The sequence below is a fragment of the Siniperca chuatsi genome, linkage group LG11, assembly GCF_020085105.1.
Source record: "Siniperca chuatsi isolate FFG_IHB_CAS linkage group LG11, ASM2008510v1, whole genome shotgun sequence".
Lineage (NCBI taxonomy): Eukaryota > Metazoa > Chordata > Actinopteri > Centrarchiformes > Sinipercidae > Siniperca > Siniperca chuatsi.
This window is the reverse complement of record NC_058052.1, coordinates 12,538,943-13,073,684: the sequence shown is the minus strand read 5'-3', so window position 1 is coordinate 13,073,684 and position 534,742 is coordinate 12,538,943. Positions and strand designations below refer to the sequence as shown.

General features: G+C 39.1%; 14 protein-coding genes and 1 long non-coding RNA gene across 43 annotated transcripts; 8 read left to right on the top strand and 7 right to left on the bottom strand.

Moving 5' to 3' along the window:
• Window positions 1-40,849: 40,849 nt before the first annotated feature.
• Window positions 40,850-155,399, top strand: adgrb3 (adhesion G protein-coupled receptor B3). Of its 10 annotated transcripts, none has more exons than XM_044213671.1 (31): window positions 40,914-42,082; window positions 43,586-44,354; window positions 89,061-89,171; window positions 91,657-91,818; window positions 97,840-98,004; window positions 98,796-98,960; window positions 100,643-100,807; window positions 101,393-101,494; window positions 106,687-106,793; window positions 107,771-107,959; window positions 110,061-110,129; window positions 113,234-113,342; window positions 120,605-120,751; window positions 121,790-121,865; window positions 123,689-123,791; window positions 124,368-124,411; window positions 133,601-133,727; window positions 134,790-134,893; window positions 135,001-135,103; window positions 143,410-143,560; window positions 145,415-145,484; window positions 145,879-145,945; window positions 147,308-147,411; window positions 147,742-147,840; window positions 148,170-148,341; window positions 148,631-148,726; window positions 149,577-149,616; window positions 151,189-151,868; window positions 152,029-152,064; window positions 152,947-153,051; window positions 154,366-155,399. In XM_044213671.1, the coding sequence occupies exons 2-31, from the start codon at window positions 43,601-43,603 to the stop codon at window positions 154,552-154,554; spliced, it is 4,611 nt and encodes a 1,536-aa protein (XP_044069606.1). In that variant the 5' UTR covers window positions 40,914-42,082; window positions 43,586-43,600; the 3' UTR covers window positions 154,555-155,399. The 10 variants fall into 10 exon arrangements, with proteins under 10 accessions (XP_044069609.1, XP_044069611.1, XP_044069606.1 ...); XM_044213669.1 differs by having other exon boundaries at window positions 107,762-107,959; XM_044213670.1 differs by having other exon boundaries at window positions 40,915-42,082; window positions 107,765-107,959.
• Window positions 155,400-161,527: 6,128 nt separating this feature from the next.
• Window positions 161,528-220,120, bottom strand: lmbrd1 (LMBR1 domain containing 1). Of its 3 annotated transcripts, XM_044213679.1 has the most exons (16): window positions 219,967-220,120; window positions 218,120-218,296; window positions 216,849-216,912; window positions 203,403-203,500; window positions 202,341-202,408; window positions 200,262-200,350; window positions 195,219-195,292; window positions 186,085-186,210; window positions 185,039-185,191; window positions 181,692-181,756; window positions 181,407-181,509; window positions 175,805-175,909; window positions 175,570-175,719; window positions 174,242-174,323; window positions 163,477-163,568; window positions 161,528-163,025 (listed from the first exon to the last, which is right to left on the bottom strand). In XM_044213679.1, the coding sequence occupies exons 1-16, from the start codon at window positions 220,030-220,032 to the stop codon at window positions 162,915-162,917; spliced, it is 1,623 nt and encodes a 540-aa protein (XP_044069614.1). In that variant the 5' UTR covers window positions 220,033-220,120; the 3' UTR covers window positions 161,528-162,914. The 3 variants fall into 3 exon arrangements, with proteins under 3 accessions (XP_044069614.1, XP_044069615.1, XP_044069616.1); XM_044213680.1 differs by lacking the exon at window positions 175,570-175,719; XM_044213681.1 differs by lacking the exons at window positions 175,570-175,719; window positions 175,805-175,909.
• Window positions 220,121-229,684: 9,564 nt separating this feature from the next.
• On the top strand, window positions 229,685-327,979 carry LOC122884682 (collagen alpha-1(XIX) chain-like). Of its 3 annotated transcripts, XM_044214909.1 has the most exons (52): window positions 229,685-229,818; window positions 232,390-232,511; window positions 233,249-233,323; window positions 233,411-233,510; window positions 240,299-240,422; window positions 240,552-240,827; window positions 241,521-241,601; window positions 242,254-242,367; window positions 243,493-243,555; window positions 248,363-248,407; window positions 251,045-251,089; window positions 262,528-262,590; window positions 264,394-264,429; window positions 266,159-266,188; window positions 266,272-266,298; window positions 266,847-266,900; window positions 283,572-283,616; window positions 288,923-288,985; window positions 289,060-289,104; window positions 291,443-291,475; window positions 294,648-294,686; window positions 294,807-294,851; window positions 295,562-295,597; window positions 296,159-296,203; window positions 297,588-297,641; window positions 299,019-299,099; window positions 300,718-300,759; window positions 301,451-301,528; window positions 301,921-301,956; window positions 302,149-302,202; window positions 302,442-302,495; window positions 303,255-303,296; window positions 305,299-305,403; window positions 305,583-305,636; window positions 306,108-306,161; window positions 307,177-307,230; window positions 307,389-307,442; window positions 307,932-307,976; window positions 308,951-309,001; window positions 309,167-309,211; window positions 310,163-310,189; window positions 311,391-311,444; window positions 312,349-312,393; window positions 312,725-312,769; window positions 312,867-312,929; window positions 313,369-313,404; window positions 314,966-315,010; window positions 315,507-315,650; window positions 316,713-316,779; window positions 316,882-317,019; window positions 320,384-320,461; window positions 324,381-327,979. In XM_044214909.1, exons 2-52 carry the CDS (start codon window positions 232,424-232,426, stop codon window positions 324,479-324,481), a joined length of 3,318 nt encoding a protein of 1,105 aa, XP_044070844.1. In that variant the 5' UTR covers window positions 229,685-229,818; window positions 232,390-232,423; the 3' UTR covers window positions 324,482-327,979. The 3 variants fall into 3 exon arrangements, with proteins under 3 accessions (XP_044070844.1, XP_044070845.1, XP_044070847.1); XM_044214910.1 differs by lacking the exon at window positions 262,528-262,590; XM_044214912.1 differs by lacking the exons at window positions 320,384-320,461; window positions 324,381-327,979 and adding an exon at window positions 317,455-320,376.
• A 656-nt stretch (window positions 327,980-328,635) lies between these two features.
• col9a1b (collagen, type IX, alpha 1b) lies at window positions 328,636-342,818 on the bottom strand. Its single transcript, XM_044214913.1, has 32 exons — window positions 342,621-342,818; window positions 342,073-342,135; window positions 341,933-341,968; window positions 341,767-341,829; window positions 340,674-340,727; window positions 340,267-340,302; window positions 340,116-340,139; window positions 339,950-340,003; window positions 338,918-338,971; window positions 338,670-338,702; window positions 338,525-338,581; window positions 338,370-338,423; window positions 336,768-336,821; window positions 336,599-336,652; window positions 336,383-336,436; window positions 336,242-336,295; window positions 336,073-336,126; window positions 335,932-335,985; window positions 335,741-335,794; window positions 335,068-335,112; window positions 334,914-334,967; window positions 334,773-334,826; window positions 334,625-334,678; window positions 333,869-333,940; window positions 333,632-333,667; window positions 333,477-333,521; window positions 333,324-333,356; window positions 333,060-333,206; window positions 331,591-331,645; window positions 330,477-330,665; window positions 330,271-330,348; window positions 328,636-329,632 (listed from the first exon to the last, which is right to left on the bottom strand). Exons 1-32 carry the CDS (start codon window positions 342,693-342,695, stop codon window positions 329,436-329,438), a joined length of 2,040 nt encoding a protein of 679 aa, XP_044070848.1. The 5' UTR covers window positions 342,696-342,818; the 3' UTR covers window positions 328,636-329,435.
• LOC122884684 (collagen alpha-1(IX) chain-like) lies at window positions 342,546-347,019 on the bottom strand. The gene is made up of 6 exons (XM_044214914.1): window positions 346,736-347,019; window positions 346,494-346,567; window positions 345,607-345,693; window positions 345,160-345,292; window positions 343,212-343,295; window positions 342,546-342,566 (listed from the first exon to the last, which is right to left on the bottom strand). The coding sequence occupies exons 1-5, from the start codon at window positions 346,750-346,752 to the stop codon at window positions 343,274-343,276; spliced, it is 333 nt and encodes a 110-aa protein (XP_044070849.1). The 5' UTR covers window positions 346,753-347,019; the 3' UTR covers window positions 342,546-342,566; window positions 343,212-343,273.
• Window positions 347,020-348,176: 1,157 nt separating this feature from the next.
• Window positions 348,177-364,437, top strand: fam135a (family with sequence similarity 135 member A). Of its 2 annotated transcripts, XM_044214907.1 has the most exons (21): window positions 348,177-348,479; window positions 350,623-350,752; window positions 352,638-352,717; window positions 353,719-353,858; window positions 354,140-354,210; window positions 354,335-354,508; window positions 354,757-354,883; window positions 356,136-356,289; window positions 356,859-356,936; window positions 357,354-357,403; window positions 358,736-358,894; window positions 359,068-359,141; window positions 359,297-359,451; window positions 359,576-361,532; window positions 361,652-361,812; window positions 361,922-362,013; window positions 362,145-362,242; window positions 362,371-362,522; window positions 362,704-362,814; window positions 362,909-363,022; window positions 363,322-364,437. In XM_044214907.1, exons 2-21 carry the CDS (start codon window positions 350,676-350,678, stop codon window positions 363,525-363,527), a joined length of 4,230 nt encoding a protein of 1,409 aa, XP_044070842.1. In that variant the 5' UTR covers window positions 348,177-348,479; window positions 350,623-350,675; the 3' UTR covers window positions 363,528-364,437. The 2 variants fall into 2 exon arrangements, with proteins under 2 accessions (XP_044070842.1, XP_044070843.1); XM_044214908.1 differs by lacking the exon at window positions 356,859-356,936.
• Window positions 364,438-365,828: 1,391 nt separating this feature from the next.
• Window positions 365,829-376,472, top strand: zgc:172136 (uncharacterized protein LOC566376 homolog). 4 transcript variants are annotated; one of them, XM_044214904.1, is made up of 14 exons: window positions 365,829-366,004; window positions 369,235-369,420; window positions 369,588-369,678; window positions 371,045-371,124; window positions 371,305-371,381; window positions 371,555-371,750; window positions 371,890-372,045; window positions 372,569-372,634; window positions 373,137-373,205; window positions 373,309-373,483; window positions 374,013-374,297; window positions 374,676-374,807; window positions 374,919-374,989; window positions 375,094-376,472. In XM_044214904.1, exons 2-14 carry the CDS (start codon window positions 369,343-369,345, stop codon window positions 375,370-375,372), a joined length of 1,755 nt encoding a protein of 584 aa, XP_044070839.1. In that variant the 5' UTR covers window positions 365,829-366,004; window positions 369,235-369,342; the 3' UTR covers window positions 375,373-376,472. The 4 variants fall into 4 exon arrangements, with proteins under 4 accessions (XP_044070839.1, XP_044070838.1, XP_044070840.1 ...); XM_044214903.1 differs by lacking the exon at window positions 365,829-366,004 and adding an exon at window positions 366,626-366,936; XM_044214905.1 differs by lacking the exon at window positions 365,829-366,004 and adding an exon at window positions 368,455-368,564.
• A 138-nt stretch (window positions 376,473-376,610) lies between these two features.
• On the top strand, window positions 376,611-389,909 carry tarbp1 (TAR (HIV-1) RNA binding protein 1). The gene is made up of 29 exons (XM_044214902.1): window positions 376,611-378,096; window positions 378,189-378,286; window positions 378,385-378,454; window positions 378,935-379,089; window positions 379,185-379,237; window positions 379,340-379,437; window positions 379,535-379,670; window positions 379,759-379,855; window positions 380,443-380,532; window positions 380,629-380,776; window positions 380,875-381,141; window positions 381,630-381,727; window positions 381,840-381,998; window positions 382,098-382,327; window positions 382,453-382,690; window positions 382,855-383,043; window positions 383,168-383,367; window positions 383,448-383,519; window positions 383,653-383,773; window positions 384,438-384,548; window positions 384,658-384,807; window positions 384,906-384,992; window positions 385,085-385,290; window positions 385,387-385,468; window positions 385,568-385,739; window positions 385,837-386,022; window positions 386,573-386,697; window positions 387,022-387,158; window positions 389,164-389,909. The coding sequence occupies exons 1-29, from the start codon at window positions 377,139-377,141 to the stop codon at window positions 389,342-389,344; spliced, it is 4,914 nt and encodes a 1,637-aa protein (XP_044070837.1). The 5' UTR covers window positions 376,611-377,138; the 3' UTR covers window positions 389,345-389,909.
• Window positions 389,910-390,042: 133 nt separating this feature from the next.
• LOC122884676 (5-hydroxytryptamine receptor 1D) lies at window positions 390,043-393,683 on the top strand. Its single transcript, XM_044214898.1, has 3 exons — window positions 390,043-390,325; window positions 391,549-391,709; window positions 391,875-393,683. The coding sequence occupies exons 1-3, from the start codon at window positions 390,181-390,183 to the stop codon at window positions 393,192-393,194; spliced, it is 1,626 nt and encodes a 541-aa protein (XP_044070833.1). The 5' UTR covers window positions 390,043-390,180; the 3' UTR covers window positions 393,195-393,683.
• A 228-nt stretch (window positions 393,684-393,911) lies between these two features.
• On the bottom strand, window positions 393,912-438,206 carry slc35f3b (solute carrier family 35 member F3b). Of its 3 annotated transcripts, none has more exons than XM_044214899.1 (8): window positions 437,924-438,206; window positions 436,742-436,956; window positions 403,535-403,877; window positions 400,523-400,742; window positions 397,534-397,659; window positions 396,837-397,029; window positions 396,599-396,688; window positions 393,912-396,300 (listed from the first exon to the last, which is right to left on the bottom strand). In XM_044214899.1, the coding sequence occupies exons 1-8, from the start codon at window positions 438,016-438,018 to the stop codon at window positions 396,059-396,061; spliced, it is 1,524 nt and encodes a 507-aa protein (XP_044070834.1). In that variant the 5' UTR covers window positions 438,019-438,206; the 3' UTR covers window positions 393,912-396,058. The 3 variants fall into 3 exon arrangements, with proteins under 3 accessions (XP_044070834.1, XP_044070835.1, XP_044070836.1); XM_044214900.1 differs by lacking the exon at window positions 437,924-438,206 and adding an exon at window positions 437,041-437,138; XM_044214901.1 differs by lacking the exons at window positions 436,742-436,956; window positions 437,924-438,206 and adding an exon at window positions 414,314-414,911.
• A 10,729-nt stretch (window positions 438,207-448,935) lies between these two features.
• kcnk1b (potassium channel, subfamily K, member 1b) lies at window positions 448,936-457,772 on the bottom strand. Of its 2 annotated transcripts, XM_044214896.1 has the most exons (4): window positions 457,448-457,772; window positions 456,983-457,202; window positions 454,534-454,929; window positions 448,936-451,991 (listed from the first exon to the last, which is right to left on the bottom strand). In XM_044214896.1, exons 1-4 carry the CDS (start codon window positions 457,520-457,522, stop codon window positions 451,735-451,737), a joined length of 948 nt encoding a protein of 315 aa, XP_044070831.1. In that variant the 5' UTR covers window positions 457,523-457,772; the 3' UTR covers window positions 448,936-451,734. The 2 variants fall into 2 exon arrangements, with proteins under 2 accessions (XP_044070831.1, XP_044070830.1); XM_044214895.1 differs by having other exon boundaries at window positions 456,983-457,596.
• Window positions 457,773-460,767: 2,995 nt separating this feature from the next.
• map3k4 (mitogen-activated protein kinase kinase kinase 4) lies at window positions 460,768-482,446 on the top strand. Of its 5 annotated transcripts, none has more exons than XM_044214887.1 (27): window positions 460,768-461,028; window positions 466,624-466,814; window positions 466,924-468,350; window positions 469,527-469,787; window positions 470,288-470,440; window positions 470,597-470,754; window positions 471,488-471,604; window positions 471,710-471,809; window positions 471,962-472,045; window positions 472,142-472,411; window positions 472,506-472,655; window positions 473,053-473,214; window positions 473,512-473,645; window positions 474,808-474,886; window positions 474,990-475,068; window positions 475,761-475,854; window positions 476,232-476,354; window positions 478,068-478,168; window positions 478,256-478,336; window positions 478,435-478,626; window positions 478,714-478,784; window positions 478,880-478,996; window positions 479,084-479,243; window positions 479,367-479,489; window positions 479,814-479,920; window positions 480,577-480,756; window positions 480,976-482,446. In XM_044214887.1, the coding sequence occupies exons 1-27, from the start codon at window positions 460,997-460,999 to the stop codon at window positions 480,994-480,996; spliced, it is 4,767 nt and encodes a 1,588-aa protein (XP_044070822.1). In that variant the 5' UTR covers window positions 460,768-460,996; the 3' UTR covers window positions 480,997-482,446. The 5 variants fall into 5 exon arrangements, with proteins under 5 accessions (XP_044070822.1, XP_044070823.1, XP_044070821.1 ...); XM_044214888.1 differs by lacking the exon at window positions 460,768-461,028 and adding an exon at window positions 461,122-461,309; XM_044214886.1 differs by lacking the exon at window positions 460,768-461,028 and adding an exon at window positions 461,356-466,066.
• A 3,171-nt stretch (window positions 482,447-485,617) lies between these two features.
• agpat4 (1-acylglycerol-3-phosphate O-acyltransferase 4 (lysophosphatidic acid acyltransferase, delta)) lies at window positions 485,618-491,810 on the bottom strand. Of its 4 annotated transcripts, none has more exons than XM_044214892.1 (10): window positions 491,383-491,810; window positions 491,191-491,243; window positions 488,766-488,947; window positions 488,376-488,545; window positions 488,098-488,259; window positions 487,817-487,970; window positions 487,580-487,682; window positions 487,405-487,480; window positions 486,681-486,879; window positions 485,618-486,125 (listed from the first exon to the last, which is right to left on the bottom strand). In XM_044214892.1, exons 3-10 carry the CDS (start codon window positions 488,941-488,943, stop codon window positions 486,034-486,036), a joined length of 1,134 nt encoding a protein of 377 aa, XP_044070827.1. In that variant the 5' UTR covers window positions 488,944-488,947; window positions 491,191-491,243; window positions 491,383-491,810; the 3' UTR covers window positions 485,618-486,033. The 4 variants fall into 4 exon arrangements, with proteins under 4 accessions (XP_044070827.1, XP_044070828.1, XP_044070829.1 ...); XM_044214893.1 differs by lacking the exon at window positions 491,383-491,810 and adding an exon at window positions 486,562-486,583 and having other exon boundaries at window positions 491,191-491,376; XM_044214894.1 differs by lacking the exon at window positions 491,383-491,810 and adding an exon at window positions 486,562-486,580 and having other exon boundaries at window positions 491,191-491,376.
• Window positions 488,958-489,719, top strand: LOC122884674. Its single transcript, XR_006379943.1, has 2 exons — window positions 488,958-489,225; window positions 489,539-489,719. It is a non-coding gene; the product is annotated as an uncharacterized LOC122884674 (long non-coding RNA).
• Window positions 491,811-507,783: 15,973 nt separating the features above from the next.
• Window positions 507,784-527,324, bottom strand: thbs2a (thrombospondin 2a). Of its 2 annotated transcripts, XM_044214671.1 has the most exons (23): window positions 527,073-527,324; window positions 526,634-526,705; window positions 525,779-526,332; window positions 525,248-525,332; window positions 522,770-522,966; window positions 521,224-521,373; window positions 521,046-521,139; window positions 520,481-520,645; window positions 519,442-519,618; window positions 518,917-519,090; window positions 517,700-517,827; window positions 517,442-517,594; window positions 514,560-514,778; window positions 514,372-514,479; window positions 514,123-514,282; window positions 513,886-514,004; window positions 513,568-513,802; window positions 511,589-511,816; window positions 511,184-511,455; window positions 511,008-511,105; window positions 510,425-510,564; window positions 509,794-509,824; window positions 507,784-509,447 (listed from the first exon to the last, which is right to left on the bottom strand). In XM_044214671.1, exons 2-23 carry the CDS (start codon window positions 526,698-526,700, stop codon window positions 509,444-509,446), a joined length of 3,558 nt encoding a protein of 1,185 aa, XP_044070606.1. In that variant the 5' UTR covers window positions 526,701-526,705; window positions 527,073-527,324; the 3' UTR covers window positions 507,784-509,443. The 2 variants fall into 2 exon arrangements, with proteins under 2 accessions (XP_044070606.1, XP_044070607.1); XM_044214672.1 differs by lacking the exon at window positions 509,794-509,824.
• Between the last annotated feature and the right edge of the window lie 7,418 nt (window positions 527,325-534,742).

Here is a 534,742-nt window from a genome sequence, read left to right as displayed (position 1 = left end):
AGTGAAAAATATAGGCAAAATTATCATTTTAGTTATTGACATTCTCTTTAATAATGCTGCTTATTTAGTTAAATGCAGTACACTGCACAATATTACTTACCGCAATAAGGAAAAGTCTCTCCAGTTTTATTGGGCCCGTGTTCTAATGGCTGCTTCACTGCTCTCAGATCGCATTGATTCAACCATAAGGGTGTGTTTTGAAAGCTTTTTAACCCTCCACACTAATGACAGAATGAGCACTCAGACACAGCCATCATCTTATGAAATACACAGACAGCGTACTCCCACTCACTCTGCTCCCAGAGTCTGTGCTCTGCAGAAAATATCTCCTGCCCCACGCTGCCAGTTTGAACTGCTCCCATTGGGTTTCTGTCTTCGCCATACCGAGTGGACAACAGATAGATATCGAGCCTCCCTCCTGCCTCAGGCTATTCAGTTACTAAACAAAACAGGACAACCACAAAAACCCATGCATCTAATGTAGAAACAGCTATGCCTGCCTACAAGTAGCAGCTGAATAAATGCACTTACCCTTGTGAACTCTGCTTTTGTGTGATTGTAGTTCAGTTGCTGAGAAGGACTCTGCCCTAAAACCACTACCCAGATAAGATGTAAACATAAAACATATTGAACTGAATCACACTGAAGACCTGGATTGAAGTGAACTGAAATTAACCAAGCTATACATAACTGAACTGAGTAGGTGGTTTAATATGGGATGAAAAGCTATTGCAGAAATGCTAAATGAAGTGTTAACTGAATGATATGTGAACATGAGCAATTAGGAGCTTCACCTCACCGTACCTATACTTTTGCTCAATCCAGGTACTGTGTATACTGAATACTGAATGAAGTGTATGAAACACAATCTGTCTGTGGTTTTCGGGTTACTGCTGCAGAAAAAACCTGCAGCACAAGGATCTTTGACAGTTTGGTGATGTACTGTAGCTCTTGGCACAGAGGTACTTGCAGTTTCTTTCTATGTGGTCTGTGGCCAAACAAACAAACATATATGTAGACATACTTGGTAACATTTTTAACCACACTAGCGGCATGACTCTTTGGTCCAGACTGAAATATTGCAACAACTATCAGAAGGATTGCCATGAAATTTGGATGAAGCCCACTGACTTTGGTAATCCTCTGACTTTTTCCAGCGCCACAATGAGGTTGACATTTTTGGTTTTTAGCAAAATAACTCTATTAAATGGATTGCCATGAAATTTGGTAAAGATGTTCATCATGCCCAGAGGATGAATCCTAATCAGTTTGGTGATCCCTTGACATTTCATCTAGTGTCACCTGCTGAAAATACTCCACTGAAATATCTGTACATCTACTAGTTGAATTGGCACTAAATTTTGGACAAAGATTCGATGTTCCCAGACAATGAATCCTAACTAACTAACTTTTGTGATCCCCTGACTTTTCCTCTTGCGGTCGACATTTGTGGTTTTGAGTAAAATGTCTTTCTCTTTCACAAGGACTCGCAACACTGTAGAGTACTGTCTTTAAAAACATTTTCTTGATTACATTTAGAAAGAGTACAATGTTTCAAGCACAATTCATCAGGTAGAGAGGCATCAAGTTAACTCATGTGTGTGTCATTGAATAAATAGTCGAGTCCCTCCTATGGGTGTGGCTCCAACCACAGAATTAGTGCACATCTCCAAGCCAGACTCATCACATATGTATAGTACTATGCAAACCAGCAACACAAAAGCAATATATTGAACATATTATCAAGAAATATTATAAAGATAAACACAAAATCACAAAAACAAACAAAGTTTGAAATCATGCATAAATATAATAGCAGCAGAAGACACGTAACAAAAAGCAAACAACTGTCGAAAAGTCGATTCAAATCTGAATATAAGATCAAAATGAAACTTACATCTTGGTAAACCATGTTATCTAAATCGCCATCAACAAACAATTCATCAAACAAATCATCCCATCCCATATTAACAACCATAGGGAATCATCAAAGTACTAACAAATATATTAAACAATTTTTAATTGCAGTATTAAAAAGCTGTTTCAATATAGATGAAACAGTCCACTGTGGCAGAAAAAACTGTCAAAATCATCTTATTTATAACAAGGGTTTAATAGTGAGACAGAAATAATCTTTTGGACTCAGCAGGACGTGAAAGACGTGTGTGTGTTTTGCACACTGATTGTTTGAGTAAAAGTCTCAATCAGTCATTCAACTATTTGATACAGTCATTCATGTCCCGCTCAGGATGAATTTTAATCACTTTGGCGATCCTCTGACTTTTCATCTAGCACCATCATCAGGTCAAAATTTTAATTTGTCTAATACTTTAGTTTATGACCAAATAATAAAACCTGCAAAGACATTCCCATCAGCCTCAGCTGCACATTTTGTTGAATGCTAATTTGCAAAGGTTAGCCACGAACATGCTGAACTAAGATGATGAACATTATTCCTGCTTAATATCAGCTTGTTAGCATTGTCATTGTGAGTATGTTTGCATGCTGATGTTGTATGTAGTAAGTACAGCCTTACAGAGCTGCCATCATGGCTGTAGACTCTTAGTCTAGTTTTATTTTGGTATCAGAAAAAAATACCTATCAGCCTTTGGTTGTAGCTGTTTAAGAGTCACATGCAAAATGTTTTGTTTGCTTGTTTGTTGTTATTTGGCTTTTTCTCCCGTTGATCTGGTATCCCTCTTCCTTTAACATGTGTCTAATGAAAATATACAAAATAAGGTTGACTTGTGAAAACTACAGCACTGCATTAGGAACTCTAACCCCTGTTGCCTTACATGTTGCTCACAGTGACACAACATGGTTTGGTGTGTGTTTAGCGGGGCATGAAAGGGGCAAGACAGAGTGATTTTATTTTATAAGCTCTCTAATAAAGGTTTTGAACCATAAAATCAAGATGTACACTGATTAGTTACGTTAAGTTGTCGACCTGCCCCTGTGACTACACTTACAGCAATGCCGGTTTACGTAAAGGTGAACATGTAAGTTAAGTCTGTTTGTTCACTCTAAACTTATTATGAATGATTGAAATAATTGATTGATTGCAGAATTGCTGTTAACAGTCTTCATCATAAAAACTGACTTAAAGTAAATGCTTTTTTATTCCATGATTATACATAAGCATGGTACATTTTGATTTCAATGTTCAGAAATATTATCCAACATCTGATATGAGGTAGCGCTTCACCTGATTAATTATTACGAGGACTGTAACTGTGACTGGTTGATAAATATGTGCAAGAATTGGAACAACGTGACCTTTTGCAAATACAAATGTCTTTCTCAAGACAATATAATTGGCTGCACTGAATACCACAGGGAGAACAATTAACAATAACAAGCAAATATATTTGTCCCTAAACAGTAATGTGATGGAGTTAAAAATAATTGATTTAATGCTGTGTCTCCAGGCTTTTACTGTAACTTAGCATGGTGTGCAGAAGATCACAACAACTCTATACATTTACAGTAAACATACACAATTTGCTGATTACAAGTCATTGTCTTGAAATAGATTAGACACGCAGTGTGCTGCAGAGGTTAGCCAGTGCGCTACACATGTAGGAAATGACAGTGTAATTACTGAGATGACTGCAGCATCCTGGAGACCTGCTTAAGCTCAGTATGTAACTGACAACAAACAATCTTAGCCCCTAATTATGATGTGCCATGCCTTTGTAGGAGAACCTACAACACACAGCAGTACATACAAGCTGATCATAATCAGTTGATTTCTCAACATCGTAAAGACGTTGCGAGGAACATGATAACTGATTTTAAACCCACCTCTGTTTTCAAGAGCTATAATTTTTGACAATCGATAGGATGGCAAGGGAGTTTTGAATGTTGTAGTAAATGCTCTACATTCATAGTGTGTAACATTTATAAGATAAGAATAAGAACACTTTAATTCTGATTTATAAATGAGTTTTGTCTGCTTACTTTTGCTCCTGAGGAGTTTGTGGAGCCTGTGGAGCACTGCTGCTGCAGTATAGCTGTGCTTGAGGAGTCTGTTTTTTTGTTGTCAGCAGGATTTTTTCACTCCTACATAATTCATAACTCTGTCCCTCACTTTCTTATAGTTCTACTTGAATGCAAGTCAACCCCCTCCACACAGACACAAAAATAGATTTTAGTTCTAAGCTTCCTTTTCCTGCCACGGTAAACCCCCTAACTCACATGGACTTGAAAACTGAAATCTGACTATGCAAAGTGTAATGCTGTATAGATTACAATGGAGCTAGTATTTGCACTGGTAAACGGTACACAATGAATCAGTGGTTTCAATACATTTTACAATGTATAACAATGTGATCAACTTTTCAAATATAGCATCTCGACTATATTTGAACATAGGGAAGCCTTTTTATTAAATCTGCTACACACTGAAATGTAGTCATTGAAATGTTTCCAGAACAATTTTTGTTATAAACAACCTAGACTTCTAAAAATCTTTCACTTTCATCAACATTAACTAAACCTGTGCTCAGATAGTAGCCTTCTGAGTAATACTGCTTGCAACAACAAGCCTAATTTCTCTGTCTTGTTAAAGGTAGTTTGACACTTTGGGAAATACGCTTACTTTCTTTCTTGCTGAGAGTTAGATGAAAAGACTGATACCTCTTATGTCTGTTCTGTAAATATGAAGCAGCCGGTTAGCTTAGCTTAGCACAAAGACAAATAGTCCGGCACACAACCTTGCAGAAAAAACCCACAACATGTTGTTTTTGTATGGATAGAACAAACAAGATATGACATGCTAATTCATGAGCTTCAGAAGTACTGGTAGGTTAGCTGTTTCTCCCTGTTTCTAGTCTTTATGCTAAGCTAAGTTAACAGGCTGCTAGGAATAGCTTCATATTTAATGGACAAACATGAGAGGGGTATCAATCTTCTCATCTAACTCCCAGCAAGTAAGTAAATATTATATATATATAAAAAACTTCATCCTTCACCCTCCGCGGGTGGTCTCATCCTTCGAGCTCGGGTCCTCTACCAGAGGCCTGGGAGCTTGAGGGTTCTGCGCAGTATCTTTGCTGTTCCCAGTACTGCACTCTTCTGGACCGAGATGTCTGGTGTTCTTCCAGGGATCTGCTGTAGCCACTCCTCCAGTTTGGGGGTCACTGCCTTGAGTGCTCCGATGACCACGGCACCACTGTCGCCTTCACCTTCCAAGCCTTCTCCAGCTCTATACCCTTGGTATTTCTCTAGTTTCTCATGTTCCTTTTTCCTGATGTTGCCATCACTTGGTATTGCCACGTCAACCACAACGGCTTTCCTCTGCTGTTTGTCCACCACCACAATGTCTGGTTGGTTGCCATTACCATTATATATATATATATATATATATATATATATATATATATAAAAAAAAAACAACTTTGTCCTTCACCCTCCATGGGTGGTCTCATCCTTCGAGCTCGGGTCCTCTACCAGAGGCCTGGGAGCTTGAGGGTTCTGCGCAGTATCTTCGCTGTTCCCAGTACTGCACTCTTCTGGACCGAGATGTCTGGTGTTCTTCCAGGGATCTGCTGTAGCCACTCCTCCAGTTTGGGGGTCACTGCCCCGAGTGCTCCAATGACCACGGGCACCACTGTTGCCTTCACCTTCCAAGCCTTCTCCAGCTCTTCTCTGAGCCCTTGGTACTTCTCTAATTTCTCATGTTCCTTTTTCCTGATGTTGCCATCGCTTGGTATCGCCACGTCAACCACAACGGCTTTCCTCCGCTGTTTGTCAACCACCACGATGTCAGGCTGGTTCGCTATCACCATTCTGTCAGTCTGGATCTGGAAGTCCCACAGGATCTTGGCTCGGTCATTCTCTACCACCTTTGGAGGTGTTTCCCACTTTGACCTCGGGGTTTCCAGTCCATACTCAGTGCAGATGTTCCTGTACACTATGCCAGCTACTTGGTTATGGCGCTCCATGTATGCTTTTCCTGCCAGCATCTTACACCCTGCAGTTATGTGCTGGATTGTCTCAGGGGCCTCTTTGCACAGCCTACACCTTGGGTCTTGTCTGGTGTGGTAGATCTGGGCCTCTATTGCTCTGGTGCTCAGGGCCTGCTCCTGTGCAGCCATGATGAGTGCCTCTGTGCTGTCCTTCAATCCAGCCCGCTCTAGCCATTGGTAGGACTTCTTGATATCAGCCACTTCAGTTATGTTCGGTGGTACATCCCATGTAGGGGTTTGTCCTCCCATGATGGTCCCTCCTCCAGCACGTCTTCCTCTGTTCTCCATTGCCTGAGACATTCCCTGAGCACGTCATCTGTTGGGGCCATATATATATATATATATATATATATATATATATATATAGATATATATATATATATATATATAGATATATATATATATATCTATATATATAATATTTTCCAAAACTATTCCTTTAAGAAATGTTCAATTGCGCATTTTAGAGGAAGAGTGAGCTTATTTGTTGTTGTTTCTGATAAAGTCGGCATATGTTTCCTTTCCCTCCATATTTCTAGTGTTGTCTTGTCCTGTAGGTTTTCATAGGTTTCATAAAACCAGACACCTGCAACAGTTGGCTGCCAGTAAGTCTTGATAAACAAAATGCTTGATAGTTCACAGAGGCTGGAGACACTGAAAGAAAAAGTGCATAATTCTAAGTTTTAGAAACTTTAATTTTTGCAAGAGTATCAACTATTGAATTATTATCCCATTTCACTGTTTAGTGTTCATCTTGTGCCTTATGGGAACCACAATAAGATCAATGGTCTTGTCTATCTCAATGTGCTAACTGTCGTTGCATTTGATGTGTTTCCAGAATAGGTCAAATCATGTTGCTATCAATATTTCAAACATGCTAAATGGAAAAAGATGTTCATATTGTCGCAGTGTCCAAATAGCTGTCCCTTTTTCTAATAAGACAATATATATGAGAGACAATTTCCAACATCAGATCAGGAAGATGGGCCTATCTATTTCTTGTTGAGCCATTTATCTTACCAACATTGATGAATTCATTATGGTGACAATTTCTGTCGCTATAATGAAATGCCACCCAAAGATTGGCCCCTGGTAGAAATAGAGAGCGGAGGTATCTACCCCAATAATTGTAAAATTTCACTCCATGGGAGATCCATCTTTCTTCTGTAGGCTCATATTGTGTCTGCCATTGCTGAAGGTCTCTTTGACATCTAAATGAGTTTAGAACATCCCCCTTCAGCAAACCCCTTTCCTTAATGGTTTCCTTCACAGGTTTAGACAAGGATAAGAAACGCTGATTAAAACTCATTATGGACCAAACCTGTATCATAAGTACCAATTAAGCTTTTTTTATTACAGTATTTTATCAGGTTAAAATGGCTGTTAGTCTTAGATAGCCTACATGATTTTTACACTTAGGAATTTATTGATGAAAGACAAGCACAAACCCTAATTACTGCATTACAGTATATTAATATTATAACATTCAGCAATGAGGAACTCTTCCTAAAATCATTAGTTTGAGGAAATATAGAACAGTTATAGTGCCTATGATTTGCTTTTATTTATATTCCAATTAATCTAAGTGTCAGTTTGGTTGGGAAACCATGCTGAACACAAGAAAGATAAACTCAAAGCCATCCCTAACAGGGTATGAGTACATAATGGCTCCTAAGTAGCTAATTAATATAAGAAAATGCTCAAAAACAATATCTTCTACAAAGGCAAGACAGACACAACAACCATTTGGCAAAACATTTCAATATGCTTCAGTTAAAAGGAAAAACTATAGATGGTCTAAACACGCTGTCCCTCACAAGCTGTTGTCACTCTCCACTGCCCAATGCTGTAAAAGTTTTGATGGGATGTGTGTCACTGGATTATCTCGCCTACATTCCCCCCAGGCTTTCATTGTAGGTCTGTGACACGGGCGCAGGCATTTAGTGTGACTCCCAAGTGTCACTGGCAGCACAGCAGGACCCTGCAAGGCTCCAGGAAACACCATCTATCATTGTCATAAGACCAATCATCCACATCAGCAGGGCCTTTCTCTCAGCAGGAACCATGACACCTATTAAGCGGTCTCACTGACCCTGTTCTGGTATATATTATTCCCCTTTTATCTTGTTTTTTCCTGTGGTTAATATAATCTAAGTATTTTCATGCAGTGTAAAAATCACTACCAACTTTGTTTAGTTTTGTGCTGCATGTTCAAACCATGGTAATCACCTTTTGATGAAATTCCTTATGACCTCAGGGCAGAGCTTAAGTTAGGTGGTAATTGCGTGCTAGACATCAAGTTGGATTTGGGTACTTTATGGTCTAGATAAAAGATGGGGTCATTTGAAATCACAATTGTTTGATCATCTCACTTTGTTCCTCACCAGATAAGGAACTGTTTGTATGATAAGAGTTATTGGATATTGGAACTTCAATATTTGCCAACTATTGAGGGGTCTTGCAGTAATGAACTCTATGTAACCAGAATCATGACAGGAAATGGGAAAAAATTAAGTTCATGTCTTTACTGAAGAGAGAGCACTCAGGTAATTTAGGGGCAGACAGAAAAATATCTGACATTTATGAACAGTTCAGAAAGCAGATATGATGAAGGTGAGCTGGAAAAGTGTTAATTAAATTGTTGCATTTAAAATCGCAGCTAAATCAGTGCTACGTTTATGTTTTTTTATGAGTGTATCTGCATAAATTCTCACTCCTATTTGAAATATTGCTTTTTACTTTACTTTTTTACAGTTTTTTTTGCTGTATTATATATGTATTTGTGAATCAGTTTTGAAATGTGATTTATATATAAATAAAGTTAACTTTCTTTCTAAAACATACCATATCTTAATTTTGCTATTATTAAAATAGATACAGTATAGTGACATATGGTCTGGAGAGGACTCATCTCCATGCATTAAGTGACAGCTGGATGCAAGAAACTGCATATAATGAGCTCTGGATCATGTTGATTTAATCTTAATTTTATGCAGTAAACACTCCTCTGCACCCAACAAGTGATTTGACTACACAGAGTACTATTCTAAATAAATAACTACAATTCTGATAACACTATAAATTTAAGATGTCTACTTGTCTAGAGTGTGATCTAGCTTCAGGTGTACACATTTATAAAGAAGTACATGTGCATGTAGACAGACAAACTGAAGCCTTTTAACATATATTCCCATTATACAGATGTGTATCATGAGGCTATAATCATACTCATTGTCTTTAATCACATCTTAACAATAACATCATTACATAACAGTTATTTTACTTGTGTAAACTGAATATGGTGAAACTAGCACAACCCTTGGGCTTGCAGGCTGCTATGTCCAGTTATTTAAGGTAAAAATGTTTGACAAGAAACATTCTGAGCATTGTTCAAGTTGAAATTCACTAGCTACAGTGCCTAGTGAGCCAAGAAGTTAATTTCAAGCCATGCTGGCAGTACACAAATGAAATGCAGTTTATTTTGGTCAGTTAAAAAGTTTTCATGAGCCTATATTCATTGCATGCTTGTATTTCACTTTACACAGCCTGGAGCTCAACCATGAAATCCAACTGCAAAATGTAAAATTATTGGTCAATCAAAACTGCACATCCCTAATCTTAATGCACTGACAGTTCTTACAAGACATCTTATAAGACATTCACAAGCCTTATAGTACATGCAGAGCTTTCTGCCCACATTGCTCCCACGTTCCCGCAGCTTGTTAATGCAGATTCCAACAAGGAGAACCTTAGGCTTTATTCTCTTGGTGCAGATCATGAAATAGGATGTTAGCTCATTCAGTTTGATGGAGCTTGCTGCTGTGGCTTACCCAGTGAGATAGTGCCCCGGCCAGTCTCTGTGCAAAGATGAGCTCTGGCTGTACACATCTGGAATAATCTACCTGCACCTCTGGAGAGCGGTTCAATTCAGGGCACGCAGCCATGTTTCAGCTGACCCATGTAAAAACAGCTTACAAGCAGGATCATGCATCATTTTCTTTGGTTGTCAAATGGACAATGTCATTATCTTTGTCAATCATTTGAGGAACCCAGTTACACCAGTGTCCAGCATTAGAATTTGATTTCAGACACAATGATGGCCAACATTTCCAAATCCCAGGATATTAAATGTTTTGTGGCATACATTTTTTTCTGCTCTGTTGCACACATATTTGCCGTCTTATGTTTGTCTTTTATTTTAAAATATTCGATTATCATTTAGCTGAATATTTAACTATTGTATACACTGAGTAACATTAACTTGGATGGATTGTGCACATCAATCATAAATGAGCGCATGGCTGCAGAAGACATCTGTGTTGCCCCAAGCTGGAGAATAACTGCTCTTGCGCTGTCCTTTTCGAAGCATTCGCTGTGAGGGGCTGTGCTGAATAGCAGAGCAAGAAAACATCCTCCAGACTAACAGCCATAAACAGGATTGATGTCTGCGACCAAGACGTTTGACTTTATCCAGTCGAGCTTGAGAAGGATCATTCGGCTTCATTGAGCTGTACTGAGGTTTTGATGGAATTGTTTTTCCCACAATATTTTCTTTACCTGTTGCCAGCCATTATCACTGGATGCCATGTAATGGGAGGATCAAATGAAAGCTAGTGTTATTAGCTCAAAAGCTATGAGGTGCCCTCTAGCTTGGGACAGCTGTATTTCTTATTGGAATAGAGTGTAGGTTGAACATACTGTATGTTTATGTGTACCTTATGAGAGATGTAATGTGAACTCTTCTCCCAAGGAGTAATAACAACACTTACAAACAATGGAACTTGTGTTAAAATATGGAAATGGATGTCTGCCCAAAACATGGCTTTAGTTCAAAAATCTTAAAAAGGTCTTTCTAGTGGAACTATGACTCAATCAACATCCCAAAGTGTACTGAAGAATTTAATCATTTAAATTAGACTTCATTTCTAACATTCAGTAATAACACAATAGAAATTTCAAATTCCAGTATTCCTGGTCCACTTTATCTAACATGACTTTTCTACACTGAGAACTGAGGAGAATTCATCTGAGAATTCATAATAATGGAAATACCCAACAATATATGAATCTCAAGTATCTAGGAAGTACTACAACAACCCGTTGCTTTCACTGCAGGTTCAGTTGTAAAACTGTGTGTCTTGGTATATTAGAGAAATCCTAAAGACTGCAAGTCTCCACATTTTTTTGGTCAGGAATAAAGATATCATAAATCTTCTTCACACTCTGCACTCACATACAATTCAAATGATGCTTAAATTATTTTAAGCCTTAATACATATTGGACTTCATCCTAATGTTTATGAAACCACAGCTGTATTTGTTTAGCAGTGTGCTGGGAGTTATTAGCATCCTGCACAACTGCAACATAATGAGGGAACACTGTTTGCGCCATAGGGTGCATCTGGTCCTGTAAAACAGCCTCATGTTCCTTGGTAGCTATTCATAATGCACTGCAGTCATGGGATCTATTGTGTCTCATGAGTTGGCTGTCCACTATTATAGGACCACCACCATCATGTTAAACAGTCTGCAACAGTCTCTGAATTTTGAATGCATTTTTTTTTCTCCAGACTGAAGCCCATCTGGATTTAGAAAAATGGCACAAAGAAACGTGTATTACTTCTTTTCTGTGTTTCAGGTATACAGGTTTTGTGCTTTTTACAATAACTTATATTTGTACTTTTGCTTTGTATACAAGTGGTTTCTGCTTAACTTTGTAAAGAGGCAACCAACATAACCACATGGTCATTTTCAATGCAGCACTATCCATTCTGTTAAGTGTCTCTGTCCATCTCTGTATGTCAATTTCAAAAGACACATTTACTTTTGCTGATGCATTTTGTTTGTGTTCAGCAAATGTTGCAATAAATGTTAGACGTTTAACAAGAAAAATACTGAATGAACTGTGATCTGTTGTCATGATTCTGTCATTACTGAGATAGCTGTAAAATTGTTGTTATGAGTGGTTTTAATAAAGAGAGTGATAACCTCAAAAATATCATTTGACTCACGTTTTTTATGGAAACATTTTATTTGCCTAATTATGCCTAATTGTTAATGCCGCAAATGACTCTTTTTGGCTGATGTTTATCATGTATAAACTATCTAAGTAATAAAACCTATATCATGTTTGTTATGGCAATTATGCAATTTAACAGAAAAAAAGTTAAATAATTGATTTATTAAAAGCACAAAATGTGTTTAAGGAAATAATACGGTAGCACAGATTGTAAATACTCATTGACTGAAATGTGAATTCATGTTCACACATCAGTGAACAAAGTCCTTACATGTATTTATTTTTCAAAAAATTTGATTCATTAGATCTCCTTGGCGTTGCTAGTTATTGTTCAGAATGTCCTGGTTAATGTGTCACTTTAAAGATCTTATAGGTGCCAGTGCACAAAAACAAACTCAAATGAAACATGCAAAACTCTGCCGAAGGAAATGTGTTTGGTGTTTGAGGTGAGGCAGGTGCAAAGGTTTGGCCAGAGTCCCATTTGATTTTCATCTTTGTAAGCAACATTTATGCAGTGCATGTTATAATGTGCAGCCTCAGTCTGGCTCAGTTTCCTCACTGCTGGGCAAACTGTGTTACTGGAGTGTGCATGGAAATGAGCTTGTGGTATAATCCGTGGCAGTATCGGCACACATCCTACACTCAGACATCTCCCAGTCTCCGCTTATCCAAAGAGGTTGGTTAAGTGCTACCTGCCACACTTATTCAACACCCATTCAGGACATCGAAAAATAAACTGGGATGAACTATTTATCCTAAAACCTCCTCTCAAAATGAATGAATTTTAAATGCATAATTAACCTACATTCTGTTGTATTGCTTCATCACGTTATTTCCAGAAACTAGATGTAACAGAGACGTATTAATAAGAACTTTTTTCTACTTTCCTTACTGTGCCACAAGAGCGTGGATTTGTTGCATTGCAAATATTATAAAAGGTTCTATTTAAATTTGATTCCAGATGAAGCATTACTGGCACATTTTCTATGAGAATGAGGGTACAAAAAACGTCACGACTTGAAGCGGAAAGTGAAGTAAAACAAGAGAGAGCAAATTAATATGCAGCAGCCTGTTTCCCAGAACTCTCATAGCACCATTTGCATGAAATATAGTCTACTGGATAATGCACCTTTAATGTCTGCAGTGTTTGCCAGCACCTTTGCACTTAACATGTTTAACACATCCAACGACATTTTGACTCCTACAGTCTCACCAACTGTCTTTCTCCCCATCTCTCTGTCTCATTAGCTCATTTTAATCTCACGTAGGACCTCACAAAAAAAACATAACAAGTTTTTATGTCACTTAATTGCCATTAGTGCACTGGATAAATAGATCCTGGAGGACGCGAGACTGAAAAGCTACTGTATATAATTAAGTAAATGTTATCAATTTCTGTAGGAGCTATTTAACATTGCTGATTCCATGTCCTGGGTGAATACTTGATTGTAATCAAAGCTGCCTTATCTAATCACTGCATTACAGATTAGACCAAATTATGCCACATTAGGCTTAGAGAGGGAAGGTTTGAAACCGTTTGCCCTGTGCCCAGCAGTGAGTATCGTGTTAAGTGTAACAAAACACAATCGATTTGAGACTGTGACAAGTCCATTTGAAAAGATGATCAATGGCAATCCTTGGCACTAATGAGGCAAATGTTGGTTTCATGGTGGTTTTCGGTGGAGATTTTTCCAATATCTTGCTGAGATAAATTTAGCACTTAAAGCAATTTATGCTTATAAATAATGAAAAATTAATGGGATGAGTCCTTGGGAATGTTTTTACAGTAATATAAGCACAAAATCACTGCTGCAGTGCTTTGTCTTCTGCACGTTTAGTGAGTGATGGCAGCAAGTAGATTTACTGATCATACAGATCATGCAGACATGTAGAAGCTATGAAACCTCTAACCCACAGTGACATGTTTACTCTGAACCTCTGAAGAATCATGAGCACCAGTGTGCTGTAGCAGCAGCCCCGATCACTAATGCACCATGTGATGAAAAGGGAATCCTGTTTGGAAAAAAATAGCCTAAACGGTAATACTTGGACTAATTACAAGCATGGTGGCTGTGTTTGTAATTTACCTCAAATTACTCAGCATATTTGTAAATACTTAATACTTTAACGTAATAATGCCCCAAATAGATACGGAGAAAAACAAAAAATTGAGGCAGCATTTTCCGTTGCACATCAATTGCTGAAAGGATGATGAATAATTAACAGGAGCTCCATTTAATCCTTGAAGAATGCTGATGAAATGCCTACCCACATACCTAAAGAAATTTATACCCTACATTAATATATATTGGAAATGGAGTAGAACACATTAATATATATTGGTATTTTCTATATGGGTCAGTTTAACTGGTCAAATGTCATTAATGTAACCCAGGTTTATGAACATCGCTGTCTAGTTTCTACAGCTCCCTGAGTTTTAGCTAGGTCATAGCCTATTTACAAGAGAACTACATAGAAGGATCGTGTTGTGGATCAATGATACGGATCACTGAAAACAGTGAGAAGTGAGTGGCTTTATGTACAGAATGAATAACAGTTGTTTTTAGCTGCAAATGATTACTTTTCAAAAGATGAAAGTGTTGTGTTGTCATACTGTACTTACACATGGCATCATCTCAGGAGCGCTACACTGTATTAAACCAGTCTTTTTTGTGCCATGACAGCTACAAAGGCCTTAACAAGGATTTTATTAATACTGAGGTCATGAGTCCAGATTCCAACAATACAACCAACCACCTTATTAGTTCATCATTTTCAATGGCCACCAAATATGCCCAAAATTCTACCCCTAATTTATTCATTTCAAGTTTCAATTATATCTGTAAATTTTATCTCTCTAAGTTATTCACAACACTGCCAGGTATGCAATTCTAGTGAAGAATTCTAAATTCCTTTAGTTGTAAATTACCTATTGTTTTTTGGGCATAAAACTGGACATTTTTAGACATTGAAACCAATCTTTTCTACTTGTGCTACTGTTACACTACATTTTAGTATGTCACAGATAAACATTTAAATGGTTTTATCACAAAGGTAAAACAAGAAGTAAACATTCACCAGGAAACTTGTTTGTTGTTTCCTGCTTGCGGTCCCATCCTTCTCAGTCAGACTGCGTAATGATAATGACGTCTTTCAAGCAACAGAATCTTTGGAAATTAAGGAAAATTTAATGAGCAATTATCGTGTAATTGTGACTTGTGGCGGCGATGGCCGCTGTTCAACAGAATGTTGTATGAGTGGTTTTAATAAAGAGAGTGATAACCTCAAAAATATCATTTGACTCACGTTTTTTATGGAAACATTTTATTTGCCTAATTATGCCTAATTGTTAATGCCGCAAATGACTCTTTTTGGCTGATGTTTATCATGTATAAACTATCTAAGTAATAAAACCTATATCATGTTTGTTATGGCAATTATGCAATTTAACAGAAAAAAAGTTAAATAATTGATTTATTAAAAGCACAAAATGTGTTTAAGGAAATAATACGGTAGCACAGATTGTAAATACTCATTGACTGAAATGTGAATTCATGTTCACACATCAGTGAACAAAGTCCCTTACATGTATTTATTTTTCAAAAAAATTTGATTCATTAGATCTCCTTGGCGTTGCTAGTTATTGTTCAGAATGTCCTGGTTAATGTGTCACTTTAAAGATCTTATAGGTGCCAGTGCACAAAAACAAACTCAAATGAAACATGCAAAACTCTGCCGAAGGAAATGTGTTTGGTGTTTGAGGTGAGGCAGGTGCAAAGGTTTGGCCAGAGTCCCATTTGATTTTCATCTTTGTAAGCAACATTTATGCAGTGCATGTTATAATGTGCAGCCTCAGTCTGGCTCAGTTTCCTCACTGCTGGGCAAACTGTGTTACTGGAGTGTGCATGGAAATGAGCTTGTGGTATAATCCGTGGCAGTATCGGCACACATCCTACACTCAGACATCTCCCAGTCTCCGCTTATCCAAAGAGGTTGGTTAAGTGCTACCTGCCACACTTATTCAACACCCATTCAGGACATCGAAAAAATAAACTGGGATGAACTATTTATCCTAAAACCTCCTCTCAAAATGAATGAATTTTAAATGCATAATTAACCTACATTCTGTTGTATTGCTTCATCACGTTATTTCCAGAAACTAGATGTAACAGAGACGTATTAATAAGAACTTTTTTTCTACTTTCCTTACTGTGCCACAAGAGCGTGGATTTGTTGCATTGCAAATATTATAAAAGGTTCTATTTAAATTTGATTCCAGATGAAGCATTACTGGCACATTTTCTATGAGAATGAGGGTACAAAAAAACGTCACGACTTGAAGCGGAAAGTGAAGTAAAACAAGAGAGAGCAAATTAATATGCAGCAGCCTGTTTCCCAGAACTCTCATAGCACCATTTGCATGAAATATAGTCTACTGGATAATGCACCTTTAATGTCTGCAGTGTTTGCCAGCACCTTTGCACTTAACATGTTTAACACATCCAACGACATTTTGACTCCTACAGTCTCACCAACTGTCTTTCTCCCCATCTCTCTGTCTCATTAGCTCATTTTAATCTCACGTAGGACTCTCACAAAAAAACATAACAAGTTTTTATGTCACTTAATTGCCATTAGTGCACTGGATAAATAGATCCTGGAGGACGCGAGACTGAAAAGCTACTGTATATAATTAAGTAAATGTTATCAATTTCTGTAGGAGCTATTTAACATTGCTGATTCCATGTCCTGGGTGAATACTTGATTGTAATCAAAGCTGCCTTATCTAATCACTGCATTACAGATTAGACCAAATTATGCCACATTAGGCTTAGAGAGGGAAGGTTTGAAACCGTTTGCCCTGTGCCCAGCAGTGAGTATCGTGTTAAGTGTAACAAAACACAATCGATTTGAGACTGTGACAAGTCCATTTGAAAAGATGATCAATGGCAATCCTTGGCACTAATGAGGCAAATGTTGGTTTCAGGGTGGTTTTCGGGGAGATTTTTCCAATATCTTGCTGAGATAAATTTAGCACTTAAAGCAATTTATGCTTATAAATAATGAAAAATTAATGGGATGAGTCCTTGGGAATGTTTTTACAGTAATATAAGCACAAAATCACTGCTGCAGTGCTTTGTCTTCTGCACGTTTAGTGAGTGATGGCAGCAAGTAGATTTACTGATCATACAGATCATGCAGACATGTAGAAGCTATGAAACCTCTAACCCACAGTGACATGTTTACTCTGAACCTCTGAAGAATCATGAGCACCAGTGTGCTGTAGCAGCAGCCCCGATCACTAATGCACCATGTGATGAAAAGGGAATCCTGTTTGGAAAAAATAGCCTAAACGGTAATACTTGGACTAATTACAAGCATGGTGGCTGTGTTTGTAATTTACCTCAAATTACTCAGCATATTTGTAAATACTTAATACTTTAACGTAATAATGCCCCAAATAGATACGGAGAAAAACAAAAATTGAGGCAGCATTTTCCGTTGCACATCAATTGCTGAAAGGATGATGAATAATTAACAGGAGCTCCATTTAATCCTTGAAGAATGCTGATGAAATGCCTACCCACATACCTAAAGAAATTTATACCCTACATTAATATATATTGGAAATGGAGTAGAACACATTAATATATATTGGTATTTTCTATATGGGTCAGTTTAACTGGTCAAATGTCATTAATGTAACCCAGGTTTATGAACATCGCTGTCTAGTTTCTACAGCTCCCTGAGTTTTAGCTAGGTCATAGCCTATTTACAAGAGAACTACATAGAAGGATCGTGTTGTGGATCAATGATACGGATCACTGAAAACAGTGAGAAGTGAGTGGCTTTATGTACAGAATGAATAACAGTTGTTTTTAGCTGCAAATGATTACTTTTCAAAAGATGAAAGTGTTGTGTTGTCATACTGTACTTACACATGGCATCATCTCAGGAGCGCTACACTGTATTAAACCAGTCTTTTTTGTGCCATGACAGCTACAAAGGCCTTAACAAGGATTTTATTAATACTGAGGTCATGAGTCCAGATTCCAACAATACAACCAACCACCTTATTAGTTCATCATTTTCAATGGCCACCAAATATGCCCAAAATTCTACCCCTAATTTATTCATTTCAAGTTTCAATTATATCTGTAAATTTTATCTCTCTAAGTTATTCACAACACTGCCAGGTATGCAATTCTAGTGAAGAATTCTAAATTCCTTTAGTTGTAAATTACCTATTGTTTTTTGGGCATAAAACTGGACATTTTTAGACATTGAAACCAATCTTTTCTACTTGTGCTACTGTTACACTACATTTTAGTATGTCACAGATAAACATTTAAATGGTTTTATCACAAAGGTAAAACAAGAAGTAAACATTCACCAGGAAACTTGTTTGTTGTTTCCTGCTTGCGGTCCCATCCTTCTCAGTCAGACTGCGTAATGATAATGACGTCTTTCAAGCAACAGAATCTTTGGAAATTAAGGAAAATTTAATGAGCAATTATCGTGTAATTGTGACTTGTGGCGGCGATGGCCGCTGTTCAACAGAATGTTAAGGTTTCTAAGAAAGTCTTCTGTGAAATCTGTGCTTTATTATGAATGCATGGGGACAGAGAGAGAGAGCACAATGGAAATGTGTCTATCACATTAAGTTACTTCAAAGAGCAGTCGCTGTCACAACACTGTGGGCTTTTTGGCTGCTTAAGAGGAGGAGGCAGCTTCCGTTGAAACTCACATTGTTTTTTGACAAATCATGGGTGAATGTTATGTGCTTTCAAATTCTGTTCGGCATACAAAAGAAAAAAGGTACACGCGGCCTGTGTAATCACCTCAGCAGGAATTCAAAACATTAGTAAAGCAAAGGAAACATAGTGCTGCTTGAAAGACTCTGCAGTTGCATTGAAGCTTTGAAATGAATGTAAGTGGAAGATTTAAACATAGTATACTTTTACATTATGTTACACTTGTTGGTGAAATAACACACATATTTACCATCTATGTTGATGATGAATTATGTTTTTATATCTGTGTTTGGGAACACATAAACACACACTATATTATTAATGTATTAAGCATTAAGTACTCTTCCCAATGAAAAATAGAGCCTGTGAACCACAGTGTTGTCCCCATTCTTACTTTATGCTTTTCATCCTCCTTCAACAGGTATTATCTGTTTACTGCTCTCACTCCTGGGACCCAGTAAATATTGTTACTTTAGCACTGTGCAGCCTCTGAGCTGTTCAACAAGCTTCAGTCTTCATTGGATAAAAGCTAAATGTGTTTGTCTCCTCGCCACCACTGGAACTCTAGGAATGAATTATAAACAAGAAATACAAACCAACCAGCTGCACCGCAACGTTTACACAACTGCATGTAGAGTCAAGTACACCGCTCATCACCTTCTGCCCACAACTAGAGATGGGTTAGTTCACATTAAAAATGAATGCCCCATTATGCCCCCAGGGCTATTGTTGCTAGCCTTGGTCCAGATACAGGCTGCACTGTGACCCGTGCCACCTGGAGTTACTTGGCTGACCTAGATACAGCAGCAATAATTACATTTTTTTTTTTCAGTTTTGAACAGCATTGATCAGGACTGTGATAAATTGTGTTAAAAGAAGCACAAATGGAGGTAATTAATGACTTAAGGTGACACAGTCTTTTTACTGGAATACCTGGAATGTTTTTAATAAATTGCCAATGTTCATGAACGCTATTTACTGTTTGAATTTATTTTTCTCTGCGTTGTTTGATATTTATGGGTATTTGCAAATAGGTCTGTAAATTGATTAACCCCGGCTTTTTAAAAAGAGGCTGGACAGCAGGGCATAAAAAATATATTTAAAAAGATACAGTGGCCAGAGGCGTATTGAGGTTGTGCCGAGAGCTGTCAGCCACCTTTACACAACATGACAAAGAGCTGAAAATGTGTCTAATCTGTGATATTGTGATATGATCAGATTTCTAGCAGAAACTTATTGTTCACATATGTAGCACAGACAACACATCATCTCTGTTTCAGGATTGGGCTCACCTTTATGACATAAAGATGAATTAACAGTATAAAAAATAAAATATCTTATTTATCCACACAACATCATTCCTTTGGTCTCTGTCATGGTGGCCAGCGATGACTGAATGAATCTGCGCTTCTCTGCAAACACTGCCAACTGTGACTCCAAGGAAACATACAGTATTCTCCCATCTGGCAGACTACTAACCACAGCAGACAACGTTCAAGATTTATCACCATCAAAAGTTCAAATGTACTTCACCTCACTACAGAATGTGTCATATATACTAGATAGATACTAAATGCTAATAATCACACTCATAATGTAAAAATGTTCCCATTTCCTGTATTTCTTCATTGAGGTGAGCATTGAAGTGGATAATTAAATGTAAACTGCCCAGTGTAATTTGTCATGTCATGTGAAGGACCCAAGGCATTTTCACAGCGAGCAGATGCTACTCAGCACTTCTCTAGCAAAATCTTTCATATGGGGCACAGTTTCCTTTGCTGTTGTTCGTGCCAGATGGCTAAGTTAGAGGGGTTTGCCTTTCAAAACTACCTTTGTGCTCATTTTAATAGCTTCTAAGTGTAACATTAATGAGAGCCTGGAATATACAGTTGTTGCCCGGGTGCCTTTGAGCAAAGAGCTTGACCCGCAGCTGCTCAGTGATCAGCAGTAAGGCTGTGGTTATACTGTCCAGATTCTGGGAGTAAATATATTGGGTAAAAATGATGAAGGGTGTTGCTGGAAAAAGAAGCCAGTACAACTATCTCTCCCTGGATAAATTAAGTGACAAATACACAAATATTGAAGGAACCATTAAGTGTGACGTACCCTTTATTTCCTTATTAATCAGTATTCACTCAGAGGAAACGAAACAGCACATTTTAACTGAAAAGATCCACAACAACTGTATGATTTTCTTGGATCTGAATTCTGACATAATGTACAAAAGGCTACAACACAACAACCTATTATATAGGCAAAAGTGGGCGTTTAGCTTGTCAATCAAATCATAAGCTGACTTAAAGCCTGTTTTCCATTATTTCTTATGGCACTTTAGCTGCTTTGGCATGGTGTGTATCACCCCAGTGAAAGAGAATGTAAATGCTGCTCATTATGTTTTTCAGTACAAAAAGAGTGTTAACACATGTATATCCCTGGTGCACCAACAATAGCTTAGTCAGTTTGAGTCTAATGGTTTATACATTTTTTTATATAATAACAACAATTAAAACCACTTCAAACATTTTGGATTTTTACAGATGCTGTTGACAAAATTAAGTGAATTTCAAGGGGAAGGAAAGAGGTGGTTTTATTAGTCACAACTGAAAACAGGCCCATCGTACTGTGTACCACAAGTGAGCTGCATTCTTCTAGTCACCAAATCACCAAAAATCAGTTGCCACTAACCTCAGCTATCAAACCACCTGGACTGAGTTTTCCAATGATTCACAAAAATAAACCCCTTAATTACACTGTATTTTAATAAGACTACAAATTATGAGTTAACAAGGATAAATGTCAGGATATCTTATTGGCATTTCTGGCAAATGGGATATGATGTTTAAATGTTCCTCATATCATCAAAAGCAGAACATGTGGATATTGGGAATATTACTGGAATGACTTGAAGAAATTTGGGACTTTTCATTTGTAATTTAAAATAAGCAGAGACATGTATTCATTCACAGCAACAATTCTGCCTGTCCTATGAATTGACTGTAAATCTAAATAAAAAATAAAGCCAAAATCTTCATAGCTCTTAACTATAAAGGCTGTCTTTAGTGTAGCCCACAGCATGACGGACACATATTGGAGTATATTTTTTTAAATGTTCTTTTGATGAAAGAGCTTGAAAGAGATACTGAGAGCAAAAGATGTAGCCTGCTGTGAAACCTGCGTAACCTCTTTTGTTACTGTGTGTATCAGTTACCGAAAAATTAGCCTGTGATCACATTTTGACCGCTTTTATAATTTTGTAGGAAATGTAAAAACTAAAAATAATCTCAGTCTTGTGTAAATACCCTCTGACTGTGATTGTTCTTCTAATCAGCCATTTTCATACAGACACTCCTGACTGGCAAAGTACCCACGTGTAACTTTAACCCACACCCCCTTGATATTCAGTTCAGATTTTTCTCATTGTTATTTCCAATATGAGACACTCCAAGTGTACATCTTCAAGTTTGAAATGCAATTTTCTTCAACCAATCAGGGACAATGATTGACCTACTGTACATGTTTAAAATGAAGACCTGCTTCATTGGCTACAGTATCCTGGATATAACAGGAAAAATGTATAGAGCACTGCACTATATAACTACCCTAATGCACACTTATGTGTGGAGCAGACACTCCAGCTGAATAGTTCTACTATTACTTACTTCTTATAACTACTATTAGGCTACCTACTGTTGGGTCAGAAATAGATTTGCAGTTTTCATAATGGTTTTGTGGATTCAACTTACTCAAGGGTTGAAATGAGGGACCTAAGGGAGTATTTTTCTGTAGAAAATGGTTCCATTGTAAATGTTTCACAATGGATCAGTGAATTATCCAGAATTAGCAAGGACCCTTTCTTGAAAGGCAATATGTTGCTGCTGAGTTTTTCAAATGTCATTTTTCAATGTTTTGGACACTACAAACACAATTCCTTTTCCCCTTCATCATATTTGGGTATATTTGCATACATATACACCACTAGGTGTAAGTGAGAAAATATGTTTTTTGCAATTTGGGCAAATGAGCCTTTAAAATGAGGACTGTTAAAACACTACCATTATGAGTAATGTGCATATTTGGGAAAGTGCAGGACAAGTAGGAAAACCTTCCTGTTTAGGTCTAAGGAACAATAATAAGCTTGTACAATTCACAAAACATTCCTTTAACACATCCCCCTAAAACATAAACAACTTTTCTCAATTTGTTTGTACTGAGCTTAGATGTTATTAGATGTATTTAATGTAAGACAGAGATATCTGTTAGGATTTATAGCATTCTTTGTGTATAATAAATCATCGGCTGATTATTTCGATTATAGATTAGCCTAATTTTGCCCTTCACTTTCTAAGCACAACATATTCAATGTAATGGCCAGAACATTCAAATGTTATGAAAAGGACTAGAACCAAAGTTTTAACACTCAGTGGTGTAACACTTCGTGGGAGAAATTATAGCTTTACACCACCAAAGAACATGAATTGGTATGCATTGACTATATACTGTACATTGTAGTTAACTGTCATTCATGTGTCATCTCCACATGAGTGTTTGCAGTCAAGAAAAATGTCCAGCAGCCAAGCCGCATTTAGGTCTACTCTCCACTGTCGCTGGAGAAATTATTATCTCTGCCCAGCCTCTCATCGATTTCAGTCTGTATGATTGTTGCAAAATGGCTGTTGTGGAGGGAAGCCGTTGGAACTGTGAGAATCTGACATTGATGATTTCAATCAATGAAAGAGTTTCTGAATTCAATCTGAACGCTAGCTGTGCTGGAAATATCTGAATATGATGTCACATCATGTACATCTGAGCAGATATGCAGGAAATGTAAACCACCATACAATTTTTGCTTTTTAGAATGTTGGTTTTATTTAAGGTTGAGAATTTTACAGTGAATAATAAATGTTCCAACTCTAGATTAAGTAACCCTGTGGTCATCTTTTATCCTGTTATCTTTTAGTCATTAAGCCCTGCAGACCTAATTTGTCAATCGTGCCATAGAAAGCCCCCTTCTTAAAGATTGGTGGTTGTGTGCAGGCAAAACATCTGCAGTTATTGATCCACTAGACTCTAATGCCCTTCTGATCCATATCACTGTAAGGCCTTATCAGTGACATACAGGGATTTTCTGTGATGCTTATAGTCTCCACTGAAGTTTCATGCATGAATGCCTGACAGGATACTAGAATATGCAACTTCTCTTTAAAGCAAGAGCCCAGAAAAACAAGATATGATGTAAACTCAAGTGTTTGATACAACATCAGATGGTTTTTATGCATTAAATTGCTCTCAGTGGATTTATAGTCCAGCTAACGGTCTTTTATGGACATGCACATGATTTGCTGATTTGTTTGCCAAATCATAATATAGTATAGGAGACAGCAAGCAAAGGATGAAATTTAAAAAAAAACAAAAACAAACTTTACTTATTGGTGTACTTAACAGAGTATAATGTAATATTTTGTGATCACACTTGAGAGATACAGACTGGGAATATTGTTCTGCTAGTGCATATGTGGCAGGTTATCTAACCAGGAGATGATGATTTGTCATTTCATCCAAATAAATAGAGGTGAACTCTAACTCAAGTAGTTATTTTGAAGACTACTGTTACTTCTACTTGAGTACTTGTGTTTGCAAAGTAACTGTAATTTTACTTGAGTACAGTTTTTGGCTACTCTACCCACCTCTGGGTATAAGTCACCTAAGCAGGAAACAACTTGTTGCATATCCACAGTGGCCGATCTACAGTGACCAAAAACACATACAAATAGACAAAACACAGGCAAAATAAGAAAACATTTTCATTAATTTGACACCACATGCACAGCATTTCAAAAACACGCTGCAAATACACACAGCACAACCAAATACACAAACACGCTGCAAATCTACAAAACGTGCTCCCGTGAGGTAAGTGCACGCTGCAGATCAGACTGCCCATACGCAAAGTGAAGAAAGTACAAAACAAAATAACAGAAAAACAATGAACGGATGATCTGGACCTGTCTTCATGAGTTACAGACATTTTTGGTGTCCTCTGGAAACGTATGTCGTATTATGGATTTGCAGCGCGCTTCTATGTTTGGTTGTGTTGTGTGTATTTACAGCGTGTTTTCGAAATGCTGGCGATTTTCTTAATTTGCTTGTGTTTTGTCTATTTGCATGTGTTTTCTTAAGTTGCAGTGCGTTTGCCCTTGTCGGCCACAGTACATATCACACTGACTTATCAAGGGGAAAAAAACAGTAGCTTACTGATGTATGAGTGCTGGTGGAGTTGTCCTGTAATAGAGGCAAGCGGCTACAAGTCAATGTATACATTTTGTGTTTTCAAATTAAAAGCTTCAACCTTGACCCTAATCCTCCATCCCCTATACTGAAACCGCTACAATGAACTACCTTTTGTTAAACTTCTTTTCCTCTAAAACAACCTAGCTAACATGTTAACTTTCTTATAGAATAATGATCTCACTCCCAACATTCGTTTGCAGGCAGAGTTGGATCAGAACTCTACTGCAATATTATAAAATCTCTGTGGTCAGATGCCCTGCTCCTTTCCACAGTGGCTCACTCTTTGGATGCACGAGATACAGCCGTTCCCATGGCAATGTCAACTCAATTTTTTTCTTTATGTTCCTGTTTTTAGGGCCCCCTCCATCTCTTGTCTCCTGTCAGAGCAGAAACCTTTCCATTGATTAACCCAATAATTTCATTACGATTTTATTGCAGAAACCTGAATCCACCTCATAAGATACAGAGAAAGATTACAGAAACCATTAAACATCTCTCCAACCTAATGACCCCTTTAAAATGAAGTTTATATGGCAAAAGAGGCTTCTGAGCAAATTCACAACACATACATAAATACTCCAAAGAATCATTCAAAAAAAATAAAAAGTATAATCGACTACTGCTGTCATTTTAGAAAATGTGCCACTAGATTTATGTGTCAATGTTAATTTTTTCATTTGTGCTCAATCCAGGTAGTTTGAATATAAGAAGATGAATATATCCATCCTGTTGATTTTGTTTTTTATAATATTTCCCATAATTTCAATATTTTCATCCTGATTACATTGTTCCCCATGACCAGAAGCATCATGACAGTGAGAGAAGTACATGATTTTTATGAGTGGTCCAGTAAACACACTTATAGCAGGTTGAAATCTGAATTTCTGAAGTTTCCCATCCAATCTTACTTGATTGCTGGATATATTGCTGCGAGTCACAGTTACAAGAGTATTGGTGTTGTGACCCTACTGGAAATATAGCTATAAAAGCATTTCTGTTTTTCACAAACTAGAAATTCTCCATCGCCATCGGTTCTAAAGCGTTTTGTCTGTTAAGGTATAAAAGTACTAAATAAATGCAGTCCGTATACAAGAGACAACAAATAACCTATGCAGCCATTTTTGTGGGGAGAACAACTTCCAGCGGCCACCTGTGGTATTGTACCTTAAGGCACTTTGGCAATGGCATCAAGTTTTGGCCATGGTTGTGGCCACATGGCTTGCTGCCTTCTGTTGGATAAGCATAACTTATGCCTTCCATCACAATGAAGCTCTTGTCATTAGTTGATTTTTATCTCTGTGAAATGTATTGGTCAGGTTCAGATCCCATCAATAAACAGGTTAACATTGCATTTAAGATAGCAATATAAAGAAAAATGTAGGGACACAAACACAAAGTACCTACAGTTGCATTAAAATCATACACTTCATGTTATATTTGTGCTTGATAGTATTGTTGTTGTTTTGGTTTATCTTTGTATCTATAAATAAATTTTGAGCACTGACACCTGCACTAATGAGTCATAAAAACAAACTGAATTGAAATTAAATTCATTACTGTCCAGAGTTGAAAGACTGACGTTGTAGGCCTACATAACCGTCACATATTATGTTCCCTTTTTTGTCAAGGCCAATGACTCATTGGCATCATAGTCTATAGTTTCATATAAAATATTAATGTGTCTCTGCAAGTCTTTTAAGTCTAGCCAAGTTAACACTTGCAGCACACCTAAACCCCATATCAAACAGCAGCAGCTGCAGAGAAGCCCCAAGCCACCTCAGCTTAATCCAATTTGACTGGCCATCACTGTGGGCGATGCTGGATGGAACATTATGTGAGGTGGATAGAGCTTTTTACTCTGCATTAGTGGAAAGGGATTTATAAGTCCACTTTTGACTTTGCTCTGAAAAAATAAATTGGTCAACTGCTAATATTTATGCTGTTATGTCCCACCACATGGCCATTTGAGTGATAAAATTAATAATCTAGTATTCATGAATATTAGTGACATACAAAGAAGAGCCTGGGTGGAAATCATGTCTCTATATTGACAGGTGGTTTTTCATATTTTTGAACAAGTATTCATAATTAGAAAAAAAGACATATATGACATATTGAGACATATATCATCCTATTGCAATGTATTAGTATTTTCACTCTTTGACCTTGAAATGTAATTGGCTGGAGTCTTTTTTTTTTAAGGGTAGATGCACAAGTTGGACAACCTCCATTTCTGTTGCTTGGACGCTTCACAGCCTGCACATAATTTGGAAACTGGTGAATTGTCTGAGGAGTCTGAGCTCTAGTGACAGAGAAGGTGCAGAAATAATCTTTTAGCAAATCCATGCCAAACATATCAGACATCTGTCACTTGCAGTGTCAGCCAGCCCTCTGCTTCGCTAGCTCATATGGCACTTGAAACTGAAGATTTTCGAAGACAATCTTTAGATTATGCTGCTATATATCTGTCTCTGCACTTTCATGGTGCATGCACTCTGTTGTCGCTGCCAACATATCAGGGGCTCCATGTGGTTTAAATGTCAGAAAGATGCTCATTCCAACTGACAGAATTAACTTACAGTCAGTTCAGCACGCGGGGGGCTCCAAATGATAGGATGCACCATCAGGAGATAATGTTACTCACCTGAGCTGCAGCACTGTGAAAACAAATAAGATGTGAACAGATGCAAGAAACACTGTGGCATTGTAATGCCCTCAAAACAAACAATCAGCATCGTGGATTTTTCTATGATGGAAATATGGCATGATCTTGCTCTTTGACCACAACAACAACAAAAAAGAAGCATGAGCAGGTATTGTTCATTTGTTTTCATGCACTCAAAACATATTTTATATTCTGTCACATCCTCTTGCTCTCTCTGTTTCTCTCTCTCTCTCATAACAGATGGTGAGAGTGATTCACTCCTGGGTCAGATGCACACACAGAACAGGTACAGTAGTAACTCAATACACTTCACTGCAGTGTCATGAAAGAGTGTTTTTTTACAACAGCTCAATTTGAAGAACAAAAGTTTGAACAAAAAAGAATGGGACAGCCTGTAATCTTAGCACAGTAACTGTTGCATCCTAAATGAGCTCTGATGATCAGAAATAGATGTTGTGTGATAATGGCTGCATTACAGGTGCCTCTGTACGTGTAACCCTCGGCTTTTCTTATTAAAATATTGCTGTGAAATTAGTTGGGATGGCAAAGAAATAAAGAAAGAGAGAAAGAGAGAATATGAGACAGACAGCAGTGCAGTAAACCTAATTATCTTTATCATGTTTCCATTCCATCCAGATTGGACATCCCAGCTCCCGAAGAACAAAAAGAATCCCATAAAGTAGACAGAGGACTGGTAAATCAGCTTTAAACGCACCTGGGAGTGAAACTAGTGAAATATGCAGAAAAGAGCAGCTCACAGGGATTATGTAATGTTGTGTTGATGGTTCATTTGACAACGATGTGTTAAGGAGGCCCCAATAGGTTTTTGGCTTTACATTAAGTACCCCTCCATTAAGTTCGTTCAATTGGTTCAATTGAGCAAATTGTATTTTTTTACATCGTGAAATAGAAAGATAATCTTGTGCCTAAATAGGGAGGTTTAAAGGCAGCGAGATTCAGTGTGCCTAGGAAATGTAAAACTGAAAAGCTTTGGCACCCTCTGCTGTTAAAGAGATTTCCAGATGACAGCTATTTACACAGACCTGCTGTAGTAATGCAGACATGGCAGAGGGCAGGATGAATGCCGAGCAGCCTGACAGAAAGAAAGGTGAAAAATTTAAAACACTATTATGCTCAAACTGACCCTCTTACGGAGATGTTTTTGTTATTTTTATTTTAAGGGGAACTTGTCTCATCTTGATTAATATTTGACTCATTTGAAGGGTCATATCTTAGTCATCACAGGAATCTGCAATTCTCTATATAAAACCAATGTTTGAAAAAGAGAAAAAAATGTTTCTCTAGTTTTGTTTTTTGTTCAAAGTAATTTTCCCAAGTGATAATTCCCTGAGGAACGGCAGACTAATTGTTGCTGTTGGTTGTTTCATATTCACCTAATGCTTTGCAGCTTTTCTTGTGCTCCCAGGAGTATCGCACATTTGCTCGGCTGTTATTTGTCGGGGCAATGCTTTGCCCGCATGGTGTATTAGTGTGCTGTGGTTATCCAGGGTGAACTAAGACAAACATTAATTGGTGGCACTGGATCCTCTGCTCTGTACCTGCTGTGAGCCCACACCACGCTTCGTTGTGGTAACCCCATCATCCCTCCCATCCGAAATCTCCTCTGACAGGGCCAGCAGCACCGAGCTCCTGGTTATCATTTATCATCACAGCAGATTGGCTCATGTAGCACACGGCAGACTGACGGGTCATCCTCATGCTGGGGACCTGGCTGGAGTAAAGCCGTGGCGAGTTGTCTGCATGATTGGAGAGCTGAGAAATGGAGAGGAGGGCTTGTCATTAAAGAGAGAGGGTGGACACTTCTAATTCATCTCACTAGTCATCGCTCAGCAGTATAAGTGCTTCCGACAGCTCAGATATCGTATTAGCACACCTGCACAGGCCCCAAGAGGAAAGAATAGGACTTCTTAGTGGTGTTCCTCACCAGCTCCCTTGGAGATGTACACCAGAGATTACCCCATTAATATACCCCACTACTCACAGGGGGTGGGGGGTGGTACCTCCCCTCCAGTGCACATCTGTAGGATACCACAGGTGGCCTCCCGTCCACACACGGAGGTACCCTGATTGTTTTTCCAGGGCTCATCAGCTCAGTTGAGAATGTTTGGTGGGCTGTGTTGGCTGGGTTAGGGTGCAGCTGCAGTGTTACATACTCTTTTCAAGCCATCAAATCACTTTTCCCATTTTGAGTGCAAAGCCATGCAGTGTTCAGCCAATTTTATTTTTGAATTAAAACAATACTTTTCATCTTCCCACCAGTTAATTTATTGTGAATGCCTCAAGTTGATCAAAGGGCGGTTGACAGGTCATCATTAAGTCACAGTCCGTCCCAAAACTCCTTTGTTATTCTTAAGATCTTGAGCAAAGCAATAGATGCATACTTATGAGCATGGACTATTGTTTTGAGAAGGTCAAACCCAACAGGCTAATCAATGATATCATGAAGGGACACAAGCTGCTCCATCAACCAGGAGGTGACTTTGTGGACTCATGGGGATGTTTCCTGTATCCTCTACACATTAATGAGCTTAATTTCATAGCAATGTTCAACTAGGGAATATCTCTCTCCCCCCTGAACATCACCATGGATACTGACTGTTATGCAGTGTTAATGGGGCAGACATGGACAGTTTTGCTTTGATGACAAATTGAAGTATTGGCTGGCTTTCATCTGTTTTAGAAGAAATATGGTCGCAGACACAAGGCTGGATTTCACTGTCCAAGTTTATAGAGGTAATATAAACTATGTTTTAAAGTGGATTTTTACTTTAATGGAAATTACTTTTGCATTTCACTTTTTGGCATCCATCAGCTGTCTCATCTCCTGGGATGGACAGACTCTGACAGGTCCTACTGAATATTGCAAGGTGAGTGAATCATGCCACAAATTATTACTGGTTTAATAAGCTAAGCTAGTGCACAAACAATAATTTGAACAGGTGTAGGCTTGTAAAACTGTAATACTAAAGGGTTCCATTATTACAATTCACATTAGAAAAGACATTTTAATACACTCACTGAATCTAATTATTTTCTGAGTGGTAAATCCGTCAAAACTCACCCGCCTACTCTGATACAGTATGTACACGTTCAACTAGTTATAATAGAATTGAAATGCTGGTGTAGGACATTCTCTGATAAGTTGTGTGGTGCAATTTAAATGGACTGTCTGGTTGTGATGACAGAGGCACAGTTTACCATGACCATTCATGCTGTTGAAAGCAGCTCTCTGGGCAGATGTGATCAGCAGAGGCAGTGTCTCCCTCCAGCCCAGATTGACAAGCCAGACCAGACTCAGGAGATGGATATCACAAGGGACAGCTGAGCTGCAGGAAACCAGTGATGCAGGCAGTTTTCAGCCAGCCTCATTACAGTGGACAGGTTGATCCAGGCAATTGCTCCTCAGACAAGGTTGACTCCAAAGCACTAATTGTGTAATGCAGTATAGGATGACGATTATGATACAGTTCCCTAGTGTAAAAAATGACTGTAAACAACTGGGATGTTTGTTTTTACCTGAGCAAAACAAAGGGATGTGTGAGCTGTATAATAAGCAGCATGCTGTGGCAGTATTAAACAATGAAGTGTGAGGAGATATATTGTTCGATGCACTTTGCAAACCAAATTCCTTTATGTATAATTTCAGACAGGCAACATTAGTCACAAGTGAAACTGTGAAACAATGAATGGGCAATTGATTCGAACTGTGTACACTACAATTGTAATCACAATTAGTGTAATGAAGGAAACATCTTGTCTGCAATTTCCTCATTCACCTCATTTTGTAACAGTGCATTGTTTAATGCTTGTCTACTTCTTAGCATAAAAGCATCAGATCAGTTATCACCAGTGCACAGTCTGTCTGCATTTCAGTATTCTCTCATGTGTCTCACTCACCATGGCAAAAGTATAATCTCTGAGCATTAATCTTTATTATTCAGCAGAGCCACTGCAGAATTCAAATCACCAACCATATACTCAAGGTCACAGTAAAAAAAACCATTTTACACAGATTAATAAATCACAGTGTATGCCCCCAATCAAAATGTAAGTGGAACACTCAGTATTGATTGAGGTGTCCTTATTTTGCTCAGTAAAACCATACTGAATGCATATTTCATAACACATCCAAAGACACTAAAGGGATTCAATTGAAAGCTGGTTGCTTTTCACTTCCTGCTTTTTCTATGAATCTGGCGATTACTATTCAATTCAAGTGGCTTCATTGGCATGACTGCATACAATACAACATTGCCAAAGCACATTAACACAAACTATACAATCATAATAAACATAAATAAACTATACTCTATCTATCTATCTATCTATCTATCTATCTATCTATCTATCTATCTATCTATCTATCTATCTATCTATCTATCTATCTATCTATCTATCTATCTATCTATCTATCTATCTATCTATCTATCTATCTATCTATCTATCTTTCTATCTTTCTATTGTGCTCTCGGAATGCAAACTGCATCAGACAAACAGTTGTCCCCAAACCTGCTATGAGAGCAGACAGCTCATTGATCAATTTACTGATTGGAAACTCACCATCCACTGAACAGCAGCCAATACTGACCACATACAGTACACAGAATGAATTTCTCAAAATCGAAGTGGGAGAATTGAAGATATGTCAAAGAGATGTAAGATGAAAAGAGAAACATATTCCAATCCAAGCTCTTGTTGTACCCTTAAATGGGACAACATTAGTTTTCTGAAAGTTCTTCTAATTTGCCCCTTTCTATAGTTAGTCTGTGCAACTTAACCATTCGCTAAACAGGTCTTCATGGGGCACTATAGCAATAGTCTACATTTTAAAAGTTTGGAGGGTGGTGTCTTATTTTTCAGCCTTTCCAAAACCAAAAACACAAGCAAAATTGTAAGGAATGGATTAAAAAGTGTGTTTATCTGCAGTCGTTAGTATGTCTGTCTAACTAGCTTACACCTACTCTAGTAACCTAGTGTTACTTCCAAGGCCAAGAGTTATAGTATATCATAAACTAACTACATTAGTCTGTTGGATTACAGGTTACAGGGTTCCTGTTTTAATACGAGTCAGATGGAAACACTAAAAAGTCAAACAACTCATGGAGCTATCGTTAGCTTAATTAGCTAGCTAGCTAGGGCTGATAAAATCTATTAGCGACAGATGTCATTTCAAAAATTGCTGACTAGAAATAAGAAGCTTTTGTCACCACTGTCTCAAATCAAGGACCCATTGTCTCAAAACATTAAGTTGAACACTGAGTGGTAAATCTGCTTCATAGGCCCATGTGCTATGCAAGAACAGAAATCATGACAGGCGTAGCAACAGTAACTAAGGGGTTTGGTTCATGTTGTTGCATTCATAAAACACAAGTCTTACACCATGTTTTGATCCATTACTGCATATCCACCCACTGGGATGTGGGCATTCATCCAGGTAAAAAAACGTGCACTGTTTTTTTTTTTTTAATAAAAACATGCAAGTGAAAATTAGTAACTGAGTTGTGGCTGTCTTGTCGACAGCAAATTGTTAGATGCTTGAAAAGTTTCTTATCAGTTCATTTGAGTGATTATGTAAGAATTTCATTCTCCTTTGTCTGCTGGGGAGGCTAATTATTTTATCATAGAAATTTTAATTAGCTGTATCTCAGAGTTGTCCAAGGAGCTACAAAAGCTACAACAGATAGAGCAAATAGTGTATGTGAGGCTTTTCATAGGAAGATATGCTTCACATAGAATAGCACAAAGAAAATACAGACTTTGCAGGATGTACAGTCCATATTTTCCATAAAAAGAGTGCAATGCATTCAGTACAGCTTAAAGGAATGTCAGTATTACTGTTGAGACTATCTCTGCATACAGTAACATCAGTGAAAAGATGAATGTGATGAAAGGATTGTGCAAACACAGTAAGATCATCAATAAATCCAACTCTTGTCTCTCAACTCCAGTCTTGTTCGGACCAGGTAGTATAATGAGATTTTACAGCAGTAGAGCAGATATCGGGTTAAAAGAGAAGGTGACAGGGATTGATTAGTGGCTCATGATTGATTAGTGAGACTACAGTTTACAGAAGACAATGGAGTATGCTAACGGTGATGACAAAATTATAGGGTTAACTCATATTTGTCTCTATTATTAATGACTAAGCAGCTCTTTCCCAGGCATCTTTAAGATTGTCAGTTTTTTTTCTATCCCACCCCCTCACTTCCTCATCGCAGGGTAAAATAAATTATAGACAGGAAAATGAAAATGTGGCGGTTGATTTGTCGGAGAGATAGTTTGTTATTGTGTGCATTCAGAATTGATAATTGCCAAGATGACCTATGATCTCCTTGATTAACAAGGACACAGTTCTCTTTCCCAACTGCTGCGGGGCTATTACCAGAGCCCTTTGTCAGCATGATTTCTCTTCCTTTTTGTACTGAATGAATCACACCAATACACAATCAGTCATCCATATTTTGTTCCCTATACTGTAAAAAGAAACCTGTGAAATTATAATGATTTTTTTTTCTTAATTTTAACACCTATAACAAGGGAGGTCATGGGTTGTTCCACATTAATTGACACGTGCCCTGACTGCAAAGAGTGAGGTTTTTCAAAAAAAAAAGTGCATATTTGTAAAAAGCATCGGTACTGTGGTTTTAAGTCATCCAACTGACTGTTAAAGATGAAGTTTTCAAGCCAGGAATGCTTGTCAATCCACAGTACGGGGGCAGTGGCTCATAGAATATTTACACAGCCGAGAGGAGGGTTTGCGGGAGTCTAAGGCCTGGTGGTTGGAACCCCATTCAAAGGAAAAGGATAAAGGCCCTGCAGATTCATGCAGCATTTTCTCAAACTTTAAAAAAAATACAGGAACAATGCTTGGAAAAATACCTTGATTTAAAATTCAGTTCTAAACCCAGGCATGGAAAAGGCAAATAGGAGTGTTAGTGGAATGTAAAGCAGAGCTGTATGCAGCAGACTGGCATAGTTTAGGTCACACATGCGTGACAGGTCCTACATATTTTTTTCCTGAATGAGAAATTCCAGTTAAAGAAATGTGTCTGTTGAAGCACTAGTATCTTGTCCCAATAAGGCTGCCCAGCAAGCATTTGCAAAGCTCACTAACAGGTTTCCTCGCATTTGATTTCTACTCATATATTCATCTTCCCAAGAATCATCCGAATTATGCCCTGGTTCTTACACATGTATTAAAAATGAAAGTGAATTTATTAATATTTATACCGACCCATATGGTAAACAAGTAACTCTGTGGCTGGGAGATTTGGTCCAGTTTGGCGGATGTCAGCATCATCTCTCTAAAAGGAGAAATCTAAAAAGCTAATTTTCTTTGAGTAGACAGCAGACTGGTATATTTAACATCAAAAAGACCTGAGAGGGAAGGTGCTGATTGAAAGCACACTTGTCATCATGGGGATTATTCAGTTCTGTTGATGTTTGATTGTCTTTTTTGTGACTGTTTGAGATGATACAAAAGATTGCTCTTTAAAAGTCCCACTAAAGTGCTAAAATGGAAAAAGCCTGTTTACTTTGTTTATAATTATCCATATTATGATGTACATTTTTCATCAATAATTGCCAAAAATATGATCAAAACGGCCCAAATTCCATTACTCAACAGTGCCAGTGTGTGTACATAAAAATCACAGCCAATGACACCATTACAGACTCCTGAAACCCTCCATTTTCCTCCAGCCCTCGCATCATGCAAAACTTGCAAAATTGCATTTTTTAAAGTGGCAGTGTAGTTTGTTGGTGCATTTCTTGGTTTGCACCTGTAAACCTAGTTGTCATGATTGTGTCCTGCTGGCTGGAGTGAATTTATTTTTGAAGAAACAGGATTTGTGATTATTTCCATCCCAACATCCTGCTTCTTCCAGAAATATGTCAAACTGCTGAAGCAAGACAACATCAGTTTCCCTGTGATTGTGAGCACTACATCCAAGCTTTAGAGGCTTTGCTAATTCAAACACTGAAAACTGTATGTGGGCGACTGCTTGCTCAACTGTGTACTTAAAGTTATTCTACAATGATTAATTAAAGACAGCATCCACACTGTTGAAGCACCCAGGCTCATTTTAAGCCTCATCATCTTTACTCTACTCTTTCCATTGTTGGCAGAGTTATTGATAAACACAATGTTTGTGACTGTCAACTATTAATCAGACAACACACAGTTAGATCTACTCTTAAAAAGCTAGCCATCCAAACAAACTACCACCCTCGAATAAAGCTGTGTTAAGATAAGTACTGTGTTTATTTTACCCATGTACAGAAGCACTATTACTTTGTTTTTCATGTCCTTAATAGATTAATCTGTGTTATCAATGTCACACTTAACTATTTTAGTCAAGTTCAAGGTTCATCAATGCTTTTAGCTCTTCTGCCTGACAACAAGCAGCAGCAAGGTTTAAAAGCAGCGCAGTCACTGCTGTTAAAAGATGAGATCATATCACCCCTATAAAGCATTTTTACAGTGTTGACTAACTGACTCTTAGATTTCCTTGATTACTGCAAAGATGCTGCAGGGTCAGACGCTCAGTTAGATTTAGACTGGAAACACCATATGAGACAGACCTTGGCCTAATGTCTCTGAGTAGAGATGTTCCAAGACTCTGTTTGTACTGCAGAGGGTATCTGAGTGCGGTGTGTCAGTACACCATACATTTCACCTCATTAATCAAGCAAGGTTAATCTAAGTTTAAATTTAAAGTGAGGTTTAAGTTGAAAGAGCATGTGTCAGCAAATGAGGTAGTACAGAGTCAAAACATTTGAAATACATTTTCACTTATAAAATAATGAAGTGTATTTAAATGTTAATGTTTCAGAGTCATTAAATGTTTCATACACATTAAAATTTTGATAAAAGTGGACCTCTGAAACCTTGATTTATTGATAAATGACAAGTGAATAAGTTATCCAGTTGTACATATTTGAAAGAGCATCGCCTTTTTTCAGACAATAAAGGACTCTTTTTATGGCACTTTGTTTTCCTGAGGGGCTCAGCGAGAGAATTTCTCACTCGATATGACAATAAATGCAAATATGTGTAGTGTTATTTACACTGTTGCTGATGTTTGTAAGGAAAAATCAAAGGAATGACACTATTGATGACCTTCATCAGTATGGTATTTGAGTGAACACTAGTTTCTTTCATTATATTAAAATTCAAATTGGGTTGCTAACAAATATAAATGTAGTTAATAATGCATTGGTATTGACTAGCAAGGATCATGCGTGCTCAGGAGTCAAAAGGCTCATATTCCACACATGGGAAGTCAGTCATCGATTGCATGTGCAGTATATCTTCACAGAGCCTTAACTATGCATCTTTTTGACAGACATTGATTATCTCGTACAGTTAACATACATTTCCCTTTGCACTCACTTGAAGTGTTTATGATTGCCATACAAGAAGAAGCGCAAGAACTGCCCTCAGCACTTAACCTCATCACGACTACAGCACTCTGCAATTTTTGCAACACTTTTTAATTAAATATGAAGAAAAATGGGAAAACAGCCCTTGAAGGGATGCAAGGAAAGTGCCCACACTTTAATTTGTTAATAGAGCGATACATCATTAGTGTAATGATTGCATCAAACCATACAGTAAGACGCAAGCCTGTCTACACTAATAGTGACATCCAATAGACATGATGCATGAAGATCATGCATTTTCACAAGTTTCTTTGGCATTCCCATGTCTGTGAAAGCGATTATGCACTTCTATTCATGTCCCTGGGTAGGTTACTGCTTCCTTATTTAATCATGTTGCTCTAAATAGTAGATCTGGGAGTTCTTCCTGTGATAATATTGGGTTTTTTTTTTTTACAAGAAACTGTAAGATAAAAAGACCCCTTACTGTACAAAGGTTCACAAGAAATATTTAAAAAGACGAGTCAGCCATGCCTACTGCTTTGTGAGGTAAATGCTAAAATAAGCATGCTAACATGCTCACAATGATAATGCTAACATGATGATGTTTAGCAGGTATTATTTTTACTATGTTCATTAGCTTAGTTTAGCCTGTTAGCATGCTAACATTAGCTAATTACCGCTAAACACAACGTACAGCTGAGGCTGATAGGAATGCCATTATTTTGCAAGTATTTATTTGGTCATAATCCAAAGTTTTGGGCATACTGAAATTAGACCTGATGATGGCACTACATGAAAAGTCAGAGGATCACCAAAGTGATTACAATTTATCCTGAGGACAACATGAATGTGTGTACCAAATTCCATAGTAATCCATCCAATAGTTGTCAAGACATTTCACTCGAAACCACAAATGTGAATGTTTAGGATTCATTCTCTGGGGACCATGAATATCTGTTCCAAATTTCACAGCAATCCATCATATATTTGTCACTCAAATCCAAAAATGTCGACCTCATGGTGCAGCTAGAGGAAAAGTCAAGGGATCACCAAGTCAGTAGAATTCATCCTCCAGGGACCATGAATGTCTGTACAACATTTCATGGCAATTTATCCCATAGTCGGTGAGAGTGGTGGACTGACTGACTAATGATCAACATCAACATCCCTAGAGCCATGCTGCTTTTGTGGCAAAAAAACAGAAGGGTCACTATACGTATACATATACTAGATATGATACTATATACTGTGGCGGGGAAAGCAAGATGTACCACTTCTGCATGGCAATTTGCTGGAGAAAAAGTAGCAGTGCAGTTGTAAAGAGACAAGAAAATACTCCCAGATCTGACCGTTGAAGAAATATATAACTTCTGTAATGACAAATAGTGTAGCAAGTTATTCCACAACAGCACAGGAGGATACACAAAATAATTCAGCACTTCTGAAGAAGAAAGAAAAACTTCTTTCCGACATGCTCATTTGGGTTTTACCAATAAGTCATCCAGCAAAGATTCCTACAGGGGAGGAGCCCATTATCACTGTGCTCAGACAAATGTAACATATGGACTGGTGGTGAATGAGTTGAGCTGAAAGTCTGAATACATTTTACTGGTGTCTGGAGAATTTACCCTATGTGTCTGCGTACGTGTATGTGGGAGTATGTGTGCCTGTATGCAATGGTACAAAGAAAACTCTCTCTCATAATTTTTCTATGAGTGATGGTTTATATATTCTTAAAGCAGTCATACTATAATGATTCATAATGGTTGGTTTACATCAATAGACTGAGGTTTAATACATGATCAATATACTGATGTTTATCGCATGAGATTTTGTAATGGACATGAATGCTGTAAAACACCCATTATATCAAACAGACGTACTATCTGGCACTTGCACACACACATGCGCAAGTGCAGGCTCAGTCGCACAAACACACACAAACAGGAACAGGTGATAATAGAGCTATTCTTTATGCGAGGTCATGAATAATTCAAAATCCATGTGCTCAAACAGATTCTTGAGTTGACAGAATAATATGACAGATTCTGCAGCTGCTATTAGATCAGAAATATAACAAATGTTTTGGAGATTCTAGCAGGGGATAAATTGATCTACTGTGAGTGCGCTACTATTAAGCTCTAACCGGATGCAATATCAAGGTATTTCAGAAAATCCAAAAGGCTTTATGAATGTAGATATGTTTATAAATATATAGTTCCTGCCATACTGTAGCTATTCAATCTGTTGTAGGCTACACATAGCCATTTAACATTACTTTGACTTGAACATAAGGCAAACTACGCTCTCTCTTGAACATAGTTTTGAACCACAACACAGACCACATGATGTTATTTATGTTGTTTATTTATTCCTGTTTAACTTTCAAACCATTGCAAGGAATACATCTTTTATAGGAGATATCACATTGTCATTGCACAATGATGCACCATTTTACTCTAGATCTCACTTCCTGGTCATGTCATTATTTCTTATTCAACTTTGACAGTGTCATCTTTTCTCCTGGTTGCAAAATGACCAAACATGCAGGGTGCCATTTGGACTCTGGAAACATCCTTGCAGGGGAGAGTGATGGCAGCATTCCTGAAGCTTGGCAATTGGCCTCCCCATGAGTCAGTGGAGAGATACTTATTGTGTTTTCATTGTTCAATAAGGCTTTGCATGAATTTCTTCCACCTCTTAGCTTACTGAGCCAAAAGCTGCCTAAACGCCAAAGTCTTCATTATGGCCATGGAAAAGTGTGCTGGCTCGAGGTCACCCCTGATGTTTCACTGGCTGCCTGGGGAAGACTGGAATTAGAAAGCTAGGCACTCACAGGCCACAGCAACCAACTGCGCTGAATGACTCCAATCTCCTTTATAAGTTTGGCAACAGATTAACAATGTTGTAAACGCTGCTTGGTACAGGATGTTGGGGATATAAACAAGTTCTTTCAGATTCTCACACCGCTGTGGCTGATACTCTCTGTGCAGATCTGGAGCATTCTTTGGAAAGGCTGGCTTACAAACACTTCACACTGAAACTTCCTGGAAATAAATAAACAAATAGGCTCTTCATGCAGCATCTGCTCAGATGGAACACATTCAGTCAAGGCCTGAAAGAGACGGCCAGGCTAATGAGAGTTAACTGTGCACAGCAAAATGATTAGAGCAGCTGACCCAACCCTCCAAAAAAAAAAAAAAGAAAAAGAAAAAAGAAAGTGGAGAAAAACATGGTAAAATTGTACTGGGGAACAATTGCTTCTGTCTGCATTGCCCAATCTAATGTCTCCCTTTTGAATATGCAAATAATTCTGAATATGCAAATTAACTGAGCTCCAACATGTGTGAAGGTCATGCACATTAATTTCTCATTCATTAACTTTTTTTAAATGCATATGAAGATTGTAGGCCTATAATTATAAATCTGATGCTTTATTTGCACCAGATTTAAAAAAAAACACCTATGTGAACAAAACCCTTCAATGGGAAGGCGATGCGATCAGCAGATGATTCAGATGACCTGTAACTCCCCATCGCCATGTCCATCGTACTTTGATTCTTCCCATGAATTCAGCCAATAGGCAAAGAAGACTATTGCAGAGCCATTGATGCTGAAGCCTGGAGGTTATTTATAGTGGATTTAATTGACTGTTGATTGTTAAATGAATACCTCTGAGAATGTCAGGGCAAAGCATTTGAAAGAAGGGATAAACAAAAGCATTAAAGCTGAAACTTCCTCGATTTATTAAGTAGCCTAGCTCATGAATACATTTTATTCTTATCTTAAATACACTGTAGGCTACACACATAAGCATTACCCTGAGAACACACGTGTCTAAGAAGACGCTGAAGAGGAAATAAATAGCAGGTTTGAGATGCACCCGTAAGGTGCAACACTACACGGGACAACTTTTCAAAGAAACCACAAGTTGCCCCATAAGCATTTGTTCCTCCAGCAGCGTGAAGGCGGCGAACAGGAGGACGTGCAGCGTGCTGTACACCACCAACCAGTGAAGAAAGCAAAACAACAGCGGCTGTCACCCACCGGGAGAGAGGGGGAAAATTACCAAACACACCAGGAGCTTTCAGGTCCCACTGAAGGAGCGCGCAGGTTGTAGCCTATTTATGATCATGTTATTGTCATGCATTCCCCTTTTCCCTAAAAAAAAAAAAAAAAAAAAAAAAGAAAAAGTAAAAAAGTCCATGAACTATTCCTGCTTTGGAGAACGCTGCAGCAGGAACGCGTCTGAGCACAACTGAGAGGGTCCAGTTCAGGGGGGAAACCCTTTTGACTCGAATTAAGAGGAGGCATACATGAGGAAGAAAAAAAAGAAAAAAGGGAAGGAGGAGGGCAGGGAAGAAAGTATTGGTGGTGCCAGACGCAGCGGCAGTAAGAAGCGTACGTACGTGCTTTATCTTAGCGGCTGAGTGTGTGACGTGATATTGCAGCCTGCTCCTGGAGCTCTGCAAGCATCAAGCAAAGCGCGTCTATTTCTCTCTCTGTTGTAACTCACTAGCCCCCAACATCTCACATCCACCCACTACGGATCTTTTTTTTCTCCCCCTTTTTTCCAAGGGGAAGTGCGCGACTTACCGGAGAGAACATATCAGTGGGAATCGAGACGTGGAGTCTGCCGAATTAATTCATGGTAATACTGTAAGAATTGCTCGCTTCTTTTCATCACTCCAAGAATTTCTCTCTCTCTCTCTCTCTCTCTCTCTCTCTTTCTCGGTGGCTGGCGTGTGTTGTTGCGCTCCGTTTTGATGGGAAAAACCCAAAAGAGGAAGAAGACGGGGGGGATATGAGCGGGCAGACCGGAGTGTAACGCATTTTATTTTCATCCATTGAACCATCTTGTTGCGCCGGACTTCTATTGTCGAGAATGGGGAGTATTGATTCTCTGGAGGGCTGCAGAATTTATTTATAAAGGATGTGGTCAAGTACGTTGGAAAAATAGCCATAGCTTCCGCAGTGTAAGGTAAGGTTATTACTATTATCATTATTGTTGTTATTATCATTATTGCATGGCGCAGCTGAAAAGCTCATTTTCATATGTCATCTGTCAGTTAAAGTTTATCCTCCCCGTGTTAAATATTTGTCCTGTCTATTCAACATGATGGCTTTGGAGCTTTCATCCGCTCGTATTAGTCCAGGGCGCTTAACAGATGATTTTTAAGAGCAGATCGCTCTCTTAAGAGGCAAAAATCACTTTAAAGCGCCTGAGCGCCGAACTGACACTGCATGAGATGTAGACCGTGTCTCTATATTCAGATGTCCTCTCGCGACGAAATTGCTCTTAGAAGCCCCGACAAGAAAATCAGCATCTCTTGACGACCGATTTCTCGTGCCCAGAATACTGATTCTCGTGTAGCCTTGGCCATGAATCATGCGGAATGATATGGAATCATACGGATTTATCGTGTCCAAAAGCTGATTTCACGAAACTCTGCTTCCACAAATCTTTATGTAACACATATAGTATATATGTAGTGTGGCGCGCAGGTATTATCATTCAAAGAAGAAGTTAGAGTCACAAGTGCAAATGTATCTATTCTCTGGACTCTCTGGTATATATTGCCTACTTGGGATTTCAACGCCTACACACACACACACACACACATACACTCACAGTTTGAGACACACACGCACACATGCACGTTCTGCTGTGACACTGCTCACAGCTGCATTGCCTGTAGGATTAAAGCAATCAGGACATCGCGTTGCATTCTCTCTCTCCATCTCTCTCTTTCTCGCGCACAAACACACTTAGGCGCGCGCACGCAATCTCAAACACACACAGACACGCAGAGAGAGACACACGCTCACACACTGGCTCTTTATCAAATTGCATTGTCAAATATGTCAAGCCCTGAATTTCGGAAACATGCAGCTTGTGTAGTGAACCGAAAGTACGCAGAAGGAGAGAAGCCATGGTGACCAGGCGCACGCAAAAAGACATTTTTAGCCTCTGAATTTGTCTTCCTCATATTATCTAACTGTGGTGTGAGGAAACAGACTAAATCACGAAGAAAACAGCTTGGTTTGAAAAAGATCCTGGTTACTGCAGTTGCTTCCCGCAGCTCGTGAGCACTGACTTGGATACCTCTTTCACTGTTTGTCTTTTGATGTCAGATCCTAAACAGCTATATTTGAATATCTCCAAGGATTGTGCCATACTAAATACGACCCAATTATAAATGTCTAAATGTCTGCTGCCCCCCCCAAATAAAAAAATAAAAAAATATATAATGGCTGAAGCAACCACAAGGTGGCAATGTTTGCACAAAGTAGGCTGTAATAATGAAGGAGGCAGGATGGGGAAAGACATGTTGCTGAGGTTAATGTGTCTTTTTTTTCCATTTTCATGGTAGGACGTGATAAGAAATGTGTGAAGCACATCAATCAGACTTGATAAAGATCATCTTTCATGTTTCCTGTGTCCTCTGCTTTAAAATGTAACTCTCTCCATCTCTCCTTGCAGGCCAAATGACATAGGATGAAGGCTGTTCGAAACCTGTTGATTTATATATTTTCCACCTATCTTCTGGTTATGTTTGGATTAACTGGTGCCCAAGATTATTGGTGTTCCACTCTGGTCAAGGGGGTCATTTATGGATCATATTCGGTGACTGAAATGTTTCCTAAGAACTATACAAACTGTACATGGACGCTGGAGAACCCAGACCCTACCAAATACAGTATCTACCTGAAGCTATACAAGCAAGACTTGAGCTGCTCTGAATATTCTTTGCTTGCTTATCAGTTTGATCATTACTCACATGAAAAGATCAATGAATTGCTGAAAGTCAACGAGTCTATAGTGTACCTGTGCGATTCAAAGAATATTTATGTATTTTTGCTGTATGACAAGAATTTTGTTCAACTACGGAGAGTTTTCCCTTATGATTATAACGGATTGACGCCACAGAAGCTGGATGAGGAGGAGAAGTCCATTGTGGAGTTTTTGGTGTTGAATAAGGCGAGCCCCAGCCAGTTTGGGTGTCAAGTGCTTTGTACGTGGCTGGAAAACTGCCTGAAATTAGAGAAAGGGACAGTGGAGACATGTGGGATCGTGTACACAAAATGCACATGCCCTCAGCATTTAGGCGATGGAGAATCAGAGAGTATGCTCATGCTCAACAACGTGGTTTTACCTTTAAATCCACAAACGGAGGGTTGCTTGTCACCCCAACTACAAGCTGGGCAGATCTGCAATCTGAGTGCAGAAGTGAAACGGCCTCCTAAAGAAGGTAAGTATCCTGTCATCTTCCTCCTTTATGCTGGAACAGATGTAGACTTAATGGACTACTGTATGCATAGATAAGATAGTAATCATGTCAGTCAAATGTGCACGTCAATCACTCCCTTCTCTGCCCTTATTGCATGTTTGAAGTGTGATGGCCCATGAAACAAAGAGCACACATAGATATAGAGACTGCAGTTGGCTCAGAAATGTGTCAACTTCAAGAACAAAGCTGCCAGAGGAGTTGGGTGTAGTAAAGACCACAGCAGCACAAACCAAACCACCTAAAAGGTGTCTTTGATTTGGTTGGACTGAATTCAAAATGCACTATCATTGCTGTGAATTTAAAATGGCAGTTTTTTTCTACACATCAGCACAGAATTAAAATGGCTGCAAATCAAAAGATAACTTTTGTGTGTTATACATTTATGTCAGTGTCATCCTTACAAAGACCAACAGTGGCCAATATTAACTCGTCCTTCGGTTTTTATTGGCATCTGTGTCACATGGAACGATTGGGATCATGGACGCAGCAGTGTCAGATTGGATCACATTGCTCATGCAATGCAACATTTAAAACTTGTGGATACGAGTTTAGTGCTTAGTCAAATTTGCAGCAACTACTAATTAACCATATGTAGCTTAAGATTATTGAATAAAAGTATTACTATTAGTATTTTCAAAGCTGCTCTATAATATAGGGGTGCTACTTGTCCAGTGTTGCCATAGAGCAATGCAACGTGTTTTCACTGTATGTTGGAATTGAGCAAAAATGACCATATAGTCAAGAGCTTACAGAAGTAAATGGCGTTATCAGTAGACCTGCTTGCAGTTGTGATTCATGCATGTGTATTAGTGCATACATAAAAACACCTACACATCCACCCACATTCACAGGTAGACAGCTGAATGAACATTTAATAGTAAATTGTCATGATAAAGTCATAATGATTCTGTTCATTAGTGTCACCAGGTAGCAGGGGGAGTTTTTGTGGTTAACACATTTGTGTACCTCTTTGAATTACAAAGGGAGCCCTTCTTGACACATAGCTGCTCGCATTTTAACAGATAGCAGAGAAAAAAAACCAGAGGAATATGCTACATACTTCAGAGGTGAGGTGCGTTTATCGTGAGACACAAAGGAGGGGCATTCATCACGGCACACTGAACCAAAAATAATGAGTCAACCTTTAGATTTTTTTTTTTGGGGGGGGGGGGGATAATGAAAGCAGGAATGTTATCGAGCTATCTCCCCTGTGGCACTTACCAAAATAACAGTTGCTATAATAGCACCCTGGAGAACAGGTGGCAGTTTTCTAATCAAGAACAGGTGAACATCGATTGCAGGAGTTCAGCTGTTTGGTTGATTCCTGCTGCTACATGCTACATCATATTTTAGGCATGTTTTTGAAACACACCAATACAGAAATATTATACCTAGATACTACTATACCTAAGGTATTTTTAATGCTTTTGTAAGAGTTACTTTTGTTTCGGATTTCCACATGATTTATTAGCCTTGTTAGCCTCCATCAAGTTGGATGATAAACTCACTTTGAGTATCATTCACCTACCCCTTTCACTAGAGCCCTTAAGCAATAATGCATACAGTTTCTGATGCAAATTACCATTACAACTCACCCTGCAGCCAAGTAGCATGTGCAGTAACATCAGAAGGATGACTCAGCTGTGTATTTTTACAAGATAATTTCATCATTTAATGAATATCCTGTTCAAATCAAAAATATTACTAGGAAGCATTATGCTTATTTTCACAGAAAATGCTCTGCTCCAAAATAACATTTGACATTTTTCTATCAGCATGTTAATAACAGCTTAAGAGCACAGCTTATTTTTTTTTTCTCTCAGAAGATTTTCCACAAGCTTCTATTTATAGGGTCAGTTGATGGGAGGTTTGAATAAATCCGTTTTCATCTGGATAACGGGGAGATCACCACTGGGTTTAAAAGAGCACTGTGTCTCCTGTGGCATCATGGTGACAGAGTGGGTGTTCCTGATGAAGAATAAAGAATTACAAACAGTCGACAAGGGCTCCATTTGATAAAATCGCTTGTCTTTGATCTTCTCAGTTCCTGGTAGAGGATGGCTTCAGAGCACATCAAAGAAAAGCAGGGCTGGAGGTTGCATACTCCAGCCATGCCACTGAAATTCCCCTCCAGTGTTTCACACTGACTGAGGATAACAACATTTTAAAGGTTAAAGCTCTTAACTATTTAAGGTGATTATGCCGACAAAAGGACAGACCTCATTCCTTCATATTGTGGCATTTTGAGAACCACAGTGAAACAATGAAATCCTCAACTCCTCGGATGACTCATTTATGCAGTTTTATTTTTATCACATTCTCCCATTTCATGAATAAAAGTTGTAAAAGGAGGCAGCACAGTGGCGCAGTGGCACTCACAGCAAGCCAGATTTAATACTCTGTCTTTTTTTTTCTCTTTGTGTTCTGTGTTTGTGTGGGTTTCCTCCCACATCCCATACATGCAAGTCAAGTAGGCTGATGACTCTGAGCTGCCCATAGGTGAATGAGTGGTTGTCTGTGTTAGCGCTGTGCTGTCCTGGTGACGTGTCCTGGGTGTTTTCTTGCTTTCAATCCAATGAATGCTCGGATGGGCTCTGGCTAGTGTGAATCAGACTTTTGGAGTAGACAAATAAAAACATCCATAAGTAAAAGCTTGGTAGATGTTTTACAGATTCTCTATACAGTCACAAATTTAAATTCCCCTGGTGCATTTATTTTGAAAAGATGCATCAAGTGCATAAAGAGGCATTCAGTCGCCAGATAGCAACTACAACCAGAGATTTTAGAGTATGTTCTCACCCAGATATCTGCCCTTTCCCTGTCCAATCCTGTCCAAATGCTGGTGTTTACATGTATGCAAGGTTTAATTCCTCCAATTCACAATGTACCTTTCAAATCATCCACAAATTGCACTTGGCTCCAGGAAATAAACAACATCATGTGGCATTGTCTTGTTTTGTGGCTCAGTCTACTAGTCTGCTCTTGGCTAAGGAAAAGTGTCTCAGTCTTTGTCTCATTTGGTTGGAACTTGCCAGTTTTTAAGGATCAGGGTCAAGGCGTCTCATTGTTTGAGAGGAATGTGTTTTGTTGCCTGTCCTCCAAGGTTTTCACTGTTAATGAAGCCTCGAACAGCAGCGTTCACATCAAGATTCTTCACTATTATATGACAACTGCCTGGTACAAAGAATTGTGACAATCACCTTTTTGTTCCCTGCAATATTGTCACTGAAAATCCTATTTACAAAGTAATTCTTTTAAAATGAAAAGGCAATATGAGTCTTTTCATCCAAACATTATTTTGATTCTGTCAGATAATTCAGTTCATGTAACTGCGCCCATCTCTGCCCCCACTTTCTATTCCCTTGTTGTCATTGACTTGTTGGTAATAGTGGACAAAGATGACAAACGTGACAGTGACATTAAGATGCTTTCTGGAGATGAGGGTTTATAATTTGTTTCAAACCCAACAACACTACAAAGAACTGAAGCTCATATGTATGCAAAATATTCAAATAAATATCTTATGAGTCTACAAAGTGGGCCTCTAATTCACTGTTAGTACAAGAACTGGTTAGAAATGACTGTGACATCACATATTTGAGTCCTGACCCTCTGTTTTCCACTTGAGAGAAAAGTGTTCACACTTACTGTATGAACATTGATTTGACTCTAACATGCAATATGTAAAAATTATATCAATTCTTTATTTGGATTTTCTAGCTTTGTTTAACAGGGGTGATTGAAGTCAACCACCACTAAACAATTCTTTACTGCAAATACTAAAGGTTTTCATATCATCTAATAAACATATCCACTTTAAGACTAAATGCAGATGCTTATTGTGCAGTTGCAGGCACATATTTGATCATTACGGTTTCTGACGACACAGACCATATGCCATGTGGAAAATAGCAATAGGATTTTATTGACAAATGAAATGTGTGTGAAGCGTTCTAATGCACTGTCACCCGCCAAAGTCCTGAGCACTGCAGCAGCTCAGCCTCGCTGCCTCACATAGTGAGGCCTTTTATTCACTTTGGATCTCAGTCAAGTCACTCAGTAGTCACACTGCATTATGCTCACCCCCATTGTTCAGTACACTTGGAGGCCATTTTAGTTCCAATTCAGTGAAGGAGAGAGTTCAGCTCAACAGCACAGAATCTGTTTGTTTTATCTTAGACATGCATTATTTGTCTTTAACTATAGCAAATATCTTGAATATCCTATGTCCCAATTCCCCCGAAAATCCTGGGCTAAATTATTCCACCTTTCAGCCTACTGTAAATATTGTTCCCAAGTGCAGCTCTTGGATTTTTAGTTACATTATTTTCTCCCTGGTTTTGTAGCTGTGTCTTCTGTGTTCATTCTTCTGTATTCAACCTCTTCAGGCAGCTGTGTTAAGATGGAAATGCTAAATAAAGTTGCAAGGGAATGACAAGGTCAACACAAAAAGCGTGATAGACTGTAGGACCCTGAAGAATCAGCGTGACAGTGCCAGGCATCCTCTTTGTCCATTAACTGTGTATTCAATTTTGCCTATTCAAAAAAAGGATGGTGCAGAGTGTGGGACGATTAAGTTTTATGCTGTAATCAATTACACGGCTTTGGGTCAATTCCAGTCAGTTTTGTAAAACATATACAGAAAACTGCTAAAATGAGGTCAAAAATTACTTCAGGATCTGCAAGACTGTGATTCTTAGGAAAAGATAATGGAGTCTGGAAGTGAGTAAGCAGTTATTTTCTTTACGTGGCTCAAAAATATACATATATAAACTGTATATTCTTCAAATGGCCCAGGTCGCTGTTTCTGGGTGTAAAAATTCATGAGGCTCTGAGGTGACTCCTACTGTAAGTCATTTTACACAGTGATATAAAACCACAAAAACTGTTGCCATGTTTAAAGTTCTGCTTAAACCACTCGCACTGTCACACATGGATGCAAATGGGCTCTCTGGAACCACAAAAGTCTCCGTTTTCCAACCATTACAAATTTATGATACAATAAAGTATAGGGTCCACCACAAGAGGCTTGGTATGGTTTTTATTTTGCACGGCAAGTTAAAGGATCAAAAAGATAAAACTTGTACAGTTATACATAATACCAAACAGCACTTTCTGATAATTGGCCCTGAAAACCTATTTTCCCAATTAGCTTCTTACAAGAAGAGATGGAGTCCAACATAAACGATACAATTTTCTGGCAAAGTTCAATTAGTTTGGGTTATTTCACAGGGCTCAATTAGAAAAAGGCGATGTCATGTATTTATGTGCATCGATCACAGTTAAGCAACATCTGAATAAAAATCTTTTGATAGTTGTGAGGTTGTTTGCGGACGTTGCCAGACAACATTCAATGTTCAATCCCCACCAGGCTTTATATAGCAACTAACATAATGTTTCAAGATACAACATGTATTACTCAGTTATATGGGAGTCTTAGCTCAGAGTTTTTCATCCCATTTCTCAGTCAGCCTACATAATATGTTTAGGACAGCTGGAATTGTTTTAATGCTTAGAAGCAAGGTTTTCGTATTTTGGCTTACATCTTAAAAGTAAGCACTTTTAGTTTACCTTTAGTAATTCAGGTTAAAACTGTACTATTTCCACAGTCCTACCAATACAGCATGTGTTGACAGTAGCCTTTAAATAGGCTGGGCAAGTGTCAAGGTGTAAAATGATACTGATGCAGAATGAATAGTTTGTGGTTCTGTTCTTAGGATGTACAGTACAGCAATGGACAAATGGCTAAAATTGAAAATAATTCTGGGTATTTGGTTCAGTTTCAATTTCAGTTTTAAAGCCTAATTTTTAGTTTTAATTAATTATTGTTAAAGTGTCTGTAAATTCTGAACACTAATATAGCAGCAAATAACAATTTGCTATATAAAGATATAGTGGAGTAATGGCGTCCTGAGCAGAGGATGACGTCACACTCCCTCTGCCTGTGTTGTTATCGCAGCCTCTCTGTGCTTTGTTTATACAGCCGCACCGGCTGCGTGTGCATGTTAGTGCGTGTGAGTCCCTCTGTGTGAAACTGTTCATCTGTGAGGAGAGCTGTTTTTTTCCCCCTCTAACTTGGTGAATTAAGGATTTATTTCGACCAAACCAGAGTTGGTGATTGTTGGAACAGTGGGAAGACTAACAAAGACAGTTTTGGTGAGATTTTTTTTGTTTCTGTCCAGTTTGAATGAAGTGTGTTTTACGATGACTGCAAGGTAAAATTACTTATTTGTCTGGTGCGCCATAGCGTCCATTTGTTTTGGTCTGAGATGCTGGTGCTCTAGTGTGACATTTAATGGCAGTGAATGTCGCTTACAGCCTCTTTAATCATCATCTGACTATTTTGATATTTTTATTTATTTCTAACTAGAGCTCCTGCCATTCACTGTAGCACCAGCCTTGATGCTAACAATGATAACCTGGCAGTGGAGTGGATGCAGATCTGCTGTGAATACTGTGGTTCATCTGACATGGATGTGTGATCTCAGTCTTGAGGCTCTGTTTCAGCAGCATGTCAATTGGAAGTCAGAGTGATAACTCTCCACTATACCCAGACTGTGTACCGCAAACTGCCTCAGAGTAAATTAAAGCCTTGTGTTGTCACAGCTGAACTGCAGACAGGATGCAATGAAATGCAGTAAGCCTAGAAGAAAACCTGAAATACAATTTAAAAAGTGTGGACATGATTTATGGATTTCAGACATCTAGAAAGCATTACACAGTAAAAAAAAATGGTGTCTATGTGCCATAAATGACTGCATGAAAATATTTAAAGTTAAAATATCTCTCAAATGCAAAAAAGTAATGTTGTAGCTCAAACTACCTCCAAGTATGTAAGTATTGTTAGCTAAATTTACTTAAAATATCAAAGTACTCCTAATGCAGAAATATTGCCCCTGTGAGTGTTATACTATTATACTTTATATTATTAGTTAATCATAATGATGCATTAATGTGTAAGTAACATTTTACTGTTGTAGTTGAGGTAGAGCCAATTTTGACTAATGTTGGGTAGTTTCATCTATATCAATGCATCATATTTTATAAGCTTATTGTACATTTTGTAAAATATGACTGAGCAACTAGTAACTATTAATAGTTATAGTTATTTAGTATAAACAAAAAATATAGTGGAGTAAAAAGTACAATATTTCTGTCCAAACTGTAGTAAAGTATAAAGTAACATGACATGGAAATAAGCAAGCAAAGTACGAGTATTTCAAATGTATACTTAAGTACAGCACTTGAATAAATGTCTTTGCAGTCCAACACTAACAATTGCATATCAGAACAAAGTACCTGTAAATTGCCCAGAAAGGCTGAAACCTACATTTCTTAGATTAGTGCATCAACTCAGGGCCCATCTTCATCACTTTCAGTGTCATGGAGGTGACAAGTCTGCCTTCTTAACTTTACAGCCTACAATAAATACAATCGTAATAAAATTTGTGAGTAACAGTTGTTGCATATATTATATTGTCATATTACAGCAGAAATCGTAATCAGAGTAATGGGTTACGTAATGTAGTGTCAAATTATCTGATGTGAGGCAGCCACACCTCTTGTCCTTGAAACTGTAGCGCTTCACCAGTAATATCCTGCATAAGCAATGAGGAAATGTACATGTCTGATTTATTAGCACACATATCCCACCTGTATGCATGTTTCTGTATATCCACACTGCACCAGCTCCCCACAACTACTCATAAATTCTTCTTGAAATGCCACAGAATCGCATGTTTAGCATTCAAGCTCTCGTTCAACTCTTTCAGCTTTGCCCATTAAATAAAAATAACACAAAGCAACAAATCTAACCCACCACCGCGTTGTAGACGGTGAAAATGTTTACCTGAGGCTGGTTTGATATGCGGCATGAAGGTTTGACATTACAAATGAAGAAAAGTAAAATAGTAAGAGGTGAGAAGTAGCCTGTCAGTATCTTATCTGCTTAATTTACTGTGCTTATGCTTCTATCAATTTGCATAATTACCATAGATTTTTTCAAATCTAATATTTACACATAACATGGCTTTTCTAAATATTAAAAGGTTTTGAAATGTGTTATTATATCAATACAAAAAACTGTTTTGTATAATGAATAATTTGAAATGAATAAGTCTTAGGTAAAGCACTTTATGTTAAAGACCTTTTTGTTATTCTACTGCAGATAACTTATTGTACATCTCATCATGTAGCACACTGGTGCTGCATCAGTTCTGCCGTAGTGTGTGCATGGCTAAAGCTGATGTTGTTCTTTGTCAAAGGCTCCATGCAGTATGCTACTGTGCTGTTTCATCACCACAACAGCACAGCATACTTACCATGAAACACTTCCATTTGTAATTGCGTGTCTTGCTTTGACATCACAGCATCCAGTCTCTATTTTGCAATTTATGAGTTAGAGAGTAAACCTTATAAATCAAAGGAATTACAACCATTGTGCTCTTGTTTCCTTTGACTTCAAAAAGGCTGCTATATGAATGCAAACATAACAAGTAATGAGTCTCTATAGATGAAGATAATCTTCTATTCATACAAATTAGATTTTTTTTCTCTGCCATCATATGCATAATTCAATACTTAACCATCATTTCTGATTTCCTGCCATAAAAAAATCCTGCAACCTCATTCAGGACAAAAGAAGGAACACCATGAACTTGTTTCCATTATATACAACTAGAACTGAGTGAAATGAAGGTTTGGTATCTTTGCTTCACAGCAGAAAGGAGCAATTCAGCTCATCGTAAAAACAAAATTGGACAACAACAATTTCGTTTCTCATATGGCAAATTCATTTAGAATGCAAAGTCCTTCAGAGTGGGCCTCAACAACTGCACTATTCATCCTTCTAAGAAAGCATGCCCAACATTCACAAAGCTTTGCTCCGCAGTTCTGAAGCGAGGGCGAGTCTTTGAAGCTCTTAGTGTGCATAAACACTGTCAGATGTCTTGAACATTTCTTGTCATTTTTTAAATAGGCAAAAAAAAAATAAAAATCATATTCTAACTTTTGTGTGGGCTGGCTTAATGTGGTAAATTTGATCAAGCCCTTGTTGTGCGGTGCCAGAGATGTTAATGTAAATTATGCACTGCTTTCAGCCTCTCAGTTGCATGTTCCTGCATTTCAACCCAGTTAGTTTTGGCCTGTCACTGGATGGCTATTTCAGCCCACAGAGGAGAGGCATTTGCATAAACATCCACCCACAAAACCTGGCAAATGAGTCTGTCACTCAAAGACACTATCTATGTGGTAAAGTGGAGGCAAAATCCTTTTTTCCCCTCTAGGGCTTCTGTAACTGCTCTCACTGGCAGTCCCCTTGCAGAGAATGGCAAGTGTCCTCAAGTAGCTGTAATGGATGCTGCCTTTAAACTTACATGGTATACTATGATCTAGAGCAGCACACACACGTACATAATATTAACAATATCATATAATCTACACATTCCCCAGGGACTTAGAATTCTACATTTTCAATGCAGTAGGAATTTAGAAATTTAGAAAACAGTATTTTTCATCATAATATTAATCAAGAACTGATACCAAAGCAGCTTCATACAGTAGTTGATTTTTAAATGTGATACAACGTCTATTAGACATTAAGTGCTGAGATCTGCTATTTGAAGCATTTCAAGGTAAAGGGGAATACCACTCAATAATTCACATATTCTTCCTTTAATCCCAGAATGTCCAATTTTGAACTTAAAAAATTTCTCCTACTGCTGGAAATAAGGGAATCCATATTTGTCAGGATCAGAAGAAAATCCAGACTGAATTCAGAACTTTTTTTTTCCATAGCTATCTGCACACGCAATTTCTATTGGCAACAAGAATTACATACTGTACTATAGGACAAACAAGTACAATAAAAGATGTTCGGCCAAAATTTGTTTTGTATTAAGAAGGGTGCACTACGCAGTTTTCAACAGCTATCTTGGAAAGACAATACATCATACACAACAGCTGACAACATACAACATAATTATTGTTGATAAATAATTAAATGAAAACATTGATGTTATTTTTGCAGTGATCAGTGATTTGTGATGGATCAATGCACTACCATATCACATTGATGTGAAAATCAAAGTTTCTTTTAACCATCTCATTTGTCTAATTGACCCAGTTTGTGTAGTTGTAAGGTGTGTTTTGGCTCTACAAGTCTAAACACAATTACAAATGATTCCATTATACTGCATCTGTAGGAATTGCTGGTGAAATATAGACTTTGTTCAAATCAAGTGCAGAACTGCTTTGGCACTCTTGTATTTTGGATGTATTTTTTTCTTAGTTAACATATGCATTTATTAAATGTACTATTGATAACATTGACAACATCCAGCCACTAGATGACACCCTCACGTTTTGGTCTAAACACTATAATGAGCAGATTTACAGTTGTTCTGAACTTTAATTTACTTCGATATGACACATCGGTAATATATTTGGATCCCACATCCACTCATTTCATAAGCAGACCAGTCCACCACTGGCCCGGACGGACCGGTGACTGGTCAATCAACTTGCCCTGCATAAACTTTTACTGGCATCAGTTATGTTGGACCCTGGCCCACTTTTAAATCCCCTCTGATACGCATCTTTGTTATAACGTTACATTGTTTGAGGGAACTATAACGTTAGGTAACTGGATGCAACCGTCACTAATGCTAACGTAGCTCCTCAGGGATTGAAGCTGTTATTTTTCTAATTTTGACAATCTAACCAGTGACAACACATTAGTTAAAGTTCTAAGGACTATGACTACCGGTAGTTGTTGTTTATTTTGTTTAAATATGCCGAAGTGTAATTTTATGGGTATTGTTGGATGATTAAGCTAAGATAGCTAATATGTGCTAACGTCAGTGTTTTTTTCACACAAACCACGTGATACCAGCGTCGTTATACTATTGGTTCACAAGCCTTGTTAGTAGCAGGAACCAAATGTCAGACATCTTACACAGAGATAAACAAAACCCTTCACCCTTTTGGACCCTTCAAAATTTTTTAAATAATTAATTTACAATCATATTTTTATTTTAGGAAAAGTGATACTTTTACTCCGCACCTTTCTAAAAGCTCTTTGGATGGTTTTTTTTTGTTTGTTTTTTTAATATTCGTCTACATACAAATGTAATCAATATAACCTTTAATTGTAAATTCATAATTGTGTTTGTCTTTAAAACAGCAGCTCTATTGCTTTACTGATGCATGATGGGATATTTAACCAAGACAGCTGACATTTGCTCGTGCTGCCTGTATGTTTCCACAGAGCATTGTGGTTATTCAGCACCTCTCACTGAAAGGAGAAGTGTTACATAACATAGAATGAGATTCAGAAATTATAACTCTGCAACACTCTTGTGCCAGATTGTCAGCTTGTTAACAGCTCTGTGTCCTTCATAGCAAAGACAGAAATTACTCTGGAAGTGACTCTCTTCTGATCCATCACAACTGGTAGTAATAATAATAATAATAAGAAGAATAAGAAGAAGAAGAAGAAGAAGAAGAAGAAGAAGAAGAAGAAGAAGAAGAAGAAGAAGAAGAAGAAGAAGAATAAGAAGAAGAAGAAGAAGAATAGCAAGTCAGGAAAGTAAAATGATCAAATGTAAAATACTGTGATGACCTACATAAGTAATATTTTAAGAGGTAAATGTGTTTATAGTGTTACATGCAATACTGAAGACTTAATTTTAATAATTGGTGAAATAGTGGAATCATAATCTTCTGGCACTGAAATTTCTAAATCGATGTAATTTCCATTTGTGTTGTGCTGTTACAGGATATGCATTTATAGAACATGGGAGGATGGGCGATGTTCTCTTGACTGCTGGTGTTTCTTTGTTGGGGTTGTCAAAGAAATTGGGGTGCTCAAGTATATGAAAATTATATGTGGCATATCCATATAGGACACATGGGAAATTAATTTACAAATCAGATATAAACCACATTCATGGCTGCATTGAACATTTCTGGATACTGTGTGTGTCACAAGTCTGCCTGTTTAAATCTGATTTAAAACTGTCTTTTACACACCTGGCAACCAACACACAACACTGATATCACATTCAGGGCATGGTTAGCCTGCCAACATTGCTGCACATCTTAAACTCATCTGTCACTGATGCTGTCTGGCAGAGTTCTGCACCACAACTAGATATTGCTATGGCATAAAGACGGTTTATCTTGATTCTTCTGGCCTGCAGCATGCTGGTCTGACTCTGGTCAGATACCTACAAACTATTAAGCCTATAGCAACCAGCGCAGATGGGTTTTAAGGGCCTGAACATACAATTTCTAATCGATCACTTATAAATAGCAGTGTGGACAGTTAGTCCTGAAATTGGATTGGAGACATAAATGTGATTTTCTAGCCGTCTGGATATTGTCTTTTTGCAAGATAGCTTGTATCTACTGTCTTTGCTATTGCCATAAATGCATATTTCCTTATCTGTGTAGATAATTGTCAAGGCCTACCATTACCATGACGCATATAAGCATTTCAAGAATAAAACATGTAAGCGCTGAGACACCATCCCATTTGTTAAGGTTTGGACATGTTTAGGCAACTAAAAGTCCTTGATTAAGGTTAAGGGAAGATTGTGCTCTTGGTGGTCATGGGAGTCTACAGCCTTCCTAGCAGTTCTGTGAGGCAGAACCACTATTTTTACCAGTCTATATCGTAGAGAATGTAATTGCTCTACTTGAGTATTTAATATCCTAAGCATGCTCATTCCTTAAATCATCAGTGTGGGATTTCTAAACACAGTGAAATGAGCCAATCAGCCAATACAGAAGACACATCAGATGGTTAGATGCTCCCTGTAACATTGTATTAAAGGGAAAGAGCTTGAGAGCACAGGAGTCATAATGAAATGTGACAGATAAATCAGAAGCACTTGGGAGATGGCTTCGGATTACTGAATCAATACTGTACCACCACAGCTAGTCCAGACTTCCCTATCCTTAGTAGAGCCTCCAGTAAAACCCCTCATTTGGGTTTGGGATTTGGGAAGTGTCCTAAAGGTGCGTTCAGTACATCGTGACATCACTGTGAGCGGCGTTTACAGGTGCAACAGGGCATACCTCTGATCAACCATGACGAAACTGTGATTTTCTGCTTGGTGGAAAGTTACTGTATACCTTAACCATTTTACCATATTATGTCAATAAAATACATATTTTGTCATTGCTGTATCAATTGGCACGTTATGCTGCATTCAATTGTTGAAGACAAGGGCTGAATTTATAAAATAGTTTTCCTAGTATGAAAGATGCAAGTAAAAACCTAAATAAATAAATGACCTTGGAAACCTGAATCTAGTAGTGATGATCTTTCCCTGTAACACTCTCGATCGAAGCGCCAATGGCTGACAGAGTTTATCTGTTATTACAGTACAATATCAACCCATGACTGGTCAACCAAGCATAGTGAATCAGTTCAGCATTCCTCCCTGTGATGACAGAGACGTCTAGTTCAGTTCTAGTGGTGGTAGTGTTTGTTACTGGTAACTGTAGCCATGCTGTGGCCTTAGTAACAATGCTCCATGTCATCTTTGAACTGCCTGGTTATTTCAATTTGTTTGTATGACTTCTCGCAAACTACACTAACATAAAAAGGATTTCTTTCTCAGATTTTTAGCAGCAGTAATAGCAAATGTTCTGCAAATGTCATTCATATTATGTACACTTTTTAAGGGGAGTAAAATCCTGGTTTAATTCAAAATGCTGATGAATATAAACAAATGCAAATAAGGCAATTGAAGGGATGAAGAATTAATGGTAGATTAACTGTCACCATTACAGCATTTATATTTAATATTAGAAACATAATACTTTGTTTTACCTCATAGACTCATTATTGCATCTTCTTAAATAATTTATCTTAGCAATCACTGCTTGCTACATATATTATCATTATGTTTTGTCAACTGTTAGCTCCAATTTAACTAGTCATAACTAGTGTGCTACAACAGACCGACTGTAGTTACTATAATTTTAAGATAGTAAGGTACTGCTAACTGCATATTATATGGATTTGACATCTCTTGTTTTGATCTCTAATTTGTTAATGGTTAATTTGGCCTCCATTTGATCATCTCTTGACAAAATCAAAGCATCATCTTAGTTGGATTTTACATTTTTCTTCAATAACAAGGTAGATTAGCTTCAATTTCCGCTGGTTTTGCTGTCTTCTTGGTAGTGTTTGTCACTCTCACTATGATGTAAATCAAATATGGCTGCCATGCAAATTCTGTGTTCACTTCTGTAATCTGTTTAGTCTTTGATTTGGTGCATTCAAAGACACCTTTGTTTCCAAAGGAAACATTATAGACCATTTCTATGTGTGAAGCAGTTTTATAAGCCTTTGATTTTGTCTCTTTGATACGCACATCTATGAAAAGAGGTCATGTACGCAGCTGCTGTGTGTGTGTGTGTGTGTGTGTGTGTGTGTGTGTGTGTGTGTGTGTGTGTGTGTGTGTGTATTATATCAAGCTAATGAATATAGAGCAAATGGCACTGAAGTGATAATGTAGAAAATAATCGCCCTGTGATTCTTACCCAGCCTCTGAGATGCATTTGGTTTCTGTCACTATTATTAAACATTTCTTGCACTTTTATTTCATGATGACTCAGTGCATTACAAAATTGTCTCTTCTTGTGCCATGCACACATTTGTACCCGCTTCAAAATTTAAATCCAAACGCAGTGCATATAGAATATTGAAACGTACAGTATATTTGGCGTCTATTGTGTGCCAGCATCACTGGGATAATTGCACAACAGTGACAGACATTTAAATACATAAAATACAATAAAATATATAAAATAAAATAATAATTAATATATCATAAAAAAAAAAATTCTGTTTCCTATTATGACAAGGATGTGGCTTAAATCCAGGTAGATGTCTAACCATCACAGTTGTTGAGAGATTGACAGCATAACTCTTCAGCCACAGTGGATTTAAGAAGCAGAATGGAGTGCAGGACACTGTAAAAGCTGAAAGCCAAACTTTCAACAAGGATTCAACAAGTATTCCTTGTTCAAAGGCAGTCTTCGTGCTTTGCTCTAAAGTTTATCAATGCGGGGGTTATGGCTGTAGGCCTGGAGGTGGTCATCCTTGTGCGTCAACTGTTCATGTGGTTAGTCCCTCATACACAAAAACCTTCTTTTTGAACTGTGCCAAGTAATACAATCTACCTAAATAGTTTCAGGATTTATGCAATACATGTAAAAAAAAAGAAAATCTTTAATGTAGTTGATAAAATAAATAAATGAATGCATCACGGTTTTGGTTTATGAGCAAAATATTATGATTCGTAGGTTTATAAATGTATTTATTCAAGCATCTATATTTGATGCTGTCCTATTTGAGATGCTGGCACACAACGGATGCCACAGGGGTAATAATAAAGTTAAATCAAAAATGATTTATTGATTCCTTCCTTACAAACCTTGTTTTTGATAGATTTGTTATTTGATTGACAGACTGTTATAGCAACAAAGACAAAAAGCTTTTCAGTAAACTAAGGTTGCGTTGCTGTAATGTTACAGCAATTTAAACATTTCATCTACAAATTAGAATTACTAGACTTTGCCAAGGTGAAATATATGAAAAAAATCCTTCTCGTAACAGAAAGCCGTAGCTTTAGTTGACAAAAGTTTCTTGTACGGCACATTTAAGTGTAAAATTTCAATCCTACAAATGCATGGCACCCTGACATGAAATAGCAAACCCTCATTTTTGTGTGTGTGCAAATGTCTCTAAGAACACTGGTATCCATGGAAACCAATGCTGCAAATGGTTCATGTATTCAGAGTCACTGGTGACATACTGTAGTCTCTTTAATCATTGTTCAAATTGAAGGATCCACAGTTGCTATACATACAACATACAAGCATCTCTTAATAAAGCAAGTACGCTGTCTCTCGAGTATCAGCTTCATCATTATCATCATCATCAAGTTTCACCAAAATCAGTGAATAAAGTTATAAGGTTGTGTTTTTGTACAGTAATCTGTGCGGCTCAGCTCCCAGAAACACTCCACTTAGGCAGCATCTGTCGTTTTTCCAACCTAATTCTTGTCTCATTCGTGGTCTGATGAACAGTAAATTCATCAAATTCAGTGCCTCATACCACTAGTTTCACCTAAATCAGTGAATACAGTTAGAAAGTTTTGTTTTTTGTAATCCAGTAGTCAGTGAGGCCCAGCTGCCTTCTCGCCTTTCTGCCACAAGTGGACTACGCACATGAACAAAGCAGATGTTCAAGCAAGTGATGTCCTAACTGAAGACCCACCTTGATGAGAGCACTGACAGATTTAATTTTCATTTAGACACCAAAAGAGCATGGTAACATGTAAATGCAATAGATTTGGGGCGTTGTTTCGCTTATTGCATTTGTATATTGTCCACCTTACAGCAGGTTAAGTCTTTAAAAATTAAATGTAAAATGCAGTTTTCATTTTCAAATTGTTAGAAAACTGCATTTTCATTTTAACTTAAATATTGCTTGCATAAATGGAAAATCAGGTTACATTGTTTATATTGCATTAAAATATTCGGGGTACGACTTAAATGTCAAACAGCTTTTCCATTTTCATTTTAATATGGTCATAGAATGCCCATACGAGTATGTGGAAATTAAAATGAAAATTGGATTATTGCATTTTAATTTTTACTGAAATGACACATACATATGCGGAAAATTATAATTCTATTGTGGAATTACATTTTCAAGTTTACAATATCATTGGAATATAGTCCTGTATATGCTTCCATAGCACACTTACAAAGGGAAATGTAGATTTTTAAAGTTATTATGACAATATGAATGTAAACCTTCTTGTTGCCCATGTCCGGCCATAACATAAATTACATTTTTTCAAGGCAAAACTCAATCAAAATCACTTCAATTCAAAACTCCCCTGTCAATAAAAAGCTTTTGTTTATATGCTTTGGGTCATACTCTGAACTAATTCTCAGTTTTTGCTTTTTTCTGTGATATTTCTACATGTCATGAAGAAAATGTGATTGAGGCAAAGATTGAAGGGTTGTTTGTACTTGCTGGTGCACATGCACATTAATGGTTAGCTGGACCTTTCTCCTTTGACCTGATTAAGATATACAGCAAAACTCCCTATAGTAGCCAAAGTCTTTATTTGCATGAGCAAGCAAACAGATAGGTCCCATTATTTATTTGATGCAGGCTGACTGGGAACTATTTGCAATAGCAACTTATTTACCAAAGCTGATTAATGTATGCAGTTAAACTGAAACTAACTACGTTCTATTTGTGAAAATTTAGGATAAATCAGGATAAAACACTTTCATAATGAATTATGACTATTGCTAGGGACACATAATATACAATAATTTTGCAATTTTGATGTTTCACATGATGGATGCACATGTATTCCCTTTAAAAAAAAAAGAATGCAATTGAATGTAATTGAGTGTAATTTTACAGTTGGATAACAACAAAGCGCCCATTTTTTACAACAAAGTGCCCATTCACTTTAAAAGTGTGTATGACCACAAGCCTGAAAAATTTATGACATTATAGTTTCTGCTGCTTCAGGGTTACTAAGCAGTGATGGAGGCCTTTCAGGTTTTTTTGGGCACCAACACCTGGAACTGCTCTGTGGGTTTACCACTCTATGAGCCCATTTATATGAAAATGTCTATACCCTCCAGTACTCTCACGCAGTGATCTAAAGCTATCATTTACTGTAGCAGGTGCTTTGGAGCTTTGAGATCCTCCAGTATAAGAGCTCTGCTCCTCAGACCATCTTGCCTAACCATCAGCTCAGCGGTGTCCAAAGCTCAACTGTTGTGATGTTGTCTCAACAGTTACTGAAGTGCAATAATTGCAGCTTTCTTCTCTGATTTGAGGTGACAATTAGAGGAAAGGGGTGAAAAAAGAGGATTAGCAGTGAGAGTGAGAGAACACTTTGCCATTTGGCAGAGTGAATGTACACATACTGAATTTCTAGATAAATCAAAGGATTTTGTAAACATTGTTCTTTGTGGGTGTCAAGAGATGCAGCGTTGACATTTTCTCCGTGTGGTTCCAGATAAGTGATAAGGCGTGAATATATTTTCATACTAACACAGAAGCTTATTGTGTTGCCTTTTGTCTTCCACTTTCAAAATTATAGACTTCACCTTAGCTTTTTGACTGTAAAGTGTAATCAACAGCTTTAAGGTCGTATCTTTGACCCAAGAGAGAAATGAAAAATAGTGGCTGATTTTGTTATCTGTGTCCTGAGCAGACTGAGGCATTACAATAAGCCTCAGAGGTCAGGGTCAGGGAGATTGCTCATCCTAATGTCAGCGCTTAACGCAGCAGCTTGCTCCAAAGTGTCCATGTCTGCATGACCCTAATATGGAAAGTCTCCATCCATGAGGCCTTACTGTTTAGTCCATAAGATGAACGTCATCCTCCATTTGCCATTACAGTCTCTACCCTCCAGTCTGCTGTGCACCTGTGCAATTTGCACAGCTTACAGATTGCTATTTAGAAGTGTCTTTTTTAGAGTTATATTAGCTGTGACACATGTTGCTGGCACAGCAGTAAAGAGTGGACAAGGGATGTCAATGAGTTACAGATTATTGGTGGATGCATCCCCACAGCACCACTGCTGGTTAACGGAAGAAACAGAAATCCAAGACATAATTGAATCAATAGAATGTTTAAACGCCCTAAAAAACCTATTTTCTCAATCAGCTTCTGACTATGAGAGATGGGGTACAACGTAGACAAGAGATTTTCTGCCAAAGTTGCAACAGTTTTACATGAATTACAGTATGTGCTTTATGTACTGTTTACACTAGTTTGAAGTGGACAGGGCACCTTTGGGAAAAGGTAATGTCAAATACTCCTGTGCACCAATCAGAATTTAGCAATATTTGAATCAATAACATGAAAATGATGACAGGTTGTTTGCTCATTAAAACATTGATTGTTACCTATTTAGTCGTGAATATTTAATGTTATAGAGAAATACTTAAGAGTTTAAACTTTTCAGGGGATTTAAGATTTATTTCAAGTGTGCAACAATTGTAATGATTAATCAATTAACTGAACAGTCAATCCACAAAATATACATTGAAAACAATTTTGATGGTCTATTAATTCAAGAATCAAGTTCTTTGTCAAGTAAAAATTAATATTCCAGATTCTCAAATCTGGAATATTGCTTTTCTGTTTTATATCACTGCAAATTGAATATCTTTGGGTTTTGGATTGTTGGTTGGCCAAAATAAGCTAGCTGAAGACATCAGAGGCGCAGAGGAGAGAAGCTAGTGCGACCATAAAATATTTTTTAACGGATCTGCACCTGCATGATTCACATGAGTCATATTTTCAGGTCAGAAAATTCGGAATTCACTATTAATCCGGAAAAATCACATCCCTGATACATACTGAAAACAAGCTACAAAATGTATTACCTCTGAAAATAGCATTTAAGACTTTTTAATACTTAAGGGCCTTAATAGTAGCTAAATTGATTTATCAACTTTTAATACTTTTTAAGGCCCCGTGGACACTACGTACATGTAAAAATATTTTTACATTGAGTTTAAACAAGTGCAATGAGCAAACAGCTGGATATAAGCCACTATGGGTCGGATTTTTCCCCACACGTGCCTCTCTATTGCCTCTTGCTGAGGTAATACTGTGATTAAATCATATCAGAAATTTTCCTTAGGGTCTCGCTGAGCTCAGCGAACCTCTCTCAAATGTATTTGACAATCCAGATATTGAGCCAGGAGTTATTTTGACAAAGCGGGCAAGTAGAAGTGTGGATGTTACTGGGTGGATCATTATCAAAGTGGTGATACCCTCGAACACACAAACACATGAACATCATGTCAAGAGAGGGGCAGACATTGCAGTCAGCTGTTGCAGGTAATAGTGCACCAGGGTTTTGGTTTGAAATGTACTACACCACAGTATATATATATATATATATATATATATATATATATATATATATATATATATATATATATATATACAGGGAGTGCAGAATTATTAGGCAAATGAGTATTTTGACCACATCATCCTCGTTATGCATGTTGTCTTACTCCAAGCTGTATAGGCTGGAAAGCCTACTACCAATTAAGCATATTAGGTGATGTGCATCTCTGTAATGAGAAGGGGTGTGGTCTAATGACATCAACACCCTATATCAGGTGTGCATAATTATTAGGCAACTTCCTTTCCTTTGGCAAAATGGGTCAAAAGAAGGACTTGACAGGCTCAGAAAAGTCAAAAATAGTGAGATATATTGCAGAGGGATGCAGCAGTCTTAAAATAGCCAAGCTTCTGAAGCGTGATCATCGAACAATCAAGCGTTTCATTCAAAATAGTCAACAGGGTCGCAAGAAGCGTGTGGAAAAACCAAGGCGCAAAATAACTGCCCGTGAACTGAGAAAAGTCAAGCGTGCAGCTGCCAAGATGCCACTTGCCACCAGTTTGGCCATATTTCAGAGCTGCAACATCACTGGAGTGCCCAAAAGCACAAGGTGTGCAATACTCAGAGACATGGCCAAGGTAAGAAAGGCAGAAAGTCGACCACCACTGAACAAGACACACAAGCTGAAACGTCAAGACTGGGCCAAGAAATATCTCAAGACTGATTTTTCTAAGGTTTTATGGACTGATGAAATGAGAGTGAGTCTTGATGGGCCAGATGGATGGGCCCGTGGCTGGATTGGTAAAGGGCAGAGAGCTCCAGTCCGACTCAGACGCCAGCAAGGTGGAGGTGGAGTACTGGTTTGGGCTGGTATCATCAAAGATGAGCTTGTGGGGCCTTTTCAGGTTGAGGATGGAGTCAAGCTCAACTCCCAGTCCTACTGCCAGTTTCTGGAAGACACCTTCTTCAAGCAGTGGTACAGGAAGAAGTCTGCATCCTTCAAAGAAAAACATGATTTTCATGCAGGACAATGCTCCATCACACGCGTCCAAGTACTCCACAGCGTGGCTGGCAAGAAAGGGTATAAAAGAAGAAAATCTAATGATATGGCCTCCTTGTTCACCTGATCTGAACCCCATTGAGAACCTGTGGTCCATCATCAAATATGCGATTTACAAGGAGGGAAAACAGTACACCTCTCTGAACAGTGTCTGGGAGGAGGCTGTGGTTGCTGCTGCACGCAATGTTGATGGTGAACAGATCAAAACACTGACAGAATCCATGGATGGCAGGCTTTTGAGTGTCCTTGCAAAGAAAGGTGGCTATATTGGTCACTGATTTGTTTTTGTTTGGTTTTTGAATGTCAGAAATGTATATTTGTGAATGTTGAGATGTTATATTGGTTTCACTGGTAAAAATAAATAATTGAAATGGGTATAAATTTGTTTTTGTTAAGTTGCCTAATAATTATGCACAGTAATAGTCACCTGCACACACAGATATCCCCTAAAATAGCTAAAACTAAAAACTACTTCAAAAATATTCAGCTTTGATATTAATGAGTTTTTGTGTTCATTGAGAACATGGTTGTTGTTCAATAATAAAATTAATCCTCAAGAATACAACTTGCCTAATAATTTGCACTCCCTGTATATATATACTACACATATATATATATATATATATACATATATATATATATATATATATATATATATATATATATATATATATATATATATATATATATATATATATATATATATATATATATATATATATATATATATATATATATATATATATATATATATATATATATATATATATATATATATATATATATATATATATATATATATATATATATATATATATATATATATATATATATATATATATATATATATATATATATATATATATATATATATATATATATATATATATATATATATATATATATATATATACACACACACACACAATATTGCATCATAGCCATTTTGGCTGTACTAGGAGTGGAGGCAACTTCCAAACGTGTTCATTGAAGCAACTAATTTTAAGTTATTTAACTGATTGATTGATTAAAATGATATAAGTGATTGAAAGTGATGACATTTCTTGAACTGATTTAGTGGGACGGCAAAAAGAATAATATGTAATCATGCAAGAATATGTATAATCACAGATTTGTTTCATAATTAGTATATAGAAGTGACAAGAATCTGGTGTTTCCAAAACATCTTCTCTTATCATATTTGCTTTTGACTGTCCTACAATCATATTGATTACTCTGATTTGTCAAAGGGGCCTCAACTTTCTCTGAGCTACGATTGACTTTTCTGTTTCTGTCTCACCACCACCATGCAGAAAAGTGTTTTTCTCTTTGTTCTTTTGGTCAATTTACAATTTTCTAACCATGTCATGGAACCCCTAAGAGGGCTTTCATGTTGGTTACGGGCACAAAACACACTGAGCAAATGTCTGTGTATACTTTCCGCCCTATGGCCACACTTTTTCACAGAGAAAATCATGGAACAATCTTTTTCGTCCTTCAGGGGAGAACATATTCGGATGTTTGGCCAGTACTTTATTTGAGCCTGTCCTACAAATGCCCTCCATCAATTTCTTCTTGCGTTTGTCTGAAAAAGCATTGATTTATTGGCCTCACAGCATTTTTGGACATTAACAGTGAAAAAACAAATTTCATCTCAGAGGGAGTGTTGGTTTGTGTCCATTCTTGCAGCATGTCAGGTGCGTAACTCCAAGCCTGACTGAATTCCCAGATGGACTGAAGCCATCAGGGCTGGCCAGACAGATGAATCTAAAGCAAGCAATGAGATTTCTGCTAGAGTCTGCCTTTCAGGACAGAACGGCATTGGTGAACTTAGTGTGAAAGAAGTATTTGGTCTAGACAGTCAGTGTCTCCCTGCTTTTAATGCACAAAGCCGAGGCTTTGTTTAGAAGGCCCCTCACGTTCTGGGGTAGGGCAAAGCCTGTCAAACAGCGACTGTCAGAATACCGCCTGTCTTTAACAAAAAGAGGAGCAAGCTGATCGCATTTAATTATTCAAGACCTCGGACTGGCAAGAAAAAATGATCGCCACCCATCAGATAATGTCAGTGTTGGCTTCGACAGAGTAAACACCCACACAAATCTGTCACTACCTTGGTATGTTAGTACTCTGTTTCCTCATGAGATTGTAGAGACATGTAAATTGAATGTCTATGGAGAAATGCTTCATGTATTTTATTTTTTAACTGTGAAAATCTGGTGTCATGTAGGAACTGTTGTAAATTAATACAACCTGTTTTCTTGATTTCTGGCCAAAATCACAAGCATGTATGTCCACACTGGGATCATCAAGGAACCATGGGCTGAAAACACAGTACTTATTTGGGCTGTAATTTAACCAAAAAAAGCCACAGCACACAATCAATGACATCACTGCACTTAAGCACAAAAGGTAAATTTTTTTGTCAAACCACTCCAAACCAAATCCAATGCATTTTCACTCTTTCTTCATGCTGCTATGCATTAGAAATGGCTTAAGAACAAGATTTACTGTGTGACTCTGTTGTCTCATACTTCAAGGTCCCCATAATCACCTTAAGAAATGTTAACAAAAGGTCTCATTCAGCATGGTCTGAAGTTAGACAGTTTAGCCTGTCAAATTCATTTTAAACATTTTCACTGCAATAAATTACAGTATGCCCAGAAACTGTAACTCAGCTATGATGGAAATATTTTTGCATTTAAAGGTTGACAAAGGCAGCAGCGCCAGGTTTTCATGAAAGGTTAAAACAGTAAAATTAAAGTAGATTGGCTCTTGGGCATTGGTGCATTACATTATGTCCCCATTTGAGTTTAACATACCCCCATCAGAACTGGATTTCAGTGTCTGTTATGCCAGTGTTGTACTAGTTATGATCATCCCTAGGCTCACTTTGCTAGAAATTGCTAGAATCAGCTCTGATAGAGAAGAGCAGAGAAAAGTTCGCCCTTTAAAGTCTGCACAGCAACACGGCGGGAGTGGGAGAAAAAACGAGATCAAAGATCTAAATTATAAAGCCACATATTTTAACACTACAGTGGTTCCCAAAAGCAGATTAATGATAAAAAAAATAACCAAGCACCAATGCTCTTGTAAAAAGAAATGTATCTCAAGAATTCTAACATTTCTCTTCTTTAAAGATATATTCTGTTTCTAAAATGTCCAGAATGTGACAATACAACCATTCAGACACAGTCCAGCTGATGCATCATCAGATGTGATTTCCTTTCCCATAATCACGTAGATGTTGTCTGAGTTCTGAGTTGATCAATTGGCCTATAATTGTGGAAGCGTGTGAAGCCTGCATGTTGTACTGCATTGTACTGTACTGTAGACATTTAAATTTTGCTTTAGCAGTACAAGACAATATAACGTATTTATCGTTTTTTTACTGCTCACATAATTATTTGCATGAATGATTTGATGACAAAGGCTACGATCATACAGATTTAAAATGTTAGAGTTGGATTTCAGCCTCCATGGAAACATGTAACAGTAACATGAAACATTTGTTGCCATCTTAGTCCATTATATTATATTTCATTTCTCAATAAAAACTGTACACATGCATTACCTTGCTTAACAAGCATCTCTATGTATGTTATGAACATTATCCAGTATTAAGTTATATGTATGGCTTGTTTGGTTCAGATATCATAGAAGCGACAGGAAAGAGGCGAGGAGAGGGTATATGATGAAAAAAAAAAAAAAAAACGATTGTGAGCCACTTGCTGAGCAACAGGACACCCCATGGCATGTTATATTTTGATATTTTCATAAATATGTCCTATTATTAGCTTGTCCTCCAGCACTTGTGACATCAGTCTGACTGCAGCAGTCTCCCTTCATGTCTTGGCTTTTCCTATTACACTTTGTCTGACTCACCAGTGGACTATGTCTCCCAGCTGGCCAAAGGCTGACACTCTCTTCCACCTCATTACCAGGAAGGCCAGTGAAAAAAGTGAATGTGCCTCCTAGTCTAGTTAGAGGTTGGCACCTGGGGCTGTACAATACCTTATGTCATTTACCTTGGAAGACAACTGAGAAAACAGATATAATGAACCAGTTAGGCAAGTATCGTGCAGCTGTGAGATTTCTTTTGAAATTTTATAGCTGCTTGCACAAGATGAAAATACAGACTGCATGCATTTCCATTTTTTCCAATATGCCTCTTGCAGAACAGTGATGTTGTCAGATGCTGGCAAGAGCAGGAATATTTATCCCCACAATGCTGGAAGAATTCTTCTCTCACCGAAAGGCGTCAGACCCAATTCATATTCTCATACCTTTAATGTCCCTTTTGAACAACAACATATACTGATTTTTCCTCCATGGATTTTGCTCAAAAACAAATTTAAAATGTATTTAAAGCAGACATGATTGTCACAAAATATTCATGCACTCTCGCCAAACACTGCATTGGATGTAGACCAGTAACTCTTGCAACATTAAACCAGTAATTTGTCGACAAAATGATTTGGGCATGATAATGCATGCAGTTGTCTGTTTCAGACAGCCTGCTGTGTACAGTAAGTGTAGTCTTAGCTCGTCTAATACTTAATAGAAAAATACAATATATTATCTGTTTTCCCTCATATATTAGAACACTAATGTGTTTTGATATGATAGTGTGATTGTGTTTTAATGAGCTAGTAGGACGAATGTAGGAAGAATTGCTTGTTACACAAGTAAATTTAGACCATTCATTCAGGTTCAAATGTGTATGTAGCTAACACCTACTGTATAGTCACCCTCTGCACTTTACCTGTCAAGTCTTTTTAAAGGGCAATCTCCATTATTAGTAGGTTGTTTAGAGCAAAAACATAAGGTCTCCTTTGTTGCTTTCAGGGGCCACGCCAGCTCTGCAATTTGAAATTTTGCCATTTTGCTAGAGACATAATTATGTATGGGCTGAAGTGAGCATTTATCATATTTCACACCCAATATTATGACATATTTGTCAGAGCATTAATTTAGATTAATGGTATGGGCAGGGTTTTGGGTGAACTGCAAAGCCCTTGACAGCTCATCCCTTCAGAGTCAGATGGTTTTAATGAAGGTGGTCTGTACAGTAGGCAAATGTTTAATAAACCTTGAGTTAGTAAAATGTATTTTAGGTGCTGTGTGTCCATATTCAGTTAAAAAGACAATGGTTATGTTAAATATGCAGTAATTGCCCCAACCTCCATCCACCCACTAGGTATGTGTGCAGAATTAAGAGGAGGCAGGTGCTCAGGCCAAAAATAAATAAATGAAACAGTGAGGGGGACAAGGGGGAAAACTATTCTTTAGATAAGAATAGATAAAAAGAAAAGAAAAAATAGGTTAGTTAACAAGGGAACAGTCACCTCAGACAGCTTCAGTGACCTCTGTGTTCATCCTAATTTTGAATAATCTCACATTTAAAATCAGTACTTTCCATTTGTTCCATTGTTAGCAAACACATTGTAGACACTTGCAGGACCTCTACAAATGTGATAAAAGTAGCCCCCATTAAAAGCCTATTTTATTGAAGGGTAGTCAGGCAGGTGTTCGAGCACTAGTTGGACTCTATCTGTCCACATGCCTTTCAACCATCACCTCAGCTTCAGCATTGCAGAGAATGCCTGAATTATTCAAACGCATTTTGTGTCTCAGTTATCTGTCATGCAGAGGGCTGTCAAGCGCCATAAAAAGGTGGGTGGTACTGTCGTATGCTTCCCGCCCGCTGCTGAACTGAAATGAACTTGACACATAGGCAGAAGCACATAAACATAGGATGGATATTAGTTGTGAATGTGGATGGCTGGGTAGGGGCGGATGCATTCTGGACGTTTATATCCTCGCCTGCCCACTTTCATACACATAATGGGACAGCTGTGTACTTTAAAACATTGTGCATATAATACCGCATGAATCAGGGTTTTTAGGATCTGCAGTCCAGTAGTGACAAGCTATATTGTGTCACGCAAAATGAATTTTAATTATCCGTTGTAGGGTTTTAAAAATCATAGATGAAGAGAATATAGATGCTTTGTGCAGCTATTTCTTCTAGTTTCCAAAATCTTTAGACAGCTTGTTGTTTACATATTGCTTGACTTAGCACCTTTTAAAGCGATTTCATGAGGGAGTAGTCAATATTTTTTAACCAAGGATCTCGTCTGTTTTTCTATATGCACATATTGATAAATGGCTGCTTGCTTTCAGGATTCCTTGACTCATATCCCTGATTTCCGAAAAAAAGACATAATTAACCTTAACCTAAACATTTTAATCCTCTTTGCTATTTCTTGTGTCTTATCCCCTTATTGTGGCTTTGTCCTTACTACAGACAAAGGAATAGCTAACATCGGCCAAATCTCTTCCCCTGTTAGCCTCTCACTCCCTTCCTCTTTTTACTTGTTTTAAAACTCTGCAGTGAATTTATTGCCCTAACCATCACCACTGGCCAACTGCTTTGGATTCAAGTCACATCAACTTGGGAGTCTCAATAATGCCTCTAAATGAGCCAAGTTCTCATTAAAGGAATTTCAAACACCCCACTTAGACTTGATACGTTGTCCACATTCCTACTGCTTTGTCCTTTAACGTGGTATATGCAGAAAGAGGACTTGGAAACTGACAGGGAGCCCAATTCCCCTCACCCTGCCTTTAATATGGACAGAGTGGTATGCACATTGGTTGATTTGGTTGCTTGGTAACAAGAAGCTAGGCATGTGATTCCTTTCTCTGCTTTTTTAGATTTAATTATGAAGTCGTTTTATAAGTGATATGTGGGTTAGCTCATTTTGGACCTGTGCCGATCTGATACATTTGAGATAATCTGAACTGACCCAGCTCAATATCATATAAACAAACCAGAGATCTGCCTCATCCTTGACCCAGAGGATTGAAATGACTGAAGTGTAGAAGTGCAGGAAGACTATCACTTGGCAGTGTTTTTAATCCTTAATGCAATTTACTCAGATTTCAAGTGGAAGTGAAAGTGGAAACAGTATTGCTGGCTCAGTAGCTGACATTAATAAACATAGTCATTTTCCGGGACAGAAGCTAAATCTAGCAGACATCAGAGCACTGATCCCCACTGAGTTAGCAAACAAAAGTCTTCTTGTTCTAACTCCAGAAGCTGCACTTTGTGCTGCTTGTGGCATTGCGGTCTCCTTTGCCCTCCCCTTGCTCACTCAGAGATGCTGCTGAATAGATAGAAGGCGTGACTCTAGTGGGGTTAGAGGCCTCATGATGGTGATAGGGGAAAAGTCAGGGGATCACCAAAGTCAGTAGGATACATAATATGGGAACCCCGAATGTCTGTACAAAATTTTGTGCCAATCCATATAGTAAATATTTCACAAGATATTTGTTTTTTTCCCCTATTCTGCTATTTCTCTAAATGACCACATACTTGCATATATAACAAACAATGGAATGCATGAATGTAGCAGTGAATACTACCTACAATATCTAAAAACTATTTTGGTGGTTATTAATGAATTATTTTGCTATGTAGTCCAATAACAGACTGTTGCGTTGTGTTATCAATGTCATATTTAGTACATTCTATATTTCCTTGTTTATTGTGAAGTTTTCCAGGGTCCACTCACTTACTGTGTATTTGTCATCATATTATAAATGCTAATTACAATTACAGTTAAATATTTTAGTTGTACTGTAATGACAGTGAGGGTTTTGTAATTTCTATTTAACTCAAAATGAATGGTGCTTTAATGGTTCAAGGAAATGAACTTTGTGAGCATTAAATACTGCACATAAAGCTCTCAGTTGTAGGTTGCATCCATAAATTGCAGTTGTGGATGTAAGTGTAGGTTGACCCTCAACAGATGCACTTTATAGATGTAGTGATGTATACTGCTTTTTGAAATGAGCGGTGCGTTGTCTGAGGCTACATCCACACTACTACGTTTTCTTTTAAAACGCACGTTTTGCTGTTTACACCTAGCATCCACACTACTGCAGTGTTTTCGAGCCCCGAAAATGGATAAGGAAACGCAGCTGGCCCTGTTTTTGTTTGAAAACTCCGGAGTTGCGTTCTAATCTGGACGTGCAAAAACAGAGGCTTTTGGAAATGATGACGCAGACACCCACATTCGCTTCTTGATTGGGTCTTGTCAGTCACTGCGTGTCCTTGCCTGATTCGTCACACCAATATCACATATCCCTTTTCCGGAAGAAGACAAACAAAGACATCAGCCTCGACTACCATTTGCTCATTCTACATGGATAATGAATTACAGGCGTTGCTGACCTTTGCTGAGTGTTGCTGAGCTTCAGAGCTTATGGAAGTCTTCTTTTATCCACAGTACCTTACAATTAAAAGTTAACTGTACTTTTTTAAGAGGGGGGTGCGGATGTCATTAATTGTCCAGATCTCCTAAGCAACAGAAAGAACAGTCAGAGAATGAGTAAAAGGGGAAAGTGAGGGATGAAGTTGCAGCCACGAATAACTGTGCAGCCCGGGAAGAAAAGATAATGAGAGAGATCTCCAACTGGTCTGTGCTCTTGTGAAATTACCCTTGGAAGTCACTTTAGCCACATGTGTCACATGCTTAAGATGTGTAAGAAGGTTGATGTCTCTAATGTGTGGTGAAAATGTGATTTTCACAAAGTGAGGGGTCTCAGCTAATCATAAGTTGATCATGGAGGAGGTCGCTCAGTGCAAGCTGCCAAGCCACGGTTGACCGAGACATTAAAACAAGGAGAAACAGGAAGGGCTCATTTGCAATGAATTATTGAGAATGTCATATAATGAATTATGTCTCCTGTCTCTGTAGGGTGCCTAGAGACACCAGAATTGCTGATTGCTCTAACTTCAAATGAATGTATTGCATTTTGCATTATCTTATAAATATAGTCATGGAGAAAGTGTCTGGGCTCATTAGTTTTAGCTATTTACATGTCAGTATGTATTAGATAAAAAGCTACATATATACTGTATAATTACAAATTATTATACTCACTGCAGAAAGGGAGAGTATTAACTAAAGAAATGCCATTATTTGCTTTGAATATTTGTATTTTTATTAACGATATACATAGCAATGAATCTGTAATCACAACATAAATAGTTTGTTGTCAGTTCCAGTGGAAGGACAAAACGATTTATTCGATATGATTGGATTCCTTAGTTTTTGGGGCAATTTCTCAGTTGTGTTTTTTGGGAAACTAACCTTCACTTAGTATGCTGAGTTTCCTGCCAGTTATAGTAATGTTAATTTTATGCCTGGCTGGTGCTGATTAAAAGTATCTGTCTTAAAAAGAATGGACCTTCTTTCATTTTTAAAGACTGATTTGTCCAAATAATTGATTTTTGTCTTCAAACTTTTAGACATCAGTATTATCGCAGCTACCAATGATGAAAAGCTTATCAGCAGATAGATCTGTGTGCCTAAATGTCACTTTGCCTCAGGAATGCCACTGGAAATTAACAGCAGGGAATGCTAATTGTTGCCATGAAAAATGGCTATGTAGAGTGAAAATATGTTGCTTTTTGATGGGAGAAACCACAACAAGCAATAAAATGTTGCCTTGAGGGACTAGACAAATCAATAATATGTAAGCAGTCCTATTATAAATTTGAATTTCTCTTTTATGTGTAATCTACACAATCTGGTATAAGTGATGATTGTGTTTTAGAACAGAGGAGAAACACAAATCTGTAGTAGTATTTTGTATTGTAGCATCCTGGGTACCAAAGTTAGGCTAGTCTTTAATGTACATATATCTCCAACATACAGTAATATTGTTGGGTTCAGACATGTCAGTTACAAGACACTTCGTTATAGAGAAACTGTTACTGTTATACAGTACATGGGTCTGGGAAGGTTAGCCAGGCATATAGCTAAAAGGAGATACATCCTGTCAGTTATATCATATGCCAAACAAGGGAATATCTTGTATGACTTAGCCCATGTGCCTTGTGGTGGGAGGCTGACTGGTTAGGAAGGTGGGACTTATGATTTGGTCTGGAAATAAAGACTGTTTGGAGAACAGAAGCTGTGTGGGAGCTGTTGGACTAGTTCTACTAAGCACTGGATAAAAACGCCAATGAGATAGGCTAGCATAGCATTTCTCTATTTTGAAGTCGGCTCAGTAGCCTGTGTATGGTTTGTACATTTTCTATATCCATATTACCATAATAGTATTTTGTCAACATTAAACAATTACAGTTCCCATAAGTCTTAGCCATATGGCTTTCTGTCAAAAGCTCATCGGAAGTGTTAAATGCTAACAAAATAATCTTGATGTCTTGGTAAAAATGACATGGTGTATTGATTATACTCTCCAGTATCAATAGTAGACACTAATTTAGCTTAGAATTGGGATAGAAATCATACTATTACATTTCAATACATTTCCTGGCTGAGACTATAGTGTAGTATAGTGTATAGCGGGGCCAGTGAACAAAACGTCCCTCCTCTGATAGGTGATTGCCTGCCCTTGATGCTGCCCCATTTTATTTGGATCAGAGTTCTGTCAGTCTGGCTTTGATTCCAAGACCATCAGCACAGCAACTAGACTGCTGCTGTTCTAAGTACAGGAAAATATTCTGGGTTGCCAGCAACCAATAACTGTGAGGTATGGACACATTGATCAGCTGGACAGTCAGTCAATCAGTCAATGTCTGTCTGTAATCTGACACTTTACCCATAACCTCAAATGGCATTCATTCACGTTGTATTGAGTGATGCTCACTTGCCCATATTGCAGTATTGCTAGTGTGTGAGAGATAGATTTTTTACTGCAGTGCCAACTGTATATAACAAGTACTTGACTTAGCCCCATTTGGGACTGTCTCACAGTCCCCGAAGGTCCCATAGAAAAGCTCCAGGAAGCGGCTGTGCGCTGCTCTTTATGGAAGTGGGGCGGTTAAGTAGACTTAAATTTGCAAAACCAACCAGTTAGTCGTCATCATTATTCTCTCAAATATAATGGAACTAGATGGCACTCGGCTTGTGGTGTTTGTAGTGCAAAAAAAAAAAAAAAAACATTTGAAAAAGTCAACAGCAATGACTCTTTCCAGAAATCATGACCCGGTTACTCAAGATAATCCACAGATTTGTTGTAAGCAGTTTCATGTGGGAACTATTTAGTCTGTGCATGTTCCAATGCAGCGGTTTTATTTTTCATATACTGTAGCATTTCATATGTAGACAGCATTCCTGCTGTTTGATTTCTGGTTTGCATTGTATTTCGTAAATACAAGAGTAGTGCATTGTGCCCACTGATTACCCTCTATTTTTATGTCATCTTATGTCCATGATGATATTCAATTACTGGATGAATATAGTTAATTTATGTGACCATTCAGTGCTGCCTGTTTTAAAATCAGGAGGTAATACAGAAAATGTGCATTCATCAGTGCCTTTAAATGTCATAATGAGGTGAAAGGATAGTCAGGACTAAAATGGTTCCTTCACCCATTTGGTGTACAATCCTTTTCTACTGTCTAAGTAGCTAACTCCGTGTGTGGAGGAAAATTTAGCTATTGATGTCCTTGAACTTTTGCTAGTTTAATAAATTCTAATTAGATTAGAGCAAGAGAGTGCATGAAAAGACAGCTTTTTTTCTTTTGCTGATTAGAGTGGAAAAAATATATGCATGAGGCTATTTTTTTTGCATTGAGAAGCTCATTAAAGCTGCTCTCCCAGAAGTGCAAGGGAAGTGGAAGGAAATGGTTTTGTCATTCAGGCTCACAAACAGATCACACTTTGTCTGTTGTGTGAGAAACAGAATGAACGAGTGGTTGCCTTCATATGAGGAATTGTTGGATGCTACAGTCTGACAGCGGTGACTAATAAATATGTATTGATTTTTTATTTAATGCATGTACACAGCCGCATTTATTCATCACGAGCGTCTCACAAAATTAGAAGTTATTCCAAGCAATTTGATTAATTTAAACACTGTGAGTCATTTTGTCATTTTCATCCAGGCAAGATCCCAATAAACTGGGAGACATTACAGTATATAGAATACTTGCCATAGCCATGACAGATTATTCTCTGCAAATTATCCACTTCGCCTGGTACCATCAATGAATTGAAGAAAGGGATATGTTTTAAATCTGCTCCTTTTTTAAGCCTTACAACACTTTTGCTGAGAGGCCCAAGATCTGAGTGCTTTGACTGCATATCAGACAGGTACATCGACAATAACGTGAACTCGCCAACAATAGGCCAGACAGGCCATTCAGCCAAAGCTATTGGGGGCCTTGGGTGTCACGGGCCTTTAAAACTCCACGTAGCTCTGCAGTGAGTGTGTCGCCAGCTCCCTATTTCAGTGCTCTGCAGAGCACAGCTGAATGGACAGCAGCCATTGTGTGCCCAGATAATGCACTTCAATCATCCTTAATGTCATCATAGTCAAAAAGGCTCAGAAGCTGGGTTGAAGGGGCTTTATTTCCTCCCATATCCAAGAACAAAAACTGAAGTTTTAATAATAAGATTAAGGACTGTGTTTGTTTTTCACACTAATTATACTGTCCAGCTGTATTAAGATCTGTGTTGTGTGTATGGGGATGGAAATGTGAAATATTGTTGTAGCTGTTTTTGATGCACATTTGCTGGTGGCCTCTGGGTGGAAAATGATTAAGCATGTTTAGGTTAAAGCTGATTTAATTTACTTTGTTGTGTTGAACTTTCTTTTTTTAAAACATAACGCTTAATATTCCGGACATGGTAGGCTGCAGGGAAAGCTTGTGGTGTGGTAATCAATTCCATACATTGGCCAACGGTAAGATGTTGAATGGTTAATTGACCACAGTAATGGTGCATGGCTATGTGGTGCTGGACGATGGAGACGTGCACATTAAAAAACAATTAATTTCCAATACTAATGTCACTCTTGGCTGCCTCTGCTGCTGCACATAACAAGGAGCTGTCACTGATAAGTCATTTCATACTCCATCTAAGATTTGATCCAGGCTATGCAAAGGCCTTTTTGTTGGATTGAGATACATACTTTTCCTTTTTAAAGCCACTAGATGAGAATTTAGGCTTCCCCTTTTGGTTGATGAGTTGAAAAGTCCTCTTCTTTGCAAAGCTACAAGGTCATGGTCTGGTCATGGACTGATGACATGTTCTGCTCCTAGCCACAGAGTCAAATTTCTTTTACTCTTGTTTACAGTATATTTCAAGATCACTTTGGCAGCTCCACATGGAAACAAGATATCATTTTGACACTTGTAAACACTATCCAGAAATCATAACATGACTTTAATAAACTGCAAACTCAGAGCTTGAATTTTACTGTGTTAGTGGCTGGGCAATGTTGGAAATTGTTTTAAATAAGAGCCAACAGGTTCAGCCATCATTGATAAATACTGCTTTTTGGTTGTGGATTATTTGCTGGCAGCTGTGTAGGAGACAGTTTGTTTTCAGTCAAATTTTGATTTATTACTTCTAGTGCATGTTTATTTATTTATTTACATGCACATGGATATCTACTTTGATATGCTTACAGTGCACTGCAACCATATCAAAGCAAATACCCACACTGAGGAAATAGTTAGATTATCAAATCACAGTAACCTAATTTCCCTTATAATCTGTGCAAATGATACGTTTGATAATTTGGTTAATGTCCAGAAAGATGTGGCAGACTGCAGGAAACATCTTTGTTAGTCACATTGTCAGAAAATGTAAATAATAAACACCAACTTCATTGGTGTTTATTCTTTTTTTCTATTGATGAATGAATGCTGCTTTCACCCAGAACAGTGATGTTTTTGTTCACCCACCACCATTGACAATACAGCTGTTTGTACACAGCCAAACCACGTTGCATCTGGTTGACCCCATGGCCTTTAATGGTCGAGAAGAAAGACCCAAAAATGACAAACGTGCAAATGAATGAAATGTTTTACTATTTGTTCACTATCCAGTCTTAAAATCCATTCTTATGGAGGATGATTCCAAAGGCTTCTAGTGGATAATAACCTGAGACCTTTTTCAGGATACAAAACAAAAACATTATGAATTAATTATTCAAATTTTTTAATGTGCCCTTCCTTTTTTCTTTCACCCAATTACTTTGCCCTGCTGAAATTACAATTATCCTCCACAAACACTCAGCATAATTTCAACAGCACTATTCAGCATAATTTAAAATTAAGATAATGCTTCTTTGCTCTATTAATTTAACAGTACTTAGCATCTCTTTGATATAGGGTTGCAAAAGTTTGAAAAATAAGACTGTGAATACATGCATTAAACTTGACAAGTGTACCCAGCCAGATGGTACAGTTCAGTTTAGATTATATTTTATTGTTGAACTTTTCCAATGTGATAGTTTTTGTGAGAAAAAGAAAATTGTCTATTCATTTGACTGGAAGAGACATTTTACAGAAGGTAAAATGGGCCAGATTTGAACCCAGTACATCACATTTTGTGGTATGTTTGTCTCTGTAATACTCTGGGTTTCCAGAGATCATCAAGTGGTTAAATCCCCTGCCTCTCGAACTAAATGCCCCCCTTGTCCTGGGACTGAATCCCTGCAGTTTTCTCTCCTGTGTTTCCCTCAACACTTTACAACAGTCTAAATAAAGAGTAGAAAATACCACAGGACTGCCCACCTTACCTTAAAAGAAAAACACTCTGAGGTTGTGTTCACCTCTGTCACTGCTCAGAATAAAGAAAGATTTCATTAATGCAGGCCTAGTGATAAAAATGATGACATATAGCACACTGTATATGGACAGTTTGTGTTCTTTTTTTGTTGGATCCTTAAGTGTTAGGCATGCTAAGTTAAACCAAAAAGCAAGAAATATTCTACTTGATGTTTAGACTTTAAGCTGAAGCTGTTAGTCATCTGGTTATGTTTGATTAAAGAGCTTAATTTTAAAAGTGACCACATAAACAAATTCTCATTTTGCGGAAATGGCCGAGCATAGTATAGCATAGATATTTGCTTTAAAATCAAGTAAAATTCATGCAGCCCAGATACTGTGTGTGCTTAGTTATACAAATCCAAACAGTAATTACAATCCAGCGCAGCCATGCATGGCTTTGGAACTTGTAACAACTGTGATGGTTCTCATGTTCTCAGACTTGGCATCAGAATCCATTAAATAAAAATCCTATTGCGCTGCTGTTGTGCTCTTGTCTGAGGACATTTCAGCATCGCCGCTGTGTAATTATTTTGGAGAGTGTATTTGCTTTAACATGAGCTTAGCCAATGAGCAAAGACAGGGCATGTTGCAGGCATCTTCCTCATGACTAACTTGCATATGACACAATGTTCCCTGTGCTGATAGATGCAGGGTGGCAGTCTGAAGCAGTGGGTTTTACCACTGCTAAAGGATCAGACATGATTGGTGCTGTGGAAAAGCTGACAGCATGAATTATGAAGGACTCATTAGGGGCTGTTGGAAATGATTTATCTTCCTACGAAATATGGTCATCTAACCACATTTGCCTCCCTGGTTACAAAGTCCATATTGTGTTTTACTCTTTTAATTTCTTAGGTGTATCATTTTCAGTTTATTAGTGAGGAATTTCCATGGACGCCAAACCATGACTCTATTAAATCTAAGGTCACTACTTGGTATGCCAAGCAAAATGGCTCAGAAAAGGACAAGGTATGCTCTTTGAAAATTGGCTGCAGTCGCAAAGGTGCTAAAAAATGTGTCATGTTTCTCACTTGACAGATGCATTGCTTGGCATGGCTGCATTGAGTTTGGCAGTGTGTGTGACTGCCAGGTCATCTACTGGGGTTGTGTGTTTCTATACTGATGCCAAGACCTGCTTCCATAGTTTTCCACTGTCCCTTAGCAGGAGCACTGTAGTAAAGAATACCTCAAAGGATAATTATGCAAAGTTTACAACCATATATTAAGATCATATCCTGCTGGTCAAAAACAAAAAAGCAAAAAAACCTCTTGTTTTGAGGCGATTGGCCAGGACTTATAAGAGAATATTTCATTAAACGCTTTAAGCATGAGACTGGTGTCCCAGATTTGAGAAACCCTCAGTATTTCACACTGCATACAATGTGTAGTTTCTATACTATTCATGTAACCTGACTACTCTTTCTGAAATGGTTTCATTAGTAATCCTCTTCCATCCTTGTTTCTGTCGGCACACAGTAGTCCTTTCAGTTGTGTCCCTGCAGCAGCCCCACTTTTAGTCACGGGTGGTTCAGCAGTGTCGCTTTTTTGAAAAGGCTGGTGATTTTGAAAGTTATATGCTGCAATCTTGGCATTGCTTTCGCTTTAAAATGCTCCATAGGCAGACCCATTTTCTGATAGCATCATGCAGCCAAACTGAAAGCACGACACATTGCTCACATTATCATGCAGAGGGTACATCTTTGTGAAAGCCTGGAATAGTTGACAAGGAAATGAGTATCTTCATTTGTTGTTGTTTTTGTTTTCAATTTTCTCCCCCTCTTACCTTAATCAAAATTAAGTCTCTTTTCCGGGGATTGATAAGCAAGTATTTGTTTACATCCACCGTAATGTGGATGATGCTTTTGATTCTTGTGGTGGCAGTTTATTCTAGTATAATTTAGTATAGTTAGATTGTGGAATATGCATCTAAACTGTGTGGCTTTTGACGGAGTAGAGATTCAATTTATACATGTTTGGATGATATGAATCCCGACTGCTGAAGCCTGTTCCCTGAAGTGTATGGAAAAGAGGAGGAATGATCTGCTCACGGCACCCAGCAACAGGGCTTCTTGATGCAGTGCTTTGATAACGTCAGAGCTCCATCTAGGTTGTTTTGTGAGGTACTGCTCAATAACCTTGTGATTTAGCATTGTGCTGTAAATTATCAATGCAATCTCCAGTAGCCACTCATTTGCTTACACATCAGTAAAACAAAATACATCCTCTCTGCTTAGAACAGACTGTATTCTGAGTGCTTGTCTCACTACACTCACTCCATTTTTAGGCGAGTTCACATGACTTTTCAATGAGGTGCAGTGGCAGTTGCACAGAATTCTAATTTGGCTTCAATCTAAGTCATTAGGAGAGTCAACAGGAAGCAAACAGATGGCAGAAGGAATATGATGGATAATTGTATGTCTCAGAGGACAATTCGTAATTTGTATCTGATTCCGTGCAACCCCCTCATTTTCTTAATGAAGGACTAATTGAGTTTTTTAGATTGGCTTAAGCATATGGCCCACCAATAGTGAAGGGTTTGTAAAATGGCTGTAAGGAGATACATTGAGGACATTTGAGTAGATTCATAAGATCCTTTCTGAATGGTAGTCTGATTTAACATTTAAGACTCGGTTTGTGGAAGTGTATTTTTTCAGAAATACGATGCATCTTCATTATATCATAATCATCATCGCTGTCATCAGCATATTTAAAATTATTTTTTACATTGAAAAGTTTTTCTGTTTGTCTAAAACACTGATACTCTGAGAAAATAAAATGTCCTGCCTCTAAAATGTTTGACTAAATAAAACATAGTAGAATCTGTACTTTACTTATGAATAAATGTATATTTGATGTTTTTTATGTAATGTATTTTATGTACTCCACCGTAAAACATAATGACTTATTTTCTTTTTGCTTTCCTCTTGAATGTGTTTTTGTTATATAACTTTTCTTTCTCTATTATAATGTACTTGTTGTTAATTATGTTAATTTTTTGAGGTGAAGAATCCATAATCAACTTGAACAGGCTTTGATAATTTTCCTGCACTGATGTTTAGGTTTCAATACCTCCATGAAACAGGCGCTGTTGGTACAAACAAAAATTTGTAGACCCTTAAATTATAATACAACAGTTTTAGCATGTGGTCATTATTACCTTTTGTAAAGGTTAATGTGTTTTATTATAGTTTGGCATCTATCTTTTATGTTTAAATATATTTCCATTGTAATTCATGACTCAAACAGAAGTCCCATACATCTAAAAATTTACTTTCAGCACCTTACAACCCAGAAATATCACTACATTTGACCAAAATTTGCCAGCCTCAGTAGTTCAGCTGTTGAGAAATGGATCAAAGACAGGCATGGAATAAAGAGGTATCCCTCTTCCTGGTCTGCATGGACTGTACGCTTGTCTCTATTTTGGGAACTTACACTCTTCAAAGTGCAGTGGTAATGAAGTGCCTCTCATTAAGAGCTACATTTGTGACAGTCATTCAGTCAGTCAGGCAGGAATGCATGGAGGGCAGTAAGCGGAGCGCCCCTGATAGAAGCTACTCATAGGGGCCTCCGAGTAAAGGCTCATTTCATGCAACGTTAGACACATCAGTCATTGGACATGGGACTGGCTTTTACTGCCTTTCAATAAAATTACACATGGAACGTGTCCACACAGTGCAGATGAACCTGGAAATGAAATGTCTTCCATTGGACTCTCGGCCGCTGGCATGATCAGTGCCATTGTGTAAGCTTCAAATTCCCTGCATGCAGTGAATCAAAGCCTCTGTGTCAAAGGTCATGGACCCAGGGAACATTCATTCTCTTTGATTGTGTGCTGAGTCTTTATTTGTTTGTAATGTGTACTGCATGTACTTAGTTAGTGGGACATTAATTAGATCACGCGTGAATATCTTTGTAAATATGGCCACTAATTAAGCTTGAAAGCATCAATGGGCTGTAAAGGGTCAGAAAAGCTTTGAGCCCACCACACCAGGCTAACATAAATAGTTTGGCTTGGGCATGAAAATACTGTCAACCACTATCCATGTTTGCACACCTTTGACACTGCGATGAAGGCCTGCGTGGGCCACAGCACATACGGTAACACTGTTGCCTAAAAATCTGAGCCCTGGTATCCTTCTGTTATAACCCTCATTTACTGTCACCTGCTGAGGTCATAGCTCAGTGGTGACCAGGTGGTTGCGCCTGCATAGCCGGTAATTTGAGCAGACATTTTGGACAAAGATTTTCATTGTTTTGGCTATTTCTGTATGCAGTGCTGGCTTTGCTAACAGATGCACCCCTGGAGATCAGCTTCCAAAGCTGATTGAAACAAAAGAGTTATTTTCCTTGTTAGAAGGGACAGACATATCGCACAGTAAGATCAACTTGCAAAGAAGCCTGACTCATGAGACTAGCCACAAAATCATTTCAGTTTAATTTCAGTTGAGAGGGGGGGATTTTTTGCTCAAAAACAGCCTAATCACATTCCTCACCTCTTTATTACTCACCTGATTTGTTGATAATCCCTGACAAGCAGACAAAATGGCTGCCATTATAAACTGATGGCACAGCATGGTGGCAGCAAGCAGTCTTTCCTTGCACCCTTTAAAAGATCTATTTTTGCACTTACTGGAAGTAATTACAGGTTTGATGTTGCAACGTGTTACTGAATGGAGTGCTAATTCTGCTTCTTCCTTCAAGGAATTAGGAGCTTTTAAATATGTAAAACATGTGAGAAACAGGAAAAGGGTGTATGCATTAATTCCCAAGGTTACCAAAATATTAGGTCTATAATTCAGTCGAACAGTCAGTCAAAAATCAGATTTCATAGCATCATAAGATGCCACCTGTCTAAGCTGTCAACAGAGGCTAATGCTAACAATCATAGAGAGACATGTTATTGTAGCTGAGACTGACGAGGAGTCATTTTGGCTCACAGTGAGTCACAAAAATCATCAGTGAATCTGCTGACAACTATACTTCTGAGAAGTTATGCTATTATAATCTCAGGGAGAAAGTAAAGTCATTTCCTGATGCTACAAAAGATATTTAATTGTTTGATTTGTTTGATTTGAGTTGGCAATTGTATCTAAAGGGAAATACATTGCACAGAGGAAATAATGTAGATGTTACAGTATAACAATATATTGATGGAAATGACTATGAAAAGGGAGGTTGAGAAAATATCCAGAAAGTACAAGTATATATTTGACCAGCAGTCCTGCTTTTCCATATAGACTGTATCTATATAAAAAGACAACCATTAGATTCCAGCCTGATGGCAGGTTACGATGTTAATGATGGCTTTTAGCTTCACTTTGTTCAGTAAATACAGTATACTGTACATTTACTGAATTTCCATTGCAGTATCTGCACAATCTGCTCAAGAGACTAGCTTATATGACTGCTCTCTGTAAATTATTAATGCTAAATGTTCTCTCAGTTATTACCAATTTCATGCATTTACTATAATCCATAATATACTGGATATAAACTAATTGAGGTCTACTTGTAAGAACTATTTGTGAAACTATTCTTCAGAAGCAACTCCTTCCTGTCTGGTGCATTTGGTCCAGAGTGTTGGGAGATTATTTTGATTTTTAAAGGATTGCTGGAACAAGCTGCTTGGCTTTGACCTTGTGTTAAAAGGTGTTGCCTGTTGTGGAAGGAAAAGTGGTTATTGCTGATCTGTCTGCCAAGGTTATCTAAGTAATTCAGGGCCCTATTTTAGGCAAATGCATTTGATCCTCCACAAATATGTTGAGTATTTCAGGAACGCAATGCTGCTATTCCTCAATTTTGTCAATCCTGGTAAATGTAATGTATTGGTCATTATAACACCTGTAGAAAAGTATTTTTCAAGGCCCAAAATGCATGATTTGTCAGTGATACATGCCATTGAGGTTATGTGAATGCAAAACAAAATGAATGACTCTCTCATTGCACAAAAGGAAAGAAAGACTTCTCTGAATGGCATTGTCTCTCCTTTGTTCTTGAAGCATGGCGGTTGATGGTTATCAATAATAAGTACTCTCTTTAGTGCTGACTGAAGGACAGAGACCTCATAAATCTTAAACTTAATTTTCTTTCAAACACACAGTTAAAAAAAGTTCTGAATATTGTCCAAAACTTGAAAATGATGCTATCTCAAACTGAAGAAATGTTGTAGAAGTAATGACATGCTAAATGCATCATCTGCGCTTTCTGCCTTGTAATATACAGTGAAGACACATTGTTTGGGGCTGCTTTGACAAATGACAACAGCCTGCCCCTCCAGTTATTAAAATTCTGGTTTGTCTCTTATGTTTACTGTTATATAGCCATGGGCTTGAATACAATCCTAGTAGTTCAATTAAAACGTTGTGCTTATTTCTCAGTACTTTTTGGTGTCTTGTTTCAACATCCTGCTCTTTTTTATTCTACCTCAGGCTCTCTGAAACACAACGTTAGGATTAACATCTTGGCTTTGTGGCATCAAAAGAGACTCCAGTCTCATACACTTAAAACTGAGACTTCTTATGCATTAAATTAACCAGTTCTCATTTGTGTACCAACAGGATGAGCTTTTTAATAGCTTCCTGTCCAGACTGATGTAGATATAATTACTCAAACATCAGCCATGAAACGATGAATCCATGACAATGAAACATTTCCATTTAGAAATGAGTGAAGTTTGATTCATACAGTGTGTGCTCTGTAATGACTGACATCACGCTAAATGACATTTTTATAATCTCTTTCATGTTGCAATGCTTTTGTTGTATTGTTCGTCATGAGCTGCTGAAAGACAGATTCGATTAGGTGTGACTAACTCTAGGGCTAATATCAATACTTAATAGGCTGAGCTGATCAGTGTTTTGCAGAGGCAAATTATTTTCAAAGGTATGACGGAGTTATGATCAATAATTTGTGAAGCCGGTAATGTTGATTAGTTTTTAAAAAGGGACAGTATAGAATATAACCATTCATTTCCTCCTTGACACAGGAACTGACCAGTTTCTTATCATTTATGTTGCTTTTAAATGGAAATAATAGAAAAGACAGCTAGGTAGGAATTATTTTCTTTCAGTAAACAGTATACTGATATTAACACATTTTAAGCTCTGTTGCCTTTTGTACTAGCCAACACGGCTGTTATGTTAAGGAATACAGGACAGTAGGGTGTCTATAATAATTTGTACATATTTTCAACTCATTTTTTGCATTTTTAACATTGAATGTTATTGAAAAGTAAAAGCATTAAAAGAAGCCAAGTAATTTTGTATGTATCATCCATATCCATCGAGCCCCACTGAGCCAAGAGGCATGAAAGTGCTACTGTACTCTGTCTCATAGCTTTTAGTGTTTAGTTTCATCTGTATAACTTCATTAAAAAGCAGTGCTCCCTACTTTTTGTGTGATTTCCTGCAAAGTAGCACACATTCAGGCTGACTAAATCAGACAGCCCTTTTATTCTGCTAAATGGGGAATTGGTTCATGATCCAAGACACCACAGGGTAGAGCACGAAACACAGTAAAGAGATAACATGTCAAAGTATCTACAGTAGTTAGCCTTACATGACTGAATGTTAAATTAACTGCCCGCTGTTTGTCCAACCATCAGTGTACCTGCACATTCTTTGTCCGGCACAGAGTTCACACCGCGCTTTCTGCTTAATTTGAGCAAAACAGATGTGGACACGATCAAATCAGACTGAAAGACATGCTTCTGAAGCTCTTTGTGCAGTCATGGCTCTGAAGATCCCAATCAGTATCAAAAGGCTGCGATGTTTGTTTTCTACCTGGCGGCTTTAACTCCTTTCATTATACCCTCTTAATATTCAGATTTTTTTATGCAAACACAAACACAGTTTTCTTGATGCTATACTGGGAAGGGATGCTTTTTTTGGCCTTGATTGATTTATTTATTTTTCTTAATTCAATCATGGAACATGTTTGTTGATATGATTTGGTTAATGCCAACAGTCTCATTCGTAGATCAGAAAACTGTCCTTTTTTTGTAATCAAGTGATTTACCGTGTAATTAGTCATAAAATCTTAGATTTCGGTGGAACATGATCAGAAGAGATGACAGATTTCCTCCTCTAGCCCTCACTGCGAGGGAGGTCAGTCTTTCTAGGCTCACAGTTTGCTGTAGGGAACACAGGAAACTGAGGCCATAAACTATATTGGAAGCAATGATTTAAACATCTTCCCTATCAATGGCTGATGCATTGTATTGTCTAATGTACTAACATAAGCTATGTGTGTATTTGCTGTTAATGCATCACCTGCATTACCTATTTGCAAATGATATAATCACCTCATTAGGACCACACTGCCAAAAGTAATGAATGTTTTCAATAAAAAACAGGGTTCAAAAACAATTTCCATGAGCTATTTAAGTAAGTAAAATAAATGTTGTTTTAGGGTGTTACTGAAAACAGCTAATGCAAATTCTTAACTAAATGCAATATTTTTAGCATCACTTTTCTCAGTGTGGCGTCAGAACATTGTGCTCATTGTCTCTTTGTCCCTTTATGGGAAACAAAGAGGGCATGCATCGTATTGAATACAGCTCAGAATACATTTGTCTAACTTTACAAAGGCTCACAATATTTTAGACTGGGTAAACCAAAAAGAAATCCCACAAAGATGACAAACTTTTGAGGAAACTGTGGATCAATAGCATGTTATGTCCATGACCCCCTCCTCTGTGGCTTTCTGATGGCTTACACATTTTTACTTTCATTTTGTTTTCTTTTCTTTTCTGGGTGTGCAGGAGGGTGGGAGGGAGGGTCCTGGTCTGATGAAGTGTTAGAGTCTTAAAAAACGATGTGAGTTTATTTGCATGTTTGCTATGTGTCTACACTGTGCTTTCAAGCTCAATTAATACTTCCAACTCACCCTTATAAATTCGTTGCATTGTTCTATGCCCTAGACGTAAAGGACAAATTAAATACAAACTTGTGTGGTCTTTGTTTCTAGCCATGTATTGCAGTTGCTTCGAACATCCTGAAAAACAGTATGTAATAAGCTTTTGTTCTCAGAAAATCATGTTTAAGTCTAGCTTTCATATGAACCTCTATTTTGTCCCATAGAATATGGAATGATCGGAGAGCATACAGTAAAAAGTCAGCGGCCAAGATCAGTTCATGACACAAAGGCCCTGCAGGAGCAAGCTGAATCTGCTAAATTTATGGCACAAACTGGTAATATAATAGTTATGTTTCTTTACTTTATTTTGTTAACTAAACTTAATTTCATCATGCATGCTCTCTCTTGTACTGCACCTATTAAGTGGAAATGTTTTGCATTATTATTTTTTCCAACTCATTCTCTATTGCTACATGAACTAGGAAGATAAATTTCTCATTTCTCTATGAGTATTTACTTTGAATATAGAACATAATTGGGTTTTGTGGGTCTGTTTGTTTTATTGTCACATAGTGAGTTGGCAAGTGGATTACTCATACAGTATATTCATAGAACATTAATTAAACAGCAGTTTAAAACTAAGGCCCTGTTGTAGTTAATCATTTGATCCAAGGCATGATAAATTAAATGTCATTCAATGGAAAACCCACCCCTTCAGCCAAATATGAAACACATACTTGGCAAAAGCTGAACTGATAGATGCTGCCCTTAGAGATAAAAATGAAGCTTTGAAGTGCAGCATCCAATAAATAAAAAACTGAAATGATCTAAATTCATAATGACTTTTACAACCTACCACCTTAGCACTTTTAATAAAATCTGAAAGTATTGAAATAAGTGAGAATAATTTTGCTTTCTTTAGTTTTGCTTTATTCTATCTACAAAACACTTTTCCCCCAGTGGGTGGGTTTAGATCTAGCTACTATTGAGATTTTTTTTATTCTTTTGTTTTGATTTTTGGGGAATGTTTTAATTTTTTCATGTGTTGTTCCATTTAAAATTGCTGTCATTGTTTAAAAACTCCTTTCATTACCATTTTAATTTGCGACACATATATATATATATATATATACACCGGTACTAACATATACTCATTAACACCTCTCCATTTTACACACCCTGTAGGTATGTTGTTTCCCTGTCGAGTCGCATCACTGTGCTTTCTGTTTCTCATTCTCACACAATTTACTCTCCCTGTACTGCCTCATTTAACAAATTGATCCACCTTTCAGTCTATTTTATGATCTGCAAAATTAAGGGCAGGGCTTAGATCCCTATTTGGCTGAATCTATGTGTCCTACTACATGCTGAGAAAATACTTTAAAGCACATTGTGCTTAAAATTCTAATACGATTTGATGACTTCCAATGACATAAATGTATTCAGAGCTGCAATTGAAAATATTCCTCTTTGTATTAAATTATTTCTCTAAGGCATAAAGCCTCAAAGAAAATGAACAGGCTACTTCACCTGAGGATTTAACATAATCAAATATAAATGATTTGGTAACTACTCTGATGTAGGATTTTGATTGTCCATTCACTTGTCACCAAATAATTTATTCTTTTTTCATTTAGGCTACCATGGCTTTGGAAATCACCCCACTGCCTCATCATAATATACAGCTTTATTTAGCATTTGATTGCTTTCTGATATTTGACCTTTTTTAGACCATGAAGATTGAAAGTCTCAATGTTGTTCCTTCTTATTATTCTTTTTAATTTAACTCAAAAGAGATCTTGAGATAAATGTAAAAACTATGGTCCTTGTCCTTACTAATCTGCTACCAAATGCTATATATGATTATTTATTGACAATATTTTTGCATGCAGAGTTAAATTACTTCATAGTCTGCTTACCAAAATCTCCATATAGTCACAAAGGCCTGGACAATGAAAATCCATTCTCATTCTTTATATTTATATTCTTTATATTTAAAACAGTCTGCTTTGAGCCACATTCACACACCTGAAAATGGCTGTGATATGCTGAAAAGCTAACTTTCTCATTTTCCTCCAGGGAGTTAACAGGCTAAGATGTATTTGAAAAATATTTGAAACCATCGTCTAAAACACAGATTTTGCTCCACTGTTGTCAAGGAAACTAGATAGTTTGCTGCAGTGCAAGGGAATCCATATATCAGACCTCTTTCTGAACTAACACCCATTAAATTCCATTTTCTTTTCTCAGATGTTGTCTTTCTTGCATGTCACCATGTTCTTATGAAATTTTGTTTGTTTATGGTGATTTTCTCAGTTTGTCCCCAACATATTATTGGGTTTCATTGAAATGCATGAATTATTTTTAAAGATGAAGTGAAACAGTTAGATGTAACCCTATTGTCTACTGTTCATTTGCTAATCATAGCTATGCCCTCTCTGTGATCTTTGCATAAATGCACATTTAAATTTGTTGTAAAAAAGGCTGATTCATTTACACATCTCTCCTTCACTGTAAAGACCATTGTTAATGCAACTACTCTCGATGATTGCAGACACAAAACACTTTATTGTGCTGTATACAAATGAAATCACTAGTCAGAAGAATTAAGCTCCCAATTCAGTATTTATCAAAGATCACACAAAGGTAGTACGGACTGTACAATAGTGTTCTTGTAAATCTTAAAAGACCCCACTTCACCCCAACGTGACTCATGTTGGCCCCTCCCCATTTTACTAAACCCCACTCTGCCCCGCCCCGTAAGCCCTGCCCCAGGACCATATTGCTGCATTTAACTAGTGTCACCCTTCTCCCACACAGGTGAATCAGGTGCAGAGGAGTGGTCCCAGTGGAGCTCATGCTCTGTAACATGCGGTCAAGGGTCGCAGGTGCGAACAAGAACATGTGTCTCACCATACGGAACACACTGCAGCGGCCCTTTAAGAGAATCAAGGGTTTGCAATAACACTGCCCCTTGTCCAGGTAGTGTTAGCCGCAGATTCTTGAATATTAATGTTTTGCTCATTTGTTGTTCATAGGAGGAAATGTGTTGTTGTGTTTTAACAAACTTCTCAATGTGTCTATTTAAGAATGTATTATTATCATCATCATTATTGCAGGTTTTATTATTATTATTATAATTAATCTAATGCTTTCTTTCTTTGATGTTATTTTGTGAATGTGGATTATTTTTCATTATCACTTTTGTGTTTTCCATTTCATATAACTGTAAGATAATTCATCAGCATTGAAATGGTTTAATGACGTGGTGCTGCATGGTGCTCAGGGAGCAGTAGATACTGATATGTTGTCAGCTTTGTTTCCTTGAAGGTCAGCTGCGCATTTTAAAATAGCTTGACAGCGTTTCTTCAAACATACTGCAAGGCATTTCTCCCTCAACCCATGATGGCAGGGCAGATGAGTCACTGGTAGTCAGGTATCAGCATCAGATGCTTTTCTGACTGGTGATTGCAGCGTGCTAATGTTGGTCTGTATGCATCTGGTAGGACAGCATTATCGTTCTAAACAAGTCACCATGATCCATTTTTGAGATTGCTTACACAGACAAATATGTTGATTTAGTAATGAGATTCTGAACTCATGTTTAGTCAAGATATTTGATGGCACTTTTAAGTGTAGTGCTTCTGTCTGTAGCATCACAAACTTAAGTAATTATAGCTGATCAAAAATACTGCAAGCTGCATCCTACGGTATTCTGATTTATGATGTACTGTACTTCATTTTTAGATGTGTCATGTGTAAGTGGGAAGTTGGCAGTTTTCAAGGGTCATTCTCTTACTGTGCGTGGACACTAGAAAGAGAATGAGTCACTTCAAAAGAACAGTTGCCTAAATACCAGTCTTGGTGTGTCTCCTCTATGGTCATTAATATTTAGTTCAGACAGCAATAAAGCTCATATTTCTCAATAAAAATAAGCTACACAGCCCAATTCCAGGTATATGCGTTAATTTGCATGAAGAATAATTATTAATTCAGAACCAGAACTTACAGAGCTGCCCATATGAATTCATTATTGCCCTTGATTTATCTGAAGACCTGCAGACTTTAGGCAGTTGCTCATTGCTAATTGTGGATCCAGAACTTTCTTTCACATAATAATGCAGAAACACTTATCACCAAATAACTGGGCCATAAGAGTCTGGGAAAACTTTAAAGCAATTTTGACTTTTCTCACAAGAGTAAGACTGTTAGAATGTTTCCTTTTAAAGAGAAAATCAGAGAGGGAGAGTTAAGTTGAGTCTTTCTAACTTCTAGAATGTCACTATCGTTAATTTATTGTATTTCTTCATGGGTTTTTAGTTAGACCATATCAAATGTACTGTAGTCCTGCAGTGTTGTTAAATTGCATTGCCTGTAATATCTGAAAGATGATCTGAGTTTTTCTCTTCACTTACTTATATTAAAAACCTAGCGCTGGGATTATAGAATTTGTTTTCTATTTATTTATTTATTTCAAACTAGTCGAAGAAACCCCAGCTGGCATGAGCCACATGAAACACAGATACTATATCTAATATTCTGTAAGGCAGGCAGATCGATTAGCTTTTTTCAAACTATTTGTAGTATGCCAAGGTGGAAGGATACCTCCAAAATAGAGGGTGCTTAAATTAAAGACATCACTTCAAGTCTAAAAAGAACCTTACCTTATAGTCACCATCACTGAAAACATCAACATCATCTGTGAACAATGGTTCAGGCGCTGCAGGCTGAGATCAAGCATGCTGTTAGAAATTCTGGGCCTCCATACAAGCTGTGATGCCACTCATTCAACACAATGCATCTGCCAAAATACAATAACACCTATGCATTACTAAATACCCTTTTTACCTGAGTAGTCCCCCTTTTCAACCCAACCAACAGCACCCCTGGCTATATATTTTCCCTTGTTTTCTTTTGAATTCTGGTGCAGTTATTCTGCAGTCTAGAGGAATTCTGTTAATATATGACATTTCCACAGTACAGGATTAACGTCCAGTGCCAAAGTTCAGAGCCAATACATAATTATTTCTTACACTGTAGCACAGAATACAGTGTGATGAGGTCGGTATCAGCATTCAGTACTGTTCTGTTTCACTCCCTGTCCTCAGCAAAACACTGCATATTTATACACTTATACAAAATGGGTAGTCTAACTTTATTTTATTTGTATTAATATTAATTTCTTACAACACAAATTTCACAATGTGTGGTTTGGTTGGGGTGGGGGTACAGGGCTGTTCTACATTGTCCGATTGACTAATTATGACATCAGTCATTTGGCTGCATTCCAGGATAAGGGCTGGCTTATTTTATCTGACGTTAACTATCAACAAGTGATTAAGTATTGTCTGTTGATATAGTTTATTTATTCAGATTGATATAGTTTATTACTCCATGTCATTGAATCCCACTGCCATCAAAAATGGTCAAAAACACATAAAACAGCCATACCTTTGAACTTGGGTGAGATGTTCCTTCACTTCAATGAGCAGAGCACGGCTAATTTAGTTCAAAGCGATGAAAACAACGAACCACTTCGGCACCGAGCATGCGCAGATACGTCTGTCCGACACTTCCTACTCTGCAGGACGTTAATGCAGCCGCGGGTTTCTTTCAGAATAAACTGCGCTAGCTGTGCTCATTGCAGTAAATTAATATGTCGCCCAAGTGCAAAGGACGACAGTGGAGTTGTGTGGCATGGCGGAACTAGCTACTTCAGGCTGTGGCTGTTATTTGTTGATTGTGGTCTTGTCATGGGATTTTTTTGACAGTAATTAATATAACTTCAGCTTTATTCTTTAAGCATCACGCAACAACACTTATATATTTAATTAAGGAAAGAATATTGCCAATTGATATAGGTTACTGTACATTTATTGATCTGCCTCAAATCAATAAAGTTTCTATTTTAGCTGTACTAAACACCTGCTACTAAGCAGCTAGTATGTTTGGTTGATATGCAGACATGTTCAGCATTACAACCAGCATCAGTGATTTAATTAAAATAAACAGGAACAACTGGACAATTAGCATAAGCAGCAATAGACTTCATGGAAACAAAGCATATGCAAACATAAGGCAGGTGCTTATAAAAACATATATTCATTAGCAGAAAACTCTGGGAGGTTCAGTCTAAAAATACTACGTTATTGCCAACTTGATCATAAAGGTATGCCTACAGTAATTTATTTAAAAAAAGACAAGACTTGCAACCATGCCGGAAACATCCCATTAATAATCAGTGCAAACCAAAGACAAATCAAAAATTAAAGACTGGAAGAAGTTCTATATTTTATCATTTAGGCTACCAATAAAGAAACAATAATGATAAGACACGATGCTAGTACAAATAAGAGCAGGCATTTTCTGTTAAGACAGTAATGTAAAATATTCAGTGTTGACTGTGAGCCAGTCACACCTGGAAACTTAAGAATTTAGGGGAATATTCAGATGTATTTATTGAAAACAAGAGCGAAAGAAAATCATTGAGATCATGATTTCACTATGGGGTTTTCAATGTGATTAGGACATAGGAAACTCTGTGAATTGGAAAAGCATTTCAAGGTGCCATTTATCCTTTATTTGTATTGTGCAAATGTAAGTCAACATTAAGAACAGCCTTGAACTGCAGCTTTACAATTAGCAGAGCAGATTTGATTGTGTTTTTAGTGGAAACTACCTCAAACACTCTGTAACAAAATAATAAATACTGCATGGTAAATACAGTTTTGCACAAGAGGCAGGCTAACAAGTTAAAAAGGTAAAACCTCACTGGAATGTTATGAGAAGGCCACCCAAATCCCAGTTTACCACAAATTAATAAAAACATTCTTGGCAAATGCATTGTCCACCATCTTGTGCTGGACCAAGAATTTCACCTCTAGCAGCACAATATGATTCCTCACCATCCCTGTAAATCATGGCCGCAGTTCAGAGAAAACACACACAAAGAAGCGGAATCCTATTCCATCATTGCTAGCTGTGGTGACTGCCTGCTTTGAACTCGAAATTTTCAAAGTAAATGCTTCGGCCACCACGGGACTCTTAGCTAAGAGCATCAAAGCAGCGCCTAGAGGCAGGGGCTGGGACACATCCTAGTCGTAACTCGCCTCATGGTGGACCATCAGCTTGATCCCAAGATCCAACTACTCTACAACTGATCCTGAGATCCAACTATTGTACTGCAGGAACTTTAAGCCTCTGCACAAGCTGTGGATAGTGACCACTCTGAACCATCAATTCCCTGTGGACAAAGTAGTCAGACATACATTTCCAATGTCTTAAATCCCATTTGCAATCAACAGATGACAAAAGGCCACCAGATATGTTGTGTCCACCGTTAATCTCCCATTAATTCTGCCCTTTATTTTGTGCCTCAATCTTGAAAATGTATAGGCATGGCTGCACCCACATTAGCCTCTTATTCCTATTGCAGTTCCTATGTGCACCATTGTAGCTGATTAGAAAACAAGGATTTTGTCCATGTCATATATCTTTAGTAAACACATACTTCTGGTATTAAAAAATAGCTCCAGTATGATTTTGGGTTTGATACAATTTCCATGTGGACCCTTAAAGTTCATTTTGGAGCCTTCAATTCTGTCAGTAAATTCACTTTAAAATCAAGAAGCCAGCAAGAAGCTAATATGAGAGGTTAAACTTTTACATTTTGAAAGAACTGTGTTTATCATTTTATGTCACTGTGTAGATTTAGGAACACAGCAAGTGCCAAGACAAGACAGGAGGTGTCTTTCTTCTGTCTGCCTCTCAGATTTACACATTTCCCTCTCCAAAGTAAAACTCTGAGCCAATAGCAAATATTTGCTGCAGTTCTATGAAGACTCACCATCTGTCAACTAGAATCCCGTTAAACTTACACACAAACCAAGATGCAAGAGGAGCGATGCAATTTGCCAGCTATTGTTTAAAATTAATTAGGAAAAAACAATTGTAGTTTAAAAGTTGCATTTTTGTCAGGAAACACCTCATGATATTTAGAAATGTATTTCAGAATATGTATTTTGATAAGCAAATTTATCAATAGCAATCCAAAATTATCCAAAATTTTTGAAATTTGCTTTTATCCAAAGATCAAAACTTTAAAAATGGGACATCTTCTTGTTTTAATGTATTTTACAAATTTAGTTTTTAATATTTTGATTGAGCACTTGTAGTGGCAGTATATCCCAGGTGTCCAAAAATCGCAAAATATTCCTCATGAGATTAAGAATTACCTTAATTAAGAGAAAATTACTAGCCTTTTAAAAAATGTAACATTAATTAGTCAGGTATATACAATCTGATGAGGAAATACCATATGAAACATATCAATGAACACCCTTTTAGATACATTTCCTTTTGGATTTGGGCTGTCTGGCCTGACATTTAGTCTGAATAGCGATTTCATTTCCAATCACTCGACAAAACGTAAAATGTGGGCAGCTAGTCAGAGGTCTGGAACCAGGTTACGGGCTGTCTGCTTTGTGTATAACCATGATTGGTATATTGGTGTAACGACAGATTTGCAGGACCATTGTCAGCCCACATTAACCTGAAGGTCCGCTGCTGTTAGATTCCCAGTCAACCAAGGAGACTCAACAAACTGTAACACCGGGCAGACATGCATGCTACTCCTCACCCGCACCTTGAAAGTCAGGATTCTTATTGTTGCCATTCTGTATGTTGAAACTGTCATATAAAACATTGACATAATCATATTCTATACCTTTACTACTATATGAAGCATTGTAGGGTAGCATTTATTTTTATTGTGTACATGAACAAGAATACTAAATGAACAGAGGTGACTGAAGCTTGTGGCTGAGGCTTTGTGAAGCCCCACATTGTCTGTGTGCTCAGTGTTTCATTTACATTAGTTTTGTTGCTAATTGTTTTGATTGATTTTATTTCATTTATGGCTCACTGCAGTTTGTTATGGGTTTGTTTATGCCATAGCAGCGACAGAGACATTGATTAGGCCTGACGCCTTTTCTGTGCCCGCAGTACACGGTGTATGGGAGGAGTGGTCACCATGGAGCCTGTGCTCATTCACATGTGGCCGAGGTCACCGCACTAGGACTAGGATGTGTGCGCCTCCCCAGCATGGAGGCAGGGCCTGTGATGGACCTGAGACCCAGACTAAGCTTTGCAACATAGCCCTATGCCCAGGTATCATCTGTCTGCTCTCTAAATACAGTATATTAAAAATACCAATATTAACAACTATCCCTGAAGGCATGATAATGAGAGGGATGCAAAAGGTAAAATCATAAAGATGAAAATAAACTAATTTCAAAAGATCATTTCATGAGAATGGTAGCAGTTTACCTTCCACACGGAAATATAATCATTAATCAACACAGTACTGCAAAAGGTGAGTAAAAAAATGAATGAATGCAGAGTTTATGGTGCATTTAAAGTAATAGTGCGGTTTAGGAAACCCTGTTGAGAGTCAATACTGTAATACGTCAAAATCACTTACCCGCAATTGCCTGTGAATGGTAAGCAGATTAGTGATGATGAGTTTTTCCACACAGCAAATGTTAGCTTTGCTCTGGTAACAGACTCAGTGAAAACCACTCAATCCCAGATGCTTTCCCTCTGCCCAGACAGGGAAAATGGAAGGCGGCTGACAAATAGTTTCTGCAGTATGTGCCTTTTGACATTTTAATAACCTAAATCTTAATATGAACACATTCTACCAAAACATTTTTTTTATGTTTTATTCTGCTTTTGCTATTTTGGGAAATTCTAACCTGTGAAAAAACCAAAGCAGAAAACCAGCAGTACAATCCTCCAAAATCTAGTAGTCATGTATGTTTTTGCTTTCCACTTAATGTCTGTTTTATTGGCTTTCAATCTGAGAGAGAATAGTGATCTGAATATCTCCTCCCATTTCTGTCTGCCGTCTTCTTCCCTTCACATGGGACATGCTTGTTGGGTTGTGGTTGGTGCCTCAGTGGACGGACAGTGGCAGGAGTGGAGCTCTTGGAGCGATTGCTCGGTGACCTGTGCCAATGGCACTCAGCAGAGGACCAGGCAGTGCTCAGCGGCCGCCCATGGGGGATCTGAGTGTCGCGGTCACTGGGCAGAAAGCAGAGAGTGCCATAATCCTGACTGCACAGGTAAAATCCTGAGCCTCTTAATTCTGTATCCGCTTTGATGTCTAAATTTGAAATCATGATTTGAAACAGGGAAAAGAGAGACAGAAAAAACTACGCATCCCATATTCATCATCACTATTACAATCATGAGTACCGTAATCATTACTATTAACTTTAGATTAAATATGCAGCCAGATTTACTCTTTCTGTTGCATACTGCTCTGCAGCAAGAATCAAAGCTGTGTTGTAAGAATCAAGAATAATGTTTAAGACCATGCTCTATCAATTGGATTTGTAAAATCCAGTTAGATATACTGTATGCCTTTCACGTAATTCAGGGTTAGCTGTCCAAACTGCCTATCAACATCATAGATGTATTAGAGGCTCAAAGATGTCAGCTTAGTGGTCTCCATCAGGCTTTGAATTGTCTGATCATATGAAGGGCCTGAGCACTCTCATAATCTCCTGATGCAATTTTCACTGCAGCAGCATAAAACAGCTGGGTTTTATTCTGCATTTCTCTGGCATGTGTGTGGCAAAGAGATTCTTCTCAAATGTTTGAGAGTCAGTGGAAATGTTGTGTAACCAGTCAGCCAATCTTATGCTCTCTTGGGCCACTGAAATAGCGGGAAATGCTTGTGAATGTGTATTTTCAATTTGTGCTCATGATAATGAAGCAGGACATGCGGACATTTGCCTCACAGTGAGAGGATGCATTATACAGTTTATTCACTTAATGAGGCCTACCTATTTAGCAATTCTTATTTGTTTCCAAGGTGAGAGATCAAACATTAGTGAGACAAGACAGTTTGAGCCATCATTTAACAAGTCAGCACGGTGTCAGAATAAAGTAAAAAAACTTACTAATAACTACAATGAAGGCCTGTGCACGATTTGAATCGATGTTATGTGTTTCAAAATTAAAAGAATGTCTCCAGGACTGCTGGCACAATGAGCACCTTGAAACTCATAAGCATGCATCTGTCTGAGGAATCAGCTGCTCTGATGCGGAGCAGAGGCTTCAGTATCTACTAGGATTTGATCAATGTCTTGCAGATAGTTTTAGCCAACAGGTCACAGTGGTTTCTGTTCTTTTCTCTCTTCCGGAAGCAATCCTGACAGAGGTTAGTTGTAGGACACGAAATAGCCCCACACGTGTGTGTGTGTGGGGGGGGGTAAGTGGAGGTTAAAATGAGAGTGGAGTGTGTTTCCTGCTCAAAGGCTGTTGTACCTTTCTGTTCAGAACAAGGGCATGTGATTTACTACATCGCTGAAGGGGAGCATCTGTTTTTTTGTCTAATGCACAATTTAACAGTGTTCATTACAAGGGCATAAAACATGCTGCTGGTTTTGGAAACTTCAGCATAAATGCCTTTTTAATATTGGCAAAGTGAGGCGAATTATCACCACTCACAGAGCAGCTTCTTTAGCCATAAAACACACATCCTCCTGATTATTCAAAGTAATTTTGTTAATTTTTGGAGTATTACCAATAAACTGCATCTACAAAGTGACTGCATGGATAGCCAAATAAATAAATGTAATCAAAAAATGATATTTTAGATGTCGCACACTAATTAAAAGCTTGAATGGCATGAGGTAAAAATTGCATAATATCATTTTAGTTGATATTCTGTTGGTTTTTTGGCAAATGTTATGCCTCTGAGAGTATCTGTTTCTAACCGAGAATGATTCTGTTTTAGCTAACGGCCAGTGGAATCCTTGGGGTCCGTGGAGTGGCTGCTCGAAGTCCTGCGACGGCGGATGGCAGAGGCGAGCCCGCGTGTGTCAGGGGGCAGCGGTGACTGGGCAGCAGTGTGATGGCACCGGAGAAGAAGTCAGAAAGTGCAGTGACCAGCGCTGTCCAGGTGAGCCAAAGGATAATAAGGACTTAAATCTGAATGAAAGCGGGGAAATAATTATCTCTGTGGAGTGAATGACATATCTCATTGCATAAGGTCAGTTAAAACAGAATATGAAGAGGAGATGCGAATAAGCGGATACAGAGGAGGGATGAACAAGTATGAATATATTCCAATAAATCAAGTAATTGAAATACTGGTGACAGTATGGCAGTATGACTGACTAAGTAATGCAAGAATCATCAAAGCTTATTGTACAGTTTTCTAAATAATCTCTTTTTGAAGTAGAGTCTTAAATATAAAGTCACTTAATACTTCCATTCTCTGAAATAAAGAAAGCAGTGCTCCACAAAACCTTTTTTTAAATTATTATAATTATGTAGTGCCTACATCCACAAAGTTGTGATTGAAGAAGAGGGTACCTTTTTATTATAATCCCTAAACGGCATACTCATATTCACCAACACTATACAGCTTTCAGCTCCTATATTTCCATACCCCCTTGTATATAATATGAAGAAATTGTTGCATCATATTGGAAATGCTCTTTGCGTTGATGTAGTTACACTTGTACCGCTTTGCTTTTTTTAGCACCGTATGAGATTTGTCCTGAGGACTATGCAGTGTCAATGGTGTGGAGACGGACACCTTCAGGAGAACTGGCATTTAATAGATGCCCACCTAATGCCACAGGTAAGGACGTGAGCAATATTTTTACTTTCTTAATTCATATTTTGTTATCACTGCCTAATTTCTAAATGGTATAGTGTTCACTGAGAGATCCATAGATGAATATGGGTGAGTCTTTTCATATTATTATTATTATTATTATTATTGCCTGTCTTTTTCCCTTAAGGAAAAAGAAATCTTTGTGACCCATCCTGTGGTTGTAAAATAAGAGAGTAGTTCTCCCAAAAAAAGGCGACAAAATGGTGAAGTACATTTTATTATATATCATGTGGATTCAGCGTATACGACAGCATGATTGACTGAACTAAATTTGACTTCATTTAAGGGAATTGCTCTTTGAATCACACTGATTTGCAACCAAGTACAAATGTCACTTTACAATGGCAGAATTACCCTGCAATTTTACATTAATGTCATGGTATCAGTGTTTGAATACACATCACAATGTTACTAATTTGGCTACATTATGAGGACTAATGCTAGAATTCTGCCACCATAGCACATTGTCCTTTTGGTATAGAGGTTATCAATAAGCCCTCTTACTTTTTAAGTTGCCTGCATGATTTTTGCATGGTGTATAAAACCACCAAAACATCATTATAATAAAACTATATCTGGTGCCAAAATTGTGTTTCTCCATGTGAGGAGAAAGCACACATCCCTTCATCCCATTTCCACATGCAGTGATGTAACTTGTGGCTACAGCCGTCAGTACACAGCTTGTGCAGTGGATGGAAAAAATGGTAACTGTGATTCTGAGAGCGTTGTTGAAGAAAAGCACACTGAGGTCTGTTTTCAGACATTAAGCAGAAGCTTTAATATGTGCACGGAGAAAAGAGCATTAGAGCAAGTTCTAAAACAGGGCGAGGCTAACACTCAGCTCTCGAAAAGCAGAGAAAGGAGGGAGAAGGGTGGGGGATAAAAAGGAATGCAACCTCTGATAAAGCTTTTTTGATACTTTTGTTCTTGTAGAAGGTCAGTTTGCTTAAAAAAAACAACAAAAACCCCCAAAACAGGACAATGTAGCACTGTCGGGTGCTAAAGTTACATGTTGGTTCGACACGGTAAGCTGTTGTAAAATTTTAAACAGTGTTCTGAATTGACATTTCTCTCACAACCATAAAATAGCTAACTGGCAAATTAGATGTAGTAGCAAACACACTGTCATTCACAGATGGCTAACCTGCGGCAAAGTTACGCAGAGTAAGATTTACTAGCATGACATTAGCTTTCCGGCTTGACATTAGTTTTATGGCTAATAACTGTTTGGCACTATGAAACTATTTCCAGCTCGCAGTGAGGCTTTTCTTTTCTGTATGATGATTTTGTGCATATAACACCTCTGATTATGAATTTCATTTACACCAAGAAGTGTCTTTATGTGCCAGATTCAGGTCAGTCAGTCAGGGTGAGACTGTTGGCTCCTTTGTACAGTCAAACTAATTAGTGTTCTTCACTGAGCAGTATCACATTAATTATATTTAAAAAAGAAATTAAAAGGAAGTAAAAGTTGTGTTGTTGTGAACCCTGGACATTAATTTATCTCACATTTTCTTATGTGCAACTGAATTTGGATGTTGTTACAGGGGTTACACTGACTGCTGTAATACAGAGATGTATGGCATGAATGCACAACAACTCCCACACAATGATATCATGAGGGTGCCATCTCACTTTACCAGAGAACGAGGACCTTTAATGCCATGTCATGTTTAAGCACAGTGCACCCCTCTGTCAGAGCTGGCACTGACCACTGGAAAAACAGACCATGATGGACAATAGCTCAGGTCAGGTCAAGTTTATTTGTAAAGCCATTAATCACAGCTCCAGTGTCAGCGAGTTTCACAAAGCCCACATTATGAAACTATAAATGAAACCAACACCTCCCAACCTTTGACCTGTAATTAGATCAAGGTCAAAGTCACAAAACCCTTATTGAGAAAAATGTGAAAAGAAACCAAAAGCTTCACAAACAGACCGCCTGCTTATGGGACTGTCGGACATGTAATTGCTGCTGAGAGCGGGTGAACAAAGATGAAATATTGATCAGCAAAGGCAACATAACAAAAGGTGCGACATGAATGCAGTAAGACTGGTCGGGTGAAGTGTCCAAATGTGTTAGGGAGCATCAGCGCCTACTCAGCCGTAGTCACTGCCGTCATCAAGGTCATCATAGGAACAGCACCCAGTGCATGGGCGTCAGCACCGCCTCGGTCATCATGGATGACAACTGCCACCAGAGGCACATAGCAGATGAATTTGTTTGCTTTGTTTCACTGAAACAAAGGTTCATACATTGGTAAACACACAAAGTACATTTATAGCAGCCTTCTAACTAGTCAGACTTCCCTGAAGAGACTGGGTGACTTTGAGGTACTGTGCATGGATAACGCAAAACATAAAAGTATAAAAATGAAGAAAAATGCCCTGTAATAAAATGTATATACTGCACAGAATTCTTAAGAAGAACTTTTTGCATATATAAACGTGAATAACAAGTATATATTAATGTTTGCTAAATGTCAAATAAACTCCAGTAGTGAAATGTAATCTAGTACTCCAACATTGTATCTTTAGATTTTTAAGTATTTCCTATTTTTTAGTCTTAATGTTTTTACTGTACTGACACCTGGTTACTGGACTAGTTACTTTGCAGAAGAGCATTTTGCATGTAAAAGTTCTTGTGCTCTTATTCATCTGCCTGTGTAATGACAGCCCCAAATTTCAATTAAAGTTCGAGTCACCCAGCTGAAAAAGGTAGCACTTAAAACAACAGAACCACAAGCTATTAAACAAACTCTTCACGGGTTAATGCAGAGAAAAATGATCATGTACTCAACAAACACATGAGGCACCATCCTTTTAAAATGAATGAGGTAATTTTGTCTGGGATAATTAAGTACATTCATTGTCTTGATACTATTGGTGGTAGTTGTTTGAATGCAAGGGTTTTTGTATTTCTTTCTCTAAAGTAAGGGAATTTAGTTGTTTTTCTACCACTGGATGATATTCAACACACTAAGTCCACAAAAGTCCTTCTCAGAGAGTGTTTTTAGACACGAGTTATCTCTGGTAAACACTGTTTTAGCTTCCTGTCTTGGGGAGCAAAAATTCTACTTTAATGGCAGCCGAGTTAAGCATGCTGTAAAACCGGACAGCGGCAGGTCAATGCCTCGATGGAGTGCAGCCTTGCTTTTGATCAAGCACATCTCCTCTGACCTATATTTCATACTCAACCTACTCTACATCACTGATGATGCAAGGACAGATGTCAGATTGGTGCAGAATCACAGCGAAAGCGTCACGTTGCAGTCCCTGACCTTGTTTGATCCCACCACTGACATGGATCTGTGAGAGTTCTGGTTCTAAATAACTGAGAAGTATATGTTTTTACCAAATGCAGATATGAAAGTAAAAACAAAATGGCAGATTCTGGCAGAGGAGGGACGACTGAGAAGTGTGTTTGTCATCTCTCTCCACTGAGTGTAGGTCTTTTACTGTTGCTCATGCCTACCTCAGTAGTGCATATCCCATGAGCACTTAAGAGGTGCTTGTGGACAATTTTTTATTATGAAATGTCATTAAGTGTGGTACTGGGTTTTATTTGATACAGCTAATAAACCACAACAACAATTTTTTTGTGTGTCTGAAATTCAGATTTTTCTCTGCAAAACTGTTTTGTAAACAAAACAAATGAGTTCTGATCCAGGCATTTCACATTAAAATGATTTTGGCCTTGGGCAATTTTTGTCTTCCTGCTGAATTCACATTAATATTGCATCATCATACAGTATAATACTAAAAAGAAAGCACTAAAGACTAAAAGTCTTTCTGTAGCTATTGATTTAAACTCATCTTTAATCAATACAAAAACAAGATTTGTCATTTTAGGAACTTTCATGCTTATCAATTTAAAACAGTTCTTGAATGTGACCTCTTTTTACTGCTTTGTGTCTTTTTGCCAATTCCCACTTAAAGTACACTGTCTTTCTCAGTTTACAATGACCTTTAGGAATGTCAGAGCCAAAACACTGAAGTGAATCTCTAATTTCTAGGTATCAAGCCATCATAAAATACACTTCTTACTACCGTTTTTGAGTGTGAGGGACTGAAAGACGATCAAATAAAAAAGTTAAAATATTCTTTTCAGTGCTGGCGTCCTTTAAAAATAGGAGTCTGGATTATGAAAGTAAATAAAACCGCCCAGGTGAAGCCAGTTTGGAGGGAGACAGATGCTCAGCGTGGTGTAAAGCAGTGGGCGTCTCCCGCTGCCCTCTGGGTTGTCTCATGGTGCTGCATGGGCGCTCCCGGCATATAGCGATGTTTTGTGTGCACTCATGGCTTCAGTGCGTTTCACCAGGTAGTAGCTGTGGAGAAGGTGGGCGTAGGAGGTGTGGTTTTGATCTCTCTCTGTCTGTATGAGAAAGAGAGAGAAGGATTTATGTGAGGCACAGATACCAGGGGAAATGTTTTGTACTGTGGGAGTTTTCCTCAGGATGTCAAGCACCTATGTTGGAGCGGTGGGGTGATGTGTGAAGTGCACTCCACCAGGTCTACAGCTGGGAAGGACTGATGTTGGACCCCTATGTGGGATGTGTATGGCGATGTGGGTGGATATTGGGTGGTTCTGCTATTTCGGGATCACTGCCTGACCGCCTAAAATGCCTGACAGCTATCACAGCTGAGCTGCTGTATGCTTGAATAATCCACTGTAAGTTTTATTAACACAGCACACAGTGCATATATTAAAAGCCATGGGACTGTGTCTGTTGCTCATGATATAAAACCACTTCTGTGCAAATACTGCAGCACTTTCCTTCCAGAAACCTCTCTCTGCCTCTGTCTATAATGTGCCTCAACTCCACTGCAAAATTTATTTTTTAATGGCCGGCATCAAATTTTGATGGTGAGTGATGGGCAACAGAAATGGACAAAAGGGAAAAGACAAGTCTTTCTTGAAAAGAATTCATATTTCTGTCTTCCTCTCCTTTGTCGTCCTTCTCCTTTTCCTGTATCCAACTCCCTCCACTCCACCACTTCCATCTGCCTTTCTTTTGCCTCTCCTTTGGTCTTAATCCCCCCTCCCACACACACACACACACACTCTTTCTACTCCTGCATCCTCAACTCCCCTCTCATCCCTCCCTCGCTCCTTCTCCTCTCGAAATCTGTCGCTGTCTCTTTCCCCTCTACAGGCACCACTAGTCGACGCTGCTCTTTGGATCACCGTGGTATGGCCTTCTGGGAACAGCCCAGCTATGCTCGATGCATAACAAATGAATTCAGATACTTGCAGCAATCAGTAGGTGCAAAGTCAGCTCCCTCTCACAGCCTCTGTTTCCAATGCATCATAAATTACCTCTCCAGTGTTTTCCAGTGTTTTCCCCATCCCCCTTTTCTCATCACACTGTAACCAAAGATTAACCACTTTTACGTACAGGAGCAAATGAAAACAGTGATTTTGTTCTCTGTAATGAATGACTTCGAGTTTCTGGCATGTTCTCATCTGAGTTTGTCTTGTTTCTTAAGCTTGTTGTGCTTTTGCACTTTTGTGTCATTCTTCACTTGCATTTTACTATATTTTAACCAACATTCATTACAGTTTTGTATTGGACCATCATCACCAAGTGACTGGAAGTTAGGGAAACTCAGTGAATTATACCTATCTTCTTTTTAATAGAATCACTTATTTTTTAACCAAAAGAACTCCATTTCCTTCATCCTTTTTTCATTTCATGTATGATGGAACATCTGGATCACCAAAAAAATCATTTTTATATTCACGTCTGGGTCCATTTTAGAGAGGTTTATTAAATAGATTTTTGCTTTAGTGTGTTTGCCTTTAGTCTGGAAACACAATAGCACTTCCACTAGACTAGGTAATTTTGGTAACCCTCCATCACTGTTAAAAATAAAATAATTCAGAAGAGCTGAGATAGCACATATAGCGCTGCACCTGTGAATGTGTATTTATGGACATAAACCCTGTGCAATGATGTGAAATGTCATTTCGCTGTGCAATTTCTGCCTAAATGTGTGTCTTCTGCTCCAGTTAACTCTTTTATTCATATTGGCTCATTTCAAAACACCCGTGAGGCAGAATACATTTCGGCCTGGCTTAGATATAAGTGTCACATAAAGGGCCTTAGAGAGTCGAGTCTTTCTTCCTGATTTTTTGCACTCCATTTACTCTAAATGTGTAGCTTAGCATGTATCTTGCAAACCAGCAGAGAACACCGTTGCCCCAAGTTCCTTCTTCTCCTGTTTTTGGAGGTTCAGGGGCACCTTGCTAAGGGCCAGAGGATGCTGGCGGGGGATGGGATGTCCCAGGTCACAAAAAACCTGCTGGACCTCACCCAGAGGAGGAACTTCTACGCTGGTGACCTGCTGTCTTCTGTAGAGATCCTTCGCAATGTGACGGAGACCTTCAAGAGAGCCAGCTATGAGCCATCTTCAGATGATGTGCAAGTAAGTTGCCAAAGGGTTTATTTTAACACGTAGACATGGATCTTTGTAAAATATATTCATATCCTGCTATATTATAGTATAGTGGCTTACAAATGTATCTATTTTGACAAAATAATCACTAGGATAAGGGTAATGTTTGATACATTTTACTACCAAAACTGGAATATATGAGAAAAACATGTTTTTTTTTGTTTTCTCTAGCATGTCTGAAATAGCACAAAGGCTGACAAACACACCCCGTGGCTCTATTGTATCAAGAGATCTCCTCCACATCCTAAGCTGTCTCATCTCATCATGTTGGGGTTGACTGCAGTCTTGATCCTATTTATCTCAATAGGATGATGGAGATTATAGCGAAAGCTCCACCTTCATCACCAATAAGATAATTTATGTCCTCAGAGCTGTGTCATTTTCAAAGACACCCTTCTCGGGCCTCTTTGTGGTCTTTGTGCTGCCCTGCATGCCTGTTACAATTTGTGTATGTTTTAGTTTGTGTGTGTGTGTATATGCTTTGGCATGTGTTTGGCTCATGCTGTTTTTTAGAGTGAGCCAAATGGGATGGAAATAAATGTTACTCGCTTTTTGATGGTAACAGCAAAGCACCTTTTGAATATTGTATGTGTGTTAATGAAAAACCTCATTCTCCATCATAGTTGTTTTGCGGGTTTCTAATCTTGCTTTGTTACTCTATCGATCTTGTTTTGTTGGCATTCTTCTGCATAGAGATGTAAGTAATAGCGCCGGAAAATTAGAAAAGTATTAGTCTTGCCCATCAGCCATTTTCTGTATGGAAGCAGAAATTATTTCATCTTTAATAATGTGAAAGTTCAGTTAGTTTTAAAGTCCCATAACACAGTGCTGTTTCCACTCACTAGTAAGTTTTTAAACATATTAAATATGAAAATGTTTTACTGGAATATAGTAAAAATACCCATAATGTTGGGTATTATACTGTCCTGGAGGAGTGGATGTGGGGACAATTATGAAAGACCGGAAAAACCAAACAACCAAGAAATCTAACATACTGTAAGTGATGTCCAGATCAGTGATACTAGATGCACATCAGTATTTGAGCTTTAGCATCTTTTGAATGTGATAGGACATAATTGGCATACAGCTTGTACTTCAGGTTAAGATGTTGGTAATTAAATCACCAAAAATGTTGAACTCACTTAAATATGCACTTCCAAAGCACAGTGGTATTTAGACTACAAAATGTCAGGGATGCTCTTTTCCTTAGTTTTCTGATGGTTTTCTGCACATTTATCAACAGTTCCCACTTGATGTAAGGTGTACGGTCTGCTGCTAATATTCTGCAGACATAAAACCCAAATGTGCTGGCCATGGATGGGCAACCCAGGGCCCATTCAGCCCTTTTCCCACCATGGAAAATCTAGGAGATGAGGAAAGCGTCCTGTCTCTGGTTATTATGAGAGCTCTATAGTGTGTGTGGGCAGACAGGAGAGCAGTCAGCCAGCCCACCCCTTCCATGTGTCTCTGCGCTAATGCAGTGTTAAAGTGGGCACATTACCACCAGAGGGAGCATAAGCATTCAAGTAGAAAACAAGATAGCCTGTGTCAAGAGAGAGAGCCACTCCCTCAGGCACATTGTAGACCAGACGAAATAACAAGGCTAAAGATCAGACAGGGGTCCTATTACTACTGCAGGCATGCACCCCAAGCAGCCCCTGCTCTCCGTTGCTGAAGAAGACAATCCACACAGCTGCTCAAACATTCCCTTTCATCTTTTTTTCTGATTGCAGCTTGTGCTTCTCTCCTCTAGCATTAAATGTTTGCTGCAAGCTGCAGGGGGTTCAAGGTGTATTTTTGTCAGAGGTGATCCACAAATTCCATCTTTTCTCTGATGGTTTACCATCATGGTTTCAGTGGCACATTTTCTTTGTGCCATTGAGCCCTGCAGGGGCCGTCATTATCCCCTAATAGAGATAGATCCCTGCGATCAGAAATGTTGGTAGATTATCCATAACAGTCCATTTTGAGTGTATAGTGTTTATTTGTCATGAAGCAAGCATCTTGCTGCAGTGCCTGTAATACTTGTGTGTGGGTGTGTTACGTATTTTCCCTTTCATCATCTCTACAGAACTTCTTTCAAATCATCAGCAACCTCCTGGAGGAGGAAAATAAGGAGAAATGGGAAGACGCGCAAAAGGTAAGCATGCTGCTGTACACTTAGTAAATAATTCAGATTGCTGCATGAATGTTGTGTGTCTGAAAAATCGACTCAAAGCTTGTTTGCAGTTGCCCCATCTGAATAGCAGAGTTAAAGAAAAGTCAGGTTAGTGTTGAGATAATATTATACTTACACACATTATTGTGAGAGTTCATTTAGCAGGTGTGACATCTGGCCTCATTTAGAAAGCTAGTTCCTCAGAGCTCCACTTGGTGGCAGCAGCACTGCCACAGATACTTTCCAACTATTAACACTGCAGGACTCCTCCTGCACACACATTGTTTCACCCAGCTGATGCAGATCATGGCAACCAGTGTGATTAGACCATTACTTCAGATGCATTTCATAATAGAAACAAACCGTTTAGATGTTTTATTGCTTGTACCACAGCAGCTAAAACTCGGCTTCATCATATGGAGAAGCATGATACAAAGAAAACATAGTCTCTCAATATCCAGTACAAAGGTAGGGACATGCAGACTGCACTGTAGTAATGTACTGTAGATCAAAACAGAACAGCACATTTTCTCGACACTGTTTACCCGTGGAGATTGACTGCTGGCTACGTCCTCTGTCGGACACATCTCTCAGCTTGAGAGGTGGCAACTCTCGTTTTCAAAACTGCCACTGGTGTCTGAGACAACCTGAACCCTGATATCACGCACATCCAGACTGTGACAGAGATACCATCTGTGATGACTGCGAGTCTGCAGAGGGCATCTGCTCTGTTGTCACCTTCACTGGTAAATTGACTTAAATTAGGTATCACCTGCACTGACACATGACTGAGGTGGTGACTTAAAATCATTCAGATCTGTTTTTTGTCTTCATTTCTCCATCCTTGACTTCAACTAAGATGGTAGGGGAATGCAGGCAGTTCAAACTCTGCCGCGAGTGCCAGTCCTGGCTGTCTCTACAGGCAGTAATTAGGTATTTACTCACTGCAGCTTTAGTTTGGCAGGCCCCAAAGGTAGGTTGTCGGTGGGAAGAGCTCACAAATGAGCAGTTTCGTCAGTAAGAATGTGTCAGAGATGGAGACAGACAGATAAGAGGAAATAAAGGAATAGGAAAAGTTGTCTCTGTGATTGAACACCCAGAAGAGATATGTGTTAATTATTTCTGTAGTTATTAATGCACCTGTCTAAGGAGTGCTGCTTCCATTTCAGCACTCCACCAGGAGGACATCGGCTAAGCGATTTCGTCTGATTTCAATAGACGATGCTTGGATTTCACAGTTATCAGTCTTTCTCACTTGCTGCCTTTCCTTGCATTAATGAGTGTTCTGAGCTCAGTTCCCATGTCCACAGCACCCACACACTGCGTGCTGTGGACATTCAAAACATGCACATGAAACACCTCACTATGAGGTTTTACTGGCTGTGGAGTTGACTCTGTGCAGAGATCACTATATATTCACCTCCTGTCACTGTTACCATGGCAAGGAAAGGAAGAGCTCTGTCTACAGAACCTCCACTGCAGCCATTTCCCTGCGCTGCCTTCACATCTCATGGTTGCCATGGAGACCAGCAGAATGAGCATGACTGCACTGTGCGTCAGACATGCCGGAAGGGGCGACGTGATGTGCTTTTCTCCCCCACTATGGCTTTCACTCTGCTGTGTCAGAGGCTCTCAACTTCAGCATCACTGATCAGCTTGCCTGGCTTAGCAGCAGCACATGTAGAGGCATGTGCAAACACACACAACACAAGGTGTTAGTGAGGAGGGAAATACCTGCCTCAGGTGTTTGTTGAATATCAACTGAGAGTGAGGTGTTAATTGCTAAATGCCACTCAAAGGCCTTTCTAATTGCCGGACATCATCATTGTGAGCTCACACATTTGTTAAAGTCCTGCAATAATATTTGTTCAACATGTCACAAATCTCTAACAGGAATTTTGAAATGGTGTTATAGAATTTTTCTGTGTAGTTGATACTTTGTCAAAGTGGCAACTGTGTTAGAGTCTGGTAATAATGCCACAGCTACACAGTCCTACAATCAGTCTTCACAATATCCCAGTCAAAGGACACAACGGGTGGCCTCTTAATCAAAGCCTTTCATTAGATCTGACCCATCACTAGAAGATTGGCAGCCAGGATCGTGGTCCAATCTTTTGAAGGTCAATTATTGGATTAGCGTGCGTTTGATTCATCGACTCGAGGAAAGATCTGACCGGAGAGGCAGTGTTACTGGTCGAGCCGCAGAGCTGTCCATGGTGCTGAATTCCTGCCTCTGCATTCTCTCACTAAGTGCTGATGTCCATGAAGCATCGCATGAACCCAGGCAATCACCCCTGATTTAGCAGAGCCTTTCAGAAGAGAAGCCAACCAGCAACTGTGTGTGCAAATCCGGTGGTTAAAGCTCTGATGCTGATGTCACATGGATGGTTCAGTTAGGGCTACGACCATCTGCCCGTCATTTTCTCGATTAATCGATTTATCATTTGATCTGTAGTAGAAGTATCAGAAAATAATGTCCCTCATAAAGTCCCACAATCACAGTTTCCCAGAACTCAAGGTTACATTCCAATTTGCTTATTTATTACAACAAACAATCCCAAAAAACTAAGAAAATTAGCAAATCTTCACATTTGACAAGCTGGAACCAGTAACTTTTTTTTGCTTTAAAAAACAACTTTTAACAATTAATCAACTATCAAAATAGTTGCAGATTGATCAACTAATTAATTGACAAATTGTTTCAGCTCTAGATCGTTCAATTGCAGTTGCTGTATATGAATTATAAATTATATAAAATTATGTGCAAATGATTCTGTTACAAAACAAGAAAATAAAAAAAAACAAAATATCTAAATATTCTCCATTCTATTCTATTCCAATGTTGTTTTATTACTGCTTAGCTGTTTATTTAGCTATAAAAAAAATTTATATTTAAATTGTTGTTTTTATGTTCTTTACAACTTCTGTTAACTATATACCTGAATTTCTAATGTGTATTTGTGACCTGCTTTTTTATGCTCGACACTGCCATCCATTCAGTGATACCGACTACTGCTGCATTTGTGAAATCATGGCAGCAGCGTTGAAATTGAAAGTGTCTTCTCGTCTTTTTCTATCTTGTCCAGATCTATCCCGGAGCAGTGGAGCTCATGCAGGTCATAGAGGAATTCATCCACATCGTTGGATTGGGCATGAAGGATTTCCACAATGCCTATTTGATGACTGGGAACTTGGGTAAGAATCAGCCCACTTTTCCTCCCAGCCCACAGCCACTGAGCTCATTTAACATTTATTTCTGCTTGACATGGACACATAATCCCTGTGCTCTGCTGACTCCTTGTGTCAATTTCCTCACCATCATTAATTTAGGATAAATGGTGCGTGGTAAGGGTGGGGGAGTAAAATTACTGCAAATCAATAATGTTAATTAAAACTGAGCTTGTGGTTTTAATGTGCTAAATTCCTATGAAAACACTTAATACCCAATCCAATATCAAGAGCGTGCAGTGTAGGAACCCCCACAAGAGGAGAACTCTTCTTTAACTAGAGCTATAAAGAAAGTACACACACATCACTCCTATATTATGAGTTATTTTTATACTCTACTGATATTTTAGATTTAGATTTGAAGTAATACAAGCTAAATAAATATGTGAAGTAATTTGTAGTTGTGTAAAGCAAATTGGTTTTGAATAGTAAAATAACAAGTGCAGAAGATTATTTTTACCTGTGTTATTCACTGTATTGTTTTCTAAACACTCATGCTTCTCATTTATCATAGCCATTTTCTATCCATGCATAATTTCAAAGGCTTTTTGCAATAGTCAAATAAAATGTCTGTGGCATATTTAAAGGTGAAGTAATTCTGTCTGATGTTGCACTGTACTGCAGTCCTTTGAGAAAGACATGATTAGCAGAGCGTACCCTAAAGCATGTTGTGCAGAAGTGCAGCAGCATTAAAAAAGACTGTTTGTTAGTTCCTTGTGAGATTAAAAGGAAAAAAAATAATGTGGGCGTGTCTGATAAAAGGCTATAAAACTGGAAATGAAATTACAAGTTATTCTTTGCAGCTGTAATGAGCTTGCAAAAAACATTTTTCTGCACCACTGATTGTGGTCCAGATTACAACACCCACTCTTTAAAAAAAAAAAAAGTCTTTGAGCAATGTTTCTCTTCCCTAATGTTTTCGTGGGTTCTGTTTGCATCTGTCGCACAGCCTCTTGCATGATCTGAGGTCTCTGTGGCATTTCATTTCTTACCCAGCCATAAATGGTGTCTAACCGGAATGGAATAATAGAACTGCGGTCTTGATTTATTCATACAAGTGAATGTGAGCATGTACAGCTGTGTTGGTAGGCAATTCCTCTGGAGGAGGGAGGTTTCTTCCTTGTATTCTTTACAATAGCTAACATTTGACCCACTTCTAGCAAACGCTTGCACTCAGTGGCTCTTTTATGGTATATGATTTCCATAATGATGAATAGGTAACCCCCAAGAATAGCATACCAAACATGGTACAATGAATGCACCCATCAAAATGCCATTATGAAACACCATGAGAGGGAAATTAAGTAATGGACACTTGGAAATAAGGCTTGAATGCATTCCATAATGCCAAGCATTAATGACTTCTTTCACAGATGTGAGAATATTTCTGTTACCTTCTCCTGTTTTATCCTACTTCCAATTTGACTTGATGGTAGTCATACAAAATATGCTCGAAAAGGCACACACGACCCCTGCTTTGTACACAATATGCAATCTCTTCTATGAAACTGACTCTAAATTGACAGTTAAGTGTTTTATCCAGATTCATACCAATGCCCTGAGCAGCAGTGTGTATTGCATAGCTAAACTTGAATTTGAAATACTTGACTTGACTTATTATATTAGTCAGCCATACGCCTGTCTGGCCTCCACACAAATCTGCGGGACTATGGATTAAACCGTGTCCATCCGTCACACATGACATAACAGAAAATCTTTTGGTAAACCTTGAGTGTTGGTGCAACTCAGCATTGTGTTTCAGTCTTAAAGAAAGCACTGACTGGCATAATCAGGGCCCATTCTTGATGGACTATACTGGAATTATTGCATGTGTATTTTACATTTTCTGCAAATCACATATATTTTACTGCTGACAATTTTCCAAGAATACCATCATTTTTCACATTTTCAGTAAGTTTTATAATTCCATTATTTTCTATTGAATTCAAACAATATGATGTGGTACTGCATTTAAAGGGGCACCGATTTATAAATAGATTCTACTGAATTGAAATACAGTATAGGTTTAATTAAGTTAATTGTTTTTCCCAGTCGTCCACAATAAATATGAATATGACTTTCAAACTGAATGTGCATTAAGAACTTTTTGAATGCAAGTAGCCTCCAGTTGTCTTTTTTGCTTCTTATAGTTCTCTAGGTTTGACTGACGTCTTCCTGACTACTCCATGCACCGTGTTAATGAGTTGAAGCTTTGTTGGATCGCCAGTTTTACTAATAAAGCAGACAGCCTGTCCTTTCTTTAAGGTTAATTCAGTTGACATACACACATTTTTTTCATCTTAGCACACTATATTGAAAACTCTTTGTAGTTCTCATCCTTTATAGTGGTGCATTGGTGCCAAGATGAAGTGACTGAGGGGGCTGTTAAAATAAAATTCATTGATTTAACGATGCAATACCCTCAGAAAGGCTAAATAACAACAACATAAGGGTGTCTGTCCAACGCTTGATTTGATCCTGTTCCAGCAGGATCCGGGACCTCCCAGATTGGGACCTGCACCTATTTGATTGGATCCGGGCACATTCTTTGTCACTATCAAAATCAGCAAGCCCCACATATACTGGTAGATGCACAGTATGCTGGCAAGTGATTTAATGCTTTTTGGTGTCTAAATATTTTTGGCATGTGATTACTATAAGCCCCACAGCTAAGCAAGTGGGCGTTTGTGCTGTGAAATGGTGAAATGAGTCTGACTAAATTAGGGGGTGAGTGTGTAGGTGCGGCGCTGTCCATAGTCCTGAAACGGAGCAGAGGAGATTGATAGACAGACAGAACATGTCACTTAGGTCGGTTTCTTAGCCTGCTTGCTTTTCGTGGTTGTAAATAGAACTTCTGGCCCTGATTCCATTTTCCCCCCATTGTAGAAGCAATCCACAGACAGAAGGGAAACGACAGGGGAGTGAAGGGACAGTCAACGAGAGAGAGAGAGAGAGAGAGAGAGAGAGAGAGAGAGAGAGAGAGAGAGAGCGCTGTCCTTTGTTCTGAAACAACAGCTTAGCAATGGCCACATCTATCTCAGCCAATAATTTGACGTAGTCTCTGGGAGGGCACATCGGAGTTATCTAATATGACTTCACTCACTTCAGATAATGCAAACACGTTTGCTCAAATATTGATAGGGACAATTCTGTCCTCTCAAAATACTGTCCCTACCCTCCATATGCAAACCTGCGCCCTTGGTACATTGCACCCTGTACATTTTCAACCCATTAAAAGGCTTGATGTTTATAGAAAGAAGCTTTTTTTTTCTTTTGTAACTCTTGTAAGAGAAAAGGACTGATAAATATGATGACTGAACATGAATTTTCAATATACAGTAATTTAAGGCCATGAAAGGTTTGGGGGCTATGTATGTATCTTGTATGTAATAGTTTTGTGATGGCTCTTTCTAAAAAGCACACATTATTTTTCATCAAACTCTTGAGGAACATGTGTGAACCTCTTAGTAAGAGTGTGTGAATGCTGGAAGTACAGCGTGATTATCATTTCGGTGATGCAGGACTGAGGCAGACAGATTTCTGAAGCAGCTTTTTGGAAAATCTTAGCACTGATGGGTAGGCATGTCACGATAACTACTTTTGTTGGACGATATATGATAATAATTGCGGTAAATTATATTATTGTCATTTTAAGACCATTTTATGGCACTGATATAATGATAAGCATAATAATCCAAGTCCACCATTTTAATTAACTTAAAATTCAAGAGATAATTACATATCATATATGTTGTACGATGAGTCGATAGCATAATTATTGTGACAGGCCTACTGAGGGGCCATATGACTTTTTGAGCAATTATTTGAAGATGTAGCAGTAATGAAGTGCCTCTGGCTAGAATCAACCACAACCTTACTGGGTGTTGATGAAAGATGACTACATCTTTTACCTGTTTGTTGTAAATGTCAGAAAAATGTACTGCTTTATGGTCAAAAATTCACACTTAAAGAAATAGGGCATTTATTTATATAAGGTGCATTAATTCAGTCCCATTTTACTGTGTACTTGGAAATACACCAAACTCTAGTTTGAAAATACACGACTTAGACATGGACCACAGAGTTTTCAGGATAATTATTTTACCCCTGGACACAGCACAGGCTGTGGTAGCCAGCCACAAAGTAATTTCAGCTCACACCACAGTGCCTTCGTGGCCACGTGGCTCTTTTGATTAAAGGAATGGAAAGTTTTGTGGATCCATCGGTGGAAGCCAAGTAGAGAGCATCTGGCTGAGTAAGATATTGCGGCATCATTTCGTCACTAATTTATGGCAGCCTCTTGACACCTAGATAAATACTGGCTGTCACCGGGGCATCGTCCTCTGTCCTCCTACTTTTAGTCAAATAACCTTGATTGCAAAAAGGCTCTCCACTCCAGCAACTTATTCTCCCTCCTTGTAAGCAAACACTTGGAGGACAAAGTGAAGCTTGGGACATGATAGAAAATTAAACACCGCTTTGAAGGTGAAATACATCATGCACTTTTGACATTTTTGTTCTGGCTGTCTATTGTCAGGCTGTACTTCATGGTCGAGTGAATGTTTTGACATTAATAGTGATTAATTGCAATTACACACACATACAATGGCTGCAAATGCTCATTAATTTATTTTCTGTGCAAAATGTTTGTGCTGTCTGACTTCGACAGTTTACTTAATGCTGAACCTCTCATGAACGCATTCAGACGTAATGAGCAATGCTATAATTCCCTCTTATGAAAATGAGCCGTACAGAATACTCTCAGTGCACTGAATCAGTGTTCAACAGCATCACAATCCTAAATGATCACTTTATTTGTGCTGTCTAGCCCCATCAGGCAAGTGCAAAGCTCCATTTACCTGCAGAATTACCTAGAACTTGCGACTAAAACCACCAACACACACACACACACACACACACACACACACACACATACATACTTACCACTGCTGCTCCCAACATCTGGTGCTGTGAACAGGCCTCTTTGCAAATTCCGGGTCTCGCGGTCCTCTGTGATTTCAAGCCCGCTGCTGGATCATCTGAAACACACTTCTGTCACAGATTTCACTCAAACATGGAGCCTTGCCAGGATTCAAATTGTATTATTGGCAGAGCACAAAGAACAATAGAGCTTATGCATCAATGGTAGGATTAGCCTCAGATTCCCCTCGCTGAAGCACCACCTGACTGGGACTAGATGTGATACCAGGTAGAGAACAGTACATCTTTATCCTCCCCTTGTAATGCTGAGGCCTTTTCAGTTGATCCTGGGAATTTGCCTTGTCATTGCCTCAGTGCATGGACTGGCCTTTTGTGGTACCTAAGCAGGGAGGTGAGAAAAGGAGAGAGTGGTTAAGGACATTACCTGTCTACCAGTTGTTAGGTGCCAGTTCTAGCTTTGATTTGCACTTTGTAGTAAATATGTACATGAATGCATGCAAAAGTCCATTTGGGGATTTCTTTGACATATAAATGACCTGTATATTCACATAAACAATTCAGTTTGACAAATGAAAATAAGTATTTCTGTGTTTCTCACTTTATGAAAATGAAATGATGACTGAAAATATAGACCTGTCAACTCAAACATTACAGATGTAAACAAATCTTTAACAGTATCTGAATACATTGGTAACTAGATATCATTGTTGTGTGGTGTTAGCCAGAGTATTTAAAGATCTGCCTCTCAGTTTGGGAGCAATAGCAGCCTCAAATCCTGTGTTTTGGACCTAGGTCGTAGGAGTAATTTTTTTTTGTTTACATTTGGATTACAGATTGTGCCTTTAAAGAGTAAAGCAGAGGTGTTGTTGCACAACCTCCAAAGGATGAACATTTTAGCTCTGTCGTGCTCATATTGACACATAATCTGCAATGTTCAAGCAGAGATTTAGCAGGTGAAAACGGGTAACATGAAATTCTCTGTCCAGAGTGATGTTACATTGCAATATTACATCACTTTTAGGGCGTAAACAGATTGAACAGCAAAGTGAAACTTTTCAACTGCTACACAGCTGACAACTCAGGTTTTTCAGCCTCACGACACACAATGAGTTTCATTTAATTTAATAAAGATAGAAAATTGGTACATGGTATCATTTCAAAACCTGTCTTACACACTTCCTGTAAGCAGACAGCTCCTCTCATCGAAACAGCAGCTTAAAGGAATAGTTTCCTATTTGTTTCCAGATGAGAAAATTGATTCCACTCTCATATTTGTGTGGCAAATATGAACCTACTGCCAGCAGCTGGTTAGCGTAGCTTAGCATAAAAACTGGAAGAAGGATAGAACAGCTAGCCGGACTCTGTCCGAGGTCACTGCTTCCAGCCAAGAAATAGCCCAGCACATAGGCTTCCGCTCAACCACAACTTGATCTAATATTTTGTAAACAAACAAGATATAACATGTTAATTAATGAGGAGCTGGTAGGCGTTATTTATTTATTTTTTTCTTCCAACAGAGCCAGGCTAGCTGTTTCCGCATGTTTCCAGTCTTTATGCAAAGCTAAGGTAACTTCAGCTTCATATTTACCATATAGACATGAGAGTGGTCTCGAAAAAATCCCACCCCCTCCCTTCAGGCCTCCCTCCAAAGCCACTCCCCCAAAACACATTTTCATGCGCAATGAGTGCATGGGCAGAGTGCGCACAGGTAGGTAGGTAGACAGACAGGCAGGTAGGCCAGCCAATCATTTCAGATGGGCTCATTACAGGCTTGCGAGAGCCACAGATACCGGATTTTTCTTCCTTTTTTTTTGTTTTTCAGTGCATTTGATTTATTGATTGCTGTCAGTATGTAAAGAGAATTTCAACAAATACAACAAAACATGCTTCTGAAATACATTACCTACCCTAGCTTTGAATAACCAGATATAACAGTTGGATTCAAAGTCGTTTGTATTTTTTGAAAGAAAATGATGGTAACACACAGTATTTATGCAGCATACATAAATACTTTGCATGTAAACACATTAATACAAAAATACCAAAAATCACATAATCATGCATCTATGTGTGTGTGTGTTCCATACTTCATAGTTCACGTGTGACCAAGTGTGTACGAGACAGGAAAATCATGTGACATGGGAAAGAGAATTTGTCATTACAGGCTGACTTTTTGGTAAATGGAACTGGCATGATTCTCCAATTCTTGCATCTACAAACTCATAAATTGTCTTAAGTATATTGATCATCAGTATTTCTTCGTTGGTCTGTTTGTTTGAATTCTGCAGTGGCCAGCATCCAGCGACTTCCAGCAGTGTCTGTGATGACTGATATCAACTTCCCCATGAAGGGTCGTAAAGGCATGGTTGACTGGGCCAGGAACTCCGAAGATAAAGTGGTCATCCCAAAGGGCCTCTTTGTTTCCCAGTCAGCAGGTATGTGACTGAATATATTTCACAGAGCAATTCTACTTCTAGTACAGCACATCTTTCTTTAGCCACATACACAGTCTTAATGTACAACCTTTATTTGTCTTAGAATATATATGTGTAGAGTTTACTTCTGTAAACTTCTGTAAAACTTGCAGTTACACGTATAGAATCTGCAGAGGAAACTGTAGTAGAAATGTAGGATTAATGCATAGTCAACAGACAATGATGGATTCATTGGCCACTGCTGAGAAATGGAAAATAAATATCTTGACATTTCAGCAAAAGCTCAATGATTTTAGTTGAATTGATTTGTCTGAAAACTTAGAATAAGACTTTCCCACAGACTCATCAGTCTTCTGCAGAAGGTATTTTCTTTATGTTTTATGCTACACCACCCCTTGTTTTGGGAAAGTGAAATAATGCTACAAGCCTTTGAACAAAGCCACTTTGCTTGCCTGTGCTTGTTCAGTCACAGAGTTTTCCACCGACTCAGCATTTTCAGCATCCTTTCAAACACTGCCAGTCGCCACTGTATATCGCAATCCAGAGCCAGACAATTTGGTTAATTGTTGTAATCAGTCTTATCTGGAATATATCAAAGATAACAAAACAAGGGATTGATTAGGAATCTGTGCCACATGCTTAATCCCAGCCACTCTCATTTGGACAGTGTAAGAGGCTGATTCTACAGGAGACTTTAGCACTTCTCTTACTGGAGTCAACAAAGCCTGTTGAAAAAAGTTGCGAAAAGTGCTCCTTGTCAAAAAAGTGTTACTGGCAGAAACTGCTTTGGCACTGCAAACTAGCAGGTTTACTTAAGCCAAGTGATACTCCCAATTAAAACTTTCCTCTGAATTAGTTTGCCGTGTTATTGGAAGGGAAAACTTACAGTATTAAATATATACAGTATGGACATTTTGAATATTTATTTTTTAACTGAAAATCTGATGATGATGATGATGATGATACTATTAAAATGGGAAGTCTATCAGTATAAAAACCCAACAACAGTGTAAAGTAATTGTTCATTTTCCCCTGTAGATATGGAAGGATCGCCTGTCTTCATTTTGGGAACAGTTCTCTACAAGACTCTTGGACTCATGCTACCTTCACCAAAGTAAGGGCAGCATATATCCTTGTCTGTATTTTCTGGTCTGCTGGCAAGAGGAAATATGAGACAGATTTAATCCTTTGGAAGCTGCAGAGGTGTCCATTTTTATTCACAGTGGTAGATCAAGTCTTAAAAACAGGCTGTGCCTGACTCTTGTGTCCCTGAAATGTTCCACTTCAAAGACATGTAATTCAAAGTTTCAACAGGAGAGAAAGAGAAAACCAAATACTTTTCCTGTACTGTCTTTGTTGTACATGTCATTTTAAGTTAAAGTTGATGACTTTTAAGGATACTTTTCATGTATAATTCTTCAAATTCTTTTCTTAGTGCTGACAAACAGATGTTTGCCTATATAAAACTTAGAGTAATTAGTGTGTTTGTGTTAACTATAATTGAGTAAATGAAACATATTCACTGCAGCATGGAATACGTAATTAATTAAGGATGACATTAGTGCCTGGAAAAGCAGCGGGATGTCCCAAACAAACACCTGGTGTCACACCCCAATCAACAAGTCTCTGGCATCGACGTCCCAAGGACAGAGCGGTCATTCCAGGACCGGCCAGACCGGCTGTCACAGGTGGAGCAGCAGCCCTCTGTGCACATGTGGAGAGGAGCGGAGCTCAAAATGGGATGCTGAAGCTCACCCTCTCCAAACTAACAGGATGATAACCAGATTAAGTTTCAACTGTTAGACTTGAGGACTTTCCAATTGCCAAATTTTAAGCTTGTGAAGTTTCAAAGTAGAAACTAACTTTTTTTGCCACCAAATGTCAGAAGTCTCTAAGTGCACTTAGAGTGAGTGGAGAACCTAAGAATTTATCCATTTACGCCATTGATTTCCATTTTAAAATAAGTCCAGAAAACTGACTTGTACCGTATGAAAAAGTCATTTAAAAATATTCTCAGCTTAAGTGGTGCTGATAGGACCGGGGTTGCTGCAGTCTCACCTCTACTTTCCTTTGTGGAGTTGACAGTTTTCTTCCTAGTGGGAAGTGCTCATGGATTTCAGCTTCTAATAAAAAGAATATTCTGTCAACTATACAATAGCTGGAGATGGTTTTTGAAACAGGACTATAATGCCAGATTTTAAAAGCGTAGGATATAAAGGAACATCTCATTCAGTTCAGGCGAGCCTTTGATTTGTACACTCCATTTTCTGGTTTGCTTGGATGTTTTGAACACCATTACCGGCAAACATCCTGCTTTGACGTCAAATGGGCAGCTTTTACAATCCTCCTGTTGAGTGTTTGATATTTGGGTTAGTGTTCAATACAAGGCTCACTAGAGAAAATACCTTGGACTAATAGACAAATAATCAGCTAGTTTAAAAATAAATTTGAAGGACTCTTGCACTCTAAATTTTAGATTATTAGATAAGCCAGCAGAGAGGTACTTTAAATTAAAAATATGTGCACAAAATCTTCTCAGAAACCCCAAATCAGGTTTTAATACCAGTGTTCCTTATAGATCCCACATAAGTCTCACTGACTGCACTTAAACCTAATCCTTAAGTGTTAATGCTTCTTCACAGAGCATAAAAAGAGACCTCAGGTGTTTGAAGTAAAATCAGGGTTAAAGCCTTGAACACTGGAAATGTTGTGTGACATTTATCCTTTTATACCCATAAGCTCACATATATAGGGATATACAGTATGCTAATACAGTTAAGTGCATATATCAAACATGAGCCTCTCTACCACATTGTGTTGGAAAATGAAGCAGATTGTTCAACATTTGACCCTCAATGACAATTAAAGAGTGTGTGACAGGGACATTCAAAGCATTAAATTCATTTTCTAATTTTTGGGCATCTTTGTTTGACTCAGGAACCACACAGTTGTGAACTCCAAGGTCATTGCTGTAACTGTGAGACCTGAGCCCAAGGCAACTGAGTCCCACCTGGAGATTGAACTGGCTCACCTGGCAAATGTAAGCACCACAGTCATTCTTTTCAGTTTGAATCACAGTAACCGACATCTTCATATGGATCAACACATAAATATGTTGTTTGGACCTATGGATATTGATTTTCATGTTAGTTTTGGTATAAAAGATTAAAGGTTCTTTTTTTTTAACACTCTAGGAAGAGTTTTTGTCTCTTGACTGAATGTTCTTCATTGACCACAGCACATATCACCTCCCATTAGCCAACACACAATGGTGGTTAATTGGTTCGGTAATTAATTTGCAAGCACCCGGTGTCAGGAGAGTGCGCTGCAGTCAGATAATTACATGGACAATCCCTTTTATGATCCAGGCCTTTTTATTCATCTTGGAGATAAAGTGCATGTAATTCTGAAGGTGTCAGCAAGTGTGTGTGTCTCAGATAGTATACTCCACACTCCAATTTATGGTTTACATGTGATCCATGAAGCACATTTTCAAAAGATCTACATAAATATGCAGTTGATTTATAATGATGATGATGGTGATGGCGATAATAATGTTGATCAATTATCATCATAATTTACTTGGTAAACATTTTGTCCTTTTCCTGCCCTCCAGGGAACAATGAACCCTTACTGTGCACTGTGGGACAGCACCATAATGTAAGTGGGCATGCACATTCACTTTTCTAACTATTTTTTTTTGCTGTTGTAGGGTTTACAGGCATACTGTATGATGTGTAGGCTTTGCTGAGAGTCTGACACATATTTATTTAAGCCTGTGGTAATTCAGTGTGTGGAGTTTTTCAGTGTCTGCAGTGTCTGAGTCAGTGTTGGCGAAGTTCTACAGTTGCAGTGTTTCTGTGTTCAGCATATGCTCTCATGATTTTATCAAGACTCTTATGAGAACATAATACGTGTTACTCATGAGTCATAAGTTCACTCCTGTAAATCACAATTCTAGAGGCCTTTGTACAAGTGCGTTGTGCATACAGAATGTTAAGTGAAAAACCATTTAGCAGCATGTGTCGACAGGCCAGATAGTCACTGCCTGAAGTGCTGGAGCGTCAGCCACAAATACTCATTTGGGCATATGCATGGGGACATAAGCAAAACATAGCTGCATGAAAAGAAAAAGAAACGCCACACAACAACAGCACAAACAGTAGTAGCAGTAGTAGTTTTAATTGTTACTGGAAGAGTCTGCTCTTCCTGTGCAGGATTCAAACTGCACACACATGCACAATGGATTCACAGGAAATGATGCATGCATTGGACGTGACGAAGAAGACAAGTATTGTTGAATGTGGGGAATCCTCTCAGCCCATGGTTTGGTACGCTATAAACAGACATACTAGTTGCTCTTATTTCTGACAACGTACAGTAGCTGCTCAAGGCATGTTTGCTTCCCCCAGTGGTCAACACGTGTGTCTTTCGACCGCAACTCAGGGACCAGTGTTATTACTGTAAAAGGCACTTGCTGTCACCACCATTAATCACAGGTGTCGCCAAATCTTTATCATTTCAAGATCGATCTGATGTTTAGACATGTTGATGGGTAACTGGATTGGTATATCAAATATTTCTCTAAAATAATAACCCATTAATGCATAGCATGTTACAACACAGCCCTCTAAAGATACTCATCATTTAGTGTGTATTTGATGTGTAATTGAAGTTGGATGAGTTACTGGAAATATTCTGAATCTCAGTTTTGCTTTATTTATTGGAAACCTAACAGCAGCTGTGGATGAACCGGCTTAGGCAACAGCTTATACGAGGTTGTTATTTTTACTTTGAAATAGCATGTGAATTGTGCATGGTCTGTCCTCTATCCTGGTATTTGAGGGCAACTGGTCTATTTTTGAACAGCAAAGATACAACTGGGACAACTCTGCTCCATTCTCTTTCTCTGACTTTCACAAACCAAGTGTTTAGTATCGGCATTTTTTCCTGATCTCCACCAAGTCATTTTAATCTGAACGACTCCATGGTATGATTATCATGTTCATTTCAAACAGTTGGCTCATCCTATTGCACAATAGCAGCCACTCTCAGGACTCATTGAGGGGGTAATACACCATCTGTCTGCCATGTTGGTTCAAACCAAATGAGAGTGCTCACTGTAACAATTAGCAGAATGAAAATGTTGTTCACAAGTGGAGAACTGTGTCCTCTGTGTTGCCCGTTGGAATGACTCGTTGTGGTCCAGATACAGAACATGTGAATACTGAGCTGAACACTGGAGGCAGCTACAGTAAAGCTGTAGGGCTTGTAGGCAGCTGCCACACCCGAGTCTCTGGTGCTTTTCTTTCACCACAGGGGTGGAAACCTGAGGCATAAATATTCTTATGTGACAACACAAGGAAAAACTGTTGTGATTTGTCTGTTTATGTATAAGCAACTGCGAGGACTGTTTTAAGAAGAGAACATGCTGTTCATCACTACAAAGCTGTAGCTTGATATTGTGATGGAATCCATACTTTCTTCATTTACTTTGTGGCTTTCCATGCTTGTCCTTTGCCCATATTTTGCTATGCAGAGTGAAATGAATGGGTGCATTTTTAATAAGGTGCTGTTAAATCTTAATAACTGCAAAACTAGAAAAATGTATTGTTCTTTTTTAGCAAAAGGGAGACTAAGAGCATTGAGAGAGACAGCAAGAGTATCTCATGTTTTTATTTCTGAATCAAGGAAGTGGTTTAATGAGAATATTTTGATATATTAAAAAACATCCATTAAAGGGAAAGTAAGCCAGCAAAACAATGAATGGACATAACATTAGGTAATTCTTTCTCACCAGTGCTGAGTAGTTTGTATTATTTAAAAAAAACTATTTTGTGAGACTACAAGATCCACATAACAGCATAACAGTATCTTGATACTCGGATTCATAAATTGCAGTGGTGGAAACTAAGTACATTTACTCAAGTACTGTACTTAAGTACAATTTTGAGGTACTTCACTTTTCTAGTTCCATTTTATGCTAGTTTATATTTCTACTTCACTACATGTCAGAGAGAGATATTGTACTTTTTACTCCACTTCATTTATCGGGCAGCTATAAGTACACCGGGCTACTTTATAGATTAATATTTTACATGCAAAACACAAGATCAGCTTATAATATATGATGCATTGTTATGGATTATACTAACCAACAGTATACTGTATGAATCGATTTATATGAGTTCCAACTACAACATTATGCCACTTGTATGTTATGCATCAGTAATAATAATCCAATAATATATTTGAATGCAGGACCTTTGCTTGTAATGGAGTATTTTAAACTACAATAATTAATGTGAAGATGGATATAATCAATACAGCAGATATTTTTCTGTATTTAATACATTTTGACAAGATAATTAGTTCCCAAGCAATCTTCATTTAATTCTTTGCAAGTAAAATAAGCAAAATGACTCACCTGTCAGAGCTACTTAATACGAGGCAAAGGTCTGGACTACATTTAATGAAAGCAGCTTCCTGTGATTGTCATGTTTTGACTAGTTTTATAACCCAGAGAACTGTAGGATAATCTGCTGCATGTGGTTGGTTGATTATCTTTTAAAGTAATGAAGACAATAAATGCAGTGAAGAATAAAACAAAGATATAAATACCCATGCTAATATGAAGATCTCCATGTGTTGTGAAAAATAAAACATTGCAGCATTCAGAGAGCCAATATCATTTTTTTCATTTACTTTTCAAGTCTGTAGCTCCACAGCACCGAGCGTAAACAGATGCATACACTTTTATTACTCTTTGAAATGTCAATATTTGCAGCTATCAAACAAGCCTGAAATGACCAGTATCTCACCACTGTGCCAAGGGAAAAACATGAAATGCAACCCAGTGATTTTAGATCCCTGTAGTGATCCAAAATAAATATTAGGGGTGGGATTAATGTACCATTCTACTCGAGAAATATTTCACTATCTTGTACATTTAATATCATTGCAAGTCCAGCATGAATTTAAATCCGATTACGTTTCAGTCTGTCTAAGCTTAGAATTCATCTTTATCTAAAACAGTTTGGAAAGATTAATATAGATAATGAATCTAATTTTGAGGATTGTAATCACTTGTATAAATTCTAGCTCTTTAGTTGCTCCAGACTGCCACTAAACTTGCAGAAAAAGGAAATTACAAAATGACATTACAAGCTAGTTGTAGCCTTCTTCCATCCCCCTGCAATTAGATTATTTTAAAATCCTCTGAATCCTTGTAAAGCAGTGCATGGAAAGCCATATGAGTGTCTTTCTGACTTCTGAATCGCAGATGTTTTAGCATCCCCCTCTCAGATTATCCAAGAGTCTTATAAAGGGCCAAACCTTAAACTGAACAGGACAGCCCTCATCATTAAAGGCTTTTAGATCCTGAAACAACTTGCCACATCAGGATTAACAGCATCTTGACCCCTTTTTAAAATGTCTTTAAAACACACAGCCTTCTTACTGACTGCCACATTTATTATACCTGTTTTTTTACTTTTTAAGATTTATATCCCCTTGTTTAATCTTTTTACTTCCTCTCTGAAGCACTCTAAAGGTAATAAATTATATTATTACTGTGATGCTATTGTAAGTATTAAATGTAGTTTCCTTTTACAGTGCAGTATAACCAAACAGATTGTAATCTTTATGGGAAACGATGTCCTGAGACTCAGACAACAGGATTAAGTGTTTCCTTCTTTTAAGGTTGCACAGTTTCTACTGTACTCAAGTCAATTGAAATTATTTATTCTGCAGAACATACAAGGCCATATACTAAATAATAACAACCTAAAGGATATAATAAAACACTATAGGAGATACCTTGTAATAACATGAGACCAAGCAGCACCAGTTTATTGGTGGATTTAATTGCAATGTTTGTGTAAATTCTTCTCAAATGAGTGGACAATGAAAATAAACTGTTGAAAGATAATTTTAACCTGCTGCTTCCAAAGAAACAAACAGCACTTTCAAACCTGTGACAACAGTTACCCAAACTGAAGAGTAGTAAAATGTAATTCAGCTTTCACTAATGACTTACCTCAATAGTTAAGTCTCAAATTACTCTATGCTATTCAGTTCATACCATGAATTTACCAGGAACACTCTACTTCCTGTGGAATCAAAGCATATGAATCATTTACGTGTCGAGGTGTGAAAAGCAGCTGTTGCAGCTTCAGGTTCTACAAACATCTGGAGATCCTGGATTTGAGCCAAACAGGTCACACCAAACACTGCCGACTGAGGCAGATCTTAAGAACCGAGAGAAACCTTTAATGAAATATTTAGTTCCTCATCACCTGGGTTCTTAAACATTTTTATAATATAGACACCAAAAGATTCATGAGTGCCATGGGCCCAGTTTGATACACTTATATTCCAGCTTTGCTTCGCTGCTGTTTAGTAACAGAAAGCTTGCATGTAAAGGGTGACTCATACTGCACTTGATAATATGTATCTGCACTTTGATCATTTTAATCTAAAAATTTAGAGCTACTTAAGAAGTTCGACAAGTTGTGTAAACAGTAAATACACCTGCAGCTGGCGATATGTGTTTAGAGCTCTAAATTCACGTCTCCGGCTTTATCTTTAAGCTAAAGTTGTATTTGATTTCAGGTTCCATCTTTCTAATTCTGTTGAAACTGCTCTCTAATGCTTTGCTTTCTTTGACGTCAAGCTTCTTTGACATTTCCATATCTGTGATCAGCAGTTGTCAAACTTTTTCACGTCATAGACCCTCAAATAGACACATTTGTTCCACAGACTCGCACTTGATCAGACCTAGTCCCAGGGACCCATGTGGGAAGATTTTTTTTGTTGTTTTTAGGTCGACTTTGAATGGAAACTGTCAACGCTGCAGATCAGGAGATGGTAACGGTGAGAGTGTTGCATTCTTTATTTCTGGTGGATTCATTTATAATGTAATTAAACCACTTCTGGTTTTGCTTGTCCACTTTGCAATGATCTCTGTACACATCGGCAGGCAGAAGAAGTAACAATGTGGGCGATGTTTACAGTAATTGTAAGCTTCGCTCCAGCAAGGACTCATGATGGACTGATGAGGACACTAACCATGCATTAGTTGACAGCAGGAGGTATTGCTGTGTTTGTGCATGTCAGAGCACAGGATGTGAGTTGGAGTAAATCACATGTACACCCTGGTAGGTAGTACATGAAGTAAAAGGCAGCAGTGATGTTGTGATGACTCAGTGGTGCTACATGCAATGAACAGTTCTGGCTAACTTGATTCTGTTTGCTTTAATTTGTGTACTTATATTTTGCTTTACTTGTCGTTGCCTTGAGTTTGATTCACATGTTGTCAGTTTTTGCCAGTTTTAGCTTTAAATCAAGAAACACACAGTGTGGCCCACAGGCTGATAAAAATTGCCCATCATCAAGAGATCCAAGATGGATGGAATAATTTCCCACCCTCCTCTGCCTGCCATTGTGTGTCAGTCTTTCAAGACGTTATAAACTTGCCTAGCGTGCATCGCCTAAGACACTCTTTAAGCCCCCAGCCCAGTGTCTGGCTAATCTAATGTGGGCATGCAATGGATTTAAAGAGTTTTTTGGATGTTATCCCCTATTCCTGTAGAATTACTATGTGGTGAGCAGTCTCATATGCAAAGCTGACTTACATGTTTAAGAACAACACAGGCAAAAAAACATCAGCCCAGCTTTGTGATTTAGACTATATGGCTGCACCAGCTTGTTTAGCTGAACAGTCATGAGGTTACAGAGTTTCACTGTCTCTTAAGTGCACTGCTTGGACATCTGGATAAGTTATGGGTCTAGTAATGCGATCTCTGTGGCTGGAGGAACTCAATCTGTCAAAGTTCAGCAAGGAACACAAACCTAATTTGGAGTTTTGAGCAGCTGTCTATCTCTCTGTTTCAGCAAGACACAAGGGTTTAAATACTGAATGTGTCTAAAACTTTGTCGAGTTTTTTTATGTCACTCTGCTGTCACTTATCTTGCATCGTGACATCTAAATATGTTCAAATTGGAGCACGATCAAATTCTGTCTCAAATTTCAAGTTTTAGTACAAAGTTGTCAATACATCATTGCATGGATAGAAAGTGGTCAACAAAGGCTTCGTGATGAATGTCATGTCATCAGTCAAACTGTGGTTAACATCAACACTGACACTGTCTCCCGGGGACATTTCATATTCTAAGGCCACCAAGCCCTGATAAGGTCAGACAACACATCAGACGTGGCGTATATAAATCCCCAGTCAGGGATGTTCTCCTGTCAGCTTCTCTCACTGGCACAAAAGAGAAGCAAACATCTAGCAAGTCAAAAGTTAGGAACAGATCATGTCGAGGATTGAGTCCTCACCGGGGGAGTGGTGGGATTCATCCCAAAGTTTTCAAGAAGTAGAGGCATCGCACATGCTATCAATCACAAGAAAGTGTGCATTGGAGAGTGGGTTTGCTTCTGAATCTGACAGTCATGTTTTGAGAGTGCAACAGCGCCATACCCAAAGGGTGATCTCAAGTGGGCAGCTGTGTATAGGGTGTGATGCTCGTTGGTCACCCAACGACTTCACTACCTGCACTACTATTAAAGGATGTGTTCAAAATGTTGTTTTCCATTATGTATGACTATGCACAGAACAAACTCCCCAATAGCTCCAGTTTTGAAGAACTTACTCAACTTCTCACTGGGCTCATACATAGTCCAGGGCAAATGTTTAGGCTGGCAGAAACCAACGTAGATCTTAGTTTTAAAACTGGAAGCTCGCATATAGTCAGACACCTCTACTGATAAAAAGCTGCAACAAACAATGCTTTCAGTGAGGGTGCATTTTGCACAACTTTCTGCTTGTTGGGCAGGTGTTGTCACAAAAGTCCTAAAAGTCATTTAACCCTTTAAAGTGCTTTGAGCTACTGTCAGCAACAGAGTTTTCATCAATGACTGGAGGTCATACACCGACCTAAAGCTTTATTTTAACTGTCCTTCCCCAGTTCTCAAGTTCTTCCTATTCTTGTACTAAACTGGGGTTTTTGTTGCACCCAGAGGTGCCTCATTTTTAGCCACCCTGGTTACTGCCAGGCATGTTGTTTTCCTTCAATACATCATGTACTCATTTGGCATCTAGGTTAAGGAAATGCAATTATCTTCAAATATACAGTGTCTTAGAACATGTCCAAGGTTATTATGCCATCCAAGTCAATAGCATAGGTTCTTAGAGTCACTGTTTTTATTCATATTATTCAGTGCAGCTCAATAGAGTTACTCTTAGGAGGACTTGTTTAAGAGCCTCACCACAGACTTTAGATTTATTATTATGAAATGTCTCTGCGTTTGAACCTTCCTTTATGAAGCCATCGAAGAAATCCATGAAAATTTAAATCAGAATCCTTTATACTTCCTCCACAGCCTGCAGATAATATGGGCTATACTTGAGTGTGGTGAACAGAATAGAAGCTGTTGACTGGCTTTATGTGAGGGGGTAGCAAATCAAAAACCCAGTTAAGGAGAAGAGATTGGGGGAGGTGGGAGCATAGTGAAGAGTTTATTATTGTTGCATTACTGTGTACAGACAGTCCAGTGTACTGGTCAGCACTGGTTGGAAAATTTGCAGTGCCTTCCAGGAATAATAAATATTGCTGCCACATTGATCAAATGACAAAGCAGGATTGCTCCACACAGCAAGCCACTTGGCACACAAATCAACAGCTAGTATGCTCTATATTGTTCTAAATCAGTTGGATGAATTCTTGTTCTGCCTTTGTCATGAAATGAGTGGGGTGCTGTAGGGTGAAAAGACAGCAAGGTGTCTTGCAGGACAACAGGTGTTTGCTTGACACGAATCCTAATATCAGGTTATGTGCTGCGGCAAAGGCCAATCATAACACAGTCACGTTGCAGGTTTGTGTCCACAAAGGTTTCATATGGGGTATTTAATCAATAAGGATGCGTTTTCTGAAGGTTAAAAATGAGTGGGGGCGAATGACAAATGGAAGAGAAGCGCTCCTTTCATTTCACCTGCTGGTGGTGTGAAGTGGGGACTGGCTGCAACCATTCGCGCTGCTTCCGCGGGGTGGTATTAGATCTGCAGTGTTTTTTTGCAAAGCGCTTCACACCGAGGAGCGACGACTTTCGTGTAAAATGATTTTCAGGAATAATCCAAAAACATCATTTATTCCCGTCATATCGTTCGACTTGCAGCCGAATAAACAGATCCTGCGACAGCGTGCGCTTATTTTCTCATTGTATCAGCCTCCCCCTCTCACGCCAGCAGAGAGGAACAGAGTATCAATCTGATGCTGTCCACCGTTTCCAGGGTGAAAATCCCCCTAAGGAAGCATTCAAAAGCTGCTAATTAAAACAGTTGAGGGGGGAAAAATCAACGGAAAAGGAAAAAGACAGGATAACAGGGGCAAAGAACAACCCCCCAAAAAAAGGAATACAGTCGTTTGGAAAACATCTAGAGGAATAGAAAATCACGCAGAAAGACATACAGGTAAATATAAACGCTCTTATCTCTAAGCCTTATGAGGGAATAATGGTGTTTATTTTCAGTTGTTGGTGTTTATCTGCGTATAGCGAATCAATCAGCACCGGTCTGCTTGGACAGCTCCGTGCGTCCTCCCCCTCCTCAGTGTCTCTGCCTCTCTATCTGCTCCAGCTGAAATGCTGCGTGTAGCCACACAAGAGCCGTGTCGATGAGTCTGTTCGCTTTTTATTTTTTTGTCCAGTGTAACAGCCTGTACGGCTCTATAGCTCTCTCAATTCAAATAAATAATTAAATAAAATAAAATAAAAAAGCCGAGCCATGTCGATAAGTCCTGTGAAGTCGTGCCACCGCTGGATTTAAACCTCTAACTGCCTTCTTCTTGCAGGAACGATTCTTGGGGAGCCTGGTCCACAAAAGGATGTAAAACGGTGCTTACAGATGCATCCCATACAAAATGCTTATGTGATCGTGTATCTACCTTCGCCATTTTGGCTCAGCAACCAAGAGAAATAGTAAGTAGGCTATTGATTTGTTATTCAGTGTGGGTTTTATAGGCCAATGTAAAGGAGAAACGCTGCCCGTGTGTGTGTGTGTGTGTGTGTGTGCTGGTGCAAATGGAAATTGAATCTTTGGTGTGCTAATCCCGTTAAATAGTAATTCAGCGGTAAGGGCAGATTGTTGGGGGGGGAGAGGGTATTTCTACTTTGCACATAGATTTAGATAACTCTGTGGGCGCGCGTGCACGCCGGGAGGGTGTGTGCATGCTGATGCTTGTGTGTCAGTGTCTCCTCTTCTCATCGGTCACATTTGGTGGTGGTGGTGGTGGTGGTGGGGTGGGGGATTTGACATTTCTATGTTGTCTTCACTGACTTCAGAAAACCAAAAATCTGCGGGTGAGATTTTTAAGCCATGTTTTGAGCTCATGTGCTGAAATGAGACTACTGTAAAGGAACCAGAAGCCTGTCATTTCCTGACAGTAATTAACATTGAGAAGATAGAGTACTTACACCGTGGCCTCTGCATTAGTACACAGTAGGAATTGAGATAGCACAAAGACATCTATTACCTTCTTCTCTATCAGGCCTGAAGCATTCAACAGTGGAGTGGCACACATTCATTTAGCCATAAAAGTGTGGGGGTTTTTTTTTGGTAATAATTCACTCATGACTAGTGTATGTAATGTATGAAGCCACATTAGTGTACAGTATAAAGGTAGCTCCAAATTGCAGGCCTGCTTACATGATTGCAAATGTGACTGGATGAATACAGACAGAATCAAACAAAAGCAATATTTTGATGCACATGAGCCTAGATTTCAGTGTCTTTGTTTCAGCCAGTAAAAGATTTTCCTGCGCAGATAGGTGGAAAGTTTTGGGCATGTATCTAAACAACCTTCAAGCCCACACATGCACTTCAAACCTCACAGTATATTAAGGAACCCACTGTGGACTATTCAGATTGGCGGTGGTTGTTTTGATTGGTTTCCTCTCTGGGCAACAATAAAGATTTACTGTCCTGCATGAACACATCCAACCTCCCACTGACTGGTTTGTCTTGCTCTGTCTCCTCCACAGACCATGGAGTACTCAGGGGTCCCATCTGTGACATTGATAGTTGGCTGTGGTCTGTCTTGCCTCGCCTTGATCACGTTGGCAGTGATCTATGCCGTGCTATGGAGGTAACTGCAACACTTTAAGGGCACAAGCTGCAACCACATGATGACGAGTAATTTCATCCAACTACAAACTGATTTGGTTGCTTTTGTCATTCTTCTTCTTTCTTTAGATATATCCGCTCTGAACGATCCATCATCCTGCTCAACTTCTGCTTATCTATAATCTGCTCAAACATATTGATCCTTGTTGGACAAACGCAGACCCACAATGTGGTAAGTGTTATTTAAGGATTCATTCAGCGCAGTTTACAAAGTGTGGAGGTCCAGTGGTTGTTTTATATATCAAAGAATGTAACTCAGGATAATGGTGCAGTGGAAAGTGGCACTTTTCTGTGGCCTTGTCTAGGCTGAATAGAGCTCAGTACTCTTTAATTTAGTTTTGGCCACTGTGAGCATTTCTTTCTTTCCTTTCTTTAGCATCGTATTGCAGTGTATGAAATTGTGTGCTGACAGCTGTTTATCATGCATGAGGTCCCTCCTCATGATTTTGAAAGATAAACAACAATGGAAACTCCATCCTATCCACCAGTTCCCAATCAATCTGAGAAATTTTAGTCCACTTTACTCTTATTTTGAAAAGGCTGAGATTTGTTTTAATAGTGAGTCTCATTCTTCATTTACTAGAAACAAAATAATGTCCTTTGTATGCCAGATGTTGGCTTTGTCATTGAGAGTACAAAAACAAGAATATAACCGTTAGATTATATCCTCTTTCAAGCAAAGCACTCATTTTCCTTTGGGTCTTGTGCAGGAAAGCTTTTCATATTTCATCCAAATGGAAAATTAAGTGTTTCTAATGACTCTATAAGATGTAGATCTACTTTATGTTGGCTCTGGACCATTGGTCTTTACTCAGGTGTTACATTGTCCTCTGGTAAACTTGAGACAAACCCAATCTGTTGGCACTGAGACAGTGATGGTCTTTAATTGCAATTAAAAAGTGTGAGGCCATAAAGAAAACTAGAAAGTGAACAAAATGAACAAAAAAGGACAGATCACTTTGAGATGAAATACTGATTCTGGTTCTATCGCTATGGTTCAAACATGAAGCACTGCAATCGTTAACAAGCCAGGATAGTTAGTTAGGCAGTTAAGGAGATTCAACAGCAGAAAGGCAGACATAATGCACACCAGGAGACACGGTGCACCGGCCAATCAAAGACTAATGAAATTATTGTGATGCCGCCCCCGAAAGGATCCTGTAATGGTGACAATGAAGCGTGGCTTAAAAGTTAAAAGCAGCTCTCATACTTAGATTTGCTGTGCAGTGTGCATTACTGAAATGACTCAAAGCCATAACAGAGGGATATGGAATGGTCAATGAGAGCTGAAGTTCAAATCCAGTCAGCAGGATTCAAAAGGACAACTGCTATACTTGAAGAAGGACTGCTTCCAATAAATATGTACCACTTCCTCTCTCCGGCTTCGTAACTGTCCAGTAAACAAGTGGCTAATGTAAAAGATTGTTTGGCAAACAGTGGTTGGGATTTACAAGCTGCCCACACAGATGCCCTTCTCAGTCATTTGGCAGCACTACAGAATGACACATTGTCCATTTTATTGTGTAACCATATTTTCAGTATACCTTTTACCTTTTGCAAGGAACACACTGTTTTTGTTTCCTCGTCTCATTATGTCCCACTGTTTCTCCTCATTAATCCATTTTCTTTAGTTTTTCGGCTCATTAACAAAGCAGTGTTGTAGTATTTGGACATTCTTACGTTGCAGCAGTCATAGATTTTAGAAGAGTTCAACAGTACATGTAAAACAGAGCCAAAAATCTTTTAAAACGCTTGCAAAAATGTCTGACTGTGGGGTATTCCATTATTAGAGATGCATTTGTACTTACAGTACACTGTGCTTACATGTATGACTTATTCTGTGAGCAGATGGGCCTACCAGCAGTTGGGGGCACATATTGGACCAGACCCTACTCATAAATCAAAATGCTTCCTCCCATTAATTTTCCTATGTTCAATGAAAATCGAATTGTGAATAATGAATGAATGAACAAAAAGAAAAATTGTCTGAAGTGTGTTTTGTAAACCTACAATGTCTGGCTTCCGGTGACACTATTGATTAAATATGGACAAAATGTACTAAATGTAACCATTCACCAGAAACTGAATTGGATCATTTTATGCTGACCATTTCTATCTCATAGAATACCAAAAAAACAGCATCCACACATGATAAGTTAGTCTCTTTCCTTCTGGCCTACACAAGACTATGAATACACAACGCTTCAGGGCATTTTTAAAGCTGAGCTGATTTGAAGCCTTGTCAGATTTAATCAGGGCTCCTGTCTTGATTACGAGGACCACCACTTAACATGGAATACTCACTCAGCATGCTTCTAATAAGATATCTGTCTCTGAAATCTGCAAAGAGATTAGCTGATTTTCAGAAAATCCACTGACATACTGAGGGTGTCATTTCAGCGTCTCTCAGCGTGACTCGACAAACCACCTTGACTGACTCACAGGGTGCCAAATTAAAGCGGCGCTGACTAATTTATTTGTAATAGGCCAATACTGATATTTATACTGAACATTAAAGCTGCAAGAATCAATATTTTTATATTAACAATGGATCAAATAATGTGAAAGGGAGTCGCTCGTAGCGTTGAACCCACAGAGAATTATCATCTAACTCTGCAGTTCCCCTCAGCTCTGTTGAGCATTTTAGCCCCCTCAGCTCATTGTTTTGGTTTTACAGCCTGCAACTTTAGTGTTTTGGTTCACTCTCAAGGCTTGACTCTCATCAACCGTGTTTCCAGCAGCAGCAGCAGGCAGCTGTTTTCAGTGAAAAGCTCCGATGTATCTGCTACCTGCCCAGCACCAAATGACAGACACAGTTAGCGGCTAGCTGCTGAACATAGCGGAGCGTTTAGCAGCTAAAGAGCCAGATACTTCCCTCAGGAGTGGGTGGAGACCATAAATAGAGCTTACATTCATCATGCGGCCAGAAACAGGACTCTAAATAGATGCTCTGCATCTTTTGGATTTGTAATTAGGCAACTGTTTGCTAACACATTTGCCATATCACCTTTTTAATATGTCAGTATTGTGTTTATAGCTTGTTGCTCTGCCCACAAGTGGCCAAAAAATCACTCAATGCAGGTTTAATTATTCAGTTCTGCAGTTCTAAATACTTCAACTATAGCAACATCACATGTTGCTTCTGTATATATACACACAACTGATAAAGTTAAAGAGCAGATTACATTATTTCAAATATAAACATTTTAAATAGAATTAATTTAAATTATACTATAACGTTTTCAAATAGCTAAACCGCATTTTTGCCTATTCATTTCTCATGTCCTCGAGAAGCCAATTTGTAAGCTTTAATTGGACACCTCGAAACCAAATCAGCTCTTCCAAGGCCCATCATCAACAACAGTAAAATACACTGCTGTTCGTTCAGTCCAGTTGGAAAGCTGCATGTGTCTTGTCGGTCTCCACGAAGCTGTGGATAAAACTTCCAGGACAATGAATTTATTACTTTTGTTCCGTCTTGACTGTCTCTCCTGTTGTAATAATATTTGAAAAATATGTCATTGTTTGATCAGACATACTGTAGAACCCAATGTTTGAGTTGTAGGCTAGCAAGAGGAGAAAACATAACCCCTGTGTGGGTTTAATTGCCATGCTGCCTGACACTGCCTCACTTGTTTTTCCTCCATCTCTTGTAAGAAGTGCATATAATTGGCTCCACTGTTTGTGGATTCAGACTTGCTCATCGTCTAATAGAAATCATCTCTTTGGTGTGGAGGTGTCCTCCGGGAGCAGGAAGTCAGTGAGTCACCTTTGCCTGCCTGTGCTTTTTCTTTGTCCTCTGTCATTGTTCATCTTGGTTTATGGAAATAAGACAAAGAGAAGCAGTAACTGTTGTTTTTTCCTGGGAAGATAGAATTAGGTAGTCTTGGAGTTATGTAATGTTCCTCCTATAATGAGTAAAAATGTAATAAACATGAAGTGAGGGTGAAGGTCAAGCTCTTTTGTCCTTTCACTATTAAGAGAAGACAATAAAAACATGACCAGAAAAGGGTTGGCTTTTATAAAATGATAAAGAACTAGCTCTTAACATGTCATATAGTCACATCAGGTCAGTAGCATTGTGAGCTTACACAGTTCTTTAGACAAACCGCTTTGTACACCTTATCTGCTTTTGATTTTTGGGCGCCTAAACCTCCTGATGTATCCGGAGATTAAAACTTATCACCTTTTTGTTTAAACGCTGCATGTCATTTATCAGCACAGATGGCTTATCAAAGCTGGTATCTTTTAATATCCTCATAATTCTGAAGAATTAATATCCTCATAATTCTGAAGAATTAATATCCTCATAATTCTGAATCCTCCTTTTAAATTAAATATACGCCATAATTCCCATTACATTAGTAAATTCACCCCCTCCATATGTTTTCAGTTGCAACATTATTTGGTGATAGTATTCTGAAGACTTTTGATGAGTTTGAAGAAAACGAAGAATGAAATCTTTCCTTTTTTTTTTCGTACCAAAAGGTTTAAAATACATTTCTGTACATGTAGAAGACATCAAATATAAAACAGGCATGCTCAAGGTCATATATGTGCTATATGTTACACATGCAGTAACTGCACAATGCATGTCTGAACGATAGTATATTTTTTGTGCGCAAAGCTTGAGCTCCCTTATGTATAGGAAAGAGGGATTTAATTTATGCCTGCTTTCCAGTCGAAGGTTAAACTTTGCAACTAAATGATTGGTGAATAGAAACAGGCAAAATCAACATACAGCTCATTCATACATGCTTGGTGGCAGCTTTATAACAGCAGAAATACTTTGTATGCATTGTTTTGAGCCTTTAGAGTGTTATTGAAATAAAGAAGGCAGAAGTGGAAGTGTCAAAAGTATGAGCTCACTCCAGGCTGGTGTGAGGTCCATCCATAGTACAGGAAATAGAAGTAGCCATTCTCTGACTGTAGTGGCAAAGTCGATGCATTTTGGTCAGTGGTTCTCTGTGGTTCAACAACACTTTGCCACCGCCACCACCACCACTTTGTTGTTTGGAGTTTTTAATGTCCTCCACCCAAGCACCTACTGTATAAAGCACTGGGGCACTTGTTGCTTGATTCAAACGGAGGGTGCTTCAATCAAAATAACAACCAGCCTCCTCCTCCCACACTGATTCAGAATGGTTGGGAAGATAAAAGTAATGTTATAAGATCTGGCTCAGATTCTTCTACTACATTTAAAATAATGTTGTAGATCTTTGCAGATACCATAGATACAGCGCAATTAATGTGCTTCTCCCCAGCAAGCTAGTTTCTACATCTCTTTAGGTGCTTATTGCATTAATAGTGAAAAAAATGTATTAAAAGTTACACTATTAGCTGGACTGGAAGTTTACTGTAATGTTATATAACCAATGAATGAATCTTTAAATTATGTAAATAACTAAATAATGAAGAGATTGGCAAATAAAAAATGCCTGGAGCTCCGAGGAAAATAATTTAATCCCCAAGTCAACATTAGTTTAATCCAATTATGAAGAGGGTGTTCTCAGCCTCACTATAAGCAAAACTGAAATCCCTTTTTTATATTTCACTTCAAAAATATGTCACTGCTCCTTTTCTTCATTCCAGTGGCCTGTCATTGCATTATAAAGCAAAGTGTGTTAATATTTGAGAGAGCATCGAGGCCCGGCCCAGACCTTTTAGTCAGAGTTTAGTCAGGCCACTGTAATAAATTCTTCCAACTTCCTGTCCTGACCTTAAACTGCCATTATTGAACTGACTTGAAGCACACCCCATCAGCCCCTACCCTTACCTTCATGTCTATCAGCTCTGCAATGTTTTATGTGGTCCCTTTCCTCAGTTTCCATGGATACTGACACAGTGCGCTCAACATCTCCCGGCATTTGCCTTTCTAAAGGGCAGTGTGAACCCTAGGTTTCAACCCTGTTTTTGTATGACTGCCTATGTCCAACCGGTGCTATCGTAATGTCCTCATAATGTACTTTTCTCACTTTTCAAATGCACAGTTTTTATTTTCGAGGACTAATGAGGCTGGATGGTATAGGCACCCAAGTGAACTGTGAAACATAACAGTTGCATATGACCTGTTTCCAGGAAACAAGGCAGGCTCTATTTTCAGCACCTTGGACAGCACAGCATCAGCAACACTAGATTTAGCTTTGGATGTAAGCCTACAGGCAGTATAGCTACTGTATATGACAGACCCACTCTCCATCACTTACAAACAGCATGTTTTCATATGAGAGTTCCCTCATTGATTTTATCCAGTAATAATCCCAGACAGCACATTGGTATGCTAACATACATTTCACCAAATTCATAAATCCATATGGAAAAGCAGAAACATTCCAGAAGTAGGCAGTATGTAGCTATTATATAGCACAGTAAGTGATATTTCTCATTCAAAGCTTATTAAACAAAGATTTATAGTACAGAATGTGTGTGTGATTTCTACAAAAGCAGCTGTACGTACCTGTAATTACCACTTGGGCAGGTGGCAGTGTGTCATGAGTTGCTTTGATACTTTTATCTCTGCAAAATTAGCAGCTCTAAAGTGTCCTAAGTTAAAATGAGTCTTTCACTAAAGCAGAACTGTTTTTCTGTTACCTACGGGGCATTTGTACTGTCTAAACATTGAACACTATTCTTATAAGAATGTAAATAAAAACATGTGCCCACATTTCCATTTAGAATCTACTGATAAAATACAAAATGTCAAAGTTGATTCACGGTACACCATAAAGATTTTGTCAGATACATTTTAGGAGGCTGGAATTTTTAGCCCTTAAGTATCAGAAAATGTGCTTGTTCTCTTAAAAGAGCTTACTGCTGATCTTGTTAATGTTCTAACAGTTGGAATCTGACTCATATTATAGTTTGCTAACGTAACTCTCACCATTTATGTTGCCACAATAACATATTTTCCCAGCAAATCTTTTCTTCTTTCTTTTTTTTGGGGGAGGGGACATTTTTTGCCTTTTATTTGATAGTGACAGGTCAAGAGGTAGACAGGAAACGGAAGAAACGGGGATATAGGGGGGTATGACATGCAGCAAAGGTGACTGAAATCAAACCGATGACTGTTGCGACCATGCGGCCATGTGGCGTGCGACGTAACCATTCGGCTACCAAGGTTTGGCCAGTGGTGAAATTAGTACAAGTTGAACTGACGTTGCAGAATCCACGCTGACGTGTTAGAGAAAGTGAAGATGTTTAGTTTAACGTGCTCTAAATCTGACATTGCTGCTTGTGTATCAAGTTGTTGCCACTTTGCATCCTGTGTCCTATCAATGTAAGCAGGGTGATTCTATTTTATAGGCTACTCATTTTACACTGATGTTCTTTGAAGCTGGCCATTAAAAACCACAAACCTACCAATTACATGCGAGTAATCCAAGACGCTGGAAATAAGGCATTATAATATTGCACCTGAATGCATTCTACATGAATTTTGATCATTTTTTTCTACCGGATTCCACATTTACATAATTAATATCCCTCGTGGGTGTAGGTAAACAGAATTTCCCACTTCTCATGCATGAGGTAATGCAGGATTACTGTCTCATATGAACCCCATGAACACTACAGGCGATGGATGGATTTAGTGTGGTTTTCTCAGTGGGGATGTAAACTGTATGGGAGATCTCACAGTATGGTGTGGCCGCCCTGGGACGAGATGATACACTTCAATCTTTCCCTCTTTGTGCACCATCGCTCAGATTACCACAGCTTCACACTGCAAACAATCTGAACTGAAAAAAAAAAGAAGAAGCTTAATCTCTTCTCACTCACAAATGTCAGCGTGCAATGAAGAGATTCCTAAGTATACTTCTTTATTTCTAATCCTCTTCTAAACAATCCCATTTGGAGATGCCTCTCCGTGGAACAAAGATGGGCAAGCTAATGAAGCTGAAAAGTGCTGCTACATTGTCGAGCCTGAATGCAATCTGCTGTCTCCGACGCATGCATTCTGTATCATTTAAGCGGTGTTGTGGTTTGTTCCCCTCCTCTCTGTGTAAAACAGTTGACCTTGGCTCACATGCCTCCAGGTGGGATCCCCAGCATACTAATGAGGGTTAGTGCAGAGGAATGCTACGCCATGACTTTCTGGGTCAGCGACAGCTAGCCTGGCTCTGATCTTTACTACAATTGCCCCCTCTGTTACTGCTTTGTTTCATTCACTGCACATGATGGTACTTCAGTGGATGGTCTAGACAGGCAAGTGCTGTTGGTGCTGCAAGAATAGTTCTAGGAAATAAAGAAATATCAATATAATCGATGCGTATCTGCAGGGAGTCTCTTGCTTTACAGGAATCTGCACTTGTGGAATCTGATGGAGTCATTTGTTTTTGTTATGCAGAGCTATTGTGTTACATCTGCACCTCCATTTTTCTATTAGCTGTTTTAAAGGTAATGGTTCTATAGTAAGCTGCATTTCTGTACCCACAGTCAATGAATATATCTCTTTCTGACCCTTTCTTATTGTATCAATAGGGTGTCTGCATCATGACGACAGCCTTTCTGCACTTCTTCTTCCTGGCATCATTCTGCTGGGTCCTCACAGAGGCCTGGCAGTCCTACATGGCAGTGACGGGAAAGGTTCGGACCAGGCTCATCCGCAAGCGCTTTCTGTGTCTGGGCTGGGGTAAGCAAGCAGCATGTTTCCCCAAAACATCTTCATTATCTCATCATACCTCACAGCTGCCATTTTCTCTCAAGGTCTCTGGCCAAGGTGTCTCTCCGAGTAACTGTATGTCTGTTTCCGTCCGCTGTTCTCATCCTCTCTGTGGGGCAGCCAGATCTTCATCCTATCAGGCTCTTTGTTGTGATGCTTTTGTGCTCCAGTCAAGCTCTCTGAGGGCTGGGTAAATGGACTGGCCTTGAGCAGTGGGGGGAGACAGACTGGTGTGGCTCTCCCATAGCAGGCTGGAATGACCTTATGTCTGATAGAGAGAGTGTGAGCCATACATTTACACTGCAGCAGAATACGTTTTATCTAAGACCTTCAGAAAAAAAGAGTTCAGGAGAATTAACTGTTTCCAAAGGTAAAATGTATTAAATATATATATATACTCAAGCTGGGTTCAGTATGAGCTGTATTATGATGAATATGATTATACATATTCTGAAATTCTTTCCAAAGTATCACAAATGAATATATAGAGGTACAGGTAGCAATGGCAACCAATATAATGTATTTATTATCCATATTGCGACAGATTTTATCAGTCTGGGTCTCAGATAATTAGGTTTCTCCTGCCTCCCACGCTGTGTTCCCTGCACTTAAATATCACACCACAAAGGAAAAGAAAATAATGACAATTATACATATCTGTCAATAAACACAGGCACTCAAAATATCTGTCTCAAAATTTGAAAGATTAAAATGTTTTCTTCATTTGAGAAATGTCGGTCTGAATCCTCATCCAAAGGGTTCTTTCTTACAGACTACTAGAAATCTCTCCTTTAAAAAAAATCAATTTGATTATGAAAGAGCCCACACTCATTCTTCTTGTTACCTAGCAACAAACAAGGCTCGCTTAGTCATTGCAGTGCCACTGCTTGCTGCAAAAAAATGGACAAAGGCTGTAACAGACAGATTGATGATAAATAGCGTCTTGTTATATGACAATAAAAATGCAGTTCATAATATGAACGCTATATATATATATATATATATATATATATATATATATATATATATATTTTCAAGTCAATATATAATGACTTGAAAGTAAAATGACCAGCCTTCTACAGATTACCACCTGTATTTCAAACAGAAAACAAAAACATTTTCTAAACTGATTTCTAAAGCGACGTGCAGCACACGGTACCTGTTGTCTCTTAAGTCAGCCTGTTTGTAAAGTGCAGCGTCTCGACCAGGCTGTTGCCTGCGCGGTGATTCATGACGTGCTTGTGTACACTCGGCACTCTTTACCTCTTCAGCACTGCAGAGAGGCACAGGATGGCCACAGGGCCTTCGCCTCGTGCCTCCAGGAAGCTGATTACATCAATGGCACCTGCCTGTGCTGCTCCGAGAGGAAAAGCGTTAATATTCTGAGCACACAGTAGTAAGGACCGAATCCATTACACCAATCTATAATGAGGAGCCATACAGCAAAAACTGGAGGTCGGAGAAATTTCTTAGTGTATGTGTATGTTTCCGCGATGAAATTTCACTACATGGTTTTCTGGACTCGTTGCACTGCTGCCATTTTGTCAAAGCACAGTACAGTCTGTTCTCCTCTGCCACTTAATGGAATACTGCAGAGCATGTTGATTAAAATATTGAAATGCATATAGTGGATCATATACAGTACTCTCAGATGATTGTATAGTCTCATACTGTAGCTTCTAATGGAGTGAATCTGGCTGCACTTTGTTTAATGACTGAAAGGCATAGAGGTTCACTTTGTCTGCACTGAAGTGCCTTATGCTCTCAGTTCTGACAAGCAACCAGAACTGCTTGACTAACTATTGATTGTTTTCTCTTTTTAAGGATTACCAGCGTTAGTGGTTGCTGTTTCAATGGGATTCACCAAAACAAAGGGCTATGGGACACCCTTGTAGTAAGTTTTCCCTGTTTCATCTGTATTCATTATTCAGGACACACAGTAGGTTCATGGTAACACTTAAGAGTAATGATTGAGTGCTTCTGCAGTGGCTTACTTATCTTAAATAGCGCCATAAACAAAGTCCCCTGAACCCAATCAAATTTCAAAATAGCGCAGCAAGACCCTAATTTTGTGTGAGTTGTATCCCTGCTGGATACCACACGCATAAACACTGCTTAAAATCTCTTTAGCATTTTATTATCCTGTGAAACTTTGGAAATAGAGTCACAGCATATGGCACTTCTCCCCTGACAACTGAGGGAAATACAATTGTATGCTGGTGTGCGCCATTAACTTGGAAGTTAATGTCTTGGTGGGAATTAACAGTTTTTTCCTGCTTTCCCTGCAGCTGTTGGCTGTCTTTGGAGGGTGGGCTCCTGTATGCCTTTGTTGGACCTGCTGCTGCTGTTGTTCTGGTACGTTTCAGTCATCAGATGTCCAGTTTTAACTTTAAAATGCTCAGAATACAAGGGAAATGTAGATTTACAACAAAAACAAAATACTAAACAGCCAATGCTTGAGGCATCAGAACAATGTGTTGGTGTTTATTCAGTATTGATCTTTCTGTACAGTATGTAATATCCTGTTCAAGCAACATTTCAGAAGAAATCCATCTTAATACACAAAACTTTGCATAGCTTATAAATAATTATAATCATAATAAATAACAAGACACACAAACAATAATGTGGTTTTAGCGATGGTACAGCATCAATGTGGTACGACTGCGCTGTGTTGAAACTCGACAAAATATTGCTATGAAAGTGCCTAACAGGAGGAACACATTGGTTTCAGAGTCAAAGTAATGAGCGTCCCATCAGTCCATGTGCTCAAGTAATTCCCTTTCATTTACCATAAGAGCACATGTAGCTCTGAGGTTATAAAGTATTTATGCATTAGATTTGTTCAAAATCTAATATACTGGGGTATTTTAATCATCTTGTATTTACACTGTTGTATAGAGAAAATCACACAAAGAATGTGATTATGCAAATCACTAAGTCTGTGTCAGAGGGACAGAGGACATTGGATACTGAGTAATATTCTTCATTGTCAAACCTCTGTTCTGTGGTGGGATTTGAAATAAAGTGATTTTATTTTTAAGACTAAACTAAACGTCTTGGTTTGACTTGAAGTCTCGCTGTGCTGTGGTTTTCATTTGTGATGAACCTCAGAGGAACACAAGCTAATCTCTGCAATAATGGCAGGAACAACCCTCTGCAGTGAGAGTGAAGACCATACTGCTGTTATCACTGTATTGATACTCTGTAACATCATAATAAAATGTCTCACACTAACAAAGCTTGTTTAATAAAAACTTCCCCAAATGTATTTTTATAAATACTTAATGAGCTCTTTATCTCAGCTAGAGGGATTTGAAAGAGATTGTAGTTGGATGTTTTAAAGATTTTTCTACCCAGCTTCACGCTGCTAATAATAGGAGAAGGTGCCTTTGAGAAGACAAGTGTTTCTTGTCAAGTAGATCTTTTCTTAAGGCTGTTGAGCTGGGCTGAGTATCCAGGGCATGCCTCATCCATTGGCTGAAATGTCACAGAGATGAGCAAACAATAGAAGCTAGAGGTCAAAGCTCAGTGCAGACGGAAAATCGAGAAAAAAAAAAATGCCTGCAGGATAATGACATAAAATCATTGGCTACCTATGTACTGTAGAATGTCAAGCTGGAAAATTAAGCAATATATTTAACATCGGTTTTGAAATAATCTTGTTGCAGTTGATTTATTGAAAAGCTATTATCCCTGTCACCTTCCTATTGACAGGTCAACATGGTGATCGGTATCTTGGTGTTTAATAAACTAGTGTCCAGAGACGGCATACTGGACAAGAAGCTGAAGCATCGAGCAGGGTATGACAGCACATCCTTGTTAGTACCTCTGTTTTTCTTCTAAACATTTTTATTCTTAGCTTCATGCAAAAATATAAATATGTTTTAATTTTTTTAATACATATGGAGATTTAGATCTCCTTTTCTTGCTGTTGAAAGGAAATTATAGGCATAAACATAAAGAGGTCAGATCTCTCTAGGGAGCGACATGGCTTCGTATTTCTTTGGCAGAATCAGTCCAAGATGAAAATCATTAAAACGCCCACACACTGGCTGCTTCTGCTGTTGCTAAAATGACAGGGGAGAAGTTAAAGTCGGGGTAGTGGCTGATAGCATTGTTTGTCATGCTGTTGTCTCTATGTCCCACAGACAGATGAGTGAGCCGCATACAGGATTAACTCTCAAGTGTGCCAAATGTGGTGTTGTATCAACAACTGCTTTATCAGCAACTACAGCTAGCAATGCAATGTAAGTGCCAGTCTGTGCCTCTGAATCAATAAGACAATGTTACAGGGAGTCTCTGCATGTACAGCGTGTCCACCTCTACAATATAGACCATCTTGCAGTCCACTGCAGCGTAAACTCATGTTCCAGTTACACCCACAGTACATCAGATCTACAGTATAGAATATCTTTTATTGTAAACATGCGATGTTACATGCTTATTTTACATTACTACTAGCATGCACATTAAAGCCCTGTTGATGGAGATGTTACTTTTCACTCCAGACCTTATCGTGTTATCTGCACGAATTTGCTTGCTTTTATTTCCTCGACACAATCTGTCCTTCTCTCAGGGCATCCCTGTGGAGTTCCTGTGTCGTCCTACCTCTGCTGGCTTTGACCTGGATGTCCGCGGTGCTCGCCATGACGGACAAGCGCTCCATACTCTTTCAGATCCTCTTTGCTGTCTTTGACTCACTGCAGGGTTTTGTCATTGTGATGGTGCACTGTGTCCTACGGAGAGAGGTAGAGGATGAGGATCATCTTTCTTTCACCCATGATCTTTGTTTAGTTGGATATACAAATAGTTTGTCTGTTTTTTTTATTTCAAATGTTGCAGGGAGTAGATTTGCTCAATCACAGATGAAATTAACTTGCTCCAGAGCATAATTTCACAAGTAAAATACTATATCTTTTTAGACTTGACAGAGGACAAGACCTAATAACAAAAGCTATAATGGCTTATTAAAAAAAAAAAAAGATTTGATATGCAGAATTGTGGACATGACGAAAAACTGATTCCCTGTGTCTTTAGGTCCAAGATGCTTTCAGATGTCGGCTCAGAAACTGCCAAGACCCAATCAGTGGTGATGCAACAGGAACCTTCCCTAATGGGCATGCTCAGATAATGGTAGGCACAGTTACCACGTTATCTGTAACCATTAGATCCTCTATAATTTAAGCAGACCCAATGTCCCCAGGTTATTTATAATACACATGCAAACCCCTTTGTTCTCCACTGACCTTAATTTAACTTGTGCTCTTCATGCCGTCTTTATTCCCCTATTCTTTATTATTTAGTTTAATATGGCCCCTAAAACATGAGGCATTGTTTCCCATAGGTTCATAATTTTCCACACAACGCTTTTGCAAAGCTGCAATTACATGCAGGGTGGACACTTGGCCCTCAGATAAGATGGCATTAGTTCCCTTTGGTTTTCTTAGGCCCTAAGCACAATCCTTTATTTCTGTTTTATTGAACTTACTGTCCATGTTTGCCATGCATCCATCTCATTTCCTTTCACAGGGTAATAGAGGACTGTTCCCTGCCTGACCTTTCAAATGGGACACCAGCCTAATCATCTAGCACGACCCCGCCACTGGCACATCATAGCAATGATCTGCCATTAGTATTCTAATACCCCTCAGAGTGAAATAGTTTTCATGATAGCAGAATGGTGTCAGGGCCCCCTGGTTCAATACAGTCATTAGCAGCGAGCACAAAATACTTCCCAGCTGCTGCAGTTGTATTTTTTTCCCATAGATGTTTTATTGATGTATTGTTGGGATGAAGCAGAGAACAAAAAGACCACTTTGCATTTTCTAAAGCATTGGGAAATTAAAAAATATATATTATTGATCCTAATCTTGCAGCTGGCTTTTACAGATGAGGATGCTTCTGGTTTTGTATATAAACAGTATACCGTATAGAATACTTTATTTTTAGCAATACTGATCATTTGACTGTCCTGTTCCTACAGACGGACTTTGAGAAAGATGTGGACATCGCCTGCCGATCAGGTAAAGAACAGATGGTCTCTTATTAACAAGATTCTCCTTGCCTTGCATGTAAAAAAACCCCAAAGAGGTTAGACAGTAAAAAATAGCTGAGGTTATATAACAACCAACAATCCCCACAGGAGTTTTTTCACAGTTACCAAAACACTGACTTTAATCTGAGAACAAAACAGTATATAGAGAGATGTTGGATATTCTCTTTATTTTTCAGCTTTACTGCAATAAATGACTGCAATAAATGGGAATAACAGCAGTTTTTCCCATCTTCTGGCAGTCGCACTTCGTAATTATGCTTTTCATTAACATGTCGATGCTGTCATGGAATAGGTGCGTAGGTGCTTTGTGTCTCATTTTGGGAGGATTTTCTCCTCAACTCATACTAGTGGGACAGTAATATTCCTTCCTGATTCCTGCATCTAGTTCTTTTGTACTTTTGAGCCACAGTAATTGTTGCTAGACAAGTGTATGATATAAAACTATCGTGAATAAATGCTCCTGAGAGATTGTGCAATTTATCCTGCATGTAACTAGTGGTGGCAACTCACACAAGCCCGGAGCCTCGTCTTTCCCCAATTCCTTCCAAACCAATGAGGAACACATCCTAAATGGATCTGCAGGGAATAACCAAGCTGGCCATTATTCAGAGCTCTCAGAAACACAGCTTGTTAAGAGACGAAAAGGGCTGTCTGGCTCTTCTGACCTGCGTTACTTCATGCTGTGCAGTCTTGTAAAGCTAAAGTGGACATACCCGATACAAAAAGGCAGAGCAGACAGGTGTCATTTATAAATCATGACCAGATTCAGACCGAAGGAGAACTGCAGTCAGAGAGAAATGCACTTTACAGATTACTCTCTGGGCTCACAGAGTTGTTGGTTGTTTACAAACAGGGATTATTGTCAGCATCAGAAGTAATATTCTGCAGTGTCACCCTACAGTATATAAATGTAAACTCTAATTAGAGGACTTCTTCAGTATGATTACCAAACTCAGACTGTTTCCCCCATGTCCACACTGAGCATTAAATTAGACTCAAACAAAAAGGCGAGTATTAGATCTTGTTTGTTGTCCTTGTAATCTCCTTGCAGGCCTTTTGTGAACAGACAACATAATTTCTGCTGGTCATGACGCAAAGATTAAAATGCTCTGTGGGGAGGACAGGGTGTTCTTATAACCAGAAGGTATTTCTGAATAGATACATAGCTGCTGTTTCTGAGAATATTTGGTGCATTACAAGGTCATCACCAATCACTAAATTAGGATTACGATGCTACATACTGAATGGCAGGGAGGATTTCAGGGAGAAAATGAAACCATAATACCGTATTTGCTTTTACATCCTCTAGAGATACCTGTATCTGCTGTTGTGTCCCTTTGCATTTAGGTGTAATGTCACATTTAATGTATACTCAGTTATTTGTTTTCCCTCTGCAGCACAAAATCCTTTGAGAATTGGTTCATATTGATTTGAATTCTCTTGTTCTTTTGGTCATATGCTGGATAATCTCAGACAAACTGTGACACTACTTTCATTACTGACAAATTCCAACTAATCCTTGTATCACTCTGCCCTGCAGCACTCCACAAAGACATGGGCTCTTGTCGCGCCGCCACCATAACAGGCACCCTTTCCCGCATTTCCCTCAATGATGAGGAGGATGAGAAGGCCCCTGAGGGCCTCAACTACTCTACGTTGCCTGGCAACATCATCTCCAAAGTGATTATCCAGCAGCCTTCAGCTCTGCACATGCCGATGGGAGTTGGTGAGCTGAAAGAGCAGTGCATGGTTGACAGCAACGCTGACATGCGCCGCACTGTTTACCTGTGCACCGATGATGCCATGCGCCAGAGCGACCATGACATGGTTGGCCATGACATGGAGGGCCACTCGGTGCAGGGCCAGATGATGGAGACAGACTACATAGTCATGCCTCGTGCCTCTGCAGCAGCGGTGTCAGGGTCGTGTAACGCGTCCACCCTTCAGAGAGAGGACACCAAGATGAACATCACTATGGATACGCTGCCACACGAGAGGCTGATGCATTACAAGATGAGCCCTGACTTCAATATCAGCCCGTCAGGCATGGACCACATGAATGTGAACCTGGAGCAGCAGTATCCTAGCGCTCCAGAGCAGATGCAAAACCTGCCCTTTGAACCTCGCACGGCTGTTAAAAACTTCCTCGCTGAGATGGAGGAATCTGCGGGCCTTTCTAGGAGTGAGACAGGGTCTACAATATCTATGAGCTCCTTAGAGGTACATATGCTCATGTGGATGAAGCACAGAGGATGCAGAGCGGCAATAAACACTTTACCCCACACCTTAAAATATACTATTAATATATATATTATTAATGTACATATATTCTTAAACTGATGACTTAATAACTTAATGCCTTCATGTTTTATTTTCACAGAGACGAAAGTCACGATATTCTGATTTGGACTTCGAGGTACGTAAAAAAAAAATTCTTTCCCTAGTACATGCATCTAGCTTTTTTATGCAGAGAAAAGACATTTTTTGCAGTTGTGTTTGTCATTTGATTTACTAGTACTTGTGCCTCTTAAGCTTAGTGGATTAACACAGCCTTGACACAACAAGATTTATTGACATGCTGTGTAGTTAAGTTAAAAGCAAGGCTGTCAACTGACAAACAGGGCAACAGTTCTCATCTACATTTTGTCCTTCTCCATCACCTACATCCATTAGCTATAAGTTGATTTTCAAAATGTATGCTTTTAAAGTCATTTGCACATTTCACATCTGATTTTACCACTGGTTTCAACAATGATTATATTGGCTTGCAAACACATATTCAAACCCCCTTTGGCAGGTTTTAGCATTTCCTTTGCATTGTTAAATCAGGCTTTACTGCATATATATTGTATACACTTTCAAAGTAAAGGAAACATGAGGTTTCTGGCAGCTATTTTGGCATGAGGTGCATTTTGTTTTAGCTTAGATGCACACTTACCCTTAAAATGGAAGATTTGTGCCAAGGTTTGATTATAAGGATTTCCCTTACACCAACAAAACTCTAAATGAGGCAATTTGTCACTGAAGAATTATGTTTAATCCAGATACTCCAGCCATTGCAAATTAAAGTAGTTCTTATTGTGTAGTGTGTTATCACCCTAACTTTAATTATCTTGGTTTTTCCTTTATTTTGGAAGTCACTTGTATATATGCAGAGACAAGTAGATTTGTTTCAAACCTGGCCTATAAGTAAACTACCATGACACTAACAAATTGATCAGAGTTGGATGGGGTGGAGAAGAAGATGCATTTCCATTATTGGCTGTCAATACCAAAGAAAAAACCCTTGCCATTGCAGAAAGTCATGCACACCAGGAAAAGACACATGGAGCTGTTCCAGGAACTGAATCAGAAATTTCAAACCCTGGACCGATTTCGAGACATACCAAATATGGGCAGCATGGTGAGTAACAGGAAACCAGGGGGGTGGCGGTCAGCCAATTAAAGAGAGCAACATCCAAATACCCTAATTAGGTATCCGGTGCAGGACACATAATGTGTGATTGTGCAAATGAACGGTTATGTAGCTAAAGTATTCATGTGGAAATGAACCTTCCTATACATAGTGGGCCTGCCAGCAGCTGGCGGGGGGCGAAACAAGGGGCTGCCCCTTTTAAAAGCACTGAAGCATTTTCTCCACAAGGCCAGTCTCAGGGAAGAAAGACCTTTGGTAATCTTGTCGCAATAGAGTGCATCCATTCCAATGCAAGGCCATGAATGCACTTTTATTTACATGCACATTTATCTATTTAGCAACCCCATCATTTTTCCATTAATGCATGGCAGATTATTTAATCTATCAACATCTATACACATATTACCTTAAGTTCGCCGTTCTCTTACTGCAACTGTGTGTGGGGAAACTTCTCTTCTTTGTCACATTGGATCTAGAAGTCAGGTGATTTAGGAGAATACTTCATGACCTTGAAGCAAATCAAAAGTCCCACCATCTGTCTCTACACCTGGCTGGAGCTGTAGACAATGTGGATGTCAGGCTTTATGCATCTCTCTCAGACAAGCAGCGATGTTTTCTGTGTTGAATGCAACAAATAGAAATTGGGCTGGTGACCAACCACAGCCAGACTATTAGACAATGTCAGCTATGCAGCAGCCTTTTGGCTCCATGTAATCCTTTTTCACTCACATTTCAATCACCCCTACAGCACAATGTAATTTGAGGCCTGTTGCTTAGTTACCAGTGCAAGTTCTTTTGTATAAAAAATGATAACTACAGTATATTCTCACTCCCTCTTTTTCTTTTTTTCCCCAAATGAATCTACTGCAGAGCTGGCTGCAGACATTAGTATCCATTTTATATTCCCTGACTGGGAGCAGCTTCTCTCCCTTATTTGCAATAGTGTCTTTGGGACTGTCAATGAGAGCACAATCAGATGAATGGCTCACACATGAAGCCCATATAGTGCACCAGTTTCTGAGCTTGTGGGAAAACACAATTCTGCTATGACTCCATGATAATAGTGAAAGCATGGTCACATTTAATACACTACCATTATCTTTTGTTATTTGATGCTTTCCACAGCATTAATCCATTATTTTCAATTAGCAATGGATAGGAATTAATATAATGCCCTTTTGAATGAACCGACTTCACTGGAAAAGTCTTTTTTTGTAAAAACAATATAAAATAAAAAAATAACAGTTTAGCTGCAGAGGATGTCATGCCACTAATATCACACCCCACTGACCATGTTCACAGGACAAGGCAATGCCAAACAAGAACCCATGGGAGAGCTACAATCCAGCCTGTGAGTACCAGAATTACGCCACTATGAATGTATTAGAATCTGACACCAAGGACTCACTGGAGATGACGCCTGCAGAGTGGGAAAAGTGTGTCAACTTACCCTTAGACGTCCAGGAGGGAGACTTCCAAACAGAGGTCTAGAGGGTGAAGAAGGAGAAAATGCAAACTAGGAAAGGAGGAGAAAAGGATGTATTTTGCACTGAATAAAGCAACAGACTTTTCTAACAGCCTTGGCATACATATCTGGAAAATATGAGTGTGACAGGGACATTATGTGCCAATACAATATATGGACTGAGGAGAGAGAAAAAAGAAAAAAGGGAAAAAAACATCAGTGTTACTTTTTGTATTCTCACTAGTGTACTTAGTGTGGGGCAGCCTGGTGTACAATATTTACCATCATGTGTTTCAAATTATCTGTTGAGGAATTGGCTAAAAAAGATAATCTCTCTAGATGACACCTCACAAAGCAAATGACATGCCATGTCGTCCCAGCTTCATTGGGTCTAGTTTTGATTTCATAAAACTGGACCCGGGAGCACAATGTATATATTTATGCAGGTTTTTAAAAAGTTTATAACAGTCTGTTTGGCCATTACTACACTTTTTACTTTATAATATAAAACATGGGAGGCAAAGAGGATTTTTTCTGTCATATTAAAATGAATGTTTGTCAAGCTACATTCTTCATTGCTTTAAATGCAATAAAGATAATACTCACTTTTATATAAATAATATATTTCACAACTTTAATACTGCAGAATCTGCTTGAAGGATCCCAGCAAGCTCTCTCATCTGCAGCTCTGTATAAAATATTTAAAAACAAAATGTTGTATGGTGTAAATAAACTTTTGTCTACATATGTTTTACTTGTGCCAATTTATTTTAATGAGAACAAATGCCAACCTGATCAAAAGTTATAGCGAAAAATGTTAACATTTGAAAAGGAATGTAAATAAAAGAGGAAATATGTTCGTACTGCTTCAGAGGTTGTGTCAAGTTTATGTGGTTTGTTGGTTGTGGATTTCATTGCTTTGTAAAGAAAACATTTGTATGTATGAAATCAAATGATGGCCATGTGACTGGATATGAAAATTATATGAAATGGTATTAATGGTGAAATTTAGGATAATTGGACTTCTATTATGTACGATAATACATCATTGACAGCGTCCCATTTCTCTAAAATGCATAAAAATTGCTTGGACTTTTGTTAAACATCGAATCTTGTCTCCAGTTTGGTTTAGTACAGACTGGATTATCCAAACAAGTTTTCTCCAGTACCTCACATACTGTCCCCTCTGATGATTTTTAGTTCAGCTTAGTCATTCCCTTTATGATTTAAACCTGCCCTTTAACTGTAGTTGAAGGTTAGTAGTGTAAAGTTTCCTGACTCACCTCATAAATCCACTCCCATATCTGATTTCTGAATTTGGATAGGAAACATTCTCCTCCTAACTCCCAACTCCTAATAGGTTTCTGTGCCAGCAGAAGGTTCACCTGATAAGATCAGTTAAGATATTTCCTGGGCAGACAGGGCCAGACAGAGCACAAATGGGAGGAGGGTGTGAGGGCTCAGGGAAAATCCTGTTTGTCCTGTCTGGTGGTCTGCGGTATGGCTGACACTTCGGCAATGAGAGCATCAGTAAGAGTCCCCCCTCTGGGGAGCAGTGGTCCACCCAGCAGGAGATGAGGAAGAGACGGAGGAGGAGTTGTGACTTGGATCTGCACCATCAGCGAAGACTGATGACAAGAGGAAAAAGGGGGAAGCTGACAATAAACACAGAATTACATTAATGAGGACTCTCAGTTGTGCTCTGGTGTCGTCACAACATAAATTAAGTTGATTACATGTAGAGCTCAGTCTAGACATTAATGTCTGAATTTAAGTGCATTTCAATTTAGACTACCATGCATAATTAGGTTAATTATATACAGTACTGCTGCCTGTGTGAGATTTTTCATTGATGTGCAAACGTCCAATACAGTGAAATGCTTTTAGAAACACTCTCATCCCACCACTGACTTTCATTTTTACTCAGAATTTTGCACCTGTATTTTAAAGCCTGAGGGGTTATGATAATATATAAAAAAATATATATATTTTGAATCTACACATTTTCAAAGAACCAGCAGGAACAGTGTCCCTGTGCTAAACATTAAAGAGACCTCAACCCACAACTAGAGTGCATTTTTAGCCAGTGTCAGAAGATGCTACAATATTTGTATTAACATCACAATTTAGAAACTACTTTTTTTAAATTAATACATTTGCTCTTTATGCCAATGAATTAATGTTGCTTTTTGTCTTGACTGTATTGTACACTTCCAGATGCAAACAAAGGTCATTTTAGGAAAGCACAAGACATAAGCTATCGACTTTGTCTTTTATCTACCAGTCGTGCAGCTGTTGAAACTTATTTTTTCCCCCAAAACTATAAGCATTTGCTCAATAAATGCATGGCTGACAGACTTTTTCTTCCACAGAATGGATATCATTTGGTGAAAGATGAAAACAGACAAGCTTCAGTGCCTCCAGAGATCTAATGGTATTCAGATGTAGACCTCTAAATGTGTATGGGATCAAAAATCTTCATTAGCTCTATTGGGTAAATTATGTCACTGTCAGATGTACGTAGTGTTATATGGAGAGCCATTTCATTCAAAACCCCACCCAAACTCTACACCACCTATCCAGTCATCCTGCGTCGCCACCCAGTGGACATCACACGCGACCCCGTCGACAGCGCAGCGACGGTATTTGGAGAAGTTAGTCTTTAGGCTTTTCTGCCAGAAAGGCTTTAGGAAGTCAGGTGAGATAGTATAGAGAGTCCATGATGGGAGCAGGCCGTGGTGGATGAATGGGTCAAATGCAGAACTTTCAACCAGGAGACCAAGGTTTGTGTCCTGTGTGAGGCAAATTTTGACTTATTATTTTTAGACTTAGTTGACTTATTATTTTCAGTTATTTATTTATTTTTTTTCAGTTTTCAGTCACAGATTGGTTAGGTTTAGGAAAAGACGTATCTATTTTAACCCAAACCATGATCTTTTCCTAAACCTAACCAAGTAGTTTTGTTGCTTAAACCTAACCAACCACGACCTGCTCCCATCATAGACTTTGTCGCTCTCTATACTATGTCACCTGATTTCCTAAAGCCTTTCTGGCAGAAAAGCCTGAAGACTAACTTCTCCAAATACCGCTGCTATCTAGTTGGGTGGTACGCGTTGTGGACTGGGTGGCACGCAATGTCCAATTGGGTCGTTCTGTGCTGTGGACTGGGTGGCGTGCAATGTCCAATCAAGTCACTCTGCACTGTTGACTGGGTCACAGCTCAGGATGACTGGATAATTGTCTGGTAATTGGATAGATGGTGTGCAGTTTGGGTGGTGGGTGTCTGTTAACTGGATAGGTGGTTTGGGTGGAGTTTTAATGAAATGGCTCTCCATAGTGTGACTTACCAGTATGACAAACTTTACCATGCAAATAAACTGAAAGGGCCTATTTTAAGTTGGTGTTCATCTAAAATGCTATTTGTGTTAGTTCTATCATTTTTTATTTCCCTTTGTGTCAAAAAATCCTCAAAGAAAGGGTTTAAAAGTACATGTGATCTAAATTCTACAGACTCCATGCAGCTCAGTTCATGATTTTTCCTTTTAACTATGTGGCAGTTTCCTCCAATAATACTACACAATGTAATGGGGTGAAACACACTTCCACCTTTATTTTGACAGCCAACAAATTCAAGCATCATTCAGTGTGTAAATAGTTCACATAATTCTTGCAGAAGCTTAGTCTCTCTGTAGCTCAGTTAATGAGAGTATTATGACTAAGATTGACTTGACTTTTAATAATTTAATATTTCACACTGGACTGTCATTTAATGAAAATCCCGCAGAATAGAGTATTTAGTCTGTTATGAGGTTGACAAAATGTCCTCTGTGTCTGAAAATGGAAAACAGTATCATTTAGTCGTTGGTAAATGGTGCTAGGACATGTTGACAAGCCTGCTGGACAAGTCTTCAATTGGGAGTGAGTGGCAGGTCCCACAGGCCCATAAGAAGAGACACGTTAACCTGCTTAGGGGCTGCAAACGCTGAATCAACATAATCACATTGATTCTGCATCACTTTCCTCCCTGGAGGTATGACTGAGGGGTAAGGCAAACTGTTCGTCTATAAAGGGCCTGTCAGAAGAGTTAAAGGCCCAGAGGGAAGGCTTGGGGCCACCCAAGAATCACAGAAACCATCCCGGCAAATGTTGTGGAGGACATAATGAAAGAGGAAAAGTGGTGTAAATATAATATGAATATATATACATACATATACACACACATCAATACACACATATATACATACACATATATATGCATAGATACATACAAAAATATACATTTACGGCAGAACTTATGGCATCAGCCTCAGCTGTAACTTGTGTTTAGTGCTAATTTCCCAATGTTAGCATGCTAACACGCTGAAGATGGTCAAAATGATAAACATTAAACCTGCTAAACACCTGCATGTTAGCATTTATGCATTTATGGCTAACACTGTCATTGTGAGCATGTTAGCAAGCTAACGTTAGCATTTAGCTTAAAGCACCGGTAGCACAACTCTTGTTAGTCTTGCTAACAAATGTCCATAGCTAACTTGGTATCACATATTAGCACAAATTAGCTAGAGAAAATGCATTTATAATATACAGTATTTTCAACTCTGACAACTGTTGACTATCAAATATTTATCCCCAGAATTATAAAAGTTGCTGTAAGGTTATAATGTAATCAAAATATTTTGATAGGCTAGCAAAAAATGAACATCGAACTTGAGGACAAACTGCAGTTAACGTAATGTTAGCTAACTATACCATATGTGTCAGATAGATAGATAAACAGGTAAAGCTATAACTTAGTTAACTTTAACTGTGAAACTTACTGTACTTTCCAGGAGAGTTGCACTGGAAAAGAAGAAAAAGTTCTAAAACCCTCAACAAAAATGAAACTTTGGAAGACTACAGCAGGTACTTACCATGCACTGTATAATGCATTATGGTCTTTCATCCTGTGGCGCAGTAAGATAGATGATGGGTACAGAGGCCCCTGACAATGGATGTACTGTTCTGTAATTCCTCTTGGCACCTACAGTACTCCACACAATCATCTCTGCCTTATTTGCAAACAGGGTCTGCCTCAGAAAAAAATACTTTCATCTACTATCAGACAACCAAAGAGTGGGCAGTTTTTTGGGTTAGGTTTTGTTTTTTAGTTTCTTGAATTGAGATATTAGATTATCACATAAAATAACATACTGGGGAGATAATATTTTTGCATTGTTTAACTTATAATTAGCAGGATGGTCAGGCATGATACAAATTGGGATGTAATGAGACCACAACTTCTTTTAAGGTTTCTAATTGATCTAGGTCTCAAACCACACTGCTCTCTTGGTGGCTTAGAGGTTTAGTGACTTCTTTTTCTGGTTTAAAATGATTTGGAGATCTGAAAGCTGTAGACCCAAATCAATTATGTGGGCAGGTTTATAATTTCCCCTGCTTACACCATGGGGTGTCCCTGCAAATGTCATACATGTAAACAGTTGGCCAGGACAATCAAATGGAGATCAAATGAACAGTAAATACTGGAGCAAACTGAATTTGTATAAAAAGTATGTATGTAGGATCAAATGTTGTCATGTTCACCAATGTTATGTATGGCCCTCAGGCAGCTCTTACGAATACTGTAGCTCCTTGCAAAAATATTTTTATTTCCCTGAACTAATTCATTAATTTATACATTAAAATATGTTCATTGTTCCCAAACAATCTTGCAAGAGAAGCCTAAAACGCAATGCAGGAAGGAAGGAAAAAATGAGACAAGACTGGCTTTTGAATAAGGGGTATGACAAGAAAAGTTGTACTCTGAACAGCAAAAATCCTCTGATCTGACATGTTGATCACACAATCCTCTCTGCTAGAGTTCTAGGGCTCCATGTTTTAGGCTCAAGGCTTATTTGGTTTATTAGTGAATGTGGGGGTGGCACATCACATAATGGCTTAACTCAAAGCAGGCTTGCACAATAGTTATGACAAGGTATGCACAACACAAACTCTAATTGGACATGCACTCAAAATTTCATGCAAATCCATCCAAAGCGAGCACTGAGTAGTTATATGCTTATCCAAGGACGGATGTATTTAACTGTCACTTTCATTTGATAATGTCCTTAACTAACTAAAACTTGTTTAGGTGTCAAACCTGAGCTTTGAACAGCAGAATACACTTTCTCACTGTGTCAGAATTACTGATTGTGGTTATGTACACACTGGTCATAATTTTGTCACCGCAGTCGTTATAGTCAGGCATTAAAGAAGATAAATACTGTGTGTAACGCAGGATTAAAGGCCATTTTAAATATTTTATCTTCATCACAAACTTTATATAAGAGAGAGAGAGAGATTTCATAAGGCCTAACAGAAACCACATAGCCAATATGTTTTTTCAGACAGCAATATGGGAAATGATCAGATGTTTGGGGAGTATTTGATAGCAGGGTAATGATAAATGGCTGTGGACAATTTTGACTCAAACTGGCCAAGCTGCTGAAAAGATGCTCCCTATACTGTGTTGCAATTTTACTGGTTTTTAATAAAAAAACAAGTCTGACTCAAACCCATGCACACAGACATTACAAACTGTTCAACTAACTCACTTTGAACAAATTAAATGACTGATAGCTAATTGTACAATTAGTACAATATGTATTACAGAAATAGTTTTCTCTAAGGGCCATCAAAATGTGTAATACAGATACTATGTGATTAAAAACTAATTTGATATAAACATAACAAAAACATTGGCTTCCTCTGTAAACAACTGTAACGTATGGTAGCTTGCTCTATTCAACACAACTGTGACACAAATGTTAGTATGCCAAAATGTTAACCATTCATAGTTATGGTTATTTTTCTGCAGTAGCTGAGTTTGTAACAGGGGGGCATCATGTTGTGGCAAAGTGAGATCTCAGAATGCAACATTTGCACTGAATACTGGGTATGGAAGGATAAGTTTAAAAAAAGTTGGAACTGGAAAAAATGGCATTCTGGGCCAATATGGAGTGTGTTTAAAATTGTTGTATTTCTTTTAATACAGGTATCATTAAATATTAACACAACTTCCACAACAGCATTCTTTTCAAACTACATGTGATGCAGCATCCGGCATCATCATCTACTGTATCCACATCTCCAGCTGCTGGCTCCATTGATTCTCAGTGAAGGTAACCACACTAATATCTCAAAGCAAAAACAAAACTAGCGAGATTCAGGCTGATTTCTGTGAGGTTAATTTAGGGTAGCATATACAGTTGTGTGTGCCCATCATGGTACTATACATTCATGAGGCACAAAGACTGGGTTTCCTAAAAAAAAAATTCATTTATATTCATGTTCCCTGTCAGTTTGTTAATTGTGAATAAAATCAACAGTTTGTAGTTTAGATAACTGCTAAATACACTGAAAAGAAATCAAACATAGCTGAAAAAAGCCATTAACAGTTCTATGTCACAAGCCTGCTGATGATGAAGTACTCCTTAATGAAAAGAAAATTACATCCATCTCTCTATTTTTTTCCAACACAGAGAAAAAAGCTGTTGAACTAATTTCATTAAAAAACAAGAATAACTGAAACCTTGAAAACACGACAGCTGCAACTGGTCCTTTACATTTCACACACAGAGCAGGTATGCAAGTACAGTACCGTTCGCTTAAACAATAGTCTGAGACTGCATATACTTAAATGTAAGGGGGAAGCAGCAAACCCTCTAGCACTATTTTACATCAGACAAAAACAAGCAAAATAAATTCTTATTAAACCAATGAGCTTTTCAGAAAACAAGCAAGCAGAACAGTTTGTGTAGACTCAATTGTTTTCATAGTAGGTTATCTTAAAAGGTATATTAAAGCCATTATAGATATTGTCATACAGCAACCATTTAAAGGGTCTAGAAAGTGCTTATAGAATGTAGAATGTAAAAAAGTAAGTTTATGTTCAACCTCTGTCTCCAAATGAAGCTTGGACATAAAGGTTTGGAGCAGCATACCACTCTGTCTCTGCTGCCACAATAAGTGTGCCTCCTCCAGTAGAAAAATGATCAATTTGTGTCAGTTTCAAACTGTTGATAAGTGAATTCTCAAGGTAGGATTGAGTTGGAGGACGCTCCCAGAATCCCAAAGTCATCACTAATATTGACTGAGAAAAACAATAATCAGTCTGAGCGGTCTCATTAAGGGGAGGGATGTTTCAACTCAAAACAAGGCTGGAATCCACAAGACACCACTGCAATAACTCCTTAAAACCAATAAAGTAAATTATGACAAATTACTAATATCCATTTGTTTGTTTATGAAATTGTACTTTCTAGTCCCTTATATATATATATATATATATATATATATATATATATGGTTGGAATATCTGCAAACCCATCCGAGCGAATACTGATTTTCAGTGCACATATTCATCATCACTTAGGTCTGAGTCATCGGCCTCCACCTCGCCTTCAATCACAGACTTCTTCCCTCTGCAGCAGGACACCACCAGACCAACGAGGAAAGCCTAAAAATAATAAGCAAAGCGCACATTAGGAAATATTTCAAAGGGATCATTTGATCGATAGAATGCATCAACAGCACCGGGAAAGAGGCTATTAAATATTTTGCTGAGGAGATTAGCTGTGTGCAGTCTTGGAAAATCATTTTCCAGTAGCCTTTTTCTGAGTAGAAATTAAATTATGTGCTTCTGCTTTCACACTCGTCCTCGAAGGAAATACTCTTGAACTGCTTTTGAACTAAATTAAATGTTTTATAGATGTTGTTGCTGTAAATGTTTTATTGTTCAAAAGATACAAAATAACTATTTTCACTGTTTTTCACTCATCTTAGCCAAAAATGAGCAAAAATCCAACCTGTCTGAGCTCCCCACCAATTCTCACTAAGAACATTCTACTGTAATTCTCACTCTACTTAAAATCAAGATGATGACATTTTATTTACATCCTTGGACTTACCCCAATAAAGGCCCAGTTACCAAAGTAGTAGATGGTGCTGAAGAACCAGAACTTGTGGAGGAAAAGATAGGATCTTGTCACAGTGCACTGGTCTGAAAGGGACAGAGAAAACACAAGAGTGTCTTCTTAAATCTTTCTGTTATTAGAGTATACAACTTAACAAAACATACATGTAAAATTAAATACAAAGAGTATTCAAAAGTAAAGAATTCAGTCTACACAATAACAACATATTTATTTTTGTATCCTTCACAAGATGGCTGATTGTTGAACATATTTTGAATCCAACAAAACATTTCCACCAGGTATTTGTTTAACAGTAATGTCAATGCCATGGTGTCATGACACCTGCCATGTTTTCAACTAGAGAAAATATTTCATTAATCTGGGACCAAGTGGAACAGCATTTTTTTCCACTCCTTTAGTGTTTTTCTGGTGCAAAGTTTCTGCATGATAGATAAATAGATAAATGTTTTTTTGATCACTTTATTATTTTAAATAGAATGAGAATGAGGACTCTAAAGTTTGGAAAATTTGTTTTTAACTTACAAAATGAAAACAAAGTGTAATTTGGTCTTAAAAAACTGTGAAAAAACAGTTTTTCAACAAGAGTGCAATCGCTTTCACAATGTAGAGGCCATTCCTTTACACTGTATGTACATTGCCCACATGCATGCATGTATGTTCAGCACCACCGAGAAGACCTTCGACCTTTGCTGCCAGTGGCAAGTCATGAATTTGAACCATCTGAGAAGTGGTTTTAAAGGAAATCAACAGGATACACAAAAATATGACTGTCCTTCCCAAAAAGCAGAATTTAAAATATTGTTGCATTGTTCATTTTTGATGCTGGGAGCACACATATGTCATAAAAATTTTTAACTCAAGGTTCACTTTCTTTGCTATAGCTGAGGTGGCTGTGGGATATGGCCAAAAGCTTCAGGAATACCTAATTATCACAGATTGTCAAATTTACTTTCTACACACATTTTCCATAATTTGCATTCTTATAAAACAAACATATCTGTAATTTCTAAGGATAGAAACTCCAAAAGAAATAAAGTGACTGTTTCAGTTCATATGCCTCCCATTAAGATACAGTACAGTCAAAGCCAGAGTCCAATCCCTTATGAAATGTAAATGTTCCGCCATAATGCTTTTTCTTCTATATTTCTGATTAATTGATACAGAAACCCTTGAAGGAAAGAAGGAATTATTATAGAAAATGAAAAAAATAAAAACTTGTCTTCTATAAAGTGACTGATGAGGTGGAAGAAGAATAATGGGCACAAGTAAAGGAGGAGTGAAGAAAGGAAAGAAGACAGACATATTGCCTGAGGAAACAATATTTCTCTGTGGTGTGTACTATCATCCAGAAAAATTGCACGAGTGCAATAAAACGTGACACATCTAATGCTACACGATGTTTATAATTGCACAAGTGTAGCACTTGTTATACATCTGTGTTATAAATGGGTCTGCACTCACTTAAGAGACAAAAACAGGCTGCTATTACTACATGGAGCGGTGCCTCAGGCGATTTTGTCTCTGTAACTAAAAAAGACACCCAGTCTTCTGAAAAGAGGAAAGCCATGTCACTGTCAATGTGAATATGGCTTAACCGATAGATAAAACTGGAATGGTGTAACATTTAATGGAGTCTTGCATCAAATATATCCAGTATTACACATTGAAAAGGCAAAAGGTAAAAGCACAGACACGCAACAAGACACCAACAAATTGTGAAGGCAGTGAATCATAGGTTATGGGTTATGCATATAACCCAGATTATCTGATGAGGTAAGGGGGATGCAACTTTGTTTGGGACCCTCTCAAGATCTCCAGATTACTATGTGAAGTGGAAATTTCAAATAGTTTTCAAAAGAAATTCAGGACATTCATGTACTGTACCCAAATGATCACTGTCCTTCAGAACATTCAGTAAGATCTAAAACAGATCCTATCATTACATTTGTTTGGTCCATACTAACTTGAAAATATGTGGAAGATATCTTGTTGTTCCTTTTATTTAGTAACAATGGCGATATTCTGAAATCTAACAGTTTGCATGTGCCTTTGATATCCTACGACTAAGTTTAGCCATAGTCATGAATAAACCAGTAAAGAGAAACTCTCTGCTTACCTGTGATGTCCTGGCCATGAAGTAGATGGAGGAGTCCACTAGCAAAAAGTATGAAAAGCTTTCCCCCGCCAGCTAACCTGATTTACCAAGCAGCAGCTTGCTTACTTATTTACCAAAGTGAAATTTTTCATTTCTGTTTACCCCTTGTTTTTGTTGAGCTTTGAGAGTCTGAGTGTATGTAAATTATAAAAATTCAAAAGTGAAAGGAGTAAAAAGTTGAATACAGTAGTAATACATTTTCTGAACCAATATGAACCTGACACTGACTTCTAATGTGGCCATTTTCTGGGAGCACCCTTCAAACTGGCCTTGTTAGAGGTAAGCAAAACTCTACTCTGAAGTGTTCCTCAAATGACATTGTATTGCTATGACCAAGGACATAAATCATGAATATAAACAGATATAAACCAAAAGCTTGAAACTTGAAAGAGACTCACTTACTGCTCATGAAATCCAATTGCTGTCTTTGTCTGTGGAGCGGCTCTGTGCTTTATGCTGGTGACATCACCTTTGAGTCTCAGCTCTCCAACTTTTGACAGAACCGATAGTGCTATTGATCTGCCTGGCATAGACGGCAGGAATAATATAAGAATTCTTAAGCTGAGTCATTCCCCTTTATGTGCATGAATGGGTATTGGCAGGCATGGGAAATGCTGATGACGTCAAATGTGGAAAGTGCCAATGATATGCGTGCAGTGTCTGGGTCTCTCTTCGGTGCTCCAATTGTTTTTGCGTGAAAACACAGGAAGAAAGGGAAGGAAAAAAATGCTTCCCTTCAGATCACATGTATTAATTAGCTTAGCCATGCACACTGAAGCAATAAGAAGAAAAATATTTAAATATAGTCTTAATCAGACTTATAATTTCAACAGAACAAGGCAAGAGAGAAAGTCCACAAAGCTGTGAAGACGAAATGCACTGTCTGGCTATGTTAGAGAGCCATCTGGAGCATTAACGCTAACCCTGCTGAGCTGCTCCTATCACACTGTTTCTTACACAGCTCTTCACACTGACTTGAACCCCATGAACAGTGCAATCAGACTTGTACCAAGCTACACAACATCAAGGTCCACAACAGTAACTTATTGTGGTTTAGAATGTATTCATTAAAGCTGCTGTGTTCCAAAAGTGTCCCCCTCTAGAGTGTAACATTAAATTAAAAAAAGTGAAATCCATCTATAGTAAAGATTAGATCAGAGCAGACCCATGGGAGCTCTGAAGGTGTATCAACTATCAGCTTGTATTTCACCAGGATCAACATGTAACAGTAGAAGCAAGTCTATCTTCATCCCCATGACCCCACTCTTTTCCTCCAGTACCTCAGCCATCTGTAGCTCTCCAGCTGCTCACCTGAATCGCAGGGCTCTGAGTGGGACCTACAGATGGTTCACAACAGTGGTCTGCCTAAATATATTATCATGTACACCACTGACCCACTTCACCTTGAAATCATTACCATACTCTGATAAGAGCATGGGGCAGTGTGTGAGTGCAGGTAATTTCACCTTGACTCATGATACTCGAGTGAGTGGTGCCCTTTGTAGCATGATGCATTATGTATAACTTTCATCTCTGCATTCACAAACATGCATAAAACCCTGAACACACACACACACACACACAGTGTGTTCTTTGTGAAAGCCTCGCTATCAGCAAGCACTCGTCTTCCTACACTGTATGCTTTTACTTTCTCTCCATCTAAAAAGCAACAGAGCACTTTCATTCCAATGTCCTTTGAGGATGCTGATGTTCCTTCAACAAAACTATTTTCAAATGTCTGGCTTCTCATATTAGTGTTGTTGATGAATTTTCACCAAAAGCATCTTTTCACTGTGCAAATTTTATTTGCAGATAAAATCCATTTGAGCAGTGCTCAAGACCTCCACAAAAGACATATGTAGAAGTAACCTTACCTAACTTGACCTAACCTAAACCACTCATTATATGAACAGGAAGCCAAGAAAGAAAATTCCAGCTAATCACAACGTGGTTATGATTAAATTACTTTACATCTGGGGATGCAGCTACATCTCTAAAAGGTCCATTGAGAGTAGTAACTGATAGTAGGTATCAGACAATCACACAACTTGTTAACAACCCTCTCATTATTTGGAGTATGGTTTCAGGCGTCCTGTTGGATGTGCATCCAATATTCACTCTCCTTTTAGCTGTTTTGGTCTCCACCAACTCCTGAGGGAAATGTCTGGGCCTTTAGCTGGGTCTTTTGCTAAATGCTCCTCTATTTTCTACTGTTTGGTGCTGGGCAGGTGGTGTACAGAGGGTTTATCAGATCTTTTTTGCTGAAAAAAAGCTGCCTGCTGCAGCTAGAAACAAAGTAAAAAAATATTGATTAGAGCAGCTTTAGGCAAAGAGTATAAGTTTAATTAGACTTCTTTAAAGCCCAATCTTGATCAGAAAGTGTTTTTAATTATATTAATTAATAGTGGAGGAACAATACCAAGCACAAACAGAAACTGCATTTTCCTTTACAAGGTAAGGGGGTGTCTGTGGATTACTAGATGGACATGTTTCTTTCAAGAGAATAACTTTTGACTGACATATTCCATTGTAATGCAAATTGATGATGATCCCCTTGATGCAAAGAAAATTACTATTAATTTGTGTTGGGGTTGAGGGAGTCTCCTGTTGAAAATTGCTTGGGCACCTGACATCTCAGAGGCAACACATAAAAGTATGACCATCTTCCCCCTGAAGCTCTTTAAAACAATGCTGTGGAAACCGGCAAGTTGCTAGGAAACAGACAGCAGTCCATAGTGTGAAAACACTCCTCTGTATTAGAAGTTTCATCACTGGGATTCAAGCTAGAAATAATGTGATATGTCTTCCAAGGTAAAAACTGGACTGCAGCTCATAGTCAAAATTCAGCTTAAACTGCCAGCAAGACATTTATACAGAATGAGGCGGGCATGAGGGGTCTTATACCATAATATTATATTTACAGTGTCGACCTTAACGGTGAAAAAACAAACCAAGAAAATCATCAGCAGAAAAACTGGAGCAACGACCCAGAGGGCGTTTATTGGTAAATTGAGCTATTGCGTCAAAAAAAAAAAAACAACAACCTGGGGTTACATTTATTGATATTAAGTGTGAAATAAACTTTCCTTGCTGGAAAAAGGTGTTTTAATAAGTTTTTGAGCTGCCTGCCTTTACATAAAAAATTATGTTGTTGTTGACATACTTAGGTTTTGTAATATGCCATTACTGTACGCACAATGCACAGGGTTTTTAGATAATCTGACACAGACTTAACTCAAGAGTCAGGAGCGATGCGGACAGAATGTCATTAAAATCATTGGTCAGTTTGTCAAGGGAACTAATGCAACCAATAATGTTTGCAAATGCAGATGTGATGATGGAGGCGTTAACATGACCGCAATAAACAACAGAGGAGACAGTTAATTTCTTGGGTAAAGGAGTGATCATTAGAAATGGACATAAATCTGTGATGGAAGCGGTCGTAATGAAATGAAATCAGACGCGTCAATAAGTGAGATGAAGGCCTATTTAAATGGGTCTGACGGATTATTAACATTTGAGATCCTCAACAATTACACAATTGTCAGTCAGAAAAAGAAAAAAACAAAACAAAACATGAAATGTATATCATCCAAGAGGGTAGTAAGTACAACTATAAAAAACATCTTTACTGACAAGGGCAGATGTAGATGAACTTAGATGCAAGTCAGAGTTTATGGTCAAAGCAACTCGCCCACCATAAGTAGCAGCATGAGCATCATGGTGGTGAGAATAATTTGAAAGAGCAGCCTCATCTAGTGCTGAGAATTCCTTCATGAAGCCATAACAAATAAAATTTAATTAACTATTAAAATTATATATTAAAAGAACTTTAAAATAAAGTGATTGAATATACTAAAACCAAACTTGGAGAGATTTAGTGCTGCAAGGGTTTAAGTTTGTGTCAATGGCTGGAGAGAGATTGAGTGTGGATATAAAATGAAATGGACTAAGATGAAATTTAAAATAAACAGCTGCCAATATAAAGAGGAAAGCAGCATCACTACTGTGTGGAAGTCCAGAGAACAGGACTTCCAATAATACACAGACAGCACCAGACTTCTTTTCCTTAAAGTAAACCCTGTGTTACATCACATAATGAAGAAGACTTCAGGGTGCAGGTTGTCTGGGGCCATGGCAACTAATTCCTGAGGATTCATTTCCATTATGCTGAGTAAATGGGTAATGGTGTGACAATGACCTTAGAGTAGATAATGGAGAGCTTGGCACTGAGCAGTTGCTCACCAAGATGTTAGTGACATTACACCACTGCGACCAACTGGCCAATCAGTCACCTGCTTGACTTCTACCCACTTTTCCTTAGCTGTCTTTTGATCCAGTGTCACACTAAGGGTTATTACAAAATGATGCCCTTCCAGAGCCTGTTCAAAATATGATTTTCTATAATAGTGTATTCCCATTCTTATTTTTCACATCCACAGTGAGGAGCCTGAGATTTAGAGAATATGCCAATGTCAATTCATATCCATGTTTGTGAATCTCTTGCTACGGTAGCATTTCTTTTCTCCCAGGAGACGTGGCATGAAGAATACTATTTCTATTTTTACAAAACATATAGCTATAATACACTGCCTGGTTTAATGCTAGAATCCAACTAGCATCCAACCAATATTTGATTACCAAAATATACAGACCATGCCAACATAATGTAACAGCTCTCTGCAAAATAAGGGTTAGGGTCAGGGTTAGAGAATGTGAATATGGGTATAGTAGGGTACGTGTAACAGTATTTGTACATATGGTACACATTCCCCTATGTATTGTTGTATTGTATTTTATTTATTAATAATAAAACGTAACAAAACCACTGGATAATGTAAATGCCATTACAACAATGTGCCCCATTTACTATCAGTGGATCATTCTCAGTTTTTGTCCTGGGTGTATTTAATCATCTTGACTTTTCAGATAGTTTTTTTAGATTGACACTCTAGCAAAAAACAGGAATTGCAGTACAAATGATCTAACAACACAGATTAGTGAAGTACATTTAGGTGAGCTGGTTGGTTGACTGACTTGCCATATAGTCCTCTACACCCATCCCTCTCTCCTACCTTTTCACTGGTACAGACATTATCATACCAAGGGTTGATGAGGTACTGTGTCCTTTGGGAAAAAGCTGCTTTGTTAAATTGGGAGTCGCACGCTTTCACCACACAAATTAAATCTTTCACCTGTTACTTTCTACAGTATATCAGTCGATAAGCTTTTGATTGTATTCCCTCTCAGTCGCATGTGTTGTCTCTGCTTGACACTTCCTCCTCCTCATGGTAGGTGGTACAACGGCTGTTATGAAAGCAGGAGCCATTTCCAAGAAGTCCAAAATAGGACCAGTTTCCCTAAGCTGGTCAAAAGAGAGAGTAGAAATACTCCTCGCCATTGTCCTAGTGACTCTGTCACCACAAGTCCTTTATTATACCAGTACTGAAGAGTGCCAAAATGTCTGTGTAAATGAACACATCCCACAGTCCTTTGACATGTGCCCTCAGCAATTAACACAACTTGGACAAACACTGATTTCTGTTCTTACCCACTGAGGGTCCTGTGGTGACCAGAAACACATTTGATTTGATTTAATTTACTTAATCCAGCTCAACTTCAACAGCTATATTTAACTTCTATTGAGATACAACACAGCTTCCAGGCTGCAAAAACAACATGACGAAGTGGTGCAGGATCATGGCTGAATCTGTTTGAGTTAATTGTGAGACAGGAAACAAATTAATTGTTTGAGAAAAACAAACAACCAAACAAAGAAAAGCCAATTAGTTTCCACAATTCTGTCTGAATAGTCATGTAAACAGGAGTACTATGGGGGATTGTCAGTTTATGTAATTCTGTATGTTGGCAGTATTGGCATTATTGTCACGTGTAAACATAGCTGGATTAATTGAATGCAACCGTATTAATCACTTACAGTAAACGTTATTAAAGGCAACCAAAATAATACATCATGTTTATTGTACTGGTTAGTTGAAACTGTTGCACAGGTGACTGGATTGCTATCTTTTGATATAAAATTGGTCCTCATTATACAGTATATGGACAACATGGTTACAACGGTTTCAATATTTAAAGAATTTATCTGAAAAGGGGACACAATCCATCTTTGGCTGTATATTTATGTTGAAATTTACATTTTTAGAATATAAAGTATTTTGGTGTACTGTATTTTTCCAATTATGCACAAGTTTCTTAATAGGAGAAGCTCTGGACACTTTTATGTGTGATAAGAAGAGCTGATTTGAATGGTCATGACTGTTAATGTATTCTGCCTAATCATACCAGTTTCTAAATATGCTTCAGCTTAGCTGTGGGGCTCTACCCGTGGAAATTGCAACCACTGACCACTGACTACCTTTTGTGCAAGGTGCCACTGATTCATGGAATAGGGCCCAAAGAGGTACACTTCTTTCAAATGTCAAAGACATTAGTCCATTAGCACCTCCATGTTGTATAACCCTGATAAAGTAATTTACCATGAACTAAACCCACTGTTGAAAGCCCAGCCAAATACGCTCATCACTTCTGGTTCTTTCTTGATTCACTTTGTAGTTCAGCTAATCACTCTCAAGCTATCCATATTTAGATGAGCAAGGTCCCACTCAGGTCACTACATCTGTCAACCATGTCAAAGTGTGTGCCAACCACAGGTGCCATTTCACTGGAGAGACTGGCTCCAGTTTCTGCAATGATTGTACTCAACAGAAAATCACACCAAAATGTTCTTTTGATAATGTATTTCTGTATATAAACCTCATAAATCGACAAAACTACAACCCTATAAGGCCCTTTTCTATCACAAGCAAAACAATCAGTTTCCTGAATAGAAAGCTAGATAGCTATCTAGATAGATAGATTAATTGCACTGGCACTTCTTACATGTTATGGGTAGAAAACCAGATAAAACCAAATGCAAAGTGGTTTAATTTGTCAACTGATAGTGATTTTTTGTAACCTATTTGTGTAATTTCTGTGTGTTTGATTTACAGTACAGCATAATGCAACACAAAATCTTAAAAAAAAAAAAAGAAGACTAAAGACACTGGAGACAGTGACTGTGTGGTCCACTGTGTGTCTGAAACAGACACTTTTGACACTATCTGTCCATAAACAATATTACAACATCCTTCTGCGTATGTTCTAGGAGATTCTTCTATGAGAAAATACTATGAGGAAATACCTTGTGCCGCATAACAAATGGCATGGCATAGAATGAAGTCCACAGTGATTCAGAACTGTAGGTTATTCAAGACAGCTGTCAGTTAATTAATGTGGGCAAAGTCTATTTGCTACAATGTGTAAAAAAAACTGTTTAACCTGCCCACATGTAGGAGAAAACCTAAATATATATGTCTACACATCCGATTATTGTAAACAAATAATATTTCACCTTTGATCTCTGCAGGTACTCTCCTGCCTCTGCTTTATCTTTCTATTTTCTGCCTGTCTTACGCTGTCTCAATGCATTTTCAGTACTGTTGGATAAAGTGGAAATTATTCATGAAAACCAAGTCAATAATGGCTATCTCGAACATCTTTTCTGTATTCAGGTATACACCTCATTGTCATTCCAAGCTTTCCTGCCACATCAGGTGCAGGCGCACATGCTTCCCTTAATGACAATGAGAGGCACTACAAGGAACTTCTTCACGGGAACTGACACACTGTAGGGAACTGTTCATAGCAACAGATGTAAATAAAACTCCTCCTCAAGTAACACATATAACAAGGCCACTTTCTCATGTTCAAGGTGAATCACCCTGATACTAGATAGAAAAGAGGTGGCTGTGGCTCAGCATGTCCACAAATCACAGGGTTGGCATTTGATCCCATGTAATTTAACACTGCCACAGTCAAAGGATAACTTAAAGAGAAAATATCATGTAATATTTAGGAAATATCAACTATGCTTAATATTTAATTGACTGTAAGAATTAACAAGACCTACTTAACTGTTTTCACATTAACTATTTTTTCATTACATACTTGACACTTAAACCCATCAAAACTCATTAGCTACTCTAATTGCAATTCTGCGTCTTCTGGGAGAGCATTTATGGCCCAACACCTTGATTCATTTGAATAAAAAATAATTATCCCCCACATTAATACACCTCCGATAACAAAAACAAACATGCATAACCAAAATATGACAATTGCTTCATATCCTCTCCACCACCAACAAGAGCCTTCCTTGAACATTTGGCAAATGAATAAATTATTGTGATAAAGCTCACTGGTATGATGTACATTCACACATTTGTGTTTTCATGGCTGATTTACTATTATAAGTGTTGGCATGGAGACGCCAAGAGGCCATGTACTGCATTACTAAATGTTTGTCCTTGATATTATTCCCTCTAATGAATAATGAATGGTGATAAAGATTACTGAACAGTGTTCTACACGAAATGGCCGGGTTGTACACTGTCCTTCCTTTCTTCTAGTACAGACTCGACATGTGATGAATAAATCTTTGATGATGTGTTGTAAGTTCTTCCAACATCTCACTATTGGACCAGCGCTACCTTACTGTGCTAGCAGAGATGACAAACTTACCCTCAGGTGCGTCAGCATCACAGATCCTTGTGGTACCAGAAGTAGCATTCCCAGATGTAGGACCTGCTGAGGGCATCTGACTCTGATCACAAAACACAAGAGGCATATATCTGTTTAGCAAAGAAACACTACAAACTACTTCATGCAGTACAAACACACTGTGGCTTGAGAAGAAGGACTACAAAACCATAATTGCTGAAAATCTATAATAGGCTGAAAATGACCTGGATGTTTTGGTTCCAGATGATGAGTTTTGCCGTGAATAAAAATAAGATTAATTCATCTTGCACATTGAAAATATTCTTTATACTTCATACTGTGAACTTTTGCACATTCCCTGGTAAACAAGAACTGTACAGCTCTTTCATTTAAATAGTCATATTGTACATATTATACATTATTTTCATATTTTATTGTCAATTATATATTTATGCTTCTTGATATGCAGTACTTGCTTAATCTTTTCTTTTTTCCTTTTTCTACTTACTTTGTTTATTGTTAAGCACCAATATACCAAGGAAAATTCCTTGTATGTGAAAACCTACTTGGCAGTAAACCTGATTCTGATTCAATAAATAGACATAATTCAGATCTTAAAAGAGCAATATAGGCTTTTTAGTTTACAGTAAACCCAAACAACAGGTACTAAGAAACTAATTTTCACTTACATTAGAAGCACTTAAAAGATTACTAAATTAACTAACAAGGCATAAGTTTAAGGAATTTACTGTGCACAATTCTTAATATCCACTACATATAGGCTACACTGTCTGTGTTAGGGTGATATAAATGACATTGAGAGACAATGTATTCAAATACTGTAGGTGAAAAAACAGCAGCAGCTGAGAGGAATAAACCATATTTACACCCTGTGAGTCATATAGATCTGGTTTTAAAAAGGTTATTTAAAAACAGGATGTTTCAGTAAAAGCAACACCGTGGTTCATTTTAATTATGTTGTTTAAAAGATTTTTTGAGACGAAGCATAGACACAAGGTAGCATCTAAACTACATGCACACACCCACACAGAGAGAGAGCAGAGCTACATCACATCACACAGAGGGTAGACTGTCAAACAACAGATCCACACAGTAATAGCTACATACTCTAATACAGATAGACAGAATCCAAAAAGAACAAGAGTCTAAAAGCCCTGCTATCAGCCCATAGAGACTATGCTGCTGCCTACACCAAGCTAGACCGAAGTGGTTTGAACCCACTGGCTGACCGACACTGCCATCGTTAGAGCCCCATCCTCAGCGCTAGCGCTCATCAGCGAGACTAAAAACCTAGAAATACACGGAAATGTATATACATTTTTCCTCACCTGTACAAGATATTTCTGGCTGCCATACATGACATATTGTGGGGCTAGGCTATAGATCATGTAGCTGGTGTGAAGGACAATCAAGAGAAGAATCATACAGAGGAAGAGCAGAGCTTGGGGGCGAGTTCTCTTAGGTCTTATTTTGTACAGCTGAAAGAGAAGAAAATGTTAATGTGGAATTAATAGTGTATTCGCACAGTTTTTAAGGTAACATAGAAGTAGGGTCATTGCTTACCCTTATCCAAAAGAACCAGATGCCCATGTTGCGAATACCAGCCATGGATGTGACTACGAAGTACATGGTGATGACTGTGATCAGGATATAATCCAATGGAAAAACCTGTGATACCAAGGACAGAGGTAAGCTACATAACTCACATGCATGAGTCACATAAAAAGCCATTATTGCTTTCAGAGCCAAACATTCAGGCTGACTGCCTCTCAAGGATGCTTGGAGCTGTTAATGAGCAACTATCAGATTCAACTTTATTGTCATTACACATGTACAAGTACAAGGCAACGAAAGGCAGTTTAGGTCTAGCCAGAAGTTCCATAAGCTAGTGCAGGGTATAAGTAGTACTATGGACATTATATACAGATGGCATTATTATATACAGAAGTATACTGATGGGTATGTACAATAATGAATTGGACTGGGCAGAACAGTAGTGCAATGAATATTACTTTCCAATTGCAAATGGAGGTGTTAATGCCCAGGTTTTGTCATAGTTAGCCCCTATGCCCCCCTGATCCTTCTGTGCACCAGTGTACCTGCCTCTCCTTGTGTTTCTTGGCTGTCCCCTGTCCGTTGTTGTGTGTGTATCTGCATTCTGGTCTGGCTTCCTGGTCTCCTGCCTGCTGCTGATCACCGGCACACCTGACTTCAATCAATAATCAGTCTCCACTACTTATCTACTGGCTCTACCACACTACCAGTGCCAGATCGTCTCCGTATATGTGTACGCGTACTATTTAATGGCTCCTACTTCGAAGTGTTGATTTGTTCTTGTTTTGCCTGGTGGTAACTCAGTTCTGTCTCTGCCACAGACCTACGCAAACCTATTACCACACCAACAGCCACATCACCCTCGCCAGCTGCCTAGTCTGACCAGCTAACTTCGCCTCCGAAGCCTGCTGTCTACCAGGACCAACCTCCAGTCTTCACGGGTCCACCGCCTGGCCGGTCCAGCCCTTCCCACTACGCTCACCAGTCCAGAGCCAGCTCTCCTTGTCTCTGTCCAGAGCGTCGCCATTCTCTTCCTTGACCTGGTCTGGTCAAGTCCTCGGGGCGACCACGAACCACGCCAGACTTTGTGAGATATCCATTCTGTGCAATAAAGACTGTTGCAACTATACCCAGCTCAGTTCCATGTGTTCTGCATTTGGGTTCAGTAATCAGGCTTAGGACAGAACGATCTGGCCAACATGGACCCCAGCAGGCGCCAACCCGGAAGCAGTCCCATTCCATCAGGCATTAACCAGCCTGGGGATTCTTCTGGGCCAACACGAGCAGATACTACGGGCTCTCTCCGATAGTAATCAAGCCATGGTCACCCAGATTACATAGCTGACTCAGCAGGTATCCAGACTCACAACCCAGCTCTCCTCGACAGCCTCGTCCACATCAGCTTCGCTGACTACCCCTGCAAACCCACCGGCGACACCACCACCCCTCCGGGAATCTTACGCCTCCGACCCGGTTCCTTTCACCGGAGATGTCACTAGATGTCGGGGTTTCCTGCTGCAATGCTCTTTGGTCTTCTGCCAGTGCCCCGCCACTTTTGCTTCAGATCAATCCAAGGTAAACTACATTGTGGGACTATTAAGGGACAGAGCATTAGCCTGGGCAGAAGCCACACATGCTCGTCAACCCCTATCGTCGTTTTCCTTGGCCGAGTTTTTGGAAAGAATGAGAAAGGTGTTTGATCATCCAGATACCAGTGGGAACACAGGGAAGTGGCTTTTACGGATCCGACAGGGAGACCGCAGCGTGGCAGATTATTCTGTGGATTTTCGCATCCTGGCCGCAGACTCGGGCTGGAACGAGGAGGCATTAATCAGTGTGTTTGTAACCGGACTGAGTGACATCCTGAAGGATGAACTGGCCGAATGGGAGGAGCCCACCAGTTTAGACGCGTTGGTCTCGCTGTGTATACGAATGGACAACTTCATACGCGAGCAACGCCAGGAGCACACCAACCGTCCTCACACCCATCCATCACGCTACGCCGCTACAACAACGTGACCCGGAACAGGATCGCCCAGTCTGACCACAGCTCCAGATCCGCTGACCCCAACCACCTCTGAGGGGGAACCGATGCAACTAGGCCGGACCCATCTGACGCCGGCCGAGCGTCGCCATAGACGCACTGCGGGGGAGTGCTTTTACTGCGGTAACAAGGGTCACTTCCTGGCAACATGTTCCCGGAGACCAAAAGATTAGGCTCACCAGTCGCAGTGGGGGTTCTGGTGAGCCAAGACAACCCCCGTAACCAGGGCCCGCCTAGACTACAGATCCCGGCCACACTCTACAACCAAAGCGGGTCGCTCTCCTTGTTGGCTCTCATCAACTTCGGAGCAGAGGGTAATTTTCTGGACACCGAGTTGGATCACCAGGCTGGTCTCCTCATTGAAGCTCTGGATGTTCCACGCAATGCTGAGGCGCTGGATGGCAGAATTCTGGCTCAAGTTACCCACTGTACGGTTCCGGTGTCCTTGGTGCTTTTGGGAAACCACAGAGAGAAGATCCAGTTCCAACTCATCTCATCCCCCAACACACCACTGGTCCTGGGCTTCCCCTGGCTACATCGCCATAATCCACACATTGACTGGGCCAAGGGAAGGATCATGAGTTGGAGCCCATTCTGCCTCTCCACCTGTCTGCAATCCGTTCAGTCACCTCCAGAGGTCGGCACTCCACCACTCAGCCCGGAACCCCGGGATCTGTCTCTGATTCCTAAGGAGTATCATGACCTAAGCGAAGTGTTCAGTAAGGACCTAGCTCTGTCACCAGCACACCTGACTTCAATCAGTTATCAGTCTCCACTGCTTATCTACCAGGCTCTCACACTACCAGTGGCAGTTCGTCTCTGTACATGTGTACACGTACTATGTAACGGCTCCTACTTCGAACTAAAGATAAGTGTTGATTTGTTCTTGTTTTGCCTGGTGGTAACTCAGTTCTGTCTCTGCCACGGACTTACGCTCTGCCAGTGATCTCAGCCTCAGTCTGTCCTCGGATTTCTGCAAACCTGTTACCACACCAACTGCCACGTTACCCTCGCCAGCCACCTAGTCTGACCAGCCAACTTTGCCTCCGGAGCTTGCTGTCTACCGACTGTCTAAACAGACCAACCTCCAGTCTTCACGGGTCCACCGCCTGGCCGGTCCAGCCCTTCCCACTACGCTCACCAGTACAGAGCCAGCTCTCCTTGTCTCCATCCAGAGCGTCGCCATTCTCTTCCTCGACCTGGTCGAGTCCTCAGGGCGACCACGAACCAAGCCAGACTTCGTACACAGATATCCATTCTGTACAATAATGACTGTTGCAACTATACCCAGCTCTGTTCCATGTGTTCTGCATTTGGGTTCAGTAATCGGGCTTACGACAGGTTTCCAAGTTTGGTTATTAACTTGGAAGGGATGTCAGTGTTGACAGTGTCATCAATACCACTTGGTCTAGGCCAGTGAATCTAAAGCACATTCGCAATGGTCAATGTGTATTGCATTCAGACATTGTCAAGACTGTTGAACACCAACAGCTGTATTCCTAACCGTTTCCTATTAATCAGTCAATAATAGGTTATTTACAGTAGTGTAGTCTAGACTAAAAAACACAGTGCATGTAACACAGATTTAACGATTGTGTTGTTGTGTTCTGATTTAACCTCAAATGTGATCCCTATATAGTATCCCATTCCTAGTATGGTGGATTTAATTCCTTAAATACCAAGGTCATACTTCTAAACACTGGCCTTAGACATTTAATCAATGCCACTATCTATGAAGCAATTCTTTAATGGTCTGACCTGTCAGTCATTTTTTCTCTAAATTCTGCTGTAGAATACTAAGTTTAACAGAGGGTGTTCTGTTCAGTGTCCAGACCTGCGGCAATGTAGTGATTTATGTTCTGTCAATCTCAATAGTTTATATTTTAAAAAACTTAAAATAAGGCTTTGGTCTTTTAACCTTTTGCTAATATACTGTATATCCACAGGTTTATTGTTGCACAAAAATAAAAATGCTTAAAGAAGACAGTGGCTAATTATTTGCCAACCTGTAGCTCATAACTTTGGACAAAATTACAAAGATTCTGGTTATGTGTGCATTAATCTGATTTCAAGATTGATAAATACCCAGATTTGTTAAGCTCGAAGTATACAATCAAACCCAGGTTACAACACTGACCTCTAAACTTCTTAAAAACAAATAAAAAGGATTTGATTAATTAAACTAACACAAGACAACAGGCAAGAAAATAAAGACATTTTGATTCTTTAACCAGCATCCACGAGATTCCAAGTTTCACCAAGGTTTTCTTTGGATCATGTTTCGGATAGCAAAAGGCTGTTTCATGAAGCAAAACATTAGCTAAATGATTTAATGACATTTATTTATGATTTGTAATATTTTATTATCTGTATAGATGATGTTTCTGTAATGTGGTTCACAGAGAGATGTATATAATGGAGCTTGATTGAATGCACTATGTAAGTGCCATGAGGGGCGACTGTGGACTTAGTGGTAGAGCGGGTCGTCCACCAATCGGAAGGGCGGCAGTTCAATCCCGGCTTCCCCCAGCCCATATGTCGAAGTGGCTGTGTGTGAATGATTAGTTACTTTGATGAGCAGTTCTGCCATCAGTGTATGAATGTGTGTGAACGCTTTGAGTAGTCAGAAAGACTAGAAAGGCGCTATATAAGTACAGTCCATTTACCATGAAGAGCGTACAAATTAAATTAGATTAAAATAGTTCAGTCATACAGTCTAAAACATCTAAAACTATCACTTAAGACGAAAAAAGCACCATGTGGTTGGGTGTACGGCATATTATTTACAAAGGTAGTAGGCAGGGCTGTTGTATTGCAGGGTTTTTGCTTATTTTGTCCACCTTTTGTTGTTTTCACTTGTTCACATTTCAGCGGTTACCAGGTTTTGTACAGTTTACTGAATAATAACTTTAGCATCATTGTGCATGGCCTTGTAAATTAGTGGTTTCAGAATCAGATCAACAGCTGGTTCATAAAAGCCAGTTGTACCAGCTATACAATGCATATATTTGCAAGACTGTGTCACAAAAGTGTTGATTCATTTGTGTGTTAATTATCTGTGGTCATCATTTGTAGAATGTAGCAACTATCCTTTATCTTTGCCATTTAACATCTATTGTGCCCCCACTTAAAACTGATAACTGTGCTTGTCATGTTTTCATTTTTTCTCAGCCCTGCTCCCTTGGGAAATTAAATTATTTTGAAGTTACTGCAGAATGCACTTGTGAGTATGATTCATATGGGTATAATTTCCCTTTTTGTAATTTTGTTATCTTATAGTCTTTGGTAAAATATAAGCGGTGCCTATCAGACCGTATCTAAAAGTAACACACTCCTAATTAACATTTAAGACAATATGACTCATTTAGTGTATGTAGCTCCTTTTGTAGTTTTATACCTTCAGTACATTAAACAGTATTACAAGTGCATTTAAGAATATCCAAGAATAAAGCTTTTAAATTATGCTTCATTTAGGTTAATGATGATGGAAACAAGAAAATATGGCTTTAAGCATATCTTAATTGAGTATAATCATCTTTTCATCATGAGAGATGAGAGGATACTCACGGGTTGTAAGGCTAATAGAAGTTCATTCAGAGGATTGGTTAGGTTGGTGCCAAAGATTATGAACCCAGAGCTGATGCCAGCAGAGTGGAGAGCTTTATCCAAACTGAAACGCATAGAAAAAACTTAAATATATGTATCTATCTCCTGCATTACACATTAATAAATATAGTTAAAGGAAACAATTACAGAGTAAATTTTTTGTCACACTGCCTGCCTTATATGACATACATTTGTAAGCTGTATTGTGTTAAGAATTATGGTGTTACAGGACATATCATGACTTACTTTGAAATGAACAGGGCAACAGTGAACAGCAGTGCAACCAGGATGAAGAAAATGCCCAACACTATCTGCAAAAAAACAACAACAAAATAAATTCAATACATTATAATACCAAACAGTGATATGTAGCCACAACCAAATAAGGGATCTGAACTCACGTACCCCATGACTGAACCCCCAATAAGAAATGTTTTCAAAGGCATCTACTGGGTCAGCAAATATAACCTTTCTGTCATGTCTTTTGTCAAGGAGAGACCATATGGCTTGGCCAGCCACAGTTTGGCACAGGAGGAAGCAATGGCACAGCCCAGACAGAGTAGGGAGGTTGCAACCAGGGAGGCAAAAGGTGGGTGGCAGCCAAAAAGTCAATAAACCCTATCAGCTGCTCACCTTCAAGGGGGCCTTTATAACTAAAATATCTTGTAGCAGACATAGTGATGAAAAAAGCAGGCAAAATATATAGTACAATTAAAATATATGATGTTCCAGTGATGTTTAGTACAATGTCGAAAAAAACAAAACACGGTGATAGTTGGCCCCTGACCACAAGTTACCAAGCTAATCACACAACTGGCCATGTTTTCGAGATAAAAGAGTGATCAGATGAAACTGAATGTAAAAACGTGTACATAAAAGTGTATTCATTTTCTCTCTCAAGCACGCTAGGACCTTTGACATATCCATGTCAATGTCTAGATACAAACAATTGTGAGAAAATAAAGTAATTTACATCATAAAAACGCAATAATTCAACCAAATTAACTTTGACAAAACATCCCTTGATGTAATTGCTCAATGATTATAGCAAAGCATCAATTACAATCAAGAAACTGATAATCATCACACCTTTGGTCATTATTGTTGATATGAACAACAATTTAAAAACTTAGGTGGCCAGACAAAGAAAAAATACAGTCATTAAAATGTACTGATTAAACTGCCCTCATCTCCAAATCCAACCAATCCAACTAAACAAAAGCCAAACAAAAAAATAGATTTCCTAACTTAGTTATGCGAACACAGTTATTGGCTATTAAAAAGTCAAGTACTAAAGAGGAAGTTATGATAAATGAAACAGCTTTTAAATCATGAGAAGATTGGATTTATTTTCACATCTTAAATGAAAAGGTAGCATAGTTTTTTTAACAAAGAGAATTGCATTGGATTATAAATTACTTATCTAGCAGTGCTGTGCTTGAAAAATTTAGCTTTTTTTACCTTTGTTTTGTGATCCTATCAAAACACAGTAATTATTTTGTGAGGCCCAAGCACTTTTTAACTGTAGATGTTCCACATGTTCAATAATTCATTTTCGCTTACGACCAGGGTTGATATAAAAAAGACAGCATGTGTTTGAAGAACGGTGGTGCAACTGCTCTGGAGAAATCTCAATCATTTGGCTTATCACTCTACACCAGTGCCTGAGTATATAGTAAATAAATCTCCCAACTCATTACTGTTTAAATTTGAGTCTGGGGACTGTCATTAGCAGCAACCCCCTCGGTTAAAGACAAACTGTTACAGACACTGGTTTAAAATGTTTGTGCAAGCCTGCAGTGCAGTAAAATACTGGAAAATTAATAGCAGTGGCAAAGTAAAATGTGGACTAGGAGAATGATGTTGGAACTCGTCCTGTCCTTAACAAAGAAATATGATTAAAACTGCGGGACCTATTTTGACTGTGCATAGCCATGTCGTGTACATGTGTTCACGTAAGTGCAATGCACATCCATGTGCACTGTGCATAGTACTAGATGTACACGAGGGTTGGGTCAAGTAAAATATGAATAGGAGAGTGTGGAGATTATTGCAGTGAATCATTACAGTAGCATTTTGGCCTGTCCCATTACTCTTCTCATACCTGTTCAACAGCTAAAGCAGGAAGTGTGTGAGGAGTAAAAAAATATTGTTGTCTGTAAGGTTAACAGAGGTAAGATACAAATATATGATATCACGAATATGTTGCGAAAGGCTGATCATATGCCTTTTTAAGTAGAAGTTACATTTTAGAGACAGTTTGGTTACCATGTGTTCCGTGCTAAAGGGTTACCAAATCTGTAGTACAATAAAATCTGTACAAGTAAAACAATTATTTTAGGTTTAGGAAAATAATTACTTATTTCTTGACCCACCACCATCACATTTAACGAGAATAATTACAGACATGATTCTGTAATTCTAAGACATATTGATCACGACAACCTCCGGGCTTTCTCAAATTCAAATAAAGTATTCTTGTGAAATTAAAAATGCAATGCTGTTTATGCCAAACTGACTACAAAGATGCTGTTGCACCCTGGTAACTAAGTGCTTTGGGATAAGGATACTGTAAATTGTTAGGATTGGTGGGAAGAGGTAGTCATGAGGGATTTTCGTTGTGATGAAAATTTTTTCAGGGAACTGTGTGAATTGGTTATGTTCAATGAGTCCATAGTCCATGGTTTAAGCTGCACGAACTAATGTAGGAAACTGTGTAAAATGTCAGTTTATAACTGATCAATGTAATGTTAATTTTCTATGGTAATTTTGTGCTGGTGCTGGTTGTATATGCTTTAGTCAAGGAACCCACTAAGGATCAGGGGTGCAGAATTTAGCTGCACTTTAGAAATCTCTCCATAATGCTCATCAGTGCATCATCTCCCAATGTTTGCCTGGGTTGGGCCAGTGGAAGTGTTGGCACCAAAATGTCCAAAGGTAGTAATGTTTTTAGGTCTTAAACAAGTGGTGTTATAACCCCCCTCCTTGCCCCTTGGGCAAATTTTAATACGGAAACAACAATATTGAAATTGCATTTATGGAGGTCCAGGTATTGGTTGCCAACCCAAAAAAGTAAAATCAAAGAGAAGTTTGTGGTTGCTTTGGTTTATCCCTGGGGAACCGTGAGATCCTGCTTTAGAAATGTGAGACTCCCTGAGAGACTTCAGAGTAAATTAGGTGAAGAGACTACCCGTGGGAATCGTGTAAATCTACGGTTGCGTAAAGTAGAACTAAAAGTAAATCTAGAGCAGATCAGATTAGAACTTGAACACAAAGTAACAGTTTGGGAGGAAGATGATGAAGGTGGCGAAAATGAACAAAGGCATGATACTTGGCCAAACAAGAATTTGTAAATTACACAACTATTAAGTGATGAAACACAAAATTAGCAGTAGTACATTATGCAGCCCTAACCTACCTCTGCTCAAAAATCATTTAAATCAAGGCCAGAACACATAATACTAAATAATGATGTTTGTAAGATCACATCCAATATAGACATTGAAAGTATTTGCCTTTGTATACAACACAGTCCATATCGGACATATAATTTACTTGTGTGAATGGGAGATCAATTTCCATAATACACTCACCTTGAAAGGTCTGAGAGCACTGCCCACTTTAGTGCAGCAGTTCCTTTCTGCAATTTCCAGGTGTCTCCCCCTGCGCTGGAGGACCTGCAGTTTGCCCTCCAGCTCCTGCAGGTTGTGTCTGTCCCTTGAGGAAAGGGGACGTCCATCTTTACACTGGTGAGAAGACCAACAAACCACCAAATAAATCAATAAATACACATATGCATGTACTGTATGTTAATTTCTGACAAGGCATAGTTGGAAACTTTATCGGGGTATTTAAAGTAAACAACACAAATAATGGAAAAATGTAGTAAGTTTAAAGTAACTTTAAAACTTTAACATTAAAAAATATATTTAAAATTCTCTTTAGATATTGCTATTATAATATTACAGATATATGAAGCATTAAAACATTGGGGTCTAAATATTCAGGTATAATTTATCTGCCAGTAAATAATTAGCACTATTACATACTATGCTATAAAAGTTGCTTTGTCTACCTTCAGTAGAATTAGTTAATTATTCAGAAATATTAAGTCATCATTTAGACTACCGCCATTCAACTATTAAAGCAAACTCTTTTGTGTGTGTTGTATGCTACACTTAAGTTTTCCTTGTCAGTAAATGTATCTATGTAGGGGGCAGAGGAGGAATGTTCAACTTCACGCTGACACTGCCAACTAATAGCAACTAATAGATGTCTTAACTTGTGTTTTCTTGTTTGTGCTGCTTGCATTTCAGGTGTTTGGATGATAAGGACAACGCTAACCACCCATAATTGCATGCTAAAACAGAGGGGCACGGCAGAAAGATAAAGAGGAGGGACTGATCACCTGGAGGCTATGCATGTGTACCTTTCGATGAATGCATGATTATACACTCAGTGCAGATTATATTAAAGAGTAAAAAAGAAACAAGTGTATTGTAATACAGTAGTATTGTAATGTAATTATCTATGTCTCTTCACTTCTAGGTTTTGTTCCATGAAGTCATTCTATGACTTGTAAATAATGTCTTTATGTCACATATTGTGCCAGTGCTTTGTGTCATTTGGTCAGACCAACCTTGGATTTCAGCTTTTCAATCTGATGCTCAACATCATCGATGTCCTCTGTGTTCTCCAGGCGTTCATACACCACACTCCGTGTGCCTTTTATCAGATTCAAAGGCAGTACAGACATACCGTATGCCTGAAAGACAGTGCAAACCTACCATTATAATCACACATTATTGTCAGAGTGGGGTGGCACATATGGCATGTGCATCCACCCACGCATACCCACGCCTGTCTGATGACACATCACAATGTGGAACACAACATCAGTCAAATGAGGGTAAGTATACAGACACACACACACACACACACACACACACACACACACAACACACAGCAAATCATATAGTTCCTGGCCTCCCAGGCTATGTCATTTTGGTAGAGGAAAAAAGATTAAAATGGTGGAATCTATAATTGTGTTGAGGTTTATTGGTGAATTTGCTGCAACCATTTTGTGTGGATATCAGTACCTTATATCACTCTGATGCAATTTACAGCTTAACAGTGCCCCCATGTGACAGCACTATCCTCTATACTGGATTTGATGACATTTTTATAAGTATAATTTTAGGGAGAAAAATCTGGGTTAGAGTTGAATGACATGAATTTAAATAAATACAACTTTTCTTTTCTATTAGAGGTACATACACTGTATAAATGACAAACAATGATAACATGACATGCAGAAAGACACACACACACATACATACAGTAACAGCAAAGAGAGACAGAGAGAGAATATGTGTACAAAATTCAAAAGAAATGTTCAGCCATCAGTGGGCTTCACTCTCCTGAAGGGACTTTTTAAACTATGAGGGGCATTTCTCATACCAGGAAACAGACCAATCAATACAAATGAAAATAACAGCAACAGGCCGATGCTTTCTTGCTCTCCCTGTGCCTTCCCGCTTTAACCAACTTGGGGGAGTGCCATTTTATGGGCTCATAATAAAACAAAGGGGCCTTCTGTGCAAAGATACTTTCAGCCCTGTCAAAAGATGCTGCCCTCTTTTTTTCTTTTTTCAAGTGGGGAAACGTCAGTGCCTATATTTTTCTAAAACAACTTTTACTAGTTTCTGAGTGTTAGGTAGCATTAAGAGAGTCGCATGGGATACTAAGTCAGGCTAGACTATTATTAGTCTCTGCTGTGGATCTCTGCTACGGGCGAATGTCGCCTCCTGCAATGAATCATGGAGCTCTTAAGGCCAGAGCATGTCCCGAATATCAAACACACTCATAAAAGGAAAACCTGTCCCAGATCCCAAGAGAAACATTTCCCTTCCCTCAAATGTGCAACTACATGGGAGAAATATAAAAGAGAAAAAAATACACAGGTGTCCCTCTGCTGGAGTTTACATTTTAAGTTCACACATAATCATGCTTGCTCATTAAAGTTATTTTAAAACCCACTGTGGTCAATAATAACCAGAAATAGCTTGGAGCAGAGTGGATGGGAGCGAGTGTGACTCTGTGTGTGTTGGTTAAGGGGGGGGAGTTGGTGGCGGAAATCATTCAGAGAGAGTCATGTGACTGCTGAGTGGGAAGAGGGAAAACTAGGTGGACATAGACCTCCTACACAAGCCTCTTCTTTGTTGCTCTTTCTACTTGAGATGGTGGAGCCAAAAGGGGGGAGGGAGAGGAGCCAAAATGCTTTAATGAATTATTTAAAAATCAGATCAGTCTGATTTCACAAGTAATTTCCTAAATATGTGTTTTACATTAGGAACTAAAATGTAATAGAAAATAGCCTATATTCTGCACCCTTCCGCACATTTTTTGTAGATTGGTACAAGATTTGCACAAGGTTCCCCAAACACCAGATGCCACCACTCAGCTCTGTCTGGTCACATTTTGGGAGGTGAACGACCAACTAGGCCGAAAAATATGATGAATGTGATGTTAATGAACATAAGCCATACTTCATCTTGATCTTGTTTATTTTATTTGATCTGTGGTGACATGTGCGTGTGCATTGAAAACCATCCCTCTCCTCCATGGTCAAGTTCATTGAATCTTGAAATGAAATGAGGCACACTGTTCCAATAGCGCCTTACAGTCTATTATGGATTCATTTGGTTGTTGTCTCACAGAGATTGGTACTTCACTCCAAAATACTGACTGTATGTCGCCGAAGTGTGAGGTACTGGATAAAAACAAGAAGACAGGAGCAGATGTCAAAATTGGAGAGTGTTTGGATTGCTAAAAATGTTGATGTGTATGACTGCTTGCTTGTTAAAAGCTTACTGTTGCTAGACCTAACACACTGTTCTCGTGGCCCCGAGTTGAAACGAGGAACTCCTCCACAGCAGTCAACTACGATTGTCAAAGTCTATCATTCTCCACAGAAATGGATGTTCCACCGATTCAAGAGTTGATTGGCTGCATGACTATGGTTGATCATTTAATTTTGTTAAATTTAAGAAAATGTCCACATGGCTTAAATTCATTAGTCTAAGTAATAAAGATCATTTTAAATAAAAGTTACTCGGTTGGTAAGATATTTCATCCCTCTTTACATCCAGGAGTAGAGATGTTGCTTCTTTAATTCTGAAGGCCTTGACTGTTATTATAATGGAGGTCAGGACTGACAAAGTAGTAGGATCAGGGGGACAGTCCATGGTGACAAACCTGTATTTAAATATTTAAGCATTACTTAAATATATTTAAATATTTAGTTTGGACAAATCACAAAATGGGACACAGACTTGGTCAGGTACAGGGCTGTATACATTGGGTCTCTATAGAAAAATTGCATATCCATGTGATACAGTATCCATTTTATTCTATATTCCACAAATTAGACTTGATATACAGTATATATTTTTTTTTTTTCCACATCTGGACGTGCCATTCACAGACTGATATGTTGCTCCATTGTTAACATCCACATATCTGGCCGTTCACCAATTGTTAGAAAATAGTTAAAATAATGTATCGTGATACCCAGATGTTTCTCCCAGTTTGCCGTGAAAGACTGCTAAGGCTATAACCCACGGCTTTACAATATCATTTTCTTACAATTTAAAGGGCACAACACCAAAACCTTGAACTACAATTAAATAAGCTACAGTTTGTCGCCTGCCCTTTTACATAATTTGACGCTTGAAATGGGTACTTCTTTCTATCTCAAAGACGTCTGAGAAATGTATTCTCTTTAACAAACATCAGATGTATGAATTCATCAATAAATCAATAAATATTTGGCTAATTTAGGGAAAAGGCAGACTGACAGCCTGTAATTACAGAGGAATTGGGCATTATAGTAAAGACAAACAGATCATTTCAGGTGTTTTATTAATCTTTGTACAAATACGAGTCAAACTTTCACTGTGACTCGTTAATACAAAAATTCTTATCAGTTGTTAATCTTACTCAAGCATTGCAGGAACAGAAAGACAAGTTCAAACCTACTAAGCAAGAACACATCTTTTCAGAGCCTTCTACCTGACCCCTTATTCAAACGTTGCCGGCCTCTTTTGAATCAGGAATTTTTCCTGATACTATGGTTACTAACATGTCCTTCATACTGAAACAGGGCAGACCAGCAGATGTTTGCTTGACGTTAATCTCTATAAACAAATATCTGTAGGAATCTGTAGGCAAGGGACAAGATTTTGGTATGGGAAGCATCCTGGTTTCCGTTTGTAGTCCGAGTAGTATTGACCAATCACGTTTGAGCAGGCTTTGGTTGCATGCAGGTAAACAGTCCATGTGGAGAGCAAAAGAGGCAGAACGCACTGGGCGAAATGCAATCTCGGAACACATTGGCTATCGCCTGACAACGATTTAGCTTTTTATCAATCTCAGAACTCAAGGGATTAGCTTATTATTAAATTTATCTGCATTCAAATCGTTGTCAAACGATGGGTTCCGAAGATTGGCTTGACATAGAATGAAAACTTATTGCAAAGCTTTTGGCTAAAAAGGGTGGAAGATATGCTTCTAAATGTCATCTCAGTAGACCATTAGACCATTTTCACATCAGACATTTTGACATGTCAAAGCAGGAAAACAGGTGCAAATAATAACATTAACAATGGCTCCATTCCATCAAGTGTCCCACTAAGCCTGGAACCGGCTCACCTAAATTGAATGCAGCCATCATTAATGTTATTAATTCCACTTGTGCTTTTACTGCTTTGACAAGTCAAAATGTCTGCCATGAAAAGGGTAGATTTGGCTTTGTTTTAGGTCATAACTTATACAATAATGTTTACAGACAGCTGGACCTCATTTTGATTGGCACAGAGTGCATACCAAAATCTGCTGCTCTGTCCCTGCAGAGAGTCTAGTGGCCATCTTTCCAAAATTAACCTGAGGGATGTGTTTATTAAGTGAATTTTTCTTATATGCCTCTCTGTGTGACTCAGTCCTCAGAAAGGGCTTGAATTTTCCTGCAGCTGCAGTGTTACCCAGTTCAGTCTGGTCATACAGAGATTAGGTGTGCCTAATCTCTCTATGAGAGGTATGAAAGCTCGTTCCCAGCAACAAAATATATCCCTTTATGCTGATGACAACATGCTTTTTTTAGGTAAACCTTTGGTATCTGCTAACGGAGTGTTATTAATCACTGCAGTTCTTATGTTAACACATTCATACCGCAGTGTATTTGTTTTATTAAATAGTCTCTTTGTACTGTATATCACTGATTAGATAATGCAACATATATAATGGGCAGTAGGCTTTAGGAAAGCTCTGACAAGTGATTGGTAAAAATATTTTCTTAAATGAAGGCCTGCTATATTGTTGTGTATGGCCTAAATGAGAACATTTTCATGTTTTCTCATGTCATGTCAACTCATGTTTTCCTGCAGTATCCTTCCAGTAGTTGCGCAACAAAGTTTCTTCTGTGTTTTGATTTGTCTAGGGGACAAGGATCTTGCAGACTTTTGAAGTCATTTGCTGTTGTTAAGTTTCAAGATGATAGTTTCTAGTGTGATCAATGTAGCAATAAAAATAAGGAATACTCTTAAATAAAAAAGTTAGCTTCTGATAACGACCATCTTATATGGGGAGAATGCAGGCAAACGTTTAGATGATTTGACAGTAGCCAATGAATCACTTGCCTTATGTTGACCTTTTGGCACAACATTATTTTTCATGCTTAAAATGATTTTGATAAGGGCCTGATATAAATAGTGCTTTATAAAATCGTGGCCTGAGGTTGTGTGAATGAAACATTTAAAATGGCCCTTTGAAATGGACAGCAATTTTACCCCATTTTCTTCAAAAAGAAATCCATTAAGCAGCCCTGTAATGAAAAGGCCTGCTGTGGTTGACTGACATGCTTCCCAGGCTGCCTCCAACCTTTAGAGAGTTCTTGTGGGTTTCAAAAGACATTGTACCAAGTTTGACCTATCACCTCTTCTTTAATTTTAGTAATTGCAGTAAGCCTACAGGGAGGTTAAAGGGCTATTAGAGTCAGTTGTGTCCTAATCATAAAGACATTTCCCATGCTAATGCTTGATTAAAAAAAAGAAACACTTAGGGGTGCATCCTTTGCACCCTAATGCACCTGTGTTTATGAATCTTTAATTGACTTATATTTTACATTTTATATTTCATAGTAGTAGAGTAGGGATGTCCCTTTTTGGCCCAGATCCAGATCCGAGTCCTTTAATATTGGGTATCTGTTGATACTCAGTCCGATCCAATACTTTTTACCTATTTTCCATATATATTTACCTAAATGTTGATTAAATATGTATCTGACACAGTGAAATAACAAGCTGTAGCCTACTTAATCTGACACAACATATTTTGCACAAGTTACTTGATCCAAATACTGGTGGTCCTGGTTCAAAAATATTAAATCATTGATATGAAAAATGAGTTTGACGAATCCGAGTATCCGAGTAATGAATTCAGAGTCACTCACCTGTGCGCCCAAATAATTTTTCACACACTCACACATGCAGTGAAATGTTAGCACTGAAAGCCAGCTGTGGTAAAGGAGAGCTGCACTGCAACACTAGTAGGCTGAGGTGGACAAAACACAGTAGAGTACAGTATTTGGGTTCGGATTTTGATCTGCTTTATTTTAGCCAATTCAATCCTTTACAATATGCCTGGGAGATCCTAGAGATCCTTAGGATCGGATCGGGACATCTCTAGTGTAGAGTACAGGTACAGATATAGTTATGGTATGCTTGGTAAGCCTTAGTCAGTATCTGCTACTATTTAAGGTCTCACCATCTGGGGTTTTTAGCTTGCTGAATAGGTATATACATGTTAATAGAACTTACTGTCCTGATAGTGTTCATTTAATGTAGTTCTTCCCTTTTAGTAGATAGTATTTTGCTTTTTGAAAGTGTTATAAAAATTACAGACTAAACCATTCTATTGCAGTGAATCTTACATGCCATGTTTTATGCAAAATCCAATTACTAGTTTTAAACTTCAAACTTCAGTTAAAAAGTAAAGGGTGGGAAAGAAATATCCATTATATAAATCAAATTTAAATACAAAATATAGAAAAAAAAACAAGCATCGAAGGACTGGAGAATCCTAAAGTATTAGTGACACCCTTCTGATTCACTCAGAGACCCCATCTTCCCAGGTCAATCTCAGGGTCTGCGATTAGATCAACAGACATCAATCTTCCCAACTTTAGTTCAGCATCAGCATCTTATGGCAAGAGAAAGGTAGGTCCACAGGAGACAGAGTCATGAGAGTCGTAAGTCAATATACTAGCCAAGCTTTTAAATGAAGCCAAAGGACTTAACATACATGAGATTTGAGTTAGGCCTTATCGGTCTCATGTCATCACCGCTGGGTACAATCAAACAGAGTGGAAGATAATATAGAGAGGAATATATGTGCAAACATTGCAGGTAATGTGGAAGAAATGTATCATAATTATAGATTTGCATTTTTGAATAAAATCCTCACCATAAAAAAGTGACTGCTTGAGTATAAAGTGACAATGACTTTCATCTAATATCCAATGCAAAGCTAGTTAGCTATTTTAAAATTAACTTGCTGAGATTGTTTAAAGGTACAATCTCTGAATTCCACTATACACAAAAGGGTAGCCCCAACCCAACCAAAATTCAGGACAGAGGTTTGGAACCTGCTATCTCTATCAAATTCATTGACAGGTGTTATAAAACAAACTATAACACCCCACAGCAACTGAAACATTTTTAGTGATGCAGAGTAATTAGGCCTGCATTTTCAATCATGACATGATAAACACACAAAAAACTTTTTATGTACTTTAATTCACTTTGATCCCTTATTTACTTTTTAGCACGACGAGTACACCAACAGTGTTAGTAACATACAGTGAAAAAATAAAAGAAGTTAATTAATCTTAAAGCAATAATCTCATCTAAGGTTGAGCTCTATTTGATATACTGTAGTTTCAGGACTGTCACTGTACCAGAACACCTTAACAGACAACAAGCTAAATGTCAAAAACCATTAGATGTGAATTTACTACTACATTTTTTACCAATAGAAACATGTTGCATTTAAATTGTTAAAGTATTGGTTTAGTTTAGCAGAAAGATGAACAGGCAGACACCAAACCTAGTCAAACCAGAAGACACTATTTGCTTATAGAGGATGCATCTGTTTAATATACATTTTTGTGCACCAGAGAAAGTGCAAAAAAAAAAGACAAAAAGCAGTAAAAGCTTTATCTTGCTTCACTTCATATTAATTTTAAGTGCACTAGGCTACAGTGTTATATACTGTTTACATTACAGAGTTGTTTGCATTAAGGTTAGAAGGCTAGTTCTGCACAAAGAGTAGTGATAAATTAGCACAGGGGTCATGGACAACATTTCCGCTGCTTATGGAACCTGTCACTTAGATTCCATTAAGTTAATCAGGCTTAATAGTAACACATAATAAAGAATGATAAATCACACAGCTCTTTGTAAATAAGGTTGCCACCAAGAAGGGGTTTGCCCCTTGTAGATAGAGGAGACAGGAGAGAGCAAATAAAGTAGATGAAAGGATAAAAAGTGAGATAAAAAGAGCTTCTGCATTTGTGTCCATGAGAATAAAAGAGAGAGGGGCAGCTGCTGTTGTCGCCAGATTTCTTTGATTGACTTCATCAAAACAAGGAACATCAAAATCAAAGACACACTGGGAGTTTTGATTTCCACAGGGCATTCACAGAATCAATAGCAACATGGGGTCAGTGCAAATCTGAGCACACTTCCATCGTCAAACTGTACTAGGTAATTATTCACTCTTTAGTGAACTGTGAGAGGCAACGTGAGAGAACAGTGGATAAAATTCCAGCTGAGACGGATTATATGTCCTTAAGGGAGATTGGTTCTACAACTTACTTGGTTGTGTATTATTCATTAAGAGCTCCACATTCAATTGTTGTGTAATTTGTCAAATAGGACTCTTTGAGCTCAACAGAAACTGGATAGATTGGGGTTGGCTGTCACTTTTACTCTCACTCCCTGGGTTGATACCAGAGTCATTTTTTTGTATTTTTCCCCCAGTTGGCACTATTCTGTGTTACTCCCACCCTGACACCAGCGCCACCACCTCCAGGGAATATTCACAGTCTAGTTACCAAGATAACAGCTATGAAAAATGGACAGCATTAACAAGTGTTACAGCACAGTCAATTTTTCTGATCCAGGAAAAAAATGAAAAACTGCAGAATGCTTAGGGAATCAAAATATAGGCATATATTAATGGACACTGAGGTAGATCTATATATATATATATATATATATATATATATATAAAAATAGGCAGCAGATAAGTGGTTGATAAGCCGGTGAAGGGTGCACATACATCATGCAAAAGTCTCGGGTGCTGAGGTGAAAGACAGCAGTCTGAGCAATTTGAGCAATTGAATGCCAGAGCTTTAAAATCACAAGGCATTACTAATACTGAAAGGCCACTCCATCACTAGGTACATCTCAACCAAGAAGATGGGAAACCATTTGTACACAAAAAACTTTTAAGAAACTGCACTGCAGCTCAAATAATATTTTACAAAAACATACATTATCAGCCATGACATGAATCTGACAAAAAGATTATTCTATTCTTCTGGCAAGATTTGGAAATCATCCCATTGGATGACTTGCCTTAATTACTGTGCCAATATAGCTCCACTGAACACATGAAACAAACATCAACCACTTGTCTCAGGTCCCAACTCACCGTGTAAGTGATCACTGCCAACATGCCAATCAAGGTCAAGGAGCTGATGGAGAAAGACAGCGCAGGTAGACCATCTGCAGGTGGAAAGACAGGAAAGCCATTGAGATTTTACCCTGGCCTCTGTGGGTCTACATAACTACTTTCTACATAATGCTTGGGGCATTATGGAAAATGTAGGATCAGCATTTTGGAGCTTGAACCATACTAGGGATTTTAGTCCCTAGTATGGTTCAAGCTCCAAAATGGTATCTTAAATGGTCAGGGTATCTTGGTGTAAAATCAGTCTTTTGTGAGTCTCCCAACCTTATGGACGTGCCATGCTAAATTGCTGGAGTACCTCATTAAAATATATCATAAAGATATCATACAACCTCTGCAAATACAGTAATGATACCACATAGCTAGATACCATGAAGGTATGTGGAAGCTGTTTTAATTATTTGGGTAAACTGAACCTTTCAATGCCTTGAATGTAATTAGGAAGCCCCAGGAATTGGTGAGAGAAAAATGCATCACCTCAAACAGAATAGCAAGTGTCTAGTTGAAAGAGATTTTAAAACGGATAGTTTTGACCGCACACCTGATTCCAAGAACAAAGCTGATACTGAACTGCAAGGATGCGTCTCTGTGCTAATGTTCTTAAAGGGAAAATTCAGGGAATTGAAGGCAATTGGGAATAACGTTATTCACAAGACAAGGACAATGCATCATGTTTTGGTACGCTAAGACTTTATATCTGCTCTTACTAAATGCACTGAAGCAAAGTCTTCCTTTGGAGACATGTCTGGTCACCATTTTTTGTCATTTCATACATTGATCACTATCAGTTTTTAACCAGCTGGATCTTTCAATGTATGTAGGCTGAGTTGATGTGTGTCATCTTTGAGGCAGAAAGGGGACCACCCATCAGGCAAGGGCAACAGTAGGTGTCACACCAGCTGTCAGAGCTGGAGTTAGAAGACAGGGATTGATGAAGAGTCTGATTGCCTCTCTCCCCTGTCAAGAACCCACCTGTTATAGGGTTCCACGCAAAAAGCAACACAGTTGTCCCTTTATTGATATCCCACATTCTCTCAGCAGCAACTTCATAGTGCCCAGCCCACCTGTCAGCACGGGCATAGGTGGCTCTCTGCTTGCCTTTCTCCTTGACAGTGGCATTTGATTGGGAATATTAAGTCAGTATTCAGGGCATGTATAATTTGTCCTATTTATAACATTTATCACTTTCTTTTAGAGACATTTCACAAGCAGCAGGACAAAGAGGTGGAAAATGGAGATAAATTATATGCCTGCTCCCTATTGTACTGTATGCAAAAAGAAAACTTTGAAGTCTGACAGCTGGGCTGAACATTAACATTTGAATACATGTTTCCTATTCCCGGGTGTTTCATTGTGATTTTGCTGCCTTTGTTTAGTGGTGAGCTTGGTAAAAAAGACAATAGCTTCATGTTCTGCATGGAGAACATTCTGTTCATGAACTCTACACAAAGCAAAGGATAGATGTTTGCTGCCACTCTTCTTGGTTTCTTGAGGAGATTTTCCGGGGATTAAACAGAGGGAATATTGTCTATTCTCTGTGGTGCTTCCACATCTGTACAGCTTCGATTCCAACAGCAATGGAATGAGGTAGCTCTTATCTCACCCTGCATATAGCCCTTCAGGCTTGTGTGCATACATGATACTTGTACAGAGAGGTGTTCATTAAGGAGCTCCTATAGCACTCTACTTCTGTGGAATGACAGAATCATCAAAGGTGAGTAGGAAGCAGCTGTATGCACCAGTAGTGGGATATAATATACTGTATGACTGCAACAATGACCAGGTACTGCCATACAACAGCATGTGGAGGCTTATAGCAGTTGGGAAAATCAGACACAATCATAGTTGTTTTTTTCTCTTTGTGTGGGTAAAGCTTAAAAAGCCATATAATTTGGAAAATAGGGTTAGATAGTAATTTGTGTTTAATAAAATTTGTTGGGCATATGGTAGCTTTAATCTTGCAGTTGAGGGACACCATACTAATACAGATAAAGTACTATCACTAACTTGAGGGACATCAATCAAGATGAACTGAGAACAGCATCACTTCAACTCCCTCACCATGAATCTGTCAACTGAAAGCTCAAATTCATTAAAAAAATTCATAGTCTCTATTTTTACCCATGCTATTTTATAACTCAGTTAAACACAAACCTTCGACAATGCACTCTATATGTACAGAAACTATTACCTGAAGAATTTGGTTTCATGATTTTGGTTTAAATAAAATTAAAAATATACAAGACTGTAAAAATATAAAAAATGACATGGAATGCATTGTGTAAAAAAGGCTTTCAAGACACATTCAGAACTTGACAAATGCATAGTTCTGCAAATGTATTCATATACTGTAAGTGGTGTCTCACTTATGATTAGAGTTACACTTCAATGCTATGCAATGTTTCAACCTTAATTCTTTCAGAATGGATTACTGACAGGTCTAAAAGCACAAAAATCTGATTTTGCACAAAATGCTGTCTGGCCAGTGAAACTTTGAAACCAGATACAGATATAGTTAGGGTTGTATTATGATTAGTATTCTATGTAGTCACAATGTCAATAGACAAAATGTAAATAGAGAGAGAGCTGAGATTCACTTAATGCAATTAAATGCAGGAAGGACAAAATCCTTCTCCCTCTCTAGGACCCCACCGGGAGACTCAGAGAAGGCTGGGAACTGCTGTTCGCTGCACAGGAACAATTAACAGTCCAGCAAACAACTTGTCTACTTTTAGTTTCTCAAGTTAAATTATTGTAGCATGACAATGCGCAAAGAAGCACAGACTGGTTTGCAAAGCTCACTTCTTTTATACATGATGATGTAATCATATCCTACAGAAGCTACACAGTGGCTGCTTTGGTCGCTTTAGTTGCTGGTCAGCAGTAACATCAGTTATACTGTATGTGATTTGTTATAAGCAAAAACACGTGTTTGATCTTTTAACATGTGTTATGTTTTTGTTTTATTATTTTATTTATTGTTTATTTATATATTTATAGTTTAATTGTTTCATTTTCAAAATCATGTATGGCATGGTAATATTTTCAGGGCCCTGAGAGACTGAGAGGTGAGAGTTAAGAACTTTCTTACCACTTCTATAAACACAGTAGCTCTTATACAGAATTACTACAGGCTAATATTGGATTACAGTGTTTTTCAATTGTAAGCTATCAGGGGTGAAGAGAGTAAAATACAGTACACTGGTAGAAATAATTGCTATGGTTTAGATTTTCTCGTACACATTGTGTGTGTGTCAGGGTCAGTAGGAGCTTATTTGTTGTTTTCTCACTGATAATGGGGACAGGCAGGAAAAGTTAAGTGTAAGGAATCTTCCCCAAGCACACTTCCTAGTTAAAGTTGGAACCACACCCACTCCACTCCACCTTGAGGCATGGCCAAAAATACAAGACTGTACTGTATGGTCTTGAATACCAATATTAATAGCTACTGATCTGGAGTACAATCGGGGAGAACATTCAGGCACCATTGGAACATTGGAACATATGTAATGTTGGAGCCATTAAATATGTTGTGGCCTTAATGAACAATCGTTGCAATGCAGTCAGCAGGGATATGTGGCAAAAGTGCCTTTCCTTTACACAATTAACCTCCCATCTGGAGAGAGACGAGATGGGGAATTAGAAAAGGGATGACCCTCACATTTCCTCCTCAGCAGCCGAGCAATTACCCCCTGTGCCAAGGAAGGAAGGTTAGGGAGAGCATGTAGGGGTCCACTATTGTGAAGAGAGGCAGATGGTTCAACTTCCTCCTTGATCCCCAGATGGCAAAAGGCCAGAGGACTGTTAGGAGTCCACATTTGGCAATGTTCCTGCATTAGCATGAGCATACGCACAGGCAATGCTCCATTCAACAAGTGAAGGTGCCCAAGGAGGGTGTCTTCCAGTGTTGGGATCACAAAGTCAACCATCAATACTAGATTTACTGGTAAATGTAATTTCTTATTGCAGATTGATATTTAGGCTATAAAGTGAGTTATTAAAGTAAAGTTATTGAGTCATTTAGTGAGGACTTGCTGGAAAAATGAATGGAAGAGTGAATCCACAATAAGGAGTGGACAGTGGACATCTGGGAATATCATGTTAATGTCACTTTATATGACATCAATACAGAGGTGGGTCCATGAGTGGTCACCAGATTACCCCACTGTAATTCCTGACCAATCAAATCAAGGAAGATGTAGGCTGGAATACATACAAATCAAGATGATTACTTTCTTCAGCTCTGTGGTGAAAATTAATCAATAAATGATGTTACAGGTTTTTTATTATTGACTCACAGTGACCTTGACCTTTGAACACCAAATTCTAATCAGTTCATCCTTGATTCATTGTAAGTGGACATTTGTGCCATATTTGAAGAAATTCCCTCAAGGCGTTCCTGAGATATCGCATTCACAAGAATGAGACGGACAGACAGATGGACATTAACACTCCAGGACACGGCTATCGCAGAGGAATAAAAAGGGGAGAAACTCATTTAAAAATTTACCAACCTCCATACATTTGTTAAGTAGGGTCATAAGGCTTTGGGATGAGTGTAAATTTTTTCACTCGAGTTAAAACATTTTCAACTTGTTCAAACCTGTCATCGTCTCAGTTTGCCTTATCTTGTGACAACTTGTCTTTTTGTTTTGCCTGCAATTGCACCCCCTCTAAAATTTGCTCCCCATTCTGTCAAAACAAACCTTTAGACTTTACACTGATCAATGAGACTGGATTATAGCTGGATAATAGAAAGAAGATAATAGAAAGAAGCAGGAAAGAATACAGTATGAAGAATGGATAGGAGCAATGGATGTAGCCATGGACATTGCTTCAAGGGAGAAATATATATGATTAATGAAAAGGTAGGGCGGAATGAATTAAGTACTCTGACTTTAAAAAAGATAAAAGAAATAAAACCTGATAGTCGTGGTAACAACTATAAAAATAAGTCCCAAGTTGAAAATAACAGGAAGAATTTTCTAAGGAGGATAGACTTACGACTACTTCCAAGCTCCTCAAAAAGGTATTGGACTTTCTCCCATTGAGTGGAATTCTGACCAGGTGGGGCATCAAGTGGAACGAAGGCTCTGAAAGCAATGAAACAATAATTTAGTAAAATGCAATGGGTTACTTCTAGGCTGTCACTGTCCCCAGTACACAATATGCTTAAGTTTAGTTTTTGTACTGGCAGTGATGGTTTCAGCAACTGATGTATTTTCTCTATGAGCTACACACAGATTCCACACATCAAGGAAAGATCACTGTCCATGTTTTTAATCATTCCACCACAGCTATGTAAAAAGCTACCAGTATCATTGCAGTTGCTGAAAGATGGTTAGAGAGCCAGAGAAATACTGACAGAAACAGAGACTGCTGCTAGTTCTGTTGGAAAACAGTGACAATACAGCTTATTTTAAAAAAACTTCTATGTTAACAAAGTATGTTGTTAAAAAGCTGCTGGGCAGCACATATATATTTACTTCTGGACTAACATCTATATCCCACTACACAGACCATTTATGTCCTAAACAGCCTAATGCTCAGACAGAAATGGAAAAAGAAGCTTTTGCAGTATGTTCTCCACTCCAGCAACGACACCTCTAAGCTCCATAGTAAATGTCTGTTTTCTTACTTATCTGCATTTCTGTAAAATTGGACCTGTGCCTCACTGCTTCTCTAAATTATATGGTTTTTTTCTCATTCTAGAATTCTCTTGTCTTACTATGCTGCTGTTTTGTCCAAAACTCTTTTGCAAAAGAAATCGTGAATGTAAATGGGACTTAATTAAATGATAATTAATAAATAAACCTGTCTGATCATACATTTATACCATATAGGCCTCTATACGTATGTGTAAAATTAAATAAATAATCATCAGTGTTGAATATGATGATATATTCCCTGTTATTATGTGTTTACTTTGAACATAGTGCTTACAGATCATATAAATATCTTGCAAACCATTTTATCTTTTGCTTATCCACCTTGGATACTACTGCACCCTTGAAAACTGGATTAATTGCTATTCTTAACACAATGGACAGTCTTCTAAGCTCTGCATCCCCTCCTATCATTTTCAATTTATTTTGGAAAGGAACGAACAAAAACAAAAAACATAAGCTGCATAAGATCTAACATTTTTTAGCCTTTCACATTTTGCACTATTAACCATGGCTGTCATGACCTGCCGTGTGACTTCAACACAATTTTGATTTTTGTGCCCCAAAAAGGTACACAATCATCTTCCAATCAACCAGATGTTATAACCTTTAAACCTGTGTTTCCTTAAAGAGGTAGATTGAAAACCTGTAGCAGTGAAAGACCAGGGTTTATTTAAGAAGTTAAACACCTTGTCAGGTATAAAAGACAACAAACAAAAGCCATCAAGAAAAGACCTACTGAGTGAACAGTCACCAAACAAAGCCATTGTGTCTCCTGGTAACAGAAAAGCAGTCTAGGATAACAGCTATCATGTTGTTGAAACTCAAAGGACCAAAGCAACAATTGCCAGAACAAAGCAGCAATAGTTCCAGTTCATGAGGTAAAAGAGGGGCTAAATTGCTTCTGTCTATAAAAAGTCCTAACTTCCAAACTTTAAGCCATAAGAAAGTATAGTCATGTGTCCTTTATTTTCCCAAACTCTGTAAACCTTCCTCCAATGCGCCATTTAATGGTTGAGAGAGCACATTAAATCGTACAGGTTGAACAGGCATGTTGCTGTCATGGCTGCAAAGGAAATCTATTATGTAGTGCAGGGCTGAGAATGTGCATCAGTATAGATTTGAAGATACAATATAGAATGTCACAAAAACGACTCAATATTCCCTTCGCTCCACATGTGCTTTGTACAGAGAAAATGCTAGGAATCTAGTTTTAAATCAGTTAGACCAGAATAAAACCTATATTTAGACAGACGTATAGTCTTTTTCTCTTGAATGGCTTTTCATGGCCAGACAAATGGCACTGTTGCTGTTTGAACGGGTCCTCCTCTCATTAACTGAACACAATGACATATCCACACCACCTTCCACCTATCGTGTACTGAAGCAAAAGAAGCCATCCATGTCTCCAACTTACCCAATTAAAAGGAGCACCACGCAGACAATGGCAAATCCAACTGTGTACTTCAGAGCGTTTTTCACTTGCTATAATAAAAGAAAAAATGTAAATGGTCAATTGTGGCCATGGAGTGAAATATTATTATTCATTGTAAGTGAGGGAAGGGGGTCATACTCCATTTAGCTAAGGACTATAGTGCGTGAGCACTATATAGAGTCAGTGTAGATCCAGTTTGACCTAGCAGAGATAACATGTCACTTTCAGTGCTAGTCAAGATGCTTTTAAAGTTACAATATAAAAGACCTCCCTGTCTGAGAGAAAGTGCCTCTGTCAGCTCAAAACTGACACAAAGGGAGAAAAGGCACTATGCGATAGCTGGTGTTTGGTACATCACTCACTGAAAAGACTTCTAAAGATAGGGATTTAAATTATTGTCAAATTTCAGGTGACAATATGCGGCCTATAATTTATAGTATGGATGCAGTGGTTTGACTGTGAATATTTTTTACTGCCACAAAATGTTATATAAATATTAATTCATTTTAATCTGAAAAAGGATACTAACTTAGTAATATTAGTTATATACTGATTAATACTAGTTTCAAGTTACAAGTTAATGTTTATTTGGCATTCCATCTATAAAAATACTGGTGAAATGAGATGTTGTCCTTCAGTACCAGGGCACAAAAACTGATAAAACATTAAAGCAAAATTACTGAAGAAACATAATCTATCATGCACTGTGCTGATAAAACCTGAATTGATATGGGTGTACTGTGAAGGTTCATGCAGTAGACAAAGAAGCTTATGGAAAAACTATGTGTAAAAAGATTTGGGTAAATAAAAAACGAAGGACAGAGATTTGCTTTCATTGTTTGTCATGTAAAATGTGTGGAAACAAATGTAGTCATGCTGCCCTAAACTGGCTGGGAAGTTCAACTGAAATTACTTCAGGACATATTTGCATTACCACATATTGGTCAGTTGCACCTGAATCACCTGAATGAAATTTTAATTCCGCAGCATTGCATCTAAGCAGGCTAAAGTGCTGTGTATAGAAGAAAAAAGATGCATTCTTACCAAGCATTTGTTCACGTTGTCGTCGTCCCTTTCTTCATAGTAGAAATAAACAAAGGGGATCCATAAGAAGACACAGAATAGTATGATGGAGTAAAGTGCTATAGGGATACAAAAGAAGAATTGAAATCCAAGAATTAGTCAACGATATCTTTTGGTGCCAAATATTGCCTGAATATCCATTACCCCTTCCTAGAATATAGTATGGCAACGTGCGCTATCATGTCACTAAAATGTTAACACATTGCAGTGCATTGCTGACAAGTACAGTCCATACAAAAGTACAAATGTAATTTTTTGATTCAAAAGTTATTTTCTGTAGTCAGTAAATATTATTCTTCTCATGCAAGTTTGATATTACTGTAGGATGTACCCTGTTCATCCACTTGAAATGATGATGAATTTCCCTTGACATGGTAAAGGCAATGTAAAGTACACATCAAAACTGATTTATGTGAGGAATATGCTTTAACTTCCCTAATCAGGTCATACCACATAAATGCATAAACTAATATATTTCCCTCTTTCAGTCACATCATTCATTTATGAATGACAATAGCAGTTGTGAAAAGTCAAATATTCCAATGAGTAGTTGACTTTTTACATGCCATGCCAAGAAAACAGCTTTTACATAGACTCCATTATCATTCATTCAGCAGTGTCAGATAACATAAAGCCAAGGAATTTCTGAGACAACATGACCCCATTCCTTAAAAACTTTCTAAATCTAGGGCAGAGATCACTTATTAATTTATCAAGAAACATTGATACCACAGAGAAACATTAAATAACTTGCATTCAGTCATCCATAAATACATGTTTATAATGTTACACCTCACATTTAAGTTTTTCCACAAACCCAAAATGTGTCATTTTCCCTCCTTCAAACTATAATCTACTACTTCTCTCTTTTCTGGATATTTTTCTAACATACTGCATAGCATCTCTGGTTGTCCATTTTAGATGACAGTGTTCAATTGACACCACATGGGTGACAATTGGGTCTTCTCTTAAGTTGTCGGTTTGACCCTTTGGGCAGTTGCATTTAATTGTGAGAGATGAATTCATTTAAAGAAATAAGTAAAAAATTGTTTTACATTTTTCACAACAATTATCTACCTTCAACCACAAAAACAATGCTCTCTTAGGCAGCCACATCCTGATATTTTATAAGGAACAAACAAAACATATGGGTCATATTTTACATAAAAGAAAACTGTTGTTGAAATTCCCAACAGCTGAAAAAAAGTTAAATCAAAAAAGGCATTAAGAAAACACAACATCGGACATAAAAATAACTGCTGAGCATATATGAGGTGACATGGGAGAATTTCAGCTGATGTTAAGGCTTCCATCAAGGCTTATTGGAAAAGTGCTTTGCTTTCTTTTTTGTGCTCATTGTTTTTAATTGCTTTGAGTTCTGTGTTCACTTTCCTGCTGAAATTCCTCTCCTGTACTTGGAGTGTGGTGATCCAGATAACTCATCTTTTATGACAGTGACATATCTGGCCACAAGGTCATGACTTTGAGGAGCAATGTTTCTAATCATTTTGAACCAATAAAAGCATGCTCGTGAGTTTGTGAAAAAAAAAGCAATTTTAGTACATGTTTTAAAGAAATGACACCTAAGAAAGTTTGGGGGAAGCTCTCACCAGAGGCAGTTTTACCATAGAGGAAATGTACAGTAGACATTTGGGCGCAGGTAGTAGATGTGTTTTGAAAAATGACTATTTCATCAAGCAACCATGAAACACTTTGCAGAGCTTCATATGTATGAATTAAAAAGTTACTGAATTGGTTTATTATGCAAAGTGTTGTATCCCTCTATAAGAAGCTCTAATTTGACACAAGAAAGAAAATTAGCTCCTTATTTCAATGCTCAAGATTTTTATATTTTAAAAAATACTACAAAGATACATAAACTTCCTGGAAATTTTTAAGTAACAGCCTTTCAATGAATTTGTGTTCTGTTAAAGTATCTCTATATGGCACCATCTACCGGTGGTGGCCGAACCGGTCAAACATGAGCAGGCATGCAACAAGAACTCACAGGTAATGATGCATGTACACTTCAGAGTAATAGAACAGACGACATCTAGCTCACTAATCGTTACTGGTGTTTCTTAGGCTTTCTTGTTCTCTTTTGTTTTTCTAAAACAAGAGATACAGTGTATGCAGGGCAGTGGCAGTGGACTATATATATACAGAAATGTTGCCTACAAATTATAAACGCTTATATTAAGCCCAGCAGCATCATCACCGAAGATTGTGTGCCTGGCTGCCAAAAACAAAAACTGGAAAAAGAAATAAGCTTGGGTTTATTACTCTGTTCTGTTAAATTTGGAGTGCATTAATGTTATCAACCAAAAAGTTATATAACTATTTTTAAACAGAAATATTTATAATTGCCTCTTCAGCATTTCCCACCAGTAAGTTGCTAGGGGTTGTTTTATTTAGTAGATTATCAATTACATTTCTTCATGCTATGAGCTGGGGTTAAGAAATGTTAACCAGCTAACAAAGTTTTACAATGGTGTCTGATAATGGTTGACAAGACTTATTTTCCTTTTTATTTATCATATGCTGAATCATTCTTAACTTAACTGTACTTTATCTTGGGATAATAAATGCACCAAAACCACCACTACAACTGTTAACAATTAAAAGCCACATCATTAATAGCGGTCTTTATACAGGTGTTGTCTTTCTTATGAGTGCTATCTGTAAAAGCCAGTTACCACCGGGTGTGTTCTGAATAAACTAAGAACGGTGCTGTTTCAGGGTGCCCCGCTAACTCACTTGGTGGGGCGCACACCACATGTTGGGGCTGGGTCCTTGCCACAGCGGCTCAGGTTCAAGTCCGGCCCGGGGAACTTGCTGCATGTCATCCCTTCTCTCTCCCTTGCCTTTCCTGTCTCTCTCTACTGCAACTATCAAATAAAGCAGAAAACGGCAAAAAGAAAAAAGAAAAAAAAAAGAACGATGCTGTTCCTGTTCTGAATGTGATCCAGAGGACTGAAATACTGGTTCAGTTAGAGGGGCATTTGTATTTAACGACATTATCCATCTGCCATTTTTGTATATAACATTGCTTTTGGCAAAACTGACAAACCAGGTAATCATCAGTCCCATTTTAATGTTGACCACTGCAATAAGAAAAAAACATCTGCATCAGAAACTGATTAAAGACAGAGACCTTGCGTATGAAGTGGATGCAATACACCTGTCCTTGGTGAAATAACTCGCTATTCTCTGATCCAAGCCTTTTTTGTTTGTTTGGTTCTTCCTGTACAAGCAGCTTTTTTAGAGAAAAGACCAACACTCAAATGTGATAGGAATTCATAGAGCAGAGGTGAGGCAAAAACACTTAAATAGAGAGATGCTATTTCAAGCTGGGGGCTTTTCTTTCTGCAGCAAATGGATGGGGATGAAGACAGCTCAGACAACCCCAAAATAACTCAAAGAAAAGCATGTCACAAAGATGTGCTCAGCAACATGGTTGGCATAGTTCAATACCTCCTTGAGGTGATAATGCGAATCGTTAGCACATTGTTATGCCGACTAACAAAAAAAATGTGCATGAAGACAAAGAGCTTACCACAACCACATCAACTTCACTTTTTTCTTGCATGTTAGATAGAGGTTTGACATGACATTACTGCCTATTCATTTATGAGTCACGCCTCGATTTTAAAGTCACTACAATCAAACTAAATGGAAACAGAGTTTAAACCATTAATGGATAAGAGATTCAGGCCTACACATAAGAAAAAACAAATCAATACATTCCCAAAGCAGTGCCATTATAGCATGATAAACCACACAGCAAATTTAAACCGAAAACTCCTGATAATTATTTAATCCATAACGTCAGTACCACACTTCAACTTCAGTGTACATGTGGAAAACAACCGTTACATATCAGTCAAGAATGCATGGCCTCAAGCAAGCACAAACATGCCCCCCTGTGAAAAGGACTAGCTATATTTCACAAAAAGCTCTCTCTGCTGCAGACAAATGAATGTCACTTTTATAGTGGCTTGCTTTTTGCCAGCTGTGATTGTGACAGGGCATTACTTTCAATAAACACATGCTCATTGCTCCACTAAGGTATCCATTTACACTCATTTACAGCCAGACAAACCGAGTTTAGGATGATGCCAGGAGCCAATAAATGCAAGCCATGCACAGTATGCAGCCGCTGGCATATGCTTGTGGGTTAAAGCAATGGGTAAAATTAATCATAACACCATGAATATTAACATACTGAGAGAATAGGTCATACTGCATTACCATGTATCATCCATTACTCTCTAAGCAGATTTTCTACTGGGAAGAACGCATGACCAGGGATACAAGTTTAGCACATTTATCCCCCTGACAGAGTGGATGACTAAATAATTAAATGTCCTTCCTTAACCCTTTATATAGTTCCTGTGTACATTTATAGTATGTACTCCAATTTATTCATGGGGGAAGCAAAACAATAAAAGAAACAGATTTTAGAGGATTGGTGGGAGAAGTGGCTATAAAAGCCTACAGTCTAACAATGGAGTGCCAGCTGGGGACATCAACACAGGCAATAGTTGTAGCTTGTCATGTGTTAATAATCATTTGTGGCAATTTACAAGGATTATAACTATTATCAACTATCAATCAGAGCAGTACTAGTAGTTTCACTCCCAGCACCATGTAGCTATGGCTTATTGGGAAACATTAGACCCTTGTCCTCACCTTGTTGTGGCCCTCCACAGGGGCATTAGCACCTGGACTCTTGTCCCTTGCAGACAGGCAAAATGTATTACATTTTATGTGAAAATTAAATGCCAGGGGAGATTTTTCACAGAAACACTGTCTCTGACAAAGGACTCCAGAGACTGATGAAAATATCTGTCTGTACAGACACTTGCTGAAAGGTATGACACTACGAGCTTGCACTCTCATTTCCTGTAAACATCAGGGGAGGCACCATTTTGGGGGGGCCATACCTGGGATAAAACATTAGACTTAAATTTGACAGGAAGCATGAAAGACATAATGGCCATTGCTCTGTTTCTGCTGGATGTGTGAGTTAACAGATGTTTGCTAACATGCAAGACAAAAGAACATGATAAGCTGATGGAGTATCAAGGCTCACTGCTGTTAGATTTGTTTTGGAGTCATTCTTCAAGCCATCTAATGCAGTTTTAAAGATCAATGAGTGGTATGGTAAAATGGTAGAAAAAAATGTTTTTAGTTTCAAATAATATTTGCATATGTGACAATTAAAAAAATTGCTATATTGACTCCAGAATATTTTTGTCTGTATATTTATGGAATGTAATTGCTGTTTTTAAGTGCAGGGCTGAAACAATGCTTTCACACACTCACTTCCCTTGTTTCCCATGAGCATGTATGACTATGCGCATGTGGATTCAATTATTATTATTTCAATATGAAATTTGAATTAGTTGACAGAAAGCTAAAACAAAAATAGTCGTCAGCCCAAAGTCTAGAACTACTTTTCTACTATTTAAAGGATGAAAAGAAGCTGTGCATGACCTCGGTCATGGCAAAGTCACGAATACAGTAGCAGCAATAACACCAGCATTCAAACAGCTCAACTCTATCCAGACGTCCATGTCGTGGAAAAAGAAAGGAAGCTTGTTTTACAAGGCCAACAGACTGTAAACATGTGTGTAAAGTTCAGATTTTTAACATTGAATAGCATTACTATTCTAACTTGGAACACTGCATTTTTTATTAAACTCTACATCTAGGGCTGCACGATATGGTAAAAAAAATCATTGCGATTATTTTGACAGATATATTGTTTGCGATATGATTCACGATTAGTGGAAATGATCATTTTTGCATTACAATTTTCATTTTCACTGAAAAAACTTGATCATGATGATGTGACATTTGTTGGGGTCTGTATCAAACAAACATGTTTTCTTACAAATGGAGAACAAGATTTGTAGGCCAGGGCATCTCTGTAGCACTATAGTACTTCATTATAATGCTGTTTTGTCACACATTTTACCTTTATCAAAAAATTGCAGCTTCTGCAATTTGGATATTGCACTTGGCCATATTGCGATTTTGATAATATTGCGATTAATTGTGCAGCCCTACAAATATCACAGTATATCAATACTTAAAGAATAAGCCCTTTAAGAATACATTATATCAGGAGCTCCGTGCTGACTTGATTTCTTACAGTACATTAGCAGCATGTTTGCATTGACTGACATGTTTCTCAGGCTAACACACTAAGCTGTTTTGACTGCCACTTGCTTGGCCCACATCTCCCTCACCCACATTCAACACTGTCACCCAAATTCAGAATTATTGAGTCCAAACTGTCAAGATGGCAGTGAGCAGGAAACCTGACTCCAGACTTCAAACGGACTCTCTAGAAACCTATAGGTTATGTTGCAGATCTGAATTCTGCATGTAGAATCTCTAGTGTCCAGCCACATGTTTTTCTAGTTTGTTGCCATCTTGTTACCATTTTGTTTCATGTCATAGCTCAATGCCAGAAGACCTGTGTGTGCTAAACATTATTTTTACAGATCCATTGATTACAACCAACCTTCCTAGAAGGTTCAAATTCAAAGAATACATTTGCTATCATTTTGTTTCGCATGCTGCACCATGCCATGCCTTAAATACAGCAACATGCCTAACCCCCTTTTTAAATATCATTAGTGCTATTAGATGAGCAGACAGAAGACTTAATCCTGCCTTTAAAATACATGATTCCTAACTTGCACACATAACTCCTCACTGTTTTTATGATATTTCTTGCAGAGGAGGCTGTGTAGATTTTTGTTTTTTTTAACTAAACTGTGCTGAGTTTGTCAATTAAAAACCACACATTACTGTTACTCAGTAATTTGAAGAATATGGGAAAGAGGGTAATGTGAAATGGAATACATATAATAAAAGAAAACTGGCTCTATTCAGAGTAAGTTTTCATCAACCTGGTCTTCTTATTGGATCCATGTGTAGAAATGGGGAGACGTTCATCATGAAGTGATGACATTTATGAATTATTTGTCGTCAAGATCATTGGAAAAGCTGGACATAGAAAAATTATGTTTAGCTTTCTGGCAGGCTAACAGTCAATGCAACATCCATCAACATAACATATAACATATTTACTGTAACAGTGGGAGAGGTGTTTTGTAATTTATTATTACTGACTTTCTCTTTTGGCTCCTATTGTATGTAGAGTACAGCTTTATTCGAAATACCAATAACAAATGTCATTACAAAACTTCAGTGATGGCTTTGTAATTGGTCAGGGGATCAAAAGTGCTTAGATTCTTCTAAGATTGATGGCAAAGCAACGATGATACAATGGGGAGATAAAGTGGTATACCAATGTATATTAGAGCTAGACCAGTACATCAGAATGGGCAATATTATCGGCCACTATTAGCTTATTACAGACATATTGGTATCAGGGTATTTATAAGCCGATAACTAAAATGAAATGACACTACAGAAACACCAAAGATATGTTCAAGGTAATTTAGAAACAATGTAGCAGTAACCTTGTTTGTCAAGTTTATTGTTTAACTGTAAAATGTAAAACTGCTCAGTATAATTTTGTGAAGATTCTTTAATAAACAAATTGAAGTGACCCTTATCAAATACATTGTTAATGTTAAAAAAACAAATATCAGCAAATATATTGTAACTTCAGCCTTGGTATCAACCTCAAAATTCAGCATTACTTGGGCTCTACTGTATATCGTTATAACAGAGGCTTATACCATTGAGAGGTAACTGCTGTCTAAAAAGCTATGGGTTGTGGTTTTTTCACACAGTGGAAAGAAAAGTGCTTTTTGTTTCTTATGCATACCGGACAATGTTCTTATCGTTGAAGGCCCCTCTGTGTCACGCAAAGCTGCCCTCCAAAATAAAACTGCAATTTGTCAATGTTTTCAGAATGCTCTTAAAGAAGCACTAGGCTACTTCTTCCAATAAAATTCAGTCAGCACATGTAGGTGGACAAGAATCACAGACAAAAAGAAAGTACTTGCAGATACTTATTTACAAGAGGCTACTGCATCCTCTCTTGCTTCTTTTCTACAAATGGAGTTAAAAAAGGCAGAGAGAAAGCCAATGATTTATTTAAAGGGCCCTGGGGTATTTTGCCCTGTTGCTTAAGGGTCTTATGCACCACTGCTTTGAAGTACCGAGCAGTCCAAGGAAATGTATAAATGGACAGAGGCTGAAGATTGAAAGGCTAGACTTTCAAACTTAGGGTTCATCAAAGATGACAAAAAACTATTTGGGCTCTAAAAGGAAGTGGGTGTTTAAGTTACAGACATTCATCCACCCTGTCAAGCCGAAGGTACATTTTATCTAATATTACACAGTGTAGAATTTGTGAATAACTGCACATTTCACTTTGACAGAATCTTTTCACTTTATGGCATTACAGTTGCATTCTGATATAACTGTTATCTCTTTATCACTGGTGTTCAGGTTTTTGCCCAGCGTCAAAATGCACCCTAATGCAAATAACTATACTCATGCACTCATAAATGCATGTTTTAATCAGTCTAAGATGTAACATAACTGAAATGCATTTACTTGACCTACCTATGATGTTAATGTTATGAAGAAAAAGAGTAACAGTGAAATTTCACACCACTGACAAGAGTGCTTTAACATGAACACATGCAATTCAATGAACAAAAGGGTGCAAAATAACATAATAAATATCATGTCATCCACCCTGATTCTGTATAAGCGTGTGGATCAGAAAAAGAAATAAGGAAGACAAACCTGGTTAAAAAGTAACAAATCCATTAAAATAACAATGGAATTGTGCTATATTATAATTACCCCACTATGACAACACTGTGCTTGTAAAACTTCACAGGGTAATTATACAGCTGAGAAATGAATTCAAAACTGCTGCAGAAAAGTTGACAATGCAAACTGTAGGTTTGATTAAACGCTTGTGTTTAGAGGAAAATGTAACCAGCAACTGGCAGCAATTCACCAAATGACAGCTATGTAAGGCCATCAAATGATTTCACACATCAAGTAAATAAAGTTAAGAGTTCTTAAAAATCACTGGACATACACATGCTTATTAACTGTGATCACCACTGAATACAAATCAATCTACCTTGGAGAAAAACATGCTCCAGTGGAGGAAATAGGAAATCTCTACCCTGCAATTATTCCATTTGTGAAGAGACAAATGGACAGTGCTGTCAAATATGGCCTAAAAGAAAATTCTACTTTAAAGGTTAGAATTGTAAGGACGCTGTGCATACAGCACACATGGAGCTTGGTCTCCACCTACTGGCAAATAAAAAAGTAATGCCCCTCAAAAAAAAGACAGGAAGGAGTCTCTGGTTCTACATAAACATCAACAACGGGATAGTTAAATAGACTATGCAGCCAAAATTAGATTTATCATATTTTTGTATTTAGCTGTATCACTGCAGCCTTCAACAAAGTATGAGTTTGCTCAGCCTCAGCCCTCCTATACTGTCATCTTCACAAACAACTATTCACTGCACTGACGTATAGTCACATAGAAATGCATCATGAATCTCATTTGACTTTCAAAAAAAAAAAAAAATTGTAAAGCACTGTCTGATAAATATGATTCCATTAAAGTATTTAACATTAAATAGCCTAGGCAACTGATCAGAATCAGTAACCAATCTGTAACATTCTCACAATATATTACTATATACTGTCAGATTAATTCTGGCATAACAGAAAACAACTTAAAATCATAACAACAAATGCAATGACCTGAGGAACATGTCATATATGAAATGACGGGTCAATGGCTGGCACCTCTAAGCTTGGAATGCATTTGCAATATTTAAAATGCACTATAACTAGGGCTGCACCATATCGGGGGGGGCATCATATTGCAATTATTTTGACATATTACGATTTTTGCATCACAATTTTCATTTTCACTGATAAAAATGATAAAAATCATGATGATGTGACATTTGTTGGGGTCTAAATCAAACAAGATTTGTAGGCCAGGGCATCTCTGCAGCACTACAGTACATCATAATGTTTTGTAACACATTTTATCTTTATCAAAAAATTTAAACTTCTGCGATTTGGATATTGCACTAGGCCGTATTGAGGTTTCGATAATATTTTGATTAATTGTGCAGCCCTAACTATAACTTTATTCCAAAAACATGCTCTGAGGAACTGAGCACAATATCAATCAAAACTGCAAGAGTCAGATTTTTGTATTTTTGGTTTGATTTTACAAGCACTCTGCATTCCTTATCAACAGCCAAAGGTTACAAAACCACAACAAATTTGCAAGCAGATCATTCTGCACCACATACTCCCAGAGCTATGATCACATGTAGACATGCTCGAGGCAAGTAGCAAACTCTTTCAAGCTCCTCTCTTACCTCTCTCCCAGCTCATGCATACTCTTGGTATGGTATTTTTAAGCTGGATAAGAAAATGTTTATGAAAAAAAAATGCTATTTCCTTTTTTTGTGAATGGCATGAACAAACTATATTTGGATTATAATGCCTACTTAACTCACAATGTAAAATCAAAGCATGCATGTGGAATAAGACTATAAAGGGCATAGCACAATATGAAGTGCTGCATGCTGAACAGAAACTTTAGCAGCCACTCAAAACAATTATAGAGATTGTAGAGACTTAAAATTTACACTAACACTTTCTAACCAGAGAGAGATATACTTACTAAATACATTTCTAAACCAACTATATAAGCTTTTCCTTTGATGTGTGACAAATTTCTTGAGTATAACTGTTGCACCATGGACATGGTTTCGAGGCAGTTTGGCCATTAAATGAATTAAATTACTGACGGGACACTGCCCTGCAATCAAGACTATGTCTACAGAATTATTAATTTTGGTCTCTAAGTCTCTAAAGCAAAATTTGCATTTACAGAGATGTTTAATCCAAACTATAGATAGTAACAGAGAAAATCAATCATGCGCATGAAATCATATTAGTGTCCAGAGGACAATATACTATGGCCCCTTGAATGCTGGATTCATGTACAGTGTTCATGGTCTGTGAAATACAATTTTCTGATGTCATCATACCAGTGGAAGTGGTTTCTTTGATTGGGCTATCTGGGCAAGGAGACAGCTTGTCTTCCTTGCATTTGGCATTTCTGAACAGACGGTACATAACAGTGTTGCTGACAGGCACTTTAAGCCAGCATCTGTTAGAAAACGTGTGATCTAGCGTCTTTGGCATGACTGAATTCACTATCGTCAAAGACACCAAACTCGTGTTATCCCTTAATATGACAATCATGAAAACATTTCTGTGGCACTAACAGCTTTGAGTTAGGAATTTATCAGCCAAATAGCCTGTATACTGTCCCCATGAATTGTATGGGGCAATCCATGGGGACTGGACCTGCCCTCTCTCGTAGCAAGAGAAGGATAAGTCCAAGTTGCCTGACTGAATGCTTGACAAACCTACTAATGATACAGAACAGTGTGCTACAAGCCAAACAAATTGTAAGTGCCAGTGAAATTTTATAATTTTACTGAATGCAAGATAAATGTGACAATTACAACAAGTGAAAACAGCTGTAGCTAGTGGTTGTCTTGGGAAGTAATACTGTAGCTAGATTTCTACAGAAATACCTAGATTACTTGGTTATGTGTATAGTGTTTTTGTTGTTGTTTTTTCCCCAGCCTGCCCTGACTGTCTACATGTGAAGGAGGAAGAGTTTGTGGCCAATCACATGCAACATCAATATATGCAAAGTAGCATAAATGTATGATGAAACTATTGGTCCCCATGGGGAAATGAAGCTATTGCTGTAACATAGTAGGGAAAGAAAATATATTATACATATATTTAGAAAATCATAAGTAAATAAAAGAATTGCAAGGTTATGTAAACATGAACAAAGAAAAGAATTATAAACATCTGCATTATTGAAAATATATGACCAATAACAAAAGAATCCATCCATCCATCCATTTTCTACCGCTTGGTCCCGTTAGGGGTCGCGGGTGACTGGAGCCTATCCCAGTGACTTTGGGCCTTAGGCAGGGTACACCCTGGACAGTGGCCAACTCGTCGCAGGGCTAACACAGACACAGACAAGGACAGACAACCATTCACTCTCACATTCATTCAATACGGGCAATTTAGAGTTATCAATTAACCTACACATGCATGTCTTTGGACGGTGGGAGGAAGCCGGAGAACCCGGAGAGAACCCACGGTAACACGGGGAGGACATGCAGACTCCACCCAGAGAGATTGTGTGATGTTGGTCTGGTCCGGGAATCGATCCCACGAACCCACGATCTCCTTATTGGGAGGCAGGAGCTTTAGCCGCTCTGCCACCGTGCACCCCATAACAAAAGAATATAAAAGCAAAAGGTAAACAAGGCACAGTATACAAGAAATGCACAAGTTAAACTGCAAATAGTGTAAAGATGTGAGTGAATATAATCATCACTGTCCATCATTAACACACAGTGGGGAAGGTATCAATGATAGTAAAATGTGTCTTCATATGAAGGTCATGAAAGCAATTCACCTTATGTTCACTAGTAACATATTGTTTGTAATATTGTATGTGCTCCATCTGCTGCACATCCAACAAAAACATTTCAGCATACTTAATATGTAACAGTAAATTAAATTTATTATTGACAGCTATAGTTGACTAATGTAAGCTGCCTGCTATTCGACAGATTCCATTCATTTTAATGGTCATAGTGGGCAGTTTGCCAGGAAACACTGTAAATGTTTGATATCTCTGATATATTGTATCATCATGGAAAACAAACTGTTCTGTCCATCCATTAACATTCCCCTGTGGAATACCCTTTTTACTATTTATTATTTGAACAGTACTGCCCATTCGAGTTCATTGTATTACTAGTCTCATTCATTTGAACGCCATGTTCTTGTTTATAATCTGGTTTTGTGAATAAAATTTTGTTTTTTTAAAAAAGACCAGAGGATGCTCTAGGATCAGTGAACTATTGTATGGGCTTTTAATATATATTAAAATGATAGCCAGAACGAAACTGCTCCAGAGCAGGTAAGATGTGCAGCCAAAGTTACTATAGAGATACCCTGAGTGAAAATGAGTCACCATTGTGGAAAACAATGAGCCAGTGTGAATCCCTCTAAGATTGCTGTGTGGGTGAGTCAGGCCCCAGCTGTTATTAAATTGAACTGGCAGACCATCAATTGAAAGAGGACATTGGTATCAAAGAAGAATGACAAAGCACACTTATAATCATTGATCACAAAACAGCTAAACTCAATAAAAACATTCAAACGGGATAATTAGGAGAAAGATAGATTAGTGTCTTAAGTTCTGCAGTAAATTCTCTTTAGTTAGATTTTTGTCCACAAATATTCGTTTTTGGTTTGTTTTATGTGCACCCGCATTGACAGGTATTAAGACAATGCACTTACTGTAATATCCATACAGCACAGTGTCTTCAATTTGCCCTCTCGTCTCATTGTTTGCTGCCCATTCCTGGATGTTACCAAAGGAAAAGTCCACAGTGAAAATTAGAATTAAGTTCAACAATAAAGGGAATGACACAAGTATAATAATCAATGAGAACAGGCATCACTTAGATTAAAGCTCATGAAAAAAACAATGAGTATAATATATAGTGTGATAATTTATACCAGTACAGAGGGAAGTACAGTGCATTTTGTGGACACTGTATTAATTCTGTAACTTTTTCGTTTATCATTCTCTTATAACCATTCAAGACAAGAGGCATGAAAAAACAAAAACACAATACACTGATTAATGAATGAATCCAAGACCCTGAAAATGGTTAGGTCATGCCAAATTAGCTAGCATTTGGGCTATAGCAGTGCTCTGGCAGATTTGTTTATCTAGTTTCTCAACAACAGAGAATGACGCAAAACTGACAGGCACAGAGGAATAACTCAAAGCTTTCAGACCTTTGTCTAAATCTATATTTATTCATGCGTAGCACAGGTGTGGGAAATTGTCCATCATAAGCTTGCATTTCCTGCATTTTACTTTGAAAATGAATTCTCCAATTGGGAAAAAAAGCTGCAAAAATATTTTAAAAAACAGGTATTGTTTGTGAAGAGTAACAGTAAAGGAAAATGTTTGTGTAATTTCTGTCAGTTTCTGCAGTGTCATGATACTCACTGCTCAAATGATCTTTTCCCATCAGAAGCTAGTAATATTATTCTTTCATATTTCTGTTTACACTTGTCAAATTTCAGCAGAAAATGCACCACTTGCTTTCACGCCTCTTTGATTATTTGTCCTTTTTTTTATTCTCACCAAGAGATCACCAAAAAATCATGTTCGATTAGGTGAGTGAGGGATTATTTTCCTGATGAGTTAACGTGCAGCCTACGTTAGGTGGCCATGACTAAATGGTACAAAAAACAAATACCCTTTAGCAATCAAAGCATTTCACAACCCACACAAAGCAACACATTACCTGCTGTTAAAATGAAGATATCATTACACACTTTGCTAAATCTTCAAATAGATAGAAACAAATGCAATGACTTGGCAAAAATTTATGAGCCAAGAAATCCATTCAGCTTTGAGAGTGGACAAAAACAATGTCCACTTTGTCTAATTCTAAGAAAATTACAAAGCAAAGTTAAAAGCTGCCTCAGGAAAAGTCGTTAGCATTTCTCAAATTGATTTTACTGGCACTGTTAGCAGAATAGATACTAACCTTATAGGTACCATTGGGATACTTCATGAATGAAACAAGAAATATATCCACTGGTAGAAGTGCAGACGTTATCAAAGCAATGGCCAGTGCACATATTGCTGTGATAGTTGAAACAACTTCACTCTCCTGACGACTTTGAAATTTCCGAATGTAGACCCAACAGAAAGCCAGGATTACCTAAATGGGGGGGGCATTTAATAAAGAATAGTAAAAATTAGATGAGGAATATGGTTAGCAATACATTATTTGGCCTAGAGAGATCTATGAAAATGTACAGCCAAAAATATATATCTCAGAAAGATTGGGTTAATAAAATAAGGACATAATGAAAAAATACATTAATAACAGAAATAACATTAATGTAAGAAAGAATGAATGAATAGTGTGTACAGGGGTTGAAACAACTCTAAAACATAATGCAATCTGATCTAACACCCTGCAACAAATTATACCTTTGTGTGATCAGTGTTGCAGTGCTATATTTTGTTAAACTTCATCATACTGTGTTCACAATATTGTGTCCTCCTATGCCGGATAATACTGCTTGGAAACTTGACCTTCAGTGTGTGTGTTGCTGATTGCAAAAAATAAATACTCAAACCAAAGTGTTAACACAAGTAGGGAATTATATACTGAGAATAGCCCCACTGCAGGTGCTGTGGAACAGCTGATCTGATTATATCACACTCCCTCCCCTTATCCAGCATGCAAGTGAACACAGACTCAATAAAGACTGACAGGAAATAAAGTTTACTTTTTATAAGTAGCAGAATTAATAGACAACTATGTACTACTGTTTTTTTAAGTCTTTGAATTAACTAATGAACTAGCTAATTTATTCTGTTGCTGTTTAACATGAAAAAGACAAAAAAAAGAGAGGGAGAGGGATTGTAACAGGCAGGCAACTCGTTAGACAGAGAAGCAAAAAAGGGGCTCCAAAATGACAAGGTCATATTCCAGGCACACAAGCTGTAAGAAGTGAGGACACTGCTAAAACTAGTCCCTTCAGATCAAGGGCTGCCATTCACAGACAGGATCAATTAAAGGCCTGCAGCCTTAAGCCTCTGGCTGCTTGTTTTGCCAGGTAATGACGCGGGCTTTGCATCCAAATAAGGTCCATTGAAAGGTTTGTGCAAATAAAGGGGCTGCTAGTGGTGGGTAGGGATGCAGAGCAATTTATTGGCATCCAGGCATGCTTTTGGACGGCTTCCGATATAGCCATGTGACTGAATGACAACTGAAATAATGAGTGCTAAACTGGGCAGCAGATTACCTAGCTGACCAACTTCAAAGCATTAATTTAAGTAATACTGAAGCCATAGCCTCTAAATACATTTTTTTAAAAAGAAGTGACTATATAAATATATGTTTGCAGTTTCGGTGGTGAAACGCAGCCTTTGCTTTGTTCAACAGCACTAAATTGTTCATTCGGGAGAGTACAATATTTGTAAAATGCATTTTAAAACCTTGTGGTTAACGTTAAAGCTAAGTTAACTGGGTAACATTTGGGTGCTGTTAGACACAATAATCTAATTTCATTTTTTTTTGTATAATAAAGTAATAATAGCCGCCCCTTGTTTTACACTTCCACTGTTTCTAATAGTATGAAATATAAAGGTATACTAAATACTACAGAGCGCTTCCTACAAAACAACAGCTTGTAAGTGTGTCATGGCTAACGTTAGCTAAAACCAATCCAAAGCCAATATTGACGTTAATGCACATTACCGTGTCGCGCCTGGTAACAGGTTAACCAAGCAACCTCTACACCTGCTAAAACACCTCAAATTAATAGTATAACGAACCACTAATTGATAGAGCGACTAGACAACTTCACACTTGCTTACCAAAAGTATAAAGGTGAAAATAGACCATCCGAGTAGAGACTCGGAGATCAACGACTGAGCCGCCATCTTCACTTCCTGCAATAACAAACCCACGTGCTCCCGTTGACGTCACCACGGTGGAGAGTGAGCAGCAGCCGTGACGTCTACGCAGAAAGTCCATATGGCTGTTGATAATTAAATGTGATTTCAACTGTAGAATTTAACAGCTTCACTTGTAGTGGGACTGGACAGCAATGTACAGAGAGGCGACATCAACACTGTCACATACAGTGGAGTCTACCAGAAGCAGCAGATTCTAACAATACAATAAGGCACTATCGCATAAGCCAAATGAACAAGAAATTCAGGGTCATCTATCCTCGAAGTTTTAGCTTTATAAAATACCATCAGTACGTATTCAGATACTTCTACCCATGTAAACGTAGCAATACCACTGTGTAAAAATACTTAATTAAATGTAAAAGTCCTTCCTTCAGGATTTTATATTATTATTATTATTATTATTATTATTATTATTGGATTGGTGTTACAAATACATTAACATGTCAGCATAATTTTAATGTAGCGGTCGAGGTTGAGCTCATTTTAACAGTGTTAGGTATTCTCATTAAGCAATGCATCATATCTTGTAAGCTGATTAAATGTTTTGTATATAAAATATTTATCTACAAAGTAATTTGCTGTCCAATTGTGATGTAAAAAGTACATTTTTACACTTTGAAATGTAGTGGAGTAGAAGTATAAAGTAGGCCTTTCCACCACTGCATACAACTAGGCCTACACTGGATTGACAGGCACTTCTGTCCAATATTCAATAATACCAAATGACATCCACAGGCTATATAGGACAGGTGAAAAAGGAACACCTTTATGTAAGCAGGGTTAGGGTTAAATTTAGGATCAAAGTTTTTGCCCTAAGGACACACTAAGGTGGCACCTGTGATAAGCAGTGGGGCATTTAGGCCAACCACACAGGCACTGACTTACCTGAGGGGCCCTTCTGGGGCAATTGGACTATCCATTAGACACATGGTCTGACCAGTGGACACGGAATACTTGAGCTGAGCCGGGAGACATTTGGACCACCATTTATGAAATATGATGATATGATCTTTCTGTTTCCTGTTATATGTGTCAGCCTCTCCATTTTTCATCAGCCTCTCCATTGGTATAAAGTTGGTGCATTTTCAACCTCCGGTATATCTGGAAAACTAATCTGGTTCATTCAAATTTGCTGAAAAAGTAGAAGTAGGTCAATGGAAATTAGGGTACAGTGCACCTGTAGCTGCATTCCCATGTGTAGAGCAGATCTTTGGGATAATACTTGCTATCATTTATCCACCGCAGTGGCCCACACCAACAAACAGCCACTGTCTTCGGTGCTGAAGGTAGTCCCTCAGCTGATATGATAGTGTATTTCTAGAAAAATTCATATTGTTAATGAGCCTAATGTTATATTCCTTATTAGGACAGCTGTCTGACCAGTGGCTCACATGAAGAGCACAGATCTGCTTTCTATACATTGCAATTTTTTTTCTTCAGTTTTCTTTCTTGGCTTTGGTCTCTTAAATGTGTACATTTCCCTTGAAGTTTATGTTCTCTTTTCTGTCTCTCTTCTTTGGTTAGCGCTTTTCAACGCCAGGGGTGGGAGAGCGGGGGTTAGCTCAGACACTGTAGGCAACAATCAGTGTGCCTTCTATCTTGTGATTTACATTTGTGGCAGAGAAAAGTCAAATTCATATCACCAGCTAGTTTAGGCACTGACCTTACTGTGTACTGTATGTCTGACATGTTTGCTTAAATTTCTTCTAGAGCCTTAGGAATATGTAAAACTAATATTTATTTTTCTACCACCTGTTATGTGGCATATAATGGCCAACATAGTCATTTTCAAAATGAGCTTCATAACCGAACAAAAAGAAAAATCAGTACTATCAGATATTTCTGCTGCTACTTGAGAAACCAATTGTTAAGGTGTTTCTACTTTTATATTCTTCAGCTTAGTGACTAGAGGGGCCATGAATCCCTAAAAGCCACTGTGTGTATTTATTTGAAGTATAAAAATGCATCCACAGCAATACCACTCAAGTTTTCAAAAAAGTTGACTCTTTAGAGGTATGAGCTTCTGTTTCATTCAGCAGGGGTTCCAAACTTGTGCAGCAATGGGATTATATAAACTTTTCCAGACTCAGTGTGAAGTGTAACAATCAGCTTGGGCTTTTGTGTGCACTGAGAAGTTCCACCCATATGTCAGGGACACTCACCATTTCTTTCAGTTATTATCTAATTTATCTTGCATGCAGACCCCATGGTATCTCAGTATAGAGAATTTGCTGTCTTTTCATTCTACCACCCTTTTCACAGATTTGAGCGTATAGTGTCAGGAGAAGTCTACTCCATTTATGGAGTACATTGTCCCTTAAATTACAACAGTCTAAGAGTGAGTGCAGTCATGCTTCACCATGTCTGGAATTGCTGAGACAAAATTAAATTATTACTTGAGTAATTACTTTTGCAAGGGGTATAACACAGTCCATGGTGACATTGAGGCTCTAAAGTTTCTGAAGTGAAAATAATACTTCTCTATATTGTATTGGGGGAAATTAGTCTGTTTCTAATTGGAATGAAGAACATTCTTACCAGTTAATTAGCTGGTCACTATTGTGGTTTGAACACTTTCAAATTCAACTCGCTAAAATCAATAACCATATATCCAAACTTCATTTATACCTCAGACTTTAAAAATGTAATTAACCTAATGTAATTCATTCACAACCCATTATTCACTTTCACAGGGAAGGTAGGTCTACTTAATTCATGCAATCCTGCAGGTTGGCAACGTGCCCTAATGGACACATGTACCTAAGTCTATTAAAAGGGGCTTGCTGAGAAAAAGGTAGGAAATTGTCAAGATTTCTGTCAATAGTGGAAGGATTTGGAGATTAGATGGCTTACTTTGATTGGTGTATGCTTTTGTATCCTTATTTTAATGTTGTCAGCTGTAGGGGTTCCTGCAGTGAGCAGATCATAAAACCCATGTTGCCTATTCCATGTTTTCTCTAGAGGATGATAGATGATACTTCTTTTTTCCCTGACATCCAAACCAACTTTCTCACCCCAGCTGAAGAGCACAAGAGATGCTGCAGAAATTGTACCAAATACATCCAATAGCTGTGGCCCTGAAGCGCTTGCAACCCTATCAAATGTGTCCTTTAATTCTGAAAATGAAAATGCACTGTCACCATTTAATTTGACCTCCTCCCACTAATCGAGTGAGAAAATAGATGGAGCTCACGTGACTAAAATAGACAGTAATAAAGCACAGGGCTTTTGGTTGGATGTGGGATGGGTGTTGTTGTCAATGTGATGTGTGATGTAATGATGTGGGGTCAGTTTCTGAATATATATATATTTCTAATATTAGCACTAAAGCTGCACTGTAACCTCAACTAAATCATCTTAGTAATGTTCAGTGGCCTCACCTTACTCTAACTTTGACTATAACATTAACTTAGGGTGTGTATCATTTGCATGTTATGCAGTTGGTCATCTTTAATTTTAAATTTATGTAAAATATCGTGTGAGCATTACATGAGAACAGGTTGCTGAAGAACACCCACAATCCAATGTACTATGAAGCAAAGGCAGTTTGTTGTATAGACAGCAGATTAAAATGCACAAATGTAAAACGAACAAATTCAACGCAGAATATTGTATATACAGTTACTAGGTGCAATACACTGTGTAATCACAACAAAGAAACAACAATGTCTTCCAGGGTCAAATATTGTACTTTTGATTGCAGTGCCATATAGAGCTGCAATGACTAGTCGATTCATTGATAGGAATTGCATTTAAAGCTTTTGTTACCTCAAATTGACTTTGGGTGATTTTGATTTAACACTTTATTTGAAATACTCATGCCTACTGCCTGCACCTGTGCCTCATGTTCAAAATGTGTTCCAGACCACTGAATGTGTGAGCTGATATCAAAGAGAACCAGTTTCACACAGCTGTCCCAGTGAGGTTGCCACTGACTGATTTTCTTTCAATAGATGGGTCAATTATATGATCATATTTCAAGAATGCCCCACAGAACTATAGCTGCAGGCCAAACTGACATGGTATTGTATCTTTTTAATTCTTTTTCTTTTACATACTGGAAGCTTTCATGCCCAGGTGAGCTCTCAGAAATGATGAATGAGACTCCTTAATGGCTTTTGTGATTTTATCACATGAAAGGTACACATCAGTGGTTATGTCTGCATACAGATTAGTGACACATAGTATGCTGTTTTTGTCTAGTGCTTTGCCATATGTCAGTTTAGTAAATGATCTGTAAAACGGACAGGTGTTTTGCCTCTAAACCCCTTCAACAATAGTGACTTGACTAGAATGATGAAGAATCAGAATACAGCAATTAACCTGTTTGTATTCAAGGCAAACAACTGCTTGCCCAAAACAATAGTGTTTGCTGAGGTTACACACATACATATCCAGTATAAATACAATGCTACACACATGCAGAAACACATACACCCAAAGAGGAGAGTGCTATTTGTGTTACATGTTGCTACTGTATATGTGTATACATGTTCATTGAAAGATTCAGTGCACCTATACTGCATTAAGCAGAACAAAGTACTAGATACTTAATTTGTCACAAGTTGGTTTTAAAGCCCTTTGCAATTTAACCACCAAATACTAATGTTGCGATCAACAGATTTATCAAAGTGCAGGCATATGACGTTGGTCACAGCACATTGAAACCTCATTCTTTGTATGCAGCTTCTGCTCAGCATGTTATCTTGAACACTCATCAGTGTTGTGACTAAGTGAATTGATCGCAATACTTTCCTTTTGAGTACAAATTGTGAAAACAACGAATCATAAACAGATTACACAGGACACACTGCAACTCTGGGAGTTGGAACTCTACTTTGTCCTGCAGCTACTGTATCAACGAGAAGTCATTTTGTTTGGGCGCTATGTCCAGATCATGAATACTGTCACTGAGAGCAGTTCCAGGCAGATCAATATACTGTGAATGTGTCCCATACATCAAATCACCACAATAACAACATCTTAAAAGCAACTCAGAATAACGCCACAATGTTCCATTAAGCTTCTCTCTGCCTCTCTGGTAAGCAAAAAAAAGTACAAAATACAAAAAGAACAAATACAATATATATAAACACATTTTATTCATGGAAAGTGGCTGTTGGAAATACAGTGAGAGGAAACAGTCAAGACAAGGCTGATGGGCAGATGTTAAGGACCACACATTGATGATCTCATCTACATAGAGCCTGCTGTAGGCTATATATTATCCACGAGGAATCGGACAGAATATCTACAGCATTGACTTTATTGGTGGAAATACTAAGAATACAGAGTCATAGAGGCACCCAAAACAGAAAATTATGCAGAAAGTAGGCTATTTACTGATCCTGGTTCAGCACGTATTGGCTATTTATTTATATGTCAAGTATCCCAACAGCCACTAGAGGGCAGACAAGCTTAGAATGAATAAATGTGTGATTTTGTGAGTAGATCAATTTCAGTGAAGATAGATTTTGTCCTGGAGATGGAATTTATACAATAAATCAAGTGCATGTGAAAGTAGGGTGCAGAGGTGAGCATCATTTTTGCTGACAGCCTTAATTTGCTCGATGAATGTAACGTTACCGTGTAAGGTAAAGGCAGTTTAATTAAAAAATGGTCGTGGCTAAATCATGTGCAATCATTTGACCTCACACAACTATTGATGCTGTCTGTGGGAGATGAATTGTAACAAGTATTTAGCTAGCTACTTCGTAACATTACATTACATGTGTGGCATAAAGTCAAGAGAAAATGTATGAAAATGTTATCACAATTCCCTTTGGTAAAGGTTACGAGTTATCAGTTGGCTAGTGTTAGCTAACTCATACCTTCTTGCTAACTTAGCTAATAGCCAAGGCTATGAGTCACATGTCACATGAATGTTTAGACTAATGTTTAGACTTTCAAACACAACCTTCATTCACAGGAAGAATGCAACAGGTTTTCTGTCTAGAGAGGATAGTATATACAATTTGTTTTTAACTTTTCTCAAATTGCGACTCTTATAGCCAAAGAGGGTAAATTAACAAAGTGACTTCCTTGCTCATCTTGAATGACAAATCACAAAATCGAAAGTGATATTATAAGGTAAATGGGTCTATTTGCATGTTGTGTCCAATGTTTCACAATTTTTATTTATAATATAATGATATTTTTGTTGAACACTGTGAGCCAGCTATCACTTCCAGCTGCCATCTTCACTTGGTTTAACAGACAGTAGTTGTAACTTAACGTTAGCATTACATTTTTATGTGCAACAGACACAACATTTTTCATTCCAGCTGGATATGGGAAACCTGAAATGTCTTCAAAACACTAGTAAGTGCTGCGAAAGGGTAAGTTGGGTATTTGAAATTCTGGCTTTTTATTTTTGAGGAAAATAATGGTATCACCAATGTAAAACTCTCAAATATAAAACAATAACTGAAGGCACAAACTGCCTAACCAGAAACGCATTTTGTCTGAATAAAACATGTAAGTGCACAGACTTACAGGGTAAAAAAAGGCATAAAGGGCAATTTCTGGTGATTATGTCTTGGAATATTTTTCGAGTCACGTCGGGCGCCAAACATGTAAATGTAATGTCTTGGGGTCAGAATCAGCATGACCATGTATTGCTTGCCACATCCCCCTGTCTCCCTTGTTATCATACTTTTCACTGAAGTGTGAACTGTCTATTGAAGCTGAAATGCCATTAAAATAGTATTTCAAAGGGCAGTTCCCCAGAAATGCTAGAAGAGTCTGGAGGCGTACATCTTTTCTAAGAGAAAATTTTGGAAAATCTGCCCTTTAATGATCATAGAATTAATTTCTGACCTCTGGTTTAATTTATATTTCTGTGTTTCAGCATCTAAGAAACAAGTCAAGAACCTCTTATCCTTGCGTGTAAATGATATGGATATGGTTGCTTGCATTATTTGTCAATGCAAAAATGTATTTTTTTAGAATTAGGATTATGATTAATCAAATGTTTGTTTGTGTTCTAAAATGTGAAAGAATAATGAAAAAAAAATAAAACAGTGTTATAGACGGCCTACAATTGCTTACTTAGTCCAACAGGACTTAAAACCCCAAAGTGTTCATTTTTCATGAAATGGAAAAACACCTTGAGAAGCTGCTGAGCTTTGGTCTCCAACTCAGTGCAGTGGAGGTCAGATGAATACAATTTAATTCACACCATTAAAAAAAAATCAACAGCAATGTTTCCTTTCAAAACAATGTCCTGGTTACTGTGGATTATCCACACACCTCACTGAACAGTTTTCCTTGACACTGCCAAAGAAATATCCTGAAAACCTTTGACAGCATGTGATTTATTGAGGGCTGTGAGTAGAGGACTATGTTCCAAACAAAAATAGCGAAGCAGAATATATTGGACATCATCAAAAATCATTGGTCTCATTCTCAAAAATTATGGTTGGTGATGGTTTGCAATGTCTGGTCAGGCCAATAATGGGCTAGGCTAAACATTTACATTACATAACAATTTAATTTCCCTATTTTTGATAAATTACTTTTTTTCAATGATATTGAATATGAATATGATATATTTCAATGATATTCTTTTTTAAATACTTTCACAGAAAATTTCTCAAACTAGTAAGATGATGCAGTCCCCAAACACTATTCTATATATTTTTGTGAAAGTTGAAAATTCAGTATTAGTATCTCCACAGTAGATTATGTTACTTTCTTAATAGAAAAAAGCTATTGTTTGAATTCACCTACTGAAATTGCACCATTTGATTAAAACTCAAATATTTTCTTTTCATAGTTCTGCCCCAATCTTAAAGGGGCCATGGCCTAACCTTAAAGGGTCAGTTCACCCAAATCACACAAAACAACACATTTTCCTAGTTACTGAGCCATTCAGGTAGTTTCTTTTTTATTTGCAAGGGTTTGGAGTTATCCACTGCTGAGACTTCTGCTGCCACCCCAATACAATAAGAGGTGAAGAACATTTTATTTGATGGAAAACCGGGACATTGTTTCTTTTCAGAATTAACCATCCACAGACCTCAGAGCATTTATTATTTCAAGTATTTTGTAAAGAAGAAATAGTTCCACTGTTATAAGTGTTATAAGGTGCCTTGACGAGAAGCTGTAATTCCCTCCCTGCAGAAATATTGGTTTCAATGTAAAATAACCTGATTGTAGATGGAGAGGGTGTCCTTTTTGTTTAATGGTGAAACTGTCCATCTAAAAGCCCATGCACAACCTATCTATCAATCCATTGTTAGTCAAAAAAGGCACTCCTGAATTGCTAGTAAAACGAGAGCCAACACTGAGGGCATGAATCCACCAGACTCAGTCCAGTCAGTCCATTTCCACCACCACCACTTTCATGCAAAGTGTTTTTAAAAAAAAATGTAATTATGGAATTCCAGTGACAGAAAAATACAGTAATGATAGCCATTTTCTTATGTTAACTGTGAGAAAGGCAGCAATTAATCAGCTGCCAAAGATTAAAGTAATTCAGTCCTCATTAGAACAAAACCAAAGGCGTGCAGAAAGGCTGAAAAAAAAAACACTCAAAAGAAAAAATGCTTATGTTTGTATAATGTTCAACAAAGAAACATAGCCTGATCTCTGCTTCATTTAAATTGTCTGTTGTTCTTTAAGCCATTTCTCTTGGTTTCTGTGTTTCTTTCATCACACTAATGAAAAGTATGTCTGTCTGTGTGTGTGTGTCTCTGTGGTGAAGGGGAGGTTGCATTGAAATCACCTGTCTAAACAGTTATGTGTGTGGAGCCTGAACACCTGTTTCTGTGGACCGGGTGTCTGGAACTGTTGGTTTGCTGATTCAACAACAAACTTCAGGGGACAAAGTACCTGTGCTTTAACCTTCATTTAGTTTTCACTAACACCTTCAGTTCTGAAAACATAGAAATACAACAATATGGATATGGCATATAGAAACTCAACATGAGCAGACCCCCATGGGTTTTGAATAATGGAGGAATTAACAGCCTATAGTTACACTGATCCGACTCAGCACAACTCTTAGACACTGTTAGTGAATGTTGAAGTTGTTGCCCTCCATATAGCAGTATAGTATTGCCACATGGCATTTGCGTCTTCTGACTAAAATAGTATGTGTATGGAGTATGTTGCTGCAGCGCTAGGCCTGCCTTTACAGCTGAGAGCTGTTTGTTGGATCATCAATAGCCTATTCTGCTCATTAAACATGTCTAATATGCTGTAGGTCTCATGTGATGAATAGACAGATAAGCTTGTTTTTTTCTGACTAGTATCAAGATGAATTATATGTCAAGACTTTTTGTATTGTTCCGTTATTTACTTTTAAGCTTGACTTAGTTCTTACTGCCAATAACACACACAGAAGCCACCTTAAAGGCAAGCAAATCCATGTGAATTAGGCCTTCTATTCAGTAAATGTGATAACATGATAATACATCAAACAGTGTTTTATTTCCGCACCTGGCTCAGTCAAACTGGATTGTTTGTTTGAATCCCCGTTGGGCATTTATTTCCCCTAATATGAAAGCTTTCAGTGGGTTCCTCTTGTTTGCTGAAGTCTCTGTCAGTGCATTTCAGTAATAATGACAGAGTGGGAGGGCCACTCGGTGCAACTAATAAGGACCGCGATCTAGCAGGCGATCCCACTGTGACTTTTATTTCCAAGTCCTGGAATCCGGAATCAGACTGATCGTAATCACACATGGATTATGCTTTTTTCGCTCTTTTTTATTTCTTTTTGCCTTAGAGGAAACTTTCTCAGCAACTGTGAGTATACCAAATTAATTTCACAGTAAATTAAAAAAATCGTCTTAATGTAAATATCAGCGTGTAAACCTATTGATACCTCTCTAACGGACACCTTTTGCATCTGTTGTCGCTCGGTATTAAAGTGTTGTATTTCTTACGCATGGCTTGATCTGTGTGTTCACCGGGACACGTGCCATATGAATTTATTTCTGATTTATGAACGCTCTGCTGCAGTAAACATGTACCGTATTGCAACACTTGTTAACAGCAAAGTGCGAAATGTGCAGGACACTGAAAGAATATCAGCCTCTTCATCCCGTAATTATTAAAAAATAAAACCACCCAGCCAATCAGCGGTCGCGCAGAGAAACACGCTTCTTTGAATTTTGCAAAGTGTTACAGTGAAGTTATTGCCATTGACCGAAAGTGACTGAATGAATGATGGAGAGACAAGGACAGAGTAACTTCACTGAGGGGGTTTAGCGTTGTGCCTATCCTCTCTAACTGATGTGTTTGCCTGCAAAAATATATTCACTGTGTCAGTTTAGGTCTGAAATCCATGCAGGTTTACAGCAGATGGTGCAGCAGCGTTGCTTTAGCTACACTAAACTGCATGAGGTAAAACAACGCGTGTGAACTATACAGAATCCTCAATAATAAGAATCAGTCATGTAAAGGTGTAGAGCTACTGTGACTGCACGGTTCGGCTTCAGAGCTGCATGTATTGCATGCATTTGCAGAAATGACTGGAATAACATTACGCCTTCACACTGACAAGGAATGTGATATCTCTGTAGTGCTACTTGTCTACAGCCCATGCGTGGTTGTAGTTGTAAGTGGCATGGTCACTTCATCTCCAAGCGCCATGATACTGTAGGCCTGCATGCAAAACTTTATGATCCAGTGGGAGAAGGCACAAGTGCTTGCAGCATGGATGGGAAAATTCCTTTGATTCAATCAGCGGCAGTTTAAGAAGGAGAGTATCATGAAAAATACTATTGGTCACACTTTGTGAGAGTGTGCATATAAATTAAGTTAATGTGTTGGGCTGTATTATGGTCAGTGGAGGTCAAGTTCATTACTCAGCTCTGTCTTCAGTCGTTTCTCCCCAGTGGAAACTGGGGATAAATGTGCACCAGGAAGGAAGGATTATAGTCTTTGTAAGGGGATTACAGCTGTGTTGTCACAAAACTACATTACTGATAAAGGCATGTTTGTCATTATGAGCTATGATTTGCACTTCATTTTCTGTAGGATTGATCAAAAGATCTAACCTGTTGTTTTGCGAGAATAATCACAAAAGCAAATTGATTTTAACTTAATTTATTCAGTGTCAGTCCTGGATAATGTGTGCACCTGTTTGTAGGCTCTACTGAGTTTCTTCTTTCTTCTTGAAAGCCTTGAAAAACAATGATTATCACTATTATGGCAGTGCACCAATTTTGCAGGCAAAGTAATCCAGAAGTTACTGAAAGTGTTTTGTTTGAGTTGGAATAGTCCCCTAAAACTGACTGCACTTTACTGACTTTACTCTGGAACATACTCTTACCATCCAGGATGTCTGCTCTAAAAAAATCTTGCCTTCTTTGCAATGTCATGACACTAATGCAGAAGATTTGGTTTGGCAGCCTAGTCAAATAGTTTATGAGACCTCCTTGTAACAGGAGGTCTCCAGGTTTGATCCTTGACGTCCTTGACCAAGACACTGCTGACAGCTTTCAGATCAAAACACAACACAGTGTTAATAGAGTACTACAGAAACAAAGATCAAGGCTTTGGCATTATGACTAAAGCCAGACAAGACAGTGCATGAGGAGCCAACAACCTTCTCATACAATTACTCTGTGACACATACTGTAAACTTAATTTGGAATATAAATAAATTCAGTTTGGGAGGAGAGTAGACTAACAACCAGCGATAGGATATTAAAAGGACATTATCACACGACGTTGCAGAGAAAGTAAAATACTGATGAAAACATCAGACATAGTAAAATCTCCCCATGTTGTGTTCTGAACAGATGAAGCGCATTGGCACAGTTCCACAGCTAATCTGTGGTGATGACATACAGACCTAATGAATCACAAACTGTCTATGGAGAACAAGAAGCAGCTTGGCTTTCCAGTTAACAACCGAAACTTTAACATAAACATAGCTTAGAGTATAATGATTTAGCTGCAGTATAGACATCTCCATTCATCACTGTGTGGCAGGTGTTCATGAAAACTTATGAATGAAGGACCCATAAGTGCATTCTCCAGTTTGAGTGACTTTACATAAATACACAGAGGATTTGGGGACATGTGAGTGGACATGGGAGTGGGGCTGTAAAATAGGAGAATCAGATATGATTTCCAGTTAAAACTGAATTTTGCAATAGTACAACTTAATCTTATTTAGTGGATGCTTTGCCACATTGTTTGCTTGTGTCTGCTGTTAAGTTCTGCGTATTAGTTCTGCATTTGTTGGCACTTGCATGTGGAAAAATTAGTGTATGGCAAGTGTTTCCTTCATTATTTCAATTTTACTAAATATTAAGATTGAATTGAACTGAATTGTAAAATAAAAATTATTCTGTTTGCATCCAGGTTTTCACGTGGATTGCTTTCTAGTGTCAGAGCCATGATTTGCTTCTTAAGATGGACTGCTTTCCTTTGGACTGTAAATACCATTCCTTGCACTTTTGGAATGGCAGTGAGTGAACAAACAGGTATGTGTGTTTGTTGTCCACAACATATGTCTTTAAAAAGTGGAGTGCCATTTTGAAAAACTGATATATTTTAGTATAAAAGTACCAGTTGTGGTCTTTCTCTTAAATGTTCTAGTGTTTTTATCTATAAAATGGATGATCTCTCATTGATGTTGAGGTAAAGGACAGATAGACACAGAGGTACACATATGGCAGATGGACAGGTGTTAAATCTTTGATGATTAAAAGGCTTTTGCTCTGCTTTAGATAATCATGTATTGAAACTTTGAATTACATCCCAAATCCATGTGTAGAGGATAGCATATCCATACTGGTGTTAAGCCAAGCACATATACCTCTATAGATTTATGTTTTTGGTTCAGGATTTATTTACAATGGTAAACAACCCTTTTCTAATGCAGTTATTTGGGGAATCCACTTTATATGTTTGAAAAAGTCTAAGAGTGTGACAGTTTTGAACAAAAACTATAGACTTGTACTATCAGTATTCAAGTCAGTCTTAATTTAATTTCCAGTACATTTCAGGGTCTTGCAGTTATTTTTTAAAGTTTAAACTAAAGTTTTGAAGATTAATGGAAAAAACTGTGGATTGATGTGGATTTCTCCGAAAGAAATTTAGTTTTTAAAATGAAAGGAAATGCACTGTGGAAATGAATCATTCAATTTATCACTTGTTCTTCTATAATACTAGTCAAAACTGGTCCAGCACAACCAACTTCTTTGTGGCTTTCCTCTAGATGGCTCATGTCCCCCTCTGAGTGTAGAGGAAAACAGGTTTTCTGATATTTTAGATCGTCCCCTAGACATCACAGGTATGTGCTGAATGAACACAATTGCTTTGTAAATAAGTCAACATTGGCTTGTTTAAATCTAGTGACACGTTGTAATCCCGTTCACAGGATTTGATCTCACAGAAAAGTTTCTTCTCCGAAAGGGAACGGTCACAGAAGACCTGCCGTCATTTCGTTTAGGAAGCAGTCCACTCATTAAGCCAACAAAGTGAGTAGCATGCATGCATTTATTTTCTACATCATTTGGGTTCAGATGTTGTACTCTGGTTCCTTATGACATTTGAGGATAACTCATGCAGACAGCCTGCATGTCAGCCATAACCCAGTAAATAATCTCCCTATATGCTGCTTCATTTCTACCCCTCCCTTGCTCTTGCTATGGAACTGCACAATGTAAGCATGCTATAAGATGCAGTCACTCATGTGTGGCCAAGGCTATGAACAGTATGAAACCGCAGTTTTCATTTGGTTTAACATGTAGACTTTTACTATTTTGCTCCCTCATGTACAGGTTCTGAATACAGAGTTCTGGTTATTTCTTAAAACTCAAATATTGCATGACCTCATGATACTGTAAAAATAGCTCATATATTACTGCCGTTATAGATCTCTGTTGTGCAAATCATGATGATGATTTAAGCTTGCTTTCCTTCAGATCTGGTGACATGCTAAGAAAAAAAAAACTGTGTAGCCATAACTGGATTTCATGAAAGGGTTGACTCGAGGCAACCCAGATATGCGCTGCTCAGAGCAATAGTTCCATTTGCCTTGGCTAATAAGGGCACGCTGTGAGGTGAGCTGTTAGACAGGGAATAATTTGAACAGAATTAATATATATTGCGTTTATTCTAGAAATCTCCTAAGGGCACAAAGTGGGACATAAAGGAATGAAAAAAAGTCAGAGAACGTATAATAAGACAGAAGAATTAAAATAACCACATAAATGACACACTAAGGTGCCATTTACTGAAGACATTTATTCCCCTGGTCAACTGGTGGGACTGCTCTGTGACTTCACCTTCATGCTGAGATGATGATATAGTTGGAATATGATTTTGGTATAATATTTATAAAGGCCTATTGCACTTTTACATTTAGTACCATCAGCTGTATCAAGAAAGACCAGTGGCACATTATGAACCTATACTGGTTGCCAAACTTGGCTTGGGACAGTGATATTTTGAATTTTAAACAAAAAAAGTATTTTGAATGAACAATGAACATTGTTTTGTGCCCTTAGGTTGTAACAGTGAAAGAGAACACTTTGTCATTCTTTCGGGAGGGGAGGATATTTTTAGCATTTTTACATGACATGGAACTGTAAACATTTACTGCCACTCTCCCTCTGGCTAGGTGAAAGAATCTTTGAGCCAGGTGATTTGTGATCTCCTTCCCTGTTCAGTCAGCCAGCTGAAAATACATTTACTTCAGCCCTTCCCTCAGTCTGGGCCCATAGTGCAAGAAGATGCTGGTTCTCAGTGACACTGCTGACAGTGTCATTGGTTATAGTGTCATTGGTCATATCCAATTATCTAAGTACTTTGACAGGTGATACTGCATGTCAGCTGAGGAAGGAAAGCTTGGGCAATTGCATGAAGCAGGAGGCCCCCTCTGCCCCTGCCACAGCCACTAAAACATTGCTCATTTTACTCGCAGGATAAGCAGCAATAGATGCTCGACTTTCTAGATCTGGCTAATGTTCTGCCAGCTCCTTGGCACAGCACACATTATGGTGCATAGATCGGAGCTGACACAGTCAAGGAACATTTGTGTGAGGTGACAAATTGCCCTACAAAAGGCAACATGTATTCATAACGTGCTTCTATTCAGTATTAAAGCACAGTGTTGCTGTCTGTCTTTAGAAGCATATGGACTATGAACTTCTGTCTCATATTCATTTCTGATTCATATAACATTTATATGCGCTACATTTACATTTCTAATTCAAATGTCTCTTCCCTATCCACATTACACATTTTCCTATATATTGAGGCAATTCAAAAACTTACAGGCTTTGTGGAGCTTTCTTTCCTTAACTGTTTAGCAAAAGAAGATCAATGACTGGTTTCCTTTGCTTTACTTGTATGACGCCCCTCCCATTTTTTGTTTGAGACCATTGTGATTTGTGAACGCTTTTCAGGTGTACAGATTAAAGTGCCTTTGGTATTTAGCATTGTGGGTAAGATTTTTGGGAGTATCATGAAGGTTTTTTGTTCTGGTTACTTTGGTTACTTTTGTGGAATTAGTTTTGCTGGGTGTTTGATGGGAGCAGCTTTTGTCTCCTATTTGCAGGCTGAGGGTGTTTGATCTCAAAAAGAGACCAACTGTTTTTGGGGGTTTTTTTCACTTTAGTGTGGTAGAGAATGTGGGAGAAGACATTGTCTATGGAACATTTCCTTGGTTTTCGGAGGGTTGCCAGTTTCTGGTTGCCTTATGGTTCTGGTGGAACCAGTGCATAAGTTTGCCACCACCAGTATCTGAGGACTAGGGTTGAGACTAGTTAGATAGTAAGCGGAATTAGTTAGATAAGGCTGGGGAGCTTGCACTCCGTGGTGGCTATCTTTGACTTCACCATTGCACATGTTCCCGTACGCGTATGAGTATTTGTTTTTTGGGTTAACCTCCTGGTATGGCTAATATTGTGAAATCAGTGCTTTTTGTCTCATTTTGATCATGTGATATAATGTCAAATTGCCTCTGAGCAACTGAATTTGTTGCTTTGTCTAGCTGCAGGCCACTTAGTGTTGGACACTTGTGATGAGCTTTGGCACTCAGTCTGAGCTCAACATTTTGGTGTGTACTTTGGGTCAGGGGTTGAACCTCATTTCCTGCTGACCATACTCCTAAGTGTTCTATAGCCCTCGCTTTCCTTAATCCTGCAAAAACCAGTTCTGCATTATAAGAATCCAAGAGGACAATTAGAGCTGATGTCAAGGTGGAACCTTGTGCTTAAGAGTGCAGGGGTGTGATGCCTCTCCCACTGTCTTGAAGGTTGTATTGCTTGCATTGCTGATATTGCTGATTTCCACACACCATTGTTCATTTGTTAAATGAGTCTCTTGCGTAGACTCGCTCTTTGTCACATTCACTGAGCCAGTTTGTGACACTTGCTATTTGCAATAAGGTAGCAAACAGTCTCACTGGACTATAGTTTTTTTTGACTGACATTTCAATCCTTGTTTTGCAAAAGTTGGAAAAGATAGCTTTTAGACTGCAAAATAATGGGACAGACTACGCTAAAACATGGGCATCAGTGTATTTGAAATGTAGATATAAAGGAGCCATTGAGACTGAGATATAGTGTATCAAATCACCAGGGTTTGTGTTTGTTTATCAATATGTGGCTTCAGTGGTTTGTGACTGCCGTGTCAGCTAATTAATCATATGGGTTTACTGCAATCAATATTGTATAGACTCACTCTTTCTTAAGTCAGTCTAAATTATTTCTGGAAAATACAGTTTTGCCTGTGTCTGCCTGTATTTTTTGATTTTCTGTTTAGAAATATATTTTGTAACCATATATGTTGACGTCAATGGCCTTTTAGCCCACGGCCTCACACATGCTAGCAGTGTGAAGTGCTTTAACCTGCCTGCTCTTACTGTCAAATCCACATCCAGGGATTGTAACTTGTGTCATGGGGTGTGTATGAGACGTGACATGGAACTTCAGCAAATCACTGCACCCAGATAATGATTTGAATGCATGGGTCTATTAGCTGCCTATATATTAAGGTCTCAAAAGGCATTCTTTTAATGTATAATTACTAATTATTAGTTGACTTTATTTATAGTTGCTTGATAAACATTGTTTACAAGTATGTTTTATGTTTTACTCCATCTAACAGCCCATGAAGCTAAATCAATAGACTTTAGTTCTCTGTTCTAGTTCCCTGGTGAATTGTACATGAACATGAACAAGGTATACAATCATTTAAATGTATTTAAATTTACATGCCAAAAACTGAACATTGCACTGTTTATGCAGCTAGAATAAAATGCTGTGCATTGAACTTGTCTGGATTTGCTGTTAATTGATTTGTATGAGCTACAGTACCTAGCAACAATCTTCTGGCAATTATTTGGCAACATAATAGCATACATAGACGGAAAGTAACATACATGTTAACAGTTGTATTTTAAAGCAGTTTATTTACATAGTAAACATCTAGCTATTTGTACTCAGATGTCAAATACGGCCTGAAAAATCTACAGAGAAGTCTGGAAATTTGACTCTGGAAAAGTATGGAATTTTGAAATGGAAAATGTGTAGGAACCCTGGACTAAGCAAAATAAAAACAACTGAGGCAATTTGTCTAATAGTAGCAGCATTTTTGTCATGGCAGTGATTTTCTACCAATGAACAATTTCACATTTTGTCAAAACAATTCCATGTTGATCGGAGGTAACAAATGACTCAAAATGAATTTTACAGCATCTCGTCATGGTGGCAGATCACACATTTTTGAAAATGTTTGTCTGTTGTTTGTGCCCTGTTGCTATTGCAGTGTTATCTCTGCATTAGGTATGGGTGCAGAGGAACACTTACTTACACTTGAATGATGATAACATAGCAATCTTACACATCTCAGCTACTCACATGCACACTCAGTTATATAAAGTCTCTTCACTGGTAATAAATATCCTTCTTCTAGATCACAGGTGTGCAGTTGATTTGGCTTGATTAGTAGCAGTCTTCTATCATGCTGGCAAGAACAGCAAAACCACATTTAAACAGGAAAGGGGACTCATGCTGAGAGCAAGTTACAGTCCAATGATGCATTTAGCGTATAAACCGGCATTGTTGAGCCTACTTTGATCTGTTGGAGGATTGAGTGTCAGTGATAGGGATGTGAGCCAATTAGGCTAACACTGAGGTTTGATTGTTTCAGCTACAACAATCGGATTACTCTGTCTAATTTAAAAGAATCTCCTGGATATGATTTCTAACAAGCCAGGACACTAAAGCCGCTTCCGGGAGATCATCTACCAGACCGGTAGTGTTGCTGTGACATTCTGTCAAACCATTGTCTCTGATTATACAAGGAGTAATGTCAGCCAAGCAATATGCATGGTAAAATAGATTTTCCAAGAGTGGTGATAGTTTCCAGAAAGCACATGGCCACTCCTTATAAAAATGGAATTAGTTCTGATTATAACTCTTGTGGCAGCAAGGGTGTTACTCTGTGATCTTTTGTGCTTCTCCTGATTATGGATGTAGTCACTGAATGTAATCCAGGAGGCAGTTATGTTTCTTCCAAAACATATTTGCCAATGCAAATTAGTTATATATAAATGGAACTTGTACGAGACGGGGTTGGCAGAATCACATACAATATATTGTAAAACGTTTTTTTGGCATTGTAGCATGGGAGCAGGGGAAATGAATGCAGGTCCCTTTCTTTCATTCATTATCACTTAAACATGCAGATTAGCATTTTTCCAAAGACTCAGTGTTTGAAAAACAGTGTTTAAACCAACCTACAACGAGCTCTGGATTTAGCCATTTAGCCACAGATGGCAGTCAACACGAGGTCAAGGACCTTAACCCTCTGGGCCCTCGGAGATCAAGTGTGCCACACTGTACACAGACCGTGTTTTGAAATAAGAGCACTTAGTTGGAGACTTTGCAAAGAAGGGTGTGAACTCCAGGGCCCTAACAGAAAACAGCCTTACAGTGTATTCTGCGGAGTATCTCAGTTATATTAAACCTGCTTAAATGTATTGTGTTCCATAACTTGCATTTTAATGCATAATGGAGTTCTCTTTTATATTTTTCTTTTATGTTATTCCCTGCTTCTTATAATAATGTGTAATACATTTTGTACAAGCGGTTACTATATGTGCAGCATGGAAATATTCTGTGTTGAATTTATTTTATAAATCTTCATTTTTATAAATTGCCCTGCCTCTTTTCATATTGATTTGCAGCTGAAATAGTACTTTAGCCCTTGGGCAACAAATAACCTTCCCAGTCCTTGGCCTCTCAAAGAAGCATTTGATTTTTCGAGCGCTTTAGCTTGGTGTATTTATCATTTTAGTCATGTACCGTTTACACCGAAATCTGAAAGAATTCAAGGGACACAATGGAAGAGGGTATGAAGCTCTGAGAGAATAGGAGATGATGTATTGGAGTGAAAACTAATTTCCAACCTGTCTGAAGAAACTCTCTCTCTCTCCCTCCCCCGGGCTGTGCTCTGCCTTCTCAATGACCTTATCATTGCATTATTATTATTTTTGCTGATCTTGATTTATTATGTTTATGCTCTTCCACTTTTGACTGTTAATCTGAGTGTGGAGTTAGGGCTAGGGTTAGAGTATTTTGAAGGGTACAATGTTTTGTTGTTCTTTTTACGCAATGTATAAAATTAGGAAGGGCGTCGGGGTGTGGGCTGAGAGATGAGTTACTGAATAAGCTGTAATTCATATGAGAGTGGGTGTGATTTGAAATATGATATTGTTTTTCCTATATATTCTCTATTTTCTCTGGGTATTTTGCTTCTGCTGGAACACATTTTCAGCTGTAAACACACACTTGTTATTTGACTTTACAGAGCAACTGAGGTCATACACATAAACCTATAGCTGCATTGCACTAGGCACCTACAACCCTATAACTGTAGCACATGGTATCTCAGTAAGGTAAAAGATTAGCTTCTGTGACTTTGAATCAATTTCTGTATGTTTTCATTATCTGAGTGACAGGGAAGCCAGTATAAAATTCATCAAGCTAAATGGAATCAAGTTGGTCAGGTTTATTTATGTGAATGTCTCTGCAGCAGGAGGATATTGAAATGTTTTATTGATCATTGAAGTTGATTGGCTGGTTCATTGTTCAGCCACTAAATGCTTTAAAAGGATTTACATTCAATGTTGAGAAATGACACTTGACACGGCTATCTTTCATTTTTATGATGTTTCAGTTTAGATTAAGATTGGTTTAGATTTTATTTTTATATTCTGTGAGAATCTGACTGTGTTATATGATGTTTTTTTTAGATTAATATACCCAAATGGGTTTTCAAGTGAATACTCACTTGTCACCATCTTCCGAGTAAGAAGAACTACAAAGAAAGACCGCTGGTATCTTTGGCAGATATTTGACCAGTCAGGAGGCAGTCAGGTGAGCCCCACTGTATTTTTTAATGTCACATATCAGTTTCAGTATCTACAAATATGCTAGAATATGATGGGATGGATGTTTTTACTTTGTGACAAGAACCCTGTTTTTAAACTCTTCTTTGCTCCTCAGGTATCTGTTGTGGTTGATGGTGGCAAGAAGGCGGTGGAGTTTTCTTTCCAGGGCCTGCTGAAGAACGCTCTCCGCTACACATTTAAGAGCCGTGACCTACATGCCCTCTTTGATCGTCAGTGGCACAAGCTGAGCATTTCTGTACAGTTTAACATAGTCTCCATTTACATTGACTGCAAGCTAATAGAAAGGAGACTGACCGATGAGAAGGACAACATTGACCCCAGTGGGCGCACGCTCATCACTACGAGAGTGGAGGATGGGCGGCCTGTAGATGTATGTCCCATGCAAACATCTTTTTTTTGTCTTTTGCTAAATCTACACTGTGTCATCTAAGGATTTACCAGTGTTGGTGGAGTTGTTTTATTCCTCTCGTCTCCAGTTTCGATCAATAAAGTACTATGTTCACATAATTTTTTAAAAATGCCCTCCCAATGCTGTCAAAAGGTATTTAAAACATGCTTTAGGGTCATATTTTCTTAATCTGTGTAAATCCTCTATTGGGTCATATTTGTTACTCTCGTTCTCAGAGATGCCCCAAAGTGCTAAAAAAAACATTAGGCCAGCTATGCCATTTGGTCACCCAAGGCTTCTGAGTAGAACTTGGCTTAAGTAGCATTAACAGCTGACTTTTTAGTCCATGTGATTTGTAAAGATGTAAGTCAGTAAATCCGAAAAAATGCTACGGTTCAAGTTCTGCTGTGAAGCAGCTGCAATTCATGCAGAAGTTGAAGCCTTTTTTAAATTTGATGTTTCAGGTTTAGATGTGAAGTTTTTGAACTGTTTTGCTGGTAATGGGAATGGCAGTATAAGGACAACTTCAGGCTAAAACAGCTGACAGTTTCGAATTTAAATTGTACTGTCTTAACCAGTGAGCAGACCTTTGTCAGTAAAAAGAGGAGCATGGTGTGATGATGAAACTATTGTATGATGCTGGAATGGTCCCTTAATGTGAGCTCTTTTCCACAGATTGAACTGAAACAAATTCTAATCTACTGTGACCCTTACATGGCTGAAATGGAAAATTGCTGTGAGCTACTGCAGCCAAAGGTAAAGCGCTATGATGTTTCACCATGGTAATGTAACACCCACTGTTTATTTTAAATAAAATGACAACAAGCAATGAGTAGTAAGAATTTAACTTTTCTGTCCTTTATCATTTATAATGCATTTCACAACTAAAGAAAAAAAAATAAGATATATATGTAATATGTTTGCCTTCAAAATTCTGAGACAGAAAACTGTACTTGAGTAGATCACTGATTTACGTACATTCATTTTATCTTATGCAATGTGATCAGACAATGAAAGTGTAACAAAATTTTTGTGTTGTCCACGAGGGTATGCGTCCCCAGATTGAAACTTTACAGTGACAGTGATTCCAAATGGGGAGATGACCTTTGACCTCTTACCATTACATGTCTTCATAAGCATGCTGTCATGTCAGTGTAAAGTTACTCCTAGGGAATTGTCACAACCTTGAGAAGGACGTATCACTGCTTGACTGCTTAGTACTTTCTAAGTCTCGCTGCACAGTATGCATTTTACATTTGTTATTTGCAGTATGTAAATATATGCCACCTAAAACCCAGGTTAGCTTAGATTAAGTGTGCTGCATTACAGTGGGTTTTGGAGTTTTTTGCCATGAAGCAAACATGACAAAGGAAGGTGCCTAATTGGTGAAATTTCTGTATTGATCCAGTGTGAAGCCGAGAAGACATTTAATGGGACTTCCCCTCCCGCGGTTACAGCCCAGCTCCCCCAGATGCTGTCTCAGCCGACCTCAATTGACAGATGTCACTGTCCAGCTGAAAAGGTACAATCAATTCCACCCAACAAGGGCCTCTCATTGAGTAAGTGTAATGTCTATTGTAACTGAACCAGCACTGATTTACACTGCATGCACTCAATCCTTTATAGGCGCTAAACAGCTAGTTAAAGGACATTTATACCAAAAAGTATTTTCTTTGGATGCCAACCACAGGCAGTATAGCCATAATCTATTAGTAAACACAGGTATAATTCTCCCAAACTGTTCAAGCACGGTAAATCTGCACCCTGTGATAAATTTGTGAAAATGCAAAAGGATTCTTTCAACTGCAAATATTAATGTTAGATTAAAATGCAAATTGAGACCTGAAAGCATCATGGGAGCAGATGGTACAGCTCCAAGGTGATGTCCAATTCCACACCCAGTCTTTTATGATTTTTTAATTTTGCCTGAAAATTACAAAAAGAATCAACAGTCAAATCAACGTCTTGGGGTCCTAGATTAGAACACAATAAAAACACTGCTATTTCAGTCAATATCACCAACTGAATACCAACTGAACTGATAACAAACATAGCTTTTAGTTTATATTCCTGTATATGCAACATCCATACAATAACAGCTTATACTCTATAACAATGTGTAGCACTATGCATTGTCATATATCACTATGGCAACAGTAACTAATAGATGATGAACCTAGAGTTTTTTTCAGGTCTTATGTCATCATCAAAATTAATTCAGTTTAGATGTGGGAGTTTTCTTTAAAAATGCACATAAGACTTATACTATTAATAAACTAATTTGTTCCCATTAGTTACTGGTTGTACTGTTTTCTTTCTTTTTTTCTGCTTTAATAGCACCTAGAAAAGTAAATAGTCTAAAAAAGTAAATAGTCTCACTTCCAGCGATTTGTTCTCTCTTTTGGCAATAGGAGGGCACAGTCTTAAAGCAATTAAACAAACCCAGACCAAGAGAGTGGCTCACACACGCCTGCCTCTTTTGAGACTTATGAATCAGAAGTCAGAACCACAGTCCAGTATCATAAATGTCCAGGATTTATGTTGATGGCATAAATGTGTGTGATAAAGAGATCCAATAGCAATAGCCACATTTTCTCTTTGATTACAAGACATCTTTTAATCCTACTAATGTATACTATGTGCACAGGAAAATGCTGGTCTGCAAGGTGTAGTTGGACTTTCAGGACAAAAAGGGGATAAAGGAGACAAGGTATGGACAATATTTTTATGATATTGATATATGTACTTATTTGTTCTTGGTATTTATTTAAAAGGAAACATTCAGGGGTTAAGTGAATGTTAGAGATACAATATTTTGACTGCAGTCTAGACTTAAGTAAGTGGGCAGCATCACGTGCAACATCCACAATTCACTGCTAGTCTTACATAATGCAGAAAAATTGATTTAATCATAGAGAGTATTACCACTGGGCCACTGTTTTTGTCTCTTGTTGTAAATAACCATACTTTTGTTCTCAAATGAGGAAAGTTGCAAGGTCTAAATGTCAAGAAAGAGAGCAAGTCCCTGTAGAACAGATTTATATTTTGTCATAAATTCATTGTTAGAGGAAGATGAATCCATGTCTCTCTCAGCAAGCAAATGTCTATGCTGTACTGTCTGACAAAGTTTCATGTTTAGCAGTCAAGGTCCTTCAGAGATGCTACCATACAATTACCTTTACAAAGTGAATTTTCTCCCAAATCTCCCAAAGTGTGTGAATTGGGAAATCATACATTTGTCCAATCACTAGAAAAATAGGTAGTTCAAAAAGGGAAGAATCCTTTCTCCATGACAGCTCAATAGACGGGTGGAACTGTACATGGTAAATGCCCAGTCACTGACAATTTTGGGTGTTGTGTTGGTTGGAGGACAACAAAAAACATAAACAAACCACCAAATACCCAGACAAAAAAGTATTATTTTTCCCTAGACCAATCACATCGTTTGGAGTATATAATCCCCTTTTAGCTGTCTGTGCAAGGTTAAAAAAAGAACCAAGGAAGAATGCGTTCGGCTATGAATGGAATTCATACGGATGAACAGGTGGTGGTACTGTATGCCTGATAAGACCAGATGGCTTTTGGGGTCAGTGTCCTAATTACCATGATGTGGCTGTGGGATTAAGATATGCAGGATGACTGTTAGACTTTTGTTCCTGGAAAACCATTACTGGAAGGCAGAAAAAGCGACACACATATGAGTGTAAAATCATTATACCTGTAGAGCCCAGCACTGGAATTTGGAATTGAAAAATTGGGAATAATGAGCATATGATATATATATATGTGTGTGTGTGTGTGTGTGTACATATACAGTATTATAGCTTTATATTTGTAATTATCATTATCATTTTATATGGTTAGGTGACAAGGCTCTTTAAAACAGTCATAGATGGTTGTATATTAAATGTGGGAACCCATTTTCTTGAATTTTGTAGTCAGGAATATAGAATATTTAAATTAAAACTGTGTGTATATAGCAACAGATTGTTCTGATCAGATTGTAAATGTGTTATAATAGGCCTCTAATAACTCTTAATTGACCTAGCAGGGATCAGCGCTCAAGCTGTAATGTGTCCGTGTATGTGCACATTGAGTGTGTTGGTGGTGCTGGTGATTAATTACTTGCTGCTAATTGATATGACTACTGTATATTCAGTGGGTAAGAATGCATCAGGCAATTTATCACATGTATCACATGTTCTTTTGCAAATAGTTATATATTCCCCAAGTTAGTTTTTAACTGCAGCCAAAGAGCACACCCAAAGAGACCCTTAGTACACATTTTTTTATCTGCAAAGATCATCTGTGTACAGAAAAAGCATGTTCAGAGTGTACTGAGTAGTAGATTTCTGAGCTGTTATATTACAATATAATAGGCCATTCCATTTTTCTATTATTTCTGCAGACCATGTCTTGTGAGTCAGTGGCTCATACTGTTAACACCTGAAATCTAATTTCAGGTCTTCAACAAATCAATACTTGGCACCATTTGTTTACTTACTGAACAACAAAATTTATAACAAATCCTATTACAGGCTTGAACACTAAATCAATGAAGTTGCCCTCTAGTTTGATGGTGGTAAACTGGCACCATCAGCTGATAACACCAAACCGTTGTTTTTACTCAGAAAAAACATATTCTTCATAATTCATTATTTATATGATGATATTGGACCCATTCTTCCACTTTGGATTAATAGTATGTTCAGGTAAATGTGATTTGTTTGTCTAATTTATTTGTAATTTGCTGAATCTGAAGTTAATAGGTTTTCTTTGTCTTTTCTTTGTCTACAGCATTCTTTATTTACATGATGAAATGTTAAAGTAAATATAAACAATTATTGTATTATATTCTTGACATTTATTTTATTGTAAAGACGAAGTGAATATGGTGTCAATTTCTGACCTACTTCTCCCCATTGTTCCTCCAACCTCGGGTCTGGAGAGGTTCATCATCATCTTCGTTTCAACCTCCTTTTCCTCCTAATCCCCTTGTTCACTTCCTTCATTTCCTTATACGTGCAAAGTGTAATGACTTGTTGTTGCAGTATGAGCGATGAAGACATACTCAGTGTGGAAAAATACCAAATGTAATCTAAGGTTAAATCTTGGCTTAATAAATCTCCGGCAAGGAGGCATTTGTTTAAACGAGTGAAATCAATACTTTTACAGGCACAGCAGCTCGAGTGCCACTCCAGCAATTAGCACACTGACAGTGGTGCTTTGAGATAATTTAATTTACCTGATTCAGAGTCTGAATTAGTCCACACAAGCTACAATTGCTATGTTTGATAGACGGAGGTACAATCCTCTTGGTTAAACATGGCAAGAGGTTAAGGTATATTTGATTTACTAGTGCAGGCAGAGCTGCATATGATATGATGTCAAAGCATATACTGCTTTGACATCATATCATATGCAGCTCTGCCTGCACTATGCCATTCACTGACATTAGCTGACATCACTCATTTTAGTGAAATAAGCAACTGGAACAGAATCATCATTCTGAGCAGCAGATACTTAAAGACAACAAAATGTCACTGATGAAATGATGATGAAAATGTTTCTCACGTCTTGTGGGATTTGCAAATGTTTATGTGCCACTACCACTGTGAGAAAAAAAACAGTAGAAAAGTAGTTTATTTTGAGCCATCTGTGCAGTATATCAGAAACGTCATGCTTTGACATTATCACATGTAGTAATTGCTTTTCTCTTATTCGCTCTGACTTGTTGCACATAAATCTGTCCGGGATATTGATCCCTAAATTTCCAAGGGAGTTCCAGTGACTATTAAACAGTGCTGCACTCTTAGATTTACATTATAATACATTAAAAGGGGGTAACACAGTCATAGCAAATACTGTTAATAAGGTAAGCTCATGAGACTTTCAATTATAAACATGAGCATCTCAATCTGTATGAGATTAAAAAGTAGTCAGATAGTCAGTATACCTATTAACAATTTAGCTTGACTTTGTAGAGATTAATCAAGACATCTGGGCAATTTAGAGCATTTAAAATACCCATAATGAGAACTGCAGGCCAATCATTGTGACCTACACAGAGGGTTTCTTGGGAAAGTGTGTGTGGATTATTTTGGCTGTGTTACTCCAACAGAAAGTACTATCCCGCATTACAGTCAGAGTTTGATGGAGGATTCTAATTCACTGCAAAAGGATTAAACTTCTATGATTAATCCAGAATCCCTCAGGAAATTAAACAGATAAGGATTGGGTTATAAGAATGCAGCTTACTTGAAAGGAAATCCATTTTCTATGGCCCTGCACATAAACCCTGGTATTACTAGATTTACTGCTCCTGCATGTACATGCAAAAGAAAAAAACACAGGCATAATGGTGAAATTAAAACTTCTTCCCCTTTTACAATCCCCTTAATTTGTTTTGCACCATTTACAACTCTCCTGCCCTTATAGCTTGTGTATTCAATTAGTAACCTCTAATTCAATTTATACCCATTGTACCGCCAAAGTGAATAATTCCAGGAATTTTATTCAATTTTATTATTTATTATTGCACTGACACAGAATTTTGATTAGCTGTCAAAACCCTCCATTGTTCCTATTCTATTCATCAGTGTTAAAATATTATTATATTTTCTAAAAAGGGTTTTGTGTCAGTGGTTGAATAGAAAATTTAAATGAATGAAGACAAAAATGAAAGCACTGTGAAATAGTTACATTCTCATATACATTTTATAGGAGGTTTATCTGCTCTTAACGAATGACATCAGCAGCTGTGAATGTTTTTTGTCTCACGTCTCTCATAATCATCTAATTACTGGCTCCATGGAAAGTATTACATCTTTCCACATCATTAATATCTAGTCAATTGTTCACTTCACTAAAGAACTGTGTTTTTATGGATCAAATAAAAGGTAGAGTGGGCATGTTGTCTAGAATAGTGGGTTCATAACCCATGGTATAGAGATAACGTCTTAGTTATTAGGTTTGGCCACATTTTCTTGTTCTTCCTAAACAAGCCTATTAAGTTCTAGCAAACAGGGCTTGAAATGAAGATGTGACCATGAATGGGCATCATGTTTAATTAGATTCTTAGCTTGCAGCAAGTTCTGTGTTAGCTTCATTTGTTGAATACTTATCTACTTCCATCTTCTCTGTCTTAACAGTATTGTAGACAATTAGTTCCCTTTCCTTTCCTTTCCCATTCTGTCTTGTCGTATACGGTTCTGTAATGTTATACCCCTAAGACAGTCAAGCTTTTCTTCCTTTGTCGCCCCATCCTGTCCTCTTTTTTAAATGATACAATTATTAAAATAATACAATGAACCTTAACAAGGTTAAGATTTGTGCTTTCCAGTTGTTGGGAAATATTATCCTGGTCTGCAGCTGCTGAGCCACTGTGTCAGCAAGAACTTGTAGAACAGCTGTAGGAGCAAGACCGCTGACGAAATGACAAGCCTTCATAAAGCTATTCACTAATCTGTGAACGAGAGACCTTTCACTAACTGTTCTGTGTGTTGTTTCCGTCACAGGGCGACACAGGGGAGGCCGGACTTCCAGGAAACCCAGGACATAAGGTACTTCTGAAACAACTTAAAAACCTTATCTTCAGCATTCCCTAGTGTTGCTTTGCACTTAAAGCTGTGATTAAAGACGTGATTGACATGAACTCAAACTTCCTTGAACTTCAAATTGATTTTTTTTTTTTACTGCATGGTTTTCTGATCCAGTGAACGCACTCACTCACTGCCCCTCTCTGAGATGATTTTCTAACATCATTGTATTGAATCACTGGCTTGCTTTGTGTTGACCCCATCACAGCAACACAGAAAACAAAGCAATTTCAAAATCAAATTAAACCAGCAAGTGGGTGCTTGGTTGGCGCCGGGTGAATGGTACTGCTACAGAGACGCAAGTTCAGTCCCAAGCAGCGGCGCTGCTGGTTTGGCCAGGCGCCCCATTGGACACAGTTAGCTGTATTCCTCGGTGGGAAGCCAGTAAGGGATCGTGTTCTTGTCGCTGCACCAGCAACTTCTGCTAGATGGTCGGGCTGCCTGTGCAAAGAGGGCTTGGATCTGAGTGTGTGAACCTCAGCGTCTCAGTTATGCCTTCTCGGTGAAGCGCTTTGCTGTTGGGTGAAAAACAAATGGCTTGTATAACTTTATACGTATTTGAGGTAATATGTAAACTGTCTACACCCTCCCTAGGCCAATAGTGGGGGTCAGGAGTGACAGACATTGCTGTGGACATTTGAATTGGAAGACAATTGCATATGCTTTTAATGGAAGCTTTAAGACTGGCTAAGTGCTTGTTTTGTAATTCGCTGTTGCTCTTACAGTCCTGAAGAGCTGAGAAAATTGCCAGTTTTCGCATGCTCTCAGTAAATATGATGTTTTACGTCACTATTTTGTTGCTTGCTTATTGCGTTATATGACATTGTCATCAGTAAGATTGTTGACCACCAACTGTGGCATCTTGGATGCCTGTGTTAATCTCGTGTCCAGTCACCAGGAACCACCACTTATTGTAATGCCAGTACATGTGTGTTGTTTCCATGACTTATTGTACAGAGAAATTGTGGGATTATGATAGTATTCTCAGAAAAATGAAGAAAATACATACATAGACTATAGATATTTTATTGCATTCAAGTGATCAATTGTACTGTAGATCATTGTGGAAGCTGTTTATGCATCAGCAGTAAATAGGATCATTCCTGGATGCAGAAGATGGCTTAATCCTGGACCTATATCCATTGAAGATGTTAAACTCACTGTGGGGTGACATATTTGCTGATGAACCTTGATACATGGAATATAGAATAACACTTAATGGCACAGCTCTCTCCACTTGTGCTTTCTGAGATGAGGTACAGGAGCCAGCTAAAGCTGTTTCTTTACACAACAGTGCACAAGAAAACATCAAAAGCAGTACCAGTGGTATTGATATTGATGCTAATGCGCAGTACCATGTCTTGTAGGATTTTATACCTAAGCTCAATTCCTCTTCCATGAAGGTTTTTTTTTTACTGTTCCAGTGTTCCACTCCAATGTGTGAGTGTCTGTTTGTAATATTATTACTAGTAATCTATAGATCTATGGACACGTGTTCTGTACAGATGGCACAAGGCACTTCTGGCTTAAATGGTGCCCTTGGACAAAACCTAAGACACACACATTTTCAGGCTCTTTTGGTAGCCATGTTGTGAGAACAACTGTTTCATGCAGCTGTCGATATCATAAGAGTAATGATATGGTTGCCCTGGACACTATAATATGGCAGTTTGCTTGTGCTTTATGGGCCAGCTGAGGTCATGAAACTGTATAGGTTACACTCTTATAACAGAGCCAACAAGTTCCAAGATGTCTCACACATTTCTGGCAGAGTGTGTGGAAAGTAGGGACTGGGTAGCTTGAGAAGAATCAGTTATCAGGAAGATATTTGTGGAAATAAGCCACTAAGATGTTATATTTGTGGAAATAAGCCTCTAACAGCTTATTCCCTGACAACATACGTATAATCTTACACATGATATAGACTTTGCTGAAGCTGAAATGATGCTGTGAGCTCACTAAGAAAACAATATTGCTGGGAATTTGGTGTCTGTTTCGCAAATATGTTTTTGGTTTTTGTATCTGTGTCACTGGTGCAAGTGTGCAGTTACTTGCTAAGCTCAGTTTGAAGGAGCTGTGAGTGAGTTTTAGAGTTTGGGATTTAACTTTATTGCTCCACTGAGGACAGGACAAAATGTTCTAGATACTCTCACCCCCTTTACACTTTTACTTAGTTGTATTTAGAAAGGATTTATTTTTTACGCCCTGCTACTGTGGCACATGGTAGTGCATGTAGGACACAATGTCGCCCTGGTGGCATCTGAGTATTGTGAACTCCTAAATGCTTAAAGGGAGTTCATAGAAATACAAGAGGTATGTGAACATTTCGTAGAAATATTTGTGGATGAATGTATGAATGTTCGTTAGCCTTTGTAATTAATATCTGATCTTCTATGAAACACTAAAAACAAGCTTTTCAGAGCGACCATGTTCCTCCTCAATCTTGCTTCGTAATTTCGAGAGTGTCTGGTTGATTCCAGCAATGCTTAACTAGAACGTGGTATTAAAGAACTGTGCCAAATTGTTTAGACCTACTGGGTGTAAAAGTGAAAAAAATGTATGAGGGTCTTTTCCTTTTAACTTTCAATCTTGTCATTGCAGGGGGAACTTGGATCAGAAGGGCAAAAGGGAATCGATGGAGAGAAGGTAAGTACTACTATCTCCAGCAGACATATATTCCTTATATAGCACATCCGCCACATCTAGTTTCGTCAGGGAATCAATTCTTATGGGCTTTTCATTTTCTGTGTGATGCCCTGGGGGTAGGGGCGAAGCACAGATTTCTGTATGGCTGTTTTCAGGTGCCTGTCATATCTGAAGTAGATCTAAGTGTGTTCTAGCCCGCAATGTCCTTCTGCAGTGACATTAATTGATATGTATGCTACCATAGGCTTTGCATACTAATGGACTAAACAAATTTTTCAAATTACTGTAAGCCCCTTCTATGTCATTTCAGGTTAAACATTATTGCATGCGGTGATGAAACTAATGTATATAATGTAAACCACAACAAGAAGTACTAGTAAATTATTTTTTTCTTTCTTTAACTAAATGCAAATGCATTATAAATGAATTACTATTCTTCTTGGATCTTAGTGAAGTTTGTGAAGCCACAAACAGATTAGTGCACATTCCTTTAAAGTGTTAAATCAAATTCTGTTTTATGTTGTACTGCATTTGTTTGCCCACAATGGCACACTCTCAGTGGATGGTAGCTGTACAGGTGGTCAGTTTAAAGTGGCTTAATAAAAGGACTTCTTTTCATCACCATCACCCCCTTGAGTAGACAAACAGCTGCCTCCCTGCAGGCTGTGGACCTGCACTCTGCCCTAACAGTAACTCAAAGAAATCAGAAAAGAAAACCAGGGATAAAAAGTATGTAGAGCTGAAAGAGTATTGAGCTGCAATATAATAGAAGTTGAAGTACCTGGTACTCAAAAATGATTTAGTATGAGTAGGATGGCAGCTTGTTAAAAATGTACTAAAAGTACAGTTACAACAGCATAGATAATGGATAACTAAACCTTTAAATCATAATGTTTAAAATGCAGTTTTCTGCAAAGCTCAAATCATTATCCTCATTATATTTATGCATTTTTCATCAGTGTAGACAGACTGCTGCTATACAGTGATGTATGAAAATGTCATTCTTTTTTTTAAGATTGCAAGAAAACACATACTGAATTTAATAAAAGATAAAACACATTAGCAGAATTTGAAGTAGTTATTTTATCTATGTATGCATTTTGTAACAAAAGTAATCCTTATGTTGTGTAAATGGTGCAGCTGCTGATGAAAGGAAAGAATGGCAGCCTACTGTCACTGTACTCTTCATTGAAGAGAATAAGGAAGCTGGTCAACTAGAAATGATCATCTCGGACAGGATAGATTCTGTACCTGTTCCTACTTGCTTTCCCTCTCTCCTCAACCCCCATCAGTATTTCTGTGAATTACCCTAAGAAGGCTACCGTTGATAAATGTAATTGTACCGTAATCCAAGTAAAATTCAGGTTGAAGGAAAAAAGATTTAAAAAAAAACTGAATTGGCAGGTTATCATTAATTTGTCTTCCCACAACCAGCATGGCTCGCTTTGTTCCAAGGTAAGCAGCTATTGGCAGCTTGAAAAGCCAGTTGACGTCATGTGCACATTTGCATATGAATGACATGATCAAGTTTATTTACATAGAAATTTGAAGGCAAGGGAGACCACCTAACTGAAAATGAACTCCGTCCACATCAAAGACTGACTGATTTGTAGTCATAATATTACACAAACTATAATGAATGAAGAATGTGCGCGTACAATGACTCCTCGGATCAGACTTTGCATGTTTTTTTCATTGATTGCTACTGTTGCTACAGCAATCAAGAGGAAAGAGTGACAGAGCTTGAGAGCAGCCCTTCTTTCTTCGCTCACTGGTTCACCCTGGGCTCCAGTTGAATGGACATCAGCAGTACATAAACTGGAAACAGCTGGAAGCTTGTTCACTATGGAGAGACTGAGACTGTGTTGATAATCCTTTTCCAAGAAGAGCAGCTGCTCAAAACTTTGCTAGAAGTCAATGTTGAAGAGTTGATGTCACTTGGTAATTTGCATACCAGTACAGAATCCAGCCCTGTTTGGGGAGGGAGGGTTTTACTATGTGCATGACAATTATGTTCATCAGGCTGATGTACAAATCACAATTAGCCATGTATTTGTATAATATATTTTTCAGCAAATATATTTGGGCGGTTAGCATAACATTGTGTTCATGGTCATGAGAAGTTTGTAGATTTGTTGATTTTGGGATATAATGTCACTAGGTGGGTGTCTGAAAAGTGTAGTGAGTTGCTAAATTGGCAGCATTGGGCCAAATGTCTGCTCAGAGGCCATCCTGCTTCCCTCTGTGTGTAGGAGGCATCATTAGTCGCTCTCAGTCAGAAACTTTGTCACCAGAAATGAGAGTCTCAGTCTTGTGTCAGTATTCAGTGATTAGAAATATGGAAACTGACAATTCCATTTTTCACCAGTGTCCTGCCACCAATCAAAGTTATTCATTCATTCATTGTGCAGTTAAAGGAACCCACCAACATTTTGAGAATTACGCTTTTATGCCATTAAGCCCATAGTCAGATGACAAGATCAATATCAATTTCACCTCTATGCGTCCAGTACAGGGATAGGTCTGGGACATGACTATGTTTACCTAGAAGGCTAGCAGGAGAGATGACTTGTTTTTTATCTTTGTGCATCCCATATGGGTGGTTGGGCTTTCTTTGGTCACACTCACATGGCTCACCATGCGTACCCTCCAGGGATTTATTACACTGTGCCCTACTTCCTTGAGTGATTTGAAACAAAGAAAAGAAATGGGGACTACATTTTTGAAGCATTGCAGACACCCATTATGTATAATAATGGATGGCTCTGAGACGTGTTTAGCCTAGCTTAGCACAAAAACAGCCGGTCTAGCTAAATCAAAAAGTGAAAAAGGTATGCTTCAAACCGGCTGTATCTTATTAACTAGCAAGCTAATGAGCTAATGTAAGTTAAACATGTCCTGAACCTTTCTTTGTACTGGACGCACAGAGATGACATTGACACCTCTTGGCTAAATGAGTTTATAGGAAACCTACTCTGCAGTGGATGCAGTTTTAGATATTTCTGTGAAAACAAATTACTTTGAGCTTAAAAAGCTTGAATTCCCATTACCTGCATTAACTGATTTTGTGGCCACTTAGGGGCAGCGTAAAACAAGCTGTAAACACATCATACAGTATTATCACCTTTTCAGGTGATATTCCAAATGTGTTACTAAACAGTTGCCTTCTCACACATCCTGCAGTTACGAAGCACCATTAGCATTCATTTGAAATCAGATTGCTGGCCACCTGATGAATTTGGGTCCAATATTCACTCTTCTTTTAGCTCTGCTTTTGATCTCCACTAACTCCTGAGTTAACTATCTGGCTCTTAAGCAGCTAAATGCTCCAATATGTTCACAAGCTAGTTGCTAACTTTATCTGTCTACCATTTAGTGCTGGGCAGGAAGCATATAGTAGGTTTTCTGCTTAAAATAAAATCAAAACAATGAGCTGACTCTAAAACGCTCTGTAGAGCTGAGGAGAACTACAAAGTGGGGTGATATTCTCTGTTGGTTTGTCACTATGAACAACTCCTTTCACTTACAAGTAGTCATGTGATCCATTGTTAACATAAAAAATGTATTGTAGCTGCTTTCAAGTGAAGAGATTAAACAGAATTTGTCGTTTCTACCCTGAGTGGTTTTTAGCAAATATTCCCAACACAAGTTTCAGCCATTTATCACAATTGAGACAATGCATTACATTTTCTTTGTATGCATCCTTCTGGAAATGCTGTGGAAACCAAATAAATCTAAGATCTAACAAAGTCTTCCGACCCATGAAATTACAGCATAAATGTGTGATGGGATGTTCATTATTAGTCTTTGCCGCAGTCGTGCTGTTTTCTGTGATTTATTTGATTTCTTGAGTACAGGATTAATGGGTTAAAACCAGTATCCCCTGTGCCTCTGTAGGTGAGTGGATGAAATTGAGCCTCATCGACTAAATAAGACTGCAATAAGGCTGCCCATACTTAACCAGTTAATCACCTACAGTAATCAGTTCTTAGAGACTTAAAAGTCTGACATTATTTGAAGGACCTTGGTTGCAGATGTTCTAGGTCCGTAATATAGATATTGATAGACACAGACCTTTTGGCTATTGCATGGTTCCTTTAGTTCTGTTTAAACTTAGAGCTGCAAAGGTGGATCATGTGATCATATATATAATTAATAATAATATAATGAGTGTTTTAATGCTCCCATCAAAACATATACTTTAACTTCAGTAAATTATGGTTGTAATGCTCCTTGTATTTATTTAAAGGCGGAAAAGGGAGCAAGTTAGGAGCCAGGTGAAGATAGTAAGAACAGCAGAAAAGATGTAGGTTACTATATTTGATGGTAAACAAATTAAAAATGTTTACGTTGCGCAAATGAACTTGCTTGATGATTTCAGTTAACCTATTTACTGTGACTACCAGACTCTATTACCCGATCTGTCCCTTTACTGCAATTAGCTCATATTCCATTTTTAAAGCTAGTATGTTATTTAAGGCTGGAGTAGACACCTGATAAGCCAGAATTCTATGTATGAGCATGTGATCTACGATCGTTTTGCAGATACACGTCCTATGGGACAGAAGGAGTGCCCACCATGTTATCCAAGTTACATTTGTTCATACATGATGTTCAATTGCTCAGTTCAGTGAAGTGTCAGAAAAAGGAGTCAAGCAACACTGATGGAACATGATATCCTCTGCACTAGAGGATCTCTGACAGTGTACTCTGATATCCTCACACAATGGCTCTTTGTTTAGGATACCTTGGTAAACTGTATCTATTCATAGAGTGTAATAGACATGCTAATAAGCTATCCTTTCTAGCAGTCAATGTCAGTGTGATTAGTCTTATACTCCACTGTATGTGGTGGTGTATCGCTGAGCAAATGGAAAGTCACAAAAGGCATTTCCTGCTGTAACCTCCCTGGCATTTGTAGGCCTGCACTCAAGATATCTATGTTACTTAGAGATCCTGTTCCACAGAGCTATAAAGGCCTGTCATTCAGTGTTACAACATTTCCCCACTAAAATGTTCTGAATACTTAATACATATACAATTTTAATTTAGCCTCTCCCCAATAGGCCAACCCCAGTTTGTTTGAAATTGTGCACAGTAACTAAAACTTGCAATCAGTCTACCTCTTGTCAGACAAGGGCACTGACCTGCAGCTGATCTCGTTGGTAAAAGGTTTAAGTAAACGTAATTAGACTGCATTTGTGCATCCCCGCTTCTCTGGCTCTGTTTATCCGCTTGCTTTAGTTGTCTTGTGCTGGGGAGTTGCCAGATTGTCTTATGGCCCCACCGCTACAGGAGTGACGAGACACAGTGGTGTGTGTAATTAGCAGGCAAGTGTACACAGCTCCCCACAGTGTTCTGACCTCGTGCTGCAGGAACCACAGCCACACAGCCAGCACCAGCCTATTCCCAGCCCCTTCTCCCTCGTTCATCCTTCCCTGTAAATGCAACAAAGCCCTCAGCTTGCAACAAAAGCTAACAATATATCCAGCCCCTCTAGTCTACATCTCCCTCCATGTCACTGGGCACCTAAATTAGGCCTATAGGCTCATGACTGAGTCCAATAGACAGAAGGACAGCATCTTAACTAGGCTATGGTGTGGAAGGTAGGATGATAAAAAAAAGTATACTTTTTCACAGGGGTCATTAGATGTTTTCTACTTCAGAGATGGTACCTTCTTGACAATCATCAACATACATCATATTTGAATAATTTAGTGTTGTTCAGTTGAGACTATTTATAACAGTGTAGTTTAGATCACCATCTCAATTATTGCTTTGCTAAAAACTACATTTAGCCATTTAGATTTCAAGGAATCCTTTCTTTTTGACTTTAAGAATATTATATGGGTTCCCAGAAATTCCTTGTAACTATTGCATTTGTGGATACACAGATGCTAGTCTGAAAGCAGTGTATATAGTCTTTCATAGGTAAGTAGGATGTTGTTTTCAATGGCATAGTTCAAAATATTGTAATATCTGACATACTTATATTTGACATCTTTTCCCTTTCAGCTCTATTATCTACTCCAACTGATGTAGATTTAGTTTTGCTATGTTCTAACTGATAACAAAAGCAACATTATAATAACTTTTAAAAGTCTCTATAGGTGAAGGCTTGGAGAAGGGAGAGAAACAGGCTGAGAGAGTGTTCTGGCACAACTTTACACAGTGACAAGTGTATAAAATTGGCAGGTAACACTTGACTGCACAATTTTATACAACATTTGCAACAGTGACAAGTTTTAGCAGGGCTTTGGGACAAACCTTGTCATGTATCAGTTTTATTAAATACAGTATTTGTTTACTATCTTGAATTTCTGCTCTCCTAAAGGGGATAGCTGAATAAATTGAAACATTTTTATGTTATGTTATTTACACAGCATATTATTAAAACAACACAACATTTCTCTTTCTTTCTTTCTTTCACAAAAATTATCACATAAAAGCTTTTTGACAAAATAAAACTATGATATGTAGTCTTTATTTTGGCAAGCAATTGTTTGTGCCCTAATACAAAATACCCCAAAATATAGAGAACAAATTCAAAGCACCAACTGGATTAATTCAGACAGCATGGTGTATTGTAACCGCTGTAGGAAAATCAGTATGTTCATTTTGTATGTGCCTGACTAAGATTTATTGCAAAATTTGCAAGACTGCCAAAAACCTCAGCCAAAAAAAGTGAGGGCTCACTTTTAATTGCACTGGTTATTATTTACATCACTACAGACAAGTCCAGAGGCTGTGCAGTTCCACAGGTCCTGTCACTGACATTACTGCAGGACTGGAATTATCTGAATAGTCACATAGTCGAGCCAAGTTTTTATTAAAAATATATATTTTTTAATCAAAAATATTATTCTTTTTTCGTAGCCAAAGTATCTTTTGTCATACTAAATTAACAACCACAAGCACACATGGGAGAGTGCGCATCACTTAGCATTGGTTGAGAGAGTGCATTGTTAGCATATGGCAAACTTGATTAATTCCAAATCTTTTATGTAAAACTGCTTTGTTGACAGTTGTAATTAAAATATTTGCCAGCAGAAAACATTTTTTGTGGCACACAGATTAGCCACAACAGTTGCAAAGCTTAGCTAGACTGTTAAACAGGGTGAGCGATTCAATATATGGTAAGAGTGACTTTTTGATTGACTGAGCTTCTGACTGACCTGAATTTAGTTTCTGATAAGGACATGTGCTATGGAAAAATAACTCACCACCTTGCACAATTCCAGTTGCATTATTCAGTTTGAATTATAGCAGTTCCCTGTCAACTCTTCTGTAAGCATACTGTATTGTCTTGTGTCTGCAGTGTGCAGGAAAAGATGTTGGGGATGGGTTCATTTTGCAAAGTAATTTACAGTAGGGCTTCACTTTAAGCAGGTGTTATCTCCAATCTAATATAGAACCCATTAATTTAGCTTACATGTATTGAATTTCCTGTGTTTTTGATTTTTACCAGTGGTCAGCCTTTTGCAGGTCACTTAAGTTAAGGTCACTGATACATATTAAAATCATAACTTCCCCTGTTTCTGGACTGAGTCAAGCTCCACTTCAGGTGAATTACAAGCACATGAATTCAGACAACACAAAATTAATGGAGTCAAAGAAATCAGAAACTATGTGATAAAACATGCCCATATACAGTATATATTCAGAAGTGTGTGTTAATGGTTAGAAATCTTGCGGCAGTGGCCGGGTGTGGGATTGACAAAACAGGCCAGCTTACTCCTCAACTTAAAGCTGCAGTTGTAGGTATTTGAACATACACAAAACCTTGCAAAACCTCTCTCTCTGCTGCCTCCTATCACTCTGCTAAGCCAAATGATGCACTAGACATGTTTTTTTCTCTGTTTTTGAGTCACTATGATTGGCTAGTTACGTGCTAGCTAACCCTGATTGGTTATTTGATTCAGACCGGGTCCAGTTTAAAAAAAACAACTAAATACAAAGGGGCGGGTGCTCACAGACACACATTCAATTAAATATTGTTAGTAACATGCAATGGTCAAAATGAGTTATTTCAACCAAAATTATAATGAAATAATTTTGCCTACTGCAGCTTCAAGGCCATTGATACAATAATTGAGCCATAACTCCAATCCTTTGGGCCCTTCACTTTTGTTTGTTTGTATTATATCGAGGACTAACTGATTTTTGCCCACCAATATGACATTAGATTAGATGATTAGATTCAACTTTATTGTCATTACACATGTACAAGTACAAGGCAATGAAATGCAGTTTAGGTCTAACCAGAAGTGCCATAAGCAAGTGCAGGGTATAAAGTATGTGCATAAATACAGGATAGAGCAATATTATGAAAATATTTACAAGTGGTACTATGGACCTTATATACAGATGGCATTACAAACAGAAGTATACTGATGGATATGTACAATAATGAATTGGACTGGGCAGAACAGTAGTGCAGTGAATATTAAGTAGTGCAAATTATAGAAAAATAGTTAACAGTGCAGTAGATGAGTTATTGCAGTATTCAGTATATAGTACTGGAGTGCAAATGATGCAGTATATGTATAAATAAATAGTCCGGTAGTGCAAATTAACATGTGGTCCTTGTCCAGAGGCACCTGAGGCACCTGCCGGAAGGCAGGGCAGAGAACAGTCTCTGGGCGGGGTGAGAGGAGTCCTTAAGAATGCTGCGGGCTCAACGCAGACAGCGTTTCCTCTGGATGTCCTCACCTGCTGGAAGTGAAGTCCCTGTGATGCACTGGGCAGTTTTCACCACCTGCTCCAGTGCCTTGCGCTCTGCAGCAGAGCAGTTCCCATACCAGACTGTGAGACAGTTGGTTAGGATGCTCTCTACTGTGCAGCAATAGAAGTTCACCAGGATAGCTGAGGACAGTTGGGTCTTCTTCAGTGTCCTCAGGAAGAAGAGGCGCTGGTGAGCCTTCTTGACCAGGCAGGAGGTGTTGGTAGTCCAGGACAAGTTCTCTGAAATATGGGTCCCCAGGAACTTGAAGCTGGAGACACGCTCAACAGCCATCCCGTTAATGTGGATGGGGTCATGTGTGCCTCCTCTCTCCTTCCTGAAGTCCACGATGAGCTCCTTTGTCTTGGAGGTGTTAAGGAGCATATCATTATCAGAGCACCATGTGGTCACGTGCTGGACCTCCTCCTTGTCGGCAGTCTCATCATTGTTGCTGATGAGACCAATCACCGTAGTATCGTCTGCAAACTTGATGATGGCGTTAGATCCATGCACAGGCCTGCAGTCGAGTGTGAAGAGGGAGTAGAGGAAAGGGCTCAGCACACAGGCCTCTGGTATGCCCGTGTTGAGTGTAATGGTGGTGGAGCAGTTGTGGCCTGACCTAACAAGCTGAGGTCTGTTTGTCAGGAAGTCCATAATCCATTTGCAAATGGAGGTGTTAAAGCCCAGGTTTCCAAGTTTGGTGATTTACTTGGAAGGGATGACAGTGTTGAATGCAGAGCTGAAGTCAACAAACAGCAGTCGTGCATAAGTGTTCTTATTGTCCAAGTGTGTGAGTACAGAGTGCAGTGCCATGGAGACTGCATCCTCTATGCTCCTATTGCTACAGTAGACAAACTGGTATGGGTCCAGTGTGGATGAGAGAAAGTCCTTTAGGTGTGCCAGGACCAGCCGCTCAAAGCACTTCATAACAATGGGTGTGAGTGCTACAGGGCGGTAGTCGTTCAGGCACGTAGGAGTCGAGTGTTTCGGCGCTGGCACAATGGAAGTGGATTTAAAGCATTCTGGCACAGCTGCTTGGGCGAGGGACAGGTTGAAAATATCTGTAAAGACCCCAGCGAGCTGCTCTGCACATGCCTTAAGTTTTGAGTTTAGTGCTTCAGAGCCATGCAAACCACAGCTCTTATATCTCCTAACAACACTAATTTCGGATTCTCTTTGTAACATATCACGCTGTTAAAATCATGGCTTCTTTTTTTATTTGAGGTTGCAAATGTGCAAAATGTTTTTGCCAAGTTGATAGATGTTCTGTCCTATGAATATGTTGGTATATCAGTATGACATTATTGATTCTTTGTAATTTAATACATGATGCTGAAGTATGTCATTCTCTATGGCTGAGGTGAATAATGTGTAGTAATGTGGTTTTAGAAATGTGTTTAAATTTGCCCATAACTTCACAAAGCTGTGAATGGGAGCAAATGTCAGCTTTGTGGAAAGCTTTCTGAAAACCACTTAATGACTGTAAAGTATTACAATAAGAAAACATATTTATATTTTTTTACCATAACAATAAGACAAAATGTCCTTATTACAAAAATGGTGGCAACATTCTTACAAGAATCGACAGAACCTGAAGTTGTTTACGTCCTCGTTATCAGAGGAGCCTTGTACTTGATTCTCCCTTGTTTCTGCCAAAGCTCTGGTAATAACTGCTTCTGGATCCCCTTGTGTCAGATTGCCCCAGTAAAGTGGTTAGGCTGTCGATTTAAATAAAGAATTGGGCTCTCATGTACAGCTATGAGACAGCTGCCCTATTATTGACAGTGTGCGTGGGCTGAGGGGCCACATAAAGTGATACAATCTGTTAAAATCACATCACAATCATGTCATTATAAGTGCAACTTATAGGCAAGCTGTATTAGCTGGCGTTACCATAAGGGCAATTATTTTACACCAGTATATATTCTGTTTTCTGAATGGTAGTGTTTAATGTGAGGCTTGCAGGGAATATGCAATGAATTAGTCACGTCTCTGGCGGAGCCAGACTTAATGTGATGAAGGTAGGTAATCATCTTCTGCAGATATATAATTCACTATTAATAGCCTTTCTATCTCTAAATTTAACCATGACAAATTATTGTATTTCTGAATCATTTTACAGACCGCTCACACTCCCCATCTTTCCTGCCCCCCCTCCCCAACCTATTTCAAAGAGTTGCTGCTACTGGCCCAAATGTGTCACACCTAACAAGGCTTGCTGCAAATTTAGCCTGTCAATATGTGTCAAGCCTCATTCATCAGCTATCACGCTTTATCTCAGCTGTCCTTCTTATTTCACATTTCACCACCGTGAGGCTTGACTTTGCCCCGAGCTTACATAGTTCAATTCCACCCCCAGGTCCTCTGCTTCAAGGTGTAAAAGTAATGACAATCATAGTCCTTGCTAAGCCTAAGTGTAATGAGGGAAAACAGAGAAGGAGTTCGGGGTAGACACTGTGTAACCAGCTGATTGTAAATCTCTCAGCATCTCAGCAGCATTTTGGTACATGCAGTATCTAATGATTGATTGATTATCTGCTCTTTTCTCATTGACTGGTTGTGACAGGCATGAGAATTTCACACCTGCATGAGATACTTGTGTCAACATACTGACATACAGTAACACATGTTGGCTTATTTTTTTTAACAATATTTTAATCCGTCATTTTCAATGAAAGGAAATATACTTCATTATATTGTATATTTTTGTTCCCAGGGTCTGAAAGGTGACCCAGGGCCAGTTGGTCCAGTTGGTCCAGTTGGTCCCAAAGGAAACAAAGTGAGTGAGTCTGCCATACATAGTGGCCTGGACAAAATTGCATTGTAATTGTTTTCATTTTTATTTTTTTTAATGAAAATAGATACTTCAGGGAATCTGCTTTCATGAGCTGTAATCCCAGTCTCAATAATGGGTTTGCCCATCTGTTTGAAGTGCTGCTATGATTGCTACTCCAAACATGGCCAGCTAAAGAATACTGTTATTGCTATCATAACTTAGAAAGACCTTATTGATGGTCATATAGAGTAGCTTTTATCCCGGCTGAGAGAAAATGTTCCACGCTCTATATTTGCAGAGTATTTGTATATTCATAGAGATAGCTGTTCGTAATGGACATACCCAACAAAATCCCTTTATCTTGCCCTCTCTAAACAGTTTTTTTATGGGACTAAAGCCTACAGCAAAAATGTGGATTGCATACTATTGCCTTCTCGTTTGGGGACTCTTCACAGGGGCTCTTGATTTAGAATATATTTGACATTTGGTCTCAAATATTAGGAATCCAACAGTTACGTATAGTAGGCTATAACTGATTTCATAAACCTGGGATTTAAGACAAAATGGAAGTGCTGCAGAGGAGTTTGATGCAAAACCTTGTTCTTATCTGCAGCCCCTTTATAGTCCGTTCACTGACATCACTGATATGAATTAGATTAACTCTTGTTGCAATGCAGAAAATATTGGTCTTTTTAAAGTTTTCTTTTCTTTTCATCCCACAGTGGGATTATTTTCCATGTATGAGATGAAATGTTTTTCCTGTAATTAGTTGCCATATCTCCTGCTCTTTTATTTTTCCTCCCGTATTGGGGCTTTTTTTGTTGTTGTTGTTGTTGTTGTCTTTTGGAAGAACTCACCACATAATTGTAGGTGCAATGCTCTGTCTGCCAGCCTTGAAGTTATAATGAGGTCTGTGTGTTTCTGTGAAGACAACAGAGAATCACAGGGTATTTTATCCTATTTTCCGGATGGGAGGGTGGGGGTGGGGGTGGAGAGAACGTTTGTTTGTATTGAAACTGACAGAGGGAGGCAGATTTGGAAGCATAAAGTAATGAGTCCTCTGAATATCCCATAGCAGGCATATTTTAGCTGTGACATTCATTTAGACAACAAAATGGATATGAACTACAAGCACCTTTTTTTTTCTTTCATCCACATCTGATAAAAGGGTATTGCCAGTTGTAAAGTCTGTTGGGATTGTGGCAAAAAGGGGAGAGAACTGCAGAAATATTGGACAATGATACATGAGTTTTATCTGAAAAGACAAAAAACAAGAGAAGCAGTAAAAAGCATGTGAGATCATTGCTTACAGTGGGTGAGGCTAGCGTCAAAAGACATCTACTTCTTTCCTTATATGACTTTCCGTGACTGCCTGTATGTCACAGTCACCAAACAATGTTATCATACCTGTCCATTGTTAATACTGCAAAGCTTTTACATGATATTGTACGGCTGTGTTTATTTTAAGGCCTGTCACATTTAATAGCACTAGCCCACCTGCCAGTTGTCTGACAGTGTGAAAGTCATCAGACAGGCTTCATTTCAAGACATACTGTAAATACCAGTTAACTATGTACTATCTATAGTACATAGTGCATGTGTTGAAATATTACTGTTATGCATAGTAAATCTTATTTTACCTGACCAGTTTTTATCAAGAACATGATGGCTGGCCTTTAGGGCTAGATGTTAAAACGTCAAAATATATTGTATTGATTTAGCCTTAGCCATTTCCGTTGCACACAGTTAAAGATGTTATTGACAGTAGTTTTAGAAGTTTTCACTAATTATTATCTTCCTTCACAGGGTGATGTGGGTCTGCCTGGAGCTGCGGGGCTGCCTGTAAGTTTACACTGTTTCATTTACATCTCATTATGCTATTTGTATATGTAAGGCCATTCAAAAGAGCTAGAAATGTTGAAATGTACTCATGCAGGTGTGACCTGAAATGGCTGGACTAAGCATTGTAAATATCACAGCCTTTTGGCTGACCAGGCGCTACACACAGTGTTAAAGCATCTGGCCCACAGAGATGGAAAGTGAGGCACTCAGGTGAGCAGTCTCTGTGTCACATTACCATCGCCTGGGAATGGGTCAAAAAAAGGAGCAGATAGACAGGGCTCAGTGGGCATCCTCACTTGGGCCAAAAAGGATAGGGATGAGCAGCCAGGCAGATAAGAATGGGGCTCCAAGCCTCAGAGTGGGGGTGGAGGTTGACAGGTAGTTGCTGGCTGTATCCTACATGGGTGAGCCATGCACTTATTGGGTTGGTAGCTGTCCCTGCAGACTTTTCATTTACAGACACGCAGGAAGAACCACACCATGCTTTATTTATTTCGATCTTATAATTGGACTGGCTGTACTAGTGGGGTTTTTTTTCTGTGGTCCTGTAAAATCCAGAGGACAGAGAACATAACCCAGAAATGTACTCATTCCAGTGCACAAACAAATTGAAGATACATATGTCAGCAGACAGCAGATATATGTACTTGCAGATGCTTGCATAGTCATCTATCAACACATATAGTCAATGTGTGGGCACAAATGCAAACACGCATAATCTCAATGCATTGTAGCCAGGGAGTTGACGGCTACTGAAGATTAAAGGCATACTGCGGGTGGCTAGCTAATTATGTACACATCATGAGGGGATCAGCCTGCCAGTTTTAATCAGCACTGGAGTGATACAAAAGCTGTGTCCCACTGCTTCTGGCTTGCCCCTTTTATGTCACCAAAGTGCCTATGATACCCACAGAACACTGCCGCCTTCCATTAGCTATTCTCTGATGCTAATTTTACATTAAAAAGGACAAGCACAATCTTTCTCTAACTAGCGAACATGGTTTTACCAAACTTTCCCACATCATGCCAGTAAAATGGTTGGTGAGTGTGAGCAGAAAATGTTGGGAGGAAGTTATTGAAGTAGTGTCGACTTGTCGGTAGTGGATTTGCATTATATTGGTTATTACTCAAGGTCAGAACTCATAACGAAAAATGTACCGTTGAACATGAATAATTGATTTATTAGCAAAAGCACTGCAGGGAGACTGAGGCATGTTTTATTTAGGGAGTCACAGTTCAGAGCTGTCACTCTTCTTTATAGATACAGCTGCAAAAAGGGCTGTCAGCCTCCTTGTTAAATTGTTTCTTTTTTCTTTTGTTGTTTGTTCTTTGCATGAGGCCTCTGACTAATGTGGAAGACATATGTTGTGAATGTCCATTTCTGCAGCTGTTTCCTAGTCAAGTCAACAGCGTGTGAAAGAGGACACCAATTATTCGGCTTGTATTTGAAAGCTGAGCTGTTGTATGTGGCCTTGTGTCCATTCTGTGGCCTGGTGGATAGACGACTCCGTCTGCCCTTTCCTGACAGTGGCCAGCAGGGTGACTGGGGGAGTTGTAGTAGTCAAGCCCTAACTTCTCTTCGGGTCATCGCAGCCAAGGATAATTACCTCATGACACTTGTGTCGCTTGCCCATAACTTGCAAACATGTATTGTTATACTGTATATGAATCATGTGATTCGTGTTTTCATACTGACTGACATGTTCATAATTGTTTGTTTAATTTCTAGGCTGACAAAGAATGTCTCAAAGGAGAGCAGGTACTCGAATTTAGTTAATATTGTTTTCGCTGAAAATATCTCAGCATTCTGTATTAAATTGTGCTTTTTTTTGCCACATTCAGGGCCCTCAAGGTGACAAAGGAGACAAGGTAACACATTAATCATCACAGTTAAGTATAGTTTTTCTTGTTTGACAAAGTGCATGTAACATGTTCTCAAGCAATCAAGCACAACTATTAGTTTCGACAAGCAATTATTGAAGCCCCATAAGCACATCCTTGCGCAAGAACTTCAAAACAAAATCATGACTCAGCGTATATGTTGATTAACTTAGCTAATAGTTCCTTATGAAGATACTGTGTAAAATAATAGAATGAAGCTCTGTTCAGCTGAAGCTGCAAATTGCTTATTAAGGGGATCGTGGAGAAATCATCTAAAAACTATTCATGATTAAGATTGGAAACCACAGCTGTACATGCTCCTGTCTATCTATTCATGCAGATTTTAACTAAGCTAATGCTGTGTTTGCTATCACTACAAATAAGCCCACTAGTTATCCACTGGTCTGCTGAGAACATGTGGCACAAACATCTGTCTGCATCAGTTTTTACAAGAAGCAAGCCATAATCTCTTCCTGCAATACCAAATGGACATGAATGTAGCACCCAATTCACTAAGATACATGTCCTTTCCCCAGGGATTGGCTGGGGTGCCAGGTCAGCCAGGGCAACCAGGCAAAGAGGGCAAAAGGGTGAGTAAACAGAAACAGTCCACCGGTTGTGTGGCCTGGCTAGTGGTTGTACTGACTGAGAGGACCTGGCCTGGGGAAAGGCCAAGCAGCAGCTGTGTGGCTGTTGTTGTTTTTGGGGAGGCAAAGATGATCTGTGGCAAAGAGAGAAGGGAAGGTGTGGGCTTGTTGTATGACAATTAATGAATGGGCTTCATGGTCAAAGGGTCACACACACTCACAGTATGACTGGCAGCACACATGGTTAAGTCCCACTGGGTGACTGTGGTGGACTGTATTCGGTTTTCTAAGAGGCTAGCTTGATTTGGGATTGAGACAACGTCCATGACTGTATCAACTGAAACATTACACCGCATTTATTTATTTGTCACCTCTGACTGTAATAACTGTGGTTAGGAATACAAGTGTCAGTAATGTAATGTTTAAATCAAAAGTATGCATTTACAGTACTGCAATAATAATTCAGGACGGCTTCTTTTCAAAGCTTTGTAAAATGAAAACTCAAATTTTTTGTGGGAACATATTCTAAATTACATTTGAATAGTTTAGAGGTTAAGGCTTTAAATCCATTTATGGTGTTCTGGCAATAGTAATGGGTAAATATCATAACATTATGGTGAGCTGAAGATTGCCGAACAGCAAGAATGTTATTGTCCCTTGACATCACAGCTGAAAGGCAGTGTTCAAGGACAGGTGGAGAGAGTGTCCTTTTGTGTCTAGCTTAATTGTCTTGGTGTGAATACCTTCGCCTGTGACACCGTGATCAAAAATAGGCTCTTCAGATTCCTGTTTGTCTGACAGAGAATAGTCATAAAACAGCAAGAAAACATTTGGCTCCACGGCATCAAAATATAAAATATATAGCAGGTTGAGCTGTAGAGCACCCATAAGTAGGTCAGGCAAATGTTCTTTTCAGATTAAGCAAGATCCAAGATGATGCACAATACTCAAGACATCTGGACACAAGTATCTCAAGAATTCCACCCTTCTGTGTGTGAATACTTTCAAACTCAAAACTTGTTCCAATAACATTAACAATTTATGACCTATCATCGGTTGTATTTCTCAATGGATCATTTCCCACAATGCATGAAGTAACAGAATCTATTTTCAGGGAAAGTATTCGCGAACAAAAGTGAGCTCAGATGCTTTTTTGATGCTGTCTGTCTACCTCGTTAGTTAGGCGATATTTTATACCTAACCTGACTTAATTAGGGATGGAGCATCAGAGACATCAATTATGGTGTGCACTTTTCTTCTGGAATACAGTTTTATGATGGATCTTTCAATCATAATTGGTTTTGAGGAAATAGAAAGTCGCTCTGTGTTTGATGTTGTGGCTTCTTGGTTTTCTATATACCCATAATATTTCTTGCACTAGTCATTTCTTTGAAGATTTTGTAGGTAAAACAGCCATAGGGCTTTAAACCAGTCATTTCAGACTGTCTGCTGTTGTTGTTGCTGAAGACACAGTTCTGATCTATTAATACCCTGTCTTTGATGACTGGCTGACTGTTAATGTGCTAAGGTTTCTGCTTATTCTTAGCTCTAGGAGTCACATGTGGCCTCGGAGTTGTTGACCAACCTGTGTTTCTGCAGTTTGACAGCCTATTTTAGGAAGGTGGACACGTATCATTATCAGGGGCTAGCTAGTGGCCAGCTGATACAGCAAGAGACTCTCACCCAATTAACAATTCTTGTCTATGCTTGCAACTTATTAGTTTTACTAAGAGCCATAGCTGCTTCACAAATGATGCAGAATATCTTGACAGAGACTGACCACTCCACAACCTTCATATGATAGCCGGGAGTAGAAAGCTTTCACAAGGCCTTAGATTCAAGCCAGACCATCTTTCACACTGTCTACTTCAATTTATTGTTGAGGAAAATACGACCACTCTAAGCTATTTAGATTTACTTCAAGGAGATGTGGAGGACATTGCACTGATCGTTCTCTGAAGCTTAAAGCAACATATGCAAGAGATGATATCAAGGGCCATTACCCAACCCCTCCTGTGACCCCATGTCTAACGTTCACAGAATCTTGATTTTATCTTAGAATTTGCACATTCTTGCTGTTTTATGTTGTTTTTATGTACGCAAGCATGTAAGCACGCTGAACTGCTTTTGAATGATATGGTGCTATACAAATAAACTTGAATTGAATTGAATTGGATTATTAGCTTGATGGATGGCTAGTTCAGTTTGTCAGGGTGGCGGTAAGGGCCAGTCCAACCATGCCTATGAATTTATAGGAATGTATTCCCCCCACATTACACAATGCCATTAATAGTAATGTGAATGGCTTGGTTTTATCTATCATGGATGGCATTGACACAGAATGGCAGGCAAAGAGTAGGACTTTGGGATTCAATGGCACATTACAGCAGATCAAAGAAAAAAAGATGAGGAGCACCAGTAAAAGGATATGTCCCCCTCGCTAACTGTGGTGTGCTAAAATTTTCATCAGGCGCTGTAATGATGTGCTAAGCTCTGAGTTTGTCATTGTAGACCCTGTCCTACGCAGGTCGAGGAGACATGCATGCTGAAGGGAACAACCTTGGAATTTTAAGCCAAGTATTAGGTATGCTCATACAGCATGCAGTACAGAGAAGTGCCTGCCTGACACCCATCTACAAATATGAGGAACTGTATAATAAAGTTTTGTGTGCATACAAAAGTAATGTGGGATTTGGTGACAGAAAGCATTGAAAAAGTATCAAATGACGTAATTTTGCATGCTCAAAATAGGACTGAAAACCTACGCTTGGTCAATGGTTTCTTAAAGCCAAAATATGCAGGAACGCCACGGCAAGCTTGGTTTATTCATGTCTTGCCAAGTCTTCCCAGCATACTCTTGCTTTGGTAGTTGGCACTGGGTTGTGAGTGGGTTCAGTGCAGACATGGGTTCATCCCTTCTATAGTAGTAGGCTTCAGTGGATTAATAAATAATCACCTTAAGAAATCCCCCATTACAAGGTGGGTCTTGGAGTTTTAATCCACCACATTAAGCCTTATTAGCTGTATAAATGTACCTGTATAGAAAAATAAGTCCTTGCTTGCAAGTCACTGACAAATGCCATGTTGATTCCCTTGCTTTGCTAGGAAGGCTATATGATGTCATACATAAAGGACTTGCATTTGTTCTAATTAAATGTTTTGGGACCATTGCATAAGCATTATAAATAGATTTCCTCTGTACATAGATTTTTTCTATTGATAAATAGATTGATACATTTTGCAGAATGCAAATATTGTTAATGCAAAGCATTTGAAATCCCCTTTAATCAGGTGAGGGCTTCTACTGTGTCAAGGACTCTTTGTATCCTGCTTTGGAAAATGCACATGTCTGACAGATGTGCTGCATAGTGTTTGTTCTTATTAGACATAGCTGTGCTAGTGCAGAGATGATGAAACACCAGCAAGCCCTAGAGGAACCAGTACAGTGCAACTGCTCTGTCTATGGATTCGTTCTCTTCAAATTAATTATGCAGTGTAGATCCTGTTACTGATTTATTCATTTAAATCTAGTTAGTTGGTTATTTATTTTGTTATTTTGCTTAGGCAGGCAAGTAGTGGGCACAGTTGGTAAATTATATGGATTGGTAGCTGGTGAGTTGCAGCTCAGTAATAAGCATGCAGGTGTCTTTTATTGTGCAGGAGGTGAGGAGAGTTCTGTAATATTTGATGCTACAAAGAATTTAACATCAGGTAAGAGGTGACATTCTCAACTGACTGCCTTCCGATTATCTGTAGTATCTCTCTCTCGTAGAATGTCTCCTGTTTCTCAGAAGTATTCGTCTGCATACTTTAGTTGGGGATGTGGGTGGATGACACTGTGCCACATGAGATGCCTGCCTCATATGTCAAGGAGATAAAAGAGAACAAAGGTCACAATGAAGGTGAAAAGGCCTGGAGACCGTTGCTAGCCAGGTCACACAAGATGACCTGGCTAGCTAGATGAGGGAAAAGCCATTAAAAGAGAGACTTTTAATCTGGGAGGAATCATTTTCTCACTAAATAATATGATGTGCCACATCAATACCACAGATAAAAAAATCCACCCAGACTATTGATGGCTATTGAAAAAAACATTACAGAGTGGGAGATATAGCAGGGCTTTGATTTTACTAACAGGTTATTCCTCCTATGCTGAATCAGCTCCCCCTCTCAGCCTTGTGCAGTAGACCCACCGTAGTCACTATTTACAGTGTCCGAAATATCATGAATTATTTATTTTCAAGTCCTTGTGTTCTTACATCTACTGTTCACTTTTAAACTATAGTTATTAGTCTGTACAGATGTTTTTTATGTTAATGTTTTTTACAGAGATACGTTGATAGTATAAGATAGCTCTATGTAACAGATGCAGGCACATAAGGTTCCTCTAAAACTTCCTTAAAACTTGAATGCATATGTATCCTGTGACAGTAGACATACAGCAGCATGGCGCCTTATATTAGTGTACTTTTTTATTTTTCCACAAGTGCATATCAGTAAAGTCATGAGACCGCTCAGACATGTGATCCTTAAGCCGGAAGTCGAATGAAACCAGAGAACAACGTTGGTGTAAACATGATGTTCACTTGTTGGTTGTTGGGTAGGAAAACAGTTTCTCAGTAAAGAGACTCTCCTCCAGTTATATGGGAGAGATGGCTATTTGTAAAATAATACGAGACTGTATCTCAAAACTTCAACTGCTGTCACATCACATCACATTCGTCAGCTGTCATCACTTCGGATCGTGCGATGGCACAGTCCCGGATCAATGCACGTCAGTAATTGTACCGCAGACACACTTTCAGTTCTTTGCTTGTGTCAAAAATTTGAAACAATGTAGCTAACATCTACAACAGCTGCCTGGGCACTTTAAAGTGGCAGGGATATAATCTGTCAAAACAGTAGAAAAGATCATCTGTCTTGTTTTTGCTTGCCAACTGGACTGGTCCACATTTCCAAAGAAGAGGGAGGTAATTGCTGTCTTCTGGAAGTGATAGCGGTGTTTACATTTTCCATTCAAGCCTTGTGCTGAATGACTGAGACAGCTGTCTATAAGTCCTGACCAAAGGCACAGGCATATTTTTCTCCATATTTCCCGCCTTCACCCTTGTGCTAACACATGTCTCAAAGCTCTGTCCACTGGATGCTAAACTAGTGATCAAATGTTTTCTCCCAGATGAGGGAACCACTATATAATCTTGCACTTACGTTATTTTTTCTCCTACCAAACTGTTGGTCATTTTCTCCCAGCACAAGGCACAAGATGCTAGTGCTTGACTTGACCATGTTTAAATAAGTAAATGTGTGTGGACAATATCGCCATGGAGCGAGGAAGCCTTTTAACGGGGCACCAATATCCTACTGGTACTCTCTATTGGATGGCATAATGCAGGTGCACTGAGGTCAAAACATTAGTGTCAGATTGGATACAATAACATTAATCTACTTTAAAACCAAATCTATCTATGTATCCTCATTGCACAGTTAATAGCTTTTGTCATTTAACCTAATTTGGTTTGAAAAAGTATGTCGTTCTCTGAAAGCCAAATGCATGCTGTAACCGGAATTTAGATGCCTCTCCTCTACAGGACCGAGCAAATGTTGTTTTGAGATAATTGAGCCACCACAGTATATAAAATATTCATATTATATCTGATGGACTTGGCTCAGGTTCATTTGGATCAGTCTGTCTGTCTGCAGAGACCAAAGCAGGCAGTGACAGTGATAGGGAAGGAGTTATGGTTCGGTTTGTGGGGACTGGAACAATTGGCAGTGGTTTCCTGCTCCATAGGTGGAGGCAGACATGAACAGCGATGCAACTGTAACAGACTGTTGACCTCTACCAGAGCACCTGCAGGGCGTGATTATTGAGTAACGAGTCCCTGGTGAGAATACCAGCCTTCCTGGCAGAAGTTCTCCATGGGAGGCTGCAGCTGATTTGGGTGATACAGTAAATGCATGAAATTACACTAGCTATTTGATTGGAGCTGTGCTTTTTGTTGTCCAGCTCAGTACACTATAATGATATGGTAAATTAATTTCTCCCACAAGGCTTTCTTAACCGGAGCCTGCACATAAGTTACCTTTATTATTGATTTGTGTGATGTTGTGTTTTGAACTGCCTTCAGTCACATTTGTTCTGATATGCCACTTATCTGTTTAATATACCTTGATATCTTAATATATACATTAATATATTTTACATTGAAGAGAAAGAAATTATAAATCATGGCTAAATGTAAATGTGCGGATTTGATTGAAGCTACTTTTTCTACCAGGAAGATATCATCTTGACACATTTTGCATATCTTTAGTCATTTTGTGGTACATTTTAGAAAGCTATTGAAGAATAATTGTGAAATACAGTGTGAAATACAGTACATAATATATGTAGACATTCACATGTATGTCTGTTAAACTCAATTTAACATATAGTACTACATATGCACACATAGCACCTATAAAACTATGGTATATTTAACCATTGTGACACAGTTGGTGATCATATTGATGGTCTGTGTCTTTAAAGCAGTGTTTAAATACAGTAGCGTGATGTAGATATGTAGTTAAAGTTTTGGCCCGACCCGTTGAAGCTCAATGGCAGAGTAACACAGAGAGAAGAATTTACAGGTCAGCAGGGCTCACAGCTGAGATTTTATGGCAAAATTTACACCCTGTGCAATTTTACAAGCAAGGGGAGGATTTGTTAACCCTTTGTTGAACAAAGTGGAATACGTTATTCTTCTTCTCTTCAAATTCATATTAATGAAATCCAGAGAGCCACTCTTTTGACACCTGTATTACACCAGGAGGTAACACGTTTGCCCAGTGCACAAGGCAATTAATCTTGTCAATGTCAAGTGCATTGGGAGGGAGGATGAAACAAAGATCTGACCTGATTGGCTGTGAAAAGGTCTCACATTTGGGCCCAGTTGGGATAGAGGAGGGTTACAGGGGGAAGCGTTTGGCACATGCAAGGACAGATGCACAGAGCTTTGATTTATCTGTCTGACTCTCATCTTTCCCAGAGAGCCCCAGTATGGCTACATCCATGGGTGTCCAGAATAAACACACATTAATTGGCCAATTAATTACAGGGACGAATACAGGGGGCAAGACTTTGAGAGGGCCGCTTTGATTGCACATTGTTCACTGGCTTTTATAGTCAATGAATGTGTGTGTAAGTTTGTGTATGTGTCTCTAAATCAGTGTATGTGTGTGTGTGTGTGTGCGTGTGTGTGCGTGTGTATACGTGTAAAAAGCTGATGTTCAACAAGGGGTAATGTAGGTCAACACATCCTCTGAGCATTAGATAGGCCTGCTATAGTTGGCCAGAGCATGCCTTCATTCACACATCTACAACCTCGTGACTTTCTCAGGAGACAGAGCTGTACCACACAGCAGGGACACTGCAAGCATTATACATGTCCCTGCCGCTCCAGTGTCAGAATTCATCAGGGCCTTGCATCTCCTTGGCCTGTGTCTAATACCGCTCCAACATTTTCAAATGTTGTTTCAATGTCCGCCAGGTCATAGCAACACTAATGGAGTGTCATGTGTCAGATAGGGTCAGCTGGACCAAATTCACTCAACTCATTGAGTTATGTCAGTGGACAGGAGGTGACTGGCTCCTGTGACTGTTCTAGGTATCGCAGTCCACACCATGGCTTCAGTCATCCAAACAATGGGATTTCTCTGGCTCCAAACAGTCTAGTAATATACAAAGACACTCTCCTTTAGGTCAGTTTAAGGAGGAGACAGAGTTTGAGAAATGCTGAGAATGTAAATACCTTTAAAAGGGCATTTTGGATCCAGGATGTTTGGATTGAAGCATGCTCCGAGTAAGCTCTATCTACGTCTGCTGTTTCCTTGGCCAAGGGGAGGGAGGGGGACACAGAGAGCTCAGAGTGCAGGGGAGGGAGGCTGGACGGGGAGGAGATGTAGCCCTGAACACTGCAGAACACAAAGGCGCGGTAGTGGGAGGCTGCATCACTTACAGCACTCTGTTACACCCTGCCAACCATATTCTGATTCTTCACACTCTCATCCTGCCCGCAACCAATTTAGATACGTTCATCTGTGTCCACTTTAATGGCATGCCAGGGCGCACAGCATTTACAGTGGCCTGATATTATACAGATGGTAGTGTGTGGGACCTTAGTGTAATCTGTAATGTGTGGTGAGTGATATGAAGCATAAGACTCGCCGAAGGCTACAGTACCCGGAGTGAGCGCCCTGTGGATCTTTGCACAGTGTATTCTCTCTGACCTCAAATATTTGGTTTGTAAAATGAACCAGGGTTTATTCAAAGTAGATTTTCAGCCTCTCCTATTCAGTTGTTGGATAGTGCATTAATGAAACACTCTGTATCTGTAAACATAGGATGGGAGCAATCTGCTCCGGATGAATAATACGGCCAAAAGTCCAGATGAGACTGTGAAATTTCTAAGAGCCAAGACTAATAACAGCATCCATTAGGAGATGAGAACATTCAAGAGGCAATGCTGGCCCAGTGAGGAGCCAATGCAATAGGCACCCAGCTTGCATGGAAACCACTGCACAGACATTCAGCTGATAGGTGGGAATTGAGCTCATAGTTTAATATAGATTTATCATCTTTACCACATAAAAATGCAAATTCAGATAATATCATCAGCCCTCTTTCCTCTTCTTAGGAGTTGTTAAAGTCAATGAGCTCTTAAAACTCATCGCTGAAGACGTGGTAGAGACGTGGCTGTTGTAAAGAGCTGTTCTGAGGCTCCCTTGGGACTGCCTTGGCTTAGTTTCCATAGACATCCACTGTCTGCATTTCCTGTGTTTGCCTTTGACTCTAGTGTTTGAATATTGTGGTAGTGAGGTTTTGATGTTTACTGAAATAGCCCTATGATGGTTATTTTAACCAATGATATGCTGCGTTCTATGACTGGGTACCCTTGTAACGCCACTTGTGTCCCTTTGTTTTGTGTGGCAGTTGAAAAGAGGCATAATGCGGTATGAAAATTATTGTCACTCTCTCTCGCTCTCATACAGTCTCTTGCTCTTGTCTATTTCCTTCTTCTCTCATCGTTGTAAGCCCTCTACAGAAAAATCTCCTTTACGGTATTCAGTGCCTAATTGCCAGACTGCCTAATTAGGGATGTTACCCAACACACATCACACATTCATGCATTGAGGACATCTATCCTCTCTCATAGAGAACTTACAGTCGCCTCATTGGCTCTGTCCCCCACCATGTACAAAATTTGTGATGAAGCTAGTTTGCCATCTAGTGGCACATGTACAAATCACCATTTAGTCACATGGGATCTATGATTGAGACTCTGTGAGGAAAGCCTTCATGGAACGCTTTAGCCAAGAGACTATAGGTGCAATCTTGGCCAGCTGAGCTGTGTCTTAAGACGGCTGCGGTGTCAGCCTTCTCTTTATACGTCCCTGAATATTTAGATGGCTGGGAGTTAAAGAGAGCATTGTGTGCCAGTCAAAATGGTGAAAAATGCTAAGCTGCATTTGAGCCCCTGCCAGGCAGCTGTCGGCTTTGCCGTTCTCTTCCTGCCCCGGCCGCTCCTCTTAACCCTCAGTAAACAACTGGAACAAATCCTATTTTATTGAGGCTTTTACCAAGTGCAAGGGATCTCTCCAAGCACCAGTGCCCAGGCATTTTCTGAGCTTGTGCAGTGTCCTAAGATGGCATCCAGCGAGGGCAGTCAGAAGTAGGGAATTTGCAATGTCTGTCTCTAATTGGATCCTTAATCAGAAGCAGGTGAGGCCGCTGTCTCTGCAGTATGTTTTGTGACATTTCATGCAAGCAGTACAATCGATACTTACCCCAGAAGCGTTGATAGCTGATTTGACACAGTGAAAACGGGTTTGGTGAGACTTCTGTCAACTGCAGCATATGGAGCTGCATGTTGTGAATTCACTGAATATTTGTCTGCTTCTCCAGCTGATACTTAGCTGATATTATCAAGCTAACGCCCAGAAGCAGCTGGGCTGATGTAGTGTACATGTGAGAAAATAATATTAATGTAGGTGAAGCTGAGAATATGCCTATTGGATAGTTATTGTCTTATAAAGTAGAGAATCACAATGAATACTGTAGATTTTCCACCACTTTTCTGCTCTCTATTTGGAAAAGTGTAGTGCAGTGTATGTAATGGTCATAATTATTCCTAATATATTACTTAATAATAAGACACATACTGTAGTTGAACTAAACATGATGAAAGATTTAAGAGGTTGCTGCAGAAATGTTGATATTTTAGAGACCCTTTGTGCATACTTGATGCTGTTTTTTCCTAGTCTTCCTGATTCTTATGGTTCATGTTGCAAATTTTTAAATGAGAAATCAGAAAGTATTTGCAGGGGGAAAGGATGACATTTCAGAATTAATTACAGAATAAATTAGCTTTCACTGGCACTGTGAGTAATTTTATGTATCTTGTCTGAATCTGGATACAACTAGGTTTGACCGAAGGACTGAGGGGATCAAATGCATCTGGTTGTAATGTCTCAGTACTTTTTTCCATCTTTCACAGGCCAGGAGCAGACAAGCATTTTCACTTAGGAATAAATATTGTGACAGGCTGTGTTGTGGCAAACTTTCTCTTACTTGCGTCTGTGTGTGCATGCAGCATGTGCACATTTGTCGGTCTATGTTTGTGTCTTTTTTGGGTGTGAATACACAAGTTCACACTTCTGGATGCCCATGTGTATTTTTGGACAGTCCAGTTCCAAATCATCCTTTCAACACTGGTGTGGAAAGATGTTTTGTTTTTTTTTGTCTTTGGCCCCTCACTGTACTGCCAAAGTACACCTTGCACACAGACAATAACAGAAAACCCCATACCACCTACTCTTTGTTCTGTGAATTGTTAAACGACATGAGGATATTATGAGGGTTTATCATTGTCACTGTTTTGTACACATTTGTTTACCAAGCAAATACAGCTGCTTTCTCATAAGCTACATAGTCAATTCCAGTTAAATGCAGTACAGCAGTTAGACAAAAGGCTCAGGTGGCCTGAGCACATGTCCCCAGAGGAAGAAGGGACTCAGCTCAGGCAGAAAGAGTGGGAGTGGCATGTGAGTTTTTCAGTCAAGAAAAGGTCATCTCTCCCATGAGCTACATAACATTGTCGCAGACCAACTTGGCTTGGTAATGTCAGCTAGTTTCCCCTTCAGGACATTAAACTTCTGTGTCACACGTGAGACAGGCAGAGGAAAGAAAAGCAGTATAGCAAAAATTTCTGGAGATTAGTCAGTCAAAAGCCATCTAGCGTTGGTATCTGGGGTGTAAACAGGCTACATTTGGTTAAAAGTGATGAATAAGTGGTTATGTACAATGCGTGACTTAGCAGGAAAATCAGGTTTCTCCTAAACTTCAAGGCCAAAACCTCACTAAAATGGTCATATTATGGCTCATACAAATACAGTTTAAATTTGGATGTCAAATAAAACAACAGAATGGATTTATAATTTAGCAGAGAATGAATGTAAATAGGATTTATTTTGAGAGACCAATTAGCAAAAATCAAAGATGAGATATTATGTTTGAAATTCGATAAAACTTTAAATGTTAAAATGAGTTCAAATTGATTTACCTACTGATAGCTATATATGCATATAAAAGGAAAAAATCATTTTGTCCCTCTATGCTGTGTGTCAGGTTTGAGTTGGGTAGTCCTGTGGTGTTTATTTCAGAAGGCTCCTCCAGCTTATCTGCTGACCCCTCTTGACAGGGGCATTTGTCAGGTGGATTATGTGGCTTTTCGATGGTATATCTGCTTTATTGCTCAAAATGTATCACGTTCTGGCCTCTCCATTTTATGCCACTGCGTTATCCCAGTATGGGTAGTCCGACATGGAATGTTACAGAGAACATGTTGACATTTGGGATAAGGATTATGGAGTCATCATAAAGAGTGCCTCTGCTGTGTGTCACTGTCGCTGTTGACTTTGCTCTCAGATTGAGGCTTGTGTTGCAGGACTGAGCTGGGCCCCATGTCTGTGCTTTACTTTTACACTTTACAACTCATAGCAGAGTTGGGATCTCTGTGGATCAAGTCAGAAGTTCAAAATAGGCTGTCATTCTACTGAGGCCTCCTCCTTACCCCAGCTCAAATGTGTACTCACTCTAGCTTTACTAGCACCATTATTGAATTGGTAGTTAATGTGGAGTGCCTTTCACACTTCTGTTATATGGTTTGCAGATGTTAAGAGTGAAATAGATAAATAGCACTTGTGAATCTGTGTTTGGTCTTGCCAGCCCATCTTTTATTCACTCGAGAAGCTAGTTAATCTCCCACTATCCCTCCTTTCCTCTCCTTCACAATCCCTTCATCTTTCTCCACCTCCTTCCCTCCCTCTCATCCCATATTTCCTTCCTTGCCTTCCTCTATCTCTCCCTCCCTCTAATCTACTGCAATGACCTGAAGGAGGGCTTCACACTGCAGCGCTCAAATAATAATCAAGCACTAGGATGTTGTCAAATTTATAGGACACTGAGCGTTGCATAGCAACAGAGATTGCCAGGGTGATCCAACAGGCACTGGAAGTTGGGTGAGGGAGAAACAGGGCGAGTGACAGGAGACAGGAGAAGGAAGGAGAGATGACAAGAAAAACAGGAGACAGGAGAGAGGGATGAGATGAGAGTAATAGAATTATGATATTATACACAAAGGGGCAGATAGATGAGAGATGGAGAAACACAAAAGGAAAGTTAAGGTTGGCTTAGCTGAATGAAAAGATTCACAGATACTGCTGGCTGGTCTTGTGGGCTTGCTATTATACTGTTATAATTCAAGTTATAATTATCATCATGTTGACATATTTTACTATGGCATTTTGGCATACATAGGTGGTGGTGTTAAGTTTAAAAGTGATTTGAATATAGCAGATCAAAATAGCCATGTAACTAATGCTCCAAGTCTAGCTGCAGGCTGCTCTTTTGCTCTCTCTCAAGGAAAACATTCTTTTGTTTTGTCATCACACATTTCTCTGTTTTTCTCACGTCTTTCTTTCTTTTTTTTTAAGTTAAAATCCTCAGTTTCAGTTTCCTGTTCATCCTTGTTGCCTAGAGACTGCTTTGGACTGCATGTCACCTCTTGTCTTTCTTCTGGTGTTGTGTCTCTACCTTCTTCACCAGAAAAACAATAAATAAGCATTGTATATAGTTCAGAATTGCTGGACTTTGCTTGGAATCTGGGAAATTAGCAACGTATTCTTAATCATTTGAATGATTGTACTGTTGACAATGACAACAACATACTGGTTTAGTTTTAGCATCAAACGTATCCTCACTGCTCTCTGACATGAAATATAAATAAATAATGTTTAGTATTTTTAGTTTAGGTAATAATAGGTTTTACGTTGGTATTCTTAGCAGAATTATTTCATTAATGTAAATGTGCTTAAACATTGGATGCACTGGTTTCACTTAGATACTCTATATCCATTAGGAAAGGTTGTTGCAACATAAACACAAAGCATGATTTATTGTAAAAGCTGGATATATTATATGATGTTTTTGTCCTGATAGTTCTACAATAGGCAGAAAAAGTAGATGTTGACATTGTGAATGCTCTCCACTGGATATACAACTATTGGTATCAAGGTTAGATTTTTAGCTTGTGGCCATAAGCATTTATTGTTCTCTGCAATGACAACACACCAACAAACTGTTTTTGTAAAGTAATTGCAGAAAAAAAAATCTCTAAGATTCCTGAACATGATTATAAAATGACCTCAATTCAAAATGTCAGAGTATCCCTTTAGTTACACTTTTACAAAAGTCTAAGAGGTCCAAACATGACATTTAGAATTGATCAAATCATTGAAATGGCATTAAGACAGAATTCAACTAAGAACCCTGAGTTAATACTCTGAAACACTTCACACACTTACTGCGAACTGTTGCTGTAGTATTTGGGAGCTCATGGGCACTATGGTGGTTACTGGCATCTTGATTATCTCAGTATTCCAGAGCCAGTATGTCCCTTCAAAGGCAGTTACCTCACTGTGTCACCGGCAGGTGTTTCAGTTTGGAGAGTCAACTGAGTGCAAACGGTGATGACAGCTATGCTCCAGACTAATTATTTCTTGTCACTGTGCACAGATTTGTTGGGGATGGTGTGCTAACCAGAGGTCCGCTGGACAACAAAGTGTCAGTCTAACCCCAAGGTCACCTGGTGTAGTCTTTTTAATGGATTGCTTTATTGTGAAAATGATTGTCTGAGCTGTTGGTGTTTATACATATTGAATGAATATGTTGTCAAAGAATAAAAACTCTGACTTGGACACCCCAACCAAGTTTATCCACACTCAGCTAACTCAGCTACACATAGCTAATATTGAGATGTGTGTCCACCCCGTTTATGTCAATGTAAGGGTAGACTAAATATTAGAAACACCTCTCAGTATACGTAATACAATTCAGCAACACTCCAGCCTCCAAATGACCATAAAGTAGAATCAACACATCATCATAAAGGTAATATTTATAGCAGGGCCGTTGTGTTGCAATGCACTAGTTTTAGGTAGGTGTGCCTAATAAACTGGCAAGTGAGTATTAACCCAATGTGAATTATATTTTTTTAAACAGTAGGAAATGTTTCAAAAACAGGATTTTCAGATGTGAAAATAAAGTCCTAAGCAAAATCATTATTAAGAACAATTTTAGAACTTGTAGGTGACTGTGGCAGTAAGCTTCAGGCCTAAGTTTAATAATATGGAGTTAACCCCAGATCGTTACTGATCGTTGTTCTGACTTCATTTGTTGAAAACTGAGATGTAGAGTACCACTATTTATTTTGATGATAATATGCAAATACATGGACATACAATTAGTATGCACTTTGGTGTTAAAAGAGATTTAAGGGCAGATGTGAGGAAATAACATTGAAAACTGCATAATTCATGACCTGCTTGGAATAATAGCATATGAAATATTCATTAGCTAAACTACTTATCTATGTAATCTGCTTTTGTTGTCGAGTTCAGGGGAGAAAGGGCAGCAGCAGGGGCTAAGGCTAGAACAAACAGTCTGATCTTTTTGCAAACGTAGCAATGATTCAGTGTCAGTCTATTCATTATCAGTGAAAGAGGAAAAATAACACCATCCACCCTCACCAAAACGCTGTCTTTGTTTGTGAGAAATAGACCTTTTACACAAAAGTGATGCGTTTTGAATCTACATATAAGCACCCTGGTGCACGAGCACTCGAATACTTTGGCTGCCACTCTGGCTGCTCTTTTTTTTGCCACAAAGGTAACCAAAAACAATTACATTTCAAAGGTGCTGTTCCTACACATTAACTCAAGTCGACATCTTCCGGCTCTTCTCGACGTGGCACTAATTTATGCTCACATCTACATTAACACAGATGATCAAAAGCCGCTGGCCAAGGCTTTGTTGGTACATCAAACAGCATGAACAGAGGAAAGCATGCAGTTCCCAAGAGTAGGCAACACTGGTTGCACTGTGTCATTATTAAGGTTAATATTTACTGTGCTACACCTTGGCTTCTCCTGTTTTCATTCTCCTGTAATCTGTGGACAACACACAAAGAACCACACAGCATATGAACATGAGCGCGCATGCAAACAGATGATTAAAAGCAATAGCTTTCAGTGAAGTTCCTTCCTTTGTCTTTGTTGCAGGCAAACGCACATGTCAAAATCGACCCAGTTAATCTAAGTCTGCGTACATGGAGTGTCAGTTGGGGGCGTTGTGATGCTCTACTCATCTTTCAGCACCCAGTGATCCTTCTTTCTCCACAGATCTACACCACCACTAACTCAGCGGAGGAAAGAAGTGTTTTTGTGTCACCCGTACTGACACATACAGTACGAGAGAAATACAGTGTTTCAATGTAGCAATTGTGTCAGATGATGAAACTCCTATTAGAAAGAGGTAATCATATTTTGCCGTAATACAGATATCTGCATTGTCTCATACTTCTGTCGTTGATTACACTGCTGTACAGTGAATTGATATTGGCCAGAGTATTACCATCTCCTAATTGAGTTGATTTTACATCCGTCTTGTGTGTGTGAAAGCCAGCTAATTCCAGGCACTCCTTATAACACAGAGCCAGTGATGCTCTGCCAGTTTATAGGATAGCTGTAAGGACATCCACAGAGCTTTATCCTCTTTTCGCACGAGGACATAAACCCTCTTGATGTAAATTATACCAACTTTGGTTTGGTTCAGATAGCATTACATCTCATTAAGATGTCAGCTTTTTAAGACTCACAGACTTTCAAGCACTAAGGCCTTTTGCAATTCACAGAATGTCACAAAAAAAAAAAAAAAAACTCAGCGTTGAAACAAGCAAAATGGCTCAAAATGGTTGCTTCCTTCTGACCTTGTTTTGCAATGCTGGACAGCACTGGCTAGCTTGGCCTGTCTGCTGCTGTATCTGCTCCGTGGGTTGATTGATGCACTGAGGGACTCACACAGCTGGAAAGGAGGCAGTAAACCAGAGGAGGGAACAAAGACAGTTGGCCACACTGGGTGCAGCAATTAAGCTGTTTTCTTGTTGTTAATTAAACGCAAATTAGAGACTGCGGCAGGAGTTGCTGTCTAGCCTTAATTGCTGGCAGCATGTATGCCCAGTCACACCTGTTGTTGCATTTTCACTCACTCATCTTAATCTTTTTTTGTGCCTTCCTTAGGGACGGAGAGGAAAGGCAGGGGAGCCTGGACCCAGAGGCCTGCCTGTAAGTGAAGTACAGTAACACCGACACGCACACACATTTGTACTGAGATTTTTACATTTTGATTTAAGGTAAAGAGATGAACTCCTTCAAACCTTGAAATACTACCAATGTCTTGTTTAACTGAGAGCTGACACATTACAAATGTTACAAAGTTGTCATAATTATAAAAGCAAATTAAAGCAAACTGTCAGTCAGCACAGCAGACATGCAATACAAGATTCAGCTTAAAAAGAGCAATCACACTCTTCATAGTGAAATATCTATGTAAACTTTGTGCATTAATTCCATGCTTAGGCTGTACTGATCTATTCAAAATCTTCTCCTATTCTCCCAAAATGCTACAAGCAGGCTATGTTATTAGCACAAAACCACAAGGGGTATATTAAGGTAGCACTTGAGAATGCTTGTATTGATGAGTAAAACAAGTCTGCCTTTAAGGCCCGTTGACTCCTTAAATTATGGTCTTTTCCTCAGGCGTCCAAACCAATCCCAGACACTGTTTGTGTGTTTGTGTAGTGACCCACACACTAAAGAGCACAAACACCACGATGCGTTAAAGGAGACAGCTTGTCAGACTCTTAACTGCTCTGATGTCAGGACAAACAGGAGTATTTAGGCATCATGTAGCTCCAATGCATTGGGTGTCCAATTATTTTCATGCACTGTTGCTCTGATTACACTCTTGGTCAGGACATAGGGTTTGTCTTATTTAATTTCATTCAGATATCCAGAAAGATTCTGTTATGCTTCTATCACCGTTATGCTCAATAGGTTCAGTTATCTTTAGTATAATTGAGTTACTCACTGTTAAACCTCTCCCACGTGATTAAAATAATCCCCTGCCTCCTTACTAACTCATAAAGTTGTAGGGCACAAAATCGTAGGACAAAAGAAAGACAGGCTGGAGTAGGTGTGACATTTCTAAATGGCAATGTCCTGATGATACCCTTAGCATGTGCCAGCTTTGCCTCCGTCCCCTGGTATTGGCATTTATGAGTCACCTGTTTTGCTGAGGTAGATCTCAGGGGCAATATCATCTATTCAAAACACACACCAGGGCATCACTCTCTCTTGTCCATTGGCAGCAGGACAGTGCTCGCAGTTGAGGGGTTATTTTTCAAAGTCAAATTAGCATTGCACAACAACAGGAGAGTCTGTGAAAGGCACACAACAAAGATAATCTATAGACTGCCGGGGGCCAGCCACGTCTTTATGAGAGCTAACATTAGTGCAAAGGTTAGGAAATATAATACAACAAGACTTTGATGTAAATATGAATATTTTTCAAGTAAGTATGAGGAAAGGCTTTAGTTGTTTAATGGGTGATGTTGAAAAATAAATAACATACGTACTGTTCTTGAGTATTCATACCCTACCCTATCCGTACCCTTTTGTGACGTGAAATCCTTTTATCCTTTCTCTGTGTGAAAAGACTGTTTCATTGCTTGTAATTGCAGGGTCCCACAGGAAGTGATACCTTGACACAGGAAGTGTCAAGGTATCATTATTCTTCACAGAACAAAGTTCTGACATGTGGCATTTAAAGTAGATTTGAGCTGTCTCCCTGTTTGATAAACCGGCCCCTACCTGCACTTCTAGCAAGGGTGAATTGTCAAGATGACAGAGCAGTGTTCATTGTAGCAGTCCTCCAAATAGGTGAGAAGTTTAATCATCTGCACTGTCTGTATAAAGATGTACTATGTGTAACTAGTTGTTCCAAGAAGCCAGCCCAGATAAGTCAGACATATGTGTGACCAGACCAATGTCCATGACTGACATTTTTGCATTTGAGGTCTGGAGCAGATCTTCCTCGTTGGAAAAATGGCATCTTTCAGTCAATTGTAGCCTATCTACTGTGCAAGTTGAATAGCTGTTCCCACCCTGCACCTCCTGCAGCGCAGCACAGCATGACTCAGTGCTCACACTCCAAACAGACAGATGGCCATTATGTACAGTGCTTTTGCAAAATGGGCCTGCAATCATTTTCATGAAGCCCAGGGGTGCTGTATCTCACCAGAGGCACACGAGATATGCGGTGTAAAAAATTCTCAGACATGGACCTCTACCAGGTCTCCCACTGTCTCTGTTGCTACCTGCTTCTTTCACAAACTCAACCCCCACGCTCTCAACCCCCACGCTCTCAGCCCCCACCCTCCACCCCCCACCCAACAAGCCTCCAGTGGCCCACTTGTGATCATGCTGAGAGTGAAAGCTATTGTATAGTGGACAACCTCTTGACCGCAGCTGTTCGTTTGATGTATAGGTGCGTTGTTTGCTGGGATGTCTGCTCAGGCCACAGAATTCCTCCTGCTCCCTCTGCCCAGAGGAAGGAGAAGTGTCAGCTGGCCAACCTTGAAAAGAAAGTTGTCTGTATGAGGACACACTTATTATACCTCAAAACAAATGGGATTGCTGTAGGTATACCATAGGTGGAGGCACAATGGATAGTGGTTTTGTTTGGATGAAAAATGACATAGCTTTACCGTGTCCTAGTAAGTCAAGTTTAAGAATAAAATGACACACAAACAGAGGTTACCTTGATTAAGTTTTCATGAGTTTTCTGTAATTGGCTGCTGAGTTGCAGCTTTATTATCTCACTTGAATCGGTCTCATATTATAAAATGAAGCTGTAAAACTCAAACCTACACTTGGCAAAAAGGAAAATAGCTCTGAGATTGTGGGTTCAGCATAATTTCTGCAATTGCTACTTCACTTTCATAGGTCTTTTGTTTAATAAATGACTGAAGGCTTTGAACACTGAAAAAAAGACACATAAAGCTATTTCCATGTAACAAATAGTTATTGTATAACAGTGTGTTTTAAAGTTTCATGTTTTTTGAAAAAGTAAACCTGTAGGCTCACTGTAACTTACAACATTAAAGTGAATTCAGAATGATGAAAGGTAGAGTAACACCTCCAAGTGACAAAGCCTGCAGGAGACCAAAGCTAGCCATTTGAGATTAAAGGTTGCATTATGATTACATAATAAGATTAAAGCATTTGTTTTAAGACCATTGAGTCATGCTGATGTCAGTTTGAGATATGGTAGTGAGAAACATTGTTTCAGTGCTCTAATGCTTACATTAAATGTGCATGCCAGCCTTGCCCTTGCCATGAATCAGTCATGCCCCTGCATTACGGATACATCTTTACTTTGTCATTATAAATTCATGCTTACTGAGGATGACAAGAAAACTCTCTTGTCCCAGAGAATCACTTCATGTTTTAATCTGCTAAATGACACGAGTATAGTCATGCATTTAACGTTATTTACACAATCCAACATGGTGAATTGAGAGAAGCTAAACCGTCACACCTCAGAGAGCAATGGAAAGTAACAGTTTCCATGAGTAGTAATAATTGAGCAGCATCAGGGATTCTCCCTACTTCTCAGTGGCCATCCTTGTGCATTTTTTAGCTTGGACAAAACAGACGGAAGTTAGACTAAACTGCAGCTTGTGTAACATCTGTGTGAGCGGAGCCCCCTCTCACTCACTCAGCAGAGTGTGAATGTTTTAAAGTGAAAAAAAAAAGGTCTGTGCGGTGCATGATGTGCCGGGAAGATGGCGTTCTCATGAATCACATCTCCATAACTGTATCTCCCACTGACAGTCTCAAATGGGCTCTGACAGAACACTGCAGATATTGATGGAGAGACGGAGAGGGATGCAGACAGGCTTAATTGCAGTTTGATGACTCGAGGTGCCTCAAAGTCAACATCACCCACAGACTTCCACAGGTGGACTAGTTCCCTCTCCTATACACGCTGGGCTTTCTCATTGTGTAAATACAGTGATAATCCAAATAAATACTGGCTGTGCTGCAGTTAATCTCATTTGAAAGGTTTATTAACTTGTTACACAGCCCTCCGCCAATAAATTGACTTTGAATGATCTTCCATGGCGATCTAACAATGATAACGACAGAAATATTTTGCCATGAGTCTATGCCAGAATACAGCAGACAACATTTTTACAACAAGTGACATCCCGGCCAATACTAACTTTCTATCAGATATGATTTACATTAAATGTCAGTCATAACTCAGTGCAAACTGCCTTAACAATGGGAAACCATTTTCTGTGTACAGTATAGCATTTGGTTTACAGTTACTGTAAGGTAGATACTGTATCGTAAACGGCCGTTGTTAAGAAAAAGGCCTCTGACTGATAGCATGAAAACAGTGATGTAGTTGGTAAGATTATGGTGGTAAAATCCTGAGTTCCCATGTGGTTGATAAAGCTGTACAGAATTCAATTAGTACTCAAAGTCAATTTTGCCACTAGTCCGTCCTCCCCGCCTAAAATATTAATAGGACAATCCATCTGTTCATACATGGCATCAATCGACTGACTTAATAACAGCTCATAATTTGGACGAGGAAACAGTGACTATATCTCATTAAATGATCGGTATCACAGCGGCTGTCATTAGCGAGTCGAAGGAACGGGGGAGGGGCTGAAACTGAATGACAATTATTGTCTGTTGGGGTCCAGGCGCTACTAAGGAGGATGCAAATATGCTGCAACCTTTCTCAGATGTCTCTCAGATTGCTAAACAGATGCTCCATAATGTCTCTCAGCACAGAGTATCTGAAGCGTTCCCTACAAATCTTCACACATGTCATACAAAACAACAACAATCTTTGATGAACAACCCTTTTTTTTTGCTCTCTCTCAAAAATATCACAACAGGGGAGCTTTAGCGTTATTAAGCGTATCAGGAGATGTGACACTATGCATTTTCTCCTACTACAAATGCATTTGGTTAATTATTTGCCACATTTTTACTATGTAGTTAAAATGATAGCTGATAATTAGAAAGTGGGAAATGTGATGACTCCTGCGTATATGTATATAAAAAACTTTGAATTCTATCACAAATCTTTCACTATTTGTCTTGACCAAGGTGCAAGTAGATTCATTTTACAGTTATATTTACTTCTTTACTTCTCCACATAACTAAAAGGAAGAAATCTTATTAAAAATACTCTGAGGACAGCTCACTAGCAGGCATAAAGTGCCATCTATTGGCAGACAGGAGAATGATTTTAACATGAAAACGTGGAAATGTGCTGCAATGCAACAGGGGCTTGAGTTTTTCATTATCCTGCTAGACTTGTGACAGTGTTTTTTTCCTACCATTATTATAAACTTTTTTTTCTGATATGACACAGTACTGTATGTTTTTCTGATTACTTATTCATAACACCTGCCCTTGCCTAAGTTTCACTCTCTGGGCTTTCTGTCTTTTTGCCCTGTCTTTGCTGTCAGTCACTGTCAATAATCTGCACTGTTCACATGCAGGGGGAGAAGGGTGAGTCTGGAGTCCCAGTGGAAAAAGGGGAGAAAGGAGAGAGAGGAGAACCCGTACGTATTTTCCTGCAGTGACATTTACAATGCCGTTGTGTTACAGAGTCATTAACCAAGGCCTCCTCCCACAGGGTCCGCCAGGTGCAGAGGGGGCCAGCGGGATGAAAGGACAAAAAGTAAGTCACATCAATGTCAAGTGTCATTCATGATGATTCCCTCTATTTGTGCTCCCTGAGACTCAGCCTGTGTGTGTGTGTGTGTGTGTGTGTGTGTGGCGGGGGGGGGAAGCTGTGGAAAGCAGAGAAAGAGGTGGTGGAGATAAGGTAGTTCAAGCGATATAATTGGTATCAGAGGCTAAACATTTTTAGTCAGTTATCTTCTTCAAGTGTGTTTATCCTGCAATGGTCTTTGAAATCATCTAGCAGCAAATAATGAATCTGCAGGTGATTATTTCTTAGTTTTTACAGTTGCTCTTGTTTGTAACCCTTGTTTTTGTAAGCATGATTCAAACCATTGTCTTGTTCTGTCTGTGTGAGTGTGTGTTTATGTCTTTTGTCTTTTGTGGTTGTACATGTACACATAATTTTGAAACCCCTGCAGTTTGCACAGAACCAAGACTAGGGTTTTCAGTTTTGCCCTTATGTCTATTATTTAATTATCTCAGTTTGTCTGTTTATCTGTCACTTAGCAGAATACTGTATCAAAAAAAAAAAAATTTAAGCAAAATCTCTAAGAGAGTTGGGCCATGTGTCAAGGAAGAACATGTTATTGTTTGTGCAGACAGTCCCCTCATGTGGCCATTTACAACACACTTTTTACATTTTCCAATAACTCCTGGCTTCTGAACTGTGAGAAGCCTAACTCACCATTTTCACAGATTCACACACACTTCCTGCGAATTTCATCCAATCGTCACCAAAATCGGTACACAACAAATAGGTAAATGGTTTCCGAATTCTTGTGGGCATTGCTTATTTGGCATATATTGGCAACATTCTTGAATGCACTGCAGTTTCAACCAAATTCATATGAAAGGTGCACATATCAACTTTGGGCAGCCCTGTTGAAATTTGATGACATTTCACAGCAACGCAATAAATTTAAATGGCCTCAAGTTATAATTCTACATTTTTCACAATTCAGCCATGGTCAAAGATTGAAAAAAGCTGCTTAAAGGGGAGGCATTTTGGATTTCTAAATTGGGCACTTTTAAGCCTAAAATTGTGAAACAAGAAACCAGATTTCAATCCATTTTTATAGAGTTCAGTGGATTGCAATTGTCCTCAAAACAAGACTAAGAGTCTACAGCCATATATGCAGCTCTGTGAGACTGTACTTGGGCAAAGTGGTGCATGGAGCTAAATGCTCAGGTCTGCATGCTAACATGCTCATGATGACGATGCTAACGTCCTGATGCTAAGCAGGTATAACGTTTAACAAGTTCAATATGGTAAACATTATACCTGCAGATGATGGCGCTAGATGAAAAGTCATTGCATCACCAAAGTGATTACAATACATCCTGAGGGACACCTGAATGTATGAACCAAATTTCATGACAATCCGTCCTATAGTTGTTGGTTCACTAAAACCCAAAAATGTCAACCAGTCAGGGGATCGCCAAGTCAGTAGGATTCATCCTCTAGGAACGATGAATGTCTGTATAAAATGTATGGCAATCCATCAAACAGTGATATTTTTGTCTGGACGAAAGTGATGGACCGACCGACATTGCCATCCCTAGAGCAATTCTGTTAGCATGGCTAAAAACCTTTACCTGATGATGGCAAGGTAGCCAAAAATGTTTAAATAAATAACATGAGAATAAAGCATGGCATATTGGAGATGAGTTGTGCGACTTGTTTAATTAAACCCTTAAGCCCATATGTTCCCAGGATTTAGGTATTCTCCAAAAATCAGCATGATTGTCCATCATCATGTGTATTTTGATCCAGATCCAGATGGGGATTAAAAACTTCTAAACCTTTTCTGTTATTAAAAATACAAATTTAGAGAATTGTGTAGGCTTGGCAAGGTACAGCATGCATTCTCTGAGTGCTTTTTAGTTGTTTATAGGTCTGTATGTATGCAGATGGTGTGCTGTGTTTTCTTGTTTTATTAAAAGCACAGAAGTTATAGCTTGTAAATTATGAATGGAAGAAAGGAGGCTCCCAAATGCAATGCATCACAATTAAGAACCCTCTATGGTTCCCTGGAGCACCCAACACACCCATTACAGAGGATTGTACACGGTATATATATATACACAAGCTATAAGTATGGCAACATTTTACATGAGTTAGACAGTATTTTCATTGGTCATGTTATTGCCTCCTTTATTGTTGCTCCAAAACCTATTGATGTAGCTGTTCGAGCTGTCTCTTGTGCATTTTTATCCTGTGTATTTTTTTGAAATTTTTTTTCATCTAGTTTTTCCTTTTTTTGTCGCTGTCTGTTTGTCTCTCTGTCTATCAGTCTGTAGTGATTGATATTTTGTTTCTGTTGTATCTTCAGGGTGATGTTGGCCCTGCTGGTCCCCCTGGTCCTGTAAGTACAATATAGTGGTGAAAGCCCACCTTACAGAATATAGTTCATTGTCAGTTAGTATGAGATATGATCAATGTGTTATCATAAGGCACACCACACCATGTTGCATGAGTAACATCAAAAGAAAGGATTATAACATCAGTGCTTTGTTCACTGCGACTAACCGAAGAAAATGTCAGAATTTTGTGCATCAGTAAACTATGAAAAAATTGGGTACCAGAGAGGAAAAAGCAACAGCAGTGCAGTGTTTACCTTTGCTGTCACACTTCCAACATTCCAACATTCCATTCTTTGACAAGCCTGCAGATTTGTTCTATCTTTAGATATATAGTTTTAAAAAAGAACAAAGAAGTTTTTTCGGAACTAACAGTGGATCAGTAAAGGGCATGAAACATGGGCAGTTGAGATGAGTTGTGTTGAATTTCCCCAAGGAAGAGCTTCCTTGTTTTATCAGGTAATGAACTCACTGATATTTGGCAGCAAGCTCCTACTAAGTGATTTTTTAGCATTGTACACAGCAGATAAATGCACAAAATAGCTTGCACAGACTTTGAAAGCTGTGAACTGTTATTTCCTGTGTATCTAGTATCAAATGAACACATTTGCACAAGCCAACACCCACTGGTGTCGTAATCTTTTGATTGGAACAAAAACATCTTTATAGAGTGAATTAATGGGGGCCATGCAGCACATGACCTGTTTAAAATGTTCATAATTGTAAATTATATATAACATTTTGTCAGAAGACACTAGTGCTTTTAGTGGAGAAGCAGATAACAACAGAGGAACCCTGACGTCATGGTGGGTGTCTGATGTACGCTGAAGGTGACACAGAGTGGGTGGCGCTGGGATGATAGAACTCATTGCTTAGACATTTTAAAGTCAAAAACACACTGTGACAAATCAGTTAAAGATCTGCGAGGGGGCAGTAATGACTCTAAAGAAATGCTGCATCTATGAGTAACCTTTAAAAAAAAATTGAAATTAAACTATAAAAAGTGTCAAATGAAAACATGTTGTTGGAGCTCACGTGTCACAAAGTGTGGGGTTTGACATTTAGATGACTCTGTCCTAATGGGTTTTGTTCTAAAGATCTGCTGCCTATTGAGCCTCTGAAGGATTCAGACATGAGCTTGGAAACAAAGTTTAATGGCTTTCATTCTTATAATCATTCTCATTGCTTGTTAGCAAGCGATTTATATGGAAATTAGACAACTTAATTATATAGCAAACAAATATCACTCACTCTCCACTGGTTTCACTGGTTTCTGTCTAATCAACACAAAGCCTACTCTTTTAATAAGAATATATATCAATGTAGGCTGTTCAAAACATTGAGGTCTTGCTTTGCAATTATTTTTGAATAATTGTCTCTTTTCCCTAAATTTCATTTCAACTTCGGAAGGAAGATAAATAAATGTTCTATCAAAACTGAAATATACAGTTGTGTTCATTGTTGTGTAGTGAGGTGTGGGCCACCCAGGATATAGGAGTTGTATACTATAGCACACAGCAGAGGGGAAAACATTAGTCATTTGATAAATGAGGCTGTTTGAATATTTAGTACCAGTCTCTGTCCATGCTCTCTGCTTTCCTGTGGCAGATAATTTTGGCAGTTAAGCATTGATTTCCCTTACACAGCAGAAGCAAGGGTTCAGATCATTACCCTCCTTTCATAAACCTTCTTGTGCCTCTGTTTATTAGTGACAGGGAGGAGCAGTGGGCTTACAAGCATGCACAGCCATCACTTCCCCCACTGCCCTTAAAGTGGCAAAACAGTCTTTTCAGCTCTGAGACGGCCCTGTTTTTATTGCTGCCCGTATTGCTTTACAATAGAGTTTTATAATCTATTAAACTGAACCTGTTATTCCAAGTTATGTTGAGTAGAAGGTTCTGCTCTTGAGAAAAATTCAGGCAGATATTTCTGATCTGGTTAAATACTGATGGAACTGAGACATCGTTCAGCATCTGAGGCATTGTTGCCAAAGGAGGGGAGAGCGCTTCATGTCAAGTTCATTTGTACTGTGTAGCCCTTGATCACAGTAACGCTCTCAAAGGGCTCAAAGGCACACATTAGTCAGGGAACAAGGACACCTCTACAGGTGGACAAAGAAAAAAACCAAAACAAAAAACGCTTAAATGGGAAAAAACAAGGGAAGAAACCAGTGGCAGTGATCTCAATAGAAGGCACATCCCGTCCAAAATACCCAAATTTTCCCCACCTGGATATGGCTTTCAGTTCTGAGATTGCTTCTATTGTCTCTTGCTTCTTTTATCATTATACTATAACTACCCAAGACTGAACTGGTTATAACTGCATACAGGAGTGAAACATGGGGTTAACACAACACAAAGGGCCTGAGGACATTCAGATGTAATGAGAATCTGATGATTATAGATAGATAATTAGATTTGTTCCCCAGATTGCTTTACTCAGTTTTTGATACATTGGGCCTTAAACATTGCCCTTGTTTTTAAACCCCTTGTGCAGTTTACATCAACATTTTATTGTGCATCTCGTATCCACAAGGTGTATCCTGAACACAAGTTTCTGTTTATAAATTTGTGGATTAAAAATGCAGTAGTTTGGCCACTGAGTAACAATTAATCCTCCGTGTCCTGGGTGTATTTTCACCTGTATTTTTATTTGATCAAGATTGTATTCTGATCCACCGTGATGTATGTTAATGCCAGGTCTAAATGAGGTCTTTGATTTGATCTGTAGCATGTACAAAGAATGATATGAGGATCAAGTAGCTCTGTAGAAACACTTCAGAGTAATTGCTGTTTTAATTTGGGATTTAATGTGGAAATTTCTCCTCTTCACCTGTAGTTCAAGGAATCAGTCTACCAGCTGGTTGGTCTTGACCTTTCCCCTTCCATTTCATTTAATTTAGTTGTAGAAGGCCCTGCCCAGTGGCCCTGTCACCCCATTTCTGAGCTCTACTTGAGATATCAAAGAAATATAGAAACATTAAATCTAAAAAAAAAAATTCTAATCCGAGGATCAGATTGCAACAAGAGATTCATGTTGGGCGCATATATTTGTGGAACCTAGTTGTTACTTCTATATTGCCTTTAAAAACAATCAACAGCTCAGAAGAGTTTTTTTCAGATTTTTACTTGCAGTAATTGCAAAATCAGAGAACACTGTCTTTTTCATTACTTCTAGGTGATGACAGCTCACGGATTAAGACAGCTCTCTGGAACTGTAAGCAGCTGTTTATATCATAAAACTTGAAATGTTTATTTTGTGTGGTTCCTCTTCAAATTGTTCACAAGGCACACTTCAGTCAGATTTTGAAGTGGTCTGTTTTCTCTTGTGTTTAAGGATGAAATGAAGGAGAGGACCCTCAAGGGAGAAAAGGGAGATCAGGTAACTATTTCCCTCATTATTATTTCTTAGTAAAGACAGTTTAACCAATAGAAACTCAGAATTAGTTTTCAAACATTGCATGCAACATTTGACACCCCAGTGTGAAAAAATTGTATATTTCTTATGTAACATTAACAAAAGCAGAGTTGACATTTGCTTTGGAAAGAACAATTGAACATCACCTGCTGTTCAGAGTTGGAAGTCGTCTTTGTGCTCTGCAGAGGTGGAGCACAGAATAAACTGTTGTACAATTATTGTTTCGACCTCAAAACAACAGATGAGGCAAGCAGATTACAAAGGCCAGTGATGCAACTACTGAAACATCAAAAGCAGCTAAATGAAAACGAATGAAAGAAGATTTACTGAATTATGGCAGGCATCAAAACCAAACACTCAGCATACAACCATGATAAGTGTAAGTGGTATGAAGGCAAGAGCAAAAATGTTATGTATGGTATCTCAGAGGTACATTTTTTTGAAAAAGTTGCTGCTTTGATTATATTCACATTCTCAGAACAAAGGAGCAAACTTGGCAAAGGAAATACTCCATATTCTTAACCTTCACACAGTATGAAACCTAAATTCAGGAAGGTCCTTGAGGAAATTTTTTTTAAACCTTATCCCAGTCAGCAGAGGAATGGCTTACTTGACTATTTTCTTTATGCATGTCTTGAGAAATGATGGTTGTCTATCTCCTCTACTTTCTACAGGGGGAGAAAGGAACTCAAGGACCGCAAGGCTTCAAGGTAACTTGTTGAAGACATACTGTAGCACTTGCACTAAAACTTGAGCATCGATATATACTGCCAACAAAATAAAGCTCCTAAGTCGTTTATGTCCATTGAGTACCACTCCGTGTAGCCCTCCACAGTGTCTGTGCAACAGCAGTCACAACAAGGCTGTATGGAGTATACAGATCAAAGCCATTTTTTATTGTAGAAAAGATTCTTTCTTTGACATGCAGTAGACCTTGAGCTAGACACTGGCCCTACAACATGTCAGCGATTATAGATATCCATTTTGGTGTTTTTGAGCTGACACACCAGAGTAATTCTCTTACAGTTGCGACTGAAGTGGACCTTCAATCCTTTCGGCTTTCGACTTTTATGCCTCTCCTACAAACCTCTGGAAGCCTTCTTTGAGAAATTCAAGTGTGCAGCAGTTCTACTGTATCTTGAATTCAGAAAGAAATCAAATATCTACTGTAGGCTTTCTTTTGTGTGACAAAAACAAGTTAAAAGTCTGATGTTTTTCTCCCTCCCCCATATCTCTTACCCCCTTACTCACCCTTTTTGGTGATGTACCAGGGAAACATAGGGCCGTCAGGACCAAAGGGAGATCAAGGACCAGAGGTGAGTTTTTACTTTACTCATCTCATGGGGTCAAACGGAGATGTATAAAAATGGCTACTTTTAAGAATTTAAGGGTCTCATTAACAATATCTTAAATATTTTGATGTTGTTACTTGTAGAACTTGATCATAACAGCTGGTTCAGGCCAATATTAACTTGCATACTGAAAGAAATCATCTCATTACATTCAGCTGGTTTTGGTGAGAGTTCTGTTTCCATGGTAATAATTATAATATTACCAGGATATTTGTTAGTGGAATACAAAGACGAATGCAAACAAATCATTGCATATTACACTTGTAATGCTTAGTTTACATATGTATCATAAATGCATTCACTGTAAACACACTCACTGAAATGCATTAAGAGGAAAGCTCTTATCTTGTCTAACTAGAGTATTCTTTTGAACTAGGTTTATGAAAATATTATAAAATCTTCATAGTACAGATACCTTTTTATCACAATCATGAAAAGGGGTAAATAAAGATAGCTGCCAGGGTACTGATGCTTGTGCACTTTTTCTCAGTTGTTGTCATTCAACATAGCTCAGTTTCCATAGTAATATGTGGATCGTTCAGGTCATCAAAGTATGCAAACATCTTATATAGAATAAAAGCATTACCAGGATTGTAAGCTTTTATTTGAAATAGCATGTGCGTGCAAACCTACTGCTGCTCAGTCATGATGATATCCTCAGAATACAGTACAGTAATTGTCATGAGACTAACCATGGTTTATTAAAAAGGCAACAGGGGCAGCACTTAAACAACACTGCTATTTGAAATACTCTCGAAAGTCGATGTCTACAGTGTAGCTGGCTGGGCTATAACATTTGAAAGCCCAGATAATTCTGTCACCAGACAAAAGGAGAAAATAGCCCCAGGACTCCCAGGCGAGCCAGTAAGTATATTGGCACAAGACACTAGCACTTCATGTCAAGCCTTCCTTTCTCTCATTGCCTTTTCTATCACCTTGCCATATCCTCTACCCTCGAACTCAGTCTGCCAAAATGAAAGAAAGAGATAAGAGAACAGATAAACCTCAAAAGGCAGAGACAGAGAGGAAGTAGGGAGTAAAGTCCAGAATTTTTACACAGACGATCAGTAATCAAATTTAAGAATTAATTAGTGGAAAGAGGCAAATCTAAGCGCTTTATGCCAGGAACGGAGGCAGAGGCCCAATCTGTTCTCCACACCTGCTTCTGTAATGAGCATCTGTCTTTACTCAAAAGCAGGGAGGGAAAAGAGGCATTTCATAAATCCTGGCTAAGGGAAATTATGTTGGAACACGGCAGCCCGCTGAAGCAGTGAGGAGGAGGAGATAAATGTGTGTGAGGAGATGAAGGCCTGGTGATAGATGTGTCTCTTTTCACCACTATTTGCAGGGCTCGCCAGGGGATCCAGGGGTTCCTGGGAGAGAGGGCCTGAAAGGAGAAAAGGTAGGTAAACCTCAAATCAAGTTCTCACCTCAAAGAAAAATATGAAGCTATGATGTTTTATCACAGGTTGAACATGCTAGACAACTTGTGAAGACACCTTTCAGATTATTTGCCCTCCATGCCATCCTCAATCATGTTGTAACTTTGTGTTCTCGCCTTTGATGCCTCTGACTACTCTGTTATTTGTATACAAATTTTTTCTTGCAGTAGGACTTATTCCAAATACTGTGCTGAAAGTGGAAAAGAGCACAGTTGACATACATATTTGATGTGGTTTGTCACTTGTCAAAATAAACGAAGCTGTATTCCCCACCCACTGGAGTCACTCTGTTACACTCCAGGGCAGAGAAATAAACCTAAAGTGCTTAAGCTTCCTACATCCATTCACATTTATAATCCTCCTTTGTCATCTTTGCTATACTGATGCAAGAGGCATTTCTGATTGTACATTCATGTGGTAGTCTATGAATAAATTAATGTGAAAAAACAAACAACGTCTGTATGCAAAATATGATGCCAGAGCCAGGAGACAAATAGCTTAGCTTAGCATAAAGACTGGGAGCTCTAGCCTAGCTCTGTGGATATTTAAAAGAAATCTGCCTAACAACAATATGCCATGCCATGTTCAACATCTTAGTTTAGCCTGTTAGCATGCTGACATTTGCTAATTAGCTCTAAAGACAAAGTAATGATGGGAATGTCATTGGCTTTGTAGGCATTTGGTCATAAACTAAAGTATTGATCAAATTGAAATTATGACCTCATGGTGCCACTAGAGGAAAAGTCAGGGGATCACCAAAGTCTGTAGGATTCATCCTCAGGGGACCATAAATATTTGTACAACATTTTGTGGCAATTCATCCTATAGGTTTTGAGATTTTTCAATCTAGACAAAAGTGGTGGACCAACCAACAGACATTGCCATCCACAGAGCCACATTGCTAATTTTGCTAAAAGACAACAGCACTAAGGCACTAAAAGTTTATTAAAGTTTATTTTACTTTTCCTCTTTTGGTAGTACATTTAAAAACATTTGAATGAAATTGTATCCATGACTAGACTCACCAAATATATTTGAGGCAGGGAAAAGAAAGCAGACACTGCTGTTTCTGCCTTGTGGACAGCAATGTCCAACCTACAAATGTGATGGTTTTGTAAGGGTCTATGCAGGGCCAAAAGCTGTTCCCTCTAACAAACAATGTTAATGTTTATACCCATTGATCCTGGTAAATGGTGTCTGCCCCTGCTTTACTCTCCAGACTCTTCCTTGTTCACCTTCCTATGTGTAATACAGCACATCCTTTGCATTGTTGAGATGACAGAGCAACGCTGAAATTTGGAGAAACTTCTGAAAACTGTCTGTCTTTGTATCTGAAGGGGGACTCTGGTGGAGTGATGGGGCCACAAGGACCTGTAGGTCCTAAGGGTGAGCCTGGACAGCCTGGAGGTGCATATATGGTGGGTACAATATCAAGTTTAGACAGTCACTTTCATCTGACCTTGTTGGCTTCAGCCCTCAAGTCATAGGACACAAAAGTAGAAGCTGGTAGTGTAGAAGAGGAAAACAACAGAAGAACATTCAACAGAAGTTCACAAAGCAGATCATCTGTAAACAGCTGGAACAGCAGCAGATAAGTTAAAGGAAACTAACTCCTCCAGCTGCATAGCTGCCATGACATTATAGAGATGCAATGCCATTAAGTAATCCACCATTGGATAACCCCAGCCTGGGTAATCACCTATCCTCCCAGCTTATAGCTGTTGAAGCACTCTCGCTATGCATATAGAAATGTTCATTATAGCTTCACCAAAAAGGGGGCGCATGTGCAGCCAAGGCCTCAGTCCTGGTTGACGGCGTTTGCGCTCCTCAATCACCGGCTTTAAACAATCATGTTTGTTTGTGTGTGGAAACGCTGAATTGAACATTAAGCCCGACAGCAGACCTACTCATCAAGCAAGGGGAACTGTGTTCAGTTGAGCAGAGTAATAAGGGAAAGATTGCGTTCAGGCAGAAGTATTTAAACCTCTTTAATGTACTCCAGCACTGTGAAAATTGGAGTGAGATTGCAAAAGAGGGCTATATAAGTGTGTGTGTGTGTGTGTGTGTGTGTGTAAGTGTCAAGGGGAGATGTTTACAGCAGGCCAATGATCTTATGTTGTTACACTGTTCAAAAGCTAAACAAAGAAATTTCTATCGTAGCGGAGGTCCTTCTGCGTAGATCCTGATCTGTCTTTTATGAACGTCATTTCTTTCTGGAGGCATTGGAGGAAAATTAATTCTCAACATTTTATGGTCTTTGTTATTTAAGACAAAGAAAAGAAAAAAAGCAATAAACAGAGGTCAATGCAAATTGTCTGAGCATCTTTAATGAGTCAGCCTGCTCAAGTAGTTAATGTTACTTTATTGATTTTTCCTTTAAATGAATAATGAGCAATTTACTCTTTGTTTCTTTTGACTTTTATTATTTGCATAGATTTGCAATCTCCCTCTACTCTCAAGTACTTATATAAAGGTTTTGTTTCAGTGGAATGCCAATGCATAATGTCTAATGGAACTTTTTGAAAATGCAATCTTAGGATCATATTATTAGTTTCAAAAAGTTATGTAATTCCTAAACTTTTCTCTGTTTTATGTTTGAGTGAAAGGGTACATTTTTCCATAAAACTATAGAATTGCTGCTTTAGTTCAAATCCAACTTCCGCACAGCTAGTTTACATTTTGCAATGTAGGACTTGTAACACTAATACATGCTGACCACAGAAATCAATGTCTCATCTGAACTGTACAGTAAATAATGCTCACAGTAGCCTCGAATCCAATAAAGGTTTTTCTCTGTGGTATGGCATTATCAGTCCGCCTCTATACATAGAAGACTATTTAAAATGTTGTAAACAGCATTCAACATGAGCTCTTAATACAGACTACTGTGGAGTGTAGTTCGTACAGATCCAATATTCCTGTTTAAATTCCAGAACTAGAACAGCTTTTTTGGGCTGCACCTCGGGTCTCAAAGTGAATTCCTGATGAATGTGCATTGAATCCCTATTCTGATGTTTTCTTCCTGTTGTTTTGTAGGGCGATGGGTTGTCTCTAACCAGAGGGTCTCGCGGGCCCAAGGTAGGAAGCACTGTGGTGGTGGAGCATCTGTACTGCTCACTATGTTAACTTCTACAGTTAGGATGAACTCAAGAACTCCTTCTACAACACCACCCATCATGCTCCAAATGTGTTCATTTGAAATTATTTTAAACTGGATGTTATTTAACACTATTAATTATATAAGAGTGGATTTTGTTAGCCTACAATGATATTTTCATACAATTGACTGTCAGTGTTTAGGTGGTTTAGTCAAGTTTGCATTTGTACTACCACATGGATTGGTTGAAGCTAAATGTTTTAACCATTTATTCATTACTTTTAGCATTTATTTCAACCATTTGTCTGTTACTTTTAGTTAACTGTTTAGACCTCTCTGCTCGCTTGCTAACTGGTTTCCGCGCACCTTTAATTGCAACACGTACTGCAGTTGTCAGTGTTGCAGCTGACACAATATATGGATTTTTTTTTTTTTCACCTGTTTGTAATGATTATTTTTTCAAATTAGTTAAGCTTCTCTATAATCTTTAAACGTACCCCCTGGGCCATTGGCCTTGAACATAGTTGCATTTCTTGAAAGGCAAAACATAAAGGGAAAATGAGTTCCAGCAGAGTCTGAATACCTAATGATCATGCAGTGCAGCGGCTCTCCATGACTTCTGGATTCACTATCACTGAAACCCCACTGACTGCTCCCTTGTATTTTTGTAAGGGTGAGAGAGGGGTCCCAGGATTGCCAGGAGACCATGGTGAAAAAGGCGAACCTGGAGCGAGTATCATCGGCCCGCTTGTGAGTATGACGTTGTATTGATTGGTCTCTGTCTCCCACATTCATTATTTAGTTCAAGCTATGATACCTTCAGATTCCTGTCTTTGGGCATTGAAAGAAAGAGATTTTCTTTGAAAATCAAGATCAGTCTTCATTAAATACACTGTCAGATGAAAACGCAGGTCATACTGTGAGGTGCTGGCGTATTGCACGCTGCCATCATCATATATGCTCTGCACCACTAGTTTGAACCTCACAGATTTGATTGTGAGTGAGTCTGCTTTCATTTTTGAAATACAGGATTGTTGGAGATAGAGAATCAATAGACCAAAAGGTGTCTAACACAATTCCTTTATTAGATCCTGGGTGCTAGAGGGCAGATGGTGTTAACAAGATGTGTGATGTGTTTTTAGGGCCCCATGGGACCCCCAGGAAAGCCGGGAATTGAGGTCTGTGGAAAATTCTCTAAATCCAAAACACACAAACAGCATGTTCAATTTTATTTTTACTGATTTTTAGCTCATCAATGCTGTGGCCAGCAGTCTGGCAATTATTTTACAATACAAATAACACTCTGCACTGTTTGTTAACTGGTTGTATAAAGCAAGATTGTTAAAATCATGTGTCTGGGTGTTTTTCAGGGCCCTCGCGGACCCCCAGGTTTATCTGGCCCTCCTGGAGCTTCAGGAAGGGAGGTGAGTAAGATCAGTCTGTCCTTCCACTCTTATTCACTCCCTTACACGTCTGCAGATAAAAGACGGCTGGAAGCATAAAAGAATGTCAGCTACCCAATGTAGATGAACAAGTACGATGTATCACAGCTCCTGGTCACAAATCCCCACCAACTGAGATGGGTGTGAAAGCAGAGTCCTGCATGTCTGTTTGATATCATAGCCAGGAGGATTGTTAACTCCTTTCTTTGTCTCAATTAAAGGGCTCCCCTGGTAGACCAGGCCCCCCGGGACCTGCTGGACCCCCAGGTGAACCAGTAAGTAAGAAAATCTATATTTTTGATTTCTGCATTTAAGCATCACTGTACTATGCTCACCTTAAATTCAAAGTCACTATTCAGAGTGCAGCTCCAGTTTTGGGATAATTAGCAGCTAGTCCTGCTGTTCACTAACCAACATCACTTTCAGGAAATGTTATAGCTTACGACAAATTGGCAGCACCCTGTTGTTAGCACATGTTTTCATGTCTTTCTTGTCTTTTCATGTGTTTCAAGTAAGCAACATTTACTATAGTTCTGACAGCTGTAGTGTGAGTACCATACGAGTGCTGCTGCTGCTGTTGCATCAAAGCCTTGTAAATTTAGCATTTTAACCTCTTTATGTTCATGTGTTGTAAAAACCCAGGAAACCCATTTATTGTCCATTTTAAAAAATAAAAAATAAAAAAATACATGGGCTGCAATTCAAAATGTTTTTCTCAACTCCAGAAAACAACAGCACTTCAAAGATGTGAGGATTCTGTCTTCCAGCAACAAAGTTATTAAACTGTTTCCTGAAGCGTTGCAGATAAAAACTGAAAACACTGAAACAGAAATTTGTTAAAAAATGTTTGGGGTGAAATCACATTCCTTAAAGGCATATAAGATGGTCTTTTAAATTGATGTTTTGAGCAATTTACAAGATGCAGTTGCACCAAACAAACAACTGCAGAATATTTCCAAAATATCAGATTTGTTAGCTCTGAAATTAAGACTGTGGCAATGTTTCATGGATTTCTTTTCTTGTTTTTTTGACAGACTGCCCTGCCAATTGTTGGAGACATGGGTGCTTTACTTAAGGTATTTTATCTTCATAGTTAATGATAGGAGCTTTTCACAAACAATAATATGCAAAGGGGTGCCTGGGTTAGTATTTAAAATGTATCAATATTTGTTCTTTTGAAAGAGTACTATGGATGTTATCAGTTTAGAGAGAAAGTAAAACCCCTCGAGTGCCTCCATCAGGATGACTGGGAGAAATATCTGTATAAAAGACATTCAAATAATCTTACAAGAAATCCAGGCTTACTCATTCACCACAGGTGCACAGTCGTAATACCACTTAGTACCTCAAGAGGCGATAGTCCGATAGTATAGCTCAGGCCTCCTCGCCCCATAGTTTCAGCCGGGAGATGTGTGCGACCGCCATGTTTGCTGCATTACACAAGCTCTCTTAGCTTTTTTAGTCTAATAAATAAATAAATAAAATACAAACTCACAAATGTCAAGAAAGGAAATATTTGTACACATATTGTTCTTATTAAACAGAAAAATACAACCGTACATTCTGAATTCAAGTTTCTCTTTTTTACCGAACTAAGACCAGCTTAATTGCCTTGTTAACTCATCGTAAAACAAACTTCCTTCAAACTCAACAGAAACCAAATAAAACTCACTGCTGCCCCCTACTTTTTTGGAGTATGAATGGTATGGTGGAGAGTAGTCTCATTCTTACTCATTGAACCTTTAAAAAAAGCCTTTGAGAACAGCTCTCACTTCTCTTGCTTATGAAATGGTTTAATTTCATTTCCTCTGGTAGATTTCCGTTGTCACTTAAACCTTCACCCCCAGTTACCAAACGTTAAAGTATTTGGTAAGAATGCTAAAACACTCTTATCAAAGATTTTACAAGTCTCACCCGTAAAACCACCAGACTTGCAGCTAGTGTCTTTATTTTCTCACTCTGTTCCAACATGTTCATCATACGTAAAGGTTATTGCCCCTAATGTTCTCATCAATTGGCACAAACAGCATTCAGGATTTACCTTTTCTGACCAAATGCAGAACTTTCACCGGGACTGCAAGGCCAAACATAATGTGAAACACTATTCAGCCTGCAGCCTTTATTACCTGAGATTACAGAGTAAAAAGGGAGATCAAGTACTTGTAGGCTGTTACCTTTCATAATGGACATTTTCCATCAAAATTCACGCAAATTACAGATTTGTTCTTTTTTTCTTTTGATTGAAGCAGATTAGTCACTTCATGTAACTATAATACCTGGAGGACAGCACTTAGCTAAATAATGCATTTTAATTTCTAATACTTAATGCATGTCAACCCTGACAATAAATATAATGCCTTCACAAGTCTAATCATTGATAGATGAAGTCAAATGCCAGCAGTCTTATAATTTTCTGTCACCCCTTCCTTCAATGTCAACTTATTTTATCCATTAAGTGCTCTGTTAGATTCTGCTACAGTTTACAGCCTTCATCAGAGTTGCTTTGTGGCACTCTAATTAGTACTTTCAACACCTTGATGACACCTGCAAAAAAGGACTAAATACATTTTTTTTAACCTCAGTAATATCATGCTCTTCTTATTTTGTTTTATTGCTAACATTTCCTTGGACTACTGGAAGATAATTAAATGACAAGGATGTTCTGGTTACTTTCCATTTTGTATTTCAGACTCAGTTTCCGATTTAATGCTGCTTTTTAATGGTGCGCTATACTCCCTCCAAGTTAGAGCTCCTACCTATTTCCTGGAAGGTGCAGTGCCTATATCTAGACTGGATCAGGGACAATGATATTTAAGATTCTCACCTAAATGTCACAGTCAATAAGTTTGACAAAGTTCACCACTCACCTAGATGAGAGACACCCTTGGAGACACTCTTGGTGGGTTCACATTATTTCTGCTCTGCAGACATTTAGAGAACACTTTGTGTCAGTTGGGGTCTTGTCCTCCACCCAGGGGATGTGACATAATAAAGGGCGAAAATGCAGTGCTCCAACTCAGCTTGATGAAATCTTATCTGTGCCACCACTTTTGCTTCCTGCCTTGCCTGCGCTGGCAGAATGCCTGCAGTGTGTGCCAGACGAGAGTCCCAGGGCTTCCTGGGCAGAAGGGAGAGAAGGGGTCCCCTGGAGTTCAAGGAGTAGAAGGCATGGTGGGAGAAAAGGTACAAGTAACTCATCAACATGGCAGGCAATTTGGAACAGACACTGTAAACAGTTAATCTGACTATGATACTTTGCATTACATGACACTTGTTAAATTTCCTCTCAGGGTTGCTTATTAAGTACTTTGAGTGTATGTGTACTTGCACCCATGTTGATTGTGTACTTCTATCCTAAACAGGGGGATCCAGGTGTAAGAGGTCCTATGGGTAACCCTGGAAAGGAAGGCCCAAAGGTAGGCAAGGAAATATCAGGCATAAATATCCTCAGTAAATAATAAAACACAGTTTTTAATTTAATTATTTGTGTGAATCTAAATTAATTATTCAACTTCTCAGCATGGCAAAAGAATCTGTGAAACTAATAGCCTCATTCTATGATATTGTTCATTGAAATGTGTGTTTAATCTAGTATATAGAGATTTACATTGACAAACGCTTTTCATTTTTTTCAAATTGCCTTTTGGATTATCTCTGGAAGCCTCACCAGCTGTTCTACAACTCACATTATTCTGTACACTTTTATGTGCTCGCTACAAAAGTTGTTGCTATGGATACAGTGTTTTACCTCGGTGAAGCAATTTTAAGTCATGTGCTGTAAGAGCGGAAGAGACATTTTGAAGTTTACACCCATCGGCCTTTAGTTTTAGGCCTTTTCATGAAAAACATTTACTTTTCCCTCCCTCATTGGTTCTGCTTTCCTGCAGGGAGTAAAAGGAGAGAGAGGGTTCCCAGGCCCTACAGGAGATAAAGGTGATGAGGTGAGTGAAAAAAAAGTTGAATAACAAATTAATCCAGTAGTTATCTAACCATCCAAGTCACTGTGACATTGAGAGGCAGCTTTTTCAAAAGAATGTAAATATATTGTAATGGCTGCCTCATCTTAAAGCCTGTCTACTCTGAAAGTCTGTTTTCAAAAGAAGCTATCAAAAGCTATCCACAGTGCTGCGTGTGCACTATGCCCTATCTTTCGCACTCTGAGGAGCTACTTTATAATGAACGTAGCCTTCCCTGCATGTGTGTGCATGCTAATTAAAAAACATGGCACTCTTTAGAGGAGCTGAGAAACATTTCATAGGTTAGTTTTCAGCATTGGACTGCAATGGCAAGAAATTTTTACTAACAGGCACTCTTGTTTCTAGATATTAGGCTCAATAATATGTAGCCCTAAAGTTTTTTTAATTTATTTTTTTTTTACAAAAGAAATAATTGTGAGAAACACATGCAATGCCATCTCTAAAATACAACAAACAGTACAGAAATGCCTAAACATTTTTTTTTTAAATACTGCATGTAGAAATGCCCCATAGTAGACAATGGAATGTTTCACAGCTTCTGCGTTTTCAAAGATGCTATGAAGATAAGAAAATATGAACATAATAACAGTCATTGCAGTGAATAGAAACATTTTTGATTCCATCCTGTATATAGTATAGTTGCAACTGGATTCCTGGAAAGCCGTTCCAGGCATCAAGAAAACAGGTTTGATAAGACTTGGTCTATAAAATTGTGAGCTGATTGGTGTTCATATTGAAGTAGATCTTACCTTTTAAATACACCATCCTACTCCTGAACAGGTGTGAGGCACAAACAGAGTATAGAGCTCTTAATGATTGGGGTCTCCTACAGCTGTATTTCGTCTTATGTGTAATGTTTCTGAATGAGTCAAGGAGGTAAACTGTAAGTCCACTCTTTCTGTAAAATATGAATATACATAAAACTTTTTCAATAGTGAGAAATTATTCAAAAAATGATGATCCACTCTGTCTCCTCCAGGGGCCTTCAGGAGTACCAGGACTTCCTGGTGTGACTGGTCGTGCAGGGACCCCGGTAAGAAGCCTGTCCTTCATGTGGTCTGATTTTAAACAGAATCTCTGTCATTATTTCATATCACCAAGTACCTTTTTATGGTTACAGGTCTACTTTATCGTGACATGTGGTTAATGCTTAAGACAGATTTCATTGTAAGGATGCTGTTCTGCTTGCAGGGGCTTATGGGTAGACCCGGGCCAACAGGCCAACAGGGAGGAAAAGGAGAAAAAGTAAGGTGTTTTACCATTTCAGCAATTCTCTATATGATGTAGGTAGTGTATATGTCTAGGTTTTATATACAGTATACAGTGGATGAACGTGCATACTATATGACTTTCTTACAACTCTATGTTTGCTAATTTGCATGCAAAATATTCAGATCTGTTTAGTTGAATACCACGGCTCAAAGCCTGTAATAAATAAATGGTTTTGACTGGGAGTATAAATAACTTTTCTGTACACTTTTTCCCCCAATAAAATGTAGTTTTATCATACATTTTGAAGATAGATTGGTAAAATAAAAAAACAATCATTCCAGTTCCTATAATAAAGATTATAAAGATAGGAGTGTAGGAAACCAGATCTCTTAAAGGAATCTTTAAAAAAAAATGGCAAATGAGGTTCCATATCATTGGATTACATTAGCATGTGACTGTGGTTGATAAACATTTCCATTTTCACTGACATGTTTAAGAATTCCTCTGGTTTGTGTTTGGCAGGGGAATGAAGGACCACCGGGCAGACCAGGGCTTCCAGGGCCTCCGGTAAGTTCCTCCTGCCTCAACAAGAGCCAGATAACAAGTCTCAAAACCTCCGTTAGGGTCATAGATTTTTTGTTGCCCTTTATGTACGCTTAAAAACATTTTATTGTTAATTTTGTTACACAAACTGACTTTCTTATTTCTGTTAAAAAAATCTTAAGGTTACAGACTATCTATTCAACACACATGACTTTACCTTGGCAGCTTCCCACAGAAATGACCATCAGTGCACTTATATTTTGCTCAGTCTAATAATATTTAGTGTAACAAGAAAAACATAACTGACAAACACGTACAAATATGATGAAATTGTGGCGACCTGTTCACTGGCATTGAATCATGTTCCCTCCCTTTAAAAGGTCAGTAAGTAAGCACTTCCAAAGGCAAATCTATAATTCATCAGCCGTGTCCCCCCCCCCACACACACACACGTGCACGTGCACACACACGCACACCCTGGTCTCATAAACTGCAGTCTGGGAGGACAGGGGATGGCTCAGTGGCCTGAAAAGGGCACAGGCATCCGCTTGCTTCTAAATGAGAACCTTGACTCCTTCTACATTCACATTAGCTGCCCTCTACCAATCTATCATGGGAAAAACATTCTTTTATGATCTAATACTACCCAAGAAGTCTAGATTACCTAGTTCTCATACCCGAAACTCTTTTAATCAGTGTGCTCTTTTGTATTTCTGAGATGCTCTCGCTTTTTGAATTAGAGCTGGCTCAAGGATTATTTAGTCGACTGTTCTCTGTTTTTCCTGTTCTTTTCACTTCTCACTCTCTCGCACACTCTTCCCCTCTCTTTGTGTAATCACCAAATGAGCTATTGATCTCTCTCATGTAACGTTTAAGGGCTTAACAGTGTATAACGGCTCCAGACCTACTGTACAGTTGTCTGTAAAGACTCTCGGTGCCTAAAACTCACAGAACAGTGAGGAGAGGAGATGTCTGATTTACTGTTAATTGTGTTTTAGGGTGTACCCTATGTGGAGGGCAATGGGATGAGCAGTCTGTACAAGCTGCAGGTAAAGGACTTTTCAAATGACTTAAACTCAGTGATAATGCCATTGTGATCCTTTGAATGCATAGTATCAATCATATTGACAGAAAAGAATCTGTGCTTGTGGATAAAATATGTTTGACCCATATTGTAAAATACATAGTCATAACTTGGAAAAATGTCTTTTCAGAGTGGTGGAGCTATTTTAGGACCCCCTGGAGCTCCTGGTGCTCCGGTAAGCATAATCACTGTTATGCCTGAAGCAAATCCTTTAAAGCGCACTGTGGAGAAACACTAGCACACAGGCATGTTGATACTGTATGAGCCGCAGAACCTGGGAGAGCTGAATAACCTGACCAGCCCTCCAGGGTTATCTCGGCGTCTAAAGCCCTGTCACAGTCAATCATGTTCATTGAGAGCTGGTGGTAGGTGACGGTCAAGAGGCTTCCTGACTCTCAAACAGGTGTCTTTGACCCGCCCCAGGACACACAACATCATTGATATGCAAAATGGACTTGGAAGTTCCGTTGCTCTGCACAGTTCCAAGCCGAAGTGACCCGATTTTGCTTATCAGCTCCCCCTGCTCCTCCTTATCAGACAGTTTGTAATCGTGTCCAGTCCTGGGAGACATTCAGTCACAGGCCTTGCAGGGATCTATCCACCACAACGAACACTAAAGGTGGCGACATAAAATAGACGCTCCAATAACCCCAGTGCACAATGCTTATGAACCACAGCTAAATCTTGCCTCTCCCTGTACTGCATCCATCACAGCCCAACAGCTCCTCTGGAGCAATCAATAAAAGAGCATCTTCATCAGTGTTAAGAGGGACAAGGGGCCCAATTTATCAATTATTCCTTGTTTTATTAATATGGAAAAATGCTGAAATGCTTTACTAAAAATATAAACCTGCATGGCCAGTATTTGTAAAAGCATGTGTGATAACCAGACTGGATTATATGATCCTGATCACTTTTAATCGTGCTTGAGAAAGACCACAGGTACATATAACACAATGGGAACATGATTTACAGACAAAAATTGCGAGAAAAGCGAATACTATTAATTTTAATGACAATAACATACAGTAGCCACATGTCATTTCAGACTATATTTATGATTTGTGGTAGCAGTTGTCACATTTATGGGAGTAATCTGTCCTTTTCTCTCTCTCTCTCTCTAAAGGGTCCCAAAGGAGATGAAGGACTTGCAGTGAGTAGAAGCTTTTCATTCCGGAATGTATTTTAATGAAATATGTTTTTGTGCTGGCCAAAAAAAGTTCGAGTTTCCAGTTGCTTTCTATCATTGTCTCTGTGGTTCTCTACAACCTAAGTCAATACACCCTCAAGCATGAGCACTTAACCACTCTCAGTAGAACTCCAACACACAGCGAAGAAATGATCATGTCTCCTGCAGATACAAAACCATTGTACCATGTTGTCTTGCCAGTGGAAACCTATGAACTCTCTCTGCACTTTAAATGCCCCCCCCCACACACACACACACACACACACAGCCCACCACACCACACCACACATACTGATGCCTGAACACAATCCACACAGACATGGAAACAATTCTGCCATCAACTTGAATTCTTTATTCCCACGGGGCCAATTGCATTTTTTATTGTTTTGTTGCACAGTGATTTTTCACCAGGATGCTAATTTGACATTTTAATAAATTGTGTGAACGGCTCCAGTGCTGTGGTGGAATTGCCCCAATCCGTCTCACAGCTGATCCTCTGGCTGGTCCACTCTCCCCTTAGCTGCACTCGCTTATTCATGACAATCTACATGTGTGACAATTAACTGCACAATCCGTCTATGTCAGCACCGGTTGCCCCTCTATTCTGTGTAATGGCATTTCTCCATGGCAGCTTGAGCAAGATGAGGTAGATAGAGGCCATCACTTGTTCGCGCACTGGGAATGGGTCTCTATTTTTAGTGCAGAACGCAGGTCTGATTGTGATTGTCAAATGGGACTCTTTTTCTATCCCATCTATAGCCTACAAGGTGTGACAGCATGTGTCATAGATCATATAATATAACACACTCAGGTTGAAGTATTGTCCTCTTAGGATTATCTTCATATTGACACATGATGGGTTGTATTAATACCTGACTGAGAATATCAAGAGGAGAGATGGAAATGTGCGAAATCTTGGCTCCTGCAGAATTGAATTTACTTGCCTTCATGTGGCTTTGATCTATATTTGCTTGTTTATGTGTACTGACAGCCTTATAATGATATATTTTACCTTCAGGTAGCTCATCACCACACTCACCCTCCCATTGAGGACTGTGAGACAAAAATAACATCATTGTTGGTTGCAAAAAGGGGGAACTAACAACACGTTTTTCTATATCAGTAATGTCTTGACTACAGCAGGTGGTGTGTTTTTCTCTCATAGGGGGAACCAGGGGCCATGGGATTACCTGGGTTTGAAGGGCTACCTGGTGCCAAGGTAAGCAACAGTATTGGCCTAACCTGATTACACAGTTGGGTAAAAATGCTCTCCCTGTACTTCATTTGCATTACAGAACATTTAAAGAGTTTATTTCTGAAATGACATATCCAGCTAAAAAACTATTTAAAAAAATGCTTGCTAGTGTGAAAGTGAAACACATTATGTGTTCCTGTTGAAGTTATGAGTCATCTTAAGGGGAAATAATTATGTTTAGGAGAATTTAGTCACTTGAGGGTTTTTTTAAATACTGACTGAAGGAATTTCCGGTTGAACTTCTCTGAACTGGATATACAGCAATACCACAGCAATTTGGAGCCAAAGCGCTCATGTAATAGTCAATCACCTGCACAATGAACTACTACTATTGGATGCATTTTCTTTAATGGAACATAACTAACCCTGCATGCAACTTTTCACAACTTCCTACATCTGAATCTGTATGGAAAAGTTGCCACTGATTGACAGTGTATGACTGTGTATGCTGTGTGTGAGTGTGTGTGTGTGTGTGTGTGTGTGTGTGTGTGTGTGTGTGTGTGTGTGTGTGTGAGTGTGTGAGTATGTGTTGAGGGGTGGAATGTTTCCTTTTCTGAGTCATTTATCCTTTAGGGGAATACTGTCAAAGGTGTGACATATGCAAAGTGTTTGCTTATGAAATATGAAGAAGACTTAAGTTCATAAGGAGGTTGTTTATCATAACTCCCTATTTGTGATTTTTCTGAGTAGAAACTTATAGTGTTTTTAAGTGTTTTATGTGTTCATTGCATTAGTCCAAGCAGGGAGGAGCCCAGGAACATTCATTATACCCAGGTTTAGGCAGTTTGTGATATCAGTATCTATGTGTCTGCTTGACATGACAGTGATTTATGTCATCTATCTGACACGTCTGCAATGTTTCCTTCAGGGTGATATTGGTTTGACTGGTCCACCTGGGATACCAGGTCCTCCAGTAAGTGAGATTTTTTTTTTATGATTCATTTACACCAACACATACCCCTCCTTGATCAATCATCTGTGTTATTTAAGTCTGCTGCTGGCAACAAGTCAATGTTTCATAAAGTACACAGAATAGCAGCTATCAAAACAGAAGTCCCATAACACAACACCGCTTCAATTAAGAACTTGGATATAAACCTGTGGTCTGTTCAGTGGATTTTCTGTGCAGCTATAGTAGGCTGGTTGGTATACATAAATGGGAGGCTGCAGAGGTGCCGTAGATATGACACCATTGAGGACCTGTCAAACACGGCCTGTTCTCTTCCTATGTTTGTGATTGACAGGGGAAGCCCGGCCCTCGTGGAGAGCCAGGGATCCCAGGAGAGCCGGTGAGCCGCAGCCTCTAACTCTCTTTGAGCTGTCAATCCATGTGTCATTCCTTTGTCACTGGCGACTGACACATTGGCTGTCTCTGTTCTCTGACAGGGTGAGAGGGGGCCGCTCGGAGAGACAGGATTCCCAGGACCCGAGGGACCCCAAGGTGTTGCTGTAAGGATGCTACATGAATTTTGTTGCTCTTCCCTATATAAGCACTTCTAGGTGTTGCCAAAGCACCTTCCAGTAATGGTCAAGCTGGAATTGCTAACACACTGCTCCTTTACATCAGCATGTTTGTCCATGGTTGTTTTACCATTATATGGGGAAAAAAGAACATGATTCAAGGACAATATGGATAAAATATGTATGTTAGAGATCACTTGTCCTGTAGATGATTACATTCCTCTATGTAATTACCATCAGAGATGGTTTCTGTAATTTTCCCTGTAAGCACACAATGGAACAGTGTTCGCACAGCAATCAGGATCATTATCCCTTGGTTGAGATATCTCATTAACTGTGGAGATTACTAGGAGTGCAACAGTGCTGATCCAATCGAAGGTGGGAGCTGATACAAAATGTCTTTGTTTGTGCTGCACTCCTTGAGCAGGGGAGACCTGGAAAAGATGGAACTCCTGGATACAAGGTGAGTTGTGCGAACAAGTTGCAAATCCCCTTATAGAAAGTGCTTTACATCAGCCGAGCTACAGAAAGATGGCACAGCAGATTTTTATCCCCCCCTCAAGCTACCGCATCCTGAGTGCATTAAACCTATTTGCATATATAAGATTTTAACGATAAAAACTGAATGGAATCCTGCAGATTTAAGGCTTTGTTGACTTTTAGTCTTTTTACCCTAATTATACAGTTAATGCTTTCAGGGAATGATAAAGTGTTTGTAATAGAGGACAGTAGACACTTAGATTAAATATGCATTTTCCTCCCTGATGAACCTGGCTAAAATTAAAATAAATACTACAGCAAAGTCTGCTTTTAGGTGACTGATTAAATATATTATACACTATTTACTACATAATCACACAGAATGGGCTCGCAGCATGCAGAACAGATCTGCAATGAACAGCCATTCCTAACACATTATACAGTCTAATTCCAAACTGATTTGACTATGAGTATTACTGTTTTTCTCTCTGATTTACAAGATTTTTGTCACTTAACAACATCTTAATGACAGCCCAGTTTATTGTTCTCTTCTTATTATTAGTTAATATTGCTACACCATAATCTCAGCATTGCAAAGAGTCGTTCTACAGTTTTATCCTTATGTCTCTCTGCCATGGTGCCTGGCTTTTTGGTGGGGCAACAGTGCCATCTAGCAGATGGCTTTGCTCCTCTACCCATACTCCTTGCACACTTCTTTGAGGTTTAATGTAATGCTCAGGGAAGCACATTTCAGTGGGCAAGATGATAGATTTAAGCCTCCCATCAGGCATTGGGGAATACAGAGTACTGCAGATTAAAGCAGGCAGGGGAGAACAGCATCACAAAGAGATGCCCGTTTTAAAACCACATCCTGCCAGATTGTCTTTTGCATGGCTCCTGTAATCCAGCAGGAAATTGATACAAAGATGCTCCCAGAGGTATTGCTGTGAGGACGGTAAAGGGATCCAATGAGGAGTGACAGGGAGGGATTGGAAGACACAAGATGTTGTGACATGAAGCCAGAGACAGGTATTTTCTCTCCCAGCTCCTCCATACAGTAGAGACAGCTGGTGGGAAAGCAGGCATTTCTCAAACGAAACAAGAGTGATGCAGAGAAGCCGTGACATTGCAGAAGGTGAAACACTATACAGGGATATATTATACAAGCAATGCACCTGAGCTGAGTAAGAAGCAATCAATGCACAGTCATCTGAAAAGTGTACGTTTCTCAAAGTCAAGTAATTCAGGATAAGCTTGCTCACAGTTTTTTTCTTCAGGCAACAGAACAGAAACGTCTGCAAATATTAGAGTAAATATGAGCAGCATGTCAATATGGTGGTTTTAAATATTAGAAATATCTGATTCATATGTATAGATTACAAAAATGGAGTATTGCGTGTGCCCCTGCATGTTGCTGAACATCAGTACTTGAAAAGCTTCGGGGTCAGCATAATTTCTTTTTCCAAGTATTCAGATGTTACTCCTCTAAGTTTTTTTCTGTGACAACAAAGCCTTCAAATATATTTTCCTGCTTTTTTTCTAAGGGAGCTACAGGTAGACCAGGGGACAGAGGATCCAAAGGAGAACGTGTAAGTAGCGTCATTCCTGTGTTCCTAAAAGGAAGCTGTTTTTATGACTCAGACTATAATGCACAAAAAAGGTTTTGATGAATAGTAATGGAAGTCTTCACTTCAGCACAAATATGACTAATCCCCACAAGCACATAAGCACTAGATAAAGGCATTTAACGCTCAGTGCAGTTTTCTATTGTATTGTGACAAAATTAAAGAGCTCTGTCACACTTCTGCTGTAATCTATTGCAAATAAAGGATGCAAAATTAGGCTTTTAGCTTTATAGTTGGTAACAGAACCTTAGGACAGGTGACTGGATACATTAGGAGAAATAAGTCAGTGTGCACAGCATGTTAAGTGATACAGTCAGGCATGAAAATAGTGAATGTGGTGCAACTTATACCATACAGGAAATGTAGCTTTGATTGTTAGACTGAATTCAACCAGATCTAAACAGTTTGGTCAGTACTGCATCATATAAAGCTGAAATATGTCTGGGTTTCTTTACTGCAGGGTGATCCAGGGATTCCTGGAGAAAGAGGCGTTCAAGGCGAGAGGGGTCGCACAGGAGATCCTGGCACTATTGGACCAATTGGACCAACAGGGCTAAGGGGCGATCCTGGCCCTCCAGGACAGTTGGGGAGTGTAAACCTCTTGGTAAGTTGTAAATTTACAGATAAAAATAAACCGTAATCAGCTTACCTCCTTCCTGAGCTTGTGTAACTAGTTCAGTTCCTGTTCCCTGTATGGAAAATGGTGCAGCTACAGATTTCTGCATGAAACATCAAACAAGGCTGTGCAAGGGAGGTTGCTGTTCTCTTTTTCCGCTCAACGCTTCCCACTCCTCATCTAGACGCAACAGAAGGTCAGAGAGGGAGAGAGATGGAGACAGAGAGAAAGACAGAGATATGTGGGCATGCCTAGAGCTCTGCAGAGCAGTGAAAACACCTCCGTATGTCACAGACATTTTAAACATACTGTACACAGTCCCAGCAGTTATATAACATCCACAGCAGAAATGGTTTGAATGCAGTGGTTCAAGGTCCAAGGCCACACTTGTTTGCCATTGTTACTGATGCAGCCCCAAAAGCTCTTGCAGTGTTTGTGAGAAAGGTTGACATGACTGACATAAAGTGTACTATCTTCTTTGAACCAATGTTATTTTGAGTTTCTAAGTCCTTTGAGTTGCAAAGCCTGTATTGTTATATTTTTGCCTTGATAATACATACATTTAGAGGCATACAGAGCTGGTACGACAAGCTACTGTACATTTTTCCTCTTAAGCACAGAGAATTGGACATAAAGTAACACCAAGAAGCCTCTTTATAGAGTTAGAATATCTAATTTAATATTCCCGACTGAATCCATTTATTTCTAGCTGGGTTTAAGGCGCAGATGTTATATTATAATGCAAGGTTTTATTTCACTGAGTAGTTAGAAAAGAGCTAAAAAATGTGAATTCCCCAATCCCTCCTCCCTGCCATTGTTTTCATCACAGATGGTTTCCACAAACTGTGTAGTTGAGATCTTTGAGTTTGGATACATGTCAGGCATCCATTTGATTTTCATGCTGCGATAACTACTGTATCTCCTCGGCTGCCAGTTTACTATAAATGAAAGATGACTTACTGTTGTGTGTTAATTGCATTTTTGTTGTTGTTGTTGCTGCTGATAAAAATGTTTCAGTGAAGTTTGTATTCTTCTCCACCACACACACAGGGTGATCCCAGCTTCATGGAGGAACTCAAAATGTTTGTCAGAAAGGAAGTATTGAGGGTCTTTGAAGGTACAAATCGTTCCACATTTATTTTACATGTTTTCTCACTATCTTCATTCTCTGTTTTTCTGCATTCTGAATGTGAATTTTTTACTTTGTCTTACCTTGTAGAGAGGCTATCGAGCGCTGCCATGCTGCAGAAGACACCCGCAGGCATCTTAGCTTCACAATTCCAAGGGCCTCCAGGACCTCCTGGCAATGACGGATTACCAGGCCCACCAGGAGAGCCCGGACCTCCTGGTTCTCAAGGTAGGAGCTCCGGCTGCCAGACCCAACTGTTGGACGTTAACACCACCTCAGAAAAATAACCACTTCTGTTAAAATATGACTTAGAAATAACACTCTTGACCCTTTGATTGCTCAAAACTATTGGTGAAACATAATTAACCCCTTGTTGTCTGATGTAATTGTAATCTATGGATGTAGCCACTCCATATGTGTATGCCTCATTGGTGGTTTAAATACGCCAATTAATCCAAATACCATATGCTGTACCACACATGTATATTTAAAAGGCGGAATTTACTACTGTATACACAAAGCTGCAGGTTGACATGAACATGAACAGCCTGCAGTTAAAGGTGTTTTTCTGTATGGATGAAAACTGGAGATTGGTGTGGGGGCACCAATGTAGGTTGACACGTGTATTTTGTAGGGATTCATGGGTATTTTTCTCTTGCTTAGACCCATATATCAATGCAGACTGAGGGGCAGGAAGCAGAGGAAAGGCCAGGAGTGTGGTGCACAGCGGCTCTCTGGGAAATATGAAGACAAACGGAAGAATTGGCTGTGAATAAGAGAAAGTATTATCAATGTGGACAGGAAAGAGCCCCAGTATTGATACCTCACTCCAGGAAAGAAAGCCTCTAAAGTACAGAAGGAGCATAGTCAGGAAAGAGGGTGGACGTACTTTATCAAATCGATACAACGTCCTGACTGCTCATACAACACCAATGGTTTGCTGGTCAGGCTTTATACCTCAAACTTGCTTAGATTTGGATTGTGTCCGCAGCAGAACTATGATATCTTAACTTTTGAAGAGGAGGAGTGTGTTACAGTGTTGGTGCAGATCAAAGCACCACTGCATTGGCCTTTCTGTTTGAGCTTTGTATCTACCTCACATTATTCAAGACCATTTACACTTTAACCCAGTGCTATAATGTAAAATGCTGCTTTCATTCATGAATAATGTAGTTAAAGTAACTACTCATTATAAATATTTGCGCTGTGTTAATGCCATTTGCATTACACGCATCGGATTGTGTTTAGCTTGTTTTATTTTTATATGCTTCAAAAGAGTGTTTTATAGGTGATTCTTGATGCAGCTTTGCAATAAATATTTATTAAAAATGAAGAAGAAAGTTATTTCCCTTGATAAATCAAAAATTCAACAACTTCTTAATTTTTTCTTTGTTGACTTGTCCCTCCACTCAGCTAGGGAGAGAGTTTGGGGTAATATTTCCTCATTATTTCTCGTCATCCTCTGCTGGAGACTGTGCTTCTCTGGAATATCCAATTTGACTTCTTCTACAATATGCCAAAATGAATTGTTTATGGAGAAAAATAACCCCTCCGTTGAATTCACAGTCTTTTTTTTTCCTCGTGGTTTGATTTCACATGGGTGAAAGTCTCAAGCTGTTAAAGAACACCCATAAGGACGCATGCTGAAGAGCATCATTTCTTTTCTTTTTCTTTTTTCCCTTCTTTGTTGTAATTGAGTGCTCATTTATCATTCTATTCATCTTTCACTTTTGAGATCATAATGAAAATACTCACTGATGTAAGTCTTAATGTTTAAGTACATATTTCATAAATTCTACATTTTGTTGTTTTAACATTCAATTTTAATTTTGCATTTCAGTGCATTCTGTATATTTATTAATACTGACTGAAACAAAGTGTCTTTTATTATTTAAGGCTGTAAACTGTTTCAGAGTTGCTCTGCTTTGTGCTGTACAATATGGAAATGTCAGTAAATATCCCACAGTAATTGGTCTTTGATGGAGCAGCTGCTCAAAGAAAGGTGTTTTTTTCTTTTCTTTTGTAAGGCATAGCATGAATAAATAGATGTTGCTGTTGATACTGTTTACAACAGTGTACAACAGGTGCAGGGCTGCAATCCTATCAATCAAACATTAAAAACCACTCTGTGGCAATATTATTTTCTATTAACGTATTTGGTCCATTAGTGCCCCTAGAAACAATTTGTTTTCAACCAAGTACAGACGCATTATGGCATTTTTGATTTATCAGAGTGCACCAACCCAGCGTGCCACCCAAGCTTATTGCCCTGTGTGCTATTCAGTATTTTTTTTTGCTTAAGGTACAGTGCTCTTTTCTCCATGGAACGTCTCCTCCCTGAATGAATGCCCCAGGCTCTGTGAGTGTTGAAAGAAGTCTCATTATTGCGGCAATGTGTGGATAGCCCCTCTCTCTTTGAGACTCAGGAGCATTCATAAGCCTTTTTTCAGAGATTTTCTCTGACATGTAAGCGTTGAAGCGTTTCCCCTTTGGGCCAGGCGGTGCAATGCTTGATACTCCTGTCAATGTTTCTGATGCACTCCATGCAACTGCTGGTCCTGAAACTCCATTGCTTTAACTGCCTCGTGGGGGAAATTTTTTCGCAGCCCCTCAAATTTTTATTTGGTATGCTGCTGTTTTGAACTGTAAAGACTTACCGGCTTTGCATGGAGTGAGAAAGCCTTTGAATAATATGTTTGGGTGCATATTGTTAGAAGCAACACACTTGCTGGCCTGACTTGAAGATTAATGCAAATGCTTTGATTTTGTTTTACTCATCAGCCTTTTTTTGACAGACTAAGCATGTCCTTGTGTTCATCACTGCTTGTTTTTTTCATCTTAGAGGTAATCATGGAGCAGCAAATCACCATCATAGAAAAGACTGAACGTAATTTTAACGTGAGATACTAGAGATCTAGTTTTCGTTCTGTGGCCAAAAAGCTGAGTTTTTATGCACTTGCTTTTATGATCATGTTTATGCTCTCCCAATGAATTACATCTTGAGTCTAGTTGTCATGCATAGACATGATTGTTTTCTGCATCTGTTGCATCTGTTTGTTTCTACTGAATGAGTCCACCTTTGATTAGTCCTATCTTTTCACTCTCTGAATGATTTTAGTGACCCACATATCTGACCTCCGATTGAAAAAAGCCTCTTTGCTCTGTTTTGAAATCTTCAAAGACATGTGCTTGTGGTCCTATTGTTGACAGAAAGCTGTACAAGCCCACAACATCTCCTTCTTCGAACACTATCACACAGATGGCTTGTTTGATGATTTCTATTTTGACAGGATGTCAGTATGTCTTTTATTATTGAAAGGTTTGGGGTTGAAACTGGGAATCCAGAGTAGCCTGTTTCTACATCAACTACCGAAGCTGCTTCAAAATTAGTGCAGACCTGATGCCTGACATTGCTGTTGTATTCTGTATAAGTCCCTGGGCAGATATAAAGGTTGCAAAAGTGTATCCTCATGTTATGACATTTGTACTAATCTCACTAACTGTACGACACACTCTGTGAACATGACACCACACAGTTCTACTTCATCTTTGCAGTATTTGCACTCAGCCAGAGTGGTTTGTCTGTCTTCAGGATACAGGGGTCAGAAAGGAGAACGAGGCCAGCTTGGTCTGGGGTTACCAGGAGATCCAGGAGTCATGGGGCCACCAGGTAAGAACAGCACATTGCACTAAGAGGAATCCTAGTTTGAACACTTCATTTGATGTAATTTATGTGTTTTGAAGGATGTGAAGGCTTGAGTTATTAGTTGAGCAAACAAAGTGCAAGAAAGGAAGGAATGATACTGTGGAAAACATAGCTCAAAGATTTTGCTTTCCATCAGAGACTTTTTCATTAACTGCATAGTTCTAAAATAATAACTTAAAGCTGCACTTGTCAATATTTTATATTAACAATGGATCTGTGTGTGAAGGGTCATTCATAGTGATGAGCCCAAAGAGACTTATCACCCGACTCTGCAGTTCCCCTCAGCTCTGTGGAGTGTTTTACTGTCTTTAAGCTCATTGTTTTGGTTTTATGGGCACTCTCACCACTTTTATCAACATCACCAGCCACAGCAGACAGCTATTTTTAAGTTGTGATGTACCTATTATGCACTACGCTACCTGCCCAGCACCAAACAGCAGACAAATTTAGCAAGTAACTGAACATAATGGAGCATTATGCTGGTTAAAAGACAGATATTTCCCTCGGGAGTTGGTGGAGACCAAAACAGAGTTAAAAGGAGAGTGAGTATTGGACATACATTCATCAGGGGGAAACATCTCCAAATGAATGCCAGTGTTGCTCCTTATCTGCTATAATATGTCAGTGTTGTGTTTACAGCTTGTTGTACTGCCCCCCCAGTGGCCAAAAAATAAATGAGCGCTGCTTAACTCTAAGCCTTGCCACTTAACCACTCAATAACCATCAGCCATAGACCAGTAAAAAGTAAGTAAGTACGGTATTTGTCCCTATATATAAGAGCACTTCTGGCAGTTGAGCCGCTCATGCTTCAATTATACCACATTTGTCACAGAATGACCAGGCACTGCATTGACAGCCCTGCCTCCTCCACATCTACCACTATTTATCAGCTTTTCTTGCCTGTCCACTGAAAGGAAGAAAGTTTAGCGTATCTTACTATGATATCAGAGAACTAGGGTTGTCTCACACCTTAAATTCTATTTCAGCATTGATTTGGTCCCAGCATGTTGGAGATAAGCACAGCTCCCAAATGGCATTATGTTTTCTAAAACTCAGGCGTCGCTGTGACATGAATGGGACCCCAATAGCGGACAAAATGCTGCAGTGACGGAGCAATGACGTCCGTTCTGTAAAGGACAGACACAGCTTGGTGTTGTCCTGAACAAAAGTTTCACTGAGCACAACCCAAGATGTCAGCTTGTCCCCTGCTCCTGTGAACTAAAAAATAACTCCCCATACCCTGATGGAGCGATGAAAAGTGGGATTACCTCACTAACTTCCAGGCTGTGACAATAGGAGTATATCACTGAACCCAAAGTCACTCATCCTATCTATGTATGTGCATAATGCATGTGTAAGGCAAAGGGACCATCATCTCTAGAGGGGGCACAGTAATAGGAAGCACCTTCGGCCCAACTGGTGGGGTTAGACTTCAGCTGTATTCACATCTTGGAATAAGTTGGAAAGTACTTGAACAAACTGCTACAGTATGAATGTGCTGGGCCACTGGGTTGGTTTTCCCTGTGCACTTATTGTAGATTCACAAGTCCCTGTACCATGGAAGATTATTTCTACCAACCAAAATTTCTGTCATTTGGCCATCATAATGAGGGACAGCTCATACCCCTTGAATTCCACATAGAGCAGGTTTACCCTGGACCACCTACAGGTTCATGGAGACTGGGACATATGAGTCACATACAGGACACAACTCAATTTTATCAGTTTTACTATTAGGGAGCAAAAGCCCTCCTGGCAGGCTACAACTTCAGTGTTGTTGGTTCTCATGAGGACATTACAACACTGAAGAAAAGGCTGGGAACACCTCAGTGAATGAAAACTACTAGTAATTTCAAGTAACTTATGTAAGAGTGACCACAATGTCCATTTACCATCTTCGCCCTCACGTCTTTGTGCCCTGACACTTGATGGTGCTGTTGCTAAGTCATGCCAACCTGTAGTGCATTAGTTCTGTGCCATAGCTAATTAGCAGGGTTAAGCTAACAGCTGTAAGTAGCCACCGAAACTTGTCGCTTGAACACACAGATTTAACAAATTGGGATAAAAAACATGTTTGAAAATGACTGTGACTTTGTGCACCTTTGCTCTGGTATTGAAAGTACAAAGCACCACAGTACTGTGGACATTTTGTGTGTGAGCAGTTAAGCAGGAGATGGATGTGGCAGTGATGAAAAGGGCAAGTTGTGTTTTCAGAGGGAGGAAAAGGACAAGGCAGTACCTGTGATTCCTTTTGTATGAACTGTAGAGGAGGCAGGGCTGCCTCGAGCTGTGACTGGTCTGACTGATGTAACTCCTGTTGTTGGACTGCAGTGGAGGTGTTTTTTATATGCTTATAGTGATACAGTGGAAAGAAATGTTACCACTGGTTATTGGGTTTGTTTGTTGTATGGACAGTATATGAGAGACAAGGAGGCAATGTTGTCTGCTTTGCCACTTCAGCAAGCTGTTGCTAAGTAACATGAGATACTAATGTCTCATCTGCCATGATGACCTCACCATATTACAGAATGGGGAAATGTACTTTCTCTGTCCTTTATTCTCATTACAGTGAAATTAAAGAATTCTTCAATTGTAAATGAGATATCCAGCTTTTGAGAAAAAAGAAACATAGTCTTAAATGTGCTTGCTGCTGTGAAAGTGAAACATGCAATGGGTTGCTGTTGAAGTTCAGCCATCTTAAGGGAAAATAATAATGTTGAGGAGCATTTAGGGCAGGACGATATGGCTGGAATTAATGTCACAATAAATTAATTAGAATGTTTTTCCAAAATGGATATGACTAATATATGCTAAATCACATACAATACATAATGATCTATTAATGTTCACTGCAGTTAACTGTGTTCCACTGTTACGTTATACATACTTCACTAATGCCAATAATATTTTCATTTATGAAATGTCCAACAAATTGTGAAAAAATGCACATTAAAGTTCTGAGAGCCCAATGTGACGCCTGACCAACAGTCTAAACCTCAAATATATAAAGATATTCAATTTAAAATGATGTAAAACATAGAAAAGGAGCAAATATTTGGCACTTTTGCTTGATTAAGTGACTTCAATGATAAATCGATTTTCAAATTGATTAATTTTAACTCTTTTTAACTATACATTCATATCGTCACAATACAATTGCACCTGAAAGTTGATTAACAATGACATTGAATTACTGCCCAGCCTTATAGGAGAATTCAGTCACTTGTGCTTTTTGAAATACTGATAATTAATCTTCAGTAGCAATTATAGCCTGACTGATACTGGATTTTGGAGGCTAATACTGGGATATTTGTAAGTTTAAAAAATCCAATAACGATATATTGGCCAATAGTATTTTTTTAACATAAATACATAACATAAACGAACAATCTTGATGCAGATCCCTTAGATTTTTTTTTTTACTTGTCAGTGCTCTCTGGAGGACAAACTATTAATAGTGACACTGTTTGGTTTGGCATTTCTGTACTGCAGTTATTTCGTTATTTATCGGCTGAGATAAACACTGATACGATATGTCTGCAATGAGCTAGTATCGGCCGATATATCAATCTGATTAATCGGTCTAACAATAGTAGAAATATCTGTGGTGGATATAAAGTAAACTGTAGCCTTTTGGATCAAAACCAGTCATATATTACTATATAATCCCACACAGTATGTCACATTTTTTTGTGTTACCAACTTTTCCAAGAAAACTAGTTCACAGCCTCCATTTCTAACTCTGTATAGCCAATCTGTATGAACAGTGTATGACTGTATGTGTTTGTGTGAGGGAACGTGTGCCTCTACCAAACCACAGCTACTGAACAATGACAAAGTGCAGCCCGGCACAGGAATTAATAATGTCTAATTCTCTGTCAAGGCCCTCCTGGGATCACTTCTCAGGGCCCTCCAGGCTCACCAGGGCCCCGTGGACCTCCTGGGACATGTAACCCCAGTGACTGTCTCCTTCCATCCCTATGAGCCCAGCAGAGGCTGGTTTAGGCTGGTTCGAGGACAGACGTCCAGCTCCGAACTCAGTGCTGCAGCCACAGAGCAGGAGAAGGACGACCTCGCTGTATCTGACAGCTTCCTCAGCTCTGGTTTATCGGACATACTCACAACTGACCTCTTTTGTTCACTTTACAATAACATTTGGATGCAGTCAGGTATTTTATTTTTTATTTTTTGTCGGGTTTGTTTTGAATACAATAGAAAACCTTTGAGTTGTTTTTTTGTTTTTTTTGCAATGCTATACTTTTAAGTTATTTCTTGTTTTCATATCCCCTACTGTGATGTAATGCATTCCTTGTCAACTCTTATTATGTCTTTCAAGACCATGAAATGACTTTGTTTCATCAAGTTCAGTCCTGTATGATGAAAACATGATCTTAATTATTTGTTTGCCTCCTTAATGGGCATGGCTATTCACTCTTCTGTTCTTATTCAGATAAGCCAATGTGCTGGCAGAAGGTTCATCTCGTGTGAGTGTGTGTGTGTGTGTGTGTGAGAGAGACAGAGAGAGAGAGAGGGAGAGAGAGACAGAGAGAGACAGAGAGAGAGAGAGAGAGAGAGAGGGAGAGAGGGAGAGAGTAAGACAGAGCGAGAAAGAGATTAGCTGAATGAATATACTAGTTTTATATGTAGGTATGAAAAAATAACAGATTTGTGAAACTCCTTGTGCATCCAAAGTGCAGCAGATGTGTCTGATATGGAAATTATTTATTTTATTATTATTATTATTATTTTAAGTGTGTTCTTCAAGAATGTATTTAAAAGATGGTACTAATAATTGTAGGAAAAGTAGCACGGATATTCTGTAATATTATTACTAGATGGTGGATTTCTGAATTACTGAAAGTTTTGTTTAATGAAATTATCACTCATGACACATTTGCATTGTGCATGATAATCATTTTGTTAAAAAGAATCTGCATTATAATCATTTATAAAGATGTCTTCCCATTTTCTGTCGGTTATGCGTCAATACTGAGCGCTTATCAGTGAGGTTTGCCATATCTTTTGTAATACATAAACCTACAACTCATACTGTCTGTCTAAGACACATAAGATCAAGGGCAGATTTTTCCACATGAAAAGAATGTACTTTAAATGTTGTTTATGTTTAATGATTGCGACCTTACATTCACCTGTTGGTGTAATCTGTAAATCTGTAAAAAAAAGTTGAACGAGTGATTGTGTTTTTTTCTTGTTTCCTGTCTAATGGGGCTTGTAATGGGACCTGACAATATAATTACATAAGCAAGTTGCCATTGTAATGATGCATCAAGGTTCTCACTTTTGTTATCAATCATACATCGCTGCAAAGATTTTTGTGTCTGTCTGAGATGATGATTATTAACATTTATTGTTTACATAGTGTTGTGTATGATGATTCCTCTGGTTTGTATATTTTTGATTTTCTGCCACACAAAGGAAATCGGACTACTACACTACAACTTCAGACTTGTTATTTTGGTGAAACGTGTACTCATAAATGTACTTGAACTTTCTTGTTGTTTGTTTCAACAGCATCAAGGTCTACATCCTGGTTTTCACTCACTGACCAGCACTGTGTGTCACTATGTACCGTTGGGTTTTGGGGCTCTTAAGACTGGAGTTTTGATTTATTTATTTGCTATAACAGGTTTCAGAGTCATTTTAGTGTTCTCAACTAATTTCAGAAGGTTTTGAGTCAACTTTACTTAAACGGGCCATATAGTATATCATATCCAGAAATGCACGAAAATCTTACTGAGTACAATCACTGAAAATTTGCAGACAAATGTTCCCAGCATTCAAACTTTGGATTGAAATTAATGCCATTTGAAGATTGCAAAGATTTTTAAGGAAATGCACAATTTGTTCTTCCAAAGAGTAATCTAAACTTTATAATCACACTAAACAATTAACTTTTATACAGCAGAAAAACATAATTGGCCTGCAGTTTATATTACTTTCCTCAAACTGTCATTTTGAGCGCTGTTTAATGAGAGTTTGACTCAAAGGCTTTAATTTTACTTTTAAGTGTCCTGCTGTGATTAATGTTTGAAAAGTTCTGTGGGTGTATCTGAAATTTTGTGACATTAAGAACTTGGTTCTATCTGTATTTCATCCTTTAAGATCTGTTTGACACTTTTTTAAAAATCCTTTTTACTTCATGTCTCACATCATCATGCTTCTCTTACACATGTGAATTATAACTCACATCTTACTTTGAAGCTTCAGAGCAAGATATTTTTCTCTTCGTGCAGGCTTGGTTTTATCTTTGCTAAATTTTTATCAGTGCGAGTGGGTCTAATTTTAGATGGGTATTGGCTCAAATGTGTGTGACTGACTTCATTTGTGAGTTGAAGGAGCCCCCTGCTGGACATTTATATTTTCTCATTGCTTGTTTGTGAATGGAAAACAATCTTTCTTTGGGTTATGAGCTACATAAAATCCCCTCCTTCAATTGGCTTCTGTCCTTTCATCGCACTAATTTTCATATTCGGTTTAATGGGTTCCCCTCAAAGACAATAAAGCCGACCTTGACCAAATTCAAATGAGACAGCATCAGCAAACTAATGTGATCTGAACTTTTTGTTGCACTGATGAGAGCAACTCTCTGCGTATATTGAATTTAGCTTGAATTGATATTAATGTGCACCGGTTTGTGACTTCAATTTAGCTAAACAGTATGATAACTATGGAAGACACAAAATGGCTGCTGATGTCACAGCCCACTTCACTAGCAATTTGGTGCCAGCCATTTTACATCACTCCAAGTTAAAATCCATTTATTCTAAATGGAAAATGTCAGATGAAAGCAAGCTCAAAGGATGGAGGTGTTGAAGGATCCTTCAAAATGAAATGCTGTTATACATCTAAAAGGATAACATCAGTTTTATACATCCACACATTTCATTATTGCTTATTTTTTACAGTAATGTGAGTTGATCCCGTTCCCACATATAATCTAATCTTGTAAATAAGCTTGTAATGAGGGGGAATATGGATCAGCCCCTCAGCATGGCCCCTCAGATTAAAAATGTCTGCCTGCTGCTCTCACTGTAACTCCTCTCTGCTCCTATATAAGCTCATGTCGAGCTGAGTGACTTTAATGTGTGTTTTTGAAAGTCTTTGTTTCGTTGAATATATCTACCTCAGTCTTGGTTTACCACACATCAAGATTAGCTATTTTGGAAAAAAATATCACAACACTAACTGTTGCCTTTTATTAAAAAAAAACAGCAATTGAAACCTCATGTGAATGTAAAAATAGAAATATTGCAGTTGTGGAGGTTGACATCAGTCTGCTTACCTGACTCTCGATAAAGAATTAGGGGCGGTGATGTTCTGTTGTGCAGGGGTTTTCCAGTGTGTATGTGGTTACCAGGTATCAGAGGTTATATTTTACACTTTTCTTTGCAGCATCTTTTATTTACACTGATTAATGGCACCTGCCTTACACGTGTGCAATAAATGTTATTCAGTGCTTTATCTCGTGTGTTCTTGTGTTGTATTTTTGAGCACTGGGTTACACTTTGTTTTGTGTGTTCAGTGGCAGTTATTGTTCCACATGAGATTACGTTTTGAAAATTAAGTTTGTGGTACAACAATAATAAGTCCTTTAAGAAGTTATATTACATGTTACCATGTGAAAGTTTTTTTGTCTAACAAACGATATATATAAAGCCTATTTCGAATCAAACATGTTAAACAGCTGTGGTATTTTTGAGTTTCAACGTTCATTCCTGACCTTGAAAACAGCTTTTGACAAAAAAAATATCACCTCAAGGTCCATTTAGTAGCTGTCCTGGTTCTTTCGGTCACATCACATGATCTTCATCAGTTTGCTCAGTCGTCTTGGAAATGTCAATGAAAAAAATGGATTCAGAAAAGATTGAGCATCTACATTTCTGTTACAAGTGGGGAAATGCCATCTGCTGATGAAGATCATGTGATGTGACCAAAAGGTGCAGAACAGCAACTAAATGCATCTTGAGCTGAGATTGTGTCAGCTGTGATATTTTTGTTTTTATTCGAGGTGAACAGTTTTTGGAAAAACAATTGAGGACATTGATTTCCTCATATTTGTGACACAATATGACACCATCACAGAATGATACCAGTATACAGAATAAATTAAACACTGCACGAGTTGTTTTCTTTATTTTTAACATTACTGAAGGTCTCCCTCATCCCTAAGATATATTTCCATATATGCATGACTGCACTCTGTTGTCATTCTGTACAATGAGGCAAAATCTCACATCAGGTTGTTTTGTAGGAAATATAATTAACCACAATTCAAACATTTTTTTTACAGATTTACAACATAAACTGAAGTCAGTGTGACTTGATGACATTTTCATCCTCTCTCCTTTTTATTTTGAACTGCGGGCTGAAAAGACGTTAAAAAAGAGGGTTTTAGCTGGTTTATCTTTGGTACATTAGCACATACAGAACAAAACAATTAAAAAAGGCACTTGAACTAAACAAAATCCTGATCCCGAATTGCTTTGGGGGATTATGTGAAATGTTCTGTGAGAAAGGAGGAGCTTTTATTCAAGAAAATAGTGTAAATGGAGAAAACAAAGAAGAAAATGCAGGCAAAGGTACAAGGAGAGTGGGATAAACAAACATTTCCGGTCATTTCATATCGTCTCAGAAATGTGAGCACACCTTCCTGAAAATATCAAAACATCTCTCAGGTAGAAAAACACACTAGAACAAGCTAGATTTTTGCAGCACATAAAAATGTTTTGTGTGTCAGCTTGAACAGGCTGGCTCCATCTGATGGAGATGTGGCTGGCACAAAGCATGCTCACAAAACTAGAGGTTAATGGATCGAAGGTGCCACACCAACCACGGCCCCCTTGGAAGACAGTGTGAAAAATGTTGTGTGCTCAGGGGAGCTAATCCAACAGTCTTTCTGTCTCTGCCAGAGTGGCTCTTAGTTCCCAGCAGGTCCCTTCACATCCAGAGACTGGTGGGCGGCCCCTGCCTGGAGGTTGCAGGCTGACGGGTCACAGTAACCATTAGGACCAGCTGCACCGGGAGGCCCAGGTACACCGGGCTGTCCAGGAACGCCAGGAGGACCCCTCTGCCCGTCCCGACCGTCCTGACCGTAGCCAGGTTTGCCTGGCTCACCTGTGATCACAAAATTCATTTCAGGATGCTAGTTGCTAGATTTAAATGATCACATTTTTTAAGTCTATGTTAATACAAAAGTCACATGCCCTCATATGAAAGAGTTTTTGGTTATTGTAATCATTCGTCCTGTCCATTCTGGCCTTCCTAACTCGATTTCAATGTAAGTGATGGGGGGATCCACAGTCTTCTTGTAAAATGACCTGTAAAAATCAGCTGAAGCTAATATGAGGCAGTCTGAGTTGGACAAATCAAGGGCATCTTTCAGAGTTTTTTAGTGCCAAATTGCCTCTTTGTGTTTCCTCGACAGTTTCATTGTTGAGCTGCGGTAGAGGAACAGTAAAAAAAGAGGGAATCTGGTTTAAAAAGACTATAACTTTGGTAGATACCCACTTGATTTGTCCAACTCAGAATGCTGAACTTGCAACATATTTTTATACCAAACAAGGAGGGTGTGGATTTTCTCCCCCATCTCTCTTAACACGTTAACAGCAGATCTCTTTAGGACCAGCATGGACAGGCGGCGTGATTATAGCGACCAAAAACTGTTTGAATGTACACATGAGAATGTGAGTATTGTTTTAAGACAGACTTGTACCAACCCTTTAAGATAGAAGGCAAAGGCAAAATTGACTCACCAGGAAGTCCAGGAGCTCCTGGTTGACCTTTAGGTCCTCGCACAGTGGGCCCTCTGGAGCCTCTGTCTCCCATTTCACCTGTAACACGTATTATGTAAAGGAGATAATTGGGTACAACAAACAAAGACAAACATGTCATTGTTTTAATTGATGTATGATTATCTCACATCACCCAAAACAGCAACACATGCCAATATATTCATTACCTTTAGGTCCTTTTGCTCCTATAATTCCTGGTGGCCCTTTGAGTCCTGGAAGGCCTCTTGCTCCAGCCTGCCCAGGGAAGCCATTATCTCCCGGGGTCCCAGGAGGCCCTGGAGGTCCAGGTTTTCCAGGTAAACCAGCAACGCCAGACTCTGGCCTCCGTAAACTAGCAGCTAACTGGGCCAGCTGTTCTGTTGGAGCACAACAGGAAGAAGATGATGAACCTGATGAACCATTAGATGCAAAACTGGCACCAAGACAAGACTGTTTCCAAACAGTTGTAGCTGGCAGTTATCAAGGGAACTTTTAAGACATAACACTTTGTAATAAATCATGCCGTAGCATAAGAAGGCTCATTTCTGAAAGCCCAAAGCAACTCTCATAGAGGAGATGGTCCAACAGTTCTTGTACTTGATTTCAAAGTGAGGCAGAGTGAGGTGAAACTGTGGTCACGATATCCCTCAAGCTTCTCCTGTTTTTCAACCATTTTCCATAGAACCTCAGTAAATTGAGCAGAAAGGAGATAATACTCTTTATTTCCAGCAATCAGCGACAGAAAATATATGTTCATGAAGCAACAGATCTAATATTAATCTCCTGTGGCTCCTTGCTGCATGGTATTTTGCACTTAAGATTCCAGCTTCCTGGCTCCTGACGAAAATTCATGCAGCTGCTGCTTGACTGCTCTTTTTTAAGATTTCCTTTCCAGGCAGACTCTTTGCTTGGAGCAGAGGAGTGCAGGTCTGCTGGAGGTGAAATTAATTTTTCAGCACATTGGGTATAAAAAAATCATGAGTGTAGGAGATGAGTTGTGGAGACGTAAGAGCAATAGAATGAAGAGAACAGAGGTTGTGACTTCAGTGAGACATGTTCTAAAGCTCGGAGAAAGGAATCTTTCATCCATCAAATAAACAAAGACTGAAGCATATTTCATGTTTTGGTTATGAGACCTTCCCTTTCTGAACTTTAGAGGATTCAGCAACCGCCCAGATCAATGAGACAACGGTGGGGCGGCTCTATGTGTGGTTGTGTAATGAGGCAGTCTGGGGAAGATTAAAGTCATGAAATGAGGCACAAGGGAATGATAAATGGGGTCAAAGGCCTATCAGTTCTTACCTTGCATGACTCGCATGCAAACTTGCTTGATGTGCTGATCACTTGGCTCTTTACCCTGGAAGGAAAAAGATGACTTAATAGATTTCATGACAGTGTCAACTCCAAAGTACTGTTATCAAGTGAAAACAGCACTCCTCCTGTTCTACTGACTTGCTTTCACAACAACTGAAAGATTACTTGGTCCTCTTTGGTTATTCTTGGACTTCTAAATCCTGTTTAATAATAAACTCAAAGTGCACTGTGGTTAAGCTGAAAATAAGGCATCCTTCCTCTTCTCCTGAAAAGTTGACATTTTGGAGGTACAAGGGTTTCCCCTTTCAACAACACAGGTATTTATATACATTTGAGTTGGGATTTTACCAATCTCGATAACGAAACGCTCCTTTTTCTCGCCTCCTCTACAGGGATGTCAGAGTGTAGGTGAGCCTGGACCAAATGGGGGTTCAATTCCTGATTCACTGAAGACTTAGGTGGGTGCAAACATTTTAAATTCCCAACAAAACAACATTTTCAGAGCATCTTACTTATGTGGTTAGATATATTCCCTTCTGCTGCACAATATTGGGGTTTAGTGTTTTAGAGTTTATTGTACAAGTTAACATTATAAGAAGGACATCAGAATAACAAAGATAAAAGTGTGCAGGGAGAAGTATTCAGCCCAGAGGGACTTATTAATGGCCTCTATCTCAGCATTTTTTTAAATATGTTCTGTAGACTTTAAGGAAGAAATACTTCCAAAAGTTAGTACTCCTATATCTTCTTGACACTTGACACTAACAAGTAAGAAGCTTTGTGAAAATAAGTATTAGATGACAGTGTGGTTGATTAGGAGTGGACCTGTACAGGACACAGTTTTATTCAAGATTTTAAGCAAATGAGATGTCAGTTAGGAAAAGAAAGGATATGACTGGAGTGAGAAAGGTTCAAAACACTTTCATGGCTTTTTTGTTTCTGCCAACTAGCACTTTCAATGCAATAAAGTCAGGATTTTGATGTCAAATACAAGAAAACGAAAGTTGTGCAAAGTGCTCGTATTGTTGGTAAATTGTCTACTGTACGTAAAGTAAATTTGATTATGAGGACAAATAGTAGTTTTCCATTTTTGGGACTTTAAGCATGAATAAAACCAATAACATAACACCAAACTGTCACCTGACACTGTCTTTCACCGACTATACAGGCGGTAGACAAAACATATTAGAAAGTAGTGTGTAGAAGAAACAAATCACAACTGAAGTGATCAAATTTCAGTTGTGATCACATCACTTCAGATTTAAAGACCATTTCCATGAGATGATTCCATTATTTAAGTCTTAATACTAAATCAGAACTTTTCAGCTTCAGAGTTTTGGTCAAGGATACTTGGCTTGTTTCTTTCTCACTCTGTCATACTGCTGCACAGGTATTGTAGGTATCCTCACACACTTTCTCTAAACTTTTGCCTTGAAAGTGTTTTCTCTTGGACTTACCGCAGGACCCTGGGACCCTCTGACTCCAGGTAGACCCCTGTTCCCCTGCATGCCCCGAGGTCCAGGTGTGCCGGGCGGCCCCTCAATGCCAGGCTGGCCTCTGCTTCCCTCAGGACCTCGTCTGCCAGGCTCGCCAATGTTACCGACCTTAACAGAAAATAAGATACCAGACCAGAGAAATATTACAAAGCTGCAGCACTTTCTCAGTTTCTCACCACAGAAAAACACTGAGACACCAGGTAACGATAATCTGTTTGAACTCACCTCTCCTTTAGGTCCAGGTTCTCCTGACTCACCCTATAACAGCATTTACAAAACACAGAGGATGGAAACAGGGACAATAGTACTCTGGTGAGATTCTATTTTTGAATAGAGATGTTGAATAGTTAAATTAATAGTGTTGATGTAACAACTTACAACATCCCCTTTGTCTCCAGGGCTTCCCTCTTCACCTTGTACTCCCTATGAAAAAACAGTCTGTAAATGATTTATGCAAAGCAGCTCACTTGTTATTTCAATGCACCATTACTATTAAGTGAGAATCAATATTTTGTATATTTAAGATATCATACCTGCTCTCCTTTGGGTCCTGCTTCTCCACGTTCTCCCTGTAATAAACGAAAGGAAAATGCGTTAACTAAATAAATGATCGTTGCAGAGTGGTGTGGCTTGCTGAATTTAGAATAATTGTCTACACTAGAGAGAGTTGATCAGCTGTTTGTTGTTGAGCGTTAATCTCTCTCTTACTGCTTAAGACAATAGTCCTAAATCTGAAAAGGTGTCTGAAAGGCTCTGTGGTATTTTCTTACCCTCTCTCCTTTCACCCCGGGCAGGCCAGCAGGACCAGGGAGACCAGGAAGGCCGGGGTCACCTTTGGGTCCCTTTAACAAAAAAACATGTACATCTGATGAGTCATCTAAGCAGGGTTATATAAAGTATGTTGAGATCCACAGCAGCCTTTAGAAGACACAATAATGCACTTTGCTTTTCATTTTTAAGTTATTTCATAAAGCATAACACCTGTTAACATTGCTGAAATTGCTCAAGTATCAGTAGTTATATAGTAGGTTATAGTATAAAACTAACCTAACTTAGCATTGCTGCTTATTCTCTCGGGCATGTTTGTGTGTGCCATATTCCCCCTTTGATCACTGACCGACTGTCTGAGGAATGCCAGGAGAACAGAGAGCTCATTCAGCCCGCTGCTTACTGGTCTCCCCTTACTGTGAAAATAGACCTCATGTGAGATCTAGCCTCTATTCTCTGAGACATTCCAGTGAAACAACAGCCAGGGCTATACACTCCGAGGCTTCCCTCCTTTCAGCTTCTCTCATTCAAAGTATCAAAAAAGCAAGAGGTAAGTATTGTTTGGTGCCTCTCCTTGTGTATGCATATATTCTATGTATTAGTAATAATGATTGTTGGATGCACACTGGCTGCTAAGGTTTTAATAATGCCTATTTTCAAAATAAAAGCATAAAGACTAAATATAAAAATCGAAATCAATTAGTTAAGATCTAAATATAATTTAATTATGCTTTACAACTCATGTGTTTATAACTTACCCTGGCACCTGGCTTGCCGGCTGGACCCAAAGGGCCTTGCTGTCCTATATCTCCCTGTAGGGAGGAAGAAGAGAAAATGATGAGAAGGGTTGAGTTTAAAATTAACATACAAACAAAATAAAGAAATTCAAGCAGGCAAAATACTCACAGGTTCACCAATAGGTCCAACAGGTCCCACCTCTCCCTGTTCTCCGCGCTCACCCTGTGATGTGACAGAAAAACGACACCGTGACACAAAAGAGGTGACAAAAATCCCGACAGCTGTTTAACATGTGCCGCTCACACTTACTGTTTTGCCAGCAGGTCCCATTGTTCCAGAAAGGCCTGATAGACCGGCATCTCCCTGTGCAGAAACAACCAAAGTTGCTTTCAGATTTTGACAATTTAAAAAAATGAATGCAAGAAACAAATGATAATATTTAATAATTGATCAAGCAAACAACCTTAGGGCCACTCAAGCCTTTTGGTCCAGGTGAACCAGGCAAACCCTAGAGAACAGAGAACATGTCTTGAAGAGATACAACACTAACAAGGACAACAATTTCTTACAACAAAGGAGAACTATTTCTAGCAGGAAGTGTCATTCCTAAAAGAAAACACACCTCACTGTGAGAAACACTGGAGCGTAAAAGCGGAAAAAATGTACATTTGTTTGAGCTTTTGACCCAAATAAGCTGAAGGTGATAAAAGTGGATATTTAAATCAGGTGATGACTCTTTCTTAATGCTGCCACAGGCAGGCTGTTCATGCCAACTGATTCTCATTAGTGCCGTTCATTAGACTAATCACAGGTTAGAGGGCTGTAAAAACTTAATTCTGCCTGAGGAAGACAGTGATTACTGTCTCTACTGCTGTATGTGTATAATATCACAGAGAGACGGAATTCTATAGTATTTGCTTGAAATGTCAAACTACAGAAAATAAGTCAACTTTACTATATATTATAAAATACGAGATGCAAAAACATTCTTCTGACTGCTATTTGTTACTCCAAAACAGATGTGGAGATGAGTATTGTACTGCAGCTATGGTGCTTTAAACTGCTCCTGGTGAGTTTACTCAGGTGCATCCAATCAGAGTCAGTCTTGACAGTTAGAGGTCAAAGGTCACACTCACAGGAAGCCCCTGAAGTCCGACCTCTCCAGGAACTCCTGCCTTCCCAATGTCTCCCTGCAGGGAAACAGACAATGAAAGAATTAAGTGAATACTGCTCCTAACAGCCAAATAGCCAATACATTTTAATACATTTAAGTGTAACATTAAAGCGTACTAGTTTTATAAATAAAGTAGTAGAAATTATGCTCTACCTTTGCTCCGGGCATCCCTGGAATACCCTCGCGACCGTCCACACCCGGTAAGCCCTGGTGATAAAAGGCACAAACTAAAATGAGTTCACAATGTATCCGAATATTAAAGCTTTTCTTTCTTATCATTGATCAGACACTCACAGCCTCTCCCTTGGGACCTGGAAGACCTGTGATTCCTCTCTTCCCTTGAATACCCTGAACAACAAATTAACAGTACATTTAGTCAATTTGTTAAAAAGTGTACAAACCAGTGAGTCAGCGTTTATTTTCTCCATCTGAAAATGTTAATATTGTCGATGTGCCTACTAACCGTTTCACCTTTAGGTCCAAGCTCGCCCATCACGCCTCTCTGGCCTCGATCCCCCTGAAATAATGCATTGAATCATATCCTGCTCGTACATACCGCATTTGCTGCAAAAATAAAAGTGTTTGCATCGTGAGATAAACTTACAGTTGCCCCTGCAACACCCTGGGGACCTGGATCTCCATCGAGACCTCGAGCTCCCTGCCAGAGAACAATATTAGTGTAGGTTTTATAATCTCTTTAAAGAATAAACATTTGAATAGACAACTATTAATGGAATTCACCCTGAATTTGCAAGTAATTAAGGAAGAATCTGACGTATTTGAAAGGTAGCATGGGCTTAAAAATCATAGAAGCACTTACCATCTCTCCCTTGGGGCCCATCATTCCTGTGGCTCCACGAATTCCCTGAGGACCCTGAAATAACAAACAGATCCAACAGGTGCCTCAGTGAAAAAGAGAAGCTGACACAGTAAACAGCAAACTGTAACTTGAAAGACTATAATATCATCTGATAAATCCAGTATCTAACCATTGGTCCTTGAGCTCCGACCTCCCCTGGACTTCCCTGGTCTCCCTCCTCACCCTGAGTGAATGAAGGAGAAACAACATGAGCAGAAAAACAGCATGAAGTCAATCAGATGAAACACACAGCAAATTTAACCACATTGTAAGTGTGAAACCACATCCAAACATATGATGCAATCCAGTGGCATCCCATCGGCCAGCCAACAGGCTGCTCCTATGAACTGTGGTAATTAGAAAATGAGGCAGCCATTTCTAAAATGTCTTTAATACCCACTTTTTAATGGATTGCAAGGGCGCAAAAGCAGATGATTTAACTCCAAATTACCATTCTCCTGCTTTGCAAATTACAAATAATTTATACGCTGACTCTGTGGTAGACCTGAGGAGGCATATCCATTAAGTAAGATAGTGGTTTGGGTCTGAGGCTGCACACAATTTCTGTCATTAAAAAGGCAATTTCTTCTTTTAATTATGTGTATTAGAAATGGCTATTAAGGCATGTAAACAATACATAGCTGCTATCAAATATTACACACCAAACAGAAATGAAAGCGATGAAAACAGGTCAGCATTTGTTTACATCATAGAGCAAGAGAGAAATGGGAACATATTCTTAATTCTGCTTGGGTGTCTGATACAAAAAAAAAACAGAATTAATTTTCTTCTAATGGAGACAATGTTTTTGTTCTCCAAAAAGAGGAAGATGAGTCAGCCAGACTGTTGAATCATTAAAAGAAATGTCTTCAATTTCTGGTGGTTTGAGTAAAAACAAAGGCTAAAAATATCTCGTCTTTGTTTATTGCCATAGATTTTTTATGATATTGTTGTATGTGATATGTAATTACTGGAATATATCACTGTTTCTGTTTATTTCAAATACAAAAAGAAGCATTGCGTGGTTTGTGTATGTAACTGGGTCACATCTTTTGTGCGTCCCATGTGCTGTCTTTCAAATACATACTTATTTTATATTTCAATATTCTTCTTCAATATCATGAAATTATAACCTTTCATCCCCAGCACAACATCTGGTTATTCTATTGTTAACTTTAGTTCAGATTCATATTTGTGAATTTGTGAGTGGAAAAGAGGCAAAAGGCCCCTCAAATGAAACTTCCAGTGAAGGAGAAAATCATTCCCGGGGACGGAGCGCAGACTGACAGTAAATCATAAACTGGCACGGGGTGATAAAGGGAGATAGGCCCAGACTCATTTCCATTTATATAGTGCATAGACACATTACAGGGAGAGGGTAGTTGTGCTTGAACATCATTTCAAATAAATCATCCTTCGTGCATTACAAGGACTCAGAGGCATTACACACAGACATGTATCGCTTCCGCTTGAAATAGAACATCACAAATAATACTTGTCTCAAAGGTGCCGGGAATCCCTTTCTTCACTTTTAAATCATGCATATTATTTTTCTGATGTGGGGCAATGTGGCACGTGTGACAGTTGTAGGGGGAAATTCATGTTTTTAAGTAACTATTTATGCAGTTTTATGTGAGTAATGTTGTTGATGTTTAGAACATTTCACATGACTAGAAATACTTGGCTTTGGGTTTTCAAACAAGTATTTTCCCCTAAATTGAACCCATTTTACCTTGTGCCCTTGTTTCCCAGGTTCTCCTGCTTCCCCTTTTACACCTTTGTGGCCCTTGAAACATGCAGAGAATAAAAGGAACACCCATTAAAGACTATTTTGGGACACGAACATGATTTTAGTGCGACACAAAACACCTCAACTCTGCTACTCACCTTCATGCCAGGAAGACCAGGATGTCCAGAGGTCCCAGACGGACAAGAGTTTGGACACTAAACAACAACATAAAAGTCAGAAAATATTCCTCACATGTTATGCAAAAAAAATGTAATTTACAATCTCCAGAAAAGGAAGCTTTACCAGGTCGGCACTGCCTAGCATTCCAGCTGCACCCTGAAATTTAGAGAAAATACAAGTTTACAGTTTTATATTGTAACTGATCAACATCATCATTATCATAAGGAGCTTGTAAATCACTGGAGGAAGGACGGCAGTGTGCAGCGGTGGCATCACTAACAAGGCCCAGTTCATTTCATGGCTGCATGATGCTCCTTCCCTTGTGAAATATAAAGTCAAATGTAATCATTTGCAAATCTTGTGTCACTTACTCTGGGCCCTGTTGGTCCACGGGGTCCCTGTGGCCCTCTCACACCCATGGCCCCCTGTGGAAAGACATAAAATGTGTCAAAAGCTACACAAAGAGAATAAATGCATTGGGCTCTCCACCGCCCAATACCGCTGATCACTGAATACAATTTGATTTTTTCTTCAAGTCTGCAAATAAAGTTAAGTTTAGTTAGCACACCTGTTATATGTGCAAATACTCTTACAGGGGAATTTTAAGTTGCTATTTTTACTTTGTAAGTCCATATTTTCATGTGTAGTAAGAGGTGATGCTAATTTAAATGTACTATGACACATTGAGAGCTAAACCCAGATTGCAACCCTAACTGTATATCCAAAATCACTGCTTTGAAATCAAATGTAAGCTGGTGCTGACAACTTTAGCCCTAGGGCAAAATTAGAATAAAAATAAATCAACCTATAATGTAAATATAAATTCTGGGTTATAAAGTACCAATGAAAATTACCCAGAGGCAATTTAGTCAGATGAAAAGCTGAATATTTTAGATTTTGTGTTGACTTTCTTGCCGTAAATCCATTTCTAAAACATCTCAGAATTTGTGAAATAAAATACTGAATCTATCTGTCTTCAATTTGACACAACAATGTTTAAACATCAACGTGTTTTATCATAGATTTGTGAGGGTTCAGGGGCTGTACCTCTTTCTCTAGTTTATTGACACTACAGTATATAGTGCTGTACAGTACAGATACATTGTGTTTATATGAATCAAATTAAGACTTTGTAATGATGGAAGATATTTGAAATCATCTGTAGAAGGTTTAAATGATGCTGGTGAATCCAGTGAAATTGGCATCACCTACATACAGTATTTTTCATTTCAGCTTGGAATGACTTTCAATTTTTTGTTATCACATCTTATCTGTCCTTGGCCAGTGGTAGCATACCTCCACTTCAATGCTCATGCTGGTAGAATTTGATGCTGCAGTGTATTTTCTAGCCTGTAGTCCTAATTTAAAACCGAGTAAAAGTCCATTGCTCTGTCTCTACTCACAAGTGGTCCAGCTTTTCCCACTTCACCTGAAAGTCCTCCAGGCCCGGGTGGTCCCTGTTCAAAGTCACAGGTTTCAAGTATTCAATATTAACACATTTTTGATAAAGACTAAAAACATTTAATATAAACTGTGGCAGTGATTGTGTAGCATAAACAAATTACTTACGGGGGGTCCATCTGGCCCAACACCCTAAAGAGAGACATACAGTATGACTCAGTGTGATATATATAATTTGGTGTACACAAGACTAGAAACACTTATATATCATTTCCAGTTGGTCATGGTTGATCTGATCCTTGGAGGAAATGCTACTCACAGCTGCTCCACGAGGTCCAGGTTTTCCAGGTTCACCCTAAAGGATGAAGATCAATAAATACATTAGATACACAGACAGGTGTTGAAACAAATACTGAAGCACTGTGTTCAGATAAAATTGAGCTGTGTGAGCCTGCAGACGGTCCGAGTTAACATTCCTCCAGCTCATCACATGACTGAGCTGGGCACACTTGACCCAGCAATGTTTAGCCTAATGAGGGCCGATGTTGGGGCTTCATTCCCCACGGAGATTACACAGAAGACTTGCAGGATTAAGTCTCATTTGTCATGAGGAATTGGTTTATGCACTGCGGCTCTCGCTGCCATGCCAAAAGACTGGACAGCAGCTTGGCACCATTTCACTGACAGTCTCTGAAGCAGGAAAGCAAAGGCTCATTAGTCACTCACTTTCTGTCCGGGGGGACCGTCGGGCCCAGGATCTCCAATAGGGCCCGTCAAACCCTGCAGAGAAGAGACATCATGCTTAACTAATACATTATAACAAAACTCCCAGTACTTCAGCACCTATATATTTCCACCTTATATTTGAAAGTTAAATGTACCTTCTACCTCAGTAGGCAATACTTCCCCCCCCTCTCTGTCAATATTTCTAAATTCAGCATCAGATCTCCATATGTTACATCATCATAACACAACCATACTCCAGTGGGAGGAGTCCTGTGTATTCATAAGTGGGATTAACTTGACTACAACACCCTCCTCTAATGTGCTTCAAAATATACTGCACTGCAGCTTCATGTTCGTCAGTCACATTGAGATTAAAGCTCCGGTTTCTAACATGTCATGATGTCCATGAGTGCGTGTGCAATTTAACAGACACACAGAAAAAGTCAGCACCAGGGCAGAGGGCAAAACTCTCAGACTGCAAACTAAGCAGACAGCAACATTCCTCTGGCTCATTTCAAACAAGCGCACTGAAAGAAATCATTCCACACTGTTTTGAGGATTCTCAACGGGAGATACCAACAGCGGCCAGCCAACAAAGCTGCTATTGTTTTCAGAATCCTGGTAGGGATGTATCAAGGTATAACGCAGGCAATGAATTGTAAAATGTACATTTTTATAATAGTTTATAACAACACATTCTGAAGGATTGTTGAAATAAACCTTTAAGGTGAACTCACCTACAGCCCCTCTTTGTCAATCTATCATCAGCACCAGTATTATGTTTGGATGTTTTCCTAACCCTCCTTTAAACTCTGAAGGGAGCAAAGTTAATTACACTCGGGCCCTGGTTTACCCTGTTACAAAGGAAATCTGGATTTGTTCATCCTGTTTAATAAATTCCTCACATTTTTGCACACATTTCCCCAAGATCCCCTACTAAATCTGAAATTTCACCGCCCACTCTACAAGACCAATAAGTGCGAACATAGCCTATGTAGTGGGATAGTTCCACCCGCTTGCAGGCTTGTGGTGACCTTGCTGTGGCCAACAATGCAGCAAACACCAAATATATAAAATATAAAAGAGTACTCACATCATTTCCAGGAATTCCGGGTAATCCTGAAGAGCCGGGTTTACCTGCATCTCCATCAGGTCCCTAAAAACAAAAGTTCCACATAAGCACACAACTCAGTGAAAAGCCCTATAATGAAAAGCAATGCAATACATCATTTTAATTTATTATTAAATGTTATAGTTACAGGAAGACCATCCTCGCCATCGGCTCCCCTTTCCCCCTGAAACAAAAGAGATTTAATGCTTTAAGATGAGCAAATTGTGAACTATTTGCAAGATATTTGGCACATTATATGGACAATGTTACAGATCTGATAGCACTTACAGCAATGCCATCAATTCCTGGGACACCTGCAGGTCCAGGAGGGCCAGCAGGTCCTTGGCCCCTCTGAATAAAATAATAACAATAATATAATAAGAATATATCAGCTTAATTTCTAATATCAACCCTACCAATTTGTTGCCATTTTTTATATTGACATACTGCTACAGAGACAATGTGAAAAAAATGAGAACAGGTGCACCGACTTTTTGTAAGTTGACATTAGACATTAATACATACATACACTGAAATAGCTTGCAGCCCATAGGGCTGATTTCTGATTGCAGAATTCTTCAAGTTAAGATAGCACTTTTCAAAAATTAAAGTTTAAAAAGGAGACTCCAGACAAAAGTCGCATCCCTGACGTTTTTTCCGTGACAGATGTCCAATAACTTTACTAGATAAAACAATCTGAGCAACAATTGTAGGTCAAATGAAACTTTGTTATTTAGCATGAGCACAAGGAGAACACTCACCTGCACCTCTGTCACATCAGTCTATAGAGAAAATATAGAGAGACAAGAGAGAGAGAGAAACATAATAAGTCTTACTTGAGCGGAGCAGATAAGGACAAGTTGCAGAAGCAGAACCACAAGTGGCCCTCTAACGCTGGGGGCCCGAGCCATGATCTCCCCGTGAGCAGGAAAGGTAAAAGTAGTCCTTGCTCTGGGATTTGTTGGGTTGAAGGAGCCCCCGACAAAACAACCCAACTGAATCCGCTTCAGCTATCTAGACCAAGGTCCCACAGCTATCAGGGGCTCATGTATATTCATACAATGTTTGGTTACAGGAAGGGATTGGAGGATTTGCAAGGGGGACACCGCGGGGGAGGGGCCACGGCACAGACACCACCAATAGGCAGAGTCAGCGGGTTATTTAACCTCTGCTCTGACCCAAAATGATTTTATTCAAACTATAGTTTAGGTGTGACAAATTTAAGTTCGCACTCTAATCATCGATCATCTCTGGGGACGACTATATGGGGACAAGGGGAGCAGAAATTAAAGACACAGTTTGGATGCTGCTTGATTTTATTTCCCTCTCCATTAACAGCAAATTAGGCTCATCCAGCAAAACCAATACTTAAAGTTTATAACCGGTGGTCTGAGACCTCAAACTTATGTTATTTTAATTCTTCTTACCGATGTCCTGGCCGGGAGGTCATAACAAGCCTCGGTCCGGGCTCGCATCACGTCGCAGTGAATCAGCATTGACTGGAGTTCAAACTTTATAAATAAATGAAGGAAAATAATAGATTAGCACAACATCACCATAACAGATGCTCTTTCCATTAACGATTAAGCCCCAAGTCTGGATTTTCTGCAGCATACGATAAAAAGCAGAAAGCAGGCTATGCTTGCACAACACATTAGTTACAGTCTGTGTCTCATTATCGCAACATTACTGTGGGCTTTAAACGCCTATATAGGACTTATAATGTGGTTAATAAAGCTGGTAAATATTAAATCATGTCAGGATATGTTTTCGTGCGTAATTGTGCACAACGAAGACCCCTGAATCTTTGGAAACCATGCACCTGAGCTGCATGGTGTGGCACTGTCTGTGCACAGCTCGTATTCTTCGCCACAACCTGCAACAAATTCCACATATTTGTAGGTAAAGCCTGAATGGGGAGACGGCAGACTTAAACTACTGAACAATGTCACAGACAAACCAAACAGGAGGGTGAGAAAACACAGGGATTCCAAAACTTTTGCATGCCAAGGACCCCCCTAAGAAAACCTACAGAAACTCCTCACCTTATGATACATGTTTAAACAGGCGAGGGTCTATATGAATCAAAAGTGAGATAATCTATAAACAATCGATGGTCTTTCCTTCTCCAGTGTCAACATTACTGCTGCAGTAAGTAAGATGTTTTTAAATAATGATAATTAATTCAGTCATTATATATCAGTCAGAAAATATGTCACACTGGTAAAAGCTCTAACAAGTCATCATGTTGTATGAGCTCATTCTACATTTTGCATGTAGCCTAAACTTTAAGTAGCTAAATTGAATGAAGAGGCATCGCATGATTTCAGTCAAGAAGAAAGCAGGCTGAATGTTTCTCTTTGAAATCTAATGGAATAAGGGTATCAAGTGCCACAAAATGGAAATTGTCAAATAATGTTGTCTACCAGTGTTCCTGCTTTAATATAGTGCTTGTAGAACGTGATTACTTTCCACCCAATCTCCCTCCCCTAGGTGATGTGTCCAGGGATCGTTTGTGGCTCTGAAAGTGGGTGATACAGTTTAATGCTGTATACTGTGGTAGAATTAGCCTTTCTAAAATTTCAGAAATTTATAGGCCTTGCTTTAGTTGCAAAAGTTGTACTCAGTGCTATAACAGACGTACCGGAATTGCAATCACTGGGTTGTCCTTGAGCTTTCCTATCAACGTGAAGCCATCCACACTGACTTTTTGTCGGGGTGGCATACTCTGAGAACCGATCATGACACAGTCCACGAAAAGGGTAACGGAGCCCCTGCTGACATCAAGCAGGACTCTGTGCCACTGATCATTGAAAAGAAAAGCCAGGGGGCTGAAAACAACAGTCTGCCTCCCGGCGTCCAGCGCTGTGAAGGTAAACTCCAGAGACTTAAACTCTCCGTTGAGTCTGACGGCCAGCTGCTCGTTGTCATTCACATCCTGCATTTGCCAGATATTCCACTTTTTATTGATGGTGCTGTCACTCATGCGCAGCACGGCCACAAACGCAAACTCCTCAGGCAGTCCCGAGGGATAAGCTGATCTGAAGCATAGAGGGTGGACTATTATTAACCCCCAGGTTATACCTTCGAGGAAAAATCAATATTCCAATAAAGATTTATGATGTGTGTGATACTCTCCTGCAAACTGAACAATAATTGTATAATCTACTATATTCTATTTATAATGGTCAAATCATATATACAATGTCATACTTGTGCAGTATATTTTTAAGTTGTATTACAGAAGGAATGCGATGGTGCAGACAGGGTCTTTGTTGTTCAGGACCATGGACAGGGTAAATGGTGTAATACCAGCTCAACCACTGGGTGTCAGTGTTCACTCATGCAACTCCATTTTAACGGCCTGCAGCTTACCTCGTGCTGATTCTGAAGTTGAATGCTGGGCCTATTTGATAAGCAACGTGCTGAGGAGATGATCCAGTAACCTTTTTAACAGTTCCCCTTCTTGCCAGCTCAGCAATGTGGAACTGGGACATAATATAAAATCCTAAAGCGAACAGGGACAAAGGAGTGGTTAAATGCAAAATCCTCTTTGAAGTCATGTAAGTGTTATGATTCTTCAAGTGTTTACAATTAAGTGCCAAACAATAGACTGTATCGTTTTCTCTCTTTTTTAAAAAAAGCTATGGTATCATGAGATGATCTTTTACAGTTTCACAAACATACAGCATCTGCATGATATTTGTAAGTTTTACTGTAATATATATTCTTTCATAGGACTAATATTATGTAGTTATTTTCTGGTATGGGCAGGGCAAACGTCAAGCAAATAAAAACTGTGCTTAGTTTTTGTGAATCCACCTGGGAAATGATCCTCCCCGAAGTTGATCTGAGGGCACATGGTCTGCTGCTCCCTATGAATACCAACTTGAGATGAAAATTGCACAGCTGCAAGATGAAAACAGAAAGCAGCGTTAGTAGTCCAGGTCCGTCTGTGTGTGTGTGTGTGTGTGTGTGTGTGTGTGTGTGTGTGTGTGTGTGTGTGTGTGTGTGTGGGTGGGTGGGTGTGTGTGTTGTGGGGAGGAAATAAAAGCTCAGTGTTTGAAAAGCTGTGCCACTGCCTTAAATAAATATTAGGCTATCTCTGGCTGTTCGTGGTTTTCTCTTTAACACTTTAGCTCTAGATTTGCTCCAGTTTTTACACATCTGGACAGGAAGTTAAAGGTCTTTATCAAGTTTGAATAAATGGTTCACATACAACAGATTCTTCCTTTTTCCATTTGCCAAGCAGGGTGCCAGCATTGTATTAAACATTCGACATTGTTCAAATGTATGACTCATGGTTGATACTGGAATATTATATTTATAACATTATACTAGTGCCCCGCTCAATCTACATACAGGCACACAGCTGGACTCCCTTACCCAGCAATGTAAGTGCTGCTACACAGACCCACACAGGATACATGTCATACAATATAGATAAGACCAGCAGTTTGTATGGAGGGAAGACAAAATAATGTAAAAGCCTCATGGAAAAGAAACAATGTAGTTTATATAATATGTGCCCTATATAAATGAATATCAATTAGCAGAGTTTGTCTCTTCAACAACGAGGAACAGCAGTCACAAGTACAATGATTGATGATTGACATGCAAGCGAACGTGAAGAAATGTTCACGTTATTTTGTCTTTCTTTGTTAACATTATCTCACCAATTGCACCTTGCTGTGCAGACGACTACTTACTCTGAGAATGAAGTCCTGTGCAAAGATATTGTGGGATCACATAGCAGCAGCACAATGAGTACAGAAGGATATTTCTGAAATGCAATCAGAAAAAATAAACCCTTAACCATAACATGCACTTTGAGTGAGAAATGTATTAGTTTGCACTATGGCTGTCACTGTAGAATTAAAACTTTCAGACAGTATTGGCATCAATTACATGTCACATTAATCACAAGGTCACTAACAAGTACATGATTTACCTCTTGACTCCACCCATTTCATGGCTTGATCTGGAAATGAAAAAAAAAAAACACCTGCTGCTGGATGTTTCAACAGATTGACTTCCAGGAGAGAACAAGAGCCTAGATAGTTGCTCCCTCAACAGGAGTGAAGAACCTCAGGTTACAATGAGGGATCTCTTATAGTCTTGACTGTTGTAATTTATTTGGGGGAGTGAGTTAACAGTCTCCACAGTGTCAACTTTACATTCCACTGGAGTTCTCCTGCACCCACCTTGGATTTAATGCTAATGTTTCTTTAAGCACATAATCACAGTATTGAATCACATTTGTAGATCTATTTTCATGATTGTGTACCATAAGTAATACCAAGTAAATTAGCTGCAAATGTTACTCTGTGTTGGCTTTATTTGCCCAGCACTCTTGGGACCTACATTCTCTGTGATTTCTATGGTTGCAGGGTATTCGAACAACATTGTTTCCACTGCAGTCCAAACTGAAAATCAAGAGACGCTGACTAAGAAGCAATTCAAGCTGTGTTTGCTCCGTCAGGCCAAGAGGCAGAAAAAAAAACTCCTTTTTTAAGGAGGCAATTCCTGAAACAAGGTGTAGGACTTGTATTTTTTATTGTAGTGATAACATCCAGAATCTGTGGAAATGCATTGTTTATTACCAGGAAACCCAGCTTTCATGATATTTTCACAGGCAATGTGCTTTAAGAATTTGGAAATGTTACTGCAGGGAAATAAGAAATGAAAGTGCTGATTGTACATTAATGTCCCTCCCTCACATTTCCTCCCCATATCCTGCTATTCTTCACTTGTTTAATAAAGTGATAAATTGATTGCCCTCTAGAAGCGCTGATACATGAAATTTGACTTATCAGACCCAGAACTCACAGCACATACTGTAGAGAACAGCATGTAAGTTCTCTTTTGTTGGCAGGTTGCGTTAAGCCAAATCACAGTAGGTCTGCCAACTCAGGCATACAGGCAGGGAAGAAAATGCACAAGCCATAGAAAAGCATGTCAGATACATCCACCTACACAGCCTTGACTGGCCTATACCCAATGGGCCTAACAACACAAAGCTATGTAGTAGTAGTTCACAAGCACTTTTTAAAAACCTACTCATAATAAATGACATGCATAGTATCACAAGATGTGAATAGGTTTAAATATTAAAACGTATTTTATAATCTACTAAGAATTAGCCCAATTATTTTGAAAAAGCTCCACCAGAAATGCCAAAGGCCAAACTTTAGGTGTTCAACAGCGTAATTGGGATATAATAATAATAATATTAATAATATTTTATATAATAGTCATTATAATAATAATAATATTTATAATAATAATTATTATTGTTGTTGTTGTTATTATTGCCCAATATTGCATTTATTCAACTCTTCAATGTGCCATTTACAGGTAGCAATTTTGTATGTGGCGTCAACTGCGCCTCTGGTATGTGCAGCACGCGCAGTTAAATGTTCGTCAGCGTGCAGCTGGAGCAGCGTCTACTGTCAGCTCTTCAGATTGAGCAGTTAGCTCGATGGCTAGCAAACGGCACTGTTTAGAGAGATACATGGCCAGTGTACTCTGTGTATCCTTTTAAGGGCGTTTCTCCGATAACATTAGCTAGACTAGGAAGTGAAACAGTCAGCAAAGTAGTGTTTTCTGTCAGCACCTTACAGTGAAAGGACGACGAGAACTGAAATTGAAGCTAACGTTGGTTAGCTAGCTAATGTTAGCTTGCCAACGCAATGGTGAGTATCGTTTGCTTGCCTGTGCGGCTAATGTTAGACCCGGTGACAACTGTTCTGTGGGTGGCTAACATTACGCTAAGTGTTACTATTAGCTATCTGGCTATCAAGTTAGACTTTTTTTCGTCGGTCTGTTATGTCTTTGTCGGATCGTTGCTGACCTTTTGTGGGCCCAAAACGTTGCTTTGGTAGCTTCCCACCTGTAACCCACAGGTAATCTTGCCGAGATTCTGCCGATCAGCTGGACATCTTTACCACTTCACTCACTCACTGACTCGTTAATAGTTACCCACGTTAATAGCACCAAAACCATGTAGCGGTTATAACTTAAACAGCTGTTTTCTAAACTGGTCTGGATCAGTTTTGGGGTTTAATTGTTGACGTCAAGGTTCCCCTTTTTAAAAGAAGAAACCACCTGCTGTCTGTCTGTAAATGCCATATATATATATATATATTTTAATAAGATTAGTTAGATGTGTTAATTTTACTTTCTCCGAGTGGGCTGTTGCATTGAATTGTCTTACATGCCAGTTAGATTTCCTTATCAGCGATTGTCGGAATTTGGTTAGGGAAATGTGCCATTTTGCATTGCTGTGGCTTTTTCCAAATGACAATGTTGCGTTTATTGTAAGGTTATGATTGCATTTATTGTAAGGTTATGAACAAACTCCAGCTCCCATTGACAAGTTAGTTGGTTTATTGGCTGCAACATTTCAGCATTCCAAACATTCAACGCCTTGCTTCACCTTTTATACTATCCATATTACTAGCCTTTACATAAGTGTAGTGTTACATCTTTAGACAATGCTGTTTAAGACTTAATGCTGTTTAAGACTAAACCCGATAAACCAGTTACCTCGAAGACCCTTAAACTCAACATCAGACCTTCAGGGGATCACAGATTTGTAATGTTAACCCTAAATGTAAATTTGCTCGTTTGGATTACTTCTTAGCAGAGTTGTTTGTGTAAACATTTACACATCTCTACAAACTGAGGAACAGGTTAGACTTTAACAATGACCTTTTTTTCCCCCTTCTTCCTTCCTATGCCATTATTGTAGACCTAGTAGTTTGGCTACAAAGTAAGCTCAACAAAAGCAGCTGTCATTGATTTGATATAATAATTTAGCTTGGTATAAATTGTACTTGGTCCCTTAATTCATATGTCTGAGTTGCTGAATTGTCTGTCAATTTTTGTAAAACAATGATAAAGTGGCTATTTCAAACAAATGCGTCAGGGACAGCCAGTTATTTAATAAAACTACTGGTGTCTTCTGTGTTATGCCCAGTGTAATTTGTTTTTAACTGACATCTTTTAAAGATCACTTCTTCCAGGAAGGGAGACATACCTGGATATTAACATATCCTGGTACTATTTGCTCTGCAACAGGTATCTGTGTCAACCAGGTCAAATTCATGGTGGCCATTTGTGTCTCATATTGGTTTTCACTGGCACAATGACGTGTTGTCTCCTAGGTGATGATTTATTAATTTTTATACATCACTAATTTAGGGAGCGTCTGTATGATTGCCTTTGCCAGTTTTATTTATATAAACAACTATATTGCCTTTTTTTTTATTAGGTCTAAATAAATCGTGAGCTAAAAATGTTTGCAGTAAATGACAAGGATTCTTGTTTTTATTTCTAACACTACCAATTGGTGATATTATATTTCAGGCCTATTTTTGCGATGTTATTCATAGTATTTTCCCTTACCCTGTTATACTAATGCTGTAATTGTCTGGACTGTTAACCAATTAGGCCCAGAGGACAAGATGCCTCCTCTGCCGAATGTAGACCCCATTTCCTAGTAATAATTCCCGTAAAAAGTTGACCATCACCCAAGTCGTACGTATTCTTAAACTCAATCTTGTGACTGTATGACTACAGCTCATGTTTTCTTTTAATGGTTGGCTTCAGATTTTTGAAGATAACAGCGCTTGGTCTCTGGTTTGGTTTGTGTGACGTAGGGGATCGTTTTAGCACACAAGTTGTAGTCTGGTATTTACCAATATGTCTCTAGTGGAAATACTGTAATTTAACCAAGTGGAAAGAACGTTTGACAAAAACCTGTTTGTTTTATCCCAGATTGTTTTTAAAAAGTCCTGGAGGTGAAATGACTAATTTGATTACTTTTACCTGTAGGCCTACAGGTGTATCCCAAATGATGTAAGGCACCTCCGCCTGTAGAGACCAAGATGACTGAAGTCCAGGCCACAGTGGAGTTCTCTGTGGAGCTCCACAAGTTCTACAATGTGGACCTGTTCCAACGAGGGTGAGTATTGTCTCTTTGTCTCTACATACCTAATATTCTCTCCCTTTTTTGGCATGTCTTTCCAGCAGGTGGCAATTCATTAATGCTTTACCAAATGCATTTATTTCCCAAGCATACATTACAGACAAGTTTACCTTGCTAATTAAAAATAGGTCAGCTTTGATGGTATGCTTTGAAGGGACTTGAACAAGCTTTGTTTTGCAGCTTGCGGTAGAAGGGGACCAGGATGTATTCTGTGAGTGTGCCAGCTCAGATTGGCTAATCTGCCTTTTTCAGAACTCTATTGGTTTTGGAACACCTATGTGTCCAACAAACACAGAATTGCCATGTTTCATGGAAAACTAAGGAGGAAAAATGACTCATGTTTAAAGTGGTCATATAAAGCCCATTTTCAGGTTCATAATTTTTTGGGGGGGTTGTACCAGAATAGGTTTACATGGTTTCATTTTCAAAAAATGTCGTATTTTTTGTCATACTGCACATTGCTGCAGCACTTCTTTTCACCCTGTCTTGAACACTTCGTCGGTTCAACCGATAACTAGACATATCAAGTAATTAAAACAACTTTTAAATCACCTCACTCAGTATCTGCAACGCTAACATTGTTATCCCCAGTGAAATCAGCAGACAACACATGTAGCATGTAAACAAATGTACACACATGCACATAATATCCTTTTGCTAGACAAATACAGCCCCGGTTGTGTAACTAGGGTGTAACTCTGCATTTTTTTAGACAGTTTTTTCGTACTTGTGGGTAAAAAGCTGATGAGCAAAACACAATGTTGGCTACAAAGTTAGCAGAGGTAGCTGGTATAAGTTACTCATAAATCCACATCCACACAACAGCATTGTTCTATATCTTGAAATGCACAACCCATCGCCATATTTTAACACAATTTCAGGTAAAAATGGGCCTACAAGGGATTAGCAAAACCATTTGAACTTTAGCAAACTAGCTTTAACACCTGGTACAATGTTACAACTTTAGCTGGGTTAGCTACAACCTACAACTCCACACTTGAACACTCGATAAAGGTTGCCTTGTTTATTTTAAATAGAATCCACAACTAATGAAGATGAAGATTGGCCAAACAGAGTTTGGACAACAGAACAGTTTATGGTTCACGAAGCAGTCCTCGGTAATATGAAGTGAAGAGGTTGGGGTTGTAGTTCTGAATAGTGTTTAAAAATACATTTTAACCACTGACTTTTCAATTCATCGTCCTTTGGAAAACAATACAAAGGAAATTTCCCCTTGCACTTAACGAATACAGTGTCTCCTAGACATGGCGATACCACAAACTGAACTCTTCCGGCCTCCGCTCTAAGTAGCTTGATTTGAGGGCATGACACACTAGCCACTAGGTGTGCATTATGATGCGTGTTACATAGCGACGTAGACAAGTTACGGAAGTAAAGGCTGGACTACAATTGAACTGTTTTCTGGCAGTTCAGGAGCAGTGTTTTCTGTGGGAGAGGGTATTTCCTTTTAGGGTGAACTTTAGGCTTTTTCACTTTGCAAACCTATTACGTGTGTGTGTGTGTGTATGTATGTATATGTATGTATATAAGGAAAGGGAGAAAGCATAATATGACCACTTTAAACTGCACAGCTCTAACAGTTGTGGTCTTTAACATCTGGAAATACACCAGTGCTTTAAGGGCTCAGGTTTACCACATGAGTGACTGCAAAAGAAAGTGCTCATTATTCATTTATGAAAGGTGTAGTGTCATTTTACAAGTAGAGGCAATTGTAGCTAACCTGTGTGGTTTGTTCCCCTTTCACAGAGCCCCTAATGATGCTCTGGACCAAGCTAATAGTGCTACTTTTTCATACCAGTATTCATTTAAAAAAAAAAAAAAAATGTATCTGCATTTTCAGCTTCTACCAGATTCGTGCTAATCTGAAGGTGCCACCCCGGGTCCCACACAAAGTTGAGACCAGTCTGCTTCACCCAGGAGGTAAATACATTTTTGAAGATGTGTACACTATAAAACAGTTTGTTTTTTTTTTTGTTTTTTTTTCTTACTGCATTTGATCTTTTTGTGCACAAGGTTGTATCTACACACACAACACTACACTTTTCTGTACTATGAATCGATTCAGGTACCCTTTGTGGATCCACTTGGTCAACTCTAAGCCCTGCCTCTTTCCCCTCAAATCACTGATTAAATCCATTAAAGTAATCTTTTGCTAACCTGCAGTATGCAAAAGTAACACACTGCTGCTTTCTTATCAGGGGGCTGGTTGTTTCCCTGTAAACACAGGTGACACTAATTAAGACATACTGATACTTCAGGTACACTTCACTTGAATTTCATTTCAGCTCTCAGATATTAGTGCTGTTTCAGGGAAAATAGTCATTGTTATTGTAGATTTGGTTTACTTGTTGTGTTGGCAGGAAGCTGATAGGGTACTGGCTTATCTCACATGCCCCCTCCTATTTCTCTAAGGCTTTGTGCATATGCCTCATCCCCTTGCTTAAAGACCTGCTCTGCTCCTTTCACACAAAGCACTCAATTCTTTGTTTCATAAATTAACAGGATCAACAAGAGAGTGTGTAATTACAATGCTTAAATGTTTTAGTTTCCATGTTTCATGACTTTGTGAACCTTGTTTAATAGAGTAGATGGGAAACAACTACACTTTCATCTTCCAGACCTAATAAGATAAACCTTTTCAGATAATTCCTGGCACAGGTTATGAGAATATCATTACATGTAGGTTGGCTCATTTCTAATCTTATTTATATTTGCATCTGAAAAATCCATCAAATTTCTTTCCATCTTCTGTCAGCCATGTGTAACAACACCTGACATACCAATGGTTCAGTGCTTGGTCACAGCACCATCATGTGTTTCTAAAGGTTATACAGGAAAATTCTAAAGCAGACAGGTTGGCTATAATCACTCAATTGTTATTTTTCATAAACACACAGTTAATCGTAGGGCTTTTTGTCTAGGATCCGATCTGGCATTTCCTGCTTCAGTCCAAGATGATGTCATCTGTAGCAAAACTTTCCAAATCCTGTACAAGAATGAAGAGGTTGTGGTCAACGATGTCCTCCTCTTCAAAGTGATGATGCTGCTGGATGAGAAGAAGGTAAGGTTTAGAAAGAGAGGTGGTGCTCACACCCATGTGAACACAATTTGGGAGTTGCTGTCTTCAACTAAAAGCAGCACATTAGAGGCATGATGCACCTGCATAATGTCACTGAAATGGAGACAGTGATTTATTTATTTTTTATTAACAAAGCAGCGTAGTTGTCAGAATGAATATCTTCATCGAAATTGCTTCTGTTTGTTTGTGCCGCTCCGCAGTTTACTTCCTTACTTACACAAGCTCTAAATTTGACTGTCTTCACTGTTTTTCAACATCGTCAGGTGGAAGAGTCCCTCAACGACATGGATTTCCAGCTCTTCTTGGATTTATATTTCACAGATGGCGATTACACGTAGGTGTTGCAACATTTTAACTGCATGTACTTGTGTCAGTGTTTGTGAATTTGATATTTGCATCTCTTATGCAAATGAGGCACTAATAGGGTCCTCTATATCTTCCTTATTTCATTTCCACAGGCCAGATGATCAGAGCTCTCTTCAGAATATCAGTGGCCGCACACTTCGTTTGCACTTCAGCCTTCAGCGAGGCATCCACCAACACGTCAATGTCATGTTTGATTACTTCCACCTGTCTGTCATCTCTGTAGCCATCCATGCCTCCCTAGTGGCACTACATCAGCCCCTTATCAGGTCAGTCTGCTACCTAACCCAAGAAAACATGTGGGCACTCACAGAAGAGGGCCATTTCTTGCACTGAATATAGTTATACATTCATGCACATATATTCATTTAACATTACAGTTCAAGTAAACAACATAGCTGTTGAATTTTAACTTGACATTCATGAATGAGAAGTAGAAGAAACCTGATTAGTAAGTGTCTCATTAAATTTTTGTGTTGATTAGCTGACTTTGATTTCACTCCATGCGTTTACCTAGTTTGCCTCGACCAGTGAAATCCACATGGCTTAACCGCAACGCTCCAGCACAGAGCAAAGACTCAGTCATCCCACCTCTGGAGAATGTGGTGTTCGGCAGCAGTTATGTCAAGCAAGTATCACCAGATGTAAGTGAACCCCCTTTATGGCAAGGACAATGTCTTTGGAAATCTTCTTTTCTTAATTTGTAGATGCTACTAAACCTTTTGAGCTGTTTAAAAAAAAAAAAAAAAAAAGTCTGAAATATGCCACCATTGTATCATTCCACAAATTTCGCTTTATTACAATAGGCTAAATTAAGCACTTGATAAAAAGTAAATAACTGTCATAAACCTAATAATTACTCAAGGTACACTGTGGAAGTAGGGTTGTTTTTTTCTTTTATGAGGGAGAAATAAAGCTGAAAGCATAAAAAGAGTCTGGACTCAGATTTGACAGTTCTACACCACAGGTAGAGGGGTGTGTTGCATTCATTGCATTTGAAGCACAGTCTGTCATGCTGTTGACAGATAGGGCAGAAGAAGAGGAAACTATCAGACCATTGTCACATTTGGCCAGGAGTAATTGGCCTCTCCTGACAGAGAAAGGTGGCCAGCTAAAGCTGCGCCTGAGATGCAGTAATGTGAATGTACCAGAGTCCTTCAGGCAGAACACAGGCGATGCCCCACATCACTCCTTGATGCATCACTAATGGGCAGCTTGGGAATAACAACCCATCGACCACTATTCATTTCACGACAGGGATCTGTGCAGAAGCTGCTATAAAGCATTGCACACAAAATAAATGTCTGGAAATAACTGGCTGGTTATTCTGTTGTGATTTATAGGGCCATAGTGGTTACTGTAACACCCCAGTAATGAGGTGCACAGTGTGCAGTGGCATACATTTTTTTCTTCTCTATAGAACAATTCTATGGGTATGTCGCTATAGATCAGTGTTGAATTCAACAAAAATCATGTTTTTAACGGTCTTTTATTTACCTGATGTCAATACACTTCTTGTTCTTTTCCTTTCGGCTGTTCCCTTTCAGGGGTCGCCACAGCGAATCATGTGCCTCCATCTAACCCTGTCCTCTGCATCCTCTTCACTCACACCAATTAACTTCATGTCCTCTCTCACACTACAAGAATAGTTTTCCACTTAATTCTGTTTGTGACCACTGACTGTGTAGATTTAATGCAGAACACAACACACGCACTGAATGTAAATTGGCAAAAACATTACAGATTATGTTGCTGTGTCTGAAAGTTAGTTTTTTCCCATGGCAGCGGCTACGAACCAAATGTTTACAACTGCTTAGCATATTCAGAACAGCAGTAATATCGTTTACAGAATTAAATCATCTATAGCCTTTTTTCTGTGTCCCTCGTGATCCTCAGGGTAGGACATTCCTGGTATCTGAACACTGTCTGCAGCATGCCTTCATTCTGCATCACAGCCTTTGCTCCAATCTTCTACTGGCCTACCAGAGCCTCTTTGGCTACTTCACCTCTATTACCAAGGACCTGCCCTCCTCCCATCGTATGGAACTAGGTATACTGCACTATGGCTTCACATCAACTCATGTCAGAGTGTGGAGTTACAACGTGTTGTAAAGCAATGAAATCTCTGCACACTGTCTTTATTTTTTTTATTAACTCACAAGCACTGAGATGTATTCTCAGGGTTATACATTACAATACATTCTGATTTAATTTTTTGCTTTGGATGGATTTTCATTGTTTTGTCTTTTTAGCATCTGTGTTTGTTGCATACTACAAGTTTGTTGTGTTATCATGTCATTTCACCTGATCCCTACATATTAACATATTTTACCCTTTGAACAGACTACACATCCAGCAACCCACGAAGTTAATTCAGGGATCTAACTGTGGTTAACTAATCTTAGGTCATGATACTTACAAAATCATACTTGCACTCAGTAGATAAGTCTGTTAACCAGTAGACTAAAACCAAATAGTAACAGCTCCCAAACACAACTCATCGTTGTAACTATGGCTCACCAAACCTAATCCACACAAGTGGACAGATATTAACCCATCCCATCCCAGAGGACCCAATAATAAAAAGGTTAAATATGCCTATATGTGCAATCTTACTAGCCAAGCCCAGCATGCAAGTCCTATATGAGAGAGTACTCAGAAGACCCTATCCCCGAAGTCAAAGGCACGTCTACATAGGTATGTCCAGACCCTTACAGTACCTCAAATCAGCCTGCCTTTCTCTCCATTTTCCTCTTCACTGCAGTTTCCTTCTTGTAGAAAACAACATGTCCTCACTATTTCCCACTTTCCAGAGACAATATACTTAAACTGCTGTCATGTCATCTTTTTACTACTGTATATATACTCAGTCCTTCTTTCCATCTGTATAACTAGGCCTTGGCCAGAGTCTCGTAACACAGTGGTTCTGTATAATTTGTAGGCTGTCTCTGGTTAAGAAGTACTTTCTTACACAAGTGGTGTCTCACACCACTTATTCAGCCTGTATTACGGGTTCTTCTAAAAACCTTCTGTATAATTGAATGAATGAATAAATAAATAAATACATAAATAATAAAAGTGAAACTTAGTAATACTGTTCCTCTGCCTCCTCAGAACAACTCGACTTAGAGGCCCGTCTAGCTGAGTTATGTGAACAAGTCAAGGTAAGACCTGTTGAATGCTGCTATTTTCTGATAATTGTCCTTCAATAGGCAATGGTGCAAAACATTTATAGGAAGCAACAAGCCTTGCACATCATCAAACTGGTGCTTTAATTTATGGTGCAGGAGGGGTTAACTAGAAAAATGGCGGAGGGCCGTGTAGAAGTCGTTGGAAAAGTGAAAGATCTTTCATTGGATAAATGTGTCTCCATGACTGGAGGGTGTGTATGGGCATATCAGTAATCTTTGGATGCTATTTGTTTTGATTTTGTAGTCAATGGTGGACTTGGGGTGGAAGCAAATGGTACCATACATGCAAACTGGGTCTGTTGCTGCAAATAAGAGGACTGTGCTCAGAGTCCTCTGATGACATAAGGGAATAAAGGGATGTAGTATCGGTGGATATTGAAGCTGAAGTATTTTGATTACCAAGTGATACTGAATTGCACAGAAAGGTGACTCAAGGTGTGTCAGCAAATTATGAAGACTAGATGCCACTGATTCCTCTGTGCCGCTAGAGAATTTGTGAGCAGACTGGCAAGCGTTCAGATGTTGCTTCACAGTTGGTAGAATGGCATTTAAAACTAGTCTCTGAAAGCATTTCATAATTGTGTATTTGAGATGGTGGTTGGGTCCTTGAGTCCTGATAGGTTGCCCTCTTTAGATTAGGAGTAATGGAGAATGTTTTGCAGAGCTGTGGAATGATAGGGATTTCTGTCTATGGTGGCACATTATGCAGGTCAAGTGCCTCTTGTATGTTTCAGTGTATTGCACTTTGTTTCCAAATATAGTTTTTCATATTAGATATCCAATGACAATAGGTTAGACAGACACAGGAAAGGGAATAGATTAACTTGCATTTATTTTGGAGACTTCATATGGATTTCAAGCAGCTTTATATGATCACAACAAGCAGGTTTTTAAGTTTGAAAATATTCATTTCTTTGTCAGCAGTGCAAATAAATGACTTGAAAAAAAACATTATGGCCTAATTATGATTGCTGAACAATTTACTGCTTTAAGAAACTTTGTGGAAATGAAGAATAACAGTACCCTAAAGCCTTTGGGGCTTAAGAGGTCCATGATGCAAATTTATTTTTTGTCACTCATGTAACAACTAACTCCAGGGGGAAACATTAATTGATGAAAGTTATAATAATTGTCTGTGGCATATAAATCAGTTGACAATCAGGAAACATCAGAATCTATTTTACTTATTGTAAAGCAGAGTCCTCTTGTATAGAAGAACTGCATGCCTTTGTTCTTTATGTTGATGTTGGTGGAAATGCTCACTTGAGCCCTCTGGTGGATGACTTTGTGTCTTTATACTTTTAGCAAAAAGCAGAGTCCCCTGACGAACTGGCAGAACTGGTAAATATGAACCTGGCTCAGCTCTGCTCTCTGCTCATGGCACTCTGGGGACAATTCCTAGAGGTAGTGTCCCTGCAGGAGCATGTTGCTGCCCTACTAGCTATGGAGCACCATACACTAAGAGTGAGTGCCAACATCTTAAATCATCTACAAATTTGAATATCTGACTAGTTGTCTTTGAATGATGATCATTCTTTTTTTGTTCTGATAACCATATCCAAAACTATACCCAACGCTGTGAGCAATACTATTGACTCAATCTTGACAGTATACTCTGTAATGTGGTGTTATTATAGGTAAGACGGTTTGCTGAGGCTTTCTTTTGTCTCGAACATCCAAGACAATCTGCACTGGCGTATCAGGAACTACAGTAAGTTGCATTGGCATGTGCGTCATGATTGTGAAATATAGTGTTGCTGTTATCAAGCTTATGCCAGTACATGCTTGTCTGAAATACTGTAGGCCAAATATGGAAAACCCTGACTCTTTTTTTTTTTTTTTTTTTTTCCCTCCCCCCTCCATCAGTGCTCACAGTCACCAGCAGATGACTAATGCTATCAAAAGCTCCAGCTACTTCCTGTCTTTGCCTCCACTTCCAGTGGAATGTGCAGACCTGGATGGTGATGTTAGCTCCCTGCCGATCATCTTTGAGGATAGATATCTGGATTCTATCACTGAAGGTCAGTACCACAGTTCTGCCGCTCAACTAGACATACAGTCAGAAGGCTCACTGACCAATTTTTTTAAACCAAATGTGTTTTTTTCTCTTGCCTTTTTTATGTACTACCTGGTTGGATTCTGAAGACCGTGATGGACCCTGGCTGGGCATACACAATACAAGGACTGGATCAGTGTCCAGCAAAACGGACAAGGCCAACTCCAAGGACTGTAGTGCAGCAGCGAGCCCCATACCTGAGTCTCGGTGTGCCACTGTGGATAACACCTGGCCAGACAGCTACGATCCACCGCCTAAGTCCAAAGGCAAGTCAGTCAAACTGAAGAAAAATTCAAAGACTGAAAACTCCAAGAAGCTGATTAGACAAGGCTCCAAGGACTCTGTTGTTCTAGTGGGCTATAAGAACCTCAAAGCTCCTTATAGTGACACCAGCACAAAGTACAAGGAAGGGGACGCTCCCCTAAACCAAGAAGAGGAACGGGATACCTTGCAGGGGGACGCAAGTAGTTATTTAAGGACTACTGCCAGTTCTGTTTTTGACTCTGGTGCCACATCAGCACATTCTGGAAACAGTGCTGTTGATTCTGGTGCAGATGACCATATAACTACTGCTGCTTGTCAAAAAGGTTTTTTCAAAAATCCTAAAAACTTAGATGCACAGAATAATCCTCAGGCAGGTACTGGGGCTATTGCTACATGCAACCAACCACTTCACAAAGATGAGCGAGTTGACCATGGTGGCCAAAAGCTGCCACAGTGGTCTGCTGGGCTGAAGCAAATTGAGGTCAAACCAAGTAACAAGGACCCATACCAAGGGGACAAAGTAACGGTTCTTCTATCATGTCGTACTGATGGAACTCTAAGCAGTAATATTCCTGAGATCACCCAGACAGACCTCTGTGACTCAAAACAGTCTGTGGTGGACTCTGTGTTTGAAAGGCCAGGTAAAGAGGCTGCACAGCGTAGCCAGTCCTGTCTGGTCTCAGTACAGGTAAAGAGTGATTGTATCAGGCTGCCAGATGGAGGAGTCCCCAGTGCCTCGTCTCGCCTCTCAGACTCTGGCATTGAGAGTGAGCCCAGCTCCTTTGCCACTCAGCATGTTTCAGGCCTGCAGACTTGTGCAGGGCTAGGCGTTGCTGAATCAGGTGTTGCTTCCCCACAGCCTGAGAGGCCCCTCCTGAGTCCAGCACCACGGCCTGTTCAGCAAAGCTCAGTGCAAAAGCCCGGTGGGGCAGCAGACATTCTTTACCCAGAAAATACCAGTGGTGTTAGTGGAGTCCAGTCCTCTCTCACTTCCATCAACTCCTTGCCTTCAGATGATGAGGGCGAAGGTTCCTCCAGGGGATCCAGTGGAGCTGAAGTCCGAGGCAGGAAGTCCAGTGTCTTGGTGCAGGAGCAGAGTTTAGTCTTCTCTGGGGATATCACTAACAGACCTGCCATTGATGTGGCCTGCACCTCTGACACTGCTGCAGGTGATTCCCAACTGATAAAACCTGCCTTTGACTTGGAAACAGACTCCAAATTAATAGGTATTTCTGAACTTGGACTAGAAGGAGCAGCTGGTTCTGGGGCTGTTAAAGAATCCCGTAGTGAACCTCATACTGCCTGCCCCTCCAGTAACTCTGCCACCAGTAGCACCGACATGGTAAAACGTGGGATGGTAGAGAACTACTTTGGCTCATGCTCTAGCACAGATGTGTCTGAGATCAGCCCTGTAGAAACATCTGCTATCACACTGGGGATCCGGACAGGACCACAGGTCGAGGAGGATGAGGACGAGGCAGAGCATGAGATGATCGAGAATGGTTACTACGAGGAAGGTGATGGCTATGCTTTTGTGAATGGTGTTGCTGATGAGCAGCAAAGTGGGGCTGGAGATGCAGCTGCTCAAGAGACAAGTCTTCTGTTTGAACAGCTTAGCATCGGCTACCTCCATGAAACAAAGGATTTATCAAAAGCTCCCATCTGCTCCAACCTAGCCTCTAGCAGTGTTGGGCATAGCTTTGGAAGACCTCCCTGTCCCTCCACCTCCTTTTCCTCTAGCCTGCAGTGGTATGAATGTGCACTCACACCACAGATGAAAGCGTGAGTCATCTTGCGCAATTTTTTCTCATATCCCACTTACTTTTATTTTTTTTGCAGATATTTGTTGTGTCTCACACATTAAATTAATATTCATCAACTATTTAATTGTAATTATGCAGGTTTATCAAGGCAAAGGAAGAAATGAAACAGCTAAAGCTACCTGGCTTCTTATATAGTGAGGTACCTGAGCTGGCATCCACTGTGCCCTATTTCAGCTTGGAGGAAGATGAAAGCTGTGAAGAAGGCATCCACCTCATAGTCTGCGTCCATGGTCTGGATGGTAGGAAACCTTATCTTCCAGCATAAATTAGTTCCTTTTTAGAGTTGTTTTTTTTTTTTGGTATTAAAAAAAAACATTGATGTCTTTTATGTTCCGTTTATTGCTGCAGGTAACAGTGCAGACCTGAGACTGGTGAAGACTTACCTGGAGCTTGGACTGCCTGGTGCTCGTATAGACTTCCTAATGTCTGAGAGGAACCAGGTGAGTGGATAAGTACACGCTGTCATCTGATATCAGCAGCAATGAGCTGTAACACCTCCTTAGTGAATCAAACACACCCTGAAACATACTCTTTTTTTTTTCTTTTCATTTAATACTCTTTTCATCCACAGAATGACACTTTTGCTGACTTTGAGTCAATGACTGACCGATTGCTGGATGAAATAGTCCAGTACATTCAGATATATAACCTCACAGTGTCAAAGATAAGGTAAAATGTTCTTTTCTACCCAGATGTAATATCAGAACATTTTCCTAAAAAAAAAAAGAATATGTTAGTGAGGAGCATATAAATGTTGGTTGGTGTCTTTGTGGTCTCTAAGTATTCTTCATTTGCAGCTTTGTAGGTCATTCTTTGGGGAACCTCATAGTTCGCTCAGTGCTAACTAGGCCTAGGTTTAAATGTTACCTGAGCAGGCTGCACACCTTCCTTTCTCTGTCTGGACCTCACCTGGGCACATTATACAACAGCTCAGCTCTGGTCAACACAGGTAAGTTTCAAAACATTTAGCTGATGGTAGAAGATACCACAGTTTATCATTTTCAGATATTTCAGATATAATGCTACCTTCAGTCAGCTAATTGCTAGTTGCTGTGGTTGTATTTTCTCTCTCTGTCTACTCTGTCATTGTGGTGAAGCATGTTGAATAACTGTTAACTGTTTGTTCCTAGGCCTTTGGTTCATGCAGAAGTGGAAAAAGTCAGGGTCACTCCTGCAGCTGACTTGCCGTGATCACTCTGATCCTCGCCAAACTTTCCTCTACAAGCTCAGCAAGAAATCTGGTTAGCTTTGCTGTTTTTTACCAAACACATTTAAGGCTGTATATGTGGAATATGAGGTTATAGAGGTAACTTTTCTATTGATCTGCTTTTGAAGGTCTGCAGTTTTTCAAGAATGTGGTGCTGGTGGGGTCACTGCAGGATCGCTATGTCCCTTATCATTCTGCTCGAATAGAAATGTGCAAAACCGCATTAAAGGACAAACAAACAGGTGAGTTGAAGCAAGATCCTTGGTGGGCACGCTGATGTAACAATTTGCCAGAACAAGATTTGGTAAATGCTTGTGTGCTCAGATTCTAAATTGGAGAAGAGCAAGCAAGCAGAACAAGTCCAGTCTTAAGGGCTCTGACACTCCGAGCCGCAGTCGGCTATTTGGCTGTGTTTCACCCATTTAATGCATCTCCTTAATATTTGCAATCTCCAGCCCAGCTTGTAAGTTTTTGGACAGCAAATTTTGTCTACAAACCAAACCCTGCCCTGTTCAGCCTGTTTCACTTTTATCTATACCAGGTCCTGTGTATGCTGAGATGATTGAGAACCTGCTGCTGCCAATACTTCAGAACAAAGACTGTAATCTAGTGCGATATGATGTCATTCATGCCCTGCCCAACACAGCCAACTCCCTTATTGGTCGGGCCGCCCACATTGCCGTCCTTGATTCTGAGATCTTCCTGGAGAAGTTCTTCCTTGTTGCAGGCCTCAAGTTCTTTCAGTAGAACTGTGGACGAATCAAACACATGGCTGGAAGAGAGGGATGTTGAGCTAATACCTCACTGCATCTAAACCTTATCCAGATTATGGTATCTGCATTATCTCTTGATTTTTAAATACATATACTCACAGAAATCACAATTTCTTTCATTTCATGTTGTTTATTATCTCAGTGGATATGGAGTTTGCCATTTTTATTTTTCTACTGCCATTTTTTTAAACATTGTTTTTTTGTGTGTTTGGGAAATGATTTCCCCCATCATATGCTATATTTTCAGTGTTATTTATGTGTTATGTTTTTACTTTTAATTATTTTGCTCCAAGTTATTCAATTAATTTTAGATGCTGAACTGGAAATGTAGCTGCTACAAAAAATGACATGGCTGTTTTGGTGAGCTGGCCCAAGTCTAATCTGCACATACTGTCCTTACCATTGCGAAAGTTTTCCCACCAGTTTTAAGGAACACTGCATTGATTTGCACCACAAATACATTTTACAAGCTTTTGTACTGAAATGGTCATTTGTACAAGTTACTTTTTTATCAACAATTTTCCATCATTTTTAAAGGCAAATATTGCATTTGAAATAGGATTGTTGCTCAGACATTGCAGCCTTGGCTTTTGTCTTAATACTTTATGCTGTTCCAGCATTCTGCACAACATTTACCCAACCTGGTGTTGGGAGAATAAAGCTTTGCCTGCAACATAACATTACAGGGGTTTTAAGAAATTATCATGATTTCAGCAAAAGCACATGTTGGTAATATGAACTTGTTTTATTGAAAGTATTTGGTTGGTATCATTTGGTAATTATTTATGTTTAAACTGGAAAGTATTGCTTGGAATTAAAAAATGTTTCTAGGAAAATTGTTTATATATCATCATACTCTAACCATTAAATATGCATATTATGAAGTTGTTTATATGACCTTTCTTGAGTTCATTCAGGATTTGGAGAGTCACACATCATTTCTGATCTCAGAGGGCTTGGTACACAAAGTACAGGAAAATGTTTCTGAAGTGATTTTCATATCACCTACTAATACAATCATAGCTGACAAATATGATTCAAAGTGGGATTCTTGCAATTTATAATGAATTCATTATAATTATAGCCACAATTACGAATTTCAAGATTTTATGAAGTGTAGTTTTGATTTTCAAATGGATGTACAGCTTTTCACTTGGTTGGTTGTTGGTTGTTCATTATGATTGAGCATATGTAGCAGTAATGGTGATCACATAGTTTCTTCTGTACTTTGTTCTGACATTTTTTCCAATGATTTTTCTGGCATATTTCCTTTGTTTAGATTGTTTGTTTTTTTTGCAATGGACCTAATGGCCCATGAGATGGCAGTGGCATCAAACTAACGTGTTATTTTAAAGCCCTACGGTAAATATGGGAATTTGTGTTGAGTGTTTTGCCTAGAACCTGGTAATGTGTATAACTGTTAGAGGTCAGATTGTTTCAGTTTGAAGTGCCATACTTATCAATGATGCTTCCAATACTGAAAGTATTAAGATATCACTTAATATAATTCTACTAGTATCATACAGTAGGCCTGTGCATGAGCTCAGGAATGTTTAAAGTAGGTTTTAACAATTTCCACTGAGGTACTGTATATTTTACCCTCCTCACATAAATGGAGTTTGTAAGCCCTTTGTCTGGTTGGAGACTATTATGTTCTGCCAGTGCAATATTCTTTGGAAAGGAGGATCATTTCACTGATTGATAGAAAAAGATGGAGGCTACAAGCTAATGATGGCAAAGACATTTTGGGTAGTGTGTAGGGACACATGATTTACTTCCACAAGATAATGGAAGGTGAACCACTTTCGCCTAGTATTTATTATTTATTAAACAGAGACGCATCAGGGCCGACATATTTGTCAAAATACAGGATATATTAATTAATTTAAACCTGATAGTGGTCCTAACCAGTCTTAACCATTGACTGTACACTTTGTGCATGGACATCAAATTAGCACGAGATCGCTATACCAACGCAAAACATGGGGGGGTGGGACATGTCTGTTTAGTACTGTATTTAAATATTATGATGTTTATACTCCCATATGGATAAATAAATATGTTTATATATATATATATATATGTATATATATATATGTTTATATATATATATATATATATATATGTTTATATTTTTGTTAGTACAAATGCGATAAAACTAAAATAAGTATTGAATAGTAAGTGACAATAGTAGTACGAACATTTCCAACAAGAATTCGATCACAACAGAGTACCCCCACAACTATTCAAAATGGTATGGCTCAATCGTTTGGGCTTCAAGGTGGTTGAAGAAGTTACAACACGTAATGGGGAGGGGGACAAGCTGGTGTCCTCCTTAACGTTATTTCTGTCATGTTTTATTTGGATATAAAAAGAAGATTGTGTGTCTGAACAAGCATTGAGAAGACCTGTTACGGAAATGCGAACTCCTTCGCCTCGTACAGTGTAATGGTAAGTAACTTACTGTTTCATAGCTAGCTAAATTAACTAGTAGCCACAGTTAGTGATGCACTTGTTGCATTAGGTTGTAACGTTACGTTACCATCCCAGCCAACCAAACACACACTTTTCTCTTAGGGAAATGTTTAACGTTACCACGTTTGGGAATTTAAAAAAGCACTATTAAATCTCTTGTTTTCAGACTATAGCTTCTCTTGCTTTGTTTCTAATTTATAGAATATAAATATGTATAAGGTAATTAACCAACTTTAGGTTACACCGAAACTTTGACTGAACTAGCGGCTAGCAGCGTTATGTTGCGTTAAATAACGTTATCGCCCGATACGTAACTTAACTGACATATCAGGCGACCGTTTGATAATTTTGAGCATATAGGAATAGTCAAAAAATGTATGCTAAATGCACCTGGATTATTTTAAGTAAAAGGACTGTTAAAAAGTTTGTTTTTTTGAATTCTGATATAAATTTGCTCTGAGTCAAACCTAAGAAATGCACTGCTCCCTCTAAACTGAAAAGCTGGCTTAACGTCACCCTATTGTTTTCAAGTCGGATGAGTGTAAATGGAGTTCCCTGTTTATTCAGACACCCCCTCTTATCTTGTTCCTTGATGGTTTGAGCGGGCAGTGAGGATCCCTGACACTTCAGAGAGCTTGCACAGTGCAGAGGAGATGATTTTCAACAGCCAGCAGTGTGCTCAGAAGTAGGGATTATGACAGTCTTGGATGGGAATTAAGACATACAGATGGCTGCTCTCATGTGATGCCAGGTTTCACCCTGGTCAGCAACAAGGGGGATGTCTGAAGACGTCAGCCAACACTGTTTGGGCTGATAGTAAACTTGTTTTGGAGGTGGGATGCAGCGAAGACTAGTGTAGCATATATACCTATATACCTGATTGTACTCTGCATTTGTGGCTGGATAAGGTTGGTATGGTTTCACCTCATTCATTAGTTACTCAGTACTTACTTTGTTATGTTATTCACCAGCTGTTTGTCTTTGATGTTATATGACAGAATTGATAACTACTTCTTAACTACTATTATTTTAAGTAAACATAGAGTATGTTTGCTCTGTGTTATTGATAACAGGTTATATGTTATATGTAAATAAAATGCATTCGATAGGATAGACTAAAGTAATAAAAAAAAATCAGTGCATTGAAACTTATTGTATCTGTTGTCTATGGTATCTTTTTTTTAGAACTAAGCTCTTAAGTAAATTTCCATTGCATTTAATTATGGAAAACATCTTCAACATAAACAAATCAAATGCTACAAAAGGGGGGGGATGATTGGCCAGGATATAAGTATAGTTCAGATGTCTTAACAAGGCTTATACTTATTTTTTAATCAAAAGTAGTTTAGTTATTTAAATGTACAATACAAAACAGTGTTCAGAGCAGATGCAAAAACAAACAAAAAATACCTACAAGACCATTCAAATCCCTGTACAAAGGGATTCCTTAGAAATCTGTTTTTCAGTCTCATTGCTTCATACATGAATTGTTCATAAATTGCTCACATATGTCTGCAACCTCTTCTTCCAATATGTCAGTAATCAAAAATCAAATATAGTGTATTATCATTTGGTTATCATCACAAATTCTATTGTATTGCCTCAGAGTGTACTTTTGTGGTTATTGAATAAAAAATACACCTGTGCATTAAAGAGTCTATTGTGTAAATGCAGCAGTATTGTAATATTTTTAACAGTATAGCTCACAATATATTGACCAACCAGAGTATACAGTTACAACACTCTCATTATGGGCATAAATTATATTGAAGAAGCACTCTTAAGTCTCAAAAAGTAGATTATGATTAAAAATGTAAGAATGATTTATACACTGTCAACGTGGTGAGATTTTGTACCATTTTTATCAGTGTAAATCTACAGTATAGTTTGACTCTGTCATAAACAAGTCAGATGTCCACCTACTGGAATTTCAGGTTTTTTGATGTCTGTTTGCACTGACACATATGTGAGTGAGGCTGTGTTTGAACATGTCCATAAATCATATTTGGTAACACAAATGTTTTGCCCTCTGAGCCAAGAACATTCACCTTTTTTAGTTCCCACAACTATTTTCTTATGATTTATCTCAACCTGACCTGAGAGACCTGATGCATCTGGTGCTTTTAAACCTGTAAATATCTTTTTTCCCCAATGTGAATGCTAAATTCCTGAAGAGTTATGTGTAAAAAGACACAAGTGTGATGCAAAGAAACAGCAGTTTGTTTGCCCCAAGGATGCTGTTTTTTTGTTTACTCAGTTAAAAGTAAAAGACATTTTGTACTTTTTACTTGGAGAAGATTGGCACAAGAGCAGACTGCTTCAGTTATGGATCAGTTATGTTTGTTTCTTTTCTTTTTTTGCTGGTTATTGTCCAGAGCTGGATTTAAGGGGATCAGCAGTAATTAACCTGATTAATTGATTCTTAGACGTTAATCAGATGAGTCTCGTACCAGTTGGGGCTTCGGGGTCAACATAGCAAGCAGGTGAGCCTTGGTTGCAAGTAGGCTGTCCCCGTCCACCATGGCCATTTGTTTTGGTATGTTAAGCAGAATCTGCAATAATACAATTCCTTTTTATAATTTTGTGTTGCTGTAGTTACTGTGGGAATTGAAAAGGTATTTACAAGGATTATCTGATTGATTGTTTCCAGTTAATGACTATTATTAGGATTACAGTATGATAAGCTCATTGAGTTTGCCCAACTATTTCCCTGTTTTTCAATTATACACTATTATAGTGTTTGCTGATGATTTGGGTCAAGATGCTTTTTAAGGTAGACTGACTTTTATACTTATTTGAGTCTTGTATTTGATTCAATTTTGGGATAATCCTTCTGGAAGATAAATGTGATGGTAAAACATTCAGCCTCTAACCCCTCAGAAGAAAAGCTAATCTTGGTTGTGGGATAATGCGAGGCATCCACGTACTTATGTCTGAGTATGGGATTGTTTTTGCTTTAACTGATTGACAGAATGCTAATGCAGTGTCAGTGCAGAAGGTTACATGTTACACAGCAGAACCTAGAATATTTAATGAGGTGGTCTTATTTGTTGAATTTCTTTCAGTTCGGTATCGGACCTTACACATGAGTTGATAATCTGTTTTAAATTCTATTCTGCTGTCTTCATCATTCACATTGAGATGTTTTTGGATCATGTTTTTTAATTTCTTTGCTTATCTCACTCTGATGTCATCTGTCTTTTAAGATGCAATATGGACGAACTGCCCTGGAACAGATAAAAAGTGAAGGACAGAGGAAGCCTTGAGCAGTTTAACAGAGAGAAAGTACTTATCACAGACATACACAAGACGTCATGTCCACCTCGATAAAGCAGGAGAGAACCATTTGTGTTCTTCTCCCCAACAAAGACCAGCTGGACATCACTGTCGGGGTGGGTCTTTAAATGGTCTCTTGCTGTCCTCTTGACTATCACCATGAGGTCTTAACACATGGTCAAAGTTCTGTTTATCACTACAATGTTTTGGCTGCACCACATATTTTTTGCACATTGTGAATGCATATTGAATACAGACTTCTGTCTCTTTTTACCTGCTCCAGCCGAAGTCCACAGGGCAGGATGTTTTTAATCATGTGGCAGAGCTTCTTGGAATCAAAGAACTGCACTTCTTTGGCCTCACAGTGGTGAAGGGTAAGTTCATTCCTCATTGACCCCTCAGCTTCTGAACAGACTATTCACACTAGAGTATACAGCAGTATTGTTAGGAGAAGACAGAGAAGAAAAAAATATGATCGTAGGGTGGGAAGTTTTGTTGATCAGTTCATGCACATACAGTACCTGTACCACATTTCAGCAGTCAACCCATTAGATTGTAAACAAGAGCATCATGTTTGGTTATGACAACAATTTGCTGCAGGGCATTACTGTGCCAGTCTTTTGGTGGCGATTGTTTATGTAATATTGTGGAAAATGTTTTCTGCCAAAAGGCTAGTTCACTAAAACAAAAAAAAATAATTCTGCCCTCCCTGTCTGCATAATTGAAAGGTGTAATCCACTTTAGCCACTGAGCAAAGTTCTGAACGTTCTGTTTTCTCGTGTTCCTGTTCTCTTTCTTTGTACAAATATGTTGAAATGCCTTGGTAATCTTGTGTGGCTCACAACTTCAACAAGCAGCCTTTTGTTTTTGTGGTGTTGGTTCAGCGATCACTTAGGCCTGGATTCCTGCAATATTAACTTCATTAAGCCTGGAATGCACCCTTGCATTCCTCCTCTTCACTGAGGGGAGGGATGGATTGATGATCGGAAGAGGAGGGTGGGAGTGGAAGGGAAAGAGGTAGGGGGACTCGTCATGGCACAGTCCGCCTTATTCAACTTTTACTCAGAGGCCTCAATGAGGGATGAGAGGTGAAGGAGTTAGAATGAGTCAGAGTGGGAATGAGATGGGCTGAAAGGAGAGATGGATGGTTAAAGAAACAAGTTGTGAAACAGCTCTGCGAGCATGATTTGGCTACACAAAGTTGAACAAAAGAGATAAGGTGGATCAAACAGAAAATGCCCATGTCATGACTCATAGGACCAGGCTGAGAGTGATATAGCATCCACATTCTCAGCACAGGTTGCAAACTGCTTTTTAGCCCCTCTGCTGAAATAGAATTAAAATTTGTTTTTGATGAAACAAAATTAACGATGTTAATGAGTTATATTTAGGGGATTGCAGGATAGACAAATAGCAAAATATCAAGATAAAAGCTATGCTACGTTGAAGGCATCTACCCATCTCTTCACACGTTAACAGCATGTTAAACCAACAAAGCTCCTGCCGTCAGTGTTTGGTCTGTTCTGCCATGCTACCACTGGAATTAGAAAATGGATACATTAACATTAGCATTGTTGTCATTAGCTTCCTAGTAGCCTCATTCACAAACGGAAGAACAGGGGCATTTTTCTTTTACCCGAATGAATGCCATTGTTGGGCAAATTTCACGCTTGGTTACATTATTGTTTTGTTCACTTGCTAACTGTCTGCTTGTTTCCTGATTGTCTTTCTCCATCCCAGACAATGAGCACATATTTTTAGACATGGAGGAGAAACTGATTAACTACTTTACTAAGGAATGGAAGCAAGATTCAGGAAAGGTAAGGCAGCCTGTTGCCAAGGGAAGCAAATTTTAACAGCATTTTGCTGTGACCCACTCCAAACTATTGTACGTGTCAGTTAATTGGGAGGCACAGTTCAGTGGCCTACATGCCACAGCTTTTCATTTAGCATGACAAAAAGCTGCTAACACACACTAACATGTCTCTCTCTGCATACAGGGGTTACGGAAGAGACCATTGCCTCTAGTGCTCTGCCTCAAAGTGCAGTACTATATAGAAAATGGTAGACTCCTTTGGTATGTCCTTCTATATATGTTCTGCACCTTCTTCACTACTACACAAGCTTGCTTTTTTATTTTATTGCCTATGTACTTCTGTTTGTTTTTTTCCCATCTATCTTTGCCCTCCTTTCTGATATCTTTTTGTGCCCCTCCCTCCTACCACCCCCTGTTTTGGTGTGTTGTACCAGTGAACGAAAGGCACGGCATCTATACTATTCTGACTTGCGGGAGCGGGTGCTTCGCTCTGAATGTCGTCAGCAGGAGGAGGTGTACTTCCAGCTGGCAGGTTACGCTTTGCAGGCTGACCTCGGTGACCACCCGCCGCCCAGGGAAGATATGGAGATCACTCCTTACTTTGAACCCAAGGAGTACTTTCCCCCTTGGGTAGGGGTTACTATGTGGTACCAGCATTTTTTTTTAAAAAAACAACAACTTTCAATCTAACTTGATGTTCAGTTTAATATATTTTAATGCTTTGTATTTTGAGGTCATGTTGCGCTCTTGTCCCTTCTTCCTTCTGTAGATTGTAGCAAAGCGTGGAGTAAACTATCTCCTCTGCCACGGGCCCAAGGTGCATCAGGAGCAGTGGGGCATGTCTCCTCGTGATGCCATCCTTCTCTTCATCAGGGAGTCATGTCGACTGGAGGATGTACCTGTCACATTTTACAGACTGCAAAAGGTCATAAGTTAATTTAGTATTTCATTGTCATTAATTGAAACGAGTCGCTTGAATTGAGTTTTTGTAGCATACACCACACTGCAGGTTGTGTTCATTTGCATAATTGATTTATATAATTGAAATAAGAAATTATGATTATTTAGGCTGGTGGGTAATGGAATTTGTTTTTAATCTATGGCCATTCCAGGCGTAGTTCTTCACTCTGACTGAAATACTGTCTTTCCCAACACAAATACAGTTAGTTTGGCTTCATTTGAGCTGTGCTGGACAAATGACTATGGGGCGGTTATGTAACCCTCCATGTACTCTAGTTTATTGTTCTCCCCATTTCAAAATCACTCATCTACTGAGTGATATTTTGAAGGCTGGCCCATCCATTGCGTAATGTGCTCCCACTTTTAATTTCTTATTAGCAGCAGCCCAACGTTTTCCAGTGAACTAGGAGAGTGGCTCAACTTTGGAATAGCTATCTTATCTGAACCGCTCAGATGCCTCTCTGACATCTCATCATTCATTTGTCCAGGACAAAAAGGCAGAGAGAGGAACAGCGTTGCTCGGTCTGACCCTACGAGGAATGCAGGTTTATCAGGTGCGTGCATTTGTGAGTGTGTTATTAATGCATACTATATACGTCAGCACATACGTACTTAAGAGTGAATCTGCATTTGCTCAAAGATTCAGTCTTTGTATCTGTAGTGTTATAAAACCTAGACTAGATAAAGACTAGACGTGTGAGGAATGTGTGGGCTTGCCACCACCAGCAGTGCATGAGGAGATAGGAGCTGTCTGCCATGCCCGTCAGTTGTTTGATCTGTCCATCAGGGGCCATCTGGGGGGATTAGGGCTCCAGGCCTGGCTGATTAAAGAGCCAACAGACCGTGAGATACCTCGAGAAGCCCTTGGCCTCTTTGCCAAGTCCAGATGGCTCCTGTAAACAAAAAGACAATTGATTATTGATCACTAATTTTAAGATATATCCATGTAGATTACACATCCAGATATCGGTTTTGCTTTTTTCAAACACAAAAGCTCACAAACATTTGAGCTATTTCTTTTAATTATGGGTGGGTGTGTGTGTTTTGTATTCATAGGAGGTGAACAACATGCGACAGCTGCTGTACGACTTCCCCTGGTCAAATGTGGGACGTCTCACCTTCCTGGTATGCACACTGCTCATTTCCATTCTGTTAAGGTTATGTGGAATCGTAATTATTTAATGGGCATTAGCTATGTACACTGTGTATAATATGTTGTCCTATTCAGGGTAAGAAATTCGAGATCCAGCCAGATGGCTTGCCATCAGCCAGGAAGCTGGTTTACTACACTGGGTCATCGTTCCGCTCTCGCCACCTCCTCCTGCACCTGAGTAGCAGCCATCGCATCTACCTCAGCCTCCAGCCTGCCCTCAAACACCTACGCCAGCTGGAGGAGAGCGAAGGTAGGGGAGGGAGAAGTGAATACAAGGACAGGATTAGTGTCAGTGATAATTACAGTTTGGCTGGGGGACACTTGTACTCAGCAGAACACTTCAGGAGCCATTGGAAGTTAAATGCATAACTTAAGAAAAGTCACTTTTTCCAGCACAAAAAATCAAAAGGGTTCCTGTTCAATAATCACGTTTATAGCACAGTAGCTGTTAAAATATCTGACATATCTGTGGTACATTTGGAAATAGTGCAAATTGATCTCTATGGGACAAACTTAATAAAATGCATCATTTAAGATAAAATATAATTATTGCTTTTCAATTGAAAATAAGTATTTTAGTGTGTTTAAAGTATAGTAGTCTAAAGTCTAAATTAATACATTTATAATAATATCTATAAAATGACCATCAGCTTCTGGCAGTTTCCAATTTACCCAGGACAGTTAGTATCCTCTGTATATCTTCAGTACTTTCAAACACAGCTGACCTCAGTTTCTTTAGATGGTTTATGCTCTAATTTTTAAAAACGTCTTCATTTTAGAGAAAAAGCGTTACAGAGAGTCATACATCAGTGATGACCTGGACTTAGACCCCCCAGGCAGTGAGAGCAGCCCTGGTCTGTCCCGACACTCCACCAGCAGCTCTGGAATCGAAGCTGACGCCCGCCAACACAGCATCTCCACAGAGATGGCCTCCATGGTGGAGGAAGGTCAACGGCAAGCAGAGAAGTGTTTCGGCTCAGCAGCCAGCCGTGGCAGCTCCTGTACCTCTGGGTTTGACGCAGGCAGTAAGGCTCGAATAGAAGATGAGGGCTGGCGAGAGGAAGGTGAGAGGATACTGAAACATTTGTACAGGACATTTTACCCATCCCTCTGCATCGTTTTTGGAGTAAATTGATACGTCATTGGTTGAATGAAATAATCAGTTGGTAGACATGAAAGCAGCTGTGTGCGATGCTGATCTTGTATTTACCTTTGCAATTTTCTTTTGGGAGTAATGGTGTACTGTTGGTCTGAGGTTAATAACGTTATTGTTATCGTCACCTGCCTTCACCCTTACCCTTAACTAAGATGTACTTTGCAGTATGTCTCACAGATACATGGTGGTCATTAGGGTTAGACTGTGGAATAGGGATGTTGATGATTAATATATTAATATAATCTAATATTTTTAATAATCAGATTTCTAAAACCTTTTTTTTCAGAGATCAAGACCAATCTTGGAAGTCTAAAGGAGGTTCTCGTGGATGATCCTGATGAGATGTTCCAGCTGGCTGATCTTCTTGAAGGAGTGTCAGTGGATTGTGCAGATCTGTCCTCAGAGACTCTCACACCAGGTATGAATAATTTGATTGTGACATACAGGATATTTTTTTAAACAATATTTTATTTGTTCTCATCCCACCAGTGAAAACTAATTGACCAATAAAATCTTTTGGGCTCTACAGAAAACAAAGTGTGTACCCCAGACAGTGATGAAGATCTCGGGAAATTACGTAACAAGGATATGTTAAAACAGGTCGGTCATCGATCTTGTCATTGAGCCTTCTTTTTCTTTGGCTCCTTTATATTTCTCTGTTATATTTTCTTACCTTTTATCTTTACCTCCTGTCTCTATACCAGATGCTGAAATCTAGGGCACAAGTTTGCGTGGATCGGCACAGTCACAGTCTAGATGATGTACGTCTATTCCCACCTCCAGCACCTCTTGGGGCGACACTGCCACCTGATTCCTCCCACAGCTATACCTTTGGGCTCCCAGATGCCTCAACCCCTGTTGATCACAGTCATTACCCCCTTTTGCACTGCCAAGCCAAACCTTCCTTCTATGGCCGCAGGTCTACCAACTGCCTCTCCCTGGATATGTTAGGTGATGAACAGTTCCTGGAATTCATACTTTGAACACACCAAGTGCTGATGTCCACAAACACGCCTGTTCTCTTCCTTCATTTACAGTGCAGCTTAGCTCATAGGTTGCAAACACATGAATGTCTCAGTGTTTTCTATGTGGTGACGATAACAAGGAGGGATGTGTGTGCTTCAAATTGCAAAGAGACATTATTGAAAATGACGGGACCCCTCATTCCTCTTAGAAAAGATGCGGATTAGATAACAGATCTAATTCAGCAACATTTCAATCAGTAAACTAAGCATATTTATTAATGTTGTTGTATATTGTGTACATACTATACTTCTCTGAGCAAAAACATTTCTAATCAATTTTATTGTCTTTTGTAAAGTTCACTTTGTTAAACACTTTCTGAAATGTCTGAATAGGTTAATATCTACCGTAACAGATATTTTAAAATGTTAAGGCCATGCAGTCATGTGCTGCATTGGATATTCTTAAGATGGGACTTAACTTTCCTTGCCATTAGCCTATTTGCTAATTTAAACACTTAAATGTCCTTGTTTTATCCAGGAGAATCTCCAGAAGCCCCTGAATGTTTGTGCTCCTGTATTCCTTTGTCCTTTTTTAAAAAAAAAATCATATTTTATAATATACTCTATTTTTGTATAGTGTGCTGTCATGCTTTTCCTATTAGTCTGCCACAGTGATGTAGCTGCTGATGTGGAAAATGTAACCTCTTTATAGCTGGTAATGCATTCATCCAAAGCTTCCCTATTCTATACTCTTCTCCCGCTGCCGTAATTACAACAGAAAAGTATTTGTAAAGTACTATTTCTGTAACTAGTGTATAATGAATCTGCAGTATTTTGTATTATGTAACCCCCAAACAAAGAGCCTTTCTGTCAGGTTTTTCTCAGATATTATTTTCAATGTTTTGTAAATGATAATTGGTATGCAAAAGAACTGATGTATTTAACCAATATGAACTCACTTGGAAAGACTGTGAGTCATTAAACACAGAAAAACTTTTACACAATGCCAATAATGTATGAACAACTTTCAGTGTTAATTCACAATACTAAACAATTATTTTTTATCTAAAGTTTTTTTTATTATAATAAAAATAAATTCTTAATGCCACTAAATGAAACCATGTGTTTTCACTTTGTTGCACACACATCTATATATATATCCCACACCAGTCCCACACAGATCCCACACCAGTTTCACACCTATGGAAGATTTTGGACTAACGTGTCAGATAATGTTCTCCATCTCCATAAAACGAAATGACATAATATAAACTTTCATCGTCAAATCTATTTAGTGTGACTGTCTCTGGTGCTTTATGTCCTTTTGCTATGTCTGGCTATGCTTGTTTTTCTTTCTATCTGCGGTACTCAGGTCTCTCTAGAGATCTTGATCCCAATGATATGACCTGATTAAATAAAGGTTGTGGCCTATACGAGGGAATACCTTGTGGAGGAACGGCATTCATTGGAGCACTGAAGCTATTCTGGAGGCTCGTGGTGGCCTAAATCCATAGTAAGACACTTCATGTTGGTTTTTTCATTCTTTCATTTGTCACCCATCTGTATATATACACAGTATATTGTAGCAGTATAGTATTTTCAATTTGCGCAAAGCCTGAGCACTATTCCTTCACTCATCCCCACTTCTCGCGAGAGTTTGAGATTACGTTTGCGGAAGTTTACATTCCGTTTGGAAAAACGTGTTGCTCTTGGCAGCCGTGAGAACAGCCGGTTGCGGGGTCTCTTTAGCTCACTTTTCCCTGGCAGTGTAGTAGCTCCCTACAATGTATTCCGTTTTAATTAACGCGGTCTTGTCCAGCTCGCCTGATTATGACCTTTTGTTTGAGTCTCTGTCCTGGCCGAGTGACTCATGGCCGGGGACGGAGCGGGTGGAGGCGCTGACAGCTTTCATTGAAGGACTCGGACCACTTTTGGCCGACTCGGACACGGCTCCGTTTTCAGCTACGAAAAGACGATCTATTAAAGATAAAATCGACTGGGTGATTTGGACCCAGTGTCTGCCTTTCCTCTCCAGAATATCAGCCGAAGCCGGTGAAGACATGCGGTGCAGGGAGAGTACCGCTGCTGCCTGCAGACTTGTGAGTGTCTGTGTCCCTCTATGTGACGAGGCTGTACCGGGGCGGGTAGCTCTGTCTGTCCTGCCGTCGCTCCAGCTTCCGGAGGAGGAGGTGTTCGGTCCGGGACGACTCAGTGTGGAGGTTGCCAGTGAAGTCATGGCTGCTCTTATCCCTTCTCTGTCAGCGGATGAACAGCTCACACTCACCACCCTGTCATGTGCCTTGTCCTGCATCAAAACACTCCCTGATGCATTGGTGTCCAAAATCACAGTCAGGCTTGTCTTAACTCTGCTGAACAGCTGCAGCGGTACGAAGTTAAGAAGCATCCTCAAGTTGATCCTGGATGATCTGTGTAGCTGGCACTCCACTGACCGCACACCTGTGGTTACAGAGCGGGCACTGCTGTGTTTAACCGCCCTGTCAGACCACCTGCTGAAACCTCACAGTCTCCCCTCCAACTCCCCCCCCCCCTCCTCCTCGTCTTCCTCCTCCTCCTCCTGTCAGCCCGACCCTCGTTTGTCCCTCCAGTTCTGGAGGATGGTTCAGGATGGACTGACGCACAAGGACAGCGTGTCACGTAAGAGGGCGTTGTACCTGCTGAAAAAGTGCGTGGCCCTGTCAGAGGAGGAAGGGGTGCACTGTCCTCTCTCTCCATCAGGGGAAGGTAAAAATGCTCAGATCTACTGACACTGTACCAACTTAAAGTTCACTGGTGTTGTATGGTCTGTTTTCTTACTGTTCTTGAAATTGTTGCAGATGAGCTGTTGTTCAAATGGGCCCCTAACCGGAGCAAGCTGCTTAGAGAGTTCTGGGAGGATTACGCGCTGGTGATGGAGACCCTGGAAGAAAACCAGGTAGGAAATGCCACTTGATCATTGGTTTGCTACCAGTTCAGAGGTGGGCATCATGATACAGCTTTGTAATGTTGCTTGTCTCTTTTTTTCCTTTGCAGATTCATGTCGTCCGGCCAGTTCTAAACAGAATAGACACGTTGATCCAAACAACAGTGAATGATAGTCAAGGTAACACTAGAATTGGGCAAATTAAGGGGTTACTTTTGTATCTTTTTTTTATGAATGTTTGGAAAGATTGGTTTTGAATTCTTCTCTACCTCATTTCAGCAAATGAGTTTTTTTTTATTTTAGACATTTCTGGCTTTGTTTTTTGGTTGTAGGTCAACAGTTATGACAGTCGATCAAAAGGGCCGAACTGATCATATTAACTTTTCACCAACTATTGACTATTTTATTAACACACTTTTGCTTGTCTTATTGCAACCACTTGTAAGGAGAATTTTCAATTAAATACAAAAATTGGGTTAAGGAAAATAAGTGAATGGCAAAAAGTACAGAAGTGAAATAAAGTCGTCCAAAATAGCTTTTTTTTTCAATTGCAAACTTTATTAACATGAAAATACAATAAAGATACAGAAGTAGAAAAAATGTTATGTGAAGTGCCAACCTGGTAGTTTGTGCTTGTTGTCAATTCTGTCTGCGTTGCAGCTTCAGGTCAAGGCCTCTTCCACCCCACCTGGCTGCTATGTGTGTACCAGCGGATGTTCCACAGTGAGAATAAATCCTTAATGAGAGAGGGAGTGTGTCATCTGCTCGAGCTGCAGGTCCTCCAGCAGCCAGCCTTTGCTTTGGCCTTTTCTCAGGTACAGGCTCAGACACAATTTATTCAATGTGATATAGGCATATTTGTGCAGAATTTGTGCATTACTTTTTCCTCTTCTGTTGTTCTGCTCCTCAGTTCGTCGTTGGCCCTTTTATGGATGTTCTGTCTGAAACTTCGCTCTTCCACAGGCGAGGGTTTAAAATCAGTACAAGCAAATAAATGAAATACTGCAGGAATTACTATGTGTTTTTTCACCAGTGCTCATAAACCCACCTACTGTCCACATGTAGATCAGTTGGGCAGAGTGTAGGAGATTGTCCTGAGCTTGGGGCTAAACTCCAAGTCTTCATGGCCACCTTCTTCAGTAGCCTGCCGTCAGAGCATAGAGGTATAGAAGCCACAGAGAATACATGTTAAGAAAGCTTTGACTCACTTTACATGGTTAAAATGCCTGTCCATCTCTGACTATTGTGTTTGCTTCGCAGGCTGTATGTTGCTGCACATGATTCAGCAGCTGTGCTCTAAGCACTGGTGTGCGGTGCCCCTCCTCTTCCTCTCCCAGGCTCTATCCAAACTTCCCCCAGGTCCAATGCTGGGGATCGACGGGCTCACTGCACTTAGGTACCTCATCATGTTTACAGTTAGACAGACTGTGTCGTACCTGCTTATGCTTGATATGGTAGCTCATTTTATCTGTGGTGTTTTACAGGGAGGTGCTGCGCTGCACCATGATCACTCATCAAGTCCTGCTGAGAGGTGCTGCTCAGTGCTTCCTGTTGAATAGCGCCTTCCGTCTCACTGAAGTGGTAAGGCACAAATAGTGTACATAATGTTAAAATTACTGCAACACCTATATAATATGACAGCTCTATTATAAACAGCATTTTGATTGAAGCTCATAATGTTTTTGTTTTTTTTTCTTGACTGTTAGAAGTACCCATTATATTATTGTTTTAAGTGAATATGCATTTAAGTTTCTTTTGGTCCATAGGGGTCAAGTTACAACCACGGAGGTGCTGATGCAATATTACAATATTAATTATTGCTTAAACAATTGATTTATTAGTTGATTAACAGAAAATACATTAACAACAATTTTGGTCATTAGGTCAATGACAACAAGTCATTTATCAAGTCAATATTTCTGGTTTCACCATATCAAATATTAGAATTTGCTGCTTTTGTCAGTTTTTCATTGTAAATGTTAATACCTTTCGGTTTGAAAAGTACAAATGGTAGAATAATCAAGAATGCCTCTGACAGTCTCAACAAAAGCCACTGTACTCACTGTTGTACTGCACTGTAAGGTGGTTCTGTTATTACGGCCAACCCCTGTGCTTTCATACACAGCTTTAAAGTCAGTGAGTGGTATAATTGAAATATCTCCTTTCAGAGCGCAGTGACCCTAGATGATGTTTTTAGTTTCCTGATGGATTTTCGTGCAGAAGAGTCACTGTGTAGAGGGACTCAGATCTGGAATCAGGTACGTTGTATTAGAGACATTTGAAGGAACAGTCAACCTGACGTGTTAAAATAACACAATAGGGAAGTTGTATGATATGTTGTGACATCGCTGCAGTCGTGTGCCTGGCTATTGGACAATGAAGGCAGTTTCAAGCCCAGGATTATGGATGGAGATTGTGCTGGTGCTGCCACAAGGAGAGAGACTGTAAGAGGCTATGTTCAAAGCCAGATACACACCTATCTCCGAGTCCCAGTTAGCACAGGTAAGTCTGAAGTGAGGCGGTCATAGATAAGTCTGTATACACGATAATTTAGGTTATATTCTTTGGAGTTGGTTTAAGTTAGTTTCCCTGCACCTCAGGTCACACTGAGAGGTTACCGGACCCCAGAGAGGCTGATAAGTTGGCCAGGGCCATTCTGCTGTGTGTGGACATGGAGAGGAATCAACTCGGAGCAGAGATCTGTAACACTCTGGAGTCATTACTGTCTCCGCTGCTGGACACCCTGAGCAGAGTCAGCACCAATATCTACTTGCCTCTGCGTAAGAGTGACAAGAGCCTGCAGCTTGTGCTCCGACTGTTCCAGCTTGGAGGAATACCAAGATGTCAGCATTTTGGAGAGGAGCGAGGTTTGTAATGATAACACTGATTCATTGTTATGACTGTCAAGTCCACCCTCATGCATTTGCATTAGGTACAGTAGATGGATAGGTGCATCCCTTGTAAATATCACCCTCAAATCAATGTATTTAATGGTAGTGCTGTCTTACAAGGTGGTGAGTGCAATCTTTTTTCCCATTGAAAAGTATCTATGTTCTTTCTGAAATTTCACAAAACGACTCAGGAACAGGATTTAAGGAATTGAGTGATTCTTGCTCTTTGGTGTTACCTTTTTTTCTTGCATCTTAGACTGAGATCTGGATATGAAGTGCCCTTGAATATTAATCCTTATATCCATAGATTTATTAACTAATGCACTGCATTTAGTTTCTACTCCTTTTCTTATTCAGTCTCAGGGAACTTCAGGCACTTGCATATAGAAAAAAGTAATCAGATCATATATATAGGAGGCACATGAGTGTGTGACATTCAACTCTTCTCACTCTACTTTTCACAGTGGATAACGTGATGGTGGCCATGGAGAAGCTAATTTTTAAAGTTGTCGATCCAATCCAGGAGTTTATCTTGAGGCAGCTGTTTGGGGAGCTGCAGGAGGTAAACAGCAAGTCAAGCAAGTCACCATCAGTCCAATTAGCATAGATGCCCCTAGTGGCTAGCTCTGCATGTACATGTGCTGTTTTTTTTTTTGTTTGTTTTTTTTTTACAGCTGTGTGATGTGGAGCGGGCAGAGCTGTATCTGTGTGTCCTGAGGCAGCTGGTGGTCATGTACAGCTCTACACCACAGTGCCACAATAAAATTCAGCAGACCTATTTCCCTAAACTCATCAAGTACAGCCTCAAGGTCCTCCAAGAACGAAGCCAGCAGGTACAAAGCGGAATATACAAGCCCTAGTCATCAGGCAGGGATTTCATAAATCAGTTGGGTTGCTTTATTATTCAATACTGATTGTTTTCCCATCACCAGATCCACTCTGTGGCGAACCAGGTGGCTAGAGCGGTTGCTATGGCATCCCTAGCTACGGTATGTGGTCTTATGGAGCAGGAGGTGACTGGCATGCAATCAGAGACCATTTCTGTACTGAAATCACTGAATGACTACTTCTACAATTCAGTGTCATCTTCCTCCCAAAGTCTGTTCTCTCTGGGAAACTTCAATAAACGCCTGCAAAAACCACAGACAGGAGACGGTTCAAGGTCAGCGAAAGTCTGCTTAGAGTATTTAGTAAGCCTTAAAATGCATGATGAAAAAACTATTCAGAATAAAAGTATACACTCCCTTTGCGCCAGCCTGGCATGATAAAGTACATGTTTTTCTTTAGTGATTTGCAGGGTCCTCTGCTGCAGGACTGGGGACGCATTGCTGCCAATTTTATGCGGGACCAGTGGATTTGTCTGAGCTTCCTGATTAGGGCTGTCGGGATTCCCGAGTCTGTAGAGATTTCCAGAGCGTCCAACGCTCTCAAGGCTGCTCTGAGCTGCAGTGTGGAGGCCCTGGCTCTGCTGCCTAGTGACCTGGTGCTGCCTGTGCTCACCTTTATGGAGACAGTGCTGCCACAAGTGAGTCTCTTTAGGTAAAAATGTACCAACTGAAATGAGGTGTTTACATATAACAAGGAGTTCCTTGCAGTTATAATATGAAGAATGTCTTACAAAAACTAAGGTAATGTCTGATAAAGTGTGTTTCTGATGAAGTGTCTGGTTTGGTGATGTTTTGATCCCAGTTACTACTTTATGAGGAGGCCCTCTGTGTGGAGGCTGTGACTCTGAGCTGGCAGCTGGTGCAGGGGCTGAGCAACAACGCTCATGACTTCTGGCCGGCCCTGAAAGGCTTCATCTCCGTGGCCTTCCACCATAAACTGCTCGAACTGACAGACACTCATGCTCCGACACTGATGGCCACCTTGAAACAGGTGATAAAAATCGGGCTGGTTGAATTAGAAAGGAAGGGATATGGTGATTTGCTCTTTCAACGTACATTTTCTATAATATATAATGTACAGTATATATGTAGCGGTTTTGTGTGATTGTTTTTAGATTGCCATTGAGCTGATGGAGCTGTCTCAGTCAAAGAGTGGAGTGTTCGGCGTGCTGCTTCAACACTGCTGTCAGACGTGGCTGCCCACAGGCCGAGGCAGCAATGACACGGCTGACATTGTGTTTTCTAGTGTTTTCAGCCACATCAATATACTCACTGAGGCTTGTGTCTATGGACCAGTGTTCAGAAGAGATCAACGGTAACTCTCAACAACATTTCTCAGATTTGTTCAATTGTTTCTCAGAGCTTTTTTAACTGTTTCATCTTGTTCTTCCAAAGGCTCATCCAGGATGTCCAAACATATGTGGAGCAACTCGGTGAAGAGTGTGCTGCCAATGTCGCAATTACAAGGTGAACTGCAGTTCTCTTTGTTGCAATGTGTGGTAACTTGCTCCTTTTTGACTGTGGTTTTAAATAGTGCCACTAGAGGTCTCTCTTGCTGTGCAGATGTTTTCACAGTTGAACTGCTGCTTTTATTTTCCAGTGATAACAGGGACGATCAGTTGCCCCGCACATGTGTACTGGCTTTCCTCAGTCGCCTGGATTCCTCTAATCTGCAGCATGAAAGACTGATAGAGGAACTAGTTATGGATTTGGTGAAAAGGGTAGGCTATAGATTATTTTGGGCTGTGTGATACAGTTGAAATTAGTGTCACAAAATGGATATTTTTTTCCAATATAGAAGTATAGTATGATATGGCAAATGTATGCAAAATTACTCAAAGAATAATGTAATTCATGTTCAACTCTTCACCTCAAAAACTGTAAACTGTTTTTTTTAAATTATGTTCATTTTTCTTGAAATCATTCATTTAAACACATTCTTGTAAAACAAAATCCCAATAGGCACAATACCATTGAAAGTCAGTAAACAAGAAAACTTAGTTATTGCCTAAGCACTAAGATTAGTTTTAAAGATGTGTGTCCCATGAATCTTGATTTTTTTTTTGTTTTTTTGTTTTCATCTGAGAATAGTTTACATTCGTATTGCAACCTAAAAAATATCTCAACCCCTCCTCTAATGTTTTCATCCCCAGCTTAAAAGAGCAGAGGTAAAGATGAGCCAGGCTCTTATTTGCAAACAATATATAATTTTTTTGTACTTTGTTTATGTATGGCAACAAATTCTTGTTTTGCTATATGATATTCTGAATGGCACTTGGCATGTAGGGCATTTTTTCATTAAGATATTGAGTTAGCATCAGTTATAGCTAATTTTACAACACTTAACACCATTTTCCATGATCTCCTTCCACCCCATCTCTCCAGGATAATGAAATATCAAAGTCAAAAGTGCGTTACTATAGCAACTCCCTGCAACATCGTGTCAAAAACAGAGTATGGCAAACACTTCTGCTTTTGTTGCCCAAACTCAGAGAGGTAAGATAATTACACTCACACTTACAATCACACAGGAAATAACCACTCAGAAGGTCAGTGTGTGTGTGTGTGTGTGTGTGTGTGTGTGCACGTGTGCGTGCACAAACAGGAGTTTGTTGCCACTTTGCTGAACAGTGTGTTTGAAGCTGGCTTCTGCAGTAACCAGGCCTCAGTCAAATACCTGATCGAGTGGATGATGATTCTGATCCTCGTCCACTATCCACAACACATAGACAGCTTTTGGGCCTGCTTCAACATGGTGAGCTCCCACTCTGGACACCTATCTACCAGAAAATACTGAGAAAATTATGAGTGAAATAGTTAAATTACTGACCCATTTCTCTGTTTTCTCTACAGGATCATGAAAAGACAAAGACAAGCAGTTGCACCTTCCTGTCAGTCCTGGTACATTTCGATGTCATCATTCCTAATCTTAAGAATAAGGTAAACCCTTTGATGTTTTTTCTCCACTCAAACACCATTCTCCTTGCATTGCCTCTCAGTATCTACAAGACCTCTCTCCCTGTGTGTTTAAGGCTGTGCAGTTGCGTAAAGCGCTGGACATTATCCTGCAGTGGTGTTTCAACCATAACTTCAGCGTGCGCCTGTATGCGTTACTGGCCCTGAAGAGGGTGTGGAACTTGGCTGAAGTCCAGGCGGAGGAAGGGGCCGATGGTTTAGGAGGGCTGTCCACTGTGATCAAGGCCTGTCTGAACCAGGCTGAGGCCATGCAGAGCACTGGGTGAGAGCAGAACAACTACAACAATTGCAAAAAGTTTGTTGTAGTATGCCAATGCATTTATCGGAGTATGTATTTGCTCTTTGTCTCACCATTTAGAAATGCCAACAAGAACTGGATGAGGATTCAGGAGCACTTCTTCTTTGGTGCCTTTGATCCTATCAGGGATTACAGTGTTGAGGTGTGCCAGTATGTTTCTGCTAAACAGATGAAGCCTTCTAAAATACAGTAACACAGTGTAATAACATACTTATTTTCCTTCTTTGTTTTGTTTTCCTAGACCATATTCTATACTTTTCCCAGTCTGTCAGAGTTGGCCGATGATGAGTGGATTCCACCCTGGAAGTTTGAGAAACTGTCATGTTTTTCTGAAAGTCCATCTTTTCCTTTGAGAAATCCTGCTCCTGACCTGAGCCAGCTCCAGCCTGGAGACTGGATCCAGCAAGACAAAAGTACAGTAGCACCTCTCACAAGCAGTTACTACTTGATACAACATACCATAATCTTACCTGGTCTCTGATTGAGTGGTCATGGTGTTGTATCTCCCAGGTGAGCAGAGTAAGGAGGACCGCTGGGCCGAGGTGCAGAAGAAGATCACTCCCTGGAGGCTGGGGATCCAGGAGCAGGAGCCTGAACTTCAGCTGGTTCCACAACAGAGGGCTGCTCGACTGGGCAAACTGCATGGCGCCCTGCTGGTGGTAGCCTCACTTATTGACAAGCCCACCAATTTAGGAGGTCAGGAGCAGCACAACAAATTACATTACTTAATGGAAATAATACTAAAATGTAAATTTCTCCTTGATTTGTGTAATATTGTGAAAAACTAAAATGACAGGCTTTTGTTTGGTGATCTGGGCAAAGAGATCAAACACAGCTGCCACTAAAACCAATCACTTGAGCCCTCTTATCAGAGTTTAGACAGGGAATGTCCAGCAAGTGTACTCCATTGCTTTTGTCTCAGATGATAAAGGGCTGAGTCAATCAGAATTTTGTTTATAGAGGAAAAGACCCATTTTCAAAACCAATATTGATACTGGATGATCTAAGCAAGAACATTAGCTTGGCCATTCTGTCAATGTTTTACTTGAAATCTCCCACTCAATTGCCATTACAGGTGTAGCTTTTTAAATCTCTCTGTGCCCATGATGATAGACTGGTTGCCGTTTTATACTGAGTCATCACTGCCACAGATAATGTAAAAAAAAAACACAGGTTGATATTGTGGCAATTCAAAGTTCATATTTAGATAGATGTCACTTTGTCCTCATTTGTTTGGTTGTTCTAGGTCTGTGCAGGACCTGTGAGATCTTTGGTGCCAGCGCTCTGGTTCTGGATAGCCTCCGCCATGTCAGCGACAAACACTTTCAGTCCCTGAGCGTCTCGTCTGAGCTGTGGCTTCCTCTGTTAGAGGTGAAGTGCATAAAACGCTCTCACATTTCACTCCAGTGATCACAATGTCTACTCTGTCTTTAAGATAGACCTTAAACCTGAGAAACTGATTTGACCTGTTTAGCATAGGGTTAAAAAGATCTCAGTCAAGATCATCATCAAGAGCACGCAGCAGCCAGAACAGTTGGATGCCGAAGCCAATAGAGCAGATGTTGTTCTCCTAATGGCTGTCTGTTCTGCTGGGACCAAAAAAACTGTCAACATCTTCGAATGTTTGAATTATTATTTGAAATGAAAAGTTCATTTACATCATCTCTAAGATTATAAACTGTATCTGTCCATCAGGTGAAGCCAATGGAGCTCATTGACTTCCTGCAGGTAAAGAAGAGTGAAGGGTACTGTATTGTTGGAGTGGAGCAGACAGCCAACAGTCAGAGCCTCCAGGACTACCAGTTCCCTGAGAAGACCCTGCTCCTTCTGGGGTATGACAGCATTAAATACTCTATCTTACAGTCAAGTTAAGTCAAAATATCCTTTTTTTTCATCAGTGTGTTAACCTACACACAACCAGTTGTGCATAAATGCATGCAAGCTTCTATCTTCCCATGCCCCTGTGACTCTCACACAGATGAAGATGGGAGCTGACGAGGCTATTTAATGTTATCTCACCTGTTTGGTGTGTTTCCCTGCGGGGCCTGCGCCTCTCCTCTCCATGGTGTACCTGTCGGGGCATGCTGGGCTGTAATTGGCGCTCCCTGAGGAGGAGAGCACAGGAAATATATCACACAAACCAATACAAGCAGTGAGATGACAGCAGCAGAAAAACCTTAACCTTCATTTAGTGTAGTTTGAGTCGTGATGCTGCCTTGTGGCTTTCATCAGTTAGGTCAACGGGACGCAAAAAATTATTTTATTAAACCAATTATAGCTACTGAGGAATGAAAATAACTGTAATTCTAAGATTGTGCAGTTTGCGACAGTCGTTGATGATTCACTCTCCTCTCTAAATGTGCTGGCAGAGAGGGAAATATTAATATTTGTCACGTCTGTGTAGGTGTCCTGTTTTGTTTTACCCTGTTCAGTCACAGAGGTATGAGCAGCGCTGTTAGCTTAAACACCCTGTGTGTGAGCTGAATCTTGAGTGCTTTCACCAGCTGTGCTCTCCACAGCACAGCACAGCACGGCCCGGGTCTAATCTCTCATCAGATCGCTATTATCTTGCCCAGTTGCACTCACTATAAGTGTAGCTCATCAAGTCATGCTTTCTTACTGTGTGGCACCCTCTGTAGACTCATTGAATGCAAACTCATTACCTCTTTATGTTTGCTTTGCACGGCCCATATTGCTGGATCTCAGTATATACTCAGTTGATTACGGTTTGAATTGCTGTTGGACCTGAGCTCATGAGTCATCTGTATAAAAAGCTTATTCGTTATAATTGTAAGGACTTGAGAAAATGAAGGATTAACTTGGCCGCTCATGGTAAGGGTTCTTAAATTAAATCAACTGTATAGCATCATTAAAGCAAATGAAAGCTGAAATTAAAAACACACTGACAAAAAATGTTGATTGTGGCGTATATGATACATATCAGGGTTAGACTGAAAAAAACAGATGGTCTGATGTTATATATCAGATATCAGGAATTCAGTGTTGCCAATGATGCACATTCTAATGTAAATCCTGCAGTGGAATTGATTTTCTTGACATTTTTAATACATTTCAGTAAGTGTTGTAAATTAGTATGCAAAACAGAGTAGTGCATCCCAGATGTCCCCTGCTTTTGAAAAGACAGGGTGAGAAACCCTCTGTTGAGGTCAGTTTGGATTTCAGTGTGTTTTTTTCATGTCCCTGTAAATTCTCCTCCCTGACGAGAATAAAAGTTTGAGATAGCCTAAACACTGAATTCTTTCCATAGAAGGCATGATAATCATCAAATTGAAAGGAATAATATGGAGTAATTTTATGAATATGGAAATATGCTAATGTGTTATCTTGCTGATAGTAGGATGAAAAGATTGATACCACTCTCATGTCCATACGCTAAACATGTAGCTAGAGCCTGGAAATAGGGGGATACAGTTATCTCTGTCAAAACAGAACAAAATACGCCTACCAGCACCTCTAAATCTCTCATTAACACGGCATATCTTATTTGTTTAATCCATACAAACACAAGTTTAGAAACAAAGGTTGTGGTTTTACCGCTGAGCTAAGCTAACTGGCTGCTGGCTCTAGCTCTATATTTATTGTGCAGACATGAGAATGGTATTAATCTTCTCAACTAAATCTTGGCAAGAAAGCGAATAAGCATATTTTCAAAAATATTGAATTATTCCTTTAAAGATATTAAATATCAGCACGAAATAACTCCACACCAAACATGAAAAATCTGTTGTCCAGACATTAATGTATGCTTGATGCTAAATTTTCCTGTTACTTTGTCCCACTCAGTCCACAGTATACTGTTTTTTTCTTTCCCTTCAGCAATGAACGAGAAGGTATTCCTGCCAATTTACTCCAGATGTTTGACGTGTGTGTGGAGATCCCTCAACAAGGGGTCATCCGTTCACTCAACGTGCATGTGAGCGCTGCCCTGCTGATTTGGGAATATACACGGCAACATCTCACCTCTGGCTCAGCTGAAGTCAACTCAAAACGCAGCTGAAGAAGAAAGCAGCAGTGCAGTCCCATGGACATGACATCTGGTGTCCAGATGTTGACCTTACTTGCTCCTCTCTGGTAGCAGGTGTGTAAAGTGTTGCGGGACAGCTACTGTACATGAAGCTGCTAGGAATTTCATGTTCTGTCTTTATAGGACGCTATCCTTTCAGGTTTTAATGTACTCAGCAGTCATCAGTACTGTTCTTGTGCCTTTTAATGAGAGTCATAAATAGAGATTGGTTCTGGTTATTACATCTAAATATTCCACTGGGCATGCTGTTATATTAATGGAGGCAATCTCTGTGTCGGCAGAGCAGAAGCATAAATGGAATTTTTCCCCTTTGAGGAGGAAGTATCTTGTTTATGTGAGCAATTAGTTTTTGCCTTTTGCCAATTAGTTTTTGCCTAGTCCAGGACTGGACTATAATGTCCATACCCATGAAACTGTTATACATGCTATATAAATGCTGCTTTTGTTGATAGGCATAATTTAATGTGTTCCCAATTTTTTTATTGCATAAATGTTTTTTGAAACTGTTGAATAAATAAAACTTTGACATTAGTATCCATTTTATGTACATGTTGTTTTTATTTATTTTGGGTAGAAATTGAATCAACAAAGGGAACAGTGAAGGGGTTAAATAAGGTACAGTAGGTGCTCGTTCATCCTCCTCCCTCCCCTTAAAAGAGAAAAGGAGTTTCTTTTACCTGCAGACCGTCTGATCAGAGGGGGAGCAGATGGGAGTATATTTGATCACACTCATGATTATTAGCATTTTTCCATCAAGTCACGCGTGTACATGGCTCATCATGTGAGGATAGCAGTTATCTGAGTGGGACATGGATGACCTGGATGGCTACTGGTTGTCTCTGCATGCGGCAGCAGAAGTCAACGCAAGCTGGACGGAGGGTGTAGAGCTGTCCGGGCGGACCCAGCTGGTCCTGGAGATCCTCATGGTGCTGATGTGTTTGGGCGCTGTGACAGGTAGAATTACCTGTTGACATTTTATTTATTTTTTAAAGCATCCCCACAACTTCCAATTGTAATTCCTATTCTTTTCTACTAATTTAAACACAATGTCTCTCTTAAATGTTTTGATAAGAAGCTTATATCCACACTGTTAAGCAATCAATTTTACATTATATTTCCTTGTTGCAGAACCTCAGTGATATCACACATGATTGACATAGTGGAAAATATTTTATTTGTTCTAATAAGGCACCCTTTATAAATGGTTTGTAACTACTGGCTTTATTAATGGGTAATAAATCATTTACTAATGCTGTATAGATCAGTCATAATCCATTAATAAGAACAATTGTCAGGTTGCCAGGTTGTGAAATATCCTTCTGGCTATTGTTTATCCTCTTCCAGCATGACATTTGCTGTGTCTTTTGTAGCTCATCATAAAGACCACTCCAATTCACCATATGACCTCTGACCTTCTGGAAAAGAGCTGCAGAGCATCTGGACCAAAATGTATTCAGAAACAATGAAATATAAAAACATTTTTATCAAAGGCTTATTTGCTATTTGAAACGACATGGTTTATTTGAAAGTTAGACACATTTCACTGTATTAATGACTTGCTAACATTTATGACTGCAGACTTGATGAGTAACTGGGAAGTCAGAAACTCATGACCTTTTATTATTAACTCTGTTAACATTTGTGCCTGCCAAAGTGATTTCTTGCAAAAAAAGTTAGATCCACGAACCTTTATTGATTATTCGAAAAAACAACAGTCTGAAGATCAGAAGTAATGGGGACGCTGTTTCTGGAAAGACAGCTGTTGAATTTTTAAAATGTAATTATTTAGCACCACCAACAAAATTCCATTCGTCATCTCTATTGTATTTTGATAATATCAGATTGAATTATCTGCATTGTATCTTGGATAAACTGACCCTTTACATCTTATTAATTAACAAACATGGTCAGTGCTGTATAGTACAATATCAACATCTCAAAATAGAATTTTTTTTCTTTCTTTTTTCCTTGCCATTCAGAACTATTTAGATCAAATTCAGACTGTCCACAATTTTCTGAATTCAGTTATTAAATCACAGGTTTACTACTGTGTGGATCTCTGTCTCTATTGCTGGGTTACAGGTGGAAAAGATGGTCTAGCATCTAGCATGGTCAAGTCTAGCATCCAACCAGTCTGACCTCTGTGTCATTGTGTGTGTTGTTGTATTTCTGTGTAGGTAATATTCTTGTCATTGTTATTGTGGCTGCAACCAAGACTTTCCACTCGGTGACATCAGTGCTGATCATGAACCTGGCCATCAGCGACCTCCTGGTGGGCGTCGGAGTGATGCCTTTTGTTGCTTTGTCCATCATGAACCGTGGATGGGTGGATTGTACTGTACGTCACCTCTGTCCAGTACTATAAAATGCTTCACAGTCATGTAACATCACAGCATTAGTGTTTGACGTGACCTAAAGCTGACCTCTTATGTCATAACACTTGTTTTCCTTTGATCCAGTGAGTGTGCATGTGATGAGATTCTGTCTCTCTCCTGTCTGACAGGACCTCTGTTTGTACGTGGGTTACACCTCCTCTGTGTACTGTACAGCTTCTGTACTAACATTAGCTGCTATTGCCCTCGACCGCTACCACTCCATCATGGACTGCCTGCGTTACAGCTCCCGCTGCACAGTGTGGAGGACCTGTGCTGTGGTCCTGTGGATCTGGCTGCAGGCTCTGGCCACCAGTTGCCCTCCTCTGCTGGGCTGGAGCTCCATCAGCTATGTGGTTCCCATGTTCAGCTGTGCAGTCAACTGGGCCAGCAGTCCCAGCTACACGGCCTTCATGGCGGCCCTCTCCTACCTCATACCGGCAGTGGTCATCCTCTTCTGCTACATGAACATTGTCAAGGTGGCCCGCAGCCATGCCAGGAGGATTCATACATTGGAGGACTCTGTCCAGCGCAGCAGGAATCCAAGCTCTGCCTTCGCTGCTGGTGATTCATCTCAGCAGCTCTGTGGGAGCCTCCATAGCCCCTCGAAGCTGATCTATCATGTAAGTGGACAGTTTGTGTCTGAGGTCAGTAGAGAGCAGGGGGATTATATCAGCCCTGCTCTCCCTGATTCTGCTACAGAGCAGAATAACCCTACATCTAGACGTTTGTTCTCCTTCCTGGCTCAGAGTGCCTCCCAGCCACCCCTGCAGAACTCCCAGCAGCACCTTAACCACCATGGAGTGGTGCGTCTCTTCCTGGTCATCTCAGCCTTCTTCCTCTGCTGGACACCTTACATAGGTGTGGCCCTGGTTCAGGCTACAGAGACTGCAATCTCAGGCCAATCCAGCCTCGTCCCACCCTCTGCTGTTACCTTTTCGTACTGGCTGGTGTTGCTGAACTCTGACATCAATCCACTACTGTACGCTCTGCTTAGCAAGCGTTTCCAGGGCGCTCTGCAGGGACTGAGGCAAAAAATAAGAGCACGCCTGGGGAGTGTGGTGGGCCGGGGAGGGGAGGTCAGGGCAGAGGGAGATGACGGCAGGAACAGTGACCCCTGCACTCTGACCACCACCCATCCTGGTACACCTTCCATCTCTGAGACATCAACCTGTGATAACTCCAAGTATTCCTCCTCCATTTTTACTGTTAGCACTGACTTCAAACATCATTCTGAGGATCTATGCAAAGTGTGTCACCATGAAAAAACCTCCCCGTCCTGCTCCCTGTGGCAAGATGCTGCTGCTGGTGGCGATAGGGCGGCCTGCCTGCAGGTCCCCTCTCGGCCACAAGAGGGCAGCAGATTACCTTTCTCTGCTCTGACCAATGAGCGTCAGGCCACTTTCTTCTACGGCCAGATAACAGTGAGAGTAGAGCATGATGTTTGTTAGTCTGATTTCTGCAGATGCTGTTGCAGAAAAATTCTCACCTGTGGCATTTAGACTAGGACTGCAGCTAACACTTCATTATCGATTAATTTCAGTTATTTTCTCAATTAACTGATTAATCATTTGGTCCATAAAATAGTACAAAAAAATGTCCATCATAAGCCCAAGTTGGCATATTCATTGTGCTTGTTTTGTCCAACCAACCCAAGTATATTTACTTTCATATCATAGAGGACCAGCAAATATTCACTGCGTAAGAAGCTGGAATCAGTGATATTTTGGCATTTTTGCTAATAAAAATGACTTGAATGATTTATTGAATATGAAAGTAGTTGCCTGTCATTGACTAATTGATTAATCAATCATTACAGCTGTAAAAATAACTTGGCATATTCAAATGTCTTGTGTTGTCCAACCAACAGTCCAAAATATTCAGTTTACTATCATAAAAGGCAAGGAAAAGCTGCAAATCCTCACATGTGAGAAGCTGAAACCAGCAAATGTTAACATTTGTGCTTGAAATATGACTAAAACAATTAAAGGATTATCAAAATAGCTGCAGATTTTGCAATTTTATATTGATCGATTAATTGACTAATCGTTTCAGCTCTAGCTCTTCTTTTTAACATTCAAATGTTGCCTGTGGCCATTTCCAGTGATCAGTAATAATTGCGAAGCACAGCACTACAACACTGAGGAGAAAACAAACATGGACAAATGTATTGAAAAGAAGTCTTTTATATAGTACATGTGATTACACTTGAAGACACCCAACAGTAGATCTAATGAACCCATCATTCATTCACGCTCTAAATATTTCTTCCTCAAATGTGATAATCATATGTTGCATCTCAGTGTAAAAATCATCATTCCTTACAAAGGTTTACATTTATGTCTAGCAATAATTCCAGAGGAATACAATATTATTATTTATTGTCATAGAGAATGACAATGGGAAACAGTGCTATTGTACTCTATTGCAAAACAAAGAAAAGGCAGTGAAGTGGACTTGTCAGCTGTATCTGCTCATACAGTATGTGCATGCTCATCCTGCAGATGTCACTCATTGTCCCCTCAAGGTTAGTAAGCAACCAAATGCAAAAATATAAAAAGTCCTGTACGATGCGTCAAGAGTGTGTTCCAAAAAAATGTAACTCGGTCAGATGAGTACAAGAAGGACAGTATTAAAGAGTCTCTCTGCAGCAGTCTGTGGTGGCATTGTAAAAAACAGATAGCAGGTAGCGAGCATGTGTGGTCGAGTGATGTTCATACATTCACAACAAGGCAGAGTTTCCACCATTCGCTTTACAAGGTGCGTGCCTCATTTGCTCTCAGGTTCATCTCGGTTGTTAACTTGCCTCAGAAATGTGATTTAATGAAAACAGATACAGTAAGACTTTTTTTGACAAACAGCAGAGGTGGACAAATGCGAGCCATTCTCGTGTGTCAACACACCTCTCCTCAAGCCTACAGTGAGATGGTTTTCATCTACTGTCTGTTTTTTTCTTCAGGGACCAAAAAAAAAAACAAAAAAACAATTTAATTGTTAATTGCCGTAGAAAGTTAAATGTCATAGGAATTCAAAGGGAGGCTCAGTGATAACTATGGTTGATGTTCAAAGTTATTAAAGGGGTATTTTTTATGAAGCCTGTCTGTCTTATAACATAAGCTGTTAGTGCTTTTAGTCCATCCAAAGATTGGGATACCTGAAGCATTAATTGTGAAAGTGGGTTACTTAATAGTTTGAACAGCTAATGGACAGTGGAAAAAAATCACATTTAATATAATTTGAATGACAATACATGTGAATACATGTATTACCTGTATTGCTTGGTTAATAAAATGTTAATACTGTTTGCTGCCAGTGTCTCGGCAACAGAAAATGTGAGGCAAGTGCTTTATGGATGGACTGAAAGCACTCACACTTGTTGACAAACAAATCTCAACCATCTCATGCATTGAAAGCTTTTGCAATTAAGATACTGGTTTTAGAGCTCTCGTGAATAAACTGTGGGCCTGAGCAATGGGTGTCAGCATTGACAGTGGGAGTTTAGCCCCAGGAAAGCACATAACCACAGGGGGCATCAGTGTGGTCAAAAAGGACCTGACCTCTTTCTCTCAGGATGAACAGAGTGAGGTGTTGTGAAAGCTTCTTCAGCTCAGATTGATCCTCAGATGTCCAGACAGGTCCCTTCACACCAGATGAGCCCATTGGGTCCACAGCTCCAGGACATCCAAGGTGTGAAACACAGCTATGTACAGTGCATGAAAGGCAGGTATTTGTCATTAAGTTTACACCTGAGGGACGCCACTGTGGGCCTCCCTTTAGTTTTCAGGCATTCAGCATGTTAGGCATTCTTCTTTGGATTTTAAAGGTGTGTAAATGTGTACATGTTAAAGACAGCAAGTCCACAAGGTGTTAGGCCTGCCTCAAAAAGTTTTTTTCTCAGAGCTGAAAAATATCAGGCAAGTTGGCAAGTCTTCCCAGGCGCAAGGATGTAGTGAATGGAATGATTAAGAGGTACAGCAAAATTAATACATGACTCAATCAGTTATACCTGCTAATCTTTTGGGGTAAGAAGGATTACAGTTGATATGAGTCCATGCACCAACTCGGATACATCTGAGTAGAATGGACACCAAATGAATGGTACAGTCTGTGCCTCCTGCATCTCCCCTCTTGGCTGTAATGTTACTGATCAGAGGGTAGCCTAAAATACTTTTTTCACTCAGGGAGCTGCGTGAAAGAGAGGGCAGGTCACCAGGCAGGTCAAATGTCCCGACATCAACACTAAGAGGTGTTTATGTGTCTCCCTCCTTGTGTGTGTGTGTGTGTGTGTGTGTTTGCATGTTAATATTTCATGGAGTCAATGTGCAAATGTTGACATGGAGGTCCTGGCTCTCCCTCTCCAGTTGAGCCCTGTGGTGGCCCCGGCCTCTCCGCTGCCCTCTGCTGGCTCGTCACGTTTGCGCAGCTTTGTGCTGAGCTGGATGATGCACTGGTCCCAGTCCTCCGGTAACAACAGCATGAGGAAACCCAGGCAGATGATGAACACAGCGATGAGACGCACTGTGTTGAAATTTATTTCACATGTGTAGAGGTCCACCACTGTAAAATTATGAGGATGCATTAGTATGAGCATATGAAGGAATTCGTAAATATTGTAATAAACAAACAAGAATTTATAGAATGAATGTACACAATCAATATGCAAAGTAGTATGTATACATTTATATGTTTGTCACATAAAATCACAAATTATATATTGAGAAGGAATCCAATCTGAAATTTAAATTCTATTCATCAAATATAGATGATAACTTTTGGGGGGATTTCAAAGCCATCAAATATTTAATAGTGACTGGATCTAAAAAGTTATGTCTGGGAGGAAAGCTAAGAGACTTACTGGCATTTACAGGAACACTTAAGACGATGCCAAGGGAAATTAATTTTGGGTATGTTATCGCAATGCCAAAGTTCACCAGGACGTTGAAAGCTGTGGGAAGAAACAAAATCAGAGCAGCAGCAGACTACACAATGAGGGTGTCAAACCACAAAACTTGCAGAATGATATTCATGGGTTACATAATCATTACAGTATTAGGTTTATGCACAGTATTGCTTCATATGTCATCTTTCCATACCGAAAAGCAGGCCTGCAACCCCACAGAAGTAGGCCCAGGGGATGTCTTCAGGTGAGCCGATGTACTCCACATGTGTAAAATACAGGATGACCGGCACAAAGCTGATGAAAACAAAGTTGGCGCTTCCGACAATGCTCAGAAAGAGTGCAGCCTCTCCAAATTTGGCACTGCCCAGTACCATCTTGAAGAGCACCTGATGATAAACAGGGAGGATAGTCATAAATGCACAAAATCTGCCCCCTTAAGGAGCAGAGGGATATTGCAGAGGGTGCACCTGCCAAGTTCCTGTCATGTCTCTGGCACAGGGCCGCTGCTGTCTGTTTATCACATTAGGCAGCACAGACAGCAGGGCAGAGGAGACCAGAGCCCCGTCAAAATGTAGCTATCTGTCCCGTAACCTCCTTGATCAGAACATCACAGCTTGAGGCCAGCAACCAAACGCTCACATATCACACACTTCTGTCAGCTGAGTCTTACATTTCATAATCCCCTCCTGTCTTCTGCCACCAGGTTACATAAGTAGAAGGGAGCTAGTCCTGGATTTCTTATACAAGACAATATTATTCATACATATGTTTAGCTATTTTTTAAAACTTTTGTTCCACTTCAAATGCAGGTGTCACTACAAGGGAGGTTTATGGAACTACACAAGCGCAGTAATAATGTTCTTTAAGATTGATTAAAGGCAAACAAATACCTTGTAGAGCGCTGACATCGAAGCAGAGGCCACCACAAAAGTAATGCCGATGACTGAGTGGCTGTGGAATCCATCAGCATAGGTCATCATTACAATGCCTGCTATGGCCAAGATAGCAGCTACGATCTGTAGAGAGAGAGAAGGAGGAACATCAGAGAATGACGGATGGGCGACATGCTGCTCGCAGTGTGGTGATAAAGACGCCTGAGCCTTTACTGCTGTGTAGGAACACAGCGGGCACACATGGCCTCCACTTTGTTATTCACTGCAGAAATCACAAGCCTCACAGGACAAGGCATGTAATGGTATAATTAATATGTGGGTTTTATTTTAGAGTCAGCTGAACTGCTTGTTTTGGTGTCTACAAACACGAGCATGTACACAGACTCCAAATGAAATCTGTTCTCAGATTCACAGTGCAAGTGCTTCCAACACAGGGCAGGCAGCTTCTACAGTGTTGACTTGATTGTCTGACATTGATTTTCGTTGCGCTGTCATCGTGTTTACAAACCAAACACCCCCCTTGATCCACCAGCCCCCACCTCTCACACCCACTCCCACTCCCGCCTCTGAGATTATCACAGCTTCAGAATGCCACCAAACCATCTGTTTCATCCTGCTCTCAACTTAGCCTTGAAGAATCAGAACCTAAAGCTGTTCATCTATGCTTTATTACATTTGCAGCATTTGTCTTTGTTATAAGTGTGAGTACATGTCTTCATTGTGCGTGCAAGTGTGTTCGGATGAAGAATAGTGTTAGGGACAGGGTGCAGTCAAGATGAGTGGATCAGCTCTGCATTAAGGAGGTGTCAGGAAGATAAATGAGCCATGTGGTTTTGCTTGGCCAAAGCCCTTGGGCACCTTTGGCAAAATGGCTCTTTCTGCACTGCAGGCTGCCTGTCAGTCACAGATACACCTCTCACTTCTTGTGACGGACTGTTTGCTTACAAGGTCGGCGACCCTGCATGTGTTGATGTTTCTTGTGATGTTTCAGCACAATGTGAGGGTCAGAGGGGGAAAGGAACTGGACACCTGCACAGTGAGTAGCTTCCGTGATTACAGTGTTATTACTGCAGCCTGTGGATGTGGATTAAGCTGCATCTAACTCCCTTTACAACTGATAACCTGTATGACCTTCTAACCTGTGTGGTCCATTCTGACTCTGCTGTTGCCACCAAACTGAGCCAATTAAACAGAGCCATCGTTTTATGTACACAATATCACCCAAACAAACCACCCCCCATCTTTCTTTTTCCCCTCCTTCACTTTCATGACAAACTTGCCCAAGATCTCCTGCATTGCTGCAGACATCCAAACACTGCAATCCCCACCACCATGTAAGAGAGAAGAGAGAGGCTGGGGGTGTAAGAGAGAGAGAGAGAGAGAGAGAGAGAGAGAGAGAGAGAGAGAGAGAGAGAGAGAGAGAAGCAGGATTATTACAGTATTTGTCTCTTACTGAGACCTTTCATCACAGATAATGGGGGTGGGGAGTAGGGGCATGCACATGGGAGAGATGGGGTGGTTGTGTTGGAGTGTGTGAAAGAAAAAAGGGGTAAATCCATTCTGCAGAGTGCAGGACGGCTGCAGATCTGAAAGCATATGAGGAGGTGCTGTGGGAGGAGAGCAGGAGATACCTCAATTTACCTCAACAAAGCTAAAGCCTTTACTCCTCTGCTTGTCTCTCCTCATGCAGACAAAATCCGCGACAAACATGCAAGCACACACGTCAGACACACACCAGGAGGCACATTTGAATGACACGGCAATCATTGGTGGGAAATCACGCTGTCACACAGGTAACATGTTCTCTACTCGACCGTGCTGTGTGTGTGTAATGCAGTCAAAGCAACCCAAGACATATTATTTGCATTGCTTTGGGAGTTATATACACATCCTAAGTGAACTCCTGCACAATATAGGTGATATATACACACTCCAGGACACTTAGAGGGAAAAGTGGACTTCGTTCTCTCCATCAAAGCAAAGAGAGAAGCCTAAGGGCAAGTGAAGGTTATCTTGTTATCTCCGGTTATCCAACATACAGCAAGCCTTTGCAGCAGCACTGTATTTTAGGTAGAATGACATACTGGTGAGCCAATATTATCAGACGATATTTGTTTATCACAGATATAATGCGAATAGAAATAGAAGCACAGACACATAACAAAAACAAAACAATATTCAGCACAACAGACATTTTTGTCTATGTTAATGGTTCCCAACCTGGGGGTCGCGACCCCTCCAAGGGACAGGAGAGAAGAAAGAAAATACTTCTGCTACACAAAATTATATATTTTTCTGACTTTTCTATGATCTCGGCTTGGTTCGTGTGAAAAATGTGATACATTTGCTTCTTTAGGGCTCTCAACATAATCAAATTGAATCAGTCTGGGAAGGAAAAATCACTATTTGGTGGAAGTACTTATAAATCACATAAATCAACATGTGATTTTCATGATTTTACTCTTAAATATAGATATTGGAAATCGGCCTCAAAAGTCGAGTATTGGTTAAACTCTAATCTTTATCTCACAATAAAGGGGAATATCAAACATTCAATTAAAAGATAAAATCACTTCATATTGTAGTTTCCAAAAACCAAAAGCTGCATTGATAATATGTAACCTTATACAAGCAGACGTTATAGCACATGAATACAAGTGTTGTAAAATGCCATTAACGGGAAATTTGTGTATTATTATTTTATATGAAATTGTAGCAATTAGCAATTATTTACATTATGTAAATTACTTTCTTTTAACGGTTGCTTGTTGTGTTTTTTAATATGTTGTTTATTACAGGTGAACGTTGCCACAGGTGTGTAGCCTAGAGGGTAAATCATTATTTTACTATCCACTTTGCTATTTGGGGCCTGTGCTTGACTTAGACTCTTATCTAAAGATGCAGCGGCAACATTTTCTCTCAGGAAGTGAAAAACTGTAGACAACAAAACTCACACAGACACACACAGACAGGCAGATGTACTCACCCTGACCCCCATGAAGCGGTCTCTGAGTACAATCCAAGACAGCAGGAAGACGAAGGCCTTGTTACAACAGAAAAGCGCTGACACGTCTGTTGTGTTGATCTTCCTGAGGGCCTGCAGGTACAGGTAGTTGGTGAGGATCCACAGCAGGCCAAAGGGCGCTATCTTGGTGAAAAACACCTTAGGTGTCAGCCCGTCGTCCCCGAAAAACCTACAGCACTCCCTGTGCAGGGACACAATGCAGAGCATAATGTTAGCATATTGAAAAATGTGGTATAACTAACTTAAGAGTTGATACATCTTATTATGGTCTGGGACTTTAATCAATATTTATGATCATAAACAGCTTTGTCTGAACAAATGATAACAGAGAGACCAGAGACTCTAATCAGCGATGTGTGTGTAAAGTAATTCCCATTTGAACTGTTACATCTAATTACATTGCATTGCAGTGCATGTGGGACCAACTCTACTCTATTGGAGAAATAAGTAAATATTTACAAATAAAATCGGATCTGCCACAAGGCATTGAAATTAAATGTTTCTGAGATAAAGTTCAGCTGTCTCCATTAATGAAACTAAAATATTTATTTCCTCCTCAGGTGTTTTTCATGATTTGTCTTTGCCAATTTCTGCTTACACTCTAGAGTGTGAGTAAAAATCAGGGCAATATCTAAGCAGATGCAAAGTAGAGGAAATTAAATTGAAACAATATATTAAACAATGTATTATTGAAACTGAGCAAAATATTTTAGATTTTATGGTCTGCCTGCACTTTAGAAATACATGCTGTTCATGAGAGTCAACTATAGCAAACAAATACACTTAGCAAAGTAGGATAATTTCTGCTGCAGCAGCGAGGCATGAAAGATTTTAATGAATCAAATAGTTAATTGCAACAAGAGGCAGAAGTTTGTTAAGTGTACTGAAAAAAGTCTTCTTTCGTCTTTCTCCCTTAGCATTACCTGACAAGACTCTCAGAGTTCAGTTCCTGGACATGAAGTTCCATATGGGTGTAATGCTGGAGGCTCTAACATGTCACTATGTTATAAATATCAAGTCTGGACTTGATCCCTGTCTAGAAGAGTTTTTAACTACACAACAAGAAGATGTAGATTTTCAAATATTTAAAATGGATGAAATTGCTCCTACTGGACAGTCAATGTCTCACACTCTATGTAATTTAAGAGACATTATGTATCAGTATCAAAATACTTGATAGTGATCCTGTCCACTCTGTTACTATGTTTTGAAATGTTCTACTCAGTAAGACGTGACGTTGCGTCACTCTGCTGTAGTGCCAAGAAATATGTATTCTACTCCCAAACTACACGACTTCCCTTGAGTCAAAATATAACGTTTGGACTGCTATTGTTTACAGTATTCTTGAGTTACACAGTTTACCCTAAAAGCACCTGGCCCTGTGAAAGCGATGAAGCAGCAATAAATGAGGAGTGGCAGGTAACACACTTGTGCTCTGTGTGTTCTGCCGGAAACTGAGAAGCAGCATTATTCTGAATCAGCTCCAGAGAGCTGAGTCTGCACTAAAAACACACTGCTAACACCCCCTTTAAACACACAGCACCACTTTAGTGGCAATCACATTAAAGTCTATCATCGTTTCATCACAGACACTGGATACACCACCTTCACATCCAAACCACTAACATTTTGTGCTTTGCTTTGCTTAAACTATCTAGCAGCTCATGAAGTCAACAGTTACACTTTAAAGGCCGTGCATTTCAGATCAAAGTGTTTCAGATGAGTAACGTGGTCTATGCTGTTAGACATTTAAAATAGTCTGGACATCGTTTTTATTTGGCTTCTTTGGTATTGAGCAAAATCAGCAATAAAAGTGATGACATGGAATCTATTTACAAAATGGATTAGACAATACACAATAAACAACTGTATTTTGATGGTCCTTTTGTGATGTATTGTGTTCTATGTTAATCTATAACAGTATAAAAAAATCTAACTCTAGGTCTACTTATGAGCTTTTTTTCTGAGCTTTTAACCACATCTTGTGGTCTTCCTCAGCGAATGGAGTTTGCAATCTCCAAGCCTGCAAGATTAAAAGCTACGGGGAAAAAATAGTAAGTGGACCTTGAGTTGATGAACAGATGCAGTGTAATGAAGAGCATCTGCCTCTCCACTCCTATGTATGAGGACAGAAGCCAGCTATTGCCAATGTCAGGTCTTTGCCTCTACTTTGTACACCGTTTAATATACAGAGGCAGGACAGCTATTACAAATGTCAACTCTCGGCCTCTATTTCCCCGCATTGTCTGAGACCAGCAGGTGCAATTTGAATAAGCACAAAGGTGACAGAGTATTTGATATTCAGAGCACATCAGCTCCGGCCGAGGAGCGGGAGCCCCAGATCCTTGTGTAAGCCTTAAAAAAGGAAGAATTACATCACAGAGGTGCAGGAGAAATACAGAGCCGATCCCCCGGCTCACCTGCCCACCACACCGTCCACTCCACCACCCTCTTCGTCTCTTTGTACTAAAGTAGCAGGTAGCAGAGATAAGACTTTTGTCTAAAGGCCGTGATTAATGGACTTTTTCAAGTGTAAAAGCACTTCTAACACACTTAGGATTACATTCTGTCTGTTTGCCTCAGCGGCATAACTAAAGATGGCATGGGAACCTGATATTCCAAATGAAGTAAGTAAGCGGTGGGATATTTTGGAAATCAAATATGAACAGGTAGTGACATAACTAACCTGCAAACATGGAAGGTAAACAACTCTGGCTCATTCAGTGAGATTCTCAACAGGCCAAGGAAGGTGTTTGTGTTTTGCTGTTGTTGCTGACTCCGGAACAGCCTCCCACAATGTTTTCTTTGGCTTACGTTGTAGGTTATACACTTATTTCTTCTTGTTTTATATTTTGTCTTCTCTGTTTATTCTATCGCCTTCTTTCTTCTTCCTGTAAAGCGCTTTCTAGCTTCGGTTTTAAAAAGTGCTATATAAATAATCTTTACTTGCTTGCTTGCATTGAGTCCACTCACCTGAATCTCTGTCTGGGCGTCTGCCTCTCTGGACTCTTGCACAGGTGGCCAATGTAATAGAGGGGGAAGAAGAGGCAGTTCCAGGAGGTGGCAAACCAGGTGAGGGTGAAGGGGGCGTCAAACTGCCTAAAGGTCAGCTTGGCCAGCTGGGTGGAGCCTGCCCAAGATGAGCACACGCATATCACCATGGCGACTCCCCACAGGGCCTTCCGCACCTGTACGGTTGTTACTCTGATGCAGCAGTGGAGCTTCCGTCTGCTGGAGCCAGACTCTGCTCCTGCCGCACTGCCAGCCGACTGTGCGTCTGTAGTGCCCACCACATTCTCCCTGGCGCGGTCTTCTCCTATAGATAGACACATACATGTTAGATTGACAGCTAAAGTGTGCAGATTTGTTCTATGATCAGGAATATTTTTTTTTTCAATATTGCTTCAGCGGAGGGAATTTTGCTTTCGTTTTAAATGAGTTATCACATTAAACCATTCTGATTCAAGCACATTTTTAACTAAAAACAAAAAAATTATTATTTATATATCTATGTGCTTATTGTATTTTATATTTATGTAAGTTCTGATATTAAGAAAATGTAATTTAGCATTATACATGTACATATATAAATAATTTGATTATCTGTTGCAGTAAATCTGAACTAAGAGCTCTAAGGAGACTCTTTCATCTGTGCGAGCGACTTCAGGTCACCCGTGTCTTGCCATCTTTTTCCGGATAAAAATAGCTGCTTTCAAAGTTTAATTGAACTTGAAGGTAATCAATCAGACATCTGAGTTAAAAATGTGGTGATCAAGTGTGACAGGCTGCAGCCAAACAGAGGACAAAAGAGGGCAGATCTGATATCCAATCCAACACGACCTCTTATCCACCTCATGACTTACAATGACGTGCGTGTGTGTGTGTTTATCCGAGTGCACAAAGGCACACACAACAACGCTTAACTTTTCTCTTGCTCCTGTCAAAACCTGATAGCCTCCATACTTCTTCAATAATGTGTGAACTGAAGCAAAGTGTTGACCTACTGTTTTCTGCCCCACTCACACCCACTCTGAGCTTCTCAACAGATTCACTTACCAAGGTCATTTCCCTAGAGTCATTAAACATACTTATGGTCTCCTGTCTCCTCGAAACAATTCAGTTATGGCTATATAATCGTGTGTGAAATTATAAAAGAGACTCAATCGCAACATTTAAGATGATCTTCCAATTGCTCAGGTCCTCTGCATGGACATTTATTGTACAGATAACAACAGATACATTATTCATACAGCAGATCTTCATTCAGACAGGTTATCTACCCTTTATCTCTCAGTAACATAGTGTATTGATGATACATTAACATATTTTGGCTAAAACTAACAGTAACAAAGAACACCAACACTATCATCTGTAAAGCCCTAATAAAGCAGACCGTCTTTGAGCCAGAACAGAACCTATAACTATACTTTTACCACAGAGCACAAAACTGCAAGACCACTACAACTACCCCATATCAGCACTGTTCCATAAGGGTTGTATAATATGCACCATGCAACTTATGTACCTTCCTGCCTTTCAACAAGTTAAAATGAGGGATCTCCCTTAAGGTGTTTCCAGAGGTAATGATGTGCCGCATGGAGCCTTTTGCCGATTCATCTGCACTGTACAACGGTGACTGGAATACAGAATGCACTTCAAAAGATCAGTGAGACAAGAATAAATTTAACTTAAGTTGGAGATACATACACTGTGAAAATTATTATTACACAGCATCAACAGGACACTGAACCCCCCTTAAGATTATTTTAGTTGTCCTGTGCCAGTTTATTGTCATATACCTAGCAATTATGACACCGACGATCTTCATGTTAATGCGATCTATGTCATCAAAGGGACACCTATCATCTAATTTAAGTGGCTTGCTACGTATTCTACAAAAGAGCTGCATAAGAGGGCATCCATCACGCCCAGTGAGGCGACTCATTCTTCCTGGGAGAGCTGCCTCTGACCTTGCCAGGTGGTCTCCATATCACAGATTAACTTCCTTGATGACTATCACCTCCCATGCTAATGCCCCAGCTTCCCCAGGCTCTCTGCTGAATGCACGAGAGATTATTTTTTTCTGTTTATCTACTGCGGGGGAAAAAATTTAAACGTGATGCAATCAAAATTAAATTGTGCAGGGATTATTTGGACAATTGGACAATATTTGAATAATTCTCCCTGCTGCTACACAAGCGCTTGACAGCTCTGACAGCCCTGAGGCAAATTTGACAGCAATGAAAGATGATTCCAGATCATTGTCTGTTATTGCAATGAAATGATGAATCAGCAAAGACCAAAAAAAAGAAAAAAGAGACAGACACACGTCTGTCAAAGTCTTGATCACAAGGGTGAGAATTAAGTTTCTCTATTATGAGCTCCAAGCCTCTTTGTCTTGTTCTGAAGGTCATCTCTTCTTTACGCTGCTCAGTTTTTGTCCTTCCTGGGCCTCCGTCCCACATCCCGTGGCCCTGGCCACTGCTCTGTACTGCAGTACAGTTTAATCGTCCAAATGCAGCGATGGGCCAAGCCAATCAGCCCCCGGACAGGCACTGGGGCCCAGCTAAGCATTTCCAGCTCTGGCACATGTGAACGTGTGGAGTGTCATGACGACATTAAGCGTAGTGATATTTCTGTCACACAGCCTGCACTCTTCAATGAAGCTGTTACCATAATAGTCGGAATATAACATATTCTCTCTTTTATTAAATGAAACACAGTTGTATAAATTATTAATTAAAGCTTCTATGATTAAATGTTGAGACGTCAATGTATATTCATTTGTTACCCACTGAAGCACTGACTCAATGATTTAAAGGTGACGCACTTTTTTTTTTTACTTAGCCTGACAGTGACTAATGATACTGTATCAACCTTCAGCCGTATTGTTCACTGGTGGTGAACAATATGGAGCACTCATCAGTGTGACAGAGCTGGGTCGGTAGAGTGGCTGAGCGAGGTAGAAAGGCTCCTCCGCTAATGACATTTGAAGCCATAATTACCATGACTGAAACACCAAAGAGCCTCCTGCTGTAACTGCTAAAAGATTAACTGAAAGCTCTTAACCTATCAGTTCGTAGTCAGATGTCAATTGTCAAGTCAGCCTGTGACGCCAAGATGACTGGGGTAAAAAGCCTGCAACACAATCTTTGGTTTGATTTGGTGAATTTTTTTGAATATTTCATAATTAATCTCAGCCTTTTTCATACCAAAACAGATTTAGATTAGGTCTAGTTGCAGATGACTATTAGCAAAGATGCTTAATTTAACACTAGATGAAAACATCTCCTCATTCAACATGATCTCTGTCCAAACGTGCTTAAATGAACCTAACAGGCAACTGTGAAATCACTGGAGACAGGAAGAAAGAGTTTGGCATCCTTGTAGGACCAGCTTTGGATCCACTCTGACAACCGTATATGGCTTCTCCTTGTTCTTCAGCCCAACCACTCAGAATTAAGGGAATACTAACACCATGGAAATCAATATGCACAGGAAAAGGAGGTTCTCAAGAGTAGACAAAGTGTTAAAGGGACAGTTCAGCCCAAAATCAAGAATAGATATTTTTCCTCTTACCGCGGTAGTGCTATTCATCCATCTAGATTGTTTTGGTGTAAGTTGCAGAGTTTTGGAGATAATGGCTGTAGAGATGTCTGCATTTTTTGAATATAATGGGACTATATGGCACTTGGCTTGTGGTGCTCAAAGCGCCAAAAAAATACATTTGAAAAACTCAACAGCAATGTCTCTTTCCAGAAATCATGACCCGGTTAATCAAGATAATCCACAGACCTTGTTGTGATCAGTAGAAAGAAAATAGTTCCTACTATTTTTAATTTTAATATATTATATATTAATAATACTACAGGTAAGAGGAAAATGTGTATTTTATATTTTGGAGTGAACTGTCCCTTTAAAAGAAGATTTTGCTATGATAAGTAAAGCATTTATCGACAGAAGGATAATATACCCCTGCTTTACAGTGAACTATACAATACTTTTCTCCTTAGTTAACATTTCAGGAGAAAATTCCACTTGTTTAGGGTGACGCCTTTCCACCTGTATGAAAATCTATAGAAGAATCAGTCTCTTAACCACTAAAGGCATAGTAAATCAATCTTTATCTTATATGCTCATTTGTCTGCCTCTAGTGTTTTAGTACACTGAGCAGCTCATAGGCTGGATAATGAATATATGTCCTACTCCCAGTAGGGCTGAAGCACTCCGATTGGTGTTGAGATTTATCTTGTCATTAACTAGCCAGTTTTCCAGTTTTCCAGTTTTTCCTCCATCTCAGTCCATGCTTCCCTGCTTCCCGACCAGTCTCATTCCCACTCCCGCTCTCCTCCCTCCCCCTGCAGACTCTGCAGTGCAGATCTCGCCTGCTGATAGCTGCAAATCCCAAACGTGCCAGCAGAGCCCTGCCTGACTGCCTGCTCTCACACTTCACAGAACCTGGCCATAACAGGCAGAGAAAGCCACCGCTAGCTCCCTGAACAGGCCACCGCCCTCGTCATCCACCACTCTCTGCTGCCCTGCTACTCCCAGAGCAAGAACAAATATCCCAGGAGGTAGCAGTGACAATAGCATCAGGCATGGGTTGGTTGCCAGGGTGGCCATACAACTGTCAGGAGCTCTTCACTTGGACCTCAACTAAGTTGGAGACACTGAAGTAAGAGAGGCTTGTCTGTTTGGCTGTTTGGCTACACGTCCGTGGGAGTGAGAGTGCACTGCAGCGCTCTGCCTCAGTGATTCAAGAGGGTAAACAGATCAATCACTGATGCACACTTCAGAGGAACTCTTCTCCTTGTCTTACTCTCTGCTGGGATGAATATGAATTGACTGGTGCAACTTACTCATTCTGACATGCTCATAATCAACATTATAGTGTGAAGTCTTTGGCTAAGAGATGCATAGTTTATATTTATGTAACACCTTCAATACCTTATATTTCCCTTTGGGTGTAATAATCTAGATATTAAAAAAAACTTTGCACAAAAGTAAGATAAAAATGCAAAATGCTTGTTCATCTTCAAACTCATCTTTGGCTGTCACACAACATCAATCACTGCATCAGTACTATTATAAAAATAAATCCTTCAATCCCATGTTGACTTATGCGCTTTGTCATTTCTGACATGTAAGTCAAAGTTTGAGCCTTACAGTCTGTGTTTGTTGAAAAAGTAAGACAATTTCTAGGAATTTGTTAGGAACTATAAACTACAAATGACAAATGACATTAGACAGAGGGCTGTAGTTTTATAATGGCAGACGGTCAGACAGACAGGCAACGCACAGACAGGCAGCAGTCACTGTCTTTGTAATCTCTATGTCTGACAGACAGTGGGAGTCTGTGATACTTGGCCTGACCAAGCTGTCAGTCAAAACCCTTTCAACACACCAGAGCAGGCTCATCTGACAAGCCTGTCCCGCTCAATAACACAACAGAGAAAGAGAGGCGGAAAACACACCCTGCTGCGTCAACCAGCTGATAGGTGGGACCACATGGTCTGAGGGGACAAAGGCCCAGGAGGGCAGACAAGGGCGGGACGACTGTTACTGATCCTGCTCTCCTTAATTCCCAACCGGTTTCTCCTTCAACCTCAAAGGACAACGGAGTGACCTCCTCGGCGAGTAGCAAACTTGTTGTTTATCACTGCCCTGACCCAGCTGGTCCAACATATGCTCATGATACAGGTGAATGCTGCGGCCCTCGGATGCCTCATTGACACGACAAAACACTGGTGCAGGCAGGCCAGAGTGTGCTTGTGTGTGTTACAGCAGAGCAATAGCAATTACTCATATTTGGCACTGGGTACACTGCCCAACAGTAGATCCCCCAGTCTAAAAGCATCCCTCCCTCTCTCTTGTAGTCCCTTACAACAGTGAATATAGCGTGCTGGACCGGCAGTTTAATAGACTGGCAAGAGTCCCAGCACTTTCCGTGACAAATCAATATTTAAAAGATTGGCCACAGCGTCCCTGTTGAAGTAATGGATAGGCAACCACTGCAGGTGTACACTCTGAGTGTCTGCCCAAACAGCGGTTTTACTCCCTCCCTGCACCCCAAGGCCACAGATAATGCAGGGACTCTATCAGACTTACACCAACCTCACTTATGACTTCGCTATTTTCAGATACATCTCAACCTTCCCATTACATCACTGGTGTAAAATAACCTTTACAGCTTGATGATTGAACAGTTTTTTAATGGCATAAAGAGAAAAAGGAAGTTTATCAAACAAAATTTAGATGGAGTGAACTGCCAACTAAGTTATTTTCACAGATGAAATGCAACGAAGCACACAGCACACATTTTTGCTGACACTATTCCTGGGCTGGTCACAATTACTACAACTGCTGTAAGGATGGTGGAAATATTTAGCTATTTCAGCTTTGTAATAATTAGCCTTCTAGACACACCACAACTGTACCATCTGGTCTACTGGCTGCAGCAGACATTTGGAGAGGATAGACAGCTTTTCTGCACCCCGAAGAAAGCTTTTGGATCAACTCCCTCAATTTAGGATTAGAGCTTAGAGCTTCCTCTTTACACATTTTTGCAGAGGATCATGTTCAAAGATGAAACACTACTACACTGTTACAGAGGGTATTTTCTTAGATGAAATACAAAGGAGATATGCAGCACAGTAGTCTGGGCAGCAAACCTCAAATTAACTTATTCAATGAATCAATTTAGCATTTAACATCTATCTATCTATTCAATGAAATCTCATTAATTACAATGCAACTGATGGCTTTCTCTGCACATACACTCTGCATTTGATAAACCTGAGCAAAAGCTTGGCCACCTAATGAAATAAAAGCCGAGTCATTGTGTTTTCATTGCACACTTATCAAGCGAGAAAGGCCTGTTTCATTTGCTTTTGAATTGAATTTAGACTGAAGGAGAAGCCTCACTTTTACTCCTCTGACTGCCTCCAAAGTCATCTCCAATTACATTCAAAGGATGAAAGTAAGAGACAACATTTTAATGGAGCCTGGAAAGGAAAACTCCAAAATTAACGTCATCACTGCTTCTGGTGATCTTTTAATGCCACTGATGCAGGTCAAACACACGTACACGTTTGTTTTGGCAGACGTAGCCTCATCTCCCTACTGAGGTCGCTGCAATTCACACAGGCCCAAATGAACATTTACATACAAATAAGACACATGCAAACGAGCACAAGATGCAAGATTCTATTTGATGTGCTTTGTGAGTGTGCTTGAAGTAAACATAGATGATGATTCAGGTTTTTGTGTTCTTCACCTAAAATTGACAAAATCATTTTTGTTTTTTGTCTCTCTACTTTTTGGCTCACTTGCTCAGAGGTAAATGCTGCTTTTGCTAAATGTGCACATATTTTATTAAAATAAAGACGACACTCATGCACTGTGCACAAAGAGCAGGGTAGACAGGCCAAATGAACCAACTTTACATCCATCACTTTGAGCAATATCCACACAAAGCAACTGCTGGAGTGTCCACAATAAAATTATAATCTTCCTGATAATCCAGCTCATTGCAAAACACTTTGTCACTGAAGATCCAATACTATGTTAAATTGAAATGAGTTCATTATCTATACATTTTGACATAAACCTCTACATCTGTATGTGAATAATTAGGCTAGTTAAATACAACGGAGCTAGTTAGTTATAATTAGTTAAAAATTTTAATTAGATTAGCTATCATTCGATTGATATACCGTAATCTGTGGTCAAGGCGCATGGAGCCCTGGGGAAAGATTCAGTGTGCCCATAATAGCAGCTGGTGAAATATGACCAGCTTCCTGGGGGATGTAAGCACGATTAATCACTTTTAAAAGACGCCTGTTCTGTTTCAAAGCGTGTAATGAAATTACAGAGATTAAAGGGACTGTTATGAACTTCTTACCCCCCTGACGACACAGAAACAACACAGACATTTCCCAAAGGCATCATCACCAGAAACACATTTGAAGAGAAATCAATAATTATCATCCATGGGCCGCTGGTTGCGTGAGTTTGTCAGGAGAACACATAAAAGGAAGAGGTAAATGCTCCAGATGAAGACAGTGAATCAAACTTGTGGCTGTAGGAGACAGCCGCAGATACCCAGAAATGCTTTTGTTACAAAACAAAATCAAGCAACATTAAAGGAACGTTGGGTGATTCTGGGATGTGCTGCCTGATGTTAGATTGTTGTGTTACTAGCCTCAAGGTGACTGACAAGTCTGACTGAATCTGACTTGATAGTTACTGAAGAAATGTTGGTGATCTAATGACAGCACCAAATGTAAGAAAACTAGAATTTCATGTTCAAATCAGCAAATTAGATTTCTGAAATTGGTTTTGCAGAGCCAAATATGTCTCAACGTCTCCACAGTGTGGCACAGTGGATGTGCCAGACTGTGGACACAAAAAAAGAAGAAAAAAGAAAGACCACTGAAGATTGCAAACTGAAAAAAATAACTCTTTGACAGGTTGACGCAGGTTGTTAGTGAGGAGAACAGAGGTTTTAGAGCTGCTGTTACATAAGCAGCAGAGTCTCTGTAAAGCTGTGTGTTGATCCGCTGTGGCCCCCTGTGATTCCCTCTTCCTTCAAAGCAGCTGCTGAAACAGGGAGCCAAACGCTCACATCATAAACTCTACAGCTTTGACTCCCTTCAACAATTTACAATACTGTATCACCCCCAACACACACACACACACACACACACACATTTACAATCCTTTCTCCATCCATGGCCTCGTGTCACAGCATGGCTTTTGTTAATTCAGTATATAGAAGCTTGTCAAATAATAGCCCGCCATCTCAGTTATTCTGAAAATAAAATATTTCTGAGCTGACATTCACACTAATAAGCTTAAAATCATTGGTAATGCAGCAGCAGTGATTATTCCGAGGTTATCCAGAATGCCTTACAGTGACTGAATATACAGTTTAAACAGCTTCAGCATCTTAGTTCATTTGATAGATTTCTGGAGTGTACATATAAAAGTGCATGCAAATTCCTCATTCACATTCAAGCAGCTGGTCTAGTCATAAATTATGAATAATGAAGTGTTTTCATATATTTATACATACATACATTATTTTCACATTAATACTCCAGACTGTCTCTCCAGATAATAGGAGAGACAGAGTTAAGCTTCATTGACAAGTCTTAGTCAGCAAGCTCTGCAGCTCAAGTTTTGACTCCCAAAGCTACTGTAACAGATGGTGAGAATTATACAATTTCACAAGTATTTATGTTATTGTCTTCATAATTAGTTTTTGCGTTAAATATAAGGATACACTGACATTTTGGCAAATTAGCTCCACTTGCTGTGGTGTCACAAGTTGATCGGTCGCCATCAAAGTTTATTTAAGCTCCACCTTACTGCACTGCACAAAGTACAGCTACCAGCAACCTTCTCCAAACATAACATTAAGCTGATCAAACAGTAATTTTATCTGTAAGTCATCATAATCACAATTTTTATGTGCCATGACATGTGTATGTGTTTTAATCATGCAAAAAGGAATAAATTAATACAGGTTATAGAGATAAGTGTATGCCAAGAATGCAAGTTTGTATACACATAACATTTATTATTCAATGTAATCCTTTTTTTCTTTAGGTTGCCTCAGAGATGCAAATGTGCGAGGGATTACTTCAGATGCAAGGTGCTAAAATGCTGTGAAATCAGCCAATTCAGTGTTTACTCTGCGCTTATGCCAAACACTGAGACACTCAGCAGTGCTCTGTGCTGAGGGGTAGATTAAGAAATGCATAACATTGCTCCTTTGCACAAGCATGAGGCTGAGGAGAGCATCAGAGGAGGCGCACTGTACATTCACAATGAGAGCTATGACAGTGTACTTGGTCAAGACGTCAGGACAGGTGTGTCGGGAGTGGTGCAGCCACACACACACACACAAGGAGTCAGAGAGGAGTTGTCCCTTAATGATGTCAGCAGGAAATTTCAGCTTCCTAATTGTGCTCCTGCAGATCAGAAGGTCTCTCAGACAAGGCAGGGAGACCCTGATCCATCATGAAGCCACTAGAGGCAGACTGAAGAGCAGTCTGGCAGAGCATTTACAGGGACCATTAACATGTTTGCTGCTCTGACAGTGATGCTCTGGTATTTTAGCTGTGACTTTTGCAGACAGTGATGGGTGGAGGGGGGACAGAGTGAGAGGGGAATCCCTGCTGCAATAACAACTTAAGATCCTCCCTATGGACCAGTACATTTAGCACAGTGTTCATCAGGCCAGCATGAGTCGTGCTTATTCCAAAAATAAAAAAATAAAAAAAACATCTATGCGTCAATAACATAGTAGTTTGGACAATACCGGTCTATTTGGGGTTTTCAGCATCACACAATTTAAGAAAACAATAAATAGATAATGCGATTAAATTCCGAGTGCATTAGGCGGCACTTATGTGCAGAACATTGATTAGGATGCTGTCAGGTGTCAAATTGTTTGTATAAATGTTGCATCGTAGATTTAACGGTAAGTTGCGCGCTTGATTGATTCCCGTGTTATTTGATCTTGCTCGCAGTTAAGATTTTCTAAAGTTGATCCACGTCTTGAATGAGATACGTGAGTAGCCTTTAGAGGAATATTTCCGCTGAAATCCTCTCTCCATCAGTTCAACAGAAGGACGCTTCTAAATTTAGTGTGAGTATTCTGTGAAAAAACACACTATGCTGTCCAACAGACAGCCCCAGTTTACGGGGTTGCAGGCGGTCTAAATGGACATGAACTCCCCCTACCTTCCACTTTGGTGAGGGTGAGCACCGGACTGTTGCAGGCGGACAGCGGGGCAACCCTTGCGGAGTGTTTCTTCATGATGATGAGCTCGGATGGGCTGAGCTCTAAGCCGCTTCGACTACATCCCTGAAGCTGATTTGGTGCAGACACCAGACCTCTTGATGGGACCCTTGATGGTTCTAGAGCCTGTCCCCTGCTCTCTGTCCCCTCGCGTCCATCCAACTCCCTGTTGATGATTTTTTTTCGACCTCTGTCGTGTCCCCCCACCCCCTTCCTCCACTTGCCTTCCCTCCTCAAATCTGCTGTATCCAGTGCGTCCTGGCTGGTCTCTCCTCACGTACAGTTTGCCAATTGCTGCAATTCGCCAACGTCACACATCCATCAGTCCCCCTTACAGCATCACAACTACCTCCCACCACCCACCAACCCCTCTCCCGAAGCAGGCCGTCCTCCCCGACCCCCCGTGGCCGTGGTCCCTCCGGGGCAAAGGAAGCTCTGCGTGGAACTGACTGGACGGAGGCACTGACCTGCAGCGCGCAGCCAAACTCTGGGCTATAAATGGACTGTGTGACAGATATGATGGGACCAACGCAGTTAAGGTGGAAGGGCGGCGTGAGGAGGTGTAGTCCATAAACACTCTAATTGGAGCGGTTTCTAATGAATTAAATTATAACGAAACGAACTAATCCTTTTATCTGGGGACCACGTGGAATCCCCGCAATTTATTCTCACTGAAGAGCCACAGACCCCACTTTGTAATACAGCCTATTAATTGGCTTTTAAAGCTATTTTTCGTGTTTATGCTCCTGAATTTTAGTTTATGGCTTTAATGAGAATTACAGTAGTATGTGAACTGCAGTTAGCACAGAAATTGTGAAGATTAACCAAAGGGCTGGTTTTGAAACCAAAGACGTTTCCTGAAAATGTCTTCAAGGTGATACAGTTCACATGTATTATCTGGTGTTTATAGTGTGCTAAGGTGTTGGTGTGTAAAATGGTTTGCAGTATAAAGTTAACTTTATGGATTCAGTGAACAGTAAGTATTAGCCTATCAACAATTATTTTTGAAAACCCAGTTTATAATAATAAGAAATCTTTTTTTGATTCTTGGTTTTGTTCTACTGACTCACTCTGTTTTAATAGATGGAACTATTTACTGAGTTCATGTTTGTCATGGGTCTTAATTTAAAGTGTCACACACTATCGGGGGAGGTGCATTCTGTCAGTCATTTTGAAGGAGACAGACACAGATGCAGCATACAGATTTCCTCATGTGCTCTGTTGACGACCCTAAATACTGCTCTTCCTAAGGTAAGATGATGTTCAAAGTCAGAAATACAATACATCATTTCATAATAAAATGTTTTATGACTATTAAATTAAATGTTTATGTTCTGTTATACAAGATAAGACTGTAAAATAGTGTGTCATGCATATGACTGACATGCAGTCAGAGCATGATCAGGACATGGTGTGAGTGTGGGAAAAAGCATAAATGGAACATTTTTAAGGCTGCAGAGGGAGAGGGAGAGAAGGAGAGGTATGCAAGGAGAAGGATTTGAGGAAGTTTGCTCTGTTTCTCAGCGCTCCAAGATGTGTTTTTTTTCCGATGACATTAATTACAAAACTAAAAATGTTTTGAGAAGAAATAAATTAACATTTTGCTATGATGGTTGGTTCTTACAGTAGTTTATTCTTGGGGTCCCCAGGGACCCCAGATGGTAGTCGTTGTTTGTTAAATATGTTGTTAGGATGGGGGTTAAGTGACTGAAACCTAAATTCCAGCTGACTGACTTACCTGGGTCAGAGTCCTGATAGCTTTCGGTTTCACATCACCCCTTATATGTTCTCTCTTTGACTGAAGTCATCACAGTTCAAATTGTACTGGTAGAAGCGTTGAACTGGGTAACATTTTCAGGCTAATCCTTTTGGTGAGTGAGAGGTGCTCAGGTGCATTGTTGAGTGTCCCATGTCTCTTGCCTGTTAGGTTTTTCTACCAACAGCAGAAACGGGTTTTGAAAACCTGAAGTGACACTTCAGAGCTTCACATCGAGTTTCATTACACTTTTAAACTGAGAGCTGTCCAACTCACTCTGTGGTAGCAGCTGGTCAACTGAAATTGCGCCTGACATCCTTTCTGTATATCTGTATCATGTCTTTCTACATGTCCCATGTTTCATTCCTGAGAAGCCATTATATACAAACAGATAATACATCAGAGGGAAGCAGATCGCTGTCAGTGTCAAGTTGAACTGCTCAGTATTGATCCGAGAATGCCTCTGCTGTCCCTCTGACCTGCAATAATCTATTTAAAGACATACATATGTGTAGTGTCTGCAGTGGCTCTGCATGTGTGTGTAAAAGTCGCCGATTGTGAGCATGCCTAAAGGAAGCTGCACTGAATAATTCACTGCTTATACTCTACCTCACACTCAAGCAAGAATCCCCTGCCCTTCCTAACTAGGACAGGGAGCTCTAAAAACATTCTGCCCAAACCCATTCTGGAGTCCCTCAGCAACCAAATCCACTGGATCCTTTACTATTTTCCATTCCTACTCCTGTGTTTGGGTTTGAAAATGGGAAATGTCAGGAACAGTGGATGGGAGCTAATTGATGAAGTGCAAGAACTCACAGTGAACTAACTAAAAGAGCAGCGCAGGATGTTTGATGGATAAACATTCTAAACATGTCACCTATGAATTATATTGTTGTGTGTCACCGTGAAAGGTTCTACGTCACATTTTCTTTTTGTGTGAGTCCCATTTGGGCTCTGCAGCTGCCAGCTGTCTTTGGCAACTAATGTTGTCAGTTTTCAGTAGCTTATATGGTGAGAACAAGATGATTCAGTCACAGTGCACATGTTATTATTGATAAAAAACGTCAGGGAGGTGGAAATAGGTGGAGCGGGTGAGATCATTAAAAGATCCCAGTCAGTGAATCATAGACTTTTATCTGCGAATATGGAGGAGGATCAAACCAGTTCATGCTCTGAGACACCACACGACAACTCTCTCTCTCTCTGTAACACACATTCACATACTGTATATGAATAGGGATAAGTGTGTAAAAAGGTTCCTGCATCAGCACAGCCTTTTGAATCCCTATTTCTACCCAGAGACTGATGGAAGCAGATCCGGAACGAGAGGCGATTATTCTTCCATGTACAGTGGAATGTACTAATGTGCTCCAAAGAGACTTTTCTTAAATGTTTATTCATGCTGAATAACGAGGGAACCTGCAATAGCCATTTTCCAGGTCAAACAATCTTTAACTGCACCAATCAGTGCTGCTATAATGTTTGTGGTCGCATAAACCAAACATGGAAATGCTTCATATAAAGCCTTTCTGGGACAAAGTATATGCAACTATTAAAGACATTAAGTGATATGGCATTCTAAACAATTTTGCTGTTGAGTATTTATAGGGAAAACTGAGGTGGTTATACGAGAAAGAGACAGATACCGGACAAAGAATTTCAGCAAAAAAGCTATAACAAGAAATGAGTGTGAAGCTTATCCTCCAGGGAAAGAGTAATGGCTTGATATTGCTCAGGAATTGCTCAGCTTAATGGAAAAACTGACCTATATTTTGAGAGTTAAAGGAAATGTTTTGATAGAAATTGGGAATATGTATCCTTTACATGAAACGAGAAGCAGAAAGAACATAACTTTTTAAATATGGAATTATAGGAAATGAGACTGTTTATATAAGTCTGAGCACTCCACAAATATTTGTTATGTTGCATTTGTGCTACTGTCACATGTTGTTGTTTACAAATCTGAACCCCCCCACCCCCCAAAAATGTATTAAAGTAGAATTGCTTCATATAGCAAGACACAATTACACGCAATCCATCCAATAGTTGTTGAGACATTTTACTCAAAACAATCAATCAACCTCATGAAGGTCCTAGAAGAAAAGTCAGAGGACCGCCAACATCTTTAGGATTTACAAAATGTCCCAATCCAAATCATAGAGATATTTTACAGCATATGTGAAAACTTTGACCTGCTGGTGGTGCTAGAAGAAAAGTCAGGGGCTCACCAAAGTCAGGGGGCTTCATCCTCCATGAATTTCTGTACAAAATTTCACTACAATCCATCCAGCAGTTGTTGAGATATTTCAGTCTGGACTAAAGTGAAGGACTGACCCACAGACTGACAGAGCAACAACAACAAAAAAAAAAGATTTTAAAAAACACAATAGAAGTTCATAAACAGAAAACCTTTGACACTGGCTAACCAATAAATACAGATGTTTTTAGATCATTGTGTTGGACAATGTTCAAAGGTTAACCTTATACATTTTTTTTTTTAACAAAATACATAAAACAGAGCTTAAGAGAAAGAATCTGCAACATAATTCATTCATTAAAAAGTTCACCTAATTGGAGGTATCACTAACTTCACCTGGAGACCCAGCCTTGATATCTGCATCTACTTGATACATCATGTATTCACCCCTTTCACAATTACAAATCAGCTTTTTACTGTAACGCTACAGAGCAGAATGGGAAGGAGGAAAACATGACGGCCAGAAATCTATTTTACTGATAATGCATAAAAGTGCTTCCGCTGCAAATCAGACTGCACAGCACTTGATAGTGGAAGTTGATTGACTTGGAGTGCTGAAAGGTGTGTAAGAGTAAATGATTTCTTGCTGTCCGATCTAAATGAACCAATAGTGTCAATGTGAGTAAACGAGCCCGGCTTAATTTGTGTACAGCAGCTGTTTGGTACAGACTTTAGGGGCTGTTGTAGTTGTCGCTTTGCCAAAACATTAACATATTTTTTATTGGCATTTCCTGTCCAATTACACAGCTTATCCCTACTTAAGATAAAACAGTTCCTTGTCCAACACTAATAACAACTTAACGTGAGCATTATTCGGCTGAAATTATGAAAGCTTGGAGGTACTTGCACTCCTGGCCACTACCTCACGAGAGCAGAACATGGCCATCCTCATAGAGCAGGTGGTGTAATCCATGCTGTAATTTCTCTTTGAGTTCCGCAAATCATAAATCAGATTTATTTACCCAAAATTTGTGTTCAAAACCAGTAGAAACAAAAATGAATTACAAAAGCACAGGTTAACATTAGAACAATCATTAATCTTTGGATGATCTGGCCAGGAGAGATACAAAAGCTTTATGTTTATGTCAGATGAATGAAAATGATCCAAATCACAAAACACATTTTAGCAGTTAGATATGTCAAATTTCCATTAGACAAAGAAAATGTTAAAATGCTGCTATGCTATTAGCTATGCTAGCAGCGTAGCTCCATGGAGGGCAATGTCGGTCAGTTGTTCGGTCCGTCCACCACTTTGGTCCAAACTGAAATATCTCTACAACTATTGGATGGATTGCAATGAAATTAGGTACAGACATCCATAGTCCCAAGAAGATGACTTTGGTGATTATCAGACTTTTCTTCTTGTGCCAGCATGAAGTTGATATTTTCAGTTATTTTTAGTGAAACTATTGGATGGATTGCCACGAAATTTGGTTCAGATATCGATGGTCACCAGAGGATAATGACTTTGGAGAACCTCTAGCGAAAACATGTGGTTGATTTGTGGTTTTGAATGAGATGTCTTGACAACTACTGGATGGATTGCCATGAAATCTTTTACACACATTCATGTCCCCTTCATGATGAATTGTACTATCTTGTACAACGGCACTTTCAATAATGAACTAGCTTGATTTTTTAGGTTACATCATACATAATCATGTTTTGCAGTATGAGCAAAGCAGATGAGGCTATGTACACAAAAAACTAAATAGGTAATTTAATTAACATTACTATGAATATTGATGGTGCAGTGATTAATATTAATATCAACTATTGACAGTGTTCTCTTTTAAGTAAACTAAAGAGAGGATTTCAGTGTTTGCTTTTCTCTGGAAAAAAGTAAGTGAATTATTTATCTTCTCTGAACCATCTCTCCCTCCACTGTTCCAGTTCAGGTCACTTTTGGCTTCTGCTTAGCATGGAAAGCAGGTAGCAGAGCTGTAAACATCAGTGCTGAGGGTTCATTACAAAACTGAAGAGGAGTCTGTCTCGCTGCCCCTCACACTTAATAACAACTCCCAGGGTGTGAGAAAAAAAAAGGGGGCGCTTAACAGGTTCCCCTGGGGTGTAGCAGGGAGAAAACAGATGCCAAAACACTTTCCCCATTTTAGTTACATTACAGAGCTGGCCCACACTTGCATTGATCTTTCATATATATATAAGTGTGAAACCTTTCACTTATAAATGCAGTGATAACTGCAATAATACTAATAGTCATTACATTAACATGTTCTGCAGGCTGATGTTTTTGTAAGAGAAATTCCACATAAAATATTCTCATAAAAATTATTTTTAATTAGTCTTTTGCAAATCAACCCCATGTTGTCTGGGGGTGAATTAATACCTCTGTGCGTTATTGTAATATGTCTCTCTCCTCGACAAGAGCAGCATGAAATTATATGTGATAAACATTGATAGTTCACTCCATGGGACTTGCTAGACTTTCTGGTGATGTTGCTATCTGCAGTGATTGGCAGTATATAGTCAACCCCCCAAAACAAACAGACCAACATTGGATTAAAGAAACAGGAAATGTAAACTTTTACTTCTCACTCAGAGTGATACAAACTCACTTTTTTATGTCTTTGTTTGCAGTCTGAAGATATACAAGATTAGCCTCTAGTGGTTAAATTGCTGGATGTTTAAGGGCTCTGTGGCAGCTCCTTCCAGGTCTAAGCTCTCCATAGATGAATGTATGGTCTAACTAATTACATCCACTATGAGCTGGGTTAGTCTGTATGTTCAGCATACTTTCATACTGCTGGAGGAGATGTAGAAAGTAATCCATGAGTCCGTTGTACTCTAACTAGGAAAAATGTCCCCAAAACTGACTGAAATGACGACTGCTACACTGTACACTAACATCACTGCACACACAGATTACATTAGGGTTGTAACTAACAATTATTTTAATTATTGATTAAAAATGATTCAGTTTACTATCATAAAGGGCTAACAAAACCAGCAAAATATTCACATTTGAGAAATTGGTACCAGTACATTTTTTGCTTATGAAAATGACTTTTGACAATTAAGCTATTATTAAAATCAATACGATTAATTTACTGTTTGATTAATCAACGTATTGTTTCGCTTCTAGATTACATATATACACCCTTCCACATATGCCATATGACAAACACAAATAAATAGTCTTACTGGGAACTTGTTTAAGAGAAGAGTACATAAATCAGAGAGCTTATAACCTCCCACTCAAAACACAGAACCGTCTAGGAGGAAGACAGAAAGCGCTAGACTGGCTGCCACTTTAAAATAATGTGGGAGTTCCACTTAAATACAACCACAGCTAATAAAGTCCAGCAGCACCTATTAAATGGAGTCAAGTTGTAATGCCTAGTGATAGCCCTTAAATCACACTCTCCCCCTGTGGGCCACCCTGCATCAGGAAGAGTGAGTCCATTAAATTTACATCCCACTAGAGGATTCAGCCCCCGACAGCACATTTCTCCTTTCGAATTAAGGTTGTTTCAGAGCCACAACATGTGATGTGTAAAAGTTTCTGTGAGCACTTATGCATCATCTTTAGATACAAGTATATATTTTTTAAATTTTTTCTGTATCTTATTTGTGCAGGGAAATTTTAATGATCAATTAATGAAGTAGGCCCTGGTGGTTGTACTTTAATTATCCGTGAGGAAGCTACTTAACTCAAACCAGGAACAAACAAACTGACCCTTGAACCCCAACTGCTGATTAAAGAAACAAGTTCAGGAGATAGTCTGTGCCCACAGAGGAGGCTATTTTCTCTACAATAAATGGTGCTGGCTCCCTCTGTTGTCAAGCTGCAGTCTGACTATTTAATCTTTTTTTTTTTTTTTTACTGTGGAGGCAATATAGCCTGAATAACTTCAAGTTAAGGATATATGTTATATAATTCTATAAAGTATATTTGATTTTCATTTTACACTTGTCCAGTGTTTAACTTTACATTTCATGCATTTTTAACATTCAGAGTTGTCCGTGGATCTGAAACAGAAAAAGCCTCCCAATTGTTATTGCTTCAGTGGCTCCTCTTTAAACTGCCCTTATCTCGCTGTGCTTAACATTATTCAAATTGTTCTCAATTGCTATAATTATGGGCAGCATTTCCAAAAGCTTCTCTCCACCATTTGCATTTATATTGGACTATTTCCTGAGCCAGAAAAGTGTGGGCATGAGGTTTTAACATTATGTTATGTAATCTTCTCCATTCTACTACTGTTTTTATGAAAAGAAAATAGGCTCTTGGATGGCACATTTTGTTGCAGTTATGACAAGCACTTATGTCAGAACACCAAGTAATTTATACATACAGCCCCAAAACATTTAACAAATAGTACATTTTATACACCCTACACCTGTAGCAACAATATCCTGACACTGCAGAGCCTCCATTATGCCTGTAGGGGGCACTGTGACCACATGTACACACTGATGAAAATTTCACATAAAGACACCTGCTCAGGGTTTGGATGAAAAATGACCAAGAAATCAAACTGCAGCCCAGCAGTGGAGCAAAAAGTGGGACAATAGCAATGGAAGGTGATGATGTGACCCACATACACACCTGTACAGAACACTTAAATAAAACCAGACATACACATTTAGAAGCAGACATCCATACTGAAAGATTTTAGATGAACACACCACTACAGTACACAGACACACACACACACACACAGGTGAGAAATAGTAAGAAACAGCATGGCAGCTGTTTGTGATTTCTTCTCACTTTCACCTCTTTTTTTTTTGTCCTTTCAAAGGACATTGTTAGAGATGTGTCACACTGACCTGAAAAAGCACTGATAACTCTATTAGCGGCCGTGTATATTGGGTTTCCAAAAAGGGAAACATCACATGGAAAATAATTTTATCTTAAAGTAACTGATAAAAACACTGCTACAAAGGTGGGCCATATATTTGTTTTAAAGCGGTTTTCAGCATAAGCTCTTTGATATGAAAGTTTTAAAAGCAATATTTGACACTTAGCAGAGCTCCAAAGACACCAAATAATGTGTAAAACTGCAGATGGACTGATAAAAAAAAAAAATTAATAAGGCTGGTGTTATTCTACATTTTTCTTATCGTCAACAAATCCCAAAGACAAAAACCGACAACGTCCAGACAACAATAGTCCGTCTCTTAATGCTTTCCGACTTCCCTACCTTGTTTGGTCCTTAACTTGGTTTTAAAACATGTATTTCAATTTTTAAGAAAGGCCAAATAATTTCCTAAAACAGCTGAGCAGTGTAGTTTTAATTAAATGTTTCACAAACAGTAGTAAATGGAGCATTTTCAGTCACAGTTTAACACAGATTTGGTTCTTTGGTGTCTTTACAGCAGCAGGACAGTGTATGAGGGATTTACTCAAAATAACCACAGTGCCCATGTTCATCGTCATGATGTTTTTAATGTTTTTAATGTTTTTGGACAACGATGAAGCACTATAGCACAGGGAAATAAGCTATCAGGCTTTGGTCACACAGACAATACTTGTTAGTAGGATAAAAAAAACTAAACAACAAACATAAGAGACTACAGTATATAATATATAGCAGACACAGGGATACGTCTGAATATATAACAGTATGAGGCAGCTTTCATGTACTGGTGCTTTGCAGGTTATTTTACATCCAGGCAGTTAACGAAGTTTAATTAACATTAATAGCAATCAGCAATGTGAATTTCAACAAGGCTCCACAGAATTTCTTCTCTGAATTTTTGATATTCTTCTATTGATCCCTCGAGCAGGAAATCTTGTTTTCCCCCTTTCTAGTTGGGATGCGGCACTGAAAAGCCAGTAAGTAACTGCTGATTAAAGGGGTTGCAGAAAGAGTGAGGAGTTATTTATGCTGCTGAAGGATGCTTCAACACGTATGGCCACACAAGGGATCAAACCTCTAACATTCAGTTTGAAGATGCCCTCGCTAACTGCCAGGCCAAGCCTGCAGCTCTTAACGAATGAAAAGAACATTATCTGAGCCTGAGCAGTGACCAGGCCCAGAATCTTTCTGCAAATGTCGGAAATGGAGGACCTGTTGCCACCTTTCAGTCACTTTTCACTGCAGAAACAGCCCAACTGTCTCCCTGCCAGCGACGTGGGACCTTAAATTAGAGATTCAACTAAGCTCCATCTTTGTTATAGTTAATGCCATGGAGACTGCTGGCGGAACTGTGAACATCTTGTGCACAAATGAGAGCGGCGAATAACAGTAAAATAATACACCTGAGACTCTACGCCTCAATTATGCAGAGATTTGGCGACATTAATCAATTTGCTTGGACAAAATTGAGGCTTGCAGACTGACAAAAATTGAGCATTGTACTCTGCCTTTTGTGGTAAATAACTCAAAGCTGGGGAATAGGTTCAAACACCAGGAAAGAAACTTAAATACAGTTGGCAGTTGTAATATGAAAGTCTTTCTCAGGAGGGAAGAATGGTGTTTATTGACTGCCAAATGGAGAAAAGAGGTTAATTCTGCTCTGTATAATCACCTTATCATTAAGCTTCAGATCTGTTAGTTTCTGTCTTTGAAGTGTTCAGACTGAATGCAGAGTCCAGCCAGGTCGCTTTCAACACTGATCAAACTGGTTTCTGATCACTAGCGAACGTATCTTTCTATCCACTACAGCAGCAGGTGTTTGGAGGCCCTTCAAAAGGCCAGGAGCAGGTGTGTGTGCTGTCATTAGTGTAAAATTCACACTCTTTCTCTCCTCCATCTCCACTTCTCAGTCCAGCCTCCAACAGTGAGAGCACCCGGGCAAATAGTGAGCAGTCAGTGTCGGACAAAAATAGAACTTGATGTCCTTGCGTTCACAAAGCTGTAAATGTACAGCTTTGTGCGCTTGTTACAGGGTTTATGGAAGAGCTGTTTTCTTTATCAGCCAAAATCACCATAAATGAGGCAATTTATCATTCCAATGAGACTGGCTCTCATTATAGGGAAGTCTCCTCATTATAAGTGTGGTGTAAGCAACATGGGTGACAAATGTCACCTGAAATCATGCTCCATTCTCCACAGTAATTACACTGAATTCACGCTGAGGAAAAGGAGAGGTGCTCTGCATCTGAAGGTTGTATTGTCTGTGTTTCAGACCATTTACACCATCTGGACAGGACATAAATTTAGCCTTTAAAAGCTGTGTGCGTGAAGAAACTTAAAACTCTTATTTACAGTAGACAGTATAATGAACTCAATAACCTGTTATAAACACTACACTCTTTCCTAATTAATTGTACTAATATTTAATGTAATATATCCTCATTTATTCTTGGTCAAAACACAGTAATAGCACTCTCCAAACTGCATATCTTTGGCAGCCACTGGAGATAAAACACAGTAATCAAAGCTTTTAAATGCTCAGTACAGTTTTCAGTCATAAACAGTTCTGTCAGAGTACTGGGTTGAAGCATGGAGTGATTGTGCATAGTAAGTACTTGGGTAAATGGAGGCCTGTGCATTGGCTTGATTTGAATAAGCACTGTGATTAAGTTGTTCTGTACGTGTAGTGGGCTGAGGGATGTGGACCAGTCAGCTCCCTGAGGGGGAGAGGAGGTTCAAGCCTTCCTGGATCCTTCTGCACTCCCCCATTGGCTGTCGGCTCTCATCCATGTCCACAACTCCCATAATTGTCTGATTTCCTGACCCCACGTTGGATACTTTGTACGCTGGGGGCTGGGGGTTATAATAATGACTTATAGTGACATGCATGGGGAAGACTCACTCCCTTGACTATCACAGCTCTCACCGACTGAATGGAGCCCCATCCCAGACCTCTTGATATAATGCTTAAATTAAATCCTCATATTAGGCTGGACAAGAGTGTTTCTCGCCAAATGTTCTGGGTCTGTGTTTGGACCATGTGACAGCAAAACTTTCAGATGAAACCAATGCAAAATGAAGAGGGATTTTGTTAGTCCTCGTCTATTCAGATGTATGAAGAAAACACAGCTGGAAAACAAAACTTCACATAAAACCAAACCTGTCAGAAATGTTTGGATAAAACCATAATCACAACAATGATTAATAGTAAAGTGCTGAGATGTCATTTTTCAAACGAAAACACCAACTACTCCCTAGTTCCGGCTTCTTAAATGTGAAGATTAGCTGCTCTAGTCTTTCATTTTCTTAATTGTAAATCAAACTTTTGGACTGACTGTTTGGACTGGATTGGATTATTGGTTGGACAAGACAATTAGTTTGTGGATGTCACCTTAATTCCTCAACAGAGTTGTGGTTGACGATATCATCAGATCATGATGCGATTATACTTTAAGATGATAAAAGATTGTTGTCCAGCTCTCCTTTTGTGTTGCGGTCCTGCAAAGGCAAGGTAAGCTACATCTTGATCAAAAATGTATTTCTGACAGTTTCTGAGCTTTGAAAGAGTACATGAGAGGGGAGACATGAAATATCTTTTAAATCATGTCCTGCTGATCATGTTGAACAGTTTGTAGTGTACTGCATCCACACTTTAAAGCACTTTAGATCTATGATGGTCAGGACACATGAAAACCTGTTGTCTGGGGAGTTCTATGTACTTACACTGTGCTATTGTTCACGGTTTATGAAACTGTCTATGCAGTGAGGAACTAGAGAGATGGTTGGATGCGCTTGCTCATGGCTTTTCGATTCCTAAGCAAATCAACTGCTTACACTCTCACAGTCATTAGTGATACTCCTGCGAGCACACCAATAATCTGTGAGATGGAATGAAAGATTGAGAGGTTTGGCTAGACAATATTGTACTACTTACAGATTTGATTCTGATGTGAAATTAAAAGTAAACAAGTAAAATTTCAATAAATCTGTATAATCTTTTCAGTTTACCACCTCCTTCCATTTGAACTAGTGAACAAATTTCTATCTATGTTAATTAAATTTCAGCCTAACCAGCCAACACAAAAGATAAATTTCCAAAAAGATGAATGTTGAGAGAGTACATGCAGTCTTCAGTGAGGATTACAGTTTCAGACAAAAGGGATCAGCTCTCAAACATTCACCAATGTTATTTTTTCTCATGCAGAGACACCAACTGGCTGGCCTATCGCAGCCTATACGCACTACAGAGGCAGTGTTGGGGTCTCAATCATCTAGAAATAGATTCATACAGTTGTTTTTCTTTGTTGTTGTTCTTCTGAGCCTCATCCTCTTTCTCTGACAGATCTGTTCAGACTTTGTGTGGCTTTTATGACCTCTCTCAGGAAGCAACTCGCTCATACACATTTACAGTAGCTTGTGCATACACCATCGGAAACATCATCTACTTAAAGAGATGGTTTGACATTTTGGGAAAATATGCTTATTTTCTTTCTTGCCTGAGAGTTAGATGAAAAGATCGATATCACTCTCATGTCTGTGTGGTAAATAGGAAGCTACTGCCAGCAGTTAGGTTGGCTTAGCATAAAGACTGGAAAGGGGGGAGACAGCTTGCCTGTCCAAAGGGAACAAAATCCGCCTACCAGCACCACTAAAGCTTACTATACGTAATATATTGTTTGTTTAATACATACAAAGTGCACAAAATAAGAAGGTGGCGTGAGCAGATGTTGCATGACTGTGCAGGGAAGAAAAGAGGATGATAATAGTGCATCATCAAAAGGGATCCTAGGAGAGAATCAAACTACACTTGCAACTTTAATATTTTTCATTTTCATCTACATTTTACACCACAGATCTGTAGAAAATCATGCACATGGGACAACTGAAAAACAGTAGACCCAGGAGAGCTGCTGAAAGAATAAATATGTGTGACTGTAGGTTTGTGCATCTTTGCTACCAGCAAAGTCTTGTATCTGGACTGTGTGTAATTCTGGCATCTACTGTAATGTCTGCTGGTAAAGTAAAGTGATGCTGTGTGGTGCAACACAGCAGTCAGTGTCAGTGGGTCAATGGTTGCAGTGTTTGTTATTTTTAAGTACTTTGTATTTCACATTATTCATAAAAACAGCTACAATATAAAAACTCACTGCAATCTATGTCTGAGAGCCAAATATGTAAATAGCTTGCAGTTTGATGCAAATAAGGCCATCAAATCTCTCTGGGCAATCAAATGTACAGCTAAAATCCAGCAAAATTATATATTCCATACATGCATTTTTGCATTCTTGCAATTTGCTGCATATAGTCTTGATTGCAATGAATCTTACTTTTGACATAAAGAACTACTTTTTCACACTAACACAAGTACAGATCCTAATCATAGACAAATTTGTAATCATCTATCAAGAACCTTTAAATAAATCTGCAGCAACACACAGTTTACTGACAATACAATCAAGCATAATAATAATAATAATAATCACTTACATACATTTAAGCATCAATATAAATTGAACATATTCAGCCATGACTTCATGCTATTGGAACATTTTGTGAATGTGTCTCTTGATAAAACAAACATGAATTAACACTTGAAGAATTAGTCATCATCTCTTTACTGTCAGCCTCCGGACAACATGAGTCACTAATGCTCATGAGAAGAGCGTTGACCCCAGAGAAAGATAGATTGTACACAATATATTTACTCACAGTTTACAATATGCTTCTTTCCCCGTGGTCTGAGTTGCTGGTGGAAAAGTGGCTCATATTGGTCACTAGTAAGTAATGATTGCTTTGACGTTTCTATTTTTTCTGATTATCTGAAGGACTGTATGATGATTTAATGTATTGTACAATGAATGTGATACAAATGAAACAGTCATACACGGTTATTGTACGAGTCAGACTGAAACAATCTTACTGTTAACTAATGAGAATCACCAGCTGGTATCAGACTCATGTCCCATTCTGGAATATTAAATAATATTAATGGAACATTTATTAGTTAATTTATTCATGTTTCTATTTGCCAGTGTTTTAATTTATCTACTGCCTATAGGCCTTTTGTGTGGTTTGAAAACATCAATCAGTGAATCTTTTCAAAAATCGCAATTGCAGTGCAGTGGAAAACAACATTGTGATCCCATTCTAACAAAAAAATTATATTTGAAACACACAGCTGTGTACAATCGCTCAGTTAGCCAGTCAAAGTGGAAAATGTGATCAGTTCCATCAAATAAATCTTAAAGCAGCATTAAATTACTATTTTTGGCCAATTGGGGGCAGAAGAACAAGCTATTATCACCTTTAATATCACGAAGTCTTTATGGTGAATGTGTTAGTTAACATTTTCCTATTTACAGATCTAGCAGACACAGAGCAACATTATCGCTAGCTGGTTGCTAACTTTGCCTGTCTGCCATTTGGTGCTGGGCAGGTCGTGTACTGTCAGTATATCAGAGTTTTTTGCTGAACATGAGGTTGTTGAGAGCAGTGAGAATGATAAAAACATCAAAGTTGTAGGACGTAAAACCAAAACAATGAGTTGAAAGATGCCAAAGAGGTGATAATTCTCTGTGGGTTCATCAGTACATGCACCACGTTGACACACAAGTCATCATGTGATCCATTATTACTATAAAAATATTAATTGGTGCAACTTTAACAAGTCACTAGTAGGTCATAAAGTGGTTATAAATCAGGTATAACTGTACTCTGACTATACATTGGGCATGCTATACATCTCTAATTAGAACGCCTCTTAAACAACTGACAAGGAAGCACTTCCCAACTTTTTACAACTAGGTCACTTGATACTTTTCTTCCAAACCAATGCTAAAACACAGAACTAGGATATAGATAGAGCTGACTTTTGTTTCTTTTTTACTCTTCCACACTTTCACACTTGGCACAGATGCAATCTCTTTTTTGGACAACTTTCTTCTGTTATATTAATGACCCGCTGTACCCGCTGTTCTAACTGCTATCTAAACTAGTTAAATTAGTTAACAGTTGAGGCTTGTGTTTATGTGTTTCAGTGCTATAAGCTGCCATCAACACTCATCCTCTCCCATCAAGATGCCCAAATAAGTCTCCTAATTACTTACACAACCCCATTTGCTGCTCTTCTGTGGCCAACACAGACAATGATGTGCTGTGTATGGCCACAGCAGACCCTGGATTAATTACGCAGAGGAAGGAGTCATCATTTCACAATTTCTAATTAACAGCAGATAAAAGGAGTGAGGAGGAGAAAGGGATGACAGCAGGACAGGATTTAGCATTAAACTGGCAGGATTTCCATTACAAGGAAGAGTGAGCACTGAGAACGGAGCGCTACAGCTGTAATTCAGTTAGCGCTTTTGTCTTCAGGATTAATTCGGAGAAACACAAGCACTAACAATACCAAGCAGAGGCAACCAGTTGTCTCAGATGTTACATAAGGTGTAAAGATGCTCCACAAGTTCATGCATACAAAATATGTATGCTTTCCATCAAGCAAAGTCTCCCTGTGCAAGAAATACTAAAGGGGTCTTCTAAGAAATATCAAGCTCTGAACTAAGACTGAATCTTTTCCCCAATGCTGTTTCAAGCCAACTGATTTGGCGGTCTCATTTGCACCTCTGCATCCACCCCTCTATCCATGTTCATCTCCACCACTTTGGATGACACTGATGAGCAGCTGACAGAAACAAGACTGGAGGTTTTTTTTCTTCAAAGTGGTATAGCTGATTTGCAGCTCCTCCATTCCACTGGGCACAAGCAAGACTTCAGGAGCAGGTGTGTGATGATCTATGCAACCTTCTCAATTATAGATGGGATGTTACGCAACAGAAGCTGTTTCTACTGTACTGGAGTTGGTAAAAAAGCCTAAAATACACTTGTTCAGAGAAGCCTTGCTTGCACCACTTGGACAGAACATTAAACTAGAAATATTCAGTTCAAACAGTGTCTTTTAAACACAGTGGGGAAATTACTGGTTGGACTCAGAAATTCCTATGTTTTGGGTGCTAATACACTGGTAACCTTCCTCACTGTCAAGAAATGGCAATGCTCTCCAAAACATAAATGATTCTAATTAATCTTTAAACATGTTCAACCAAATTAAAAACATTTCCTACTGGGCCAATATGTTCAGTATGTCACTGAATCTATAGTTACTTTTGTGCCCAAAAGACACCGTCAGAAATGTCTCTTGCACTGAATTGTGTGCTTGTTCCTACCATTGCTGACTTTCCCTTTGGTCGCCTGAGACTCACAGCTGAGGCAGGATAATTTGCTGTTCAGTACTCGTACTTCTGCAGAGACAATGCCTCAGTTCCTCTGGTTATGGGTAAGACTCGACAGTTATTGATACATAAATACTCACAAGTGGAAAAGGACTCTATATCATATAACCTATTTACATAAAATATTAAATATATCATGATGATCCTCTGGGTATATGTTTTTTTTTAGTATGTTGTGCATATCACTAAAACATGTAGCAGTGTTTTAAATACATGCATAAAGAAATAAGAACATTATAGAGATAAAACTCTGCAGGGAAATTAATTGTTTACCCAAATGCTGTTGTCTTCATTTCTTTTATCTTTTAATTGTCTCTTTGTGGATTGCTGTGCATGTGAAGGGCTACAAATGTGGAGGAAGTTGATCAAGGTTGGAGAGGTCTCACTTCCAGTCTAATACACACCGTGAACGGTGACAACTTAAAATTTCTATGTGAGGAATCATGTGAGCTGTACTCACAACGCAACATCTTGTGGCGGAATTGCATTCAGGTGTATTGAGGCTTTTTTGTTGATGGAAAAACTGCTGTGTTTCACTGATTAACTGTTGAACACAGGTGTAAAATGAAGATTCTAGGAAAAAGCTTTTGATCTTTGACTTTGAGGAGTTTGCCACCGAGCCTGTATGCGAGCTGGATTTATCCGTAAGCAGCTGAGCAAGCGAGACGTGTATCTGCAGAACTATTACCATTCTCCACAGCTCCAGCTGATTTGAAAGGAGTCATTCTCGTCATCAGTCACAGTCAGCCCATACCTTGCCCATCCCTTCCAGCTGTTCTGTTACTGCCAGCAGTGAATGTGTACATGGGTACATATGCTCTCTACAACCTGCTCCACTGTTGCGTCTCACCATGCCCAAACCCTGAGCTCAAAATAGAATCCAACCTCATTTCATGCCTCGTGAAGCTCTAAATTTGCACCAGAGGGGACGCTACATTTGTGATAGATAGTGCGAGTAAATTAGAGAAAGAACAAAGTCTGTTTGTCTGACAAATGTTTCACTTCTCAGTGGAACTTTACAAACCTAAAGGGATAATTTCACAGGCAAGGGACAGGCCTAATCTTAGAGAATGCCCCTTCTTTCTATGATAATCTGAAGTAAAACAAACTTTTCAGCCTGAACGCATCCACGGACTTAACTCTGGAAATGCCTAGAAGACCTATCTGAACAAAATAACCTACTCTAGTTTTTATGAATACATTTTAAAACAAAACTAAAGGCAGCAGTTGGCAACCAGCTCCCTTTTTAGGGTAATGTTATCTTCAAAAGGACCTGCTATAAGCATATACTGTACTTCACTTTTGGATACCACAAGAATCAAAAGTTTTTCCTGTGAAAGAAAAAATAAATTAAAATAAAGAAATAAAAACTGTTTCAGTGTTTCCCTTATGACTACCATTTGTTTCATATTGCTACAGTACGTCTGAGATAAACCTTCTTTTAAAGCACCCACAGTATATGAGTCTTTATATAGGTCACTGCATACTATATATACTGTACATATTTTACTTAATGAATGCAGAGGACCAACATATGCAATCAAAAAACATTAACCAGTAAGATAATTCAATGTAAAATAAACTAAAATAAACAAGATCAAGTAAATGCCCAAAAACATTCAATTCAAAATGATTTTAAGTGGTGTCATTTTAGCTAAAAGGTTTTTTTTTCTGTCTTATGTCCTGAGGACTCCACAGGCAAAGGGAAAAGTGATGACACTCACAATTTAAAAAGAGGTTTTTACTTTCCATTTTTTCCCGCATGTGAAAAGAGTTCCCTCATATCTTTGAGAGTTAACCTGCAGCAGCGATATCAAATTCAACTTCTGTTCGGGCAAAATTCTAATCAGTCTGCGAAGAGGAGATTCATTTATGTTTTATTAATCATAACGTGGGTGAGTTTTATAAGATGACATTTTGTTTGAATTCAGCAGAAGTAATCCTCCATGGTGGATGGACATAAATGATATAATATGTCAGAATTTCCACAGCACTGATAGCTGATATCATTGCTCTGCCACTTTGTCAAAGCTGACCAGTGAATGTCTACGGTTTCAGATTCCCCAAGCAGAAAAGAAAATAATAGAAGAATAGTAAATCATGAAGACAAAATTAGTTAGAAGTGTTTGTTTATGATATATAGATATTGTAGTTCAATATATTCTCTCCAGTAACCTTTCTCCAGTAACCTGTGACCTTTTCTTTGATACAGACATCAATCCCTCCATTTATCGCCATTTTCAAAGTGCAGTAAGAGGGGTTTTCTCTCGGGTAGGGTATGTTTGATGATTTGTTGATCTTCACTGAGAAGAGAATTGATTACTGGCAGGCAGGCTGTATAATGTATTTGTTTATCAATGTATTGCAGTGGATGGAGAGAGAGAAGAGAGATGCCACACAAGTCTGACACAAGACATTGCAGGTACATGGTATGCAGCCAGCTGAGCACACACATAGCTGGGTCCAAACACCCTAAACACAGCCTGAATGCAAAGCTGTGATCCTGAGATAAAAGGGACACACCTGCAGTATATATATCTACTACATCAAAAGCAAAGCTATTGCTTAATTCTGCTTTGAGTTTGAATGTATGGCACTCAAGGGAAAAGTGACTCACAGGCAGATTTGATAAATGTTGTTTTTGAGGGCTATTACAGCATCCTGCATGTTTGTGATCCCTGCAGTCTCATATTCAGATGATCCATTAAGTCACACAGAAAAGCTGAGTTACACAGCTACCTTTCATCCTCAGCCTGAGTCATGGTTTACTACTAGCTCCACTTTCCCTCTCACTCTGCTTACTCCTGTGTGAAAGAGCACATGTGCCAGTTTGGAATGGTTGGTGGTAAATGAAACAAACAGGCATCTCTTTGCACTCTACTGAGAAATACTCAGCCTCCCACCACTCTTGAAATTGGCTGCCTTCAGCATCAGCCCTCCACTTTTTAGCCATTAGCCACTGCTTTCTAGTTGCCAGTGGGTCCTGAGTAGTCAGGTCATGTGTGTGTGTGTGTGTGTATGTGTGTGTGTGCTGGAGGGGGCTGTGGGCTGGAGTGTTCAACACATGGCACGCAATTGTGTGCAATGTGTTATGAGTGGGACTTCTGTCCCCACAAAGCACAGCTGCTACTACTGCAGGTGGTCCAGAAGGAGCTGAGAACTGTGTGGATTTGGAACATGGCATATTTTAATTTTACTTTAGGTTTGATTAGTTAGAAACAGAAGCAAGCTGAACAAACCCTACATTTCCTAAAAGCCAAAACTCAACATCAATTAACTGAGAAGTGACAGTTCCCCTGATGGCCATGCACACAAAAAAATGTCTGATGCAACAGTCCAACTCATCATGAATTATTTTGTTCGCAATACCACTGCCATCCACAAAGTGCTATATTAGGGAACACATTACACCATATAACTCAAGTAGTGGCTGTTTTTTCAGGGGAACATTTTTTTCAACTTGGACAACATTGTGTTTTGGAATTAAACCCACCATTTATCTCATTTAATGTGAAGTGTCTGTGTACTTTTGGGAAAATGGACACTTGTGTCATAACTTTTATTAGGTTTAATAAAAACACAACCACTTTCACAAGCAATACTTTCCATTATGTCTGTTCCACAGCAGCTATTTTAATTAGGCGCTTACATGGACATTAACTGTTATATAGAAGATAATTAATTCCTTGAATCAGTTTGAAACACAGTTCTTAAGGAAGTGTATAAATTACCTGCACATGAAAAAGATAATTTCAGACTGAGGTTTAGGAAAACTGGGCAAATTCATTTATCACTGTTTACATCAATAAATACTATAATATAGCAATATTTGTTAATCCATTTTAACAATGTTGGTGACCAACAACTAACCAGATGTGCATTGGAGGCCAACTTGGCTTTACTGAAAAGCTTCTCAATATGCAGCTCTTTTAATAGAAGTTCAGTGTATAAAATAATAAGTACTTATGTCTATCAAAGGAAATATACAATAGTGTAAGTCTATTTAACAGTTGCTTTGGCAGCCAGAGGGCCCTGCAGATGACAGAATAAAGTATTGTGTATTTTTCACCAAATTTAAATAAATATGCATCAATTTATAACAACCCAACAATAACAAGAAGAGAGCAGCTGTCATGTCAAGTCTGCAGTGTTAGGTATATAGGCCTATGAATTTTGAAGTAGCCTTGCGGCTGTTTAATATTGCAGTCTCTCATATGTAATTTACAAACCTTTCCACCAGCTACCAGCTAAATGTCATTATGCCAAATCCTACTGAATGTATTCGTATCAGAGCAGCAATAACAAACAAATGAACAAAAAATTGACAGTTGTTAACACTGTGGTTTGTCCTGATGCCACCACAGCAAGACAGAGCTCCTAGACGAAGCAACAGAGCAAAGTGAAGTGAAGTGAAGCAAAATTGTAATCCATCATCCAGCCAGGATCAACAGCAGTTACAGCTCAGGCATTTAATGCTGTGCACAAAAAAAGGCCGCAAATATACTGCAGTGATGAAGAGAAAAGAAATGAGAGGAAAATAAGAGCTGCATTGACAACTTTTTCTTCAAAGAATCAACTGCTCCAAGCAGCATTCCCGCTGTGTGACTCCAACATTAGCTCCACTGTCTGCTGCAACCAACGGCAACACTGATGCTTTAACAACTAGCCTAATTCTCACAGTGCAAAGTTTGATTCAGTGACAATAATGATGAAGATAAGCAGCATCACGGTGAATTACACCATGCGTATCATTATTTCCTTATTCAGACGAGCTCTCTTCTCGTTCTGAGCAGCACACTCAGAACATCAGCCCTTGCGCTTTGCTTTAACACCAAATTCAGGTCCATTTAAAAGATGAGGATGAAAGGATGGATAGAAAGTGCTGGGATTTAATGTGGACACATCATGCTGCCTTAAATCTGGGGGCCTAAAATGTCTAAATGTGCCTCTGGTTGCCTGCCCATAGGTTAGTGCAGATTAATACACATTATACTCTCACATGCAGGTATTTAACCTGTGTCCCCAGTCCTCTAACTCCATCCACCCACATAATGCATCTAACCATGTCAGTTAATAAACGCCATCAAGATGCACCTGCAAGTGATACTTAACAGCACTTTTTATTAAATGACTGTCATTAATACTCTAATGTTATCTGAATCCAATGAGTGTCACTGCATGTACCACTGCATGCTCTATACAGTCACAGAAGTTAACAGCTCCATGCATGTAAACTGACTCACTATTGTAGCTTGCACTCCAAGGCTGATATCCATAATAGCCGGTGATTCGCAATATTCGCTCCTCTATGGACGCGCTGTTGATGTCCTCAACTGAGCGGGAGGACTTGAGGTCCTCTTTGATGGCCTCGTCCACCACCAGGTACTTGAGCTGTCTGAGTTGAGGGCTGATGTCCGAAAGCCTTCTGGGGCTCACGTCGGGCGACTTGCGCATCCCGCTGGGAAGAGAGAACAAGGGATTGGCGGTGTTACGAGACAAAGTGAGACCGCTTGGCAAAGGGAAAGGACGCCTGTAAACCTACTATATGACTGGATAAGACAAGAGTTCTCCTTGGCTAAACCAGGAAAGTCAGTGCTGTATGTTCCACAGAGACCGGCGTTAAGGGCGCCTCTCTTGTACAGTAACGTTACAGAAATCATCATCCTTCACTGGCCCTGCGTCCGCACAACAACAGTGTGAAAGACACTAAGCGAAAGTGATTGGTCCTGCAACTGTCGTATACTATGCACTGTGCAACTCCTATTATAGCCTTATAGGAATTTGAAACTAATGAATCGATCATGAGTGATTTGTAGAGACGGAGAAGGAACACTTGTGACAGCTCCGGGCTTCATGCAGGCTATAGGCACTGGAGCACAACAGTGCGCCCAGCCGACAACACAGTAGCCAATCTAATATCATTTGATCCTGCAGAACGGATACATACATATTACTTTGTGTCCAGCAGGTGAGGTAAAACGAAAAAGATATCGTTTAATATTGCGCCAATAAAGCTGATGTACCTGAAAAAGTGGCACAATGGTGACCTGACAGCCTCTCAGCCTGTTATGAAACCGTCAACATGTGAATGCAAAGCATGATTTAATGACCCACTCAGAGAAAATCAATGTGTAAAATGTCCCCCTGTGCTGCCATATCCGAATCATAGCCCGTATCATTTTTTTTTATAGAATTGTAATCTGACTCCCAACAATCATTATTAGCCAACAGAACTCAGTTACATTTAAAAACATCAATCAAATTCACAGAGAATAACCCTTAGGCTCTGCTGCATATTTATAACACTTTTACCCTATTAAGTGCATTTACTTTATCAATGCATCTGTGAAATCAAGTGCGCAACAGGTGTGGCCTGCCTCCTGTCGCTCGGCTGCAGTGCATTTGTAAAAGTTTAAACGTCTTACATCGGCATCAAAGTAGGAGGTCCAAGGTAGCACATACAGTCCCGGTGGGGCCGTCCGACCCGGTCCCACACTGTGCCCTCTCCATCACCGTACATCCTCAAGGCCACTAAGCAGGGCAGCTACTGGAAATCTAAATCCTCATTAAGGATGACGGAGACAAGTACCATCGTCCTGCTCCTTATCACCCCCACAAACATATGCCTGGCCACTACAGCGCACACTCTTTCAACATTAAGAGGGTGCGCTCTGCTCTGAATGCTGCCGCGTCCTGGAGGCACTCCAACAGCGCCATCCACCGGATTGACATATCATTATGTATAATCCTTTTAACCTGGGGTATCTGAACCACCACATCATTAACTTGACATATATGATGTTGTGCAAGATCATACAAATGATACTTCCAATAGTTATTCTAGTACACTCTCTCTTTGGGGAAATGTAAGATAAAACTGAATTTGCTGTGCTTCTCGGGCCCCCACAAGGACCCCTTATGGCCCCTGAATCTCAATCTGCCCATATCTGCACCTATACTGCCTCAGCTCTCTCCCTTGTAGCTGAAAAGTGTCTGAAAATGTATTTTTCTGTGCCTTTGTGGATGGAAAAGTCAATAAATCAGTAACCTGTAAAGCACATGCCAATCTGCAGCAGTCATACTTTGCAAATGAGCTCTTTCCCTCACACTGTCACGTTCAGTGAAGCACAGCAAGTCTGCCTGGCTCAAGATGAAAAATGCGAAAAAAGTGTGAAAAAAACACACATAACCTTACTTTGAAGTGTGAAGTAGGTGTTTTATTTTTAATCTTTAATAGTGCCAATTATTTGTGGCTCAGAACAGTATTGGGTGTTCTGGGTGGAAATCAAAAGACTATCAAGCAAAAAAGGGGATGGGAATGTGAGGAAGAGGCACAATAAAACCCCTGCTTATGTCTTGGTGAAATCAATTTCATTTTCCCCTATACCTTTTATGTCAATGCATCAGTCATAATACTTAAGGGAAAGACAGAAAAATTGTTCAAGATAGCTGACCTGTGTAGATGTGAAAGAATGAATCCTTAATCGTGCAGAATATCACAGAAATATTGACTGCACAAGTCCAGTCTGTTTAAGGTGTGAAACATACCTGACAACTTTTTCCAGCAACTATCACTATACATTTTTCAACAATTTCACGGGCCACTGGAGTCCCCTTTGGTCTATTATTCAGTCTACTTTACCTAAGGAGTCTACCAGCGTTTCAAGATGCTGGCAGGGCCTGTATTTCAAATGTCAGAGTGAACAGATTAAACAGTAGAAATGTTGCTTCTGTTCAATACAACAGAATCAAAGATAATAATAGGGATCTGATTACATCCAATCAGAGCTATGCTTCCAGTAACAGGGTAATTATGTTCATTGGCGGTGATTGTATCTACTTGGAAATTAAAATCAAATAACTGCTTTTCTGTTGTGTTCAGAAGTGTGAAATGTGCCACAATGACAGAACGCATGGTTTTTCACACTCTCTCATGTTGTTAAAAAAGTGAATCCTGACCGTTAACAATGTATTCAAATGATTGTGCATTTGTTGCATGAAATTCCACACAACATGACTGAAGCTAAATACCTACATTTTGTGCTCATTTTGTATTAAGTTTGGTAAAGTTTAGATGAAGTTTAGTCTTCTGTCCCTAGATAAACCTAAACAGTACATGCAGATTCAACAGTGGGGAAGAGTGAAGCTCTACCTTGTATGAATGGGGTAGTGTTGCCCATAGGTCCCAGGTCTGTGGTCCATTCGCTGCATTGCGTTGGCATACTGTGAGCCCCTGACAGCAGAGAGCAGCACAAATACACCGACTGTTTTTTGAAGACAGATTTTGCATCGAACAATGACCAGCCACAACTCACACATCCACACAGTAGGGGGAATCTGTGCTTACTTGAGCAAAAAAGTGGAGTCCAGTCATCAATAAGCGGGTCAACATCTTCCATCGACAGTCATTGGGAGGAGAGGATCAGGTTCATCTTGCATAATGCACCTCTCAACTTCACAGCACAGCCAAAGCCAAATCAATTCTTACTGTTTGACCTTCTGCTTTGCCAAAACTAAATAATATGGACATATATCCTGTGAGACACAGCCTATAAATATCAAAACAGTTGATATAAAAGGAGTGCTGATGTATTCAAGTCGCATTCAATTCACTGCCATCCGGTACACCATCTTCCACTTCAGCAGTCCTCTGATAGCTATTTAATTGGTGCCCGAATTGGTGCCCGAATCTACAGGGCACTGCACTCCTTTCTAAATATGGATCAGAGATGAAACAGGAGCCAAAGCTCAAGGTCAAGAAACATGAAATGAACACAGTGAGAATGATCCAAATTTTGCTTCACACACAAGACACAAGAAATTGACAAAAATAAAAGCTAATTCATTAAAGTTATTAAAGTTTTCTAATGATCAGTTCATTTCCAGAAAACCAGGACCTTTTTCACAGCAGACATTTTGATTTGTGGTAACAGGAAAAGCACAGTTGTGACTAATAAGGTTAACAATGACTCAGCTCCATTGGGTGTCCCAGTCATCCCAGTGAGTCAGAATGTACCGCACTTGGGCCCTGGAACAGATTCACCTAAATAGAATGCAGCCATTATTAATGTTATTAGTTGCACCTGTGCTTTTACTGTCAAAATTGCTGTTGTGAAAAAGGTCTATATGTTTTTCTCGCAGCAGATGTATTGACGTGTCAAACACAGGTGCAACTAATAACATTAATATCTTAGGGCTCTGGTATTGTGCATGCTGGCTCACAAAATTTTATAAGTATGTAAAAAAAATCCATTGGTAATGATAATGTTTATATTACAAAAAGCACATTTATTTTATTGTATAAGTTATAAGATATATAAAATAAAATACATTATTTGTTGGAGGAATTATATACTTTTATAATAGGTCATTTCTTTGAGAAACATTAACATATCATGATGGTTTAGTCTGTGGTGCTGATAAAGGGCACAAAACTACTCTTTGAAACTGCACAGAGGTTCTTGAAGTGACTCGTTAATAGGCCTTTTTCACAGCAGACACTTTGACACATTGTAAGAAAAGCACAGACATTACCAATAACATTAACAATGGCTCTGTTGTATTCAAGTGTCCCAGTAAGCCATGGCAGTGTGACAGTGAGCCAGCATGATCAACACCAGGGCCCTGAAACTGAAGCAGCTAAATGGAATTCAGCCATTGTTCTTTGTATAATTTACACCTGTGCTTTTCCTACTGACATGACAAAATGTCTTCTGTGAAAAAGGCCTATTTTCATAACGGAGCTTGAGTTCAAATACTGTGAAATTTCTACAGTTTTCCCCTGAACGTAGAGGGATTTCAAAGTGCAAGGGCTTCAGGTTACTTGTGGTATCTGTAGTCATGGCGAAAACAGTGAAAGATCATTATAACCTCCCCTTTAGCTCTTTTTTGCACCCTCAAAAACGTGTACACTTCAGTGCTTAGTCGGAAACAAAAGCCAGCACGTTATAAACCTTGATCTGCTTTTCGTCATTTCCATTATTTCTCTTATCCTCCTGTGTCGAGTTTCATATAATTTAAAAAAGTATGATGTGAATATTCTGTCTTCTCACCATCAATATTTAATGCAGCTCTCAGCCTGGAAACAGTGTAACAGGTCACTGCTGATTGGCCAATGCAGGAAGAGAAGTGAAACTCTGAGCCAGTAAAAAAGGTCACTTTCAACACTGTGTATTTAAGTACTTAGAGGTTTTGTAAACATTTTATTTCTCATTACTCAGCGTTTGATTACTGACATTTGCATTTGTATACACTAACGCGAGGAGCAATTTATTGTTATAATCCATCTATTCTCTATATTTGGAAATGTTATTTCAGGCAGGAAGAAACATAACCTTTATACTGTAGTCCCAAGGGCCTGTGTGATTTCTTTAGGGTATTTGTTATTTAGCTGCCATTATTGGTAAGGTTGACACACAGTTGGAGAGTAGTCAGAATCTCTGTGGATGAGAGGACCTGCTGATGCTGTTATGTGTTAACATCATGAAGCTGCCGAGGCGAACAGCTCCAGTGGGAAGAAAATTGGCGTCTTCTCTCTTCTTTTCTGGCCAGCCGTAACTGCCCTGATTTCCGGCCTTAGATAATCCTTTTTTAGTTTTGCTGACAAATGAAAACAAGACAAAAATATATGATTAAAGTTATGGATGTATCCATGCACAGTCCCCTCTCTGTTGTGATACTATTAATATTAAAAGACACCTCTGAAATACCAGGAAAATGGCACTTCAGAGGTTTTTCAGCTGACAGCTTCACGATAGTTCACACAATGTGTTATGGAAAATATTTTTCATTAGCGCATAGATGATAAACTCTGCTCTGCCTATACTGTAGCATACATAAATGTAATCAGTGACTGAACTGGGGTCGCCTCCAATTGAAACACACCACCTTTGACCATGAGACATTCGCAGCCATATTGTTATTATAAAAAGAACATGTTTTTATGCATTGAACAAATGCACTGGATGTCATTAAAATGGAAACTATCATATAGCTCTTTATTTCTTATATACATATTTCCATGCTATATTAAAGCATTATTCCTTTATTAGATTGAAAATCTGTCCACTGTTCTTTACATGTAAAGCCTCTCGCTTTTTGTGTCTTAGACAAAATACACCTCTCCTGTTATAAATGTCTGCTTTGCATTTTTGTTGCCCAATTTGCCAAAAGGGATTTGGAGTTAACTAATCACCCCGTGTTGGCGAGGGAAAACCATCCAAGTCCTGAAGGTTGTCTGACATTGGCCACTTGAAAGGTTTGCTTCTTTTGAATATTTATAACCAATTATTTTCGTTGAGTTGTGGGGTGTGAAGACTCAAAGAGGATGAGATCTCGCGAATACAGCCATTTTGAGGTCATTGTAAAGGCACTTTGACAGAGTAAGACAACTGACATGACAATTTAATTAGCAGTATTGTTCCCTCGTGTGTTTATGTTTTGATACAAACTGTGTTGGTCAAAGGCACATGGCTATTTGCTTTTTGCCGTCCAATTCGTGGCCACAACATTTTCTCAGCTTTTTCAGAAGCTTGCTCAGCTGGATATCAGATCTGATTAACCCGGATGTCAGCTTTAGTGGGATGACAAAGTGGAAAAGACAGAACAATGTGCTGCTGCATTCCCAAGAGTTGCTTCATATGTTTCAGCATGACTGATGATGTTTCAACCTGTGATTGCTTTCGTCAGAAGTCTAAACTCTTGGTAAAACAATAGCCTCTTTTCGTGTATTCATGTTTGTCTTCCAGCACCTGTGCCTTCTTTGCATGAAACATGAGGGGAGCTAACTGTGAGTCCTGATGTTCTCAAAACACCGTACACTGCAGAATGGCTGCAAATGAGAGAATGCCTATGGCTGCAGCATCCATTCGCCCCCTCCTTCTCTTCTCGCCTCCCTTCTTCTGCTCCTGTCAGTTTGTCTCACCTCTTATACATTCAAGACAGAGTTAACTTGGGTTAAGTGTTTGCTGTGTGCGTTTTGTCTGTACATATATATGCCTGCCATGCACGACCACAATCTCATATGCACAATTCTATATTTCATTTGAGTTATTTCTTGGGTATATTAATGAAAGTAAATCTATCATTCGCTCACACATCATTTAGAAAATTATATTCAACACTTCTTTTTACTCCAGCAAAATGAAAGCATCATGTTTGCAGTGGCAAATGAGTGCAGTTACAGAGTTGGCAGTGGGAAATGTTTGTGCTTGAGGCCTACTGCATTCCCATCGTCCCAGTGTGTGTGTCAGGATATAAATAGAATTGCTCCACCACCAGAAAGCGGTGCTATAGGGTAGATGCCAGTTGTCGCCTCAGTTCAGCCCAACCCACCCCCTGTCCTGGATGACCCCTGAGTCCCTGGACCACTAGCGTATGAGGAGCCAAAGTTGCAACAATGTATTTGTTGTAAAACCTGACACAAGCATTACACAAATATACTCCTGGGCGATTCTGCAGTGTGTGTTATTCTTGGGCTTTGCTGGAATGAGTGTCTTGCATTATTTGTGCAACTAAAGCCACATGTGGATTCCTTATAGAATAGCTTTAGATTCAGTGTACATGCACATTCTCACTTTCAGCACGGAGATAAAAATCATTCCGGTTGCAGGATATTTTTTTTAAAATCCTCACAGCTCAGGCGCAGGTAGTTTCCTGCATGCATATTAATGATGCAAAAAGATCAAATAGCAATATTAATGACAAGAAGCTGCGGGTACATGTCCGTCCGGTGTGTAGACCTTCTGGGGATAGTCCTGTTCTGCCCTGATACACTCCTGACTGACAGCCTTATTGTGTCTACTGACAATTGTACAATACTTACGTGTTTATGTGTGGGTACAAATTAATAGCAAATAAAGGAGAGAAAGGGTGGGGCATGAGAAGATGTGATGTCCTAAAGTGTAAGTGTGCTTTAGCTGGCAACGTGCCAAACTTGGAACGTTTTAGTTGGTGTCTCTGGAGACAGCAAATGCTATTTGCAGAATGTTTCATTTCCAGCAGAGGGGATGCTCTCTCACCTCTTTTTTATTCAATATTGTTTTTTACATGTGAACAGGCATGTAACTCACTCACAAACCCCAAAATTCCCAAACTCATTCATTCACATTTAGCAGGCTGCAGATTCTCCACAAGGGGGCACTGTTTGGTGATTATCAGACCAGTTCTACACATGCCGACATGCGCCACCTGCTGCAAAGGAAAATGAGAGCAGCAGCAGATTACACATAAAAACAGCCGGGCACCCTCTGCTGTCACTAACTCCCCCTTGTGGACTTAACATAGTGCTGCTATTTCTATTCCTGTCCATACTTGGAGCCCAGATCCTTCTATCCTGTGGTAATTTCACATAGGTCTCTGAAACGAAACAGACACAGCCGACACAGCAATATTAATATTTAATAAAGATCTGGGAAAGAACCCTATCTCCAGCTTTAACTTCAGTTCTAACCCAGCACAGACTGTTTAAGATGGCTCTTCTCAATGTAAGATCCCACTATTTTAAATGATTTATCTCATCTACTGATTTAGATTTCATGTTTTTAACAGAATCCTAGTCACGCCCTGGTGATCCGCCCTAGGGATTGTGGTCGTGGTGGTGGCCTTGTTACTATTTATAGGAAGCATTTACAATGTAACCTCATATCTTGCAATAATTTTTCCTCCTTTGAAGTGCTCATGTTTAAACTTGGTGGCCCCTCCCGGTCATATTTTTGGTATTATTTATTGCCCCCCTAAACCAGCTGGCTCCTTCTTGGTGGAACTCCCTGAATTTTTATCCAGTCTTGTTTTAAATTATGTTAGAATTGTTCTTTGTGGTGATTTTAATATTCATGTTGATGACTCTTCTAATGATTTTTTAAATATCACTAACTCTTTTAACTTACAACATGTGTCTGGCCAAACTCATTCCTGTGGCCACGCCTTAGAGCTAGTCTTTAGTCTGGGCCTGAAAACTCCATCTGTGGAAATCAGGGACATGTTTGTATCCGATCACCTATGCATTGTTTTTAACTGTGAATTAGAGGCTGCTAGTACTGTCTTATCTCGCTCTAAGTACACACGCATCCTTAATGAGCATAGTGCCTTAAAATTCTGTACACTGTTCAATTCTCCTGGCAGTGTGTTTCCTAATTCCTCCCACATCAACGATTTGGTTGATTCTTTTAACTACCTGTGTTTTTCAACCTTAGATCCCATTGCTCATCTGAAAAATAGATCAAACTCAAAGACTAGAAAACAGCCATGATTAAATAACAGTATTTGAAGCTGTAAAAGGAAATGCAGAAGAGCAGAACGCAGATGGAAGGTCCATTTTATGGCTATTAAAGAGTTATTACTCCTTTATAATAGGATGCTGACTGCCAACCAGTACCAAAAAAACCTGGGGTTGATCCCACTCTCCTGGATAATTATCGTCCCATTTCTAAACTGCCTTTTATTTCCAAAGTTCTCGAAATAATTGTATCTAAGCAGCTTCTTGCTGCTGTGGAAAATAATAATACCTTTGAAAAGTTTCAATATGCTTTTCGTCAGCACCACAGCACTGAGACGACCCTTCTCAAAGTCACTAATGACCTTTTAATGAATGCCGACGCAGGCATGTGTTTAATTCTTGTGCTGCTGGATTTAAGTGCTGCCTTTGACACACTTGATCATGGCACTCTTCTAGATAGACTGAGGCACTGGGTGGACATATCTGGCACTGCACTAGACTGGTTATCATCTTATCTCTCCAATATGAAGTTCTGTGTCGCCATTAACAACTTCACGTCATCATTTTCCCATATCAATTACAGTGTGCCTCAAGGTTCAATTCTGGGACCAATACTGTTCTCCTTATACATGCTTCCCTTGGGTGATGTCATCCCCAGACATGGGATTTCTTTTCATTGTTATGCGGATGACACACAGTTGTACCTCCCTGTCAAGCCCACTGACCTTAGTACGCTGAGTTCTCTGCAGGACTGCCTGTCTGACATAAAAAACTGGATGTCGATAGATTTTCTTCAGCTCAACTCAAATAAAACTGAAATCCTTGTTATTGGGCCCCAACATCACAAAACAAACTACTGGTAACCTGTCACAACATATCAAGCCTGAAATCTTGGTGTCCTGTTTCATAGCAATTTATGTTTTGAGCAACATATCACTAAGCTTGTCCAATCATGTTTTTATCACCTCAGAAATATTGCAAAAAATACGATTTAAAATTTTAGTGATGCAGAAACTGTTGTACATGCTTTTATCCTCACGCCTCGATTATTGTAACAGTCTGTTCACTTGTCTTAATCAAAAAACTGTTTTAGCCTCTTTACATTGGCCCTGTTTGTTTTAGGATTGATTTTAAGATCTTATTGATTACTTTTAAGGCTCCTCATGGCCTGGCTCGTCCAGGATGTAAAAAAAGGGGTCCCGAGGCTCTGGAACGAACTGCCTGAAGAAATTAGGTTGTCTGAGTCAGTGTCTTCTTTTTTATTGGAAAGCATATCCTGATCTTATCTGAGCTGTCTGTTTATTTTATTGGTTTTTATTTTATTGTTATTATTTTGTTTTTGTCCTTCATGTATTTCATCATTCACTGTGGTATTTTATTTCTCTCTCTGTAAAGCATTTTATACTTTGTTTTGATAAGTGCTCTATAAATAAAGTGTATTTTTTTTTCATAGCTACTGTTTATGTGTTTGTTTATGTTCATATTTTACATTTTAAACCTGCACAGTGTGCACTGAAAAGAAATAATACAATTTGCACAGAGGCACAGAGGCTATGAATAAATCATGAGTGTGAATGTGCGATAAGTGTGTTTAAGTACTGTATGTGGGCTAGCCCTCTTAATACAGTAAATATGCTGTTATTTTGCTGTTGCATTACTTTTGTTACTTTTGTTATTACTTTTATTTAAAATGACTATTTGCAGTACATAAATTGAATGGGGGCGGGGAGTCAGTTGGATGTGACTCTCAGTTGTTCTGTTGTTGTGTTTAGAGCCTGTTTTGTAATAGGTTTTTCTAAAGGTTAACTTCCAGAAACGCACAGTACATAATATAAATTCAAGCAGATTACATACTTTGAAGCAGGGATTCTGATCTGATTACAGTGCCTTGTTACAGTCACATTATGTAAATGAACAGACACACTGGCTATTCAGTGTTGCTTCTGAATATGCCAGATTTGTACTGTGTCAAACTGCCTGACATCCACAACTGTTATTTTCAGTTACTGTGCGCCCACAGGTAATTGTGTTCTCATAATGTGCATCCAATAAATACTTTGCCAGGAGCTGCCTTCCCCTCATCTTTATTCAGGTAGTTAAACTTGATAACATGGATGTCGGCTCAGTGGCTCTGCAGTGAGAGGTGCCTGCATGTCAACGGTAAATACACTTCTGTTCAATAAGATATACAGCTGCTGAATAAAACAAAAGTGTTGCATTTGTTTCAGCACCCTGACCATTCCCAATTAAACTCACTCTCCTCAGAGAGACATATGCTGCCCGTGGCCATAACATACAATATATTCTGTAGTACTGGGATGCTGGGTAGCTTAAATTTCTGAGTTCCTGTCCCATTTTTTCACAATTGAGAATGACTTCCGGATTGGAGCCGAAACGTCTGGATTCTGAAAACAGTGTCCAGATGACTACGACTGAAACCTTTTCTACAATAGTACTGGGATGAGTGCTGAGGTTGAAAGGAATCAGATCATATTTCATTTTGTTCCATAATTTTGTTTGTATTTCTTTGTGCAAGATATTGTACAGTAATACCAAAGCCACTAATAAATACTGCAAATTTTAGAGCTTTGTTGGTCTTCGCGGATTCTCATCATAAATCATTGTCTTTCTACCGATAACAATGTCCTCCCTTTTATGAAGTGCCACATTTAATGAGTCTGATGTGCAAATCATTGCTTCTTATGCTCAAATAAGAAAGCATTTCCTGTTAATCACAGGCTGGGATGTCTGTGAGCCTCTTGTTCACCTCCAACTTCAATTACTTCTCTTCTGTGATGGAGACAAAGGTGTGCTAAACATCCACACCTCCATTTTATATTCAAAGATGAGACAAATGACTAAAATAGTGTATTCAAGTACTGACAATTTATGTCATTCTTTAAAAATGCTATCCTACAGATAATCACATTAATTTGCATTTGTTCTGCTCTTCTTTCCAATTCAGTCAAGTGATTTTGTGTGTACAAAAGCCTAGCAATTGTCTGCAACTCTCACCCTTAGAGTATTCATTTGAAGTGATAAATACATGTTATATAATCACACGTGTGGCTGCAGGGAGACAGCTGAAACTGCTGTCAGAGCACAATACCCATGACCTACCACTGGATCAGCTAGTTTTGATTTTTTGGCATTGAGCATATGTACAGTAGTAGCTCTGGATAATACGTTCAGGGGGATAAAATAATTAACAAAAGAGTCAGATTAAGTCATAATAAACCAACTCTTTATTTGATACACACTGATATTTTACAGTTCATGGAGTCACTTTTATGCTGAAATGAATTTTACATAAAACCTTGGTGCCCCAATGGCAATCCTGAATAACAATATCAGTATTGTAACACTAAAGTACTCAATGGTGCATATGAATCTACAGTATGCGCCACAACAACTGAAGAGATTTGTACAGAAACCTATGATTCCAAATATTCCAAACGTATTACTTTTGTCAGCACAGATCATTTCAGTGTGCTTCTGTTTGTAACCCTTGACACAATGTTAACTCCCTGAACAGAATTAGAACTACTTTACCTGACAGCTCTCACCTTCAAGACAAACTGTATGTGCGTGACAAACACTGCCAAAAACAGTAACGCTGAAGGGTCGAAGCCTTGACATCAATCTAATTAATGTATCTACAAAACAGTGAAACAAATTACAGTAAAAGAGAAACCCCAACATGGCAGAATTCAAGTTCTCCTTTTTCTCAGCAGACAACATGAACAGTATCAATACTTCACAGTTTACATGAAGGCCTAGACTGGTGGAAAAACAAAAGAACTACAATCCTGCAGATCTATAAAATACAACATTACAGATTAGTGAGTAACTCAGATGATGACACAATCAAAGCTAATTTTGCAAGCGGTCATGACACCTTGCCACAGCTCACCTGTACACATTGTTTTAAATAAACGTGTCACTACTATACTAACAGAGCCAGCAGAGCAGCAAGGAGGAATGCTGCACTCTGCTCAGGCCTTGAATCTCACTCTAGCAAACAGCATAAAAAAAACATTACATTCAAGACTTCATAAAAGGCAGCGACTGTGTCTTGATGTGGCAATATAGCAGAGAAAGATGAGGTCAGAACTTCGGCTCCATACAGAGACTGGGACATAAAAAATTCAATTCATAAAGCATGTATGTAAATGCATGTCTTTCTATTAAATGTTCTAAAAAGTATATATGACAAACAAGTCTGCATAACAGCAGTATGCTACACTGTATGTGTGGGTGTCTATTTGCGCCAAAATATCAGAGGACGGATAATGGCATGAAATTAGTACTTCTGTCGCAACACTTTTCCTCCAGATACAAATAATTTTTTTTTTTTTAAATACACAGAGGAGTGCAATGTCAATGTCATACAAACTTGCAACTGTACATCCACTGGTTTGAATTCCAATTATGGACAGTTATCCTTGGTTGATGACCAGATTAAAAACTGATGTGGTAGATAATCAGAACTGGGATGTTTTAATTGCTCTCCTGCTGCTTGAATTTACAGTTTCAAGTTTCCCTAATGAATGCAGAATTAATTTCATTAATTACTAACAACATTTTGTAAACGTTCCTCATGTTATATTTAATAATCACATTTCTACACTGAAGTGATGTAAATACAGAAAAGTAGTTTCTGTTCAACATCTTGCTATTTTCTTGGTTAGAACAATTGTCAAGCCTTTACAGATCATCCACGACAAATGTAAAATATTATTTTTCCATTAAAAATATCTCCTTTTTTTTACGGATGAAATCTTTGGAACCTGTTATTTTTTTCTGTACTACTGCCTGGCTCCAGTACATGTGCAAACTAAGCTCTCTTTATTGACAGTAAAATGCAACGGACCAGCCCGCCCACTGTGGTTCCCTTTTTGAACTAGGCTAACCTCACTTCCCTTTTCACACAGTCCAGCAAACATTAAGCCATTCAGACAAATCAATAAGTTATAGTGCTTATCATCACACACGGACAACTTTGAAATAGCACTGCTGAGATGATGATGTTGAGAAAGTACACATATCTGCAGACAAATATTTCCCTTCACAATGAAATGTGACAATGTGGAGTGCAACCAGAATATGGACACCTCTATAAAGATGAGCCAAAAATGCTACAAAACATAGACTGTAAAACCATGTTCTCATATGTAGAGTAAATTGTTTCTTCCTGGCAGTTTCTTAAACAACGTCTGTTGTTTTGCAAACAAATATGTTGTACTTTCAGGATCTTCTTCTGAGCTCAGCTCACTCATTGTTCATAAAATGTATTGCCTATTCTTTCAGGTGCTTTGTTCAGGATCGACTGCAACATCTCTTTCAGTCAACCATGCGACCCACATTATGTGATGGAAAATCAGGCCCCATTTCAGAGTTTCCCCAACAAAAAACTTTGAACTTAATTATTTGAGTTGTTTTTATGTTTTGGCTACACTTTGGCTCATCTTTAACAGGTGTGTTAATTCTACATGGCTGTACATCTTAAAACATTTACCTGATTATGTACATTCCACAGACCTGTCAAGCATCTCTATTTATAAGATACATACATATTTATGAACTATTTTGTGACAGATTAGAGAAGTCTCCTATATTTCAGCTAGATTTAAGAGACCAATTACTTTCTAAAATGTTCCTAAATATGCAATAAATAATACAGCTCATAAAGGCAAGGCTTTTCTTTTATCACTGATTTTGTTTTTATAGTAACTGTTAAAATATATATTTTTTTGCCTTATTAATGTACATAAATTGAATCTCTGCTGCATAGCACTATATTGTCAGTATTGTGGTTTGCTAAAGGAGATTGTTTGCTTGATCTGAATAGTTTCAACTAGTTTTACTACTAAACTTTGCATGGTTGAGCTTTGCAGAATGCCTACAGCTGAGACTTACGATCTACTCATTCTACTTATCTGATCTATTTATAGTCTTGCGTGCATTTTCCCCCCTACTTTCATGTTTTCATCCTTCAATAGATGTTTGCTCTGTCGATGTTTACTGGATCATGGGGTCATCATTGGGAGAGGCCAGAGTTGGGACACTGACAAATGGGTGGGTTTTGTCGTCATTGTGGGCTGTAGCTCTTTTGGACACAGTAGTGAAGGACAGGTGGTCGTGCTCCAAAATGGCGAGGCGGTCCTGCGGCTTCTCCTTCTTCAGGTAGAACATCTTCCTCAGCTGCTTCAGTTGCTGCAGCTCGCAGAAGGTCTCCAGCACCACCAGCATGACTATCAGACCCAGGATCAGGTAGACTGACGAGACAAACGCACAGGCATGGAAAAGGATTACAAGATGGATAAGTAATTAGCTGCAGTGAGTGGTATTATTAACTATCACCATATCAAAAACAAACCATAACCACACATTTTTTATATTTAAAGTATGTTGTTAGGAACCTAACATTTTTTACAGGACTTAATACAATTTAATCTCTTATTTTATTACTGCTAATGAAATTCTGCTGTTGTATTTACACAGTAAGACTCTATTTTATGATTTCTCTAAGTCATTCTATTGGAAAAAACACAAGTAATGCATTTCTTCACTATTGTCCCAAAACTGACAAGTGCAGTCGTTTATGTGCACTGACACAAGAGGGCAGTGGCTAGCTAACCATGTTAACAAGAACCCAGAGTGGGCTTTGTTGAATGGTGAGCTAGGAGGAGAAACACAAACAAACTGTTTCAAACTATGCTGGAAATCCCCATTTTAAATGTAAATGTGCCAGCAGTAAAATCACTTTCACCTGATACAAGCAAACCATCTTTGGCAGCATCTAACATTTAAAAAAAAAACAAAAAAAAAAACCTGAAACCCCCTAGAAACCAAAGGTGTGTCTAGACTGGTGTTTGGACTATATGAACAGTAATACAACTACTGTATTAGCACTATTACCATTTATACTATAAATATTAGGAGTATTACAGCACTATCAGGGGCATGTTGACTATGTTGTGTCTGAATTAGCAAGTGTTTAATTACATTACAAATCTTTTTTTCTGAGAAAAATATAGTCTGGCATTTGCAAGAAGTGACATGTATATTTGCATTTAAGCAACAGTCTTTTGTTTGGATTCAATTAAGAAGGCAGAACATACTGTATGTACACAGAATAGTGCTATACCCTGAATGCAAATCACAAAAGCAGTGACTGCTTATCACCAAAGGCACTGACAAAATCAAGACAAACAAAACCATGAACATTTCAGTAAATTACACAAATTGCACTGTTTAGCTCTTCGGTTTCAATGCCCCAAATAATGTTATAGATAGTGGTGATGTCACTTCTGATACAGACAGATTTTCACTGAGGAAGTTGTACAAATGTGTTTGTGTATTTGTGCAAACCAACACATACTGTCACTGCCTTGTCTCCTCCTACAGACTGACACATTGTGCCTACTGAATGACGTCTCTCTGGCTGGTGCGTACCCCACACACACACACACACACACACACACACACAAACTCACAAACTCACGCAGGTGACAGCTCATTGGAGTAGTGTTCGACATTCATGCACACCCACAGTTTGTCAAGAGTGCATGGACAAGCTGCACAATCACCCAGAAAATGCAATCAATGCCTTGCTGCTCTCCATTAAGCCATGGCTCATTTTTCTCCTGCACCACACTGTGTTGTCTTAACCGACAGATTAATAGGCCTTTAAACATGTAGAAAAAAGCAAAAAGGATGTCAAAATTGGCTTTGCAGGCAGCATACAGCAGCTTAAAAATATCCAGTGTGAAAAAAGCTACCCAAAAAGCTATTGCAGCTGAACCATTTTTAATGAGCACTCTGTCACTGAAGTTATTTCTAACTTCTAATGTCAATAGTAAGAGTTTTGTTGATCAGTTACAGTACATAGCTTGTTGAAGTTTTGAAATCAATAGTGATGATTCTTATCTGTTGGGTAAATAAAACTATAACTCACATCTCCTTTTGCATATATCACCAAGCTGTTTTGTGTGGATTATAAATGAAAGTGCAAAAGCTAATTTGTGATTCTAATGTAAGTCAAGCCAGGATAAAGCCACTACTACCATATACAGTATATTACAAGCCGGATCTGAATCAGGGTTAAGCTAAATCTTATCCATATCAGTCTATGAAAATATTTTTTTTTCTTAGAAGGAACCAAGTATATCTGAATCCTATCTGTGTATTTATAATTTTGAAGCATGTGTTTACCCTATTGCGCATGCTTTGATAATTTTTTTATGTAACTTTTCACATAACGGGTCAAAATATACACCAAGCTGATTGTGTCACACCTAGGTAGGTCAAAGTTCACCATCATAAAAACCTGCTATATGTGATATAATCACATCAGTTAATCATTACAACTATTTACCCTGAACAAATTGAGACCATCACATGCTACACAGTGTGGCACAATGCAACATATATAGGATTTTTAGCTGGATTGCTTTATAGCTCAAATAATAAATAGGGTGCCGTTCTTTCCATGCAAACAGAGCAAGCGGTAATATCCTCTTTGGAATATAGGAATACAGGAAGCATTAGAGTTTATGAGAAATGTGGTCCTGACTTTGAGAAACACAGGCACTAACAGTAACACTGCTGTCGTCTCATCCATAATATCTTTTGGCTACTGTAATTTGACCATATACAGTATATGATATATGCTGTTTACAATGCTTCACATAGTACCATTACAAACACCTCAATAATGATGAAAATGGACAGTAAGCAGAATTAATTTGAGACGTTACAGCTCCCACCACCTTGCCATGGAAATAGCTCCAAATCCGAAGAATCGTCAGCACTCACCAGTGATGCCGACTTTGTAAAGCTCCCTGAACCTCTGATTAACAGCCTCTCCAGGTACGTAGTCTCCCAGGCCAATGGTGCTGAGGGAAATGAAGCAGAAGTAGAAGGACTCCAGGAAGTTCCAGTTCTCCTCCAGTGATGAGAAGATGGCGGCGGGGATGAGGAAGAAGCAAGAAACGGCCAACATGGCGAGCAGAGTGGCATGAACGATGGCCACCAGTGGCTTGGACAGGCCCCAGTGCGTGTGGATGTACGTGACCGGCCTCCGTGTGCTGAACACCATGATCCTTTGCACCACAGCAGTGAGGAAGAGGAGGGTGAAGGGGATGCCTATCACTGAGTAGATGATACAGAAGGCCTTCCCACCATCTGACAGTGGTGCTGTGTGGCCATATCCTGTAGGAAAACAAACAGGACAGAAAATCTTTCAATTACAATTAAGAAAGCTGCTGCTGCAACAGGTTTCTATTAAACTTTTCAACCATCTTATCAGCATCACATAATCCTAGTCTGTATTTTCTCCAGAATCGCACGTGGCACTACCATATCCGATGTGAAATTATTCACATACAGTAGAACTGAATTTTGGTAAATATTACAATATAAAAGTACACAGCAATAACTGTCTGTGTGGATTTTATGGAAATTAATCTTCTTCTTTTTTTTTTTCTTTTTTAAATGGTAACAGAATGTACCAGGAGTACTTTGTAAACAAAGAGGGATGTTTTTTGCTAGCAATACTACTTTGCTACATTGTGTTTATGCACTTTGTATTCACATTGTTTACTGTTTTAATTCAGTTATTTACTGAGGAGATTTTCAACATGGCAATCTTCAGTTCACATATTACGATGCAGTATACTGTATATCAGACATTACATACATTTTCACACTTCTTATAAACAAAATAAGGAAAAATAATTACAGGCAGGTACAGGATGATTACTGAGACCAGTCTTAGGATGTATTGCTGTAAAAACCTAACATGTTCTTCTGAATTGGACCTAACAAACAAATGTTAAAAATACCATGGCTCACTAACAAAAGTGTGCAAATGAGGAAATAGCAGTAAGTTTGCTTGTGATATATGTTGTTAAAAATCCCAAACAATTCACTTTTAGCTTTTGCTAAATGAGGATCAAACTCATTCTGAAAGTGCAGTGCAATTCATAAAAGCAAAAAGTTTGAGACTATAAGAAGAGTCAAAGCTCTATCTGATTTAGATGTCTGTCAAGTCTGTTTAGCCATCAACAGAATTTTGTTGAGACTTAAACAAAGAACAAGGAGATTTATGCAGCCAGGCGGCCACAGCTGTACACGGTATCTGCGCAACTGAGTATGTTGAAACCTGACAGATAACTGCTGCCATGCAGTCAGACTAAAGTTCTCCTGGTGTCCTGACTGACAAGCATCTGCAAGACATGTTCTTTTGTACAATGCCAGAAAATGACTTTATGCACAGTGTCATGCAAAACTGTCCAAGTGACTTAAGACAAAATATACAAAACTATTTGGTTAGGGGTATAACATTTGGGTTACATTAGAACATGTGATTGCCTTGGGGGTGAAAGGAAGATTAAGATGTTGACATAGATGCTGTCTCAAGTTTATGTGCTTCTGTGCCTGACACTAGCTATTGCCCTGCTTCTGTATGGAATATAGCAATACACTTTGCTGGAGGGCTGTTCCTTTACAGTAATGTTATATTTATCAAAGGCTGCGCTGACTGCAAGGCAGGTTCACTGTGCCAAAATAAAAGATAGAAAAACATACAGCTTTAGCTTCTGTACCTAAATAACTAGTGATAACATCAAGGGTAAATGCATCTAAACTCACATTTTACAATTTGAGGATGAAGCTACAAACAGCTTTATGGCCTGATTGAATTATTGTATTGTAATACAAAGGGACATTAAATATGCTTTTGGTACCCAACAATTATCAATTTCTGCATGACAAATTTTTTCAAAGAATAGAGGAGAGAAAGGGTGTATTTTGATACCGGTGATGGGGCAACTTGTCACAAATGCACATTCTGTACTTGAACATTTCTAACTAATTAAAGTGAAAAGTAAAAAGCTAAAGATTATACATTTGTGCACAAGAATTTATTATTTAATTTAATATGGAAAATGAGTGACTGTGACGTACTGAAACCCAGAAATTGAAGTGAAAGCAAAAAGTGTGACAAGATGCCCCGTTCTCCCCTAGGCCATATAGGCTTGTGTGGCCTAGTAGTGGCTCAGGTACCCTGCAAGTCCGACAAAAGGGATTTTTGTTAAAATGATCAAATGCTGACAGTGGAAAGGCCAAAACAGGAGCCCATTTAAGACTAATGCTGGCTGAAAATATAAATATATTCTACCTTATTCTGCACACCTGGTCGGCTGCAGCATCACCTAACGTTTCACTGTGCAGCCTGAGCCTATCGGCGGTGGCCAACACTTACCTGTAGTGGACAGCACGGTGCTCGCAAAAAACAGCGCAGAGGTGAAGTCCCAGTTCCAGTTGGCTGAGGCGTTATTGAGGATGGAAACCCCATAATTACTGGCATCCAGTGCTTTCTTTAGAAACCGCTCCAGACGCTCCTCGGACAGACATTCATTTTCCTGGAGGAACTGTTTTTTAACGGCCCTCAGCTCCTGGCGCAGGAGGTCTTCATAAGGCAGCTCGACCGAAGAAAAGACAACAGCGCCGAATATGAGATAAAGCAGATACCCCAAGACTAGAGATGCAAAATACCACGTCGATTTGTGACTCTGTATCAACCGCACACACGAATTACTGGCTAGAGACTGGAGCATTTTTAAGAGGTAGCCTATAGCCTATATCACCTCGGTGTTACGTTACGGGTTGATATAAATACAATAATAAACTAACGTTATTAACTTAACCGTCTTCCGTGTTACGTTACCGAAATATATCCTTGGAGAGGGATGTTGTTAAAAACAAAGCTTCTCTTCCCCCTCCGCGAAACCTGCTGTGGCATTTGAGGCTTTCAGGTGCAGTCGGAAATGTCCCAATTTGACGATGAGAACAGTATTTTGACTAGAGATCCTCCATGTGATAGGCTGCTCCACTGCAAAGTTGAGGTCGTTAGGAACGTCTTGGGCAGACAAGTACCTATCTAAGACGACAAAAAATCCCTTTAAAGTCATAGAAGCACGTGCAACCCTGCTGCTCATTTCTCTCTGCCACTAAATTGGGCTACAAAAAGCACATTGGCACCTGCTTTCTAAAAATGATACGATGTGAACTACGCAACTTCTGTTAATCTACCTTTACCATTTTAATATTAGCTATTTCAGAAAAGAACGCCAAGTTAAAGGCGCCTGAATCTGTAGTTGTCGTATTTCCGAGCTTCAAATGACACATGAAGGCAGCAGGTGATGTGGCGGCGACAAAGGCTGTGTGACGTAAGAATTCTTCTTTCTCTCCTCCCAGGTAATCGGGTGTGTTTTAGACGTCTTTCGGTTTCAATTCAAAACCATCGAAAAACACCAGACAGCTATTGTCAGTGTCTCCCCGCCTGCTAGTTTGTTACCAAAGAAGGTGATTAGGGCGAGGGAACATGAAACGCCCGATACGCACAATAAAGAAGATAGATCGCAGAGAAATTCTGGGCGAGGAGAGACACGTTTATTAGTATCTACAGGAAGATAGATCAGGCTGCAGGCCCATCTGCAAGTTTAATATTAACTTTTAGAATGGTTTATGAAATAGGTTTACTAGGTCTTTAGTGTGTTTGTGGTAGCCACTACAAATTTAGCAGCAAAGATGTTGTAGCAATATGCAGTTTTGATTTGTTATTGCTGATTTTATTTTGTTATTTAGGCTTTACTTGTAGGGTATGAGGGATTTTGAGTGGGTGTAATGTTTCCCCCAGGAAGAGTTGGAGGGCAATTTAATTAATAGCGTAGAAATAACATGTAGGCTAGGTGTGTTAAAATGACATTATAAAAGTTAAAATGTGTGCAATTATAACTGAAAGTGTTTCTCAGGGGATGAAGAGATGAAAACTGGCACTAATTGCTGTATTTTGTTTAATATAACGCTTCAGCAAGTTATTTTCTCTTTTTTAACTGCTGCATTAAAACAAACAAATACAATTGTATCAGTATAATCTAGGGTCTCTGATGATATTAATAACATCACTCCACACATATGTGCAATGTGCAGAGATAATAATCCAAAAACTGTGTTAATGTAATACCTTGAGACAGATGTAAAGACTGTATGTTAATGTAACATGTGGTGTCCATGGGACGGGATAAGAGTCAGTGTCAGTGGGGGTCCCAGGCCTTGCTGATGAGGCCGGCTGCAGACAGGAAGAAACTGTTCTTATGGCCTGAGGTTTTAGTCTTGATGGACTTGTGTCCAGGGTGGGAGGGGTCAGCCATATTCCTTCCTGCTCACTCAGGATCCTGGAGGCGTACAGGTCCTGGAGGGAAGGTAGATTGCAACCAATCACCTTCTCGGCAGAGCAAATGATATACTGCAGTCTGCCCTTGTCCTTGGCAGTGGCAGCAGCGTACCAGATGGTGATGGAGGAGTAGCAGTGCACCATCATTCACTTTGGCAGGTTGAACTTCATCAGCTGCCGCAGGAAGTACATCCTCTGCTGGGCTTTCTTGGTGAGGGAGCTGATGTTCAGCTCCCACTTAAGGTCCTGGGTGATGATGGTGCCCAGGAAGCCGAAGGACTCCACAGTGTCGACTGGGGAGTCACACGGGGAGATGGGGGCGGGTGGGTCTGGGTTCTTCCCATCTCCGATGTCTTTAGAGCATTGAGCTCCAAGTTGTTCTGGCTGCACCAGGTCATCAGATGGTCAATCTCCCACCTGTAGGGAGACTCATCCCCGCCAGAGATGAGCCCAGTGAGAGTGGTGTCATCCACAAACTTTAGAAGCTTGACAGACGTTGTGTGATACTTCCTGTCACATACATATTTATAACACTTTCATATTCTTGAATCACACATGTATTTGATCTTTAGTGGGTGCTGTGCTGTAACGTTGACTCTTGCCTTGTGAAGACTAAAACAAACCTATGAATAGGGGACTTTAATAATTTGAGTAAGTAAGGCAGACACTTAGCATTATCAAGGTAACATCAGCTCCCATTACACCAGGATGTGTGTGATAATTAATCAGTAGCACAATGTTTGTGTGGGGAAGGAAAGTGGCAATTGACCCAAAGTCACTTTTTGTGCATAATGACAGTGAAAGTTGATTCAAATGGGCAAATTTTGGGGTAGATGCAACATCATAAACTCTGTTTAATCAAGTTCATACTCCAATTATGAGTACTTTCACTTTCACATGATTTTAGAGGTTATAAGGTCATAAGGTTGAATAACCAAATGGGTAACTGTCCCAAGAGACCACCAGGGGCCCCCAGAACCCCCATAATGCATATTATACAAAAGCACAAATATCAACTGACATGTTAACAGCTATAAATTGGGCCTGCTTTATTGCCTGTTCTCAAGGCTCTGTCTTGAAGAGTTGCCCTGTGTCAAAATCAGTTTTAAGACCATTCTTTCAGCTGGCATTATGCGTACACTGTGTACATTCTTAAATTAATTTGTGTTTCATCAGATTACTACATAGCAAACCTGGGCTCATGTCATGTTAGAGCATCGGAATAATGCATACAATTCACAGAAGGTTAGATACGGGGGGATTCACAGGGGCCCAGGATCTAATATTTGCCCTGGGGCCCCCTTAGCAGGTTAATCTGGCAATGAGCTACTGGTTGCATTGACTCTTAAGAAAATCCTCATTCATCATACGGACTTATTTATATTTCTATTCTATTAGTACTTCTATTCCTGTGTGCATTGACATGATAGCGAGCAACTGTAACGAAAGAGATCAATGAAGTATTTCTGATTCTGATTCTGATACCATAGACAGCTGCCCTAGGGCACTGCTGGACCTGACCATGGGCCCCTGACACATGTCACATTGGACCCCCAGTAGGCTACTGTAGTGCTGTTTGTTTATCAAGAATTATTGTATCTTAATACCTGAAATTATCCCAAGCAGTCATTTGTAGCAGATTGGATTTTCCACTGCACAACATAACAAGTGATTTAAAGAATGATATATCATTCAGAGTATGACGATTCATCAGTCAAGAGGTGACCATATGATAACTGATTCACTATGACTGTACTCTGAGGATAAAAACAAGCACGGGGGCCCTGCACAGTTATGACCGTAAATGACCTATCCGGGTTGCCGTAGTAATGCAAGACTGTGGCACTCCTCAATGAACGTTGGAAAGATGGCGACGGCATACGCACAAGCGAGAGTCAACTGTGCCGGCGGATAGAAAGTGCTCTAAAGAGACACAAATCCGCCTCTCTTGCAGAGATTTAACGGTGCAAAGTCTGTCTCATATCGCTTAGACATGGTTTAGTCCATGCACGGCTAGGAACAAGAAGCCACTGCTTTGCTATGGAGCCTCCGGATCGTAACAAGCCCAGCAGGTATGCGAATTTGTTGAACAGACACTACACCATCAGGACCTCGCACTTGCCAAATAGGGAGCTGAACGTGACACTGCAGTCAGCTCTATGGGAGCGCTTGCGCATCCCTTAGAAATCGACTTCCTGTCAAATAGTGCTACGCGTGCAGTTATTGCATTTGCAACACTGGAGTTGCAAACTTTTTGGAGCAACATTTTCAGGCGAATTTTGCTGCAGATATTAGCTTCTCATGTGATTCTTGGTTGCTAGAGAAAAAGGCAAAATGCTCGCCAAATGATAAGGTAACATCACGAACAATTATCAACCGCTGTAACAGTGCAACATGTCAGGGAACAAGCTAGCTAACATCTACTCTAAGCTATCGCTTGTCACTTTATTGTTCACTCGCAAGTTCAGCAGAAACTGACTGAGCTGAAGCTAGATACGTTTCCCAACGTGGGCTCGTAAGGTGTACTTGAAAGTGTGTTGTTGTATATTTGAGATTGCCAGACCATGCGTTTCATCATAACATCGAAGCACAAACTTCGCTGGCTTTAGCTAGCATGTTGCTCCACTGTTATTGTTAATTCTCCAGCCAGACCTGGCGCTCGTGTGGTTGTTGTTGTTGTCGCGCACTCCAATGCTGAATCACGAGATGGGCTCGTTGATTGTGAACGGTTTACACTTTATGCAATAAATTTTATTTGGATCATTATTGTTCCTGGTACAGAACTGTAACTTAGGTGACATTGTGTCGTAAATGTATGTGCAGCAACAAATTTCGCAGTGCTCAAATGACAAGGTAACTGAATGGTACATGTCTGCAATCTCGCAGGGGAATGCTTTCAAGCAGATACTCATAAGATGTTTTTGTCATATGTACGCATCTCCTAATCGAAATTCCTCAGTGTTTGCCCCTGACCGCTGGCGACAGACCCTCAGGAATCTGCTGTTATGTCTTCCCCTCTCCTCACATGCAGTTGTTTGTGTGCAGAGTGACTTTGAGTACATTTATCACGTTGGACAAGCTCTGTCACCTGTGATAATCCTGGTTTTGAGCAAATAGCTTGTTTTTTTTGTCGGCTGTTTCGGTAATGATCGAGTACCAGCCAGTTGTTTTTCCCTTGCACCCTTGTGGCCACTCAGTCCGAAGTGGACACACAAACAGCCCGCATGATTGTGCAATACTGGCCCTGTTAATGTAATTGCCGTCAAGCATTGTTAAATAAAGAAAAATACTGAGTTTAACCATGATATTTCTGGATGTCTGTCAGTGTCACAGGTTGACATGATTACAAGAGATACATTTTCATGTTTTTTCCAATTTTACACCCATGTTTAGTCTGCATGCAAAGTTTGGGGTGAAAGGTAAAACATGCTCCTAGAGAGTTCAAATATATACCATGGCAGTGTTTTACTAGTCAGCATATACTTTCAGTAAGTCTAAATTTGGCTCTGTTTGAGAATTTGTTGGAGTTACCATTTCTATATTAATGGGGTTAGAAACATACCAAACTTGGACCAGCTGAAGCTGTATAGTTTTCAGGAACCCATTAGTTCAACCTGGATTGTGTTCAGACTCTAGCTCCATAATTAAATTTCTGACTGATATGACGGGCCTCACAACATGCAAATATTAGTTGTCTTTATGTCTTTGTAACAGACAGATCCTTCTATCCACCTCGATGAGTGTATATACTTTGAGACTAAAAATGAGGTCACTTCAAACTGACAACAATTCTGAGAAAGATGAGTTATGTGCTTGCTTGGCAGTTGAGGGTTATCACTATCATTGGATGTACAGAGGTCCTTTTGTCAGTAATGTCTTGTTCTCAAATACACTGTGGCTCACAAGCATTCCACAGATTTCAGGATGTGGTGTAGTGTGCGCAGTGGATAGCTGTCTGGAGCCCCGGAGATGATCATGGGTAGAACTCATTAATGCCTGCATTTGCCAGGAGCACAGGCTGTAGATTACAGATGGACTGTTCTCTAGCATTTCCTAACTGCATCCTGTCTCTGCCCACACCTGCTTTAGAGAAATTAGTGCTGCTCTCACATTCTGTCCCTCTCATCTGTTATTTCCTTTTTAACAATAGGATCTCTGTAACTGCTAAAACTATGGCAATAGATGTTACTGATACGCTGCAGGAGTAAGATCGTGTAAGATGATAAATGATAGAGAAGGAAAGGAAAGATAGTTAAGTTATAGAATAACAGTGTTCGTCTATTTGATTTGACAGTTATGATGTGCACAACTGCAAGAAGCTGAAATGCAAGTTGAATGTGACAAAGGTTTGACTCTCTACAGTTTCAGATTAAATTTCAAAGGTGGAGCAGACCGCTGCCTGCACTGCATTTATGATGCAAGTGGAATAAGGTGAAAAACATGTCATTACACCATTTACCTTCAGCCCACAGTCTGCAAGCAGTGTCTACATTTAGATCATGTGACTTGTTGTGATTAATGGCATGAGCTTCCACTGGTACAATAAGGTGTTTTCTTAGACTGAGGATGTTCCGTGGTGTCAAGTAATTTATATGGCCAGATAGTAAAACGTTATTCTTGTTAATTTCATTCCTTTCATTCATTTTCTATCATAATCATAATTGTGCTTTGGCAACACATGTCAAATATCATGCCAATAAAGCCTATTGAGTTGAATTGAATAGTAAGCACAACAGTGTTGAAATGCACTGCCTTTCTGATTCCTGTGAATCAAAGTGGCTGTGCTTTGCACAGTTACATGTAGGAAAGGATTGGAGGTCCACTCCTGGCAATGTTGCACTGTTCCAGAGAAGGGTGGGGTCAAGTACGTCATGTTCATTGTTTCTGAATTCTGTAGGATAACATAATCTGATCCCTGCATCAGCTCTGCCTGTTTATTAGAGATTGACAGCAGGTCAGAAATGCATACTGTTGTGTGCATCAGCTACACTTACATTGAGATTTGGGTACATGTACATATATTCTTATTTCCTCACTAGTTAACCCTGGGCTGAAATTAGTAGCCAGCAGACATGTCCTTTTTACAGTGGGGGGTAATCAAAATCTGGATTTAGCCTACCTAGCATCAGTTACGCCAGCGTGACCTAATTGGTGCAGAGTGTGCTCTTACAAAACCCGGGGCACCTTCTTTTCCTTTTCCTCTCTTAAAAAAAAATCCCCTTTAGTTTGGACATTGTGAGCAAGTATGCTCACTAACCAGCTGTGTACTATTCAGCTGTGGGCCTCACAGGCCACGTGTCACAGCTTTACAATAGAGTGCCCCTTCCTGGTACAATAGTGTGGATGGTTGGTGTCAAAGGTCAGGCCCCCCTGACTCTGGCAGCCCTTGGTATCCCTGCATCAGTCGCTATACAGAAAAGACTCTCGATTTTGTTCTGTTTATTATGCACACAGTGTTTATGCCTAGGGGCTCTAGCATTCCACTGGCCTTTATTGGAGCCCCAATGAGCCATCAGATGAGCCATTGAGACCAGCCAGACACCATCTGCAGTTTTAATTCACTAGTGGCAGCCAGGCAGGGACAGCTTGAAGACCATAGTGTGGCTATGGTTAACTTCAGGGCATGCAGGCCAGTAACTTTCTCTGTGTGGCATGCAAGTAGGTTTAGGAAAAAGCAAAGAATTCAGAAAAGGAATTTGCGCAGTCTTTTCTGCAGCAGCACAATCTGTGCTTGAATTGTCTCATGGCAACCAAACAAACAACCGGCAGTGATGGCGTCATTGGTTCCGCTGTCATTCCTGAGTAATTTAGTCATGCTGTTCTGCGTAGACAAGTGTCTTTTTAAAACTTGGTCTTGTTCCCTCTCACATGCATGTACTATTTCTGTCCTCAGACACCACTCACCCGTGCACGCTTTGGACTGTTTACAAATGTGCGCACAATTTGAGCTTACTTGTGATGGACACAGTGGGAGGTTGATGGCATTTACTCTATCTGCTTTCTTTATGCAGTTTCCTGATACCTGTGTCGATTTTTACATTGCAAGAGCACAGTGATTTGTCTGTTGTTGTGCTAAATGCCTTATTGTAACACACAAGATTGCTTAGTGTGCCTTCTTGTGCCTGCATGCTGAAAAGATCACTGTCGTGTAGTGCTCCTGCAGAACAAGCCCCTTCACAGTTTCCCATACAATACACTCATAAAGGCACCAGTGTTCTTTCATGCACGAGTTATTCTGTAATTTCAGGACTGTGGTTAAGATGGCTGTGCTATTGACGTTATTCTTGCGGTATGTTTCGTTTTTGAAGCCGTGTTTGCATCTGGAATCTTATGGCATTTAAGGTTGCAAGGTTTGCAGCAGGTGTCTGTCTGCCATGCATGTAGTTCAACAGCTGCTCCCAGGGGACTGTGTGTGTGTGTGTGTGTGTGTGTGTGTGTGTGTGGAGACAGATTCTGCAGTGGGACAGATGGGCAATAGAAGTCTGGACTCTCTCTATGTTGCTCCTTGAAAAGCCTAAGCAAGTGATTTCCAGATTAGCCCCCCGCCCTTAACACTCACACACTCCCCTAGTGAGTGTGTGCCCCTTTCAACTCCGTCTACACAGACGCTAACTGGCGCGTGTTGGGGAATGCCTTTCAGTCAGATGATCGATGGAGGGACACATGGTGACCAGCATATAGAAACACTCATTTCATGCCCCTCCTCTTCTTTCTCTTTTTGTTTTTGTTGGCGGGGTCAGACCTTCCAACCTTTCCCTCTAATCCTATTAAAAAACCCTCAGAAAAGCATTAGAAAGCAAAGCTCTGACATTGTAATCTGGAAAGGCATGTTGCTTGCACTCTCCGTTTTCTTTTCTTTTTTTTCTTTGCCTTTTTTCCCAGAGGGAAGTGTTTAAAGTGATTATAGTGTTTCCTTTTTGCAGAACTGGAGGCAACATATTCTGCTATGGCCTTTTATTATCTGAAATTTGCTGTCAGAATGTTGTTAAGCAACCACAATGTTCACATCTTCATTGTTGCTCAAGATTTACTATAGTCACGTGAATGTGACATGCTGTTTTGCATTAGCACTCTGTTTGCAGAGGGTCCAGCAACTTCTACACACTTTGGGTGAGTAGGTCTCAGTGCTCCATGAAATCTTGACTTGTGCAGTATGGTTGATGACTTAGCAGACAGAGTTAATGAGGGGTACTATTTCTTTCTCTCTGGTTGAGCCATTATGTTTACCTAGACCAAGAGAAGGTGCCAGTAGAGAACCCACAGCTTATTATCCTGCGTCTGGACGGCTGTGGTCATGCACAGAGTGTTGCTGCTGTACATTTGGGAGGCAGCCAGTCAGGCTCCAAAGGACAGACAACTCGTCAGTCTGCTGTAGGTAGCAGCAGACACTCAGTCTAGTTGCAGTTTAGCAACCTGTTTGCCGTGGCATTAGAGGAGATTTGCTGCACACTCTGTTATGGGTACAAACAACCCAGCACCGTTTGACCTTGTACACACATTTTTTTGGTGTCTTTGTCATATGACTGAAATAGTTTCATAATGCCAAAGCACTTGCTTGCTTTTAACATCACTTCCAGGTAACAGTGCTCATTGTAAAGATGCAAATCTAGCCCATGTCAATAGTTTGTCCTGTCTGTCTTTGCCTCAATGTCATTGAATGTTGACAGGCAGGCCAAGCCAGTGGAAGATGCATCCCAACAGAACTCTGAGGTGGGTGAATCCTGGGACTCTCCCAGTGAGGAAGAGGAAGCTCTGTATGGCACCTCACCTCCTTATACCCACCGTCAGATAAAACGCATGTCTGGCAAACATCACAGGAACAGCCAGGCAAGGAGTGCTGGTCGGTCTCCCAACAAGGGTAAGTTAATATATTTATTCGACAAGTATATGGAAATAATTTTTTGAATTTTTTAAAAATCTTTTTTTACGTGCAGTTTTACATGCATTATCCTGGCTGTTTATTTCAGCGGAGCTTATCCCATCTGTCCTGAGAGAGAGTCTTAGGCCAGCGGAGACCCCTGAGGAGCACAGCTACAAGCAGGGTAAGAAGCAGAGGGCCACACTGCGTTCCACAGAGAGAGACCACAAGAAGACCTTTGAAGGCTCCTTCATGCTGGATCCACTCTCAAAGTCAAGCCCTTTCGGTGCCCTCAGCATGGATCCCAGGAAGCATTACTTGAGCTTAGGCTGCAGCAGTTGCAAACTTCCCGTGTCCATGCCCCATATTGCCCGGACCCACCGCCAGACCTCCAGGACAGACTGTCCTGCCGACCGCCTCAAGTTCTTTGAAACTCTGCGGCTGCTGCTCAAGCTCACGTCTATGTCCTCCAAGAGGAAGGAGAAGGAGCAGAGAGGCCTGGAGAACATGGCCTTCATGGGTCACAACAATGAGGTCATTTGGTTGGAGCTGCAGGCTTGGCATGCACGACGCTCCACCAGCGACCAAGACCTTTTTCTTTTCACTGCCCGCCAGGCCATCCCTGACATCATAAATGAGGTCCTGCACTTTAAGGTCAACTATGCCAGCCTGAGAGGGGCCCAGTGTTCAGGGTCTCAAACAATCCAGGGAGACTATCAAAGTGTCCCAGATCTAGTCTGTGGAGAGGAGAGGGAGCCTGCTGTAGCAGAGACCAACCACTGTGGAGTAGATCCCTGGGGCTTTAGCGCCTTCCCCTCATCAGCGATGAATGCAGCAGAGCCTCTGGGCTCTGGTGCTGATTGCAGGGAGCACCTTCAGCGCCAGCGGCTGGCATTCGAGCAGGTCAAGCGTGTTATGGAGTTGCTGGAGTCTCTGGAAGCTTTGTACCCTTCTTTGCAGGCCCTGCAGAAGGACTATGAAAAGTATGCAGCACGAGACTTCCAGGGCAGGGTGCAGGCACTCTGTCTGTGGCTCAATATCACCCAGGACCTCAACCAGAAGCTGCGCGTTATGGCCACTGTGTTGGGCCTCCATGATCTATCCCGTATCGGGTGGCCTGTGTTTGAGATCCCTTCACCTCGCTGCTCCCGTGGCAATGAAGAAGAGGAGAATGAGGAAGATGAGGAGAATGACTCGACAGCCACTTTTACAGCTGAAAGTGATGGAGAGGACAGGGATGCTGAGGAGGAGCGGGGATTGGGACATGTAGCAGAGGGAGAGTTGTCTCCCTCCCTGACTCCTAAATTTGCCCGATTGTTGTCAGAAGAGGAGTTTCTCCCAACTGCTACTGCAGGAAGTGCAGAAGCGGTTGCGGGAGGGGGACTATTCTGCCCCACAGCCATCTACAGACCGTTTGTAGATAAAGCTCTGAAACAGATGGGACTGCGTAAACTGATCCTCAGACTGCACAAACTGATGGACCGTTCTCTTCAGAGGTCCAGAGCAGCGCTGCTCCGTCACACTACTGCACTGGAGGTGAGGCTGTCATTTCTTTAACTGCACACTTAATGATTACCATAATTTATCCTAAATAATCTTCCAATAAACATAACTAAAATTAACTTAATAGCATTATTACAGCTAAGTCAGGAAATGTGGAGATTAAACACCACATCTGGAGATTAAATTAATTATGTAACACAAATACATAAAAAACTTATCTATGAATACAGTATATAAAGCAAAATTCATCTTGTAAGTAGTCACTGAATTGTCAAATATGAATTCAAGGATTCAAAGGTTTATTTATCACATACACCAGTAATATGTGTGGTGAAATGCAATGTGATGTGCTCATAAGTTTGTGGTCATTTATGTAAAGCAAACATATTTGCCATTAAATAAGTGTCATATTCTAGTTCTAATGGTAATATGGTGCACTGTTTCAAAGCAGCTGGATAGCAGTCATGTTTGCAGTCTGGAATTGCTGTAAAGTGGAGAGCAAAAGCAGTCAAACAGCTATTTGTAATGTTTGCAGTGCAAATGTTAGTTATTTAAGTAAGCACTTGAGGAAACAGCATTTGGAACTTACAAGAAGTCTGAGCCCACGCTATAAACAAAAGAGGATGTGTTGGCACATTGAGAAAGCTAGTAAAAGGGGGAAAAAGGGCAGTAAAGAGGAGAGGATTGTTACTAAGTTTGTTGCAATGGATAATGATTTCATCTGGGTGTTGGGAATAGTGAGCTTTGATCATTTCATAGAGCATTTTCGGGAAGGTTCAGGCACTGCCCTCTTCCTGCAAACATACAACAAGGAATGTGAACACTTCTTGGATTGTGGATTTGTTGAATGTAATTATGATGTTCAGAGGCTGTGGTGTAAGGAATGAGGAGGAGACACAAGTTGAAACTGTACAACATTGGTAACAGGGGCCTGTCTTTGCACAATTCTAGAGCTGGTCAAAGTTTTTTTTTTTTTTTTTGGTAATGTATACTGTCCAAAAGGGATGCGTATTTACAGAATCTTTGCAGATGCCTGTCTGAGATTGGGCAGCAATAATGAATCAAGCAATGAAAACACAGTTTGAATGACATTTATTAAATAGCAATATAAAATAAAAAATCAACTTTGAATTTATTATGAAGCCAAGTGTTGACTCTTTTGTGTTGACATGCTGAATTAACTTCACCGGACCTATCTTCCACCTGCAGTTTTCAGACTTCCCAGACCCCATGTTGTACAGCGATTACCTGCCAGAGCTGTCACGCCATGTGTCGTGCAGTGGTCCGGCTCATCCAGAGCTTGGGGCAGACCAGGTTTCCTGGGAGGATTTGCTGGACATGGACCTCCCATCCTTCCGACCAGCGTTCCTCGTGCTGTGCAGAGTCCTCCTCAACGTCATTCACGAATGCCTTAAACTGCGACTTGAACAGAGGCCTGCTGGAGAGCCTTCACTGCTCAGCATCAAACAGGCAAGCAGCTGTTGAAATACTCACATACATTTGAGTGACTCTTCTCTACATGCTGCACCACTCATTCTGAATGACTGAATACTACATCTAACTAACACATATCTGAATGCTTAATTTTCTCAAATACAAAAGAGACCAGTCTATAGCATGGCCTGCAAACATGTACACATTTGGTAGAACCAATAGCCTACACATATAAGCTATATGTTTACTTTCTGTATGGACACAAAATTGACTGGAGGAAATACATTTTTATTCCTTCAGTTTGGTTGAATTTTTGGTTGCCACTTTCCCAAGTCTTGAAGAAAGCTGTGTAATTTATCTGTACAGATTATCAAATAAATGATCAAACTTAGACTTTTTAAAGAAAAAAATATTGGGATAACGATTGTTACCATTTTACTGGACAGCACGGTTCTTGAAGACAGAGATACATGGCAGGTATGTCATATATAAGTGCTAATCTCTGTGTTTTCACATGTATTGTTTGTGCTCTGCAGTTGGTGCGTGAGTGCAAGGAGGTTCTTAAAGGTGGTCTTCTGATGAAGCAGTATTATCAGTTCATGCTGCGGGGTGTGGTGACTGATGCTCAGGGCTTGCAGACAAATGCCAATATTGATGAGTTTGAAGAGGACCTTCACAAGATGCTGGTGGTAAGAATCCTATACTTTCTCCCTCCTCTACTTAAAGTTAGAAATGTACCTTGTATAATGATTGTAGAGAAAAGCTTGTGAATGCATGCATTGTTGAAATTAAAGTTGTGTATAAAATATCCTGTGGTTATCAAACATCTATTGCTGCTTTTGTAGGTCTACTTTGACTACATGCACAGTTGGATCCAGATGTTGCAGCAGCTGCCTCAGGCCTCTCACAGCTTGAAGAACCTGTTAGAGGAGGAGTGGCACTTCACCAAGGTCATTACTCCTTACATCCGTGGAGGGGAGGCCCAGTCTGGGAAGCTTTTCTGGTCAGTCACTTAACTGCAAACCAAGCAGACTTTTTTTCTTTTCTTTTCTTAATTAAAAAGGACAGGTTCACAATTTTCTTTTCTTAAAGAAACTCTTAAAACAATAGTCCAGTGCCCATATGAACATTGAAACAGGTTTTACTTGCTATCGTCATTCCTCCTGTTCATACTGGACAAGAGATCCCTTCCTAATCCACTTTTAATGTAAGTGATGGGGGACAAAATCCACAGTCCTCGTTCTGTTCAAAAATACATTCCACAGTTTATCTGAAGCTTATATGAGGCTCTAGCAGTCTGAGTTCAACAAATCAAGTGGATATCCAGGGCTCTCCACTTACATTTCTTTATAGGGGCTCTAGTGCACAGACGAATAAGGGGTACAGTTATACAGGGGTGCATAAACCAACAACATTTATGCATCTATTTTTTAAACAATAAATTCGTAACATTAAACATACAGTATGCATAAGATGCTAGGGCAAACTGGCTTAATTTGGAGATTACTAAAGACTTTTGAAAAATAAGACGTACTTGGGACCCAACAAAGGAAAGGGATGCATTGCGCTTCATGAATGCATCCCTTTTATAACCGCACAGTCTACTAATTATTTTTAGGCTTTTGAAATAAGGGTTGGGGTTTTAGCATTTTATCTAAAGGTTTTAAACAAAACCTATCCTTTAAGAGTGTTACTAATAATTTATATAAAACTGAGGAATATTCTGCTCTTTGCAGTGATATTGCTGGGATGTTGCTTAAATCCACTGGAGAGTTCCTTGATGCCGGCCTGCAAAAGAGTGGTAATGAATTCTGGGAAAGTGCAGACGACAGCACCGCCTCAGATGAGATCAGGTAAGGGGAATAAAATAGTTATTAGATTTCTGTTTCCATCAGTGTTCATAATTTTTTTGTCCCAGTGGCGGTGTGTTAAACTTTTAACCTTTTTGATTCTTAAAGGCGGTCGGTTATCGAGACTAGTCGGTCACTTAAAGAGCTGTTCCACGAGGCCAGGGAGCGAGCATCCAAGGCTCTGGGCTTTGCCAAAATGCTTCGCAAGGTGAGAGACAGCAGTGAAGAATTGTCTCTCCCTTGAAATAGAAAGCCACAACAGTACTGACTGTGCAGTTTATCTGTGACCCTGTTTTCTCTGCTCACCACAGAACTGGAACTGTGTGTTCTGACACACTTTGTTTCTTTCCCTCTCTGCAGGACTTAGAAGTTGCTGCGGATTTCAGTATCACTAACGGGGTGACTTGTCTCCTGGAGGCACTGAAGAAGAGAAACTATGTCAAGGTGTGTTTGCTTTTCTGTTAATTTTGCACGTTTCTGATCTTTTTTTGTCTGTCCTGAGGTCATTTATGTACCAGTTTAACCTCCTTTTATATCCAGGTTCAGATTCCAGGCTTGGAGGAGCTGCAAGTTTTTGTCCCCTGTGGCTTGATGGATCAGCGGCCTCTCATACTGCAGCTTCTCAATGCTGCTGCTGGCAAAGACTGCTCCAAAGAGCCTGATGAAATTGCAGAGGACGAGACCTACCTGCTCATGAGTAAACACGGAGCTGGGGACTCCACTACTGATTCTGACTGGGCTCAGTGGGACGGAGAGCTGCTCAAACTGGTCCCCCAGGTGGAAACTGTTGACACTTTCAGGGCCATGAAGGTATGTGACATTTTTTTTTTTTAAATTCAATCTGTCTGTGTGTGTGTATGTGTCTGGTGTTTACAAACCTCTCACTGGTCCAATATGCTTTTAGGTGGAGAACATGCTCTTGATAGTGATGCAGTCAGCTCACCTGGTGGCTCAGCGAAAGGCCTTTCAGCAGTCCATGGAGGATGTGCTCACTCTTAGCCGGGAGCAAACATCTAGTCAACCTCTCATTGCGAGTGCTCTGGAGGAGCTCAAGGTATTTACATAACCACACGCTATGATTTCTTACCTATTTAAACACTTGTTTATTTTGTGTTGTTGTAAAGACACATGCATGTTGATGTCCTACCTTCAAATCTTTTTTCACTGTTACTGCTATCAGTTAACCTGAGTTTCAGAAAGGACACTACTTCACTATCCGGTCAGATTTTTAGAAGTGATTCTCAAAAGGGAAGTCTCTTAACTTTCATATCATTCAGAGCCACAATACTACATATAATTTCTCACATGGAGGCCATGAGTTTTTCCATTTTGAATGCTTTCACTGATCGCTTTGAATTTGAGGTTTTTCTACAGAAACTTTTTTTATTAGAAAATAAATATAAAACTCTTCTTTCTCTTTCTTCTCCCCGTCTTTCTCTTTCCTACCACAGGATGAGGCACTACAGCTATGCATTAAGATCAGCACTGCCATTGACCGCGTAGAGTACATGTTCACCACAGAGTTTGAGGCAGAGGTGGAGGAGTCCGAGTCAGCCACTCTGCATCAGTACTACAGGGAGGCAATGATACAGGGCTACAATTTTGCCTTTGAGGTAACTGTAACAATGTGTATATTTCTAAAGAAGCACATGCTTTAGTTGCTACCCATCTAATCTGTCCTTTCTTCTACACGGATTCTTCTTGGTCAGAGCTTGTGACATAACGGTCACATGTCCACTTCTCTAACATTTAGGCTAATGGTTACTTTGTAATATTGGTGTAGTTAATGGGTTATATTTTGCAAAGGGACAATAAAGCTAAATAAGGATTGAATTAATTGGGAAGTTGTCAGATGAGGGAAATTAAATCCTAAATATAATCCTGTTTACTGTTTTTTGTTATTATTACAGTACCACAAGGAGGTGGTACGCCTGATGTCGGGGGAGTTCAGGCAGAGGATCGGGGAACGCTACATAGCTTTTGCCCGCAAGTGGATGACCTATGTCCTGACCAAATGTGAGAGTGGCAGGGGCACCAAGCCCAGGTATGGCTGTACTTTATATCAGCTGAGCACTCATACATTTTTAAGTAATTTACTTATGCCTCTTTTATGCCCTCTGGTTGGGTGCAGTGTCTGCCAGCTAGTGTGGTGTTCCTGCAGTAGTATTTAAGGGTTTGAGTATGTTGCTCAGGGATGAATTTTGTAGCATTGCTGCAAAGAGAGTTAAAGCCAGACCCTCTGGCATTAACCTCACTAACCAGTAAGCCTTCCTACTAGTGCAATTAATCTTGAATTAAGTTAACAAACAGTGTCTCCCACCTTAAACAAACTGCAGATGCTGACCGATAAAAGCTTTTTTTTGGTTTGTTTCTTACTGTGCAAGTTCATAGAAGATAATTGGGTTTTGTTTGTGATAAATTCCTCATTTGCGCTGATGTTTGCTATTTTTAGAACTATTATTAACTGTAAAACCAGATATATTTATCTTTTGTGTAAGAGCCACAACTTTTAAATGCCTTTATTTTAGCACTCTTTGTCAAGAGCTTTTGCTTTCAGCCATAACAAGCTACCATGGCAACATTGTACTCCATTGTACAATAATAGAGTGAAGCCTTTAGGTTATTTCATGGAATACAACTTCAACAATAGCATGACATTTTGGAGACAGAACAGAAACCTTTTATTTTATTTTTTATAAATATTATGACAAATATGCAAACAAAAATAGGCACTCTTAACAGTGAGCATGAGTCAGTTGTCATATTTGTATTATTTAAAGCTGCCACCAAAATACCTACTGTTCCAATAGAGCAGAACACAAGGAGCTACTTAGAACATGTCCTTAAGGATTTAAAGATAATGAAATCTATTCCATAATTAATCGCTACTGCTGACATATGCTCACTACAGCACAATCAACTGACATGCTTCTCAGAAAAAGAAATGAATAGCAAAACCAGCTCTTTAGCATCTCATATTTGTATGTCAACAAGTTTTGATACACCTGGACTGTAGAACTGTCTTTAAACCTCAAATGACATCTCAGTTATGATGCTCAGTGGTCCCAATTTTCTCTTCCATACCTTTTTAATAAACCTGCACATTTTCTTCTGTTAAAACACAAATGGTAGAGAGGGAGAGAATGAAATGAACAGCAGCAGAAAGTTTTGGGACACACTGATTTACTGCCATGTTTGACCTACAGGTGGGCGACTCAGGGTTTCGATTTTCTTCAGGCTATCGAACCTGCCTTTATATCAGCATTGCCAGAGGATGACTTCCTGGTAAAATGGCCTGTTTTTTACGTTGTTTTCTACAACAACAATCATGCTGTGAATGTGATGTATTTATTCACTGTTGATTGTGAAATAACATGTCTTTCTACAGAATTTACAAGCTTTGATGAATGAATGTATTGGACATGTGATTGGAAAACCTCATAGCCCAGTCACCGGCCTGTACATTGGTAAGATGCTCCTCTGTGATATGAACTGTTGGTGACTTCCTTGTCTGGAGTTCAAGATTTATTTTAGTGTTTAAATTCTGTTGCAAGTTTATAACCTAGGTGTCATGGGGACGGGTGGTTACAGAAAGTAGGCACAACAGCAATTAAATAACAATTCAGTTCCCGTAGAAGTTTGTTAGTCAGACTCCTTTGAGCAACTCCATGCTGCTGCTCAGTGGCCAACAACTGTGGTTGCCCTGGGCAAGAGTGAAAGTGTGTGAAGTTGGGTGTTACTGAAAGAGCATGTTTGCGCAGCAAATATTTCCTGATTAAATAAAGACAAAAGTAGTGTTTATAGAGAAACTATACTGCAAAGGCTGACCACCAAATGTGGCCAAAATAATGTCTTGATGCAAAAGGTTTGAAGTTTGTGCAAACTAAGATATGGAGGCAACAAACAGTGGACAGTGGTGCACAGAACTAACTGTTGCAACATGTCTGCCTTTGACTTGGATGGAGTAAAGCAACACATTACAGTGGCTTTCATGCGGTTACATAATAACCTGACCATTGGATGTATGTGGTTGTAAAAACATGAGCACTTTGCCCCCCCCCCCCCCGAGCAGAATTAATGTTATTTCTGTGATGTTAGTTCATTGTAGAAACAAGGTTTCCTTTTGTCTAAATTAAGCAGTGGGTGTTTTTCTATTCAGCTCCTAGGAATAGTCCTCGTCCTGTAAAGGTCCCTCGCTGCCATAGTGACCCACCAAACCCTAATCTGTTCATCCCTAATGCTGAAGGTTTCAGGTAGGTTTATAGTTTTGTTTTTTGTTTTTTGTTTTTTTGTGTTGTTTTTTTTTTTTTTTTGTTTTTTTACAATAATCTGTGTGCCTACTGTGTTTTAACTCGTTCCTGCATGGCTCATCGTGCTTCATTACCTTTGCTTTTTATGCCTGCTGATGTTTTTGCTCTGTAGCTGTTGAGCTTATGTGTGTGCACATGTGTGTATGCTGTGTGTATGTCAGTGGTCGTTTTATTTTTTCAAAATTGTTATTGTATCCGAGTGAGTGTGTGCGTCTGTCCCTCAACCAGCCATCCAGTCACACCCTTAAACATATCACATCCCACGTAAGCCACCTTACCTCTCAAGGCAGAGCTCCACATTTTGTTTTTTCACCATACAGCTCTCGAAGTCTCCCCTGCGACCTCCGGAACCAGCTGTTCCCTAATGGCCCTCGCCCTGTCCCTCAGGGCCCGGGGGAACACAACCACACCAAAGCACCCAGCAGCAGCCCCAATGACGTCAGGTAGCCTTGCCCCCAAGTCACCTGGTAGAAACTGCTGTCAAAACACAAAAACAAAAGCCGTCACAAATTTTCTATAAGGCTTCTGGAAATTGAAGGAGGAAATGCTTCATGTTAAGATTTGAAATCTTTATTTGCAGGCCCTAGGGCACTTTGTATTAGAGAGGATTCACTAAATCCTTTTTGGCAATAAGCATGAGCTTAGCACAAAAAAGTATTTAAAGTCATTAAATTTGTGGTTCCGTGCCAATATATAGCCTTAACCGTGAATTTCAAAAGATGGAAAGATATATTTTATATTATACTTGTTTTTCTCCATTATTAGTTTTGTAGCTTTGATTCATAAGTTTCATTGACAGATTGCTTATTTCCTGCTTTTAGCCCGCTGATTACATCTGAACAATACACTATAAATATGGTTATTTAGTAGACAGATATTGGATAAACTATCATATCCATTATGTCAGTCTCCCATTCTTTGTAAATTGAGCATTTCCAGGCTCTACATTGATACATTACAGATTTAAATCTAGCATCAGTCTTTTGTAGAGAAATTTTATTTTATACATGTATATGTAGTTTAGATCTTTTGGACAACAGGAACCATTTTATTCAATTAAACAATGAGGCATTTCCCTTCAGATTCTACCTGCGGTGTCATTTTACTTGAAGAATTGAATGTTTAATGCATTGATGTTGCGTTTACAGCAAATGATATGATCATTTCAATCACTCTAGGCTTGCTACAGCTTAAATGAAGTGTTAGAAGATGCATCTAAATAATATGCATGGCATTGATGTAGACTACAAAAGACTTTCTTATTGAAATTTTAATTTAAGAAAAACCTCAGAATGAACTTAAGTAGTATTTTCAGCCTTAAAAGTGTTAATGTAGCTTTTACAAGCCCCACAAATGTCACCAAATCATCATCAAAATGGCCAGAAACAAGTCTTGTTACTGGTCAAGGGAAGAGACTGTGATTGATGTGCATGGTGTGAAAAGGACAAAATAAAACACACACTACCTCATTGAAAGAGTGGGCAATGATATTCTGCTTTTTAGTGCTATTAACTTCAGTCTTGCTTTGATGCTGGTGATTCACTGCCATTAGGTTTTTGGCTTATTTGTATGTGCTTTTGAAATCAGAACATGCACTCGAGATCTAACCTTCAAGTGTGTTTGAGCTGTATACTGACTCTGATGCTTGCTGAACTGTTAATGACGATGTTAATAAGTTTCAAAAGGCATACTGAGAATCAGCTAAATCTTTGTTTCTCTTGAAAGGTCAGATGTTTTTTTCAGTTTTTTTATATTATCTTGAAACCCTAATACTGGCTTTCCAGCATATAACTGTGTATTATCTGATTGGTTGGATTATTTATATAGTTTACAGTATTTATGTAATTATTATTTAACATTTTCCCCAAAACCATCTATGATGATGATCTCTATCCCCTTTGCAAGTCAATGGGTCTCATATCATTGCAATGCTTGTAGGAAGCAGTGCCCTGTGGTGTTTAATTTCCCACACTTAATTAAATGTAAAGGAACCACTTAGTGCATGAAATTTTATAAAGAGCATAAAAATAAAGTGCAGTCTTGGAGTTTGCGCGCTGTGTTATGGGCCACTAACGGAGAAACTGAAACATACTATCTGAATCAGTAGTTTTTGAGTGAACCACAGTGTTGCATCAGTTTCTTCCATGTCCTTGCAGGGGATCCAGTTTCCATGAGAATGACCGTCTGTCGTCAGTTGCAGCAGAGTTGCATTTCAAATCTCTGAGCCGCCACTCCAGCCCCACAGAGGACAAAGAAGGTGGGTGCATTCAGTGAACAGCATGGTTTGAGCCCTATATTCATCTTCCTGATTGGCTGAATTATCCTTTGTGATGTCTTTCTCCAGAACCCTCCTATCCTAAGGGAGACCCTAACAGCGTTGCACGCCGAAGCTGGGAGCTCCGCACCTTTATCAGCCAGTCCAAGGGTGAGATTGTTGAGTCATGTTGGATTGACTAAAACATACAATAGGTACTGTTTTCCAACTTGAAAATAATAAATGAAAAGTCCTGTCTCCTGTCTCAGACACAGCAGCACGACAAAGCCCCATGGAGGCCGTCCGTCGCTCCATTCGCAAGTTCGAGGACAAACGCTATGCTGTGATGAAGCAACGCAACATCATCGGCCAAGTGTGTCACACACCCAAGTCCTATGACAACGTCATGCACGTTGGGCTCAGGAAGGTGACCTTCAAGTGGCAGAGGGGCAACAAGATAGGTACGGCTGCCTACCAAATTTTGTTATGATGGAGGTTATTTAACACACATACAGGCAGTGATGATATGTTTGTGTGTATGATAACAGGTGAGGGCCAGTACGGGAAGGTGTACACCTGCATCAATGTCGACACTGGAGAACTAATGGCCATGAAGGAGGTATGTACTCCAGCAAGATCAATTCAATAGTTTTCAAAATAATCATAACATAATGTGCAGATAGCGGCTGTTTTGTTTTTGTTTTTTTCAACCAGATCCGATTCCAGCCGAATGATCACAAAACAATCAAAGAGACAGCAGATGAGCTGAAGATATTTGAAGGCATTAAACACCCAAACCTGGTGCGATACTTTGGAGTTGAGCTCCATCGGGTAAGAGGCGTACGTTTATGTCAGTTCAGGCATCACGCGGTGCATACTGAAGCAGTTTGGTATACATTTTCATGCACTCACCTGTAGGAGGAGATGTACATCTTCATGGAGTACTGTGATGAGGGCACTCTGGAGGAGGTGTCCAGACTGGGGCTACAGGAACATGTCATCAGGCTCTATAGTAAACAGATCACAACAGCAATCAATGTCCTCCATGAACACGGCATTGTCCACCGTGATATCAAGGGTCAGTGTCACATGCTTGTTCTCTTATTTTTCTTTTTTTTTTCTTATCAGAAGTACAGAAAATTCTGAATGAACTCAGCATCCATTTACCCACTGTTAATTCTGTCTCTTTTTTTTATATCAGGAGCCAACATCTTTTTGACGTCATCAGGGCTGATTAAGCTGGGTGACTTTGGCTGTTCAGTTAAGTTGAGGAACAACACTCACACCATGCCAGGGGAGGTGAACAGCACTCTAGGCACAGCAGGTGAGAAATGATTTCTTGTGTCTAGGTTGCCACCTCCAGGGGTCACTGTGGCTTCTATATTTCCCCTTTCACCAATGGATGTCCACCCACGTGCTATGATTTATTACAAAAGTATGTTCTTGTGTTCTCTGGTGATGAATATGTGATGCAAATGTTGGATTTGTTATGTATGTGTTTTTATATCGAACATATTTCCCATCACATGGGATTATGCACAAATATATTTCTCGAAGCTGCATACATGCTGCATTATGTCAAATTATTATTGTATCGCTGCTTAATAAAGTCTAATGTTGTAACTTTGTTATTTTCTGTTTAAATCAGCATACATGGCACCTGAAGTCATCACCAGAGCAAAGGGTGAAGGTCATGGACGAGCAGCGGACATCTGGAGTTTGGGCTGCGTTCTCATTGAGATGGTGACTGGAAAGGTAAGTGATAGAAAAGATTTTGCCTTAGTCAGTGATCCTTAAAAGCTTTTTAAAAGTACCGTGCAGGCTTACATCTTATTCAGGGATTTTTCTATGCTGCAAGTATTCTGCTGGTTTCCAATTACAGAGGAGATGGACTGAAATACGTGTATTATTATCTGAGGTTATTGTTGCTCTGTTATAATTATTATTATTGAAAACAAGAGACACATTGTAGATCACCTTCCACATGTAATGATTATGTTTCAGTCCAGTTAAGTAAAATTTCATTACATTCGTTACATTTATGTCAAGTAAAGTTTCCATTTGAAGGTTTTCTGTATGTTAAAACAAGCAGGTTTTAAATAATAAAGTTTTAGTTGTGAGACATTCCCTTCTTACTATAAAGTCTCTGTATTTTGGCAACAAATTGCTCTTTCAGTCTGATCAAATCTGTGGAGCTGGTAGCCCTTTAGCAAAACTTCCACTCCCAGAGTAGTGAAATATTAAACCAAATGCTAGTTAAGCTTGTCAAATGCAAATGTTTGCCGGCATGCTTAAGGTGTTACATTTATTTCCCCCTCTTTTACCACTTCAGGAAATTCACTACACCAAAAGCAGAAGTAAAAAACCACAAGGAAATTATGTTATGTTCTTAAATATATCTCAACCTGCAGAGGCCTTGGCACGAGTATGAGCACAACTTCCAAATCATGTACAAAGTGGGCATGGGCCATAAACCCCCCATCCCAGAGAAGCTGAGCACAGAGGGGAAGGACTTCCTCGGCCACTGTCTAGAGAGTGAACCCAAACGCCGCTGGACAGCTAGCATGCTGCTAGACCACCCGTTTGTCAAGGTGAGACACTGCTATGGCATGCATTTTAAAGGAGTATGGTTTCCTTTATCGCCAGACTAAAACCCCATGGAATCACAGAACATCTCATGAGTGAACTGTCATGGCTTGAATAAACATTTCCACGTTTTTTTGTGTGTTTTGGGGGGGGGGGGGTTACACATGGGTAAACTGATCATCCAACAAGTTCCCATCACAGCTGCCATCTCTTGTCTGTTTCAGGTTTGTACGGATGAAGAGTGAATGGAACCTCTGTGGCTTTTAAGTTTACATATATTAAAGCACTACTGTACATGCTGTTGGCAAAAGGAAAGTAAAAAAGAACTGTGGATGCGGAGAAGAGGAAGTTACAGCTGAAGGCACATGGAGTTAAACTGAGGAACTAATACAATATCATTTCAGAGGACAACTGGACCTACGGAGTATAGGGTTGTTGTGTCTTTATGTACCCATGGACTGGGGGGAGGAGGGGCCAGGGTGGGACTGTACATACTGTAAGAATAGGATTGGCTTTAATTCTTGTATAAACAATATTGTAAAGTTAAAGTAACTATTTGTTCTCACTGGTGAAGAGACCTCTGAAAAGGCATTGAGGAATACTTTTTTTTTTTTTTTTTTTACATATGGGAGGGGGTGGGTGGGGGGACAAAATCTATGGCACTTTTAAACTGTTTACCCAAGGGGCAGTTGAGTAGAGGAGGGAGGAATCTTATTTCCTTTGAGGCTGAAAAAGCTGTGGTAAGCCTCACCGAATGGAAGGAGACGCCGGTTTACCTTTATGAAATGAACACCATCCAAATATTCAAATTAATTTATCACTTGTCATTTGGCAAGCGCGGGCACTAGGAAGGATTTTTTTTAAATGTATTTTTCTTTGCCTTTGTTGAGGAGTAAATGTCAAATTGGAGCAATGTTCAAGTCTACTGGTCGCCGGTGAAGAGCTGTTCACGTGACTGGAGCGTAGCCAACTGAGAGGAGAAACAGGGCCTGCTCTCCCTCCCTGCTGCTGAACACAAAACATCCACACAACAAAACACAGACACTGACACACACCACAACTTCTGGTCCTCTGCTGCTCTTACAGTGTTTGCTATGTACAAACAATATTAATAAACCAATCGTTTTTTTTTTTTTTTTTTAATGAAATGTGTATTTTCTTCCATCATGAAAATGCCATTTAGTAGTAGTATTACATTACTATCAGAGGTAGGTAGTTTCATTTTGAGTTGACAGTAAAACCTGCATTGAAAGATATGCATTCTTATTTGAGGCATAATATTTTTTTAATAGAGTTTCCCAAAACAAGTTGAACACAAGCTGCCTGGTACTGTCCAGTTTCATGATCTTCAGCTTCTGAATCATAGCGTTAAGACAAAAAACAGATGTGGAGACTCGTGATTGCTATTCTGTTGGCAGAAGCTTTCAGATTGGGAGCTGTGCAAAGAAGCAGCTCTGAGTAGGTCAGGAGTCTTTAGTTGTTTGCAGGAACCTTCTTATTCCCATATCTTGAGCCTCTGTCAGTCTCCATCTGGCCAATCATCCAGCGAGCTTCCAGTGAAGGAAAGATTCAGAAAGGGTACATTTAGAATATTATTTGAGCAAGTCACAAAGAAGTGGTGACAGACTAAAGGCTTTCCAGTATCAGAACTTTTCACAGTTTGCTTTCCTTGAATAAAAACTGTTTTCAAAATGCTGGGAAATTCTCATATCTGTTCTCACCACAGTGTATGAACTTTGGTAGCACTTTCTAATAAGGCATCCTTTATAAAGCACCTATAAGTTTAAACTAATGGTGTTACTAATAGTCAATGCATCATTTACTAATACTTTATGGATCAGTTAGAAACCCTTTTATAAGAACAACTTTTTGGTAACCAGGTTGTGAAAAATATTTCCTTAAGGTGAGAGTATGCACCAAAATCCATTTCTTACTACATTACAACTTCTTATCATTTACAACCGCAGGCTCATTGTTTTGTTTTAAAAGCCCTTTATTATTTAATTACTAACTAGTTCTAATTGTAGATGACTTACCAAATTAATAAATGATTTAATTATTATGAATTACTCATTAGAAAGTGAGAAATTTGAGTCAGAGATTTGTTTGTCTTGTACAGACTGCCAACAGCTGTTCTTAATAATGGCTTATGAATGATCTATAAAGCATTATAGATTTATTAACCACTAATAAAGTCACTGGTTACAACCTCTAAACCCACAAAGCACAACATATGTCAGTTTCAGGAGGAGAGGTGCTAATTTACATGAATTTGTATTGACACATTTGTGTTTACTGTACAATGATTTAACAGCTTTCCCTTTTTGTATTTTACCTCACTGTCACTGTAGTGCTTATTGTGAAAAGGGGACATGCCAAAAAGGTGAACACTTACAGAGAAAGTTGTAGTATGAAATGAGATTTCAGTTACCACTGAAATGATTTCTTCCTACCAGCAGCAAAACATCACCCAACACCCAAAGACTAAAGTATCGTCTGTGTAGCAGAGAGGAAGAAAAGTACTTATAGCTACTGATGCAGTAGGTCAGTCTGATGTTATTCCTGCGGGCCAGCTGCTTACTGACCAGCCACAGAGGTAAAGTACAGAGCTGCAACAGGTTGATAATCAGTGGTGGAAAGTTAATAAGTACATTTATTGTACTTCAATACAATTTTAAGGTACTTTACTTGAGTATTTCCATTTCCTTATACTTTTACTCCACTATAATTCAGAAGCAAATATTGTACTTTTTACTCCACTACATTTGATAAACTTAGTTACTAATTCAGAATCAGATTGATAATACAAACTATAATCAACGAATCAAATTGAATGAACTCAAAATAAATTACATCAAATTAATTAAATTAACACAAATGTCGTAATTAAATAGAATTAAACTAAATAAACTTAATTAAATGAACTCAAATAAAATAAATGGAATTAAAATAAATCAACTGAATTAAATTAAATGAACATTAAATTAATTCATGAAGATTCATGAATGTGTGCCAATAGCTCCCTCATGGCAGCAGGACTTTACAACACAGTGGATGTACCAATTAAATTTAAACTAATATCATAGCACTAACACTAGCAGCTTTAGTAGCTGAGATCTACATTACTTGCTCTTTTTGAAAGTAACTAAGTACAATTTTGAGGTACTTGTACTTGATACTTCTACTCCACTTACTTTTGCTACTTTAAGTCTATTTTGATGCTAATACTTTTGTACTTTTACTTACTTATAATTTTATTAGTATTTCTACACTGCAGTATTGCTGCTGCTACTTAAATAAAAGATCTGAGTACACAGAGCACAATAACTGGGATTTCAGGAGCTGCAGGATGCCTATTGTCCTGTAAAAGTTGCACAGCTTAAAGCCTTAAAACACAACCACCTCCTCATGTCACACACCTGACTTAGTGTGACTAGTAACTGTATCACTCAGATCTGTCAAACAGACCTATCAGCTCAAGCCTGCCCTCACAGCACTCAGCCTGCTCTGACATAAAGATTAACTTTGATGAGATCAAAACTCCAGCAACAACTATTTTTTTGTTTTTTAGAGACTTGCAATGTTTGCTACGTGTTTTTTAAAGTATGCCACACTATAGGTACATTTAGGGTAAAGACCTCCTCTACACAAGCTTGAGTATGCACCAAATATAATGTCACACAGGTCTATTATTTGGTGCAACATTGACTGATATGTATGTGTATCTACTGTATATAACTAGTTCTTTTACATTTGTGTAACCTTTTAAAAATCTGTTTTTCATACCCATCTTACTTAAATGTTTTTTGTTATGTACTTCATGATGACCCTGATGAAGGCCACAAGCTGAAACACATTGGTCTGAAGTTGTCCCTCTTCGTGTTGCTGGGGTTTTGACCCCTTCAGACTTTTCTTCCCTTCTACATGCACCTAGGAAGTAGGTGAAGTTGTGCCAGAAAACCCTATTCTGCTTATAAAGATGAACTTTGACTGTATTTTCATTGCATTCTTTTTTTTCTTTCAAACCATGCCAGGGGAGGTGAACAGCACACTTGGGGTAGCAGGTAATACAAGAAATGATAGCTTGTGTCTGGGTTGCATGCCACCACCAGGGGTCACTGTAGCTTGATATTTCATTTCCCCCCTTTTCCAATGGATGTCCACCAACCACTGTGTTTAAAATGCAAGTATGGCCTAATGCAGTCCTGGTGATGAGTATGTGATGCAAATTTCAACTGTTTAATGGACACACAGTGCTCATACACCAACCTCAAGTGTTTTGCCTTTGTCATATACTGTAGTCATAGATGTGAGGATGATTTGAGTTTCCAATGATTGAGGGAGGAGACTGACTGAAATACTTCCTTACTGTCTAAGTTATTGTGTCTCTGTTTTTACTGTCATAAAGAGATGCATTGTAGATAAGCTGTGGCTCCCACATGGAGTGTTTTTGTTATGTAACCATGCAGTTTATCTATTTATTTGTTAAAAATGTCATGTACAATGATGTAGATGTTAAGGTGAGACACTGCTTTAGCATCTATTTGAAAGCATTCCTGCTTTCCAAATATTCTAATACTCATAGTACATAATTTATCATTTATTTAGTGCAGACACTAAGAGGGATTTTGTAATGTTTTTTTTTTTGCCCTTGGTGAGGAGTAATGTGAATCAAGGCGAAACCTTCTGGGGCTTTTGGAGCAAATCTACTTGCTGGTGAAGAGCTGTTCAAACGGGGCCTGCTCTTCCTTCCTGCTGCTGAACACATAACATCCACACAACCAAACACAGACACACACCACAACTTCTGGTCCTCTGCTGCTCTTACAGTGTTTGATATGTACAAATAATATTAATAAACCAATATGTTTTTTTAAAGTGAAATGTTTATTTTCTTCCACCATTTATGCTTTACATTTCAATCAAAGAGGTAGTACATTTTTCACTTGGTTGAATTTTGATTTTTGATCCCAGTTACCGGTGAAAATGTTTGTCTTGAATGTATTCAAATATTTACACTCTGATTTGAGGAGAATGTAGTAAAGGCATATTTTATCTTGCCTGAAATTCTTATCATAAGTTTCCCAAAGGAAGCGGGTCCATTTTCATGATCTTACATCTTGAGCTTTTGCAGCATAGTGGTAAAAAGAGACTAGCCTGTTTATACTTTATTATACTTTGTCTCAGGTTTGCACTTGTACCAGCAGTTCCTGTCAGACTGGTATTTACACATTCTGCTGCCGGCAAGCTTGCAGATTAGTAGCTTTGCAAAGAAGCAGCTCTTAGCTGTTGTTTAGAGGAACCTCCTTATTCCCATAGCTTGAGGCTCTGTCAATCTCCGTCTGGCCAATCATCCAGCGAACTGCCAGTGAAGCTGTGAAGGAAAGATTCAGAAATGGTACATTTAGAATTATTATTTGAGCAAGTCACACAAAAGTGGTAACAGGTTTTGAGATCCTGTTCAGGACATGGTTATTTCCACAGTAAATTCCCTTTTTGATTTAGTCAATTCCCACTCAAAGTGTGAAGACAAAAAAAATGCTTCAAATTGAGCTGGTCTCCTTCAAGAAAGCATAATTTGTCATTTTAATGACTATCACAAACATTGCACTGTTGGCACTTATTTAATGTGGAAACTGTGACATGCTCCTCATGAACCATGCTGTTAGAGAAATCATTTCTCTATGTATCACCTCAGTGAAACTATTCTGATGAATGTTTAACTTTGCTAAGGCAGCACATGCCTGAATGCTATGAGGGACATGCTCCCAAAACTGATAAATCATGTTTTCCAAAAAAGGGGGACTTACGTTTGAGTTGTCAAAACTGCTGCTTTATGGAACATTTGGACAAAAAGGAGCTGGTTAAATTTAGGGATATACCCATTTCAGGATGATGTCACCTTGGGTTTGAATGCACTGAAACCAACCTGCAGAGCAGAGAGCCACAGAAGCTAAGATGGTCAGCATCGATCCAGAGCTGATCAGTTGAGCGAGTAGCAGGCCTAGTGGGTAGAGGAGCAAGCAGGTCCAGAACAGCCAGTTGATCAAAGTCCAGGGTCGGCGTGGAGGGCTCACTATGGGGCCAGGAAAACACCCTGTCTGTGCGTAGTGCTCCTGAAAGCTATCCTGTTGACACATTAATGCAAACACAACTCAATACCAAAGTCCTTAACAGAAGACCATGGCTAAGTTTGTTCTTTGATATTGCTGTTAATGTCTCTAGAAATTGGTAGGAACAAAAATGTAACTGCCTTGTATAATATTTAACATTAGCCAGTTCAGATTAATGAGTTACCTAAAGGCCATGACGTGTGAGAACCAAAAAGTAATGATAGAAGTTACAGACTTGAGCTAAATCCACCAAAAACATGTTACAGTCCAGGGTTTCCCAGTGTTTTATAGTGGAGGCGGGCCACCTCGCCTGAAATAAAGGCCACCTCACTAACATGCTACTTACATCTTTCCAATTTTTATGAAATAAACAAAAATAAAAGAGCAAAGGTACTATTTGACACAGTAAATGCTACATATTTAATAATATGGCTACTGTTTTGACCATCAGGATCTGGTTGGCTTACTGCCTCGACTAAACAGTCCCCTGTGGGAAACCCTGTTTTCCATCAGAAACGTCCACCTTCAACACACTCTAACCTTTTCCTGGTAGAGTTTGTGGAGCCAAGCAGCACACTCCGCCTCATCTTCTGGGATCAACTCTAGAGGGATTCTCCTGCAAGAGGGGAAGTCAGATCTCTGAGATAAAGAATGATTACACCAGTAAACTAGAGATGAAATGTTGCAATCCTTACTGCAAAACATTTCTTTGTACCTCACATATAAGTCTGCGTGATATTTCTTCCCATTAAGGATTCCAAGCAAGGTTGGCTCTTCATTGTTTCTGAAGTTCAGTGTGGAATCATAAACAGCTACAGCTGCACAAGGCAAGACACACAGCAGCAGTTAACTGTACAACTAATTTGATTTGCAAATGCATGATTTGCAGCTCACAGTATCTGACATCTGCTGGTGGCCATATTTAAATACTTCTTCAATGATGGATACTCACCAGTTCCTCTGAGGTTTTGGAGAGTTACCCAGAATCCTTTGGTCCTGGGCAGAAGATGGTACTTCAGTTTGGGTAAACCTTTGCTCTCAGCCACCTGCATGCTGATCTGGTGCTTCTTTGGTGTCAAGCGTGTTCCTTCACAGAAAAGCAAGAACTAGACCCAGGAAATTAGATTGTTTATTAATAGCATTATTCCAAATCCAAAATGATCTCTGTGATATCCCGCGACAGCTAAGCTGTCACTTTCAGTCATGTTGATTTTACAACAAGCCGAAACTCACCCAGTAGTTTTCTGGGTAATCCCGCAGGTTCTGAAGACTCTGAGCCACCGTCCTTCGGTCCTCCTCCCATTTCCTCTTGCAGAAAACTATCTCCAGGAAGTACCACATCCAGCCAATAACAGGTACATAACTCAACTCTTTTTTGGCTAACACTTTTGAGCTCTGGAAAAAGATGAAAATTTAAAGCATGTTAAAAAACTGGAGGATAGCACTGAAATGCCAAAATCCCTCAAGGTCAGAAAAGGGCAATGTGGAGATTTCTGGGACACTTTCTTTACCCCAAGAACTCCGAATCTCTCACAGAAGGTCCAGCCACACAGGAAGTCTATCTCAAAACTGTGGTTGAGAACCACAATTGCATTCTCATTTCCATACAGCGGATAACTCTTTGGGTCTGTGTAGAGCGTGCATTCTGTCCCGGACCACCACTCCAGGGCAGCTACCATCTCTGAGGATCATTAGAACACAATGATGTAGAAAAGTCTATGTTTTGTGAAAGAAGGGTAGTTTGACTGCATTTGTAAAGTGGTCTAATAATAATCTAATAATTCTACTGCGTGCATGCAACAGAGTTTGACAGATTTCTTACTCCCAGCAGCAAAGCAAACATAGTACCAACAGACAACAGACTCCAGTATCATCTGTGTAGCAGGGAGTAAGATACTTACGGCTACTGATGCAGTAGCCCAGTCTGATGTTGATCCTGCGGGCCAGCTGCTTACTGACCAGCCACAGAGGTAAAGTACAGAGCTGCAACAGGTTGATAATGAGGCCACTGACCAGGAACACATAGCAGATGATCAGGTGACTCAAGAACTGGGATTTCAGCAGCTGCAGAAGGCCCATTGTTCTGTAAAAGGTGCACAACTTAAATTAATACAACACAATCACCCTCACCTGACTTGAGACGACATATTTCATCATTGTCAAACAGAGCTATCAGTTAGTGTTGGCATGGGCTTTGAGAGTAACCGGTCCCACTCAGCCCACTCTGACATAAAGGTTTTCTTTGACTGGACTTTCTCGTGTCATCTGCTGAATGGAACCTTTGAGCTGGACTGTGCATACACTGCCAATCACAGGGCAAACGGGTGAATGTTCTGTGTTATTGGATCAGCGCTCAGAAAGGTAAGGCCAATCATACTGTACACTCCCTGACAAAAGTCTTGTTGCCTATCCAAGTTGTAGGAACAACAAATAATAATTTGATTTCTAGTTGATCATTTGGAATCAGAAGTGGCTTATATGAAAGGCAAAGGCCTCTAGATTATGCTTATTTAACCAAAATAAAATCTTATCATGCCTTGATTTCTAATTATTTTATTAGGAAAGAAAGGTCATACTTTGCTTAGACAAAAGTCTTGTCACATCTTTAAAGGGTTCAACCAATCACAGATTAGAGCATCACCTGTGACAAATACTGTAATTAACACATTCCCAGGTGTGTAGAAGAAGAACCCCAGCACACCCAACCTTCATTTGAAATGCATCCTGACCTCTGACAGCATGCCAAAAATTCAACCACAGACCAAAGTGCTGATCATCAAGAGCCTGAAGACCAAGTCTCCTGCTGAGGTGGCAGACATCTTTAATGTATCTAAACATCAAGTGGAGAGGATAAGTAAAAGATATGAAGAAACTGGTGAAGTTCATGAGAGGCCCAGGTCAGGCAGACCCCGTAAGACTACTGTTCGAGAGGACCGTTTGTTGGTTTGACAGTCCAGGGCCAGCCCTTTTTCAACTGCAGTAGAGCTACATAACAACTGGTCACCAGAAACCCCTGTATCTACAAGAACAGTTTGTCGAATTCTGTCACACAGTGGTCTCAATGGCCGAATTAGTGCTCAGAAACCAGCATTAAACAGAAGACAACTAAAAAATCGTGTTGCATTTGCCAAGGCCCACAGCTTGCAGGAAGGATGGACAGTGGAAAAGTGGCAGGTTGATTTTTTTATTTTTTTCCGATGAATCATCTATTGAACTGCATCCCAAATGTCACAAATACTGCAGAAGACCTATCGGAACCTGCATGGACCCAAGATTCACACAGAAAACAGTCAAGTTCGGTGGTGGAAAAAATCATGGTTTGGGGTTACATTCAGTATGGGGGTGTGTGAGAGATCTGCAGAGTGGATGGCAACATCAACAGTCTGAGGTATCAAGACATTCTTGCTGCCCATTACATTCCAAACCACAGGATAGGGCAAATTCTTCAGCAGGATGGCGCTCCTTCTCATACTTCAGCCTCCACATCAAAGTTCCTGAAAGCAAACAAGGTCAAGGTGCTCCAGGATTGGCCAGCCCAGTCACCAGACATGAACATTATTGAGCATGTCTGGGGTAAGATGGAGGAGGCATTGAAGATGAAACCAAAGAATCTTGATGAACTCTGGGAGTCCTGCAAGAATGCTTTCTTTGCCATTCCAAATGACTTTATCAATAAGTTATTTGAGTCATTGCCGAGACGTATGGATGCAGTCTTCCAAGCTCATGGGAGTCATACACAATATTAATTATTTTTCCACTGCACCATGACTTTATGTTCTGTACTGTATATTATTTCTTTTAAGTGACAAGACTTTTGTCTAAGCAAAGTCTGACCTTTCTTTCCTAATAAATAATTACAAATCAAAGCATTATAAGATTTTATTTTGGTAAAATAAGCATAATCTAGAGGCCTTTGCCTTTCATATAAGCCACTTTTGATTCCAAATGATCAACTAGAAGTCAAGTTATTATTTGTTGTTCCTACAACTTGGATAGGCGACAAGACTTTTGTTAGGGAGTGTAGTTTAGCAGCTTATGAGAACTGTTCCACAGCACTGAGAAGCACTTTCTGTATTATTTACCATCAAACTGATGGTAAAACACAGGTCTGCAAAGTGAGTGGCAACAAACAATCATCTAATAACATTTAAAATCTTAAAGTAGCATTTACATGTAGGTGGTGAGATGAAAATAAAGCTGAACTAACGGTCAAAATGTATATAAAATGTGACAAAGATTATTGCAACAGACTGCGTTTGATAAAGGTCAAGTTCGTAAAACAAATAAACGCACACCTTAAATTCATCTGAAAGACGTGACATTTACCTTGATCAGTCTATGGGCTCCTAGAGAGCTGTCCTGCCCCAGACACCTTCAACCTTTCAGATGGCAGAAGATGTTGAATAAAAAAACACCAGTCTTTACTTGGAGTTATTGCTGTTCTTCAGATTTTAGCCATGATTCATTCAACATGATGACTAATTCAGAAAGCAAACTTCCCTGCACAAGGAACCATACCCTTCTGTAAGCCACGCCCGTCTGGACCCGAGGATGGAGACGTCGGTCTGCTTCCTAGAAACTCTAGAGTTAGGCCGGCTGCAAAGATCGTTTATGTTTTTCAAAAGAAATCAAAACATAGCGGAGGAAAAACGTAGTCGCGCTCTTCAGGACTGCACGTAATGCATACACAGACCATATCCATAGTCACCATAGCCGCTCGCTTACCATAGTGACCGATATGACTCCTTAATAATTTCTAAATTTCAAAAATATAGCCACAAAAAAGTGTCTATTTAAGACGAAAGACATTTGGTTTGTGGGTTTGTCCAAAGTAAACGTTTAAAACATAAACTATTTGTATCAGGACGCCATAATCTCGCAACATTTCCCGACGCTGATGCAATTACACTCGTTGGTGTCGTTTCTTGGTGTCACAATCTAGGACGGAGAGTGAAACCTCTTTCGGGTTTTTTCTCCTCTCTGTGCTGCCTTTATTTGGTAACAGGAAAAGGCACGAGCGCGTCAAACTGGGAGTGGGACGTATGCGCAATGGCCCTTTCTTCATAAATGTATGAAAGTATCATGAGGCTAATAAAAGTAACTGCTGTCTGAGCAACCTATTTTATACAGTCTATGATTTTGACTGAATTTGAGTGATAAACACGGTTACAGAGTAGCTTCCGCAGTCTTCGCTTTGTTTAATATGTAGCCATTATATCAGGGATTTTACAGAAAACTGGTAAACATGACTTAGTCTTAGTGGACAGCACCCCCCGCTGGTAATGCACTGTATGTGCATGAGAAAAAGTGATTTTACCTAAAGGAACAGTTGACCCTAATATGAATGCAGTCAGTATCCAGGCAGCATCACTGGAGTTGGTTCTGGTGTAACTGAAATCAAACACTGTACAAAAACTTTAAAACTGAAACTGAAACTTTAGGATTTTGTAACTAAGAACCAGGAAAGCTTATCCTCTCTTTTTAAATTATTATATAAAACATCTTTTCTGGATACAAAGTCAAGTTTGATATAAGCTTTGATAAAAGATTGCTCCAATGACTTTGCAACATGAATAACTTTAACAGGCTAAATAATCCACTTCCCAAAATTAAAGGTTCTCCAAGAGGCATAACAAAAGCCACATTCAAGTGAGTCAAGCACTCGGGCATCAGTCAGGTTTTTCACAGTTAATAATTACATCAACAGCAACACAGAGTTAGACAGACGTTCTCCTCTCACAGAAAATGATATAATTCCTCAGCTGAAAGCAAAATAGAGCAAAAGGGGAAACAACTACACTCATTACTTTTCCTGACTGATGTTAAGCCCAAGACATTCACTTTTAATGCTTACTTCAATTTGACCAAAAAGACTATCTCAGACAATTTCCTCTTGCCAACCCCAGAGGGAAGTAAAGATGCGCTGAACACAGCTCCCCAAATGAGAAAAACACCTGTAAATAACAAATCTGTTTGACTTTTTATTGTGCGCACACATATTTCCTGTTTTGTCAGCAAAAACATGTTATGGTATGTTATCTATATGTAACCTCCATACCAAACCAAACACTATTTGATATTTTTTTTGCAACCCAGAGACCCCTGAAAGGAGGTTAATGGGGTCCTGAGACCGTTCCACCTTGGGGGTTGCTGAGTGTTTTCAAGCTTTCTTTTTATGGTTCCCACAATGCTTCAGCCGTCATGTCCTTAACGACCAAATAACCTTGAAGAGAGGACATGCCTGTCTGAAGAGGTCCAAACATTCAGTAAAGTAACTCAGGAAGCCATTTATGTTTAAATACCAAAGGCAAAGAGTGTGAAGGGGCTCAAGGGAATAATGTTCAGTAAGTATAGAATGTGCAAGTCACTTTTTAGCTGCAGAGGTGATGGAGCACAGCAGGTTTTACACTGTTAGCTGAACTGAGGAAGAATCATGTGTTAGCTATTTTAAATCCCACCGAACCTTTACAAAGTAGCCAAAGTCAACATTGACGTATATCCTACTCACTTTCCAGGCAACCATTTAACGACTACCTTCGTCAGACTGATGTAGATTAGTCTAAAGTAATCACTCTGTTTAGTCAAGCTCAATGTTGATTGCTTATGGTACATTTACAGGGTTGTTTTGTCTTAGTTACCTGATTTGATGGAAGGTTTTGTGGAAATGATGTACAATGCAGTCTACTGTGAGTAAGTGAGTGTTGTGATACATAAAGGAAACCATTTACATTTAGTTTATTCAAGCCAGGTTACATTTTTTTGATTCGTCTTAATGTTGTAGTCTCCTTTTAAAAAGGGAATAAAATACCATCAGTACACGAGATAGGGCGACAGAGAATACATAGAGGGTGAATACAAATATTTAAAAGTAACAATGCATTGTTTCTTATTTTACGATTGTTCCATATATCCACTACTTTATTGTCTGTTATGTGGAGTAAAGCTCTTACTGATGGAGGATCATTTGTGCAGTATCAAGTAGTGCTGATTTCATTACTATAAAATGAAAGTATGGTACTAAAAGATCCCATCCAGACATGTTTGAAGATATATAAAAACAATCTGCTTTGAATAATAATTTGTCTCATTTTGTTTTTCAACAAAAAAGTTTCATAAACTACTTATAAATTATTAAAAGCACTTCTACTCCTCATGTTTCCCACTTTGAAAAGACCATTCTCAGCATACATGTGCTGGAAGTTTCAAGTTTCCACATCACACTTGTGTAAGATGCATATTGGACCATGATTGGTTTCCAAACAATTTGTGATGTCACAAAATCATGTTCAGACGAACTCGCGTTCAACACAGATTAAAGGGACAGTTCACCCCAAAATATAGATAACGGCCATTAAGATGTCTGCTTTTTTTGAATATGATGGGACTGTATGCCACTGGTGCTCAAAGCACCAAAAAAACTATTTTCTTTCTAACGATAGTTTCTACATGAAAACTGCTCACAACAAGGTCTGTGAATTATGATTTCTGGAGACATTGCTGTTGAGTTTTTCAAATGTATTTTTTGTGGCACTTTGAGCACCACAGTATATATGTATAGTCCCATTATATTCATAAAAGGCAGACATCTCTACAGCTGACATCTCAAAAACTTGGCAACTCACACCAAAACAATCTAGATGGATAAATAGCACTAAAGGTAAGAGGAAAAATATGTATTTTTTATTTTGGGGTGAACTGTGCCTTTAAGGTGAGGAAAAAGAAACTTTCCTCCTTCAGTAGATGAATGTGAAAACAGCCTTCTAGTGTCAAACTCTGCACAGTGAAAGTTAAACATTAAGTGAAGTGAAAATAAGCACATATTTTTGAGTGGAGTGGGAGTTGAACTACATGTCTCAAACCTTTGTTTTTAAGGAGACATGTTATTGCACAATCTTGAACAGTTTGGTAGCCTCAATTAAAAAAAGCTAATAGATGCATGAAAGTAAAAATAACCATCTGACTGTCTTATAGGTGTACTCAAAAAACTGTAAGACATAGCCAAAGAGGCAAGTACACGAGAACGACTGTTAAATAGAAAACATAAAAAACATAAAACATATGTCTTGAAATTGGTTGTTAAACTGAAAAGACTAACCATTAGCGTGCCTCCTACCCAAAGTGGGTAGCCAGGAAGGAGAGTGTCTCATTCACATTTCACTGACTGATTTTTGTGGAAAAGTGCAGTTGATATGAGGTTACTGAATTTATAGATGTGTTGGGGGGCACCTCACCACAAGAAATTACCCTGTTCCAAAAAATGTCAGCTTTAATTAAATGAGTTATGTGTTACTGTTAAAGTTGCCCTTCTAGGGCCCTCCTTTGGTACAGCAGGCAGTTGGATACAATATAAGAGTAATGTCATCAGTTTGAGTGCAGCGTTTGACATTTGTTGCATGACATCCCCCTACTCTTATTTATTGTCCTCTGTTAAATAAGGCAGAGAGGCTATAAAAATAATTTTAAAAAGCTTTCTTGCTAGATCAACTAAAGACCAGCTGAAGCTGGATTACATGCCTCTTTGACATGTGGGAAAACTGGCCAACTCAGCACCAAAACATCCGTTTTAATCTAGAAACTCTCTCTGTTGTCACCCTTTTAGGCATGCAGAACAAATATTTAATAACTGATGCTTGTTCCATTATTTATTTATTGAAATGAGTTAGTTACTCTTGTAAAAATCATCTACATTTTTCAGTCAAGACTGAATCAGGTTGATGCAGCGGGCCAAAGCCAGCAGCTTTCAGCCAGGAAGAAGTATATTTTTGGCTCAGCAACACAGGGGTGATTTGGATGAGCATGCTGTATAAAGAATGCACAGAGGATTAAGTGAAATCACTGCATAGCTGTGATTTATGTCAATAGACTGTGACTGGTTTTCACTCCTTTTACCTGAAACAAATTAACACTCATTCAACCCCTGTGCATCACTCTTCAAGGTAATAGGTCGGTGGATGTTTCTCAACTTTCCCTCAGAGGTTTTGGGCCTCACTGTGAGAAGGCCTATGTGCATATTCCTCATAATGCAGTGAATTTATTTATTATAGTACAATGTGTGGCTCAGTAACAGATATGCAGATGATAGTAGAAACTGCTGTGAAAGTGTGAGGAAAAGAAAATAGCCATGCAGCTGCACTACAAGTCTGATGCAATTGATTTGACCAGACAGCACAGTCAGCAGCATTAGTTGGTATTCTAACTGGAAAACTATGACTGACTACATTTGTGCAAATGGTCTGAATAAATCAGGAAGAACTCTGACCTGGAAAAAGCTGCATTCATTTAGGTTTTGTGCAGGCTTTAGTAAATAAGGCGCTAAATCTGATGAAGTTATTCTGGATGACTGCATGTTGGAGTGTCATGAAAGGAGATAATGTGCTCAGATTTTTCCTCAGTGCATGCATTAGGCTCTTGGACATATAGGAAAAAAGTACAAATCAGAAAAAGTGACAACATAGCTTGGGGTCTAAACTTTATATGACACAGTGTATATATGCAGTAAGCCAGTAATGAGATCCTGATGTATGCAGTGTCTGTTTCTCCCAGCACTCGGCTCTGCAGCCTCGTCCATCAGACAAAGTAACTGCTGGCCCTACCGACACATCCGATTGTCAGTGAAACATTGGGAGGTTTTCTGGAGACACCTGCTCTGCTGCGCTCTGGGGCCACGCATGAGGCCTGACTCAAGTGCCAAAAAGTACTGGCCTGAGTGAAGCTATTTGATGTGATGCCATCACCAAGGTGAAGAAGATTAAAATACTGCATGGTTATGGAATTACATGTCCTTTTTTCCAACTTTTACTCCTGCCTCCTCTGACAGATGTCTGAATTGGGATTTGAATGCTCGGGTCACATATGCAGAACTCCGGATGTTGGTCACAGCACATGTGTGAGAGCAACAGTTTGCGCTGTTAGTGTAATGTATCCAAATGGGAATAGCATGATATTTCTAATGTTTCATTGTCTCTGTGCAGAATGTGGTAGTTGCAGCAGTACAAAAGGCAGTGAATAAGCAGGAGAGGTTTCTCCTTGTTAAAGTGAACAATATTTAGCAAAGATACAGTATTTTACAGAAAATATACACTCTAAGCCAACCCAGACAGAAATGATTGTATTGAAGATACTGTATGTGACTGTTAAATGATTTAAGGGATGTTTCTGTATTTTCCAGTCTGGAAATTCACATTACTTTGAACTAGTTTGCCCCAGTTACACTCAGTGGCAAGAGAGCTGTAAAGCACAACTTTTGTGAAAATGACCAATGGTGGAATGTAACTACATTTACTCACATATTGTACAATTTTGAGGTAGTTGAACTTTATTTGAGTATTTCCATTTTATGCTACTTTATACTTTTACTCCACTGCATTTCAGAGGCAGATATTGTACTTTTTAGTCCACTCCATGTATTTAAGAGCTACAGTTACAAGTTACTTTGCAGATGAAAATTTTACATACAAAACACATGATCATCTTATCAATATTAAAAATACATTTTTATAGTTTAAATAACCCAAAAGTGTGTTAAATAGTTTACATAGTGTCCAAATGAAACATTACATTTCTTATACATTAATGCATCAGAATAATTATAGAATATTTTAATTTTTACTTTTGATACTTTAAAGCTGTTCTAATCAGCATTTTTATTTTAACAATGGAGGAAATGACTACACATACTGTGAGAGGGGTCACTCGTAGTGTCGAACCCACAGAGAATTATCACCAACTCTGCAGTTACCCTCATCTCTGCAGAGCATTTTAGCGTCTTTCAGCTCATGGTCTTGGTTTAGCGGTGAGAATGAACCAAAACAGTAAAGTTGTAGTAGTAGTTGTACTACTACTACAACTTTACTGTTTTGGGTTATTCTCACCGCTCTCATCATCTGCTAAATAGGAAACTGTTTGCTAACATGTTACCTGTAACAACTTTTTAAACAGTAACTTAACACCACCTGAAAATCTTTAACTTCTCACCTTGCTGCGGTGATGTACAGGTTAACTCCAGGACCACGTGACATCACTGTTCAGTCTGACCACACCCAACTACACTCATCAGTGATGCTGGCCATGGTCAGAGGACAACCAGGCTTGAAACTTTCAACCAGAGAGGGCAGCAAACACTTTTCAACCTGGTGTTAAGTTTCTCATTAAGGTAACAATGTGTCAATATTGTGTTTACAGCTTGTTGTGTTGCCCCCAGTGGCCAAAAAAAACCCCAACTATTAATGCAAATACATTTTGCTAATAATATGTCTGTACTTTTAATCAAGTACAATTTTGAATGCAAATGAATTAGGTATTTTTAACATTGTGGTGTTGTTATTTTTACTTAAACCAATTGGAACTATCTAGCAGAGTTTCAGGAGCAGGACCACATCTCAACTGTGCCACTTCTGGCATTCCTATACCTTGGTGTTGAGCAGGTAGATTTTAGAGCTTTTTCGCTGAAAACAGCTGCCTGCTGCCCAAAACGATGTTATGAGAGCAGTGAGAGTGAACCAAAACAGTAAAGTTTTGGGCTAGAAAACCAAAACAATGAGCTGAAACTCATTATACAGCTCTGTAAAGCCGAGAGAAGATGCAGATTCTGGTGATAATTCACTGGTTCATCACTACGAGTGACCCCTTTCACATTGTCACATTGTTTTCAGATAGTCATTCGATTATTATAAAAATATTGATTATAGACGCTTTAAGTAAAGGATCTGAATACCCCACTGTTTTTTTGTAGAAGGCAAGGCAAGGCAAATTTATTTATTACATTTACACTTCATACCCAAAAGCAACCCAAAGTGCTTTACAAATAACACAGGCAAAAGCACAAAAAACTAATTCTAAAACCAACAAAAGCAAGCAAGCAGGAGCATATAGAATAAAAACAATAAAAGCAAACAGAAAAAAACACACAATATAAAAAAACAATGAAACAAACAATAAAAAGCACACAGAATAAAAACAATAATGAAAACATTAAAACAAACATTAAAATTATGTTTAAAAGACAATAAAACAAAAGGAGAAAACAAGCAAAAAACATAGTTAAGGATTAAAAAGAAATCACATTCAAAAGTCAATAAAACAAAAGCAAGTAAATAGTTACAGACTAAAATGAAAATGTGTCTGAGTTATTAGTAAGCCACAGTAAACAATAATGTTTTAAGCCCTGATTTAAATGAGCTGATGGTTTCGGCAAACCTCAAGGATTCAGAAAGCTTGTTCCACAGGTGGGGAGCATAGAAACTAAAAACTGCTTCACCTTGCTGGGTTTTGATCCTGGGAACACTACTGTCCCGGATGACCTGAGTGGTCTGGATGTTTCGTAATGTACAAGTAAATCAGAGATGTATTTAGGCCCGAGACCATTTAGCGCTTCGTAAACAAGTATTATGATTTTAAAATCTATCCTTTGACACACAGGAAGCCAGTGCAGTGATTTAACGACAGGTGTAATATGCTCCACTTTCTAGGTGGTAGTGAGGACTCCGGCAGCAGCATTCTGGACGAGCTGCAGCTGTCTGATTGATTTTTTACTGAGACCTGTGAAGACACTGTTACTTACAATAATCTAGCCTGCTGGAAGGGAGATGATGGTAAATACACATGTGCAGACAGTTTATTGATATTTGAGGAGTTATTTTCAATTTTTTAAGTCACTGGAATATAATTGGAAATCATGAAATTATAAATATTTCTATTTTTTCTGGTATTCAAAACAAGACGGTGTAGTCCCTCATTCGTCCAGGAGTGTTCCATCATAGAAAAGGTTTCAGTTGTAGTCATCTGGACACTGTTTTCAGAATCAAGACGTTTCGGCTCCCATCCGGAAGTCATTCTCAATTGTGAAAATGGTCTGAGAACTCAGAAATTTAAGCTGTGTTGCTTAAGCCCTGCCCTCAGGGAGGAGTCTTCCTGAATGTGTGCTGTTTACCCTGCCTAGTTTCACCTGAAACTGACCTTCTTTTGTTTCCATGATGGCCCAGTTATCAGGCCTATTGTTTTCTGGCTGCACCTCCCTCATCACTGTTAAGTACCTGATTATGATTGGCTTGACCATGGTGTTAATACACTGTGGTAAATGGTTGGCAAGTTGAATCTCAGACCACCATTTCTGTTTAAAGAGGGGTTTTCTTTTTTCACAAAAATGGCTTCTTTGACTCCTCTTATAAACCAACTCTTCTCTCTACTTAGAATCTTCACCTCACTGTCTTCAAATGTGTGGGTTGTAGCTTTTAAATGCAAATGCACGGCGCTCTGCAATCCCGAGTTAGCGTGTCGTCTGTGCTGATAAAGTCTTTTGTGAAGTGGCTGTTTAGTCTCACCTATGTATCGTTCTTTGCATACCGTTACGAATGGGAGCCGAAACGTCTTGATTCTGAAAACAGTGTCCAGATGACTACAACTGAAACCTTTTCTACTATCTGGTATTATTTATCAGTGTCAGTGCACATTAATCAGTATTAGAATGCAAATGTTCCAGAGTTAGCCAAGAAAAAATTAAATAAAACTGCACCACATTGCAGTTGCAGTTACATTTATATTACACATTAAAACCAACCAGGTCAAAAGTGGCATACTAATAAAAAGTAATGATAATAGTATTTAAATACATTTGATGTACTTCACTGTGCTTTTGTGTTAGCCCTTCAAATCCATAAGATGATTAGTTTGAGGTGAAGGTTCAACCAAAAATAAGATTCTGTAACTACCTCCTTGCAAGCACTATACACCAGATACAGTTCTGTGTCAGCATTTTGACAAATTACTAAAGTTATCAGCCTTTTTTACTGCTCCAACAAGCAGAAAAACACCATCAAGCTTTTTCCAAACAGCTTGACGACTATTCCAACTGTTTGGTAGAGAAAGGATTGTCTAGAAAGATTTTCATCACACACATTCTGATATTGCTTTGTTTTAGACAATGCCAACAGCTGTGCTTCTGAACATGTGCACAGCCAACAACCCTCTCACGGGAGTCGGAAGAGCTGTTAACATAAAAAACTTGACTTGACTTTCCAACCAGCCAGACTATCCAGCTATGTCATTAGTTGTGGCGGTGCATGCTGGCACAGCGGCAAGTGCAGTCAAAGACTTCACCACATATTCTTTAAGATGAATTATTTATGTTGAAAGCCGCTACAATTTCTCATTTTCTCATTTTTGAGATAAGTCAGCTTCAATCAATCAACACACAGTGAGCTGAAGTGTTGGGTATTGAGTGTATTGAGGACACATGGAAAATGCTGCTAACTGCTGTCTACATTCTTATCACTTGAAGGGTAAACTGATTTGAAGTTTCCAGACATTTTTATACATTTCAAGATTAAAGCCACTTACAACGAAATGAGAATTTATGCAGGAGCAGCTGCCCTGTCCTCCCACACATCATTTTTATAGCAATATTGCCTCATCTCCTCAAAGGTATCATTGAAATTCAATCATATGTTATAAACAAAAAACTTTCTTTCAAAATAATATTACAAAGCTATCATGTACGGTAAATATATACTTTTGTCTTTCTATTGTAAGTTGAAATCAAAGTACAAAAAAACACCAGTTTAAAGATTAATTGTTAGGTAAAGAAAACTATGAAATGTGTAAGAAACACATTTTTATTTTTAAATGTTATTTAAATAAACTACTTTGGCATGAAGAGTGGAAAACTCTGACAGATTTTCCAGCAGTTCCGTAATGGAAAAATGACAAAAAAAAAAAGGAAAAGAGAAGAGTGACTGGTTGATATCTTCAAACAGCTTGCCATGTGTATTTTCATGAGTGGATGTTCCATTACAGCAGAGTGCAACATGGCTGAAAAACCCATCAGAGATGTAAAAGGATATGGTGTGATCACTTGTTTCCACTGGTGAAAAAGGGAGGGGAGCTTGTAGCATTGTAGTCCTGCTCATAAAGAGCAGACACGGCACTGCCTTAGGCTCCTGTTGTGTCGATCCATCAGGCCTTCCTACAAGACCTCTGCTGCACTGACACTAACATAGTGTACATATGCCTCCATATACTGAATAGAACTTGTAGTTGTAAGCAGAAATAAAGGCATTTTAAGTGTTATTAATGTATTTATGTATTTATTTGTAATGCATGACTGCCTGTTCAACAACATAATAAGTGGTTATAATAATAAGTATAATGTTATATGGTCATTCTTTTGTTTGAGTCACTTAGATGCACCCTTTTCTTGGTCTTATTTTGTTGTTTTTGAAATATTTGATTTGTTGTCTGCATTAGATATGGATGATTGTGTTTACATTGGATTTTGTTTGTATATGTTAGTAAAAAAAGTAATAAAAAGTGTTATTAACTCATCATATGAAGCATCTGTACCTGGTGTATGAACACATAGTGAATGATTGACAATAAAAGTTGTAGTCATATAAAACTTCAGTATGAAACATGAAGTATTTATCTATGTATAAATATATTTTGTTATATTTTATATATAAATACTTATATTATAAATACAACAGAGCAAATGCTATCCACTCACATGCAGCTGAAAGGTCTGGAAGAAATCTAGTAAGTGGACCTTAAGTTTTTGTTTTTTGTTTTGGTAAACTATTATTTCCAACATCAAGATTTAAGAACATTTATAAACCATATTAAACCCACCTGTGATTGATGTGTACATGTTAATGAATGCTTTATAACATACTGTAAGGATTTGTTCATGTTTGTAATCATATGTCATTAAATATGATTACAGTTATGTTAAAATGTGCTATCAAGCATTTATTAACTGTTTATACACCAGCTACAATGCTTGATAGGAAAAAGTATGATTGTCGACAAACACACAAACACTTGAACGTGTCATTATATGTGCTTACAACTACATTATAGTTTGTTATAAACTGTTTATTACATGTTTATATGCTGATTATAAATGCTAAATAGCTAAGTAAAGTGCTACCGGTTAAATTCACTGATCACCAGTGACTGATCACTTTTGTTGGTGTACAACTTCAGTCAGCAAACAGGCACAGCCTTGTGACAATTCAGCGACATGCAGATTTGGCTTCACTGTTATTTCAGGTGCAGGTGGAGTGTAACGTGATGTCTGGACTCTGTAAAAGTGATTATGTGTGCCAAAAGCTTTGACACTCCTCCACATGCCTCTTGTGGACAGCACACACTGCAGCACCGAGCGTGGCAGAGTACATGTCTGGTTTCCAGCTGGAACTTATGCGTCTGTCACAACCTCTTGCATTTCAACTCTCGTTCAGATGTAGTGTTTAGCTGTACATTCAGCAAATTGAGTGATCTTTGTATTTGCAGCATGCTGGTGAATAATTTCTCATTTCAGAATGGTTCTGTTTCTTTTTGACCTTTATGTGACCCAGACAGCTGACTTGCTCAAGGACACTTCAACAGCACTGTTTCAGACTGACTCACCAGATTTCCTCAAACAAATGAGGATTTGAACACCTATCAGGTTATTTTAAGAAGATAAAATTATTATAAAATAGTCATCCAGCCCAAGAATAAACCTTCTTTGGTGACACAGGACCTCTTGTTGTGTTGATTTGGCTCCAATACCACAATGCACAGCCAACACAAATTTGAAAATATTAAACAATTTCATGGATGTTTGCATTCTTGGATAATACCATTAAAAAGAAAAGATAGGTGATTTATTTCAAAGCAAAGGGAAGTAAGGGATATCTTGATTGTCCCTACTTTCCAAAAGATATGAGGGCTGTATTTGATCTGAGTTTATTTTTGTAAGTCAGATAAATCAGACTTTAGAGGGCCTGCAGCTATCTGCACTGTCTGGCTTTGTTTTGTGCAAGGTTATTGCCAGGCCAAGACTTCACAACCTGATTTAATGAGACCCAATGCAGCTGTTCCCAGTTTCACACCGGTGCCATCAAGACCTAAGTGGAAACAAGCCTCACTCTGACACCCTGAATGTTTTTGAGGTTTAAACTTGCATACTACTGTATGTACTTTCTTGAATATACATCCCTAAAGATGAGTGCTTTTTTCAGCCTGGATTTGAGCAAATGTCCAAACATATAATTACTGCTGCATGGGAAAACTTTCTCTTTTCCTTCTTTTCCACTTGAAAATTCCCTCTATTTCTTCTTAGTTCTTGCTTCTTGACTGTACCACTCTCTGATGTCAGTCATTGAAACATCTGAAATGAAGCATCTCAAACCCATGAGTAATATCAACGAGCTGGGTTCATGCAGACAGCTTGGAGCCCCTGTGCTGCAGCTTGCAGCCCAACACTTCTGGCACCTCTGTTTTCTGGGAGCAATGAGTGTGCGCCCCCAAGGTTGGCAGAGAGAAGGACCATGGATATTTTCCCAATGACTAGAGGAACTCATGCCCTGAAATAAATGACTTACTTTATTTCAAATGACAGACCCACTTCTTTCCTAGCACACTTGCCCTTGGCAGCCCCTTAGTCGCTTTGTTCAGCAACAACATAGGTTCACTCATTAAAGGAGCCAGTGGGAACGCTAAATGCTGATTTCACTTGGATTCCGGGAAGCATAAAAAAATGCATGCTTCCCAGGAGTCAAAGCTACTATTGCGATCAAAAATATGTTTCTGTTGATGCACCAGACTGGGTGGCTGGGGTTTAAGCACAGGTTGAGGTTGGATTTTCTGATATGAAAAGGGGCACTCCACTGATTTTTCATATCAAGTTCAGTTTACTTGTCACAGATAGTATTATTCAGCCTGTGCAACCATTGTATAATGTATTCTATGACTCTAGAGGGACCTTTCTAAAGTCTGAAAAAATAACCCTGGTGATTGCAAATTCTACAGTACAGAAAGCCTGCTTTACAAACTGAGGGCATAGAGTTTGAAAGATGTGAGCATTTACTAGGCGGGAAGGGTCTAACGAAAGACGCTATTAAGTTGCATTATGGGAATTGTTGAACCCAGTGTTTTGGGGACATGACCTATACTTTATATATACGATACTTGAGATACTTGAGTCATGATATCTCGGCCTCTGCTACTTCACTTTTGACCATTAATTTTTTAATCTGTCTCTCGTAAATCTTTCTAATATTTCCGAACTGTCATACATGTCAATGTGTGCAGTCATATAATGTTTTTTTGTGCTTTTTCTTCCAGTATGTCAAGATATTTTTAAAGAAATAGTTCAACATTTTGGGAAGAATGCTTATTTGTTTTCTTGCTGAGAGTTAGATGAGAGGATCGATACAACTTTCATGTAATGCAATAAATATGAAGCTACAGCCAGCAGCAGGTTAACAAAGGTCCATAAATTGTCAATTATGCACTTAAGTTTTAGTATGGATTAAACAAATGCAATATAACATGTTAATTAATGAGCTTCAGAGGTGCTGGTAGGCATATTTTGTTTCTTTTGGACATAGCCAGGCTGGCTGCTTTCAGCTGTGCACACCAGTCTTTGTGCTAAGCTAAGCTATTGGGCTGTTGGCTGTAGCTTCATACCATACAGACATGACAGGGGTATCACTCTTCTCATCTGACTCTTGAGTGTATTTCCTTAAAATGTTAAACTATTCCTTTAACAGACAGTATATTTGTAACATTTTAAAATCAATACTTTTATATAAGAAAATAATGTCAAACAACACAATGTATTTAAAAAAGAAGTTGATTTACACTGGAAACTGATTAATTTTGTCAGCAACTGGCTGATGTCTTTGTGTTCTATGAAAAATAAGATTTTTGGACTAGATGAAATTAACTTTTAGATGGATATTTTTGGCTGTCTATCAGCTGTGACCTTTGTCATGAGCTTTCATATTTTCTAAAAGTCATTAATTTGATTCAGACATGTTCGTGTGAGTGTTTCTTAAAATACCTCAGGTTCTGAGATTATCTTTCCCCCCTTTTTGCTCATTTGTGTCTGTCCAGCCAATTAGAGTATTACATTTTCATACAGTCACATTAGCAGATGATATGAACGATGGGCAAAGAGGAAAGAGTGAGGAGGAAGTGGAGTTGGTATAGAGCAGAGAAAGTCAGTGAGTAGAATATTGTCTATAGTTACAGTAGCCCAGCATTGGACAGGCTGGTATTTCACACCACTGTGACTGAAGGGGAACATCACACACACAGCAGTTCTCCTTTTAAACGTGTATTTGAACGAGAGGTTTCCCTATTCACCCTCAGCTTTCTATGTGTCTCTCTGTGCTGTTAAAACTGACAATATGGTGTCGAGCTCCACATCCGTACCTCCAAGATGAATACATATCAACACCAAACTATCTGATCTTTAACTCGTTCAGCAATGATCAATGAATTGGCGTCAATCCAAACCACTCACCTTGTGACACTTTTTCTTTAAAAAACATTGGTGGAAGCAAACTTTTCTTGATGTTCTTTCAGTTAATTGCAGCCAGTTTACTTGAGGTTATTCATCCTTTAAAAATGCCTGCTGGTTGCTAAACACTCGCCTCAGCAGAAAATGCTGGTTTACTGTGTCACACATTGACATCCTCTGGCAAGGCTGTATGAACCACCCTGGAACGTACTCTGGGCTTGAAACCAGCCACCAGTGCCAGACCCATATAGCCAGTCTTTGGTGTGTGCCACGTGGACTATTCCAAGAGCCTCAACCCTAAAATCTCTGCCACAGAGCTACGAGAGCAAGGTTTTGACTTCCCCATTTTCCCTAATAGCACATTTTTTTCCTGGCCTCACCATCATTTACTTAACCCCTTCACTCCCTGGTTTCCAGTTTCTGCAAATTCCACTGTACATTATCACAAAGACCTCTACTGAGGTAATGCAAATTTTAGAATTTTATTTTACTATAAAATGCATATAAGGAATTGGATTTCGAGTGGTGGAAGGCTGACTTTATTTTCAGTTGAAAAGAGGGAGGCTTTTACAGGAAATTGACTGTTCATATTTTCTCATCTATTGTTGCATGTTAGTGCATCCCAGACATGGAACAGACAAACTTGGTATGCTTGATAAACCTTTCAAAGGATGAGATGTCAGGATTTGACAAGAAAATATGAGTGACATAAATAGTTAAATTAACCATATGTTTGAGCACACCTTTCTTTGAATTGCAGTTACATTTCTAGCATTACTTTGGTTTTATGAAATAGTATACATCTTACATTGACGAAGCATTTTCATTGTACATGTATGTTTGCCTAACTATGCAGTATGTGCTAACAGTAGATAACTAACAGGTTATGTTCTCACCAATATTTTAGTGCTGAGATCTTCCTCATCACTGTGAGTGAATTTTGATTTTAAATGAACATCTGCAACAGTTGTGTCAACAAGATGAACAAAGATTGTCACTGAGTGCAGTAGAGTTGCAACTAAAAATGATGGCTGAAAATTGATATTTTTGCTTGAGATGATGATTGTTTGGAATTAGACTTAAAGGATAAATCTGTTGTATATTTTTCTTATAGGCAACAAGTTCTATGAAAAGACCAAAACCAACAATGAATTGATCCCACTAACAAGTATTGTGTGTATCCAAAGCCTGATATAGGTTACTCCTCTGTTCCAGAGAGCTCCATTGTTGTCTAAAACACATCAATCAGCCACACTGTTGCACTGGGTGACATGTTCCTTAATTATGATGAACGTGGGCACTGTAGTTTATTTTGAGTCAATCTGACAAATACAATCCTGCAGCTGTAAATACTCACAACACCAAATGTGTATTAATCCACAGCTGAAAATAGTCCCCAACAAATGTACAAATAACTTCTGTTTGAGTAACATTTGATAAAAACTACAGTGCCCAGCTGTTTACGGAAATTATTAGGCCTTTAAAAAACTTAAACTACATTTTTGTGTCAGGTATTTAAAGATTTACTCCTCAGTAGGAACAAATGAGTTTGGTTAAACAGCATTATTTTAATAGTATGACAGTAATTAAGATGGGATACCTGTCAATCCTCATGTATATAATCAACAAAATGGTGTACAAGTGATTTATTTATGAAACAGAACACACTAATGTTTGTAGAAAATGTATATCTAACAACACAAGTATACAAAAAAATTTACATTTTGTGCATTGCAAACTTTCAACAAAATGAACAAGATGGAAACCAGACATGGAAGAACACGAATGCTATACAAACTAACGACAACAAGATTGTACACTAACACGTCCTCGATCCACACTATACAGTCGCACAGTCACACTTTAGAGGTCTTTAGAGACCTTCACCCTTTTCAACCAACACTGTAAAGTTTCACAACATCCATTAATGATATTTATGATTAACATATGAATGAAAAAGTTATTTGTATAAAATGTTTTCACTGTGTTTGATCTTCATGATGCCATCACATGACTGTTGAACCTCAGACTCTCTGTTGTTGATGTGATATGTCACTTGGTGCTTAGTGCACAACATTAGATTTACAAGAAATCTGGCACTTAAACTGCAGTTCTAGTTATTTCACTGATGTTATTACCTTGTTCTACTTTCTTTTTTTGTAGACATGTTTCATCATGTATCATGTAAGAAAAGGGTGCTTGCTACAGTTCAAGTAGCTCAATTTGCAGCCAATTTTGATGATTGACCATTTATAAGCTCTTAAGTATGAGCACTTAAAAATATTCCACATGTACGAAAGTGAAATATCACTTTGAGGATAATGAGGCCCTGTCTGAAAATAAACACAGTGGATTTTTTAACATACGCATACTACCGGAATTAACTTTCTTTGGCAGCTACTATCACATACATAAACACGGCATGTGTTTATGTATGTGATGCCGTGTTTATGTATGTAAAGAGCAGCTGATGCTTATTCTTTCCAAAGCTTTACATTACAGTTAATCTGAAAGATGTGAAAAACTAACAAGGAAATGCATGACAACACTAAAAATCTTGCAGAACTATAATGTGTTATCTTAATGTTTGTGATATTCAATTATGCGTTTTGTCAGTGTAAACAAATAAATAATTATTTACAAACTCTAGCAAAAAATGCAAACAAACAAAAAAAGCAGAGCATAAATAATTTACAAAAGGAATTATTATACAGACTTAGTATAAACATCTTTGGCACTTGCTAAAATGACTTATTTAAATTGTTCACTCAAGTTCTCCATAAGAAAAAAAAACACATTCATGCTTTGGTTACAGTTTATGTTTGTCAGACACTTTATGATTAGTTGTTCGGCCAAAACAGAAGCCATGAATGAGCCTCTTAATCCCAAACAGACAGAAATGTATTAAAAATAGAGAACAACTGAGTCACTTACAAGTTGTAGAAATTAAGAAACTGTTGGAAAGCACATACAGCATGTAAGTGGTTGTACAATGAATCCTTTAAAATGTAGACATAGGTACACTAGTTATAATTAGATAATCTGCTCAGGCTTTTTTAAAACTTGTCCACTCTCACCAGTTTTTCTTTCCCAGCTTAAGGAAATGTATATAAGTCAACAGGAAAACTGAAATCAGCCATGGTTTCCTCTCCAGTGGATGAATCCAGGCAAAACATGGAAAAGTATGGAAAGTCTCATTTACGTTGAAATGGATTTAGCGATGACGTGATGTTTACTTTGAGAGATTCTTGTCTTTTGCCTTCTGATGTTTTTCTATCAGACTTGATTCAGTTATCTGTGGAAAGATTGAGAAAATAACTTCCATTACTGCCACATTTATAATCAAAACTAGGACACTCAATGAGATTCACACAGTCAAAGTGCCAGAGTGCAGCAACAACATGTGCACTGTGTGCGTCAAAAAGCGTGTCTTCAGTAATGTGGCTGTGATTGTGAAAAGGGTGCAGGCTCATTTTCCACTGTTTAGCACTCAACAGAAGATCTGAAGTCCTTGGACCAATACACAAGGTCTTTCACAATGCATCTGGGGCATTGTACACGGGCAAGCTGACAAGCAGAAACATAGCGTGACTTTTTTTTGCTTCAGGCAACAGACAACACATAACCGCTCTCATCATTACCTTGTGAACACTGTTGGCAACTCCGGCTTATCTGAGGTTTGAAAAAGATGTTGAAGGTTTAAAGACTTGACTCACATTATTCAAACATGGAGAAAGTTTTACAAAAATAGCTAACCCCTGCCTCAGTGACAGAAAGGTTTCACCTAGGTTCCCAACCCCATAAAATAGTTGGTCATGTCCTAATTTATAATTTAACCTTATTCATTAACGTGCTCAAACGCTAAGGAATTAATTGAGCCATGAACAGCTCCCCCACATGGACAAATGTGGGTTTTGCAGTGTGAATCCTTAAATGCTATAATTTATGAATAATTTTTGACATCTGAAAGTTGAAACAAAAGCATTCAGTGGACTTGTGTTTGGTTGCAATATCCTACAGTTGCGAATAATTTATTTCGACTTGAAAAAACAGCAATAAAACAAATCAAAAAAGGAAAAAAATGTATTGGCTACATTGATTAACTATTTTCAAGTGTGACAATTTTGGTACAATATGTAATGTGTTAACGTAGGTGCTGAAGTGGTTTCTGAAGTTTCTGTTTTTGAAATGTAATATCACAAATGCAAACACATATACATACACAAACAGAAATATTTATGGTTAGAACTTTAAAGTGCTGTTTATACTAACCTCTGCACTCATACTTGAGGTCGGAGAAGAACACCAACTCTTGCGAGAAGACAAACAAGCCTAACCTTCCTCCGGCAAACGTCTTGTCATAAACTGGTCCTGAGTCGGCCATGATCTGTTTACCTTCATAGACCACAACCCTGCAAAATACAAGATAAACATGAACTTTTTTAAGTGTTGAGATTCGGATGCTTACTAATGTACAGTATATTCTGTCACTATATTCAGTGATAGAAATATAATCATATAAGTGAATAAATATAATCACTATATTCAGTGTTAACAACTGGCTATCTCTACCTCAATCTCCAACCTAATATACATTTATCACCTTTATGTACAGAAATTTGTGTCTATGGCTAAATCAACATTTCACCAATTCTTTTTTATAAAATTCTTTCTTGTTGTCACTGGTGACCTTTCTTGTGTTCCTCTGTTTCTCTCTGTAGTCGCTATATCACGTCTTTCCCGTGATGCACTAAAAGGCCATGTGGCGGAAAAACTGCAGTAGAGAGACTCTTTGGAGTTTCACTGAGACAGATAAACAATAGGTTTTCCTGTTCTGGTCTACTTTATTTCTTACCTTATAAAACCAGTCTTCGGTCTGTGGATGAGATGCCACCTGTAAGCTGTGTAATCCTTCCAACCAATGTTTTTGGGGTCATGCCACAGAGTGCGCACCTATGCAAAATAGTTAACAACACTTAATACTGCTACAGCCTTTAAAAAAGACCAAATAGCATTTAGACTGCAGCCCACCTGTCCGGGGGTGTTTCCTGTGTGCCACAAAGCATTCCTGAGGTTTTCTCCAGTGCCAGTGGTCGAGTTGACGACTTTGAGTGAAACGCCAGAGATGCCAAAGGCTTTGGAGGGCTTGTCCTCCCAGTAAGTCTGTGTGATCTGCTTCCACATCACTACATAAAAGCGCCCACTGGACTGGTAGCCGAACACAAAGCCTGCATAGTCATCATCTCTGTCCGTGTTCACATACATCGTTCCACTGAAGTCCACAGCATTGAACTCATCAAAACCTGTGATGGTGTGAGAGAAGTGTCATGTTAAATCTTAGGGCTGTGTGCAGTCAAATGGAGTTTCAAATATTTTAAAGAGCAACAAATTAACATTAAATGGTTGTTGGAGAGTAAACATATTTGTGCTGCTCACCGACTGCAATGCCTGGGTCAGAGTTGGCAGTCTGAACCAACTCTTTTCCCTGGTGTCTGACCACCCAGTTGGGATCAATTTGAGTGGTTCCCTTAGGATCCAAGTGGACCATCTGGAACTTCCTGAAGTCCGTGACACTGATGGCATTGTTCTCCGGACACACATCAAGAATATCTGGGATGTTGTCGTTGTCAAAGTCATCTTTGCAGGCATCCCCTCTTCCATCACCTTTAAAAAACGATGTCAAATAAAAAGGTTTGACCTAATTAAATTAGACAGCATGATATAAACTACATGTTTTCCTATTTTACCATAGGTTGGAAAAATCTCTATGGCAGCTAATGTGAGTGTCATAATACTACAGTCAGTGTTGAGGAGCTTCTCCAAGTTAATATTAAAAATGAATGGGGAAAATAGCAATTTCTCCCAGAAAACTAGCTTTAATACCTTTGCCAAGTCTACTAAGGAAAATCAGCCATCTTTTCATGCTGTGACAACTCCCACTGATACTTGTATGTATCTGAAGCCTGAAGTCTATTAGAGCCAGACTGTAGGCCAGGAGCTCACAGTGGAAAGGACGCCAGTGGCTAATGAAGGCCACTGCCTGGAAGTAGCTAGCTGCTTTCTGTCATCATCTTTGTTATTTCACAAGGGGCTAAAATGATTCTATCAAATATACACCATCTCTCGAGCTGTGAAGAAAGTGCTAGCGTCAGTGTCCAGGGCCTTCCTCCTTCGCGGTCTGTTTCCAGTTACAGACAGCTGTACAAACTCCAGGTAACCCTGCTTAAATTGGGCACTGTGGATTAATCACGAGCAAAGCCTAAAGGAAATAAAAACTTCACAGCCTGGCGTGTGCCCTCGTGGGCGGCTCACTGAAGTCATGCAGAATGACATCACCCATGCCAACTCTTTCCACAGCCACCATATTTCACACCTGCTGAAGTGAAGCTAATTGCTTACTCTGAAAGCATCTGGGAAAAGGCATACTGAAGCAAAATGTGAACATAACTGAGTAATGAGTATGAAGTCTGAGTGCATGGAGTCTGTGGGCTGTGGGAGAGAGACTATTTAAGCAAACTGGGCCATTATACAAGCTATAAATCTAGCTATAGATGATCAATTCCCAGACTGACAAGTACAGCTACAGTCTCAATAAGTCTCTCACATCAGGCCAAATTATATTTAACTTAATGTGTGCTGGCATGTATCATAAACTGGCCATGTGAGATTAATGGTAGTAATTAATTAATGGTAATTAAACAATATTGGTGAGATAATTTTGTCAGTTGGTGTTTCCAAGGGCAAGAATGAACTCTCAATCTCAAATTTTAAGCCAACACAGACAAGAAGTCCTTTCAGTGCTAAGAAATATTACATTTCATGACAACTGGGCAACTCTATCTGCTGAGGAAGCTCATGATACAATTGAAAGCATGTAAAACTGCATGGACCTTGTGGTGAGATTATTTTGTCAACTGCTGTTTTCAATGTCAATAATGAACTTGCCAGCTCAATATATCATAGTTATCTTTATGTAAAAGTAAAGCAACAAATAATGTTTTGTCATGTTATTTTCTAATTTTTGTGTACTTAATGTTTATATTTTGACTGAAAAAATCACTACATATTACACATTTATCACAAGTACAAAATCTGTTGGTTTTCCATACAAATTGCATTATAAACTGGCCAATAAAAAATTATAGCTGCACCAAACCTTTTCAAGCCTGTAGCATTAACTAGTTCTACAGAATGACAACAAACTGTATTCAAGCAAATGTTAACAAATGTAATTTGTAGTTGAGTAGAAAAATGTTAGTACCCTTTGTACCGATATTTCTGCATTACTACATCAAACAGTACATATACCACTGGGCAAATGTGCAAAACATCAGCTGGATTCGCATGTGATTCAAAAGCACATGGCATGCACCTGATACTGCAACCTTTAAACCCTTTAAAAGTTACATCCTCACCATCAGAGTCCAGCTGGTCTGTGTTAGGTGTCAGTCTGCAGTTGTCCTTGTCGTCAGGTATACCATCATCATCATCATCATAGTCACATGCGTCTCCTTTGCCATCCTTGTCATGGTCAGCCTGGTTTGCGTTGGCCACATAGGGACAGTTGTCCAAGTTGTTCTGATGGCCGTCTTCATCAATGTCCTGGTTATTGTCACACTGATCTCCAACCAGGTCATTGTCTACGTCAGTCTGTTGGATAAATACAGACAGAGGTTAACAGTATTTACACTTCCTGTACCTACTGTTGCACTATATGCAGTGTGGTTCAATACCTGGTCAGGGTTGTGCAGCAATGGACAGTTGTCACACTGGTCACCAACTCCATCCATATCAGTGTCCTTCTGGTCAGTGTTGTACACGTAGGGGCAGTTGTCGTTCTCATTTAGAATTTCTGAGGAAAAGGGACAGTTGATGACATTTTCTTGAGAATCTAAGGTATAAATATAGTAAGTAGCTACCCTAGATGGACTGATTACAGTATGTTATCTGTTTAGGTTTGGCTATTTTACCATCTCCATCAATGTCCACTGCGCATTCGTCCCCTTCTCCATTGTGGTCTGTATCTATTTGAGCAGGGTTGTGTTCATAGGGACAGTTGTCGCAGCGGTCGCCAACTTCATCCTTGTCAAAGTCAAACTGGCGAGGATTGTAAAGGAGGGGGCAGTTGTCCTGTGGCAGAAAGTATAAGTTGTTAGGGAATACTTCGAGTATCATGAATCTGATCACAGAATGTGTCCACGTGTTAAAAACTCTTGTACCCTCTCATCTAGAATTCCATCGTTGTCGTCATCCTTGTCACAAGCATCTCCTTGACCATCTTTGTCAAAGTCTTCTTGTCCAGAGTTGGGAAGGTTAGGGCAGTTATCCTGAAATAGTAGTGGGAAGTTCAGAAGTTTTACAGATGCAATAGTTTAGAATCACGGTAGGATAGGCTACAATGAAATACCTTCTTGCAGTGATAAGTGGCGTTGGCACCACACACAAGGTTCTGATTGGGCCAGCCATCCAAGTCTGAGTCTTCTCCACAAATGAAGCCATCTCCAGCGTAACCGGTCCTACACTCACACTTGTACATAGGGTCACTGAAGTGGCTGATGTAGATGCATTCGGCATATTTGTGACAGTTGTGGGTTTTGTCCTTGCATGGGTTCTCTGGCTCACACACCTAAAGAAAAAACAGGGCAGGTGGAGCTATATTATACATCCAACATCAAGGGTACTGGATGTGATCTGCCTGAAAAAGAAACTAGAATTACCGCCCCGCGGTTGTATGCCTCCACCAACCAGTCAAGCTGCAGGTTACATCCATGCCTGTCCAGACTCATATAATATATGTAGTGAATACTTGAACAAATTGAATAAAAGGTATAAAGTGTATTTTTTTGGCTAAATGGAAGTTATCACTTTATTGATGATATGATTCCAGTGAATATACATTGTTCAATTGATTAATGAAGGATTATCATAGATGTATTGGCTACACAGATACACATGTACATGTAGGATTATTATGTTAAAATGGATTCTTATAGAGTATAGCTACACAAAATGTGGTGCTTTTGTTTTCTCCTGGCGTTTTTAGATGCAAAGCCTCTCTGTGGGCTGTAGGTGGAACTCACTCACTCACAGGATCATGATTAGCCAGGCGCGCTCCAATACGTTGTTTGCAGTCACGTGATTCCAATGACGCCCAAAATTAAGAATGAGGCAGGAAGTGAAAGGCAGAATGGACGAGACGAAGGAAAGGAAAGTCCCTACTGTTCTATCGTAGAAAAGGTTTCAGTCGTAGTCATCTGGACACTATTTTCAGAATCAAGACGTTTCTGCTCCCATCCGGAAGTCATTCTCAATTGTGAAAAATGGTCAATTGAGAATGACTTCCGGATGGGAGCCAAAACGTCTTGATTCTGAAAACAGTGTCCAGAGGACTACGACTGAAACCTTTTCTACGATGGAACACTCCTGGACAAATGAGGGACTACACCGTCCTATTGTTCTAGTTATTGTTTACTCGTTGTGTTGTCCCAGTTAACATGTATGTTAAATCTGGAATTGCCTAATTCATTCTTAAATTATGGCTAAAAACCTATTTTGAGGTCACAATGACCTTTGACCTTTGAGTCAAAAGTGTCACGAATTCAGTGTCCGACCAACTATGAAATATGGTCACAATCTTACCTTCTGTTCAGATGTTTAATAATGGCCAAAAAAGTGTTTTTATAGAACATTATGATGTCACAGTGAAGTTGACCTTTGACCTTTGACCAACAAATACTAAGAGATATCACGTTCACAAACATTATGATGTCACAATAAAGTTGACCTTCGACCATCACTTCATCATTGTATCCTATTAGGCATTTGTGTGAAATTTTGTCATAATTATAAATTCTTGAGTTATAGCAAAAAACGTGTTTTGTGAGGTCACAGTGACCTTGACCTTTCACCTCTGACCACCAAAATCTAAACAGTTCATCCTTGAGTCCAAGTGGATGTTGCCTGTGCCAAAATTGAAGAAATTCCCTCAAGGCGTTCCTGAGATATCACATTCACGAGAATGGGACGGATGGACGCATGGACGGAAGGACAGACAGACAACCCGAAAACATAATGCCTCTGGCTACAGCTGTCAGAGGCGAGGCTACTTAGGCTACTAAGGGTACTTATTTTACCACTACTCTTTGTAGCTTTCTTTTTGGAAGACCACTCCAAACTGAGGGCTACTCCAAATTGAACTGAAAGGTTAAGGGAGAGATTTTGAACAAAGCCAAAGTGTGGGGCACTTCTGGGCATAGCTGACTTTATGAAATCCCATTTAATGTATCATACATCCCACTACGACCCACTGTTGCCCCTTTATTGCAGCACAAGGTATTCACAGCTGCCACTCATTACCAGAGGATGAACATAACTCAAGTTTGGATGCCACTCTATGAGCTCATAGAGCAGAAAGTGACAGCAAGAACAGGCCTTTGATCAAAACTATGCAATGGAGCCCCTTAATGCCAGCGATGAGACAATTCCCTTTTTTCCAAATCAATTAGTGAAATTGGGGCATCATATCAAAGACAAGCAGCTGCAGAGACCAAAGAGTGATAAAATGGTCAATGAGGGATGTTATGCAAGTGCTGGTCAGAGTAGCAAGGCAAGGTTTTCAGTTTTCCAGGGACTCAGTGATCACAAGGGAGCAGAAAAGTGTGTTCCAATTAAGTAATTAAAATGAAATATATGACATGTAATATTACCTGTGATATAGCTAAAATTGAGCAGTTATGACAGTAGTGGAAAGTGGAAAAAAATTGCTGTTTTAAAAATCTAGTGGGTGGAGCCAAGAATAAGAAAGAAGTTTCAAATCATTTTGCTTGAATAAAAGCACTGATCCATTCAACATCTAACAGTAAAAAATACAATATAAAGAACTGTTTCAATCTTGATCTTACAATGAAAGTACCAGAACTGTGTAGCACATGTTTGTTGTTAAGAGTTGCCCAACTCTCCTCCCTTTCCTTGTGCTTGCTGATTCTGGGTCAAGGTGAGTTTAATTCATATATGGTAGCCCAGGGCCTCCCCTCCAACACTGTGTAAACACTCTCACTGCAACAGTGAAGCTTATAAATCACCTGAGCTGCTGCTACCATCACTCATAAATTTGGATCTGACATACAAAAATCTGCACAACTGCTTTTGAAAATCTGCCTAGAGCTAAAGGTATCCTTTCCTTTACCGCATTTTGTTCTCACTTCTCCAAAAGCTACCCCTGTTTGATTGGCATCCAATCAGGATGGATTAGTCTGTTATTGCCACTGAATGAGAGTAACTTCAGCTCACCTGTTTGTTCTTCTTGGCAGCCTCCACACCCATACCGAAAGGCTGGGTGCCCTTGTAGCGCTTCGGACAGGGCAGGCAGTGGAAACCTGGATCGGTGTTGATGCAGCGCTGCGTTCCACTCACTTTGTAGCAAACATCAGACACCATGTCACACTGGAGGAGGGAAAGAAAATCATCAGTAAAATGCAAACAAATAATTAGATGTCTTACTTAAATACATGTCTGTTTTATGAACATAAGAAAAACAGGAATTTTTACCTCATTAATGTCTTCACAGTGGGTACCATTTCCACGGAAACCAGCAGGGCATGGGCCACACTCCCAGGATCCATCTGGAGAGCTGTTGCAATCCACTCCTCCAAAGCATGGGTTAGACAGACAGCCATCTGCAAGGGATTTAGATGATTTAAACATTGCTGGACATATCTGTATAGTGTGTCTCCAAATGATTCAACTATAATTTGTAATGGTTTTTTTGGGGCTTTTTGCCTTTATTTGATAGGAACAGCTGAAGAGAGACAGGAAATGTGTGTGAGAGAGAGAGAGGTCGGATGACATGCAGCAAAGAGCCAGAGGTTGGATTCGAACCTGGGCCGCTGTAGTAAGGACTCAGCCTTGTACATGTATATTATACAATTTGTAATGGTTTTTATCTCAACTTGATGCTTCAAGATAAAGCCCCACCAGCTGGTACATACTCTGCATAAACAATCCAGACTTTAAATGGTTCACCCAAATTACAAAAAACATATTTTCTCTAGCTGTATCAAGCTATGACTACGGATTTTTGCCTCCACCCCGATACAATAGGGGTAAATGGTATATGGTATTGGTTTTAGTTTGTGGTGCTCACAGCATTAAAAATTTAGTTTAAAATATTCATCAACAGTCCCCCGTTACTTACACTGTGAGGAGTAGCCTACGTGACAAAGCCTGGTTGTGTTGACTAATCTTTTAAAGCCTGCATTCAGTCAAAAATATGTAATACTGTAATCTTCAAGTTATAATCTTAAAGTAACAAGACTAACAGTCTACAGCCATGCTAGCTATGCAACTCAGGCGTTATGCTTTGAGCTTAATGCTAACGTTAGCATGCTAACATGCTCACAATGTCAACGTTAACATGCTGATGTTTAGCAGGTATAATGATTACCATGTTCAGCATGTTAGCTTAGTGTGTTATCATGCCAACATTTGCCAATTGGCACTAAACACAAAAAACAGCTGAAGGTGGTGGGAATGTCACTAGTTATTTGGTCTGCGGTTTTGACTCCAAACCACAAATGCCAATGTCATGGTGGCACTAGAGGAAAAGTCACAGGATCACCAGAGTCAGTAGGATTCAACCTCTGTAGAAATTTCATTGCAATCCATACAGTAGTTTGTGAGATATTTCAGTCTGGACCAAAGCGGTGACACTGCCAATCCTAGAGCTTGCATTGCTAAAAACATAATGTAGAGTGACCGGTGCTCACCAATAGGACAGTCTTTTTTGTTACAGCTGTCACTGTCGTTGGCCTCTCCGATACACTTATTGCCGCCATGCTGAGGATGAGGACTGTTGCACTCACGCGCCCGACTTTTGACTCCCCCTCCGCATGTTGCTGAACAGGTTGCCCATGGAGACCAAGGACCCCAACCGCCATCAACTAAAAAGATACGGAGATAGATTTTCATTAGTTAATTTTTGACGTCAAGCATTTTAGTCCACAAATATTTAAACTCTTTGTATCTAAATAAAAATGTCAACATTTAAAGTCCGAAATGTGAAAAGTAGCCAGAGAGTCAGAAGCCTAGAACTTAATACTACAAGAGAAAACATATTGAGCTGATTTGAGTCAACATTTCCTGAAAGACAGACAGAAGGCCAGTTCAAAACACATGGGGAATGTTGCCTCAGGGGAGCCATGAAGCACGAGGAAGTCTGGTTGTTCGACACGGACGCTGCTGTAATGGAGATGCTGCTTTTGCGTGTTCCCCTCACGGGCTGAAATACTCACTGGGACACGGCTTGGCAGTGCAGCGCTGAGTCTCTCTCCCACTTCCCTCGCAGTCTTTGCCCCCCAACTGTGGCACAGGAGCGTTGCAGTGTCGTATCCTGGTGATCTGTCCTTCTCCACAGGTCACTGAGCAGGATGACCATGGCGACCACAAACTCCACCCTCCGTCCTGGCGAACTGGGTTTCAAACATCAAACATATCAGGCAGAGATCACCAAAACACATGTCATGTATTATCCTCTAGATTTTCTTTCAAATAGTCAAATAGTTACAGACATGTATAATTTGCAAAAGTAAAATGGCCACCACATTTTCTACAAGTAAACATTATGTAATCCTGGCGACGATGGCTCACTTTCAAAGATGTTCTAAGATACTTGTGCCAGTATTTATGTCATTGTGGGTAAACTATCCTCCAGCGGTTAGACTGATTCAGTCACTCACACAGATGCAGTGTAATGTTAGCTGCAAGCAATAACACATGCTAATCCCGCAATTTATCAAACACCCAATTCACTAGTTTCGGCATCCACCACAAATCTAGCGAAATCTCCTGACACCCCACCTCAGTACATCTAATGATCAAATGCATTAATATTATATATTTGCATGGCAGGCGGTGGTGAGTCATTGCACTGTGGAACACCCTCTCAGTCAATGATTTATATGGAATTAACATTGACTGGGCACACCCTGCAGTGCAACCCGACCATGCGATCCAGTTCTTCACTGGGATTCAGCCTCACTGAAATGGATCCATTTTTAACAGATTTATGGAGGCGTGAACTCAGTCCTTTGCACTTTGGAGGGTCTCATCTCATATTTAACTCAGTGCTTACTTTTTCCACAGTTCCATCATGTGCCTCTCTCCCATATGACATACTGTTGTTTGTTTTAGATTATTGTGTAGTTGTGACAATGGCAGACGCATACTTTAATCAAGATAATATCACAGCACTAAGGCGATTACTATTGGATGTGATCTATTTAAATAAAAACTGAGAGACAGGGGATAAACTATTAAAAAAAACATCCGCACCACGGCTGTCGCATTTGCCCAGGCTGCACTTGCGGGTCTGGATAGACGGTCCGGTGCAGGGGTTACTGGTTGCATCACATGACCGACCCCTCTGTTGAGTTCCTGTTCCGCAGGTGACTGTGCACTCTGTCCACTCTGACCAGGGGGACCAGCCATCCTCACTGGCTGGAAGAAGCAAAAGCACAAAGTCAACATTTTGTTCCTTTTATTGCATAAGAGACACTCCCATGTTGGTGTTAACACAGAATAATAAAAGTAGTAGCAAAAGATCATGACTGCACTGTTTTTATTCTTTATGTCAGCCTGTTTATCACATGACATCATCTGAAAAACCCACAGTAGCCAGTGTCTTATAGTTTGACCAATAAATATGTGGTTCGCTCACAAAGACAAACTGGCTGCAACAGTCCTAAGGTATTAAAATTTTATACGCATGGAATATTGTTTATACGGCATATTGAACCATTAATTTAAAATAGAGTGCATGCATAAAACTCTGTGTGTGTGTTTATAATTGTGTTTATATGCTGGAAGCATTGGCTAACAGGAAGTTCTGACTACTTACGCATACACACGGGGCAGCACTCGCCGTCGACAAATGAGGGGCTGGCACAGGCCACTGCGGGGCATGTAATTTGGTGACACACGATCTTGGACTCCTGGACTCAATGAATATTAGAGATATATCAGGTCATTGACATCCACAGTAAATCTGTACATATTTTCATATGACTTGTCACTACCTGGCAGGTACATTTGGTGCAGCTGTCTACAACCCAGTCTTCCTTATCATCAAACAGGCGGCCATCCTGCCAGCACATGTTTTTCTCTTTAGTTTGAGATGAGTTCTTCATCTTCCCAAGGGCCTCCTTCATGACTGTGTTCTCCTCTGTCTGAACATACAACAACAGACAGATTTACAGTCAGAAAGGAGATCAGTCAGAAATCATTAGGAAACACTCATGATGAAGGTACACTGCATTCCATTAAGCATGTGAAGGTATACACCTGCTGACAAGCTGATTCTTTTAAGAGAGCACATGTGAGGTTACTTTTCACCAGGTGGAAAGAGGAATAGTATGTCCTGCTCCAGTAGAAGTACTGCTACCCACTTAAATATTATTTATATAGAAGTAGGATTACTTTTGTTGAAAACCAGTTAAGTAAACATTACTCTCTGAGAAATACAACCACCATTATACATATAATAATAATTAAGGGCCAAATGTAGCATCCTGTCACCCTTTCAATGAACCTATCCTACCAACATCTATCACTCTCCAGTTCAGTGATGCTCTGAGGTGGACACCATGAGGAAAAACTTAAACGGACCAGAAACAAGAATGAACTCAAAAAAGTACACCTAAACAAAAAAGCTCCATTGTATTGACGAGAATACTTACTAAATACTAAAATGTGCTTCTCATTACTGCAAATTGCAAACACTAAATTTCTTTAAATCTCTGATGTTACCAGGAAAATAGCCCATTGAGAAGTGCTGCTTAGTTATGCACTTTGTAACCTCCGGCTCAATTGGAGACCAGGGGATCTCTGGCTGGACTCCTGAACACTTGGGAACTGTCAGTCGATAAACTACTGCCAAAGGTTTGTGTGTATGTGTGTGTGTGTGTGTGTGTGTGTGTGTGTGTGTGTGTGTGTGTGTGTGTGTGTGTGTGTGTGTGTGTGTGTGCATCCTCCCGTTTGGAAAAGGGAGGCAGCAGTGTGCAGCACTAGAATCTAAGACACCACTCGGTCTGGAAGAGCCTCAGGGACCCTTCTCATCCCAGCCGTTTTTTTTCCCCCCAAGGTTCATGCCCAGACTCTCTTATTGCTGGGAGGCTCCCAGAGGAAACACATGGGCTGTTTAAACACAGCCAGACATTAGACTGGACCCCTTCGCTGCCAGGGGAACACTTCCTATATCCACATGTAACATGTCATAAAATCTGTCTGACTCACGCTGCCACAGATAGCAGGAGTCAAACGGGTTCCACCATCACAGGCGACTCTATAAACAGTCCTGCAGCTACTTACTGTTTGCTTTCAAACCAATATAGGTTACCTAGTAACCTAATTCAGACCTCTTACCTCCTGGCTGCCACGCTGATTACGTTATAATTTATTTTCCTAAAATGTCAATTTCTTCTCTCACACAAAGACATATTTTGACCATTTTACATTCATCGCTGAAAGTAACCTGTAAAGTACAGCGAAACAGGCAGTAGCTTGTCTAAAACAAAGACATGTCAGGATTATGTTGATTTACAATATGTCATTTCTACTACTTACCACTTTTTGCAAGCCATCAATAAGGTTACTGACGACAACACGTAGGCCTTTGAGCTCCTGGAACATGGTGCTAAGTTCCTCGCAGGAGCGTTCGCACATATCTGCGCCCTCGTCTGCCTTCTGACCTATAATGTTTGTAGTGATGGAGGGACTCACATCCACCATTTCTGTGCTCTCGCTCACAATATTAGCATCATCTGGAGGGGCAAAAAAAAAGAGACATCAGACATCAACAAGCAAGTAAATGAATGAGCAACACAGACTGAGTGATTTCCTGTTTTCCTGTAGGCAGCCAAAAGATCACAACAATGCGGTGATTACAATGTTTATTGAGTTCCCAAAAACAGATGTTCAGACGGCGGTGACTGATTTGAAAAATGTATCTGTTTGAAATGGTGACGGTAAATCCTTCCACCAGAGATGACAGCGGGGTTGGCTGTGGGAGGACGGGAGGGGATGGCATTGCGGTGCTCAAAAAGCAGAAATCTGGGTGTTCCTCATGTGATGAGAAACCACAACCTTTTTAGATAAGTGGACACTTCCAATATGAACTAAACAGACTGGAGTAAGTGACCACACAGATGGATTTACAAGGAGCCTGTGATGCTCATGGTCTTGTCCTTACAGCTGATCAGTAGCACGGTCACTAGAGATAGCCTCGTGTAGATGTCAGCACAGTAGAATCCAAAGTGTGTGAAAATCCCTTGAGTTGCAGCATTGATCATTTATTACTAACACTGAGGGTTTTACTCTAGAAACTCTTGTCCTTAAGTGCATAATGTGAAAGGGAAACTACAGGCTTATTTGAAGTGCATATTGAGGCTAAATGTTTCATCTTTGCACAATCTGCCAGTTGTGATTTTTGTTCAACACAGACAGGCAAAAATACAAATCACAGAGCAGGACAGGGCATCTTTTGTGGGGTGGAGTTTGCATTAAACCATATGAAATTATGAGTATCTATCCTTTACATTCCCTCAATTTACCCCTCAATTTATTTCCCCAATTTGTGTCTCAAACCACTGAACTTCATTTATATTATAATGTTTAAGTCCATCATCCTATAAGTTCAGTGTGTGATGCCGAAAACAAACACACAAGACACGTATCAAAGCTCCATGGAATGTCTGTCATTCAGCCAAAGCACACCACATATTTGCAACTGGTTTGGATCTTCCTATGTAAATTGGTTAAGATTAATGGCAGGCCGGGGACTCTAAATCAAGAAGCAGTCCAAATTGCCCAATGATGTCCCACTGTAGCCAGTGCTATGTTTTCTTTCCTTTTCAGTCTGCTGGATCCATTCAAATCTCGGGAGGGCTTCCCGCTGTGTGTGCATGTGAACGCGTGCTAGCTCGTCTGTGAAAGCATTCACACATTCTTCTCTCTCTGATAGACATTCTCTGTTTTCTCAAAGCAGATAGAGGATATAATTAAAAAAAGAGCAAAAAGCTTGGGTAGTTTTAATACTGCTCATTAATGTCCAGGATGACAGTTTTTATGAGCGTGGGTTGTGTGGGTTTATGAGTGACTTTTGGCTTTAAGTGCAGAACCTTGACTGGTACCCGCCAGCATGCGGAAAACTTTCAAGCCTTGGTGACATTTGTTAAAAAAATAAACTCATTCAGCTGGAATTCAACACTGCTGGTGGCAACAGCAATGCAACAACCTCTCTATCATGCACAAACACGCACACCGCATATGGATTTGCTTTGTGACAGTGAACCAAAGACACAGATCTGGTGACCCTTCAGCTTTGTTGTAAAGGACGATTATCTACATATTTACTCAGATATCTGTATCTTTTTAGTCACAGCCGCTCTTCGTGTGAGCCCCGCTGATAATCACGAGGTACTAGTTCTCATGCGAGCAAAGCTTCAGCTGAGAAACGCCACCCAATCAGCCAATTCATGACTTCATTGTGTGTGTGTTTGTGTGTGCAGCTGGAAGTGGAAGCTCCTCACCCTGCAGTATAGCATTCACTTTCCCTTTTCTATTTTCTTTCCCAGGGCATTATCCCAAGTCTACTGCCAATGGAAATAAATGTAAGCATCTGTATCTCCTTTTGCTCACCACGCACACTGCTCAACCTCCAGCCACTGCATCGACACTGCTGTTTCCGTAAACATGAAGTAATCGTGGGAGATCTTGCCACATATCAAATCTGTGAGCTTTTTGACCCACTTAAAAAAACGACCAAAAGAGGTAAATTCATACAAAGGAAGTCAACTAAGAATGCAAAACAGTTTGGTCTGGAAAGTTGCTGTGGCTGATACTTAACAAAACACAGATACCATGCTTGGGAGGATTGCATGTGAAAGAGTTTCCCAATCACATCTGTAAGGTATCGGGCTTGAAACAGTTTGTAATGTAATTATTTTGACTCATCATTTGGCTTATGAAAATCACACAAATAGAAATGGTTACCACTGATCGAGTATAGCAGGACCTTTAGGGTGAATGTCATCTCACTCTTACCTTGTTTAGTGACCTCGCAGTCTCTGCTCAGCAGGACTTCTTCCACTGTGGTGTCAAAGATGAAACGCACATTCTGCAGAAGGCCCTGTTTGGCAAGAAAAGATATGTCTTGACCACTGCGGTTACAGTTTCTATTACATATTTTGGCTACTTTGGCATATTTCATATTAGACATACGTCTACAGTATTTTCTATACCAACTTACAAGCATGTGCATTGGGAAATAGTCTAACAGACAAACACATTCACACTCAATTTTACTCACAAGGGGCAATTTAGAGTCTAAATTTGGAGTCCTTTGAACACAGAAAGACCAGGGCAACACTGAGCCACTCTGCCACACTTTGAAGAGGGAGTATGTTAGTCTCTACTTCTGGAAACTGTTGTTTAAAATGAGCTTTTTTTAAACTGTAAGCTTAGTTAAGCACAGCTAGAAAAGTCACAAAGGGACTCAAGTAGAAAGGCAACTAAAGTTCCTGGATCCTTGGAAATCCTTGTCTAGCTACCAAAAAGCCATAGTCTCTGTCTTACCCTGAAGTGGTTCTCCCGTATGGATCCCTTCGCAACATACATGCGGCTGCCCTCAGCCTGCAGGTGCTCATAGAAAGGCTCATCCAGGATGAAGCTGTCTATCAGGCTGCAGCCCACAAACAGGTTTGCATTTTCCCCATGAACATGAAGTGTGATATTCTTCCACTGTGAGTCAGACAGGTCCACATCCTCGAATGAAACCACGTTCTGCGAGCCGTCCACCCAGTAAACCAGGTCCAGAGTGTTGGCCCGTCCGTTGGACACAATCTCAAACTGCCGCCGGCCATCAGGGCCCTCCAAACCAATCAGGGTGCCCCGTGAGGCGCGGTCCTGGCGTATGCTGGCACCAAACACAAAGCCCTCATTGTTTTGGATCTGTCGTAGTATTTGTTTTAGTATGGGGGGGCTCACTGGGGGAAGGTGGTCGAAGCGGATGAAGCGGTAAGCAGGGGCATCTGAGTTTTGGCCCCGGAACTGTTTGGCCCCCAGAGTCTTGCGTGTGATGTGGCTGATTTCAAACAAGTCAAATGATGTCTCATCCTCCTGCTCACCATCTACAAAATCACACAAGCAGAAATGCAAATGGACAGTAACTTTAGGGGAAAAGGAGAGATCATAAGCCCCATTTAAAAAAACCCTGAATAGCTGTTTTTAAGACAAAGGAATAAGGGTAAAAGGCACAATATTTAGAGGGTTTAGTCTTCAGTTTCATCTTTTCACCTTAAAAAACTTCACTGGAATGATTATTGCACCTCAAGTTGTTGGGGCTTCTAGCACTGAACTAGTTAATAATCATAATAACTATTAATATTAATATTAGTCAGCATTACAGTCATTTACAAGTTTTCCACTTACCTTGCGGTAATGCATGGAGGACATTAAATGATAAGAGCAGCAAGAAGAGACTTCTCCTGAGTATCATATCTCCTTCAAAAAACAACAGAAATTCTTTTGATTAGTTTTTATGCCCCTCTTGTTTTTTTCAACATCCTGGGTCCATCTCAGATGTTGAGTTTGCACTTGAGCCTCTCAGTTAGCCGAAAAAAAGATTAAAAAAATAATGCTACAATAGGAGATCAAATAATTCTGGCTAATCAGCTCCAATAAACAGTTTACAGCATCACATTTGACTGTTCAGGAGTAAATTCGCTATCAGCTTTTCAGATTTATCTTTTACTGTTTCCAGTCAACAGGTAATGGATTACTTTAATTCATTTGTCTCGTACCTTATACTATCTCTACACACAGAAAACGTCAACGATACGTAAGCTATTGTGCCGTCCATGTAACTTACCTGACGAATGCAGTTTTAATTTTTTAATTCAGTCAGATATCCCGACAACAAGAAAATACAAACGCTGAAATCGGGAGAAAAAAACAACTTATTTGATGATTTGAGCCGATTATTAAATGAATGAGAAGTGGTATCTCCTGTAAACCTCGTGCGTAAAAACCGTAAAGTCCACTTTTGGTTCACAACATCCACAGTCTGAAGGGCTTGAGGCACAACAGTGACTGCGGCACCCAACTTCCTCCTCTTATATAGAGGCTCGCAGAGAGCCTGTCAATCAAACTCCTTTGAGTATGAACAGTTTGAGGTTGTTAAGAGACAGAGTTACATAATTATCTTCCGATGGCGTAATTTTCTAATGCTCACAAACACACACACACACACACACACACACACACAGAGGCTGGTATGTGGGATTCGTGACCCCTCCCCTCCTCTCTCTCACCGTGATGCCCACCATCACCTCCCTATCAAACCCACCTTCCTCTGTGTCTGGAGCTAATTCACTTTCACTGGGGAAGAGAGATGGTGGGAAGTGGGCTGTTTTACTCTGGAGGGACAAAGTTATGGTGATAAAGAAACCAAAGCCATGCTAAATATCAGCAGTAGCAGTGGTATAGCAACAAGTTAACTTGTTGCTATACCACTGCACATTAATAACAGCAGATTTATAATAAATTCAGAGATTTGTGGGGTATAAAACAGAGCTTTGACTCCCACTTTCCTGAATATTATAGGTAACATTTAAAAACGAATAACTCTACACAAGCATAAAGTAAAGATTTTCTATAACTTTATTTGACTAAAACAGTGATATAATTCAAAACTTGCAAAATATCAATAACTCAAAGTGAGAATCCCAGCTATGTCTACAATGTGAGACCAAAAAAAGAACATGAAAATGACCTCTAATACAGTAGATACTTTGGATGCTTCTACTTTGCTGGCAAGCAGTGTCTTGCGTCTGGAGATCGTCAGGTTTTTGCCAAGGCTTCCCTCTGTGGTGTCAGGGAAAGAAAAGCTGATACAACGTGTCATTCTCTGAGCCCTGTAGAGGGATCATAAGGCTGGATGTGGGTAGGCCTTTGTGTACCAATAGGATATGTCTCAGGGATGGTTTGCGTCAATTGGAAATGTGCACGCCATTTAGAGGAAAAAAAGGGTGCGAAGAACAGACAGTTTCTTACCAAATGGGGTGATTTCCTTTCAACAACATGGATTCACTAACCTGACAGAAATTAGAAACAGTACTGAACAGTTAGTCAGACATACAAGAATATGATGATGCTCGCTGATGATAAAAGCATTTCTACAGTGACCAGAGAACATCATATTAGAACTGTCAGAGGTGGAAAAAGTTGAAATACTCCACAGACTTGCACTCATGAAATGCGGTAGTGCAACTGTCAGTTGTAGTTTCTTAAGATGGGTTCGAATCAGTTTGAATACGTTCCTTTTAAATCATTAATCGTCAAAGTTATAATGTCAGTTAGGGGAAAAAAGTCTTCACTGGCTGTTTTAGCGTAAAGCTGGATCTGACTGTAACCTCTAGTTGGATAGACACTCAAATTATGAATTAGATTTTTAAAACTACTTGTAAATGTTCAATTAATTATTCTAAGCATATAATTCACAGAGGTGCCTCTACTAATACCTTTCATTTCTAAAATCTGCATTTAAAAAGTTAAATTTGGCATCCTCAACATCACTTTAAGAAAGTGCAGAGCTACAGCAGAGCAAATGCATGCAGTAGAATTGAAATAGCAATTTTTATCCGTGCAAAGTCATGTAATATTTACAAATGAGAAGAGAAGAATGAAAGGTAGCAGCAAATCCATGTCAGACTTGTTTACACCAAACTGTGCCATAAAAAGAGAGTCAAGAACACACTGCTCTAATATCTTGCTCCAAAGGCACAGTTTGCATAGTTCAGGTTTCCATAACTTTTAAGATATTTTTTGGAATTTTTCTGATTTGGATCATGCCACGATCCAACATTTACCTAGTACGCAGCAGAGATCCACACACAACATGGGCTCCTCTATTAATGCTACAAACACCAGAGATCTGGATGAGCCATGAAGTGAAGGTGATGGATGTCAGTTAGGTTGATAAACAACTATAGTTTCCAGTTCTCTTCTCCAAGTTGTGACTTCACCATGGAGGTTTATGTGTTTTTAACAAAAAATCAGTTCAGTGTGACTCAGGAGCACACTCCAAAAAGGAAGTCTGGCACCTGAAATGTTTAAAGTACTGAGAACTGGAGAGAGTGACACATGTAACATGCAAATCTCAGATCTTCTGTAAAATACAATAGTTTTGGGAATGATGAAAATAAAGAGGTTAGGTAGAAATGGTCTTTTTAGTTAAGACTGACTTCAAATAACCCCTTTAAGTTGATCATGCCAGAAGTTGAGTAATGCCAATGAAAGAAATTTGGCCAGAATGGCTGGCATTGTAAAATATCCTTGCATAATCTCCCAAATGGAATGACGGCTCTGTTCGCATGACAATTGCACTATAATGTACAGTATGTAGTTAAAAATCTGTAGAGAAGAAGAAATTTCTTTGGATGTTACTGTACTCACTACTCATTTACTGTGCTCTTGCCTTACAGTAGTTACTGGTGTTAGTTTGCTTGTGGTTATGGCAATGGCATCAAATTAATCTTTATTGCTCCAAAGCCAATGTGGCTGTTCTCCTCCCCATTTAGCTTTAGCCTACTCTGGAGGTGGATTTAAACATTGTCTTTGGTTGCCTCCAGTTTGTTATTGTTTCTTTCAAAATGTTTCAGACTTCTGCATGCCCAGTAACTTGCAGTCTAAATCAAATATATCATTTTTATTCAATATTTTTCCAAAATGAAGCATAGTGTTAGTTCAGGAAGAGCACTGAAGTCGGCTTGTATAGGTTGATTGGCATCAGCTGTTGGCAATTTGCTTCACAATGACTGGCTCATGCACAGCTATACTGCTGATTATGCTAATACCCACGCCATTTGCTGCCACGATTTATGTTATTTATTTAAGGAGGATTATTCTCTCAGCAGGATCCTCGTTGTTGCTCGGATTCTCAAACAGCAGAGCCTTTTCCGCCATATCTAACTATATAACCATTTGCTAGAAGTGATCAGTTGCCTGACGTGTCTCTGATTGAAACATAGTTAAAATTAAAGTCTTTAGTTAGTTAAAGCTAGTTTTTAACCATGCTAGTGGCGTGGCTTTGGAGATGGCAGTGTTGGTTGGTTGGTCGGCCCATCACTTTGGTCCAGACTGAAATATCTGACTTTTCCTCTTGTGCCAACAGGGGGTTGACAAATGTGGTTTTAAGTGAAATGTCTCAACAACTATTCAATGGACTGCCAATGACTCTATCTATCTCTATAGTTCAAAATTTCAGTTTGTCCAGTACTTTGGTTTATGACCAAATACCTGCAACTAATGATATTTCCATCAACCTCAGCTGTACTTTGAGTTTAGTGCTAATTAGCAAATGTTAGCATGCTAATACGCTAAACTAAGAAGGTGAACATGGCAAATATCACACCTGCTAAGATGTTTTCTACAAGAGTTCTCACAATAGTAATTTTCACTGTCAAAATATTATAGTGTTTCCTTCGCCAAACATAGGTCAGTTAAATTTCACCGTCACTGACTTTATTTGTTTTTGTCTCTTCCCTCAATTTAAACACTTGTCTGCTCTAGCTTATTTTCTTTCTGCAAACCTAGACAAAATGGAAAAAAATCTTCCTACCATGCATGCTCATTTGACCTGATGACACAGTTTATTGTTTATAGCTGATGTATGGAGCCACATCAAAGCAACCGCCAATCAAAGCCTCTGCAATGTAGAAAGATATGGAAAACTCAGATAGTTGTTGTGTAGAAATAGATCTTCACTAGCAAAATAATGATGATGATACCATATCCCTCCTCTTCCTGAAATATCACCAGAATGCCCTGCCTACAAATCCTGTCTAAAAGTCCTTATCTTATATATCTTCAAATACAGGACATACAGAGCATTTCCTCTCATAGTGAGATGGATTGTTACGGGTAGTAATTTACAACAGCATTTGAGTCACTCGACAGCCCTCTTTTTACAGAACAGAGCTCCATGAATTGTTCTCATAGGTTTTCTGAGGCAATTGAGAAGTCAACAGGGGAGCAAGAAAACTGTGGAAAACATTCAAGCTAATCTGTACACACCATTAATTATTAAATCGCAACACTGAACTTCTAGTTTGACTTTCTGGCTCTGAAGGAAATTCTAACTGTGTACTGACACACTAATGCTGTCCACCAGTCATCCTGCAATTTGAACAAAGCGGGACTTATATGGCGAGAAGGTAACTTTTACTGTAATCAAGGATTTCATGGTGATCTGGAACACCAGCATCAGCAACACGTGCATTATATCAGCACAAGAACTGCGTCAGGTGTTACCTGTTAATACATACAGAGTCTAGTAACAACCAAAAAGAAGAAAAACAGAGTACTTGTTTCCAGGATACCACATGTTTGCTTTCAAAGCATCTAATTCCAATTTTCATATAAAAATGGCTCACATACCCTGGCTTAGACCAAGCATTACATCAAAGTGAGATAGCCAATGTTTGACTTGTACTCCTCTCAATGGTTTATATGTGACCTATGTCGGTGGGATTTGTTGATACATGATTTGTAAATATAACACAACAGAATATTTCCTGGGTGATATTATGCTTGGGATCATAACAGCATTAGGAGAACATCTCGATCTTATTGTCATAAAGAGTACAAAAAAATCGGATGATGCTGCTCAAAATGTAGACCTGCCAAACCTTTGTTTGTGTGCTTAGCCAATATCCTCAGCGGAAGGATGAACAGAGGGAATCTTGTTTACTTCCTTTGTTGCCTGCAGGACCATTGGAGGATGGCAAGCTGTGAGAACCCCATTAATTGCCTGCTGGTTGCTCATGTTTAGCGAGGGTCAAACACTGCCAGCTATAAGCAACGTTGCTTGTCATAATGATATAATCGGGTCAATCCACTGGGCTAAGACTAATTCACAGATGTGTATTTGAACTGTTGGACTTGTACACTAGCAAAATGTCCCTAAATTGCTTGTCTGAAATATAAGGTTGAGTTCTGAATTCAAATAAATGAGAGATACTGATGAAATGAAAGAAAGTACCAGTAACATTTATTTCCCTAAATTTACTTTGACTCATTCTCACCTACATTTAGGTAAATGGAGGGCTGGATTACATAAGAACAATCACCATTTCGCTTCCACCCTCTTTTCTCACAAATGTATTTTCACGTCTGAGATGCAATCATTTGTTAATAACTTCCAGATTCCTGTTTTCCTCCTTGTGCTGATGGGATGTGTAGAGTCATGGCAGAGCAATAAGATATATTGAGCACATTTATAAGAGCTTAAGAACTGAGAGAATTCTGGGCTTATTTTACAGAAAACATTTGCAAGTATTACTAAGAAATCTAGAGGGAACAACAACGCAGGAACTAGAAAAAGATTGATGTGTATGGACAGTGAAAGCAAGCACCATGAACAGTGTTGTGAGAGAGAGAGAGCAAAGTGAGAGTGAGATCTCTTCAGTGTAGCGGAGAGGAGGAGGAGGAGCTCTGGCCTTGGGTCCCTGGGCACAGAAGGTGCTGCAGCATAGCTGAAGCTCCACAGCCTATACAAACTCATCCTGCATGGTTGTGGTTCATAGAGGTGAACTAAACAAGTTTATGTTCAAGTTAATAATTATGTTAAAGTACCACATCTATTTCACACCAAAGGACAATTTTAAGGTACTTGTGCTTCTCTGAAGTATTTCCATTTTTTGCTACTTACTTGTACTTCCCTGCATTTCAGAGGTACATATCATACTTTTCAGCCTGCTACATTTATTTGACAGTTGTAGTTTCAAATTGCTTTGCAAATTAGGATTTTAAACACAATGCTTTTTTATAGAGTGAATTGTACAGTTAAAAACTGCTACTCAAATAAACTTCACCTGGACCAGCTACACCATTAAAATGCTGCTTACACATGACTGCATCAGTAACAATAATAATATAATACAGTATTTAATAATATAACACTGACAAGTGACTCTGTCTGTTTACTGAGTACTTGCACGTTTGATACTTTAAGTACATTTTGCTGCTAATAGTTCAGTAGTATTACTTAAAGCTGCAGTAAACAATATTTTTATATTAACAATGGATCAAATAACTTTGTGTAATGTAAAAGTGGTCCCTAGTAATGACAGAACAACAGAGAATTATCCCTCTACTCTGCACATCCTATCAGTGCTACAGTGCATTTTAGCATCTTTCAGCTCATTGTTTCAGTTTTTAGAGCATTCAAACTTAGTGTTAAGTTTCACTCTCACAAATCTTAACAACCCTGTTTGCAGCTAAAAAAGCTCTGATAAACCTACTGTACCAGTGCTACCTGCCTCAAAACAGTTAGCGACTAGCTGGTGAACATAGTGGGGTATTTTGCAACTAAAGAGCCAGAAATTATTATTTCTGATTCTGATTATCTCAGGAGTTGGTGGAGCCCAAAACAGAGCTAAAAGGTGTGAACATTGGACTCACATTTATCACATGGACAGAAACTCCAAATATGTCATGCTAATGTTTCTCTGTGTCTGCTAGCTATGTAAAAACCTTTGTGTTCACACTGCAATGTTGGGTGTTTGAACTTGGCAAGTTAAACCCAGCAGTGTGACAAGAGTACAAACTCCCAAGCAGGAGGACACAGTACAACCAATTTGCAATTGTAAAGTGATTACACTTTAACACAACTGTACACCTCTATGTTTGCAATACATCAAATTCTTATATCAGAACCAACTGTTTGCTAATGAGTTTGCATTATCAACTTTACAAGGCTGTGGCCAAAAATTCAATGAAGGTTTAAGTAAAAGGATCTAAGTAATTCTTACACCATTACCCAGCATCGTCATCTTAATTTTTTATAAACATTTAAAATCTTCTAAAATCACTACATCTCTTACAATTTTTTATTCCCAAAAATGAATACATTTCTTGAAGGATATGTTACATCTCATTTGAAATACCTCATGTCTTATAGTCTCATATGTTGTGTTCGACTTTCACAAAAAAATGTGGAATTGGAAAGCCGCTGCATCAGCTCCAGAAAGATGTCTTTTTGGCTCCCAGATTGCAGACAATGACAATACTCTCCCCTGGATCCGCGGCATCACCGTCACAGAGGTGGCAACGGTGAAATTGCCAGTGAGAGTTAAAACTCCAATGGCTCATAAGGAGGACTCTTGGCCCCCCTACTGGGAACAAAACCGGGATATTACGCCCAGTCCACCCAGAATCGACCGGCCGCCCGAGAGCCCACTACCAGAAGCAGGCCGGGTACGGACCCCGGAGATGATCTGCTCCAGTCTGGGACTCTTGGTGTGTTGTGCGGAGCCGAAATAGAGAGCATCCTCCCAGCCCACCACAGCCAGCCAACCTACCTTGTATGAATAAAGGTTAAATAAAAATACACATTTGGTATTTGAATGAGTGCTATTTATGGCAACGATGTATGTAGGAATGTTTAAAATAAACTACAGTGCCCATGTTTATCATAATGAAGGAACATGTCAACCAATGCACTGGCTTGGCTCACTGATATGTTTTTAATAGTTTTTG

Bases quoted from the DNA above. Each gene is read 5' to 3' on its own strand.
- adgrb3 (XM_044213669.1), top strand. From the start codon at position 43,601: ATGAAGGCTGTTCGAAACCTGTTGATTTATATATTTTCCACCTATCTT. The intron at 98,005-98,795 runs GTATCATCTGTC...TTGGTGCCTCAG, and splicing joins CAACATAGCCCTATGCCCAG to TGGACGGACAGTGGCAGGAG. The intron at 133,728-134,789 runs GTAAGTAGGCTA...TCTCCTCCACAG, and splicing joins CTCAGCAACCAAGAGAAATA to ACCATGGAGTACTCAGGGGT.
- lmbrd1 (XM_044213679.1), bottom strand. From the start codon at position 220,032: ATGGCGGCTCAGTCGTTGATCTCCGAGTCTCTACTCGGATGGTCTATT. The intron at 216,913-218,119 runs GTTAGTATCTAT...GGTAACATCCAG, and splicing joins ATCCCAATGGTACCTATAAG to GAATGGGCAGCAAACAATGA. The intron at 203,501-216,848 runs GTAAGTGCATTG...GTATCCCTATAG, and splicing joins TGTGCTGTATGGATATTACA to CACTTTACTCCATCATACTA.
- LOC122884682 (XM_044214909.1), top strand. From the start codon at position 232,424: ATGATTTGCTTCTTAAGATGGACTGCTTTCCTTTGGACTGTAAATACC. The intron at 240,828-241,520 runs GTATGTCCCATG...TCTTTTCCACAG, and splicing joins AGGATGGGCGGCCTGTAGAT to ATTGAACTGAAACAAATTCT. The intron at 264,430-266,158 runs GTAAGTTTACAC...TTTAATTTCTAG, and splicing joins CTGGAGCTGCGGGGCTGCCT to GCTGACAAAGAATGTCTCAA.
- col9a1b (XM_044214913.1), bottom strand. From the start codon at position 342,695: ATGGCTCGGGCCCCCAGCGTTAGAGGGCCACTTGTGGTTCTGCTTCTG. The intron at 336,296-336,382 runs GTAAGTTTATCT...GCATTATTTCAG, and splicing joins AGGGTGTTGCAGGGGCAACT to GGGGATCGAGGCCAGAGAGG. The intron at 333,357-333,476 runs GTAAGTTGTTAC...ATGCTGTTATAG, and splicing joins CTGGAGACAAAGGGGATGTT to GGTGAGTCAGGAGAACCTGG.
- LOC122884684 (XM_044214914.1), bottom strand. The intron at 345,694-346,493 runs GTAAGTAGTCGT...TTCATCTTGCAG, and splicing joins CACAGGACTTCATTCTCAGA to CTGTGCAATTTTCATCTCAA. The intron at 345,293-345,606 runs GTGGATTCACAA...TGTTCGCTTTAG, and splicing joins CGGGGAGGATCATTTCCCAG to GATTTTATATTATGTCCCAG.
- fam135a (XM_044214907.1), top strand. From the start codon at position 350,676: ATGACTGAAGTCCAGGCCACAGTGGAGTTCTCTGTGGAGCTCCACAAG. The intron at 353,859-354,139 runs GTAAGGTTTAGA...CAACATCGTCAG, and splicing joins TGCTGCTGGATGAGAAGAAG to GTGGAAGAGTCCCTCAACGA. The intron at 361,533-361,651 runs GTGAGTCATCTT...GTAATTATGCAG, and splicing joins CTCACACCACAGATGAAAGC to GTTTATCAAGGCAAAGGAAG.
- zgc:172136 (XM_044214904.1), top strand. From the start codon at position 369,343: ATGTCCACCTCGATAAAGCAGGAGAGAACCATTTGTGTTCTTCTCCCC. The intron at 373,484-374,012 runs GTAGGGGAGGGA...TCTTCATTTTAG, and splicing joins CCAGCTGGAGGAGAGCGAAG to AGAAAAAGCGTTACAGAGAG. The intron at 374,298-374,675 runs GTGAGAGGATAC...CTTTTTTTTCAG, and splicing joins TGAGGGCTGGCGAGAGGAAG to AGATCAAGACCAATCTTGGA.
- tarbp1 (XM_044214902.1), top strand. From the start codon at position 377,139: ATGTATTCCGTTTTAATTAACGCGGTCTTGTCCAGCTCGCCTGATTAT. The intron at 382,691-382,854 runs GTGAGTCTCTTT...TTTTGATCCCAG, and splicing joins TGGAGACAGTGCTGCCACAA to TTACTACTTTATGAGGAGGC. The intron at 387,159-389,163 runs GTATGACAGCAT...CTTTCCCTTCAG, and splicing joins AAGACCCTGCTCCTTCTGGG to CAATGAACGAGAAGGTATTC.
- LOC122884676 (XM_044214898.1), top strand. From the start codon at position 390,181: ATGGATGACCTGGATGGCTACTGGTTGTCTCTGCATGCGGCAGCAGAA. The intron at 390,326-391,548 runs GTAGAATTACCT...ATTTCTGTGTAG, and splicing joins GTGTTTGGGCGCTGTGACAG to GTAATATTCTTGTCATTGTT. The intron at 391,710-391,874 runs GTACGTCACCTC...CCTGTCTGACAG, and splicing joins GTGGATGGGTGGATTGTACT to GACCTCTGTTTGTACGTGGG.
- slc35f3b (XM_044214899.1), bottom strand. From the start codon at position 438,018: ATGTACGGTGATGGAGAGGGCACAGTGTGGGACCGGGTCGGACGGCCC. The intron at 436,957-437,923 runs GTAAGACGTTTA...CTCTCTTCCCAG, and splicing joins CCTCCTACTTTGATGCCGAT to CGGGATGCGCAAGTCGCCCG. The intron at 400,743-403,534 runs GTGAGTGGACTC...GTCCCTGCACAG, and splicing joins ACGCCCAGACAGAGATTCAG to GGAGTGCTGTAGGTTTTTCG.
- kcnk1b (XM_044214895.1), bottom strand. From the start codon at position 457,337: ATGCTCCAGTCTCTAGCCAGTAATTCGTGTGTGCGGTTGATACAGAGT. The intron at 454,930-456,982 runs GTAAGTGTTGGC...GTTTTCCTACAG, and splicing joins CACCGTGCTGTCCACTACAG to GATATGGCCACACAGCACCA. The intron at 451,992-454,533 runs GTGAGTGCTGAC...TTGTCTCGTCAG, and splicing joins TTACAAAGTCGGCATCACTG to TCTACCTGATCCTGGGTCTG.
- map3k4 (XM_044214885.1), top strand. From the start codon at position 466,251: ATGCACAGAGTGTTGCTGCTGTACATTTGGGAGGCAGCCAGTCAGGCT. The intron at 473,646-474,807 runs GTATGGCTGTAC...TTTGACCTACAG, and splicing joins GGCAGGGGCACCAAGCCCAG to GTGGGCGACTCAGGGTTTCG. The intron at 475,069-475,760 runs GTAAGATGCTCC...TTTTCTATTCAG, and splicing joins AGTCACCGGCCTGTACATTG to CTCCTAGGAATAGTCCTCGT.
- agpat4 (XM_044214892.1), bottom strand. From the start codon at position 488,943: ATGGGCCTTCTGCAGCTGCTGAAATCCCAGTTCTTGAGTCACCTGATC. The intron at 487,971-488,097 runs GTGAGTTTCGGC...TCCTGGGTCTAG, and splicing joins ATTACCCAGAAAACTACTGG to TTCTTGCTTTTCTGTGAAGG. The intron at 487,481-487,579 runs GTACAAAGAAAT...CCCCTCTTGCAG, and splicing joins CACGCAGACTTATATGTGAG to GAGAATCCCTCTAGAGTTGA.
- thbs2a (XM_044214671.1), bottom strand. From the start codon at position 526,700: ATGATACTCAGGAGAAGTCTCTTCTTGCTGCTCTTATCATTTAATGTC. The intron at 511,817-513,567 runs GTGAGGATGTAA...CGTTTTTTAAAG, and splicing joins AGACCAGCTGGACTCTGATG to GTGATGGAAGAGGGGATGCC. The intron at 510,565-511,007 runs GTAAGAAATAAA...TGTATTTTGCAG, and splicing joins CCGAAGACTGGTTTTATAAG to GGTTGTGGTCTATGAAGGTA.